General features: G+C 45.8%; 15 protein-coding genes, 1 long non-coding RNA gene and 1 pseudogene across 74 annotated transcripts in view; 8 read left to right on the forward strand and 9 right to left on the reverse strand.

Moving 5' to 3' along the window:
• The first annotated feature begins 622 nt into the window (after window positions 1-622).
• On the forward strand, window positions 623-25,873 carry LOC310834669 (zona pellucida sperm-binding protein 2-like). 4 transcript variants are annotated; one of them, XM_083718672.1, is made up of 21 exons: window positions 623-898; window positions 2,272-2,330; window positions 4,257-4,349; window positions 4,808-4,932; window positions 6,264-6,410; window positions 7,227-7,322; window positions 7,436-7,603; window positions 8,288-8,384; window positions 10,491-10,714; window positions 13,894-14,047; window positions 15,158-15,369; window positions 16,027-16,144; window positions 17,611-17,816; window positions 19,248-19,362; window positions 20,177-20,346; window positions 20,851-20,924; window positions 21,198-21,325; window positions 22,682-22,871; window positions 23,385-23,523; window positions 23,877-23,973; window positions 25,673-25,873. In XM_083718672.1, the coding sequence occupies exons 1-21, from the start codon at window positions 873-875 to the stop codon at window positions 25,750-25,752; spliced, it is 2,718 nt and encodes a 905-aa protein (XP_083574798.1). In that variant the 5' UTR covers window positions 623-872; the 3' UTR covers window positions 25,753-25,873. The 4 variants fall into 4 exon arrangements, with proteins under 4 accessions (XP_083574798.1, XP_083574801.1, XP_083574799.1 ...); XM_083718673.1 differs by lacking the exon at window positions 23,877-23,973 and having other exon boundaries at window positions 787-898; XM_083718674.1 differs by lacking the exons at window positions 623-898; window positions 2,272-2,330; window positions 4,808-4,932.
• Window positions 25,874-27,633: 1,760 nt separating this feature from the next.
• On the reverse strand, window positions 27,634-52,342 carry LOC310835152 (transforming protein RhoA-like). 4 transcript variants are annotated; one of them, XM_083719945.1, is made up of 7 exons: window positions 51,513-51,662; window positions 51,266-51,457; window positions 32,114-32,247; window positions 31,229-31,389; window positions 30,011-30,131; window positions 29,421-29,551; window positions 27,634-28,918 (listed from the first exon to the last, which is right to left on the reverse strand). In XM_083719945.1, the coding sequence occupies exons 4-7, from the start codon at window positions 31,382-31,384 to the stop codon at window positions 28,745-28,747; spliced, it is 582 nt and encodes a 193-aa protein (XP_083576071.1). In that variant the 5' UTR covers window positions 31,385-31,389; window positions 32,114-32,247; window positions 51,266-51,457; window positions 51,513-51,662; the 3' UTR covers window positions 27,634-28,744. The 4 variants fall into 4 exon arrangements, with proteins under 4 accessions (XP_083576071.1, XP_083576069.1, XP_083576070.1 ...); XM_083719943.1 differs by lacking the exons at window positions 51,266-51,457; window positions 51,513-51,662 and adding an exon at window positions 51,870-51,989; XM_083719944.1 differs by lacking the exon at window positions 32,114-32,247 and having other exon boundaries at window positions 51,513-51,641.
• A 5,920-nt stretch (window positions 52,343-58,262) lies between these two features.
• Window positions 58,263-105,700, reverse strand: UBA1 (ubiquitin like modifier activating enzyme 1). 3 transcript variants are annotated; one of them, XM_083718492.1, is made up of 26 exons: window positions 105,497-105,700; window positions 77,031-77,147; window positions 75,697-75,755; window positions 75,329-75,497; window positions 75,096-75,230; window positions 73,817-73,923; window positions 73,483-73,573; window positions 73,090-73,222; window positions 71,917-72,014; window positions 71,400-71,546; window positions 67,435-67,611; window positions 67,021-67,128; window positions 66,627-66,707; window positions 66,390-66,545; window positions 65,884-66,049; window positions 65,010-65,206; window positions 64,581-64,645; window positions 64,067-64,262; window positions 63,903-63,977; window positions 62,865-63,054; window positions 62,349-62,437; window positions 62,037-62,129; window positions 61,735-61,926; window positions 59,209-59,310; window positions 59,009-59,109; window positions 58,263-58,922 (listed from the first exon to the last, which is right to left on the reverse strand). In XM_083718492.1, the coding sequence occupies exons 1-26, from the start codon at window positions 105,683-105,685 to the stop codon at window positions 58,787-58,789; spliced, it is 3,369 nt and encodes a 1,122-aa protein (XP_083574618.1). In that variant the 5' UTR covers window positions 105,686-105,700; the 3' UTR covers window positions 58,263-58,786. The 3 variants fall into 3 exon arrangements, with proteins under 3 accessions (XP_083574618.1, XP_083574620.1, XP_083574619.1); XM_083718494.1 differs by lacking the exon at window positions 105,497-105,700 and adding an exon at window positions 87,548-88,345; XM_083718493.1 differs by lacking the exon at window positions 105,497-105,700 and adding an exon at window positions 87,020-87,611.
• A 2,669-nt stretch (window positions 105,701-108,369) lies between these two features.
• Window positions 108,370-162,853, reverse strand: LOC310834931 (caM kinase-like vesicle-associated protein). 3 transcript variants are annotated; one of them, XM_083719494.1, is made up of 11 exons: window positions 162,828-162,853; window positions 122,750-122,845; window positions 120,108-120,239; window positions 117,699-117,773; window positions 116,776-116,914; window positions 116,463-116,583; window positions 116,213-116,288; window positions 115,606-115,742; window positions 114,573-114,651; window positions 110,444-110,531; window positions 108,370-109,570 (listed from the first exon to the last, which is right to left on the reverse strand). In XM_083719494.1, exons 1-11 carry the CDS (start codon window positions 162,836-162,838, stop codon window positions 109,367-109,369), a joined length of 1,158 nt encoding a protein of 385 aa, XP_083575620.1. In that variant the 5' UTR covers window positions 162,839-162,853; the 3' UTR covers window positions 108,370-109,366. The 3 variants fall into 3 exon arrangements, with proteins under 3 accessions (XP_083575620.1, XP_083575621.1, XP_083575622.1); XM_083719495.1 differs by lacking the exon at window positions 162,828-162,853 and adding an exon at window positions 162,351-162,534; XM_083719496.1 differs by lacking the exon at window positions 162,828-162,853 and adding an exon at window positions 143,302-143,324.
• On the forward strand, window positions 150,743-159,123 carry LOC310835441 (craniofacial development protein 2 pseudogene; annotated as a pseudogene). Its single transcript, XR_014568641.1, has 3 exons — window positions 150,743-152,387; window positions 154,042-155,671; window positions 159,080-159,123. The product of XR_014568641.1 is annotated as a craniofacial development protein 2 pseudogene (transcript).
• Window positions 162,854-168,817: 5,964 nt separating the features above from the next.
• On the reverse strand, window positions 168,818-209,322 carry NDUFB11 (NADH:ubiquinone oxidoreductase subunit B11). Of its 2 annotated transcripts, XM_083719964.1 has the most exons (4): window positions 209,095-209,322; window positions 181,808-181,938; window positions 171,263-171,350; window positions 168,818-168,999 (listed from the first exon to the last, which is right to left on the reverse strand). In XM_083719964.1, the coding sequence occupies exons 1-4, from the start codon at window positions 209,287-209,289 to the stop codon at window positions 168,970-168,972; spliced, it is 444 nt and encodes a 147-aa protein (XP_083576090.1). In that variant the 5' UTR covers window positions 209,290-209,322; the 3' UTR covers window positions 168,818-168,969. The 2 variants fall into 2 exon arrangements, with proteins under 2 accessions (XP_083576090.1, XP_083576089.1); XM_083719963.1 differs by lacking the exon at window positions 171,263-171,350 and having other exon boundaries at window positions 209,095-209,315.
• On the reverse strand, window positions 191,400-198,017 carry LOC310835415. The gene is made up of 2 exons (XR_014559654.1): window positions 194,124-198,017; window positions 191,400-193,596 (listed from the first exon to the last, which is right to left on the reverse strand). It is a non-coding gene; the product is annotated as an uncharacterized lncRNA (long non-coding RNA).
• Window positions 209,323-210,618: 1,296 nt separating the features above from the next.
• On the forward strand, window positions 210,619-279,822 carry RBM10 (RNA binding motif protein 10). 6 transcript variants are annotated; one of them, XM_083718624.1, is made up of 24 exons: window positions 210,619-210,897; window positions 239,821-239,941; window positions 255,857-256,043; window positions 256,858-257,049; window positions 257,187-257,256; window positions 259,620-259,693; window positions 261,688-261,774; window positions 262,612-262,672; window positions 263,259-263,432; window positions 266,030-266,190; window positions 266,729-266,826; window positions 266,908-266,995; window positions 267,644-267,857; window positions 267,963-268,126; window positions 268,271-268,415; window positions 268,632-268,723; window positions 268,916-269,092; window positions 269,624-269,773; window positions 270,363-270,428; window positions 270,788-270,973; window positions 278,501-278,575; window positions 278,662-278,765; window positions 278,995-279,124; window positions 279,570-279,822. In XM_083718624.1, the coding sequence occupies exons 2-24, from the start codon at window positions 239,844-239,846 to the stop codon at window positions 279,693-279,695; spliced, it is 2,919 nt and encodes a 972-aa protein (XP_083574750.1). In that variant the 5' UTR covers window positions 210,619-210,897; window positions 239,821-239,843; the 3' UTR covers window positions 279,696-279,822. The 6 variants fall into 6 exon arrangements, with proteins under 6 accessions (XP_083574750.1, XP_083574747.1, XP_083574748.1 ...); XM_083718621.1 differs by having other exon boundaries at window positions 210,625-210,897; window positions 267,960-268,126; window positions 278,659-278,765; XM_083718622.1 differs by having other exon boundaries at window positions 210,625-210,897; window positions 267,960-268,126.
• Window positions 277,803-287,279, reverse strand: LOC310834950 (uncharacterized protein). 2 transcript variants are annotated; one of them, XR_014559379.1, is made up of 10 exons: window positions 287,149-287,279; window positions 286,790-287,027; window positions 285,327-285,580; window positions 285,084-285,147; window positions 283,460-283,587; window positions 282,940-283,058; window positions 281,529-281,664; window positions 280,326-280,422; window positions 279,957-280,156; window positions 277,803-278,373 (listed from the first exon to the last, which is right to left on the reverse strand). XR_014559379.1 is itself a non-coding variant. In XM_083719535.1 (9 exons), exons 1-9 carry the CDS (start codon window positions 287,179-287,181, stop codon window positions 280,110-280,112), a joined length of 1,116 nt encoding a protein of 371 aa, XP_083575661.1. In that variant the 5' UTR covers window positions 287,182-287,279; the 3' UTR covers window positions 279,933-280,109. The 2 variants fall into 2 exon arrangements, 1 of the variants encoding a protein (XP_083575661.1); XM_083719535.1 differs by lacking the exon at window positions 277,803-278,373 and having other exon boundaries at window positions 279,933-280,156.
• Window positions 287,280-291,971: 4,692 nt separating this feature from the next.
• On the reverse strand, window positions 291,972-305,017 carry LOC310834943 (adiponectin receptor protein 1-like). The gene is made up of 8 exons (XM_083719523.1): window positions 304,848-305,017; window positions 303,975-304,168; window positions 303,424-303,576; window positions 301,147-301,318; window positions 300,071-300,257; window positions 298,133-298,320; window positions 296,402-296,595; window positions 291,972-292,280 (listed from the first exon to the last, which is right to left on the reverse strand). Exons 2-8 carry the CDS (start codon window positions 304,071-304,073, stop codon window positions 292,152-292,154), a joined length of 1,122 nt encoding a protein of 373 aa, XP_083575649.1. The 5' UTR covers window positions 304,074-304,168; window positions 304,848-305,017; the 3' UTR covers window positions 291,972-292,151.
• Window positions 305,018-329,850: 24,833 nt separating this feature from the next.
• On the reverse strand, window positions 329,851-335,677 carry VMA22 (vacuolar ATPase assembly factor VMA22). 2 transcript variants are annotated; one of them, XM_083719898.1, is made up of 6 exons: window positions 334,742-334,790; window positions 334,033-334,161; window positions 333,690-333,793; window positions 332,828-332,934; window positions 330,704-330,865; window positions 329,851-330,092 (listed from the first exon to the last, which is right to left on the reverse strand). In XM_083719898.1, the coding sequence occupies exons 2-6, from the start codon at window positions 334,159-334,161 to the stop codon at window positions 329,968-329,970; spliced, it is 627 nt and encodes a 208-aa protein (XP_083576024.1). In that variant the 5' UTR covers window positions 334,742-334,790; the 3' UTR covers window positions 329,851-329,967. The 2 variants fall into 2 exon arrangements, with proteins under 2 accessions (XP_083576024.1, XP_083576025.1); XM_083719899.1 differs by lacking the exons at window positions 333,690-333,793; window positions 334,033-334,161 and adding an exon at window positions 335,569-335,677.
• Window positions 335,678-336,014: 337 nt separating this feature from the next.
• On the forward strand, window positions 336,015-345,969 carry IMP4 (IMP U3 small nucleolar ribonucleoprotein 4). The gene is given in 10 exon segments (XM_083719649.1): window positions 336,015-336,221; window positions 336,223-336,249; window positions 337,073-337,181; window positions 337,616-337,699; window positions 338,701-338,810; window positions 339,503-339,635; window positions 340,404-340,558; window positions 341,934-342,028; window positions 342,658-342,731; window positions 344,637-345,969. Coding segments are annotated over 10 exon segments (969 nt in total). The 5' UTR covers window positions 336,015-336,152; the 3' UTR covers window positions 344,750-345,969.
• Window positions 345,970-346,829: 860 nt separating this feature from the next.
• On the reverse strand, window positions 346,830-433,041 carry PTPN18 (protein tyrosine phosphatase non-receptor type 18). Of its 6 annotated transcripts, XM_083718946.1 has the most exons (19): window positions 432,902-433,036; window positions 432,678-432,738; window positions 419,136-419,252; window positions 391,024-391,132; window positions 377,764-377,840; window positions 375,704-375,799; window positions 375,278-375,316; window positions 375,061-375,129; window positions 372,967-373,029; window positions 372,048-372,190; window positions 370,138-370,204; window positions 368,589-368,684; window positions 367,242-367,331; window positions 363,169-363,251; window positions 359,719-360,050; window positions 355,456-355,535; window positions 349,357-349,384; window positions 348,017-348,121; window positions 346,830-347,294 (listed from the first exon to the last, which is right to left on the reverse strand). In XM_083718946.1, the coding sequence occupies exons 3-19, from the start codon at window positions 419,163-419,165 to the stop codon at window positions 347,227-347,229; spliced, it is 1,575 nt and encodes a 524-aa protein (XP_083575072.1). In that variant the 5' UTR covers window positions 419,166-419,252; window positions 432,678-432,738; window positions 432,902-433,036; the 3' UTR covers window positions 346,830-347,226. The 6 variants fall into 6 exon arrangements, with proteins under 6 accessions (XP_083575072.1, XP_083575071.1, XP_083575070.1 ...); XM_083718945.1 differs by lacking the exon at window positions 432,678-432,738 and having other exon boundaries at window positions 432,902-433,041; XM_083718944.1 differs by lacking the exons at window positions 432,678-432,738; window positions 432,902-433,036 and adding an exon at window positions 404,064-404,158.
• LOC310834811 (vacuolar fusion protein MON1 homolog B-like) lies at window positions 413,756-427,560 on the forward strand. 3 transcript variants are annotated; one of them, XM_083719187.1, is made up of 6 exons: window positions 413,756-413,861; window positions 417,101-417,197; window positions 418,179-418,613; window positions 420,387-421,185; window positions 424,338-424,485; window positions 425,284-427,560. In XM_083719187.1, the coding sequence occupies exons 2-6, from the start codon at window positions 417,152-417,154 to the stop codon at window positions 425,500-425,502; spliced, it is 1,647 nt and encodes a 548-aa protein (XP_083575313.1). In that variant the 5' UTR covers window positions 413,756-413,861; window positions 417,101-417,151; the 3' UTR covers window positions 425,503-427,560. The 3 variants fall into 3 exon arrangements, with proteins under 3 accessions (XP_083575313.1, XP_083575314.1, XP_083575315.1); XM_083719188.1 differs by lacking the exon at window positions 413,756-413,861 and adding an exon at window positions 413,866-414,808; XM_083719189.1 differs by lacking the exon at window positions 413,756-413,861 and adding an exon at window positions 415,110-417,002.
• A 320-nt stretch (window positions 433,042-433,361) lies between the features above and the next one.
• Window positions 433,362-463,767, forward strand: LOC310835055 (synaptonemal complex central element protein 1-like). 6 transcript variants are annotated; one of them, XM_083719746.1, is made up of 13 exons: window positions 433,362-433,496; window positions 437,169-437,231; window positions 438,788-438,847; window positions 439,740-439,814; window positions 443,792-443,839; window positions 446,311-446,365; window positions 448,790-448,879; window positions 450,916-450,979; window positions 452,457-452,517; window positions 459,363-459,477; window positions 460,809-460,898; window positions 461,541-461,639; window positions 463,647-463,767. In XM_083719746.1, exons 1-12 carry the CDS (start codon window positions 433,478-433,480, stop codon window positions 461,596-461,598), a joined length of 798 nt encoding a protein of 265 aa, XP_083575872.1. In that variant the 5' UTR covers window positions 433,362-433,477; the 3' UTR covers window positions 461,599-461,639; window positions 463,647-463,767. The 6 variants fall into 6 exon arrangements, with proteins under 6 accessions (XP_083575872.1, XP_083575874.1, XP_083575870.1 ...); XM_083719748.1 differs by lacking the exon at window positions 461,541-461,639; XM_083719744.1 differs by lacking the exons at window positions 461,541-461,639; window positions 463,647-463,767 and adding an exon at window positions 461,248-461,492.
• Window positions 463,768-465,923: 2,156 nt separating this feature from the next.
• Window positions 465,924-486,918, forward strand: CXXC1 (CXXC finger protein 1). 7 transcript variants are annotated; one of them, XM_083719057.1, is made up of 16 exons: window positions 465,924-466,225; window positions 466,362-466,477; window positions 466,804-466,904; window positions 468,697-468,839; window positions 471,230-471,391; window positions 471,557-471,583; window positions 472,571-472,720; window positions 477,016-477,123; window positions 479,610-479,794; window positions 480,259-480,466; window positions 481,380-481,490; window positions 483,077-483,126; window positions 484,761-484,857; window positions 485,537-485,689; window positions 485,865-486,015; window positions 486,375-486,918. In XM_083719057.1, exons 1-15 carry the CDS (start codon window positions 466,160-466,162, stop codon window positions 486,009-486,011), a joined length of 1,824 nt encoding a protein of 607 aa, XP_083575183.1. In that variant the 5' UTR covers window positions 465,924-466,159; the 3' UTR covers window positions 486,012-486,015; window positions 486,375-486,918. The 7 variants fall into 7 exon arrangements, with proteins under 7 accessions (XP_083575183.1, XP_083575177.1, XP_083575181.1 ...); XM_083719051.1 differs by having other exon boundaries at window positions 466,084-466,225; window positions 471,233-471,391; XM_083719055.1 differs by lacking the exon at window positions 472,571-472,720 and having other exon boundaries at window positions 466,084-466,225; window positions 471,233-471,391.
• A 3,673-nt stretch (window positions 486,919-490,591) lies between these two features.
• Window positions 490,592-570,490, forward strand: part of LOC310834650 (uncharacterized protein) — a 168,484-nt gene continuing 88,585 nt past the window's right edge. For 3 of the 22 annotated variants that reach the window (XR_014559330.1, XM_083718600.1, XM_083718617.1), the window contains exons 1-14: window positions 490,592-490,864; window positions 513,374-513,513; window positions 515,637-515,751; window positions 516,790-516,837; window positions 517,694-518,013; window positions 521,793-521,878; window positions 525,196-525,236; window positions 526,827-526,970; window positions 527,138-527,272; window positions 552,726-552,776; window positions 553,224-553,292; window positions 553,745-553,822; window positions 554,980-555,045; window positions 562,041-562,097. Coding sequence is in view for 21 of the 22 variants with exons in the window: in XM_083718600.1 (XP_083574726.1) it covers window positions 490,607-490,864; window positions 513,374-513,513; window positions 515,637-515,751; window positions 516,790-516,837; window positions 517,694-518,013; window positions 521,793-521,878; window positions 525,196-525,236; window positions 526,827-526,970; window positions 527,138-527,272; window positions 552,726-552,776; window positions 553,224-553,292; window positions 553,745-553,822; window positions 554,980-555,045; window positions 562,041-562,097 (1,608 nt within the window). In the remaining variant the exon portion in view is untranslated. Of the gene's footprint in view, window positions 490,865-491,394; window positions 491,583-511,015; window positions 512,018-513,373; window positions 513,514-515,636; window positions 515,752-516,789; window positions 516,838-517,693; window positions 518,014-521,792; window positions 521,879-525,195; window positions 525,237-526,826; window positions 526,971-527,137; window positions 527,273-552,725; window positions 552,777-553,223; window positions 553,293-553,744; window positions 553,823-554,979; window positions 555,046-562,040; window positions 562,098-570,490 lie in introns of those variants that run through there. The other 19 variants (XM_083718610.1, XM_083718619.1, XM_083718614.1 and 16 more) reach the window with 12 other exon arrangements.

Below are 570,490 nucleotides of genomic sequence, written 5' to 3' on the forward strand. Positions count from 1 at the left end.
TTTCTTTCGTTATTTGCAGGACTATTTCTACAACATGTTGTTGATGTAATGCTGTTGGCATTGCCTCAAGAGACAATGGAATGTGCCTGCAATTCTAACCCCCCTTACAGAGGAGCATGCCCAATTGAATTCAGCGGGTCTTACTTCTGAGCAGACATGTATGGGATTTGATTGGTAGACATTTTAACAGCAAACGTTCCTTCAATTTTGGCTGCGATAAGAAATAAAGTCTTCAGGGTGACATGGGAATCCTGAGGAATCCTTTAGCAGTAACGGATTAATAGGGTTCTGCTCTTCAACAGTTGCATTAAGTGAAGACTGTGAGATACTCAGAGATTGTTCTTAGGTGCTGCAGTTTTTAAATGATGTGTACAGCCCCAGAAATGATTTCAGTGAAGGGTGGCCTAAAAAGGTCAAATGGAGAAGATGTATGATTCGAATGCAGTTGAAGGACTGGCTGCTGAAAGGCTTGGAATTCGTTTCTGATTTGTTAGCTGAGGGTGAATATGGACAGGGCAGGAAAGAAAACAGGCAGCTGCTGGAGGAAGCTTATGTTTTGAAATAAGCCCCCCCCCCGCCTCCCCCCTGGGCCACATGGAGGCGAAGCTGCGGCGCCCCCACCGGGGCAGAAGGAGGCCAGGGGAGCAACTCTCTCCCATGCGGGGCTGCCTGGGTGAAAACCAGACCATGTGGGACGGAGATGCTGCCCGCGGGCTCCCCGCCAGGGTCACCCGCCCCCTCCTGCCCGGCCAGCGCCCCTCCTCGGGGGAAGCCTCCTGCGCGGGCGGGGCAGCTGCTAATTGGGCGCAGCTGGGCGGGCGCGGAGCCCTTGAAAGGCGCGCGGGTCGGGAACGCCTTGCTAGTCCGGCAAGATGGGGAGCTGGAGCCCCGCGGCCAGGTGAGTCGGCGGGGGGGGGGGGCGCTTCTTGTACTGGAATGAGCGGCCAGGCCGGTGCAAACTCCCCTCCACGGATAAAGGAGGTTTCATGTTGAACCTACTGGCTGTAGGGCTGCCCCCAGGAGTCCCGTTGCCTTCCGCACCCCGCGGCAGACAGACTCCCTGGCCAGGCATGCGACGCTATTATGTACATCTGACTTCATTGGTTTTCTAGCCTGAAAGTCGTCTTGATTTCTGTTTTCACTAGGTTTTTCACTTATGGAAACTGTTCTGATGTATTTGTGATTAAGCTGCAAATAACTCTTGCAGGACCTGTGGTCGCCAACCATGGCAGGGCGCTCTGCCTTCTCTCCCTCTCCACTACTGGCAGCCTCTGGTGGCTGTCTCACCTTGCCTAATGGCTGGGCCACCGGCTAAGGCTCAGTCTTCTCTTGGGTATGTGTAGCAACTGGGGTGTGGAGAGTGTCCTAGCCTGGAACACCCTAGGCTTCTCTACTCCACAGACTGTTTTCCTCCCAGCCCGCTGCTCTTTTCACACCCTCCCACCCCAGACTCCCCAACCCGGAGAGAAAGAGGAGACAGCCCATTGGGCATGCTCCAGATTAATAGAAAACTTTGTTAGTAAAACTCTTCCAGATTTGGAAGCCATCTTGCGATTCATCTGCTCAGTTCAGGAAACTTGCAGCTAGTATCCCTGGCAGGTGGTTGCCAAGCCTCTACTCAGTGCCAGATTTAGGGCAGTGCAGGTGGTTCCTTTGCACAGGACACCAAGCCAAGGAGACACACAAGAACAACCAAAAAAACCTTTGTTTATATGGGGACCAACTCAAAATTAGGCCCCAGCCAGACAGGCAATTGAGTTGCCACAATTATGATGTAGTGCACTTGAGAACATGCACAGAGCATGTGAGTGCAAGGCTGGCATGAAAATAATATTTAGGGGGTGCCAGAATTTGCCCTCCCTCAGGGCGCCATATTACCAAAGTCTGCCCCTGCTGTGCTTAAGTACTTCCAGTGAAGGAGATGTTGCCGTCTTATGAAAGACTGTTGAATGGCTCTTGCTGTTAAGCAACATCTCCAAACATGCAGCTGAAATCTGTTCCCTTGCTACTTCTGCACCTATAGTTTTGCTTCTACCCCTCTGGAGCAACAGTAAAGATGCAGAACCATATTTGGTGTTATCTCCCTTTGGCTCCCCCACTCTTGTTCCGTGTTTTGCTAGGTTTCTAATAGCTGAGGCAGTTTAAGATTAAATTACAAGAAAAGAAAAGAAAATAGTGACAGTCTGGGAGCAACCTAGGAACGGCTGGCCTCCCTCGGCCTCCCACTGTTTGCATGCAGCGTCAACCATTGTTCCGTGATTCTCTTTTCAGGTTGCTGCTTCTTGGCTTTCTGGCTCCTGGAGTGTGCTTTCCATTTGTTCCTGTAACAGGTAAAAACCACTTGGCTAGGTGAACATAATGCCTAATGTGTTTGTCAAAGCTTTTGCATGCCCCTGATTTCCTTCTTGTTGCGAACAGTCTGTTAATAGGGAAGGAAGAAGGGTACATCACTTTCCTCTTTAGAGAAGGTGTGTCCCACTCTTGAACTGCTTATTCATGCAAAGTAAGCAGGACAGGAGTTGGCGGCTCGGTCCTTTTCCAGGTGTCTGTCTGCCATGGAGTGGGTGATCATAATACTTGCAGCTCCTCTCATGGGTTGGCCAAGATTTGGCTGGGTGAGCCCAGACCCATTGAGAGCCACCCAGCTGGAGGCAATGCTACTCTTTGCACTTGGGACACTACTAGCATACTCTAAGTTAGCGTATACAGTGGTACCTCGGGTTACGTACGCTTCAGGTTACGTACGCTTCAGGTTACAGACTCCGCAAACCCAGAAATAGTACCTCGGATTAAGAACTTTGCTTCAGGATGAGAACAGAAATCGCGAGGAGGAGGCGCAGCAGCAGCAGGAGGCCCCATTAGCTAAAGTGGTGCTTCAGGTTAAGAACAGTTTCAGGTTAAAAACGGACCTCCGGAACGAATTAAGTACTTAACCCGAGGTACCACTGTACTGCTTGCTAACATCTGACTTATTGAGGCCCTGAGAGCAATGCAGAAAAGAGTACATCATGAATAAATACACCATCTGCTGCCACAAGAGACCTGAGTACATTTAATTCAGTGAGTTTTTGCCCACCAAAATTTACAATGAGAACCTGTGGCCCTCTGCATGTTGCTTGACCACAACCCCCATCATCCCTGACTCTGGCCATGCTGGCTGCACCTTGTTAGTGGGTGGAATCCAACTTCCAGAGGGTGGCAGGTTCTCCACTGCTGGCTCAGGGCATATTTTTAGTCTTGAAGACTTGCGTTGAAGATAAGTCTACCGATTGCTGTAGAAGCAAAGGATGCAAGTCCTTAAGAATTGATCTGTTCCCTCTCTATGTGGCACTCTTAACTGAACTTCCACAATGTTTCCACTCCTCCCCCCCCCATCCTACTTAACTGGCTGCATTTCTTTTTCTTCCCCTGCCCATTCGCTAAATAGCCCCTGCAGCCTGGCTCCTTTTGCCCCCCTCCTCAAATAGCAATACCAGCATTTCTCAAACTTAGGTCTCCAGCTGTTTTTGGATTACAGCTCCCATCTTCCCTAGCTAGCAAGACCAGTAGTCAGGGATTACTGTACTTCACAAAAATGGATCTAGTGCTGATCCTGCTTTCTGTCTTCCCACAAGAGGAGGAAACTCAGTGGGTGCATTATATATGGTGGGAGAGCCCTGGCGCTGCTGTGTAAAAAGACTAGGCAATCTTCCACCCAGTTCATGCAGCCAGGGAGAAGGAGAAGTGAAGTTCACAAGGCGGGCAACACAGAAGTCAACCCTAGGAGCAAATCAGTTTCCTATCTTGGCTCTTTGTCTTGGAGAAAGAGTCCGTGCTGGTCCTTCTGGAGTAGACATTCTGGAAACCCTTTGGAATGTCATTGTCAACCTGGGGCATAAAACACAGCTGTGAACAGATGGAGGTAAAGAAAGACTTATTGAAGAACAGCAACATGAAAACAAGATTTGGCTGTCATTAATTGGGCTACTGTTAGATGCCACTGGAGGGAATTAGGTGCCACCTTTTGAACTCCCCTCTGGCTATTCCTCTTCGTTCTTGTTTAGAGGGTGCAGTCGTAGGATGGAGGGCAAGGGAAGGGAAATGAGGAGCAAGCCCGTATAGATGTGTTGAGCATCCCCAAGAGGCTCAACCTGATACTGGGACCATGGCTTGTGAACCATTTAGGAGTTTTGCTCCCATGTTGACTTGAGCCTGATAGAAGGTCGGTGCCCAGTTTGCTAACAACTTTGATTTTTTGTTATCTCCTTGCCCTTCAGATCAGGTTAACGTGCAGTGTCTAGGCAGCCTTGCCCGACTCCGATTGAGTTCAGCCTATTTCCAAAACAAGTACATCAGCTTTGCTGCCATTGGTGAGTTCAGTTTCTTTTCCTGCTTTTGATGAAGAGAAGACTTGGGCGTTGTTCTGCATGTAACATTCTTTCTTCCACCTTTGGAGAGTGGGGTGCATGGGTCCCGCATGTGCGCCTTAAGCAGGTTGTGGCCAGTGGCCAGATGTTTGCTTTGCTTCACTGGCTTGAGACAACCTCTCCAGAGATGCATTGGCTGATATCATCACTGAGGGTTGCAAGACTATGTTTCCTGGTGCATGATGACTCTTGTTAGCATGCAAAGCCCATCTGGCCAACAATCGAGTATCTAGTGCCACGGGCTGTAGGTGCCTCTTGTCCCACAGTCAGACGTTTGCAGCAGGGTCTCAATGAGGTATGTTAAAGAATGAAATATTAATGCACACAATGCTGTTGTGGGTAGCTATTCTGAAGCGATTTCCCTTTCCCTCATCTAATGATCTACATTCTTGTCCTTCCAGACCAGTTTGGCAGGCCCTGGCCTATAGACGAGGTCCAGTCAGCAAAATGTGGATACACCATTTCCCAAGACGTTTGGGGGAATATAGAGCTCCGTGCCTCGCTGCTTGGCTGTTATACTCTGATGGTGGGATATAGGGCTAAGCTGTATGCTGCAGGGATTGTGAAAAGGCTTCTGGACTGTTTGTGGGAAGCTGTCTTAATGCTCAAAACAAACTGTTTTGCACAGCGATGAGGAGCCGGCAACATAATGAGGCCTGGCGTGGGTCCCAGTTTGGCCTGTGAGGTGATTCCACCACAAAACACACCCACTTGCCCCCATGCCGGATGTCATCTATGATGTCATGTGTGGACATAGTCCAAAAGGAACAGCTGGGTCCTTAAAGCCATTTCCCCCATTGTTCCTTTGCAAATGGAGTTCCTTGATACTGCTGACTGACGCTGACAGGAAGGCCCATTGGGATGGGCTGCACTAGGGCATTCTCCATTGGCTCTTGAGGCAGAGTGGATTGAAGCCTAGGCAATGCTGTCAGTCTGTGAGAGACTTGGGGACGTTTCAGATCAAAAGGGCAAGGCACTATGAAGCACTGAGGCCTTAGTTTACCATTCAGATGGCCCAGAGCATGCAGGACTACCTCCCATCAGAGCTGTGCTATCTGCTTGCTCTGACCAAAGCAGCTGAACCTGTGTGATTTCCTTTGAATTCTGCATCTGAGTCTGTGCAGTGCCTGGAACCCATAAGTCTTCCTGATGGGAGTGAAAGTTATGGGCAGAAGTATGTGCTTAAGCATGGAGACTGCTAGAAGAAGGTGACGGAGTTGGGACATAAGGCAGTCACTGTTCCTGGTCTTGGGAGCATCTTAAAGTTGGATCTGCATGCAATGCCCTGTAGCTTCCCTGAGGACTAGCAATTTAAAACAACCAGGAGAATACAATGAATACAAACAAGGGTGCCATCTAGGGAGGGGGGTCGTTGTATTATGTTTCAGACCGTCTGTGGTTAGTCCTCAGGAACACCTCGACAGCTAGTTATTCCACTAGGTGTACGAAGCTAAGCACAGCTAACTGAAAGCAGGTGCTTTTTAATCTCTTAAAATTTGAAAATATCCACAAATAAATGTTGTGTCAAGTTCATTTTAGTAGGCATTTCTTAATGCAGTGTCTATAAATTCCTTCAGCCGCTTTCCTTTTAAACACCCTTGGAAACATATGCCAGTCCTTGACCTGCCCCAAACACTGTCTTGTGGCTAGGGCCTCTCTCTCCAGCCAAACTGACAACTTTCCCTCTTGCATAATTGCTGGATTGCAGACATTCTAGCAGCTTTATTCTCTGAGCAGCTGGAATGTTTGTTACATATTTAATCCAGCTCATCCTATACTGCGGGAGGAACACTTCCACCACCGCAAGCATAACCCTTAATGCAGGTTAACTGTTGGTCCTCTTCTTCCCACATTCAGGATGACCAGCACTTCACTTTGAACATCCAGATAACGGCAGCGACAGACCCTGGGATGCAGCATACGGTGGTGCTTAACGTTCCAGTGAGCTGCTCATATGGCCCGTGGCAGCCTCGAGAAATAGTCTGTGAGGCAAACTATATGGAGGTAAATTTTTATATTAGGGAGCCAAGCAGCATTTTGAAATGCATGAGAGGTGTACCTTGAGATCTGCTGCCGCCTTTCAAGAAGTCAAGTTTCTGAGCGTGAAGACTTTCACTTCCTAGAGCATAGAATCATAGAATCCTAGAGTTGGAAGAGACCCCAAGGGCCATCGAGTCCAAGCCCCGGCCAAGCAGGAGGTTGCCGACACAGTGTACAGATTCCCCCAATGAACCTTGGCACTGTAGTTCTTTTTTTTTAAGGTGATGGGAATTGTAGCTCTGTGAGGGGTAATGAGGGGTAAACTACAGTTCCCAGGATTCTTTGGGGGAAACCATGTGCTTTGAATGTATGGGGTGTACACAGCCTGTACTTACAGGTGTACACTAAAATGCTCTTGAACCTCTCTGACTCTGCTTATGTCATATGTGAAAGTTGATCTGGGGGTAGAATGTGGAGGAAAAATTGTGTGTTCCAGATGCACATGGGGAGAGGTGGGTGGCAGGCTTAAAGGTTAGAAACAAATATGAGATGCCGAAAATAATTTGAGGTATACACTTCAAAGGCCAGGAGCCTTGCTCCTTGATTTCATGTTGGTTGCCAGAAGAAGCAAAAATGTTTAGTTGGCAAATCCTAATTGCAAAGTGTGTGTGTGTGTGTGTGTGTGTGTGTGTGTGTGTGTTTGTGTGTGTGTGTGTGTGTGAGAGAGAGAGAGAGAGAGAGAGAGAGAGAGAGAGACTTGGATAAGGCATGTGGGAGATCCTGTACAGAGAGTAGCTGTGAAGTCTCTCCCAATTACAATGTCCCCTTTCCCCACTCAAGGTCTCTGTAAGAAGGAACGTACCACCAATCCCAGATGGCTTTCTTCAAGATCAACCTGCAGGTCCCCCTGAGGACTGGGCTGCTGCCTTTCCGGAGGTATCTCTCTCCTTTGCCACAACTAAGAAAGAACTGGGGGGCAGCAGACTTCCCTATGGGAGGTTATTTTAAAACTCTGAAATTATTTCTTCCCTCTCCTCCCTCCCCCATAGGCTGTCGCAGGGGCCTCCTCCATCTGGCAAATCGTCTTTCACATGGATGCCAGGAGGAAGGCTATGCGGGTGGAAGAAGCTCATGCTGCTGGCTATGGAGTCAACACTACAGACACGAGGATCGTGCTCAGGGCTCCCTACAATGCCACTGAGGCTCAGAAGGTGGAGGTAAGTGCATAACCCCCCCCCCCCAAATAAGGAGGTACATGTCAGAAGGAAACAGCAAGAGCTTGAATGGTTTGTAGAATTAAGAGTTGTATTTTTGTGTGTGTGTCTTTACACTGGTTTGATGGCCTCAAGCTGTAAAGCAACTTATAAAATTGTAAAGTAAAAACAAAACTTGCATAAGATAAATTTTGCACATATATTTACCTTGATTCCTTCAGCATGGAGCATCCCTGGCATGGCCAGGGACACCTGTGTCTTTTTGAGCTTGGAAAATGTGCACTTTAGTAATGAGAAATGTAGTGGGTGGGTAGCATGCAGTCAGCAGAATGCCTTGGCTAGGAAGTCTCTTTGAGTGTTAGATGATATATTTCTGCAACTGAAGTAGAAAAGTGGGAGTAGTACTAGTGATGGTGATGGAAGCTAAACCCTTGACCAGGGCTTTATGTAGACTCATTATCTGTACTAACTTGGCATGAATGGATTTGAACTGAGCAACAAGAGGTGCTGAACTATTTGGCCAACATAAATGATGCAAACTAAGCGCAATTTGAATGGCATGTACCTAATTCTGCAATGCCATTGAAAATAACTCTGCTCTTGCTAGTTCACGGGAAAAGGGACTGAGCTGTGAGGCACTGAAACATGGCAAATGACAGAGACAGGAGCTGCTGCTTCTATTTTCAGGTCAATGGGATTCCCTTCTCCTCTGTGAGGTCCAGCACCTACTACAAGCAGCGTTGGATGCTCCTAATGGTGGACACAGCAGTGACCTGCCCTATAGGTATGTAAACAAGGGGGTCTGTCTTTTGAGCTGTAGACCCCTTAAGCCCACAAGTTTCCATGCTTTGGATTCCCTCCTTGATGGGAATTCAAAACAGTTGCATTGAAAGGTGAACCTACCTTCTTCACATATTCTGAAACAATATGAAAACAAACACAGCTATACTAAAAAATTGCTTCTCTGAATTTTGCAGTACAGTTCTTCAGACAAGTAAGGTGTACAGCATTGCTTATACTGGGGATAAAGTGTGTATAAACATTCATATTAGTGAAAATTGGGGGGGGGGGAATCACTGCCAGAACTCACTGGAACTCAGTGGAAGCTCTACTCAGGTTGGTGCTATTGCAATTGTACAAGAACAAGATGAATGCTGAACGATTTTCATGTGGACTTAGCCTTTCCCTTTTTTCTTTTGCAAACTAATGTTGAGAACTAAATTTGAGGTTAGAAAAATGAGAAACAAAGGACTTAATCACACCTTCACTCTTTCCAGGCACAGTCTGTAATTTAAAGCTCTGTGTCTGAGTGCCAGCCCCTTTCTTTTTTTGTTCTGGAGCTTTCCCTGTGAAAACCCAATCATAAAGCTCAGTCAGAGCAAATGGTCATAGAATCATAGAATCCTAGAGTTGGAAGAGACCACAAGGGCCATCGAGTCCAACCCCCTGCCAAGCAGGAAACACCATCAGAGCACTCCTGATATATGGTTGTCAAGCCTCTGCTTAAAGACCTCCAAAGAAGGAGACTCCACCACACTCCTTGGCAGCAAATTCCACTGTCAAACAGCTCTTACTGTCAGGAAGTTCTTCCTAATGCTTAGGTGGAATCTTCTTTCTTGTAGTTTGGATCCATTGCTCCGTGTCCGCTTCTCTGGAGCAGCAGAAAACAACCTTTCTCCCTTCTCTATGTGACAACCTTTTATATATTTGAACATGGCTATCATATCACCCCTTAACCTCCTCTTCTCCAGGCTAAACATGCCCAGCTCCCTTAGCCGTTCCTCATAAGGCATCGTTTCCAGGCGTTTGACCATTTTGGTTGCCCTCCTCTGGACACGTTCCAGTTTGTCAGTGTCCTTCTTGAACTGTGGTGCCCAGAACTGGACACAGTATTCCAGGTGAGGTCTGACCAGAGCAGAATATAGTGGCACTATTACTTGCCTTGATCTAGATGCTATACTCCTACTGATGCAGCCCAGAATTGCATTGGCTTTTTTAGCTGCTGCGTCACACTGTTGGCTCATGTCAAGTTTGTGGTCAACCAAGACTCCTAGATCCTTTTCACATGTACTGCTCTCAAGCCAGGTGTCACCCATCTTGTATTTGTGCCTCTCATTTTTTTTTTTGCCCAAGTACAATACTTTACATTTCTCCCTGTTAAAATTCATCTTGTTTGTTTTGGCCCAGTTCTCTAATCTGTCAAGGTCGTTTTGAAGTGTGATCCTGTCTTCTGGGGTGTTAGCCACACCTCCCAGTTTGGTGTCATCTGCAAATTTGATCAGGATGCCCTTGAGTCCATCATCTGGTCAATCTGCAGAAAATCAGAACTGACATTTGCTTGAATTCAGCTTTAAACAGTGGGTTTTTCCAGGGGAGGGGGGGAGAGCTCTTGGACATGGAGCATTGAAGCAAGGACCTCTGCCAGGCTTTAGAAAGGGCAAAAGGCAAGTAAGTGGATTCAGCCCCAAGAGGAGCCAAAACTGGCATGTTCCTCCTTCCACAGACAAGCTGTTTGCTTAGCATTCATCCTGGTTTGCTTGCACAAAAAGCTTATGTGCAGGTTGGATTACATGCCATCTCTTTCATTCTGATTTGTTTGCTGGGTAGTTATTTGCCAATGAGCATCCAACCTGCATTCATTCCAATTTGCTTGCAGTATGTCTTCCTGTTGCTCATTCATTCATCTCACACTTCAGTGCCTTTCTCTGTCACCCTCAAAGAGCCTGTTTCTTTTTCAAAGTGGTTTTGTTGTGCTGGGGCAACAGAACCCTTTAAGCCACTAACTGGGAAGTCTAAACTTCTGGAATGGGCTTCAGTCTCTCCCACAAAAGAGTGACTGTCTGGAGACTCCCTAAGCTTCCCTCTCTCCCTCCTCACTCCCCTCTGCCAGATGGTGTGTACTACTCGAAGGAAACAATTACTTGGACTATTCCTAAGAGCATCCCTCCTCTCCTGGTTGGAGCTGGCATTGTCAAGGAGCTGAAAGTGGACATGGGGGTCAACCTGGACAAACTGTCTACACAAGACATCAGAAGTTGGGGATACTCACTGGCTAGTGACAAGGATGCTATTGTACTAAAGATGCCCATTGGTGCACCGGGTGGTAACTACAAGGTGGGTACGGATGTTGTTCCTGGATGCTTTAGATAATTCAATGGTCTAGCACAAAGTGTTTTTGAATGGGGAGTAATTTGTTAAGTGGCAGGGAGGCAAATGGATGGCCATACGTTGCTTCACTCCTAAACTATGTACTCTACAAGAGGGGTGGGCAGAAGGTGGATTGGGATCTACTGGTAGTTTCTGGATTGTTTGTAATGGCTCAGCAGGGGGTTGTCTCACAAGGCATATTCATACAAGGTGTCGATGCCTATATGGGCCATTTTTTGTGTGTGTGCGCCATTGTCAACATATGAGTGCTTTCCATTTTATGCCTCCAAAATCTCAATATTTCTTGTTCATGCCTAGATGGGCTCAGTTCGCACTCTGTGCTGCCCCTTTCCCACAATTAGTTATTCCAACCCCTCTCCCTGCAGGTCAGGAAACCTGGGGTCCATTGTGGCCATGACACCAGGTATTTGTTTACCAATATGCATGCACCTTCGTAGTGGAATTGTGCAACAATTTTCCATCAAAGCCAAATTTGAAGCATGACTTTATTTATTTTAAAAAATTGAAATACAAGTTTTTCGATCTATCAGATTTGCACAAAAGAGCAAGTCAAAAGAGAGATGTGTGTGTTGTGCCACACAAGGGCAAAGAATGACCAGGCAGGGAGGAGCATGGGTGCCTCTGATCATTGACTTAAAAGTTTTGGGGTGGAATCAATGGGGCCATGCAAGCGCTGTGCTTGAATAAAAGGATGTTGCTCTCATTTCTGAAAGAGAGAAGATCCTACTTTGTCTTGTTGGGAAAGATCTTCCTTTCTTTTTTTCTGTACATGCAAGGGCAAATATTATTATTGTTATTGTTGTTATTATTAAGATTTTCCAACAAAATTTTCACATACCGTATTTTCCGGCATATAAGACGACTGGGCGTATAAGACGCCCCCCCCCTTTTCCAGTTAAAATATAGTTTGGGATATACTCGCCGTATAAGACTACCTCTCTTCCAACGCACACCAAATAAAAATTTTAAAAAACAGTCTCCAGTCCAGCTTGGAAATCCGCTCCACTTCCCAGTGGCCAGGAGCTTCTGGGGCCAATTTTCAAGCATATTTCTGCTTCATCTAGAGAGCTTGGTGTCCTCTGATTTAATTTGCTGTCGTTTTATCATTTGGTAGGGAGTTGCTGCAGGAACTGCTGCTGTAGCCAGAGCATAAGATGACCCCTGACTTTTGAGAAGATTTTCCTGGGTTAAAAAGTAGTCTTATACGCCAGAAAATACAGTAATCAATACTAAAAACAAACACAAATTACATCTTATATTTTCTATTACCCCCCCCCCCTCAACTTCCCCCAACTTCCCTTTCTGGTTTATCACATATTCATTTCTTCTGCCTATAATTTTATATACCTTATATATTGAAATTGAAATTATACCTTTTTAACATTTTCTTAACATTTTACCCTCATATTTATATTTTCTGTTTATATTGATTAATTGTAAGTGTCTTGATCAAATCCTGCAAGTGAGTCCATTTCTATGCATTGTTTCTGTATATACATCATAAAAGATTCCTAATCTTTCTTGAAATAATTATTGTTCTTATCTTTAAGTCTCTCCGTCTTCTTTACCATTTCAGCATATTCCATCAATTTTTCTTGCCATTGTTCTTTTGTTAGTATTTCATCACTTTTCCATCTTTGAGCTAATAAAATTCTGGCCGCTGTAGTCACATACATTAATAATTTTTTCTTGTCTTTTGGTAAATCTTGACCTAAAATACCTAATAGAAAAGCTTCTGGTTTTTTAACTAATGTTATCTCAAACATTCTTTTCATTTCATTATAAATCAAATCCCAATAATTTTTAATTGTTTTACAATTCCACAACATATGAAAAAGGTATCTTCCTTTTCTTTGCATTTTCAGCACTTGTTAGAGCTTGTTCTAAATATTTTTGCCATTTTTACCAGTGTTATATACCATCTGTACATCATTTTCATATAATTCTTTTAGTAATATACGATCATTAAAATTTAACTTAATTTTCCATAAAAATATTATTTTTAATACATCTATTTGTGCTAGAGCAGCTCTGCAAAAAAGAAGAAAGAAGCTGATTTTTAAATTTCAAAAAAATAACCACACAGACTACATATTTTCCTTTGGGACAGAAACCAAATGGGAGTAATGAGTATAGTGCACAGATGACCCCCAGTGAAATGGCACCACACATATAAAAAAACCCCTAACATGCCCAAACAGTGCACGTGTGTTTGTCCACCATTGGGTAACATGCACATTTATATTAGCTAGACTGTCCTTATTGGATTATCCTCAGAAAATCCAGATGTAATGTGAGGAAGTGCAGGCTAAGGTTCAAGGAGGAGGCGGTCATGTGGATGAGACTCAGCTGCTTCAAATCCGCATTAAACTCCTGTGTGGGTGATCCTGCAGTTGGCTGACGACAGCAGCCACTAAAAGGCTTTCTTCCATGAAGCAGGCTGCTGAGAGAGAGGGGGGAAATCAGTAGTGGATTTTTGTGTGTGAAAATATTGAATGTGGTTCTGGAATTAGATTACTCCTTCGCACGGAGCATGTGCTTGGAGCCACCCCACTCCTGAATTCTAGAAAGAGAATGTTGCCCTTCTCTATCCTCAGACACGGAGCTCATCTACACTTCCACTTGTTCCGCTGCTTTCACCCAGGAAAACCCGCCGGAGCAAATATCAGTTAGGTTTTCTACAGATTGATGTTTGCTCCAATTCAGCACTAGAGAGCGGGTTTCCCCCAGGAAAGCAGCGGGACAAACTGAGGACTGCTTGGAGCTGTGATTTATTGGCATGGGATAAGCAGCCATGTGGACAAGCCCACTGTTTCGCACTTGGCTTTGGTTGGCAAAGCTCTAGAAAAGTTATAGAAAAAACAATGTAGATATGCTCACTCCTGCTGTACAAAATGGTCTTAATGGCACTTTCTTACAAAATGAGGGAGATGAAATGTGTCAAGTGTACACCTGTATTAGAAATCCTTAACAAATCTTAAAGTCCAGAGCCCATGTTTTGGGATTGAAATAGCAACAAGGTGAGAACCTGGGAGACAAGGTTCTGTCACACATCCTGTCACAACATGGCTTGCATTAACATTAGGTCCCTTTAACAATGTCTACTTGTTTATCTCTTGCTCCAGACCTATGTGATTGATGGGAAACCAATGATTACCTACAAAATTGCCCCTTATGTAGAGCATCTGTGGGAAGATGACAAGAGGGGTATTACGAAACATACCATCCTGAAGGATATTAGCACCCCTCTGCAATTTGTGCCGGTCATAGTTACAGATTGTGAGTGTTCATTGTAAATAACAGTTCTATAAAGTTGTTGAAACATTGGTGATGGCTGCTTCACAGACAACTGGGTGTGCTAGTAGATGCCTTCTATTCTAGCAAGATCAAATTGCAGAATTCCCCTAGATGTTCTTAACTCTTCAGTGGGAGAGTTAGAGATGGCATCATACTCTTGGTCAAAGAGTACACTGGCTTACAGTGTTCGTCTTGAGCACAGGAACCACTTCACTATTGCTGTGTGTGTGTGTGTGTGTGTGTGTGTGTCTATTCTTGATCCTTGAATTCAGGGAAGAGCTTGTCGCTCCATGGTAGAGCCTTTACATTGAATGCAGACGTTTCCAGGTTCAATCCCTGGCGCTTCTGGGAAGGGCTGGATGAAAATCCTGTCTGAAAACCTGAGGAGCTGATGCCAGTCAGTGTACACATTACTAAGCTTGATGGACCAATGATCTTACTTGGTGTAAGACCGCTTCCTCCGCCCCCCTTCTAAATGGGTCCTGCCCACCTGCACTCAAGAGCTGCAGCTCAGGGCCAGAGCACATGCATTGCCAAAGGTCCCAGGTGGAAATGTTAGCATCTCCAGGTAGGACTGGACCTGACTTGTATATGAAACCCTGGAGAGCCTCTGCCAGTCAGTACAGGGCTAGATGGTCCAATTATTGGATTCCATTTTCTTTGTTGGAGGCTAGCTGATTTGGTGCCTTCAGATGCTGCTGGACTCCCCTCAGCCCGCCAGTGGTCAGGGATGCCAGGAGTTGCCAACCCACCACAGGTTGACAACCCTTGGTCTTTGTCTTTGAAGGAAGAACATTGGATTGGTGAAGGAATAGACAAATAAGCAAACATGTTCTGTGGGAAGGATGAGCTTTGTTAAATAGGAAAATTGTCTAGCTTACTAACGTCCTGAAAATGTCTGCAAAATGACAACCTTGAAGGATTTATAGAAAGGAGAAGCATCATATACTTGTGGGGGCTTGTTGACAGAACAACTGAGGAAATCCATTAGAGAGCAAATTTAACTCGTAAGCCTGATGAGCAAAATTGATATGGGGAACTGGCCTAGAAAAAGGTTTTGTTTTACAAAAACTATTTCTCTTCTCCGTACAGATACTAATGCCAGTCTCCAGCTCTTCAATGCAACAGTTGGCACCTTCCTGCCAGATGTGGTGCTGGTCAGTATTACTGTGGATGCTTCAGGGCCCTTGCCATTACCTGAGGCTGAGAAGAAGGGCTATAAGATCTATGAAGCTAAGTATTCCAACGGAAGTCGGGGCTATGTGGTACAAGTCCCCTTTGATGCCCCTGGAGTTGGAAGGGAGGTGAGTGCTGCCACCAACCAAGCCTAGTCTGTGGGCTCTTGGAGGGGAGTGTATTGCAGTTGTAAGGGGCAAAGCATAGAGAATGGAAGTGCTGGTAGTCCTGTTGACTGGGGAACTTCAGAGTTGACATTTAAATAACACTTAAGCACTTGTAGATACATCAACTATCCGTCCTTAAATCATCTGAGCTAGGAAAACAAATTTTGGCATGACATCCTTGGAAAGGTCTAACTCAAAAGAATATACTTGAAACATGGAGCTTCTTTCGTCTCATTCTTTCCAGGAGGTTGCATCTCTTCCCCCCTGTATCCTATAACTGAATTGAGACTTGGTAAGGGATGGTGCTTGTTTATGCCTCTGGAAATGCAAAGTTGCCTCTCACTCCAAATGTGTCCCTGCAGTCAATAGCTGATGGGATGGAATATATGGATACCTTCTCTCTGGAGCATATTAAAACCAAAAACACTGCAAGGGTATGAAATCTAGTAGGCCATAATGCATGGTTTGTAGGTTAAAGTGTAGGTGCCTATCATGCCTAGCTTTCATGAGCACAACAGAGCCTGTTACACTCTAAATGATGGTGATATACGGTAATAACAAAGGTTTGTCATGATGCTGAATAACCAGAGCTCACCTCCGCTCAAATTATCTTCCCAGTATGTACCAGATAACATCAGAAGCTACACTACAAACCCCATATTGGGATTCAGTGTGATTCCTCAGGGAGACACCTTTGATGTCCCTGTTCCTCTGACAGCCCTGGTCCAGGATGCAGGTGAGTCGGTTGGAACCAACATTGTTATCACTTTCCATTTTGGATTCAAGAATCGGTTAGTGGAAATGGTGAGCTTAACTTTAGTTGCTGAAGGTTAAATATTGGGGAGATGTACCTATTACCTATTGTTCAATTTGAAGTGGCATCTAGGATTTCACCAGGGTCAGGGAGGGTACTTCTGGTTTGCCTGTAAAGAACACCAATATTTAACTATGAATATTGAATAGCTTGGCATCATTAAAACAGTGGTGACTAAATGGAGAAGTTATGCCAAGGTTTAGATAACTATTTGTATTATTTTGTAATGTTGATGCTTGGTGTAGAGGGCGATTTAGCCTACCTTGAAGTGTTATGGGGAGGACAAAACGAAAGTGGGGCACTCCAGTTCTCCATCCTGGGCAGCTCATGGAAGAAAGTTGCAATGTTACAGAATTCTGTGAGCTGCTGAACGTAAGAGGCATCCTCCTGTTGCAGGGGATGCTGGTCCACTAGGGCAGAGGGGACACTGTCCCACTCACCTTAATCTTCCCTCAGCCAGCCCTCACCTGCCTACAATTGGTGCAGGGGAAGGCCCTGCCTGCCTGCCTGCCTGCCTGCCTGCCTGCCTGCCTGCTTGCTTGTCCTTCTTAGTCTCGGCAGGGAGTAGGATGGGGGTAAAGCTAGAATCAGTTGGCTCTGCTGGTCATTGGCTCTGGTTTCTTCTGCCTTACCAGTCCCAATGGGTGCCAGCCACTATTCTGTTGACTCCTGGAAATATAGCTAAGTACTAGAGAGGCAATTTTCAGTAAATAGAGATTAGTTTCTAGCCTGCAATAATTATTCTAGAAATTGTGCCTAGAAGCATAAAACAAATTACCCCTTAGAGAGGACTTCCAGGAGAAGGTTGGGCGGGACAAATGGTTGTAGGATTCTTTTGCTCTAGGTAAGGTGAGAATTGATGGCCCTTTTCACTTCATAATCAATAGCTCTACTTCAAGTACTCTTCAGTGGGCTAGGTGGTAAAAGCATGTTAAATGAACACAGATATGATTTGTCATTGTGTGTGGATCACATTCTGTTTGAGAATCCACAGGGAGCACCTTGTCTTTGTAGGTGCTCCACAACAAAGAGCCTTAACTGTGTGAATGGGGTGGAGGTGGGGCCAGTGAACATGCGCAGGGCCTTTCCAGGTGAGTGGCCAGGCACTGTGTCCCACCTACCTAGACCCAATGCGACCTGAAGTGGTGTGCCTCCGTGCACCTGTGCAATACCTGAGCCTTGGCAGGTGGCTTACCCTGAAGAGCATTTGCTTCCAGCCTCGTGCAAATATTCCTTTTGGAGGAATTGTCCTTGTCTGCTGCTCGGCTGCCTAGATAGTTGTACTACTGTTAAATCATGCCGGTGGCATCAGAAGGGCAGGTAGAATGTGAATGGACAAGGGTTCCTGCTCCTGAAAGCCTTGCTTCTTCCTACTGCCTCCCTCCCAGTGCTGCCCCAGGCTGAGGGATTCTGTGATGACAAAGCCCTCTACCTAGTGGTGAAACGAGGCAACGTGGACCAGGACTGGCTTCCCTTTGCGGGGGACGATCTTTTGACTCGGGAGAAGGCGCAGGCACTCGGCTATACTTTGCAGGACAATGGGACCCACTTGGCCTTAAGGGTGCCCAGGCAGGCAGCCCACGTGCGCTATGAGGTAAGGGGAACACAGTGTGTGTGTGTGTGTGTGTGTGTGTGTAGAAGCTTGGGTTGCCCAGCCATGAAGCGGGGAAACAAGAAGCAGCTGTGAGGGGTACGGTGATTGGTTTCCTTGGGGTAATTGTTTCCCAAGAGTCATAGGTGCCAACGCCCTGGGTGCCCGGGCACCCACAAATTTTGGTACCAGGCCCATGGCACCCACAGTCATGGGGCCAAGCTGGCACTCCTGCCAATAATATGGTTCTCTGGCAAGCTCACTTGTACTGTACAAGTGCTTTTAAATGTAACACATTTCCACCCTTCTCCCTAGCTGAAAATGCTCCCAGAGCAGCTTACAAAAGTCAGTAGTAAGACGGTGCTTTCCAGGTTATTGTTAAAAAGACATGATGTACATGGAAGAAAGAATGGAGCTAGAGGAACCTCAGGTGCCAGTTCTTAGTCCTGGTGCATGAATGAACAGCTGGCGTGTAAATGATTCTAGTGGTATGATGAGAGAGGACCACAGGCAGCTGGCCTTGGCGGCAGCGGCACCACAAGAGGCCTTCTTCCCTTCTCTGCTCTTCAGCATGTTTGGCACTGGGTACCATGACCAGAATGGCAAATCTCTTTGCTTCAGCAAAAGGAATTACCGTATTTTTTGCTTTGTAAGACTCACTTTTTCCCTCCTAAAAAGTAAGGGGAAATGTGTGTGCATCTTATGGAGCGAATGCAGGCTGCGCAGCTATCCCAGAAGCCAGAACAGCAAGAGGGATCGCTGCTTTCGCTGCACTGTTCTGGCTTCTGGGATTCAGAATATTTTTTTTTCTTGTTTTCCTCCTCCAAAAACTAGGTGTGTCTTATGGTCTGGTGCATCTTATAGAGCGAAAAATACGGTACTTACCCCCTATTCTCCACCTCCAACAAAAAATCCTTTTAAGGGCCCTGCTTTGCTTTCAGTAGCCCTGAACCCAGGCCCTTGAGCTTTGTAGGAGGAACCTCTTTGCCTCTGCTAGAGATCCATCTAAGGCTTAAGGTGACCTTGAGAATCTGGGGCAGAAGACAGGCTGATGTTCCAGTCTTCTGCACACTAATGTGTGAGTGCTGATGACTAGAAACTGTATAGGAGATAGTTTGAATCTCTGTTGGTGCTTTGTCTGAAATGGGATTTGTGTGTTGTGGGGAGCATCCTTGGCAGTGAAAGATGTCCACAGTCTGGCCTGCTGGATATCCTCTTCCATTAATCCAAGATATGGGTCTAAAAGGGCCGTTCATGCTGCTACCTCCCGCTTTGTCCAGAGGGAGGATGACTGAAACTAAGGGTGCAAGCAGGTAATTGAAGACTGCAGAATATCCACCTTGGGTTGGAAGTGGTGGCGGTGAGGTTGTCTAAGCCTCCTAATGCAGCCGGCTCTTAACTTGTGCAACTAGTCTGGTCCCCTTTGCTTTGTAGGAAATAGATTCTTTTGGGATTTTGGTCACCTTCCGGTTGCAGCTGAAGGACTATCGTCTCGCTGAAATGATAGACTTTGCCGTTTCCTGCAGCTTCTCTCCAAAAGACCTCATTGGTAATCTCTCTCTCGAGCCCAGGGCAGGGGACCCTTTCCCATATGGGGGCCACCTTCCCTTCTGGGAACCACATGCCAGGGGTGGGTGGAGCAAGAAACAAAAGAGGATAGAGCATCTGATGCTCTGCATAGCAATGTGCATTTCTCTTGTGTTGTACTCTGTATTTTTATTTGCTTTTCCTAATGTCAGTTCATAATTTCTATCATGTCCATCTTGGGAACCAGCTATTTGTTCTTCATTTTCATTAGCAGAGAAAATGATTTCATTTGATGGTACAGTGGTACCTTGTGTTACGTACTTAATCCGTTCCGGAGGTCTGTTTGTAACAGGAAACCGCTCGTACCATGAGGCATGCTTTCCCTAATGGTGCCTTCCGCTGCTGCTGTGCCGCCAGAGTGCGATTTCCGCTTGCATCCCAGGGCAAAGGTCGCAACAAGAGGCATCTGCTTCCGGCTTAGCGGAGCGCGTAACCCGCAGCATTCATAAGGGGGACAGGACGTAACACGCGGTACCACTGTATTGAAGTCTCCTGCTTGCTACTCTGCTTATATTCAGCAAGCCACCTTCTCTCATCTTTTTGTCGCTTCCGCTTCTTGACTTAGTCTGCGGAGGCAGATTTAAGGGAGCACAACCAGTTGGGTTGCACTGCATGTGGAGCCTTGGGGGTGCCACAACTATGATGTAGAATGGAAGGTGAGAGGCAGGGTGTGTGGAATTTGGGTGTCTCTCAGGGTGCTGTTGAAATTTGAGACCCCAAGGTCTGCCACTGCTTGTCTGTTATACTCTGGCATATATAATATATTTCCCTTGCAGATTGCTTGGCTAATGGCACAGTGAGGATCTCTGCCTTGAAGCTAATTGGCACCCCAGATCTGGTGCCTTCTGGTCTAGTGCTGAGAGACAGACGCTGCAGGCCACTTTCGGTGACAGAGGAAGGAGCAACGTTCATCTTCAACGTGACCTCTTGTGGGACAACTCGCCAGGTAAGAAATGGCTGCTTTGTCAGGAGCAGAGTCCATGAGGCTGCTCATGTTAGAAGAAGATGGTTCCTGAATGTTTGCTCCATCAGTTCATGTCAAGCTCAAAAAGCCATGCTCGCTCTTGATTTGGATTGTCTTGGATTGAAGCAGCCTGCCTTTTCCTTAGCTACTGGAGATGACTGTGAGGCTTGGCACAAAGTCTTCTAGTCTGGTACTTGAGGCTCCTTGCCTCTCAGGGTTGTTTGGAAGATGGAGGGACAATGTACATGCACAACAAGTGCTACGCTGAGCTCCTTGGGGAAGGAACATTAAGACTGGGGTGGGGTAACCTGTGGTTCCCCGGATGTTGCCAGATTCCAAATACCCAGGAGCCAGCATGGCCCATGGTGGGAAGGGGATATTGGGAGTTGTAGCCCAACCGCATGTAGAGGACCCCAGGTTGCCCAGCCTCTGCTCTAGAAGATGGTTGAAACTGCCTCCTGTTTTATTGTCTAATCTCATCTGCAGTTTGAAGATGCCACCATGTCCTATGAAAATGAAGTCCTCTATTTTCTCACAGGCCAAGCAGCACCTATCTATCAGTGAGTACTCATGGCTTGGGCGAAGGACTGGGGAAGGAAGCTGTTTACCGCATTGTAATACAAGGGTCACTTGGTGACATGGCCCCCATGTGCAAGCTTGTCCTAGAAGGAGATGCATCCTGCCTTTAAACATAACCAGCTAGAACTCTTGTGCCAGTTTCTGCTGCAGCTTCCTTTCTCCCCCTCCACACCTCAAAGCAGGGCTATGCCCTCAGAACTGTTCTGGCCTGGAAGGGTAACGAATGGACTATTCTCTCACTTGTATTTTTCAAGGTTGAAATGTGCTTGCCGGTACTTTATTGGTGATACCCTGTTGCTCCAGTACAGCCCAATAGAAGCCCCATCGCCAATCATCCTGCCTGGGCTGGGGGTGCTGGTGCTTGCCCTTAAGCTGGCCAGAGGTAATGTCACAGTACAGCCTTCTGTGGGAGCCTTGCAGGTTAAGGCTGCAACCGAACTTTATCTCAAAATGTGTGAATTTTCTCTCAAAACAGCAGACAGGAATAGATAAAACATCTATGAGGAACATTTTTTCATCTGACATCAGGGATGGGGAACCTGTGGCCCTTTTAGACATTGTTGGACCGTAGCTACCATCAGCCTCAGGCATTATGGCCAGTGGCTGAGGGTGATAGGAGATGCAGTCAAAGATTTGTAGGGACAGATCTATATGATAATACAAATATTGTATTGATGGTACTCCTATGTGTTGAGGGAGAATACTTCTTAAGATGTTGCTAGTCAAATGCAATTGCAGTAAGTATTCACATTAAGCCTCTCCCCCCCCCCCCCAAGGTAGGGAGATTTAATCCAGCCTACAGTCTTTGAGTGTTGAATACCTAGTTTATGCATTGTGGGCTGAAGAGTTCTGTTCCATTTTCTTCCATCACCCCAAAAGCATGTGGAGGGGCGTTTTAGGAGCTGTTTTGGGTGGGTGGGGGTGGGGTTATCAGTGGCCTAGTTGGGATTCCTCCCAGCAAGTGGCTTGGTAGTGAGCACCAGACTTTCCCAGACCACCTAGCAGAGATGCAATAGACAGATGTATTGCAGAAAAGGATTCTTTTTGCTCAAAATCACTTTTCCAAGCTCCTCAGGAGTTCTCCCACCTTGATCCTTGGGAGGATCTGTTTGGGCAGATTTCCATTTGATTTGTTCTAGATTCAGGCAATTAAAAAGCTTGTTCTCTGTCACTGGTATGAGGTCTTGCCGTAGTTCTCTGTGATCTCTCAGCCCTGGTACCAGCGCTGAAAGCAGAGGCGCCACTTGCATTGCACCAGCCTGGCTCTCATGCTGGAGAACAGAACCTACTAGGGAGAAATAGCCTGGGCCAGCTGCTCTCAACCTTGAGACCCAACTCCATCACCCCTGACTGCTGGCCATGCTGCCTAGGAATGATGGGAGTTGTAGCCCAACAATATATGTGGGCTTAAGGTTGAGAAAGGCTGACCTGGTTGGAAACTCAAGGCAGTAGAAACGTAAGATGATTGGAACACCACTGAAGCCCCAACAAAAAATTTTAATTTGGCAGAATATTTGGACTATATGATATGTATTTGTATAATTTGGAATACTTAATGTGATTTGATTGGATTGTTAAAATGGAAAATTTAATAAAAATTATTTTTTTAAAAAGAGAGAGACAAAGGCTGACCTGGACTGCTCAGTGCCAGCCTTGGCTTGTTAAAAGCAACTAATTCCTCTGAGTTTGTTAAGGTTCTGATATGTGCTTTTCTTCCCCCCTGCGGCACCCTGGCAAGATAAGTCCTACAGCAGCTTCTACCAAGACATGGAGCACCCGGTAACTCGCTACCTTAGAGAACCGCTTCACTTCCAGGTTGAGCTTCTCCACAGTGAGGACCCACAGCTAGAACTTTTTCTGGAGGACTGCTGGGCTACAGCATCTTCTGACAGGAAGAGTCTTCCGCAGTGGAACATAGTGATGGACAGGTAAGAGTCTGAATAATACATTACTAGTTCTAAGAGCAAGGATGATGCTTTCACAGCATGTTAATTGAGGGGTGAGGTGGTTGGCTGGTTTGGCTGCATTTTAAAATTATATCGTTCCCTTAGGTATCTGGGGCAAAAATAGAAAAGCACTTCTGGGTTGAGGAGTGATGCCAAGAACTGAATGAAATAATACGAAAACACAACACAAGGCAGAATGGAGCATGAGAATCAGTACTACATGCTGCTGTATTCTCTTAAGTACCTGACCATATTGAAACAAACATTTCTTAAAGGGGGAAGGGAGTTTTAGTAAATTTCAGAAGCCAGAGACAGGGGTACTAGGCTTGTGCTGAGCATCACAAGTGTGCATAATAGCAGGTCATAGGCTCCAGCTTTTCTTGTGGCATTCAGGCTGCCCCGGTGTGTTCATTGCCATGGGGCTGCTAGCCCACGATGATGTGGCAGCAAGGCTTGTATCTCTTAGCTTCTCTGTCATGTTTCCCCCACCCCAAGTTGTGAGAACACAGAGGACTCTCATCAAACCACATTCCATGGAGTGACTGAGGACTCTGTCCCGTTCCCTACACACCTGAAGCGGTTTGAAGTGAAAATGTTTACATTTATGGTGGACAACCAGACACTTCAGGGGCAGGTAAGGGAAGCTTTTGACCATGGGATAATGCTGGCTATTGAACTCTCCCCCCCCCCACGTGGTCCCATAAGAGTACAGACTTGCCTGCCTCAGTTGCTGTGCTCTTATAGTTTCTGTGGATGCAAACAGTCTCAACTATTACTTTTTATTATTGTAAGCTGCCATAGGAATTAAAGTTAAGGACACCATATTGATTTAAAACAATAAAATTAAAGCTGAGCTGGTATGTATTTTGGCACAAGGAGACACGTGCTGGGGGCAGGGAGGGGAGGATGTAGTTGTCAGTATCCTGACGGTTGGGAGTTTTGCTTCCTGGTTCTCCTGCAATGTTATGTTGCTTTTACTGTCCTCAGATCTACTTCCACTGCAGTGCAGTCATCTGTGATTCCAGCTGGCTGGCCATGGACACCTTCTGTGCCCGGCGCTGCATTCCCAGAAGGCAGAGAGTTGGTAGGTGTCTTGTGAGGTAAATGGCTTCTGTAGAGCTCTCTACCTTCAAATACAGCAGCAGGAGATCTGTGGCTCTCAAAGCAACGGGGCCAATGGGAACTGTATTCTTAACAGTGGATCGCAAATTCCTCACCTCTCTTCTAATCCCCTGCCAGAGGCCAGCATGGCTTTCCCTAGAACACAGGTGGGAAACCTTTCTCACTCTGCACGCCATGTCCTTGGCAGGATCTGCTTTGCAGGCCAACCCATCTGTCAGTCACCTGAAAGGAGGACTAGCCTGCACAGCCAATGCAAAATTGAACCCCACCCCCATCAGCAGACATCACTGTTATCTTGAAAGGTGGGTGTGGTTTTCTGGGGAAACAGATGGGTTTTAGGTCAGCTCAAAAAGAAATGCACTCAGCAATTGATGTCTTGTCATGTGCGCACATGGGTATAATGCACAGGCAGAGTTTTTTGTTTTAAACTGATGAGCAGATAGTCTCAGTACTGTCTATTGTTGCCATACCTCAGAGGCCTTTTTAAGGCTACAGGTTCATGCAAGCTAAACACATCATTTAGACTGCTCCTTAAAACACAACTATAACAGAAATTGCTTTATAATGAGGAATTGTGATATTAAGTCTAAAACTCATGAAGACGTAATGGCACTACTTATGAAAGCATCTGTTTATGACTCTGGAAATCTATCTTAGGAGAGCAGCCTGGCTGAGGCTATGCTGTGGACCACATAGAATCATAGAGTTGGAAGAGACCACAAGGGCCATCGAGTCCAACCCCCTGCCAAGCAGGAAACACCATCAGAGCACTCCTGACATACGGTTGTCAAGCCTCTGCTTAAAGACCTCCAAAGAAGGAGATTCCACCACACTGCAATGCCTTAAGAGAGAATATTATGAAAATGATTTACAGGTGGTACATGACCCCAGTCAAGCTTGCAAAAATCTATCATTTGCCCAATAATAAATGTTGGAAATGTAAAGAAAATGAAGGTAAATTCTTTCACCTTTGGTGGACGTGCCCAAGGATTAAGGTTTTCTGGGAAATGATATATAGTGAAATGAAAAAGGTATTTAAATATACCTTCCTGAAGAAACTAGAGGCCTTTCTCCTGGGCATGGTCGGCCAATTGGTGCCAAAGAAGGACAGAACATTTTTATGTATGCAACAACAGCAGCAAGAATACTCATCGCAAAGTACTGGAAGACACAGGATCTACCCACTCTGGAAGAATGGCAGATGAAGATGATAGACTATATGGGACTAGCAGAAATGACCGGCAGAATCCGAGACCAGGGAGAAGAGTCAGTGGAAGAAGATTGGAAGAAATTTAAAGACTATCTACAGAAACACTGTAAAATTAATGAATGTTAGAATGATGTCGGATAGAAATTAAGTGGTTTCTAGCTGTAATGTTTTAAGAGAATAGGGAAAAAAAGGTTCAGAAGTAGGTTAAAACTTATTGATAAGGATTTGCTGAATTAACAATTTTAATTGGAATACAAAAAAGGGAGGTATGAGGAGGTCTGGGAAACAAGTCAATGGAAAGTAAGTTCTGGAAATTATGTGTGTTTTTTAATTCTTATTTTTGTATTTTTGTTATCTTTTTCTTTTTGATTTTTCTTTTTAATAAATATCTTATAAAAAAATAAAAATAAATTAATGTGGTAATGCTGCCTTTTCCACCCTCCCTTTCCAGGCCGAAGCATTGATTCTACCCGCAGTCGGCAAGTGCATGTCTCATCTGGACCAGTTGTGATAAGGAGGGACCATACGTGACCATCCTAGGAATAGGAAGAGAATGGACTAGGATCATCATTTAGCAACTGAAATGGCAAATGTTGTGTTGCTGGCTGTTTCAGCGGTGTACATCTTGTGCAATAAAGGTATACAATAGAGATTTTCAGAACTTTTGCTTTTTGGGGGTGGGAAAAACTAAAAGGCCAAATATTTGATTAGTAAGCACCTTATCTAAACTATTACACTGACCTCTGTATTGGAAATTCTGTTTCCTACCTCTGAAAGAAGGGCTAGAGCATTCAAAGCAGCTAAACTGCATTTAAGGAGATAAAGCAAGATCTGACTTGCTACCCACCCTAGGCTCTGAAGCAAAACATGGGAAGCTTTAAATTTTGCATTAAAATGAAAATTACAAGCACCATAAGTTTCTTTCCATCGCATTGCTCAGAAGCTATTGAACTCCTTTTAGACATTAGCCTGGTTTTTCCAGGTGTTAACTTCCATAGTGGCTGGAAACCTGCTTAGCTAGAGGTCAAGGAGTGACCTCCCTTACAAGAAGGGCCTCTGGAATTAGAGACTCTCCTACTTCAGTTTTCCCCATGACTGGCTCTATCAACCTCAGCACTACACTGAGTTTGAGGAGGTTACTTTAAAAAAAGAATAGAGGATATATTTAGAACAGAGCAATACAGCTACTGTTCTGGGAATTAGAATGTGTGGCAACTCAGAAAGGAATTACTTATAAGTCAGAAGACTACCATTTGCTGTCAAACAGCTGAGGGGAAAAAATCTGGTTGTCCTAAAACCATACAAGGGAAAAAAAGTAAAAATAGATGTTGATAAAATACTGTCCCTTCCGCTTGTCCTAAAATTAGAGAAAGTAGGCCAAATGTTTTAGAAGCTACAAATAATAGATAATGAAACAAGCATGAGCTCCAGTGGCATAGAAGAATGGGAGGGGGGGTTGAGGTTGCTCAGCCGTGCCATTAAGCAGAAGTTATCCTAAATAGGCCTGGCTTTAGGTAACTGAAGGTCACTAGACTTACGCTGCAGATGCATTGTAGTATTAAATGGTGCAGATCATGGATACATATATCCAATACTGATACCATGAATTGACACCGCAAGGAGAAGGAACACTGCTGGTAGTTTTCTGTAGCTAAAAAATTTCATCAGAATGTCAATTAAGTGCCTGTTCACCATTTAAGGCGCCTAAGAGAAGAAAGACAGCAGAGTCACAATCTTGGACTCCAAAGAGTAGGCACAAGGACAAGGCAGGCAGAGTACTGTATAATGTTCACCTACCAGTGGTTCTCAACCTGTTGGTCCCCAGATGATGTTGGACTAAAACTCCCATCATCCCTGAGCTCTGGCCCTCCTAGCTTGGGATAATAGAAGTTGTAGTTCAACAACATCTGGGGATCCGCAGGTTGAGAAAGGCTGAAAGTGAGAAGGCTCCTGTTGCTATTGTGTGTACAAATCAGCAAAGAATCAACTATGAGAATGTCTCCAGTATTTTGCAAAGTGGTTTCTAACAGAACTGTTTGGAAAGTGTTCTTTCCACCACATTTTCTCCATAGAGTGCCCTACACTTTCTAGAGCTTCAGGAATCCAAAGGCAGGCCTACCTGAAGCCAAGCTCTCTATGCTTTGATTAGCTCCCAGTCTATTGGACTGCTTCTACCACCATCCTGGTTCTTGCTTAAAATATTTTTTTTTCTAGGTAAGACTTATTTCCTCATGAAGGTGTATGATTACTTTTACCAGCCATCACAATTTACTCCAACCAAAGCTCTTCATGGGATCAGCAGTTTGGTGGGACAGTGCTGTACAACTGCTGTAAGAAAAATCAATGCTCACCTTTTTACTAGTTCCCTTTCCACAGCAGATTTTAAGAGGCAAAAAGCAAAGCCCCACCATGTACTAAACATTGCTACAAATTTATTACAGATTTTTCTTTCAAGTACATTTTGAAAAGTAACAACCACTTTTTAAACATGTGAATACAAATTAAACACAAAATCATACACCCCGGTGGCAATGCAGTGAGTACAAAGAAGGCGGAAGGGAAGAGAAGCAGGAGTGTTGGGGGAGCAGCAAGACAGAAGCAACAGAGGAGGTCCTTTGCACTTGAAGCTGCGGCAGTGGCTACTCCATCTACCAGCTATCCAGAGAGCTTCCAAACAGCAACAAACTGGCTCATAGCACCTCTGCTTACAAATATAGATTTTTGCTAGAAAGGGGCCAGGCTACAAGGCCCAGTCTCTTGGGCCAGTTTGAAGGAAAGGCAGCTGTCTGCTCTGCTGTCGGGAGATAAATATTTAAGTGGAGACAATTCTGTTCTGGGGTGGGAGAGAGAGAAGGTGGAGGACCTGATGTCACTTTACTGAGACAGCCCTCAAGAAACAAAGGGGGTGGCTTTTGAACTGGGCTATGTTCGCCTTGAGGAAGGGGACAAGCGCCAAAGTGGTTCTGCTCTAGCCTAAAGAGCAGAAAAGCCAGCTAAGGGATCAATGAGTCTGCCAAGATAAGGGTCACTGCTTGCCCACTGTGCAGGAGCACTGGCTCCACTCACAATGAATGACTTGTTGACATGTCAAGAGTCCCTTACTAGGCAGGGCCAGATGTTCCAATTCAAGGCTCTGACCTTTATTGAAGCAAAGGGCTTTCACACTTTGGCAAAAAGTCTTCTACAAAGAAATGGCCTGGAGCAGTGTAGTGCCCTAGGCTGCCAACGAGAATCAAGACTGCTGTGAGCAAGCACGCAGAAAGATAAGGAGCTCCCCCACTGACCCACCGAGGGCCAGAATTTTCTGACCTGTTATGAGGGAGTCAGAAGCCTGTGACGGAAGGGGGAAATACCACCCCACCTCCAAAGTTAGTTGTCATGCTCCAGAAGAGCCCCTGCCCAGCTCTAGCAAGCCCCCTCTCTGAGGAGACCTGCCAGGCCATGGTATCACAAGAGAGGCAAGCCTGGAAGCGAAGAGCTCAAAGGCTTGGCTGGCTGGCAGGGAAGGCAGGCTGGGAAGGAATTACAGCAGCTGGCATGAGGTCTTCTTGCGCCCACGTTTGGCCTGCAGGGCAGCCCGGGTGGCCATCTCAAACACCTCCCGTACTCCATCCTTTGTCTTTGCAGAACATTCCAGGTAGCCAAAAGCACTAATCCTGTTTGCCATGTCACGTCCCTCCTCTGGCTTCACTGGTTCCTGAAAGGGAAGGGCGAAACAGACAGTGAGGTTGCCTGGCATCTATCCTGGTAAGGGAAATGAGGTAGAATCTAGCAATCAAAGCTAGAGCCTAGCTATCAGAACTCCTGGCTCCTTTAACCACACAATACTAACTCCCTGGGACTATATCCTTTGCTGAAAACTGGTACCCAGACCTTGCTAGGGTTGTGAAGTTGGGGGTTATTTTATGGTATCATGCAAGCCAAGTGCTGCCTTCAGTCCAAATAGAGTGTGTTGTGAAAAGGTACTGAGAACCCCATGGAAACCAGTGGCTTTGTGCTTCGCCAAGCCCCCTTCAAAAATGAGAAGAAGGCCACAATATACCTCTCTGGATGGGCTTGTGCTTCTCCTCAGATGTAAATGCAAAGGACATAGATTCCTTTCAAGCCCCAAATAGCCATATGCATAGCTGTTTGTACCCTCCTCCTATTCTGATGGCAATACTAAATCCCAGCAAAGAATGTCAGTTGCCTCTCTGCACCTGCTTCATCTTGGCTAGCTCCCGGCGTGTATGCTCATCATTACGTAGGTCCTTCTTGTTCCCCACCAGGATGATAGGCACATTGGGGCAGAAGTGCTTCACCTCCGGAGTCCACTTCTCAGGGATGTTCTCTGTAGGGGCACAAAGTAAAACCATAAGCATAAACCTAAGAAGACCATGGAGTTCTCACCCACTTGTGCCCCAAAGCAAAGATTTGGGGAACTGTTTCGAGTTCCTTCAGACACCACCAGGATGAAATTTAAAGGACTTCCACCACTGTGCGTACAGGAGTAGCAAGCTCAGAAAATGGATGTGGTGCAGCCAATGTTAAAGCTGGGATATGTGTACTGGGGGGGGGGGGAGGCAATGGGGGGAAAGACGGAAATGGGGAGGGACAAGCGGCAGAACACTGAACGCCAGTCGTGGTGTGATGTAATACACAGCATATGACCAGCTAATCAACTACTATGACAGTTTAACTGCTCCCATCAGCAACCTGACATCTGGGAAGAGACCAGAGCCAGAGATCTACAGAAGTCTCTGCTGCTGCTTATTCAGTCAGCCCTCCCACATACTCAGGGGAGACTCACCTAAACTGTCAGGGCTGTCAATGGAGAAACACATGAGGATGACGTCTGTATCTGGATAGGAGAGGGGTCTCAGGCGGTCATAGTCCTCTTGGCCAGCTGTATCCCAAAGGGCAAGTTCTACCTGTAGAAATGCAAATATGATAACTTAATGGGGGCAAGTCCTCAAAGTGCTGTCATCACTCCATTAAATGAAAGCATATTCTGTGATGTGCTAGTGTCTTCCCTATTAGATCCTTAAAGGTAAAGGTAAAGGACCCCTGACAGTTAAGTCCAGTCACGAACGACTCGGGTTGCAGCGCTCATCTCGCTTTACTGGCCGAGGGAGCTGACGTTTGTCCACAGACAGTTTTTCTGGGTCATGTGGCCAGCATGACTAAGCTGCTTCTGGCAAAACTGGAGCACGGAAACGCCATTTACCTTCCCACCGGAGTGGTACCTATTTATTTACTTGCACTTTGATGTGCTTTCGGACTGTTAGGTTGTCAGGAGCTTAGACCGAGCAACAGGAACTCACCCCGCTGCGGGGATTCAAACCACCGACCTTCCCATCGGCAAGCCCTAGGCCCTAGGCTGCTGCTCTTTTGCTTACACCACAGCGCCACCCGCGTCTGTAATGAATGTGATTCTGTAATGAATCACAACCAAAGTGGAAAGATGCTGGTATTGTTGTAATTCAATCAGAACAGCATACTCCAAACTCTACTCCCTGTTACCACCAAGAAATGCAGTTCCAAAAGAACCACCTGTTCTTTCTGCAGCTATTCTTCATTTCTCTCAAATCGATTCCTCTCTGCTCTTGGGAGTGGGGAGAGGAAGAGGGCTATTTCACACATTACACTGACCAACTCAGAGAAGGAGGCCAAATGCCCCAGACAATATATAAATATATGTAGTGGGCAAGCAGCTGGCCTCCAATTTGGGCTCAGCACAGGAGCTTGCAGCAGGACCCCAGCTGGGCCTCAGAGAAACGGAAAAAGTAGAATGGTTCATAATGCTCTACAAAATACGCAGACTCTTCTGCTGCTGCGCTGCTGTGTGAGTCAGGTGGCTTGCAGAAGCTGCTGCTCTTTTGCTGAAGTGCTACCGCGTGAGCCAACTGACTTGCACCATAGCATGGTAGCAAAAAGAATACCAGCCAGCCAGATGGTGGAGATATCAGGCCCTATCATTGCGCCCAGGCATCTGCCCAGCCCGGCCGGCTCCCAACATCAGTATTACCTGCTTTCCATCCACCTCAATGTCAGCCACATAGTTCTCAAAGACGGTGGGGACGTAGACCTCTGGGAACTGGTCCTTGCTGAAGACGATCAGAAGGCAGGTCTTTCCACACGCTCCATCTCCAACAATGACAAGTTTCTTGCGTATGGCAGCCATCTCTCCTGAAGGAAGAAAAGCAGCACCCTCTTAGCAATTGGGGGTGGGCGAGGGCTTCCTGACTCCCACAATCGGACCTCAGCCATGCCGGTAATTCGGGTTGATATGGGGGTAATTAGCCCTGGCAGACTCCCTAGGGTGGGGGAGGACTGTCTCGTAGACCCGCAGATCGTCCAAGATTTGTCAGCTGGCATCAAGGTGCAAGCGGCAAGGACACTGGGTCCCAGAGCACGGCACGGCTGGCACTCTCCAAAGTCACTCTCATAAGCCGGAAATATCTGTTTCATAAAATAATTGGGTTTGGACAATAAACAGACATAGTCTGGACCGAAGAAGATTGAGAAAAAATCTGCAGAATTGCACAGTCCCTGGTGTTTAAGCTCAGACTTCCAATAGATTCTCATCATGGTGTTTGGATTTATGGAGGTGATTGGTATGTTCTTTTTTCTTCTCTATACCTACAATTGTTTTTCTATGCCAAGCCTCACCCTATGCCAAGAAACCAATTTAAAAAAAAAAACAGAGTACAGATGGACTTCTATTTATAATTTAAGTATTCAGCTGCGCAGCTTTACTTAAACTTGATAAAGATAAAAAAAGAAACAAGATGGCGCTTGTTAGTATGATGTAGCACGGAAAAATGAGAATTCCTCCCTTTTTCGAGGGAAGTGGGAAATACTTGCTAGCTTACTTTATAATGACTTGAGATAACAATTTGGGACAACGTACAGTGCATCTGTTTGCAGAATTTCTTCATTATGAGCGAGAGAGAGGGCTAAGTTGATGTCTAGCAACCCCCCTTCTAGGGCCCAGGGGGGGGGGTGGTCTCCAGGAAAGCTGATCGATCGCCAAATGACCTACAACTGTGGAATACAGTTCATTTACATTTCAATATTGCAAACAGTATGCTTAACAACTTAACATTGGGAATTTATTGTGAATAGTAACAATTTAACAACTTGGGAGTTACTGCGTCATTAAACTACAAACAACAGGCTTGGACAACAGCCTGGATTGGAAGATTGGAATGAAGTCAGGAAAAGCTGCGCTGGCAAATTGACAGTTGAAAAAATATATATACACAAATAAAACTGTACCCGACAGATGAAAGAATATATGATCTCTGACATGACTGAGAATCGCACAGCCAGGGACAGGGAACTTTAAAGCGTTAAGATCGGAATGTGGAAAATATGAGAACAGGAAGAAGGCAGAAATGAAAATACTGGAGATATACTTTAGAGGTCCAGAGTATGGGAAGCCCAAAAAATTAATAATTAATAAGTTGGACTGTAATTTGGCTGTTTTTATTTTATTATTTTTAATTGGATTATGATTTGATGGATTTAATTGGATGTTCTTATTGGAAAACTAATAAAAATGATTATATATATATGTGTGTGTGTGTGTGTGTGTGTGTGTGTGTGTGTATACACATATATATATATTTTGGAAATGGGCTTTACCTTCACTCATGACCCAATACATTAGAAAGCCCCTCAAGCAGAGACTCCATGCCACCAACAAATCTTTCTTGCCTCTGGGTTGGCAGCTGGAAGGGCCAACTGGTACTCCGCACAGGAACCATATTTGGGCTCATGAAGCCTTCATTTGTTGATCCCTACAATGCAGATGGATCAGGCCTACAAAACTTCCAAGTGAATTTTGAGGAACAAAATCAGGGGGATCAGAGATCACCAGTGTTTGAAACTCTCCATTCACAAGTCACATTCTGGTCATTTCCTTTGTGCCTGAGCCAGTCTGTGAGAACTTCTTTCTTTTACGACCTCAGTGCCACCTGAGCCCTGCCCTCCCTGCTTGCTTTGAAAAGACTTCTTGGGTATTGGATCTTCCTGGTTTTTATGTAGGATGAGAACAAAACCACTAAGTAACAGAATACAAATGGAATCTGCAGCCAAATGCACTTCCAAAACAGACTGGAGAGTACCATTTGATGCATCAATATTAGAATCATAGAATCTTAGGAGTTGGAAGGGCCCTCAAGGGTCATCTAGTCCAACCTCCTGTAATGCACAAATCTCAGCTGGAGCATCCATGACACATGGCCATCCAATCTCTGTTTAAAGCCCTCCAAGGAAGGAGAGTCCCCCACCTCTCTTGGGAGCATGTTCCACTGGCAAACAGCTCTTACTGTCAGAAAGTTTTCCCAAATGTTTAGTCAGAATCTCCTTTCTTGTAACTTGAAGCCATTGCCTCAAGTCCTACCCACAAAAGCAGGAGACAACAAGCATGCTCCCTCTTCCATGTGATAGCCCTTACAATATTTGAAGATGGCTATCATATCTCCTCTCAGTCTCCTTTTCCAGGCAAAACACACCCAGCTCCTTCAACCGTTCCTCATCAGTTTTAGTCTACAGACCCTTGATCATCTTGGTTGCCCTCCTCTGCACACGTTCCAGCTTGTCAACATTCTTCTTAAATTATGGTGCCCAGAATTGGACACAGTATTCCAGGTGTTGTCTGACCGAGGCAGAATAGAGTGGGACTATTACTTCCCTTGATCTGGACACTATACTTTTGTTGATGCAACCTAGAACAGCGTTAGTTTTTTTTGCTGCTGTATCATGATAAGCTAGTGGCCCACAAAGACCCCTAGATCCTTTTCACATGTACTGCTAGTAAGTCAGGTGAACCCCCCCCCCCAAATCCTATTATTTGTGCAGTTGGTTCTTCCTGCCTAGGTGCGGAAACTGACATTTGTCCCTATTACCATTCATTTTGTTAGCTTGCGCCCAGTTCTCCAATCTGTTAAGGTTATTTTGAATTTTTTTTGTATACTTTTTTTTAATTACAATGATCCAAAAGAGCCACATTATCACAATACAAAATTACAATACAATTAAATAGCCAACTATTCAAATACCAAATTAAACAATTTTGGGTGACTTCCCGTGTGCTAGATTTCAAGGTACAAAGTTTTTATTTATTTTTGCTTCCATAATCTTGATTATTCCAATTACAACAGTTCTGATCTTGATCCTTTATTTAACACCCACGGGTTTCATGACTTTCATTCGTAATTGCATATTTAATAAATTTTATTTCTGCAAGAGAAATTTATGTCCTGTAAATTTCTGTGTGAGATGTTTATTTTCCCTTTGTTTCTTCATTCTTCCTGTTATAATCCAACATATACAGCTCTCTGCTTCCACTTTTTCATACTCTCTCTGCTCTGCTCACAAGGGCAGCATTTTTCCCTGTGTGCCGCACCAACTTGTTTATCGAAGTCTAACAAAAGGTCTGACGTCCCACCATAGCCCCGGGCAGTTCTCCACTTATCTTTCTCATCCAATACCCAGCGGCTAACAATCTGGTGTCCCACCAAAGCTATGGTAGTTCTTCAAAAGCGATTCAGTGGAAACTCGATGCTTTAAATCCTATCAATATTCTCAGACAGTTCCATATATTTTGTAATAATCCATAAATATTATCTTGTTATCGGTGATTTCCTCTTGCTTTTTCTCATTCCATTAACTCTCAGGGGGAGGTTTGCCAAATCAATAAAGCAGCAAACATGGTATACAGTGGTGCCTCGCAAGACGAAATTAATTCATTCCGCAAGTTTTTTCTTCTTGCGAAGCACGGTTTCCCATAGGAATGCATTGAAAATCAATCAATGCGTTCCTATGGAGACCGTCCGGGGACAGAGGGGAAGCGCCGCGCGCCTTCCCCTCTGTCCCCGGACCTGTTTTAAAGCAAGGGGCAGCAGGGAGAAGATTGCTTCTCCCCGTTGCCTGCCCCGCAATCTCCGGGGACTGAGGGGAAGGCGCACGCTATGAAGAAAATCTCTCCAGAACAAAACATTGCGACTCAGTGGCTGATTCAGCAGATTATCTTGTCCCGTTAACCCAGTACATGTCTGCAAATTAAATCCAATTTCTTTCTTACTAATAAACAGAAAAACCCCTGCCCTTAGTGGCTGTGTCAGAGGGTTACCGATAAGCGAAATGCTTTGCATTCAGGTCCTCCCGCCTCCCGTCTCCGTGTTGGGACGAGAGCCAGGTATCAGACGATCTGCGAGTGGTGCTCACCCCCCTGATCGGGGGGGGGGGGAGCTTGCAAGGACAATTACCCTTATTCATCCTTGTTTAGGATCTGCTACCAATCTCTGCTAATGCGGGAGCTGCCTCCATTATGGCAGGAAGCACCAGAAGTCAAGGTCATTTTGAATTTTGATTCTGTCTTCTGCGACATTAGCTACCCCTCCCAGTCTGGTGTCATCTGCAAATTGGATGAGCATCCCCCCCCCCCAATTCCTTCATTCATGCCATTTACAGAGATGCTAAAGAACAACAGGACCAGGACGGAACCCTGCAGCACCCCTTTTCACTTTTTTCCAGGATGATGAGGAACTGTTAATGAGTACTCTTTGGGTTCAGTCAACCAGCTACAAATTCACCTAACAGTTACCTCGTTCAAACCACATTTTACCAGCTTTCTCGTGAGAATATTATGGGGGACCTTTGTCAAAAGTCTTACGGAAATCAATATGCACTATGTCCACCGCATTTCCCTGATCCACCAAGTTTGTAATTCCATCCATAAAAATAAATCATATTGGTCTGGCATGACTTATTTTTGAGAAACCCATGCTGGGTCTTAGTAATCACAGCATGCTTTTCTAAATGCTTACAGACCGACTGTTGAATTATTTGTTCTAGGACCTTCCCTGGTATTGATGTCAAGCTCAGTGGTTGGTAGTTACCTATGTCTTCTTTCCCCCTTTTTGAAGATGGGGACACCATTTGCCCGCCTCCAGTCTGTAGTGACATCACCTGTTCTCCAAGAATTCTCAAAGACAACAGACCAAGGCTCTGAAATTACACCCGCAAGCTCCCTTAGTACCCTTGGATGCAGCTAATCAGGCCCTAGAGATTTGAACTCATTTAAAGCAGTTGGGTGTTCGCTTACTACCTCTCTTCCTATCTTGGGCTGCAGCTTCCTCCTTACATAGTTTATTCTGTTATCATCAGGCTGGGCATCACTTTCCTTTTGGGTGAAGACAGAGGCAAAGTAGATGTTGAGTAGTTAGTTCTGCCTTCTTCTCTGTCACCTAATAGCATTTCTCAGTCTTCTCCACACAGAGAAGCTTCCACTTCCTTGTTCTTCCACCAATTTCAGACATAGCCAAAGAAACCTTTTTTAACATTATTTTTATTTTATTTTTTTAATAATAATTTTTATTGATTTTTCATTTTAAAACAAACAAACACATACAAACATGTATATTTCCATATCCTCCTTTTCATAAACCTTCTTTCATGGACTTCCCCATACCTCCCCCTCTCTGCATCCTTATTTTACAGTTTTTTTCAGCAACCCCTTAGTCCAGTTTATATTTATAACTTATTTTTCCTCAATTTCATCTTAATTTATCAAACAATTTCAGCTGCAATTCTGCATCTTCTTTCCCCTTAACATTTTAGCACTCATCAATTTTACAACAGTTCTTGAGATAAACTTTAAACTTCTTCCAATCTTCCTCCACCGTCTCTTTCTCTTGGTCACGGATTCTGCCGGTCATTTCTGCCAGTCCCATAAAATCGATCACTTTCGTCTGCCATTCTTCCAGTGTGGGTAATTCTTGCGTCTTCCAATACTTTGCTAGAAGTATCGTTGCTGCTGTGGTAGCATACATAAAAAAGTCCTGTCCTTTCTTGACACCAACTGGCCAACCATGCCCAAGAGAAATGCCTCTGGTTTCTTATGAAATGTACATTTAAGTACCTTCTTAATTTCATTATAAATCATTTCCCAGAAGGCTTTAATCTTTGGGCAGGTCCACCAAAGGTGAAAAAAAGTACCTTCAGCTTCCTTACATTTCCAACATTTGTTATTGGGCAAATGGTAGATCTTTGCAAGCTTGACTGGGGTCATGTACCACCTATAAATCATTTTCATAATGTTTTCTCTTAAGGCATTACATGCCGTAAATTTAATACCGGTGGTCCATAACTGTTCCCAGTCCGCAAACATGATATCATGACCGATGTCCTGTGCCCATTTAATCATAGCTGATTTGACTGTCTCATCTATTGTATTCCACTTCAGCAACAAATTATACATTCTTGATAGATTCTTAGTATTGGGTTCTAACAGTTCTGTTTCTAATTTGGATTTCTCCACCTGGAAGCCAATTTTCCTGTCTTGTTTAAAGGTCTCCATTATTTGATAATAATGGAGCCAGTCTCTTACCTTGGACTTTATTTCTTCAAGTCTCTTTAATCTAAATTTGCCGCTTTCTTGTTCTAAGATTTCAGAATATTTTGGCCAATTAGGTTCCATATTAAGTTTCTTCACTTCTATAGCCTCCATTGGTGATAACCATCTAGGATTTTTGCTTTCCAACAAATCCTTATATCAAATCCAAACATTGTATAGTGCTTTCCTAACCACATGATTTTTAAAACCTTTATGAGCTTTAGCCTTGTCGTACCATATGTAAGCATGCCAGCCAAACCTATTGTCAAATCCTTCCAGATCCAAGATATCTGTGTTCTCAAGAAGTAGCCAGTCCTTCAACCAGCAGAAAGCTGCTGCTTCATAATAAAGTCTTAAGTCCGGCAGGGCAAACCCCCCTCTATCTTTTGCATCCGTTAATATCTTATATTTTATTCTGGGCTTTTTGCCCTGCCAGACAAATCTAGATATATCTTTCTGCCACTTCTTGAAACAATTTAGTTTATCCACAATCTGTAATGTCTGAAACAGAAATAACATTCTTGGCAAAACATTCATTTTGATCACAGCGATTCGGCCTAACAAGGAAAGCTTCAGATTCGACCATATTTCTAGGTCTTTCTTTACCTCTGTCCAACATTTGTCATAATTATCCTTAAATAAATTCACATTTTTAGATGTCATGTTAACCCCCAAATATTTCACTTTCTTAGCCACCATCAACCCAGTTTCACTTTGGAACTTCTCCCTTTCACCATTTGTTAAATTTTTCCCCAAGACTTTAGTTGTTTGTTTATTCAATTTAAATCCTGCAACCTGGCCAAAGAATTGAATTAATTCCAAAACTCTTTTTGTACTAGTGTCTGGCTCTTGTAAAGTCAATACAAGGTCATCTGCAAATGCCTTCAATTTGTACTGTCTGGCTCCGACCCGGATTCCTTTTACCAACTGGTCCCCCCTAATCATATTTAATAGGACCTCCAAGACTGAAATAAAAAGTAATGGGGCTATTGGGCACCCCTGTCATGTCCCTTTTTGTATCGGAAGTTCATCAGTAACCACATTATTTACAATTAACTTTGCCTTTTGTTCCGAATATATTGCACCTATACCATTCTCAAACCTTTGGCCTACCCCCATCCCATGGAGATTCTTCTTCATAAAATTCCAAGAAATATTATCAAAGGCTTTCTCCGCGTCCACAAATATTAAAACTGCCTTCGTGTTAATATTTACTGTCAACATTTCCATAATGTCAATTATATTCCTTACATTATTTGATAAGTATCTTCCCGGAAGAAAGCCTGCCTGGTCTTTATGAATCTCCTCCACCAGCACCTTCTTAAGTCTTTTTGCCAAAATATCAGCAAATATTTTATAATCCACATTAAGTAATGATATAGGGCGGTAGTTCTTAATCTGATTTTTTTCAGTTTCAGACTTTGGTATAAGCGTGATGAAAGCTTCTTTCCACGATTCAGGAGCCTTTTTCCCCTCTAGTATTTCATTGCAGACCTCCTTCAACGGCTGTATTATCCATTCCTTCAAAGCTTTATAATATCTGGAGGTTAATCCATCTGGTCCTGGAGATTTACCTAGTTGCATATTTTGAATGGCACCCTCTATTTCTTTATCTGTTATTTTCTCATTTAAAACCAGCATACTTTGTTGCGAAATTTTTTGTAATCCATATTTCTTAAGAAAATCTTCAATGTCTCGTTCATTCTCCGGCCCTTGTGCATATAGTCTTCTGAAATAACTCTGAAAACAATTGCTAATCTCATTTGGTTTGGTAACGTTCTTTCCATCCACCTCCAAATTTGTAACTGTATTCAATTTTTGTCTCTTCTTCAATTGCCATGCGAGGAGTTTCCCACATTTGTCTGCTGACTCAAATGTCCTTTGTCTCATTCGCTTGATTTTCCATTCTATCTCTTGATTCATCAGTTCCATATACTGCATCTGGTACAATTTAATTTCTCTCAAGATCTCATGAGACTTTGGTTTGGACCTCAATCTCTTTTCACCCTCTTTTATTCTTTCCAGGATCTTATCTTTCTTCTCATTTTGTTTTTTCCTCTTTAAGGTATTCTGTTGTATTAGGAAACCTCGCATCATGGCTTTACTTCCGTCCCAAATCACTCTTTTTTCAACATCCGTCCTCAGATTTATCTCAAAATAGTACTTCAAAGTTTTTTGGGCCTTTTTGTAAACCTCATCATCTCTAAATAGGGTGTCATTCATTCTCCATCTGAAGGAGCCAGTTGTTGTTAATTTCATTTCCATCTTTACAGCGTTATGGTCGGAGCATGTCTTTGGGCAGATTTCTACCTTTTTTATCCTTTGAGCCATACCACTAGTAATCCAAATTTGATCAATTCTTGTCCATGTCATTTGTGCCTCAGAGAAAAACGTTCCCTCTCTCTCGAGAGGGTTTCTAGTTCTCCAAATATCTATCAAGTCCAAATTCTCTGTCATTTCAAAAAAAGTCTTGGGTAATCTCCCATCCTTAGAGACCACCTGTCTTTGTGCTTTGTCCATATTTGTAGAGAGCACGCCATTCATATCTCCTAATAAAATTACATTATAATCCAAATAGTCCATTAATGTCTCATGCAGTTTCTTGAAAAATTCTGCCTTCCCTTCATTAGGTGCATAAATACCAACTGTCAAAAAATTTTCTCCCTGGATTTGTATTTCAATTGCCAAAAATCTTCCTTGTTCATCTTTAAAAATCAATTTAGGGGCCAATTTCTCCTTTGCATAGATCACCACTCCTCTTTTCTTGACTTTATCCGATGAAATAAATTCCTGTCCTAACCTTTTGTTTATAAGCAATCTTCTATATGTCCTTGTTATGTGGGTCTCTTGTAAACAGATCAAATCCAATTGTTCTCTTTTCAAAATATGAAAAACCTCACGCCTTTTTCTGGGAAGGTTCAATCCATTGCAGTTCCAAGTCAAAAACTGCAGAGACATCGTTGATTAGTTACCTCCAGCCGCTCCCTGCGGCTGTTCTTCTTCCGTTGGTGATTTAAGTCCGAATGTCAGGTTTCCAAGATCTGTCTCAGAGGTCAGTTCTACCACTCCTTTCTGTAGGTCCTCTTCGTTTCTGTCCAAAAATTGTTCTTTATCTTGTACTGTTCTTATCTTTACTTTCTTTCCTTTGTAGCCAAAGGACAGGCCTTGTGGAAACTCCCACCTGAAGGGAATACTATTCTGTTTCAGCAGGTAAACCAGATTCTTATAATGAGTTCTAGCCTCCAGAATGTATTTTGGGATGTCCCTGTAAATTTGTACAAAAGAGTCTTCAATCTCAAGGGTTCTTTGATAATGTAGATTTAATATTTTGTCTCTTTCCTCCTTTGATCTCAAAGTTATCAGGCAATCCCTCGGGATCTTTCTATTTTGCCTTCTCCCCAGTCTGAAGGCAGCTGTTATCTTAAATTCTTCCTCCTCTGTATTTACCTGCCAAAATTCTGAAAGTTCTTTAGTGAGAAAGTCCACTAAGTTGTCCCCTTCACTTTCTGGGACCAATCTAAGTCTTAAATTCCTCTCTTTCCTCTGCATCTCCCATAAAGACAAAGCGGCCTCATGTTCATCCAGCCTCTTGCACACTTGTGCTAATTTTTCCTGTGCGTTATCTGCAGCGGATTTCGCTTCTTCCGCTATTTTTCGGGTTGTTGCATTTTCCTCAATTAATTTATTTATAGTTGCTGTGTTGGATGTTATGCTTTTAGTGTTCAAGTCCAATTTTGTAGAAAGTTCTGTCAACTGTTTGGTATTTTCCGTACTCTGCTTTGTCAAATTTTCTAAAGATTCATTTATCTTAAGCAAGGCTTGTGTCACTGAATCCATGAATATATCTATCCCTTTTTCCTGTCCAGCTGCGCCTGCTGACAATGTACCTGACGTAGAGCCCCTTTTCTTTTGTGCGGCTTTCACTTTAGACCTTGTTGCTATCTCCTCTGCTGAGCCGCTCATGTCCCAAGGTCGTTCCCACAGGAGCAGCTTGAATGGAAAAATCCAGTGACTTGTTTTTTACAGTCTATGTTGCGACTATTGTCTTTAGATCCTCTAGAGGGAGCAATTCAATGTATCCACAAATCAGAAAAAGAAACAAAGAAGGCAAAAGCCCCCAAGGAGGAAAGTTTTTAACCACAGTCACCCAGTCTTCTAGTTGCAACAAACTATCCAAATGTTCTTTCAGTAGAATCCCAAAGTCACAAAGTCCAAAATTGTATCCAATAAAGTCACAGTCTATCTTTTCTGACAGTCCCTGTCAAGTGTTTCACCCAGGCAGCACGCTCCCAGAGTCAGAGACAGCGGAAAATTTCCCTTTATTTCCTTTCCTGCAGCTAAATAAAGTTCCCTTTTCTTCCCCCCTCGCTCCTGCTTGCTGGAGGGGGGGTTCAAGTTCAATGCCAGGGCTAAACCACTTTAAAAAGTTCAAACTACTTCTCCTTCAATTGCAGCTTTAAGTTCCGTTGCTTTAAAAGTCATGCGGGGGGGGGGGCAGACTTCCTTTATTTACTGTCCCCGTTTTCAGCCGAATTTCAGGCAAATTTTAATAGTCCCAATAAGTTCCTCAATCCTACTTACGGGTTTCAAATTTCAGTCCAAATTTCAGGAAGGAATCGGCGCTCTCCGCCTATGGCGACACGGCTTCACTCCACAGGCTGGGTAGCGACTCTCAGCACCGCGCGATCCCCTGATGCTCCTCCGGAGCCTTTAAAAAGGCTCTTTTGCAGTAAAGGGGGGCGCAAATGGTGCCCACCGAGTCTCCTTGTTCACAGGCTTCCGCGCCTGTGATTTTAGGGGTCCCCGCTTCGCCGTAGCGGTCAGACCCGAACTCGTGGAGCAGCCCTCTCTCCGGAGATCAGAGAGAGAGCCACCATTAAGCGCTGGCGCCAACCGGAAGCCTTTAACATTATTTTTAACTTCTCTTGCAAGCCCGAGCTCGTTCTGAGCTTGAGCCAGCCTAACGTTTCCCCTGCAACTGTTGGCTACTCATGTATACTCCTCCTTTCTGATTTCCTCTTCCTTCCATTTCTTATACATGCCCTTCTTAACTCTCAGCTCATCTGTAAATTCCTTATGCAGCTTAGATGCCTTAGATACCTCCCACTTTTCTTTCTTGTTCGTATTGTCTGCATTTGGGTGTTCAATATTTCTCCCTTTAGAAACTCCTATCCTTCTTGGACTCCCTTCTCCTTGAGTATTTCTGACCGTGGGATCTCACCCAGTAGCTCCTTCAGCTTTTTGAAATTGCCCTGACCAGATAAATTTAGATATTTCCCTCTGCCAATTTTCAATGCAGCTTGTTTTCCCTATAACAGGAATGGATTGGAACAGAAAAAGGATCTTTGGCAAAATATTTAGTTTAACAGCCGAGATACGCCCCCCAAAAGATAGATATAATTTGCTCCAAATCTCCACATTCCTTTTAACTTCAGACCGTGCCTTGACATAATTGTCTTCGTAAAGATATACCGTATGTTTTTAGTAGTTAAAAATATTCCCAAGTATTTTATTTTTTTGGCAAATTTTAAGATTTGTTATCTTTTCAATTTCTTCTTTCTCTACTTGGGAAAGGTTTTTTGCCATAAGTTTGGTTTTACTTATATTCAGTTGGAATCCCACTACCTTCCCATAATTATTATTTCCAAGGTTTTCACTAGACTCTGGGTTTTCAGTTGTGATGCTAATATCATCCACAAATGCCCATAGTTTATATATATTATTTCCCAGTGTTATACCCTTAATATTCTTTTCATCTCTAATTTTTCTTACTTAAGACTCCATTACTAAAATAAATATGTGAAGAGAGTGGACAGCCCTGTCTTGTCCTTTTATTAATTTCACATACTGTTCCCATTTATTATAATTTTTTGCCTTCTGTTTTGTGTAAATAGCCTGAATTCCATTACAGAATGAGTCTCCGATCTCCATATGCCGCAGCATAGTTGTCATGAATCTCCAAGAAAAAATATCAAATGCTTTCTCCGCATCGACCATGTAGTGAAGTTAGGAAATCTCAGTAGACAAACTTTGGTCAAGCTGAAGCACTGTTGCACTGTGGGAAAACCAAAGGCCAAAGGATTTATGGGAAATGTATATCTGTTGCTTTAAAACCTTAGACTAATTGGCTCTGGGAGTGTGAATACTTATCTCAGGCATCTGCAGGAAGGAAAACTTCCCAGTTGATTAGTGGTGTTTTAACACCTGGTTATCTAAGTGCTGTCCCTATGTGAATAAGGGCTATCAAGCCTCATTACAGGAGAAAGGAGGATCTGCTGTGTCTCTGAGAAATTGGGAGGAACTCCTTTCATCCCCAAGGTCTTGAGAACAAACGAGCTTCAGCTGTCACAAGATGAGTTATCACCCTCTCAGGTGACCATTGGTAAATTCTGAATTAATCAGAAATCCTGATTGGTCCTTGGGGTCTGATTACACATGGGGTCTTAAGGATAAAAACTTTAGGAAAGGAGCCTGCAGGCACGCTTACCCATACGCCCTTCTGCCATATTCACCTCCATGCTGGCAGTCACTTCCTTTCTACATTGATATGTGTGTCCTTTGTGATGTAGAATTCCTGTTGTCTTCTTGAGATGCAGATTCAGCTGAGAACGCCCTAACTTTTCTTGTGTTCTGGGGGTGTGTGTGTGTGTGTGTGTGTGTTTTTTTTTTTTGTAAGTATGTTTACCTATGGATGCTTTACAATGTTTTTATTTTCCTGTCTGAAACCCTGTAAGAGATGTGCCTACTTTTAAGTATGTTTAATCTTGTTTTTTAAATAAATCTGAAAAAAGGATTTTCCCATTTTGTTCTGTGTGCGTTTCGTGGGGAAAGTCTGAATCCCAAGTCTGACCACTCAGTCGCCTACTAAACCTGTTGAATTTCTGCCTGCAGTTTGTGGTGAAGCAATTGCATGGTGGGGCAGCCAGTAACACTGAAGAGTAGCCGTCTCCCTTGGGTTATTCTTCTGGGCTATCCCCAGACAAGGGTAAGGTGGTAGCATCTACCCTTCTGTTGTGTTTTGTCCTGAAAAATAAAAGTAATTTGGCCCACCTCTCTCTCTCAGCCTGGTCCTGCTGGACTGGATGACAGGTGAGGAAGATGGGGGCATGGGCCAACAGACCACCATTAAGATTGGTGGTTTATCAATTTGTGATTCCAAATATTCCTACACATTTATGATATTCCTGATGTTACTCTGAATTAGACGGCTGGGGGAAAAGTCAGCCTGGTCTTTATTACAGTCTGTTATTACGGCCTGGTCTGTATTATGGTTTGGAGAATTTTTTTCATTCTTTCGGCTAAAATATAGGTGTAGAGTTTATAGTCGTAACAACGAAATAGGCCTATAATTGGCTATTGACAGCTGGTCTGTTCCCTGTTTTGGGATCAGTGTGATGTAACTTTCCTTCCATGATTCAGGCATTATGCCATATTGTAGGATGTTGTTCATTGTTTTCAAGGGTTCGAACAATACCTCTTCTAATTTTTTAATAGTAAATTGCAGGGAGGCCATCAGGCCCCGGTGTTTTTCCTGATTTGGAATGCTTAATTGCCTGTTGGACTTCAAAAACTGTGATTGGGTCATTCAGAATTTTGTTTTGTTCTTTAGAAATTTTGGGGAAATTATTTTGGTCCAGGTATTCTTTTATCTCTGCCTTATACTCTCAATCTGGTCCTGCTAGCTAGAGATCATGGGAGTTGTAGGCCAAAAACATCTGGAGGGCCAAAGTTAAGGAAGCCTGCCCTTTACTCTCAAACTGCTTTTCATGCTCCAGGTCATGGATTTCTTCACAAGTGAACACATCCTTTATATATAATGCTACATCTTCTCCCTTCCTGTTTGGTCTATTCCTTTTGAATAGGGTATACCCCTCAATTCCTACATTTCAGTCATGAGTCTCACCCCACCAGGTTTCAGTAATGCCTACCAGGTCATATTTGCCACCCTGTGCTAAAAGCTCCAATTTCCCATACTCTGTGCATTGGTGTAGAGACAAAATATGGATGCACAACCTTTCCAAAAGTGAGATCAAAGCTGAATTTAAGAGACTCGCATGACTGTGCGTATGCACACTCTGTAGAAGGATCTTTATCATTGTCAAGTTTACTTGATGCCCTTCTAAAATAAACAGGAACTGCTCTGTTTTGGAACGTGAAGTAGTCAATGGCAAGTGGCTAAATTGTTTTTGGGAGCTTAGTTTTACTACTTACATCTAGACACCAAGCATAGATGCTGAAATACTAATCACAGTCAACCTTTAGTCAAAAGATCTAGGCTGGTATTCAAGTTTTACTCGGAGTAGGCCCACTGAAATTAATGGGCCTAACTTAGTCATGCTCATTAATTTTAACAGGTTTAGTCTGAGTAAAATTTTGTTGACCACACATATTCTAAAAGGATAAAGATGTCTGCTCCCTTTGTCACTGCATTAAGAGTACAAGGATTCACTATAAGCTACAACTATTAACACACAATATTGAAAACTGCCCTAATGATGCTGTTTATGAAATGGGACCAAATGAGCTAGTTGGCTCTTCTAGTTTGACTCATAAGATCCAGAATAGAAGCCTTTTTCTCTAGGAAAAAAAAACCACTGTCCAGTTCTAAAACATGGTACTGGGGATTCATAGCCAAGTCTAGCTTAGCTGGAAGCCTGCATGCTGTTTTCAAAAGCCAGAATGCTTTTATGCCAGAACTTGGGGTTATGATGGGAGGAACAGAATACCCTGGTGACTAATTAGTTTGGATGTACACTGAGAGGATATATAAAGCTAGACAAGTTACACCCATATCTGTAGTTCTAAGCAAACTTCCCGCTTCAAAAAGAAAAGGGCTTAGTCTGCTTGGCCAAGATTTAATGTCTGCTTTCTTAAAAGGGTTTTAAGGCAAGAATTAACCAACCAAATTAAACTCTAGATTAATCGTCTTGAGAGATTTATTGTAAGGATATCCTCCATTACAGCTATGAATGTCAGACTTTCTATCTCCCGTAGTTTAGAATCCGCTTTAATGGGAAGACATCTCACAACAAAGATTCTCTGGTAGAAAATAAAGAAGAGAGAGCTTCTGAATAACCTTTCCTTAATGCAAACTTCCAATCAGCAGAATAGAAAATCTAGCTGAAAAGATGCCCTGAAACCAAACTGTAAGGAACAAGTTATTCTCATCTAACACATGATTAAGGCCAATATCCTCAAGTGACTCAGCAAGTTGGAAAACAAATTTACTGTGATTTAAGCAAGGAGTGATTTAAGAGGGACGCGGGTGGCGCTGTGGGTTAAAACCATAGAGCCTAAGACCTGCCGATCAGAAGGTTGGCATTTCGAATCCCCGTGACGGGGTGAGCTCCCGTTGCTCGGTCCCTGCTCCTGCCAACCTAGCAGTTTGAAAGCACGTCCAAGAGCAAGTAGAAAAATAGGTACCGCTCTGGCGGGAAAATAAACGGCATTTCCATGCGCTGCTCTGGTTCGCCAGAAGCGGCTTAGTCATGCTGGCCACATGACCCAGAAGCTGTACGCCGGCTCCCTCAGCCAATAAAGCGAGATGAGCGCCACAACCCCAGAGTCGTCCGTGACTGGACCTAATGGTCAGGGGTACCTTTACCTTTAAGCAAGGAGTGGGGGAGACAGAAAAGAAAAACTTGCATCTTTGAGTCATCCAAAGTACTTCTGGAATTGTAGTTCAGAGAACGAGGCTGCCCCACAGCAATGACATTTGGACAACAATCAAACTTGCTGCTCCCACTGCAATGCAGCCTTCTCATTCGATAAACTACTTGTTTCTTTAAATGCCACAAGAATATAGAACATACACTCCCCACAGAAAAGTAGGAGCCCAGGATCAAACATAAACTATTAATTGATCTTAAAGGAGGGGGATTTTCCCTGCCAGATTTGAAACTCAACTACGAGGCGTCCTGTCTCTCCTGGATCAGGAAATGGTGTATACTACAAAATACTGACCTTTTAGATCTGGATGGGTATGACAACCACTATGCCTAGCATGCCTACTTAGGTTACGACAAGGTCAAGGTACACAAAAGCTTTTTAAATCATGTTATAAGGAAGCCTCTATGTATGGTTTGGGCAAAATGCAAAGGTCTGCTTGAACCCAAAACCCCATGGTGGATATCTCCTATAGAAGCATTGGCAGTAAAGAAGAAAAAGATGAAAGGGAATTGGCCAACATACAAAGTATTGTTAAAAGAGGAAGAAAATCAACTGAAGCCAAAAGATTTTGAAGAAATTAGGGTATACCTGTCAGATTGGTTACAATATCACCAACTCCATGAGATATTTAAACTTCAAAAATGAAATGGCTTCGCGACAGAGCCCTCCAGACTGGAAAAAGAACAGATTAACTCCAAAGGAAAAACCCTCTCTAAAAAGTTATAGACTCCTCCTTGACCAGGAAGTCAAGGAGGAGGAGGAAAAATCAGTAATGGTTACATGGGCTCAAGATTTTGGTTACAACATCCCAATGGATGCTTGGGGGGAAACTATGGAGGTAGAGATGAGGTTCGCCACAGATTATGTATTGAAAGAAAATTTTCTGAAAATGCAATTCCGCTGGCACTTAATGCCATCAAAACTATTGAAAATGTATAAAAATACCTCAAGTAAATGTTGGAGATGTGGGAAGGTACAATGCTACATATGTGGTGGAACTGTAAGAAAATAAAGGAATTTAGGAGGTAATCTATAACAAGCTCAAAATGATGTTTAAGATCTCTTTTATAAAAAAGCCGGAAGCTTTCCTCTTGGGGATACTAGGTTCAGACATACCTAAAAAAACAAGGACAATATTATTGTACGCTACGGTAGCTGCAAGAATATTAATCACTTCAAACTGGAAAGGGGACACAATTCCAACCAAACTGGAGTGGCAAAGCAAACTGCTAGAATACACTGAGCTGGCAAAAATGACAGGGAAATTGAGAGGACATACTAAACAACATTTATCAAAGAATGGGACATGTACAAAATATACTTTAAGGAACATCGTAATAATATGACGTCAATAGCAGGCCTTGAATGACTTCTGTGGTATAATAGGAACTTATAGAAGAATAAGTCATTAATGAAAATCAATAAAGGAAAATGGAAAGTGAGCTCAAAGAAATAGGTGGTAGATGCATGATGGAGTGACGGGAAGTCATTATAGATGTAATAAGAATTTAATGTGATATGATGTAGCATTTTCTATTGTTATTTCTGGATGAATTTCTGTTTGTCTTTTAATTTCAATAAAGCATTCAACAAAAGAAAAGTAAAGTAGGAACAATTATCTCAGACATGGAATAAAACACTTTCTCCAAATTCCCTTGAAATTTCTGACATGAAAGCTCACGACTCAAGAGAAGTACAAGTGATAACTGACCATAGAAATCAATAGAGAAATCCAAGTTTTCATTATTACAGTGCTGGGAAACTTTCTGTCTACCTGCCCTCTAATAAAGGACACAAGTCTGCAAATCTGAAAAATTTGCATGACAAATATGTTTGACAAATTGGTAGTGCTTCCTATGCTAGAAGGCGAAAAATTAAACTCTTCAATATTATTCCCATATGATGGTCAAGAGCTAAAGTTGAGAGAGGTGATGCTCACAATTTACTCCAGTGTCATCCCTTGAATGCAAGAGGGGATAACTGGACTGAGGGCCCAGGAAAAAACACAAGAGGAAATTAGTTTTTCCCCCCATTCTGCATCCCCCTCATTTGCCCACTCAAAAAAGAGAAAACTGAATTCTTGTGCAATATTTTATATTTCAATATTATGTAACTGGTTAGCATTATTGTTACAGAGTTAATTACATTGCCACAGAACCCAGGTTTAAAGGTAATGACAGCAGTGCTACTGTATTTGTCTAGATTATTTAACAAACTCCCAAGTCTACCAATCATATTGTTGCTGTAACCTGGTGGCAAGGCCTTTGCACATCTCAAGATGCCATCTTTTATTTCAAGTGAAATAAAGTTAATACAACACACACACAATCAGGAAACAAACCCACATGAGAGCAGTAACTCTGACATACATGAAGAATAAAGAAGCAGAAACTATGGATCTTACAGACCCCGATTATGCTAAAGACAAATATACTGATTTGTGCTAATATTTTCAAGGATATCATCTATGAAGATGAAATGATCTGTGAACTGCATTCAGGATAGCTGACTTTCTCTACAATTAGTTTTGCAACCTGTTTTCATGATTATACAGAACCAAGCCCCACCAAGTTCAATGGAGTTCATTCCCAACAGAGTGTTTCCAGGTCTGCAGCATTAGTATGATGATGTACTCCATGTAGAACCACTTCTTGTTTGTCTTATAGGGGTGCTTATGAATCATCTCTCTAAATATATGAATGTCTTCTGATTCTGTGTAATTATGCCTACCTTCTAAGATCAAATAGCAAAATCTTTTCATTACCACGTGGGTCTAAATTTCAATATTTTTATTTTTTCTCCAGTCAAGCTTGCAAAGATATATCATGTGTCTGACAATAAATGTTGGAAGTGTAAAGAAGCTGAAGGAACATTCTTTCACCTCTGGTGGACTTGCCCTAGAGTGAAGGCTTTCTGGGAAATGATATATAATGAGCTGAAAAAGGTATTTAAGTATACCTTCCCTAAGAAACCAGAGGCCTTTCTTTTAGGCATTGTCGGCCAGAGTGTGCAAAAGAAGGATCGAACCTTTTTTATGTATGCTACAACAGCAGCAAGGATACTCATCGCCAAAAGCTGGAAAACTCAAGATTTGCCCACACTGGAAGAATGGCAGATGCAACTGATGGACTATATGGAACTGGCAGAGATGACTAGCAGAATCCGAGATCTGGGAGAAGAACTGGTGGAGGAGGAATGGAAGAAATTTAAGGACTATCTACAAAAATATTGTAAATTGTATGAATGTTAAGAAAGATGTAAGATTAGCAATAGAATGGCTCCAACAAATTAGCTACAAGGAATACAAACCTAATTGTAATTGAAAGAAAAGGCAAATTTTGGATAAATTGTTATAACTAAGTCTTCAAAAGAGTGATTTAAATTCTAAAATCTGAGATTTAATATTGGAAAAATATATTATATGAATTGAAACAAGTTAATAATTTGCTAGTAAAATTTATGAGTTTAGGATGCAGGAACAAGAGATGTGAGGAAGTCCAAAGATGAGAATGAAATGTGGATATTGGAAAATACTATGTTATTATGTATGTTTTTTATTGTGTAAACAAAAACTTAATAAATATTATTATAAAAAAAAAAATTTCAATATTTTTTATTATTTTCCAACTAGCAAAAACTAAGATACCTCTTACAGCTTCATGTCCAAAACTTGTGTATCAGTATCTAACTTCTGCCTTAAATTATTTACTCCTCGAAAAATAAAGGGGAATGTGTTTTTATGGGTTAAAAAAGCTATATGTTATTAATACACCCAATATCAGTTTTGGAGAAAGCAGTAGCTGATCATGACATCCTATAAAGTAGATGACTGTCAGCATTCTTGTATTTAGACTAAAGCAAGACAATTACAAGCACCATTCCGTCAAAGTGGAAGGACAATTAATGTACTGTACATTGGAGAGGTTAGACTTGGGCAGCGATCCAGCAAGGAATACTTGAGTATAAGCTTTTGAATTTAACAGGACTTACTTCTGAGTAGACATGCACGCCACTTTTCATCAAGACTAAGAACCACCTGTGACTTTTATCATAGGTTTGACCTCCGGTCCTACATGGTGCCCACCTGCCACCCGAGGCCTTGCGCGCCGACCCACTTCCACTTGCTGTATCTCGCCCCAACACTGTGATTTAAAAGTACAAGCGATTACAGCCAAGACCCCCCTGCAGGCGAGACCCCCCCCCCGAATCCCGCGCGCCTCTCCGGCCTTTGCCTCGCCCATCGGGGGGGGGGCTCGGGCAGCTCCGTGTTTGTGCCCCCCCAGCCACGGATGGCGGCCGCACATGCGCAAGGGGCTCCGAAAGCCCCCTCGGCCTCCGCCCCCGAAGCCTTCCCCGCGGAGCCGCCCAATCAGGCGCGCTTCCTCCCCCTTCGCGCCGCGACCCCGCCCAGCAGCCAACCGTCTTCTGGCTTCGCGCATGCGCCGCACATTCGCCTCTCGGACCCCCCCCCCCCAAACTTTTCACCCAGAGCTTTTTCGTGAGGCTAAAGCCCCTCCGTTTTGAAGGAAGCGAGGCCCAGTCGCCATGAGGGCAGCTGCTTCCCGTCCCGCCGTCGTAGGAACTTCCCTCTTACCCGCTTCTCTCGGCGGCCTCCACTGCCGGCTCCGCCCGGCTCACTCGCAGCCGCCCGGACTCTCCTCAGCAGCCCCTCGCAGGCCCCACCCACTTCGGGATTGACATAGGCCACCGCCCAATCGCGTAACTCCGTACTGACATCGAGGCCGTCGCTGTCTTATAAAAGCGGCTGAGACTTCCCTTCCGTCGGATTGACAGAATGATGCGGCCAATGGAAGAGCGTCATTCGTGCAAAACGAGAGGTTGGTCGCGTCATCGGGCGCTGTCCGATTCCGGAACGGGAGAACACGGCGGCCAATAGCCGCCCACCAACAGAATTGCCTGATAGGCAGGTTGAACTGACCAATCGCGCTCGACACAAGTGAACGGAGGCCGGGGTTTCCACCTCAGCCTGGTTGGCGAGTGGCAGCCTGGGCCGCTAATGGGAGACCGCCGTGATCCAAGGCGCCCTTGTGATTTCCCGGCCAAGGCGGGGCAAACGCCCACCCGGTGACATCAGGGTCAGCGGCCACCAATGGCGGCTTTCCCGCCCGGCGAAGCCCCGCCCAGCTCGAGGAGAGGCGCTTCCCGGCCAATTGTTGCTCGGCTGAGTCGCCTGGCGGCCATCTTGGGCGCGTCTCTCGGGCGCCGCGCAGAGGCGGAGGGGGAAGTCGGTCTGTCCCGAGAGCAGCTGCTGCGCCTTCGGAGGCCCAGGCTGGCTCGGTGTCCCCGGCCTCGCCCGCCCGCCCGCCCGCCCGCGAGGAGGAGCCGAAGGCGCCCCTTCCGCCGGCTTCCCCCCGCAAGAGGCGCCCTCGGTCCGGGAGCAGCTGCTCGGCAGGATCTGCAGCCGATGCCGGGCTGGACTTGGCCCTTGTTCGCGACGCAGATCTTCCCTCACCGGCTTGCCGGCTGTGCTTTGCCTCAGGCGCCCAAATGTCTCGGGCTCCTCCTGGACGGATCTGTGATCTCATCCCCCCCTTCTGTTTAAGGAACACACCCAGCCCGAAAAAAGCAGGATTGAGGCAGCACTAAGATGCCTGATCTATACCAAACATCCACCCGCATCGCTCAGCCCGGACGCGGAGGGGCAGCTCCGAGGGCCTTCCGGGGAAGCTACAGGGAACCAGGCAGAGGGCCTCCTCGGTGGTGGCGCCCGCCCGTCAGATGTCAAAGAAATAAACAGCCAGCTGACTTTTAGAAGACATCTGAAGGCAGCCCTGTTTAGGGAAGTTTTTAATGTTTGATGCTTTATTGTATTTTTAATATTTTGTTGGAAGCCACCCAGAGTGGCTGGGGAATAAATAATAAATTATTAAATATCATTAAATAATACTGAAGTGTTGTTAAGACACATTGATGAAGTAACCACTCCTTCACCTCTAAATCTTCCTGGTTTCCAAGTATCTGAGCAATAACGTCTCTGTCAGGCAGCACTGGAAGACTGAGAAGATGAACTTGTGGCATTTGCCAATTGTAGCTTCTCAACAATAAGAAAATGCCATGTTGGTTTCTGTTCATGTGCCGGGCAGTCTCAGCAGAATGTGGTCTAGGCACTGGGCAGTTTTCACCCAAATAAATTTGCAACCTAAATGACCTCCACTTGTGCAGGGGGACATTTCCCCCCCCCCCCACAGATTGGGGAAACTCCTGGAAGAGTTTTAGGGGGCACCCAAGTGGGGAAGGGGAAGTTATTTTTTGTCAGCATAGTAGCTGTCTTTTCTCTCTCCTGACTGTAAATGTGTTACAGAATTTCACTAGTTGTAGAAATACTGGTAACTTCTCTTAGGTTGGTAATCTGAAGACTTTTACAAGTCATGCCACTTTGAAACGATACAGCAGCAGTGTTGAGGTTCAGCTGGAGAGCGCAGTATGTGGGCTTGTGCTGGTTTCTCCACCTTCCTGTTGCTTGAGAGTAGTGAGGGCTAGTGGTGATATACAGTGAAACTTGTAAGATGTCCAGAATGACTGGGGCTGAGCTACTGTCCATTGCATCAGACTGTGGGTCACATTTTCCTCTGGTATGCCAGTTAACAAGGATCAATTGTGAAAGAACGCTGCGACAAGTAACATTAGCCAAGGAGAGCGCAATATACTTTGAATAATATTATGTTTACATTATTTCCACCATGCTTTTTAGGGCAAGTTCTCCCAAGGTAGCTTAACATTTCTATTGCAATGCTCAAAATAGTAATGCGTAGAACAACAAAATAAAAACAATAACAGATGGTACCTAATGCTGAATTCACGCTTGTTCAAGGGGAATTCCACACTCCTCTCCACTACAGCCTCTCCTGAGAGTTTTGGGGGTGGCAGAAGTATAAGCATGAGGAAAAGGTGTGGCGTTATTGGGGAATCAATCATAACCCAGATATTTTCAACCTCTTCAGAGTCAGGACTCATTTTTAACCTAAACATGCATTTGGGGACCCATTTCTGGATCTTTTACGATATATTTCATGCTATATTTGCATGGTGGCAGTGCTCCTGTTGCAACCCAACTAGGATCAGGCCACAACTCACTAGTGGATCCTGACCCACCAAATGAAGATCAGTGACACAGTCCACAGCTGCCAGATAGTATCAACCTTTCAATTCATACGGGTCTCTTACAACATCAGGGAAGGCTGCAGTAATTAATTTCTTTCGTTATGTTGTATTTCTTCTGCAGCTGGTGCAAGGTAAGATTTTGGGGGTATTCAACTAATCGCTCCTATCAGTACAAGGATTTCTGCTTGTGCAACAGGCCCTTCCCTCCTGCTACACACACCAATCTCTTCCATTTCTTGACATGCCTCTCTAGAGGTTCAGACAGGGTTGTTCGCAATCATACCTAGATATGCCAGTGATCAAGCCTGCAGTTGGCATCCATCTTTTTTGAGAGAGAATGGATTGTGCCTCCAGGGGTGAAGTCAGACTGCTGTGTTAGAAGCACCAAAGGGTGCAAGGCTGGGCAGTGTGTATGACAAGCCTCTTGGCCTCACTGATGTAGCTCAAAGGAAAGCAGAGCAAGAAGTCTGGCCGCTTGGCTCCAGGAGTTGCTGGAAGGAGGCATACAAAGCACCATCCTTACGGACTCTGGATTTGTGCAGGGTTTACTCTTTAGGCCTTTTCTTCTTCAACAAGGCAGTGTGGGTACTGATTTTCCCTTGGGATTTACTCCTGAAGCCTTTCTCACAAATGAGTATAGCAGAGATTTAGGACCAGAGTTTACCCAGGTTGACAAGCCCCATCTGCCCTCACTTTGCTCTACAGCACACGCAGAAACCCACTTCTTGATTGTTGGACCCATTATTGGTTTCTTCTTCTCAATCTGTTGGAGCCTGCCTTTTGCATGCAGGGGAAGTCCCTAATTAAACACCGGTTTGAGACCCATCAAGCCTGTACTTCTGTGGAAAGTATATATTCTACCACTGAACTACAGCCACAGTCTATATATTGACCACAGTGATAGTCTAGAACAGGGGTGGCCAACTCCTCAGAGTGATCTACCCCCTTTTTTTGGGTTCAGGTACCTGTTGGATGTGCTTGGTCTAGAGCAACACACAGCTTAACCTTCCTCCTCTTTGCTGAAAACCCTTTGTACTGGCAATTAGAGGAAACCTGTTTAGTAGAAGATAATTGCTCCTGAATAAAACTATACTACATTACCAGTTCACCCGACTCTTAATTCTGCCTGTGCCTCCAGCAATAAGGCATTAGATCCACAGCAGTAGACACAGAGTCAATTCTGTAGTCTCTGGCCCAAGAGTGATGGCAGAGTCTCACCCCCTACAGAGGCAATACAGAACAGTTAGAGGGAAAGGTTGCCTCCTTGCTGACAGGCAGTCTGGACACACAAAAATCTTTAATCTTTAATTGATTTTTGACAAGACAGCTGGTGGAATTACCTGATTAAAGACAAGCCTAGACTCCATAGAAAGGCTGTCCACATGACTAGTTTTTATATGTGCCCTCCTAGTGGCTTTGGTCACCTCTGCTTGGCTGTAAAATAGGAACATAGGAAGCTGCCTTATGCCCAATTTGCCTGGTCCCTGCAGTCACTGCTTCAGATTGTATTACATGGGTGCCTTAGGCATAGCAGAAGCCAGAGCTTTAAGTGTCACTTGTAAACTCATACATTTTCATTAAGTTATGTAGGGGTCCTATTTTCTACATTACTTTTTGATTGTGGCATAAAGGTAGGAGCCAGGAAAGCTTGAGAAATGAATGTCTCCTTTTAGAAACACCAAATCTACACTTTGAAAATCAGTATGTCTGCAACAGCAGTGCAATTTATCGTTCCATTATGAAAAGTAACGTAAAATACTATCAATGAAAATATGAACTACTTCAACCTAAGAGGCACTTGCATCCTCCAAGATCTAGGCCAATCATTGCAATTAACCTTACACACACCTCTAGTACTGAAGTAGTTCAGCTTTTATGTTCTAGCAGACAAGGAAAAAACAGTAAGATGCTGGCTTGTTGCAGGCGTATCTCTTATGTCTATAAATGGAGCCTGAAGGTAGTGCATTCTCCTAAGAACCTGGTGGATTAAGGCAGGGACCATCTACTCCAGAACCGTTCTCACAGTGGCCAACTCTCTGCCTATGTAGGCAGAGAGCAGCCATTATGGTTAGTAGCCATGATCTCTACCTCCATGAATCTGACTCTTCCACTTGCAACGCCACCCAAGCTAGTGGTCTTCAGGGCCGGCTCTGGCAATGAATTCCATAGTTTCACTTTCTTTTATCTGTCCCCAATACTGAGCTTCACTGGATGGCCATTGAGTTCTAGTGAACCATTTCCAAGCAGGTCAGATGATTAGCAGTTTTAAGAGATGGAACATGGCAGCCAATCAAGTTGCGTTGTTTCTCAGGATTGTATTTTCATAATCATAAGGATGAGTCAAAGTGAAATAAAAACACTACCTAAATTCAAAAGATGCTAATACATTTCTTTTAACACTTACCCCAAATGTACGAACTTGAAATTCTGCAACTTTAAGCTATAAAGGCCAGTGTCTTGTCCATCGTTTTCCTTGAACAAGGGACCCACTAGAATGCTCCCAGGTCAAAATGGCATGAATAAGAACTGCCCCTTCTCTTTTCCATGGTCACAAACTCTCCACCTCCCACAGCACTCTGGAGTTCTACCTTATGGTAGACTTTTGGATCCAAGTGAACCCAGAAGCATATATAAATGAAAACTGATTCTTCACACAGAACATAATCTGTACAGTCGAGGAACCAGTCATAGATGGCTGACTGACTAGACTGTCCCTTATCCAATTTGAAGATGCAAGATGCTTCTGGACCAATCCATATCCATGGACCAACCCAGAAACCTGCTTGTCTTATTTACCTATGGAGGAGACAAAATTCACCTGACTTGCCACATTCCACCCTTGTCCTGAAGCATGCAGGGTGGGGTGTTGGTGCAGCAGCTTCATAATAATTTTAATTCTCCACTACAAACCTAACTGGGAATCTGCTAGAGGCTAAGCTCTGCTGAGCATTCCCAGATTTAGTAATAAGCATGTATGACCGATAGGAGAGATAAAGCATTGCTGAAGACAAATCAGTTGATTCTGGATAAAATAGATACCTCAAAAAGATTTGAGGGAATGCAAAACTAATGGGCTCCTTAAGCTCTTATAAGGTTCCTGTAGTTCTGTTTGAAGGGGAGAAAGCTATCAGTTGGTGCCAATAGCTCTGGCAAAACTGCCCCATGCACACCAGTGGTCCTCTACCACCCTCAACATGCTCTATCACCCCCCCCCCCGAAAAGGAGGACTGTTTTGAAGGTTCCTCCCTAAACCTCAATGTGGAAGGCCCAGTACAAACATCAAGCCAAAGAGGGAAGAAATCCTCTGTGAAGAGAATTGTTCTCCCTGTTAAACTTCATTGCATCTGAGTGAAGCATTATTAATGGTTTCACTATGATTCTGAAACTAGGCCACCTGCCTCTTGGGTGTGACATATGGTGGAAACGCAATACAGGTAATGTTCTGCCACAACTATGCATGGTTGCTACTCAATCTCTTTTGTTGGAAAAGATCGTCACGTTCTCCCAACACTGGAGAGCTTCAAGAAAACATCAGTGTAGTCTTCACTCTGCTACTTCAGAAGCAAGCAGAAGCACAAACACACATACACACACACACCCACGTGTGGATTGGGGAGGGGGTGTCTTCAGAAAGCAGCAGTACATTTAAAAAGCTGTCTATAAGGAAACACAAACTGTTTGCATGAAACTGAAAATCAGGAGTTATCAGTCCAGGCCTATCCTATACACCCTAGTCTACAGCTTTATCAATGCACTTTTTAGCAGCAGCCTGAGAACTCCAGGCATTTGAACAATGGTCACAGTTCCAAGTTACATGCAACCAACAATCCCTCTCGAGTTCCTTGGTTGAGCAATAAAGGACCACTGGCTTTTGCAAACGTTTATTGACTCATTTACTTCTCTTACCAGTTCTGACCTACGCTCTCAGCCCATCGCATCCTCTCCCCCCAAAGCCAGCCAGGGCAAGGCCTCCCAGTGCTCAGAAGACGAGGAGGGGGCATTTCCTGTTACAAGCCCCCTCTCCAGAATAGGATGAGGGAGGGAGCAGCCTCCACTACCAGAGAGTGATGGAGGGGGGAGGTGGTGGTGGTGCAGGAGCCAAAACACAACACGACTAACATTGAAGGACGGGGGGGGGGGGGGGGTTAAGGCGCCTCAAAAACATGACATAACTGCAAGGAATGGGAGGGTGGGGCCACAGGAGTGGAGCATTTCCCAAGCCCTGGTGGAGACAAAAACAACCGGGGGCGGGGAGGGAATCCTAAAAGGGTATAAACATTATTTCATGTTTTGAGTCACTTTAACAGTGAAGGGTGAGGAAGGGAGGCGGACCCTTCTCTGCACTAACAGTCCGTGGCAGGCAGGTGGTTGGTGCTAGCAAAGGAGCCCCTAGCGGATGGTGTAACGCACGTAGGGAACCTCTGTGTCATCCCCATTGTCGTCATTACAGCACAGCTCAAAGACGAGGGCCTTCACATGGCGACCAATCTTCTTCTTTGAGACTCTGGTGACAATCTCAGTCATCCTACGGGAGAGGACAATGGTCAGAGAAAGCGTGGGCTGAAGTTGTCCACTCTTTGTTTAGCCTAAGCACAGCCAAATGATACATACGCCTGGTCATGCCGCTCTTTCAGCTTGGCTGGTTGCATAAAGAAGGAGTACAGCATAGAGACTCCCTGGGACAGCATTGTGATCTCCAGTTTGTGCTCCTTCTGCGTAAGACAAGAAGTATTTCACTTCCATTACTAAAAAACTTCTGCAACTGCTAAGCTACTTTGACAAGGAACGGCTCTGGACTCCCCAGCTCTTACCTGGAAATAGGCCAGGAACTCACGCAGGGTCATCTCCTGTCCATCAGCCTGGATGCCCTGCACCTCAAAACGGTCCCACAAAGTCCACTCAGTGTTGTAGTACTGAAGAGAGGGGGCAAAAAACATAGATTTTGGGAATTACAGACATTAAACCTGAAAAGTTTTCTTCATGTTCCTAGGATCCTGTCTCTACAGCTGAGCCTCCGCAATCAGGCCCTCCACAGGAAGATCACTTGTCCGCATGACGGGACATGCGTATGTGCACACTTCTCTTAAAAAGGTAAAGGTACCCCTGCCCGTACGGGCCAGTCTTGACAGACTCTGGGGTTGTGCGCCCATCTCACTCAAGAGGCCAGGGGCCAGCGCTGTCCGGAGACACTTCCGGGTCACGTGGCCAGCGTGACATCGCTGCTCTGGCGAGCCAGAGCCGCACACGGAAACGCCGTTTACCTTCCCGCTGGTAAGCGGTCCCTATTTATCTACTTGCACCCGGAGGTGCTTTCGAACTGCTAGGTTGGCAGGCGCTGGGACCGAGCAGCGGGAGTGCACCCCGCCGCAGGGATTCGAACCGCCGACCTTTCGATCGGCAAGTCCTAGGCGCTGAGGCTTTAACCCACAGCGTCACCTGCGTCCCCACACTTCTCTTACCCCATACAAAAAAAGGGATTCTGCACCTGCAGTCAGGTATTATTTCTGAAGAGTGGGCATGGACACTCACCTGTTCCAGTCTGTTCCAGTTTTCTAACGTTCTTTTGGAAGCCGAACATTCAGCAGGGCTTCTGATTGGTTGCAGGAGCTTCCTGCAGCCAATCAAAAGCTGTGCTTTGGTTTTCGAATGCTTTGGAAGTCGAACGGACTTCCAGAACAGATTCCGTTCAACTTCCAAGATATGACTGTATATCAATTTGTTCTAATATTTTTAATTGTTTAATGCATATTCTTGGATACAGTAATAAAATTCCCAGGGCCTCCCCGCCTATGTAACACCCCCTAAACATGGTGAAGTGACAGTAATAGGAATGCCCTCCTCCAATAGATTTGCCTCGTGAAAGCAGAGCTGCAAGAAGTTTTAAAAATATTATTGTACTTGGAAGTGCAGCCACACAGAAGCTCTTTGGAATTTCACCTGAGTGCTGAAGGGCTTCAGCTGATGTTGGTTTTCCTTCCCCACCTCCCACGTTCCTACAGCAGTAGTTCTCAAACTTTTTTCACTGGGCCACACTTTCAGAATGAAAATATGCTCACGACACACTGAATATTTGATTGATAAAGAATATGTTGGGGGGGGGGAGAAACTCCTCCTAGCAGTGCCTGATTTATAACACAGAACACGACTACTTTGTAAACCCATCAGGCGGCACCCAGAAAGTATAAAGCAATGCAGCTACAGAAGAGCACAAATTCTTCCCAAAATATAAACATAAACGAGCCTCTTACACATGTACTGTAAGAATGTATACAAACTCAATTAGAGGTGTGAGCTTGTTTTTGTTGGGTTATCTCATTTATATTAGGTCTAATTTGAGATGGCACTGTGGGTTAAACCACAGAGCCTAGGGCTTGCCGATTAGAAGGTTGGCGGTTCGAATCCCTGCGACGGGGTGAGCTCCTGTTGCTCGGTTCCTGCTTCTGCCAACCTAGCAGTTCGAAAGCACGTCCAAGTGCAAATAGATAAATAGGTACCACTCCGGTGGGAAGGTAAACGGCATTTCCATGCGCTGCTCTGGTTCGCCAGAAGCAGCTTAGTCATGCTGGCCACAGGACCCGGAAGCTGTACACCGGCTCCCTGGGCCAATAAAGCAAGATGAGTGCCACAATCCCAGAGTCGGCCACGACTGGACCTAATGGTCAGGGGTCCTTTTACTAATTTGAGACAAACTAACTTTCATCTCATCAACACAAAGAAACTTTTCTCTTTTCTGATCTTTCGTATTTGTCAGTGGTGACGATCCCTGTTCACAACAGTATGTCATGAAGAACTGTAATAGCCAATACTCTTGAAGAGAGGCATGGATGCAGTTTCTGGTGGTGTGTGGAATATTTTGCTAAACTATAGTCATACCTCGGGTGATAGGCGCTTTGGGTTGCACGATTTCAGGTTGTGCACCGCACCGAACCCGGAAGTACCGGAACGGTTTCTTCCTGGTTTCGGTGCTTGCGCATGCGCAGAAGTGCTAAATTGTGCTTTGCGCATGCACAGAAGTGCCAAAACGGAACATATGCAGACGCGGCACTGCAGGTTGCGAACGTTGCTTCCCGCATGGATCACGTTCGCAACCTGAGCGTCCACTGTACAGTGAAATGCTTGAAAGTTCTTTTGCTTGTCCTTGAATCATACTGCCAACCTCTCCTGCCAAACCCTTTGAGAACCACTGCCCTAAGGAGACATATCCCCCCTGCTTGCAGGAGAATTTAGTAATGCTTGTATTGCTAAACGGCTGGTGTCTTCTGTAAAGAAGGGGTAAAGAATGCAAGTTGGGAGGTGTGAACAAAAGAAGAGGTGCAGGGAAAAGCCAACCCACTTACCTTGTTCTTGGGGCAAGCAATGGGCTCAGAGAACCCAAAGAAAGGCAATGCCAGGTTGAGGAAGCCATTCTTGTAGGACTCCAGTTGTTTGTGGCCCTGTACCACTTTGAATAACTCCAGACACACCAAGCCTACTACAGCAGCCGTCGTCGTGGCAATAGCTGGTATGATTTTCCCTGCAATCAGCTTGCTCTGAAGAGACAGAGGATGTAGGAGAGCCCACTTAAGTGCCAAGTCCATACTACTGCCACCTCCTTCCACTGACCAGGGTTGCACTCTTCACAACCAATAGGGAAGCCTACCTTGTGCCGATCAGCAGGAGGAATATCGTAGTTCTCTGCTCGTAGGTTGGATGCAGCCACAATGAAATCCATATGGAAATTTGTGTCATCATCCTGAAATGCAAATAAAATGACAACTGAGCCCAGTGATAGTCCCACCGTACCACTTCCCTCCCTATGTCCCAGGGAGCTGCACACTGGAGGCTTCCAGACTAGGCACCAAAAGCACTTCCACATGGCAACCTAGGGACCATTTCCAGCCAATCCCACCCTGCCAAGGAATCAGGAGGTAAAACTAGCGATTAGCCACCAAGAAATTCAACTGGTCCTTACCTTTTCAAAATCAACAGGAAACATCTTGAATTCTTGCAGTTGCTGGGAACTTGGGAGTGAGGATTTCAGCTCCTCCAGCCGTCTGTCATCTGGGAAAAAGAAAACAGGAGCCTTGGAAAAGGTTAACAACAACCTCAAGTCACCCTCCTCTTTCAGTAAACTCTGGTATCCACCGACTGACCCACTCACCCAACAAAGTTCCCCTAACATAGTTATGCAGCCAAATTTCACCACTGATGCTTGAAGGATTCAGAGAAGCTTCACAACCCAAGAGAACTGAAACAGGTTGTTTCAGCAGGTTGTGTAGGCGTCTCCCTCGGCAGGAAGCAAAAATCCAATCTGGCACAATATTGAAGCAGGCAGAAAATACTTTATGTGATACCCCTCCAGTCTACAAATATGAAGTTGTTAGGAGGAAGAATGATTAAATTATCTTTCTGTCATTCCCTACTTCTCTATCAAGGTAGAGGCCTCCCCACTGCAGCCCACTTCACTCTCAACTCTAGGAAGCCTTACCAACAGAGGCGTTGGCATTCTGCAGCTCCTGATCAGAGATGTGGATGCGAACACCAGACTTTGGAGTGAATTCTGGAACTTGCACCTGGCGCAGAAGCTCTACTATGGCTGCCCTGTCCCGGGTGCCTGTGATGCCGTATGTTTGTGCAAACAAGTTTGCTGCTGCCACCACATAATCCATGTGCAAGGGCTGAGGAGGCAAAGACAGAAAGTTAAGCCAGGAGCCTAGTTTACTTGAGAGTCCAGATTCTCTAAGTGATGCTCACACTCTGACCAGAAGCCATGCTTCTTTCATCTGAATCAATAATATGTAAATAAGTAATAAATACAGACAGAGAAGGGATCATGTAGAATGGTCTTAAAGACAATCTAACCCAACTTGACTACACCCACCACTACCGCCTCCGTTCAGGTTTAACCCCATGGGCCCCTGAACAAGCTGCCTTGTATGCCAGAGGAACTGGGATGATTTGAATAACAGTTTCATGAAACAAATTGAACAATTCCAGCAAAGACTCAAGCTACATGCATGGTTCTATTCTGTTCAGGGTGTCTCTAGCCAAATCTGACCTGGAGGAATGTCTCTCTCTGACCTTCAAATAAGGCCATCATGAGCACAAAGCAGAAGCCATTCATCCTCTCCCACTCTGACCTGTCCTCCACCACATGTCTAACTCACGGTAGTTGAAGAGGTAGCAACTTAAGACTGAAGGTTGCTGACTGGAGTTTGCCCAGCTTTAGCAAAGCTTCTTGCTCTGCAAAGGTTTCAGCACCCAGCACTTCCTTCCCCTACACCCCATGCCCATGTGCTCCTTTCCCGTTCCAAAACTAACAACCCAGTGTCTAAAGGAAAATTGTAGCCTAAGTGTCTCTTCCTTTTGGCCATACTTCCAGTTTTCAACCTTTTTAAAAGAACTATGAATACCAAGACTAAATGCACAGCAGATATGACAGGAACCAGCTCTTGCCACCTCCTCCCCACTCCCACCTGTCTTCTAGTTAGTGGTGCCAGTTCTCCACCCCCATCTCAGTGCTTACATTGTTGACATCAAAAGTGAGTGGATGAGGGCATCGCTTCGGACCTGACCAGAAGAGGGTTCCTGAATTAGTTTTCTGAAAGAATACAGAGGGGATGTTATAAAGGGGAAAGCAGTTAAGAAAACCTACCCCTCCAACTGCTAGAAGGACCCTCACTTGCCCACCTGGTTTGGGGGGAAGTTGTGCAGCAGCTGACGAATATTGTTACTGTACTGAGTGTGCCAATGGTTGCAAGCCCACGTCACACAGTCAGACCACGACTTGGGCCGATCAGTCACCAAACTCTTGTAGACAGCTTCCAGCACCTCCAGAGGTTGGGTGCCCGGCAGCTTCTGGGTCCGCTCCATGAATTTGGAGTCTCTGGAGAAAAATCAACACTATTATTATTGAAGTTGTTTGAAATTCAGTATTAAAAATAGTTAAAACCAAATACCGATGAAAATGAGAACTGGCTCTGCAATTTCCATGTGTCCAGACTTCTGAAAGGTTTTGAAATGAGCAGAAACTGCAAAGCCACACCCCAACTGCCTGTTCTCCATGTTTCATATGCCTGTGTTTCATTTAGTGCACATCATTCTACTTTACTGGTCAGTGCTCAATCCACTGCATCTTCTGTTGTGCAGGCTTTGGCTCCAACTCTGACCACTTTCAGATCCTCAAATACAGCATTTTACTCACGTGATGTACTGGTTGACATTCTCTGCGGGCTGCTTAAAAAGGCCTTCAAATTCATCACGGGCCCACTATCAAAATAAATGATAATAAATATATGATTTCTAGGTGGAAGAGAAGATTGGAGGTTTTATAGTACACAGCAGCAGCTAGCTCACTTTGCTCCCAACACTGGTGCATAAAATTATAGTAACTAGACATAAGATTAGACATGGCAGTAAATGCTGCCTCAGCAGACAAAACCAGATGGGGACAGGATCCAGCTTCCCCTTTATGAGACAAGATGCAGTTGCCACATATGGCTAACATACTGAAACGCAAGGTCCTGCAGCAAATTCATTCTGCTGAGAACCCAGGCAGCATTCTGGTTCCTAACTATTACGATACACCAACTATTGCCTTGAAAACTGCAAATGCAACCGAATACAAACTGACCTGTAAGGTGTGTTCAATGGCATTGGGAAAGTTTTTGAGCGTGCAGATTGGGATGGATTTTTCTGGAGGGTCCTGGCTGGAACTGTAGGACTCCGTAAGGAAGGGGATCACCACCTGGATGTTCCCTTTGGTCCCCAGTGTCCCTGATTCCAGCAGGGGCTTGCGGTAATAGACGCAGCGACGGTCCATGTACATCCCTAGTTCAAAGGAGAGGGAAAGCGGTTACACGAGAAAGCAGAAAAATGCTGCCAACCAGAACAGCACGGGAATCAGACAGGAAATGGAATGTTTTCCAACGCTACTAGTTGGGAGAAAATTGTTTTCTAGGTGTTTGAAGAAATAATATTCTGAATTTCTCTCCTTGAAAAGGGAAGTATTATTGCAGGAATATATATCAGCTGACTATGCATATAAGATCATTTATACAAACCGTTCTTACCCTGAAACTGTTCTTAACCTGAAGCACCACTTTAGCTAATGGGGCCTCCTGCTGCCACTGTGCCACCGCTGCATGATTTCTGTTCTCAACCTGAGGTAATATTAACCCGAGGTAATATTTCTGGGTTAGTGGAGTCTGTAACCTGAAGCGTATGTAACCTGAGGTACCACTGTATAATGGGATCCACCTCGGATAATGAATGGGTTTGGTTCAGACTGTGAAGAGGCCAGACAGTGATTGTCCTTTCCCCCCGTTTAGTTATACTCCCAATACTCTCAACTGCATTCTTATCCACCGCCTAGTAATGCTAGAACAATGCCAGAGAAGCCATCGTCTATGAGGATGCCTTGCAGCTGACACCAAGGAAAATGTATCAGCTGCAAAAAGCTGTGTGCAATGCACAGGTAAGCAAGTCAACCCCTGACAGATACACACGAGCATCCACGTTGTCCAGTGCATTTGCCACTCCGTCGAGGCTCTCAAAGAAGTCATCATCATAAACACGCTCTGTGTCTGGGCCCACACGATCTTGGTGGCTTGTGATGCGGATGTTCGGGTTCATTTCCTTCACGGCTGCTGCCGCTGTATCAGATTTCATTTTCTGGGCAGACAGAAAGTCACACAATGTGGATACAGCACTACAGCTACGAGCTTCATCCCAGTTTTTGCTCTGTATTAATGTTCAGACAGAACTATGACTCGGTTTCATTATGGGTTTATTGGTCAAACAAGGAATCTTGAAACTGACACAGAATGCAGTACCAGAACAAGCAGAGTTTCAGGAAAAAAGCTTAAGCAAGCACTAAGTGATATCTGCACAATCTTTTATAATGGTTGGGTTCATTGGGGCTTATGGAACAGGTACTGTGGAAGACCACAGACCTCTAAAGCGTCACTCACCCCACTCCCAGCAAAAGCAGCTGCAGATAAACAGAACTTACTGTAACATCCCAAGGCCGGAAAAGGAACTGCCGGTTGAGGTTGGATTTCTCAATTGTGTCCATGTCAGTCACAGCCACCTCTCCACCCGGCCCACACCCCAGACCTATCATAGCAAAGTTCTTCAGCAGCTCACAGCCAATGGCACCAGCACCAACCTAAGAGTGGGAAAGAGCAGAAATGTCAACAAGGTGCTTGGGATACTGACCAAGGCATAGGAAAACGGTACTAGCACTCACCAGAAAATACTTCTGCTGACTCAGCTTATCCTGCAGGTCACTGCCAAAGACAGCAATCTGCCCATCATATCGACAGTGTTTCTATAAAGAGAGAGGAAACAAAGACAGCTTTCATCTCTTCTTCTAGCCAATGCTTGATTTCTCTATTTCCTCAACCTTGTTGTGGTCCCCAAAAACAAACTCCAGCCAATGTTACAGCATATTTACTCCTGTACATATCAGATGCCAGTTTGTTTGTATGTAAAATACCACCCATAAGGTCCTGCTACCCTTAGAGCTCTCCCTTTTCAGTGCAGAAATTTAAACATGCTCCTTATCCGGGGCTTAAACCTTACAGCCTCAAATGAACTTCCCTCCTACTCCTGGCATGCATCTCAAACCCCACACTGCTTACAGGGGTGCACTTCTCCTCAGTCAGGGCATCCTTGTTTTCCTCAGGGAGGCACTCCAGTGCATCAAAGTACAACCACTGTGTAACAGGCATGAATTTGCCTGAACAAGCCTGAAAGAGAGTGAGGAAAGAGGAAGACAGTCATATCTTATGCCATGGTCATTTGGCTTTTTTACAAAGAGGCCGGTGTCCTATTTAAGGACATGGGCTGGGTTGACACTGCATGCCAAACTCATCCACCTTGGTCTCTCTATTACTGAGGCAAAGATTTTGCTGTTCTAAATAGTCAAATACAAAGCTCCTGGTTGAAGAAGAAATTGATGATGATAGGAAACGCAAAACTACAAATTATTTCTGAAGAGAACCCAGGACCTGAGCTCCTAGCCAACTTCCCCAATATCTGGAGCCTGGCATTACCTTCATGACTTCCTGTGCAGCCAGTCCTCCAACAAAGGCATTGACAGGAGCCAAGTTTCCAGTAGCTTGGAAGGCCAGTTCTTTGATGACATCCTCATTCAGCTGCTCTTGTCTTAGTGAGGGTGCCGCTTGCTCATTCAAATCCTTGACCAAAGCTAGAACCTCACTAGCATCTGCCTGAAAAGGAAGGGAGAGAAGTCAGACATAGGCTGGGAAAAGCCCCTAATGTTCAGTTAGATTGCAGGATCATTCAGGCATGCAGAGATTTGACAAAGATAATGGAATGGAACTACAATAAATACATCTAATCCCCTTGCAAAGTTTCTGGCAATAATTTTGAAACTGATATAATAGTATCTGCAGGAGACTCAAGAACTGAAGTACAGCCTTTGCCCTGTGCTGTTGCCCAGCTCTCACACATACCTATTAAACAAGGATTGTAGGTATTTAACCCCACAGGGTGTCAGGGAAGAGTTAGAAGTTTCCAGTTTATCAGAGGGAGAAAGCATTCCCCAAGGGGGGAAGGAGAGCAGTGAATCTAAGAGAAGGGAGTAAGAGGAACAACAGGGAGGGACCGGCTGCTCCCAGGAAAGGCCAGGGTTCAGTTCTAGCTCAGATTCGGAGAAGGGGAGATATAAGCCAGCTCTAGCCAGGAGGGTAGGAAAAAGAGCGGGAAAGCGAAGGGAAAGGCGCCTTTGCCATTTTGAGGGTGGCTGGTCACGGAGAAGCAGAGCTCAGAAGGGATCTGAAAGAAGTGACTCTGAGGAATGATATTTAAGAACCGTTTATAAGATTGTTTTGTTAATACGCAATAAAAAGTTATAAAAGACAAGAAGTGTTTGTGTGGTGATCTGAAGAGGACAACGACCAGGCCTGGCACAGAGGCACAGGCAGTTTTGAATAAGTTATAGAGCACAAAGTACCCCCCCCATAACTTCTTGCCCCTCCACTTGAGTAATAAAGCCAGAATATGCAAACAACTAAAAATGATAAAATCACACGTGTAGAATTGTATTTTTCTGGATGCACAATTCACATCGACAGGGTTCACAACTAAACATGCACACACTTAAACCCCAACAACATTACATACAACAATGATCACATCTTCTTTCCCATATGCCACTCATTTCCATTTCCACTCCCTGCCTGAACAATACCTTTTGGAAAATAAACAGCAACTGTGCAAAAACTGAAAGGGTTAGGGCCAAACTAGACACTCTGAGTCTTGCATTTGAAGTGCAAGTAGTGCCCACAGGAGCTTTTCTCCCAATGCAAGTAACAGCTTTGGGTGTACAATCAGGAGCCCAAATGAAGAAGGAAAGCAACAAACTCCTCTCCATCTGCTGCAGTCAGGATAATTATCAGCCTCAAACAGATGCTATTTTCATTTTTAATGGTGAAAAGGTGAATTTAACATGACACAACAAGTTTGGCCCTCAGCTTCAAAATGAAGCAAAATTGAGTTGCCTGATATAATGTCAGATTTTACAAGGATGGGGGTAGGTCAAGGTTTTGAAAATGGTATAGATGCAATTTACTCAGAACAAAAGGCTAAATTAATTGTGAACAATGTAGTGATGGAAGAATTTTAAGATTGAGAAAGGAACACGACAAGATTGCTCAATCTCTCCATTGCTTTTTATATCAGTCCTGGAGGTTCTGCTAACTATGATTAGAAGGGACAAATTGGTTAAAGGTATACAAGTGGGAGCTAAACAGTACAAACTGAAAGCATATGCTAAGGATTTGGTATTGACTTTACAGGAGCCAGAATCTAGTACTAAAAGAGTACTGGAACTGATTCAAGAATTTGGTCAGGTAGCAAGCTTTAAGTTGAATAAGATGAAAACTAAGGTTTTAGAGAAAAATCTAACTGTGATCGAGAGAGTTAAGTTTCAGAGGGAGACAGGATTAACACTGGTTAAGAAAGTGAAATATTTGGGGGTTAACATGACTGCTAAGAATGTGAATTTATTTAAGGATAACTATGAAAAATGTTGGATTGAAGTGAAAAAAGACTTAGAAATATGGTCAAATCTGAAGTTATCACTGTTAGGCCGAATTGCTGTGATAAAAATGAACGTATTGCCAAGGATGTTGTTTTTGTTTCAAACATTGCAAATCTTGGATAAAATGGACTGTTTCAAGAAGTGGCAGAGAGATATCTCCAGATTTGTCTGGCAGGGCAAGAAGCCTCGAATAAAATTTAAGATATTAACTGATGCTAAAGAAAGAGGTGGATTTGCCCTGCCAGACCTCAAGCTTTATTATGAATCAGCTGCATTTTGCTGGCTGAGAGAATGGCTGCTTCTTGAAAATACTGATGTGTTGGACTTAGAAGGTTTCAACAATGTATTTGGTTGGCATGCATATCTGTGGTACGATAAGGTCAAAGCACATAAACCATATTGACAGAAAAGCACTGTTTAATGTTTGGATAAGATATAAGGACTTGTTAGAAAATAAAACCCCAAGATGGTTGTCACCAATGGAAGCGAAGGCTCAGAAAAAGCTCAATATGGAGGCCAAATGGCCGAAACATTGGGAAATTCTGGAACAAGAGGGAGACAGATTAAAACTGCAGAGTTTTGAAAAAATAAAAAATAGAGTGCGAGACTGGCTCCATTACTACCAAATAATGGAGGCATATAATTTGGACAAAAAACTTGGCTTCCAGGTGGAAAAATCAAAATTGGAAACAGAATTGTTAGATCCCAAAGTAAAGAATTTGTCAAGAGTGTATAACTTGCTGTTGAAATGGAACACTAAGGATGAAACGGTGAAATCTGCTATGATTAAATGAGCACAAGATGTTGGACACAACATTATGATGGCTGACTGGGAACAGTTATGGACCACAGGTATGAAGTTCACGGCATGTAATGCCTTAAGAGAGAATATAATGAAAATGATCTACAGGTGGTACATGACACCAGTCAAGCTTGCAAAAATTTACCATTTGCCCGATAATAAATGTTGGAAATGCAAAGAGACTGAAGGTACATTCTTTCACCTTTGGTGAACATGCCCAAGGATTAAGACTTTCTGGGAGATGATCTATAATGAAATGAAAAAGGTATTTAAATATACCTTCCTGAAGAAACCAGAGGTCTTTCTCCTGGGCATGGTCGGCCAATTGGTGCCAAAGAAGGATAGAACTTTCTTTACGTATGCTACAACAGCAGCAAGAATACGTATTGCAAAGCACTGGAAGACACAAGATTTACCGACCCGGGAAGAATGGCAGATGAAGTTGATGGACTACATGGAACTGGCGGAAATGACTGGCAGAATCTGAGACCAGGGAGAAGAGTCGGTGGAAGAAGATTGGAAAAAAATTAAAGAATATTTACAGAAACATTGTAAAATTAATGAATGTTAGAAGGATGCGGGAATGAAGTTATATGGCTTTAGCAGAAATGTTATAAAGAATTAAGTAAAAATAGATTGTTAATGGGCCAAAGGGGGAAAAGTAAGATTAGACTGCGTTAAGATAAATTACAGGACAAAAACTGAGAAAGATGGAAAGGATTTGCTGAAATAGCTAACTGAACTAGAATACAAAAAAGGGAGGCGTGAGGAGGTCGATGAAACAAGTAAATGAAAGATAAGATATGGAAATATTGGATGTGTTTTTAATTTTCTGTTTTTTGTTTTTGTTTTGTTAAGATAAGTAGGGTTTTTTATGTATTGTAATGTATTGTTTTGTTCTGTTTAACTTTGTTTTTTCCTTCTTTCTGTAATCCTTAAACTCTTAATAAATATTACTTTTAAAAAAAAGAAAGATATGTCAGATTTTTTTACATAAAATGCTATCTGCACTTATGTTCTCAGGAGGGAAGTTCTGCTTTTTTTTTTCAAAACTTGGGGTTTCTGTGGCTAGTATGAGCAGCTGCAGCTATAGAGAACTTCAAATCATGGAGATAAAGGTACCACATTACCACCAAGAAGGAACAACCTACCTGATTACGGGGCTTGGGGAAACGATCATGCTTCTTGCGAAACTCGTGCAAGGCCTGGAATCCCAAGTGCAACTGACCTGGTCGGTCAAACTTGCCAAAGTCAGTAATAATGAACTCTGGCTCCAGCAAAGAAGTGCGCAGAGATTTCTGGAAGAGAAGAGTGAGAAAGTGTGCCCTGATAAGCAGATGAATATTCTCTTTGAACATGGAGACACCTGCTTTATCCAATATAAACAGTGGAACTTCAATACTGCCACATTCACTGCAGTTGTAGGTTAAACATTCCAGAACCCTAGATAGGAACATTCACTACAATTGGGGCAGCACTATCAACCCAGTGAAATGGGAAGTGCGTAAGATCACTTCATGGCTCCAATTTTCTATGGCCAAGGGGAGAGTCGATAGCTCCAGATCATGATGCCTCCCAAGGAATGGCACATGTGGCCCAAAGGGGACCAGGCTGTTCCAGCACAAGAGCACTGCAAAAAAGCCAGAGTCTGTCAGCAACAACACTTACAAAGCTAATCTTATTTGGCATCTTGACCTGGGTGACAATACCACCACGTATATAGTCTGAAAAGTTGGAGGTGTCGCCAATGCTGAATGTGTAGGGGCCTGAAAGAGAAAGAGAGAACACATGTTTTTGTCAGTCTCATGCGAGAAATCAAACTAGGAATAAAACGGTATTTGGGTCAGGGCCTCCAGCAACCATGTCAAAATGTTATTATTAGTACAACTATTTATTACCTGCCCTTCACCCTAAGGTCCCAGGGCAGATTACAACATTAACACACAATATTAAGCACAGTTTAAACAGCTTACCGTCACAAAAATAAAGTGGGCCCAAAAAATATACACTACTGGTATCAAAAGCAAAGCGGCACGCCTTCAGCATTCTCCAAAAGCTGTACAATGAAGGTGCCAGATGCACCTCTGTGAAGAGGGAGTTCCACAGCTGAGGGGCTGCCACAGAGCAGGCCCTCTCCTGAGCTGCCACTCCTCTTGAGCCTCTGAGTGTAGAAGAACTACCGAGAGGGCCAGCTCTGCCAATATTGCAATTGGGGACACTCTATAATAAAAGTATGGAAGAGATCTTTCAATCCTTTTAATAGGATTAAATTATAATTTGGGGAAGGAGAGAAGTGTTATGTCTCCATATACCAGAGGAAACAGAAAAAAGGAGACATGAACAGGTTGTGAAATGAATTTTATTCTATGCCTATGTGTAAAGGGGTTGATACGGTTTTGAGTGAAGGGAATGGTGTGCTCTCAGGTGTAAGACAGTAGGAGGAGACTTAAATTGCATGATTGTTTTAGGGATGGAATGCTAGAGAATGGGAATGTTTGTTGATTTAGGGATTGATAGGCTGTGTCTAGGTTAGAAAAGGGTTCTTAGGAAGACAATCATGAAAGTGGACAAGAAAGAGGATGGTCAGAATTAACATTTGTCTAATTGTACATTTTTTGTTTCTGGCATGTTTAATCTATTGTAACCCTCTTAGGGTATATGGGGACAATGCAGGCTAAAATTCCAAATAATTAAAGTAAATGCTAGAACACCACTGAAAGGCATTAATATCTATCCAGGTAGTTTTGCCAGACACTTAGAGAGCCTAAAACCCCAGCAGCATCCCATTCAAGTGGCATCCAAGAGTTGCTCTGCTTAGTCAAGGCACCAACAGGCTCTCACCAAGCACTTTGATTTCCATTGGTTCACAGTTGTTGAGCTCCTTCATGCCTTCAACTTCAGTGAAGGAAACAAAGTCGCCAGTCTCAAAACCGTGCCGAGCTTCATCCAGACAGGTTACCTCTCCAGGGCACCCCTGTACAGAAATAAGGGAATCACAGAACTGTAGAGTTGGAAGGGACCCTGGGGAGCATTTAGTCCTATGCAGGAATGCCAGGTAAAGCATCCATTAAAGCTGGCCATCCAACTTCTGCATAAAAACCTCCAAGGGCGTCCATTGTCGAAGTCAATGCAAGACATTGCAGGAGGCAATGCATACATGTGCCCTCTATAAGGAAGACTGCACATCTCCATTACAGGAAATAGTTGTGGCTTCCGGCCTCAGGAAGGAATTACCTTGGTAATCATGGAGACCATGGCGCTGAGCGGCTGCTCCCCATTAGTGTCTGTCACAACCATGTCATCACCAAAGTCACAGAACAACTGGCTGTAAGGAAAAGGAAACAGGGTGAGGGGCCAATAGTGCCATTTCCACTGCAACCCAACTCTCAGTGCTGTCACTGATGCAACAATACCCTAAGCAGTAAGGCTGGGCTGGACATGTTATTGGCTATAAAGACTGGAACTCTCAAAGCTGCCCATGTTAGACAGGATGGAGAGCCCAGCCAAAGGAAACGGTCAAGGGTTGCTATAGCAGAGATAAAAGAACAGAGCTGGAATTACATCTTACCCGAAAAGGCCCTTTGTATCGGCCACGACCAGCTTGATGTCTTTGCCATGGCAGAAGTCACCTATGCGCAGCTGCTCCTCCAAGGGACAGTTAGTGAGCACAATCACCTGCAGAAGGGACAAAAGAGCCTTCTAAGTGCTACTCTAGGCAACAAACACTCTGCTGCTGTTGGTAACACCACAGATCTTGAGCTCTGTACCGGCTCATTCTTAGAGTGAAGTTTAGCAACACACAGGAAGGCTAAACAACAAGAGGGCTTTTCTCCACAACACTGCTTTTTCCACTCTGTTCTATGGCACAGAGAATTAAGAAGCTCTGCTTTCAATAATATTACTTTTCTTAGAATCTCTCACCAGTGAATTCCTGTGGCTAGCTGGCTCTTAAAGCTATATGCACCCACAGGATTAGACTGACTGCAGCAGAAAACATGGAAACGTATACATAAAAGCAGCAGCAGTTATGCCTAGAGCTCTAAAGTAAGCAGTGCGGCCCCTGCCTCTTCACAAGGATTTGTATTAGGACTTGTGTTATCTAAGATTGCTAAACTATCTGGAGTCAAGGAAATAGTGAAGGAACCTGGCCTCCAAATGACAAACAGTTCATGATGGCCAAGTTCCAAGCAGACTAAAGAGATTCAAAACGGCTCTCCGCAAGCTATGTGAGCAGATGGAGAGGAAGATGACATTCGGTATATGTACAAATGAGATGCATGTCACATTGTTAGCCCTGATAATTAAATGGAACTTTAATGTACAGTGGTGCCTCACAAGACGAAATTAATCCGTTCCGCGAGTCTCTTCGTCTTGCGGTTTTTTCGTCTTGCGAAGCACGGCTATTAGCGGCTTAGCAGCTATTAGCGGCTTTAAGAAAAAGGAAAAAAACTCGCAAGAAACGTCTTGCGAAGCAAGCCCATAGGGAAATTCGTCTAACGAAGCGACGCAAAAACCGAAAAACCCTTTTGTCTTGTGCGTTTTTCGTTTTGCGAGGCATTTGTCTTGCGGGGCACCACTGTATGGGCCAATACCATTTGGAATGTTAGATGGTGGGGACAAAGTATCACAACCACTATTGTTATACTGAATTGTCCTCTGAAATTCCAGAAGCACCTTGCTGTCCACTGCTGAAGACAAAAATTCTAGACTAGATGGACCCTTGATCTGTTCAAAAGTAATTATTATATCCTGCTAACTAACCCTCCTCTCTTCTGAAAACCAAGCCGACATTTCCCCTATGAAGAGAAAACCAGTTATCAATAAGCTGCCATCCTGCTTTACAGTACCTGGAAGTTGCTAAGGAAGTCCTCACTGAGGGGCCCAGTGTAAGAAGTAACAGGTACATAGGAGTTCAGCTCAGCTAGTCGAGGCTGGGATACTTCAGCTCGATTCTTTCCAAGGTCCTCCTCACGCAGGTAGAACTGGAGAGTGAGGGGAAAGGGTATGAAATGTATGGAGCAGTATGCCTACCAGAAGGAACACACTTTAGGCCATTTAGGTAAATGCATGAGGACTCTACCTGGGAAGAGAGGTCAGACCACTCAGCCACACCCTGATCATGGATTGTGACAGATTTCACTCCTCCCAAGATGATGTTCTTGGCAATCTCCACACCCAGTCCTCGCAGGCCAGACACCAGAATATTGGCATTCTGCATTCGTTTCATGGCCTCATGGCCCAGTACATATCTGCTCAGAACAAAGGGTGGAGGGAAGAATCCCAAAGGGTTAATTTCAGGGCCTTGCCTTCCCAACCAAAACCCGAGGCATCTTGCCCCGAAACTGCTCCCTCCCAGCAGCAGAAAAACAGCTGAAGATCAACAGCCACAGAAGAATAGCACCACAACTCCTTTTGTAATGGTGACCCCCCCGCCTTTCTGGTACTTACAGCTGCCTTGAGTACAGACCCTCATCAATGTCCGTTTCACTTCCATTCTTGGCCATACCCTGGAAAAAAGAAAGGAAAGAGGGTGATCACTAGCAGAACTTGCTCTAACACAGTGTTTTCCTCTCAAGCTATTTGACTGTACCACAGAATAAGTGGAATACTGACTAGTACAAAATGCAATGACTATTGAAGCTTTTTGGAAATCAAAGCATTCTTTTTTAAAAAAATACATGCATTTCCAGGCCTCCTGGTTGCTGACAAAAACTTAACATGCACAGTCTGTTTCTAAAGGGAACAGCTAAGGCTGCCCATGGTCAGGAAGCAGAGTTGCAAACGCATCCACCCTTTCAATTATTTTGTAGCATTTGACAATATTGGCCGTCTAATATTTGACATTCAGCAAATGGGACCAAGCTATATATATGCCTATACATTCAATTCACATAACCTTATCCCACTAATGGAATTTCCAGCTGTATAGTTTGTGGCCTTTCCAGCTCAAATCAAGACCTGAGCCAGAATTAGGAATGAAGGCAGCTGTAAGTCATGCAGCTGGTGCCTTGATTCTCCAAATGACCTGCTGAATAAGGAGAAGGGTTCTCTTGCTGGTTGCCTGCTACTTGCACACATTATGGTAGGGCAGGAGAGCCTCATCCACACAAAAGCCAGAGGCTTAAGGCTGTAATCCTGGGCTATTGAGCATAACTGAAGGCTCCAAACAGTTGGTAGAAGCAGGATGTTTGGCAAGTTAATACTGATTTCCAATATTTTCAGAGACAGTCCAAACCAGCTATTACATTTTATAGGAGTGTTGAGTTCTTGTGCTGATTTTACGATAGCTGCCTTGAACATTTGCTTGCAGATAACAAGGTTCCCAACAACTCCCACTGAGATCTACAAGGGGAGGAAAATGGGGATGACTGCACTGTCAAGGCTGCAAGAGGTCTGTGAGCAAAATTCTGGGGCATGTCTAGTTTGCATCTAAATGATATCCCTGAGGCTGCCCTTTTGTTTTCTCTTGTGTAATTGTCACCTCAGAGGAAAAGGTAAGTTACTGCTGCACCAAGAAACTACAGTAGTCAAATCTTTCTCACCCTCAGCCCTGACAGGGTGGCCCACCTTCCACCCAAAAGATGGTGCAGAACTACACTGTACAAATGCTGCAGAAGTTCCTGGTGACAAACAGACCCTTTTTCTGTTCCACCCATCATGGCAACAAACCCTTTACTAATATCAAGACTGTGGGGTCTGACCTAGTTTCTCCTTCGAACAGATACTAAAGTTTCCCCACTAAGAATCAGGATGTAAGAAATGGGCTCAACACAAAGTCTTACGTTGGCAGGCGCCTCGCGCAGATCAGTCTGTACGGATTTTCCAGAGGAGCAGTTTGAACCCGTCTTCGTCTCCGAATCAGACAAGCGACGCTTCTTGGACAACGGCGAGCTGGACATCTGAATGCAGTAAAGGGGAAAATACAACTTGTTAAGAATACAAGGCTCGGTCTATAGCCTGCAAGGCACAAAGTCCCTTCAATGTGATGGCTTCTGGCAGCAGAATTCTGGCTCTGCCCAAATATACAAGACTGTCATTTCATGTGAAGCAGGGGTGAGAGGAAGCAAAACCTTTTGACTCTTGCAATGAATGGGTCATAAAAAGTGAAGGTCCCCTCGATGTTAGTCCTAAGCAGGTCTCTGCTGCCAAATGGGACACGCAGCTCTTTCATCTGAAGGACTGATACCACTGGCCTTTTAGGCTATTACAAAGGAGGCTATTCCATTGGAGGTACTCACTAGTATGTCCTAACAGTTAATATGATGTTGCAGCACTCACAGATTTCCCAAAGTGTTGGCTTAGGAAGTTCGGTGCTACCAAATGTCCTGTAAAGGTAAAGGTACGGGGTTGCGTGCTCATCTCGCGTGCTCATCTCGCTTAAGAGGCCGGGAGCCAGCGCTGTCCGAAGACACTTCCGGGTCACGTGGCCAGCGTGACGAAGCTGCTCTGGCGAGTCAGCACCAGCGCAGCGCACAGAAACGCCGTTTACCTTCCCGCTATAAAGCGGTACCTATTTATCTACTTGCACTTAGGGATGCTTTCGAACTGCTAGGAGGGCAGGAGCTGGGACTGAATGACGGGAGCTCACCCCGCCGCGGGGATTCGAGCCGCCGACCATACGATCGGCAAGACCATACGATCGCCGACCATACGATCCTCTTCATCCTGGAGAAGAGTGACTAGTGGGGTGCCACAGGGTTCTGCCTTGGGCCCGGTCTTATTCAACATCTTTATCAATGACTTGGATGATGGACTCAAGGGCATCCTGATCAAATTTGCAGATGACACCAAACTGGGAGGGGTGGCTAACACCCCAGAGGACAGGATCACACTTCAAAACGACCTTGACAGATTAGAGAACTGGGCCAAAACAAACAAGATGAATTTTAACAGGGAGAAATGTAAAGTATTGCACTTGGGCAAAAAAAAAATGAGAGGCACAAATACAAGACGGGTGACACCTGGCTTGAGAGTAGTACATGTGAAAAGGATCTAGGAGTCTTGGTTGACCACAAACTTGACATGGGCCAACAGTGTGACGCGGCAGCTAAAAAAGCCAATGCAATTCTGGGCTGTATCAATAGGAGTATAGCATCTAGATCAAGGGAAGTAATAGTGCCACTGTATTCTGCTCTGGTCAGACCTCACCTGGAGTACTGTGTCCAGTTCTGGGCACCACAGTTCAAGAAGGACACTGACAAACTGGAATGTGTCCAGAGGAGAGCAACCAAAATGGTCAAAGGCCTGGAAACGATGCCTTATGAGGAACGGCTAAGGGAGCTGGGCATGTTTAGCCTGGAGAAGAGGAGGTTAAGGGGTGATATGATAGCCATGTTCAAATATATAAAAGGATGTCACATAGAGGAGGGAGAAAGGTTGTTTTCTGCTGCTCCAGAGAAGCGGACACGGAGCAATGGATCCAAACTACAAGAAAGAAGATTCCACCTAAACATTAGGAAGAACTTCCTGACAGTAAGAGCTGTTCGACAGTGGAATTTGCTGCCAAGGAGTGTGGTGGAGTCTCCTTCTTTGGAGGTCTTTAAGCAGAGGCTTGACAACCATATATCAGGAGTGCTCTGATGGTGTTTCCTGATTGGCAGGGGGTTGGACTCGATGGCCCTTGTGGTCTCTTCCAACTCTATGATTCTATGAAGTCCTAGGCACTGAGGTTTTACCCACAGCGCCACCCGTGTCCCTCCAAATGTCCTGTATTATCAACATAAAAAGACCCCATTGCCTGCTGTTACTGAAAAGGAAATCTTAGACCAGGCATGTCCAAAGTCCAGCCCGGGGGCCAAATCCGGCCCGCTGGTCAATTTCTCCCCCCCCCCCAAGCAATTATGAGAAATGAATCTGTTGCGGTCCCTGAGCACCTGCTGCTCATCTTGTTCTGCCCAGCAGTCAACGCTCCACCAAAGCCATTTCTCTTCACCAGGGAAATGGTGTTGCGGGTTTGTCATGGAGCTCTCCCCTGTGTCACTCATTTGGTCGACCAATCTGGTCAGCCGGGGGCATGGCCTAACCCCATTTAAGCAGAGCGCAGAGGATCTTGCCGCTTTCTCTTCAGCATTGACCAAGAGCTGCAGCTCTCCAGCATCGACCCTTGCTGGACGCTCCTGGGAGCGGGTCATGTGTGCCTGTGTGAATGGTGGAGGAAGATCACGTGGGGGGAGCGCTCGGGGCAGCATCCCGTTCTTCTACCTCCCCCCTCCCTTCCATGGCTCCCCTGTGAGAGTTAAAGTGAGGGCAGGGGAGAAGAACCACGTAGATTGCCTTGAACTCCCTGGAGACAGGTGGAACAAAAATGGGAGGATAGGTGGATGGATAATGCTAGATGCTGCTGGATGTTGTAGTCTCCATCACCTGGGGTACCAGGTTGACAAAGGCTGCTGTAGAGTCTCAGGAGTTGAAGCAGCCCAGGAAAGGAGATGCCACTAATAATGGACAGCTTGTTTCTTTGAACTTTGACCACAGACACTGTTCTATTCTGTCTCCTAAACACTGAAGTGTAAATGTAAGCTCAACCCAATAACCCTAACCCAATAATTTTACAGGGGAGCAATCCTTAAAAAAGCTCAACAACTTTGACCGGCCCTCACGCATGTTCACTTCATCAAATCTGGCCTAGACTAACCCACTGTGTAAAGCTGCTAAATCTCAATGTGGACATCTGAACCACATGACCTCATTCTAGGCTGCTCCCTCCCAGCAGAGTTCTCCAGCTCAGTACAGAAAGAATCATAAGTCACACAGACAGGGCTGGCAAGGGAGGGGCTGGATATGAGTCAGCTGGGAAACAATCAGCCTTAGCTGGCAGAGGTTAGATCATTCGGAATTTCCAAGCAATGGGCTTGGAAGATCAAGGAAAAGCAGAATGCAATCAGGTTCTCTCTTTATAGGTCCAAAGACCTCTCCCAGCAGGGAGACTTTGTTGAGACGTGGCTGACCAACAAAGAACTCTAAGTGGAAAATTGGGACTTGGTCACACCATATAACAGAGATAATGGTAATAATCTCTATGCCACTGGAGGTATGCAGGTAGATCCTAATATGTGCCTACTGAGAAATTACCATACACCCCACTGAATTCAGCAGGACTAATTCCCTAGGAGTTTATGGTCAGGATCTCAGCTTATACTGAAAACCTCTTAGAATTATATACAGTTACACTTATTTGATTTGAGATAATTCATTAGCTTTTACAATGTGTGACTTTATCCAAGTGGACTGAGTTCAAACAAGTTTCTTCATATAACCCTAGGCAGGTCAACTTGGTTCTTGTTTTGTCTACTGTTTCTTTTGACCTAAATTCCCATTTATGCATTTCAAAAATTTACAAAGCAATCCTGCGTATTCATACTTGCTTCAGGACATAAAGAGCACCCCCAAGGTACACCGAGCTCAGAATTTTTTGCAGTGATTCCTGGCAGGCACCAAGTCTTTCAACAGACCATCAACTACCTTCTGTTAATAGAGAGATCATAGGCAGGCAGAAGAGAGGTGAAGAAGAAATACCATCCAGCATCACAAAGTGGTGGTGATGAAGGGAAAGAGCACTACATCCCTACTTCCTCCCTGAACACCAATCCCAGTGCCCAGTGTCCTGAATCTGAGCCAGTTCTTTTGTACGGTGGCCGCTGAAATTCATCCACAAGTACTGCTTTTATTCCTGGGTCCAAAACAGACAGCTGGGACAGTAGCCGGGGTTCCAGCACTCCAGTTGCAGCTTTGTCCTTATACTCCCACAGCATAAACAACTGCTTGCATTTCTGCAGAGCTACACCCTCTCTGCACCCCATACAGGAAGCCAACAGCAAGGACACAGCAAGTTGGTGACAAGGGACTACATTTCTTCAACCAGGAGAAAACCAGGATCTGAAAGACATGTCAGAAAGAAGCACAAATGCAGCCTTCCAAGAGGCAAAGCAATCTACAATTTGCTCAATCTTTGACAGAATATGACACACAAGAAAAGAGTACCAAGATCTAAAAGTTACAGATAGGTAGCCGTGTTGGTCTGCCATAGTCAAAACAAAAAAAAAATTCCTTCCAGTAGCACCTTAAAGACCAACTAAGTCAGTTCTTGGTATGAGCTTTCGTGTGCATGCACACTTCTTCAGATACACTGAAACAGAAGTTTCCAGACCCTTCTATATAGTGAGAAGGTGGGGAGGGGTATTACTCAGAAGGGTGGTGGGAATGGGTGGTTGGCAGATAGCTGTGATGAGCCTGTTGACGACTCTTAACGACTCGTGCATGCACACGAAAACTCATACCAAGAACTGACTTAGTTGGTCTTTAAGGTGCTACTGGAAGGAAGATCTAAAAGGTTAGAGGACAAGGAAAGAGAAGACAGGAAATAGGATTGGGCAGGACATGAGGACTTATCTGTTGTGTCTTGGGGTACTATAGGTTAAGGCTGGGACATTTTAAGAAAGGGCTTACTAAAACAGAAAATGAAATGGGGCTGAAGCGAACTTCGTTTCTTTTTAAAAAGAGAACTGAGCTAGCAAAGGGAATTCTAGGCTAGGATATACAGTGGTGCCTCGCAAGACAAAATTAATCTGTTCCAGAAGCACGGCTATTAGCGGCTATTAACGGCTTAAAGAAAAAGGAAACAAACTCGCAAGACGTCTTGTGAAGCAAGCCCATAGGGAAATTCGTCTTGCGGAACGACTCAAAAAACGGAAAACTCTTTCGTCTAGCGAGTTTTCCGTCTTACGAGGCATTCGTCTTGCGGGGCACCACTGTATAGTACATAAGCATCTCAGGATGAACAAGAACATAATTTAAACTATTTCTGCAATAAGGCAAAATACATGTTGGGTGGAATTCAATGTTGTGCTAAAGCGATTGTTCCATCAGTGCAATCATTTGGGCTTGTTAGACAGAACTTCCCCCACTCCTCCCTGGCACGCTGTTCTGGGGTGGGGGTTCTTCTTAACACCCTGAGCCAATTTCAGGGTGTTGGTGATAGAAGGGGGAAATCCCTGTTGCACAAGTGGAAGTTCTTGCACAGGCTTCCGCTTATGGGATTAATTTTTGAATCTTACCTATGAACGGTAAGCTTAAAAGCATAACCAAAATAGAAGCCATTCCATGCAAACGGAAACCCAATTCAATTCAGTTAAATTTGGGCTACAAACCACGACATAAATGGTACATAAAGATGTAAACTTTAATGCCTTGTTGTGTATTTTAAATTCAATGCTTTTTTTTTTAATGGACACACCATTACACACCATATTTCTTCCTTTTAATTAATATATATATATATATATATATATATATATATATATATATATATTAATTAAAAGGAAGAAAGAGAAAGCTTTAGAATAGAAAAAAAATCCCTGATCAAAGAAGAAATCGTCTGCCAGCAAACTCAAAACTTGCATAACAGCCCAAAATCTGACCTGGTCTATTGACATAATTTAAAAGGTGTCCAGGTAGTGCGACAAAATTTACAGAAATCATTTAACTGTTCAAGTTATGGAGTTTTAACATGCGAGGAAACGACGAAACGTGACCCGCACATGTGCAGACGTGTCTTACGTTCTGTTCGGGATGTGAACGGGGTTCCGGAACAGATCGCCTTCGCATCCCGGGGTACCACTGTATTGGCATGGAGGCAACTGCCGAAAACTAACTTGTTCACCCATGCTTTCTCTGGGAGGTGAACTAGTGATTTGTTGCATTTTTGTACTTTTATCCAAGTGTGTAATATTGTTTTGTTCACCACCACAGTATTTTTTTCTAAATTTGGGCTGCAGTTAATTTTCTGCAAATGAATAAAATCAAACAAGATGGGGAATTTTGGCTTTCACAGATTTGGGACATACTGGAATATATGCACACACACACACAGAGAGAGAGAGAGAGAGAGAGAGAGAGAGAGAGAGAGAGAGATATTAAAGGTTCTTTGTACTTTATCAGTTGCCTTCAGGAGAATCTGTAGATGGAAAACAGGTTCAATCTCATATGAATAAGCTAAACCACATGTCCTGCTAATCCAGAGAAGGTAATTTGCTGCAGTACTGGGAACCAAGAAACTGGCATCACAAATCCAGATACAACAACAAACAATTAAAAAGGGACTGATGAATCTTGCTATACTGTCGTCTAGAAGTTAAACAGAATTAAAATTCCCTTCCGACTTTCTGAGAAATACTTATTTTACTTAGATTAAGGTAAAGGTAAAGGTACCCCTGCCCGTACGGGCCAGTCTTGACAGACTCTGGGGTTGTGCGCCCATCTCACTCAAGAGGCCAGGGGCCAGCGCTGTCCGGAGACACTTCCGGGTCACGTGGCCAGCGTGACATCGCTGCTCTGGCGAGCCAGAGCCGCACACGGAAACGCTGTTTACCTTCCCGCTGGTAAGCGGTCCCTATTTATCTACTTGCACCCGGAGGTGCTTTCGAACTGCTAGGTTGGCAGGCGCTGGGACCGAGCAGCGGGAGCGCACCCCGCCGCAGGGATTCGAACCGCCGACCTTTCGATCGGCAAGTCCTAGGCGCTGAGGCTTTAACCCACAGCGCCACCTGCGTCCCTTATTTTTACTTAGATTAGTTTAATGCAAAAGCTTGTCTTTACTTGGGTCCATGGTCCTGATAAGTTTCAGTCTTACTATGGTTTTGAGAGAGTTGGTGCATCCTCTACGCAGGGAGGACTGACAAAAACCACAGCAGTCAGCTCTTTGATTAATAAAAGCAGGTAATCAGTGAGCTCAGCAATTTTCAGTGTGACTATAGTTTAGGAAGGTGCATCTCCAATGAGGAAAGCAACTCTAGCATGGTCCACCACATCCAATTGAATTAAAAGGCTACTGAACAATGTAATCATTTGGTGGAGAGCCCAAAAAGAGCTCTCACCTTCTTATTCACCTTATCCAATGTTGCAGCATATTTCTAGCACAGCAACAATAGACCCCAAAGATAAAACAGATTACAGTGACACCTCTGGATACACACACCTCTGGTTGCGTATCCTTCAGGATGCAAATGCGGCAAACCCGGAAGTATTTTTCCAGATTTCACCGTGTGCGCATGCGCAGAAGCGGTCCCTCTAGTTGCGGAAACCTCGGGATCCAACCGGAGCTCCGGAACGGATCCCGTCCGCAACCGGAGGTACCACCGTATAGGGAAAACTGCAAAGGGGTATATTAGTCTTGAGTTTGGAACAAGCAACAGTCTCGCCCAGTAGTTTTCCTATGAACCTTGGAATCCTTTAGAAGCTTATCAGCCCCTGATTAAAAGGTAAGCCATAGAGAGCAGGTTTCTCACAAGGACAACTTTTTGAGCATTACTGATCTACCTCAGCAACTGAAAGCAACAGGGGAGTGTCAGGCACACTCTAGGATGCCCTCAATTTACAAAGGATAACAAACCTGATTAGTACCACCCCCTGAACTAAGGCAGTACCCCAAAATGCTTCACAAATCCAGGAATTCTGTGGCAGATATGCTGTCCAGCAAATGAATTCATGTGCAAAACGTCGAAACAATTAACTACTGAAGAAAAATAAAGGAAAACTCAAGTTCCAATTGGTTTAACTGCAAGAACTGAAGGACAACCTGGGCACTCCTTCGGTCGAACAGTCCCAGCACTGAATGCTATTTCATCATGGGAAACAAGAGTGTATGAGATATTATTATCTGACAAAAACCAGCCTGATGGAAACATAAGAGCTGCAATAGTATGGTACTCTTCCTCAGAAATGTTTGAAGAAGTTTAACTCTTATTTGAACCCCAGATGGAGTATTCAACACAAGTAAGCCAGCCAGACGGTTTAATTTGAATGACTGTAGAACCAGCATGCAGGCACTTAGGCCAATGTGAAAAAACATGTTTACACCTTGAATTTAGGTATGGCAAAACCAAACTAATCATGTTGACACAAGACCCATTTGGGGTGATGTGATAAGGCACATCAGATAGAACCTGGCATCTAAGAAAAGCAATAAGCAAAAAAATATTCCAGGTCATAACTGATCATCCAGGCAAATGCTACAAAAAGACAAGGGAGGAAACAGAGTGAGAGTGAACCAAATGCCCGCATAAAGGATGTGATTTAGTCCTTTCCATACTTGACTGATATTACTGTGGCTATTTCCTTTTACATAAGTGCCCATTTGCAGAGGCCGACCATATGCAGGGAATCAGATCTTTGAAAGTTGGCACATGTAGCTGGTTGCTAAACAGAAAGTGACAACCAGACCTCGTAATCAAAATGCAAACTATGGTGGGAGTTGGAGAAAACAGCTGATCTGAAAATTCCAACTAGTCAAGGACAATCTTTTAATCAGGATTAATATATTAATAAATAGGGACTAACATCATTTGACTAGTACATTTAAAAAAAAAAATGATTCTAATTGAGCCATCTGGAACCTGGACAGCAAAAGAGGCTAGCTAAGATGACTGTCCCTTGTCAAAATGCTAATTCTGCGATACTAGAAGTGTAAGACATATAAATCAATGTGGTTTCAGTCTGGCAACTTTAGCACACAAGCCTTTCAATTGTACCAAGGATGAGGAATAAAATTCCACCAACCTTATTTGCTTATTGTAAGCAGACCACTGATCACTCAAGATTAGGGGAGATAGAAACAGTCCAAGTAGTTTGGTTAGAGAAAAGAATTATGAGATGGAACTGACAGATGATTCCTTAGCAAGGATGAAGTTCTACTCCTTTCCAAGCCTTCCTGCTACAAACCCTTCTGAGAATAAAGCTAAGATCTTTACTCTCCCTCTATAGATTTAGACTATACTGTATCTGGCTGAGATTAGCCATAAGTTAACAGTACTACTGATCAAGAAAATCAGGTCACTCATATAACATGTTGCAAGTTCTCGCAGAACTTTGACACTCAGTTGTTTCGAGCCACACCCAACCAGCTGCCATTTGTCTTACACACTGGAGCCCATTCTAACAAAGGATGCCAATAAAGCGTCATAGTAAGGAAGGCAACTGTCCACTTAACCCAGGGGTCAGCAACCTTTTCCAGCCGTGGACCGGGTCCACTGTCCCTCAGACCATGTGGTGGGCTGGACTATATTTTGAAGGGAAAAAATGAACGAATTCCTATGCCCCGCAAATAACCCAGAGATGCATTTTAAATAAAAGCACACATTCTACTCATGTAAAAACATGCTGATTTCTGGACCGTCCGCGGGCTGGATTTAGAAGGCGATTGTGCCGCATCCGGCCCATGGGCCTTAGGTTGCCTACCCCTGACTTAACCTCTTACTCAGGGTAAGTCAGGCACTATTCCTTCTGGGCAACAGCCTGCCAGACCTACATTCAAACTGCCCTGTAATACATATATTACAGGGATATGGATCAGTGATAAAGAGGCAACAATCCTGAGTTCCTATGCTCTCCAGCCTAAAGAGACCTAACAGGAAAGTGGATTTCTATGCAGAAGGACACCTGAGCAAAAGAAGTTGCTGGTTCGTTTTGTGAAAATTGTACAGCCTCACAACCCTGTAACCAACAACGTATGAGCATTTGCAATTATTTAGCAGCTTAAATTTCTCTTCCGAGACTAAAGCAGATCCCACCCCAAATCGAGCTTCCTTCAAAGGCATGCCATCTGCAGGCAAGCTTGAAAGAGCTGTTACTCTATTATTTGCCTCGTCCCATGTTTTGCACCTCCGCAATAATGGTAAGGATGGGGTATCCAGAGATCCCGGGCTCCCTTCTCCTTGGAATGAATCCCTTTCGCCCCCGCCAGGAGAGGCGCTAAAACGCTCCCCGTCCCCGCACTTGCCTGCTCCCATGGCTCCCAGCTGACTGACCCCCTGGACTTTTTCTCCTGGCTCTTCTCTGCAATCCCCGCCCCCTCCATCCTGGGGGGAAAGAGGAGAAGCGAGGCCGCGGCGCCGGAGCAGCTAAGGCCGCAGGCGCTTCCCGGCTTCCCGGCCAGGCGAGTCACGCGAGGACCGAGAAGGAAGCGCCGCACCCTCCCGCTTCGGGGGGGGGGGGGCTCCTTTCAAGTTCTGGCAGAAAAGGGGCAAGTGGCGGGGGGCGGCATTTCTGAAGGAAGCGAACACGAGGCAGAAACGCGGAAGGGCCCGCGCCCCTCCCAGCCTGGCTCCTCAAGGGCGGGCCGCAGCGCCTTCTACGGAGCAGCGAGAGGCCAGGAGCCCGAGGGGCGGCGAGGGAGTCCGAAGGCCGAAGCGGCTGGGAGGGGGCGGGGGGATGTCCTTGTTTCTATGGCGACAGGCATCCTTGGGCGGGTTCTGTTTCTATGGAAATGGGGAGCGCGGAAGCCGAGAGCGACCCCCCCCCCCGTTACCAATGAGGCTGTGTCAGGCCCCGCCGCGGCCGCCGCTGCTGCCGAGTCACCGCTCCGCGCTGCTGCCGCTTCCTCCTCCTCTTCCGACCCGCTCGGACACAAGATGGCGGCGGCCGGGCCCGGAACAAAAACCTCCTCAGCGCCGCTCCGCTCCCCTCCAAGCCGCACAGGGCCCCGCCCGGCCCTCGGAGCGACCCCATTGGGCTAGGCCTGTGCCCCTCAGGTACCGCGCGCCCGGATAGGCTGGCGCGGGGAGGCGGACGGTCGCCAGCCCCGCCCCCTGACCTAGAGACCTACCTCCTTTTATGATGAAAGCCCCAAGCAAGGGAAGCCCCGCCCTCCCGGCTCGGGGAAGCGGGGCGGGACTTTCCGTTTCGGTGGCCCCGCCCCATGGCAATGCACAGGCTGCAGCTCAAGGTCTCAGCCCACATGAGCGGTGGCGGCTTCAATCCTATTCCGCCCCTCATCAGCAGGTGAGCCCCGACTGCAAGCCGCTCAGGGCAGAGACCTGTCCTCTCCCCCTTCTGTCAAGAGCAGCGCAGCCAATCGTCATTCATTAAACAGTGTGGAAAATGCTTAGGAAGAACAGCGGACTCTCATTCCTAGGCAGTTTTTAAGCAGAGCTTGGGTGGCCATCTGTCATTGCAAGGGGATGGACTGGATGACCCTGGGGGCCCCTTCTAACTCTACCAGGCCATGATTCATTGTTGACACAGTCACCAACTCCAAAGTCCTCATACAAAAAGGCATCGGTTAGTTTTCAGTGAGTCCCTGGATTTCACTTCGTTTTTGCCACAAGACAGCTAAAGGTAAAGGTAAAGGTACCCCTGCCCATACGGGCCAGTCTTGCCAGACTCTGGGGTTGTGCGCCCATCTCACTCAAGAGGCCAGGGGCCAGTGCTGTCCGGAGACACTTTCGGGTCACGTGGCCAGCGTGACATCGCTGCTCTGGCGAGCCAGAGCTGCACACGGAAACGCCGTTTACCTTCCCGCTAGAAAGCGGTCCCTATTTATCTACTTGCACCCGAGGGTGCTTTCGAACTGCTAGGTTGGCAGGCGCTGGGACTGAGCAACGGGAGCGCACCCCGCCGCGGGGATTCGAACCGCCAACCTTTCGATCGGCAAGCCCTAGGCGCTGAGGCATTTACCCACAGCGCCACCCGCGTCCCTAACACAAGACAAGACAGCTACTCCTACTATAAAACCAAGGTGGTGCAGCCAGGAAGAATGGGGCACTTAAAACTCTTTGTGCAAATCTTCCTTTTCTTGTGGAGCAACCTATGCTTTGTTGTTTAATCGTTTAGTCTTGTCCGACTCTTCGTGACCCCCTGGACCAGAGCACGCCAGGCACTCCTGTCTTCCACTGCCTCCTGCAGTTTGGTCAAACTCATGCTGGTAGCTTTGAGAACACTATCCAACCATCTCGTCCTCTGTCGCCCCCTTCTCCTTGTGGCCTCCATCTTTCCCAACATCAGGGTCTTTTCCAGGGAGTCTTCTCTTCTCATGAGGTGGCCAAAGTCTTGGAGCCTCAGCTTCAGGATCTGTCCTTCCAGTGCACACTCAGGGCTGATTTCCTTCAGAATGGAGAGGTTTGATCTTCTTGCAGTCCATGGGAGTCTCAAGAATCTCCTCCAGCACCATAATTCAAAAGCATCAATTCTTCGGCAATCAGCCTTCTTAATGGTCCAGCTCTCACTTCCATACATCACTACTGGGAAAACCATGGCTTTTAACTATACAGACCTTTGTTGGCAAGGGGATGTCTCTGCTTTTTAAGATGCTGTCTAGGTTTGTCATTGCTTTTCTCTCAAGAAGCAGGCGTCTTTTAATTTCGTGACTGCTGTCACCATCTGCAGTGATCATGGAGCCTGAGAAAGTAAAATCTCTCACTGCCTCCATTTCTTCCTCTTCTATTTGCCAGGAGGAGATGGGACCAGTGGCCATGATCTTCGTTTTTTTGATGTTGAGCTTCAGGCCATATTTTGCGCTCTCCTCTTTCACTCTCATTAAAAGGTTCTTTAATTCCTCCTCACTTTCTGCCATCAAGGTTGTGTCATCTGTGTATCTGAGGTTGTTGATATTTCTTCCGGCAATCTTAATTCTGGCTTGGGATTCATCCAGACCAGACTTTTGCATGATGAATTCTGCATATAAGTTGAATAAGCAGGGAGACAATATACAGCCTTGTCGTACTCCTTTCCCAGTTTTGAACCAATCAGTTCAAACCTATGCTACGACACAGAATTAGTGTCTGCAAGGACTAATTGAAAGCTCGACAATGCAATTAAGAGTCAAACTGTCCCCAAGAAATAAACTCCCAAATTTAAAAAGGCGGGGTAGAAATAATAAGATGATGATGATATCTGCTCAATGTCAATAAAAGGCTGGTGCTCAAAACAGAAAAAGCAGAGCAACTGCATCCAAATATGTACCCATTTCCTGTCTTTTATTCTCTTGGGCCAATGGGTCAACTACTTGCAATTCCAAAATATTTTGGAGCACAAGCAGGCAAAAATAAAACAAAACTTCTAGCAACAATAAATGAATGCTCCTTGGAACTCACTGCTACAGAATGCAAAACATGGGACAAAAATCCAGAGGACAGGACTATAAAGCTGATGAGGACAGGACTATAACTGATGAGGATAGGACCCTTATTCATGGTATCCATTAACCTCTGGTCCATCTTCATTAATGGGGTGCTGCTTTTAAACACATTTTCATACTTTTATTTACTCTTTTGTGGGGCTCCTCATAATCTTTCATCCAAAAGACTGACCTGATGCACACGTACATCATGTGCTCCTCCTGCACACTATCACTCACAATCTGTCTAAGCTTTATCCAACAACATCCACTGAAGCCTCCAAATCTGGCCCAATCAGATTTGCGGAGTGAGGATCAGATCCACATTATTTTTTTTTGTCCTGGAATAATCTAGCAGTCATCATGCTATATTAGGCTCCAATGCAGAAGAGAACACAATGAGTGGACATTATTGTAAGCATAATATGAGGTAAGCTTTCAGTTTCAATTTTTTTTTGGTTTTGTTTACTAAATACAAGTAAAATTCACATGCTAAATTAGATCATTCTCTAGGAGAGCAGTCGCCAGCCTGGCACCTAGACAACCATCATCCCACCTGTTCTGAACAGAAGAGAGGTGCAAAGAGCTAAGGTGCCTTCCCTCCCCATTGATGGGCAATACCCACACCATTTTGCATTCCTGTCTCCTTTCCTGCTCTATTTTAAACATGCCAGCCACTGTGTGTTATGTCACACACCCAATACAGCCATTTTGTGACTGGCACCCATGGCCCTTTCTCAAACTTCCAAACAGACCTGCTGGCTCAAAAAGGCTGGTGACCCCTGCTCTCAGACAGCAGAAATGTTTCTGATGCAGGTTACCCAATGCAAATCACCCTATTTTACAATTCAGAATGTTTCAGAAAACTAATTGTTGCCCATGACCATAACCAGCAACTTAAATCAGTGTCAAAACAGGCTGCCACAAATATGCACATTATAGTTGTGATTGCTCCTACTGCCTATCACAGGACCTCGGGGAGGAAGGAACCCAGTGGCATCACTCATGCCATACTCATGTGCCAGGAAGACAAACATTCCAGGCCCAAAACCCAACACATTCAAGGCAAGGACAAGAGAACATAAGCAGAGGTGGTTCTGGAGGTGCCCTCCCAGTGCTAGAAACAGAACTAGGAAGATCTAATCTCTAGTGAGCAATATCACCTCATATATGTGCTCTAACTTTCATCACTCCTTTGAGAAGACAGGATATAAATCTAACAAATTTGAGACCAGACTTCGGAGCATGAAGATCAGTTAAATGAAGCTGAAGGCTTGTATTCCCTTTCCTGGAAACAGGCCCAACTGAACTCAGTTGGACTTACTTCTAAGTAAACATGTATAGAAATGTGCTATGAGAGCCCTATGATCCAGGGCAGAAATGCATTCTTTAATTACGGTATATACCTATATGGCTTTTCAAGAAAAATTCTTCCCAAAGCTATTTACAAGCCACGATCTAAGACCATAAACACCACAAAATAGCAAAACACTATTTCAAAATACAGTGGTACCTCTGGTTACGTACTTAATTCATTCCAGAGCTCCGTTCTTAACCTGAAACTGTTCTTAACCTGAAGTACCACTTTAGCTAATGGGGCCTCCCGCTGCTGCCGCGTGTGATTTCTGTTTTCACCCTGAAGAAAAATTCTTAACCCGAGGTACAGCGGAGTCTGTAACCTGAAGCGTGTGTAACCTGAAGTGTATGTAACCCGAGGTACCATTGTAATACCGAAACCAATGCCAATGTAGCAAAATCTGGCAAAAATGGTGGAGTTCTGCAAGTCAGGTTAAAGTAGCTGCTAAAGGCAGGTCTTAAAACCTACCCCGGAGGGGGCTTGCCAGATGAGCCGTGGCATTTCATTTCGCAAATGTGGAGCCACCACTGAGAATGCCCTTATCCACTTGCATGCCAATCTAGCTTCATTTATAGAGTGGCATCTTCCTTTGGGGAAGAGTCATAGCAGTAGAGCATCTGCTCTGTAGTTCAACTGCAGGCATCTCCAGGCAGGCCTGGGGAAAACCCACCTGAAACCCTGAAGAGTCATTGCTTAGTCAGTGGACCTCCAGCCGCTAGACCTCATTAGGCCTGTCGGGTCACTTCAGCCAAGCCAAGGCCAGCTGCCCTCCAGGGAGTCTGCAGCTGGTTGACGGTGCCTACAAAGCATTGGAGAAGCCCTGTTCAAAGTGCCAACTGGAAAAGGGCTGCTTTGACCTCTCAACCTAACCTGCCTCACAGGCTTGTTGTGAAGATAAAAGGGGCTAGGAGAACAATGAACGTTGCTCGAGGTTCTTTGAGGGAAGGATGTAATTTTAAAGATAACTTTTTTTTAAAAAAAAGTAATGAATTATTTAAGTTAGTACTTTTCTACTAATTAACATTAGTACCAAACCTCATGTTTTCCCACAACTTTAATGCCTTAAAAATACTTGACCTTCACTTGACCAAATCTATCTTGAACAGTCAAATATCCAGCCCTACCTCCTACCACTGGCCCACCTGATGCAGAGTGGATTGCTGCAGTGGGCAGAGGCTCCCCAGGGCCTCAGGCAGCCCAAGGTGCTGATTTGCCCTCCTGCTTGAGATCCTTTAACTGGAGACAGCAAGGATTTAACCAGAGATCTTCTGCCTGCAAAGCATGAGGTCTCCCACTGAGTTACAGCCCCTCCTATTCAGAGCTGAGCTTGAGAAGTATTCCCCTTTTATGCCTAACATAAAAATAGTTAACAAAAAACAAAGTAGGCAAATTAGCACAATACATTCGTCGTCAAAGAATTCAGCTTTTGGGTCACACGTTTAGTGCACACCAGCCTCTTAAGAACAGCACAGAGGTATTTGCCCAAGGATTACCATTCCTCAAATTAACAGACACCCAAAAGGCGGCCTCTTACACTTGTGGTGTGTTTGGATACAGAGGCCTGAAAGCACAATACACATGCAATAAATATAAGCACGCACCACGGTGGATTGCAGTTAAACAAACTAGCGCACAGAGCTCTCGATAGCCTGCAACCCAAATACCTCCAATGTCATCTTGCTTCGCATTCCCCGCCTGGCAGGGGAGGCCGTGTGGGTGGGGCTGATGGCTGCCTGTCACATGCCAACCCAACCCAAGACAGAGCCTTCTTGGTAGTGGTCCCCCACTTATGGAAAGCCCTCTCTGCTGAGGTTAAACTCTCTTCCTCATAACTGACATTTAAGTGGAATTTTAAAACATTCCTATTCACTCAGGCATTGGGCAGTGCTGAGAGACATTGTTGCTGGCACTCTTGAAATATTAATATGGACTGATTAATATTAACATGGAAGACATTTGGTTTGTTTAAAAAAAGAAAAAGTATTTTTCAGTGATTTTGTTGTTTGCTCACTTGGACTCTTTTGGGAGGGGGGTGAGATTTAAAGAAGAGGGGGAAAGGTTTGCCTAAGATCACCAAGAGAGTCAAGGCTGGGGTTAGATGTGAACTGCCAGGAATGAGAAATGGCTGCCTCTGGGTTAATGCAGGGAAGTGGGTTATGTGAACCGCCCTGAGACCTCCGGGTATACAGCAGGTGGGTGGGGATTTCCGGGTTAGCGCCATCGGCGAAGTGCGGAGTTCCTCCGACCGGAGGAACGGGCTCCGTGGAAACTGGGTCTTCCCGCTGCGGCGAAGGTGGGGACCCGCTAGAAATCCCAGGTGGAGGAAGCCTGGGAACGTGGGGTTCGGCAGGGCACCAGGAGCGCCTCCCCTACTCGTGGGGAACCCCATTTTGGGGCTCCGGAGCGAAGTGGGGTGAGCGGCGCGGTGCTGCGAACTGATTGCTACTTTCACGGAGGGAAGCCGCATAGCAATTGCCGGAGAGTGCTGACTTTTTCCTGTCGACAATTGGACAATTGGACAACAAGTACCCGTGAGTAAAAACGGAAAATTGGATCAAGAAACATCCTAATTTGGCACTGAAGCGGGAAGGTTCAAAACAGGAAGTCCGCCTTCCGCTTTTTGTAAATAGACTGAAGCAAAAGCCTTGTAAGCTAATAGCCTGGAAAGTTGTTTGTAAAGGTCGAAATTTCCTTCATCTATAACCACTAAAACCCCCTTGGAAGCAGGAGAAAAGGGGGGGGGGATTTGACTGTTTAAGCCTGCAGGAGAGGGAGTAAAGAAAAATAAGTTTCCACCGTCTCAAACCTGGGAACGGGGTGTCAGAGACAGAAATTGTCGGAGACGTCCATTGACTGTGAATGGAACATTTTGACAGATAGCTAAAAAAGAGAAGCAAACTGATTCCAATGTTGCCTTCTGCATTCTAAAGAAACAAAATATTTGAAAATTGAAAGTAACTTTCTTTTGTTGGACATGCTTTAAAAAGATGGATACAAATAGAAATTGTCTCCTCTAGAGGAAGCTTGTCAAATTGTTACTGCAGTTTACTTGGCGACTTTACAGCTGCGAGATTAAGATCGTGGGACCAGTCTTTTGACCTTGAAAAAAATGTGTTGGGAGGAAGTCTTGGTGCTTGCTTTTTGCAAGACAAATGCTTTGCTGGAGCAGTTGCATGAGAAGATGGATTTGATGAATGAGAAGCTGGATTTGATGACTGCTGCAGTTAGTGAATGTGGACAAATAGGGAATACGGACACAGAAATCATACAGGGACCAACTCAGGAAACTGGTTTGACTGGGCAAGTGCAAGGGCAGATGATAATGGAGGAGGTTGCGGTTGCACCTCAAGCAATACAAATGGAGAGATCTGAAGCCCTGCAGGAGCATAAGCCGCTGTTTTGGAAGATTGAATTTGGAGTGGGCCAGGGGGAGCCTGGAGCTGAGGAGGCTCTTAACTTTGGAGGGACTTTGAAATATGCTGTTAAATTTTTTTTCGATTATATTGATGACTGTGGGGAGTGGGACTGTGGGAAATGGGCTGGTCTGATGAGGGGAGATGGAGACAATTATGGGCTGGAATCCTCCAGAGACCTACTCCTCATTGAGAAAGGAAAGAAATCAAGAAAGAGACCAACAAAAGACAAGGAAAAGTGCAAGTATAAACAAGAAGAAGAAGATCTGCAGAAGGGGCATGGAAGAGATTTAAGAGCCTTGGACATAAGACTACCAGGTTGATGGACTAGATGGAATGGACAGTAAGGACTGACATAACCCGAGACCAGGAAGAAGGGACGTTGGATGAAAATTGGAAGAAAGTCTATAAAAGAAAATTATTTTGGAAATTAGTGTAAAATTAATGAATATTAGGGAAAATGTTGGAATGAAATTGTCCGGCTTTAGTAGAAATGATATAAGGAGTTATGTATAAATAAGCATTAAGTTTTAAGGTATTTTACGGTAAGATAAGGTTAAATAAAGTAAGGCAAATTGAATAACAGAATATGGTGAAAGATGGAAAGGATTTGCTGAGTTAATTAATAGGCTAGACTGTCAAGATAAATTATTCAATAATAATTGAAAAAGAGGGAAAGAATTTGCTGAAATAATTAATTAAGCTAGAATACAAAAAGGGAGGTGTGAGGAGGTCAAGGAAACAAGCAAATGAAAGATAAGATATGTAATATGGGATTTGTATTTTTCTTTTTTGATGTTGTTGTGTTGTTGTATTGGTTTTTATGTATCTTTCCCCCCTTTTTTCTTTTTCTTCTCTTTTTTGTAATCTTGAAAATTCTTAATAAATATCATTTTTTAAAAAAGCAGGTGGGTGGGTGGGTGTAAAATAATGTCTTGCACTATAGCACTGTGAGGCCACAGTGACTATTCCAACATTACACCCTTGCACAGTGCATAGCTCCTATTCGCTTGCTGTGGGTCTGCACCCTCAAGTGCCATATAGGGGCATTGTCTTCAACATAATTCAGGCTATGCTTATTTGGAGACAAAGCTCATTGCCTTCCTATTCAATACTCCAAATGTCAACATGCTGCTAGACAGCATCTTAAAAAGCAGAAACATCACCTTGCCAACAAAGGTCCATATAGTTAAAGCTATGGTTTGCCAAGTAGTGATGCATGGAAGTGAGAGCTGGACCATAAAGAAGGCTGGTCGCCGAAAAATTGATGCTTTTGAATTATGGTGCTGGAGGAGACTCTTGAGAGTCCCATGGACTGCAAGAAGATCAAACCTCTCCATTCGGAAGGAAATCAGCCCTGAGTGCTCACTGGAAGGACAGATCCTGAAGCTGAGGCTCCAAGACTTTGGCCACCTCATGAGAAGAGAAGACTCCCTGGAAAAGACCCTAATGTTGGGAAAGATGGAGAGCACAAGGAGAAGGGGATGACAGAGGACGAGATGGTACTCGATGTTCTCGAAGCTACCAATATGAGGCAGTGGAAGACAAGAGTGCCTGGCATGCTCTGGTCCCTAGGTTCACGAAGAGTCGGACACGACTAAACAACTAAACAACAACAAAAATATCTTTGGTTCTCAATCTGAGTAGCCCTCCACTGTCCACTAAATATGTGTCACATACACTGGGATTTGCAGGCCAGAGCCCATGAAAGGTCTTTGTAAATATCCCTTCAAAACTCCACAAGCCTCAAGAGGCTGTTTTCTCTGTTCTTCCTTGCTTGGCCATGCCTACACAGCACATTTGTTCAGCTGCAGCTCTCAGGGGGGGCGCCACTGCCATCCTAAGAGAATGATGGAGGAGCTCCTGGTGAGTTCTGGCACCTCTTTTTCTAGAAAAACAGCCCTGCTGAACACATTCACTTGCCTCAACTGACTGGATGCCTGGACTAGGCTCCCACCCACCCAGCCCTTTTGAACACAGGAGAGGTGCAAACAGCATCTCTCTGTGAGGGAATACAGTGGTATCTGATGTAGGTGCCCCCTGCCTACCAAAGGATGGGACAGCTACTGGGGGTGTCCACACCCTTTCAATGTCTTTTTAAAATCTTTTTTCCCCCTAGTCATACCTCACGTTACATTTGCTTCAGGTTGAGTGTTTTCAGATTGTGTCCCGCAGCGACCCAGAAGTACCGGAACGAATTACTTTCAGGTTTCGCCGTTCGCGCAGACGCGCAAAATGCCATGACGTGCATGCGCAGAAGCGGCGAATCACGACCCCTGCACACGCAGGTTGCATTCTTTTCAGGTTGCGAACGGGCCTCCGGAATGGATCCCGTTCACAACCAGAGGTACCACTGTACCTCGGGTTAAGTACTTAATTCGTTCTGAAGGTCTGTTCTTAGCCTGAAATTGTTCTTAACCTGAAGCACCACTTTAGCTAATGGGGCCTCCTGCTGCAGCCACGCCACCGCCACGCGATTTCTGTTCTCATCCTGAAGCAAAGTTCTTAACCCGAGGTACTATTTCTGGGTTAGAGGAGTCTGTAACCTGAAGCATATGTAACCCAAGGTACCACAGTATTTTGGTTGTGGCAACCATTTTGTGTTAAACTCTGCCCCCACGCCAGCCATTTTGTGTTATGCCACACCCCCACAACACTTTCCTTAAATTCAAAATGTGTCCAGTGGTTGGAAAACATTGGTGACCCCCGACATATACCCCACCAGCTTCCCAGGTCAGATGTCCATGAAAAGCCATGTCACAGTTCCTAAGATATGAGCCATGGCAGCCCTGAAAAGCTGTGTTGAGCAGACATGGGAACCTCCAGAATGCAAAATGGGGAGAAGCTGCTTCACCTCCCACAAAGTCTCCATGACCAGAGCATGTGGGAGCTGAAGCAGGGAGTTCCCTGTGGGAACTCCTGCAGGGCTCCCCAGGCTGCGGATGTCTGCCTGGCGCGATGGGCGCTCTGCTTCAGGGTGCTCCACACACTGGGCGGCAGGCTGCTATTCACAGCCTGGGGAGCCCTGCGGGAACTCCTGCGGGCTCCCCAGGCTTGCTGATAGCTTCCTGAAGCCTGGAGAGCGAGAGGGGTCGGTGCACACCGACCCCTCTCGCTCTCCAAGCTTCAGCGAAAGCCTGTATTCGCCCCATAGGACGCACACAGATTTCCCCTTCATTTTTGGAGGGGGGGGGAGTGCGTCCTATAGGGCGAAAAATACGGTAGTTTCAATCTGTGCAAACCTTCAGCTCTCTGAAGACCATGGAGATAAAAATGGAAGGTCATAATCAGCTGCTATTGGTCTTTCAGAAACTGTTATCACCTTGATTTAAACTTTAAGTGACACTCATAAGCTCCCACTCAGACCTTGTTCTGCTTTGGCAAGAACTACAGCTCCCAGAGTCCGTATGGAAAACTGTCATTTGTTCCAATGCGCAGGTTGGTGAGCAGACAAGCTCCGGCTCCCCACAACCCTTTCCCAATAAGCTATGCTGGGGTACCAAATATGGCGCCCCCCATGTGTTATTGGGTGACAACTCATCCTTATCCCTGACCACTGGCCAGACTGCTTGGAGCTAAGGGGAGAGGCAGATTTTTTAAAATGGTTTCTTCTGTTTCTGGATAATGCTGACTGTGTGGAGAGGTCATTTCATAAATTAGGTAACAAAAATGTCCTTTGGCTTAGAACAACATTAATGGCTCTGTTTTCTGCTATCCTTAATGCCCTGCCCCACAAAAATCTAATTTTCCTATTGTCAAAACCTAACTTATGTGTAGGTACCCCTCACCTCTAAGTTTACTTGAAATCATTGTCTGAAGAAAACCAAAGCAGCTAGACTTGAAGATATCACAAATATATATATTTATGTGGTAAGTTATAAACTGGGGTAGGGAACCTACTTCCATAGTAGTGGGGAACCTCAAGGGAGACAAAGAGGGCAGAGGAAAAAGGCAGCACAATGGAAGAAAGGTGAAAAAACCCTCTGCAAGCAAGCAGTTTAGAGGAGAAGGGGTGATGGAGGGAAGGGAGCCAAAATGGATGGAGCATTGCAAGCTACTACGGTTCAATGTCCGGATTTCTGGCTAGAACAATCTGCAGCCCCCTGGGCACCGGGAAAGAGGGAGGGAGAAGGGGTTAATAAAGCAAAATGGGAAGAAGAATGAGAGAGAGAAAAGGTGACATTGTGACTGTGAAGAAATGCAGCTCTCCAATCCTGTTATATTATAATGCCTTTTAGGTCCCACAAGTAGAAATATTTGAATCAGATAAGAAAATAAATATAGCATATATTTCTTTTTACATAATTTTAATTTACAAAAATAATTGAAAGGGTGGATGGGTGGATGAAGGAAAGACAGACATCTCAAGTGGAAAAAACCAGTTTCCCCCCATGTTTCAAACTGTATGAACGTTTCATATGCCATGAGGATGCTCCTGGATTCGGAATGTAAACAGCTCCCAGGTGCAGAAGACTCCCAAAGCACCTCCTCACCTGGCCATGACTCGCTTGGGGAACAGGAACAGCAGGAAAGCCAGAGGGCTACCCGGAAGCCACACAGATGATGCCTGCCCATTGCTTTGGGAGCTGGTGGTCCACCCTGTGGCCCACAAGGCCTTTTCAGGCAGCCCTTACCCAATGTGGAGAAGGAAGCTTTCTCCTCTCCCTGCTTGCTTGCTTCTTGGGCCCTCTCCCAAGGGGTGGGCTTAGGGAAGCGGCCATGGCAGTGGAGCCGCAGGGCCAGAGGGAGGCTGTGATGCAGCTGGGCCCAGCAGAGACATGCAGGGGCCTTGGAGGGGCCTCTGGGGCTCTGAGGGTGGTTGGGCTGCCCTGGGCAGGGAGGCTCTGCTTGCTGGCTGCCTGCCAGGGATTGCAGGGGGTCAGGCTAGATGACTCTCGGGAGTCCCCTTCCAACTCTACAGATCCCTGCCCCTCCTTAGTTAACAACCAGCCTGAAGAGGCTGTGTGTGTGGTGTATGGGGGGGGGGGAGCAAGTGGGATAAATGGTGGCAGCTGTGGGCAACCAGCAGGCAAGTGAGGAGGATGAGGCAGCTGTTGCCCCCCATCCTGTCCCCCTCCTCCTCCTTCTCATGGGCTGCATTTATTTACTGGCTTCACAAGAGACTCAATCTATTGTGTATATTAAATAATATTAATTATACTGCAAACACTTTAATTTATGATATGGAAATTTAATTCAGTGTGTGGTCTGCGGCTTCTGTGTCAAAGTCCTCTTGCAGCCCACTGGGTCTGAGAGGTTGAACCGTCTGGTTCCAGCCTTACAGAAACCCAGCACCTTTCTGGCTGCTCTGCTGCCACAGTTTTTCTGCTGTGAGGTCCTAATGACCAAAGACCAATGTAATGAATAACAATAATGAGTTGCTCAGAAGAGGAAACCTCTTATGTCTTTAGCCTTCATGCACATTTAACGTATGGGAATACATTATCTGCCTCATGGGGGGGGGGGGAGTCTTAGCAGACAGTCCCAGGCTTCGTTTCTGCCATCTTTCCCCAGGATTCTTCAGCTGGCCGGAGGGTCTCCTTGAGATTGCTCAACACCACAGTGATGTGGCTCTTTCCTTCCCTACGGCATGAGCCGCACCGGAGCAAAGCTGTGCCAGCTGCCTCTCCACAGCAGGTACCTTCAGACGCTTAAGGCAACGGACTAGAGCCTTGTTTGCTACAAAGACAAAGCAATCCAACTGACATGACATGTTGGGAAAGAGCAGGGTAAACCCAGAAGGATGGACTTTGACACACTCTCTGTAGGGTACATGTGAACAATGCTCGTTATCCTCATCCATATTACCTGCTGCTTGAAATGCAGCCATAGGAAAATATTTCCAGATGGGAAGCGGCTTAAGAACAGAAAAACAGCTCTGCTGGATCAAACCAGAGGTCTGTTAAATCCCACACTGTTCTGCCAGCAGCTAGTCAAGCCTCGGCGGTGCTCTTGCGCTGCTCCCATTCATCTCTGCAGTTGCCATCAGCACTGTACTTTCTAAAGCAGGGATAGGGAACCTGTGGCCCTCCAGAGGTTGTGAACTACAACTCCCATCACCCCTGACCATTGGGCCTTGTTGGCTGGAGGGCTGAGCGAATGACACCTTGATAAGTGTTTCAGCAAGGCAATACACCAGTGAACAAAAGGTGGAGACTTAACAGCTTCCCAGGGGGTAGGCTCAGCTTTGCAGATAATTTGCTCCCTCCCTCCCCCTGTAAGAAAAGTAGACAAGCCTTCACACAAAGCAGCAAACTCTTTCAGCTTCACTGGTGGCTTCCCACTTAGAGCTCAAGTAATTATGCAGAGCCTGCTAACAATCCAGGAGGGACCCCCACAGATAAACAAACAAAGCACTTCTTTCTTCCTCACACTCACCCCCACCTTGAAAAATCTAGGGGAGAAGAGCTTCTATTTTTATTTTCTGGTAGTGTTTATGTTGTTGGTTCCCCCTAAATAGCTTTCTTCCATATTAAAAAGTGTGTTTTTTTAAATTTAAAAGAGACTATTCTTTTTGCTTGCTTCCCCTCCCTCCCTTTGATAAAAAGGGAGATATTGGTGGGATGAGAGCTTTTGGGGGGGCCTTTGGGGGGGAATGGAGGGGAGAAGATTTAGGTGGCTGCCTTATGCTGAAATGGGAGGTTGGGTACTGTGTGAAAATGATGGGGAGGGTGTTTTTGGGTAAGCAGTGAAAGCAAATGCATGCCTCCTCACAAGTAAGCCCTACTGAATTCAATGGCGCTTACTCCCAGGAAAGTAGAAGTAAGTTTAGTTTAACTCAGTGGGGCTTATGCATGCACAGATTCCACTTAGACCTCTGAGTTGGGGAAGCATATGCAACTTGAAGAGTATATCACTTAAACTACTCTTAAATTAGTTGAAAATATATTAAATATATTACAGTGGTACCTCGGGTTACATACGCCTCAGGTTACATACGCTTCAGGTTACAGACTCCACAATCCCAGAAATACTACCTCGGGTTAAGAACTTTGCTCAGGATGAGAACAGAAATTGTGCGGCAGCGGCAGCGGGAGGCCCCATTAGCTACAGTGGTGCTTCAGGTTAAGAATGGACCTCCCAAACAAATTAAGTACTTAACCCGAGGTACCATTGTATATGGAAGTTTATTTAATATTTTTATTAAATCTACTACTTCCTTACATTTTAAGGCCCTCCACCACCATGGGGAGGCCCAGCAAGGCCCTCTGATGCTGTGGGGAGATACGCAGGAACCTCTTCCGCCACAGGGAGACCCTGCAAGGCCCTTCGCCACCGCAGATATATATCATGATATTGAGATAGCATGATTTTAGCTGGTTATATACCAGCTAAAAATGTTAAAAACCAGATAGTGCCCTAGTTGGCTGGCTGGGGCTCATGGGAACTGAGGTCCAGCAATGTCTGGAGGGCCACAGGTTCCTCTCCCCTGCCCTAAAATATCAGACTCCATTCTCAGCTGGATTTATCCACTTTCTCAAACAGCAGTTGGGGTAAGCAACCATTAGAGACAGTCTATGATTATCAAGAATCTCTGTTGCCGGACCAGAAGTATTTACCCATTCTCAGCTGCCGGTAAGAAAAAAGCTAAATTTCTGTGTGGGGAATGACCTGGGTTAATGCATGTTTGTGCAGGGGAAGGAAGAAAAGTGGCCAAAGGGAGGCCGAGTTGGGCTTTTTGCTCATTAACAAAGGGAACAGTGTGAGAAAACTTTGTAAAGCATTGTTAGTGTCTCATCAGAGTCAGAGTTAATGGAATTTGATGTGGACTCTTTCCCTGTGAACTAAAATGATTTCAGGGCATTTTCCACAAGGGGTTTTGCAGGGTTGAGGAGAAAAGAACATATCTGAAGTTGTTTTCAAGATCTATACTGGATACTCTGATAGGTATGCAGCATAGTAATTCTAAAAAAATAAATAAAAAAATTCAAATGCTACACAGAATCGCAAACTTGTAGGACACAAATATTGCTGACTTTTGCACCTTGAATTTAGTGTCTGGAACAGTTAATATTTCCCCAACATGGCTAGACAAAGAGAGCATTTTAGGGAGTTGTTTGAATCCCAAACCTGACATGGAATTCTCCAGGAATGGGATGGGGGGCAGGTTGGGCAAGTCAAGGAAAAAGCACTTGTTGCTGCAGATCCACTTTGAGGAATGAGGGAGGCAGATGGGCCTGGGCCTCTCAACAGGTTCTTTTGTGCCCCTTTTTGCCTCAAGGCTGGCAGCTGAGAAGAGTTTGGATTGGATATCCCGCTTTATCACTCCCCTTCAGGAGTCTCAAAGCGGCTAACATTCTCCTTTCCCTTCCTCCCCACAACAAACACTCTGTGAGGTGAGTGGGGCTGAGAGACTTCAGAAAAGTGTGACTAGCCCCAGGTCACCCAGCAGCTGCAGGTGGAGGAGCGGAGACGCGAACCTGGTTCCCCGGATTACGAATCCACCGCTCTGAACCACTACACCACAAGGGAGGAGATTTAACTCAGGGGCCTAAAGCTGACAAATTTTAAGGCCACACACACAACACAAAGTACACAGAGCACAGCTGGCATCCTGGGGTATTTTAGTACATGAAGCAGCTGAGTCAAAAGTTGCCATAAACCATCTCAGCTAGCCTGCTCTGAGTCTGTTGCCTTCTTGATCCACAGTTTTACTCCTGCACAAACTTTTTATAACTAGGATCTTCTCTAGGATCTCTTGACTCAATATAAAAAAACTATTCCACTCCCCTCTTATTGTGACCACATCTGGTAAACTGTCTTAATTCATGCTAGTTTTAGTTGTCAGGATTCAGGTAGGTAGCCATGTTGGTCTGACACAGTCAAAATAAATTTAAAAATTGTCCAGTATCACCTTAGAGAGCAACCAAGTCTCTAAGTTGGTCTCTAAGGTGCTACTGGACATTTTATTATTATTATTCGTTGTCAGGATTGAGGCTGATGGGCACCCTTTTTATATTTTGGCTCTACATGGGAATTCTTCAGTTCAAATGCAACCTCATTGGCATTCCTCCCTCCCACTATCTGCAGTATGGGAATATTATTGCCTTGCCAGGGCTGTTGTAAGAATGACCAAGATAATATATACGAAGCACTTTAGATGCTGAAAAATTCTATAACTCTCAATTATAATTAATGCTACTGTACAAATGATAATAACAGAGAGAACATTAAAAGTGGTATTGCATTATACATTGCATTTGCATTCCTTCCCTTAATGCTATCAAAATGGCACCTATATTTACAAATAATTATATTTATAAATATGAAAATTAAGTTGATTCTTTGACTTTTGATTACCTAGACAATTTTTAAAAACTAACACCTTTATTCAATGAACAGTTCCCTATATTTGAAGGGGGAAATTCAAGGTCCAATTTATAAACTTTCAGGGAAACAAAGTAAACAAAAACTATTTCAGGAGCAAAAGGCATGGAATACATCTAGGTAGCTGCTCAAGATCAGGAGGCTGCTTACAGATACTATGCCACTTTAGCCCATCCCTAAAGAAGTTGTTACAGTCTCTTGAGATTAGGTTCTTAACCAGCTCCCTTCTTACAAGTCAAGGAAACAGAAAGCATAGAAAAGGGTCAAACCATAAACCAGCAGGTCTGGATCGTCCATATTACTTGGCCCAATTCTCCCCTTCCTCCCCAAGCTGAGAATGAAACATCCATTAATGATTGAAATAAAAAATGTCAGCACACAAGGCTGCCTTGATGTCCTGCTATTTGACACAGAGACCTGATTCCTAACCCTAGAAATGTGATTCACAGGTAGCCAACCCTCAGACAGGAGTCTGCAACATATTGGAAAACAGAGAACCAGCAGATACAGACTTGAAGCCAGATTTTTGTCTGGCAATACAGCCCATTCACCAGCTCAGTAAAACTAAGGTTGGGGCAGACCAAGCATTGACAAGGGCTGGAGAGGAACTTCAGAGACTCTGTCTCATACTTTTGGGTTTTCCTTCCAAAAGAAGGAAACTAGGTTTAGAAATTGGAACAGGCTTAGAGCTGTACTAACAACAGTCCTTGCTTGAGGAGAAATAATCTGGAGACTAAAAAAATGGAGGGGAGGAGAGGAAGGAGCCTGAAAAAGACCAAAGGTGCATAAAAGCTCAGTTGGCAGAGCGTGAGATCTTGATCTCGGGGTTGTGGGTCCCACATCGGGGGAAAGATTCCTGCCTTGCACGAGCCTCGGGGCCCTTCCAACTCCACCTTTCATGATCCTAGGATCCTTGACCCTTTTCTTGCACTGACAGGTGTCACTTAGGCTGACAGGGGAAGCTGGCTTCGAGTGCCTGGCGGGCACGGAGACACGAAAGGCCGCCCCCCCCCCGCAGGTCGCGCGCGGCGCGCTCACGACGATGGCAGAGCCTGGGCGCTGAGTTCCGCGGTGGCTTCCCAGGTGCCGAGGGGGCGCGAGGGGAGGGGAAAGGCGGCAGGATGTCCGGCTTGGGAGCAGCCATTCGCCCAGCCCGATCCCGCGCGGGGAAAGGCGCCCCAAATGGAGAGGGCTGGGGGGGGGCGGTCGCGGACTTCTCCCTCTCCCCCCCGGCCCGCCCCCCTCTCCCTGCCCCCCGGCTCTCACCCCCCCTCCGTGCGCCGCCTGCGTCCCCGCTCCGCTCCGGCTCCGGCTGCTGCTCCCGCCGCCGCCGCCTCTGATGCCGCGCGCCGCCGCCCCCCGCGCCGAGGAGCGCGCCGGACGAGACCACGTGGGCCGAGGGGGAGCGGAGTCCCTCAGCGCCCCCAAGCCGAGCTGCCGGGCGTCCCGCCGCATTTCCCGGGCCGCGGCGCGGCGGGATCGGCGCCTTGGCCTCCTCTCGGGTTCCTTGAGGGGAAAGGGCGCTCGGGCGGGCACGGAGGGGAAGCTCAGAGGGGGAACCCCCCCCGCACGCCCCACTCGGGTGGTTCGGCTCGGCCGGCGGGGCGGGGCTGCGGTGCCTCCTGGGAAATGTAGTTGCCGGTCGCCTGGAGGGGCGAGGAGCACGTGGCTCCTGATGTCGCGCAGAAGCACGTGGCCGGAGGGGGAGGGGCGGGAGGATCTCGCGCAGAGAGCAATGTACCGGGCAGGACGCAATCCAGGATGGAGAGACGCAGTGCCTTTTTTCTAAAAAAATGTTTAGGGGTTTTCTCATTTTCCTACTTATATCGAAATACTGCCCCTCAATGATGGGGTGCAGCGCTGGATCTCGCGTCGCGCTGAGGGAGCCAGTGTTTGTCCGCAAAGAACGCAACGGAACACCGTGATGGAAACCAGGGCTCACGGAAACGCCGCTTACCTTCCTGCCGCAGTGGTACCTATTTATCTACTGTACTTGCACTGGTGTGCTTTTGAATTGCTAGGTTGACAGGAGCTGGGACAAAGCAACGGGACCTCCCCGATTCAAACCATAGTGCCACCCGCTCCCTCACCACTTCCACAACATCTACCAGAGCTTGGATTGGGGCCTGGATGGATCTTTGCTCCTCTTGGCTAATGAAATCCATCAGGGAGCAGATCTATGTGGGCCCAGGGGGTGGTCAGTGCCTCTTTATGAGAGGGGTGGTTCCTGTCAAGTTGAAGGTGGCAGTGAAAGGAGCGCTTCTTGAGACACCATCCCTAGATCCTAAGAACTTAAGTAATCACCAGCCAGTTGCCAATATCCCTTTCTTAGGCAGTGTTCTTGGGCGGGTGGTCACTGACCAGATCCAGGAGCTCTAGATCCATTTCAATCAGGGTTTAGGCCTGGTTTTGGCACAAACTGCCCTGGTCACTTTATATGATTACCTCTGTCAGGAGAAAACTAATCCTCCTTGATTTCTTGGTGGCTTTCCATTTCATCAACCACTGTATTCCCCTGGAGTTGCTTGGGGACTGTTTTTCAGCAGTATGGGACCTTCAAAATGAGGTCCTTCAAAGCTCAATTCTATCCCCCATGTTGTTTAATATCTATATGAAGCTGCTGAGTGTAGTCCAGAATGCTCTTCCTTTCCCCTGCAACCATAGCCAACCACAATGTATCTGGGATTTGGAAAACCTCATGGTAGAAGAGGCAGCTTCAGTTGGTCCCAACCATTTTCTTTAGGGAAATTTGTGTTTCAGATAAGAGACTGAACATAGGAAGAAAAGGAAGTGGCAGGGAGACAGCTTAATTTGAGTCAAGAGTCTCTGGCTGTCCTTCAATGACTGAGGTTTTACTGTATAACATAAGGAGAAAGTGCCCAAGAGTGAGAAGAGAAGAAAGACCAAGAGAAGAGGCCTCCGGCATCCCATTCTCACAGGAGCTGAGCAGGTGCCTGGGGGCAGCCCCAAGCAGGACCCGAGGGTCTCAGCCGCCTCCCCATAGGCGAATCCCAGCAGCTGATCATTAGAGGCAATACTGCCTCCAAAATGGAGACAGAACATTGTTGACATGACTAGTAGCCGTTGTCCTCCATGAATTTGTCTAATCCTCTTTTAAAGCCATCCAGATTGGTGTCTCTCACTATGCCTTCTCATGAGAGCAAATGTCATAGTTTACCAGTGCCCTGTGTGAAGAAGGACTTTCTTCTGTTCTGAATCTTCCAACATTCAGCTTCATTGTTTGGCTGTAGTATTATGAGAAAAACTTCTCACTATCTGCTTTCTCCACACCAAGCATCTTCACACATATTCTCCACCTCTGTTGTGGCCCAACCCTTGCTTCTTCTTTTTCTGAACCCTGTCTGCGTGGGAGAGTTGCTCTTGAGAATTTCATCTGGACCTTTTCCAGCTCTACAATATCCTTTTTGAGGTCAGGTGACCATAACTCTTATACCACGTGTGGTTGCAGCACAGATATGTATAACTGCATTGTGATATTGGCAGTTTTATTTTCTGTTCCTTTCTTAATGACTCCTAACATGGAATTTGGCTTTTCAAGCTGCCACATGCTGCTCAGCAGCATCACCAGCCCATCCACTACAACTCCATTCCTTGTCAGTCACCACCAGTTGAGACCCCATTACCAGATATTTGAAATGGGGGAATTACACACTTGCTTCCAGGACAGCATGTGCCTAGGCTGGCTTGAGCTCAAAAACATCACATTTTTAATTTTTTAAGAATCTATGAGCAGAAAGGCCAATGTCATTCTAGATTATTCCTTTGGTTTGATCTAGGGAGGTACTTAAGACTCTCTGCCTGAAGCCTTGGGAGAGCCATTCCCAGTCACTAGAAATACTGAGCTAAGACGGACGAACAGGCCATTTTAGTATAAGGAAGCCTCCCTCTGCTTGCTTTTCTCACATTTGGCTTGCTTCAGCCCCAGAAGATTCCTCTGCTGTTTAAAGATGGCAGCATTATCACAGGACTACAGATTACAGAATCAAGCCAACAGAAAGCAGGGAACTGTATTTACTATATACAGATGGGGGGGGGGCCTTCTCCCACACCTTGTTTAAGGATTCCAGTACAAATTACCTCAATAATAACACTCACCATCAACAAAAAGAGATCATCAATAACCAGAGACTCTGTTTATTTTTTATTTCCCAGAGCTGCCCCAGGAGAGGGGAAAGACAGCACCAGGGGAGGGGCAGCTGGGAGGTTTCTGTATTAAAATAGCATCTTCATAAAACATGCAGCTGGCTTAGACATGCACCTCTCTTGCCCCTCCTTGCACAGTCCAGTTGAGGTTGGGGATCCAAACCAGGAGGGCAGTCATCTGTAACAAGTTTCCCACCTGGCTGCTGCTGCTGCCCCTGCTCAAAGTGAAATGCAGGACTGGGCAAATAGAACAGGGAAAGGCTGGGAAACGGATCCTTTCTCCATGTAATGGATTCTTCTCCAACACTTGCTTCACTAGCCTGAAACTGCTTCCCATTCCATTATTGGCTGATGTTTGCAAATGCTTGGCATATCCCAAGGCCCCCGCAAATAGGAGGACAAGGTTTCCCCTTCTTGGCTCATACGTCCAGCTTCTTTGTGGAGGAAGGGAACTCCTCTGAAGCCATTGTGACATCACAAAGGCAAGGATGCAGATGTGTGGGATGTGGATCCGTGAGGCCTGGGAGTGACAGTCACTCTGCAAGGCATTCCGCATTTGCGTTGGGGTGGTGGATGCAATATGGCAAGGGGCACAGCTGGCACCCACTACTGGGGAAGGCCTAGGAAGAAGTCTCCCCCCTCCCTTCTGCTCAGACAGGTGCATTTTCCAGGGAGCTGGGGGTGGGGTAGCTGACCACCACCCTGTCCTACCATATTTCTTATGCTCAGTCCACCCTTCCCATACACATCTCTGTAGGGTCGGGTCCATCTCTCCTTTTGGTTGCCTGTCTGTCCAGACCAAATAGCTCTTGCTCCTGACCAATGGCAGGGGTGGGGGAAGGGAATAACACTGCTAAGGGTCTCCCTAGTTCCTTGCCCTATATCTACCCTAACTACTGTCCCACAGACCCCACCCGCCCCTTCCAAGAGCAGAGAAGGCATCAGAATATGGGATCGGGGAAGCAGGGGCCATTATTCCTCCGCCTCCGTGACTTCCTCTATCTTGCTCTGCTGCTCCTGCGGTGTGCATGGCGTCTCCAAACGTTCGGCCAGCCTGGGTGCCTCAATGGTGACCTCATGAGCAACGCTCATGGAGGAACGCGGAGTCACGGGCAGACGGCCACCGACATCGGGAGCCCGGAGACGTTGCATGAATGTAGTAACACGAATGGCTTTCTGCAAAAAGAAGGGCAATGTCAAATAATGGCCCCCAGACCCCCATTTTTTCCTGAGTCTCCTGGTGACAAGGGGTATGACAGGCAGAGACATTCATAGCCTAGGCTGCCAAAACTGATAAGCAGGACAGAGCACAGCGCCATCTCTGACCTGCTTGCCATGGTTCCAGGGAAGCTGTCTACAGATTTCCTGGAACCATTGGCTTTGAAAGACACATCATGTCACATCGAATTGGGTTGCTGATGCATAGGGAAAGACTGAAGAGCCTCAGACTCAGCTAGCTCATCCTCCTCCTTTCACCCTGAGCTTGAGGCCAGAGCCACAATGGAAAGGTTGGTCCCATAGGCCTGGCCAGCACTTCATGTCAACTTAGTCTGTGCCCCAGAACACCTCCTGGTTCCCTAGACTCCCCTGCAGTGTATCTGCTTCCTACAACATCATAATTCTTATTACTGCCTAGATCAGAGGTCTTCAGCCTGTAGGTCAGAACCCACCGGTGGGTCATGAGGCAGCACCAAGTGGGTCACAGCAAAATTGTTGCTGCCCAGTTGGATTCCAGCTAAGACTGACTGGACCACATGCAGTGTGGTCAGGACACATTCTTCACATGGGACACTAATCTTGTTTGTTTCCACAAGTGCTGTAATATTTCAGGAGAAAGGCATGAGCTGTTTTTTAATAAGATACATATTTTTGACCGATCCCATGCCCTTCTTCCTCCAACTCTGCCTCTGGTGAGGGAGCTGCATTTGGAGCCAGGGGACTCTGATCAAAATTGCTGGATTTCAATAGCCTTTTGGCTAAGATAAAGTGGCTGACCACTGCTCTCTACTCCCCTTCATTCCCCACAGCGCCCCCATGTGACTCACTCACCCTCCATTTGGCCTTGGCAAAGTTCTTTTCAATCTGGGCGCAGACCCCTTCCTTGAGGTTCTTTTCAGAGGCAATGTTTCCAGATATCCTGAGAGGTAAAGAAGGTAGAATTGCAGGTGAGAGAGTGTAGGCTTTCAATAATACAGGGACAATTCAGTGTTTTTACCACCTGGTGTTCCTAGTGTTCTTAGACAAGAACCAGAAATAAGGAAAAGGCTCTGGGGACACCTGCAAGTTGGCACGGTTGTGGGAGGCATATTTAGTTAGTATCCTGCCTCTCTACCAAATGGAATACTGTAGTAAAAAAACAGTCAGTGAACACCAATGACTACATACAGCTTATGGGCCAAAGGCCTATCTAAATGAAAATGTATTTGCTAGTAGAACCTAGGAGCAGCCATTGAGGAGGCCCTCTCCCTCCCAAGGTCTTGCCAAATTCAAATGTTAGCAGGTCAGAAAAAAACCTCTCCCAAGGATCTGTGCACCTGAACATACCTTATGGAGCCCCAGAGAGAGGCTGGATGTGGTATGAAATATTCCCTCTAGATGGACTGATTGAAAGTCCTAGGCAGGAAACCAGATTCATACCCATTGCACAAGTCTGTCACCTCCAGAGAGTCGTCTGTACTTGGGTATGTTCTTTGAGATCAGAATATAACTGCAGTGACAAGGAGCATAAGTACACCCTGATAGGTCTCTAAATACAGTGGTGCCTCGCAAGACGGAAAACCCGCTAGACGAAAGGGTTTTCCGTTTTGGAGGCGCTTCGCAAAACGAATTTCTTTATGGGCTTGCTTCGCAAGACAAAAATGTCTTGCGAGTTCCTGCGGGTTTTTTCCCCTTCCCCCCCCCCTTTTCCTAAGCCGCTTATCAGCTGATCCGCTGATAAGCCGCTTAACAGCTGATCGCTAAAAGCCGCTAAACCGCTAATAGCGCTAATCCGTTAAGCTGTCAATGGGCTTGCTTCGCAAGACGAAAAAACCGCTATACGAAGAGCCTCACGGAACGGATTAATTTCGTCTTGCGAGGTACCACTGTAGTGGACACTTGTCCAGGCTGTACAATGGGCATGCCAGGCTGAGCTTGAATGATACAACACAGTGGGTTGCAATATATTACAAAAAAATTGAGGACATCCTGTCTGACCCATTAAGAAATATCATGAACAACATCTTAAAAGACGGAATCATGCTGGACTCTTGGAAAGACAGCCTTATTGCATGAATTCCAAAACAGGGAACGGACCATCTACTTATTAACAACTATAGGCCTATCGCACTTCTAAATAACGATTATAAATTATATGCAAATATTCTAGCTGAAAGATCCGAAAAAGTCTTCCAGATGATTATACACAATGACCAAGCTGGCGTTTTGCCCAGGAGACGCATTCATAGCAACACTAGAAACATCATAAACTTATTAGAGTATTTAGATTTAAGAATAGAAAAGAAGGCAGTCTTAATGGCTGCAGATGCTGAAAAAGCTTTTGTCAGGGTCTCCTGGAAATTTATGAAAGGTCTATTATATCATATGGATTTTGGTATACAGTATATAAAAGGGATTGAAGCAATATATTCAAAACAAAAAGCTAAAATAATAAATGGAAATATATCACAGGAGTGTGAAATCAGTAAAGGGGTCAGACAAGGCTGCCCACTATCCCCCTTAATCTTCATATTAACATTGGAAGTTTTATGTAAACGAATTAGGGAGGAAAAAGAAATAAAAGGGATTATGCGGGGAAATAGAAGTTACAGAATGAGGGCATTTGCTGACAATTTAATTATAACTACGGAGCAACCAAAACAGAGTTTTAACAAAGGCGTTGGAAATAATACATGGCTACGGTAAAGTTGCGGGGTTTAAACTGAATCTAAACAAGACAAAACTATTAGTTAAAAATCTGTCGCCAGATGAAAAAGCAGAATTAGAAAAAATAATACAAATTAAAATCTAACCCAAAATCAAGTATTTAGGATTATGGATAACACCAAAGAATATTAACTTATATGAAGATAATTATACCAATTGTTGGAAAGATATCAAAAGACAGTTGGAAACATGGACTAGGTTAAATTTATCATTCTTGGGCCGTATTTTGGTAATTAAAATGATAGTTTTACCAAAGCTACTCTTTCTATTCCAAATGATTCCAATTATAGGAAAGACCAGCAGTATCGACAAGTGGGAAAAAGAAATTTCTAAATTTTTGTGGAAGGGTAAAAGACCAAGAGTTAAGCATAAGATATTAATAGATACTATAGAAAGAGGTGGCTACAGGTTAACGGACTTGAAGCTATATTACATAGCCTCATGTCTTTTCTGGTTGAAAGATTGGTGTACATTTAAAAATTGGGATATTTTAGATCTAGAAGGTCATGATACCTGCTTTGGGTGGCATGGCTATCTTAATTACAGGAAGATAAAGGCGTATAGGAGTTTCTCAAACCATACAATATGAAATTGTATGGGTATACAATACATACCCATATATGGTATGGGAAAAATACAAAAGATATTTGGAACAGAAAACCCCAAGATGGAACTCTCCACTAGAAGCAATCACTGTTAAAAAATAATAATAACATCAAAGAGAACTGGATAACGTATAACACAATATTCAGGGAGGAAGAGGGTCAACTATTATTGATAAGTTATGAGAAAATAAAAGATCACTTTTTTAGTTGGCTAGAATACTTCCAGGTGAATGAAGTGTTCAGACAGGACAAGCAGATAGGTTTTGAAAAGGAGCCTTCAAGATTTGAAAGAGAACTACTGAATAGTAAAACCAAAATAAATAAATAACAAATAACAAACAAAATATTGTTGTATGTAATTTTTATTTCTCGGTTGTATTTTGTGGTGGTATGGTTGCGTTTTTTGTGATATAAAATCATTCAATAAAAATTATTAAAAATAAATAAATAGAATAAGCATTCCCAAACATGGGAATGCCTCACGTGGGGAATAATCCCAGGCATGCCTACTCAGAAGTAAGTCCTGTTCATTTCAGTGGGGCTTACTCCAAGGTATGTGTGTCTTGGACTGCAGTACTAAGACAGTGTTGTTTGACTATGGCCCTGTTGTTGTTGTTATTATTATTATTATTAGTTATTAGTAACATTTGTTAGTCCCACTTTGGTCTTCTCTTCCTAGAACAGGAACACACAGAGAGTGGCTAGTTCACCACCGTATGCAAACCAGCACTTGCAGTTTGTTTCTCTCTCAAAAACACCACCAGGAGTGGAAGAAGAAGAAGAGAAGAGTTTGGATTTGATATCCCGCTTTATCGCTACCCGAAGGAGTCTCAAAGCGGCTAACATTCTCCTTTCCCTTCCTCCCCCACATCAAACACTCTGCGAGGTGAGTGGGGCTGAGAGACTTCAGAGAAGTGGGACTGGCCCAAGGTCACCCAGCAGCTGCATGTGGAGGAGGGAAGCGAATCCGGTTCACCAGATTATGAGTCTACCGTTCTTAACCCCTACACCACACTGCTCTCTATGATTTTTCTTGGCTTCCTGCTTGCCAGGGCAAGCCCAAGTCATTTGGCTGCCTCAAATGGACAAAGTAGCACCCTTCTCCTATTCCATGTTCAGAGGTCAGCTAGTCTTACTTCAATGCTAGTATTGGGATAATATGCCCCGCCATACCTGCAGGGAGAAGGGTAGTTATGAGGGTGCAGGGTAGGCCTCCTGGCACACTCAGTTCACAAAAGAAGGGTATGTCCAGGGGGCTCAGGGGGAAGAGCTGCAGGGCTGTTCCCATTGCTCCTCAGAATCTGCTGCCTGAAGCCATTGCCTCAATCTTCGTAATGGTAGAACTGGCCCTGTGGTTCATAGTTTGTTCAGCAGAAACAGCTTATGGGTGCTGGTTCACACATAGTACTAAGCCAGTCACTCCAGTTTGTTAATGAAAAGCAGGAGGAAAATACGGATGGGGAAGAAATGGGGCAGATTATAGGCATGTTTTCCACACACATTCACACACGTCCTGCTAGTATTGATAGAATTTAGTTTCATTCATAGTCTTCTAATAAATGCTGCAATATGTAATAAACAACCAATTTTCCCCCATGCACATGTATGTTGAGGGCCCAGGGAGGGCCTCATGAATGGTGAATTCTCACCAGATATGTCCCAGTGCCTCCTGGGCAGTGATTCGTTGGTCCTGGTCAACTTCCATAAGCTGTGACACCAACTTTTTGGCTGCATGGGAGAAAGGAAAAGGGTGGTTGGGTGGGAAACATTAAAGAAAGTGAACAATCGTCGTCTCTGTCCCCCATCCCCCCCCATGACCCAGAGCAAGGTTGGAATACATGTTCTGTGGTAGAATGGACTTTACCATTTCAAGTAACAAGAGGAACATACATTTTGAATTCCTTATGTAGTTTTGGGGGGTGGAAAGAAGACCACCACAGTGAGGAGTGTGTGAGATACCCAGCCTCATATAGCCAACATGCTAAACTTTAATTAATGCATGAAGGGTTTAAAACCATAGAGTAAGCTGTCCTGCCAGGCTTATATTAGTCCTGCACTTTTTGTGATTGAAAATCCGCTGAGGCTCTTGCCAACAAGTACAGTCGTACCTCGGCTCCCGAACGCCTTGGGAGTCGAACGTTTCAGCTTCCGAACAATCGAAAACTGGGAGGGTTCCAGTTTTTGAATGTTCTTTCAGAAGCCAAAAGTCCGATGGAGCTTCCGCACCTTCCAGTTGACTGCAGGAGCTTCCTGCAGCTAATCAGAAGCCGCACTTTGGAAGCTGAACATTTCAGAAGTCGAACGGATTCTGTTCAACTTCCGAGGTATGACGGTACTTGCCCCAAACCCGGATCTTGGCATCCAGGGAATTATCCTTTTATTATAGCATATCTGTTTTCCTTTTAACCAAATCAACCCACACAGAAGATTGTGCTAAAAGATGCTCTCCCCATGTGTGCTTTATTCATTCATTCATTCATTCATTCATTCATTCATTCATTTAAACAAACAGGCAGAGTTTTATATTAACAACAAATGTCCTTCCCACTTGAAGCCTGAAATCGCCCACTTTCCGTCTTGGGATTCTACTGTCTCATTCATTGGCATGTCTAGACTAGGCTAGAGGAGTCTGGTCAGAATTGAGTCCGTTCCCAGAGTCCTGGCCAGGCCTCCCTCTCTTACCGGCAAGAGAGATGTCATCCCAATAGGGGGAGTCAAAGTCGTAGTCCCCAGCCAGAATTTTGCGGAATATCCGGCGGTTGTGGCTGTTGCTGCTCTCATCATCTGTGTCATCGTAGAACGGGGGGTTCCCAGACAGCCTGTTTTTTGGGGGGGCAGGTAATAGGGGTGAATCAAATCATTACAAGGCAACAGAAGACTTGGACCCAAGCAATTCTGAATCAAACACATCATTGAAATAATCATATATTCTAACGCCCAGGGAATAGCCTCGCAAGGCAGCATATAACTAAAGGAGATCCAGTGGGGGTAGAGTTGAGTGGTTAAAAAAATAAATAAGAATATGGAAGCATCTAGTCTCAGGAATCAGCAGTAAAAAATGTGGCCAAAGAAAGGCAGACAGGAAGAAATGAGTCTTCAAGGAACATCTGAAGACCTGCCCTGAAGGCCCTGTGCTTTGTGTCTGCCAATCTCAGAGGCCGTACCTGTGGGTCAGATGTCTGGCGAACCATGTCTGTCAAGCTTGTTGTGAGACTGCCACTTTGGCCTTTCCTAGGTTCCTTTCTGCCCACCTTTTCCACACACACACAAAAATGCTGGTGGAACTCACAGAATAAACATGATAACTCCAACAGCCCAGCAGTCAACAGGACGTCCATAGCGTTGCCGAGCAACCACTTCAGGAGCTGTGGGGAGAGACACATATGGGTCAGAGGGGGAAAACATTTAAGAGCTGGTTAAGACAAAGCTCCTAGTTTCTGTCAATGTGCCATGAAGGCCAGTTAGAGCTGTACAGGGGAGGAGAAATCATGCCTCTTAGTTTTAATCCAGCTCTGGGAAAGGGAAAGACATATCCATACCCAAATATTCAGGGGTGCCGCATGGTTCTGTGATGGCCCCGTTCTCGAAGCGTGAGAGGTAAAAATCCCGCAGTACCACCTTGGAGCGATTGTTCTGGTTGTAGTACATGAGATTCTCCAGCTGGAGGCAGCAGAGACACAGGTGAACAAAGTTAGCCATCATCTCTCCCCAGCCCTAAAACGGTACAGTGCAGTACAATGTATTTCGGGTCCCTTTGGGCCTTTTCCTCTTGTTGGAAGAGTGAAAGGCCCATCAGAGAGAGGGAGGTCACTCTGAGCATGTCAGGCCTGGGATCCAGGAATCTTTCCTTACCTTGAGATTGCGATGAACAATGTGCAGGTTATGTAAATAGGCCAATGCCTCCAGCACCTGCCGGACAACATTGCTGGCATCCTTTTCCGTGTAGTAGCCCTGGTCCAGGATCCAGTCAAAAACATCCCCACCAGTGGCCCTGCAGGCAACACACAGAATTCAGCGTGAGTTGTGGAATCAACGGAAAGAGGGCAGCACACCCCATTCCTCACTGGGCACTGCTGGATTCGGAGTAGCCAGACAACAGAATGGATTGCAGAAAAGTGACAGCCCAAGTGATTCCTACGTTGCTCTTCCAAAGACTAGGACCCCGGGAGATCAGAGTTCAAATCCCCACTCAGCCACAACGCTCACTGGGGGACCTTAAGCGAGGCAGCCAGCCTGACCTACTTCACAGGGTTGTTGTGAGGATAAAATGGACAAGCGGTGGACCATGTTTGCTACCTTGAGTTCCTTGGAGTCAAGGTGGGATATAAAAGTAGCAGGGATGTGCAAACATTCAGAGGCAAAAGTGGGCAGAGCAGCTAATGCAAATGTTACTTTTGCAAAGTGAGATCACTTTAAATATGCCCCTGTCTAGCCTCCACTTGGCAAGTGAGAGGCATTATCAGAGTTCAATGGCACAGCCCAACCAAGCAATTCTCAATACCCAGTCAAGCGCACACAAACGCCTAGCATGGTTTAATCAGCTTTACACAAATTGAAATGGCACTGGCATTATTTCTGTGATAGTAAGTTGTTTTTAACTGCTTTTAACATTGTACTTTAATTGTTCTAACCTGCCCCAAGCCCTTCAGGTGGGATGAGGGTATGATGACGTTCAGGGCAGGTGGAAGGGCTCCTTGCCCTCTCAACCAGCTGCTTCTTGGGCACATTTGTGCCTGACATGTCATAGTACGCCTACACCTCCCAGTGAAACTTACAGTTCCTGGATGATGTAGAATTCCTTCCTCGTCTCAAAGGTGTCAATCAGTTGCAAGATGTTGGGGTGACTCACCCTGGAAGAAAAATGCAGAGATGCATTAGCTCCTGTCCTGCTCCCTCCACGAGTATCCACTCCCCACCCCTCCGAACTGCTTCAGTACCAGCCCAGTCCTCTATCTCCTCTCTCTCCTGATCTGACTCCTTCCACCATTCTTGCTGCCTGTCCCCTGCAAGTTTGGCTTTGTTGTTTGCACCTGAGGGACCATTTGTGCAAAGACCAAGTCAGCAGAAATCCCAGCCAGCCCCCAAGGCCCTATTCAATAATGCATGCCTGGCCTTTAGATCTCTAAAGAAGCTAAAACCAGCTCTGATGATGTCAGGTTGAGCAGGGAATCAAGCGCACAGCTTTGATGGTGGCAAACAGAGATGCGGGGAGGGTTGGCTGCTTGCAATTTGGGATGGAAACAGGCGAGGGGCTGCCACCTTTCCCTTTTGGCTCCCTCTGCCTTAGGCTTTCTTTCTTTCTTTCTTTCTTTCTTTCTTTCTTTCTTTCTTTCTTTCTTTCTTTCCTTCTTTCCTTCTTTTACATCTACCTGCCTTGCAAAAACGAAGACTCGCTTAAAGAGAAATATTAATATTCCTCCTTTCCCCCTAGCAAATGCTAGCACAAAATGACGGTGAGAGTTATGTGAGTGCTCACATGGGTCGGGCTGTGCAACTACAAAGCAGAAATAGGGATATTTTCCAAATGATGTGACAGTTAGCACCTCAAGTTAAGGTTGTCTTTAGCAGGCATGAAATCTGTTGCCGTTAGCAGCAAAATTAACTGTAAAAGCTAGGTTTAACAGCATGGGTGTAGCCGGGGGGGGCAGGGAGGCAGCTGCCCCCCCATCAAGCAAAACAATAAAAAAACTTAACTAATTGAGGTTCTGTCCCCCCAACATGGAGCCTGCCCCCTGGTGCAGTTAAAAGCAGATTAGGCATGATTTTCAAGGCTGGGTGTGGCATGAACAGAAAGTGGCAAGGGCCCTCTCTCCTCACACTTCAACTGCACTCTGTTGGTATGGGAAATCACACATCCTCACAGAACACTACACATGTAGTTTCATCCACAGCCTGAAGAACTTGGGAACCCCACACAAACCCCGTTTTATTCTGTTTTTAATCTGTTGTTGGCTGCCCAGAGTGTCTGGGGAAACCCAGCCGCATCACTGGGGTATAAATAATAATAATAAAATATTATTATTATTATTATTATTATTATTATTATTATTATTATTATTAACTTTGAATTTTGTGATACATTGGGGGGGTATACAAATATTAATGAAACAATCACAGTGCCAGAAACCACTGGGATTATAAATGCCACTTAATGTTTGTTTTGCAGTTCTCAGCAATCTTTCAGTGCTGCAGCATCTAACGTCTGGAACTGCCTGCCAATTGACATTAGACAGTCACCTTCACTTTATTGTTCTTGGTGTCTGCTAAAAGCGTTTTTGTTTAAGCAAGGCTGCCAAGATGTGTAAAGTTGGCATGTATTTTAATGTGTAATTTTATTTTGGGGTGTGTGTGTTTGTGTGTGTGTGTGTGTAATTGGTGGCTTTCCACCATCAAAGCTGTGCGCTTGATTCCCTGCTCAACCTGACATCATCAGAGCTGGTTTTAGCTTCTTTAGAGATCTAAAGGCCAGGCATGCATTATTGAATAGGGCCTTGGGGGCTGGCTGGGATTTCTGCTGACTTGGTCTTTGCACAAATGGTCCCTCGGGTGCAAACAACAAAGCCAAACTTGCAGGGGACAGGCAGCAAGAATGGTGGAAGGAGTGCGTATATATACCCACATACCCACAACAGATGGCAACCTTTTTGTCCTGATGCATTTGCTTTCGTGAATATTATTATTCTCCTTTCATGTCCCCCAGTCTCCCTGTCTCATTTCCTCACAATCCTGGAGCTTCCCAGCCCCAACGCCTCACTTTCGTTGCTATAACTGAACATTTAGCTGCGAGCTTAACTCTGGCTCGGTGGCCATGAACTCGCTCCACAGCCTGTCAACTTGGCGGTTTGCTGAAAAGAAGCTACAGGGAGTGTTATGATTTACAGAAGCACAGCTTCTTTCTCCCCAGAACAGCAGAGAAAACACACAAGCTTTATACACAGATGAGGGCCAGGGAGCACCCGGGAGTCCACTGGCACAGAGACGCCAACCTGGGCAGCCTGCGGGATGGAGGGACCTTTGGCAAAGGGACTTTGGGGAGGTAAGAATAATATTTCTACCCCAGCCATTCTGCTTACCCTGCCACTTTCCCTGGGAAAACCCACAATCAAGTTTCCGAGCGAGGGCAAGTGTGGATGACTCCCAGCATCCTCCCCCCCCCCTCCTAAACCCCCATCTCAGACACGTACATCTTCAGGATGAGAATTTCATTCTTGGCTGCCCTTCGCACCTTGCGCCCGTCTTTCTTGAGAAACTTCTTGCAGATATACAGTCGGTCTGTCTGGTGTTCGCGGGCCACACAAATCTCACAGAACTCCTTCCTGTAGGACAAGGGAGGGCAAAAAAGAAACCCACTTTCGCTGTGAAAACTGCTCTGCTGCTGCTAGATGAGCCGCCCAGGCTGCCTCGTTCAGCCTCTTGCTTTCTCGAGTAGCTGGCCAGATCATGTCTTGGGGAAGCAAGCAAGCAGGGCAGAAAGGTGATAGCCTGTGCCCTGTTGCCTCAGACTTTAGAGGGCCCTTTCAGCTGCCATGGCTGATAAACAATCATATATCAGTTCTCCATGCTTTGGGTTGGAGGCCACTTTTTGGAGTGTAGCATAGCTTTTAGGGGAGGAATAGGGAACCTGTGACCCACCTGATATTGCTGGACTACAAGTCCCATCATTCCTGACCTTTGGCCATGCTGGGTGGGGTTGATGGAACTTTTGGAGGATACCCCATTCCCATTCTCAAGTGGTGGACTGGGACCTGGGAGGTAAAGGTAAAGGTAAAGGTCCCCCTGCCCGTACGGGCCAGTCTTGCCAGACTCTGGGGTTGTGCGCCCATCTCACTCAAGAGGCCAGGGGCCAGCGCTGTCCGGAGACACTTCCGGGTCACGTGGCCAGCGTGACATCGCTGCTCTGGCGAGCCAGAGCCGCACACGGAAACGCCGTTTACCTTCCCGCTGGTAAGCGGTCCCTATTTATCTACTTGCACCCGGAGGTGCTTTCGAACTGCTAGGTTGGCAGGCGCTGGGACCGAGCAGCAGGAGCGCACCCCGCCACAGGGATTCGAACCGCCGACCTTTCGATCGGCAAGCCCTAGGCGCTGAGGCTTTAACCCACAGCGCCACCTGCGTCCCTGGGACCTGGGAGACCAGGGTTCAAATCCTCATCAGCCAGGAAACTCACTTGGTGACCTTGGGCTATCACTATCTCAACAGATCCTACCTCACAAGGTTGTTGTGAGGAGGAAGTGAGGACATGGGCTGCCTTCTCTCCTCGGAGGGAAGGCATAATAATAATAATAATAATAATAATAATAATAATAATAATAAATTTTATTTATATCCCGCCCTCCCCAGCCGAAGCCGGGCTCAGAGCGGCTAACATCAAATGAATAACATATTAACATAAAATCAGACAATCAATTAAAATACATCCTCAAATCAGGATCAGAATAAAATCCAATCAGATGGCAACCTGCAGATTAGGGTTGGGGACCTTAAATACTCATTAGGCCCAACTGTTTGTGCTGAACTTATATGGGCCTGTGAGAAAAATTGGGAGGCCACTTTCATGCAAGTTCTTATGAAAGGGGAGAGGGAGTCAGACTGAACCCTGACCAAAGGCCTGGCAGAACAGCTCCGTCTTGCAGGCCCTGCGGAAAGATGTCAAGTCCCGCAGGGCCCTTGTCTCTTGTGACAGAGCGTTCCACCAGATCGGAGCCACAGCCGAAAAAGCCCTGGCTCTAGTTGAGGCCAGCCTAACTTCTCTGTGGCCTGGGACCTTCAAGATGTTTTTATTTGAAGACTGTAAGTTTCTCTGTGGGACATACCAGGAAAGGCGGTCTCGTAGGTACGAGGGTCCTAGGCCATATAGGGCTTTAAAGGTTAAAACCAGCACCTTCAACCTGATCCTGTACTCCACCGGGAGCCAGTGCAGCTGGTAGAGTACCGGATGAATGTGATCTCGCATGAAGTAAATGCAATGACCAAACCAAGTCCAGAGGCACCCGGGCAAGTTTGAATGGTTGTGGTGCATTGAAGATGCCAAATAGACTGGCTGGACATTTGCCGCCTGTGCTGTCCTGAAGGGACTACCCTCTGGCCTTCATCTTGTCTCTCCCAGCAGCCAGTTCATGGATCCTTCGCAGCCTAGGAGGCCATTTTGGAGAAGCCCTGCTCCTCTTCTTCCTGCTCACTTGTGGCAAAATGGCAGGCAGGGTATGGGCGAAAACGAAAGCAACTATCGCCGGAGCTGCTAACTGTCCCTTGCTCACCGGCTGCATATGTGCCGTGCATTTAGAGCACACCCTACACCCCAGGGAATCTTGGGAACTGCCGTTTGTTAAGGGTGCTGGGAATTATAGCTTTGTGAAGAATAAGCTACAGATCCCAGCATTCTTTGGGGGGAAATGTGCTTTAAAAGTACACAGCTATTATGTGTGTCAGGGGCACTGAAGGCAGAGCAAAGGGAAGGAAGGGGTTAAGGGCTAACGGGGTGGGCAGCCGCAAAGCAGTGGCATGAGAGGCGTGAGGCCAAGAGCTCTGTCCTGCTGCCAAGTGCCAACTTCCACATGCGCCAGGCAAGGGTGAGAAGATGCTGTGGCTGCTCTGAGGCTGCCGGGTGCAGGATGGCCGTGCGAAAGAGAAGAAAGGGTGCTGCAGCTGTGCCAGAAATGCCAAAGGGCGTCTGGCCAACTGCTGTGACAGGACATTCCAAATAATGGGTGGCAAAGACACAAAGACCCGCCAGTGGCCTGGCTCCTTTGCTCCCTGGGGTGCTTCCCCGGAGGCCACAGGGAACTGCTCTTCAGCCGGGGGCTCTTCATTCTGCTACCCTACTTACGCCCGTAGCAGCTGCCCAATCTCATACTTGTCCGTGATGTCAGACAGGCTGTTGTAGTTCTTGTCATCCCGAAGTCCGATGCAGCCAAACGGCATCCTGAGGAAAAGCAAAGTGGGCTGAAATGATTCCCAGTATAATCTGGGGACCCAGGGAGGAGGGGGCCGCCGGCCAGGCCAGTATTTCCTGCTCTGACTTGCAGCAGCCTTCTAGTCTATCAGGCATGAGACATTCCCAGATCCATCTGAAAACATCATGCAAAGCATTTGTGGATCTTCCCCAAATCTTCCTTCCTTAGATTTCTTATCCACCCTTCACCAAAAAGTCTCACATACCCTCCAACGTTCTCTGATGAAAATAGGGGTGCCATATTCCATAATAATGGGTGGCTTCCAACATATATAAAAACATAAGCAAATATTAAACCTTAAAAAACTTCCCTATCCTGGGCTGTCTTCTAAAGGTTGTGTAGTTACTTATCTCCTTGGCTCAGGAGTCACCTCACTCCCTACCCACTAACATTTCTCTGATGAAAATAGGGACATCCTAAGGAAAATAGGAACATTCTGGAATCAAATCGGAAATTGGGATGGCTTTCATAAAACCGGGACTGCACCTGTTTTAGCTGCACCTCTGTGGGAAGTCACTTCTGCAATTTAGGGGCTGCCACAGAGAACTAGCCCCCTCCCAGGCCAAGCTTCCCTAAGCTTCTGAGGATAGTAAAAATACCAAGGGAATCAGCGTAACATTAAATAAGAATTAAGGAAACTTTTTGTTCTTGCAGCTGTTCGAATTCTGTGCAGCCCCTAAATATTGGAGTACGAACATAAACAGGTCAGTAGGTTTTGTTTTAAGTGAACAAATTGAGTTTTGTGTGTGCAGAATTTAGCAAAATGTTTTAACATGCGTTTTTTAGCTTCCTGGTTCCCTTCCAAAGAACTGCAAAGTGCCTATCACCCAACGACTGGCATACACACACTCCACGCCAGATCCATGCAACCAGAACCCCTCTTGCCACCCTCTTCACAGCATGGGGGGCTGCCTGGGACCCCTAAACCTGGTCCTAACTGGAACCATTGCCCCCTTGGAAGGGAGGAATAGGGGCCGCGACACACAGAGGCACCTCCTGCTGCCATGACCCTTTCTCCTGTCAACATTCCCTTCATGCCTCGTTAGCGCGGCCTTCACACTCCAGAGGCAAGGAGCAGCTAGAGCGGAAGAGCACGCACATCTCCTTTCAGGGCTGGGAACAAAACCCTTGACTTCTCTCTCTCTCACACACCAGCCCAAATACATCTGTCTACATGCTGTGTGCACATTTCTGGCTTAAGAGGCAGCTACGTTGTTCTTTTACTCAATCCAGATCAAAGCCAGTTTGATAGGGAAATGCATAAAAATGCAGAATTTCCCAAGAAGCAACAGGATAGATATGGATTGTGCCTAACATGGTGTGTCCACCACTCCCCAAACCAGAGGTGGGAGTGCATAGGATGCAAAGCACATGGGAAGCACATAGCCTCCATTACATGCCTCTCCCAAGGCTAAAGAGAGAACCAGGGGTCCTGGTTCCCTCAGCACCACGGAAAGCATGGTGACACATCAGACAGCACAAACAGCACCCCCTCCAGGGATGATAGGTGGGGGACCTGTTCAAATGATGCCCTTCAAATGATGCTCTACTGTAACTCCCACCATTCCTGGCCATTGGCCATGTTTGCTGGCACTCATAGAAGTTCTAGTTCAGCAACCTCTGGAGGGCCAAAAGTTCCCCATCCCTATATGACATCTCCCCTCCCCAAGGATCTCAATCCAGAGAAGACGAATTGTGCAGAAGCCTTGTGGAAATTAATGAGACTTACAGTAACATAAGAATAGACCTGCTTGATCAAGCCAGTGGCCCATCTAGTCCCACATCCCACACAATGTCCAACCAGATGCCGATGGGAAGCTCACCAGCAGGACCATCTCCCCACCTGGGATTCCCAGCAACCAGAATTCCAAGACAAACGACCTCCAGCAGTGGAAACAGAAGATGGCCATCCTGCCTAGTAGCTATTAATAGCTGCCACAGACTGATTGGATGCAGAGCTTGTTATTCCTAAAATCTCAAGTTCTTTTTCATTAATGTGGTTGTGTGTTAAAGCACATTGTACAAAAGCAACACTTTTGACCCGAGATAGCTCTGGGGCATTTCAAAAGTGGGAAATTATTTTGTGGTCCATGGGCTATCTTTTTCTTTGGTTATCCCTTGTAGCTGAGTAAGATTGTCTTCCATAAACACGGTTTTAACAATGAGTCTGTAAGAGACTGTGGAGGCCAATTCTGGATCCACACATCCTTCCACAGTGGGGATATTGGTTTCCGGACGGGAGTTGGTCCCAGTGAGGGTTTGCCAAACGTGCCTTCCTCTTAGCACGTTTCTCTCTTTCATCCTGAGTTTAAGTGCCTTCAAAACCCAAGACACCTTTGGTAAAGGCTGTTCTCCAACTGGAGTGCTTGCAGACCAGTGTTTCCCAGTTGTCAGTGTTTATACTACATTTTTTTTAGATTTGCCTTGAGAGAGTCTTTTAACCTCTTTTTTTGACCACCAGCATTACGCTTTCCATTTTTAAGTTCTGAATAGAGTAGTTCCTTTGGAAGACGATAATCAGGCATCTGAACAATATGACCAGACCAACCAAGTTGATATTGAAGAATCATTGCTTCAACACTGGTGATCTTTGCTTCTTCTAGTACACTGGTATTTGTTCACCTGTCTTCCCAAGTCATGTGTAAAAGTTTTCAGTGACACCATTGATGGAATCTTTCGAGGAGTTGATGATGGCGTTTATAAGTGGTCCATGTTTCCCAAGCGTACAGTAAGGCTGGCAGTACACTAGCTTTGTAAACAAGCATTTTGGTTCCCCTGTGAATGTCCTGGTCCTCAAATACTCTGTGTTTCAATCAGGAGAAAACTACAGAGCTCAGGCAATGCTAGATTTCGGCATCAGTGTTGGCCCTTGTGGAAAGATAACTGTGCAGGTAGGGAAAGTGATCAACATTTTCCAACGTTACACCATTAAGTTGGATTTGAGGTGCTGCCAATGGGTTGTTTTGTGCTTGTTGGTGCAGCACTTTGGTTTTTTTGGATATTGAGCAATAGCCCAAGTTTTCTTTGAAAGCTTCTTTGAAGATATTTAGGATGGTTTGGGTAGTTGTACAAACTATGTTGTCATCAGCATACTGAAGCTCTATGACTTAAGTTATGGTAACCTTACTCTTTGCTTCCAACCTACTCAGATTAAAGAGCTTTTCATTTGTTTGATTCAGTATATGATTTCTACCCCGGTGGGGAGTTTCCCTTTGACAAACTGTAGGATCATGACAATGAAAATAATAAATAGAGTTAGGGCAATAGCACAACCCTGTTTAACACCTGATCCCACTTGTGAATGGTTCACTTTGAGAGCCATTGCTATCTGCAATTGCTGCTGTCATATTATCATGTTCACAAATTTATCTGGGCAGCCAGTTTTCAGAAGGACAGTCCACAGGGCATTGAGATGTACAGTGTTGAAGGCCTTAAAGGTAAAGGGACCCCTGACCATTAGGTCCAGTCGCAAATGACTCTGGGATTGTGGCGCTCATCTCGCTTTATTGGCCGAGGGAGCCGGCGTACAGCTTCCGGGTCATGTGATCAGCATGACTAAGCCACTTCTGGCGAACCAGAGCAGCGCATGGAAATGCCGTTTACCTTCCTGGCGGAGTGGTACCTATTTATCTACTTGCACATCGTGCTTTCGAACTGCTAGGTTGGCAGGAGCAGGGACCGAACAACGGGAGCTCACCCCGTTGCAGGAATTTGAACTGCTAACCTTCTGATCAGCAATCCCTAGGCTCAATAAATGCTGTATACAGGGTTTGGTTTTGCTCTCTGCATTTTTCTTGAAGCTGTCAAGAGGTGAAAATCATGTCCACTGTTCCCCTAGAAGGTTAAAAACCATTTTGGGATTTAGGAAGGGTCACCTCAGATATTGTTAAGAGACAGTTTGCTAAGATCCTTGCAAGAATTTTGCCGGCCTCAGCTAGTAAAGAGATGCCATGATAGATTCTGCAATCCGTTCTGTCACCTTTTTCATGTTCATGATAATTTTGGCATCCCTAAAGTCTACTGGGATCTCCTCTCTCTCCCAGATTTTTTCGATGAGCGTGTGAAGTTGTTGTATAAGTTTAATTCCGCCCACTTTGAAGACTTGGGCAGGTATCCCAACAGGTCCTCTGGCTTTGTTGTTTTTCATTTGGTTAATAGCTGTACACAGCTCTCCCAGATTTGGAGATACTGCAAGCTCATCTCTAATTTGTTTTTGTGGGATTTGTGAGAGGACCTCAGCAGCTACAGGGGAGTTGTAGTTAAGGAGATGCTGGTATATATAAACCTCCCTGTTATAAGTAGCCATGATAGTGGGAAAGGGAGACTCTGGGATGCCATGGCCCTTAGGCATGGTTATTATGGGGTGCCAGCTGTATGATCTTACTCACCCTTTTAGTCCACCCTTATGCTCTGCTCTCTGGGCAACACACATACGACTCAGATACCTTCACCCCTGAGCTCTTTATCACTTTCCAAACACAAGAAGACACTAATTTCTGAAAAGACGCATGGCATGGTGCCTCTGTTTCTAATCCTGCAGAGGGAGGGAGGGAAGGAGAGAGGAAGACCTTGCCCAGGCCTCCAGGAGCAATGACAAACTAAAACATGGAGACATCACAAGGGCAGTATGTCCCATTACAATAATAGGGCACAGCCCGCCCCCCCGGGCCTTCCTGCATCCTTGCTGGAGGTCTAGGAGACCTCCCTCTCTCAAACTCTTGCTGTTAAGTGTAGACAGTGCTAAGCTGGATGGGCAATAGAATAGCACTGATTCAGGGAACTTGCAGACCACAGAGCTATTTTTTGCTGAGATCCACACCTGCAAATTCAAAATACACAATTAAAGATGATTTTTGAACTCTTGCACAACAAACTTGCTTCCCCAAAAGATCAGACTTTTCCTGACAAAGTAATGGAGAAATGCATTAGAAAATGGTGCGAAACACTTGCTTTGATGCAACTGTAATCTAACCTCCGCACAAACAAATCAGAACAAATGTTCATTAAAGAGCCAACATCATCTAATCTCCCTGTACAAATAAATAAATCAGGTTGAATGCTCGATAATCAGGTTGTCTGGAAGCACTCTCAGTATAAGGCACACCAATGTATAAAAGCACACCGATGCTTTTCAAATGGCCTCTCAGGACCAATGTTATTAGTTGGACTGTGTGGCTGAGCTTAACTGTGTTTTCTTCTGGCCTTCTTAATATTGGCAGGAGAATGGATAAGTTTTCTTTTTTCCTTTTTTTGTTTGGGGTTTTCAGAAATGGAAGAAACAACCTAAATATATTTTCAACTATATGAGTGAGTAAAATCTCCAGTGCTCTTTCTCCAAGAGGTGGTCAGACTACCAGTTGCAGAGCTGGCAGCCAGTGGGTTCTGTTCACAAACTCCTTTCCTTTTTTTTTTTTAAAAAAAGATATTTATTAGAGTTTTACGAAAAGCAAAAAGTTACAGAAAAAAAAGAAAAAAAAGGAAAATACAAAAAATACAAAAATACATAGAAAAAAAGAAAATAAATACAAAATACAAAGAAAATAAATAGAAAGTTAAAAACAAATCAATCTTTTCATATCTTAGATTTCATTAACTTATTTCCCTGACCTCCTCACACCTCCCTTTTTTGTATTCCAGTTCACATGGTTAATTTGTTTTTATTTTAATTCTATATCTTAACATATTATAACTTTATATTTTCATCCGTTATCAATCCATTTTTACATATTCTTATTAACCTTGTTGCTAAGGCCGCTTCATTTCAATCCGGCATCATTTTAACATTCATTAATTTTACAATGTTTCTGCAAATAGTCTTTGAATTTCTTCCAATCTTCTTCCACCGACTCTTCTCCCTGGTCTCAGATTCTGCCAGTCATTTCCGCCAGTTCCACACAAACTCCTTTCCTAGCATGGGCCTCTTGCTCTCCAGAAAGATTCTCAGGGTGTCATTGGTGATTGGCCAAGCCTTCCTTTCTGAGCAGAGGGGCGATCTGTCTCTTTCTTCCCCCACTCCCTCGCTGGAAGTCAGCCACACTGCATTCCTGCATCAGTTCTCAGTGAGTCATCAAGAACCTGAGGAACAGATCCATATAATTTCTGACTCCAAACTTATATAGTTGGATATAATATCTGGAGGCAGCTGCTTCTTACCCAGGAATAAAATGTCCCAGTTTTCTGTTGTGATTGCTGTACATTTGAATTCCTCACAAGCAAACTAACTCCTGCCTCAGGCTTGTTTTTTGACCCTTAACCCTTTTTCTTTTTCAGTAAATCTATTATTTTGACAACAGCATTGCTAAATACCTTGTAAGGGGTGACATAACTGCCAGAAAAAGTTGCAAAAGCCCGCATAAAAGGAGGGACCTGCTTGCCACTCTCAGCAGCAACTCGGCTCAATTCTTTTGTTCCAAATGGCTACTCAGCACTTTGATTTTTGTACTCTTGGATTTGTAGTTTATTTCTTCCAAGCAGGGTGACCAATGCAGGAGGACCACAACTCCATCATCCTTGACCATTGGCCATGCTGACTGGGGCAGATGTGAGTTGGAGGAGGTAATTATGGAGACAGGTGCTTTTCTCACATAAGGGCACCAATGAAAAAGATGCTTGAAATGATCAGGGTGGACAGTAAGCTGTGCAACACCCACATCTCTTCTGTTGAAATATACAGTTACTGACTCACACTTGCGTACATGAAAGGGTTAACCTGAGCTCACTTTACCTAATAGTAGAGTCATCTCATTGACAAGAAAGGCATGCACAAGAAATAGTTTGCAGAGAGGCTATTTAGAACAGCAAAAGTGAGTGTCACATCTTAATTTGAATTACTTGCCCGGCAATAGAATGTTGAGAAACAGTGCAACTTAGAGTCAAAGTGGACAGCATGTTAAATGTGTATTTGCATTTAAGGTGTGCATTTAAAAGCTGCAAACGGAAGCTGCTTTGAGGCGGCAGGGTATATATATATATATATATATATATATGTGTGTGTGTGTGTGTGTGTGTGTGTGCGCGCGCGCGCGCGCTAACCAGTAATTAGCAGGGTTGCAGTGTCTTGAGGCCTGACAAAAAACCCTCTGCAGAAACAGCTATTTGCATCGGAATTAGATCCAAGAGATGGGAAACGGTGTGCATTGCTGAAAGGAAGCAGAAACAGCCCAGGGATGATGGGCAGGAGGACTGAGAGGGGGCAGAAGAGGCAGAGTACCGTACTTGAAAAACAGAGACCTTGTGGGGTTGGCAGGAGAAATGCGTGGGGGAGCTGGAAGCCTGAGAAAGAAAGAAGAGCAAACAAGAAACGAACAGAGAGAATGGAAATAAGCCCTCAGACAGGACTGGACCAGAGTAGAATTTGCAGCTTTTTCATCCCCTCATATGTCTCTACCTTTAGTGGCAGCTTAACCTGCAGTCAAAGCTTGTCACCTTATTTATTGATTTATTATTATATTTATATTCCACCGTTCTTCCAATGAGCTCAGAATGACACACTTAGCATAGAATCATACCCTCCAACATTTCTCTGATGAAAATAGGAATGTCCTATTCCATTATTATTATTATTATTATTATTATTCCCCACCCATCTGATTAGGTTTCCCTAGGACATATTTACAAACTGGCAATAATCTACAGAAAACAATAATATAGAACAATATAGAACTATTTTCTCAAGAAGTGTTGCAAAATAAACAAAGCAAGAGGGAAACAAATACAGTTATCATACATTTTAAAAGTCTGACTGGAAGAGGTCATGGGGCACTTTTATCAAATTAGTCCAACTCTCCGTGGTAGCTTACAGCTCACTCCCATGCATGGTTACCCAGCAGTAAGTGCCACTGGGTTCAGGTGGATTAATTTATATTAAATATGTCCAGGGCTGCAGCCAGCACTCCTGGTGCAGCTAAAGGGAGCCATGACACAGGCTGCAAATAAACCAGCCTTCACCAACATGGCCCCTTCTAGATGTTTTGGAACACAACTCTCATCAGTGCACACTTGCTAGAGCTGATGGGAGTTGTGGGTGAAAACATCTGGGACCACCAGGTTGGTGGAGGCTGCTATAAACACTTTCATGAGAGTAGACCCTGTGTAGGCATCTAAGGATTGCACTGTAATGCCCATTAAAAGCAGTGGGATTTAAGTCAATTGCAATCACTTGATCAATTGCTTTTAGTGGGACTTATCTTTTAAAAAACATTCTTAAGATTATGGTGTAGGGACTTGTACCCTACAGTTCCTGCCTTGATCATGGCTTACTTTGCCTGGATCACACACCCTTCCACATTGCACAGGCAGAAACAGCTGCACATCTTTAATACCACAAATCTCTGCCTGAACTCCCCCCACTGGGCAGCACACACAACTGCACATCACTGAAGGCTCTACTGTGCCTCATGTAGTCATCTGTTCTGCAAACAGTTTTAAAGCCAAGCCAGTGTCTGTGTTTGAGTTAAATACATGCCAGAAACCATGAGACCCACAATATGTCATTCACAGTTCGAAATAGATTTTAGCAGGTGCAGTGTGTGAAACAGAAGACTGTACTGTGCGTGGTACCCTGTTGCAATGGTTTTTAACCAGTGTGCCGTGGCACCCTGGGGTGCCTTGAATGATGGTCAGGGGTGCTGCGGGCAACACTGGCCTCTGTCCCTCTTTCCTCCCCTCTGAGGCCCTCTCTTGTCTCTGCCTCCCAAAGGCTTGCACAGCTGTTGGTTGCAGCAGCCCTGGCTACAAGCTCCCCAGGCGAAGGGTGCCTCTTGGGGTGGCCAGGGGGTGCTTCCCAGGCCTCTGTGGGGCAGTGTGAGGAGGCACCTCTCTTTGGGGTGGGGGGAGCAGCTCAGAGTCCAGGGACGTCAGCAACAGCTGCCCAGAGGACTCCAAAGGAGAGGAGAGGAGGCTGAGGGAACACTCCACAAGGGAGGGGGGGAAAGGGTGAGGGGCTGACAGCTCTGCAAGCAAGGGGTGACAAAACTGGGCTCCTGAGCCCCACAGGGGAGCTGCAGAAAGAATGTAGTTGGTTAAGGGAGCCGTGGACCCAAGAAGGTTGAGAATCTCAGCCCTAATGTATAGGCATGCATGTTCACTGGAGATCAGGTACATTATTCCCTCCTCCATACAAGCCCTGGAAAGGGAATTGAACCCTGAAGGTGAATGACAGCTGCAGATCCTCCAAGTGTCCCTATTTTCCAGGGACATCCCTGATTTGGCAAAGTTGCCCTGATTTCTGATTTGATCCCAGAATGTCCCACTTTTCCTTAGGACTTCCCTATTTTCATCAGATAAATGTTGGAGGGTTTAGAGTTATCCAACTCCTGAGTCGTATGAAGGCAATCCTGTATAGGGAATTTCTTAATGCTTTTAAATGTTTATATGTATTGGAAGCTGCCCAGAGTGAGTGGCTGGGGCAACCCAGTAAGATGTGTGGGGTATAAATAGTAACATTATCATTATGGAATTGGGTGTCCCTATTTTCACCGGAGAAATGTTGCATGCAACTGTTGCATCTCATGCAAGCAATTTTCCATCTCCCATTTTAGGTTACATACTGATACGGAAGGAGAGGGGGGGCACCTTTCCCCACCTCCTCCTCCTCCTCAAAGGGGGCCCGAGGCGATGACCTCGGCGGCGCCCAGCTCCTGAAACCCCCCTACACCGTTGCACAAGCACCACACTATACCCCTTCACTTTATACGGGCGGAATAAGCCCTTCTTTCTTATGCCTTCCTTTCGCCCTATTTTAACATGAGTTGACCGTATCAAACTACGTCCTCCATTGACTATAATGGCCGCGCCTCAGCCAATCAGGAGCATGCATTCCCCTGCAGCAGCTAGCTCAGGGAGCCCTTGCACGCCTCATTTAACCTCCTGACAAGTTGCTGACGGCCCCCCGCTGCGAGAACAATGGAACCGAAACCAGCGACCTTGTAAAACTGTCAAAGTCTTGTTACAATGTATCCATTTGTTTCCGTTTTCAATATGCAATATACACTTGACCGGCAAAGGGGCCGAAAGCTTCGGAAAATGATATAAAATCAACCAAAGCTCCGATTTTCTCCATTTTGACGTCGTTCTACTCTGTTCCCTCTGGACTCCATGTTGCTGCCCACTTCCATAATCCCCTGAGCGACAGGTCACGTACTCAGGAAGACCCTAATCCGGTCGGATCGTTCTGCCAAACCCTTCCTCCGGGCAATGCCAGGTGGCAGACGATGCATATCTGTTCCATTGTTCCGTCATCACCTGTACTCAGGAAACATTTATCCATGCTTATCTATGTATATTCCCCACTCTGCATATCTCCCCCTCCCTTCCTGAAGTGCTGATCTGTAAAACCCCACCTTTCTGTAATGTATTCATGACGTTTTTCCGTGTAACCCAACCTTCCCATAATGTATTCATGATGTTTTCTGCACTGTATTCTGGGACTTGGAGGGAACTTTTAAAAGTTTATGTCGCCCCATTCTCGGGGTTCAATCTCGCCTTGAACCTGTTGGCCAATAAACTCGGATCTCCGCATCTTGCTCCGTCTCCGGCTGAACTCATTTCCTCCGCTAGGACCCGCGGACTTGGTCCGACGAGCTGGGTGGCAGGGTAACTCCGCACCCGGAATTTTCCGTAACATTTGGCGCCCAACGTGGGGCGAGCGGTACTCCCGTGTTGCTGACCGGGGGCCCCGAAATCTTCAGCCGGCTCCGGGCCATTTTGCCTGGGAAGATCCTTTGGACCTCCGACCATCCTCCGGGCGGTAATCGAACGTCCCAAGGGTTCAGCCGGGGAGCAAAGGGAATCCAGCCGGCTCACTCATCGATCCCGGGATTGCCGTAGAAGACGCGTGAGTATAGGAAAGGAAAATCCAGTGCACTGGTGGAAAAGGGGGGAAATCTCCTGGCAACTGAATTCTCTGCCCTCCTCTCTATTGATCCTTCTTGCCTTTCTCTTGGTCCGGTTGGTGAGAGAGACCGGGGACCGCCGCTCGACCCAATAGGGGGGTTCTGAGCTCTATCTCTTTCTCTAAACACCCTCCAACCAGCCGCACCAATTGGGAGTCCGAAAGTAAGACGGAGAGACCCGACTTGAAAAATAGCTGACTCCCCGCAACGGACGTCCCAGTTGAAAGCAAGGGGTTGGAGTTCTTCTTCCGAACTTCCCGAGCGTCCTCACCGAGGAGGCAGGAAGGGGTCTGGCTTTCTGTCACCAATGCCAGCCGCACCGGTCGAGCCACGTAACACGTGTATCGTGCGTGAGCCCGCTTCCGAAAGCAAGGGGGATTTTCTATTCGAACCCTGTCCAGGGACCACCCGATCTGGCACCACACGGCGCGGGCGTTCAGTAGGGCCCCTTTTCCTGAGATTGACAATAGGTAGGAGGTTGCCAGGAGGGATAGCCCATGAGGAATTGGGCGGAATCGGCAGAGTGGGAAGGGACCCCAGGTTATTGACTAAGAAAATAGGAAGGAATATAAGGAACCGGATAGCTAGAGCTCTTTAAAAAACTCCCTAAGGAAGTTGCCAAGCGACTAAAGACCCCTCTTAACAAAAACCCTTGTATCAATCTCCTAGATATACCAATCCTTACTGCCCCTTCTCTTCCTTCTTTCTGTCTAGACACGCGTGAAACTTAAAATGGGTACCCAGGCTTCCAAACACGAGCGGGCTCACTCTGGGAGGAAGGCTTCAAAGAAGCCATCCCAGTCTCAGAAGGACCCTGACTCTCCTCTCCAATTTGTGATTACATATTGGAAGACGATTCCTGGCCACAAATTATTGTCGAAGAAAAAATTAGAGGACCTCTGATCCGAAATCTGGCCGGCCAGCACCGCCTCCGCCAAACCCGAATTGCGTTGGCCGCCAGGGGGTTCGTTTAATGAAGAGCGCTTGAACCACCTAAAGAAATATTTAATTGAGGAAAAACCCCGCCAGTTGGAATATCTGGCAACTTTTGAGACCGTAAAGGGATTTCTCCAAGCCCCGAAAGGGACAGCATCCTACCAGTTACCTATATTGAATCCCGGACGACAACTCATGCCCCCCCCTTACGAAGGGCACTCCGTAGACCATGATCTCCTTTTACTATGGAGGGCCATCGCCGCCGCCACCTAGTAGTGATGAGGACACGGGGGACGAGGGGACACAAAGCAACGAGAACAAAAGAGTCACGAGGCTACAGGCTAAAAGAGACCAGAAAGACCACGGGCAGGCCAAAACTAAGACCCCCCCTCAACACTTCACAACGTAGTTGAGGACCCCGTCCAAGCCAGAAGAAGCCCTATCCCCTCAGAATCTCATGTGCCTACTGTAGACCTCCTAGATCTCACTGCAGAAACTCCAGGAACCTCTGATCAGGTGAGCTCTACCGTTCAGATGCCCCTGAGGGCTTTGCCGATTCCACCGCTCCAACCTGATGGACCCCCACAAACGGTTTATACACACCAACCCTTCTATACCTCGGACCTCGTAACTTGGTCAAACCAGATGCCCTCCCTGAGGGACGACCCCGACAAATGTCACTGCCAAATCAGCGCCATCTTTTCCACCCATAAACCCACCTGGCCTGATGTCCATGTCCTTCTGAACGCCCTCTTCAATGAGGCAGAGAAGGCGGATATTTTAACGAAAGCGGGGGAAGCCATAGAATCACCCGACTATCAGAGGGGACAACCCCAAGGACTACCGGCTCTCACAGCACAATGCCTCAGAGTCGAGCCTGCATGGGATTACAACACCACAAATGGAATCTGGTACCTGAACCTATTTAAGAAAGCCATTCTAGATGGCGTAAAGGCTGCCGGACAACGCACCGTAAATTGGACCAAAGTCCAGACGGTAATGCAGGGACCAAATGAGCACCCGTCTGATTATTATACCAGATTGGTCTCTGCCATCAAAACATGGGGAGGGATAGACCCCGAAAATCCACAGCATGAAGTAATTGTTAAAGGTTTCTTCAAGGATCAGGCCTGCCCAGACATTAGGAAAGCCTTAAATCTCCAAATTGGATATGATGGGAAGAGTGTAAGCGAAATCTTATCCATCGCAAAATCCATCTACAACTCTAGAGATGAAAGAAGGAAAAAGGAAACAAAACCCGAAGCCGAACAGATCTTGGCTTTGAGAATGGAAACTACCTATGGTCTTAACCGAGGCAGAGGCCTCAACCGTGGAAGGGGAGTCCGGGGTGGAGGACCCCCAAATCCCTATAGACAATGGGGACCAGGCACCGGAGGGTGCTACTACTGCCATGAAGAGGGACACATAAAAATATTCTGCCCCTACCTCAACACACCATCCTATGGGGGACAGGGCTCCGTGCCATTTCCTACCCGAACGAGCCAACCCCCTTTTCTCCCGCAATCTAACCTAACCCAGGGGCACATTAATCACCAACCAGAAGGCTACGCTCCGCAAGTGCCTCCGAAACCCATGCCTCAGACCCAACGACCTCAACCGGGCCCAAGAACTCAAATGCCAGCCATAAACGCGCCTACTCACCCTTGGGCAAACGCTACTGCTCCTCCCTTGCACCCCCCAAACCAGCCACCACCTGATGATCAAGATGCCTACTGACTACTAGAAGGGGATCCCAGTCTAGGTCCAACCCAAACCATCTGCCCCGTGATAACATTGTCACCTGAAGACCCTGTCTGTACTATTGAGATCGACGGCCATCCCTATCAATGTCTACTGGACACGGGGGCCACATATTCCACCCTCACCGATAGTCACCTGGAACCAGGGACAGTGACCAAGAAAGTAATGGGACTAGATGGGATACCCCGCACTTGCCCACTCTCGCAACCGGCTAAAGTCACCCTTGGACCCCTATTAGCAGAACATGCCTTCCTTTTAACTAGCAGTCCTGTTAACCTCCTTGGCAGAGACCTTCTTTGTAAACTCAACGCCACCATAAAATGTTCCTCGGACGGCATCTACCTATATATGCCTGAGGATTCCATCCCCGCGTTCCAGGGTATCGTACAGGAAACGGAATTGGACCGTCAGTTTCCCGAGCTCCCCCCGGAGTTGGAGAATGAATTACCCTCTTCCTTGTGGGGCACTGAATCGACCTCTGTCGGACTCCTAATATCAGCCACTCCCGTTAAGATCACCTACAGAACCGACCTGCCCTTCCCTTGTACCAAGCAATACCCCTTACCCAAAGAAGCCATCGAAGGACTAACACCCATGATTGAGGACTTCCTCGAGAAAGGTATCCTAGTTCCATGCGCCTCACCTTGTAATACCCCCGTGCTCCCCGTAAAGAAACCTTCAAAAGAGGGAGCCCCAGTCCGATACCGCTTTGTCCAAGACCTGAGACTAGTAAACCAGTTCGTAATACCCCGACACCCAGTGGTGGGCAACCCAAACTCTCTCCTGAACGCAATTCCGGCAGGAACAACTTGGTACTCTGCCGCGGACTTATGTTCTGCCTTCTTCAGCATACCCCTGGACCCAGCTAGCCAATTCCTTTTCGCTTTTACCTGGGGGCCCAGTCAATTAACTTGGACAAGATTACCCCAGGGATATGTAGAATCACCAGCAATATTTTCAGCCATCTTACACCAAGATTTACAAGACATCCATCTCCCTGCAAGCTCCGCCCTTTTGCTCTACGTTGATGACATCTTATTATGCTCTACTAGTGAAGAGGCATGTAAAATAGACACTAAATACCTCCTATCTGAACTAGCGAGGAAGGGGCATAAAGTGTCCCCAAAGAAACTCCAATACTGTAAACAAGAAGTAAAGTACCTCGGGCACATCTTGGGAGTGGGTACCCGAAGCCTTGCCACCGATCAGGTTGAATGGTCACTAAAATTCCCCTCCCTAAAACAAAGCGACAGTTGCGCGGCTTCCTTGGAATGGCCGGCTTTTGCCGAGCATGGATTGCTGGATACAGCGAAATAACGAAACCTTTAACCGCTATGACCCACCAGGACCACCCAGACACATTAGTCTGGGAAGAGGAAGCTTATAAATCTTTTGAACGTCTAAAACGAGAATTGAGATCTACTCCTGCCCTAGGATTGCCCGACTACCGCATCCCCTTTAACCTGTTCATTCATGAACAAATGGGGGTCGCTTCGGGCGTTTTGACTCAGACCTTTCGGGATCAAGAAAGGCCGGTAGCCTATTATAGCCTACAGTTAGACAACACTGCAAAGGGAGCCGTAAGTTGCCTCAGAGCAATTGCTGCCGCGGCGATCCTCCTAGAAAAGGCCCAAGAAACAGTACTGGGACACGAAATTACCATCCATGTTCCCCATTCTGTCTCTACTCTTTTAACTCTGAGAGGCTGTCACCACTTTTCGAACTCCCGCTTAAACCGCTACGAAGCCCTTCTACTAACTCCTTCTAACGTCACCATTAAACGTGTTAATTCCCTCAACCCAGCCACCTTATTACCCCTTCCTGACGACGGTACCCCACACCATGACTGCACCAAAATAGTTCGACAAGCCGAGAAACCCCGGGAGGACCTGGATCACCTCCCCTTAGAAAACCCAGACTTGATACTTTATACTGATGGCAGCTCCAAGGTTATAAATGGAGAGAGGAAGACAGGGTACGCTGTCGTTTCCGATTTCGACGTCCTAGAATCCAACCCTATTAACCCACAATACAGCGCACAAGCCGCAGAATTAATCGCACTCATACGCGCTTGTGAGATCAGCGAAGGGAAAAGAACCACCATCTATACAGATAGCAAATACTGCTTCGGACTAGTCCACACAACCGGCCAAATATGGCTCCAAAGAGGTTTTTTAACCGCCGCTGGCTCTCAAATTTCACATGCCGCCCTAGTGGAGAGACTGCTAACAGCCATCCACTTGCCCACTGCGATAGCCGTCGTCCATTGTAAAGCCCACACCAAGGGAAGGGACCCGATCTCAAAGGGCAATAGGCGAGCGGATAAAGCAGCTCAGGCAGCCGCACTTCGCCATCCTAACAATGAATCCGAGTTCCAAGCCCTACAGTTCCCTGCAGACATAGATCCCACCCAAATATACGAAACGGTCCCAGATGAAGAAAAATCCTCATGGAAATCCATAGGCGCTACCGAACAAAATGGCATGTGGATCCTCCCCGATGGTAGACCAGTTCTTCCAAAAGCCTGGACTCCAAAACTAGTGAGGATCCTCCACCAACAAACACACTGGGGAAAGGGGAGGCTAATAGAACACGTAAAGAGGTCATGGTATGCCTCTGGGATAGCAGCCGCAGCTACGGCAGCTTCAAAGAACTGTACCACCTGTAATAATTTCAACCCTAAGCGCGAGCCCAGAAGACCACCAGGGGCCAGACCATGGGCTTTTATCCCCTTTGAGAGTTTACAGTTTGATTTTATCGATCTACCCCAATGTCAAGGTTACAGACACGTTCTAATCATAGTTGACCAATTTTCTTCGTGGGTGGAGGGATTTCCCTGTCGAAAAGCCACCGCCACAGTAGTTGCTAGAGCCCTTCTACAGGAAATCATTCCCCGATTTGGGGTACCCCGCCGAATAGACAGTGATAGGGGAACTCACTTTACCGCTGATGTAGTACAACTAATAGCTAAAGCTCTCCAGATAAAGTGGGACCTCCACACTCCATACCACCCACAGTCTTCCGGCCAAGTGGAGCGCATGAACCAGGAAATAAAGACACAACTGGGAAAGCTTTGCAAACTCACGGGATTGAAATGGGTGAATGCACTCCCACTGGTCCTCCACAACATACGCAGCGCTCCAACTGGACCTTTGAAACTTTCCCCGTTTGAACTCATATTTGGGAGACCCCCTCCCGTTTATAACACCTTATTCCCCCTCTCAGAACTGGAGGTGGGGGAAGCAGAACTCACTAACTATATTATTCAGCTTCAGACACAGCTCCAGCGTCTCCACCAATACGCAGCCGTCGAAGGACAGAACCTACCCATCGACGTGCAAGCTCACTCCTTCCAACCAGGCGATTGGGTCCTCGTCAAGGTCTACCAGAGACAACCCCTCCAACCTTCTTGGGAAGGTCCTTACCAGGTACTTCTGACTTCACCGACCGCTGTAAAAGTAGGAGAGAAGAGCGCCTGGCTACATCACACAAGGTGTAAGACTTCACCTCCGCCCCAAGAGACGCAAGAGAGCCTTGGAGAGGACTACACCTTCGAAGCCCCACCCCCTTCGCCAACCTCCTACATCGACGACGAGGAGGAACAGACCGGACCAGATTGGGGCCAAATTCGGGCTCAACAGACCGGACCAGATCGGGGCCAAATTCGGGCTCAACAGACCGGACCAGATCGGGGCCAAATTCGGGCTCAACAGACCGGACCTGACACACCACCATCCAACTGGACATCTGAAATCATCCCGGATCCCGACGCTGTCAAGTTGCGCCTGAAGCGCGTTTGACAGCTCCCCTCGTTTGACAGCTCATTTGACAGCTGCTTTGACAGCGCGTCTGACAGCTCCCCTCGTTTGACAGCTCATTTGACAGCTCATTTGACAGCGCGTCTGACAGCTCCCCTCATTTGACAGCTCATCTGACAGCTCATTTGACAGCGCGTCTGACAGCTCCCCTCGTTTGACAGCTCATTTGACAGCTCCTTTGACAGCGCGTCTGACAGCTCCCCTCGTTTGACAGCTCATTTGACAGCTCCTTCGACAGCGCGTCTGACAGCTCCCCTCGTTTGACAGCTCCTCTCGTTTGACAGCTCCTTTGACAGCACGTTTGATAGCTGATCATGGACTCCCTTTTCATCTTCCTCTTCGTCAGAACCTTGACCCAATCTGCAGCTACACCCACAGATCACTGTATTGGACTACCCACGGACTACCATTTCCTAGACTACCACCGAGTGGAAACTGGAGGGAAGTCGAATCCTGACCGAATGGGGGACTTTGACTTCTGCCTCCCCGAATCTCGGACACTACTACGCCATTCTCTCGTACCTCGACTAACTGATAATGAATACTGGGAACTCTTCGTTCGAGACAAAAACTTACACCGGATTGGATCAGCGGCCGTCACCATTGACCGCTCCTACTACCGCCTCCAATGTAAAAACGGGACTCATTTCCTTTATGGAGGCGGGGAACTTTTGAGAAACCCGAACTGGACCGAAGTTGAAAAGGGAGGGGCCACATCGTCTTACACTGACACAACGGACCCCTCGGACAACCTAATTTTCGGATTCCAATGCCTCCTCATGGTCCCGGAACCCCGAAAACCCCAACTTCAAGGACTTTGCCTGAGGGGGTTCTGCTGCCTTTGGAACCTCGGAGCCACCCACGACTGGAAGGGGGCAGAATACCTAGAAGGTTGGTACCACCCAGCTCACCCCTCTCGCCCCCCCACGTGGGATGCCGCTGGACCTTTGAGATGTGGAGGCATAGCCAGAGACCGGCGACTCCTAAATACCACTGACCCACTTCATCCTCTTGGCACGGCACCCCGACAGCTCGGCAGCGACGCCTCGCTCCCGGAAGAGGATCTTCTTTCCTCCTGGGAGCAGAACTCCTACATCAAACTCCTCAGCCGAGTGGCCCAAGAAGCGCCCTATCCGGAGTGCTGGGTCTGTGCCCATGCGCCCAGCCACCTCCAGCAAAGCCTCCCCCTCGTTCCGGTTCCTCAGCCAATCAGGAGCATGCATTCCCCTGCAGCAGCTAGCTCAGGGAGCCCGTGCACGCCTCATTTAACCTCCTGACAAGTTGCTGACGGCCCCCTGCTGCGAGAACAATGGAACCGAAACCAGTGACCTCGTAAAACTGTCAAAGTCTTGTTACAATGTATCCATTTGTTTCCGTTTTCAATATGCAATATACACTTGACCGGCAAAGGGGCCGAAAGCTTCGGAAAATGATATAAAATCAACCAAAGCTCCGATTTTCTCCATTTTGACGTCGTTCTACTCTGTTCTCTCTGGACTCCATGTTGCTGCCCACTTCCATAATCCCCTGAGCGACAGGTCACGTACTCAGGAAGACCCTAATCCGGTCGGATCGTTCTGCCAAACCCTTCCTCCGGGCAATGCCAGGTGGCAGACGATGCATATCTGTTCCATTGTTCCGTCATCACCTGTACTCAGGAAATATTTATCCATGCTTATCTATGTATATTCCCCACTCTGCATATCTCCCCCTCCCTTCCTGAAGTGCTGATCTGTAAAACCCCACCTTTCTGTAATGTATTCATGACGTTTTTCTGTGTAACCCAACCTTCCCATAATGTATTCATGACGTTTTCTGCACTGTATTCTGGGACTTGGAGGGAACTTTTAAAAGTTTATGTCGCCCCATTCTCGGGGTTCAATCTCGCCTTGAACCTGTTGGCCAATAAACTCGGATCTCCGCATCTTGCTCTGTCTCCGGCTGAACTCATTTCCTCCGCTAGGACCCGCGGACTTGGTCCGACGAGCTGGGTGGCAGGGTAACTCCGCACCCGGAATTTTCCGTAACAATACTTTCCACATTTGGCAAGGAAATATGTTCAGCTCTCAAGCCCAGCCTCAGGGAGCAAATCTGGAGCACAGTTACTCCAAAGTTTCAGTCAGGGCTGGCCCTACCATTGGGCAGAGTGAGGCAGCAACCTCAGACAGCAGATGCTTGGGAGCAAGGACTGGTAGTTGTGGTGTTGAAGGATGGAGCTCCCTCTCTCATGGGGCCTGTCTTGCTTGTCCTTCTCTACACTGCTGCTCTCCCAGCATTGCAGTAATTCACAACAGCCTGTCCATCATCTTCTGCAGGTGCAATGATTGGGATTCTCCAGATGGCAACATGCCATGGATGCACTAGAGTGCTTTAGGGGTGGGCATATTGGACCGCCTACATATCATTCTGCCCGATTTATTGTTCCATGATCTTTCCCAAATGCTACCATCTTATTGCCCTCTGGAGGGGCACAAGGAAAGAAAGACAAAGTATAAACCAGAACTTTTGTGGCAAGTCACAGGATTTCAGCAGGATGTTCCAGCACTTGCCCTGGTTGGAAGAAACACTGAAAGTGTGGATATCACCACAAGCACATATCATTGTGAATACACAATAAAAAGGATTGCTTCTCCCTGTAAGACCTATTGCAGTCGTTAAGAGTCGTCAACAGGCTCATCACAGCTATCTGCCAACCACCCATTCCCACCACCCTTCTGAGCAATACCCCTCCCCACCTTCTCACTATATAGAAGGGTCTGGAAACTTCTGTTTCAGTGTATCTGAAGAAGTGTGCATGCACACGAAAGCTCATACCAAGAACTGACTTAGTTGGTCTTTAAGGTGCTACTGGAAGGAATTTTTTTTTGTTTTGAATAAAAAGGATGTCTGGGGTGGCTGTGTATATGTGTGTGTGTGTGTGTGTGTGTGTGTGTGAGAGAGAGAGAGAGAGAGAGAGAGAGAGAGAGAGAGAGAGATGTCCCTTACCCAAGGCAGCAAAACATCTTAGGCTGTGTCTACCACAAATTGCTGTTTATTTTTTAACAGCAGAGTGTCAGGGGATTGAGAAGAAGCCTTTTGGATTTTCATCTTTTGAATGAAATGTCCAGGGACAATCCTGGCAGATCTAGTACTCGAAGATGTGTCTTCTCCTTGCCTCCTGCGTTTTGCTTTTTGAGGCAATCTTGGGGAAAGCTAGGACAACACAGCTTGTTCGGATGCATTTCATTGTTAAGTTTGATGGGCGTACAATAGAGCGCAGATTCCATTGTACCCGTTCCGGGCAGCCACAGAAGCCCAGGGCGGAAATCAGGAGCAAAAGAGATATAATGAAAAGGAATAGTTTTTAAAAATGAAGCTCAAATGAGGGGCTTCGGAAAAATGCCGCTCTTCCTCTCTTTCCGCCAGACTAAGGCACAGTTTCTCCTCCATTGCTTGCTAGCGAGACATCGTCTGCGGCTGCATGTGCAAAATCTCTTTCGCGCACTTCACCATATTTGGGACGCTGAAGCAGAAAGCATTTCTCTGTTTCCATCGCTCTGCTGTCACAATGATTACACAACGCTCTCCTTTCTACAAAGTTCCTAGGGGTGGCTGTGGAGTTGCCCACATGCCACGAGGGGGCAGTGCCACACTTGGAAGACAATTAGCTCATCCCCAGCTGTGGGTTTTATGGGGGGGGGTGATCACAGTGTGTGGCTTGGGACGAGGGAGTGTGCATGGCTGCTTGCGGTGTATGCGTACAACTGGGGACTGATAGCTTCATCACTTTATGACCAGAAGAAGCAGAGGAGAAGGTGAAAAAATTATTTGTACCCTCTTAAAAAACCATGAAGGAACCTGGAGAAACAGCCGCCAGGGATGAATTTGCAGAAGAGGGAGCGCAGGAGAGAGAATAAGGAGGGGAAGGAAGAGAGGAGATCAGAGGAGCTTTTGATGTGATTATCCCCACAGGGCAGCCATAGTCTGCATACGATTCTGAGGGTGGACTGCTGCTTAGATGGAGACAAAAGATTGTGCAGCCACGCCTGCCCCTCTCTTCTTCTGCTGCCCCTGTCCCATCAGACAACCTCCTTCAACGTCTCCTGCTGAAGACCCCCCCTACCTCCCCTGGGTTTCTCAGCCTCAGCTGCTCAGAACCTGTTGCTGCCAGAGAGCGAGCCTGTGGGAAGTTCTCGTAACCCTGTTACCCAGGCTGTAACCTCCAAGAAGGCAGGCATTGCCATGGCAACCCAGCAAAGCACCGTTAGTGTCAGGTACCTTAACAGGCGAGGATGGAAGGAAGGCCCAGGCACATCCAGCAGGAGACACACGCAGTCAGCGAGAGAGACAGGCACTTGCTCACACCCTACCTTGTGTTGTTTGCAACAGGAGATGCAAAACCAGTAGAGGCCCACCTGACACACAGATAGGGAACCAAGGAATGCCTGTGAGTTTTTCCGTCAAAGTGCCAAGGTGCAGGGGAGGGGGATGCTCAGGCACACAAATGGCCACACAGCATGAACATCTGTGTCAAGACTGGCATCTGTGCCAGTGCCACATTCACATGCCCCACAAAGTGCGCACACACCGCTGAGGGCATGCCTCTGTGCACATACCAGGCTTCGTCCCGGCTTAGGCAGCGCAAGTGTCTCACGGACAAAAAGGCAATTTACATGCAGATAGGCATAAGCAACCATGCTTAGCTGCACAAAGATGCCACGCCACAAACCCAAGGGAGGGTGCACTGAGGCACCAAGCCGTGAACAGTTGCCGGATCTCAAAATGAACACACACAATGTGGTGCATCTGTATATAGATATTTTGCACACAACCCCCCCCCCCCCACTGGAGACAGAAATGCAAATCTGCATACCAGCACAACCAGTAAGTATTTTGTAAGCAGATGGCTGTATTTTGTGACTAAGCAGGGGGGCCTCTTCATTAGGCATGTTATGACTCCACTGGAAAACATAAACCCTGGGATACAAGGGTGGCCAAGGCACCCCATGGCACGGGAGATCCCTTCCAAACCTGGGCTCCCTTACTAGCTACCCTCCTATACATCTTTATGCATGCACACACAGACAGAGGTACCTCCTTGGCTACCCCATTTGCACTGGGCGGGAGAGCGCCACCTTCTGCTGGGGCCACAGAGGAGACAGCATGAAAACCCTTCTATGAAGGATGATCAGTGGCAGGTCCCATTCATGAATCTTGGAGACAATGGGAAGGAAATCTCCTGGAACTTCTCAGGTTCATACAAGAAAGCTGTATCTAACCAAACTGGAATTCTAAAGCCTTTTCTCTCTTCTTTGAAACACCTGACCCTCTCGCGTGCTGCAACACTTATTGCTTTTGAAATTGCACCCTCTTTCAAATGCCGTTTGGCATATCACACGGCAGGGGTTGCAGGTGCCGCTGCTGGCTGCTCTTGGAGGAAAACAAATATCACATGGTAGTCACACACACCCCGGCCTCTATAGAGTGCCATGAACATCGATGGTGCTAAGTAAACAAGCAGGGACCTTGGCCTTTGACTTTATATGATTTGAAGTCAGGCTGTACATTTTTCTTGGCTGTACATTTTTCTTCGCTCTGATGGTGTTTCCTGCTTGGCAGGAGGTTGGACTCGATGGCCCTTGTGGTCTCTTCCAACTCTATGATTCTATGATTCTATTGTTTTATCTTTTTGTAAACCACTTTGTGGGTTGGTTTTCTTTCTTTTCTTTTCTTGCAATCAAGCAACGTATAAATTTTATGAAATAAATATTAAATAAAATGTACATTTATTTGCCAAATATTACAAACATTTCAAGTTCTCTATATTGTAGGGTGTGTGTGGAATCTGGTACCAGAACAAGAAAACTGTATTTAGTGGATGTGCTTCAGTATTTACCACAAATATAGCAGACAACAACTAATATGCAGAATCAGATAATAGGATTTTCTATTTGTATGCCAGCTTTCTCCTAATGCATCCCCTGATTTTCTCTCTTTCTCTCTTTCTCTCTTTCTCTCTTTCTCTCTTTCTCTCTTTCTCTCTCCCCCCCCCCCCATGCTTTTTAACATCTATATGAAGCCTCTGGGAGAGATCATCAGGGGGGTTGGGCTGGTGTTCATCAGTATGCAGATGATACCTAGCTCTACCTCTTTTAAATCGGAACCAGTGAAGGTGGTGAAAGTCCTGTGTGAGTGTCTGGAGGCAGTGGGAGGATGGATGGTGGCTAATGGATTGAGGTTGAATCCCGACAAGACAGAAGTACTGTTCTTGGGGGACAGGGGGTGGGCTGGTGTGGGGGACTCCCTGGTTCTGAATGGGGTAACTGTGCCCCTGAAGGACCAGGTGCGCAGCCTGTGAGTCATTTTGGACTCACAGCTGTCCATGGAGGGAGAGTTCTATTCTGTGTCCAGGGCAGCTGTCTACCAGCTCCATCTGGTACGCAGGATGAGACCCTCCCTGCCCGCAGACTGTCTGGCCAGAGTGGTGCATGCTCTGGTTATCTCCTGCTTAGACAGGATCAATAGGAATATTAATGCCATGGTTTCTTCCAACTGCTCAGCCTATATGTCTATGTGTAGAAAACCCCTCCTAATGCAGCAGGAAACACCAGATGCCTGCAGTCACCTTTGTTCCAAGAGAGCCAAAGCCAAGGGGGATGCTGAGACCCCTTATATCTCTTACTGTTCCAAGATTGTGGTGCATATTTTCCTTTCTAACCTCCTTAACCAAGCTAGCCAAATCTTTAGTTTCAAATCCCACCTTTTGCCATAAGTGTGGGATGTAAACACAGGAGCAGTCAATGACAACATTCCTAGAGTGTACATGTTAGAACATGGGGAGGGATGTCTGTCTAGCAAGCAGGTAAACCTCCTGGGGACGGACTTCCTCCGCATGTGACCAGAGGTGGGTGTGGTCTCACCTGTGCAGGTAAATGATAAAAGCACAGGGCAGGCAACCATATCTCTCTCTCTCATTTTCATCTTCTGAAGGAGCAACATGCCCTCTTGGCTCTCAGCCAAGAGAGGACAGTACTATCTTCCTATAAGATAGATTCTGAGTGTATTTTACCTTTTTTAAGCTGTCTGCCTTCTGGGATCATATTGTGAACAGAACGTGAGTAAACTCTTTTATACTTTTATAAAGACTGTGTTGTGTCTTGTATTTTAAGAGGGAACAAAAGGGGAAATTACCAGAGTAATTATTATAGTGGTTCTAGCGAACCTGTGCAGACGTTAACCATTGCGAACTAAAAGGGGAATGTCATAAACTCTGCTGATATTTTGGGAACTTGTTAGCACAAGTTGGATTAGGATATAATCTCACAATATATCCTCTCCTGCACCCCTGAACATTCCCACAAAGGGTTATGGGCCCAGTATTGAGCTCCAGGAATACATTGCTATGGTCAAGAACAAATTCCAGAGAGCTCCAGCTGTGCTAGTGAGCGACAATGGAGGTGAGTACTGCTCAAATGAAATGCAGGCTCTCCTGGCCAAGGAAGGAATTGCACACGTAACCACAATTCCTTACACACCACAGCAGAATGCCATAGCTGAGAGAAAATTTAGGTCCATTATGGATATGACAAGGTGCATGCTAAAGGATGCATGTTTGCCACAGAAGCTGTGGACCAAAGGAGTATACACATCGGTCTATTTGCAGAATAGACTGCCAACTAAAGGTGCAGAGCGCACACCATTTGAACTTTGGCATGGGAAAGCTCCCAATCTGTCGCACATACGTGTGTTTGGAAGTCCGTGTTACTTCCACGTGCCCAAGGAACACAGACACAAGCTTGACTCCAGGGCAAAAGCAGATATCCTGGTGGGATACACCTCTGGAGGCAAAGGATATAGAATTTTGGACTTACAAACTGGTAAGACAAATGCATACCATGCAGTTTATGTTGATGAATATGGAAAAGTAGACACTAAGAACACTGTTGTGGATTCTTCCGATGAGTCAGAAAGGACTCAAGAATTTGTATATTTCCCTTTTGAGACCCCACAAAGTACTAATCTGCCTTCGAGTGTTACAGCGCCCCCTACACCAGAAGGCGCAGAGGACGCACCAGAAGGACCAGACCCCTGGCGGCACCAGAGACGAAGAGGAGGACTCAGATGGGGACATGCCTGCGTTGGAGGAGGATGAGAAAGCTGATGCGGTCGCAGAACCAGAGGTCAGGAACCAACAAAGGTGTCCCACCATTATGGTTGTCCTACTTTGCAGGGTTGGCATTTCCACAGGAACCTTCCACTTGGGAAGAGATACAGGAGATGCCAGCTGCAGAAGCCAGTCTCTGGAGGAAGGCCGTGCAGGAGGAGATGGATGCACTGCATCAGAACAAGACCTGGACACTCACTGAGCTGCCTCAGAAGAAGGCCATTGGCAGTAAATGGGTAAATGGGTTTTCAAGGTTAAGAAGGGGTCAGAAGGAGAAGTGCAGCGCTGCAAAGCTAGACTTGTAGTACAGGGATTTACACAGCGTTTTGGTGAAGACTATGATGAAGTTTTGCACCAACCGTGAGGTACAGCAGCGTAAGAATGCTTTTAAGCATTGCAGCCTCCAAGAAAATGAGAGTGAAACACAGACATTGCTACCACTTTTCTACATGGGCAGATTTCTGAGGAAATTTACATAAAACAGCCCAAAGGTTTTGTGAAACCACATGAGGCACATTTAGTGTGCAAACTCCAGAAAGGACTTTATGGACTTAAGCAGGCTGCTAGAGCCTGGAACCAGAAGTTGCATAAAATGCTGATGCAACTTGGGTACAAGCAAGGCGACGCTGACAAGTGTCTGTACAGTAAGTCAAATAATGGACAATTCTCATATATCTTAGCATTTGTTGATGACCTGATTATTGCCACAGCAAGTGAGAAAGACTATACACAGATAGTAAAACACCTTAGCAAAGAGGTGGAAGTCAAGGAGCTAGGAGATGTCCAGTACTACCTCGGGATCCAGGTGGAAAGAGAAGAGGACGGCTCATTTCTTCCCACCAAAGACAGAAGATCCACGAGCTGATTGAGCACATGCAGATGCAAGACGCACATCCAGTTGCTACACCGATGGCTACTGACTTCCTGAAGAATCAGCAGGATTCGAAGCAGTTGCCAGACAACAATGACTACAGGTCGGCGATTGGTAAACTTTTGTATTTAGTTACCACATGTAGACCTGACTTAGCTAATGCTGTGGGGATTCTTAGCAGAAAAGTGAATTCTCCCACTGAGCATGATTGGGCAGGTGTAAAGAGGGTGGTGCGATATTTTAAGGGTACCATGAATTGTAAATCAAGGTCACCAGCCGTCAGAGACCCTCAGTTGGTTGGGTATACTGATGCGGATTGGGCTGGGGATAATGCTGATTATAAATAAACAAGTGGTCATGTTTTCATGTTTGGTGATGGACCTGTTTCATGGGGCAGTTATAAACAGAGCTGTGTAGCATTATCTTCCACAGAATCAGAATACGTTGCAGCAACAGAAGCCTGCAGAGAGATCACCTGGCTTGATCAACTCATAAAGGACTTTGGGTTGGTGAGAAAAGGGCCTGTCAGCTTGCTAGAGGACAATCAAAGTTGCCTGAAGCTGACGCAGAGTGAGAAGTTCCTGGCCAGAACAAAACACATTGGGGTTAAATACCACTACATACGCCAGATGATCCAGGATGAACTTGTGGAGCTATCCTACTGCAGCACCCAAGAGATGACTGCTGACATCCTGACGAAACCCCTACCAAGAGAGAGTTTCCAGAAACTACGTTTCAAGCTGGGACTCTAGGTGGTTGAATAAAGTTGTTTATGTTTGCGAACTAAAAGGGGAATGTCATAAACTCTGCTGATATTTTGGGAACTTGTTAGTACAAGTTGGATTAGGATATAATCTCACAATATATCCTCTCCTGCACCCCTGAACATTCCCACAATAAGTTCACCAGACAGCCTTAAAGAAACCACCTTCTCTAAGATGGGACGGACAGAAGTTTTGAAGAGACTTAATAGTGGGATTCTAGTTGGTTTTGCTCCTTGTGGTGCAGTCATATATTTCCTTTGTCCTTTTGGTTTGAACAGGTGTTGCAAGCTTTCCAAACAATGCCAAAAACCTCCCAAACCTGTTTACCAGAAGCAGAAGTAGGGGAAATGCACACACTATGAATAGTGATCCCTCTTTCTTTTCTTTTCTTTTCTTTTCTTTTCTTTTCTTTTCTTTTCTTTTCTTTTCTTTTCATTTCATTTCATTTCTTTTTTTCTGATAACAAAATAAAACTTCATGAGACAAACACATAAAAACTAAACCAAACCAAACCAAGGCTGACATAGGATGTTATATTCACAAGAAGAAATGATAAAGCTGCTTATTCGGATATTTGCAATAAGATGCAGACAGGTAAGTGGAGAGTACAGTCATAAGAAATGAGAGCAAGAAGTGTGGCACATATGACTTTAAAAATATACAGAAACATAGACCCACAACTGAAACTATCAGAGACCTAAGGAGTACCAATAATAAAAGGCTCTATATTACATCAAGAAACTTTTTCAAGCAATTAGGTGTCCTTATCCCAAATTTCATGAGAGGCTCGTAAAGGTAAAGGGACCCCTGACCATTAAATCCAGTTGCAGAGGACTTTGGGGTTGTAGCTTTACTGGCTGAGGGAGCCGACATTTGTCTACAGACAGTTTTTCCAGGTCATGTGGCCAGCATGACTAAGCTGCTTCTGGCGAACCAGAGCAGCGCACGGAAACGCCGTTTACCTTCCCGCCGGAGCGGTACCTATTTATCTACTTGCACTTCATGCTTTCAAACTGCTAGGTTGGCAGGAGCAGGGACCGAGCAACGGGAGCTCACCCCATCACAGAGATTTGAACTACTGACCTTCTGATCGGCAAGCTCTAGGCTCTGTGGTTTAGACCACAGGGTCACCTACGTCAAGAAGAGACAAATGTATTTTTTCTTTTTTAATGTATTCATTTACATAAATCCCACCAAACTGAGACAACATGTTTTTCCTTTAAAAAAATGGGTGTACCATATAAGTTTTTAATGTCCTGCATTTTTCCATATATTACTCCACCACAATGAGGTGTTTATGTTTTCCATATTTGGGCAACTGGTGGACTTGCGGCAATAAGAAAGTAATTTAACAAATCTTTCAATTTTATATTTTTATTCTCTTCTTTAAAAAAGTGAATAGTGGTCTCTCTTTCAAACTGCCTTCAACTCTCTGGAAAAACAATAACAGGCTGTTGTTTATTTCTGGCCTTAACCTCATTCCCTTTCTTGTTCAGAGTGGGGATTATAATATTGACCTATCTTACAGAATAGTTGTAAGGATTACTCAGGTAACGTCTGTGAAGTATTTTTCATTTTCTAAGTGCAATGAGTGCCTATTGCTACAACCAGAACTACTTCTATGACTATATTCTGTTCAAATTCCCACCTGAGTCCTAGATCCTAAAAGAAAAATTGAATAATTTGTTTGTTAGACAAAGTCAAATCCACACCATACATTGAAAGCCCATTTATACCACTTTAACAGTCATGGCTTTACCCTGCACAGAGCTATAATTCCCAGCACCCTTAATCCACTACAGTTCCCAGGATTATTGGGAGCAGGGTAGCCATGGGCTTTGCATATATGATGCGAGTGTGCCTTGAAGGCCACACTTTCCCTCAAATATGGAGCCCAATATGACTTACAACAGGCATGAAAATGTATGTGTGTAAATGGGAAACAAAAAAAAGAAATATAAATAAAACTACTATAAAATCAATAAAATCCCATGAGCTACAGAGTAGACAAGAGAGTAGCAGATCAGTTAAATACAATAGTAAATACTCTTCAACCAAATGCCTGGTGAAATAAAACAATCTTTAGTTTCAATCCACTATAGAGGCCAATGGTATTTCCCCAAGGAAAAAGTTTCAGAATTGGGGAGCCACCACAGAAAATGCCCTGATGGGACAGGTCACCCTCCTAGTGTCTCAGGGGTGGGGGGTGAGACTGCAAACAGGATCTCTCCAGCTGACCCCATGGCACGTGGTGAACAGGATAGGGACAGACATCCATTTAGGTACCTGGGTCCCAAGTCGTTCAGGGCTTTAGAGGCTAATAAAGGTAAAGGTAAAGGTACCAAGGTGGTTGTCACCAATGGAAGCAAAGGCTCAGAAAAAGCTCAATATGGAGGCCAAATGGCCGAAATATTGGGAAATATTGGAACAAGAAGGAGACAAATTGAAATTGCAGAGTTTTGAGAAATTAAAAGATAAAGTGCGAGACTGGCTTCATTATTATCAAATAAGAGAGGCCTATAATTTGGACAAATAAATTGGCTTCCAGGTGGAAAAATCAAAATTGGAAACAGAACTGTTAGATCCCAAAACTAAGAAACTTTCAAGAATGTATAACTTGCTGCTGAAATGGAACACTCAGGATGAAACGGTTAAATCTGCTATGATTAAATGGGCACAAGACATTGGTCATAACATTATGTTTGCTGACTGGGAACAGTTGTGGACCACCGGTATGAAATTTACGGCATGTAATGCCTTGAGAGAGAATATTATGAAAATGATATACAGGTGGTACATGACCCCAGTCAAGCTAGCTAAAATTTATCACCTGCCTTATAATAAATGTTGGAAATGCAAAGAGTCTGAGGGTACATTCTTTCACCTTTGGTGGACGTGCCCAAAGATTAAGGCTTTCTGGGAGATGATCTATAATGAAATGAAAAAGGTATTTAAATATACCTTCCTGAAGAAACCAGAGGCCTTCCTCCTGGGCATGGTCGGCCAACTGGTGCCAAAGAAGGACAGAACTTTTTTCATGTATGCAACAACAGCAGCAAGAATACTTACTGCAAAGTATCGGAAGACACAAGATCTACCCACCCTGGAAGAGTGGCAGATGAAGGTGATGGACTATATGGAATTGGCGGAAATGACTGGCAGAATCCGAGACCTGGGAGAAGAGTTGGTGGAAGAAGACTGGAAGAAATTTAAAGACTATTTGCAGAAACACTGTAAAATTAATGAATGTTAAAATGATGTTGGATTGAAAATAAGTGGCATTAGCAACAAAGTTATTAAGAATATGCAAAAATGAATTGATAATGGATGGAAATATAGAGTTATAATATGTCAAGATATAGAGTTAAGATAAATGAAAGAGGGCAAGAATTTGCTGATTTGATTATGTAAATGGGATTACAAAAAGGGGAGGTGAGAGGAGGTCAAGGAAACAAGCAAATGAGTTTAAAGTTATAAAAAATGGATTTGTTTTTATTTTTTTCTTATTTCCTTTTTGTCTTTTGTATGTTGTATTTTTATTTTTTCATGTATTTTTGTATTTATGTCTTTGTAAAACTTTAATGAATATTTCATTTTAAAAAAAGGTAAAGGTACCCCTGCCCACATGGGCCAGTCTTGACAAACTCTAGGGTTGTGCGCTCATCTCACTCTAGAGGCCAGGAGCCAGCGCTGTCCGCAGACACTTCCGGGTCACGTGGCCAGCGTGACGAAGCTGCTCCAGCGAACCGGCACCAGAGCAGCACACGGAACACCGTTTACCTTCCCGCTATAAAGTGGTCCCTATTTATCTACTTGCACCCGGGGGTGCTTTCGAACTGCTAGGTTGGCAGGCACTGGAACCGAGCAACGGGAGCGCACCCCGCCGCGGGGATTCGAACCGCCAACCATACGATCAGCAAGTCCTAGGCACTGATCAAGTCCCATAGCACCACCTGTGTCCCATAGTTAGAGGCTAATAGCAATATTAAATAATGCAAGGTAATTCACAGGCCCCTTCATGGATCACGTCCCCTTCATGGATCACTGCCTTGCTATGGCAAAGGGGCTTGAATAACTCAGAGAAGCCATGAACGATGCCGAGCAGGGCACCCAAGATGAACAGGTCATAGTGGAGAGTTTTGACCAAACGTGATCCACCTGGAGGAGGAACCGGCAAGCCACTCCAGTATCCCTGCCAAGAAAACTCAATGGACAAAGACAACAGGCATATAAAAGTCATGACGCTGGAAGATGAGCCCCTCAGGTCGGAAGGCGTCCAACATGCTACTGAGGAAGAGCGGAGGACAAGTACAAGTAGATTCAGAGCTGATGAAGCGGCTGGGCCAAAGCCAAAAGGTCGCTCAGTTGCGGATATGCCTGGAAGCGAAATGAAAGTCCAATGCTGTAAAGAAAAATATTGCATCGGAACCTGGAATGTAAGAACCATGAACCTGGGTAAGTTGGATGTGGCCAAAAATGAGATGGCAAGAATAAATATTGACATCCTGGGCATCAGTGAAGTAAAATGGATGGGAATGGGCGAATTCAGTACGGATGACCATCATATCTACTACTGTGGGCAAGAATCCTGTAAAAGAAATGGAGTGGCCCTCATAGTCAACAAAAGAGTGGCGAAAGCTGTACTGGGATGCAGTCTCAAAAATGATAGAATGATCTCTATACGAATCCAAGGCAGACCTTTTAACATCACAGTAATCCAAGTTTATGCACCAACTACTGGTGCTGAAGAAAATGAAATTGACCAGTTCTATGAAGACTTACAACACCTTATAGAAGTGACACCAAAGAAGGATGTTCTTCTCATTATAGGGGATTGGAATGCTAAAGTAGGGAGTCAAGAGATAAAAGGAACAACTGGCAAGTTTGGCCTTGGAGATCAAAACGAAGCAGGACAAAGGCTAATAGAGTTCTGCCAAGAGAACAAGCTGGTCATCACAAACACTCTTTTCCAACAACACAAGAGACGACTCTACACATGGACATCACCAGATGGGCAGCATCGAAAACAGATTGATTATATTCTCTGCAGCCAAAGATGGAGAAGCTCTATACAGTCAGCAAAAACAAGACCTGGAGCTGACTGTGGCTCAGATCATCAGCTTCTTATGGCAAAATTCAAGCTTAAAGTGAAGAAAGTAGGAAAAATCACTGGGCCAGTAAGATACAATCTAAATCAAATCCCTTATGAATACACAGTGGAAGTGAGGAACAGGTTTAAGGATTTAGATTTGGTGGACAGAGTGCCTGAGGAACTATGGATGGAGGCTCACAACATTATACAGGAGGCAGCAACGAAAACCATCCCAATGAAAAGGAAATGCAAGAAAGCAAAGTGGCTGTCCAACAAGGCCTTACAAATAGCGGGGGAGAGAAGGCAAGCAAAATGCGAGGGAGGTAGTGAAAGATACAGGAAATTGAATGCAGATTTCCAAAAAATAGCAAGGAGAGACAAGGAGGCCTTCTTAAACGAGCAATGCAAAGAAATACAGGGAAACAATAGAATGGGAAGAACCAGAGATCTGTTCAAGAAAATTGGAGATATGAAAGGCACATTTCGTATAAAGATTACCATAATAAAGGACAAAAGTGGTAAGGATGTAACAGAAGCAGAAGACATCAAGAAGAGGTGGCAAGAATACACAGAGGAATTATACCAGAAAGATATGGCTGTCTCGTACACCCCAGGTAGTGTGGATGCTGATCTTGAGCCAGACATCCTGGAGAGTGAAGTCAAATGGGCCTTAGAAAGCACTGCTAATAACAAGGCCAGTGGAAGTGATGATATACCAATTGAACTATTTAAAATTTTAAAAGATGATGCTGTGAAGGTGCTACACTCAATATGCCAGCAAGTTTGGAAAACTCAGCAGTGGCCAGAGGATTGGAGAAGATCAGTCTACATCCCAATCCCAAAGAAGGGCAGTGCCAAAGAATGCTCCAACTACTGCACAATTGCACTCATTTCACACGCTAGCAAGGTTATGCTTAAAATTCTACAAGGAAGGCTCAAGCAATATGTGGACCGAGAACTCCCAGAAGTGCAAGCTGGATTTAGAAGAGGCAGAGGAACCAGAGACCAAATTGCAAATATGCGCTGGATTATGGAGAAAGCTAGAGAATTCCAGAAAGACATCTACTTCTGCTTCATTGACTATGCAAAGCCTTTGACTGTGTCGACCACAGCAAACTATGGCAAGTTCTTAAAGAAATTGAAGTGCCTGATCACCTCATCTGTCTCCTGAGAAATCTCTATGAGGGACAAGAAGCTACAGTTAGAACTGGATATGGAACAACTGATTGGTTCAAAATTGGGAAAGGAGTACGGCAAGGCTATATATTGTCTCCCTGCTTATTTAACTTATATGCAGAATTCATCATGCGAAAGGCTGGACTGGATGAATTAAGATTGCCGGAAGAAATATCAACAACCTCAGATATGCAGATGACACAACCTTGATGGCAGAAAGTGAGGAGGAATTAAAGAATCTTTTAATGAGGGTGAAAGAGGAGAGCGCAAAATATAGTTTGAAGCTCAACATCAAAAAAAATGAAGATCATGGCCACTGGGCCCATCACCTTCTGGCAAATAGAAGGGGAAGAAATGGAGGCAGTGAGAGATTTTACTTTATTGGGTTCCATGATCACTGCAGTTGGTGACAGCAGCCACGAAATTAAAAGATGCCTGCTCCTTGGGAGAAAAGCAATAATAAACCTAGACACCATCTTAAAAATCAGAGACATCACCTTGCCAACAAAGGTCCATATAGTTAAAGCTATGGCTTTCCCAGTAGTGATGTATGGAAGTGAGAGCTGGACCATCAAGAAGGCTGATTGCCGAAGAATTGATGCTTTTGAATTATGGTGCTGGAGGAGACTCTTGAGAGTCCCATGGACTGCAAGAAGATCAAACCTCTCCATTCTGAAGGAAATCAGCCCTGAGTGCTCATTGGAAGGACAGATCCTGAAGCTGAGACTCCAGTACTTTGGCCACCTCATGAGAAGAGAAGACTTCCTGGAAAAGACCCTGATGTTGGGAAAAGGGGACGACAGAGGACAAGATGGTTGGATAGCTACCAGCATGAGTTTGACCAAACTGTGGGAGGCAGTTGAAGACAGGAGTGCCTGGCGTGCTCTGGTCCAGGGGGTCACGAAGAGTCGGACAAGACTAAACAACTAAATAACAAAAACAATTCACAGGCAGCCAGTGAATAGATTTTGGAATTGGTGTTACATAATCCCTACAGGTTGCTCCACTGGCAGCGCGGTAGCAGAATTCTGCACAGTTGAAGTGTCCAGACCATCTTCAAGGAAAGCCCTGCATAGACTGCTTTGCAGTAATCTATCCCAGATAGGTCACTGAGGCCAGGCTAGCTCAGTCCAGGAACAGCCCTAGTTGGTGCACCAACCAGAAGTGGGCTAAGGCACTCCTTGCTACTTGGGCTTCCAATGAAAATTTGGAATTGAGGGATACCTCAAACCAGACATTTGCTTCTTTGCGTGCTGGCAGGTATGCTGTCCTCCTAGCCCTGGACAAATAGATCTCCTCAGTTCTCTCCTCAGGATTCATCTTCAGTTCATTTTCCCTCATCCAGACACCGATTTCCAGGTGTTGTTCCAAACACTAAACAGCCTCTCCGGATTAGAGTGGAAAAACTGAGTTGGGGTGTGATCCACGCTTTACCTCAAAACTCCAGAATGCAGTTCCCAGCAGTTTCATTCACGGTATCAGCAGCAGCAGCCTGTGACCATGGATGTCCTGTTCTTAATTTGCTTTGCTGTTTAACCTAGTATCACATGGCAATTACTTCCATAAGCCAGGGCTGGGGAACCTCTGGCCCTCCAGATGTTGAGCCTATCATCCCTGGCCATTGGCCATGCTGGCGATAATGAGACTTAGAGTCCAACAAGGTCTGGAGAGCCTCTCCAATTCCCCACCACAAGAGAACATTGATATCTCAAATGCATACTCTGCCCTTCAGGCATTCTCAAGACAGCTTAGAAAAGAATCATAGAATTGTAGTGTTGGAAGGGACCCCAAGGGTCATCTAGTCCAACACCCTGCAATGCAGGAATCTTTTGTTCAACATGGGGCTTGAACCCACGACCCTAAGAGTATGAGTCCCACGCTCAATTGACTGAGCTATCCCAACTCCTGGGATAACTTTTACAGATACAGTACTAAAAATAAAATTTACAGATACTACAAAACAATAGCAGAACAACAGCACAGCCAGGCCTGGCAGCAAGACCCATCACAGTGCGCATTTGCCAGGGCCAAGCACCTTGGCCTGGTCCAGCAGAACGGACGCTGCCACTCCCCCAAGAGTTGTCCAGCTCCAGGCCCCAGCTTCCCGGCATGCTCCAGCTTGCTCCCAACCTCACCTGCTAACAGTGCTCAAATGGGCTAAGGGGATGCTCAGTTCTCTGCTCCATTACAGCAAGGCTGCTGGGCAAAGCCTTTCCCTTGCAAAGGGGAGGCTGAGGTTGGCGACTGCAGCAGTGACAGCCCTAGGAGGGGAAGCAGTGGGGGGCACAGGGTGGGGCAGGTGGGGACTGCTTGGTGCTGGAGGGGGCTTGCTAACACACCCACACCCATAAAATTGGGGGCCAGGTGTGCTCAAGGGATTATTCTGTGTTATGTGAACAAGTTTTTCCATTTGGTTTGGCCTGAATTTCAGCAGATGGGCTGGTTCACACATGTGTCTGCATTTCTCAACACTTGGTTCCTCTACACTTGCTGACTGGCAGCTGTAAATGTGAGAATTGACTCAGCCCAAAAAGCACGGTAGCCTTGGAAGAGACAGGAAAGTTCTCCTCTGTGGGTGTCAGATCTGTGGTGGCCAAGGCATGCGAGCATGGGAAGCAGTGCCCGATGCTCTGAGAGAAAGTAACTCATTCACTCCTAATTTTATAGATGGCTATAAACCCCTCAGCTGGTTGTCTTCCCACCCACCTCCAACCTAAAAATCTCTGACCTCTTAAGCCTTTTCCCCTAAGCAAGATGCCTCATCGGAAACATGTTCCGCACGCCATATGTGTGAGGCATGTTCCTAGTCCCAGATCAGGAGCCTCGGGGTCCGGCTCCTCTCTTGCTCACTCTGCTGCCCCACTTGCTCACGGCTGAAGTGTGAATGCAGCTTCCTCATGGCAATTCATGCCCGACCTTTCTCTGCTTTGAGCCTGGACCAGATTGCCACATTGGCAAAGCCAGTCAGGGTACATGATCTGTGTGGGTTATTCTGTCCAGAAGAAGGTCTAGCAGGAACAGGGATGGCTGAACCTGGAGGGCATCAGGGCTGCTGCTGCGGACAAGAGAATCCAGGCTCATCGGAAACCCCTCCAAGGGGAAGAGAGGCAGCTAAGAGGCAGCGTATCCTCAGGCTCAGTGCAGCTGGCACCTCCAGACAGGGCTAAGAGAGATCCTTACAGAAACCCTGTAGAATCACACCAGTCATGCACAATGCGACTGGGAAACGCTTTAATGAGGTCGAGAAGGAAACCAGGATCCAGGGTGGAAGGGGAAGCAAAGTTAATTTTCACCTAACAGGTTGTGCTGGCTCTGAGTGTGAATGCACTCACAGGCTACTGTCTAAAAACCAGAGAGTCTAACTTCCGTGCACCCCTCAGAAAGAAAGAGAGAAAAAGAAAGAGAGAACATGCATTTCCCCACGAAGGACAGAAGGTGCAAATAGGATTGTCCAAGAGAGTTGGAGACCATGCCAGAGAATTGTTTCCTAATGTCCCAAGTTCAGTGAGAAGGTCCATCCTTATTCTACTACCCAGGTGATCCCAGGTAAGTGATCTGCTGATCATTGTCCCATTTGATGCCTCCACAGCAAATACACACAACTTGATAGAAGGGTTTTCAAGGAAAGATCCTCAGATTGTATAACTCTGCCTTTGGGGAAAGGAATGGGGGAGATATAAGGATGTTTCTGCTTGGATGAGATTAATTTTAACATTTCCATACCTGGAGCACAGGACTGAGCAGGTAGGAGATGCTTCATGAGAGCATAATGGAAGCCCTGACCAAAAATCCACTTAGTCCTGCATCCCATTTTCCATAGCGGTCAGGCAGATGCATAAACCAGGGCAAAGGCACGAGCCCCCTCCTGATTCTGCCTCCCAGCAACTGACCTTGCGTGGTGCACTGCCTCTGAACATGGAGGTTTTGTGGAGCGTTTCTGCCATGGCCACTAGCCTTTGATAGATCTATCCCCCTGGATTCATCTGATCTCCCTTCAAAGCTACCTGTGACAGTGAACCATCACCTTATCCTCCAGCAATGAATTCTGTAAATTAATAATGTGACAAGTGCTTTCTTTTGTCTGTCCTGAATCTACTGCCAATCAATTTCATTGGGTGATCCTGAGCAGTCACAGCATTATGGGAGAGGGAGAATATATATTCAAAAGTCCCCTGTGATCTTATCCTCTTTCAGAGCTGAGTTAGTTTAATCCATGCGCTTACAACATGCAGTTGTGCAGCACACTCACAAGTCTAAGCACACACGCACACAACAGGGCACATGCTCAAGATCTCCTAACAAGGAATAGAAGGCATTACAACCACTCTTATGTGCCAGAAGGGTTACAGAACAGGTTTTTCCTATTCTCCATGCATGTTTAGTCCTGATATAACTCTACAAGCAGAATTGTGTGAGAACAGAGGGATTAGGGAATTGGAGACCTCAGTTTGTTGCACATCCAAGCGTCATAATTGACAACTGAGAATTATTGGAACAGAATGTGCAACACAGTTTAGACGCACGCACACACATGATAATGCAAATATTATTTGATCTAATGAATCAATCAGATGTTGTTAATGCTACACAGAACCCACAGGGTATCAGCAGAAGCGCTAACAGATTCTTAGGAGACAAGGTCCACTAGGTAGTCTGTCCTATTTTCAAAATAGTGCAACAGAAGTCAGTGTAGAATTGGGACTCCTAAGAGGTGGAAGGGAGAGGATCTCAAACTCTTGAAGTAAAGGGCAGGGAGTGTCAGGGAGGAAGCCGGCCACTAAGATCATGTCCCAGGTCTCCTGGAATCATCTTTCCAGAACCATGAGGATTACTGATTCTCAGAAGTCCAGTGGACTCCCCATATACCATGCTGACTCCACCACCAGAACTGAATTTTGTGATCCTTCTTCTGTAATAAACTGTAGTAGCTGATGACTGTTATTTTAAATCCAATAGATTGCAGTAAAAGACTATGCTTGTGGGGTGGGTGGGTGGGTGTGTGTGTGTGTGAGAGAGAGAGAGACCCTGTGAGCAATGCAGCGCACACACACACACACACACACACACACTTGTAAAGTTCCTGCCAAGGCACTGGAAAGAACCCTGTGACTTGCATGCACATGCTATCTAAACACATCTATCTGTCCATGCACACAAATGTAGCTAGGTGAGAACAATGGTCTATTGATTCACACATGTGCTTGCTCAAAGACACATAGGTGGTCATATACCAACCAATAGAAAAAGCATACAAACAGGAGATACGTATGCATTAGTGCACATGAATGCATTTGCAGAGATCCCTGGATGCATTATCTTTCACAGACACAAAAGATTCAAAATAATGTGGATACATACACACACATACACGTTTGAACCCACTTCTACTGTGTAAATTATATATAATTACAAACACACCAATACAGCTATATTGTAGTCCATTTCCGCCTGTGTGTGTGTGTTTGAGAGAGAGAGACGTTCAAATGTAGAATGAGCTTTTACAAAGCTCCTACTGCCCTGCCAGGCGTTTGAGTGCATCAAATACATTGGCAGGAGCTTTAAAAAACCCTTTCTTCTGATTGTGTGCACGTGTGCTCTCATACGGTGCTGCCAGTGCCTTTTATTCACCTCTTTCCCTCAGCACCCAAAGCGCCTCTGCTCTTTCTCCTTTACTGTGCAGCCCTCTTCTCACAGCCCTGTCCTCAACCCAGAGGGAACTTCTGCCCCGTCCCAAAGATGCTCCTAAACTTTCTGGGTGTCTAAAGAATGGAATCGCTTGAGCTGTGGCGCACCCAGCATGCTGCCTCTCCCATTTCCAGGTCAGAATCCTAGCCCACCCTTGTATCCCAACTTCTGGTTCCTGCGCTCCTGCATCCCAGTCTCCAGTCACAATCTTAGCTCCGTGCACGCCCTGCGCGCCACCTGCGGTCCATCCATTCCTGCATCCTTCTCCCGCGTACTTCCGCGAAATGCAAACTCCTCCATCCCCCAGCCCTCCTGCTGCCCCCTCCCGCTTCCTACCTGGGGGGAGCTGCGCGTCCCTCCCCCTCCTGGGGCTGGCGGGATGAGTTCCCACGTTACAGCTTGCCACGGGGCACAGGGTCGGCAGCTTGGGATGGCTCAGCCATGGCACGGAGCTGCCTGCCTCTGCGCTCCCTGGCAGAGTGTGTGAGCACAGCCTGCCTGGCAGAGAGCCCAAGAAGAAGAAAGCAGGGGCGGGAGCGGCTGCTGGGGCGGGGGGCGCCGAGGGAGGAGAGACCCAGGAACACATGGAGAGCCCGAGGCTGGGGACATGTGATTTAGGCAAAGAGAGGGCAAGAGGGAGGGTGGACGTGTGTGTGTATGTTTGTGTCAGAGGCAGTGTGCCTGCTCTGTGAAATATTGCATGTGTGTGTGAGCGCGTGCGTGCAAATGCACGCACATCAGCACATGTGAGAATGGTCCCTCAGTCGCCGCGCATCTTCGTGGCTCTGCCTGCCTCAAGGGACCTGTACTTACCTGCGCCACATCCTTTACATCTGCTTCTCTCTGACGTTTGCACAGCAGGTGGTTGTGGCTGCCGGGCGGGGGGGGGGGGAGTTTCGTATGTTAGCAAGTATTTGCAGAGCTGCCCGGGCGAGCAGCGAAGCGCCACTTTGCTCCTCTCCGACCACCGCAGCTGTGGAAGAGGAGGACCAACGGGTGCATGTTTGTGTTTGCGAGCCGGTTGCTGATGCATTTGTGCCTTTCCACCAGAAAGGAGAGGTGGGGCTGCCTGTGTGAGGCGGGGGGAGGTTATAGTCCTGTTATCCCAGTTGGGATCTGAAAGTGTATTGCCTTCCTTTAGACTAGTATATCAGAGACCTCTCTCTCTTTCTCCTCTGTGTGCATTTCTGTCACAGAGACTCTCTGTGGGTAGCAAGTTTTGGGATACATCAATGTATGCTCCTGCAAATTGTCAATTCTGAAGACTCAATAGATGGCTTTTGTTTTATGATCAGCGTTTGCCTCTCATATTTGGTATTAGCAGGCAGCTTTTCTCCAGATCAGAGGAGTGATCGTGTTGTTGTGCTGCTCTTTATATTCTCCACCCGCCCACCCCGCCATCTCCATTTCTGCTTCTTTTGTAACAGGCTTCTTGGTTTGCCGGCATTTCTCCCCATTTTTGCTTCCCATCTGGCATATTGATCACACAGGTCAAGCGACATGCTGGGGGCTGCCTGACACCTGAAGGTCCCCCTCTCGGACTCATCACACTGTAAAAAGAAACAGAAAGTCAGTATCCGCAAACCCTTCCTCCCCGTGGCAGCAAAGGCAAGAACAGGACTCAGCTGGGGTAGGATGGTGGGCTATGAACATCATACCAGAGAACTCTGCTTATGAAGGCAGCTTGGAAACAAATAGACAAATATGTGTGTCTGTATACATGCAGTGACGGGTAAATCAAGGGGTACAACTGGAGAGCAAGATACAGGGATGCATGGAAGGGGCTTGGAGCAGGGGCAAGTGATGGGAGCTGGGAGAAAGGGACAAAATGACCAGGGACTGCACTAATGCAACTGTTCCTAAGAAATTCCGTGCCTTCCCATATCTTCTCTGTAAACAACTGTGCATTTTTATGTAGCTGATTATTTGCATGGAGCTGTAGAGCTGGAAAATTCTAGAACCAAATGCATTTCCTTTAGGTGTGTGCATACGGTATATGCAATGGCCTGTTTGCATTCATTCTATTGTAGCATTGCATAAACCTCTGGTGTGTTATGGAGCCTGGGCTTATAAATCAGCAGGGGGAGTTTAACTCTGTGCACTTGTGGTTTGGTTTTTTTGCAGTTTCTTCCAGAAAGAGAAGTATGTGTGCATGTGCAGAATATTTCCTAAGGGGTGTGCAGACCTTTATGATGGTGCCTCACCCCATGCAGAAGTGCATCATAAGTGCCACAGTGGCACCAACTCGAGAGCAACGTCTGTCTGAATGTGTAATCTTCAAATCTATTTGCTGCAGCAGGAACCTCTGTGGGTGTGAGATACACAATTTCCGCTGTGGAAGGAGGGAGGTGGCAGGACGCTTGGGTTCTACTCAAAGCCCTAGGCCATGCAGGTTGGGCACACAGCCTTATTTGGTAGTGGCAATTAGGAAATGTCAAAACTCTGGACTTAAAATGGACTTTCCCCATGGCAGTGCGCTTCAATTGCTTCAAAAAGTGGTAAGCCAGCCCTGTGGCACACTGCCTGCAGCTCGGCCTTCTGACCCCAAACCCGCCAACTGCTATTAAGCAAACCCACTTCCTGGAAGAACGGAGGCGGAAGCTAGAGGAGAAGCAACCAATAGCTCTGTCCAAATCATTCTGCCATTGAGCAGCCATCCCTGGGAATCACCCAGTGGGGAGTGCACTGTTGCACTCAGGTCCTGCTTGGGAGCTTCCCCTGGGCAGCTGGTTGGACAGCGAGACCAAGATGGACTGCATGGGCCTTTGGCCAAATCCTGCAGGTCTCGTCTTACAAGAAAGAGGAACAAGAAAGAGGAGCAGAGGCTGAGGTTAAGGGAGGTCCCAACTCGGAAAGCCAAGGGCTGGAATAGCAGGAGCCAAGCATTGGGATACATTAAGAGAGAGCAAAACGTGGCCTTGTTCCAGCAGGAGAGCAGACAGGGCCAGGTCCCTCTCCCTTTGCGGCTTTAAGTGGGGCGTTATCTACATCTGATCCTTTTTGCGGCTCCTCATGTAGCCAAACTAGTATAATCCAGGCCAAAGAGGAATGTATCAGCAGGCTCAAGGGAAGCTTCATGGCTTTGTTGTTTACTGAATTTTGATCCTGCCCTTCCTCCTGGAGCAGCACAGGGAGCAAACTGCGTTCCCAACTGCGGCGCAAGTCCTTCTCTTCTGCTGATGCTGGGCAGCCAATGACAATCTCTGTTTGGACCCCATTCTCTCTGCTGGCCAGGGGACCTGTGGTCCTCCAGCACTTGCTGAACTGGTCAGCATGGCCAATGGTCACAGCTGTACAGGGCAATATTTGGAGGGTGCAGATTCCCCAGTCCTGCTTCCTGCATTCTCAGACCTGGCATTGTGCCCTCACACCCCACAGCTCTTAAATGTCAGACTAGCACCAGAAAGACTCAGGTTCAATTCCTGGTCAGCTACGAAGCTCACCGGGTGACTGTGAGCGAGTCAACCTATCTCAGCCTAACCTACCTTGCAAGGTCGTTGTGAGGATACACATAGATGGTGGTGGGAGGACCTTGTAAGCTCCTTGGGGGTAAGAGAAGGATAAAGACAACAGCCATAGCATGCTGCATATTTTTCTTAAAAACCAGCCACGACAGCGGCATTAGAAGGGAATCAGTGTTTCTTCAAAATATTAATAACAGTTTAATCTCCCGAGGGGCTCAGAGCTCTACGCTCCTCTGCCCCTCCCTCCAGTCAGCATCTCACTTGGCTTTACTTCGCCAGTGACAGCTTAGAGCTTTCTAATCCCTTTCCTGGACCCTCCTAGCATGGTCACCAAATTTTAACTGAGAACACAGGGATGAACGCCCCACCCCAAAGTTGGGGGACTCATCCCCCCTCTCCTCCCCAGCCTGCATCCCTTCCTCAGTTCACCTCCTTTTGACTGTCTGTCACACATACGGAAGGATGCAGCCACCTCTGGGGTGGGACGAATAAGAGCCATCCAGAACACCTCGGCACGCTTGACAAGATGCAATCACAGCTCTGCTTGGGCTGTGAAAGGAAATTAGCACCATTTGCTGAATGGGAGCAGCCGTACCCGATTTAGGAACTGCTATTCCCAGAGAGACTGTCGAATGCTGATGAAAAGCAAAGAAGGGAAAGAGTTCCTGGGTTCTGGCTGGAGCTCTGAAGGGAGAATAAGCAATTTTAGTGCCCGATGGGGCCAAGGCCATAGCTAGGGGGGGGTGAGGTGGGCACCCGCCAGGGGCGCAGGCATGGGGGGGGGCACAAAATCAGCTAAAAATATGTCCATAAATATAAATATTGATTATTGCCTCATAAGAAATGGTTTTAAATAGAGGGTGAATTGAATGGGGGGGGCAGGGTTGGAGGAGAGGCAGAAAGAAGAGCTAATTTGTCTGTGGCTAGGGGAGCAACCTGGACGGTTCTGCCAGGGGCGCAAGATCACCCGGCTACGGCCCTGGATGGGGCAGGGGAGCCGGAGACTCCCAGGCTATAGGCTCAGGTCAAAGAGCAGACAAAGTGGGGGAGGTATGGGGCTGGAAGCCAGGGCCCCCAGAGTGCTCTGCCCAAGCCTCCCACTGCCTGCTTGCAGAGGGTGGCGTCAGCACCAGGATGAGCGTGAGTCACATCTGCTCTTTGAGACTGCTTCTCTCCCCTCCCTCCCTCCCTCCCTCCCTCCCTTCAACAGGATAATGACTTCTCTTCGCTGCTGTAAACCCTTAAAGATGTGCAACTCAGAGAAAGCTCTGGCCATGCACGGCATTATGGGGAGCGGAGAGGCGGCTGAACAAAGCTCCTTGTAGCAGGAAGCGAGAGGAAAATAAACTCAAATGAGACTGCATCTTTCTCTCTCTGTGTGTGTAAATGTTAACTCCAGAGAGGCTGCAGAGAAGGGATGCAAGTGCCCAGCAGTGGGAGGGAAAGCAATGGCTGCCAAGGGGTGTGTCTTGACAGGTGCTTCCAAGTCTGGTGATAAAGTGTGAAGGGAGACAGGGCAAAAGAACATCCCAGAGGAAGGAGGCATTGCTGAGCACCAGGAGCCACGGCTCATGCCAAACGGCAGCCCAGTGAAGCAGCCGCTGGGAGTCCAGCTTTGGTCTATGGAAGTGGGGCAGAATCACCAGGGAGGTGCATCACACACACACCCCGGCTCTACTTTCTTCTTCATGTTAGCCAGCACTATGTAACTAGAAGGCTGCAGCGGTGTGTCAAATGGTGAAGTTGGCCTGCAAGGGGAGTTGGAAGGTGCTGTTTCTCCCTCCAAGTGCTTGGCCTTAGAACTGTACCTGTACCTTGGGGCAGGGGCAGGTAGATGGAGGCAGGGAGCAGAGAGAAATCTGGGACAGAGGAAAGTGGGTGTTTCATACGCAGGGGGTGGCAGGAGGAAGATGCTGTGCTCTACAACAGGCTAGCCAATGTTTTGAACTGCAGCTCCCATTGTCCCCAACTAGCATGGTCAGTGGTCAGGGATTGCAGGATCCATTGGCTATCCCTTCTCTAGACGGAACAGAGCTCTGCTCTAATGCAACATGCCCCCACCCCCGCCGTTTCCCCACCACATGGAAGTGACTGCAAAAAAACCCTAGAGCTCTCCAAGGCCATCCATTCCCTGCTATTATTTACCAGCAACCAGCACTCAGGGAGGGAGGACTGTCACCGCAGCTTTATTGTTATGGCCAGGAAAGAAAGGCAGTGTATCACATGACTAATGGGGAAAGGGGGGTGGGGGCTTCCTCCCTAAAGGAATACCTGAAAAACAGAACAGGTGGTAGAGATTCAGGAATAGAACCACAAGTGCCCTCGATTTCAAGAACACAGATAAAAAAATGTGCATATTTCCTATAGTCAATTGTAAACTCTGCAGGCATAAATTTGTCTTCTGTGATTAGCAGGAGTTGCTAAATCTCACCCTCCCTGCCAGTCAGAGTTTTTAAACGTTTCCAAAAAGTTTTGCAACAGGCAGAAACCCAACAGGCACAGTTCCACTTTAGCATGGAGGCACAGACACAGGAAAGTTTCATCTGCTGGACTTCTGCCCCTGACATAGCTGCAAACGGTGGAAGAGCTCTGCTGGAAGTGTCTTTCAAAAAAGCCAGCAAGGTAACAAAATCCCCCCACATGGTGCACATCTCTGCTTTTGTCTTGGGATCCTGGAGGGCTATAATCCAGACTCACGGCCAGTCCTGACAATACTGAGCAAGAGGGACACAGGATAGGCTCTGTAGATACACAGTCGATACACATACAAGGATGGGCAGCGACACACAGGATAAATATAGCACTCCACCGCAAGGCACCAGGAGGGCCATCTGCTCAAGGCCTGGCTTCAGCCAGGAGTGTGTGGTGCTGCCAAATTCTACTATATCCAAGGCAGGGCCAAGGAAAGGCCTGGCCGAAACCGAAGCAGCCCTCAGGCCTCCCATTTCCATTCGTGACAACAGCAGCTATGAGTCCAAATGCTGATGTTTTCCCCTCCCTTTCAGCATTAGCCTGTTTCTTAACAGGCAACGCACAGGCTAACTCTTGACTGTGTGCAGCGTCTGCCAGCATCCCAGGGCTCATTGTCGTGTTTCCTCATAACAACATGCACATGCAGCATCTCGACAACATAGCAGCTGGGATGATGGCAGCAGGGATATGTAGCAAATGCAATCGCCCTTGAAGCAGAACATCAAGGGAGTGGGGTGGCTGGCCTGGCCTACTCTATACTGTTCAGATTACACACCCCTTTTAGGTGGCTGAACTTTCCCTTTCCAAACCCACCAGAGAGAGAGAGGGGGGGGGGTTGGGGAGAGGAGAGCTGGCAGTAAACACAAATCATCTTGGAAGTTTATTCTCAGCTTAGCCAGACAGGCAGACATCATGGAACTTATTCCTCATCCTCTGGAGGCAGCACAATTTTGCTGGGGTCATAATAATTAGAGTCAAGCACAGGCAGCCCCTGTGCCTCCCGCTCTTTAATTTTCCGTTCAGCTTCTCGACGAGACCACTCTTCCATCCTGGGGGGAGAGACAAAAGAGAGACCAAAGCAGAGCAAGTTATTGCAAGGTGTCAACAGTGCCCTGGAAATACAGGAAAGGGCTACAGGGCGCTAGACATCTGGAGAGCACCAGACCGAGGGAGGCTGTTCTACTGTAATGGGACCTGGCTCCCGCTATGGGCCCAATAGGGCCAGAGGGGGAGAGCAGCCAGGCTGCAAAAATGGGAAGAGGCCAGCTGCAGCCACTTGATGGACTGTAGGGAGGCAAGGTGCTACAGAATTTGGATTTCTTTGGAAGGAGGAAAGGTGAAGGGGTAGAAACACAAGGACACGTAAGTCAGGGGGAGCAGTTTCCCTGGAAGAGACCGAGATGGCCAAGCGAGGTGCAAAGCCTCTTTCCATGAGGCAGAGAAAGTGCAGCATTTGCATGACAATGAGGACCAGAAGCTTGCTTAAACTACATTTCCTTAGGAAGCCAGGTTCTGCATTAGACACTGAATTCCACTCAAAGTTCAGCATCATCACAGGCCAAGACTGTTCGTGTCTTCAAATCAGAAATGGGATTCATATAGAATATTTAGGGGAGACAGATACTGAATGACACTTCTACAGAACTGCTCAAGCCCCACAGCACATTTCTCAGCATGCTTTCTGCTGCTCTAGGACAGGGGTGGGGAACCTTTTGGCCCCTTCGGATACTGATGGACTGCCAGTGTCTCCACCACTGGCTGTTGGCTGTGTTAGCCGGGGCTGATGGGAGTTGTAGTCCAACAACCTCTGGAGAGTCACTAAGTTTTCCAGTTCTGCTCTAGCAACGCATATAGGCACAGCTGATCAAGGAGCACTCGGAGCCGTTTGACTGTTATATCCTGGATGTACCACATTGGCACAAGGAGTTAGGAGTGTGAACCCAATCAAAGCTGCAGCATTAATTATACTGTGCTGAGAGCAAGTGCAAAGCAGCTTGCCTTAATTAGTGCTTCATTAAGGAGTCTCCAGACTGCTGCTTAGCCCGGCTCTATTCAGTTTTGGGCTTCCTGTGAAAACATCAGAATCGCTGTGTGTGCATGTGAGAGAGAGAGAGTGAGTGAGTGAGTGAGTGAGTGAGATAGAGAGAGAGAGAGAGAGAGAGAGAGAGAGAGAGAGAGAGAGAACAATCCTAGTCCAATTTTCTTATTAAGGTACGGACTGGCATGGCTCTGCCCAACAAATCACCTTTTGCCCCCTGCCTCAGCTGACCCAGCACAGACCAGTCAACCCAGTTGATCAGGCATGGCCCTTGCTTGCATTTGCTCTGGGGCTTCTTGCCTGAGGCTTAGTCAGTGCTCTTAGCAAAGGGCAAGTCCAATGCACACAAGCAGCTGATTCCACATACACAAACACAAACCAGACAGCTGCTTTGGTGGCTCAGAATGCAGTAATGGGACCTGGCCTAGTTTGCAGCCCCTCCCTGCTATTTCCATCTCCTCTTCCAACAGTCAGCATGAAGTCAGGCAAATTTAACAGAGGGAGGAAGGCAGGTTCCTTTGAACTCTCCCTGCTCTAGAGGCAAAGAGGAGGAGGCAATGGCGGCAGCATCACCCCCTCCTTCCTAGTCTAGTGGCAGGAGTGAAGCTACCATCTAAGCCAGCATTTCTCAAACTTTCTGAACTCTGTCCTTCTTCCAAAACATCTTTCTATGCAAGCAGCGGCCCTCCCTTTGGCAAGCAGGCACACAAAGTCCTTGTGCGCACCTGCACGTATGCAGCCCAGTGGATCAAAATGTGCGCATGTGGGTGCTCACTACTCTGGCCCAGGGAAAAGGGGGGGGGAGGAGAGAGATGTGGCCCGAAACTCCCAGTGTGTCCCCTTGCCCCTCCCTTAGTTCACATGCAAAAGCTCGGGTGACTACAAAGCCAAACCTCTGCTATGTCTTCCTGGTGCTGGATTTTCTCCCTCCCTGCGACTCTCATGCCCACCCCCCCCCCCAGTCTGTCCCACAGGGTCATCTACTCCATGGGTGAGGAATCTTCAGTGCAGAGCCCACGTTCCCTTGGGGGCAAACTTCTGAGAGCCACATGCCAGTGGCCAAACTGGGCAAAGCAGCAAATATCAATGCTGCCTTTCAGGTACACAGCACTCCAGTTTCTGCAGACGCTCACCCCCCCCTTCTGTTCTCCACACAGGAGGACACATTTCCAGCAAGGCAAAATTATTTAGGGTGTGACTCAGGACCACTGAGGAGGGTGTCGGGGGGGGGGGGGAGCTTTGGTTGCTCCCTCTCCAGCAAACCTCAAACTCACCAGCCAGGCAGTTTTATGCACTGCAGTGGAATACATTCTCCAAACAGAGGCCCACACTTCTGCCAATTCTTTGGCCACAGAAATTGCCCTGTGGAGATCTCAAAATGGGAGAGGCAAGATTTCAAGGAAAAAAGTGGAGCAGATACTCATGAGTGGCTGTGAACATTTTTCTAAAATACATCAAAAGACAGAAAGTATTCTGGTTCTGTGTAACTTCAGAAATATGGTTCTATGGTTGCCACTGACAAGTGAAGCAGCACAAAAATTTAGTGACTTTTAGAAGCTGCATTCAGGAGTGCTCTTTTTTGGCAAACATTTAGTAAGCAAAAGTAATAGTTCTTTTGCCTATAGCCATGAGGACTAGACACTTAGTCCCCCCGCCCCAAAATAAGACCCCAGAGTATCAGGACTAAGTGCCCATTTTGCATTTGAGGCAGCCATGAGCCACATTCTTTGTCTGTCTCTCTCTTCTCACCCTCTGCAAATGGGCATGTCAATAGCTACAACTTCATAAGAAAAGACTGATGTCAGAGTATCTAGTGGGGGGGAGTAAGAATGGAAGGGTACACTCTCCACTCCTAGCAGAGGCACTGGAGGGGAACTCAGAAGCAGGCTTTATTGTGGCATTAGCGTTTCATTCAAGACTGATAAACCTGGGCCATAAAGTGCATTACCAATGAATTTGCTCTCTGTTCCCTTTCGCCCCACCCCACACTCCAGATGTTGTGCCTCTCCTATGGGACAATCCCTTACATGAGAGAACACCACCTGATCAGCCACCTGAAGGAGGCAGGAGAGGGAGGGGAGGTTGTTGCCCAGAAATGGCCACTCAGGACCTGCAGCGAGGACAATAATGCAAAGCATCAGCCTAAAGTAAGTTTAATTATTATTTCCCACTCCGCAACCACAGAGGATCTGCTTTGTCAGCTCATTAAGCGGAATATTAACGGACTGGAAACGGGCTTTCATCTGAAGCTCCCTGGCTGACAAATGGGACTGCAGCAACTCCACAGAGAAAGGGAAAGGGGCCAGGCAGGAGAGAAGCCAAGGAGCAGAGCTCTTTCTCTGTGTCGGAGGGGAGACCTTTTCCCTCCTTCCTGGCAGGAGTCTGAAGTGGAGGCAAGGAGACTTTGTGTGCGTGTAAAAGAGAAATGCCTTTACAGAAAGAAGAGTCTTCAGAAAGGAGAAATAGAAATGGGAGCAGTAGCCTCCCGAGATTGCTCTTGTACTTTTATGCCAGCAGATAGGGTAAGAGAGAGTGACGTACTCCTGCCTTGGTTATTGGCTTTTGGTGTTTGATTGTCTTCTCCAATTGCTAAGCAATTTTATTTGCTCATCACTCCAATAACATTGTTACTGGGTGGCTCATAAATACAGGTGAAACTTGAAAAATTAGAATATCGTGGAAAAGTTTCACTTTTCTTTCAGAACCTCATTATGTAGAGCTGGTGGACGGGCCACACCTAACACACTAGAAGGAAAAGGCTGTCCTTCCATAACATAACAGCAGTGCCACAGACTGATAGCATCCATGCCACGCCGCATTGAGGCAGTAATTGATGCAAAGGGGCCCAAACCAAGTACTGAGTACATATGCATGCTTCTACTTCTCAGAGGTCCAATGTTGCTCTATTTGCAATCCTTGTTTTGCTGATTTCATTTAATATTCTAATTTTCTGAGATTGTTAATTTGGGGTTTTCATCAGCTGTACGCCATGATCATCACAATTATAACAAGTAAAGGATTGACATATCTCGCTTTGCATGCCATGAGTCTATCTCATATATTAGTTTCACCTTTTAAGTTGAATTACTGAAATAAATGAACTTTTCCACGATATTCTAATTTTTCAAGTTTCACCTGTATAAGATGATATAATAAAATGTAAATAAACTGTAAGCAGCCCTGGACTTTCAGAAGGGGGGGAGGCGGGGGGGGGAGAAAACCTAGGCCCTAAGGGTACTTTCAAACAGCAACAAACTAAAGATGGACCTTACCCGCCCACTGACACCCACCTGCCCAATTACAGCTTCAAAATCAGGCAGAGTATGGGGCAAAACACACAACAGCAAAAGGGTGTGGCTGGTTGAGATGAGGTCCAGGAACACTCCAGTGGCTGGAACAATGCAGAACAACATTGCAGAGTGGAGAGAAGCTGCACTTTCAAGTCCCAAACTCAGCCACAGACACAACTGGAAAAGGCATAAGCCACTCAACGCTCAGCCTCAGTTCCGCATCTGTAAAATGGGAAGAGTGGGCTGCTTCAAAGGCAAAGCAGATGTCTGTGATCTTTGTGCTAAGACTGCAATTATAACTAAGGATATCCAAAAGAGCTGAGATGCTCATTACAATATGCATTCATCTTTCTCCACTGCCCTCCTCTCCTCTCTTCTCTTCTCCTGTCTGGTCCTCTCCCCTGCCTAAATGCTGTCAGCTCAATTCCCCCATGTCCCCCTCCCCAACTCCAGCAAGCAGAGGCTCCTGCTGCCGCAACAGGAGTTAGAGGCTCACTAAAGACCTTGCTAATGAGACCCCATCAATTAGAGAAGAGTTATGTCTTGTGATTTGGCGCCTCCCCAGAACACAAAAAGGAGACAGGCAGGCTCCCACCACTCACAATCAAGACACCACAGACCTAGGCCTTTTCCGAGGTGTGTGTGGAGGTGGTGGCAGCAGCAAGCCAGACTATTGGTCCATCTATCCCAGCATTTTCACAGTCAACATAACTAGATGCTTTCAGAGAATCAGGGATGCAAAGCAATGACAGATTTTGGGCTGTCACCCTAAACAGTTTAGGAATGCATTGCAAGAGAGAATTTGCAAGTCTGTGCCTCAGAATTTTCGCTACAATAAATGGGCAAAAAAGGTTTCAACTGTGCACTCAGTATTTTTCATAGAAGTCAGTGCCCAGAAGAAAGGCTCCTATGTGTCTGTAATTGACTGCCAGTCACCGAATGAAGGTCCTAAAGGATTACTTTGTCCCTTTTCCATTCTGTTTCCAAGAATTCTAGCCTTCAAGGTTTGTTTTTTAACACAAGTTTCTAGTCCCCATTTTTCCAGGAAATGGAAGCCAGTATTTTCTAAGAAAAGTCCATTACCACAGGGTGTATGGAGTATGAATACATCACATTGCTTTACCCCTGCCCCCTGCAAAAACCCATCTTCATTCGTCTTTCCCTTAAAATGATTGCATTGATTCAGAGTTAGTGCAGAGTACCTGGTATGGGTAGTAGCCAACTCTGTGAGTACTGAACAGAAACTGTGTCTGACAAACAGGACAGGTGCTGTTTGCTCAGAATCACACCAAATATACTCTGCCTGCTAAGTCTTGGTCTTCCTGTGGTTCCTGGGGTCTGATTTGCAGCAGCTGTGGTTGAAACACCATGAAGGCAAAGACAGGACTTGTGATGTATACAGTAATGGTGGGAGCAACCAGGTTTTTTCAGGGAAGCCAAAAGGGGCTTCTGCTCCCCACCCCCTTGTCCTTTGTCCTTCTGGGCCTCCCTCTCCTGTGCTGCTTCTCTCACCTTGATGAGCCCGTCATATATCTGGTAGTGGTGGGAAAGCCACTTGAGTAGTGGGGGCTGGCAGAGAGAAAAACCCAGCAAAGCAAGGGAAGAATTAAGCACCCCCCTCCGTCTGCCACTGGAGCCCACCGCCTCCCCCAGTTCTGCACCCAGTTCTGCACCCAGTTCTAATTTCTGCAGTGCTGCAGTACAAACCATGGAATACGTTCCCTGACCACACCTCTACATTGCTCTCAGTGTACAGCTTTGCAGGCAACCCACCCTTGCCCTTTCAACTCCCAGTTCACCTGTCTGTTTGCCCAACAGGAGCCCTCCACCCCCATTCCTTAGTAACACAGGACAACCCAAGTCGACAATGTTTAGGAGAACTGGAAGCAGATGGGAAGGAGACAAACAAAGAGACGGCTCTAGTCTTAGCTGTAAGAAGAATGTGTTGTCTCAGAAGATGAGAAGGAGGAAGCTGCACATCAGGACTCCTGGGTTCCCATCTCAGCTCAAAAGCTGGGGGCAAAGCCTTGCTCATTAGCAATGCTCTTCTACAGGGTCTTTTGCAGAGCCAGAACGGATGGGAGCAGGAGCTGCGCAAGCCGCTTCTGATCAGAAGGTTCGATGTGCGTCAGCAGCAGAGAGAGCCAGGCTGTAACCTGCCCCTCCTTGCCAGCCAAAACAGCACGGCTCCCGGCTCTGGGCCTCGGCTCTATCTATATCCCATAAGCTAAATATACACGCGCACACCTAGCTCCAGCTAGTGCACTGCCAAAATTACTTCTAGTGGCTCTTGAGCAGTGGTGAATTTCCACAACTCGCCCCCTAAATAGCCTGCCCTGTCTGAAAACAAACCCTTTCGCAAAGCCAGGGCCAGGCTGGGAGGGCTGCTGGGGATGGAGAAGGGGAGAAGGGGTGGGGGAGGGTGCTCTTGCACAGGCCATGGCTAATGCCTTTAAAACCAGGGTGGGGGACCTGTGTCTGTCCCAGGCTGTTGGGCTCCAGTTCCCATCAGCCCCAGCCAGCGTGGCTCAATGGCTGGAGGTAAAGGGAGATGGAGTCTGGAGGCACAGAGGGAGAGGAAAGCTTGTCGTGGATGTTGGACCACCCACCAGCCGCCATTCAGGCACAGCCTGGTGCTCTAACCAGATTTCCAAGGTGCTTCCCTCCCGTTTTCTGCCCTCCCTGCCTCCCATGAGCATGGCTGCACATATCCCAAAAACCTCTTTGACTCACAAGCAAGTATAACCCATTATTCATCCAGCATCCTGAGAAATGCAGCTTCCCTAGAAGAAAAACTATTTTTCTAGCCCTCATTATCACAGAGAAAACAGCTGAAGTGTGCAGGAAATTCCTCACAAAGGATGAGAAAAAGCTTCAGCAGGGTGGAGGTGCATCTCTCTCACTGCTCAGCTCACCCAACCCAGCCATCTACCTTCCTTACAAAACAAAAACAAAACTGAGCTGAAAACTCAATCAGAAAGCAGAATATATTATGAAAAACTACTTGTAGACATATCATTTTAAAATTATCATTAGAGGGTCTGTGTCTTCTAGATGTAGAATTTGATTTGCAGGTTGTTCTTGAGAAGCACTTACTATGGGTTGGGGCAGATGTAACACTTTTGGTTAAGAGGCTCCAGGACGGTGGGCTTTCTCTCCTCCAGCCTGATTCAGATGTTACATCTACACCTGTCAGAGCTGCCCTAGGTCCCAGCTCACAAAGGACCAACGCCAGTTCTTGTTATATACAAAAGTCTTTATTGAAGTTCAGTTTCGATTTCAAAGCTGCGGCACGCAGCTCTACGTCTTGAACTCTAGACCGCCGAAGCTCCGTCTGAATCTCCTCCCCCCCAGGCACCAGTTTAAGACTCTAGCCCTGCTCCACCTCTTCCTCTGCTCTTTCCTCCTCCTCTGGGTCCGCCTGTCCGCTGGGGTCTTGCCCTTTCTGGACTCTTCTGACGCTGAGTCCCCTGAGTCTTCCCCCTGCCTCCGGCAGGCTTTAGGACCTGGTTCCCAATCCGGGTTTTCTGCTGTGCCGCGCGCCTGTACATTTGAACTTGGCGCCCGCGCCCAGCCGGCAACCTTCCTCCTGACCGTTACACTGCTCCTGTCACTGCTTCCCCCTTCGGGGGGGCTAGCTGGGCCTGACCTCCCCTCCGTTCCCTCACTCTCCAACAGAGGCGTGGTCAGCCCTGACTCATCTTCTCTCCCTGCTGGAGGAGACACTGGCCCTGATGCACGGGACTCTTCCCCCCCACTACGCTCTGGTGGGGGAGCTGGCCCTGATCTCTCACTGCTGCTTTGGGAGTCCCCGCTGGCCCCTTGCTTCTGGTGCGTCCCCCCTGGGACCCCCCTTGCCCTGGCCATCGGCGCCCCCTTCTGGGAATCTTCTGATTCGCTGGAGAAGCTCATGGAATCTCTCGGGCCACTGTCATACTCCCCTACGCTGCCCTCCGATTCTTCCCCTTCGCTCTCCATTTCCTCTCTCCCCTGTGCCTCTGCTCCTGAGCCCCTGACAACACCAGTTAGCCACAGTTAAACAGGAGCCCTCTAGTCAAGGTGGTATACCTGTTTCATCTGTCCCACTCATTTTAGAAGAAGCTAGTCTAGGCTGAAAGACAGCGCCTGGCCACCCAGGGAGGCTGAATCGTAGTCTAGCACACTTACCACTACAACGGCTTCACTGGCTCCTGGTGGTGGATCATATTGATGCCAATGGAACACTTCGCTTTGGTTTAAAAGTGGGCTGGAGGGGTTCGCACCCAAGATGGGAGAGCGAGCACTGCTCCTGCAGCCTGCGCCATTCTTTTAACCATGGTTGTGAGAGCAAGAACATCCCATCTGTACCAGCCTACCTGCCAACATAGGAGGAAAGGGCAGAAGCGAGGGCAGGCCAGCTTACAAACACACACCGTTCCAAGCAAGCCACGTCCCTTTGACTCCAGCTGGGGGCTGCAGTCCCTGCTGAGCAACCTTGCAAGAGCGATGGTGACAGGCAAAGGTAAGCTGAGCAAAGAATGGACACTTCATTGTTGCATGGTAGATGCTCAAGTACACATTGTAGCCAGGCAAAAACACCTGGGATTTTGGCAGAAATCCAGGGTCCCAGTGAAGGGTGTGGCCCCCAGGACTGAGTTTCCCCACTCCTTCCTCTGAAACACCCACGTTCTTTTTCCTTTTTCTCTTATCCTTCTTTCTATATCACTTTATATTAGCAATACACCCCAACATTATTTTATAATATTTCCTAGTTCTCCTCTTACCATTTATCTAGCTGGTTTCTACTAAGAGCCCTTTGCAAGCCACAAAGTCCTTCTGTATCATTCAGAGGCATTAGCTGCCCTAAACTCCCCAGATAGGGCATGATAAAAATAACCAAAAAAGCCAAGAGCACTCATTAACTACTGGCTCAGGTTGCCCCTCCTAAGGTCACTTGGTCCAGATTATTCTCACACACATACAAATGCAGCGAGGACAATGTTGTTGTGGGAGGAGGGGGCTCCATTCAGAATATGCAGCCAATTAGCAGGGATATTCCATCCTCCAGTCACCACCCTAACTCCATCCCAACCAGATCTTCTGAACCCGCAACAATTTTTCACCTTCCTAATTATTGAGGAAAATGGCTTCCAGTCCAGAAACTAGACTTAAGTCCAGGAGGGTATTTTAGTTGGCATGGGAAGGGAAGTGTCTGGTCCTCAATACACCTCCGTTCTCCTAGAAGGCCCATTTTCCTCTACTATCCAGGGTCCTAAGAGGGGGGAGGGAAAGAAATAATGACTACAGCATCTCTCTCATAGCCTTTCCCCCTTTTGTTTCCTCTTCCAACATATTATTTCCTTGTAAAGCTGAGGGAAGGACCTCCACTCTCAGTAAAAGTGGCTTTCCTATTACAGCTGTTTCTCGGGGACTCCAGCTTTGCAGGGAGAAGCACCCACTGTGGCTCCCACAGTCATGGCCAGGGTGAGAGAAGCCCAAGAGGAGCTGCTTCCACCTTGGGATGGTTGTGGTGGAAAGCCTGGCATGCAGAGGAGGGCAAGAGGAATTTCCCCCGTGCCAATCTGGGAAGCAGAAGGCCTATCCTACTTTGGGGTGCCTAAGTGTTGTGCAATAACATTTAATCAGTCAGATTTAGTGGCAAAGCTTTCTGTGTTCTCCCCCGACCCCCAGGAATAACACCAAGAGGAAGTGGCAATGTACTGGATGAATCCACCGGTGTTCTGAGTGGTTAAGCCTGCACAAACTTGTTGAGGAACATGTACAAGGAAGGGGATTAGGTCCAGAGATCTCACAAATTCCTTCCCAGCTTTGCAGCCCTCCCAGCTAACAGTTGCTGCCTTCTTCATACTCAAGACCTAGGGAGATTGCTGCCAGGGCAAAGCTGCCTCAGTGCCAGAGGCAATTCTGCAAGGCAACATTTCATCGGAATAGACTCTCCAGAAGCCACTTCGGAGAGGGATCAAGAGGGCAGCTATGGGTGCAGAGGATATAGGACCCTCAGGCAGTCAAATCCACCTACATCTCCCAAGGATCTTAGACCTCCCACAAGCAGCAGACTCCGGGCCTTTGATTATTTCCCTCTAATTCCCTCCATCTCTTTCCTAAACCTTTCCCTCTGAGCTCCTCAAAGCAAGATCTCTGCCTCACCATAAAAAGGGTACAAAAATGAAGGAAGACTGCTCCAAAACACTGTTGCAAAGCAGACCGCTAGAGGTGAATGGAAGATTTATTGAATCACAATAATGTCCAAAAGGCCGCACAGTCTTTCTTCAGGGAAATACCTTAAAATAAAATAAAGCTCTCATTAAATTATAGGAGGTTAGTCACATCTAGAGGTACAAATGTTCTAATACTCCATCTTGTACAGTTCTAACAAAATCCTGCCTCTTGAAGTAGGAAAATACACATGCACAACAAGATGACTTAAATATGCCCAAATGGTTAACTGCACAGTAACAGAAAGACTGAGAAAGCTCAAGAACAACCACACCAAGAGAAAAAAACCCTTTCCAGGGAGATCTGAAGGCAAGTCTCATTTCGATGGGTGACCGCTGAGTCAGGTGTGACCAAGAAAGCCCTGAGCTAATGTCTGGGTGCAGGGCTGCCTATTTGCTAGCAGGCGCAGGGCTGAAGGTTTCGCTGCTGGATTTATAAAACCTAAACAACATGGAACTTGGTTATCTGCAGGAACACCTTCACCCACATAGGTATGGCATCTCTTCTGTAACATTTTAATGAAGATTCTGTTCATCTCCCCTGAGATGTCCCCCCCCCCCAGGCTAAAGAGCCCCACATATTTGGTGCACCTCTAAGAGTTGGCTTTGCATCACCATTACATGTGTACACCCTGCGACGTATCCAAAACTTACTAAAAGAGGATTTACATTCCAAGATCTGAATGGCAGAATATTGTTATATTTGTTCACCACTGACACTTCTCTCCCTGGGCTACTGGACTTCTAGCGTGAGAATTTTGCCTCTGGAAAGGAGGTGGAGAATGCACAATACGGGGCTAAGATAAACATCTGTGATCTGGTGCTGATATGTGTAAAAGAAAGGTTTAGAAGGAAACAAGACAAAAGGTTTCCTCTCCAGGAAAGCCTGGCCCCTGGCCCCTCTTCTCTGACTAACTGCAGGTACTGAGATGGATTCTTATAGGCTTATTCCTTCCCAGCACAGAAAACACTTGTGTTATTGGGAAGGGAATTGATAGATATATTCCTTTTGGTTTGAAGATGTTACTTGCATTAATTTTGTACCAGCAAAATCCTTGATGTTTGTGTACTCTTAAAACATATCCTTGTAGATTGGGGATTAATGTATGGGCAACAAAAGTGGATTTTTGTGAGCCCTTACGGTGGCTAAGGAATGTCTACCTTGAGCCTCAGAGGATACATACCCAACACCTATTACATAATGTTCTGGGGGCCTCATTCTCCTGACTACATTTGAACATATTTCATATGGGCATAAAGTTTGTCGGGATACTGATTTGGACTTCTAGAGGGCTTATATGAATTTATATGTTTAATTTAAGATTTGTGTACTGACAGTCATTGTATCAGCAATGTGAACTGATGGTGGTCTACTGTTATTATTAGCATTATTTGTGTAATATTATTATTCCCGTTTCTTTTTTAAATTTTCATTTATCTTCTTTTTCCTTTTTCCTTTCCTTGTCCAATTTGAAATAAAATAACAACAGCAACAACAAAAGGGAAATGTTTGGTCAAAACTGAGACCGAAGATCAGAAGGAGTCTGAAAACAGGGACAGAAGGGGTGGATCACTTCATGAGGAAGCAGGATGAGAGGAAGGGGTTGGGAGATCCAGGATGTGCTTCAGGAAATGAATGCACTTATGGGGAAGCTACAGGTCAGAAGCAGAGGAGTTGCTGTGCTAGTGATGATACTGGCTGCCCTGCCCTGCCCCAAAACATCTGGACCGAAGAATCTCTGCAGGAATGGCCCAAGACATTTTGGTGCCTGAGGCAAACCTCAAAATGCACCCCACCCCCCACAACCCCAGAAGCGGGGATAAAGTAGATCTACATCAGAAACAAGGAGGCAAGTGAAGCTGTATATCAGAAAAAGGGCGGGGAGTCAAATCAACCTCGCTCAATGGCTGAAGCGAGAAACAAAGGCTGTTGCAGGGTGGGGCGATGCTCTGAATCATGCAAAGTGGAAGCAGACCCCAGAAGACTCTGGAGGGCAGCCACCACACTTTCCTCCCCAGGGGTGGGATGAGACCAGCAGTGCTTCCTATTCGCGGAGAGACTGCATGGTGGAAGGCTGCTGAGGAGGCAGTAGATCCGGCCTCCAGGGAGCACACAGCAGCTGGCAATGTCACCGTGGCAGCAGCCTTAGAATGCATTCCTTGGGTGTCAGATCTGCTGCCCTGGTGGATCCTGCTGCCTGAAGTGGTTCCTCATCTGGCCTCATGCGTGGGCTGCCCTGAGTCTCTGTGTGAGGGATGAAAAGCCTGCAAGTCTCATCACACCTTGGAACAATGGTTCCCAAACGGACCTTACCCGTAGTCCGGCAGATAGCACACGAAGGTGGAGCCCAATACAATGGTAATGGATATGCCAAAAAAGAAGGCTACGCGCATGCTCCAGACGTCAACGACAGGATCTGGGTCAAAGCCGTGGTAATCTGGGTTCTGGAAGGGAAAGATGCAAACAGTCAGCCAGCAAGGGTGGAAAAACAGGTCCTTGTTCTGAGCAAGCCAAGAAGCAGCTCCTATGGTCAGCTAACATACACAGGCCAGTAATTTCTCCTCCTTTTTTTGCTGCCCCATAAAAAGTCCTCTGGGCAGCTTACAATAAACAAAAACTACAATTATTACTATTAATATTTGTTGTGTTTTACACAGACAGCTCTCAGAGTGGCTTACATAATAAAAACAGAAATAACAAAAAACATTAAAACCAAATATAAACAGCAATAAAGAAAACCTGAAGCAATAAGCGTAATAATAATAATAATAATAATAATAATAATAATAATGACAGTTCTTATTTGTCTTTGGCATCAGTAATCATCTCCTGCCAAAGCCATGCAGCTTCCATCCTTAGGGAAAGGCTTCTTTGCACTGCATGCCATTTCTACTATATTCAACCCCAACTGCCTGTCTGCCTCCATCCCCACCACAGGTGATACACAGGTGCCCAAAACATCAACTTAAGAAGATGAAATTGCTGAGAGGCCAAAACTGGAAACCTTCAGACACACAGAAGGGCAAAAGTTTAAGGAGAAAAACATGGAAGTGTATGAACCAGTGGATGTGGGTAATCAATCAAGTCTGATACTGCAAAGGGCGCATAAGAAGGTATATACTTCATTTTTTCCTTCAAATTTTTTGTTGATTTTCCACAAAATTAAAAAAAATACTAACAAATAAACAAACATAAATCATAACCTTATTAGAAATAATCTTCTTAACATTGTTAAGTGACTTCCTCGTATCCCCTTAGTTGAATTTCAATGTATATCACTTTAACGGTTTTCCAAATCAAAGTTCTTAAAATCTTAACTTAATCACTTAACATTAGTCTTTCTTCCCAATTCAGCATTAAACATAATAATTCCTCACACTACTTATTTAAATCCTAGGCCTAGCTGGTAATTGTAAACTTTTCCCAATTAATTTAACTTGATGTATTTAGCTAAATAGTCATTAAATTTCTTCCTGATACTCCTCCTCATTCTGGTCGCGGACTCTTCCGGTCAGGTTGGCTAGCTCCGAAAAGTCCATCATCTTCATCTGCCATTCTTCCACGGTTGGTATTTCTTGCATTTTCCACTTCTTAGCTAGTAATATTCGAGCAGCAGTTGTGGCATACAAAAATAATTTAACATCTTTCTTTGGCAATTCCATACCTGTTATTCCAAGAAGAAAGGTCTCTGGCTTCTTTATAAATGGATATTTCAACATTTTTTTCAATTCATTATAAATCTTTCCCCAGAAGTCTTTCACCTTGGGGCAGGTCCACCACATGTGATAAAAAGTTCCTTCTTTTTCTTTACATTTCCAAGATAGGTTATCACAGTTATGATAAATCTTTGCTAATTTAATAGGGGTCAAATACCATCTGTACATCATTTTCATTATATTCTTCTTTAACATTGTACATGCAGTGAACTTAACCCCTTTCTTCCACAATCTTTCCCAATCCTCAAACATTATGTTATGTCCTACATCTCTTGCCCAATCTATCATCCTTTGTATGCCACTCCAACAGTAACTTATACATTTTAGACAGATTTTTAACTTTAGAATCCAACAACTCCGTCTCCAACTTGGATTTTTCAGAAGCAAAACCGTTTTTTGTCTTCCTTCCTCATCTTTAAAAGCCAATTTTGGATTCCATTCTTCCTTGATATAGAAAACCTCTTTTTTTTTACTTTGTCAGAAGAAATAAATTCTTGTCCCAATCTTTTGTTTATTAGCATTTTTCTATGTAGTCTTATAATGTGGGTTTCCTGTAAACAAATTATGTCCATATTCTGTTTTTCCAAAACATGATAAACTTGCCTCCTTTTTTGAGGAGAGTTCAAACCATTTACATTCCATGAATAAATTCTCAACGCCATAATGCCAAATTAAGAGGATGCTGCCATCCTGACAGCTGTGGGCTTTGTAATCCAAGTTCCACCGAGTGCTTTTGTAGAAATCTGTCCTTATCTCCAACGGTCTTTATCTTTTGCTTTCCTCCTTCAAATTTGAAGGATAGGCCCTCTGGGAATTCCCACCTGAAAAAAAATGTTCTTCCTCCTCAAGATGTTTGTCAAATCTGTATATTGGGATCTCAGGTTCAAAAATTGGCATGGGATCTCTTTAAAGAGCACCACAGATTTGTCCTGGATTTTTAGGCCTTCTTTGTAGTGGTGACCCAAAATAATATCTCTTTGCTCCTTGGTCTTAAAAACCACTAAACAGTCATAAATTATTTTAGTGTCCTTTTTGGGACTGAATCTATAAGCTTTCTCTATCCAAGCTTCCACTTCCTCTTTTTTCAGGTCCCAACACTCCACAAAAAAGCCTATCAAAGACTCCTTGAGTTTTTCCTCTTCCAGAAAAGGGACCCCCTCAATCTCAAATGCAATTTTTCCCCTTCAACTGGAGAAAGGGAGGGAGGAGGACACTTTTTAGTCAATTTAAGGTGTAGCCAGGCAGCACAGGAAAGTTTGTAACAACGTCAGTGGAAACGGAGATTGAATGTTTCCTCTTCCATTGTGACGTCACAATGGAGACAAGTCTTCCCTCCCGGGTGGTCCGCTGCAGAATGGGGAAGGCTCTATCAAATTCACTGTCTTCCTAAAATAATTTCCTAGACACAAACACCCCCTCTTCCCTCGAGGAGGGGGAGCAAGATTGCTTGCAAAGTTTCAAAAGTGTTTCGCTTCTTAAAGGCTTCGGTCTTTGTACACCGATTCTCACCTACTCCAACAAAAGGAGACCGATCTCTGTTTTTAAGTCTCCCTTTTCTTCCAAATTTTTTCCAAATTAATTTTGTAGTTACTTACAGTTCTGAATTTTTAAATCTTTCTTTGTGAAGGAATTGGCCATTCACGATCGCCAGTCTCGGAGCTTCGCTGCTTTGAGCTTACCGGGGAGCAAGGGAGTCGCTGGAAGGCACCCGCCGGAACATCAGGTCCTCAGAACGCCCAATCTGAGGTGTTTAATGGGGAACCATGACGCTCTCGTGGTCTCCCCAACTTCAAAGCGCTGGGGCTCTTTCAGCCGAAAGAGCTCCCGACTGCCATTACTGGGCGACCAACCGGAAGTCTGCACTTCAAGGATAATCATAAAGGTAAAGGGACCCCTGACCATAGGTCCAGTCGTGGCCGAATCTGGGGTTACGGCGCTCATCTTGCTTTACTGGCCGAGGGAGCCGGCGTACAGCTTCCGGGTCATGTGGCCAGCATGGCTAAGCTGCTTCTGGTGAACCAGAGCAGCTCATGGAAACGCTGTTTACCTTCCCACCAGAGCAGTACCTATTTATCTACTTGCACTCTGATGTGCTTTCGAACTGCTAGGTTGGCAGAAGCAGGGACCGAGCAACGGGAGCTCACCCTGTCGTGGGGATTTGAATCGCCAACCTTCTAATCGGCAAGCCCTAGGCTCTGTGGTTTAACCCACAGTGCCGCCCGCATCCCTAGGATAATCCTAATCCTAATCCTAATCATTTTATTATTTATACCCTACCCATCTTGCTGGGCTTCCCCAGCCACTCTGGGTGGCTTCCAGAAAATTAAAACACAATACAACATCAAACATTAAAAACTTCCCTGAGCAGGTCTGCCTTCAGATGTCTTCTAAAGGTTGTGTAGTTATCTCCTTGATATCTGATGTGAGGGCGTTCCACAGGGTGGGTGCCATGACTGAGAAGGCCCTCTGGCTGGTTGCCTGTAACTTTGCTTCTTGCAGTGAGGGAATCACCAGAAGGCCCTCGGAGGAGGACCTCAGTCCTGGCTGAGTGATGGGGGAGGAGACGCTCCTTCAGGTATACGGGGCCAACACTGTTTAGGGCTTTAAAGGTCAGCACCAACACTCTGAATTGTGCTCGGAAACATACTGGGAGCCAATGTAGGTCCTTCAGGACTGGTGTTACATGGTCTCGGCAGCCACTTCCAGTCCCCAGTCTAGCTGCTGCATTTTGGATTAATTGTAATTTCCGGGTCACCTTTAAAGGTAGCCCCACGTAGAGCGCATTGCAGTAATCCAAGTGGGAGATAACCAGAGCATGCACCACTCTGTGGAGACAGTCTGCAGGCAGGTAGGGTCTCAGCCGGTGTTCCAGATGGAGCTGGTAGACAGCTGCCCTGGACACAGAATTGACCTGCACCTCCATGGACAGCTGTGAGTCAAAAATGACTCCCAGGCTGCGCACCTGGTCCTTCAGGGGCAAAGTTACCCCATTCAGGGCCGGGGAGTCCTTCACACCAGCCTGCTCCCTGTCCCCCCAAAACAGTACTTCTGTCTTGTCAGGATTCAACCTCAATCCATTAGCCACCATCCATCCTCCAACCGCCTCCAGACACTCATACAGGACATTCACTGCCTTCACTGGTTCTGCTTTAAAAGAGAGGTAGAGCACCCAGCCCAAACCCCCTGATGATCTCTCCTAGAGAGCCAGTGTGGTGTAGTGGTTAAGAGCAGTGGACTCATAATCTGGTGAACCAGATTCGCTTCCCTGCTCCTCCACATGCAGCTGCTGGGTGACCTTGGGCCAGTCACACTTCTCTGAAGTCTCTCAGCCCCACTCACCTCACAGAGTGTTTGTTGTGGGGGAGAAGGGAAAGGAGAATGTTAGCCGCTATGAGACTCCTTAGGGTAGTGATAAAGTGGGATATCAAATCCAAACTCTTCTTCTTTTTCCCAGAGGCTCCATATAGATGTTAAAAAGCATGGGGGAGAGAACGGAACCCTGAGGCACACAAGTGAGAGCCCAGGGGTCTGAACACTCATTCCCCAACACCACTTTCTGAACATGGCCTAAAAGAAAGGAGTGGAACCACTATATAACAGTGTCCCCAGCTCCCAACCCCACTAGACAGTCCAGAAGGATACCTTGGTCAATGATATCAAAGGCTGCTGAGAGATCCAGCAGAACTAGGAAACAGCTTTCGCCTTTGTCCCTAGCCTGCCGCTAGAGATCATTGACCAGTGCAACCAAGGCAGTTTCAGTTCCAAGTTGAGGACGGAATCCTGACTGGAAGGGATCCAAATAGTCTGCATCCTCCAGGTGTGCCTGGAGTTGTTCAGCATCCACTCGCTCAATCACCTTGCCCAATAATGGAAGATTTGAGACTGGGCGATAGTTGGCCATATTGGCTGGGCCCAAATATGGTTTCTTAAGAAGCGGTTTAATAACTGCTTCTTTAAGCAGGTCTGGGAAGACTCCCTCAAAGAGGGAGGCTTTCATCACCCTACAGAGCCCATCGCCCAGACCTTCCCAGCTTGCTTTTATGAGCCAGAATGGGCAAGGATCAAGGAGACAGCTGGTTGGTATCACTCATCCAAGCAGCCTGTCCATATCCTTAGAGGTAACAGATCAGCATTAATCCCATGCAACTTGACTAGACAGGGCTCTAGCAATCTCCCGCCCCGGCCCTGGTCCCATGGTAGAGTCTACCTCTTTCCAAATATGAGCAACTTTATCTGCAAAAAACTTTGCAAAATCATTGCAGGAGGTCTTGCAGTCCTCACCAGGCCCTGATGGCGAAGGTGGTTCCATTAGATTGTGAACCACCTGAAAGAATCTCCTGCTGCTGTTTTCTGCAGATGCAATAGAGGCGGTGAAGAAGGTCCTCTTCGTTGTTGCTATCACAACTTGGTAGGCTTAACGTTGAACTCTAACCTGTATCCGCTCTAATTCAGAATGAGTTTTCTGCCACTGGCACTCTAGCTGCCTCAGCAATTGTTTCATTGCCCTCATCTCTGGGGCAAACCACGGGGCTGTCTGGGCTCCATGCAATCGGAGAGGGTGCTTGGGAGACAGACAGTCAATAGCCCTGGTTAACTCCGTATTCCAGCGGGCCACCAGGGAATCAGATGAAAGGCCATCAACATGGGATAAAACATCCCCTACCACTCCCTGGAAACCATTTGGATCCATTAAGTGGTGGGGGTGGACCATCCAAATTGGTCCCACCTCCCTGCAGAAGGGAAGGGTCTCAGAGAAATCCAGTTGCACCAGGAAGTGATCTGACCATGGCACCTCTTTCGTTTCGCTTTTACTTAGTGTCAGATCACCCACATCTATAGAGGTGAACACCAGGTCTAAGGCATGTGTGTGACTATGAGTTGGGCCAAACTTATCCCCATGGAGGCCATGCTTTCCATGAAGTCCTGAGCGGTTCCTTGTAAGGTCGTGTTGGCATGGATGTTAAAATCCCCTAGGACAACCAAACTAGGTGTCTCCAGGAGAACATCCACCACGACCAAAAGCAGCTCAGGCAGGGAATCCTTGGTGCAGCGGGGAGGTCGGTACACCAAAAGGAATCCTGTACTGCCCCTATTGCCCAACTTCCAGAACATGCACTCAGAGAACTGGGTCTTCCCATTAGGACGCCTGGTGCAAGCTAATGGCTGCATGCCCCCTCCCCCCTGCATCCCCCCTCACCACCCACATGACCTGGGTTGCTGTGCATAAGAGAAACCTGGTGGACAAGCAGTAGCAAGAACAGGACCATACGCCTCGTCCAACCAAGTCTCTGTTACACATGCCAGGTCAGTCCTCCATCCACGATCATGGATGGCAGTGGCCTTATGAATCATTGACCTAGTATTGCACAGCAGCACCTTACAGTTATGTGGGTCTCCCTTGTTGATTCCAGTATCCTTCTGGTCAAGACCAGACCCAGAGGCAGGGATAGTCTTCAAACAATGACTAAACCTGCCTCCTTGGTAATGACGTGGTCTGGTCTTAGATTAACTCCTCTTCCTGTCCGTGATCACTGAGATCAGGTGTCCCAGTGCATCCCCTCCGTGGAATTTGTCCTGGCCATTATGTTGGCTGGGGCCCACTCCCGGGCAGCCCTGACCCTCTCCCCAGAGTGGCCAATGTACTTGCAAATTATTATTATGTATTAAATTTATTAAATTTAAATCTGAGCTCTTGTTTCAAAAACATGTAGGTAGCACGCCCTATTAACAAATAGGAGTCCAAAAGGTGCAAGTTTTGAAGGAATGAAACACCCCCCATCCTGCCCTCCGAAGTCTGACATTTTGGGTGAAATTTAAATATGTACAATAATTACTTTTTATCAAACCTAAACTATTTTATATTTGGCATGCTTATGAAATTTACAGAGCAATCTTAAGCATGTTTACTCAGGAGAAAAGCTATGATGTTTAGTATGATTACACCCCTAGAATTTCAGCCTGATGGGTTATATTCAATCCTGCTGTTCCACTAGCCCAGCAGACTTCTGCTTGCATAATGGAACTTTCCCCTCTTCTCCCTTGCAGCCCCTCATGCACCCGTGAGACATGCTCAAGAGGGGTGGGGGATCCTCTGGAGAAGATTTTGAGGACATGTGGGGAGAGCAGAGCAGAAAAAGTCTTTCTCTGTGACTGGAACTTCATGCATGCAATGCTGCATACAACTCCAAAGGTATTAATGATTTACAGTGTGATCCTATTTATGTCTACTCAGAAGCAAGCCTCTCTGAGTTTAGTGGGGCTTACTCCCAGGCAAATATAGTACTCTACATATAGGAGTGTAGCTTTAGTTTTGTACAAGTGAAAGGACAGCAGAAGCAGGTTTCTTGCTTCTAGTATCTCCAAATTAAATCAAAGTTCTTCAAAAGAAGACAAGCAGCAATTTGCAAGAAAGCAAAAGCCCCCGTTTGCTCCTTCCATGGAAATGACAGCAACCTAGGTGCAGAAATGCATATTTGATGCAAGTGTTGTAATATTCCTAGAGTTTAAACAAGAATTAGCATTCCCTAATCATGTAGATTTACTTGCGTAAAAATCTTTATACCCCTTATTCATTCCAAAAGGGAAAATTATTTCACAGACTCTTTTTTCCAATTTTTCATTGGAGAAATGAATGCAACTTTGGGTTAGAGTCAACCAACAAGTCCCGCGGAAGGACTTCCTTTAGTGCAACAGAGCTTTCTCCTCCTCTTCTCCCCCTGTGCCCTTCCCAAATTGGCTCTAGGCAGGTTGGGAGAACTCCCCAGAACAGTGTGCATTAAAAAAATAAAATTCTTTATTGCTCACAATTATATCTTACAGTATGAATTAATGATTAATGATAAATTAACATGTGCCTTTAAGGTAAGATGGGGAATATGCAGGAGAAATGATTTTGAGGAGAAATGGAAGGTGTTTGTAGAATTTGTACTGTTAAAATGGAAAGGGGTCAAACCATTGCAAGAGGTGTTGACATTTTGGGAGGTTGGATAGTTACAATGGAACGGTCTTGGTGATGGGGTGTACATTTTTATTCTTATTTATTTATGATTATTACTCTGTCAAAAGAAAGAAATACAAAATCATAACTTTTTTATTAAAAAAGTGTGCAGGTCGGGGAAAGGGGGCTGTTCCATCTGGCAAGCTGAATTCCGTATGCTGGCTAACAGCTGCTATGCTCAATTCCTTCCTCTGTGTGTTCAGCAGAGGTCCTGGTCCCACTCCACATTAATGTTATACAACAGCCTTTGGCATCCTGGTGCCCTCCAAACGTTTTGGACTACAGCTGAGCTGATTGCGGATGATGGGAGTTATAGTCCAAAACACCTGGAAGGCACTGGATTGGGAAGGGCTCTTTGATAGCCATTTTTGATGAGCCTGCAATAACTAAAAAGAGTCTACAATGCTACCAAAACCCTAAGCTATGCAAATGGAAAGAGGAGACAATTACACTGACTTTTGTAAAATATACTAATGGAACTAATGGAGAATGTGTTAAGGGGAGTTAAGCATGATATTCAATAGCTTGGACTAGGCTTGAGCATTTGTGCATATGAGAGGGATTCTTTTGCAGAAACACCCCAGAGTGAGAGCCCTTGCTCTCTAGCTGCTTATTATGTGGCTGCCTCTGAACCTTCAGGCAGCAGCGCTCCCTCCACGACTCCCCCAGACATGAATGCAGAATTCCCTCCTCAAACTTCAAACATGGTTTGTGTCCAGCCAGCCCTTCAAGCTACAAAGGGATCAGAATCTGCCTGGCATTATTAACCCAAGCAGAGGTGCAGAACTCTTTTGGACACATGCATGCCCTCCAGTGGCTTCTTCTGTAGTGAAACAAGGGGAGGCCAAGCTCCTCAGAGAGGAGCGGCAGACCCAGCACTCAAGCCACACTGAGCTGCACAATGCCCCGTGCAAAAGGATCAGCACAGCAAGTCTGGAAGCTAGCAGTGCAACATGGGGAGAACATGCAGGGGGTCCTGCTTTCCCTAAAGTTCCCTGCCACCCCTGCTTTTTGGCTCAGGTGTGTGGAAGCCCACTGCAGGGACCCTGGGAAATGGAAGAGTGAGGGCTCAGGTGCTCTTTCAAAAATAACTGCTAGACAAAAACAGTTCCAACCTGGGCATTATGGGGAAGAGTGAGGAGGATCAACATTTTATGGCCTTTTAATTTTTGTTTGGGGGGGTTGTTATTGGTTTGTTTTGGTTTTTATTATGTATTTTGTGTTCTCATCTTGAATTTTTATGTCCTGAACCACCCTGTGATCTTTGGATGAAGGGTGGCATACAAACTTAATTAATTAATTTCCCCTGCCTTTTTCCCTGGTGGGACTAAAGGCAACCTACAGATAAAATAGAAAGTGTAATAATTAAAAAAAAAAGAAAGAATATATTCTATTAAAGCCATACAAATAATTACAATAAAAGCAGCACAGCACCAACCCCCTTATTAAAAATAGTCAAGTTCCCAGCAAGGCTTTTTTCCTGGGGGTTCTCAAGGGTATGCAGTACCAGCATCCCTCCCCCCCAATTAAAAAAGTGTGGCACTTACTGTAACACACACGCTGGTTCCCAGGCATCTCCCAACTGCCCTGAACTTCCTGCTTCAGAGACACACCTGTTTCCCTAGTAGATTTACTTGCACTTCCAGCCTAGTGTGGCAGTGTGTGCTTTCCTTGTCATGTCAACCAACTATCTGTGCAATGAAATTTTGGGTTTATTTCCCCAACCATACACACATGCGCACACACACACACACCCCCAAAATTGAGGGAGGGCAAGAAGGAAATTTCAGAGAGCTAACAAAAACAGGAGAGATGAGATCTCATTAGGCCGTTGCTTGGATACTTCTTTTTGCCCAGTTCCTGGCACCGGGGCTGTGAAAGATGAAGTGCTTGGGTAAGAGCAGTCTTCAAAAGGAGCAAATTCTCCTGCCGCAGCCCACTCGCATGCATACAGGCACACTGGTTTTTATTGCTTCCTTGGAACCATATAGAAGCAACATGTCTGCAGGTATGCTGACCTAGTGATGTACAGGACCCTCAAGACCTCCAGTGGGGCTGGTGGTGAGGTGGTGTCAAGTTGGTCAAAGGATCAGTTTGGGCACCTTGAGCTTCCCTGCTCCATGCCACCCAACTCTCCTTTTTCTCCCTTCTCACCTCCCTGCACGGTGAGGGGCTTCTTTTTCTTTCGCCCACTTACTGGTTCAGGCTGAGTCACAGCAGGCTTGAGAGAACAGGCGCCCCTCCTCTCTTGCACATTTAGGGAGCTATATTTGCAACCAATTCTCTCTTCCTCCCTCCCTGCTTCAGTAGCAGAGCTGGGACAATTCTCTCTCTTTTTGGTTTGTTTTTTAAAGGATCCATTATTGGCATGGGATATACTGTATATGAAGAGGCAAAGGTCTGTGAGAGCAACTTTCTTATCTGGTCCGGATCAGCAGCCTTTCCAAATACTGTTTAGCATTGCCCGTTCCTGCTCAGGAGGCACAATGATGCATTCATGAGTCCTGCCATCTTTCTCTCTGCTTTGAAATACAGCAGAGGAGAGAGAAAGGACCCCCACTCCATGAGCCCTGCTGGCTGGAGCTGATATGCAGGGGGGTGGGAGCTGCCTGGGACCACAGATTCCCCACCCCTGAACTATACCATATACCCAACCCTATAGCAGAAGCTATATTATGGTCTTGGAAGAAACCAAGATTTTGGAGCCATATTCTTAGGAAGGAAGAAGACAACAGCACCGTGGTCAGGTCCAGGCATTAATCCCGGGGCTTAATCCGGGGGCACTGCAAGAGGTGGGACTTCCAACTCTACAATTCTATGATTTTATGAAGGATGGAACCAAAGTGTGCAGGTGGGGGTGCCTGTGTGTGTGTGTGTGTGTGCAGCTCCAAAGAGCTTCCCTCCCAGTCAGCCTGGTGCAGAAGCTCTTTGCACGTCCTTTCCCCTGCCTGCTCCCTTTCTGTCCTCTCTGTCTTGCTATGACCAGCAGCAGTGTGAGCCACCTTGCTCTGGAGCTCCCCTTAGGCAAGGCAGCAGTTTCAGGTCACTGTGATTTATTAAACAGCATGAGCAGCTTTGCCGCTGCTTAAATATTTAAAGAGTCTTTGTACTGAGAGAAAAAGCATGGTGCTCGCACAGAGAGAGAGAGAGAGACAAATAGCAGGTGCTGCAGAAAGCATGGTTCATCCTTCCTGAAGTCATGAAGTAGATGGAAAAGGTTGTTCGTAGCAGCTGCTGTTCTGTGGACTCCCAGAGCTGCCTTCCAAAGTCTTCCTTCTTATAAGGGTGGGGCAATTTGGGCTCAACTGCACATGGCTCAAGGGAGACTCTGCTCCATCTAGACATGGACCTTGCAGAAGCCAGGGGTCACTTTCTTCCCAGTCCCATGTCTCTCGCAAGGCCATGCCTCCGCAATGACCTGTGGCCAAGTAAGCAGAATGCAGCCGTCACTGGCTATGCAGGCCAGTCCACCCAGGCACTTGTACTGCCTGCCTAGGATAGTGGTGCAGGCCTGCCTTAGGTTATCGTAGAATGCCCTCTTGACTATTTCAGCCAGAAATCATTTTCTCAGCCTAGCCTACCTCACTGGGTTGTTGCAAGGAGAAAATGAGACAACCACAGACATACTGCCCTGGCCCTTTTGAAGGAAGGGCAGAATGCACACGTGAGACATTAAATAAATATAAGCAGCAAGATCCAGGCAAGTGTTTGACCCAGGCCCAGGCTCCTTGAAAATGTGTGTCGGATTTCAAGGGATATTCTATTTGCATTTTTAAAAGCTATAATCGCCAGGCTCTAGATAAGAGTGGATTTGAAATCCTGCCAAAGATAGTCACAAATGTCCTACCATTCCGTAATAATAGGTAGGCAGCACAATTCAACTGAGATTGCACCCCTAATTTCTATGGTCCAATACTTCTCTTTTTCTCCATCACTGCAGAAATTATACAGGCAGCATGGAACACAAGAGGTTCTGCTGCACTGATGGAGCAGAAAAAGGGACAAAACACAAAAAACACATACACCTGCACATGATCCTGAATGAGGAAGGGTTAGTCAGGGACTCAAACATCCCTCTGGCAACGAGTGGGGCCTACTTAAAGGGAAATCACCCAACAAACCTCTGTAGGATGTCCACATATAAGCATTAACAAGCAGACGTAAGTAAGAAAATGTGAGCGGTTGTATTTTACAATATTTTATCTTTGGTATCAAGGGGCTGCCCCTTCCCCCTGTGCTGTACAGTATCACCTTTACCGCAGACTCTGCTTCCAGAGACACAACCACCCTTTGCAAACTCCTTAGCCAAGAGGTTTCATGCTCCACACCAACGTGACGGCACAACAGTGAAGTTTCTTTGTGGGTGGTGCAAACAAGGAGCTGCGCGCAGAGCCCTGACCTGCTTCCCCCTCCCAAGCCCATCTTTGTGTCAGGCATCTACTTGGCAGGCTAGGAAGCGGGGGCGTCAGTCCTGACAAGCTGTCAGTGGAGGCTGATTATTCCATTATTGGCAAGTCTCCTGTGACACCTGACCCCACCCCCTTGCTCAAAGCAGGTGTATGCCGCCAACCCAGCGTGGAAGATGTTAATGCAGTAGCAATGGGTAGATGGGGCTTGGAGCTGCCGGTCCCCCACAGTCCTCCTTTTGGGGCATCAGAAATGATGTCATTCTTGGAACCATCCCAAAAGATATGCTAACAGACCACCTGATTTCTTAGCACACACCCTATGCAAAGCAGAGTAGGGGCATTTTAAGACGTGAGCTAGGAGAACAGAAGCAGCTTCCGGGGGTGGGGGTGGGGGCTGAGCCACAGAACTGTCTGGAACACAACATACTTAAAAGCTTTCCTTGAACTCTACTCATTCCTCTTTGGAGGATGCGTGAGAGTGGCCCCTACAGACTTCTTTTCACGTTGTAATAGCTTGCCTTCCTCAATACTTTCATGGATTAAACACCACTCTCTATTTCTGGCGTTCAATGTCACTGCCGAGGGCGCTTGGAGGCCAAAGCATTCACATTTTTATTCCATAAATATGCACCCTGGTACCTCAAGAAACTAAGCTTCCAAATTACTGTTTCCTTAAGAATGAAACCACAAGTTATCAAATCTCATGGTTGCAAAGGGATGTTTGGAAGTCTAATGCTTAGTGGATAGGATTTCAGCACTGTTAATCAGTCAGTCTTTCCCGGGAATGGATGCATTTGACCAAATTCAACCAGCTCCTACACTTTGATTTAGAGCTCAACACCTAGCAGTTTGGTGGGCAGGGGAGGGTTTATCAAGCACAAGGTTTCCACAACAAAAACTCCAAAATCCTTACCCAGGTTATGTAAATAGATAGCCACACAGTAAGACAGTGCACAGAAGCAGAATGCAAATTCAGCAACATGAGCTGACATTTCTTGGCAAACAGTAGCACGGTATTTTATATATACCATCTATTTTATTTCTTCCACTCATAACCTACCCTTCATCTCAAAGGTTCCCTGGGCGGTGCACAGCCAAATTCAATTAAAAAACAAATACATTAAAATATAACCTACAGCACTGCACGAGAGCTTAAAATCAGAAAACATCAGAAAACCACAATGCAAGCAGCAGGAGAGAACAGGTATTCAGCTTAGCCTTCCCCAAATGCCCAACGTGTGGCAGCATCGAGAGAAGAAACAGCAACAAAGGAGGATATTGGGGCCGTGAAGAAGACACAGCTTGGCCAGTGCCAAACAGATTACTGGGATGCCGCTCTCTAAACACCAGAAGCTCCAGCAGACATTGCCAACATCCTTTCAGCTTAGCTCTATAAAGGACAAAAACTCACTCACAAAAAAATGAAAAAGCAGAAGTTTCTTGGAATTCAACCATGATCGCACCTGACAACTCTGCCTGCCATTTACTGAGAAACAAGAGCACACACATGCAGCCATAGTTGAGTCAGCAATTCTTTTTACAGGCTCAATCGATAAGTCCTACCAAGGTTCCCAGGGAGCCATGCTGCTACTGAACTCGGCCTTGTATTCTGTCGGTCGTCAGGCGCTTTGTGGGAGAGACACTTTTTCACCTCACCCCATTCCTCTCTGCAGATAGAAAACCAGATGCCCCCCAAAGGGCCACAGTCTAGCATGGCTGCAGAAATCACTTCCAATCAGCCACTTGCTGAAAAATGTATTGCTCCCAAGAACACCAAAGCCGCCCCCCCCCCCAACAGCAGCACCCTGTATCTGCCTAGCTCAAGGAAGCTCAAGTTCTACTATTCTGCATGATATAGATATGCTGTTTGAACTTCCTTAAAAAAATTAATCCATCCCCACATCCAATGTGCAACACAACCCACCGGCCCCATGCCTGACACAGCTTTACTTTTAGCCCCTGAAAAATATGTCTTAATTCTAAATGCCCCTTTATGTACTTTGAAATCTGATATCCCCAGAATTCCATCTTCTTCATCCACTATGGTTCATGTGTAACATGATGTCTAACTAGAGTCCTTCATTTTTTAAGAGAGCCCCAAGCATGAAACTGCCCCAAGAGAGAAAAGTGAAAAGGCGCAGAGACTGGAACCAGGAAGCCAGCTTTTCCTGATAGAGGAAAACAAATTGTAGTAGCTAGAGATGGCAGGAGGAAAAGAGATCAAGCCAGAATGCAATGCCGAGCTATTGTTTTAGACACAAACTGCTCAGAACAGCAAGCCCCATGTGTATTTATTAGTATTGATAGAGGTCCTTAAGAGCTGTTCAGGGGAATTTTCAGTGCATCAAGGATACCATCCTATTCAGCTTGCTTCCCTAGCATGACTGCATTTCAGATGATTCCTCAAAGGAGCAGGTGGCACAGAAAGTCATGAAATCTGCTTCCTCAAATATTTCCCAAGAAAGGCTGGAGTAAAGGCCACTAATCATGCATCAGGATTAGGACGTATTGCCTTTGGCTTGCCTGAATGACTAAGGCTACTAGCTCAGATCTGTTTAAATTAATCAACCCAAACCTTTAGCTGATTAATTTGCAAGGGGGGCAATTTTAACTTGCAAGTTTGTGAAATAAGGAGAGCACACCGGTTTGCTTCTGAAGCAATCTTGGTTCCAGTGTATCATAGGGGAATAAATGAAGAGAGGAAACAGTGGCCATGGTCCTTCCTTCTAACCAAGAGCACCGATGGCTAGGAACTTGTATGTTAGCTTCCACTTTCTTCATTGATCTCACCACACTGTCCCAACTAAATCCATATCCACCTGGCTGCAACAGAAGGAGAAGAGACACACAAAGGATTCCACCGTTGGCCTGGCTGGAATCAACGGCCATTTGCTTCCTATTCCTCCACCACAAGCTGCTTCCTCAGCTGCCATTCCAATGGATCTCTAGAAAAACAATTGCATAACTTTTGAGAACCGGCACCTGCATTTCCTTTCTTTGCTTCCAATTACTTTTGAATTGTGAGCCTGTGGGCAGAGACAATTCACAATTTTCAAACATCTCTACAGTGCCTAACAATTATTTTTTTCGGGAGGGGGGGAGTGTCTCTTTATAAATGATTAATAATTACTAGGGTTCTGGAAACATATTAAAGTTTAACTGATCAATCACTGATGTAAAAAAAATTCCTTTTCTACCCAAACTGAAAATACTAGTGTTAGAAACTGGGATAGAAATGCTAGGAGTCATGTGGCTCCTGGGATGCAGGTTGTGGGTGCCAAAACAAAATGTCTTTCTCTCTTTTTTTGGTACCCCCACTGCCAGACTAGGCAACCCCGTGGGGGGGGGGGAACCTGCTGCCGGGCGAATCAGGTAATCTGCAGGTAGGACAGCAGCAAAATGTGTGTCTTTTCCTACAGCGCTATCCCGCCAAACACATGATTCGCCTGGCAGCAAAAAATTCTCTCTCTCTCTCTCTCCACGCCCGCCCATATACTATAACTAGTCCACCCCCACCCATATACTATAGCTTGGGAAGGGCAAACCCATGGAAGACAAGCTCTGTATAAGACACAGGTTAGAAGGTTATCCCATATCTGCTTAATTTACAGATACCATGCCATCATCACATCCAGGTTAAACTACTCCCAGCGCATTCTACATGACGCAGCCTTTGGAAGGTGTTTGGAAACAGCAGGTGCTGCAGAATGCTGCAGCCAAAGTACGGATGGAAGCCTTTTCTCCTTTTCCAAAGCATAAAATGCCATGTTATATGACATTCACTTGACCACTGTATTCTTTGCATCTCAGTTCAAAAGGCTGGCTATCACTGAACGCTCTAAATAGTTTTGAGGAATGGTGCTTAAGGACTACTGCTTTCTCCAGCATGATGCTGGCTGACTGCTAAGGTCTTTGGGGGAGTCTCTGTCCTGTCTCACAACACTGTCAGAACTGCATGGAACATGATACTGTCAGCTGCAACTGTGCTACACTATGGAACTTCTCTTTTCTCTGGCCTTGCTCCCACTTGCCACACATGGTTGCAGGGATTGTGGCATAATACACTGCCCTTTGTGGGCTGACACTCTGGCAGAGGATGGATCGGTGCTGAAGAGAAGTCACTGGAGACATAGGGCTGCTCCCAGAGCATGGCTCCATTTCTCCACAGCCCTCTGCCGAGTCCAAGAAAGAACTCAAGCACACAGCCCTGTAATCGCTCTCCCCTCTCAACCTCAGTTGGCCTCCTAGCAAGCCCAGCCAAGAACCACCCACCGAAAGCCACAGCAGAGAAGGCTGGAGAGTGACTTCAGCTCCTTGCATTCCACAAGCCAATGATTTCTACCTGTCCTGTGCCAGAGAGCTTTTTGGAAACAAAAGACGCTGAGACAGGAAGCGAAGCAAGGTGCCACGTAGAGAGATCTCCCTCCAGAGATCTCAGCAGGCAGTTGGTGCTTCTCTACCTCTTAAGACCAGCCCCCTGGTGGGCAGGGAGGTGGAACCCCTCTCTCCTTGGTAAAAAATTCCTCAAGTGGAAATTTATTCTCTCCTTCCATCCTGGCCCCTCCCAACCCATCAGAAATACAGCAGTCACTCCTGTTAATTTCCCCTGGGTCTAATAAATGGCTACCCCCAGGGCTCCACAGTTGCTGCCTTCTCCATACAGCATCAGTGGTGACACTCGAAGAGCCTGTGTAAACCATCGCCTGGAGCTACAAAACCCAACTCCTGCCCACAGATGCAGCAATCAATGTCTCCTGCTCATATGCAGCCCCCCCCCCCCTGTGCTGGGCGCTAATTATGGAGCCAGGTTCAAAACTGCTCCCAAGATGCTCAAGCGTCTCATCACATTTCCATCCAGTGCAGACAGTATGAGTCTGCTCCAGCTCCTGGTTAATGTCACTTCAGGGGTATACAGAGAGAGCGGCTGCTAAAGTGAACCTGGCAGGAGATTTATGGCAGCAGTGCTGCTAGACCGGGAAAATCTCATTTCTCTACAGAAGGGGCTTCTTCATCATTCACTTATTGAGAATGGAAGTGGACTGTGGTCCCAGCACTACTGCTATTTAGGGTAAAGGCACTCGGAGATAAGTTAACTGTCACTGCTCAGTACACACATTACACTTAAATTAGGAGAACGTGAGGGTCCCTCCGCCCCCCCCCCACCTCAGTCCAGTGGATTTGCAAACTGGTGTGGACTAAACAACAATCAGCCAACAGGTCTGTGGAGATGCAATCTAACCGAAGGAAGCTCTGAAAGTGAGATGAAGGCAGGGCCGGGAGGTAGCAGGAGCATGAGAGGCCACGGACTCCTTACCTACTGAGCCTTCCTGATGACACAAGCCTAGAGAGCTCCCTCTTCCTATGGCAAAGTACCGGAAGGTCAACGGCTACACATGCCTGCAGCCCACACTTAGATCAGTGGTGGTAGCGGCTGGATGTTTCTGGCAGGGCTGTGCTCGTGTCCCAGCCTGACCCAGGGGCGGAGGGAAGAGATTGTGATCCCTAGTAATTTTCCTTCTTTCAGTTCTCCCAAGCCTCCCTTTTGTTATTTCCCCAGCCCTTGATATTTAGACCATAATCTCTGCAGGGCAAGACTTGCCTTTTCTGACTTCCCATGTACCAGGAAAGACCATGGTTCAGTGGAGGAGAGCCTTCTCTCAAGTTCAATTCCTGGCATCTCCAAGCAGGGCTGCCTCAGAAAGATTGCTGTGAAATCCCAAAGAGCCATTACCAGTCAGTGCTGACAAGGACTGGGGAACCCGGTACCCTCTAGCTGTTGCTGCTGGACCACAACCCCCACCATTTCTGACCATTGGTTCTGCTGGTTGGGTAGGAGGGGAGGGAGTTGGAGCCCAATACCTTCTGCAGTAGCACAAGCTCTCTATCCTTGGTATAGACAACCCTGAGCTAGATGGGCCAAGAGGCAAGGTTCTGTCATTGTGTAACAAGAGGGTTAAACACAGTGGTACCTCGGGTTAAGTACTTAATTCGTTCCGGAGGTCCGTTCTTAACCTGAAACTGTTCTTAACCTGAAGCACCACTTTAGCTAATGGGGCCTCCTGCTGCCGCCGCGCCACCAGAGCACGATTTCTGTTCTCATCCTGAAGCAAAGTTCTTATCCTGAAGCACTATTTCTGGGTTAGTGGAGTCTGTAACTTGAAGTTTGTATGTAACCTGAGGTACCACTGTACACGCTAAAGCAAGACTCTGTTGTTGTAGTTCCTCTGAAACCAGGATACAAAACATGCAAAAATAAAAGTGAAATCTATACAGCCAGCGTAAGATCTTGGGAGTGGTGGAAGAGGTATGAAGACAAAGTTGAATGCACCACAATCGGGACAGGGGAACCTCAAGCCCGGACAGCCAAATGCAGCCGCTTCCAGGCACCTCTACAGCTCTTGTGCCTCTCCCTAGGCTACATTTCACCCCGGAAGTGCTCTTCCCCCACTTTGAGTGCTCCTGCCTGACTGAAAGGAGTTCTTGTACTGGGACTTCTTGTCTCTTACTTCCTTGAATGGAGGACAGAGAATGCAGAACCCTTTGGTTTTGTATGGGTGCAATGTAACAGGTTAAGAGTCACCTACCACTGACAGTTCCCACACAAAAACCAGAGGCTTCTGCATTCTTTGATTGGCCATGGCTCCCTGGCACACCCAGGATGATGGGAACACAGGATGGCAGTCAGACATTGTGCGAAGCTCCTCTTTTAAGGTGTGGCTATGTTGCTTTCCCTTGACCCTTGTTGCCTGTCTACTGCTTTCCTCTTTGCTATATCTGCCTATTTTGTCCATCTGTCTATCCCGCTGCAGGGTGGTGACCACCTCAGGGTGATGGATTTGGGATGTCAAGGACGTATGAGTGGAGGCACACAATTTATTGTTGTTGTTAAAATTTGCATACCTCCCTATACCCACAGGTCTCAGGGCATAAGATTGACCCCAAAGTACCATCAATTGTGCAGTAGTCCTGTACAAGCACCACAGAAACGACTGAGGACTGAGAAAGAGCATGGGGTGGCCCATGCTAATTCTTCTTCTTTGGCGATCACTTGTAACAGAGTAAGATTGTCTGTTACAGTGAGTCTGTAAGAGACTGTGGAGGCCAATTCCGGAGCCACACATACTTCCACAGTGCGGACATAAGTTTCCGGGTGGGAGTTGATCATGGTGAGGGTTTGCCAAACGTGCTTCTCTCTTCGCATGTTTCTCCCTTGCGTCCTGAGTTTGAGTGTCTTCAAAACCTAAGATACCTTTGGTCAAGGCTGTTCTCCAACTGGAGCGCTTGCAGGACAGTGTTTCCCAGCTGTAGGTGTTTATACTACATTTTGGAAACATTTGCCTTGAGACAGTCTTTGAACCCCTTTCCATTTTTAAGCTTGGAATAGAGTAGCTCCTTTGGAAAATGAGAATCAGGTATCCGAACAACATGACGAGACCAACCAAGTTGCTGTTGAAGAATCATTGCTTTGACACTGGTGATCTTTGCTTCTTCCAGTACACTGGCATTAGTTTGCCTGTCTTCCCAAGTGATGTGAATTGATGGAATCTTTCGAGGGTTGGAGATGGTGTTTATAAGTGGTCCATGTTTCACAAGCATACAGTAAGGTTGATAGTACAGTAACTTTGTAGCTAATTAGTGGGAAGGTGGCGCCATCTGAATTTTGCAATCTAGATCAGGGATCAGCAAAGTTACCACGCCTTGGGCCGGTGTCTCCAGCGCCAATCATGCGGTGGGCCAGAGGGCGGGGGAGTGTGTGCCCATACACATGTGCACACGCTATTTCTGGCGCACTTCCAGGTCGGAGAAGCACCAGAATTAGCTTGTGTGCATGTGCACGGGCCTCCTCCAACCCAGATGTGCACCGCAAATAACGCTTGCACATACGCACAAGCTGTTTCCGGTGCTCCTCCAACCCAGAGGTGGGCAGCAGTGCAGTGCTGGTAAGAGCGGGCGGTGACAGCGGGCGGCAGGGGTCTCAGGATGCCGGATAAATGAGTCCCATGGGCCTTAGTTTAGGGACCCCTGAATTAGATAGAAAAAAATGTATTGGGCCGATCCTGATCCTGCTCTTTCCTTTTCTTTGGCAGGAAAGAAACAGAGCCAGGATAGGTCTAAAGAACCAAAGACACTCTGAATGTAGGCAACAGAATATTAGGGAGGAGATAGAACAGAGCAAAGGTGCAGCAGGCAGGCGACCCACGAAGGATGCCCCTGCAGAAGGTACACCCAGCAGCCAGCTGCTCAGTGTCTTCTAGGACCAGATATCCCATCTGTCCTTCCAACAGATGCGTTGGCTCAGAGCCCAACCCATCAGAGCACATACAGCTTTGCCAAAGCCAGAACTGAGGCTGTTATCACACCCTGCAAAGCCCCAGCTGCTCTGCAGCTAGGATTCTTCTCATCTGGGGCACAACCTTGAAGCTAGAGTTCCTAGGAAGGAGGGGAAAAGATGTGAGAGGCCTCAGCGGTGGACAAAACAGCTCTCCGTATTTCACCAGACACAGCAGTCCCGGTGGTGCCTCATAATGCAAACAGCTCTCCTGTTTAATAAATCTGGCCCTAGTCCCAAGGGAAGAGACAGGGGCAAACAGTTCCCTGGTCCCTTTGGCACAGCATGCATTTGTACTGCTGCACCATGCTCCTTCTGGCCCACATAGTTCCAGGCAGGGATTAGTCAATGAGTTCTAAAAAGAAAAATGTGGAAGAGTGGTGCCAGATGCAGCTGCTGCTGGGCCCAGATTTAAAGGATGAAGGAGAGAAAGTGTGCTCACAGGTGTCGCATCAGACACAATAAGAAGACTGCTCAGCTCTATTAATCATGGAGACCTTGCTATTAAATAACATAGAAAGGGGAGGGGGTGGGGAAGTCAAGAATTTGAAGCCCAAATGCAAATCCTCTCCCTGCAATTTACTATCCTCTCTTCCCTGAAACCATAAGGCAATCTTGGCATCCTTCCAACCATCCAAGTTCTCTCGTGCTTTAGCTGACCACTAACTTGTACCCTTAAACTTACCCCAGCCCTTCTACTTCCTTTATTTTTATAAGCCTCTGTGGAACTGTACAGTGCAGTGTACAGAGCAGGTCTTGATGGCTGTACAGAATGTAGTTGGTGCAAAACACACCTCACTTTTTAACATGGGAGGCTGGAAGCTCATAAAACTCGGCATGGGCTTCTTTATAGCTTTTCTTGTACAATTCAACACCCAATTCAAGTGTAACCTATGGAAACTCCAAAAAACTCATGAGCCATATTTAACTAAAGCCAGTGCAAATAATTCTGCTAGCACAAAGAAACTCCCCTTCCACGTGTACCCCAAGCTGGCAAATTGGGGGGAGCCCAGAACAGATTTAAGGGGGCATGGGGGAAGAGAGTGGGAGAAGGTCCTGTTGTGCAAGAAAAATCTTTGAACTGATGGAAATTTAGCCACAGTGCTACGTTGAATGCAAACCAGTGTCTTACAAATCTTCTCCTCTGTTTATATCCCTGGTGATTTTTAAAGATCTTCAATTACCTTCATGGCATCCAGTGGTGCCCTCTGATTTCCACTTGTGAAATGGGATGTGCCCTTTTTTCCTCCTAGAGTTCCACTCCCTCCAAAAAATATCATCTCCAGGGGGTCTCCCAACCTTCCAGAGCAGTGTGCACACTGACTGAACACCAGCTTCATATACATCACTACAATGGCACTTGAAGTACTAAATTGAGGCTTTGTTTAAATACTGATGATTAACGTAAAGAGACAGTAGACAGGAAACTGGGGGGGGGGGGAGAGACCTGTCTAGCATAATGGGAAAATGGTAAGGTAGATAGGAGGATTACTTGGTGAATTTTCTGATGAAACTTCTTCCTAAATTGCCCATAATACAAATCAAAGTGGCAGCCCCTCTACACACAGACAATAATACACGTTGCAAATCCATGCAGCCTCTGTTCTTTCCATGCTGCTTTGTCCAGATCTGTTCATCTATCAGGCCACCACCTTGCAATGGTACACTTCCTCTGCTGATGGATGCTAAATAGCTAATAACAGGTTAAGAAAAAAGAAACCGCTGTGCCCAATTCTGGAAGAGACTGCACCAGCCTATGCCTGTGTTCACACTTTGGCACAGGCTTACTGCTTCAATACACAATTCTCATCATAAACGTTGACAGAGAAAACATAATGTCAAAAGAACCCTCCCAACACACATACTCTCTCCCTCAACCTCATGGGATTGGAGCTTGGTTTTTTATTAAATGCCAAAGACAGATAAAAGGTTAGAAGGGGGAAAATGCCTCCCCCTGCCCCACCCGCACCTACTGCCCAAAGAATGCTGCTTCACACCATTTTTTTGTATGGCCAGCACTCAAATCTACTGAAGTGCCCCTCCTATTTGATGGGTCCTTTGCTGGTGCAAGTTCCAACAAAGGATTCAAGACAGGGAAAGGTAACAACTGGTGGCCTAAGGACTTTCCGTTTGGCTTGCAGTAGAGACCCACATTCCTAGGGCCCTTCTAATTATGCATCACAGCTGCTTCTCCCCACATAAAGCCAGGACACAAGCACAAAGTCAGGCTTCCAACCTGCTGCATGCAGTGAGAACAACAATGGAGGTTTACACACAGCCTTTTCCCTAATGCACATCTTAGCTGTTCACTCATGGAGGCAGGTCAAAGGCTCTTCAAAGCTTCCACCCTCCCATGTCAAGAGTAGCAGAGGCTTTCACAAGGCTCCTCATTCACCTGAGCTGGGTCACTCCCCATTTGCCTGGATCTTGGGTTTCACTGGGAGCAACTTCTGATAGAGTCCTGATACCAAGGTCTAATGAAGGAGGGATTTAATGGGCCTTTGCTTGACTGGCCAGAGTTAATTCCAATAGTTCACAACACTTCACTCAAGACAAAAATGTGTTCCCTTTTCAACATTACTTTGCCAGAAATTGAGCAGAATCATGTCTCCTCCTGAGACAGAAGACAATGGATAGATTGCCCTTGTCACATGCATCAATCTCTGCATACTTTTAATCCAATCTCCCCCAACCTGGTGCCCTTCAGGTGTCGTGAGACTCATCAGCCTTAGCCAGCATGGCGAGGGATGATGGGAGTAATGGTCTCTGGAGAGCATCAGGCTGGAGAAGACTGCTGTAACCCAAGGAAAGAAGAGCCACAACACTCCACTCAACATCACATACCTTACTCGTGGCAAGCCAGTGAAAACCAGGAGTAACTGAAGTTCAGTAAAAAATGAGAGAGGATACTACAGGTGTGTAGCTAATGCAGAAGTGGCGGCAAGGGAGGAGAAAGTGTTCCCATAGGTGATGCCAGCGCAGCCCTGAGGACCAACCCCTGCCCAGCTCCTGGGTTCCCACCCATGCAGCACAAATGGCTGCAAACCTACTTCAGACAAAGCAGGCAATAGATTTTCCTCTTAGCCTTGACCTCACTTCACCAGACAATGAAACAGCATTGAACTGAACATTGCAATAAAGCTCATGGAAATGTGAATAACACTAGCTCTCTGGCCCTGATATTTAACATTTCCCTGAGGCACCACAGCTACAGAGGAAAAAGAACAAGCAATACATGCTCATCTATGAAAGAGAATGCCTAGCCTAGCGATGGCATGTGGATTCACAGCACCACCTAGTGGCAATATGGTGCATTGCACAAGCCACTATGCAGACATGTCCAACGAGTTGATCGCGCAGGATGGATTTTGGTTGATCACACTATGGCTAGGCAGCCTTTGTTCAGGGCTCAGCTGTGGGAGGGAGCAAGCTACGCCTTCGCTTTCACCATCCCGTGAGCTCCAGAGCACACGCCTCTCTCACTTCACTCTGCTAATGAGTGACGCAGGGCTGCGCTCGTGTGGAGGGTTGAGGGTGCAGCGGTCCCCCTCGGGAACAAAGGAAAGTGGAGCCCGGGAGTGCCGATATTCCATATTCGGGATGAGGCTGGATAAAAGGAGTGTGCCTTTCCTTCCTCCTCCATACAGAGCTGCCTGTAGCTGCCGCCTTGGCGATACGTGGAAAGAAGGCGATGGAATCGACCACAAATCCATGCTAAGGAAAGAAAGGGGTTTTTCCTGGCCACCAACAACCCCTTGCCCCTAAAGCAAAGAAGTTGAAGAATGACAATGGGAGTGTATTAGATCACTGCCAGTTTTTAATACTAGATAGATCACAGCCTACTTGAAGTTGGACATGCCTGCAATAACGCACTGTGGATGCCGAAGAACTAAGAACTCTGTATTGTGCTTCAGAGCCTCAGCTTTAGAAATATGCACGGCAAAATAAGGCCTCAAAATAAGACTTCGAAGGAGACAACTGTAAGTGGAAAGCTGCCTGTGTGCTGTCGGGACCTGGTCCTCAGTCCTGTTTTCTCGAATGCTTTGCCACATGGAAGAAAGGAAGAGCTACTAGGCAAGAACCTTCTATGCTGGTGCTTCTCACACTCTTTTCCCTCCATGGACCACTTGAAAACTGCTGATGGTCTGAGCAGACTACTTAATTTTCCTGTCTGCTGTAGCAACTGTCATGCACTGCGCTACATGCTGTTTGATTTTTAATCACATTTTGTTGCTTATTTTCTCTCTTCTATTTTATTTTATTGTACTACAATTTGCATTCCAGAGTTTAAACACAACATAAGAACTAAAAGCCACAACAAAAATACAATAAAAAAAACTCTTGGAATATTTAATGCCAACATGCTATGTGGAACACCTGAATGAACCCCAGTGGGCCTATGGTCCAGTTTGGGAAACCCCTGATAAAAGCCTTTGCAAGGGGTCCACTGATATACAAATGAGAGAAACAGTCAGGGAAAGGAAAGATTGACTCAGGAACAACAGAATCGGATGAAAATAACAAAGCATACAGGAAGCTTTGATCTGTAAATTTTGTGATCCTTGTTATGGGATCACTTTGTGTACTAGAAAACAGAAGCCACCCCCGCCATGACCATTGGAAGTTCTACTCAGCCTCCTCATCTGGTTGAGCTGACTTAACAATGGGCATGTATATTAATGAACTGAATAGAAGGAAAGATTACGACTCATGGGGGTGCAGAGAGTGTATACATGAACTTAAGCTATTTTGTTAATGTTGTTACTATTGTTTTAGAGATTCTTAGAATCGTATAGATTCTAAATAAGTATCTGGTACCACACAAGTGTTCCAGCAAAGTGGAGGGACAGAGGAGCACATATGGAAGAGCCTCACAGGAGTGACATCCCCCATTCAGCTTCTTTAGGCAATCCTAGGTTTCAGTGTTATGAGAGGGAGAAAAACATCTCCCTATCTAGCACACTATTGAGATATATACAAGTGTGCACAATACAATGGCAAGCAGCATTGCATATTGAAGTGCTATCCTGGGCTAGTTTTCACATAGCATTAGTTAAGAAACATAATGAATCTTTCACAGTGACAGATGGAGCTCAAGTGACTCTAGTTTTAGTCTGTTGTAAAATCAATGATAATTACCGTAATCACCAAGAACATGAACCTGCGACACTTTTCAAAAATTAAGAAAGTCCCAAAGCTATCTTCAGTGTGCATTGAATATCTCTCTACCCAGTACAAAAGTGATACCCACAAGTGAGTCTGAAGCATTCACTGAAAGTGAACCACAACCACATGGCAGAAAATCTGCTCTGCACTGAGAAGGCGTCATGCTCAATCCCTGACACTTCGAGGTAGGGCTGGGAGAGACTCCTCTATCCTACAGAGCTACTGCCAATCAGTGCAGACAATACTTACCTGGATGGAACCATGTATCTGATCTCAGTATAAGGCAGCTTCCTGAGTTCCTATGCCACTGTTGGAAGCACCTACCACTTAATGCTTCTCAAAGGCAGAGGTAACTCCCTGTATCATTGATCTGTCCCTTGCTCTCTGGCAGTGGCACCGTCCTGCATGCAGAGGCAAGAACGCAATGGAATCTTAGATGCAGGTAGGTAGCCGTGTTGGTCTGATGCAGTCGAAATAAATAAAAAAATAAAAAATTGTCCAGTAGCACCTTAGAAACCAACTCAGTTTGTTCTGGGTATAAGCTTTCATGTGCACAGAACAAACTGAGTTGGTCTCTAAGGTGCTACTGGGTACTGGAATCCTGCAGCACAGCACAGGTGCAGGTCCCTGAAGCATTCACGCTGCCCAGAAAACACCCAACAACAGCATCCCAGGGACCAGGGTCAGCAACCGCCTCCCCCTGCATGATCCCCAGGGGCAGCGGATCCCAATGCTGATCTTTATTCCCTGCTTCCTCCTTCTTCCCTGGGTGTCTGTGGTTCGCCCCCGGTGACAAGACGTTTGCCTGGGACATTCAAAAAGCCATGTTCTTTTGCCCCTTGCAAGGAAGCCTCTGGGTTAGGCAGGTAGCTCCCTCCGCAGAGCTCGGGGTCCCTTCTACTCTTCCAGGATCCCCGGGGCTCGTGGCCCTGGGAACTGACGGGCAGGGTTCGCGCGTCTCGGCCCCCCCCCCCCGCGCTCACCTTCATGAAGACGGACACCCCCTCGTCGTCGTCGTGGTGCTTGCGCGGAGGCGCCACCTGCGCGGGGCTCGAGGCGGGCGGCACCTGCACCGTCGCCGAGGAGCTGGCCGGTCCCCCGGAAGAGACAGCGCGGGCCGCCCGGGCCGGTAACCCCAGCAACCTCTGCACGCCCGCCAGCCGCCGAAGGGCCGCCATGGTCGACAGCGCCGCCGGAAGCGGAAGTCTCGCTGGGCGGAAGGGGCGGGGAAGGAAGGCGCGCGGGAGGGCCATGGGTCACTCTCCTGGGGGTTTTCCGCCAGAAAAAAGGAAAGGCTTTGGCTTGGGGGGATCTCCCGACCCTGCCTGGGATGGAGAGTCTCTCCTGCAGCCCGAGGAGTTCCGCTGAGCCCTCAGACTTGCTTCAATGATAAAGAGGCAACTGTAACTGGTGTAAAAGAACTTGTGGGGGGAGGGGTCCCCCTAAGCCCTAAAATTAATAAATGCTAGGATTTGGGGTTGTTTGCGATATGAAGAGAGAATATAAGCTGCAAGGGAACTCCTGGGCTGCCTTTTGCAAATCTGTCTAGCTGGCGGAGGGAAGAGCAGAGCTGTCAGCATTACAAGAGAGCCACCGAGGCTCGACCACAACTCCTGGTCCCAGGTGGGACCAAGGTAGCTGCTCTCGAGTGAAGGAAGGACTGCCTGCCATGCTCCGGACCCCCTCCATACAGACGAATAAACCCTATTTCTTAAAGCACGAGTCTCCACAATGTCGTCCAGAGAAATTTTCTTCCAACGAAAGGGACACCGACCTTGTGCGGGAGCCTGTGATCCCTTGCGATCTGGCCAATGCTTGGCAGAGAGAGGGGGCAGGGACTGCTCTTGCCCCTGGATATCTGGAATATATGTTGGCTGGAGAGAGAGAGAGGATCTATTATCTATATTGAAAGTCCACGCGCCTCCTGGCGAAAATTCCAGACAGCTGCCCGCACGACGGCTTCCGAGTTTTCAGCCAGGAGGGATGGGAGTTTAATTCCAGCTTCCTGCCTTCTCCCCAGGGGCACGTGCGGATCAGCAGCTCCGGGACCAAGCCTATGAAATCACCGGCGAGGCCGCGGCGCTCCGCGTGGATCTTGATGCGCGGGCTTCTGTTGCCTCGGCCCCCGTCTTTCCCCGTGGCGGCTCCCAGGCTGTCCCGCCAGCAGCCACGCGAGCCAGGCAGCCTCGGGCCAGCTTACCCTGGGAGCCGCCTTCGGGCTGGGGGGAAGGCCCAGCTGCCCAGCGGGGTCGGAAGCCGTTTCCCAGGCCCGCCAGCCGGCCGGGGAAACCAGGGGGCGCAAGGGACCCCAAGGGAGCAGGCGGCAAAGGACACTTCCCTTAGAAAGAGCGAGCAGCTGTGAACGGCGCTGCTTAACACAGATTCTCCCGAGACGCCGGGAAAGGAGTTTATTGCGGGCGCCGAGAACATTAGGGGGAAACCAAAACCCGCCCGGAGCTCCGAATCGCGGCAGCCCAGCTTCAAAGGACAGGATCACCCCATGATCCTTTGCGGGAGGCCGCGCGCGATAAAGCGGCGCCGGAGCCCGCCTGGCAGGGAGGCGCGGGCTGGTCGCTGGTCGAAGCGAGCTCTGAGTGGCACCGGCTTCCGCCAATCCCGTCCGGAGAGCGGGCGGTCGCTGCGGGACCGGCGCGTCCAATGCGCGCGGGGCGGGAAGGGTGTCCGGCCAGCCAGTGTCTCCGGAAGGAGGGGCTGCGGAGGGGCCGCCATTTTGTGAGGCGGCCGCCGTGAGGGGCGAATCCCTTCGTGAGGGAGGCGCTCGCCAGGTGAGGAAGCGGGCGAGAGGGCGAGAGACGGAGGCCGCCGCGGAGAAGGGAGGGCGCCGCCGGAGGAGGCGAGGGCCGGGCGGGGCGAGGGCGCCTGGCGAGGAGCAGGGGCCGCGAAAGAGGCCCTCGGGCGGCGCAAACGGCCCACCGCGGGGCGGGGCGTGTGGGTCTGGTGCGCGCGTGTGGATCCGTGGGTACACGCGTGTGCGCATTATCTCGTGCTGTTTCTTGCTCTCCCTCATGAGCAACAAGCGCGCCTCGGATCCCCTTCATTGGCTACAATGCCACCCCTGTGACATACTTCCTTCTGTATGCGTAAGACCAGTAAACAGTCCTGTTGTGCTGAAGCGACTTGGACATTATCTCACAGGATTCTCTGACCCGCAGCAGAATTCATTTGGAGAATTATTATTATTATTATTATTACTACTGTTATTAAGGTTTGTATACCGCCTTTCATCTGTAGATCTTAGGGTGATTCTCTTCATTTGCCACACATTGACCCAAAGGCTCATGAGTGTAGGTGCTGGAGTCAAAAGGGTGTGCACTGGGCGAAGGATCCCTGGGAGTTGCAGAGAGTCTTGTGCCCCCCCCCCCCGCAAAAGGCTACCTATAATTCTCACCATGACTATTCAGAAGTCAGTCTTGTTGAGTAAGATGATATTTAGTCCCAGCTCAATTGTCTTCCGATTGTGCCTAATTTAACTTGTTGTGGCGTATTTGTTTTTAATTTTAATTTGTTTTTGCTGGCACAAACGAACATACTGATCTTTCTGGATTTTAAAACAGTTATAGGTTGTAAATGCAACTCCTTCCCCACAGAGGTGCGTCTGCCATCTTCATTATACAGCTCCTAGGGAATGCTGAATGTTCACTTTTACCCTTTTGACACTTGAGGTGTATATTTTGAAGACTAATCTTATTTCTGTGGTTGTAAGTTGTTTTAAACTGTTTTATATTGTGTTTTAATGTTACAACTCTCTCTGGGACTTTGGGGGAAGGGCAGGCAATTAATAATAATAATTCCTTTGCTTATTTAAGAACTGTAGGTCATAGTTTTGTGTTTCAGTTTTACACCTAAATAACTCTTTGAAATATCTTTGTTGAATAATAATTATTTTAAAGTCGGTAGCAGTTAGCTACTTCAGGATGTGAAAACCTGCTACTAGGCTTTGTATATTATGTGGTATTTACCGTAATTCCATCCCTACAGTATATAATATAGAAGCCAATGGTAAAGGCAATAGAATTGCAGAGCAAGAGCTAAGTTAAGTCATCAAATCCAATTTTCCATTGCAGGAGAGAAATCTTTTATGTTTATAAACACCTGGCAGGGTCCTATATATAATGGCTCTGGGGGGAAACTGCAGAGGGTGAAAACTCCTATAGCCCTGTCCTGTAGTTTTGAGTAAGTCCTACTGATGTAGAACTTCTTTTCAAGTAAGTGCATAAAATTGCAGCCTATGGTACTTTGGTTGTTATATGTTAAATCTGTTTTGCTACACTTAAATCCTATATTTTGTGAGCCCTCTGTTAGGCAAGGCTGGTTGCTTCTTAATGAAAGGCTTTGAAGAATACTGTACTCTGCTTGCACAGGTTTGAATACAACCCACGGCTATGATGCACTTTTCCATAAAAAAAAATTAATAGAAAATGTGGGATAGGCATGGACAGACTTGGTTAGATTGGGAAGGTGCTACTAAGAATTTAACATGAGGTGGAAATGTATATGGATCACATGAGGCTAATTTAAGTAACATAGTTGTGGAATTTAAGTCCATGCTCTGACAGGGGCCTGGCTTCTACCTGCTGTCATGCTCTTTGCAGATGCTTGGTCTGTAGGACAGAGTTGTTTGTGGAGGAAAGTATATGCTTAGTACAACAGTACTGTAATTAAAATGCCAAGTAAAAGGGTTTTAAATATATAGACTGTAAGTCACTGCAGTTGTGGGAAGAAATTAGTGAGATATGATCCATATTCCCATGTAGTTCAAAATTCAGGAGTTAATTTGCTAACTGCAGTTTCTGAACAGTCTTCAAAGTGCAGGCATGTAAGAAACAATTAGTTGAATAGAGACAACAGATAAACCTAATAGAAAACCAGCAGCTAATTCAGCAATAGAATATGCAGAGGGATATTCAATAGTATTATCCCATCTATGCAAACTGGTCTTGTCCTTCATTCAGAGCAGATTGGAAAGCTGAAGGGAGGAAGGGAAATCTTAACACATTGGCTGGTACAATGGCATTCAATGACTAGTTTTTTTCTTGTCTCTCACTAGCTAGGCTGAGGGACTTATTTATAATAAATAAAATGGGGACTTCTGGCGAGGCAAAATAGCAGGTGCCACGGCAGTGCAGAGCTCCTAGGGACTGCCAGCACCAATAAGGTTCTCTGGCCGGTCCCCGAGCTGCCAAAGGCATCGCCACGAGCAAGCGGAAGCCAGGGGCACCGAACGCGGTGATTGGGGGAACTGCGCAAGGCTCCCAGGTCCCCACCCCACCCAGAGACCTTGGCTGTACCGGGACAAGGATCACCCTGGCAGTGGCCCGGTGAGGCTCAGAGTGAGTGCAGCGGAGCTGCCCACCCCCTGACCGAGCACCTGCCAGCCGCTGTCGTGGCCACCGCGGCAGCCATAAGTGAAGAGAGATAGGAGGGGACCGGGAGAGCCAGGCAGGCTGCATGGAGGCCCAGTCCAAACCCAGCCCCCGGCCCAACCTCGAGGGAGACAGGCAGGGCCCACCAAAACACATACATAAAATGATTAGAGTTTTCTTCTTCTTGATGTTTTTTCTTTGATCTTCTTTTAAATCCTTTTTAAAAAATCTTGATCTTATTTTGGTTCCTTTCCCTTAATTTTTCAAAAATATTTTAAAAACATTTTTAATACACTTTTTTTTCCTTTTTCCTTTTCCCCTCAAATTTCTTACCTCCATTTTTTCAAACTGAAAGGAATCAAAATGGCAGTGCCCAAAAAGGAGCCCTAAACCAACACAGGCCACTGCCTGGGATCGATTCTTCAGCCCTGATTTCCTATTTTTTATTACTCATTTTTTAAATTAAATAGGGAAAAGAAAGAAAGAAAATAGAATAAAATGAAAACCTGATTCCTTTATTTTTCTATTTTTTTTTATAGGGGGGAGTCCTCTCTCTCCCCGCCCTCCCATTACTATCATCTTTTCCTAAAAAACAAACAAAAAATTATTATTTCTATTATTATTTTCCCCTTCCTCTCTTTTCTTTTTCCTCCCCCCTCTCCCCTTTTTCTTTAAAGAGAATACATACACACACACACACATATATTGTCGGCATCCGGGGGTTGGGAGGCCAGCTGGCTAGCCCCCAGCTGGATCGTCTCCCTCTCAGCCTTCACGCTGTGGAGATTCATCGACCTCTGGCTCCGACGTAAATCAGCACCTCAAGCTTGCTGCCTTGAGCACGCTGTATGTAGAAGAGTAAACCGCACAACAGAAGAGGCTGTAGGCTGTGAATACATAGTAAAACTACGGATTTATTTTACATAAATGAGAAGAAAGAAGCATGTCTCTCCTTCCGTCTTCTCGAAGAGAGACTCAAAAGTAAAGCTATACACAGAGCTGAAGTTCCACTCACGGGACCCAGCAGTTTGTGTTGGAATGTAAACAGACATGTGATACGCAACAATCCCATGTCTGCAACAAAAGGTGGAATGGAATCTCCCAACATCTATATCTTATTTTATCTTTTCCCCCTCTCAAAGGGGTTTTCTATTACATGTTTTATTTCTTTACTTTTATCATTACACACACACAACACATCCAGATAGATACCACCACCTCAACATCTTCAGGTTCTTCTTGGGGTGGGGGCTCTTTTCCATTTTTTTGCCTTTTGTTTTTTGTTCTCTTTCCCTCTTTCTTAACTCTTAAATTCCCCCCATCCCTCATCTCTCTTTTCTTTTCTCTCCCGCCAACAAATAATCACATTCACAAATAACCTACATACATACACCTCCCCACCCACTTTCAATAGCAACCCCCCCTTGGTGGTCTTTTACCTCATACTATAACTAGAACCACCACTGCAGTTTATTAGCATTATCATTACTGTTCTTACTTTTTCTCCTTTCTTCTTTTTATTTTACTTTTTATTCCCCCCTTCTCCTTTTTCCCTTTCATTCTCTTCTTTCCCCCCTTTTGCTTCTGTTTTGTTTGGTTCTATTTCTGAACACACCCTTGCCAGTCTTTAATTTTTAGCTCTACGAATCCCTAACCTCACCTTCCAGTCTTAACTGGTCCTCCCTTTTGTGTGTATGAGTGTGCATGTGTGTGTGCATATGTGTATCCACAGATAACCCACCTAACACACACCCTCCCTCTGCCTCCACCCCATCGGTCTCTTGCACCTCTGCCTGCTAACCCCTTTATGTCAACTGGTCTACTTGACTGTCTGCTCATCTGCCTCCTACTCCATCAACACCACTGAGGCGACTACGGGAACCCCAGAGAAGTCCTTAAAACACAGCCCAGATGTGATAAAAATGGCTGCCTAATCCAGATGCTCTTCAAAAGCCACCAGACAACAACGCCTGTTCAACTCAGCAACTCAACACCCAGGAACCAACACAACTACTAACCATAGCATGCCCCATTGCAAGAGGACACCCAGATCTCAAACCAAGATAATCAGGGAGATTGTGATAACACCAACCAGGGAGATGGCAAACAGCATTGAGACCACAACACCCCCTCCCCAAGATGACAACAACCCAACAACAAAACAAGACCTGAGGGAAATGGAACTAAGATTAGCAGAACTACTGAAGACCACAGTGGTTCCCCAGCAGATAATATAATATCTGTGTCCTGACCTCCAAAGTGGAAACCCTCACTAGCACCATCTCCACTCTAGTGAACAAGAACCAAATTCAAGAAAGAATAATAGAGCAGTACCAAGAGGAAAACACACGTGTGAATAATAAACTGGCTGAACTGGAAAGCCACCTGGAAACAGAAAGCTCCGAAATGAGAATCAAACAAGCGGATCTTGAAGATCGCAGTAGACAACATCTGCTTCCACAACTTTCCTGAAAAAGTGGAGGAGAAAAGCCCAGCAGACCTCATTGTATGGTGGCTAAAAACCACAATCCCTAGCCTGACACTCGAGGTAGATAACCTGGAGAGGGTTCACAGAGCTCTAAAACCTATGCTGAAAACCAACACCCCCCAAGAGACATCATCGTCTGCTTCGTCTGCTACAAAAAGAAAGAAGTACCATATTTTTTGCTCTATAAGACTCACTTTTTCCCTCCTAAAAAGTAAGGGGAAATGTGTGTGCTCTTATGGAGTGAATGCAGGCTGCGCAGCTATCCCAGAAGCCAAAACAGCAAGAGGGATTGCTGCTTTCACTGCGCAGCGATCCCTCTTGCTGTTCTGGCTTCTGAGATTCAGAATTTTTTTTTCTTCTTGTTTTCCTCCTCCAAAAACTAGGTGTGTCTTGTGGTCTGATGCGTCTTATAGAGCGAAAAATACGGTATTGAACAACATCAAAAATTCAACCAATCTCCTTATGGAGAAAACCCCGTCATAATTGTATTCAGCTATCACTTGTAGCCAAGTAAGATTGTCTTCCATAAACACAGTTTTAACAGTGAGTCCATAAGTCACTGTGGAGGCCTATTCTGGATCCACACATCCTTCCACAGTGGGGACATAAGTTTCTGGGCAGGAGTTGAGCACAGTGAGGATTTGCCAAACGTGCCTTTCTCTTATCATGTTTCTTCCTTTCATCCTGAGTCTTAGTGTCTTCAAAACCCAAGACACCTTTGGTAATGGCTGTTCTCCAACTGGAGTGCTCGCAGACCAGTGTTCCCAGTTGTCGGTGTTTATACTACATTTTTTTTAGATTTGCCTTGAGAGTCTTTGAACCTCTTTTGTTTTTTTTTTATAATAATTTTTATTAAGGTTTTCCAAATTAAAACAAATCAAAACAAATTAAATCCAATCTATAAACTTTTTGCCAATAACTAGGACTTCCCCTCCCTACCCCCTCTTGTGTTCCAAATCTTCCAAATAAGCAATTAAATTCAACAAGTTCTTATCCCCAAATTACACTCTTCATCAATAACCCAATTTATCCAAATTCCCATCCCCTAAGATCGATCTATACCCTTCCACGAGTTTCCCCCTTTCAAACATAGTACAGATGGAAATAAGATAAATATGAATAGTAATTTTACAGCCTTTGGATTCCAATTTTCCCTCCCCTCTTTCCCCTTTGCGTTTCACCTATCCCTCCACTTCTAATATCTTCCTGGAGTTCCCACATTACACTATGTCCCTCAGGTTCTTTGCCAGTCTTTAATTACGGATGTCCAATCGTAGAAGGAGTCTATCAAATAAGGGCCCATTTCTTCTATCCAGGTTTTTATATCCAGGAGTAAAAACTCCAATTTTGTATCCATAAGCTTGTCAAACCTGAATATCCCAAATGTTCCCCCAGTTCTGTCCAGTTCTTGTTATTTCCTTGTTCTTGTCAATCATTCTCCTCCTTTTTATTTCTCTGTTCTCCCACAGAAATGTTCTTTTTCCAAAAGTTTCTAGTGTCTCTGCAGAGGCTTGTTATTCATGGAGCAAAGCATTGCATCATGTTCCTTTCATTTTCCAACAAATAGTTCCATTGTTTCCTGTAGTGTGTAGACCTCTGTAGACAAAATAATGTTCCATTCCTGCAGTTTCCCAGGAGATTAAAAGTTCCATTCAACTGTTCAAGTTTCCTGTGAAAAACACATGCAATATCCCTCGGCTCCTCTAGGTGGATTGCAGTAACAAAGTTCCCTTCCAGAATCACATCCACCAGACCAAGTAGCTTGTTGACCGATATTTAAAACAGTTTATATTCAATTTATAACAAATATAACCGGCAAAGTCCTCATAACAAAATCTCTATTTTAATCTTCCTTTTTGACAGCTCTTTGACAGCTGTCAAAACCTCCATCGCTTTTCTCCAGGCAGTTTCACGAATCGCTCCAGGGATTCCGGGGGGGGGGGGTTGCTTTTTTTAAAACAATTCCACTTTTCTCCTCCAGCTCAATCTTATAATTTTCCCTCGCGAAGTTGCTGATTCGGCAAGATAAGGTTACACTCGATCTTAGTTGTCCAGTCCTTTGTTTTGGCTCTTCTACAATTTAGGGGTGGGCTGACTTCCTTTTTTCCGCCTCCCCCGTTCGCTCCGAATTTTAAAAATTTATCCCCTTTTTTTAGTCCATATTCCAATTACTCACGGGTTCTTCTTTAGAGCCGAATTTTCAATAGAAGAAGTCAGCGCTCTCCGCCGGATGGCATGCGGCTGCGCTCGGCAAGGATAGCAGAGAACTCAAAGCACCACGCTTCTCCCCGGCACCCGATCCGTAGCCTTTAAAAAGGCTCCTTCACGAGTCGGGAGAGCGCTAACGGTGCCAGCCGAGTCTCCATGTCCACGGCCTCCTCTGGCCGTGGTTTTTAAGGGTCCCCGCATCGCCGGTGCGGTAGGACCCAGCCCCTGCCAAGCCGGCTCCCTCCGGAGCTCGGAGGGAGCCCGCCATTCGGCGATGGCGCCGACCCGGAAGTCTTTGAACCTCTTTTGTTGACCGCCAGCATTACGCTTTCCATTTTTAAGTTCTGAATAGAGTAGTTTCTTTGGAAGACAATAATCAGGCATCCAAACAACATGACCAGTCCAACAAAGTTGATGTTGAAGAATCATTGCTTTGACACTGGTGATCTTAGCTTCTTCACTGGCATTAGTTCACCTGTCTTTCTAAGTGATGTGTAAAAATTTTCGGTGATACCGTTGATGGAATCTTTCAAGGAGTTGCAGTTGATGTTTATAAGTGGTCCATGTTTCACAAGCATACAGTAAGGCTGGTAGTACAATAGTTTTGTAAACAAGCATTTTGTTTTCTCTGTGAATGTCCTGGTTCTCAAACACTCTGTACTTCAATTGGGAGAAAGCTGCACTTGCAGAGCTCAGGCGACGCTGGATTTCGACATCAATGTTGGCCCTTGTGGAAAGATAACTGTCCAGGTAGGAGAAGTAACTGACATTACAGGAGACCCTAAATTGGAGGAAAAGCCTATGCCCATGCTCCCAATGTCTCCAACAAGCAGGGATCAAGTACCAATGGGGCTTCACCTTCCACCTCGTAACAACCAGCACAGCACGCAGCTACCAGTATACCTGAAGCCCTGCAACTACTAAAGAACCTCAGACATTAAAATGGCAATCCACAGACCCACCAAGCGACAGCCACGACCAAACAACAGCAAAGAGGAAGAAGAAACCACAGGACAACATAAACCAGTACAGTCAAGCATCGCTCATAGAATTGTCCCGCTGAACATATACCGGCAAACCAGCCTCAACCAAACCAACATACCATAGATTGACAACCCTGCAACAACAACCGCAGCAGCTGGAAATCACCTCAAATTGACAGATTGGTGACCGCCCCTTCCCCTTCCCCTTTTCCTCTCTCCCCATGCCATTAATATTGCCAACACCACCAATACCTCCGGTGCCCCGCACCTCCATGGAGATCCCCATTCCCACACCAACACTGACTCAGACGACATCAAATCACATTCCCCAACTATCCCAACAACCCACAACCCACACTCTCAGCCCTCCACTCCACTCCAAGGACTCCACCCATAACAAAAGAGGGGGGGAAAGACCACACATACAAAAATAGACACACACACAACCTCTCCGTCTCCTCCTTAATCATGCAAAGGCAACAAACAAGCAGGTAAAAGAAAAGGAAAACAAAGAAACTCATACCAAGTAAAATAATACCCCCAACCTCAATAAAACAAGCCACAAACAGGCTAAAATCTGACACACAGCTAGTACAATGGTGGTGCTAAAGCGTGCCAACACCCATATTCCCACCCCAACATACCAACGATGTTAATAACACACAACATTGCTTATAAATCTTATACCCAACACAGGCGTCACAAACAATGCTTAACACTGTCTCACAGACCACTCCCCATTGCAAATGACAGGGAGGACAGCCTGTCCTTAAACAAGGCCTTCCATGTCAGCTGAGACCCAGGACCAACTGGCTAGACACCAGATGGTCCAAGATACCCCAAATAAACACCTATACAGCCTACTTTCTGTCATCTACTCCCCTTTTTTAACCCAAATCTAATCCTAACCCCCCTCTATTAAGGTGTGTTGACTCTAGGTCAACACACCTTAATAGGTTCGATAGACAGTGCAAGGTGAGAGACACAGGGCAACCCAGATGATTTGGCAGGGAATCATCCTATAAAGTAGATAAGCAAGATGGCTAGCTTAAAAGCAATTACATCAAATGTGAGGGGGATGGGAAACCGTATCAAAAGAAAATGCATTACCTTGTATGTAAACGCCATGAAACCACACCGCCTTCCTACAAGAAGTACACAACCCACCCAAAGGAAGCAAACTCCTGAGCAATCCCTGCTTCAGTCAACAATAGGTAGCACCTGCCTCAGGAAAGGCCCGCGGAGTAGCCATAATACTCAGTAGAGACCTGAACTTCAAAGCCACAACAGTCCTAAAAGACAAAAGAGGCAGATTCATCTTCGCTAAAGGGACACTAGATGGCAAAACTGAACTGACAATCGGCTCCATGTATACCTCAAACTCAAAACAACTAAGAGTTTATCCAGAAAACACTGAACAGGTTCCTCTCCTCCTCTGAAAGGGGAGCAATACTGGGAGGTGACCTCAACCTAAATATGAGAGGCATCTCCCTGAAATACACCCACCATACAACCCCATGGGAAGGAAACCCCAAACAATTAGGGAATCATACAAGTTGCTAAAAATGCTTTTAAAAAGGGTCTCTGTGACAATTGGGGTGAAGAAAACCCGGGAGACACCCGCCACGCATTCTAGTCTGGGCGCAATGACACAGTATCCAGACTAGACGACATTCTGCTCACACAAGGTCTGATCCCCTCAGTGGAATCAACTCACAACTGATAGGTAACATTAAAATCACAGATCATGCCCCAGTATAAGCTACCCTTGAAATAAGAGAAGGGACACAAACCACCCCATCATGGTCCTTCAGTCCCATCCTAACCACAATTAAATTGGCGAGAGTCTCACAAAAACTCTCCAAAACTACTTCAAAGAAAATGATGTAGACAATATAACAACCCCTCTCATTTGGGACGCAATGAAAGTGGTCACCAGAAGAGCTTTCATAAAAGAGAAAACATCCCTTAAAAAACAAACCTCCTCAAAATTTAGCAAAATAGAACAAGACATCACGGCCCTCTCATCGTGCAACAAACAAACAAGAGCTAAAGAATTCCTTACACTTATAGAACAAAAAAGGAGGGAACTAGACTCCCTAGAAATCAACAAAACAATGATCAACTTTCTATACTCTAAACAAAGCTTCTATGAGTATGGAGGGGAAACAGGTGTAGGAAAAAATCACTCAAAACACGAATACATTGCATCACCAAAAAAGATGGAAACATCCCCCCCCAAAAGAAATAACCTCAGAATTTGCAGAATTTTACTCCAACCTATACACCTCCCACAGCCCGCCCAAGGAGAAAATCAGAAAATTCCTAGCAGGGCTGACCATGCCTACCTTAACTGATGAGGAACAGGAATTCATGCTTAGTCCTATCACCCCAAAGGAAATAGAAACAGCCCTCAAAAACCTGAAGCCACACAAAGCCCCAGGCCAAGATTGCTTTACAGCAGAATTCTATAGGAAATTCCCCTACATTGACCTGCCTATTCGATGACTTCATAAAAGGGTGTCCCATTCCTAAAACCTGGACCTTCTCCAAGATAGTCTCCATACCAAAACCACTGAAAGACAGCCTCAAAGTAGAATCATACCGCCCAATCTCATTGATAAACCAAAACTGCAAGATACCGTACATCATTCTTGGCCAACTGTAATTTTTTTCCTACACAGGTTAATAGCCCCAGACCAGACTGGCTTCGTCCCGGTTGCCATATAATAGACCCCAGTGACAATTATGTCCCTAGACATCCTCAAAGCTTTTTTTTTTTTAAGCATCTTTATTGAATTAAAATACAAATATATATACATAGGTAAAGGGACCCCTGACCATTAGGTCCAGTCGGGACCAACTCTGGGGTTGCGGTGCTCATCTCGCTTTATTGGCTGAGGGAGCCGGTGTACAGCTTCCGGGTCATGTGGCCAGCATGACTAAGCCGCTTCCGGCGAACAAGAGCAGCGCACAGAAATGCCATTTATCTTCCCGCCGCAGTGATACCTATTTATCTACTTGCACTTTGGCGTGCTTTCAAACTGCTAGGTTGACAGGAGCAGGGACCGAGCAACTGGAGCTCACCCCGTCGCGGGGATTCAAACCACCGACCTTCTGATCAGCAAGTTCTAGGCTCTGTGGTTTAACACAAAGTGGTTTTCTCTTTTTTAGCTTCTGGAATTTTATGTTGGCTTAGAAAGTATTCTATTTCTTCCCCTACGTCTGTATTTTTTTTTATAAAGCTCTTCATAATATTGAACAAATTTTCGTGTTATTATTTTGGGATCATCTATGCTTCTTCCTTCTATTTTTAGTCTCTTGGTTTGTTTCTCATTTCTTTTTCTTTTGGCAAACTCAAAAGTTGTTTCATTTTAGAGTTTTCAAATTCCATTCAATTTCTTGCTCGATTTTGGACACATAATTCTGATTGTAATAGTTAAATCTCTTTTTAATTTTTTTCATTATTTGGATATTTATTCAATTCTTTTTCTTTTCTTTTTATTTCTTCTAATAAATCATCTTTTCCTTTTCTTTGTAAGGCATTATGCTTTATAAAATACTCTGATAACTGCCTTGCCAGCGTCCCATACTATTGTAGGTTCAGTGTCTTGTTTGTTACTAAATTCAAAAAAATATTTCATAGTTCTTTTTGCACCCTCTAACTTTCATCATTAAGTAAAGATTCATTCAACTTTCATCTTTTTATTCCAGTTCTCCAGTCTGATTTAAGTTTTAATAAAATCAGATTATGATCCGAGATGGTTTCTGGTAGAATTTGTGATTCCTCGACCCTCCTTAGCATATCTGTCGGGACCCATATGGCATCAATCCTGCTTACTGATTCATTTGGCTCTAATCTCTTCCATATTTTTTTTACCAATTTTTATTGTTTTCATTAAACATACACTTATAATACAAATATGTCGCATAATTGCCTTTAGCTCTGCCGAGCTTCTGACTTCTCTACACCCCTTCAGCAAGTACCTTATATTTTCTTACATCGCTTATTCTATTTATTTAACTTTATATTTACCATACGTTGTAAGAGTTATCTCTTATATACACCATATATTTACTCCAGCTTTCTTGAAACATCTGTTCATCCTGGTCTCGAATTCTTCCTGACAATCTGACCAGTTCTGTGTAACTCATCATCTTAACCTGCCATTCTGCAATGGCAATTGCTTCTGTTTTCCAGTTATGGGCCAGCATAATTCTTGCTGCCGCTGTGGCATATCGAAATTTGTTTTGATCTTTAAAAAAAAATCCTTCCCCATCAACCCCAGTAGAAAGGCTTCGGGCTTTTTTGGAAAAGTGTATTTAAAAGTTTTCTTGAGTTCATTGTAAATTAATTCCCAGAAATTTTTCACTTTACCACAGGTCCACCACATGTGGTAAAGATCGCCCTCCGCCTCTCTGCATTTCCAGCAGTTCTTATTTTTCATTCTGTACATCTTTGCCAATTTTACCGGCGTAAGATGCCATAAATTTTACCGGCGTATCTTTTATATACAGTGAAAAGAATTTCCAGAGTAAAAAAAAAATTTTCCCGGCCACTGTTCCTGGTGTTCTGGTCTGCTGGAGGATACTCTGTTTTACGTCCCCTCCCACGACCTCACAAACGTTGTGTTTACTGTTATTACAGTTCACTTGTTTCTCTTAACTTTCACATCTCTTTAGCAGTCAGATAGTTGATATTAGGGATAAAAGGAACTGGAAATTCTACCGCCGCTCTTACCGTTTCGGGTCTGAGGCTTTTTGTCAAGGGGTGTTCATCTCCACGTGTCGGGGGCTCTATGCTCTTAACACCTATTGCTTAAGATGGAGAATATGGAGCACCCTTTCTTCACACAGCTGGATACTTTTGATTCAGGGTCACCCCCTGAATCTTTTCTTTTTAAAAAAAATTTTTTTTTATAAAATTTTCACATTTAACAATAAATAATAAAGAAAAAAACATTCCATTTGAATATATATATATATATATATATATATATATATATAATATTAAAGTTTCAAAAAATTACAAAAATAAAGAGAAGAAAAAGAAAAACAGAAAATACAAAATACAAAAAAATTAGAAACAATTAAAAACAAATCCCTCTTTCCATATCTTGTCTTTCATTTACTTGTTTCCTTGACCTCCTCACACCTCCCTTTTTTGTATTCTAGTTCAATTGGTTATTTCAGCAAATCCTTTCCATCCTTGTTTTTATCTTACTAATTTATTTTAATATAACTTTACATTCTGACCTGTTGACAATCCATTATTACTTAACCCTTTATAGCACTACTGCTAAAACCACATGACTTCATTCTAGCATCCTTCTAACATTCCTTAATTTTACAGTGTTTCTGTAGAGAGTCTTTATATTTCTTCCAGTCTTCTACTGACTCTTCTCCCTGGTCTCGGATTCTGCCAGTCATTTCCGCCAGTTCCATGTAATCCATCACCTTCATCTGCCATTCTTCCTGGGTGCGTAAATCTTGTGTCTTCCAATACTTCGCTATAAGTATTCTTGCTGCTGTTGTTGCATACATAAAAAGAGTTCTATCCTTCTTTGGCACCAATTGGCCGACCATGCCCAGGAGAAAGGCCTCTGGTTTCTTCAGGAAGGTATATTTAAATACCTTTTTCATTTCATTATAGATCATCTCCCAGAAAGCCTTAATCTTTGGGCACGTCCACCAAAGGTGAAAGAATGTACCTTCAGTCTCTTTACATTTCCAACATTTATTATCGGGCAAACAATATATTTTTGCAAGCTTGACTGGTGTCATGTACCACCTGTATATCATTTTCATAATATTCTCTCTTAAGGCATTACATGCCGTGAACTTCATACCTATGGTCCAGGGAACTTCATACCTATGGTCCATAACTGGTCCAGTCAGCCAACATAATGTTGTGTCCAACATCTTGAGCCCATTTAATCATAGCAGATTTCACCGTTTCATCCTGAGTATTCCATTTCAACAGCAAGTTATACATTCTTGACAGAGTCTTAGTTTTGGGATCTAACAGTTCTGTTTCCAATTTTGATTTTTCCACCTGGAAGCCAATTTTCTTGTCCAAATTGTATGCCTCCATTATTTGATAATAATGAAGCCAATCTCACACTTTGTTTTTTAGTTTTCAAAGCTCTGCAATTTTAATTTATCTCCCTCTTGTTCCAAAATTTCCCAATATTTCGGCCATTTGGCCTCCATATTGAGTTTTTTCTGAGCCTTCGCTTCCATCGGTGACAACCACCTTGGGCTTTTATTTTCCAGTAGGTCCTTATATCTTATCCAAACATTAAACAGTGCTTTCCTGACAATATGGTTTTTAAACGCTTTATGTGCTTTGACCTTATCATACCACAAATATGCATGCCACCCAAATACATTATTGAAACCTTCTAAATCCAAAATGTCTGTGTTTTCAAGAAGCAGCCATTATTTCAGCCAGCAAAATGCAGCTGATTCATAATAAAGTTTAAGGTCTCACAGGGCAGATCCACCTCTTTCTTTTGCATCAGTATTTTCAATTTTATTCTGGGCTTCTTGCCCTGCCAGACAAATCTGGAAATATCTCTCTGCCACTTCTTGAAACAATCCATTTTATCCAAAATTTGCAATGATTGAAACAGAAACAACATTCTTGGCAATACATTCATTTTTATAGCAGCAATACGGCCTAGCAAAGAAAGCTTCAAGTTTGACCATATTTCTAAGTCCTTTTTCACTTCTGTCCAGCATTTTTCATAATTATCTTTAAATAAATTCACATTCTTGGCAGTCATATTAACCCCCAGGTATTTTACTTTCTTAACCAATGTTAAACCTGTCTTCTTCTGAAACTTCTCTTTCTCAATCGCTGTTAGATTTTTCTCTAAAACCTTAGTTTTTAACTTATTCAACTTGAATCCTGCAACCTGACCAAATTCTTGAATCAGTTCCAATACTCTTTTGGTACTAGATTCTGGCTCCTGTAATGTCAGTACTAGATCATCTGCAAATGCTTTCAATTTGTACTGTTTGGCTTCGACTTGTATACCTTTGACCAATTGGTCCCTTCTAATCATATTTAGGAGAACCTCCAGGACCGAAATAAAAAGCAATGGGGAAATTGGGCAACCTTGTCGTGTCCCTTTCTCTATCTTAAATTCCTCCGTCACCACATTATTGACAATTAGTTTAGCCTTTTGTTCTGAATATATTGCACCTATACCATTTCCAAAACCTTGACCAACCCCCATCCCCTGGAGATTCTTCTTCATAAAACTCCAAGAAATGTTGTCAAAAGCTTTCTCCGCGTCTACAAATAGCAAAACTGCTTTAGTATTAATATTCACTTGTAATTGTTCTAAGATATTAATTATATTTCTCGTATTGGCAGACAAGTGTCTGCCCAGGAGAAAGCCTGTTTGATCTTTATGTATCTCTTCCGCTAGTACTTTTTAAAATCTTTTGGCCAAAATATCTGCAAAAATTTTGTAATCCACATTAAGCAGAGATATGGGGCGGTAATTCTTAAGTTGTGTCTTCTCAGACTCAATTTTTGGTATAAGTGTAATGTAAGCTTCCTTCCACGACTCTGGTGCTTTTTTCCCTTCCAAAATTCCATTACAAACTTCCTTTGATGGTTGTATTATCCAATCTTTCAAGGATCTATAATAAAAAAGTTAAGCCGTCCGGCCCTGGAGATTTACCCAGTTGCATATTCTGGATGGCACCTTCTACCTCCTGTTCAGTTATTTTATAATTCAGCATTAACTTATTTTCTTGAGAGATTTTTTGTAGTCCATTTTCAAAAATTGATCTATATTGATTTCTTTCTGTGGCCCTTGTGTATATAATTGTTTAAAGTACCTCTGGAAACATTTTCTAATCTCCACTGGATTCTGTATATTCTTTCCTTCCACTTCCAAATTTGTAATAGTATTGAGTTTTTGTCTTTTTTTCATTTGCCAGGCTAGCAATTTCCCACATTTATTAGCCGATTCGAATGTCTTTTGTCTCATCTATTTGATTTTCCACTCTATTTCCTGGTTCATCATTTTCATGTATTGTACTTGATATAACTTTATTTCTCTCAGGATCTCTTGCGACTTTGGTTTCGCTCTCAATTTCTTCTCACCTTTTATTTTCTCCAAAATTTTATCTTTTTTCTCATTTTGACTTCTCTTCTTTATTGCATTCTGTTGTATCAGAAACCCTCTCATAACCGCTTTGCTTGCGTCCCAGATTACTCTTTTTTCAATGGTAGTATTCTCAAGGTTTTTTTGGGCCTTCTTGGTCACTTCTTCGTCTCTAAACAAGGTGTCATTCATCCTCCATCTGAAGGAGCCGATTGGTGTTAGTTTCATCTCCATTTTCACAGCATTGTGGTCGGAGCAAGTTTTAGGACAAATTTCCACTTTTCTAGTCTTTGGAGCCAGTCCTCTAGTTATCCAAATTTGGTCAATTCTTGTCCATGTCATTTTGGCTTCAGAGAAGAAAATTCCCTCTCTACCCAAGGGGTTCTTTGTTCTCCAAATATCAACTAAGTCCAAATTGTCAGTCATTTCAAAAAATGTTTTTGGTAGTCTGCCGTCCTTAGTAATTACCTGTTTCTGTTCCTTGTCCATATTTGTAGATACCACTCCATTCATATCCCCCATCATGATCATATTGTAATCCAAATAGACTTCCGGAGGCGGCGCGAAGGGTAATGGCTGCCCTTTCCTAACTGGGAAGGGAGCTCCGTCCGAGAACGGGTCGCCCGCTACGGCGAAGCGGAGACCCACATCGGAAAACTGCAGGCAGCAGAAGCCTGCAGTCTTGGGACCCGGCGGGCGCCAGGCGCAGCCCCCAAAACGTTGAAGGAACCCCGTAAGGGGCTCCGGATCGCGGAGGAGGCTGCGGCGCTGAGGGTCGTTCCGCAATCGGCGGAGTGAAGCCGCGGAGCCGTTGCCGGTGAGCGCTGACCTTTCTTCTTGTGACTGCTAAAACTGGAAAGGAAGAAATTCGTGAGTAAATGGGACTTATACTTTTAACACCCCGAAAACCCTGAAATTGGCTGAAAGCGGATTGACGATAAACAGGAAGTCCGTCTTCCGCTAACACTGAACTTGAAAGCAAAGAGCAGGAGGAGTGGAGACAAAGAGCCAATTTTCAAACTGACAGATCTGGCACCTATTTAACTATCGCATTGGGTGGATTAAGGACTAAAATTTGCTACTTTTTATTGGACCTATATGGAAACAAAGATACCTCTCTTCTGTCTGGCTTTTGGATACAATTAAAAGAAAGAACCCAGGCGCGGGTTTTGCCTGAGTAAGTGGCTGTCAGCCTGCAAAGCTGGATACTTAGATTCAGAACTTTGAAACATTCTGAGCTTGAACTGGTAACTTTGAAACTTTGGCTGTCTAAGCACTGATGGAAATATTGATGGGTTTTTAAGCCCTAACTCTGCCAAAATTTATATTGTGGAGATCTTTGGACATTGAACTGTACTTATTGATTTGATTTGATTTGATTTGGATATCTCTCTCCCTAAAGACATTATAAGCTCCCCCTAGAGGCATTGGGAATTAAAGCAGTGACTTTAATTTACTTTCTCTTTCCCGGCCTCCTGTTTGAATGTGAACATCTGGGTTGTTGCTTTCTCATGGGAACATTCAAAGTTGACCTTGGCTTATAGATAGCTCTGGAATGAGTGGAACAAGAAAAAAAGGGGGAAGAACAAAACAAGCTACTCTAACGTTATCTGCAGTCTCGCAGCGTAGATCATCTGTGCCTACTTTACCTTCTACTTTACCTCCTGAGGCAGAAGCGGCCTCCCTTCTTCAGTCAGGGGAGGGGGAGACTGAGGAACTGCAATTGGAAGAAATGGCCACAGGAGGAAGTGGCTCTATTTTGGAAAAGATCTTTGAAAAATTGGAGGCTCTGGACAAAAAAGTTGATCAGCAAACAGCAAAAATTGACCAAAACACAGAAAGCCTGAACAGACTAACTGGACAAGTTGCACAGAATGCTCAATCTATTGGAGAACTAAAAGAGGCTGTAGGTGAAAATCGGAAATTGGCTGAGGAGACCAGCCAAAGAGTGGGCCAGCTTGAAAAAGAAGTGAGACCACTCAGCAAACAAGTAGGGGAACATCAGATCTACTTTTCTATGACAGAACTTCGGAACAGGGAGGCCAACTTGAGGATACGTTCATTACCAGAAGTGGAAGAAGGCAACCTAGTCGAATTTTTAACTAAAGAATTTTCCAAGTTTTGGAATTTACAAGAAGAAGATTTTAAAATTGTATCTGCTTTTAGACTTGGAAGGCTTATAAGAAAAGAGAAACCCAGAGATTGCCTGATAATATTGAGATCAAAGGAGGAAAGGGACAAGATTTTGGGCCTGCACTACGGGAAGTCACTGGACATTTTGGACAGAAGAATTGAAATTTACAAAGATATTCCTAAACAGCTATTAGATCTCAGAGCAGAATACCAGGAACTAGCAAAACTGTTAAGGAGCAATTCGATTATCTTCAGGTGGGAGTTCCCTCAAGGAATATCGTTTACTTTTAGAGGGAGAAAGATTAAAATCAGAACATTAGAGGACAGAGACAAATTTTTGGCGGCACACGGAGAGGATCTTCACAAAGGACTTGGACTGCCTTCAGGGCCTGAACCTTCAGGGGGAACAGCATCCTCAGATCCTGAAAACTCGGAAAATAAAGCACTCCCACAGCAAGAATAACCAGATTTTTTCAGGATGTCTCTGCAACTTTTGAGTTGGAATATAAATGGCTGTAACATCCCAGAAAAAAGGAAAAAAATTTTTCACATATTAAGAAAGGAACAATTGGACATTATTTGCCTACAAGAAACACATGTGACTAGGCTCCACAGAAAAGTGCTAATAAACAAGAGACTTGGTCAGGAATTTATATCTTCGGACAATGTCAAAAAAAGAGGTGTGGTGATTTATGCAAAAGAGAGCCTGTCACCTAAATTTCTGTTTAAAGATGAACATGGCAGAATCTTAGCAATAGAAATACAGTTCCAAGGCGAAAAAATTTTGATATTAGGAATTTATGCCCCAAACGAAGGAAAATCGGAATTTTACAAGAAATTGCATGAGACTATGCTGGACTATCTGGACTATGACAACATCATCATGATGGGAGATATGAATGGAGTTGCTTCAACAAACATGGATAAGTCACAGAATCAAAATGTTACTAAAAACGGAAGATTACCAAAGACTTTCTTTGAAATGACAGACAATATGGACTGGATTGACATTTGGAGAGTGAGAAACCCCTTGGGAAGGGAAGGAACATTTTTCTCTGAGGCCCAGATGACATGGACAAGAATCGACCAAATATGGATAACTAGAGGCCTGGCTCCAAAGATCAGAAAGGTGGAAATATGCCCAAGGACATGCTCTGACCACAATGCCCTGAGAATGGATATGATATTGACTTCAACAGGTTCCTTCAGATGGAAGATGAATGATGGCCTGTTTAGAGACCAAGAGATTATCAAGAAGGCCCAAAAAGCACTAAAGGACTATTTTGAGATTAATATGAATACTACAATTGAAAAAAGAACTATCTGGGACGCGAGCAAGGCTGTAATGAGGGGGTTGCTGATACAACAGAATACGATAAAGAAAAGAAAGCAAAACGAAAAGAAAGATAAAATTTTGGAAAGAATTAAGGAATTAGAGAAGAAGTTAAGATCTAATCCAAAATCCCAGCCGATTCTAAGAGAAATCAAACTTCATCAAGCACAATATTCAACATTGATAAACCAGGAAATAGAATGGAAAATTAAGTTAATGAGACAAAAAACTTTTGAATCGGCAGATAAATGTGGAAAACTGCTAGCCTGGCAGTTGAAGAGGCGACAAAAGTTAAATACAGTGACAAATTTAGAGATAGAAGGAAGGAATATCCAGAACCCCGGAGAGATTAGAAAGTGCTTCCAGAGATACTTTAAAAAATTATATACCCAAGGGCCACAAGACGAAACTGAGATTAAACGATTCTTGGCATCAAATGGACTAGCAAAACTCTCAGAAGAAAATAGAACAATTTTAAACGGCAAGATAACACGACAGGAGATTGAGCAGGCCATCCAGAATATGAAACAGGGCAAATCGCCAGGACCTGACGGGCTGACCTCCAAGTATTATAAGACATTGAAAGACTATTTGATACAACCACTAATGGAGGTCAGCAATGAAATCATGGAGGGAAAGAAGGCGCCGGAATCGTGGAAGGAGGCTTTTATCACATTGATACCAAAATCGGAAACTGAAAAGAACCAACTCAAGAACTACCGCCCCATCTCCCTTTTGAATGTGGATTACAAAATATTTGCAGATGTTTTGGCAAGTAGATTCAAGAGGGTTTTAAACAAAGTAATTCATAAGGACCAGGCAGGCTTTCTCCCAGGTAGACATATGTATGCCAACACTAGGAATATTATAGACATATTGGAACTCTTACAAACAAATATAAATACAAGAGCAGTTTTAATCTTCATAGATGCGGAGAAGGCCTTTGACAACATTTCCTGGAAGTTTATGAAGGGGAATTTAAAAGAAATGGGAGTGGGGCGGGGGTTTGAAAATGGGATTGATGCAATATATTCAGAACAGAAAGCAAAATTGATAGTTAACAATGTGGTTACAGAAGAGTTTAAAATTGAGAAAGGGACACGACAAGGCTGCCCGATCTCCCCGTTACTGTTTATTTCAGTCCTGGAAGTGCTCCTGAACATGATTAGAGGGGACCAGCGGGTGGAAGGGATTCAGGTCGGAATGAAACAATACAAGCTTAAAGCCTTTGCAGATGATCTAGTTTTAACACTACAGGAGCCAGAATCTAGTACGAAAAGAGTTTTACAACTGATTCATGACTTTGGTCGAGTGGCTGGATTTAAACTAAACAAGCAAAAAACTAAGGTGTTGGGGAAAAACCTGACGGACACTGAGTCGGAACGGTTTCAGAGAGAGACAGAGTTGACTGTGGTTAAGAAAGTGAAATACCTAGGGGTAAATATTACAGCTAAAAATTTGAGTCTGTTTAAAGACAATTATGAAAAATGTTGGTCTGAAATTAAGAGGGACTTGGATAGCTGGTCAAAACTAAAACTTTCCTTGTTAGGACGAATAGCTGCCATCAAGATGAATGTATTGCCAAAAATGTTGTTTTTATTTCAGACACTGCAGATTGTTGACAAAACGGAGTGCTTCCGGAAGTGGCAAAAAGATATCTCCAAATTTGTCTGGCAGGGCAAAAAGCCCAGAATTAAGTATAAGATATTAACAGACGCAAAAGAAAGAGGGGGCTTTGCCCTGCCAGACTTAAAACTGTACTATGAAGCCGCAGCTTTCTGCTGGCTAAAAGATTGGCTACTTCTTGAGGACACGGACGTGTTAGATTTGGAAGGTTTTAACAACGCATTTGGGTGGCATGCATACCTATGGTACGACAAGGCTAAGATTTATAAGGTTTTCAAGAACCATATTGTCAGAAAAGCAATATTTAATGTTTGGACTAAATACAAAGACTTACTAGAGAACAAAACACCGAGGTGGCTGTCCCCTCTGGAGGCTAAGGCCTTAAAAAGACCCAATATGGAGGCCAGATGGCCGAAATATTGGGAAATAATAGAAAAAGATGGAAATAATTGGAAACTGCAGAGTTTGGAAAAAATGAAAGGTAAAGTGCGAGACTGGCTACATTATGCTCAGATTCAAGAAATTTTCAAGAATGATAAAAAGTTAGGATTCCAGGTGGAGAAATCGAAATTGGAAACAGAACTGTTAGAACCTAAGACGAAGGTATTGTCAAAAATGTATAACTTGCTGCTGAAATGGAATACACAAGACGAAACGGTGAAATCGGCTATGATAAAGTGGGCACAGGATGTTGGGCATAATATTATGTTTGAGGACTGGGAAAGGTTGTGGACCACCGGGCTGAACTTCACTGCATGTAATGCACTGAAGGAAAATGTAATGAAAATGATATATAGGTGGTACATGACCCCAGTGAAACTGGCCAAAATATACCATTCGTCTGAGAATAAATGTTGGAAATGTAAGGAAAATGAAGGAACATTCTTTCACCTCTGGTGGACTTGCCCTAAAGTGAAGGCCTTTTGGGAAATGATATACAATGAGTTAAAAAAGGTGTTTAAGTATACCTTTATCAAGAAACCAGAGGCCTTCCTTCTGGGTATGGTCGGCCAGTATGTGTTAAAGAAAGATAGAACATTTTTCATGTATGCTACAACGGCGGCAAGGATACTCATCGCTAAGAATTGGAAAACCCAAGATCTACCCACGCTGGAAGAATGGCAGATGCAGCTGATGGACTATATGCAACTAGCCGAGATGACAGGCAGAATCCGCGACCAGGGAGAAGAAAGGAGTGAAGAAGACTGGAAGAAATTTAAGATTTACTTACAAAAGCATTGTAATTTGGTTGAATGCTAACAAGGTTGCCAGATCAAAGATAATTGTCTATCACTAAATCATATTTTATAAGTTATATTTTGAGTTCAAACAAAATTATTGAGTTTGTGAACATTTAATAATTTGTTTTGAAAAATTTTATTTTTAAATGTGCAAGTGGAAGCGGGAGGCGTGAGGGAGTCTATGACAGAATGAAAAGATGTTAACAAAGGTATCATTTGTTAAATATGTATTATTATGGAAAACTTAATAAAAAATATTTATAAAAAAAAAACATATTGTAATCCAAATAGTCCAACAAAGTCTCATGCAACTTTAAAAAAAAATCTTATTTTCCCTCATTCGGTGCATAAACGCCTACTATCAAGAATTTCTCTCCTTGTAGTTGAATTTCAATTGCCACAAATCTTCCTTGATCATCTTTAAATATAAATTTCGGTGATAGGCTCTCCTTTGCATAAATTACTACTGCTCTTTTTTTAACTTTGTCTGATGAAATAAACTCTTGGCCCAATCTTTTATTAATCAATACTTTCCTGTGGAGCCTTATCACATGTGTTTCCTGTAGGCAAATCAAGTCCAATTGTTCCTTTTTTAGTAAATGAAAGACTCTTTTCCTTTTTTGAGGCGAATTCAAACCATTAGTATTCCAGCTCAGTAGTTGCAGGGCCATGATGTAGTTATTCTGATTTTCCTCCAACTGCACCAAGTGCTTGCTCTTGTTCTGTCGGTGGTATTACTGTTACTTTCTCTGGACAGTCCAATCCAAAGGGTAATCTTGCTATGTCTAGTATTCCTCTTTTTGGTGATCCTCTGTCCAATGCTCTTTGTTCTAGACCTCTATCAAATGGTTCTCTGTCCAGTGCTCTTGGCTCTTCTCCAGATTCTTTCTGTAAGTCTTCTCCGTAATCTTTCAGAAAATTTTCTTTGTCGTCCACTGATCTTATTTTTATCTTTCTTCCTTTAAAGCTAAAAGATAGGCCTTGGGGAAATTCCCACCTGAAGATAAGTCTATTCCTTCTCAACAGGGCAACCAAATCTCCGTAATTGGACCTAAGGTCCAAAAGATGTTTTGGAATATCTTTAAATATTTCCACTCTTGACTGATGTATTTCCAAAGTCTTCTGGAAGCGCAGACCCAAAATTTTATCTCTCTCCTCTTTTGTTCGGAGGGTAATCAAACTGTCTCTCACCCTGTTCTTCTCCCCCCCTCTTCCAAGTCTAAAAGCACTCACAATCTTAAATCCTTCTTTTTCCAAATCCAATTCCCAAAAGTCTGCAAATTCCTGCATAAGAAAATCTGTCAGATTGTCCTTCTCTACCTCAGGCACAGCTCTGATCCTCAAGTTTGTTTGTTTCTCCTTAAGTTCAATCATAGAAAGCGTCAACCTATGGTCCTCAAGTTGCCTCTGTATACCTGGAATCTTCTCCTCTACGGCAGCTGCTTTTTCCTTAGCTTCTTCAGCTGTCTGTCGAGTCAGGGTAGATTCCTGTAGCAGTTTCTCAATAGTTTCTGTGTTGGTATTTACCTTTTGTCCCAAATTATTAATACTTACAGTGTTTTGATCAATTTTAGTTGATGCTTCAACCACCTGTTTATTTAGTTTTTCCAATGATTCATTTATCTTGCCTAATGCAACTGTTAAAGCTTCTTCAGATGACATACCTCTTGACTTAGATTGTGTGGATGCAGCCGCAGATGAGGCAGAAGGGCCAGATGTTGATGGTCTTCGCTGCCAAGATTTCCCAGACCTCGTTGTTTTGTCTTGAAAGGAGTCTACTTTTTCTTTTACATTTGCCATAACACTTCAATTGAATGCCCAAGGTCAATCCCACGGCCACAGTTTGTTTTGAAGTGGAAAATTCCCCTGGCCCAATTGTTGACAGTTTTCAGAAACTTTCCTCTAGGGGGACACAGTATCAGTCTATACTTGTTATATTACAAAGTAGCACTTTTTAAACCGCCACTTCAAGCAGAAAAAAAGGATAAAAGTCAGTTTCAATTTCAGTTACTTTTCAGTTACTTCACTTTCTTTCTAAGATCAGGAGGAGACAACCAAAAACAATGTATCTCCCTTGCAGAGCTAGTTGTCAAAAGATACTCTATTCACAAGCAGTGCGCTTCCAAATACGGCAGTCTTATTGTCCATTGGCAGCCCGTTCCCAGGTTTTGAGCAGTAGATCTTTATTTCCTTCCCTCTCTCTTGCAGGCATATATAGTTCAAGCCTCTCCCCCCTCTTCTCCTGCATCCAAGGGGGGAATCACTTATTTAGGTGTTGGGATTTTAGTCCTTTCCGATCATGCCTTCCCGCTTCGGTGCCAAATTAAATCTTTTTTCCTTGCCTTTTCCAATTTATCCTACTCATGGGTAGTTGCTTTTGAGATCGAATTGTCTCAGGAAGAAGTCAGCGCTCTCCAATAATGGCTGTTCAGCTTCGCTCTGTGGAAGTAGCAGTTGACTCTCAGCACCGCACCACTCGCCCCGCTTCGCTCCGGAGCCTGTAGTCGGGTTTCCTTGCAAATTGGGGGGGCGCAAAGGGTGCCCGCCAAGTCCCACGTTCACAAGCTTCACCCCACCTGTGATTTTAGAAGGGTCTCTGCTTCGCCGTAGCGGTTTGACCCGATTTCTGCGGAGCGGGTCCCTCAGAATCAGAGGGAGTCCGCCATTACCGATGGCGCTAAACCCGGAAGTCTCCCATTCCATTTGAATTATACATCCAAATCTAATCTTTCCACTTTCAGACTTCCTTCAGTCTATCTGGAAATTTTCATGTTTTCCCAATTATTCACATTTCTTACACCTATATTGTTTTGTTTTTTAAAGCAAATTAATCTTAACAATTATTATAAAACAATATTTCTTTCCATTATATTATCCCAGAGCTTCTTGAAAACCTACAAACGTTAATTGACCTTCACATATATTCTTAATATACTCTAAATTTATCCCAGTCCTCGGTAAATCTCTGGTCTCGCCGGTTCTGAATTCTGCCCGTTAGCTTGTCTAATTCTGCGTATTCCATCAACTTCATTCTCCATTCTTCTTTCGTTGGGATTTCTTCCTGTTTCCATTTTTGTGCCACCAAAATTCTTGCCGCTGTTACTGCATGTAAAAACAACTTCTCATCCTTCTTTTTTATGTCATTTCCTAGTATTCCTAACAGAAAAGTTTCTGGTTTTTTAACAAAGGTATATTTCAACATTTTTTTCAGTTCATTATAAATCATTTCCCAGAAACCTTTCATTTTTTTTACATTCCCACCACATATGATAGAATGTTCCTTCTTTCTCCTGACATTTCCAACATTTATTACTCATTTTATACATCTTTCCACGTTTTACTGGTGTAACATACCATCTATATAACGTTTTCATAACATTTTCTTTTATTGTAGTACATGCAGTAAATTTCATTCCTTCTTTTCACAATCTTATCCAATCATCAAATTGAATATTATAACCAAAGTCTTTGGCCCACTGAATCATTGCAGCTTTAACCTCTTCATCCTTAGTATGCCACTCAAGTAGTAATTTATACATTTTTGATAAAATTTTAACATCATTATTCACAATTTATTTTTGAAATCTAGATTTTTCATCTTGAAAGCCTCTTTCCAGCATCTCTTTTTTTAAACATCGCATTCAGTTGGAAGTAGTGTAACCAATCAAACACATATTCTTTAACTTCATCATAGTTCTGAATTTTCCAACTTTATCCATTCTTTCACCCAGCAAAGACATGCAGCCTCAAAATATAACTTTAGGGGTGGCAGGGCAAAGCCTCCTCTATCTTTTGCATCCGTTAAAATCTTATATTTTATTCTAGGCTTCTTGCCCTGCCAGACATATCTTGATAATGCTCTTTGCCATTCTTTAAATATTGTAACACCTTTAATTAATGGTATTGATTGAAATAAAAACATTTTTGGTAACACATTCATTTTTACCCCCTGAATCTTTTCTGGGGGCGCGTAGCCTCTGCGTTACCCCCTCCCCAATAAAACCCTTCTAACAGCTGCTTCTTGGAGCCTCTGTGAAGCACACCTATCCCAGAGGCAGTAAAAACCGGAAGTCAAAGCTTTTGATTGCTTAGCGTGGAAATACCTATTAGCAGTACTAACTAACATGGAATTTGGTTCCAACTTCTTACAAACCCTCTGAGGCTATGTGCTTCAACATACACCCCATACCAAAAAAGAATTCGCCAACATCACCAAGATAAAACTTTGCTGCACCAAGTTCAGATACCTAGGGGTACAAATAACCAGAAACCTCAACAAATTATACCTCCACAACTACAAACCCTTATGGTGACAAATCAATAAATCAATAAAGTTTAAAGCATGGAAAGAAGTAGGTAAGCTGTCCCCAACCCTATCCCCACTAATTCCCCTGGCACATCACCCATTATTCCTCCATGTAGCACAAAACTTCCAGATTAAAACCAGGCAAACCAAAGGCTTAGACACCTAACAGACTTCTACAAAAATAACAAACCATATTTACATAAGAAATACAAGACAAACTAGGGGTCACCCAAATGCCCTGGCTAACACACCACCAATTGCATGCCCTCTTAATCCAGTAGTAAAATCAGCAGCAACTAGGCCCTTGGCAACCTTTGAAAACCTCCTCCTAACAACAAAGGGACACGGCAAAGGGATGGTGTCCGCAATATACAAAATACTACTCCAGAATCCCACAAACCCCCTAAACATAATAAAAAAACTGGGAGGATGACATAGGCTATGAGATTAACCCCACCCAATGAACCAGAATGTGGTCTAAACCTCCCTTTAAATCCATATCAGTGAAAAGAATTCACTCTGAAACTCACAGGTGGTACTTAACACCATGAAAATTAAGGCTAATACACCCAGGAACCTCACCAAAATGCTGGAGAGGATGTACCTCCACAGACACACCTCCACATGTGGTGGGAATATCCTAAGATCCAACTCTTCTGGACATCAATCATACAAGAAATATGCAAAATAACTAAGCAAGTATTAGAAGTCACCCCAGAACTGGCTCTACTGAACATCTTCCAAGACAATAACCCCCACTCACAACACAAAGAGCTCATAACCCACCTACGCTCAGCAGCCAGAAGCATCATAGCCAGACACTGGAGAGACCTGTCATTTGTAGAGGGATCTTGTAATTTTCTATTGCCCTGGTTGTGTTCTACCCTATATGTGTTGTAAGCTCACAGGGCTGCTTTGCTTTCATAGGTGATTGCTGACTCAAAGCGATGTAATAAATCCTGGGTTGCAAATGAGAGTGAGAGGACACAGATGCTATTGTAAAGGGATTTTATTTTTATGGTATTTGTAGCTTTATTTGTTGTGGCTCAAAAGTTATTTAGTCCCATAAATCTTTCTAAATCTCTCAAACACCTGAAATCCAGGAAAGAATTACTGTATTTTCCATCTATAAGACGATCCCATGTATAAGATGCCCCTTATTTTGGGAGACTCATATTTAAGAAAATGGGGGGAGATGGCCCTGTGTGTAAGATGCCCCCTAATTTTGACATCATTTTTTAGGTGGGAAACCCCTAGTTTTATACATGGAAAAATACGGTATCTCTCTGATGGGCACAATAATGATGTGCTCAAGGTCATACAGCTGTTGATTTCAAATCTTGGAATACATCAGTAGAGACTTGGAACCTAGGCTTACCTGATTAAAATATAAAAAAAGATTCATTTAGGAGTGATAATTTTGCCTCCTAGTAAGATGAAGGAGTCTGAGGTATGTTGTGGTTCTCCATTAAGGTTCAGGAAAAATGTCACATGGTAATCTGTCAACATTCATTCTGTAGGGTAGCCATGCCACCTTACAAGGGAGGAACTGTAGCTTGGTGAACTAGGCCTGAGTTTAGGTTTTTAGCATGCCTTAATCCAGAACCAAGGGGCCAAATTGGTTCCGTATTTATATTGACGTGGGCATTAGCAAAGTTCATACTTTGGATAGCTTTGAAGTTGTGTGAGTGTACTATAGAAATGATGGATCTGAGAAATAACCAGATAAAATGGGAGATATATATGCTTATGTATATAACATGCTGGTGTTTAGTTTTAAAAAGATGCTATCTTCCTCTTATTATTATTGCTGGTGCCAAGCTAGGGTGGGAATATCTGTGTGAAAATGCTGCTGATTTATTTCATCTATTTTCTCTGCAGAGATAATTGACACCCCACTTTTCATGATATGCTGGAATGATAGTCACCCACTGAAGAGCCTGGCGTTGGGAGATTCCTGTAGCACTTGCACTTCAGGGGTAGCAATGGAGTATGAGAGGAGGTAAAATATTTCTCTAACTATTTCTGGCTTCTAAGATGGAGTAAGGCAAACCACTTTTGCCTGGTGGAGTGACTCAAAGTAACCACATTAGCCCAATGACCAGTTCCCCACCTTTTGCCACTAAGCATGTAAACAGTTGGATGAGTTCAGCACTAATTCTGAGCTCTGCTTTGCTGTGTTGAAAAGTGGGTGTAAGCCTAAATTAAGAGTGGTATCATTTTAACCACTGCTGTGCTCAGCATCCCTGTTAGCAGGTTGCACAGCACTGCAATAAAATGGCTGGGATGTCACTTCCTCTTGTGCAGACCTCACGGTACCATGAAGTCTTGCTCAGGAGTGCTGTGGTGTAACATAGGGAGAAAGGTTTTTAGTTTGGAAGTTCATATGAATAATCTTAATTCCCATTTCCTGACTGTTCTTCATCCTCCGTGCAAGGCAATGGCTTTAGAATGCATCCTACCGCCACAGAAAGCAGGTAAAGGATGGGTTTGGCAATGATGTGAGGCCTTTGGATGGCAAGCCAGCCCTGCATTATCACAACTGAGGAATCCTGTTTTTTGCACAGGATCCTATTTTGAGAAACATTATTAATAAAGTGCAGAAGGGGTGGAGGGGGCAATTATTTAATAAAACAACTATCTGACTTTTAGAAGACATTTGAAGGCAGTCCTTTTTAGGGATGTTTTTAATGTTTGATGTTTTATTCTGTTTAATATTCTGTTGGTAGCTGCCTAGAGTGGCTGGGGAAACCCAGCCAGATGGGCAAGGTATAAATAATAAGTTGTTGTTGTTGATTTCCACTATACTCTGTCATTAGACTCAGTTGTAAGTGGGTAGGCAAATGGGAGCCATGGGAGCGAGAGGGAAACACATCATGGCCTCTGTTGCATGGCTCCTACATACGAACAGACAGATTTTATATATGCATATAGCTTTAATTCTATGAATGTTTAATTGTTTTTTATGTTTCTTTGTATGAATGTTTGTAAGGTGCCTTGAGTCTCATCAGGGAAAAAGGCGGGTTATAAATATAGAATCATAGAATCATAGAGTTGGAAGAGACCACAAGGGCCATCGAGTCCAACCCCCTGCCAAGCAGGAAACACCATCAGAGCACTCCTGACATATGGTTGTCAAGCCTCTGCTTAAAGACCTACAAAGAAGGAGACTCCACCACACTCCTTGGCAGCAAATTCCACTGTCGAACAGCTCTTACTGTCAGGAAGTTCTTCCTAATGTTTAGGTGGAATCTTCTTTCTTGTAGTTTGGATCCATTGCTCCATGTCCGCTTCTCTGGAGCAGCAGAAAACAACCTTTCTCCCTCCTCTATGTTACATCCTTTTATATATTTGAACATGGCTATCATATCACCCCTTAACCTCCTCTTCTCCAGGCTAAACATGCCCAGCTCCCTTAACCGTTCCTCATAAGGCATCGTTTCCAGGCCTTTGACCATTTTGGTTGCCCTCCTCTGGACACGTTCCAGTTTGTCAGTGTCCTTCTTGAACTGTGGTGCCCAGAACTGGACACAGTGCTCCAGGTGAGGTCCGACCAGAGCAGAATACAGTGGCACTATTACTTCCCTTGATCTAGATGCTATACTCCTATTGATGCAGCCCAGAATTGCATTGGCTTTTTTAGCTGCCGCATCACACTGTTGGCCCATGTCAAGTTTGTGGTCAACCAAGACTCCTAGATCCTTTTCACATGTACTGCTCTCAAGCCAGGTGTCCCCCATCTTGTATTTGTGCCTCTCATTTGTTTTGCCCAAGTGCAATACTTTACATTTCTCCCTGTTAAAATTCATCTTGTTTGTTTTGGCCCAGTTCTCTAATCTGTCAAGGTCGTTTTGAAGTGTGATCCTGTCCTCTGGGGTGTTAGCCACCCCTCCCAGTTTGGTGTCATCTGCAAATTTGATCAGGATGCCCTTGAGTCCATCATCCAAGTCGTTGATAAAGATGTTGAATAAGACCGGGCCCAAGACAGAAACCTGTGGCACCCCACTAGTCACTCTTCTCCAGGATGAAGAGGAACCATTGATGAGCACCCTTTGGGTTCGGTCAGTCAGCCAGTTACAAATCCACTGAGTAGTAGCATAGTCAAGACTGCATTTTACCAGCTTCTTTACAAGAATATCATGGGGCACCTTGTCAAATGCCTTGCTGAAATCAAGGTAGGCTACATCCACTGTGTTCCCTTCATCTACCAGGGTTGTAATTCTGTCAAAAAACGAGATCAGGTTCGTCTGACATGACTTATTTTTCAGAAATCCATGCTGACTATTGGTGATCACAGCATTCCTTTCTAGGTGCTCACAGACTGTTTGCTTAATGATCTGCTCCAGAATCTTCCCTGGTATTGATGTCAGACTGACTGGGCGGTAATTATTTGGGTCCTCTCTTTTCCCCTTTTTGAAAATAGGGACAACATTTGCCCTCCTCCAGTCTGCCGGGACTTCGCCTGTTCTCCAGGAATTCTCCAAGATGACTGTCAGTTCTTTTAATACTCTTGGATGAAGTTCATCTGGCCCTGGAGACTTGAATACATCTAAACTAGCCAAGTATTCTTGTACTATCTCCTTAGTTATTCTGGGCTGTTTCCTCTGCTGAATCATTTGCTCCAAATTCTTCAGGTCGGGCATTGTTTTCTTTATCGGAGAAGACTGAGGCAAAGAAGGCATTGAGGAGTTCAGCCCTTTCTGTGTCCCCTGTTTGCATTTCACCATCTTCTCCTCTGAGTCACCCCACTGTTTCTTTGTTCTTCCTTTTGCTACGAACATACCCATAAAAGCCTTTTTTGTTGCTTTTAACCTCTCTAGCAAGCCTAAGTTCATTCTGTGCTTTAGCTTTTCTGACTTTGTGTCTACACGTGCTGGCTATTTGTTTGAATTCCTCTTTGGTGGTTTCCCCCTTTTCCATTTTTTTGTACACATCCTTTTTTAATCTTAACTCAGTTAAAAGTTCTTTAGATAGCCACCCTGGCTTCTTTAGGCACCTTCCATGTTTCCGTTTCATTGATATTGCCTGAAGTTGTGCTTTTACTTTCTCCCTCTTAACAAACTCCCAGCCATCATGAACTCCCTTTCCTTTTAGTATTACTGTCCATGGGATCTCACCCAGCACTTCCCTAAGTTTTATGAAGTCGGCTTTCTTAAAGTCAAGAAATTGAGTCCTAGTATGCTTGGCTGCTCCTTTCCGCTGTATAGTAAACTTCAGAAGAGCATGATCACTCGCGCCTAATGGTCCTTCCACTTCTACCCCACTAACCAGGTCATCAACATTGGTTAGGACCAGATCTAAAATGGCTGTTCCTCTTGTTGCTTCTCCCACTTTCTGGACAATGAAGTTGTCTGCAAGGCCGGTGAGGAATCTGTTTGACCTTATGCTCTTGGCTGAGTTTGACATCCAACAAATATCCGGGTAATTGAAGTCCCCCATTACTACTATCTCCCTTCTTTTTGCATGCTTGGCCATCTGTTCCAGGAAGGCATCATCTATGTCCTCCGTTTGGCTTGGGGATCTATAGTAAACTCCCACAATGAGGTCCCTGTTATTCTTCTCTCCCTTAATTTTTTTTTAATAGATATTTATTAAAGTTTCAAAAATTATATCAAAACAAAACAACAATACAAACAAACAAACACAAACAAAAAACAAGTATAATTTCATTCCCTTATTTTCTTATACCTTACTTCCCCGACTTCCTCATACCTCCCCTTTCTGTATTCCAATTTCTAATTATTAATTCAGCAAATCCTCTCCCTTATTTTCCATTACAGCTGGGAACCACATAATTTCTAAACCAACATCATTCTAGCATTCATTAATTTTGCAATATTTCCTAAGATAGTCCTTAAATTTCTTCCAATCTTCTTCCGCTGTCTCTCTTCCCTGGTCTCGGATTCTGTCAGTCATTTCTGCCAGTCCCATATAGTCTATCACCTTCATCTGCCATTCTTCCAAGGTGGGTAGATCTTGTGTCTTCCAATACTTTGTGATGAGTATTCTTGCAGCTGTTGTAGCATACATAAAGAATGTTCTATCCTTCTTTGGCACCAACTGGCCGACCATACCCAGGAGAAAGGCCTCTGGTTTCTTCAGGAAGGTATATTTAAATACCTTTTTCATTTCATTATATATCATTTCCCAGAAAACCTTAATCTTTGGGCATGTCCACCAAAGGTGAAAGAATGTACCTTCAGTCTCTTTACATTTCCAACATTTATTATCAGATAAGTGGTAATTTTTTGCAAGCTTGACTGGGGTCATGTACCACCTATAAATCATTTTCATAATATTCTCTCTTAGGGCATTACATGCCGTAAATTTCATACCGGTGGTCCACAACTTTTTCCAGTCAGCAAACATAATATTATGACCAATATCTTGTGCCCACTTAATCATGGCTGATTTCACCGTTTCATCCTGCGTATTCCATTTCAACAGCAAGTTATACATTTTTGACAAATTCTTAGTATTGGGTTCTAATAATTCTGTTTCCAATTTTGATTTTTCCACCTGGAAGCCAATTTTCCTGTCCAACTTGTAAACCTCCATTATTTGATAATAATGAAGCCAGTCTCGCACTTTATCTTTTAATTTCTCAAAACTCTGCAATTTCAGTTTGTCCCCTTCTTGTTCCAAAATTTCCCAATATTTCGGCCATTTGGACTCCATATTGAGCCTTTTCACAGCCTTTGCCTCCATTGGCGACAGCCACCTTGGGGTTTTGTTTTCCAGCAAGTCTTTATATTTAATCCAGACATTATATAATGCTTTCCTGACAATATGATTTTTAAAAGCTTTATGAGCTTTAACCTTGTCATACCACAAATATGCATGCCACCCAAAAATATTGTTAAAACCTTCTAAGTCCAAAATGTCTGTGTTCTCAAGAAGCAGCCAGTCCTTCAACCAGCAGAAAGCTGCTGATTCATAGTAAAGTTTAAAGTCTGGCAGGGCAAATCCCCCCCTTTCCTTTGCATCAGTTAAAATCTTAAATTTTATTCTGGGTTTCTTGCCCTGCCAGACAAATTTAGAAATATCTTTCTGCCACTTCTTGAAACAGTCCATCTTGTCCACAATTTGCAATGTTTGGAACAAAAACAACATTCTAGGCAATACATTCATCTTTATAACCGCAATTCGACCAGACAAGGAAAGCTTCAAATTTGACCAGATTTCTAGATCTTTTTTCATTTCTGTCCAACATTTCTCATAGTTATCTTTAAATAAATTCACATTTTTTGCTGTCATATTTATCCCCAAATATTTCACTTTCTTAACCACAGTTAAACCTGTCTCATTCTGAAACCTCTCTTTTTCAGTAACTGTTAAGTTTTTCTCTAATACCTTAGTTTTTGACTTATTCAATTTAAATCCTGCTAATTGACCAAACTCTTGAATTAATTCTAAGACCCTTTTAGTACTAGATTCTGGCTCTTGTAATGTAAGTACCAGATCATCTGCAAATGCTCTCAGTTTGTACTGTTTAGCTCCGACCTGTACCCCTTTAACCAGCTGATCCCTTCTAATCATGTTCAGCAAAACCTCCAGGACTGATATAAAAAGTAGTGGGGAGATTGGGTACCCCTGACGTGTCCCTTTTTCTATCTTAAATTCTTCCGTAACCACATTATTTACTATTAGCTTTGCTTTTTGTTCAGAGTATATTGCACTTATACCATTTTCAAACCCTTGGCCTACCCCCATCCCCTGGAGATTCTTCCTCATAAAACTCCAAGAAATATTGTCAAAGGCTTTCTCCGCGTCCACAAATATCAAAACTGCTTTAGTGTTTATATTCACTTCTAGTTTTTCCAAAATGTCGATTATATTCCTTACATTATCTTACAAATGTCTTCTTGGGAGAAAGCCTGCTTGGTCTCTATGAATCTCCTCCATCAAAACTTTTTTCAGTCTCTTAGCCAAAATGTCAGCAAAGATTTTGTAATCCACATTTAATAACGAGATAGGGCGGTAGTTCTTAAGTTGAGTCTTTTCAGTCTCTGTCTTTGGTATAAGTGTAATATAAGCCTCTTTCCACGATTCTGGTGCTCTTTTCCCCTCCAAAATTTCATTGCAGACTTACTTCAAAGGTTGTAATAACCACTCCTTCAAAGCTTTATAATATCTGGAAGTCAGCCCATCCGGTCCCGGAGATTTGCCCAATTGCGTGTTTTGAATGGCACCTTCTATTTCCTGTTCAGTTATTTTCTGATTCAAAACTATTTTACTGTCTATGGTTGAACTAAAAAGTAAGGAAAATAATCTGAGACTGAGGTCAGTTCCAGAACTTGAAAAGGGAGATTTAATTGAATATTTGACAAAAGAATTCGCAGAATTTTGGTCTTTGGAAGAAGATAAAGACTTCAAAATTGTAAGTGCATTCAGACTTGGAAAAGGAGGGAGGAAGGTTAAGTCCAGAGACTGCCTGATCTCCCTCAGAATGAAGGAAGAAAGAGATAAGATACTGAATGCACATTTTCAAAAGACCTTGGAAATTCAGGATTGTAAAGTGGAAATCTACAAGGACATCCCAAAACACTTACTGGAGCTAAGATCTAATTACAGAGACTTGGTGACACTATTGAGAGGCAACAGAATCATCTTTAGATGGGAGTTCCCCCAGGGACTATCTTTTACGTTCAGGGGGAAGAAAGTCAAAATCAAAACAGCTGAAGACAAGGAAAAATTTTTGAGCGACTACGGAGAAGACCTTCAGAAAGGGACTGAAGGTGAATTAGGAGCCTTAGGAACTGGACCATTAAGTTCGGTACCTACACCTTTGGGTTCTGAGGACCTTGAGAAAGCAATACCACCGCCAAAGGGAGAATAGAAATACTTCAGCATGTCTCTGCAACTATTAAGTTGGAACATTCATGGCTGTAACTCCCCAGAGAAAAGGAAGAAGATATTTCATTTATTTAAAAAGGAACAATTATATTTAATTTGTCTACAGGAAACACATGTGACTAGGCTTCATAGGAAAGTTTTAATTAACAAGAGACTGGGCCAAGAATTTATTTCATCTGACAGAGTGAAGAAGAGAGGAGTTGTTATTTACGCAAGAGAAAGCCTATCACCAAAATTTCTTTTTAAAGATGAACATGGAAGAATTTTGGCAATTGAAATTCAAGTACAAGGAGAAAAAATTTTGATCTTGGGAATTTATGCACCAAACGAGGGGAAGTCGGAATTTTACAAGACGTTGCATGAGACAATGCTGGAGCATATTGACTACAATAACATTATTATGATGGGAGACATGAATGGGGTGGTATCTACGAACATGGACAAAGCGCAAAGCCAAAGTATAACAAAAGAGGGCAGACTACCAAAGACTTTTTTTGAACTAACTGACAATATGGATCTGATTGATATTTGGAGAACAAAGAACTCCCTAGGAAGAGAAGGGATCTTCTTTTCTGAAGCTAAAATGACATGGACAAGAATTGACCAAATATGGATAACTAGAGGACTGGCACCGAAGACTAGAAAAGTGGAAATCTGCCCAAAAACCTGCTCCGACCATAATGCTGTAAAGATGGAAATGAGACTAACTACGACTGGTTCCTTCAGATGGAAGATGAATGACACCTTATTAAGAGATCAAGAGATTGTTAAGAAGGCCCAAAAAAATTTGAAGGACTACTTTGAAGTAAACTTGAAAACCACAGTGGAAAAAAGAGTAATCTGGGACGCAAGCAAAGCAGTTATGAGGGGGTTTCTGATACAGCAGAATGCAATAAAAAGGAGAACCCAAAGTGAGAAAAAAGACAGAATTTTGGAAAAAATAAAAGAAGGAGAGAAAAAATTAAGATCGAAACCAAAGTCACAGGAGATCTTGAGAGAAATTAAACTATATCAAGTACAATATATGAAATTAGTAAATCAGGAAGTTGAATGGAAAATTAAGCAAATGAGGCAAAAAACTTTTGAATCGGCAAATAAATGTGGAAAACTGCTGGCATGGCAGTTGAAAAAAAGACAGAAGCTGAACACGGTTACTAACCTCGAGATTGAAGGGAGAAATATCCAGAATCCTGTGGAGATTAGAAAGTGAAGAAGAAGAAGAGTTTGGATTTGATATCCTGCCTTTCACTCCCTTTAAGGAGTCTCAAAGCGGCTAACATTCTCCTTTCCCTTCCTCCCCCACAACAAACACTCTGTGAGGTGAGTGGGGCTGAGAGACTTCAAAGAAGTGTGACTGGCCCAAGGTCACCCAGCAGCTGCATGTGGAGGAGTGGAGACGCGAACCCGGTTCCCTAGATTACGAGACTACCGCTCTTAACCACTACACCACACTGGCTCTCGTGCTTCCAGAGATACTTCAAACAACTTTATACACAGGGGCCGCAGAAAGAAACCGATATAGACCAATTTTTAAGAACTAATGGATTACAAAAACAGGACAACACTGAACTATAAGATAACGGAACAGGAGATTGAAGGTGCCATCCAGAACATGCAATTGGGCAAGTCTCCAGGGCCGGACGGGTTAACCTCCAAGTATTATAAGACTTTGAAAGACTACTTAATTCAACCATTGAAGGAGGTGTGCAACGAGATTATGGAGGGGAAGAAGGCACCGGAGTCGTGGAAAGAAGCTTTCATCACACTCATACCAAAATCCGAAACAGAAAAGGCACAACTTAAGAACTACCGTCCCATATCCCTTTTAAATGTGGATTATAAAATTTTTGCAAATATTTTAGCCAACAGATTGAAAAGAGTGTTAAATGAAGTAATACACAAAGATCAGGCAGGTTTTCTCCCAGGTAGACATTTGTCTGATAACACAAGGAACATTATTGACATATTGGAGTTATTGCAAACGAACACTAATACAAAAGCAGTGTTAATTTTTATTGATGCGGAGAAGGCCTTTGATAATATTTCTTGGAGTTTTATGAAGAAAAATCTTAAGGGAATGGGTGTGGGACGAGGGTTTGAAAATAGTTTAGAAGCGATCTATTCGGAACAAAAGGCAAAATTGATAGTTAATAATGTGGTGTCAAAAGAGATTAAAATTGACAAAGGAACACGACAGGGTTGCCCTATCTCTCTATTGCTATTTATTTCGGTCCTGGAAGCGCTCTTGAATATGATTAGGAAGGACCAGTTGATCAAAGGAATTCAGGTCGGAGCTAAACAATATAAACTTAAAGCCTTTGCAGATGACCTGGTTTTGACGTTACAGGAGCCAGAATCTAGTATGAAAAGAGTTTTAGAACTGATTCAGGAATTTGGTCATGTGGCAGGATTTAAACTAAATAAGCAGAAAACTAAAGTATTGGAGAAAAATATGACGTTAATGGAAATAGAAAGGTTTCAGAAAGAGACAGATTTAAATGTGGTGAAGAAAGTGAAATACCTAGGGATAAACATGACAGCCAAAAATCTGAATCTATTTAAAGATAATTATGAAAAATGCTGGTCAGAGGTTAAAAAAGATTTAGAAATCTGGTCAAAATTGAAGCTCTCCTTGTTGGGTCGAATTGCTGCTATAAAGATGAATGTATTGCCAAAAATGTTGTTTTTGTTTCAAACCTTGCAGATTGTGGACAGGATGGACTGTTTCAAGAGGTGGCAGAGAGACATTTCTAAGTTTGTCTGGCAGGGCAAAAAGCCCAGAATAAAATTTAAAATATTGACTGATGCTAAGGAAAGAGGGGGGTTTGCCCTGCCGGACATGAGGCTATATTATGAATCAGCAGCATTCTGATGGATGAAAGACTGGCTACTTCTTGAAAACACTGACATTCTAGATTTGGAAGGGTTTAACAATGCGTTTGGGTGGCATGCATATTTGTGGTATGACAAGGTTAGAGCTCATAAAGCATTCAAGAATCAAGTTTTTAATGTCTGGACAAGATACAAAGATTTGTTGGAAAATAAGACCCCAAGGTGGTTGTCGCCTATGGAAGCTAAGGCTCTGAAAAGACTCAATATGGAGGCCAAATGGCCGAAATATTGGGAAATACTAGAACAAAACGGAGACATATGGAGATTGCAGAGTTTTGAGAAATTAAAAGATAAAGTGCGAGATTGGCTACACTATTACCAAATTAGAGAGGTTTTGAATATGGATAAAAAAATAGGTTTCCAAGTGGAAAAATCGAAATTAGAAACGGAATTGTTAGAACCTAAGACCAAGGTAAGAATGTACAACTTGCTGTTAAAGTGGAATACTCAGGATGAAACGGTCAAATCAGCTATGATTAAGTGGGCACAAGACATCGGTTATAACATTATTTTTGCTGACTGGGAACGGTTATGGACCACTGGTGTGAAATTCACGGCATGTAACGCCTTGAAAGAAAATATTATGAAAATGATTTATAGGTGGTACATGACACCAGTCAAGCTTGCAAAAATATACCATTTGCCTGACAATAAATGTTGGAAATGTAAGGAAACTGAGGGAACATTCTTTCACCTCTGGTGGACGTGCCCAAAGGTTAAGGCTTTCTGGGAAATGATCTATAATGAACTGAAAAAGGTATTTAAGTATACCTTCCTTAAGAAACCAGAGGCCTTTCTCTTGGGCATTGTCGGCCAGATGGTGTTAAAGAAGGACAGAACTTTCTTTATGTATGCAACAACAGCAGCAAGAATACTCATCGCAAAGTACTGGAAGACACAAGATTTGCCCACCCTGGAAGAATGGCAGATGCAATTGATTGACTACATGGAATTGGCAGAAATGACTGGCAGAATCCGAGATATGGGGGAAGAACAAACAGAAGAAGATTGGAAGAAATTTAAAGACTATCTGCAAAAACATTGCAAATTATTTGAATGTTAAAGTGATGCACGATATAAAGATAGTGCGGCATTAGTGACATAGTTGAAAGGAATATGTAAAGATGTTTTATGAGCTATAAGTAAAGAAATATAGCAGTATTAACCAATGTTAAAATGATGGGGGATTAGAAGATAAGTGGTCAGTAGCGGAATGGTTAATTTTAAAGAAAATAAGTAATATTAAAATTAATCAAAATAGTGGAAGGATTTGCTGAAAACAAATTAGAAACTGGAATACGGAAAGGGGAGGTGTGAGGAAGTCGGGAAAGTAAGCTACAAGAAATTAAGATTTGAACTTAGATACTTTTTTCTGTTTTTGTATGTTTTATATTGTGTTTTGTTTGTTATTGTGTTGTTTGGTGCTGTTATGATAAAAATTTGTTGAAACTTTAATAAAAATATTTTTTTAAAAAAAACTATTTTACTTTCATGAGAAATTTTTTTTAATCCATTTTTCTCAAGAAATTGTTCTATGTCCAATTCTTTCTGCGGCCCTTGTGAATATAGTTGTTTAAAGTACAGTGGTGCCTCGCAAGACGAAATTAATTCGTTCCGCAAGTCTTTTCGTCTTGCGAGTTTTTCGTCTTGCGAAGCACGGTTTCCCATAGGAATGCATTGAAAATCAATCAATGCGTTCCTATGGAAACCGCCTTCAGACCAGGTTTGGGGACAGTCTGTCCCCCGACCTCTTCTGAAGGCCGACGTGGGGGGGCGAAAGTCTTTGCTTCCCCCCCCCTTCCCGGGACAGCGGAGACTTCTCCGCTGTCCGGGGCGATCTTAAAATGCTGGCGGGCGGCAGCGCTGCCGCCCGCCAGCATTTTAAAATCCCCCGGGAAGGCAGGCAGGGGGGACAAAGACTTTTGCCCCCCACCCGCCTTCAGAAGAGGTCCAGAGGGCTCTCCAAGCTGCGGATAGCAGCCTGCTGCCCCGCGCGAGGGGCAGACATTCGCAGCTTGGGGAGCCCTGCAGGACTTCCCCGCAGGGCTCTCCAAGCTGCGGATAGCAGCCTGCTGTCCCGCGTGAGGGGCGCTCTTAAGCAGAGCGCCCCTCGCGCGGCGCAGACATTCGCAGCTTGGGGAACCCTGCAGGACTTCCCCGCAGGGCTCTCCAAGCTGCGGATAGCAGCCTGCTGCCCCGCGCGAGGGGCGCTCTTAAGAAGAGCGCCCCTCGCGCGGCGCAGACATTCGCCGCTTGGGGAACCCTGCAGGACTTCCCCGCAGGGCTCTCCAAGCGGCGAATGTCGGCCCCGCGCGAGGGGCGCTCTGCTTAAGAGCGCCCCTCGCGCAGGGCAGCAGGCTGCGCACCTTCCCCTCTGTTCCCGGACCTGTCCTGAAGGCTTGCGGTGGGAGGAGGGCTTTCCACCCCACCGCCAACATTCAGAATGCTGTTCTGAATGTGGCGGTGGGGAGGAAAAACCCTCCTCCCACCGCAAGCCCCGGGAACAGAGGAGAAGCGCTGCGCACCTTCCCCTCTGTTCCCGGACCTGTCCTGAAGGCTTGCAGTGGGAGGAGGGCTTTCCTCCCCACCGCCAACATTCAGAATGCTGTTCTGAATGTTGGCGGTGGGGAGGAAAAACCCTCCTCCCACCGCAAGCCCCGGGAACAGAGGAGAAGCCCTTCGCGCCTTCCCCTCTGTTCCCGGACCTCCCACCGCAAGCCTTAGGACAGGTCCGGGAACAGAGGAGAAGGCGCGCTGCGCTTCCCCACTGTCCCCGGAGATTTCCCTATGGGCTTTCGTCTTGCGAAGCAAGCCCATAGGGAAATTCGTCTTGCGAAGCCGCTAAAAAATCGGAAAACCCTTTCGTCTTGCGGGTTTTTCGTTTAGCGAGGCATTCGTCTTGCGGGGCACCACTGTATTTTTGGAAGCAGTTTCTAATCTCAATTGGATTATAAATGTTCTTTCCTTCCACTTCTAAATTTGTAACCGTATTTAATTTTTGTCTTTTCCTCATTTGCCAAGCCAGTAATTTGCCACATTTATCTGCTGATTCAAAAGTCTTTTGTCTCATTTGTTTAATTTTCCATTCTATTTCTTGATTCATCAGTTCCATATATTGTGTTTGATATAAATTAATTTCTCTCAAAATCTCTTGAGACTTTGGTTTCACTCTTAATTTCTTTTCCCCCTCTTTTATCTTCTCCAAAATTTTGTCTTTTTTCTCGTTTTGGCTTCTCTTCTTTATTGCATTTTGTTGTATCAAAAACCCTCTCATAACAGCTTTGCTTGCGTCCCAGATTACTCTTTTTTCAACATTGGTCTTCATGTTTATTTCAAAATAGTCTCTCAAGGTTTTTTGGGCCTTTTTGTACACTTCTTCATCTCTAAATAAGGTGTCATTCATCCTCCATCTGAAGGAACCAGCTGTTATTTGCTTCATCTCCATCTTTTACGGCATTATGGTCGGAGCAGGTTTTTGGGCAGATTTCGACTTTTTTTATCTTTGGTGCCATTCCTCTAGTAACCCATATTTGGTCAATTCTAGTCCATGTCATTTTGGCTTCAGAAAAGAAGGTTCCCTCTCTCTCAAGAGGGTTTTTTGTTCTCCAAATGTCAACCAAATCCATATTGTCAGTCATTTCAAAAAATGTTTTTGGTAGTCTTCCATCTTTAGTGACTACCTGTCTTTGTGCTTTGTCCATATTTGTAGAAACTACTCCATTCATGTCTCCCATCAGAATTAAATTATAGTCCAGATAATCCAACAAAGTCTCATGCAACTTCTTAAAAAATTCAGATTTCCCCTCATTCGGTGCATAAATTATGTTATTCTTCTCTCCCTTAATTTTGACCCAAATGCTCTCACTTTGGCTTTGAGGTTCTAAATCTTGGATCTCTTCACAGGTATACACATCCCTGATATATAACGCCACTCCTCCTCCTTTCTTGTCTGGTCTCTTTCTCTGAAATAGATTGTATCCCTCCATTATTACATTCCAATCGTGGGACTTATCCCACCAGGTTTCAGTGATGCATATTATGTCATATTTAGTTTGCTGTACCAAGAGCTCAAGCTCATCTTGTTTATTTCCCATGCTTTGCGCATTAGTGTACAGACACTGAAGTCCATTAATCATTCCCCCGTGTCTCTTATTTAAGGATTTTTTCCTCCCACCACTAGGTCTGCGTGCTGTTTGCTCCATTTGGTCTATGACATTTGGATGATCATCTTCATCAATTGATAGACTCCTACCTTCAGGAGCACTGTCTCCCTCCCCCACATTAGTCAGTTTAAAGCCCTCCTGATGAGGTTTCTGAGATTTTTGGCAAAAACATTCCTCCCAACCGTTGTGAGGTGCAGCCCATCGCTTGCCAGAAGTCCATCTTCAAGAAACTGCAGTCCGTGAAACAGTAAACAAACTGTTCCTGTTTACACCATTTGCGAAGCCAGCTGTTCACTCCCACTATTTTTCCCTCTCTCCCTGGGCCACGTCGTTCAACTGAGAGGACAGATGAGATGACAATTTGTGCATTTAATTGCTTCAATTTCCTGCCCAGAGCCTCGTAGTCTCTTTTGATCTTCTGGAGGCTATTGCTTGCAGTGTCATTGGTTCCCACATGAACCAAGAGGAAGGGGTATTTGTCAGTGGGTTTTATGATTCCTTGCAGTCGTTCAGTTACATCTTGGATCTTAGCCCCGGGGATACAGCACATTTCCCGAGACATCTTGTCAGGCCCACAGATCACTGCTTCTGTTCCCCTCAGTAGGGAATCCCTTATCACCACTACATGCCTCCTCTTAGGTCTGGTCGGGGTTCTTCCGTGAGCTGTCCGTTCCAAGGTCACCTGCACATTCTCTGAGGACTGACTTCGCTGCTCGTCTTCATATACCTGATCGACTGTAATGAGGGAGAGATCCTTAAATGGAGTCTGCTCTTTGTCTTCCATGCTAGGGGAGAGGACCTCAAAGCGATTGTGTATTTTTAAACAATCAGAGCGAACCCTGGGCCTCCTACTTCTTTGAGTCACGTTTCTCCATATATCTGGCTCCTGTGTTGGTGAACTGGCCTCCTTCTCAGGGGAGTCCCCTGTCTCCTCCTCGGTGCAGACGGTGTGCTCTGTTGCTTCCAAGAAGAGCTCCAGCTCTAATTCTTTGGAGCGTAGCTACACGTTCCTCCAGTTGCTGGACTTTGTCTTCTAAGAGGGCAATCAACATGCAATTGCTGCAGGTACAGCTGCCTGCAACCTTTGGCAAGATGGCAAACATTGCGCAGGAACCGCAGGCGACTGCAGCTGTTTCCTCACCCTCCATCTTGAGAACGTGTCGCTGGGGGTGACTACAGCGGTCCTCCATCATAAAAAGCGTGAAAACCGGACAAATACCTCCCCCCCAAAAAACCTAGGTCTCCCCCAACAAACGTTTGAGACTAGTTCCCCTAAATCTAAAAGATGGATCAAACTGCGTGCGCCACTAGGCACGCCCCGCTGCCCTGCAAGCTCTGATAAGCTCCTCCCACAGCTGATCACCTGCCTCAACAGAAACCCTGCCCCCTCTGACCCTTGCACAGGGAGAGCAGCTAATCAGCCACAAAAACACACACACAAGAAAACCCTTTTTGCTCCTTCTTCAGCTGCTGCTCTGCAAGCTCTGATAAGCTCCTCCCACAGCTAATCACCTGCCTCAACATAAACCCTGCCCCCTCTGACCTTTGCAGCTAATCAGCCACAAGAAACACACACAAGAAAACCCTTTTTGCTCCTTCTTCAGCTGCTAACCTGCAAGCAGAATTAACAACAACAACAGAATTAAGAACAACAACAACAACAGAACTGTAGTCCCCTACAGTAGCTTTCCCACCACTTCAGTAATGTTTGTATCATCCCTTGGATGTTCAGATACAGATACAGCAAGGAGTCACTGGTGCTCCCAACTATCAGATATTGCATGTTGCACTAGCATCTGTATTTATCTGCCCATGACAGTGCTTTAGATTGTAGCCAGAATGCTAGTCACTAGATGACTTCAGCTCAAGTTACTCTGAATGCAGGTAGCGTGGGGGAATCCATTGTTTTTATTTGTTTCCTATGAACAGATTACAAAGTGGGGGTTACTTTTATAGGTAATCAGCACTGATAGCATAGCAGATTTCCTTAATTTTATACGCTCTAGAGGTGGTCGTGGAGATCGGACTGGTCGGTATGGTGCTGTTGAGCAGACCCTGGATGAGAGGTTAGAAGGCCGGAACCAGAGAGACCATGACTACAGAGATATGGATTATAGATCCTATATGAGAGATTTCAACAGCCAGGAGCCTACCAATGACTATGATGATTCTTCTGAGGAGCACAGTGTGGAGGTAAGATGTGGTGTGGAGCTGTTGGAGACGCCTGTCCTCTTTGTGACTACCTCTTGGGAGGTAGAATGCAGTGGCCTGCATGGCTCTCTGAAGAGCTGCCTCTCCAGAGGAAACCATCAGATGGGAGGATTTCACAGCTGATTTTTATAAGCAGCTGGCAGTAGGAGTGGGATCTAGCACCCAACAGTTGTGCTTCTGGGTGTAGTTTTGCAGAACTGCTGTTGTGGGGAGACTGTAACAAGTTAAGTACAGTGGTACCTCATGTTACATATGCTTCAGGTTACATACGCTTCAGGTTACAGACTCCGCTAACCCAGAAATAGTGCTTTAGGTTAAGAACTTTGCTTCAGGATGAGAACAGAAATTGTGCTCTGGCGGCGCGGCGGCAGCAGGAGGCCCCATTAGCTAAAGTGGTGCTTCAGGTTAAGAACAGTTTCAGATTAAGTACGGACCTCTGGAATGAATTAAGTACTTAACCTGAGGTACCACTGTAGCTGCCACAACGAAATATGTGGTCGTTTGGGACAATATACTACTGGTTGTGTGAAGGAATCATGGAGGGAAGTGCTGGAACAGGTAATGGAACTGGACTTGTGAAACAATCTCAGTTGCTAGAAAAATGCTGTATGCTTTGGAAGATTGCTTTTCCTATGGCACCACCAAAGGCAGAGGAGTGAAAGTGGTGATGGTGCTGTGACTGCCGGACATTTAGTAGGGAATTGTTAGGCCTTGTCCTGCAAAGCTGGGCACTACTCTCTTAAGCCCATCCATTCTGAGCTTTTCTCTTCTTTTCTGTACAACAATCCTAACCCAGGATTCCTATGAGGCCTCCTCTGGATCAGAGACACAACGCAGAAAGAGGGACAGCCCCAGTGAGCAGTTGGGATTTCCTGCAGATGGTGACTACCGGGACCAGGACTACCGCACTGAGCAAGAGGAAGAAGAACAGAAGGCTAGCAGCATCATTATGCTGAGGATGCTGCCCCAGTCTGCCACTGAGAATGATGTACGTTAGGCAGTTGGGCTGGGAGGCACTGCTTCCTTGCAGTAACTTGTTGCTGTTGCTTCCTTGTTTCTCTAACTCTTACCTCTTCAATGCTCCCTGATGTTGGCATTGATCACTCCTTTTATGCTTTTCTGCAGATCCGAGCCCAGTTGCAGGCACATGGATTCCAGCCCCGAGAGGTGCGGCTGATGCGGAATAAAGCTTCAGGTGAGCTCCCGTTCATAGTTCTATCTTTTCCCTTCTCTTGGTATTGCCATAGTGTTTCACCTACCATGTGACATACTCCAAATTAGAGTGCAGTCTTCCAGATATGTATCTATGTGGAACTGGTTTGCCCTGTGGCATTAGTTTTGGTCTGTGCTATGTACATTCCCCTAGTGTTTAGAACCAACCAGGCTTTTAGATGTCACCAATGGATCATTAATAGCTCCTTGTGTGCTATTGTAGTTCTGTAAACTTGGAACTCTGTAGTTCCCCTGCTGTGTGATTGGCAGAACATTGAGGCCTATTCTTGGTTCCTGTTCTTTTCCAAGGTTTGTTGCATACTATATAATTGTGAGCATCCTCAGATCTAGCAATTCAGCATTTATTTCCATAGGAAGATCTTCTTTGGGGGTTTTTCTGCCTTTCTTGCTTGACCTCTTTCTCTGTGGTAGGAGACAAAAACCAACAAATGGATGATGGATGAAGACAATCCTTTTGGATATGTATGGTGTCTTCTATTTGGCCTCATTTGATCAGATATGAGGTTTGCAGTGATTCTTCTTGGATCTTTGCAGCCTAAGTTGAGCTCTTTTTAATAGTGGCACTGAGGAAACAGATATGAAGGCGGGCTATACAACTTTTAACCTATCAAGTTGAATGCAGCCCTTTAACCATATATGGCTTACCAGGGACAGATTAAATCTGTTTGAATTTTTTCTTATTATCATGGGCAGGCATGGAGGGAGGATTTTCAACTCACCAATCAAGTATTGTGGTCAGTTGAGTGGATCCTAAGTTATGCAGGCCTCCATTAAGGAAAGTAGTTACCAACCAATTGGGGTGGCATTGGAAAGTAAAAGGAAAGCATGAGATCCCTTAAGTCTGTTCCAAGAGAAATGGTCAGACTGTGTCCAGTCTGCATCTTAGGACTGTTTTTTGAGTAAAGTTATAACCAAGCAGGTAAGTTTGCTCCTTCTTTCCAGGGTTACCCCCTGCATATCACACACACTTGCAGCCTATGAGTCATGGTTGTGTACCTTTTTCTTTTTAAAAGCAAGGTGTGTATGTGACTATAGTCCTCTGTATCTGCCCTCTGTTATACCAGACCTGAAAAGGGCTGGTTGGTACTACAAGATGGAGGGTACAGAAAGGCACCCTGCTTCCATGGGCAGCCAAAGGCTGAGAGAAGCAAAGACACATTGCAACACATTACATAAATGGGAAAACCCATTTTTACAAGGGCAGAGTCTGCAAAGCTTGAGAATAAAATTCCCTGGAGAGTTGTAACCTCTTGAGAGCTGTCCACAGCAGCTTGCTCTTGTGTATATTGGTTCAATTCTTTAAAAAAATCATCTGTCATATTAGAATAGGAAACCTATTCATAGACTTCCAACATTGTGCTTAGTTACGGTATTGCTAAGGGGAAAAGTGGGGAAGAGGTTAATCACTGCCATATTAGTTGGTTGGATTCAGCACATCTTTTCTGGGTTTGTATGAACCTTCTTCCAATATAGGCACATGTTGTTACTGGTGTTTATGTAGCTCATTCTTCTTCACAACAGCTCTAAGAGATCTCTGTTATTTCTGTTGTCTAAATGGGGAAATGAGGCTAAATGTCTGGCCCAAAGTCATTCAGTGAGTCTTGAGGCAGAACTGGGATTTGAACCCAAATCTTCTAAGTTCAAGTCCAACAGATCACAGCTGTGTGTATCTTGAAGATGCCATTGCTGCTGGGTCCCTTGTGCTAGTGCCCTCTGTGGTGGGTGTTTTTTGGTGCTCCTTCCAAAATAAGCAGGCACTTCACCTTTCCGAATGATAGCACAAGTGCCCTAGTGTGGTATTAAGAAGGAACCTCCTGCACAGATGCTTTGCCACAACTGTGGCGTACACTTAAGGAGAAAGTGGTAGATGCCTAATGGAAAAAGATAGTGTTAGTGGAAGCAGTAGGAATAGATCTGCTTGGAGCCATCACTCTCTGTTAAACTTTTTGCCATTTGGAGGTATTATGAGTTGGCTGATAAAGGCACAGGACTGAAAGTTGTGACTTCACAGATCTGTTCCCAGCTTGGGGTGAGGGAAGGGGAGAAATACTTGGAGGTTTGAGTAGAGGTGAGTGGCAATTGTACATCAGAAACATTCCTTGCTTAGGATGATCAGAAGAGCAAGCAACTCCCTTTTTGTGGTCAGCATCTGAGTCTGCACCATCCCACTTTACACCTAGGGTGCCCTTTCTGTGCCTTTCCACTCTTCCCTGTTTCTCCCCCGCATCCTGCCCTTGCCCCAATTGGTACAGCGACAGGGATGCGTGATGTTGGCTGGATCTGTTGACTAACACACTGCGTCTGTATCTGAATGCTGTCCTCCAGGTCAGAGCCGGGGCTTCGCCTTCGTCGAGTTTAATCACTTGCAGGACGCTACACGATGGATGGAAGCCAATCAGGTTGCTTTGCTGCACTTGAAACCCACAAGTACTGCTACTGTTAATGACCAATCCAAACACCTGGTTCATATGAAAAGCTCCAGCCGCTTTCCCCATAGGAAATTACTGAAGGGAATGGGGAAGAGGAGTTAGGTCTGAATTAGATATCTCTAGTCTCAGGAATCAAACAGAGAATTTGACTTTTTGGGACCACCCAAGTCCCAAGAAGTGGGGTTCTGGTGTCTTAGAATAGGGACACAAAAAGTCAGGACTTCTGAGTGGTATTAACAACCCAGGGAGTGGGTTAGCCTCTGGATTTAATTTCCACATTGGGGAGAAGGTGGTCTAGCAAGTTGAGCAGGGGAACTAAGGATCTAGGCTATGATCCACAGTAGTGGGGGCTGGAGGAGTTCCTGGTAGTAAGGAAAGGGTTTGGGGAGTTAGGACTCCTGTGTGCTCTTTCTGCTCTGGATATATGCATGATCCTGAGTGTGATACAGGCTCCAGTCTCAATGGGTATCTGTCAGAGATGATGCTGATGCTGATGCTGCGTGTGCGTTCTCTCCCAGTGCAGTCAGGGTTCAAGATAGGAAGCTTTCCTGGGAGGCCTTATCTCCTTCCTCACAGCAGTCTCTGTCTTGACAGCCCATCTGTGCGAGACCCCTTGTTTCTATCCAGCACTGTAGGATCACAGTAAAGGTGTGAAGGGCCACAAACCAAGCTTTCAGACCCAAACTGTCTGTTTTGACCAGAGTTTCAAACTATGGTCCTGTTTCCAAGCAGCCATGAGGTTGGTGAAAATGCACCCCTAGCCCAATATGTTTGGGTTTTCCAGTGTTTATGCAGTCATGGCAATTGCCTCTGCCATCGACTCCTCCTCCTCCTCTTCCTTCTGTTCTCTTGTGTTGGCAGTGTAGCCGGGCCGTGTGTGCGCATCCCCAGTGGGAGCTGACACAGGTAGCCTTGGCATGGCTGAGATGATGCACTTTGCTCCAGATGCAGGAGGGGATAGTGCAAAAACTGGCCTAACAGGAAGATGTGGGCAAGGGATTATTTCCAGCACAGTTTCTACAAGCGTGTGAAAGTAGTAATATATTACTTTGTAAGATTGCAGCAGGTCAGAGGTAGCATTTGTCAGAAGAAGATTCTAGCCTATGGGACCTTGAGTTAAAAGCTCCTAGCAAATGCTTTTAGAAATTGGTGTGGCTTAGCTCTCTAGTTCTTATAAATTATGAGTCCTGGTAATCATTTGATGCCCTCACAAGGTGTTGAGAATCACCAATTGAGGATAACAGTACTTTTCAGAGGCCACTTTAGAAAGATATGATGAGTTGGAAGCAGTTGTGTGCATGAGCGAAGTAGGGTAGGAAGATGAGTACTGAACCTCTGGGGATGTGTATGTAGCTTAAAACCTTATTTTTGGTCTCCCAAAGTTTTTACCTCTTGGACAGAGTTGCAACCAGAACATTGGGTGTTCCTCCAAGCATGCCCATAAATGGGAACTGACATAAGCACAGCAGAGATCTGTGCTGAATGAGGGAGTGATCCCTAGTTAGGGGAAGGTGCCCACTGTGGGGGCACAATGGCTTTGGGTTGGGAGGAGAGGATGGAAATGCATGCTGCTAGCTTTCAGGACGGAAGCTCAAGACAGATCATTCTAGTGGCATAGAGGTTATTGTATGGCGGTGTCTCGGAGCATGGCTGCATTTTCTCTGTCTGTTTCTCCTCCTCTCCATCTTTCTTTCTGTCTCTCTCTGACACACACTCCCTCCATCACAGTAGCCGGACGTCCCGGTGCCTTGGGTAGAGACAGGTGCCTCTGTCGGCCAGGTTAGGTGTGTGCTAGCCAAGTAGCCAAGTTCCAAACCTCTCTCGGCCTGTGCTGCCTTCCCTCCCTCACCCTCATCCATTCAGCTGAAGGGTTTGAACCTCTCCTTCTTTCTGCTGTGGCAGTGATGGGCACCTGCTCACCACTTCTGCGTTTGAGTCTCATTGCAGCATTTCTCTCCCTGCAGCACTCCCTCACAATCCTTGGCCAGAAGGTCTCCATGCACTACAGTGATCCCAAGCCCAAGATCAATGAGGACTGGCTATGCAGTAAGGTAACTGCTTTGTGGTCAGTTTGAGGATGTCAGAGGAGTCAGATGGGCTGTGAGGGTGTTGTGTGAGCAAGGTGAAGGGTGGAAAGAAGGCTGGAGGATTTTGGGGGGGTGGGGGATGGGGTTCTACTGTGCAGCAGTAATGGTTAGCTTCTTCCAGACACGGCTGCTTCAAACGAACAGTGCAATATGGAGATCCAAACTCAGCATCCAGGAGACCCAGTTTCCTTTATCAGAGTCAATTGGAAATGAAAATCAACATGGCGCTAAGTAGGGTATCTGTGCAGGGAATGAGGTCCATGTGCTCAATGGGACTTTCTGTCCTCCTCCTGCCTGCCCCCTGCTCTGGGGGTTATCTCAACCATCCAGAGCAGATTTAGGGGTCATGGGGGTAGGAAATGTAGGGAAACTCCTGTTGAGTGGACCTCATTCTGTATGTTCAAGTTAATTCAATCCTGCCGTAAGTAGTTTTGCATATTTTGAATAGTTTTGCTTTCAAGTAGAGGTTTTAAAATGCTTTTTACAATGATTGCTGGGACTGGAAAGAAAACAAGGCACAATGAACAAAGAACACCTTACTGGGGGCAGAGATCAAGGCACGGCAGACATGAGAAAGGACCTAGTTTCTAAGATTATGCCAAGCATTTATCAGGGTTTTTTGTTTTTGATTTTTTTCTTCACAAATCTCAGGGCCAGAAAAGCAGAGAAGGCATGCAGCAACCAAACCAGCTTTATGGCAAATGTTAGATGTTTTGCAGGAGTTAGCAAGACTTTGTAGGGTCAGCCTTTTCCCATCTCTGGAAGTTAAATAAAGACAGGATGTGTCTGTTCTCTCAACAGTGTGGAGTCCAGAATTTCAAGCGCAGAGAGAAGTGCTTCAAGTGTGGCGTTCCCAGATCTGGTAAAGTTTAATGGGGTGGTGGTGGTTGTTTTTTTACAATGATTTCTATTTTCAAATTACAAAGATATAAGTACCATTCACATGGAAGATACATTTGACATGGGTACATACTCTCCAAAAAAGAGCAAAACCTCTCACTACATAAAAACCAATTAACTAAAGAAATAAATAACCTCTGGACTAGGGTTGCCGTTTTTCAAACAGTAAAAATTGCCAACTACACTGCCAACATGTGTTGCCATAAATGTAGATTTTCCTGGACATTTTAGTGATTTCTGCCTAGACGTCTGGGAAATTCTGGACATATGGCAGCCCTGCTCTGGTCTGATAATCACAGTAGTTCCAAGTGCTACAGTTACTGTGCCATTTCACATCAGCGGGAATATAATCCAAGTTACAACAAACATACAGCACTTTTCAAAGTGTTAGTTCAAGTGAAGAAGGCCATGTCCACATGTAGTGAGGAGATAAAGTTTAGCATTCTGATGATATGTAGCTCAGTAGCATAGTGTAGCCTGCAGCATAGTGACCTCCCCGTTGATATTATTATTTCTTCTTCTTCTTCTTTATGACCATCCCTCAACAGAAGCTGAGCAGAAGCTGCCACCTGGTAGTCGCTTGGACCAGCTGGTGGCTCTGTCAGGAAGAGAACTCAGCCAAGGCCTTCTGCCCCTCCCACAGCCATACCAAGTGTCAGCAGCCCTGTCCACTCAGCCTGTGGCACAAATGTCTGAACCTTGCGCGGAGAATGCTAATGACAGTGAGTATGGAATTGGAGAGTGATATAAGAGCTTCAGTTACGTGGCTGCAATCGGACCTAAACCTGTTCAGTTTTATGGCTTGTTCCCAGTGAAAGTGACAAACTTTAGTTTCATGACGTTGCTGAGATCACCCTGTTAGGCATCCCTGACCACCTCAGCGAGCTCCAATTCCTATGTTACTTACAGGGCAACGGATCATGGCAGTGATTGCAGGTCTCTGATTAGCCCTAGAATGGAATTTGATTGGTTTAAAGAGTCTGAGAGCCTGTGAGATTCATAGCCATGAGGGTGCTGCTGCGGGGAGATAAAGCCCGGTACATTTGATTGTAATGTTACAAGCTTTGGAATGTTGTGCTAAATATATTGACCACCAAAAAAAGCCCAAGTTCTGCTATCAGAGCACAGTGGTACCTCGGGTAACAGATGCTTCAGGTTACAGTCTCTGCTATCCCAGAAATAGTACCTCGGGTTAAGAACTTTGCTTCAGGATGAGAACAGAAATCATGTCGTGGCGGCAACAGGAGGCCCCATTACCTAAAGTGGTATCTCAGGTTAAGAACAGATTCAGGTTAAGAACGGACCTCCAGAACGAGTTAAGTTCTTAACCTGCGGTACCACTGTAGAATCATAGAATTGGAAGGTACCCTGAGGATCATCTAGTCCAACCACGTGCAATGCAGGAATATGCAATTGTCCCATATGGGGATCAAACCTGCAACCATGGCAATATCAGCACCAGGCTGTAACCAACTGAGCTATCCAGCGAGTAGATTATGTGTTAAGAGTCAGTTGTGGCAGGATCTGTAATTAATTATTTTTGTCATAGATTTCAAAACTGCAGAGAGAACGGCTGTAACGCTATAAATGAGGAAAATGTAGACTGAGAGCTGTGCTGAATGATGACTCCTTCTTACCTCTATGGAAGAAGACAGGCATGCATTAAAAAGAGGCTCACAGCACTGTGAAATCTGCTTTGAGCTCTGTCTCTAACACTATATGAGTGGCTAGAGCATAACGGTGAATCTGGCAGTGATATAGGTTGCAGCTATTGCCTGGCTGCTTCATTGCTGCTGTGTCCTCCCCAGGAATGATGCACCCGACAGTTAGTTAGATCTGAGAGGGCATTCTTTTCTGCAGCAACACTAGGCCTCAATAGCATTGGGAAGGTGAGTGTGCAGGAAAATAAGATGTCATACAGCAAAGTGTTTTCTTTCATTGCTTCCTTAGTGTATGAAATGGAAATAGCTGAAATTCCTTCTGCATCAGGTTACTGGTGGTAGGGCACTTCGTACCCAAACAGGAAGCAGAGAAGAGAGATGGTGACAGTGGTGGAGCAGCCAGTCAGTGACTGCAGCATATATGCCTTAGCCTTCACAAACATGCCTATAGAATCCTAGAACTGTAGAGTTGGAAGTGTCTGGAGGCAGTTGGAGGATGGATGGCAGCTCATGAGTTGAAGTTGAATCCTGACAAGGCAGAAATACTGTTCTTGGGGACGGGGAGCAGGTGGGTGGGTGGGACTCCCTGCTCCTGAATGAGGTAACCTTGCCCCTGAAGGACCAGGTGCACAGCCTGGGAGTCATTTTGGACTCACAGCTGTCCATGGAGGTGCAGGTCAATTCTGTGTCCAGAGCAGCTGTCTACCAGCTCCACCTGGTACGCCGGCTGAGACCCTCCCTGCCTCTGCCTTGTCTCGCCAAAGTGGTACATGCTCTGGTTATCTCTCGCTTACTGCAGTGTGCTCTACGTAGGGCTACCTTTGAAAATGACTTGGAAACTACAACTAATTCAGAATGCGGCAGCTAGACTGGTGACTGGGAGCAGCTGCTGGGACCATATAGCACCAGTCCTAAAGGATCTCCACTGGCCCCCAGTATATTTCCAAGCACAATTCAAAGTGTTGGTGCTGACCTTTAAAGCCCTGAACAGTGTTGCCCCTGTAGACCTCAAGGAGCGTCTCCACCCCCATCCCTCAGCTGGGACACTGAGGTTCTCCTCTGAGGATCTTCTGGTGGTTCCCTCACTGCAAGAAGCAAAGTTACAGGGGACCTTCTCAGCAGTGGCGCCCACCCTGTGGAATGCCCTCCCGTCAGATGTCAAGGAGATAACTACACAACTTTTAGAAGACATCTGAAGGCAGACCTGCTCAAGGAAGTTTTTAATGTTTTTATATGTGCTGCCCATATGGCAGGAGAATAATAATGATGATAATGATGTTGATGATGATAATTGGAAGGGATCTCAAGGGTCTTTAGTCCAATGCCCTGCAATGCAGAAATCACAGTTTAAAGAATCCAACCTCCGTCTGAAAGTGTGCTCAGTGTTCTGTGCACTTTTTCTTAATGTACATCTATTCTCTCAGGAGCAGAAAGTGCTGATACATTTTTGTTTCATTTTTTCTGCAACAATGAGGGCCAGAAGCTTGATCTTTCCTTCCAAAAAATTGAAGGCAAAATTCTAGGGAACTTGTACAAGCTTTGTTAATCCATAATCCATTCTCAGCTGTGAAATTTCTTAAATCCTGTTGAAGGAGAGCTCTGAGGTGGTTGAAAGAGGCCAGGATTCTGATTACCATACCATGTGTTACTCTTCACAGCAATCATCTTGCGAAACCTGAATCCTCATAGCACAATGGACTCCATTTTAAGTGCCTTGGCACCATATGCTGTTCTCTCCTCCTCAAACGTCCGTGTTATCAAAGATAAGCAGACACAACTCAACCGTGGTTTTGCGTTCATTCAGCTCTCTACCATTGTGGTGAGTGCCACAAACAGCATGTTGTAGTTCCAGTCCTGTCTTAGAAAAAGGCAGTGGGAATGGGGGGCTGTAGAGGAAAGGGATTTGTTGTTGTTTAGTCATTTAGTTGTGTCCGACTCTTTGTGACCCCATGGACCAGAGCACGCCAGGCACTCCTGTCTTCCACTGCCTCCCGCAGTTTGGTCAGACTCATGTTTGTAGCTTCGAGAACACTGTCCAACCATCTCGTCCTCTGTCGTCCCCTTCTCCTTGTGCCCTCCATCTTTCACAACATCAGGGTCTTTTCCAGGGAGTCTTCTCTTCTCATGAGGTAGCCAAAGTCTTGGAGCCTCAGCTTCACGATCTGTCCTTCCAATGAGCACTCAGGGCTGATTTCCTTCAGAATGGATAGGTTTGATCTTCTTGCAGTCCGTGGGACTCTCAAGAGTCTCCTCCAGCACCATAATTCAAAAGCATCAATTCTTCGGCGATCAGCCTTCTTGATGGTCCAGCTGAAGAGCTTTGGTAGTTTCATTTCTCTCCCTATGCTCTCTCCCAGGAGGCAGCTCAGCTGCTGCAGATCCTTCAGGCCCTGCATCCACCACTGAACATTGATGGCAAGACGATTAATGTGGAATTTGCCAAAGGTTCCAAGCGGTGAGTATAGGAGTGTCCAGAACTGGGCCTGCTGCAGATTCTGCTGCAGACATCCCTAATGACTCCTGTGTCTCTCTGCAGGGACATGAGTTCATCAGATGGAAACCGCATCAGTGCTGCTTCTGTAGCCAGCACTGCCATTGCAGCTGCTCAGTGGGCCATCTCGCAGGTAACGTAGTGAACAAGGAACAATGGGACAAGGAGAGTGATAATGGCTCCCGAGAACTGCTCTCGGTAGCAGGGATGTCTTTGGCTTATCCTCATTAACTATTGGCCCATATTGACTTAGTATAGGAGTGGGGAAATGTTAGTCATAGGCCAACCTGCTGGGAGCTGCATGCTTCACACACATATGTGCGCGTGCACACGGAGGATACAGACATGCTGACTCTGCCATTCCGATCAGTCATCTGACGTGGGGCTGATTTGCATCCCCATTGTGGTGCTCCACTGGATAGAGAGGGTTTATATCTTTCCGCCTAAACCAGCACCACAATGGGAGTTAAAATGACTACATCTCTACTTCACTCTGAACACATTTTTTCTCTCCTAGCAGTTCTGCTGCCGCCAGAAAGTATAGTTAGAGGAGAATGTTGTATCTAATATATGCAGAAATATTTTTTGGAATATGCTAAAAATGTGTAATTAAATACATTAAGCATAGAAAAGCCCTCTAAAAGGAATTGTTCTAGGTGGGGAAAGAATCTTTGCATGGACATTTTAGTGAAACCTTTTCCTGATAGGCCAAAGTACATACCCTTGCATCTCCTTTTATAACAAATTCTTTGACCAGTTTCCTGTTTGATTTTTCCAATAGGCATCACAGGGTGGTGAGGCAACCTGGGCAGCTCAAGATGAGCAGACGGTTGATTATGGCTATTACCAGCAGGATGAAGCCTATGGGTCTCAGGGTTTGGAAGCCACAATGTACACACAAGCATATTTGAAAGGGTCCCAGCTGCAGAGCGGCACATCTGGGACATCAGCTGTGGGGAAGGCTGACAAGATCCACAGTGAAAGTTCAGTGGCAGGTAAGAGGCCTGGTCTCCTCTCTCCACCTTACCTGAAGTCTTTTTCTGCCTCCTGACTGACTGTGCTCTCTCTGCCTTCTTGTCTCCTCTTCTCTCACAAAGTAGTGGAGGCATCACTGGAGCCTGGTGTGCCAGGCATAGACCCTGTGCCTGTCCTACCCACTTTCCCCCGTACCAGCCAGACCTCAGCTGTGCCAGTCACATACCAGCCAACTGGCAGCACTGAAGGGTCAAGTTCTGCCCAGGGAAATGCTGCTGCTGCTGCTCCGGTACAGTTGGAACAGAACTGTGTGTGTGTGTGTGTGTGTGTGTGTGTGTGTGTGAGAGAGAGAGAGAGAGAGAGAGAGAGAGAGAGAGAGAGAGATGCAATGCTCTGTACCTCCCAACCTGCCTTTTTGTGTTCTCTCTCACAGTCTCAGTCATATACTATCGTCTCACCAGCTGTACTGAAGCCTGACATGCCTAGTACTGCTCAGCCCCCCAACGCAGGCATCTCCACCAGCACTTCCAGTTTGCCTGTTACCAGCCCTGTAGGGCAAGAGCCTTACACTCAGTACCGTGAGTGCTGGATTCTGTAGGGAACAGAGGGTGGGAAGGGAGGATGTGGCCAGTGTGAGGGGTCTGGGAGTGACTGGGGATTGATGTGACTAGCTGGGGTCTGGGAGCCTTTTATTCCTAGTTCAGGAGGAAGGGAACAGGGCCAAGATCAGGTGCTCTTCTGGTTTGATGTGCTGTTATTTAGTTCATTTCCTGTTTTTCTGTGCCCAATTCCAGCTGTCCCAGATGTATCCACCTATCAATATGATGAAAGTTCTGGCTACTATTATGACCCCCTGACTGGCCTTTACTATGACCCTAATTCCCAGGTGAGTTGAAGCTCTCTTTGGGCCCACTTTGCTCCTTTCTGGGCATGGCCAAGAGCTGAGAAGTGATAGCTGAAAGGTAGATGCTGAAATACCTACTTCTCCACTGTAAGATGACTGTGCTCCCAACTTGATATGGTACACTGTCTTGGCACAAGATGCAGCACAGACTCATGTGTGATTGTCTCTTTCCAGTACTACTACAATGCCCAGACGCAGCAGTACCTGTATTGGGAAGGTGAGAGACGTACTTACGTCCCAGCCTCAGACCAAGGCTCTGACAGCCATAAGGATGGCAGTGGACCAGGGGGTGGCAGTGGCAAGGAGGGTAAAGAGAAGAAGGAGAAACATAAAACAAAAACAGCTCAGCAGGTGAGAACCATGATTTCCCCACATCCCCTTTCTGTACCTGCTGCTCATCTTAAACTTTTGCCTGCCCCCTACCTGCCCATAACTTGAAAAGCCCTTTGGTCTGCTTCCAGGGCTCTAGGTCTTGGGTCATGTAGTTACAGTGCTGCCTCAGCCTCTCAGTAAGCTTAGCCTCCTTTCTCTGGAGTGGCCAAAGGGGGAATGCCTGCATAGGGAAGGCCTTATTCGGGTATTCTGGTGAAGATGTTGAAAAACAGTTGGATGGCATGGGGTTGTATTGCTGGAGAAAAACTGGAAGTGGTTGCTGAGGAGCATTCCTTCTTGTAGGGACTGGAAGAGAAAGAGAATAGCTAATTTTGGAACCTCCAGGGCCATTTTAAGTGAAAAAATAGCTGTTTTTCAGCCCTGTTGCACAGTTCCAGTCGTTGTTTTTGAGAAACACCTATTTTCAGCCTGGACTAAGAACTCCTTTGTTCCTCCCCCACCCCACCCCCTCTCCTGGATTATTCCCCACTTTTGTGTTATCTTCTGCAGATTGCAAAAGATATGGAGCGCTGGGCCCGTAGCCTCAACAAGCAGAAGGAGAACTTCAAGAACAGCTTCCAGCCAGTTTCCTCTATACGAGAGGATGAGAGGCGGGAGTCGGCCACAGCTGATGCTGGCTATGCTATCCTCGAGAAAAAGGTAACATCTTGGGTCTCCTCATCCATTACCAGGAGCAGATTAGTACTAAATTACCTACTGCAGGTAATTCCTGAACCCTAAACAAAACTGAATGACCTGAGGGTGTGAGGGCAGGTTGTTCAGCCTTGTGGCATCATCTGTTTCAGTGTGTCTGCAGTGCAGTTGTGGCCTAGAGTCCTACATCTCCCACCTTCTCTTGCTCTGCTCAGATCTCTTGTCTGTGAGACCAAACAGTGTCAAGTACTAGTCTTTCTCTCCTGCTAATGTGAGAAGTTCTTGTCAAGAGTATTGTTTCAGCAGTGAGCACATCCGTGAAGCCGTGATTTTCAAAGGGCAAGATGGGTCTCTTTCAAGAAAGCAAGCTTCTGTCTTGCCTATGCTAATTAGAGTGTTGGCCTAAATTAAGGCCAAGTGGCCCTGTAAGGAGAACCACCTGTGTTTGATCTCTTCCCAGGGCTGTGGGTCATCCAGGGGCTGGCTGGATGAGTGAGCAGAAAGAAAGCATGCTGTTCATTTAGGGAAAGAATGTGAGAACTTCTGTTAGAGTTAACGCTTCTTTTTTTCCTTTTCCTTTTCTGGGTATCCTCAGGGGGCTTTGGCTGAGAGGCAGCACGGTGGCATGGACCTGTCCAAGCTGGCTGGTGATGATAGACTGGTAAGCCTTTCCCTTTCCACTTAATCCCCAGTTCAGGTCTTCTGGGTCTTATAGAATAATGGGTGCTGGTGCAGGGACTCTCTGCTCTTGTCTCCTTTTAATGGTGAGGGAATAGGTGAGGTGCACAATATGAACATGGGGAAGTCTTCCACATAAAGCCCTCTGGAGTGGGGGCTTCCTCCTAGGCAGTCGAGCTGTACGGTGCACCGACTCTCCGCTGTGAGCCCATGGTGGTCTGGGTAGAGTAGGCTGATTCAGGGGTGAGGGAAAGGAGACAGGGGTAAGTTGCCTGTGGGGTCCTTCTGAATCTGATTCCAGCCGAGATATATTCCGTCTTGTGACCTTGCTTAACTTGGCAGAGTCCCCCACGAGGATTAGTGGCTGCTTACAGCGGGGAGAGTGACAGTGAGGAGGAGCAGGAGAAGGCTGCTGACCGGGAAGAGAAACTGACAGATTGGCACAAGCTGGCTTGCTTGCTTTGTCGGAGGCAGTTTCCCAGCAAGGAGGCACTTATTCGTCACCAGCAGCTCTCAGGATTACACAAGGTATATAGCTGACAGAAAAAGAATTGGAGATCTGATTTCAACCAAACTATGGGGAACTCTGTTAAGTTCTATAACAAGGGTGTCTCTGGATCTTAGATTAATAATAATAATAATAATAATAATAATAATAATTTATTATTTGTATCCCGCCCATCTGGCTGGGTCTCCCCATCCACTCTGGGCGGCTTCCAACAAAGATAAAAGATACACTGAAATGTCACATATTAAAAACTTCCCTGAACAGGGCTGCCTTCAGATGTCTTCTGAATGTCAGGTAGATGTTTATCGCTTTGACATCTGATGGGAGGGCGTTCCACAGGGCGGGCGTGACTACCGAGAAGGCCCTCTGCCTGGTTCCCTGTAACTTGGCCTCTCGCAGTGAGGGAACCGCCAGAAGGGCCTCGGAGCTGGACCTCAGTGTCCGGGCAGAACGATGGGGGAGGAGACGCTCCTTCAGATATACTGGACCGAGGCCGTTTAGGGCTTTAAAGGTCAGCACCAACACTTTGAATTGTGCTCGGAAACGTACTGGGAGCCAATGTAGGTCTTTCAAGACCGGTGTTATATGGTCTCGGCGGCCGCCCCCAGTCACCAGTCTAGCTGCCGCATTCTGGATTAGTTGTAGTTTCCGGGTCACCTTCAAAGGTAGCCCCACGTAGAGCGCATTGCAGTAGTCCAAGCGGGAGATAACCAGAGCATGTACCACTCTGGCGAGACAGTCTGCAGGCAGATAGGGTCTCAGCCTACGTACCAGATGGAGCTGGTAAACAGCTGCCCTGGATACAGATTTGACCTGTGCCTCCATGGACAGCTGTGAGTCCAAAATGACTCCCAGGCTGCGCACCTGGTCCTTCAGGGGCACAGTTACCCCATTCAGGACCAGGGAATCCTCCACACCTGCCCGCCTCCTGTCCCCCAAAAACAGTACTTCTGTCTTGTCAGGATTCAACCTCAATCTGTTAGCTGCCATCCATCCTCCAACTGCTTCCAGACACTCACACAGGACCTTCACCGCCTTCACTGGTTCTGATTTAAAAGAGAGGTAGAGCTGGGTATCATCTGACTTATACAACAAAAAATAAGCTTTATAACTTACTGGACTCCAGTTTGCTTGTTTATGAAAGGACTATCTAAGGCATTAGCGGCTGGAGATGGAACAGAGATAATGCTGCCCTAAACATACATTTGTACAATGTCCTATATTGAACATATTTTGGCAGAAGGTGATACAGGTGAAACTTGAAAAATTAGAATATCGTGGAAAAGTCCATTTATTTCAGTAATTCAATTTAAAAGGTGAAACTAATATATGAGGTAGACTCATGACATGCAAAGTGAGATATGTCAAGCCTTTATTTGTTATAATTGTGATGATCATGGCGTACAGTTGATGAAAACCCCAAATTAACAATCACAGAAAATTTGAATATTGTGAAAAGGTGCAGTAGTTATTCAATCCATAACACCTGCAATGGGTTCCTGAGCCTTTAAATGGTCTCTGTCTGGTTCAGTAGGAAGCACAATCATGGGGAAGGCTGCTGACCTGACAGTTGTGCAGAAAGCCATCATTGAGACCCTCCATAAGGAGGGAAAGCCTCAAAAGGTAATTGCAAAAGAAGTTGGATGTTCCCAAAGTGCTGTTATCGAAGCACATTAATGGAAAGTGCAGAAGGGAAAAGTGTGGAAGAAAAAGGTGCACAAGCAGCAGGGATGACCGCAGCCTGGAGAAGATTGTCAGGAAAAGACCATTCAAACGTGTTGGGGACTTTCGCAAGGAGTGGACTGAGGCTGTAGTTAGTGCATCAAGAGCCACCACACACAGATGGATCCTGGAGATGGGCTTCAAATGTCATATTCCTCTTGTCAAGCCGCTCCTGAACAGGAAACAACGTCAGAAGCGTCTTACCTGGGCTAAAGAAAAAAAGAACTGGACTGTTGCCCAGCGGTCCCAAGTCCTCTTTTCTGATGAGAGCAACTTTTGCATCTCATTTGGAAACCAAGGACCCAGAGTCTGGAGGAAGAATGGGGAGGCACACAATGCCAGATGCTTGAAGTCCAGTGTGAAGTTTCCAGAGTGTTGGTCCACTGTGCTTCATGAAGTCCAGGGTCAACGCAGCCGTCTACCAAGAGATTTTGGAGCACTTCATGCTTCCTTCCGCAGACGAGCTTTATGGGGATGCTGACTTCATTTTCCAGCAGGACTTGGCATCTGCCCACATTGCCAAAAGTACCAAAACCCATGGAATTACTGTGGTTGATTGGCCAGCAAACTCGCCTGACCTGAACCCCATAGAGAATCTCTGGGGCATTGCCAAGAGAAAGATGAGAGACATGAGACCGAGCAATGCAGAAGAGCTGAAGGCTGCTATTGAAACTATTGGTGTCTTCCATAACACCTCAGTGCCACAGACTGATAGCATCCATGCCACGCCGCATTGAGGCAGTAATTGATGCAAAAGGGGCCCAAACCAAGTACTGAGTACATATGCATGCTTCTACTTCTCAGAGGTCCAATATTGCTCTATTTGCAATCCTTGTTTTGCTGATTTCATTTAATATTCTAATTTTCTAAGATTGTTAATTTGGGGATTTCATCAGCTGTATGCCATAATCATCACAATTATAACAAATAAAGGCTTGACATATCTCGCTTTGCATGTCATGAGTTTATCTCATATATTAGTTTCACCTTTTAAGTTGAATTACTGAAATAAATGAACTTTTCCACGATATTCTAATTTTTCAAGTTTCACCTGTCAACATGCTATACAGAGCAATCATAAATCCTTTTCAATTATATACCCAATACATGGAATCTAACAAAGGGACAATATGAATGGACTCTCCACGCCCCCCAAAAGTCTGGTGTTGATGAACTGGAAAAATGAAAATGCAGCTCCCTTTAATGATTGGATTGAAGAAATGGACAAACTCGCAACACATGAACAAGTTGTGTACAAATGTAAACTTGCCATGGACAAATTCAATGTTATTTGGAATTCATTTTTATTAGGGATTCAGCTACATTAGTAGAGAAACTATGCATTGAATGCACTTTAAATATGCAACACCAGATGGTGCCAGAGCCAGAATTGTTTAAAAACTGGATTTCTCATTGGATTTTTTTTTCTTTTGTCAAAATGGTCTAATTTCTGCCTTATTTATAGCACTTTTTTCCTGTGTTTAGATCCACCGTAAAGGTCTTAGTTAACTACAATAACAATTTCCCCCCTTTTATGTAATGTATATAATATATTTTTTCTGTTTTGTTTTCTACATGGATACTATTTCTTGTTTCTTCTTTTTTGTGTCTTACTCGTGCACTTGTAATTTTTATTTTTCAATAAAAAATATAAAAAAGTTATGTAGCTGACAGAGGCACCAGCTTGCAAGGTGATTGGGGTGGGGGACCAATATTGAGAACGTGTCAGGAGGAGCCGGAGGTGGAGCCAAACACAGCGGCCGCACGGCTCAATGGCTCCGCCGCCGCCACCGGCAGAGGCTGCGCAACCCTCCTTCTCCTCTCCTGTAGGAGTAGGAGAAGGAGCCGGCTGCTGGAGGCAGGCTGCACTTGGCTCCATTCTTTGGCCCAAATCCTTTTGGGGTATGGGGGGCAGTCCCTACCCCAAAAATATAAGTGGCTCCAAAAGGGCTCGGCCCCTAGGAGCCAGCACTCCAGTAGCTGAAGTGTCTTGGTTGCTTTTGATACCATCAACTCTAGCATCCTCCTGGGACTGCTTGGCAGATCAGAGATTTGGAGGCGTTACAAATTAAACTAAATATGCAAACTAAATATGACATAATAGGCATCACTGAAACCTGATGGGATAAGTCCCACGATTGGAATGTAATAATGGAGGGATACAGTCTATATCAGAGAAACAGACCAGACAAGAAAGGAGGAGGAGTGGCGTTATATGTCAGGGATGTGTATACCTGTGAAAAGATCCAAGATTTAGAACCTCAAAGCCAAAGTGAGAGCATTTGGGTCAAAATTAAGGGAGAGAAGAATAACATGGACCTCATTGTGGGAGTTTACTATAGATCCCCAAGCCAAACGGAGGACATAGATCAGGGGTCTGCAACCCGCGGCTCCGGAGCCGCATGTGGCTCTTTTACACCTTTGCCGCGGCTCCGGGGCGGATACTAGCGAGGGGAGGAGGCGCATTGTGCACCCTGACACTCCCCACTGTGACGGGCGCTGTACTGGCTGTGATGTCGCATGGGGGCGGTGCGTGCGTTAGTCACGCACTGTCCCGACGTCACCTTCCCACCCGCTGTCAGATCGCGGCTCTGGAGATATATTTGTTTTAAATGTCGCAATGGTTTTGCGGCTCCCAGTTTTTTTTCTTCTTCGGAAATGGGTCCAAGTGGCTCTTTTTGTCTTAAAGGTTGCAGACCCCTGACATAGATGATGCCTTCCTGGAACAGATGGCCAAGCATGCAAAAAGAAGGGAGATAGTAGTAATGGGGGACTTCAATTACCCGGATATTTGTTGGATGTCAAACTCAGCCAAGAGCATAAGGTCAAACAGATTCCTCACCGGCCTTGCAGACAACTTCATTGTCCAGAAAGTGGGAGAAGCAACAAGAGGAACAGCCATTTTAGATCTGGTCCTAACCAATGTTGATGACCTGGTTAGTGGGGTAGAAGTGGAAGGACCATTAGGCGCGAGTGATCATGCTCTTCTGAAGTTTACTATACAGCGGAAAGGAGCAGCCAAGCATACTAGGACTCAATTTCTTGACTTTAAGAAAGCCGACTTCATAAAACTTAGGGAAGTGCTGGGTGAGAGAGATCCCATGGACAGTAATACTAAAAGGAAAGGGAGTTCATGATGGCTGGGAGTTTGTTAAGAGGGAGATAGTAAAAGCACAACTTCAGGCAATACCAATGAAACGGAAACATGGAAGGTGCCTAAAGAAGCCAGGGTGGCTATCTAAAGAACTTTTAACTGAGTTAAGATTAAAAAAGGATGTGTACAAAAAATGGAAAAGGGGGGAAACCACCAAAGAGGAATTCAAACAAATAGCCAGCACGTGTAGACACAAAGTCAGAAAAGCTAAAGCACAGAACAAAGAAACAGTGGGGTGACTCAGAGGAGAAGATGGTGAAATGCAAACAGGGGACACAGAAAGGGCTGAACTCCTCAATGCCTTCTTTGCCTCAGTCTTCTCCGATAAAGAAAACAATGCCCGACCTGAAGAATTTGGAGCAAATGATTCAGCAGAGGAAACAGCCCAGAATAACTAAGGAGATAGTACAAGAATACTTGGCTAGTTTAGATGTATTCAAGTCTCCAGGGCCAGATGAACTTCATCCAAGAGTATTAAAAGAACTGACAGATGTGATCTCAGAACCACTGGCAGTCATCTTGGAGAATTCCTGGAGAACAGGCGAAGTCCCGGCAGACTGGAGGAGGGCAAGTGTTGTCCCTATTTTCAAAAAGGGGAAAAGAGAGGACCCAAATAATTACCGCCCAGTCAGTCTGACATCAATACCAGGGAAGATTCTGGAGCAGATCATTAAGCAAACAGTCTGTGATTACCTAGAAAGGAATGCTGTGATCACCAATAGTCAGCATGGATTTCTGAAAAATAAGTCATGTCAGACGAACCTGATCTCGTTTTTTGACAGAATTACAACCCTGGTAGATGAAGGGAACGCAGTGGATGTAGCCTACCTTGATTTCAGCAAGGCATTTGACAAGGTGCCCCATGATATTCTTGTAAAGAAGCTGGTAAAATGCGGTCTTGACTATGCTACCACTCAGTGGATTTGTAACTGGCTGACTGACCGAACCCAAAGGGTGCTCATCAATGGTTCCTCGTCATCCTGGAGAAGAGTGACTAGGGGGTGCCACAGGTTTCTGTCTTGGGCCCGGTCTTATTCAACATCTTTATCAACGACTTGGATGATGGACTCAAGGGCATCCTGATCAAATTTGCAGATGACACCAAACTGGGAGGGGTGGCTAACACCCCAGAGGACAGGATCACACTTCAAAACGACCTTGACAGATTAGAGAACTGGGCCAAAACAAACAAGATGAATTTTAACAGGGAGAAATGTAAAGTATTGCACTTGGGCAAAAAAAATGAGAGGCACAAATACAAGATGGGGGACACCTGGCTTGACAGCAGTACATGTGAAAAGGATCTAGGAGTCTTGGTTGACCACAAACTTGACATGAGCCAACAGTGTGACACGGCAGCTAAAAAAGCCAATGCAATTCTGGGCTGCATCAATAGGAGTATAGCATCTAGATCAAGGGAAGTAATAGTGCCACTGTATTCTGCTCTGGTCAAACCTCACCTGGAGTACTGTGTCCAGTTCTGGGCACCACAGTTCAAGGAGGACACTGACAAACTTGAATGTGTCCAGAGGAGGGCAACCAAAATGGTCAAAACCCTGGAAACGATGCCTTATGAGGAACAGCTAAGGGAGCTTGGCATGTTTAGCCTGGAGAAGAGGAAGTTAAGGGGTGATATGATAGCCATGTTCAAATATATAAAAGGATGTCACATAGAGGAGGGAGAAAGGTTGTTTTCTGCTGCTCCAGAGAAGCAGACACGGAGCAATGGATCCAAACTACAAGAAAGAAGATTCCACCTCAACATTAGGAAGAACTTCCTGACAGTAAGAGCTGTTCGGCAGTGGAATTTGCTGCCCAGGAGTGTGGTGGAATCTCCTTCTTTGGAGGTCTTTAAGCAGAGGCTTGACAACCATATGTCAGGAGTGCTCTGATGGTGTTTCCTGCTTGGCAGGGGGTTGGACTCGATGGCCCTTGTGGTCTCTTCCAACTCTATGATTCTATTCTAATTATGTTATTGCAGTACACCTTAGGCCTACATAGTTTTTGGTACAGGTAGCCCTGTTCAGGGAAGTTTTTAATATGTAACGCTGTACTGTTTTTAACACTTGATTGGGAGCCGCCCAGAGTGGCTGGGGAATCTCAGCCAGATGGGCGGGGTATAAAGAAATTATTATTATTATCATCATCATCATCTTGAAATTTACCATGTGCTGCTTTAGCTATTTTCTTTTGGAAGTGATATTTGGTTGTTGTTTTTTGGTGATGTAAGGAGTCTTTTGGCCTGGGGGCCACATTCTCTTCTGTGCAACCTTCTGAGGGCCATATGCCAGTGATGAGCAGGGCCAGAGGCAAAACTGAGTGGAGCACTGGATGTCAATTTGACCTTTTTATAGTAGTCTACTTTTAAACATCCCATCCTCCATCCAGGGAACAAGAGGCATTGTCCCAGCCAAAAACACTCCAGGGCAAAGGGAAGTTGCTGAGGGGTGAAGCAGAGGAGGAAGTTTCTTTGAACATAGTCCCAAGGGCCTGTAGGGCCATGTTTGGCCTCCAGAGTTGAGGTTCCCAACCCCTGCCTTAGAACTGAAACACAAAGGTAGATTATTAATATGTTTATATAGAAATAAAGCATAGGTGCTGAAAACTGAAGTGGGAATCTTCAGGTGCCCACCTTAACCTTGTCTCTATTTTTATATTCTCCCCTGTGCAGCAAAATCTGGAGATTCATCGGAGGGCACACTTGTCAGAACAGGAGCTTGAGGCACTTGAGAAAAACGACATCGAGGTAGGTATGGGAGTAGAGAGTGGCCCCAGGAGGGTGAGGGTTACCTGGCCAGTGCCTTATTGCTGTCTCTTCATGACCACCAGCAGATGAAATATCGAGATCGTGCAGCTGAACGAAGGGAAAAGTATGGTGTTCCTGAGCCACCAGAACCCAAGAAAAGGAAGTATTCAGCTGTGACACCAGCCACTGTGTAAGTCCCACCATGCCCCTGTGGTTCTCCCTAAGTGTACTAAGGGTGAGATAAGAGATCCCTTCTAGAGCAGTCTGCTTTGGTAATGGTGAGAGGCATTTCTATCCCATAGTGACACATCCTTAGTGTCCTCTGTGCAACATGCTATTTCCTTTTTGCTCAGTTGGCAAAGTTAGAGGGCAGGGCATCTGAATATGTCCCTCTCTTCTCCCACCTTCGTTTACAACAGGGATTTTGAACAACCAACGCGGGATGGACTTGGCAGTGACAACATTGGCAGTCGCATGCTACAAGCCATGGGCTGGAAAGAGGGCAGTGGTTTGGGTCGCAAGAAACAGGGGATCGTTGCCCCTATTGAGGTACCAAAATACCTTGCTCAAGTTACTGTGGATAAAGCAAAGTGTATAGTGCTCCTATTTTTGAGGAGCATTTAGTCTTCCTGTTGCTTCCCCATTTTTGCAAAAACAACCTAAAATAAGGGAGGTAGGGAGGAAGTAGTTGGGCTTTCTTGCTTGGTGTGAGTTTTGCAGGCATAGCTTTCTTGTCCCTGCCATCACCATTGCCCCCACTTCAGAAAAGGTCACCTCAGCACATGGGAAATTAGGACAATTGAGAAAGAGGCCCTTTGGCAGCATGTTGAGAAGAACTTGCACCAGAAGGAAGTACAAAGTGGTGGTATTAGTCTGTTGTAGGCAAGGAGGGACCTCAGGGGGGTGTCCTAACATTCTGGGTGAAATGTGGTTTGGGACAAAAGCTGTTCCTCTAAAAATGTCTGATGCACATTCTTTTTTCTTTTCTACATAGGCTCAAACACGAGTGCGTGGCTCTGGCTTAGGGGCCCGTGGCAGCTCTTACGGGGCGGTAGCCTCAGAGTCCTATCGTGAAGCATTGCACAAGACGATGCTGACTCGTTTCAATGAGTCAGAATGAGCTCTTCAAGGAGCACCCACCTGTACAGTATTTTGCTGCTGACTGTCTCCCTTCACCCGTCCCTCACTTTCACAAAATGTTCCTTTTGGTTGACTTTTTTTTTTTAATTAAATGTTGAAATGGGCAATAGGTTTTTGGTTTTTTAAACATAGCTGAGGCCTGTGGAAGACGTGGTGCAATCTTGGCCCTTGTTCAGTTATGAAGCACTTATGGGAACATCTACATATAACAATGGTGTAGAAATACATTAATTTACTATACCATAGTAACCTGTTGAGCTACAAGCTCTGCACATAACTCTGCTGGGGCAGCCATTGTTGAATCCAACTGAAATCCATGCCATGATTACTGGTCCAGCAAAAACCAACCAACAGAGAAGACCTCTGTATCAACCACAAGGACAGCCTTTTCCTTCTAGAGTGTTCGGTGTAGCCCTTCCACAAGCTCTACATAATGAGGTTCTGAAAGAAAAGTGAAATCTATTAAAAGAGTCTGTTTCTAGCCATGGTGCAGTGATGCATGCATACCTATACAGAGCAAGCCCCTGCTATATCTTGCTCTTGTATCCTTCTTGCCCCTCATACATAAATTCCCTCTTACCAGACAAGCCATCATTCTCCTGCAGCCTACCTCCATCAGGTTGGATGTAGCCATGTCTGATAAGGAAATCCAGAGCCACCATTGCACAGTTGGGCTTGAAATCTGGAGATCCAATGGCCTCTTTCACCTGCAGAAGAGGAATACAGTGGTACCTCAGGATACATATGCTTCAGGTTACAGACTCCGCTAACCCAGAAATAGTACCTCGGGTTAAGAACTTTGCTTCAGAATGTTAACAGAAATCATGCTTTGGGGGCGCGGCAGCAGTGGGAGGCCCCATTAGGTAAAGTGGTGCTTCAGGTTAAGAACTGTTTCAGGTTAAGAATGGACCTCCGGAACAAATTAAGTACTTAACCCAAGGTACCACTGTACAGTTCACATATCTCTCTCACTAGGAGGTGGCATGCTAATTGCCATGACCTTACTTTGTGTTCACCCTATACAGGGTAAGGTAAAGGGCCCCTGACCATTAGGTCCAGTCGTGGCCGACTGGGGTTGCAGCGCTCATCTCGCTTTATTGGCCGAGGGAGCCGGCATACAGTTTCCGGGTCATGTGGCCAGCATGACTAAGCCACTTCTGGCGAACCAGAGCAGCGCACGGAAATGCCATTTACCTTCCCACCGGAGCGGTACCTGTTTATCTACTTGCCCTTTTGATGTGCTTTCGAAGTGCTAGGTGGGCAGGAGCAGGGACCAAGCAATGGGAGCTCACCCCGTTGCAGGGAGTCAAACTGCCGACCTTCTGATCGGCAAGTCCTAGGCTCTGTGGTTTAACCCACCTATACAGGGTAGCTGTGTCTTATTAAGAATGTGAACTTGGTTAGGAAGCACAAAGTCCACTGGTGGATAATTGTTTCCAGTCAAACAAAATTCTAGGCTATGTGAATTTAGGAGGAGGAAGAGACCCAAATTCAGAAGTCAACCAGCAGCCTATGGAATTATTGCAGTTTATACATAATTACCACACTGCTTCTCAGATTATTATTACACTACCTCGAAGATTCTTTTATCAAATTACCAACCATCCCTCTCTGGACTATTTCTTATACAGGCACAGGAATTTATAACCCTAACCAACAATTAGAGCTTTTGGCAGGTGGTTTTATGAAAGCGAGTAACTTTGAGGAAGTCATGTTAGTGGGAGGCCTTAACCCATTGTTGTAATTTACAGTGTAATTCTCTGCTTTGCAAAAAGAGTCATTTTTTGCCCTAAGTCAAGTTACACCTACCAACCTTCTCAAGTGGCCAGAGGTAGAACTGCTGCACCTCTCCGTCTCCCACCTGGGGCACAAAACCTTCAGGCAACTTCAGGTCAAATACAAACTGACATTCAGCATAGATGCCTCCCTGTGCACCCTCATAGGTGTAGCTGGGGTGGGAGAAGGCAGGGGAAAGAGTTCAGCAGTATTTATGACTGTGGAGACAAGTTGCATTAGGTTCTTATTTGGTTGGGGAGGGAGGTAAACTTTGATCTGAATTACTGAGAATCTGCCTTTTCCAGAATAGCTACAGTGATTCTGGTGTTTGACTCTCTGCTTCATCGATTCCTACTGATGTTTGGAAAAGCTGGTAGAGAGGGAGAGAAATGAAGGCAATCTACTTTCTATACTTGAGGCACATTAGAAATATACCTAAGCTATGGTAGATATTTTCATGATTAAGCTCAGTTAGGATTAGTTTGTAAGAAGCAAAAGGAGGCAAATCATGAATGGGCAAGGCAGCTGGTGGGTTCCTTCTAATTCCTCTCTGTGCTCCGGTGCTGCTGGGGGAGAGGGAGAGAGGGGGGGAGGGGGAGAGAGAGAGAGAGAGAGATGGCTGGCTTGGGTGGGGGGAAACCTTTGCCTTTCTTTCCTCCCTCCTGTTAAATCCCTCTCCTGCATTCTTAGCCAGCTGCTTCTCTGCACACCCCTCTCATGTCCCTTCTTTGTTTTTCCTTCGCTCCCCACTTAAAATGTGGTTACAAAGCATAGATCCACATGGATCCTCAGGATCTTTGCATTGGGTCACCCCAAATTCACCATCAGATCACATAGCAAGTCCATGGCTACAGCCTGCACCAAAAAAATCACGCACCCACTGTTGCCTGGGGCTGCAATGGTGCAAAAATGTGGTTACAAAGCATGGATCTACAGGGATTCTCAGGATCTTTGCATTGGGTCACCCCAAATTCACCATCAGATCACATAGCATGTCCATGGCTACAGCCTGCACCAGAAAAATCACGCACCCACTGTTCCCTGGGGCTGCAATGGTGCAAAAATGTGGTTACAAAGCATGGATCTACAGGGATTCTCAGGATCTTTGCATTGGGTCACCCCAAATTCACCATCAGATCACATGTCTGTGGCCACAGCATGAAGCACAAAAATGATACACCCACTGTTTCATTCAGAATGTTTTTTCCCTTGTTTTCCTCCTCTAAAAACGATGTGCGTGTTATGGTCAGGTGCGTGTTATAGAGCGAAAAATACGGTAGCTGGAATTCTCAAATACAAGCTTGAAGTGTCTGTGCTCATACAACAAATTTGCAGAGGCACAGAATACAAACAGCCTTTTTTATACAGGCCCTTGCTTTTAAATATTAATTTTCCCCTTACCTACACAACTGCATTTTCCTGAACTTGAGGTAGCTTTTTAATATTACCTGATAGTTCCGGCAGCTTTGGCAAGTGCAGTGAGAGAAGCGGGGATGCAAGCTTCTTCCTGGCTTTCCTTCACCAGCGTCTCTCTGACACCCAACCCTGATGCAATGCCCCCAGCAGCCTAAGGCGAGCGAAATGAGGGATTAATATTGAGCTACTATGGTAAATGGGCACAAAGCAGCTCTGCTCCCACCGGATTGGCCCTAGTACCTGGTAAGCTTACTACCCATTTAGTGGATGATGATCCCCAATTGTCTGTTATCTTGTGCCTCAATTTGCAGAGTGGGGAGAAGGAGTTCACCTTTAATGCTGGGCACCAAGCCGCCTGGTGAAATGGCTCATGCTGAAATACTCATTCACTTACCAGACAGGTGCATGTTTTGTGCACTCAGCCTTTTAGCTCACTATTCCCTGTGGCTGTTATCTGACCAGCCCCATAGAAGAACACTTGATTATTGAGAGCTGCTCCCAACTCTCACATCAAAGAGGCAGACCTATTGCCTTTTCCATCTCATCTCTTACCATGTTGTCCAGCAAGCCAGGATAAGTCAGTTTGCTCAGCGCCCTCCTGGCCAACCACATGAACATCTGCCCATTGCGCCAAGTGTAGCCGTTCAGGTGGGTGCCATAGCGCTTCACTCCAAACAATGCTGGGTGCAAAAGAGAAACAAAAGTAACTTGTCCAGGTTAATCATTTCCAGATGCAACCCCAAAAAGAGTACAGGAGAGGGCCGACCTTCCCCCTACCACCGCCCAAACACTTGGCGTATTATGTAGGCCAGGCTTCCTCAACCTCGGCCCTCCAAATATTTGAGACTACAATTCCCATCATCCTTGACCACTGGTCCTGCTAGCTAGGGATCATGGGAGTTGTAGGCCAAAAACACCTGGAGGGCCAAGGTTGAGGAAGTCTGATGTAGGCTGAGATAATTAACACTGCTTAGAGAATAGGAGTTTCTTCTGTAGAGTGACAGGAAAGCCCTATTGGAGGGGCACCAGGAACATAGCCAGAGTTGCAAGTGAAAAGGAAATGCATGGTGAGAAGATTGAATATGCACTTACTTTGCACTTTTGCTGTGCAAAATTCTTTAGCTTCTCTTGTAGTCATTCTATAGAGGAAGTCACTATCAACATCTCATTTCCAAAATTCCCAGCTTATATTAAGATTCCTGACAAGGCATCACAGGCCTGGAACAGCTGCTAAATGAAGCTACACAGAAAAAGCACTGGATCAAAACTAAACCTCAACTGCCCACAAAAGCCCCACAGATCTCCTGAAGTGCTGCAATTCTGGAGTTATCATTTTATTGAAATGATGTGTGAATTTCAAGCCTTTCCCCCTAAGGAAACCTGTGGAGTTTCAGAGGGTGGACGGGGCATATAAAGAACTGAAGAGAGTAACCAGTGCACTCTCATTCTGTAAAAATAGAGGGAACTGGGAACAACAAATTTCAAGGGAAAGCCTCCCTGTGATATGTGTTTCCAGGTGCTCAACCCCTAAGCCCAGATGACTAGGAAGAACAAAGCAAGGTGAACGCAGAACAGTTTGCAAGCAGTAAGCAGACAACGCAGTCCTGGCTGGAGATAAAAAGCAGGCAGTTCTGAAAAGGAATGAAGCAATCAGGCTTTAGTACCTTAAGAATATGTCTTGTGTTGTAAAGTATTATCCCTTTTTATAGATGGGGAACTGAGTCTGTGACAATGTCTGAGACCCCCTAGTGCACAGTTGACCAAGTCAGGATTGGAACAGAAGCCTCCCACTTCACATAGAATGCTGTCTCATTTTCAAGGACAAACATTATTATTGGGGTGATATCCAACCACCCAGCCACATGGGTGGGGTATAAATAATTATTATTCTTAAATCATACCCAGAGTAGACCCACTAAAATCAATGGACTTGCATTCATGTTTCATTCACTGCACATAGTCCTTTATAGAGCACGGAAGCTAGATTTCTCCAGCAGGGTAAAAAAGGAGATATTTGAACAAATCTGCACTTGAGCTCTTAGCTGTGCTCCTAACTGTTACCATGGATGGGATTGGACAAATGCTTCTAGGAGGTCTCTCTTAATTACTTCTGCATGAATCGTGTCTCATATCAATGGAATACAAAGCAAGGAAGTCAAAGGTTTTTCAGACTCACGAGTTGCAGAGCGCTCCATGCTGAAGAGAGGCGTGTCACAAAAATAGGGCATCACACTGTAGAGCTGCAACGAAAGCAAGTTTTGGTTCATGGACTGTTTCATTGGCCCAACCACTCCTTCCTCCCAGAGCTAGTATCCTGAATGGAAGCCCTGGGTCCCTCCCACTTGACCCTTACAGTATTCAAAGACACCCATGGGTGCCACATGGCCCTTCGCCTTCCTTGGGTGCCTGGTAATCTCACCTCCTCTCTCCACTCCTTCAGGCAAGGGAAGTCTTGCTGTGCTCTCATTTCCCTGAGTACTCCTTCCACAGCATCTGTTCTTTGCTCAGAGGATGCCAGCTTCTTGTTAAGTTCCACGCAAGCAGGCACACCATCACCCCAAGACACCAAGAAAACAGCTGGATACTGACAGAGATATTTGGCTACAGAGGGCAGCACGTGGCCCACCTGCTGTCCAGCAACCATAAATGGCAGGCACAAAGCCTTCGAAGAACCTGCAAGGGATGAAGCTGTCAATTTGTAATCATTTTGCCAAGTCCTAGTTCCTATGAGCAGGGCCATATTTAAGTATATAAAAAATATTTTAATTTTTATGCCTCTGCTGCTTTGCAGCATCTCTGATCAGCATAAGCAATAACATGGACTCTTTTTAAAAAGTTTATTTTGATAGGGAAGCTACCAGCATGAGATTGACCAAACTGCAGGAGGCAGTGAAAGACAAGAGTGCCTGGCGTGCTCTAGGGGGTCACAAAGAGTCGGACACAACTAAACAACTAAACAACAACAACATTTTGATAGGGAAAGGCATTTTGGACACGGGCAAATGCTTCTCAGCTTGGAATTGCTTTCTTACACATGTTTACTCAAAAGAAGGTTTCATTGATTTCAGAAGCACCTACATGCAAGTAAGATTGCAGCCTGAATTTCATAGAAAAGCATGTATAAGATAGCAATCGTAGACTGCAAGAGTTTATTTCTGTCAGGGTGATAAGACTATGGCAATATTCGAAGTGCTTGCCCTGCTCCCCAAACAACACTGCTGACATATAACATTATTTTTCTTGTTCTCTATTGCTTTTTGGGGCAGGCAATTTTCATCCTATTGTTGTTATATTTTAAAACTAAGGAGTGCCTATTTTCGGGTTTGTCAAGTGGAGTCCCGATGAACTAGACCTGGCCAGGAGCAGATATTGGTCATTTGGTGCCCCCACCAAAATGTGAGGACAAAATTTGGTGCCCCCCCCAAAAAATATTATTGGCACAAGAATTCCTTTTTGTACAGTTGCTTTTTTATGGATCTTCTCAGTTGGCCGCTGTCTTAATTTTTGACCCCCTTCCTTACTGCAAAGGGCTGTGGGCAATTGGAAGAGCAGCGAGCTTGCTATGGAGCCTGAGAGAGCGGAGAGAGTGAGCTGGAATTAGAGGTCATAGAATCAGGGTCTGCGTAAAAGGTGGATCTACCTTTTTCCATAGAATCATGGGGTGGGAAGGGACGACCCGGCAAGGCAGGAATCTCAGCTCAAGCACCCTAATCGAGGGCCGGCCAAGCTCTGCCGAGAAGCTTCCAGGGAAGGGCCGCCCACCCCCCGGCGCCGGGGAGAGTCCTGTCGGTTGTGGCTTCGAGCCCCGCGAGGGCAAAGGAGTCCTGCGTCGCAGGGGCTGGACTAGATGCCCCCGGGCCGCCCCTCTGGTCGTGGCCCTACCTGCTCCGTGGAAAGAGTTCATCCTCCGCAGCAGCGCCGTGACCCGCGCCGACCAGCCGGCGGCCGCCATGGCTCCCCAAGCGCCGCCCCGCCCCGGGCCAGGCCAGGCCGCGCTCTCTCCTCCGCCGGCGCCGGGCGGCTCTCGCTTCGCCTTCGGCCCGGGCACCGGCGGGCTTCCCGGAATAAATGGGTCTGGAGGGGAGGGAGGGATCGCCTCGTTGGGAAGCTCCCCGTGTCCCTAGGAAGAAGGGCGGTATAGAAGCGGGATAAAAAAAATGGAAAAATCAATAAATGGAGGAAGAGATGGGGACACACTTGTGCTACGGAATCTTCCCTGCCCCAGAATGTCAATTTGGCACCTTTTCCTGTTGCTGTGCAGGATTCCAAAGCATACTCCCAAGTTTTCTTCATCCTAGCCAGGGCTTGACAGATTCCTCCAGAGTCCAGAACAATGGACAGGCAGCACACTTAACCAAAAAAAGAAAAAGGACTTTGTGCAACACTATAAAGGTAAAGGTAAAGGTACCCCTGTACGGGCCAGTCTTGACAGACTCTGGGGTTGTGCGCCCATCTCACTCAAGAGGCCAGGGGCCAGCGCTGTCCGGAGACACTTCCGGGTCACGTGGCCAGCGTGACATCGCTGCTCTGGCGAGCCAGAGCCGCACACGGAAACGCCGTTTACCTTCCCGCCAGTAAGCGGTCCCTATTTATCTACTTGCACCCGGAGGTGCTTTCGAACTGCTAGGTTGGCAGGCGCTGGGACCGAGCAGCAGGAGCGCACCCCGCCGCAGGGATTCGAACTGCCGACCTTTCGATCGGCAAGCCCTAGGTGCTGAGGCTTTAACCCACAGCGCCACCTGCATTCCCCTGTGCAACACTATAATAACCTGTAAAATAAAATGTAGAGGAGAACTAGCATTGTGTTTTAAAAATAGAATAAATAGGTCCACAGTCAGGAGGCTATCCCAGTGGGTTCTCCTGCAAGATGGGTGGAGAAGGCACTGAGGGGGTTGCTGAACTAAATGACCACTTGATCCTCTAAGCCTCCATGGATCAAAGGCCTCCTTCTCCAGACCAACACTGTTTCCCACAGTGGGAACCAGATGCCAAGGCGCTCCCCAGGAAGCCTTTGCATCCCGGCAGGCAGCGGCCCTTCCCTGCCCTTGGCTTCAGCACCTGCTATTCTGAGGTTTCCTGCCCCAAGGGATGGAGGCCCCAGACAGCAAATTCCCATGAACAGACCTACCAAATCAAAGAATCAGACTGAGTCAGGCTGAATTTAGGGAAACAAACTTTTATTACACTTTCAAATATTTTCACATTTTTTCTTCAATTTTTTTAAAGTGTCTGGCTTCTAAGATTTTTTTATCACAATGGCCAGTAGAAAAATAACCAAGCTCTTAGAAATGAAGGTGCGCTCATTGGCGCTTCCCACAAAAGTTGGGTTGGAGAGGTGATGGGAGGGACATTGTGGAGCAGCATTGGAGCAGAGATGTCAGGGTTAGGAAGAAATGCTTTTATGGAGTGAGTGGTTCACAAAGACTTCGGTTTATTATGTGCCAAGCAACCGGGTTTTCATAGTGATGCAGACAAGGCCCTGCTTTGGAGCAAACTACCTACTGGAAAAGTAAGAACCAGTCCTTGGAAAATCCATATGGAGAACAATAATAAATAGGATTTCTTTCTCTGGAGAATTTTAGCTGCTGGCTCACTGCGGCACAAGGACCTTGTTCTCTACCGTCTGAACATAGCTGTCAACCGTCCCTTATTTGGCGGGAAACTCCCTTATCCCAGCGCCGTGTCCCACTACTGTCCCTTATTGATGATGTCCCTTAAATTTCCCGGGTTTCAAAGGAAGCAGCTCCTCTCCCTCCCTCCCTGCCAGCCAGGGAGGAGGGAGGCTCCAACTGTGTTGCTTGACTGCCCAGCCTGCCCCCCTCCGGCCTCCTCTCACCAGCCTCAGCCCCTGGGATCCCCTCCCCGCCGGGACTGGTGGGAGCCTCAGGCCCTTCCGCTGCCATCCTCCTCGTGACTGCCAAACTGAGCGTCTCTGCCTGGGGCCTCCCCTCTGCCCGTCGCCACCGCTCCTGCTCCCGCTAGGCCGTGCTGTGGCTGTGCCGCCGAAGGACCCAGATGAGATGGGCAGCCTGGCGAGGCCTATGAATTGCTGAGGAGCCTTGAGAGGAGAGCGAGGGCAACCATAGAGAAAGCAGTTCAGAGAGAGGAGGAGGCGGAGGCGTGAGCAGGTGTTCCAAGGGCTAACCATAGAGGGGGAAAGCGGAGGAAGGACCGCAAGCGCTTCTCCCATAGATTTGTAGTGGTAGACTAGCCTAGATGGTCTGATCTGCGGGTTTACTTTCAGCGCTATTTCCCCCCCCCTTCCTCCCACCCCGCCTGATGGAACTGAGAGCTACAGATGGAACATGAGAGAAAAGATACAGAACTGCAGCAGCATCTTTGTAGCTTGGACTTCATTTTGCACAAAAAGTGGTTGCTGCTTGTAGTTATTTAATTGCAGTGTTTCATCAGCTGGTGTCTTTAGAAGCAACCTCTGGAAACGAAGGGCTAAAAACCGGCGCTGCTCTCCCAAATTATCTGGTCCCTTTTAAGTTCGTATTTCAGTTGGTTGTCTAAAATCCCTAATTTTGGCTGCTGATCCCTTATTTTCGAGGCTGCTGGTCCCTTATTTTCAAATCTGTAAGTTGACAGCTATGAGTCTGACTCTGGTGCCAGCTGCAAATTCACACTGTGGTAAGTAATTCACAAAATCAAAGCCAGTCTCCAGAGAAAGAGCAGAGCTTGAGCAGGAAGCAGGGAATCAGATTGAAAAATAAATTGAAAAGGAAATTTAACCTCATATCAGGGGAAGCTATTGCCAACAATTATGTCCTATTAAGTCTGGTTTACCCGGCTTGTGATTTCCAATCCAAATGTAGTCCCACCCCCTTGGTAAACCTGCTTTTGCTGCCTGCCTGGGACTGCAAAAAACAAAGGGGTTGTCAAACAACTGGGAAGTCACAATACAGCTATTTCACAGTATCTGCTTTATGGGTCCAAAATCACAGGCCTGCATTAAGTTATGCCTCTTCTCTCATCACCCCCCCCCCTCACAAAAGGAGGGATTTCTTCATTCTGTAATGTTAACATGTACCATCTCGCCTGGAGAGGTGCCACCAACTTAGATATTATTATCTTTATGATTAAAGTGCTTCCACATGCTCCCAGCAGACCCGGCATGGAGGCAAATGGGGTGCGAAGCATGCCTCGTTACTCCTTACAAGCTGGCTAGAGTTGCCAAAGGAAAGAAAGGTGGCAGTGTCATATATTCAAAAAGCAGCAGGAGAGGCCTTAGCTTAAATGCCACCATTCCCCTCCCAACTGTTCAATATAAGGCAGAGGCAGGAGTCGCACAAAGAACTGCAAGGACTATTCTTTCTAAGCCACCTCCTCCTGCTGCTCCATTCCTTTGGGGGTCAGGTTACACTCTCGCCATAAAAACAGAATCCAGGAGATCTTTGGGCCTCCTCTTGCCATCCCATTCCCTGTGCCATTGCATCTTTAACATACGCAAAAATGAACTGTGCAGAGCAGGAAAGAGAGAATAAGATTCAGATCTCAGAATTAGCCGCCTGCCCTTTCAGACTTGTCCACTGGGCCGTAGTCTTGCCTCCTGTCCAAAGGCGGAGCTAGCTGCTCCAGCACCCATGCTGTGCCCACGGGGGCAGCCCCCCTCAGGGATGATAACCGCACCCCCCCACCCCTTCCTCTGCCAGTGCTCCTCTCCCGCAGAGTTGAAGCACTGGTGTTGGGCGCACACTGCACAGCACTCCCAAATTAGGAGATCCATATCCTGCTTTCCCACTGTGCAGCCCAAGCCAGAGAGCTGCTGAGCAGCTTGCATTCCCAGGAGGCTGTGACACAACAAGGTCAATGATATTGGAGCGACTTGGCCTTCTAATTTGGGTTGCCGGGCATGAACAAAGGGGGAAAGTGCCCTCCTCCCCAATACAGACACTGGCCCCTGCCATCTGCACCTCTTCTCCCCAAGGAGCAAAGGATTCTTCAGCAAGTGCATGGACTGATGGCCTTTCGTTATAAAGGTAAATGAAGTGGAGCCCCTTCAGGTGTGTTTCACCTGCCAAACACCCCAGCACCACTGTTTTCAGTGGAGAAAAAGAAGACCTCCTGCTGTTTCTTGTGGGGTGGAGGGTGCAGAAGCAGAGGGCCTGTGACAAAAAGTGCTGGGCACGGGATTGCTCTCCACAGGCCCATCTCTGGGCTATTAAATGCTGGTGAAGGGGTGGAGGTCACAGTCTATGTCTGTGCAGGAAGGCTTTCCCCTGCCTAAGACATTGATCCCTTTATGCATAAAAGGCATTCTTATTTTCCCAGACAAAATCCACATAGCTTGCTCTCCCCTGCCCCCACCAAAAAAAGTGTTTACCATACATCTTTTCTAGCAGGTTGCAGAGCCCAGGAATCCTGGCTCCTGCCTGCCCTGTAGCACATTTAGGCACCCCACTCCCCAGAATAAGGAGGGACGACTTGGGGGCCCACAGCTGCATCCATCCCCACCCTGATTATTTCCCTTGCCAGGATGACAACTATGCAAGTCTGCTGTGCACTGATTTCAGCCTGGCGAACGCTCTTCCCCATTGGCCTTTGACCCAAGACCCTAAGATGCCCCCGGCCTTTACCTAGAGGGCTTCTCAGAAACCAATCCATATCTTTCCTTGGGAGGGCTGGGCGTGGAAGCCAGAAGTCCTGCCTGACCAAAGAGATCAGAGTTCAGTTGAGGAAAAAAAGGGGTTGCTGTGCTTTTGAGCAGAGTGCATGCTCCCTTAGTGGCCAGTTTAAAACAAATCCCTCATAAATACTGATTGAACACACAGACGCACACGCTAAGGCCTTGTCAGACCCATCCTTGGACCTTCATACCATAACATCAGCATCCCCTTGGCCCACACAGAGGCCCCCTGCACCCATCCCACTCTCAGAAACTTCGGGGTTGGCTAGGGGAGTCCTAAGCTGTTTCCAGGGACTGTTTAAGTCCTGTTCCATTGCTTTGGTTCCTCATCCTAATTTAAATACCTTCTAGCATTTTGTGCATGTGTGTGCACACACAAGAGAGCTGCCCTGATGGGGAGAAAAGGAAGCCCCTGCCCCCAAGAATAAAAAGATCTGAGACACAGCAATTTTCTTCAAAGGAAGGAAGGAGAAGGGAGGAACAGCCCCCTCCTCAAACAGGTGCAGTGCCCTTAATAAGGGGGGGGGGAGGCCCTGTCCTCTTGGTCCATACGGAGTGCAGTGTGAAGGGCTGCCCTTGTCCAGGAGAGGTGGTCAGTCTGCTCTAGGAAGGCTATCAGAGCACAGTGTTCTCGGTGCAGGTGCCCCCCAAGGAAGAGCGGAACGCTTGCAGCTGGGAGACCCCATGGAGATGGACACAAGCAGCCGCCACCACCAGCACATGGAAGATTTGGTGGGAGTGGAACTGGAGCAGGAAGAAGAGGGAGCAGGAGGGGGGAGAGAGAGAAAGAAAGAGAGAAAGAAGCTGAACCCAGGATTTCTGATGGCATGGGCTCTCTCCACGTGAGGCTTGCCGGCTGGAGAGTTGCTTCCCCCCAACCCCTGTGAACCAGCGATGGGGAACCTGCACTACAAGCCCATCATCTTCAACAACTGCTCCTGCCGGCTGGGACCAAGGTGGGTCAGAGGTTAATGACATTTGGAGGGACAGAGGTTCCTGTTCCCCCATCCCTACTTTAAACCCACCAACAGGTTTAAACAAAAATCCTGGAGGGAAACAATGACCCAGAGAAGCCAGGAATGCTTCGCTTCCCAGTTTAGTGCTTAATTTTAAAAGGTACCCAACACACTTGTAGAATGCAGCCTGCCTAAGCTACTTGTATTCTTCATTAAACCGTGTGAGTTATGTTCACTCAGAAGTAGGCGTTGTTGAGGCACCATCTAAAGCTGCAATGCCACTAGAATTGCTTTGCTTTGCATTTTACAGCTCCGCGACAGACAGAAATGTCTAAAGTGAACCTTACTGCATCAATGCTTTTCCATGCTGGGAGAAAAGCCAGACCAGTTGAACATCTGACTGTTGTGAAGCTGTCAAAAGTGCAAGATTTCTGCCCAGAGAGACAGAAAGAAGCAACTCTAATGGACACTTAGGTATTTCTCGGCCAGGCCAGGTTTTTCAGGTACAGTGGTACCTCTTGGTTAAGAACTTAATTTGTTCCGGAGGTCCGTTCTTAACCTGAAACTGTTCTTAACCTGAGGTACCACTTTAGCTAATGGGGCCTCCTGCTGCCGCCGCAGTTGTGCAATTTCTGTTCTCATCCTGAAGCAAAGTTCTTAACCCAAGGTACTATTTCTGGGTTTGCGGAGTCTGTAACCTAAAGCGTCTGTAACCTGAAGCGTCTGTAACCCAAGGTACCACTGTATAACGATTGCATTGTCTCATTTTGTATTGCATTGTATTTTAGATCAGGGATGGGGCCTTCATGACCCCCCAGATGTTGCTGGACTACAGCTCCCATCAGCCCCTGACCCTTGGCTGTGCTGTCTGGAGCTGGTGGGATCTGGAATCCAACAACCTCTGGTTCCCCATTCTTGGTTTACAGGAAGCTTAAATAAATTCAAGCATTAATATCACAAAAATGGTGGGGCTTCCTTGTGCCAGTGTTGCTAAATCTGATTCTTCAGACCCTGTCAGACCTGCTGGAGGTGGCGGCGGGCTGGCCTTGGGGTTCCCAAGCCTACTGGTTTTGGGAGACTTCAACGTCCATGCCGATGCCGCTCCCTCCTCACAGGCTCTGGACCTAGTGACTTCCATGGCAACACTAAGGCTCTCCCAGTTTGTTTTGGGCCCCACTCATCAAGCAGGCCACACGCTGGATCTGATCTTTGGGGCTGGCATAGATGAGATCATGCTCCCCTCTGTGGAAGTGCCATGGTCTGATCACTACGCTCTGAAAGCCAAGACTGACTTCCCGCTCCTCCCCTGCTCGGGTGGCGAGCCTATTTGGGCTCACCCGCGAAGGCTGATGGATCCAGATAGATTCCGTCAGGCCTTGCGGGACCCTGCTCCTCCTGGCAACTCATTAGATGACCTTGTTGAGGACTGGAATAACCAGCTCTTGGCAGCCATCGATGAGATTGCGCCTAAGAGCCCTCTGTGACCCCGTCGAAACCAGGCCCCTTGGTTTACTGAGGAGCTCCGGAAAATGAAGTGGGATCTCAGACGGCTAGAGCGAGTATGGTGACGGACTCGTGACGGAGCCTCAAGAACATCTTAGAGGACGCTTATGAAAGCCTATGAGATGGCTATGAAAGCTGCTAAGAAATCTTACTTTGCAGCTTCCATTGCATCCGCTAGTTCTCGCCCGGCACAACTTTTTAGAATAATTAGGTCAATAACAACCAAATTTAGGAGGACAACCAAATTTAAGCACAAATTCGACCCACAGCTGTGAGGCATTCACGAGCTTTTTTGCAGAGAAAGTCCTGTTGCTCTGCCGTGAGCTCCCTGCCAATTTAGATACAGTGACTGAACTGGAGGCCCCTCGACTGACTTCAGGTCCAGTGTTGGACCATTTCGATCAGATATCCCCAGCCGATGTGGACAGACTCCTCCAAGCTGGAAAGCCCACCACCTGTCCTCTTGACCCGTGCCCATCTTGGCTGATTAGAGGGTGTCCAGAGAGGTGAAGGCCCCCCTGGTTGAAATTATCAATTTGTCCCTTGGCACGGGGACATTCCCAGGGGAATTGAAGGAAGCAGTGGCGTGTCCGCTCTTAAAGAAAACTTCACTAGATCCTTTAAATCTATCCAATTACCGCCCAGTTTCAAATCTTCCATATCTGGGTAAGGTAATTGAGAGGGCGGTTGCTGAACAGCTTGGTAGGTTTCTGGAGGAAATATCAGCTTTAAATCCATTTCAGTTCAGTTTCCGTCCTGGTTTTGGGACCGAGACAGCTCTGGTTGCCCTAACAGATGATCGCCGTAGACAACTGGATCGAGGCGTGTCAGGACTGCTGATCCTTTTAGATTTGTCAGCAGCCTTTGACATGGTGGATCATGATCTTCTGGACCACCGCCTCGCAGACGTGGGGATACAGGGCATAGCCCGTAAATGGCTGTGCTCTTTTATCTCTGGTCGGGTCAGAGGGTGGCACTAGGGAGGGAAATGTCGTCGCGCCACTCCTTGGTGCGTGGAGTGCCGCAGGGCGCAATCCTCTTCCCGATGCTTTTTAACATCTTTTTGCGCCCCCTTGCCCAGATTGTCCGGAGCTTTGGGCTGGGCTGTCACCAATATGCTGATGACACTCAGCTCTATCTGCTGATGGATGGCCACACCGACTCGGCCCCAAACACACCGACCAGATGCTTGAAAGCTGCGGCTGGATGGTTTTGTGGGAGCCGATTGAAACTAAATCCTTCGAAGACAAGAGGTCCTATGGCTGGGTCGGGATGGCATGGGGATGAGGGACCAACTCCCTTCTCTTGCGGGGGCCCAGTTAGTGCCATTGCCTTCCATTAAGAGTTTGGGTGTAATCCTTGATGCCTCCCTTTCCATGGAGGCGCAGGTTACAGCAACAGCCAAGGTGACATTTTTCCACCTTCGCCGCATCAAGCAGTTGGTCCCTTACCTTTCCCGCCCCGACCTGGCCACAGTGATCCATGTGACGGTCACCTCCAGGCTTGACTACTGTAATTCGCTCTATGTGGGGCTACCCTTGAAGCTGTCCCAGAAACTCCAGCGGGTGCAGAATTCTGCAGCGAGGCTCCTCACGGGGTCTCTGCCGTGGGAGCATATTCACCCAGTGCTTTTCCAGCTGCACTGGCTCCCGGTGGAGTACAGGGTCAGATTTAAGGTGCTGCTTTTGACCTTTAAAGCCCTTCACGGCCTAGGACCCTCGTACCTCGTACTTACGGGACCGCCTCTCCCGGTATGCCCCATGGAGAGCCTCAAGGTCCATAAATAGCAACACCCTAGTGGTCCCAGGCCCTAAGGAAGTTAGACTGGCTTCAACCAGAGCCAGGGCCTTTTCAACACTGGCTCCGGCCTGGTGGAACACTCTGCCTCATGAGACCAGGGCCATGCAGGATCTGATTTCTTTCTGCAGGGCCTGTAAGACAGAGTTGTTCCGCCTGGCCTTTGGCTTGGAACCAATTTGATTCTCTCCCCCTCTTTCTTTTTTCTTTTCCTTTCTCCTCCTGCAATGAGGCTATATTTTAATATTTTAATGTTTCGATATTTAATGTATTTTAATTTTGTTTTTAAGTTGTATTTATTCAACTTATTTTTATTATTGCTTGTTAGCTTCCCTGAGCCCAGCCTTGGCTGGGGAGGATGGGATATAAATAAAAATTTATTATTATTATTATTATTATTATTATTATTATTGGGCAGAAAAAGGGCTTCTGCATCCCCTGACCCTTTTGACATCCTGTGGCCAAGTGTGTCTTCCAACTCTGAGCTTTATTGTCCCTTGAGGAAGGAGATATTCCAAACCTGACATGAAGATGCAGGGAATTCAGACTCACAGTTTTTATCTTGCCCTTAGACACCCCAAAGGCTAGTTCCTCCCGCACAACACGTACCCATATGTCACACTTGCCCGGGAAGAAGCGTTCGGGGATTCGGGCAGCGTACAGGCCCACGCCCAAGATGTAGAGGATTGCCATGAGGAAGAGCCAGCCAATCTGCCCCACAGTCGTGGCCTTGATGAATCCTTCAGCAATCATGAAGTGGAGTGTGGGCACCAAGCCACTCAGCCCCAGGCCCAGGAACACCCCTGTCCAAGAAATAAGAAAGGTCACTGTGTGGATGAGCTCCTCTCGGGGATTAATAGAAAGAAGGCCTTATCTGGTCTCAATCCTAGAACTAAAGTTTAACGTCAAATATGGAGAATAGAAGAGCATGTACAAAGAAGCCGAATTATCTAGACCAATGGTTCCCAGACTCCCTGCTCCTGCACCAGGACCACTTGAAAATTGCTAGGGGTCTTGACAGACCCCTCAATGATTTTCTGTCTGTGGTAGCAATTGTACTGTACTGTGCTAGATGCTGTATGCTTTTTAATTGTATTTTTATTTAATTTATTTATTAAAATTTGTATGCCATTTCACTGTAAATGAAATCTCTAAGCATTTTACAACAGTATAAAATAAAACAGGATAGTATTAAAAATAGGTATTAAAATATTCCATGGAATTCAGATTGCTAGACTCCAGATTCCCATCATTCTCAGCCAGCATGACCAGTGGTCAGGGTTGAAGAGAGTTGGAGTCCAACAATATATAGAGGTGCTAGATTGGCCATCATCTATAGCCATAGGATAATAATAATAATAATAATAATAATAATAATAATAATAATAATAATAATTTATTATTTGTACCCCGCCCATCTGGCTGGGTTTCCCCAGCCACTCTGGGCGGCTTCCAACAAAGATGAAGATACACTTGAACTAAAGATGAGACTTGAACTAAAGTCTGGCTCTCCCACTAAACCTGTTGCCATTATGCTACGCTAGTTCCACACATTGTTATGTACTAATCCTGTTACTAGCTTCCAAGTGGGAAAAATGCCTTTAACAGTGTGTTACTGCACACTTTGGCCATGTCACAGAATCATAGACTTCTAGACTCGGAAGGGACCCCAAGGGTCATCTAGTGCTGAATCTCAACTAAAGCATCCCTGACAGATGGCCATCCAACCTCTGCTTAAAAACCTCCACGGAAGGGGAGCCCACCACCTTCCAGGGAGTCCATTCCACTATCAAATAGCTCTGACTGTCAGAAAGTTCTTCCTGATGTTTAGTCCAAATCTCCTTTCTTGGAGCTTGAAGCCATTGGTTCAGGTCCTCCCTCCAGAGCAGGAGAAAACAAGCTTGGTCCCTCTTCCATGGGGCAGCCCTTGAGATATTGGAAGATGGCTACCCTATTTCCTCACAGTCTCATTTCCAGGCTAAAGATACCCAGCTCCTTCAACCACTCCTCAGAAGGCTTGGTTTCCAGACCCTGGATCATCCTGGTTGTATTTTTGCACTACCCTCAAGTTAAGCTTTTGCTCTGTAAAAATTTGTATTTTGCTAGTAAACAGAACTATTTTAACCGAGCTTGATTTCCAATGTGATTCCTGGTGTAGAAGTACTATATCTCAACTGGGAAATGCATTTATCAGAATGAGATCCATTCTGAGGGTCCAGCTGTGTTCTGGCACTTTCAGAGCCTACGGCTTTCTAACTACATGGGTGTGTTCTAAGGAAATCCTCCAATGGGGCCCGATCCATCACAAGCAATGCCAAAACGACAATTGTGCATGATTACCTGCTCGGACGGCCCGGTACTGTGGGGTGGCAAAGTGGTCCCACTGCGACACCATGATGGCCGTGACGCCCAGGACACAAATGATGACGAGGTAGATGAGTTGGGGTTGAGGTGAGCAGTAAAAGGAGTAATAGAGCCAGGGAACAAAACTGCCCATGGTGAGCAGGGCGATTCCAGAGTAATCCAGTCTGCACAACAGAAAGCAGGGTGGGCTTGCCAGTAGACAGACAGAGCAGGCAGCCCTCCCCCAGCACCAGGAGGCTGCTTGAATTTCCCATGATGCCCCTCACATGGCATGTGCTACTGAGGCCAATGTGGGAGATGCTTCAATTTTTCATGCTGCCCCAGGCAGCACTTGGTTGGGGGGCATTGTGGGAAATTTAAAGGGGGCTCCCAGACCTAGCCAGCTGATGCTGATCGACATTAAAAGGGGAGCCCAGGGTAGACCCCATTGAGGCACAGGGACTGTATGCTAGAAGAGTTTGAAGAAGAGTTTGGATTTGATACCACGCGTTTCACTCCCCTTAAGGAGTCTCAAAGCGGCTAACATTCTCCTTTACCTTCCTCCCCCACAACAAACACTCTGTGAGGTGAGTGGGGCTGAGAGACTTCAGAGAAGTGTGACTGGCCCAAGGTCACCCAGCAGCTGCAGGTGAAGGAGCGGAGACGCGAACCCGGTTCCCCAGATTACGAGTCCACCGCTCTTAACCACTACACCATACTGGCTCTCAATGCTTGGCATTATGGCAGCACAGAAGGACAGAGTGACACATCTGCACAAAACAGGGCAAAAAGAAGGGGACCAATCTGCATAAAATTTGCACATGGTAACTTATACACACAGCTGCAAATTAAGAAATAATTACAATAATTAAATGGAAATGAACACCACCTCACCCTAGTAGGGAAGACTTGGACAGCTTGCCAGCTGGCTCTGTCTTCTGAGCAGGTGCTGCTAACTGTTGAGGGCAGGGCGGATAAAAATCAATGATTTTTTAAAATAAAAAATCGGGTTTTATTATTTAAATTGGATTTTTTAAAATTTAAATTGGATTTTTAAAATAAAATGCTTTTGGAGGAAAAAATCTTTCTAAAGATAGTTTTCTATTTAAGTTACATGATAGTCCAAAGGCTATTCATTAGGAAATAAGGATTTGTTTTAAGTTTTTCATGTGTGCTAAAACTCAGTTATGGAGTTATGGATACATCAGTTATGGATACATATGCTATAATGTTATTGTTTTAGTTAAATAAATTGTTTAAATTGTTATTAAGAAATTTGTTATTTTTCTCCTTCCAATCAAGTACAGCAGAAAAGTTGTCCAAATAGAAACAGTTAACTTATTAAACCTCACAATAATTTCATAATTATCTATCTATGTATTTCTAATAGTATAACCAAATCAGTATTTTTGATATAACTGTAAAAACTACTCTGAACATTTATTATTCCAAAAATGAAGCCTTCATCTGGTTGTAAATATTAAGATTATACCAGCAAGAATGAGTCTTTCTGTAAAAAAATAATTTAAATCAAGTCTTAGTGCCTAGTGATTTAAATCAAATCCACCCTGGCTGAGAGGCAACTTCAAGGGCCCCCTCCCTCTATATTTAAACCACACATGGCCTGAGCAGCCCTCCCATAGAGAATACCTTCAGATAAAGTGATGGCCCCTGACAGCCCTTCAGAAATAGAGGACAGTCCTCTGTAAAGTAGGACACATGGCCACCCTACCACAAGGACTTTGACTCTCTTAAAACCGTCCGTGCATCTATTGCCAGCCAGAGAAGAGCTCCCTACTGATGCTCCAAGCACTTGGGTCTCTTGAGAGCTTCAGTGCCATGGAAGATACTCTTGCTCCTCACCGTCTCCCACTTCCCATGTGTCCCAGAAGACCTGGGGGGGGGGCAGGTGAAGCAGGCAGGCGGTAGACTTACTTGGAGAAGGTGCGGGAAACCTCCTCTGAGTGGCAGTAGACTGTGTGGAACAGCCAGGAGAAGCAGAGGCAAAGGATGGCTCCCAAGAAGAACATTCCAAAGACAACACGCTCCTGGATGGGGGCAACGTACTTCATGTTGGGGCTGATCATGTATCCAATGCCCAAGACCAAGAAGAAGAGGAACCCTGGGAGAGGAAGAGAAGAAAGCTGACCACATCTCTTTCTAGATGTCTCCACATACCTCAACCACACTGAAAGGGTGGTCCTCTCAGGAATTTGGAGGAAATGACTCTGCTCTGCCAGAAGCAGGCAGAGGTCACCAGCAGCCCTGCACAAATAGAGACCTGGAGGGGGCCGTCTCTGGGCCTGGCGGTCTGTGGTCACTTCCCCATGAAGTCAGGGGTGTCAACTGGAAAAACCTGAACCTGTGTCCCATCCCCCCTTATCTCTCTCTCACACACAGTTTCCCTGCAGCACAAGAGAGGTGCATATGCAAAATAAACAAGCAAACAGAGGTAAACAAGTCTAATGTTCTGTCCTGAGTACTTGCACAATAAACATTGAAGCTTACTAATACAGTGGTACCTTGGTTTCCAAACGTCTCCATTGACGAACATTTCAGTTTTCGAAGGCCGTAAACCCGGAAGTAAGTGCTTCAGTTTTCGAACATGCCACGCAGCTTCCGCTGAGTGCAAGATCCTGAGGCCTAGCTGTCGGCTATTGAGTTTTCAGTTTTCAAATGTTTCAGAATTCGAACAGTCTTCCGGAACGGATTACATTCAAAAACTGAGGTACCACTGTATATGAAAAGTGAAGCTCACTAACATAGTGATTAGAATGCAGACTGTCAGGAAACACCATCAGTGAACCATATTTGTGTTACCTGTTAAGTATCTTTTATGCTGATTTTAAAAAAATATTAACAAAGAAGATGGTAGCTATATTCTGAAGCTGAAATAGTTTGCTATGATGTGAGACACAGAAGAAGAAGAAGGAAGCTAATCCAGATTGCCCCCTTCCTCTTCCCCCACCACACCAGGTTCTTGCTGTGCGGAGCAGAGCCCCATGACTGACCAAGCAGATGTGTCCAGATGTTGCCTGTCTCCGTGTGGAGGCGGAAGATGCTTCGGAAACAAGCACGGAAGGAGGGCATGGGCGGCCGGTGCCCATGGAGGAGGAAGTCATTGTCCTTCAGCCAGTCAGGCAGCACATCATAAGGCATGACACGCCAGCGACCCTCCCAGACCTACAACGAGAGAAAAGACGGAGGCTGTGTAGACATTACTGGCTTAAAACGCAGCTAGGCCGTTCTCTTTTTGAACTTTGGTCAGAGCTGTTTTGAGGAAAAACACACTGAAACATAGAACTTCATTTTTTTTTAAATGACAGCATGCAGTAGATAAAGGATAGGCATGGATTGTGGTTAATGCGTGTACCCCACTTCTGCAACCCGTGGTGGGAGCACGCTGGGTGCAGAGTGAGCAGTACTGTGAGTGCAGCCTGAGGCTAAGGTACAGGAAAGGATCTTGCCTGTTGATTATACTAGGAGCTGAACTATTCTAGCTGAACTAGAATAATATGGTATTCATCTTTTGTAAGAGTGAACTGTGTCTCCATAATTCAAAAAAGTAAACTAAAATCAAACTGTTCCCCCAGTATCAAAAGTATGTACATGTGTGCTGATTCTGTATGCTTCATTTATTTTTTTTAAAATGGGGGTGGGGACACTGCTCTAAAGAGATTTTTTTTACAGCAAGCATAAGGAAGTTTTAAAGTGTCATTGCATTTCATAAGGAACACAGAAGATGTGGCTTTTGAGAGTGCTGAGAATATTCTGTAAAGAAAACAACAACCTCCAGGGCTGCTTTGGTGAAGCAAAGCCAAGAGTTCTCTGTGGATTCAACTTCACAGCTGAAGGAGGAACAGAATGCAGTTCCCTCCCCGCTCAACACTCTGGCAACAAAGGCAATTCCATAAATACCTTTTCAGAGTCCCACTGAGTTCAATGAGGCTTACTCCCAGGTCAGTGGGTATTAGTCTGCAGCCTGGTTCAAGCATCCTCACCTCAGGGCCACAGCAGAGGTGACCTGGGCTTCCATGCTTGTTGCTCATGCATCTGACTCACTAAGTATAAGGTGTGGGGCAGGAGCATGTTTGGGGCATAGTACGGGGTGCTCCCACCTCCATTAGCCCAGGCACTTTTCTCCCAGCCTGACAGACACTGGAGGTGAAGCAGCCCAGGAGACCGGGGCAGACGATAAGGTGGCAATGTGTGGGTGTCACCGTTCCCATCATTCTCATGCCACCTTTTGGTGTAAAATAAATAAACAAGCCAGACTTCCAAATTCATTACACATGAGTGTGGCAGACAGGTAAATATACAAATAAGGATCTTGCTTCATCTTGTCTGCTTTGGCACTTCACCATAAACACACTCAGTAGGCATTAGCAGTGCTGCCAATTCTCTCAGCCCGCCATTTGCAATGTGGGACAATAATGATGCTGGCCTACCTTACAGGGCTATGGTAAAGCTTTGAACATTTGAAATGTGCTTATATAAATGCCACGGTTGTTTGTTTATTGTGGGTTTTGGTTGGTTTTTTGCCAAGGTATATAAATATCTTAAAATATATAAATAAATGCAGTGGTTGGTGAAACCATGCAATTAATTCTGAGGTCAACCAACCAGTGGGGTTGCCACAGGCCCTCAAAGCCCCACCCTGTTAGTTGTCACTTGCCTGAACCCAGCAGCAGTCCTCCTCCTCCTGTGCAGCAGCCTCCTTTTCTGTTTCCTGACCCCTCAGGCCAGTCCTTTTTGCACTTTGTGTGGCCTTCTCTCCCTTGCCCATGGCCTCCCTCAGTCGAGGGCCTCCAGGGGACCCCATCAGGAGAGAGGGAGCACCACTGGGCTGCTTTCTCTTCACTGGCTTCCAGATACTATGCCCCGTTGGGCTTGGCCCTGAGAGCTGGCTGAGAGCGGGGTGTCATGGCAGAGAGGAGAGCCTCTTGCCCAAGACTACACTACTCCATCTCCCCCTCTTCTCCAGGGTTGTGTGACTGTTGAGCTTCCCTGCGCCTTGCGAAGCTGGGGAGGAGGCCAATGGGCAGTAGCTGAAGTCATAATATCAGACCCGTGGGCACTTTTGTGACATGCCCAGTTTGCCTTAGCACTGATTGTGTAGCAGCCCATAAAATGGAGAGGATGGCCGGACAGCCAGGGGGAGAACTGGTGTCCAGTTCCTCAGGGCAAAACTGAGGAAGAGTGAAGCAAGAAAAACAGGGAGCGCCCAAGGAGGCTTGTTTTGAGCCAGGACTGCTCACAGGTGCTTCCCAGCCACATATGTCACTCACCTTCAGGACAAATTCTTCCATCTTCTCCATGGCATGCTGGGCTTGAAGTGGCAACATCATGACCCGAACAGGATCTGTGCCAACCTCATTCTCCTCTAAGTCTGGATCATCTGTCCCCCAGCCTGTAGGCTCAACCCCCATCACAATGCCATCCTGAAAGAAACCACACACAGCAGAATGAGGTCCTACCAATATAGCTGGCGAGGCATAGGGTCACCCATTGTTGGAAATCTGATGGGTGCTGGTCTGATCTCCCAGTTACTGCTGCTGCTGGAGGATCAGCAAAAAGAGGGGAAACGGAACTGGGCGTAAGGGTGGCCAATCCTCAGCCAATGCAGAAGGAAATATTCTCATGTGAATTGTTGCTGTTGCCAGAATTCACAGTGTTTTGGCTATCGTTCTCCGGCACAAGTTTCCATACAGAAGAAGAGCCTTGCTATTGGATCAAGTCTGGCGCTGGGCTTATTAGGGCTCTGCAACTCCAAAGAGGGATACAGGGGGGCAGGTAGAAAAGATCAGGCATCCCAATGGGTGGTCTTGGTGGCACTCACCTGGCCGATGTCCTCTTGCAGCAAGGGTCTCATTTCAGCGACAGCCTCCTCCCCCCGGTACCCTGCGCACCACCCAGCCCTCTCCTTCAGGGGCTCCATGATGGTGGGGGGGAGGGGGTCACAGAGTTGAGGCCTCTTCACAGGCAGAGGCTAGTGCCCTTTGCAAGCCACCAGCCCCATGGTCCCCACTGTCTCTGTGGGAAAGCAGAGGGGGGAGGGGGAGGGGTGCAGAGGGATGAATCCTTTTTTCCTCTCATAAGCTTCAAGAAGTGCTAGTTGCCCCCTACCAACTGTTCTACAGCTGCCATGCCACCAAAAGAACCGCACCCTCTCTGTTGGTCCCACAACCCACAAAAGGCTGTACCCTTCCTTGGCGTCCCTGCCATTTCCCCCAGACGGACATCCACAATCGGCCCTCCCTCAAAATCTACACACCAGTACATTTTGCAACACCCTGCAAGGAACCTTCTTCTGCCCCAAACATTTCCCTGGTCTCCAGGTCTTGTGCAGCCCTTATTCCTGCATCCACTCTCTCCATTGCTCTCTGCCACCCGTCTGTGACAGCACACTTGCCCACCAGGCAGCGGGTCACCGCTGATAGCCTGCCCCCTCTCGTTGCCCAGCAACATGCTGAGGGGAATTTCCTCTTGGGTGCAGGTGTGTGGCAAAGGCGGCCCCCACCCAGATGCGGGCTGGCAAGCGGAGGCCCAGGTTGCCTGGGGCCATGGCTGGTCCCTCTGCCTCCACTGCCGCTCCCCCATTCTTCCAATGGCCCCCTCCCCACCAGCCCCAATTCCTGGCCTGCCCGCCCTGCCGGCCTCCATCCCCTTCCCCCGCCAGACTCCTCGCCCGGCCCCTCCATCCTGCCCTCACCCCGCAGCCCCGAGCGGCGGCGGCGGCGGCGGCAGCATCAGGACCAGCTCCCGCCAAGGCCCGCCTCTCTCTCCCATTGGCCTCCCTCCCCGCCCGTCACGGGCATCCTCGCCTTGGAAACGCGGCCGGGAGAGAGAGCACTTCCGGCTCCCGCCAGCACCCTCCCGGCCGCGTTGCCATGGCGACGCTTCCCGGGGCTGCGCGTGCACGCGGCTTTGCTTATTTATCTCATTAGAAAATATTACGCACCGCTTCCTTTTATTTTATTTTGCTCTAACACGCAAAGCGGCGTACAAATCCTGTACATAAAGCAGGCCGGTCCCTCCGACGTGGCAGCCGCGCTTCCCGAGAGAGGCGCGCTTGGCCGGCAGCCCCGCGGGAACGCGCGCAGCAGGAGGCGCGCCTGCCGGGCACGAGCCTCTCCCTGGAGGCCCGCTGGCCCTGAGGAAGCCGCGCGGAAGAGCGCCGAGCAGCGGCTCCCATATGGTCTAGCGGTTAGGATTCCTGGTTTTCACCCAGGCGGCCCGGGTTCGACTCCCGGTATGGGAAGGTGCGCTTTTTGTTCCCTGGAGTCGCCCAGGTCTCCTCCTTTTCCCCCAGGTCGTGGCGCTGCTGCGATGGCCAGCGGCAAAAGGCGCGCATGCTTCCCATCGCATTCAAAACGGCAAATAAAGAGCGTTATCATGACCTGAAGCACATTTGATTGGGACAAGTGGAAAGCGGAGGGAGACTGAATTACAAGATGTTAAGTGGAAGAGAGAAACTAAAATGTAAAGCTTCCCATACCGGGAGTCGAACCCGGGCCGCCTGGGTGAAAACCAGGAATCCTAACCGCTAGACCATATGGGAGGCGCCTAGCAGAAGCCTCCTTCGCTGAACCTTGTAAGACAGGGGAGAGCGGGTCACACTTTGCACCAGGATGATACTATTTCTTCTCTCTCTCTTTTTTGGAAGAAAAATGAAACAGAAGCATTTCCTAGGAAGATTTCTATAAGCAAGTGTAACATTATTCTACTTCGGGAAACAATATATTTGTGTGTGTCTGTGATCACTTTTTTCTCTTCCAAAACAAGAGGGTGCCGTGCAAAGCACATGGGCTGCAGCGCTTAACCCAGCATAACCTGCCACCCAAACCTCTCACTCTCAGGCACTTCGCATGTGCAGACACCTTCCTTACTCGCTTTAAACAGACATTTGGAAGATTCTTCTTGCCTGGCCTAAGGGGTTATTTAGTAGCAGATGCTCTGAAAAAAAGGCAAATTGTGCAGAGCGGGGGCAGGAAAAGATCACTTTTCCCATACCGGGAGTCGAACCCGGGCCGCCTGGGTGAAAACCAGGAATCCTAACCGCTAGACCATATGGGAGAAGCCCGAACAGGCATCGGGTAATGTACGAGCCAGTCCAGGGCAGAGATGCTCACCGCTACCCCCTCCGGGGAGAGGAGGGAATTGCATCCTCGCGCCCCTTCCTATTGCAAAGGCCTAGCTTAGGCAAGTCACTCAAGAAATCGCGGTGTTTGGGCGGTTTTGTAAGAAAAAGCTCAACAACTTTGGGGTTTGTCTAAAAGAAGCGCAACAACTTTCGGGGTGTCCTAGATTTTACTTTTTGAAATATGGCAACCCTAAATTATTGCAGCTGCCTAACTGCAGGATTGCTGGAGAATTTGGGTGTCTGGATTTTGGCATTGCGGCAGATGGGGCTGCGAGTCTGCACTTCCCTGTGCCCGCTTGCCGGAATTTCAGGCTGCGCTTGCCTTGCCCTCCTTGCGGGAGTCTCCGGAACCAGCCCCCCCGGGCAGAGAACGGGAGCGCGCCCGCCGGCTGCTTTCGCAGGATCAGCGCCCACCGCCCGGCTCGCCCCACCTCGTGTCCTGCTGCGAACAGAGATCAGAACTTGTAAGAAGAGCGGCCATCCCAGCCCCGCTGCAGCCTCGAGCCCAGCGCGCTTTCGAATGCAGTTAGTTCAGCAGATGCAAACCCAGTCCTCCTCTTCCTGTTCGCAAAGAGCCTTCTATAGAAACAGCCTCAGGAGCATTAAAAGGTGGTGCAAAGAAAAGCTGGAATGGCTTTGAGACTTTTAAATTCCCCGAGTGGGGCTCGAACCTTCAGTCCCCGGGTCAAAGACAGCAGCGGGCAACTGCGGGGGGAAATGTGGGTTTTTCTCCCCCAAACCTCTCTCTCGTGCGCACGCGTGAGCGAAGGGAGCTGAAGTGCGACGCCTACTGACCAACTGCGGAAGCGCGCCCTTGAATTTGCCCCCCCCCCCCCCGCCTTCCAGTCGCGCATCGAGACCGATCAATAACCTCTGAGAAGCCTGCGGCAGATGCGCGCCCGGCTGACGGGCAGTTGCTTGGAGGCCTGGCAGCCGCCTCGCTGCTCCCCTTTGCTGGCTCTGTTCCTGGAAGGCCAAGGCGGGCTCGGCCGCGCTTGCAGCGCCGCGGGAGAGAACTCACTCCAGGCTGCAAGCCATTGAGAGGGCAGCCGCTCGCGGCTCAGGAGGGGCAGCCAGTCGCCGGTTTCTCGATACGTAGATCACTACCAGAAATAAAACTAGTTACAGATAGGTAGCCGTGTTGGTCTGCCATAGTCAAAACAAAAAAAATTCCTTCCAGTAGCACCTTAAAGACCAACTAAGTTAGTTCTTGGTATGAGCTTTCGTGTGCATGCACACTTCTCCAGATACCTAAATAAAAATAAAAATAAAACTAGAAATAAATAAAAAATAGAAATAGAAATAAAACTGTTGGCGCGCCGTTTCTTTGATACTATTTAATTCTCCATCCTGGCATGCATTAAAAGAGATTGCCATTCCCATACCGGGAGTCGAACCCGGGCCGCCTGGGTGAAAACCAGGAATCCTAACCGCTAGACCATATGGGAGTGAGATAGAGGAGGAGCTTTTGGCTTAGAATCTAAAGAGAGCAAGGAAATGCAGCAGAAATGGGGAAATCCTCTTTTTGCCAGTCATATCAAGGTACTTGCTTTTGCAAGCACTTCTACAAACTGCTAGGAAACCTTAATCTGCTTCTACTTGTTACACCCACAATGCACCAGATTTTCCAATGCTTGCCTTTCCCTCCAGTTGCCACACCCACAACCGGTGTCCCTCTCTTGCAAACTTTGTTTCTTCACTCTATCCTTTAACTTCTTCTGTAAAATATTGGCAGGAATCAATTAGATCATAAAGCTGAGAGTAAACACACTTGGTCACCCCAGTTCAATCCTGGCTGGATAGTGATCTTTTCAAAGCTACAAACTCATGTGAAATTGCCCCTGCGCTGTTCTCTGCTCTGGTTTCCAGTCCTTCACTCTTCAATTGTTGGCAGCTCTCCCACAATCTTAATCATTTTCAAAGGACACCATTCACACATTCAAGCTGTCAGTTCTGAAACTATGTGTGATGTAACACTTAAGAATGTAAACATTTTCTGTATTGTGAGCTTATATAAGCCTCATTGTATTCACCTTAATATGCAGTTACATGACTACTTCCCATAATAATTATAACATCATTTCCAAAGTAAGTCTGCACTGCCCCTCCCCCTCTGCAGCGCTGCCCTGAACAGCTCAGCTGGTTAGAGCAGGTGCTGATAATGCCAAGGTTGCAAGTCTGATCCCTATATCCATCTGTCTCAGGATACAATGCTACATGTTCCTGCTGTAGCAGGAACCCCCCCCCATCATCCAGTTTGTACAAACTTCACACACACTCACACTCACACACTACATACGCCACACTTCTGTTATAAATTCATAGAAAAAGCAACCATACATTGGATTTGCACTGTTCCATTTTTATTTTATTCCATATGACAAGGACTATCAAAAGGGGGTGGCTTGGTTCTGGTCAGCCATAATCCCTTCACCATCTCAGCACATCCACAGGAGCCCTGCCCAGTTGTTATGCCAACCCTGATGATCCCAGACAGAAGACAATCAAGATCACAAAGAACTTGCATATGGGAGTGGATTCAGCATGGCCTGAAACAAAGGACAATGATCAGATCTTCCCTCTGGGGGCAGGAAACTGCAAACTCCCCTTTGTCTCCTGGAAGTGACTCAGGGGGAGGGGGGAAGGGAGGAACCAGCCAGGTGACAAGACACTCAGGTTACCACCAACTCCTCCCTCAACCCCTCCTTTCTGTAATGTATGCATGATGTTACCACCACAACTCCTCCCTCAACCCCTCCTTTCTGTAATGTATGCATGATGTTTCTGGGGATGGGCTTGACCTAGAGGAGGGGAATTTCAAAAGTTTTTATAAGACCTTGCACACTATTCTTCTGGGTCTTTCCTCTCTCCTGCAAGTGAGGGGAACACCCTGTTGCAACAGTTCAATAAAGGCCAAGCCTACAGGCTGCTGTTTTGCTCCAAGTTATCCTGGTTGGGGTCTTTGTTTTGTCCAAGGGAGCCCTCAGATTTTTCCGGTAACAGTTTGGCGACCATGCTCAGGGACACTTGGTTCTCCTGCGAAGGTGAGGAGGGAGATAGAGGGGATCGGGCGCCACTGGGCAATCTTAGCCCCGGGATCCTTCTTCCTCTCCCTGCCTCCTCTTTGCGGGCGGTAATCAATCGTCACCAAAAGCCCAACCAGGGGGAGCAAAGGCAAGGTCAAGCCGGCTAAGGGGAAAGGATCCCGGGATCCGCGGGGGACATCTTCAAACGTGAGTATGGTTTGAAGTAAATACATTGGGAGGGGGTGGAGAAGCAGCGTCCCCACGACAGCCAGACTTTCCTTTTTTCATTTCTGACGTAGCCCCTCGGAGTCGGCCGGGTGCGTCTTAAACTCTCCCCTTTTCTCCCCCGATTCTCCCCTTTCGGATAGTGGCCAGGGAAATCGCGGAACTTTACTATCTGACGTTACCTCTCGGAGTCGTCCAGGGACGTCTAAAACTTTCCCTTTTCTCCCCCAATTTCTTTTTCGGAACGTGGCTGGGAAATTGTGGTACTTTTACTGTTTTCTGACGTTACCTTTCGGAGTCGTCCAGGAACGTCTTAATCTCTTTCTCCTTTTCTCCCCCGTTTTCCGTCGTGGAGCGCAATCCGGGAAAACGCGGCACTTTGTCATTTCTCTGATGTCTTCCCTCGGAGTCGTCCGGTGGCATCTTTCAAAAGTATTTTAACGCAAGGTCATTTGCTTCCTTTCAAAACTTTGTTTTCTTGGACCCCGATCTGGCACTGCACTGCGCAGGCGTTCAGTAGGGAGCCCAAACCTAGTCCAAAAGGCTAGGCAGGAGGCTGTTGTGGAGGGTAGAGCAGGAGGTTCACAAATTGGGGCCCCACACTAGGATTAGTCTTGTAAACAGCGCTGATGTAAAGGAATTCCGGGCAGAGGGACCCGTGGTTTGATTTTCCGGGCAGAGAGACCCGTGGTTTTGTTTCAGGTTTAGGTTTGAGATTTCCAGAAATTAATTCGTGATTTATAGATAAGTAGGAATTGTGTTAGTCAAGGATACTTCGAGTACTGAAAGGATCTTTTTTCTGTCCCCCCTTTCTTTCCCATTGCCCCTCCTCCCTTGTCTGTGTGCGTCCACTCTTTCTGTCTTTAGCATACTTCGTTAACGAAAAAAAAAGCCTAATAATAACATACGAGAGAATGGGAGCTCACTAAACGCCCTAGCTGGACTCCTCCTGGCAACAAAGCTTCCATGAAGCCTTTTTGCCCCAGAGAGGATTCTAATATGCCCCTCCAGCTTGTCATCTCCAATTGAAAAAAATAAATAAGAAATAAAGGGGCAAAATGGTCTTTCCAAGTACAAAGTACGAGACTATTGTAACTTTTAGTGGGTGGCTTAGGCCCACCACCTGGAACCCAGGGCACAGTGGCCACCCCAGGGATCCTTCAACAAAATCAGGGTGTGAACCCTTAGGGAGAGCTGAACACATCAAATTTGTGTTGTTAAACTATAACCTAAAGCTAGAACATGAAACCGTAAACTTAATGGTGCTCAGAAGGCAGTAGATATAATAACAGCCCAGCCTGAGAGCCCACGCATTAGAGATCTTAGTTTCTCTTTAAAAAAAAATGAGTAAGAGATGTACTCAAAGATTTAGAAATATTTCAAGGGTTTGTATTTACATTGGCCTCAGCATCCACAGACTGTTCTTAAATGCACATAGTTTTAAATTACAAGCTTGCTTCAAAATTTTTAAATCTAAGGAAGCCATGCTGGGCCTTATCAATCTGAAACAAGACAAAATGGAGAATGAAGTGTGCAAATGTTTGTTATTTGAGAGAGGCTCTAAAAGAGAATTTTCCTCCCAAGTGGTAAAATCCTGTATACGTGCTACTTGTGCTCTGAAAGGAGGATTACCCCACCTCCTTCCTCTAGTTTTAAGTGAGGAGGGTGATTTTAAGTCTAATGGTAAATGATGTTTTGTTGTAACTTTTGAGTTTGTGAGTACACCTGTGTTCCAGTCTATTTTGGAATGTGAAGTTAACCTAATGTTTCTGCTGCAAAGGCCTAGTTGAGCACAATTGCTCTCTCAAGCTAAAATGCAGTGTATGTATTTCATTAAGCATATGCCTATGAAAGTATGGTGTTCTTTCTAAGAAAAATATGTGAGTCCAGTTTGAACTTTGATTTGGTTGGACAGAAGAGTTATTGTAAGGCTCCTGATATCAGTCTCTATAAGACTTCCTGGCCTCTTTTCTCAGAAAATGCCCCCCCCCCCTGTTTCATTCTGTCTCTTTCAGTTTTTTTTTCTCCCTTCTTACTTCTGTGCCAGGTAAATTTACTCCCGAGTAAGCTTCCTGTAAAGGAAACTGCAGGGGGGGGGGAGAGAGCAATATTTCCTAAGGTACCCTGCATCTCACTTTCCTATCTGTAGTTATTTTTTAAAAAAATCATCATCATCTAAATTAGGCTTACTATTCCTCTGCAAGTTCAGGAAAAAATTGTTCACTTTTGTATTCCCTTTAAATCAAATCTATGGCTGTTTTAACTATGCTTAATAAAAGATCCTCTTCCTATCTTAGGAAAAAGAAAAAGAAAAAAAACCCTGTTCACTTCAACCTTCCTTTAAATATCATTTCTATAGGAACTTGCATTCTCTAGTCTAAGGAAGCAAACTCACTCAAACTATCTCAAGATCTGCTAAAACGGTTCTGTGTAAAGTTGGGTACTTTTCTTTTCCTCTTCCTTAGTACACAATAAGAGCATAGATGTTTCCTTTCCCAGTTGAAAATCTGTACTTAAATGTATATGTCTTTTTGGTAGTACAAATCATGCTGTGAAATCTTGCTGTGAGCCCTATATTTTGGAGGGTTGGACTAGATGACCCCAGGGTCCCTTTATTTTTTTTTCTGATTAAATTTTTATTTCATGGAAGTAAAGAATATATACACACACACACATATAAACATACAAAAGTAAAAGTATTACACAGACAAATAAAGATAAAGAAAGAAATAAAAATAAGAGAAATATATAAAAACTTAATTTTCACTTTGGTCACATTTCTTAATCTTCATTTTCAAAACTTCCTTTACCTTTCCCTAAAATCATTCGAAGTAACACTTTAAATTACACATTTCTTAGTATATATTGTCATTGTACCTTTTTATATACATTTCTTAGTGTATATTAACCTTACATATTATTTAGTCTCCTATTCTCTTTAAACAATAACTCACCATCTTTCACAGTGCGTCTCTAAATCCCTTTAGCGTTATTTTCCCTTGACTAATAAGTTCCAAGTAATCTACATATTTTCCCCAATCCTCAGTGAACTTTTGGTCTCTTATGTATCTTACTTTGCCTGTAAGTCTGTCCAATTCCATATAATCCAACAGCTTAAATCTCCATTCCTCCACCGTGGGTATCTCCTGCTTTTTCCACATCTGGGCCAGCATTACTCTTGCTGCTGTAACTGCATAATATACTAATCTACGATCTTCTTTTCTTATCTCATAACCCAATATACCTAGTAGGAAAAATTCTGCTTTCTTTGGAAACGTATATTTTAAAATCTTCTTCAGTTCTATATAGATTTTTTCCCAGAACTGTTTAACTTTTCCACACTCCCACCACATGTGATAGAAGGAACCCTCACTAACCCTACATTTCCAGCACTTGTTATCCACCTTATACATTTTCGATAATTTCATAGGTGTTAAATACCATCTGTAAAACATCTTCATTATGTTTTCCTTTACCGTTACACACGCTGTGAAATTTAGTCCTTCCTTCCAGAGTTTTTCCCAATCTTCAAATAGTATATTATGTCCTACATCCTTTGCCCAGCGAATCATTACACACTTAACCTCCTCATCCCCTAAACTCCAATCCAACAGTATCCTATACATTTTCGAAACAATTTTTTCTTCTTTGTTTATAATCTCCGTCTGAAACTTAGGTTCCTTCTCTGCATAGCCTCTTTCTTTAAGATCCTTCCTGAACATTTGGTTCACCTGGAGATGGTGTAACCAGTCATAGACATGTTCTTTAACCTGGTCGTATGGTCGTACAATCCATTTCCCATCTTCTTTAATTATTAACTGGTTATATGTTGCCCATTTACTTCTCATATTAATAGTCCTCGCACACATGACTTCTAGAGGTGAAAGCCAATGTGGGGTTTTTGGTTCCAACAGATTTTTATATTTATCCCATATTTCAACTAAAGGTCCTCTGAAAATATGATTCCCAAATCCCTTGTGTATCTTCCATTTATCCCGCCATAAGTAGGCGTGCCAGCCGAAGTTGTTATCGTAACCCTCCAAGTCTAATAATTCCCTGTTCTCTAGCCTTACCCAATCTTTGACCCAACATAGGCAAACCGCCTCATAATATAATTTCACATCCGGCAAGGCGAAGCCCCCCCTTTCTTTTATGTCTGTTAATAGTTTAAACTGAATCCTAGGTTTCTTTCCCTGCCATATGTATCTCGACAACACTCGTTGCCACTCTTTAAAGATTCGGCTTCCTTTAATTATAGGGATAGTTTGAAATAAGAACATCAACCTCGGCAGCACATTCATCTTAATTGTGTTAATCCTTCCCCAAAACGACAGTTTCAGCCCTCCCCAAATTTCCAAATCTTTTCTTATTTCCCTCCACGTCGATTCATAGTTATTCTTAAACAGATCTATATTCCTAGGTGTTATCCAAATGCCAAGATATTTCACTTTTTTAACCACTTCTATTTGCGTTTGCTGTTGAATTGTTTCTGTTAGTTTCTGATCCAAATTTTTACCTATTATTTTTGTTTTACTCTTATTTAATTTGAACCCTGCTACCTCTCCAAACTGATCTAATTCCTTTAATATCTCTCCTGTTGCAGTTGTTGGTTCTTCTGTCATTATAACTACATCATCCGCATAGGCTCTGATCTTATATGCATTCTGCCCAACTAACACTCCTTTTATTTTTTGGTTCTGCCTTATAGAGTTTAGTAGTACTTCTAAGGTCATTATAAACAGAAGCGGGGAGAGCGGGCAGCCCTGTCTTGTTCCTCTTCGTATCTTTATCTCTTCTGTCACTATATTATTGATAATCAGCTTGGCTTTCTGATCTGTATATATGGCTTTTACTCCATTAAAGAAATCCTCCCCCACTTCTATATGTTCTAAATTTTTCAACATAAAGTCCCAAATAACATTATCAAATGCCTTCTCGGCATCGACAAACATCATTATGGCCTGTTTGTTAATCTTGACAGATAAATACTCTAGCATGTTAATTATATTTCTTGTATTGTCTCTCATCTGCCGTCCTGGCAGGAATCCCGCTTGATCCCTATGAATAGTCTCTGATAGTAGCCTCTTCAGTCTTTTTGCAAGGATCCCCGCGAATATTTTATAATCTACATTTAGCAGTGAGATCGGTCTATAATTTTTGACCTGAGTTAAATCTGCGTCTTGCTTGGGGATAAACGTGATGTATGCCTCTTTCCAGGTCTCTGGGAATTCTCCTTTCCTTAAAATGTTATCCATAGTTTCTTTCAGAGGTCCCACCAAAATGGATTTCATCTCTTTGTAATAACCTGCGGTGAATCCATCAGGACCTGGGGCTTTTCCCCTCTTTAACTCTTTAATTACGTCTTCTATTTCATCACTTCCTATTGGGGTATTCAGCTGTTGTCTTTCCTCCATTGAGATTTTTTTCACCCCTTTATCCTTCAGAAATCTCTCTATTCTCCTTAAACTAATTTTCTCTTTGTTGGAATATAATCTTCTATAGTAATTGAGAAACTCTCCCCTAATTTCTTTAGGATCTGATTTCTCTTCCTCTCCCACCTTTATTTTGTTTATTGTGCTCCTTTCCTTCCTCTTTTTAATTTGCCATGCTAACCACTTGCCTGACTTATTTGCAAACTCGAAGTTTTTTTGTCTTAATTTTTTTATATTCCATTCCACCTCTCTGTTTATTATTGTGGCAAATTGAGCTTGTAAAATTTTTATATTTTCTTTTGCTTTCTGGCAATTGGGTTTTTGGGATAATTTCTGTTCGTTTGCCATTATCTGCTTCAAAATCTCATCTTTCCCTTTCTCTCTCTTCTTGTTTTTGATTGCATTCTGCTGGATAAAATAACCTCTTATTACTGCCTTACTTGCTTCCCATACTACGTTAGCTTTTGTTCCTTTACCGCGGTTTTCCATGAAATATTGCTTTAGTTTTTCCTGCGCTATCTCAACAATTTTTTGATCCTCCAGCAGATAATCCTTTAATCTCCATCTAAAAGTTCTTGGCTCCAGGCTTTTTAATTCCAACTCCATCGGATTATGATCTGAGAATACACTCGGTCTTATTTCTATTAGTTTAATTCTTGGGCATAATTCGCTTGAGATCCACATCTGATCAATACGTGACAACGACTGGTTTGGTTCGGAGTGGAAGGTGAATTGTTTATCCAGTGGGTGTTTAAGACGCCAAATATCTATCAAATTACCGTTATCTACCATTGAGAAGAAGGATTTTGGTAGCTTCCCATTCTTACTTCCTCCTTCCCTACACCTATCAGCTTCTAGAGAGACCACCCCATTCAGATCACCCATTAGAATAATTTTCTGATCGACAAATTCACATATTTTCTCTTCCAATTTTTTGAAAAATTCCGACTTATTATCATTTGGGGCATATACCCCAATTACCACCAAATTTTCTCCTTGCCAATTGATACGGACCCCTATTATTCTGCCCTCTTCGTCTTTAAATATTGGTTTAGCCTCAATCTTATTTTTGATATAAAAAACCACCCCTCTTTTCTTCTCTTTGTCCAAAGACTCAAATTCATTTCCTAACCTCCTATTAATCAGTATTTTCCTGTGCCTTCTTGCTACGTGCGTTTCTTGGAGACAAATAATATCTAGATTTTTCTTTTTCAGATATTGTTCAATTTTATTCCTCTTTTTTTTGTCGTTCATCCCATTAATATTCCAACTCCAGATTTTTAACCCCCATTGTTTCTATTGTTCCCTTAAATTTTCCTTATCTTTATAAATTTCCTGGATCTTCCTCTTCTGGCTCTCCTTCTGTCTCTTCATCCGGTCCACTCCCTCCCCCTTCCTCCTCTTCTTTTGATTCAGATTCTCCTGAGGCTCCTCCTTCCGCTCCCCCCTTTCCGTTCATCTCCACCCTTAATTCTTTATATTTCCTCAAGAATTTCCCAGTTTCCTCCTGGTTTGATAGCTTATGCTTCTTGCCTCTATATATAAAGGATAACCCTTCCGGGAATTCCCATCTAAATTCAATTTTATTTTTCTTCAGTGCTTGCACCAACAATTTATAAGAATCTCTACGTTTAAGTAGTCTGATTGGGACGTCTTTAAAGATAATAATATAATTTCCCACTATATTCAATCTCTTTTCCCTATTCCTTAAGAGTATCTTATTCCTCATTTCTTTATCCTTAAATGTTATCAGGCAATCGCCTGTATATTTCTTTACTCTTGTTGAACTGACCCGCATTCTAAATGCACTCTGCACATTTTTGGCCATTTCCTCGACTGTCATCCCCATCCATTCCGCTAACTCCTTTATTAATTTCTCCTTAACATTTTCATTTTGTGTCTCTGGCACCGCCCTCAATCTTAAGTTCACCTCCCTCTGCCTCAATTCATTCATTGCGATAATATCCTTCATCTCCTCCTGTGCCTTATTTAAATCCGTCACTTCCGCTTTCATCTTTTCCTTTTCTCTTTTAATATCCTTTAACTCCGATCTAGTCTTTTTTAATCCTTCTTCATTGAGCTGTGTTCTCCTAAATATCTCTTTTATTTGGCCTTTTAGTTCATTCACTGTCTCGTCCATCTTTTTATCCAATCTCCCAATCCTATTATCTACTTGTTCTAACTTATGTTCTACGTTGGTTTGACTCTGTTTAATTTCAGCAAGCACCTTCAAAATATCGGTCTTAAAGTCTGCCTCTTGTTTCGACCCCCTTCTATCGCTAGGAGTTCCCCCGTTTGTTCCCTTCTTTCCTGTATGCGACATCCTGTTATTTTTGTGTTCCCACCCCTCCCTGGCGGTGCCTTCCCTCCGTATTTCTTTCTAACTCTTTTGTTATATCTATCAGTCTTCTCAGCCTTTATTATGTTGACTTTCTATCCTTGACCCTCCTGAGTTATCCAACCCTTATTTATATTTTCCTTATAATCACTGTAGACACTATAAAAATTTTGCCCTTAAGTCCTTCAAATTCCTCTTCCGCCCAGTCCAGTTATTCCTCAATCAACTGGTCTTCTTTCCTCCAATCAGGCTGGGTGGTGGCTCGGAAACAACTAACAAAGGGATCGCAAAACCGAAAAGCAAGGGGAAGATAGAAAACAATTAGGGGGAGTAAAGGAGATGGAGAGAGAGAAGGGGAGAGAGAGAAGGGGAAGGGGAACCGGTCAAAGAATTAAACAATCTTCATTTCGCCACTAGATGTCGCCAGATCCTTAATTTAACATTAGCTTTTCGGCGTCTCCTCTCCCAAAGTTGCTCTCCCCTATAGTTCCAAGATATCAATTCAGTCTTTCATAAACAAATAGCAGTCCCAGTTTCTTTCTAAAATGTCCCTTTATCTTAGTTCTTCTGCTTTTAATCACTCACGTAAATCAGTATTTGAAAATTCCGGTTTTCATGTTCCAGTCCAGTAAAGGAAAAGAAAAAGAAGTCAAGCGCCTCAGTAATAGAAAGAAGAGAAAATCACCTACGGTGTGGTAGTTTCACTGGTGTATATCACTGTCCTTTTTTCCTCTCCCCTTTCCGCCTATTGCCAGATTCACTCTCAAAGGTTTCTAATGGCGGCAGGGGCTTCTCTTCCGGTTTGGAATCCCTTGCGTTTATCGCACAGAACAAAGAACAAAGAAGCGTCTTTTCTCCTCCTTTCCCCCTCCGTTTCGCCGAGGACGCCTCCCTCCAGATATTTTTCCTTGGCCTCTCTCCTTCCCCCCTTCTGTAACAGTACACCACAATTTTTTTTTTCTTTTCTCCCTTTTGTCCTGAGGGGACGGCTGAGAGGAGGTATCTTATCCACCAAGGCAACTCACTTTCACTTTCCTCTCACACTGGCGTCGCGCTGCGTCTGGGTTGATTTTCGGTTTTCAGCTAAACTCCGTTCACTCCTCTTTGTTGCTCCGAGACGTCCTTGTTGTTGCTTGGTCTTTTGACCACCAAATTGGAATGTTTTATTTCGTTTCGGAGTTCTTAGTTTGAGAACGGACCGCTTTCTCCGCAGGCTCAGGGCTTCGCTAATTGGAGGTAGGTAATGGCGTCCCTCGACCTGCAAGATCTCTCCGCCACTCTCTTCACCTCTTAGAGGTTACCTGGCGACCGGGTCGATCTTTCTTCTGGTCGTGCCGGGAACCTGACCTTCTGAACACCCTCCAGAAGTATTTTTGGGGGTCTCCGCGCCCTGGAGTTGCCCCCACCCTCCAAAATAGCTCAGGTTCTCCCCTCCCGGTAAGAACCTTGCTTGCGCTGAGATCGCGGTACGCCGGAAGTCCGACCCCAGGGTCCCTTTCAACTCTCCCAATTTGGGGCTGTGTGGAAGGACATGTGTCTGCAAGCATTGGAAGATTGAAGGGTAATTCTTAAATTCTGGTGTGGTGATGGAGTTGAAATTCAGCCTAGCTTTGCTCTTTAGTTTTAAAACGTGAGAGGTGAAGCCGTGATGTTTTTGAAGCACAACTGGTAATATCAAGCATTTGAGTGATTACAGTGTTTATCATTTTGTCTACTATTTAAAAATCAGACTTCAAAGTCAATTCAAAGTTTAAGCACATACAAATACATATCGGCCTTGACCAATCCTGTAAATAAAGGGCAGGAAAAAATTTTTGTCTGCAAATGGTAAGGCTGAAATTACTGAGAATGTTAAAAAAAAAAAATCCTATTAATTCCGACTCTCTGGCCATTTCCCCCCATATATAAGGGCGTGGCAGATTGTTCCGTGAATGGCCAGAAGGATATTAGCCCTTTCCTGTACATAAAGGAAGCAATCCCTTTGCTTGGGCTGCAATTGCTAGCTTTGGTGAATACTTAAATTGCTGAGTTTCTCCTTTTTGTTTTAAAATCTAACCCTATTTTTAAAATCTACTCCTTACCCTTCCCTTCCCTTATTCAAATGGTAATTTAGCCAAAAGATTCAACATTTTCAATAGTATAAAAGGTTTGCTGAGACATGAACTCTGCACATGCACAGAGGCTTAAAAAAGAGGGGGGAGAGATAGAGAGAGGAAAAAGGGGGGAACTGTAAGGGGGGAGAGGAGGTTTCCAGAACGTGGGCTGCAGGGAGAAAATTGTCCAAATTTCCTTATGTAAAACTTGGAACCATTGAGGGAAATCACCCTTAATGTGTCTTTTGCTCCAGGGGCTACGTAAGACAAAAGGGTTAAAAAAAAACTAGCCCATCAAGAGTTTTCCAGGTTCCAAATCTTAACATGCCAAATTCTTTTCACAGGTAAATATCAAAGCGCTCCCACTGTGAGTTCCACTCTTGACTAGTCCTCTCCCCCCCATTGAGATTTAACTTTTATAACAGGCTTTGTGTGCATTTTAGGAACAGCATTTCCTGACAGACTTCTCACATGAAATAATTTTCCCTTTTAACAGGATATGTGAACCTCGATAAAAAAAGTTTTTGTCCCTTTTTCTCCCACAGCAACTTTCTTTCTGTTCTGTGAAACAAGTCTGAATCCTTGCTATATTAGTGACTTCCATCTCTTTGTGGCTTTGACACTTTTTAAGTTACAAATAATCTATTTTCATCTATTTAATCCGTCTTTCCATGATGTCTATGAAATTAATCGAAGCACAACCAAACATTGTTTGTGGAATGGTATTTGTTTACCTTTTGCCTGATCATTTCTTATTAATTCTGTCATTTTGGCTAGTTCAAGGTACTTGCACAACTTTAAATTGCCATTCATTTTTTTTGGTATTAAGTCATTTCCCAGTATTTTGCTATTAACATTCTAACTGATGTTGTCACATCAAGAAACACTCTTTTATTTTCATTTGGAATGTTAGAATGCCAAAACAGGTTACTTCAGGTTTCTTAAAAATTGTGTGTCTTAGCATTTATTTATTTTTGGTTCCTCATAGGTCATTGTGTGTGTGTGTGTGTGTTTTATTATTATTTTAACCTTGTATTTTTTTACAGTTCTCTTTCTCTACATATGGAGTAATTTTTATTTAATAATATGGAAGGGAGAAGAAAAAAAACAAAGTGAAGGAAAGCAAACAAACTTAGCAGATAATAAAAGTAATTATATGGAAATGTGATAATAATATTGAAATGAATAAAATGCTTAATCCGCTAAGATTTTTATTATTTGCAGCTTCCCACGGAAACTGAAGGACATTCTTTTGCCTTTCGCCCCTTCCCTTTTTTAAACTCTGTCTTTTAAGCCCACCCTGCCCCTTACAGGATATCTCTTCTACAAATGTGTTACTACAGATCCAATGAAAAGCTTCGCCACCACAAGACCTGCAACAGGAACAGACACCAAAGTTTTCAAAGTGCCCACAGCTATCTCTTTCAAAGGATATAGACTGCCGGGGGAGTGGGGCTGACAAAGGGGGGAGGAGTTGAATTGCAAGGACATTTTCTCACTTTTGAACCTCAAGATACATGCGTAAAAATATCACAATTGTCTCAAGATATGCAACTGATACTTAGTTTGTTTTGTATTATGTGTTATTATGTAGGAATGTTGAAATGTGTCTGACAGTGTGTTATTTCCACAAATTGGGGGGGGGGGCTATTTTTGTGTGTAATTGTTTTTATGTTTAATGTCTTATTCCTTACACCCCAGTGGAGGATTCTCATACATTTTATGCTTTTTTACAGATCAGGCTATTATGTAGTCCAATGTTTAGAATTAGATAAATTTATAACCACATTTAGTTGTTTCACCTGGCACTCTGCCAACTTCCCTACCCATTTTAAAAATGTGCTAAAACTCACTTTACCAAGGAGAAGCTTCAGGAAGTTGTATATGCTTTGGTTTAGCAGGAATGATCCCTTATAGAGTTAAATTGACTTATTTGGACAAGTGCCCCTTAAGAATGGTTTTGCTTTAACAGATTGGTTTGAAAGTTGAGAACCATGGGGCAAGATAAATTCAAATTGGACTCAGTTTGAATTGGGCAAGTGTATCCAGGCTGCAATTAGCTTTTTGGTCCTTAATGTGCAAGTGAGCAACTTCCCATGACTGCAAGACCAGAGCCTATAATAATAAAATCCCAGGGAATGGCCAAGGCAAAGATATTTCTCTCATGACGTATCCAAACCTGTGCCAGCTGTGGTGGGTGCCAGGCAACATGGTTAATATGAAAGCCCTAAGTGAATTCACCATGGATTGCCACTACTGTGACACCATGCCGGTGGGAGACCACAGAAGAGCTACCTTGACACCTGAGAACACAAAAATGGTGGGGGGGGGGGTAAAAGCAAACTGCATCTTTCAGTCATTAGTGGACCTTCCTGCTAAATGCAAAGCATAGACCACTATTGAGAAAATATTTCTTCCAAGGTGCTAGAATACCACAAGTAACTGAGCAACAAAATATTAATTTCATGTCTAACTATGTGCACTGTTACACTGTTATATTTCTATGCAAATATCCTTGAGAATCGTGACATCCAAGTCCCTTTCAGGTTCACATGGACACACGCATCTGGGACGGAGAATAGCAGGTTAATATTTACCACCTTAAATTGTGCGGAGAAAAGGATTGCAAAGTAGCCACCTTTGCAATCTTATCTCCGAAGGGGGGAACTGTAGCAGGAAAACCCCCCCATCATCCAGTTTGTACAAACTTCACACACACTCACACTCACACACTACATATGCCACACTTCTGTTATAAATTCATAGAAAAAGCAACCATACATTGGATTTGCACTGTTCCATTTTTATTTTATTCCATATGACAAGGACTATCAAAAGGGGGTGGCTTGGTTCTGGTCAGCCATAATCCCTTCACCATCTCAGCACATCCACAGGAGCCCTGCCCAGTTGTTATGCCAACCCTGATGATCCCAGACAGAAGACAATCAAGATCACAAAGAACTTGCATATGGGAGTGGATTCAGCATGGCCTGAAACAAAGGACAATGATCAGATCTTCCCTCTGGGGGCAGGAAACTGCAAACTCCCCTTTGTCTCCTGGAAGTGACTCAGGGGGAGGGGGGAAGGGAGGAACCAGCCAGGTGACAAGACACTCAGGTTACCACCAACTCCTCCCTCAACCCCTCCTTTCTGTAATGTATGCATTATGTTACCACCACAACTCCTCCCTCAACCCCTCCTTTCTGTAATGTATGCATGATGTTTCTGGGGGTGGGCTTGACCTAGAGGAGGGGAATTTCAAAAGTTTTTATAAGACCTTGCACACTATTCTTCTGGGTCTTTCCTCTCTCCTGCAAGTGAGGGGAACACCCTGTTGCAACAGTTCAATAAAGGCCAAGCCTACAGGCTGCTGTTTTGCTCCAAGTTATCCTGGTTGGTGTCTTTGTTTTGTCCAAGGGAGCCCTCAGATTTTTCCGGTCACACTGCATTGCAGGGGTTGGACTAGATGAGCCTCAGGATCCCTTCCAACTCTACAATTCTGATTCTACAAACTTGAAATTTATGTTGAGGGAGAAAATGATAGAAAGATGATGTATCAGGAAGGAGAAGAGAGTGTTAATCTATTTTAAATCCACAACATTTTTATGCTGCTTAATTTCAGTGGTGTGGCAAGGGAGGTTTTAAAGCAGAGGTTGGATGGTCATCTGTCATGGATGCTTGAGATTCCTGCTTTGTGGACTATCAATCAATCAATTTCCTTTATTCGACCGATAGTCAGAAATAAAACACAATACAGAATTATGAACTAAAACATCATGAACTAAAACATCATAGGGGTACATGAATAAGATAGGGCCACAGCACTAAACCTCTCACAGATAACCCACATCAAGGCATTCAATTGTACGTTTCCGACGCTTGAGTGCCAGGAAAAGGAATTTAGCCACTGACAAAGTTGTTTTCCTAGAAGACTTATTTAGCAGATATGCTGTCTGCTTTCCTCTTTGTCGGGGACTAAGCTGGGGTAAGTATGGGGTTATAAGATACTGTCTTAAATCGTTGTAGAAGGGACAGCTCATTAAAATGTGCTCTGTGGATTCTACCTCACCCAACGCACAATGGCATAATCTCTGGTCATATGGGACTCCTCCATATCTTCCCTTCAGAACCGCCGAGTCAAGAACATTCAGCCTAGCCGCGGTAAATAGTCTGCGGTATTCCACGTAGTGGATATCCGCCAGGTAGCGAGCTGGAGCAGCTTGGTACATCTGCTCCCCCAGAAACAGCCCTGGTTTCACACGGGCTATGTCCTCCTGTCTTGCAATATCCCTTAATCTTTGAGCGATCACCGCCTTTGCGTGGCTATACGTCATGGACTCTATATAAAGGGAGGACAACCCGCACTTCTGCACTTCCTCCACTATCTCCCCTTCCCATGGAGATTTAAAGTTATCCCTCAGAATCAAGGGGGCCAAACCCACCGGTCTGAAGCAAAGCTTAAGCCAAAGCCATAACTTCGCTTTCAGGGCCACATACCTAAAGGCTTGGCAACCGGTTTCCAATCTCATGATCGCACCTGCCACGGAGGGGGGGATCCTGAGTATGGCCCTGAGGAATTGGGTTTGGATAGATTCCAATTTTTCAAAGTCCCTACGTGAGCCCAAGGCAATGCCCACCAGTAGAAGAGGGAGGACTTTCATTTTAAAGAGTCGCAAGGCAACTTTGACAGTTTGTGCCTGTTTCTTAGAGTACAGGGTTCTAATCACCAAGGCTGCTTTCGATGCGTTCGAGGCTATGTATTCTCTGTGCGCCAAGAAGGACCTATTTGATCTAACAACCTGACCCAGGTATTTGAAGCAGCTGACCTGCTCTAAAGGAATACCATTAATTGACCATAAATTAGGTTTCGGTCGAGCGGCAAAGACCATTATTTTGGTCTTGGCATAATTTAGTTGGAGCTCATGTTGGGTCACATATTCATGAAGAGCTCGAAGCATCCTCCTTAATCCGATGGGGGACGTAGGTAATAGGGCGGCATCGTCCGCATACAGCAAGACATTCAAGGCTCGTCCTGCCAGTTTTGGTGGATGTAAATCAGTATTTGCCATATGCACCACTAGCGAATTAATATAGAAATTAAACAGGGCAGGGGCAAGCAAACAGCCCTGTCTTACCCCCCTAGTGGTGGCAACCGGATTGGAGACTAGCCCCTTGCTATCTAGCCTAATCCTCAGGAAGGTATTTGTATGCAAATTAATAATCAGCAGGAGAAGGCGGCGGTCGATAGATGTCGCTGCCAATTTTGCCCATAGCTGGTTCCTGGGAATTAGATCAAAGGCCTGCTTAAAGTCTATAAAGGCGACGTGGAGGGCTTTTAGGCCATTGTCAGCATACTTGGTGGCCAAGTGATTTAGGATCAAGATTTGGTCTGTTGTTGATCTTCCAGGGCGGAAACCCGCCTGTTCCTCTGCGATGATGTTGTTGCTTTCCATCCAGGTCGTTAATTTGTTAAGTAGAAATCTTGAATAGATCTTCCCGATAACATTTAGCAGGCTAATTGGTCTAAAATTGGCCGGGTCTGTGCGTGGCCCTTTCTTGTGGATTAACACAATCAGTGCAGAGTTCCAGCTTGGAGGAAATTGTGCTGTTTTGTTTATATAAGTAAAAAGAGCTGCTAAGGGTGGACACCACCAATCCTTATTGGCTTTAATAACATCTATGGAGATAAGATCGTCTCCGGGTGCCTTGCCCGCCTCAAATTGGCCTATAAGTGTTTCCACTTCAGAGCAGGTAACAGGATCCCACTCAGGCAAGGGGGCCAATTCTATCCTTTCTCCGCTGGCAGCGTGAGCTGCATATAAATCGGAGAAGAAGCTTTCCCAGGTGTCAGCTGAAATTTGGGGTTCTATCCTTGACCACGGTCTACCCAGGTATTGAGAAATTTGGTGCCAAAAGGAGGAGGGATTTCTATTTTCTGCAGCTTTTAGAAGGTTGTTCCAATCATTTCTTTCTGCCGCAAGCTTCTTTTCCTTTAATAGTGCTTTATACCTTCTCTTGAGGTTCATAAGGTGACTGCTAGGTGCGGGGTCATTTGATGCCCTATATGCCAAGAATTCATTATATAGGCTGTTCTTGAAGTGTCTACATTCCTCGTCAAACCACTTTTTATGAGAGAAATGGTTACTATTCATTACCGAGGCCTTGGTCAACGAAGGTTTTAGCAGATCTACTAATTTGTCATACATTGGCAGTGGCTCAACTGCCTGGACAAGGGAGTCCCTTGTCTCTTGCAGTTGGTCAGACCGAAGGAGTTCATTTATCCGTTGAGCCAAATTGTCGGTCCATTTTAAGGCAGTGGGCCTCATCTGAAGCTGGTTATTTGTAATAGGCACACAGGAATAGGTAGCCAATTCTCCATCCAGGGTCAGAGAGAGTTCTAATGGAAAATGGTCACTTTCCAGCCTCGTTACCACCCTAAAGTTAGAAATTTTGGGAATTAGGTCTACTGATGTCCAAATAAAATCTATGGTAGAGGCTCGGGAGCCTGACCAGAAAGTAAATTCGGCAGGGTAATCAGAACTGAGAGCTCCGTTTAAAAGGTGAAAATTAAGAGACATCAAAGTTTGTCTACATTTAAAACCTGCGTATGTAGCAACACTGTCTTTAAAATTCCTGGGTAAAAGGTCTGAGGTTAAAATGGGTAGTGGGGGATATTTATTATATTTAGCAAATAATGATTTATCAGAGTGAGACAATCGGCCATTGAAATCTCCTGCAACTAGGAAGGAGGCTTCAGGATATTTCTCTAGGAGAGTTTCAAGAGTCAGCTGAATTCCCCTCCATCTTTGGTCCACCAGGTTTTTCTTGTAGGTTGGGTGCAAATAAACATTAATCACCACGAACACTTCCTCCGCTGTTTGTAGCTTTACACCCAGCATGGATGACGACTGGATGTCGATTTGTTCCACCTGCAGATTTAAGTCCAAAGAAACTAAGGTAGCCAGTCCACCTTGTGGTCTACCAGGTGATAGTGAATTCTGGTGTGCATTCAGGTAGAAGCCCTTATACCCTGATAAGGAGAAGCCCTCACAAGCCCAGGTCTCTTGCAGTAAAAGAATATGACTGCCTTTTATGTAGGCGACAAAGGATGGGTCCATCAGCTTAGGTTTAATGCCAGCTACATTCCAGGATAAGAAAGTAAGTGATCTCCTGGTCACCCCTTCGAGTCATGCCGGGCCTTGCGGAGCCGACACGGCAGAATCCACCTGGGAATGCGTGCGGCGAGGGGGGGCAATAGGCTGGAAGAAGGAAGTAATTGTAGCTTGCTTACCCGGCAATTTCCAAACACCACTTACCGCAGCAGCAGCAGCCATGAATTGAGGCTTAATTTTTGGTGGCTGCGGGGATGGGTTCTGGTGCACGGGGGTATCACTTAGCGACAGGTCCATAGACTCTGCATTTAAGGTATGCTCTAAAATTGAGAGGGGTGGGCCTTTTGGGTCAGCGGTTGCTGTAGGGAACATGCAGTGTAAGGCAGGTGGAAGACATCCTTTTCGGTTTGCCTCCAAAAGAGCATTCAGTCTTGCCACAGCTTCCGAGTTTGACCAGAGGGTTGTCGAATCTTTCACTATATCCTGCCCAGGCTTGACATCCCGAGGCCGTGTACAGCCAGGTTGCCGATCAAAGGTCGTTAAAACGGGTTCCACTTGGGCTTGTGTAGACTGCTCTTCAATTGGTGAGAAATTCATCTTATTTACCTGAACATGATCTTCTGAGTTACGGAGACAGAGTAGCAATTCATTCAGTCTGTCCGTTATCTCCGTTCGCTCCAGTTTTGGCAATTGGGAGAAGGATAGAAGTAACTCACGCTCCGTAGAATTCTCCAGATGTATAGCCTTTGTCAGTGGAGGCGGGGGGGGGGGGTCAGTCCAGCTAATTAGATCTGCGGCCAGGGGAGTTGGAGTCGTGGCAATTGGCGAACCCTCAGACTTGTCTGCTTTCTTTTTGAGCAGGCAGTTTGGTAAGAGGGGGCAGATCTTGGTATTGGTAAAGACTCTTGTAGCAAAGATTCCATAGTTAATTAGAAGGCTTCTTGAGGACATAATAAGTACAGGGAGCTTTTTGGTTTTAAAGGAGAGCAGCACTCTCTGCCTCTGAGGTCTGCTGCTAATATGGACAGAATGCTTCAGGTCAATAGAGCTAGGGATTACCCCCAGGAGCTCCGCTAGGTGTCTCCTTATATCACTCTTATAATGCCAGTTTATCACCTTGCCTCTAAAGGGGCAAACCGTTAGGCAGATTTTGGTAGCTTGCAGCAGCAGTTTGTGAGGAGGTGCATAGTGTTGTTCCTTCTTATTTTGCTCACTTTGCTCACTTTTCTGATTGCCAACAACTTGAGAAATTGTACAGGAGGTGTGAGGTAAAACGGGTGCGCTGGACAATTGTATGGATTTCATCTCAGGTGATACATCAGGGGAACTGTCTTTACCTGTTAGGGATACGAGCGAGATAATCTTCTCCAAGGATCCTCGGATGTCTTTTATGTATTTAAAGATATAGTCCACCGTTTTAGCAACTAGGTCTAGAGTAGACGAGTGTTCAAATAGTATCTCATCAATGCAGCTTTCACGGGCTCTAGCGCAGTCATTCAAGTGGATACCAGCATTACCCTTGCTTGAAGGTTTAGAAGGCAGGTTATCAAAAGGCTCTCTCACAATGGTCTCCTCGCCATTCATCTCTGCTAGCAGTGTGAAAGAGTTCGAAACTGGAACATTAAAAATATCCTTTGTACCTTCAGATTCACTAATTTTTGTTTGTTTAGCAAGAGGCAGGCATCTCAGTTCCTCTGTGTCGTCTAAATCTCTAGAATCTCTGGTACGTTTCCCAGTTCCTCTCCCACAAACAGGGCTGTATAATTGCTTAGTCTCTCTTCATGCAGCCGCCGCAGTTTCAAGGTCAATGGTTGTCTCCCCGATAGAAAGAGGCGTCCTCCTACTTACTAATTTAAAACTAAAACTAAAATCTAAAAACTAAAAACTAAAGTTAAAAGTTAATAGGTTTCTATACTCATTAAAACAGTCTTAAAAGATAAATCAGGGAGCTCACACTCACGCTGACTAAGTGCCGTTCGCCATCTTGGCTCTCCTGTGGACTAGAAGACTCTCAGAATCTCTTTCCAGTACTACAATTATACTCCCCCCCCCCAAAGAAACAGTATAAAATAGTCCTTTTCTATCTAGCATTGGGACGCGGGTGGTGCTGTGGGTTAAACCACAGAGCCTAAGACTTGCCGATCAGAAGGTCGGCGGTTTGAATCCCTGCGAAGGGGTGAGCTCCCGTTGCTCAGTCCCTGCTCCTGCACACCTAGCAGTTCGAAAGCACGTCCAAGTGCAAGTAGATAAATAGGCGGGAAGATAAACGGCATTTCCGTGCGCTGTTCTGGTTTGCCAGAAGCGCCTTAGTCATGCTGGCCACATTACCCGGAAGCTATACGCCAGCTCCCTTGGCCAATAAAGCGAGATGAGTGCCGCAATCCCAGAGTCGGTCACGACTGGACCTAATGGTCAGGGGTCCCTTTACCTTTATCTAGCATTACCAAATGTTATGTACCTCATCTCAGTTCGACCTCATCTAGTGAAGAGGTGGCCCAAAGGATTTTAAACAGTGTTTGCAGACAAGAGTTAATACTGGATCTTTATCTGTTTCAAAGACACCCCCCTCACTGATTGAAAACATACAAAAATAAGAGGAAAAAACCTACAATCATATTGTAATGTGGTCCTGAGAATTATGGAAAAGGCAGGATGAGAGTAAGGCTCTGGACAAGGCTGACCAGCATTTCAAAAAGAACCAGGACACAGATCTCCACAAACTGAAGGAATGGGTTTCCCAAACCCCAAAACTGACTGTGCAGGCAGTTTTTAAACTGCACCAAAATCCCCATTTCTCCTTAGCTAAAATGCATAAACTTTAGCCGTTGAGCAAATGCAAAAGAACACAGCTCTCTCCCTTATCAGTTTGACGGCAAGACTGGCCTTGACTTTACCAGTAGAACAGACACAGACATATGTCCTGACCACAAATGACGCAGAGACCCAAGTCTGGGACTAAGGCCAGAGCATGTTCTCGGAAGTAGTGACCTCTTGCTCCAAGATAGGAGTAGGAACAGGAATATCCTTTTATGGTCAGAAGTACGGGAAGGAAGATCCTTTTATGGTTGAGAGTACCAGAGCAGGAACATATGTGATGTCAACCTGTGTACGTACGCCGACGTGGTTGGGCTCCTAGGGGAGCAGTGAGAGGGTGCCTGGAGGATATATAAACTGCATGAAACCTGTCATTTCTTTGTACTTGCTGTGGACTAACCACGCAAGTGCCTTCTGCTATCCGGAGAGCAGAATAAACTCTTTCTTTGAACCAACCTCGGTGTCATTTTGACTTCCTTCCTCCTGTCCCGGAGCAACGCAGACCCAATCGGTGAACTCCAATAAGGCTACAAAACAAGGTTTCCAGATGTTTCTGAAGCCCTTATTTATTAAGTACAGCTAAAAGATACATGGAGCAAGCGGCTTCTGGGATGCATCCCAATAAATACGGAGAGATGGTTATAACTGTTCAAGGGCAGCGTTGCTTTTCCCTTGCTACAAGTTTGTGCTTTTCCCCCAGCAATGCATGATAATGTCTCTGTGTGGTCTCAATGTCACTCTGTAACGAGGCGATTTCTGCAGCCAGTTGAATTCCTAGAACAGAAGAGGGTGAGAGGCAGTTGAGATGATGCATCATGGAAGAGAACCTGGAACATTCCCCCTAAGGCAGGCAGGAGGGGGGCGGTGCCTGTGGTCCCCCACAGGTTGTTGGGGCTCCAGGTCTCATCAATCCCAGCCAACAAAGACAATGGAATGAGGAGACTTGCAGTGCAGCAATGGAGAGCCAAAGGTTCCTCACAGCAGCTGTATGATGTGTTCACTGAGAGGACTTCAAGCAACAGAAAAGGAGATTTTGGGAAACGTGTGTCTCTGGAGGGACCAAATCCAGCATCCCAGGATCACTCAAAGGGGTATAAGTAACAGCACAGTCCTTGCCGCCACTTGTGGTATTCAGCTGAGCTAGCTTTCAGTGTTGGGCACAGAAGACTTTCATCAGGGGCAGAGCAACATCCCTGCTTGCTTCCACAGTGTGTCAGGATCAATGACAACTTTTAGATTTACCCATCTGTACAGCCCCAATGCCTTTTGACAGAAAGAGAAACGAGGGCTGTGCTCTCAGAAGACTCTTCATTGCTCTTTGGGGTAGGGGAGAAGGGGAAGGAAGAACAGGTTGTGTGGAGTGTATGAGCAGCCATTTCTCTCACCTTCTTGGAAAGTCCTTTGGGCTTGTCGGAGGCTTTGGGGCACAAGGATTCCAAACCACGTCAGGGGATTTTGATGCCCTGATCCCTCGGCAGCCTTGTGGGAGGCCTTTGGGGGCTGGGCTGGAGCCTGTGCTTTCCCTGGACCTTTTCGCCATCGTAGAACTGGAAACATTAAAGCAACACCTTTACTAGGCAGGAACTTAGCGGTGAGAAAAACACACAACATTCTAAGTCTTTGGTCACACCCACCCCAGTCAGTTCCCTGCCACTGGCCTATTGTTGAGAACTAGGATTTCTCTCTCTCCTCTTCTGTAATTCTGACATTATGGCAAGTAGTAGTAGTAGTAGTAATAATAATAATAATAATAATAATAATAATAATAATATTTATACTCTGCCCATTTGGCTGGGTCTCCCCAGCCACTCTGGGTGGCTTCCAGCAGAATATTAAAATATAACGATTCATCAAATATTAAAAGCTTCCCTAAACAGGCCTGCCTTCAGATGTCTTCTAAAAGTCAGCTGGTTGTTTATTTCTTTGACATCTAATGGGAGGGCATTCCACAGGGCGGGCGCCACCACCCAGAAGGCCCTCTGCCTTGTTCCCTGTAACTTCACTTCTCGCAGTGAGGGAACCGCCAGATGGCTCTCGGAGATGGACTTCAGTGTCCGGGCTGAATGATGGGGGTGTTGACGCTCCTTCAGGTATACTGGGCCGAGGCCGTTTAGGGCTTTCAAGGTCAGCACCAACACTTTGAATTGTGCTCGGAAACATACTGGGAACCAATGTAGGTCTTTCAGGACCGGTGTTATGTGGTCTCGGCGGCTGCTCCCAGTCACCATTCTAGCTGCTGCATTCTGGATTAGTTGTAGTTTCCGGGTCACCTTCAAAGGTAGCCTCACATAGACCACATTGCAGTAGTCCAAGGAGGAGATAACCAGAGCATACACCACTCTGGCAAGACAGTGCGCGGGCAGGTAGGGTCTCAGCCTGCGTACTAGATGGAGCTGGTAGACAGATGCCCTGGACACAGAATAGACCTGTGCCTCCATGGACAGCTGTGAGTCCAAAATGACTCTCAGGCTGTGCACCTGGTCCTTCAGGGGCAAAGTTACCCCATTCAGGACCAGGGAATCCTCCACACCTGCCCGCCTCCTGTCCCCCAGAAACAGTACTTCTGCCTTGTCAGGATTCAACTTCAACCCATGAGCTGCCATCCATCCTCCAACTGCCTCCAGACACTCACACAGGACCTTCATCGCCTTCACTGGTTCTGATTTGAAAGAGAGGTAGAGCTGGGTATCATACGCATATTGATACACCCAGCCCAAACCCCCGATGGTCTCTCGCAGCGACTTCATGTAGATGTTGAAAAGCATGGAGGAGAGGACAGAACCCTGAGGCACCCCACAAGTGAGAGCCCAGGGGTCTGAACACTCATCCCCCAACACCACTTTCTGGACATGGCCCAGGAGAAAGGAGTGGAACCACTGTATAACAGTGCCCCCAGCTCCTCTATACAGTTCAGAAGGATGTCGTGGTCGATGGTATCAAAGGCCGCTGAGAGATCCAGCAGAACTAGGAAACAGCTTTCGCCTTTGTCCCTAGCCCGCTGGAGATCATTGACCAGCACATATGTTTTCTGAGTCTGTTAAATCTTTGTGACTTTCATTACTATTTCCAACAGAAATAAAAAGGACTCCTTTGGGTTTTGTTTATTTAAATAAAGTATTTGTATGTCGTTTTGAAGGCGAAGCCATCCTAAGGTATTTTCAAAAAAGATATAATTAGCTTCATATACACAAGCAGGAACATTATACTTCAAAATCATTTATGGAACAATCCACTTGCAATGCTTCTAGGCCCCAATGATCTTACTTTAACCTACCCATCTGTGATCCTTCTTTTATGCCTATTCGCCAATTCCTCCCCCCACCCCAAGATCTCATTAATAATGGCATGAATAGCCAGTTGGCAGGGAGAAATTACACCTCACTATAGCTGCAACTCCTAAAAACACAGATGGCCTGGCATGAGCATTTTGATAAGAGGATCTCTATCCTCAGTTTACTGTAGTCCCAAACATATACCATCCCGACCAGCCTTGTGGTTTGCACCCTCACCTTGCTCACTAGGGCCAATTTCCTCCACAGCATCTGTAGCTGTTGGTCTGGCAGCCTTCACATCCTCTGACACCACATGAAACCCCATCTGACCATTGTCTTTCTTTCTAGACAGAGCAGAGAAACAGCAAAATTTAAGATTGAATCTATAGTAATAACTAATTCACTCGTAGACCTCAGAAGAGCCTCCACCAACCTGGTACCCTCCAGATATTTGGCTAACAGTTCCCATCAGCCCCAGCCAACATCCTCCACAGTCTGGGATTATAGCAGTTGGAGTCCAGCAACATCCGGAGGGCACCAGATTGGGGTAGACTCCCCTAAGCAATGGCAGTTATCGCCATTTGGTGCTCCCTGTGTAAATGAGTAGTTAGGCAATAAGGGAAACGGGGGGGGGGATTCCACGAATGAATCCTGTCAGCACAAGGATTTCTAGGGGTTGCTCGAGCCCCTAAAGCAGATTTAGAGCACTCATAAAGGTTATATCCTGCTTCACTTCAGAAATCCTTGCATTGACCAAAAATTCGTCTTAGTGTCACATTGGATTCCACCCAAAGAAAGTACTGCTGAAATGTTATTGTACAAAGTAAATAGTGGAATTGCAATTTAAGTCAGGAATAGGGAATTTGTGGCCCTTCAGATGTTGTTGGCCAACAGCTCTGGTCAGCTCCTCTATGCAATACAAGCAGCACAGATACCCATCTAGAGCTAAAATCTGTCAAGGAGAGAAATAAAGCTGGAAGTCACCAAAACCAACAGGAAAGAATACTGGCTGTTCTGCCTCCCCTCTCCTGTTATTTCATAGGCTCTCACTTGCTCCATGGGATTCCACCCTCCAAATTCTGATATTTCCTGCTCTCACCTAGTTTTCACCTGAACCATTGGAGTCATCTGATGTCCATACTGAAGGGGAGAGACAGATTTGTTACCCATGGCATAGCGGGACTTGGAGAGCGAGAACCAACCCTGGGGAAGAAATAACCACCACAAAATGTTAAGAGATGAGGCTTCTCTCTTTAGAAAGAATCTTCCTCAGTGGGCACCTTCTGAGAAAATTTTGTTCTTGGCCAGATCCCCACAAGAGGCAATGGGCAAAGGGCTACAGAGCAGCAACCATGGAGTGGGGGGGGGGGAGGAGGAAGGGGACCCAGGGGTGGTGGAAGTGCCCTTCACCTTTATGCAACTCCCCCAAACCCAAGTCTCACCTGCTCTATCAAGTTGTTAAAAGCTTTCCTCTTGGTCTGGAGCATCTCCAGAGTATCAAAAAGGTGGAGGATGACCTGGTCCAACTCCTCACATACTTCAGCTGGTCCTGCATTCTGTGCTGGAGCCATCTGGAATGAAACCCCTGTAACTGCAACTGCATCTGCTCACACTCGGCTCACCTCTTTTGCCCCCTCCATTGCTGTCTGTCTAAGACTAGATTGCAAGCTCTTGTCTTTGTTCTATGTTGTTCTGAAAGAATTATGTAAGAGGATAGCACTATAAAAGCAGCAGCACTCTGCTTGCTAGTTCTACTGTTTGTCATGTCCTCTGCAGAAAACGTAGAGCAAAAATACTTTACCCAAGGCAAAAGGAAAGCAGTAGCCGCCCCAGGTGCGGATGGACTACAACTCCTGCAATCTCTGGCGGGAGCCACCACCAGGAGGGTCACAGGTGCCCCATTTCTGCCTTTGGAGCAACCCAAGTACCTTCTGCACCAAGTGTGGTCCAACTTAATCCTAGGCAGGTTCACTCAGAAGTAAATCCCATTTCATCCTGTGGGATTTCCCCCTAATCTCATCTGTGTGCTGAGCATGGGCTGAATTCGGCAAAAGGTGCATTCCTTCATTCCTTGTTAGGCCAATTACAGAAACGGCAATCAAAAACTGAAACTGTAACATGATGAGCAGTAGGGGCCTTATCCACACTTACCTTTGCGTTTTTATATATGCTGGAAGCCACCCAAGGTGGTTGGGGCAACCTAGTCAGATGGGCGGGGTACAAATAATAAATTATTATTATTATTATTATTATTATTATTATTATTATTACCACACCAGTGCCCCCCCTTTCTCCAGAGCTTTGTTCTGATTCCGCTTTAAAGAGCAGCAGGTTTTTGCAGGGAAAGCTCTGGAGCAAAAGCCAAGGCGCTCGGAGCGAGCTTCGAGGTGCCTCCTCGCCTGGAGAGGACGCGGCGCCCGGAGGACGAGGCTTCCCGACCCTCACGTGACCCGAAGCGAGGCTCCTCCTCCTTACCACCATCGAGCTGCTGTACAGCAATTCCTCGCTCCGAACTCTCGGCCTCCGTAGCGGCCTTGAGGCAAGGGCGGCCGCGGAGGCCGCTTTCCGAGGCAGCAAAGCCCGCCTCCTTCTCAAAGAGGCAGAAGCCGACAGCTCCAAGAAAAAAAGCTCCACTTCCGGTTTCCTTTAGGACCCCTCAGGAAGTGCGTGAGGATGGAAATGCAAAAGTAGAAATAAGGCCGAGTTCGAAACTCCCTCTCGCTTTGGCCTTGACCAAAATAACGCCCTCTGTCGGTTGACACCCCTCTGCACCTTTTTCAAAAAAGTTATTTCCCTCTCTCATCGGCTGTTGGAACAGAATTCGGGGTTGTTTTAAGCACCAAGGGGAATGTCTAATTTTGGGGTTCGTAGTTAATTATCCTGGGGAATGGGGCTGTTGGTGAATATGGAAAATTAAGGAGGAAAGAAACCAGGATTTTAAACATTAATTCGGTTGTCTTTCCATCACCCTTGGTGACCATTGCATTCGGGATCCGGAAGTCTAATCGAGAATCCTAAGGGTATCAAGCCCTTTGCTTTGCTACGCCATTGCGCGAGCAGTTTGGCCGCCATCCTTGTTTCTGACACACCCTTCTAGTCATCCTTCATTTAGCTTCTTTTGCTCCGCCCTCTTTCCTGTGGGCAAACGGCCTTCGGGGTTTTCCGCTTGCGTCCTTTTCCGCTCTAGCAGGCTGGCGCTGGCCAATGGGAAGGGGCGGTAAGGCAGGAAGGGGCGAGATCTTCCGGCGCGAGGTGGAGTCCGGCGTGGTGGGGAAGCAGCATGGTGAGGAGCCGGCGGCGGCGGCGGCTTTTCGGGAGCCGCTGGGGAAAGCGCTGCTGGTGCTGTCGGGCGAAGGGGGCCCTGCGAGGCCGGCCGAGGGGTTTCCTTCCCGTGGCGCTGCTGGGGAAGCGGTCCAGAGCTTTGGATGGCCAGGCCCGCTTGCCCACCGGCAGCGCTATCCTAGGAATCCCTCGTAATGGTTGGCATAGTAGTGCATCGTGGGAGAGGAGCAGATTGTAACCAGTTGCTGCCTCGACTCCTCTTCTCAGTTTCAGACCCACAATGACTAGCAAGGAGAAGCTTGCGAATGCGAGGAGCTCTTTGAGAGTGGAACAGTCTGACTGGCTTATGGGGGGCGTTGGTTTTCTTTCATTTGCAGGTGTCCAGATAGCTATCCGTTAGGAATCCAGACAGCTGCCTGTTAGGGGTGCTGTAGGTTTTTGCATTGAATATTGGCTTGAACTAGATGTTCTCCAGGGGCCTTTCCAAGGCTGACATTCTGTGATTCACAACTCAATGGCCACAATCCAGTGGGTGCTTAGGCGTGATTAAACCCATTTTGAAGAAATGAGCTATGTGTCCCTAACCATGCAGTCTTATGTATGTTTACTCGGAACAATGTTCAGTGAGGTATATGCTCTGTAGTACAGTAAGTGTGTTTAGGTTTGCAGTAAAACAGTGTCCTATGTCCTGACACTTTACAATATGGCATCGGCTGCTAGGGAATTATAGCCTAAGGGCTATAATGCCGCTTTAAACATAGCTGCTATGATCCTGCTTTAAACATAGCTCCCCCCAAGAATTATGGGAGGTGTAGTTTGTAAAGGGTGCTGAGAGTTGTTTAGAGGCCCCTGTTCCACTCCAAGTACTACCATTTCCAGAGTTCCCTGTGATTAAACCATTCTGGGAGGGAAACGGGTTTCTAATCAACTCACAGCACCATTAACAAATGACAGCTCCCATCATTCTTTGGAGGAAGGTGTGGCTGCTTAAAGGCATAGCATAGCACTTTAAATGTATGGTGTGCATGTGGCCATAGTTTCTGCTGGACTGGGAACAAATGTTTGGACACATCCTCACTTGAGGATTAGCAGGTATTTAGGAAGTGATCATCCGTCCTTGTCCTGAAGATTTGTTAAACTGGAAAGTGGTGGAGAGAGCGTGTTCTCTGTCGTTCCATTCATACCTTTGTATTCTTTTAGTTGCGCCGGGAAGCCCGCCAGCGGCGAGAATATCTTTACCGCAAAGCCCAGGAGGAAAAGCTTCGGGCGATCCAGGAGAAGAAGGAAAAAATTAAAAAAGCACTAGATGGTATGAACAACTAACTTGCATCTGCTCAAAACTGATGTGTGTATGCTAAGAAGGGTGCCTTTTGTGGAAACCTGCATGTGTACAGTGTCTTGTAGATGCAGGAGCAATTGGCCTTTGTAAACTCTTAGGACTGGGGAGACCCACGGTGACTCACTGGGTGACTCACTGGGTGACAGCTGCCATATTCCAGCCTAACATGCCTCACAGGGCTGTTGTTAAGTATAAAATGGACAGGCAGCGGGAGAACATTGTTACATTGCTTCAAGTTCTTTGGAGGAAAGGGGTGATATAAAGTAATAACTCAGCTTCAAAAGCTGGTTGAAAAATGTATGTCTTGCATTTCCCTGTAATGTATCCCCGAAGTCAGTAATGGTGGTCAAGAGCCCTGCAGCTGTGTCTGCTTTTCGTAACTCCTCTTATCTCTTCCCTTCCAGAGAACTGCCTCATCCCCACGGAATTACGGAGGGAGGCTCTGGGGCTCCAGAAGGCTCTCGAATTTGATGATGAGGGTGGAGAAGGTGAGTAGCTGATATGAGCAAAATGGTAAGAATGGTAAAACTAATATATCATTTTACTGGCTTTGAGGGAAGCATCCTCAGGCTGTAGCCTTTACCCTTAGTGAACAGAGAACAAAATGGCTGAAAGGGAATTGGAAGGAAGAAGACAACAACCAGAAGGAGGACAGTGGTGGAATTAGCTATTGCATTCCCTATTGCATTACTTCTCACTGGTGACATCTTATAAATCAGCCTTTCTTAACCTGGAGCCTTCCAGAGGATTTGAACTACAAAGCCCATCAGGCCCACTTAATTGGATCAATCAACTAATTTCCAGTTGAAATGTGGCACATTTGAAAGTGTTGTATTTGTCACATTAGCGCAACTTACCTCTGCATCACTTGTCGGAGCCCTGTAGATCTGGATTTGAATTGGAATGCTGCTCCAGAAGTGAATTATAAATTCTAGGGTTCAGCCTCAGAACATGAAGAGGATGAAGAGGACGTTCCCTAGGTGTATGATGTGTTTTCCTCTCTCTGCTGATGAACCCTGTAGCCTATCCTTTTCCAATCATTTAGTTTGTGGTTTCCAGGCAACCTTGAATTCTGGTAGAGGCATTCCCAAACTGGCCTGTGGTTTTGTGTTTGAAGACAGAAGTATTCATAGTGATTTTTTTGAATTCTATGGATTTCAGATTTGTTTACAATAATATACAGTATATAAGAAGTAAATGAAGCAGCTAGAAAAATCCTATAGCATCTAACACAGCAGATTGCAATTGCTACAGCCGGCAGAAAAATCACTAAGTGCTCTGCCAAGACCCTTAGAAATTTTCAAATCATCCCTGAGCATGGATGAACCACTGAACCACTTGTTTCCTTTTTTAAAAAAGTTCTTCTTTTCTGCAACCCAAGTTTGGTTTCCAGATGAGTGCAGCTGCAGGGTGTGTGCTTGCTTGTTAAGAGTTCAAAGAGTGTCTGTGGATTTGTCACTTGCCTTTGTAATTTGCCTTGCCGTGGTAGGTGTGAAAAGCCACATGGACGACGAGTACCGCTGGGCGGGTGTGGAGGATCCTCGCATCATGGTCACTACCTCCCGTGACCCCAGCTCCCGCCTCAAGATGTTTGCCAAAGTAAGCAAGCAGCACTTGTTCCTTCTCTTTTAGGAAGAGGTATATGTGCATGTGGGGGGAAGAGGGGTGGAAAAGCTATGTGCCCACTATAGGGAAGGAGGGAAGATCAATCATCTTCCTCATCTTAGTGTTATGCATTCATTGTTTTAAAAGCTTAAATCCATAAAACTTTTAAAAATGAAGGGAATGCTCAAGGCAACTTCTAGGAACATGACATCATACAACATATAAAATTACAGTAGCAGTGATGGAACAGTGTAAATGCAACGTAGTTAAACTGCCCTCCCCCCAAAAGCAATTCAGAGCAAGGCCTCCGGTGTTTCCTGTTTTGGTGATAAGAGGTTCTGGGATCAGTCCATGATATATCTCTTCCAGGTCTAGCTAGCAGGTCTTTGCTGGGCCTAGTTAGGAAGGTTATGTTGGAGACCCACCAAAAGGCTTGAGTGTGAGCCAGGGCCCTGTCTTGGGACTGTGGAGAAGTAGTAACTGAATGCCTCTGGAGTATGTGGAGAGTGCACCTCCTGCTCTCATCCTGTGTCGCATGAAGGCTTGGGGATTCCTGGTTAGCGGATGTGCATTTTAGGCATTCTGGTGCCAACCTGTCCTTAACCATTAGGTGACCCTACATCTGACTCTTGCAGGTTATGCCTCCTGATCACTCTCCCATCTCCTTCCACCCATTTCCTGTTTAGGAAGTCAAGCTGGTTTTCCCTGGGGCCCAGCGTATGAACCGAGGCCGACATGAAGTGGGGGCCCTTGTCCGCGCCTGCAAAGCAAACGGGGTCACCGACCTGCTGGTGGTGCATGAGCACAGAGGGGTCCCAGGTGAGTGGCTTGACCGGGGCTGGGTGTGGGCAGGGGTCACGTGGATTGCATCACATTAGAGAGTTGAAACAAATGTTGTTGAGAGCAAATGTTGCTATGTGTGAACTGTTAATTTACCTTTGTTAGATTGTGGGAGCAGTTTTTAATCTTTGCCTATGCAGTGTGTAGAATGGCTCACTTGTATGAGTGACCAGGAGCGGTTTTGCTGGGATCCTGCTCTTTGGTGGTGGCTTCCGTAGTTAGGTGTGTAACTGCTGCTTAGTGGGTAGAGCACATGTTTTGCATGGGAAAAGCTGCTTTCAGAAAACCTGGTGAGCTAATGACAGTCAAAGTAGAAAGGATAGAGGAGGAGGAGGAGGAGGAGGAGGAGGAGGAGGAGTAGAAATAATGCCACCCATCCCCAGCCACTCTAGGCAGCTTCCAGCAGAATATTAAAATACGATGATTCATCAAATATTAAAAGCTTCCCTAAACAGGGCTGCCTTCAGATATCTTCTAAAGATCCGATAGCTGTTTATTTCTTTGATGGGAGGGCATTCCATAGGGCGGGCGCCACTACCGAGAAGGCCCTCTGCCTGGTTTCCTGCTAAATGAACTCTGTGTATAAGGCAGTTTTCTGTGTCTATAAGCAGGAGGTAGAACTGGTGCCTGAGCTCCATAGCACTGATAGCAAGGCATTGCCTTTTACCGCCGGGGGATTTTATTCTCAGCTTGCAGTCACTGGTGATAGGGCCTGACTAACTTATCCACATTTTTTTCACCATGTAGATGGCCTCATAATCAGCCACTTGCCATTTGGTCCCACTGCCTTCTTCACGCTCTGCAATGTGGTCATGCGCCACGACATCCCAGACATTGGCACCATGTCAGAGGCACATCCACACCTCATCTTTCACAACTTCACTTCCCGTCTTGGGCAGCGGGTAAGATGCACTTGTAGGTCAAAATGAGCAAAGTCACTATTTGTGATTGAAAAGTGGGCACTCAAGGCATTTTTATGAATCTAGCGCGGCTGCCTTTGGGGTACTGGCCCCATTCATATGTACACCATGGTTTAGTTCTCTGTGTGAACTGGAACAAGTCCAAACGCAAGAGGCTTGCATGCTTCTGTGCAGTTGGAAGGAGGACTTTAGCAGAATTTGCTATCACCGTCCCTTAATTTCTGCTTGTCCTTGCATGCTAACCAGAGATCATGGTTTCTAAAAAAAAACCCCTCTGCTCAGTTTCTCAACAAGACAACTTCAAACCATGGTTTCTGAAGTTGGCTTGTTAAACTAACCTTAGTTAGTTAGTTATTTCATAACATTTATACACTGCTTGATTTTAAAAGAATAAAACCCTCAAAACGGTCATGAATGGCACTCTCTGGTTTCATACACAACAAGAAGCCAAGATTAGGAGAAAGGGAGAAAAGAGGAGGGATGTGGTGGAGAACATGGGCCCAAGTCTTGCTCTGGCCCATGGAGTCTTGTGCACATAGGGCAAACCTTGGTCTAGCATTCTGTGCAATATGTTCCACTGTGCAGTTCTTGTCCCCCCAGCTCAAATGAAGATCCTGTAGTACAGTGGTTGGGTGGGAGAGTACAGAAAGAGCAACCGGAATGATTGAGAGATTGGAGCATCTTCCATATGAAGTGAAGGTCAGGGCTTGTTATTTTTGTTGAGTGGTAAAAGAACTTGTATATTTTGTACTTGGAAGTCCAACTGAGTTTACTGGCAGGTTTAGGGTTACACCCCAAGGGTCTATGAGGGTGTGGAGGGACGGCGACCCTCTAGCCTCTCCAAATGCTGTTGCACTCCAACTCCTATAATCTAAACTGGGGGAGGGGTAAGCCAGGGGTGGGGGCCTGCTGAATCCTGGTCTCTCACCCCAGCCTGGACAGGGCAGCTGGGTTGCCCACTTGTCAATCATCTGTGTAGCTAACCCAGCCAACACTTTATCTTATGCCAGGGTTCTGGTGGATGGGTTTGGGGCAAACAGTCTCATGGGCCTGCAGGCCAGAGCTTCCCCAGTGGTGGAAGATCTTGCTTCTGGGATTCATCAAACATGTTCTGTGGGCGGTTAAAGCACATTCAACACACCTTTAAAGCACATGGCTTTCCCCATGGACTGTAGTGTACTCCGCACAGAGTTAAAGTTCACAGCACCCTTAACAAACAACAGTTCCCAGGATTCTTGGGGGGCCAGCATGTGCTTGAAGGGTGTGCTGGATGTGCTTTAAAAGTATGGTGTGGATCTGTCCCATTTTCTACCAGCTTACAAGTCTTCCCACATTCTCTTCACTTCTCCCTCCTCAGCTCACCAGCATTCTCAAGTACCTGTTTCCAGTGCCCAAAGATGATAGCAAACGGGTCATCACCTTTGCCAACCAAGAAGACTACATCTCCTTCCGGTAGGGGGAACTTGTCTTGTGTTTCTGCTAGGGCTGCCAGTGTTCTCTTTTCTCTTCTTGGTCCCATTGATAGGTTGCAAAAGTGTGGGGTGAGTGGTGAAGAGACACTTGCTCTCTTTGAAGTGGGGGGGTGAATTGCAAGGGGGGGGGAGGCTGCAGTTCAAAGTGCTGGTCCCCCCAAGAATGCTGGCCTCCAACCTCTTCTCCGCTGATGTGGCAAAGAGTTTTTGTTTTATTGGGGGGGGGGAGGGCGGGCAGAGTCAGTTTGAGATATGACAAAAGGACCATAAAAGATTCTAAAAAGCACAAAGTAGAGCAAGGCACGAGTGTGCTAATTCAACAAGTTCCTTCCATAGTCCTCCATGTGTTCGGAGAAGCATTGCTACAGTATTTGCTCGCTGCAGCATATATGGGAAATGAAAGGCTGCCCATTTGCCTAGAAAGACGGTGCATCTGATTTCAGCCAGGTCTCCTTGCGCTGTGGGACCTGTCACTCTTCTGCTCTGTGCCAAACTCTGGGGCTGGCACTGAGAGGGCAGCAGCGAAAAGGGAGGTAGTCAGTGAGTATGGGCTTGTTGGGGATTGTTCCAGCACTAGCTTCTTAACAAAACTTGCTTTTTTTGTGGCAGGCACCACGTCTACAAGAAGACCGACCACCGGAACGTAGAGCTTACAGAGGTTGGGCCAAGGTTTGAGATGAAACGTAAGTCAGCTGCCTAGAACACTGGAAGGGCATGGTGCAAATCCACAAATGGAATATAGGGCAAACAGAGCAGAGGGTGGGGGACTCCAGGCCCAGGGGTAAATGTGGCCCTCCAGGTCTCCACAGCAGGCACTCCTCGAGCCACAGCCGCTTCCCAGCCCTGCTCTGCACTTACCTCAGGCACTTTTGCCTGGCTGGAATGTGCCCCTGAACTGCCACCATTCCTCTAGGTAAGTGGGTGGGTGTAAAAATCTCTGGCTGTTGAAATCTCCAACTGTTGAATGGCTGGAATGTGTCACTTAGGGCTGAATTATACCTTCAGAAATATCCGTAGTATAGCCCTCCAGGAGCTGAACCGCTTCCTTGTGCAATTGGAGGATGGCACCATCAGATAAGTCTGTTTTATACAAGAGTCCTTCTGCATAAAGCTTCAGCATGTCAGGGAAAGGCTGTGCTTCCTCCCATTGGGGAACCTTGCCATGCACATAATGGTTGCTGATTCTTTTTAAGCATAGAAGAGCATTTGATGTGATTCCATCCCTTTTTACTTACAAAGTGATATATTTGAGCCTGGAGTTTGGCTCTGACTGGAGCCTGTTTCACAAGAATTTGGGGTGTTGCTTCCTTGCCTCTTTTTTCTTTCTCCTGCAACATTTGAATGCCAAACCTGATTAGTAAATTAAAGTGGCAGGCTGCTGTTCAGCCTTAATTCGCTTCTAAGAGTGTGCCAAATCGTAAATATTAAAAAACACACACCACATAACGCAATTACATAAAAACGATTAAAACATTTACTTTTGTATGCTCTAGAGCAGGGATGTCCAACAGGTCGATCACGCAAGGTTTTTGTAGATTGCGGGTTGATCTCTGGCTCCTTTTCCTCAGCAAAATTGACTCCTGCCCTCCCCGCCCCCCCCCTCCCCTGTTGTCTGACCAGTGGAGGGGAAGTGGCTGTTTTCATTCAAAGCGATATTATTGTGAGTGATTTCGAGCCTTGCCTTAACCTCCCCCCAAAAAAACAGAACTTACCTTGTAAGAAAGTATTTGTATAAAGGTGGGGCTTTCCCCCTCCCTAAAAAAGCTCAAAAACTTTGACCTGAACCCCCCAAAACCAGGGGTAGATCATTGCCATATTTTAATTCTGAAAGTAGATCTCAGTCTCTCGGGAGTTAGCCATCCCTGCTCTAGAGGAATTTCTTTTCCAGATATTTGGTTGCAATACATACAAGCCTGATTGCCTTTGAATTGAGGTCAGCCATGAGTGCCACTTTAAAAGAGCTCAATGTCACAGCAGTGGAACTGCTGTTGTTTAGACTACTATGACACACTTGAAGCATTTTTACCCATTTATTCAGTCACAGTAGCTTTTCATAGTGAACAAAGGTTGGACTCCCAGCCAGCAGGACCAGTGTTCAGGGATGATGGAAGTTGTAGTCCAAACACCCCTGGAGGGCCACAGTTTCCCCCCACCAGAGGTTCTCCTCCATTTACAGAAGCAATATGCCTCCAGGTACCACACAGTGATGGCCATCTCCTTCAGGCCTTGTTTGAGATCTTGCAGAGGTGCCTGGCTGGTGGTGGTTGGTGAAGTGGACCACTGGCCTAGGGGAGCCTCCTGTCTGCTCCAGCAAAGCCATTCTTGTGTTTGAGATAAATAAAGGTGTGTGAAATGCTTCAAGCACATGGAGAAAGCACTTGCAAGATACGACCGTGGTATTTGCTAGTCCACATTTCTTCTTCCTTGTCTGTGTCCAAATGTTTTCTGCCAAAGGTTTAGAAGGCTGCAGTTGGGTGGGTGTCTGGACTAACAGACAGAACTGTGCAGAGTTAGGGGTTGGTGGTTGCTGCATGTCTGCTTCAAGTGGAGCCGGTTGAGACTCTAAAGCTGCTCTTCTCTTATTCCAGTATATATGATCAAACTGGGAACCTTGGAGCAGGAGAGCACAGCAGATGTGGAGTGGCGCTGGCACCCATACACTCGCACAGCTAAGAAGCGGAAATTCCTCAGCGTGGAGTAGCATGGACTCCACACTGCCTCTCTCTTCCTCCTCCTCAAGGAGGCTGTCCACTGCCTGGAGCCTGGGGTCTTTGTGAACTGGAGTCTTCAAATTCACCCCATAAACCTGTGCTTTCTGCCACTGAAAATCTCCTTGGCCCATGCAGACAAAGGACACAAAAAACCCCAAACTATGCCAAGCATTCATAGATTTCATGGAATCTTTGAGTTGGAAGGGACCCAAGGGTCATCTAGTCCAACTCCCTGCCATGCAGGAATCTCCATGACAGATTCCCTCTCCAGGCACAGAACATTCTACCTGGGGTTTTTTGTTTTTGTTTTGTACCGGGGGGGGGGGGCATCTTGGAAGCCTGCTCTCCTGCTCTGCATCCCTGTTCAGCTGTGGGTTTGGCGCACACATACTGGGCTACATATTACAGTGAGCCCTTTCCTTCCTTCCTTCCTTCCTTCCTTCCTTCCTTCCTTCCTTCCTTCCTTCCAAAAACAGCATCAGGGGAATGGATGTCGAGGGCAGCAGTGGTCGCCAAGAGAAGGCCCACTTTGATGCCCATCCAAGCAGTCCTAGAATGAGTGAAGATGGAATCGCTCCTAGTTGCTGTTAAGGAGCAGGCAGGATAGAAAACATGGCCTTGTCAAACCTGGTGCCTCCCAGATGTTGCTGGACTACAACTCTCATGATTTCTGGCCCGATAGAACAAATGGAATTCCTTTTCTTTCTCTCTCTGTTCCACAGAGTAAGTCAACTTGGCGCAGCTATATTTCCTGGAAATGGGAAAATGGCTAGTAGAATAGATTTCAATGGGGCCCCAAATTCTTCCCTGACCCTTTGTTTTGCTCTAGTTTTGTGAGACGTATTTCTCATCTCTCTGTTTCACAGAAAATGTTTTTGTTGGAGAGGATCCCAGAGTAGGCAGGCTGATTGCTGGAAATTGGGGATTGTGGGAGGAGTTTTACAGAGTAGTGGAAGGGAGGGAAATTGGCATAGAATGCACCCCTAGGTGATGCGAAATGCTTCCCTTCTGATGGCTGTATCAGCCAATGTGATGGAGTTCTAAGGGATGGGGGCAGCAACCACTCCCCACCACTGGTATTTACAGATTTTTATACGTCCATCTTCTCTTCCTGGTGCTTTCCTCTAGGGCAGTTAAATCATAGGGCAGGGGTGGCCAACTCTCAAGAGACTGCGATCTACTTTCAGAATTAAAAACTGGCAGTAATCTACTGTTGAGCTCTTTTTTGGAAGGAAAGCCCTGTTTTGGGGGTTCAAAAATAGCTTTTGGGGGGTAAAGACAAGGGACAAAGGGGTAAACTCACAAGAAGATTGCTATGGATGAAAACAGCAGCACAGAGAAAGCTCTGTCTTCCCTTCCAGAGATCAAACAACAATGGAGGGCGAGGCTGGAGTCAGTTTTAGCGACACTAAGGAAAGGGAGCCAGAGATCGGCCGCAATTTACCAAAACCTCACAGGGATCTACCAGTAGATCGCGATCAACCTGTTGGACATACCTGCCATAGGGCATCTAGCACTGCCTACGTGGACTCCAAAGTGGCATGGATGTGAGCATCCCAAAGCCTGGGTAGATCAGAGCTCTTGTGTGTTTACTTTCCAGGAAAGTCAGACCTCCAGGAAGCTTCTAGTTCTCCAGCAAGAGAGCAGAGCAATTGAACATTCAGACTAAAAAGAAAAAACCCAAAACAAGGACAGTAACTGGTGCAAGGGAGGAGTTCCATCTTCCTTCCTCATTCTCCCCAGTCTCATGAGTGCAATCTTTTGACAAAAGTATTCTGCATGTGAGAAGTAATATGTTGCAATTGGAACACCCAGCGGAGGGGGGGGGTGTCCCTAACCCAGTGAGCTAATTTGAAGTGCTGGTGCCAGGCCTTGATTTTACCCCCTCCAGATGGGAGAAGACCAAGAATCCCAAAGCCACCAAATGTCTTCCTTCCCATTCCATAGACTAGGTTGCAGAAATAACTGTAGTAGGTAAGAGGAGAAATGTAAATTGACATAAGATGGGGCAAGACTCCTGAGTGGAATGGATTTGCTCCAGTGGCTGTTGATAAAAGTGCAATTCACAAATTAGCAAATATTGTTTAATGGGAGGAGGGATGTGCTGTGTTGATGGTTCCAGGCATGGGGTACCAGGCTTTAAATTTTGGCGGGCAAAACTGCCCTGGCCAGCTAAGAGCCGCTCAAGAAGCTGGTGAAGAGAAGGTGGCTGCCAGGTTCACACGTTCCTTAGCTGGTGGAGCCCAACATTTCGAGCACGTCCATATCCTTCTCTTCTGGTAGAAAAGTCCTGGAGTATAGTGCATGCAACTGCTGCTGCCTTTTGGTTCATGGCCCCAGAGGCACAATTTGCTGGCGGTTATTATTTTTACAATTATTCCCTAAGGAAGTGAGCAGGCAGCAGTATTGGTCCCGATCTGAATTGCTCAATGGCAGAAGCAGTGTCCTTGTCTCTCTGTCCTGCTGCCTAGATGCGACTCCATTCAGCAGGAGGGTCTCTTGGTCCCTTGGGCTTCCCGATGCGGAAGTTAAACCCTGGAGGGGCAAGAGGAGATGGACAAAGCACTGAGAGGTTTCTTCTATTTCTATTATGATTCCCTCCCCTTCACATCTCTGATGGCAATTGTCCTTTTGTGTATTTTAATTTTAACACATGACAGGATGTGGAGAATCATGCAGTCCTCTTGAGCTATCTTTAACAACCTCACTCTCCTTTCCTCCTAACATGGATTATGTTGGAGGTGTTTGTATATCTTGCTGTACCAATAAAAATGTAAGGCTGTCATTATGCTGCAGTTCATGTGCCTGCCACTAGGCAGCTGCACCAGCTCCAGTGTGAAAAAAGGAAGGTGGGTGTCGTCATGTGGGGGGGGGAGGTAGTTGGCAAAGGTGGCGGCAAAGAGGTGGGCAGTGGCGTAGCGTGGGTTGTCAGCACCCGGGGCAAGGCAAGTAATTTGCGCCCCCTAACCCTAATCCCCAGGTGTTGCGCCTGGTGTGGCCGGCCCCCCTTGCACCCCCCATGCTATGCCACTGGAGGTGGGGTTGATCAGTGAAGCAAGCAGTGGCAGTAGACCCTAGTATGTATATTGAAATCTACACAGGTGTGTGAACCACTTTGTGTGTGTGTGTGTGTGTGTGTGTGTGTATTTGAGAGAGAGATTTGGGCAGGAACCTGGCCCTCTCCGCCCCCTCAGTTTCCACACGAATGCACCCTGCAGCACTATCATAACCTTTTGCCTAAAGGTCCCCTCACTTACCCATTCCATTGGCAGAAGATGCCACCGCATTTGGGCTACTCCTGGGAGTGATGTTGCCCACATCTTCGTATTCTTGGGTGGGGGCAGTCCGTGGTGATGGTGGGGCTAGTAAAAGAACATGAGAGGGTGTCAATTCTCACATCAGCTTGCCTGTAACAAACACTGGGGCAAACATCATCTAGGAAGCTAGAATATAGGGATGTTCATGTCTTGTGAAAAGCGGGCTGAAAGAAGAGTGCCAGCTGAGCCTTGCAGACCACAAGGAAGACCCACAACTTTCCAGCACCTCTTTCTGAGATTTGTCATCCTGGAACGACTAGGGTCGTGACAAACTAGCACTCCAGTATGGCAACTTGGAAGGAGACCTTGTAGAAGGTAGCAACAGCTTCCAGGAGGTTGTGGGAAACTAATAAGGCAGAAACTTTAACCCTCCAGTTGTTGCTGAACTACAACTCCCATTATCCTTGTCCATTGACTGCTTGCTAGGGTTGATGGGTGTTGTCGGTCACCAACATCTGGAGGGCCTAGGTTCCCCACTGCTGCAGTGAATACACCCTTTCCTTTCCACCTCTTGGAAGGCAGTCGCTCTCAGAAATGAGTCGTAAGCCATTTGAAGAGGATCCAGCTAATTGGTTCTGTGTAACTTTCTCTGGGGACGCAGGTGGCGCTGTGGGTTAAAGCCTCAGCGCCTAGGACTTGCCGATCGAAAGGTCGGTGGTTCGAATCCCTGCGGCGGGGTGCGCTCCTGCTGCTCGGTCCCAGTGCCTGCCAACCTAGCAGTTCGAAAGCACCTCCGGGTGCAAGTAGATAAATAGGGATCGCTTACCAGCGGGAAGGTAAACGGCGTTTCCGTGTGCGGCTCTGGCTCGCCAGAGCAGCGATGTCACGGTGGCCATGTGACCCGGAAGTGTCTCCGGACAGCGCTGGCCCCTGGCCTCTTGAGTGAGATGGGCGCACAACCCCAGAGTCTGGCAAGACTGGCCCGTACGGGCAGGGGTACCTTTACCTTTACCTTAACTTTCTCTGAGGTTGGCCTAACCCTAGCTTAGAAAGAACACAAGAGTTCCAGTGGATCGGACCACAGGTCCACCATAGCCCAGCATCCTGTTCTCACAGTGGCAACCAACATTTGATGATCCCCTGTTCTAGCACAATGTAAAAAAGGCAAAAAAAACCCATTATCTCCCTTCTCTTTCCACATTGTTAAAAGTAGAAATCCCTGTATTGTAGATGTTTTTGGACTCCCATCAGCTCCACCCACCATGGTCAGGGATGATGGGAGTTGTAGTCAAACAACATCCATGTTCCCCATCACCATTCGAAAGTATTTTGCTTCTTACCTTTCTTCCCAGGTGATGAACTAAAAACCTAGAGCAAGGGAGGAAAAGAAGTATTTAAAGAAGAAATATCTCATGGATGCCTTAGCTGGGATTCCTGCATTGCAGGGGCTTGACCCTTGGGGTCCCTTCCAACTCTATGATTCTGAAATAAAACATATTTCTGCACTGCTCAAATACACTTCGTTCTAGCACTGCCCTTGGCGAATGAGAGAGTCACAAGGATGCATTTTATTGATTCCCTTATTAAATGTATATTCCACCTTTGCTTTTGAAGGAGCCCAGGGTAGTAAGCTCATCCAAAAGAAAAGCATTATAAAAACATTATCTCATCCGGTGATGAAACAGCTGCCTGTAGATGACCTGGGGCAAGACAAGAAGGGAAAAGTTCTCACTCTTATTCTTAAGATAAGCAGCACTATGGTTAGATTTACAGGAACGCGGGTGGCACTGTGGGTAAAACCTCAGAGCCTAGGACTTGCCGATCGCATGGTCGGCGGTTCGAATCCCCGCGGCGGGGTGAGCTCCCATCGTTCGGTCCCTGCTCCTGCCCACCTAGCAGTTCGAAAGCACCCTTAAGTGCAAGTAAATAGGTACCGCTGTATAGCGGGAAGGTAAACGGCGTTTCCATGTGCTGCTCTGGTGCCGGTTCGCCGGAGCAGATTCGTCACGCTGGCCACGGTGAAAGCCAAGGTTCTTAGGAATCTGGTTTTTTTACATTCAGTGCCAAGTTTTCTCCAGTTTGTTCCTCCAGCCCTGACTTTACTAAGCTGCACAGCTGGGAGCGGGGAATGATGGATTGACTTTCCCCCTTTCGACTCAATCATAACACACACACTGAAATGGAGGGGGCTAGAACCTCCCTTTGCTACTGCCTCCATATTCCTAGGGATGCCTAATATGTTTCATGCTCCAGTGTGTAGGATGTAAAGCTGCAGTCAAGTACAACATTCCTACAGTGGACCCTCTCAAGATGGAGGGTGAGGGAACAGCTGCAGTCGCCTGCAGTTCCTGCGCAATGTTGAGGCAGGTGATCAGCTGTGGGAGGAGCTTATCAGAGCTTGCAGAGCAGCAGCTGAAGAAGGAGCAAAAAGGGTTTTCTTGTATGTGTGTTTTTGTGGCTGATTAGCTGCTCTCCCTGTGCAAGGGTCAGAGGGGGCAGGGTTTCTGTTGAGGCAGGTGATCAGCTGTGGGAGGAGCTTATCAGAGCTTGCAGGGCAGCGGGGCGTGCCTAGTGGCGCGCGCAGTTTGATCCATCTTTTAGATTTAGGGGAACTAGTCTCAAACGTTTGTTGGGGGAGACCTAGGTTTTTTGGGGGGGAGGTATTTGTCCGGTTTTCACGCTTTTTATGATGGAGGACCGCTGTAGTCACCCCCAGCGACACGTTCTCAAGATGGAGGGTGAGGAAACAGCTGCAGTCGCCTGCGGTTCCTGCGCAATGTTTGCCATCTTGCCAAAGGTTGCAGGCAGCTGTACCTGCAGCAATTGCATGTTGATTGCCCTCTTAGAAGACAAAGTCCAGCAACTGGAGGAACGTGTAGCTACGCTCCAAAGAATTAGAGCTGGAGCTCTTCTTGGAAGCAACAGAGCACACCGTCTGCACCGAGGAGGAGACAGGGGACTCCCCTGAGAAGGAGGCTAGTTCACCAACACAGGAGCCAGATATATGGAGAAACGTGACTCAAAGAAGTAGGAGGCCCAGGGTTCGCTCTGATTGTTTAAAAATACACAATCGCTTTGAGGTCCTCTCCCCTAGCATGGAAGACAAAGAGCAGACTCCATTTGAGGATCTCTCCCTCATTACAGTCGATCAGGTATATGAAGACGAGCAGCGAAGTCAGTCCTCAGAGAATGTGCAGGTGACCTTGGAACGGACAGCTCACGGAAGAACCCCGACCAGACCTAAGAGGAGGCATGTAGTGGTGATAGGGGATTCCCTACTGAGGGGAACAGAAGCAGTGATCTGTGGGCCTGACAAGATGTCTCGGGAAATGTGCTGTATCCCCGGGGCTAAGATCCAAGATGTAACTGAACGACTGCAAGGAATCATAAAACCCACTGACAAATACCCCTTCCTCTTGGTTCATGTGGGAACCAATGACACTGCAAGCAATAGCCTCCAGAAGATCAAAAGAGACTACGAGGCTCTGGGCAGGAAATTGAAGCAATTAAATGCACAAATTGTCATCTCATCTGTCCTCCCAGTTGAACGACGGGGCCCAGGGAGAGAGGGAAAAATAGTGGAAGTGAACAACTGGCTTCGCGAATGGTGTAAACAGGAACGGTTTGGATTCTTAGATCATGGACTGCAGTTTCTTGAAGATGGACTTCTGGCAAGCGATGGGCTGCACCTCACAACGGTTGGGAGGAATGTTTTTGCCAAAAATCTCAGAAACCTCATCAGGAGGGCTTTAAACTGACTAATGTGGGGGAGGGAGACAGTGCTCCTGAAGGTAGGAGTATATCAACTGATGAAGATGATCATCCAAATGTCATAGACCAAATGGAGCAAACAGCACGCAGACCTAGTGGTGGGAGGAAAAAATCCTTAAATAAGAGACACGGGGGAATAATTAATGGACTTCAATGTCTGTACACTAATGCGCAAAGCATGGGAAATAAACAAGATGAGCTTGAGCTCTTGGTACAGCAAACTAAATATGTCATAATAGGCATCACTGAAACCTGGTGGGATAAGTCCCACGATTGGAATGTAATAATGGAGGGATACAATCAATTTCAGAGAAACAGACCAGACAAGAAAGGAGGAGGAGTGGCGTTATATATCAGGGATGTGTGAAGAGATCCAAGATTTAGAACCTCAAAGCCAAAGTGAGAGCATTTGGGTCAAAATTAAGGGAGAGACCTCATTGTGGGAGTTTACTATAGATCCCCAAGCCAAACGGAGGACATAGATGACAAGAGGAACAGCCATTTTAGATCTGGTCCTAACCAATGTTGATGACCTGGTTAGTGGGGTAGAAGTGGAAGGACCATTAGGTCTTCTGAAGTTTACTATACAGCGGAAAGGAGCAGCCAAGCATACTAGGACTCAATTTCTTGACTTTAAGAAAGCCGACTTCATAAAACTTAGGGAAGTGCTGGGTGAGATCCCATGGACAGTAATACTAAAAGAAAAGGGAGTTCATGATGGCTGGGAGTTTGTTAAGAGGGAGATAGTAAAAGCACAACTTCAGGCAATACCAATGAGACGGAAACATGGGAGGTGCCTAAAGAAGCCAGGGTGGCTATCTAAAGAACTTTTAACTGAGTTAAGATTAAAAAAGGATGTGTACAAAAAATGGAAAAGGGGGGAAACTACCAAAGAGGAATTCAAACAAATAGCCAGCACGTGTAGACACAAAGTCAGAAAAGCTAAAGCACAGAATGAAAACAAAAAAAATTCATTCCAGTAGCACCTTAAAGACCAACTAAGTTAGTTCTTGGTATGAGCTTTCGTGTGCATGCACACTTTTTCAGATACCAAGTGTGCATGCACACGAAAGCTCATACCAAGAACTAACTTAGTTGGTCTTCAAGGTGCTACTGGAAGGATTTTTTTTTTTTTGTTTTGACTATGGCAGACCAACACGGCTACCTATCTGCACAGAATGAACTTAGGCTTGCTGGAGAGGTTAAAAGCAACAAAAAAGGCTTTTATGGGTATATTCGTAGCAAAAGGAAGAACAAAGAAACAGTGGGGTCACTCAGAGGAGAAGATGGTGAAATGCAAACAGGGGACACAGAAAGGGCTGAACTTCTCAATGCCTTCTTTGCCTCAGTCTTCTCCGATAAAGAAAACAATGCCCAACCTGAAGAATTTGGATCAAATGATTCAGCAGAGGAAACAGCCCAGAATAACTAAGGAGATAGTACAAGAATACTTGGCTAGTTTAGATGTATTCAAGTTTCCAGGGCCAGATGAACTGCATCCAAGAGTATTAAAAGAACTGGCAGATGTGATCTCAGAACCACTGGCAGTCATCTTCGAGAATTCCTGGAGAACAGGTGAAGTCCCGGCAGACTGGAGGAGGACAAATGTTGTCCCTATTTTCAAAAAGGGGAAAAGAGAGGACCCAAATAATTACCGCCCAGTCAGTCTGACATCAATACCAGGGAAGATTCTGGAGCAGATCATTAAGCAAACAGTCTGTGAGCACCTAGAAAGGAATGCTGTGATCACCAATAGTCAGCATGGATTTCTGAAAAATAAGTCATGTCAGACGAACCTGACCTCGTTTTTTGACAGAATTACAACCCTGGTAGATGAAGGGAACGCAGTGGATGTAGCCTACCTTGATTTCAGAAAGGCATTTGACAAGGTGCCCCATGATATTCTTGTAAAGAAGCTGGTAAAATGCAGTCTTGACTATGCTACCACTCAGTGGATTTGTAACTGGCTGACTGACCGAACCCAAAGGGTGCTCATCAATGGTTCCTCTTCATCCTGGAGAAGAGTGACTAGTGGGGTGCCACAGGTTTCTGTCTTGGGCCCGGTCTTATTCAACATCTTTATCAACGACTTGGATGATGGACTCAAGGGCATCCTGATCAAATTTGCAGATGACACCAAACTGGGAAGGGTGGCTAACACCCCAGAGGACAGGATCACACTTCAAAACGACCTTGACAGATTAGAGAACTGGGCCAAAACAAACAAGATGAATTTTAACAGGTAGAAATGTAAAGTATTGCACTTGGGCAAAACAAATGAGAGGCACAAATACAAGATGGGTGACACCTGGCTTGAGAGCAGTACATGTGAAAAGGATCCAGGAGTCTTGGTTGACCACAAACTTGACATGAGCCAACAGTGTGACGCGGCAGCTAAAAAAGCCAATGCAATTCTGGGCTGCATCAGTAGGAGTATAGCATCTAGATCAAGGGAAGTAATAGTGCCACTGTATTCTACTCTGGTCAGACCTCACCTGGAGTACTGTGTCCAGTTCTGGGCACCACAGTTCAAGAAGGACACTGACAAACTGGAACGTGTCCAGAGGAGGGCAACCAAAATGGTCAAAGGCCTGGAAACGATGCCTTATGAGGAACGGCTAAGGGAGCTGGGCATGTTTAGCCTGGAGAAGAGGAGGTTAAGGGGTGATATGATAGCCAAGACTCAGATGAGTTAGCAACAAGCTGATCGCTGCATAATTTAAAAAGGGGGATGTTTGGAACTGCTAGAATATGGAACTTGCTAGTGCAAGTTAGGAAGGATATCATTAAATAATATATCCTCTCCTGCCTCCCTAATCATCCCCACACAGTGTACTATTAACTTGCAAAGTGTTTTGAAATATCAGGTTCACATTGTCTGTAGTTGTTCACTAATTTTCCAATTCTACAGATGGGAAAATCAAGGCTGAGGCAACTTATTCAAAGCTAAACAACAAATACATTCAGTTACAGATAGGTAGCCGTGTTGGTCTGCCATAGTCAAAACAAAAAAAATTCCTTCCAGTAGCACCTTAAAGACCAACTAAGTCAGTTCTTGGTATGAGCTTTCGTGTGCATGCACACTTCTTCAGATACGAAGAAGTGTGCATGCACACGAAAGCTCATACCAAGAAGTGACTTAGTTGGTCTTTAAGGTGCTACTGGAAGGAATTTTTTTTGTTTTAACAAATACATTGTAGAAGAGGAACTTGAACCCAGGCATAGGAGCCAACTCCTAGGGGCCAAAGTCCCTCCCCCCAAAAAAATATTTGAGGATGCCAGCTCCCCCTCCAAGTGGATGGGCATTGCCATTCAAATCGTGTGCAGGCAACAAGTATTGGGATTGATTATGTGGGGGGGGGGAGCTCTTACCTGCCTCTCCCCATATTTTATTCAAGTTGGCACCCTGGAGGCCAGGTCTAGTAAAGCCAAACACACCCTAAAAACCAATCTGAATCAGGGCTGGGGGACTCTGTGGCCCTTCCAATATGCTGTTGAACTCCTCCCCAGCCAGCAGGGTCAATGGTCGGGGAGGGGGCAGTGGGAGTTGAAGAAGATCTGAAGGGCTACAGGCTCCCCATCCCTTCTGGTCTACAGTTTTTGTCAGAGGCTTATCCCGGTCCTGTGACATAGAAATGTGGCTGGGAAACACCGCGCAGACAACATACTGTGGGCAGCAGGTTCCTCAGGGGCTTTTTCCCTAATCCATTGATGTGAGATGAGGAGGTGACTCTGGGATTGGAATCGCCTGTAGCAGAGAGAAGAGATCAGACAAAGAAAAGGTTATTCCCGATAGGTGCTTTCTGTACTCCCTTTGCTGTAACCACGACAAGTCAGAGGGACCTAAACTTTTCCTCGGGATTATGATATTGGGATTATGGGATTAGTATTATTACAGTCATACCTTGGTTGTTGAATGGCTTAGTTGTCAAATAAATCGGCTCCCGAATGCCGCAAACCCGGAAGTGAGTGTTCTGGTTTGGGAACATTCTTTGGAACCTGGACGTCTGACGCGGCTTCCACGGCTTCTGATTGGCTGCAGGAGCCAGAATGGATTCCGTTCGACTTATGAGGTACAACTATATTTCTACTATCAACTACAGTCATACCTCGGGTTGAAGCTGCTTCAGGTCGAGTGCTTTTGGGTTGTGCTCCGTGGCGACCCGGAAGTAAGGAACACGTTACTTCCGGGTTTCGCCACTCACGCATGAGCAGATAGTCAAAATGACATCACGTGCATGCGCAGAAGCGGTGAATCGCAACCCGCGCATGCGCGGACGCAGGTTGTGTTTGCTTCAGGATGCGAACGGGGCTCTGGAATGGATCCCGTTCGTATCCAGAGGTACCACTGTATAATCAATGACCTATCAACAGATTCCTCCCTGACAGCTTATGATAATCTCATTGAGTTCTTGCAGGATGTGGTCTCTGTTAACATAAACCCAGCCAGCAAGCCCCGCATTGCTAAAGGGTGCAGATGGTTCGACCAAGAGTGCCGCACAAAGACGAAACACTGGTCTATAGAAACACTGGCCTAAACTATTTACCCCCAACTTATATCAAAATTTAAAAAGAATACAAAGCCCATTTGGCTTAAAAAAAAAAGGCAGTCTGAACAAAACTCCTGGCCTCTGTTGCTGAATGCCTCGCTAAACAACAAAACAAAACTCTTCTGGCAACTGGTCTCTGGCTTCCTGAGCAATAGCTCTCCAGCCCCCAGCTGTGCCATTCCAGTTCAGGTATGGGAGAACCATTTTAGAAATATATTCACGGAAAATTCAAATCTCCCCGCCAGTTTTTATCATGAAGTTTCAGCAGAACTGTCACTACTCCCACAATGGAGCCCAGTTACAGTGGAAGAAGTCTATACATTAATTGGGAACCTTAAGAGTGGTAAGGCCCCAGGAAATGACTTTTTCCCAGCTGAATTGATCATATCAAATCAGCACTGGTGGGCTCCTCTTCTGGCGGCACTTTTTATGATAGTAAATAACTCAAGCAAAGTACCATCTAGCTAGAAACATACAATAGTAGTCTCAATCTTTAAGAGAGGCCAACCAAACATGCCTTCTAATTATAGGCTAGTCAGTCTGCTTTCAATTAAAGAAAAGCTGTATGCCCGCTTTCTCTGTAACAAACTGACAAGTTTTCTAAATGACTATAAATATATCTGAAGCTCAGGCAGCTTTCCGCGAAAACACTCAACATCAGACCACTGTCTAACGCTGTCCCTCCTAGCTGAGAAATACACCAGACCTCTACAGGGAAAACTCTTTGTGGCCTTTATGGACCTGAAATCTGCCTTTGACTTCATCCCTGGATTCCAACTATGGTCCAAATTACATCTAGTCCTGAAGGATAAATGTCTCCTATATCTTATTAAAGCCCTGCACAGTCGAAGCAATTTGCAGGTTAGGTGTGGGTTGCAGGGCCAGCTCTCAGACTGTATCGAGATGGCCAGGGGAGTAAGACAGGGATGCATTTTGGCCCCTACCTTGTTCAGTTTGTTGTTTATTTGTTTTTAATTTAAATTTCTATTGGAATTTTATTTACAACATAACACAAACCCCCACGCCCCAATACACAAATCCACCTCATTAAACGTGAACATAACATACAGTGAGCATAACATACAACAATACAAACAACCAAAAAAAAACTTCCTTTATCCTGTATCTGGCCTCCTTATTTACTTCTTATAAACAGTTTATAAGATGTTCAGTTTGTTTTTGAATGACTTAGAGGCAAGCTTAATGGACCCTGATGGCCATCTTCCAAAAATAGGGACAAGAAAGTCCCCTTTCTTGCTGTGTGCGGATGACACGGCCATCTTCTCCCAAACCAGACCTGGCCTAAACTACCAACTAAGGAAATTCTGAGACTACTGCTCTGGTAATAGGTTATCCATCAATTATGAAAAATCAAAAGTCCTGGTGTTTGAGAAGAGATTGTCCCTGAGTAAATGGGTACTGGACGGTCACAAACTAGAGCAGACCAAATTCTTCCGGTACCCAGGGCTTCTGTTCCATCATTCCAAGTCCTGGAAACATCATTGGCAGACCGCCTATCAAAAGGCGGAGGTAAGCAAACTGGCTATACTTCAATTCTTTTATACAAGGGGAGGCCATTATGTTCCATCAGCCATTAAGGTATTTAATGCAAAATCTGTCTCTCAACTCCTCTAGGCCTCAAACATCTGGTTCAATGGCTCATTCTCCAGGTTTGATGACTTCCAGGCAAAGTTTCTCCGGTCCCTCCTACAAGTTCCAAATTGTGTTCCAAAGGCAATACTGTTTTTAGAAACAGGTGAATGTCTTCTATCAAGTAAAGCATGGTGGGCTGCCCTGAAATACTGGCTCAAGATCTCAGTCTTTGGCCTAGGGAAGAAGAAGAAGAAGAAGAAGAAGAAGAAGAAGAAGAAGAAGAAGAGGAGGAGGAGGAGGAGGAGTTTGGATTTGATATCCCGCCTTTCACTCCCTTTAAGGAGTCTCAAAGCGGCTAACATTCTCCTTTCCCTTCCTTCCCCACAACAAACACTCTGTGAGGTGAGTGGGGCTGAGAGACTTTAAAGAAGCGTGACTGGCCCAAGGTCACCCAGCAGCTGCATGTGGAGGAGCGGAGACACGAACCCGGTTCCCCAGATTACGGGACTACCGCTCTTAACCACTACACCACACTGGCTCTCCAGTGTGGAAGGTATGGAAGGGGTTCCATACCTTCCATACCTAAAAAACGAGGAGTTTGCCAGCTCATGAATGAAAATGATGGTTAGAAAAGCCACTTGGCTTGGTATGCCACCTTCTCTCCTGTACCATCTGGGCTATGATACCACCACCCTTGAATCTCTGAGGCAAAGCCTCTGGGACATATCACATAGTGATCTCCGATCTCAATCTCATGTTATCTGTGGCCCATTAGCAGTAGGAATTCACTATGGGTTCAAGTTTCAGACACCTGCATATCTTAGAAATTTGTCTGTACCAACATATCGGCGTCTTTTCACCAAAGCCAGATCAACATACCCATGACTAAACAAATAGCGCTTCGGTCTCCCTTCCCTGGGGGGTTGTTTGTATGAATCTGTATTTTATTCTGAATCCATGTTATGGGTCGTTGGACCGCAATAAAGATTATATTATTGTATTTCGATTTCTATATCACTTTATATTCTTAAGGGGGAAAAAAATCAAAGTGGATTACAACACATTAAAATATTAAATAAAACAATCCAGGAAAAATGACTGAAGAATGATATTTGCAGCCTTTAATGTTTTACTATGGATTTTATTAGTTACATCTAATCTATGTTTGCAGCCTTTGTGAATTCCCATTTGAATTTGCTTGGGTTCTGTACACCCAAAGAAAAACCCCATGGAAATACCCCCAAATCCAAATTTGTCATGATGACTAGAATCTTGTTTACTTGCATTGAAGTCATATGATATTCACAGAGCTAGTTTAGCAAAGTATTTTTAAAAAATGTGCTATGATCCAGGGACATCCTTAGTTCAAATGTCTCTTCTGTCATTAGCTAGATAACAGCCTGTGCACGTTGGCTCAACAGCAAGTGTCACCACCAGTTCCAGATGACCCTTTTTGCCAAGTAGGTGTGCTCTGGCATCCCTTCCCCCATGTCTGCAACATGAGATGATAACGCTGACCTGCCATATCTTGCAGGCCTGATGTTAGGGTTACTGAGATAATGTTTAGGGAAGTTTTAAATCTTTGATGTTCTATTGTGTTTTTACTATTCTGCTGGGAGCTGCCCGAAGTGGCTGGGAAAACCCAGTCAGATGGGCAGGATATAAATAATAAAATTATTATTATTATAAAAGAACTGGAGCACTTAAAACTACTGCATAAATGTTAAGGCTTATTGTTATACAGTTATACAAATTCTTAAGTGCACACAAACTATAACTTCACATCACCTGGGTTAATTTGGGCGTATTCGCAGGTTGCCGCGGAAGCTGGCCGGTGGATGGGGCTTCCAGGCAGCGAGTGACTGGCTTGCACTCCTACAAAGGCACTGGGATCAATTGCCAAGGTGTCGGGCACATTGCTCATCCGAGGCTTCACTGCGGTATAAAGGGGTCCCTCTCCACTAAGCGGGGCCTCGTTGCCTGGAGCAGGAGGAGGAGGAGAAGCGCCTAGTCCACTTCGCCGGAGCTTGTTCACAACCGCATAGGTATCACCCATGTCCCTGATGAGCTTGGGTTCTGGCACTGATGTGGGCTGAGGGTCAACCGGCACCGAGATGCTCCTGGATCAGGGAACACAGAGGTTATGTGAAATCTCCACAAAAGGCGAAGGGACCTCTCTCAGGATAAGAGTTTATGAGTCAGGCTACTGAAGTTACCGGTATATATATATTTAAAGGATGCATATTTGTAATGCACAAAATGTACATGTACATTTTCTCAAATGATTTCTTTTAGTTATTTCCTCTGCAGAGGAGTATAAAACAATTTAGGAACAATAATTGCTTTAAGAAATCTTATGCATGAGGAAGAGTTTGCGGTAATTTTACTTCTCAGCTGTAGCCCAGCCTAGGATTTTTCCAGAGGAACCCTCTGCCCTCCTCTCCATTTTGACTTTCTTCACCGCCTCTATTGCATCTGCAGAAAACAGCAGCAGGAGACTTTTTCAGGTGGTTCGCAATTTAGCGGAACCACCTGTTACATTGGGGCCCAGTACCGGCCACATGATCTCCTGCAATGATTTTGCAAAGTTTTTTTGCAGATAAAGTTGCTCAGATTCGGAAAGAGGTAGACGCCACCGTGGGAGCAGGGCTGGGGCGGGAGAGTGCTAGAGTCCTGTCTAGTCAAATTGCAAAAGTCAATTCCAATCTGTTACCTCTGAGGATGTGGACAGGCTGCTTGGACGAGTGAAACCAACCACCTGTCTCCTTGATCCTTGCCCATCCTGGCTTATAAAAGCTAGTCAGGAAGGGCTGGGTGATGGGCTTCATGGGGTGGTGAATGCTTCCCTCTGTGAGGGAGCCTTCCCAGACCCACTGAAAGAGGCGGTTATTAAACCGCTTCTTAAAAAACCATCTTTAGATGCAGCCACGATGGCCAACTATCGCCCAGTCTCAAATCTTCCATTCTTGGGCAAGGTGATTGAGCGAGTGGTTGCTGAACAACTCCAGGCACGCCTGGAAGAAGCGGAACATTTGGATCCCTTCCAGTCGGGATTCAGGCCTCATCACAGGACTGAAACTGCCTTGGTCGCACTGGTTGATGATCTCCGGCGGGCTAGGGACAAAGGTGAGAGCTGTTTCCTAGTTCTGCTGGATCTATCAGTGGTGTTTGATACCATCGACCATAACATCCTTCTGGACCGTCTGAGGGGCTGGGAGCTGGGGGCACTGTCATACGGTGGTTCTGCTCCTTCCTCCTGGGCCATGTTCAGAAAGTGATGGTGGGGGATGAGTGTTCAGACCCCTGGGCTCTCACTTGTGGGCTGCCTCAGGGTTCTGTCCTCTCCCCCATGCTTTTCAACATCTACATGCAGCCGCTGGGAGAGATCATCAGGGGGTTTGGGCTGGGTGTTCATCAGTATGCGGATGATACCCAGCTCTACTTCTCTTTCAAATCAGAACCAATGAAGGCGGTGACGGTCCTGTGTGAGTGTCTGGAGGCGGTTGGAGGATGGATGGCGGCTAACAGATTGAGACTGAATCCTGACAAGACAGAAGTACTGTTTTGGGGGGGCAGGAGGCGGGTAGGTGTGGAGGATTCCCTGGTCCTGCATGGGGCAACTGTGCCCCTGAAGGACCATGTGCACAGCCTGGGAGTCATTTTAGACTCACAGCTGTCCATGGAGGCACAGGTCTATTCTGTGTCCAGGGCAGCTGTGTACCAGCTCCATCTGGTACGCAGGCTGAGACCCTATCTGCCTGCAGACTGCCTCGCCAGAGAGGTGCATGCTCTGGTTATCTCCCGCTTGGACTACTGCAATGCGCTCTACGTGGGGCTACCTTTGAAGGTGACCCGGAAACTATAGCTAATCCAGAACGCAGCAGCCAGACTGGTGACTGGGAGCGGCCGCCGAGACCATATAACACCAGTCTTGAAAGACCTACATTGGCTCCCAGTACGTTTCCGAGCACAATTCAAAGTGTTGGTGCTGACCTTGAAAGCCCTAAACGGCCTCGGTCCAGTATACCTGAAGGAGTGTCTCCACCCCCATCGTTCTACCTGGACACTGAGGTCCAGCACCGAGGGCCTTCTGGCGGTTCCCTCACTGCGAGAAGCCAAGTTACAGGGAACCAGGCAGAGGGCCTTCTCGGTAGTGGCGCCCTCCTTGTGGAACGCCCTCCCACCAGATGTTAAAGAGAACAACAACTACCAGACTTTTTGAAGACATCTGAAGGCAGCCCTGTTTAGGGAAGTTTTTAATGTTTGATGTATCACAGTATTTTAATATTCTTTTGGAAGCCGCCCAGAGTGGCTGGGGAAGCCCAGCCAGATGGGCGGGGTATAAATTATTATTATTATTATTATTATTATTATTATTATTATTATTATTATAGCTGTGGTCACACAGAGCTTTTTGGGTTTCTCTCTCCTCCTTCCTAGTGAAGAACTGCATGCGGTTGCTGCTCCTTCCTTATATCACAGAGCTGTGGAGCTGGGGTTCTTTCTTCATGCCTTCCAGCCCCAAGCCATGCTCTGCCTCTGCTTCCAGGCCTCTGTTTTGTGCTTCTCAGCTGGCTGCCTGGAAGCTTCTCGACCCAAGTCCCTAGACTGATTGGTGGAAGGCAGACTGCAGTAGATAAGGCATTAAAGGGAGGAGAGGTAATCTGAAAGCTGCAGTTGGAAAGGTATGTCTTGAGGAAGGCTTGACGGATGAGAAGGAGGCAGGGCTTTACTTCTTCACCCAAGTGATGGTTTTCATATGCCCCTCTGACATGTCCAAGCCTGAGCTTTGTGATTTGAAGGATGTCAAAATAGTGAGTAGCAAGGTCAGAGAGATGCGCTCACAGCTGCTGTAATACAGTCTGTATTTTTTATTATATATAATAATACCCATATACTAGTGTCTGCCATTCTCCACTGAATAAACCCAAAATGAGCTACAGCTCCATATAAACATTCAAAACATAAAACCAGGCAACCGAATAGTAAATGATCACATCTACCATCTTAAAATATGAAAATGTATAACCAGCACCCGGTTTGGGGGGGAAAGAACCATGTTGTACAATGTGGAGGGTCCTGACCCCTTTCCTAAGGCAGCCCAAAGTCTGCACCAGCTGGGCCTCCTCAGAGAACTCCCACATCTCGGGTGTCACTGCAAAACATGGCTCTGCTTTCCTGCCAAACCAAGACAGCTGGGCTGCCGTTTCCAAGGCTCCCTCTCTCAGCCTTCCTTACCGGTGGAGGACGGTGCTTCGTTTGAGCGGGGCCACAGCCAGGTGTCGGAGGGAGAGGGCGTCGTCATAGAGAGGAAGACGGTTCTGTGTCAAAATCCGGAAGAACAAAAAGGAAGTAAGGGACAATTTCAACACAACTGTTTGAACATCCTACAGCAGGAAGTTTGCAGGAAGCCACGTCTGTGTGCTTCTGAGAGGGTGGCACACACACATTCAATCTACAGTAGCCAACGGGATACCCTTCAGAGGTTGTGGGGCTACAATTCCCATCAGCCCCCGCCTGCATGGCCAGCTACTCCTGCATTCATGTGAGCATTCATTTATTTTTAAAATTAGCTCTTTGTTTTTCACTGCTATTGCAACATCACTTATACCTCCTATGTGTTCCAGAACTTAGGACGGCTGCTATACAACCTTGTCAAGACTGCCTAGTCACACAGAGAGGAGCTTTCCCTGCTCCCTTGCCAAGCTGCTCACGCCTTCAGAAATTAATAGGAACAGAGCCAGTGTGCCTATTAACGCAGATGATGAAAAATAAAAGTTTGTGCTTGCGCATAAGAATTTGTTTAATTGTATAAAAACAAGACTTAGCTTTTATATAGTAGCAAGACAAACCCACCAAAGCAAACACAGATTTCAGTTGCTTGGAGAAAACAAGCTAATTTTTGTTTATTTCATTTACAAACACTTCTGTCTCTTCCGAATCCAGGTGGGGCTGGTGTGGGGGAAGAAGCGCTACACTGGAAGAAGGCCCTGGAGCAGCCTTCATGCACAGATCTTAACTGACCTGCCTATAAGGCTGGGAGGGGAAGATTGCTGGGAAGGGTAGTTTTCCTGCCACCCTTCTTACATAGAAGAAGAGTCCTGCTGGGTCCGGCCAAAGGTCCATCGCTCTGCTCTCCCATTGTCCAGGCAGATGTTTATGGGAAGCCTGCCTGCAGGACTGGAGTGCAACAACACTCTCCCCACTTGGGATTCCAGAAGCTGCTCTACTGGGGCATCTGGCCTTCGACAGCGGAGGTAGAACAGAGCCATCACGGCTGGTAGCCATGGATCGCCTTCTCCTCCATGAATTGGTCTACTCCTTTAAAGCCATCCAAGCCGGTGGCCACCACTCCTTCTATGCAGTGGGTGAAGAAGGGCTTTCTTTGTCAGCCTTCAGTTTCCTGGGGCGGCCCTGAGTCTTCCAGTATTCCCCTCTAGCTGGGGATTTTGTGTTTGAGGGATACACCTATTCAGTGACAGTTCCAGGGCTTGTTGGGGGGTGGAGAGGCTTCCTCAGCCACGGTGCCCTCTCAGTGGGGCCCCTTCCTCCTCCTCCCCATTGCTGCAGCTGCCCATTCACTTCTCTTCCCCTCTGGCTCCAATGTGCGCCACCTAATCCTCTCTCTACTAATGCCCCCCTCCTTATTGAGGTGTACATTCCCACAAGGATTGTGCAATTATTGGGCAGACAATTATGTTTAAAGTGTTTGCTGCTCAGCTGATCTCTCCACACATGCCATTTGTTCAGAATTTTAAAAAGTGAATCAACAAACTGGAACACCTACTGGTGTGAATGGGAGCAAGCAGTTTTGATCTTCAATTGCAGTTGAAGTGTGTGTGTGTTTGTGTGTGCAGCGGTGAAGCTAGGCTTTTTTTTCACTCGGGTCAAAGACCCAGTAATGGCACCCCACGTGCATTTGCATACACACACAGGCTGGGAGCCTCAATGGTGCCCCTTGGGCAGCATCACCCAGAGCAAAAAACCCCCCAACCCCCCCAATAGCTGTGGCACTGGCGGGTGCACTGGTCTAATGAAGCCAAATTCAAAAGGAGAAAATGTTGTCTCCAAGCAAGATCCAGCTCAAATGTGGACAAACCCTGAGAAGCTTGGCTATGAAAAGTCTGAAGCAGTTGATGGGCTAATTCTTGTCTCCCTGCCCAGTTGTGAGCCTGAGGGGCCTTCAAATGCCAGTCTCTGGGCCACCCATGGGTGTAACCTGGGGGGGGGCGCAAGTAAAACAATAGAAATACTTAACTAACTGACCCATCACATTGGTTCTGCCCCCCTAACAAAAATCCTACCTATGCCCATGGGGCCACCATCATATCTCACTCACTTTGCTGTCACTTTTGCCCCTCCCAAGCCCACAGAAAGTAACCTAAAGCCACAGAGCCTCCAGATTCTTGTGGTATCAGACTTACACAGCTGGAACTCCCCAGTTAGTAGATCAGAAAGATAAGAGGCCATTTTGAGGGGAAGTGAGTATGAAAGAGGAACCTCCTCAAAGCACAGGTTCCCTGCCGGGGAATGTGTGCACTTGCACTTGTGTGCCAGAGACAGAGGGAGAGAAAGACAGCTAGCTGGGTTTGCTTTTATAGTAGCTGCCTGTATCTTTCCCTCCATTGCCAGGATTCTTAAAATGGGGAAGAAATGAGCTTTAAACATGCCGTGTGAAGGCAGCCTGCAACTCCTATCATCCCTGCCCACTGGCCATATTGGCTGAGGTTCATCTGGAGGGCTGCAGTTTTCCAACCCCTGCAAAAAAGGAAGGGGATAGCATTGCAGTTGTCCTGGGAACCAAGATTAGTCCTTTTCCTCTTCTTAACATGCATTCAAAGCCAGTGTGGACCTGGGACACGAAGGTTTAACACCCCCCCCCCGGGGTGACCTTGGGATAAAGGTAAAGGTAAAGGTACCCCTGCCCGTACGGGCCAGTCTTGCCAGACTCTGGGGTTGTGCGCCCATCTCACTTAAGAGGCCAGGGGCCAGCGCTGTCCGGAGACACTTCCGGGTCACATGGCCAGCGTGACATCGCTGCTCTGGCGAGCCAGAGCCGCACACGGAAACGCCGTTTACCTTCCCGCTGGTAAGCGGTCCCTATTTATCTACTTGCACCCGGGGGTGCTTTCGAACTGCTAGGTTGGCAGGCGCTGGGACCGAGCAGCAGGAGCGCACCCCGCCGCAGGGATTCGAACCGCCGACCTTTCAATCGGCAAGTCCTAGGCGCTGAGGCTTTAACCCACAGCGCCACCTGCGTCCGACCTTGGGATAGTCGCTCTTAAAGCAGGGGCCAGGATGGGGCAGTGGAAGACCATGTATGCTGCCCTGAGTTCCTTGAAGAAAATGAAATATTTGCAGTAACAAAATTATGAGAGATAAAGCCACAACTGCCTGTACAATCTTCAGGAATCTGCTGTGACATTTATGAATTTAGCTCACAAATATAACTCAGAAAGGCTTCGAAGGATTAACTAAATTGTTATGTACTGAATGGAATAGGATCCAAACTGCAACAGTCTGATTGGTCCTAGAACAATAGGAACCAAAAGGCAGCAGTCTGATTGGTCCTAGAACAATAGGATTCAGAATGCAGCAGTCTGATTGGTCCTAGAACAATGCAGCAATATGATTGGTTGGCAGGAACCACCCAATCATGCTCCAGATAGAAGTGAATCCACAACCTGATTGGCTTACAGTAGAATTCCAGAATTAGCCAATCATGTGCAGCCCATTGTGTAAATAATGTATATAAAGCAGATACTTTGAGGGGACTTTCATTCATTCCTCCTCACCACTATGAGCTGAATAAAGCGCATGAAATCACTTTGCGACTCTGAGCATATTTCATAAATATTTGGTCAAGTTTGATTAAAACTCATGAAGAAATTTATACCCCTCAAAAACTAGAGGTCTATGGGCTAGAAGTGTCTGTTTTCAGATTCCCCAATCCAAACAGCAATCCAAGGAGAAACTGCAATGGGTTGATCTCCACTGAGGACTACAACAACACCCCCACCTCTTCTGCCAACTTTCATTTGCATACACACACAGGCTGGGAGCCTCAATGGTGCCCCTTGGGCGGCATCACCCAGAACAAAAAACCCCCCAACCCCCCCCCCAATAGCTGTGGCACTGGCGGGTGCACTGGTCTAATGAAGCCAAATTCAAAAGGAGAAAATGTCGTCTCCAAGCAAGATCCAGCTCCAAGCAAGTTCTGCCAACTTTCACAGATGAATGAGCAAAAGCTGCCCTATGTGGGAAGTTCCAGCTACTCCAGTGTTGCTTTTAGTTTTGGATTTGTCTCTTACTTCTTTGATGTTTTCATAGTTTGAGTCAGATAAACTCAGGGCAGCCCGGAACATTTCAGTGACCGCATGGTATACAAACTCATACTGCTCCTGCCAAGAAAAGAGGAGATATGAGATATGAGAGGAGAACGTTGATCTATAAAGGGAAGCTCCAAATGCCCTTAAGGTTTGGCCACACTCGAGGGAAGCGGTCACCAACTTTTTGAGGCCCATGGACACAGTGGAATTTTTGAGCAAGTGCCATGGGTGCCATGCCTTCTCTAGTCCTAAAGGGACTCTTGACCGTTAGGTCCAGTCACAGACAACTCTGGGGTTGCAGCGCTCATCTCGCTTTATTGGCCGAGGGAGCTGGCGTTTGTCCACAGAGTTTTTTTGGGTCACGTGGCCAGCATGACTAATCTGCTTCTGGCGAACCAGAGCAGTGCATGGAAACACCGTTTACCTTCCCGCCGGAGCAGTACCTATTTATCTACTTGCACTCTGATGTGCTTTCGAAATGCTAGGTTGGCAGGAGCAGGGACCAAACAACAGGAGCTCACCCCGTTGTGGGGATTCGAACTGCGGACCTTCAGATCGGTAAGCCCTAGGCTCTGTGGTTTAACCCACGGCGCCACCCGCATCCTACAATCCCAGAAAAGCTTACGCACAACTGATAGAAGGAGAGGACGTGTGCACTCACTTTGCTTTTCCAAGGGACCGGGCAAAACTTGGATCGCAAAGAATTCATAGGAGCCTTGAGAAGCCCATGCAGCCCAAAGAGGAGGTGGGAAGAACATCAGCCTTCCCACTTCCTCTTTCAGTTCTGTGGGTTTTCCAAGGGAGAAAAGGTAACCACCCTCAGCCCCTCATGATTAAGTGGTGAGAGCATCAGGGGAGCTCAGAAGCCTTTTTGGACATCAGGTGACCCCTGCTTTAGGATCTCCAAATACCAAGATATGAAGATAAACAGCCTGTACACTAAATTAGTCTGCTGCCCCCTGGTGCAGTGTGAGGTGCTGTCTAGTGCTGGAGTGAGCCCCACCGGTGCCTGGGGCGGGCACCTGCACAGCGCAATGGGGGGGGGGCACACTGTGGGATGGGGTGTACTGCCAAAGTGACTACGTCCCTACTGGGCGCCACCCAGCTAGAGGGCACCTGGGAGCGATGTGGTGGCTTGGGTGCCCTGCAAGCCCAGCGCCACCCAGGGCAATTCGCCCCTGCCTAGCTACTGGTGCTGTCCCTTCGCCAGATTCAGCTGCCAGTCCAGCCATCTTAGAATGCTGGGGGACTCTGTGAGGACACACATCATCTTTGCTTCGGGCAGCAAAATGTATTGGTGTGGACAATAGAAATGACTGTGGGGCTCACCTGGGTCTGAACAGCAGCTGGTCTCTGCTTCCTCATTTCTAGGACAACATCAAAAATACTGAAATGCGGGGGGATTCTCTGAAAAGTAGAGGAGAACTGGGGAAATGTCGGTAATAATAATAATAATAATAATAATAATAATAATAATAATAATAATAATAATAATAATAATTTTATTATTTATACTCCACCCATCTGGCTGGGTTTCCCCAGGAACTCTGGGCAGCTTACAGTGAAACATCAGACATTAAAAACTTCCTAGAATCATAGAATCATAGAGTTGGAAGAGACCACAAGGGCCATCGAGTCCAACCCCCTGCCAAGCAGGAAACACCATCAGAGCACTCCTGACATATGGTTGTCAAGCCTTCAAGACCTCCAAAGAAGGAGACTCCACCACACTCCTTGGCAGCAAATTCCACTGTCGAACAGCTCTTACTGTCAGGAAGTTCTTCCTAATGTTTAGGTGGAAACTTCTTTCTTGTAGTTTGGATCCATTGCTCTGTGTCCGCTTCTCTGGAGCTTCTCCTGATACAGGGCTGCATGATATCTGATTGAAGGACCTTCATTTGGGTTCCCACATTTCCCACTCTGCTTTACTACTCCCTATTTCATTTGCTGTTTCCTCTGAGCTATGTGAGAGTATCATAAGAGGTAGCTTCCCCAAAGAAGCAGAAGGCAAGGGAAGATGCGAATTTTGCAGGGATCAACCAAGTACTGTATCTTTATGTTTCTTGTGAGAGCTGAGACTCTGCAGTACAATAGTCCTCTCCAAGGGACATTTTTGTTCCTCATTTTATATACAGATGGAGGCTATATATGAAGTTATGGACTGTGTCAACTCAGACGGCTGGAGAAAGGTTATATTTTTGAACACTTCTCCCCACCTCCAAGTGTAAAAACAAAACTACTTGTAAGTAATAGTCTTATTCTGATAAGCTAGTTTATGAACAACTGAATTGGTTCCTAGGAGGGGACAGTCTTGTTTCCATGAATTATATGTAAATTGTTTCAGGAGCCTTTTTGGCTGAGGAGGAGGGTTCAAATGCTCTAAATGAATAAACAATGTCCAGAGTTCTGCCATATATAGAAAACAGATTTAATTAAAGTGTTGCATGCAGTGCACAGATGTAGCAAGAGGTTCACTACAAAACACACACTCACTGGCAAAGCCAGACCAGGCACTCGTCACACCTGGTTCTATTCCTAACATATTCCAAGCAGAGATGCTTCAGGAATTCCATCTCTTTTGGGAAAGAAGGGACAAATTCTATTAAAATCAAATTCTAATCATATTTCAATTAAACACCATTTTTAAAAACAAAGTCTACATGACATTTTATCCATCTGTCTGTCCATTTGTCTGCCTATCCACCCACCCAGCCAAGAAATAGCCAGACACACAGTCACTCTTTAAACAAGAAAACAGCAACAGTGTCTGGTCAAACATCGTTCCGATATTTGTTGTTCCAACAGACAGAAATATTGGACCAAATCCACCCAGCTTCCTCAATCGTCCATCCCTTGGATCTGACTTGCCTAGAAATACCTGTTTCAGCAGCAGCTGCCGTATGTATTCCAGGGTACAGATCACACCTGTCCGGCCACAGCCAGCACTGCAGAGGAGGAAAGAGGGTGAGAGAGGGTCTGCAAAATAACAGACCTTCTTTCAGATCACATCCAGCCAGGAATTGCAATACAAATGAGAACACTTTGCCATTTTGTTTCAAGAAATTCTTTCAGAAAAATCTTCTTGGTTCATCCCCATAAATATAATGGCAGTGTGGACTTCCGGTGCTTCCTGTCAAAATGGGCGCAGAGCTTTGCAGTAGTGGAGACTGGCAGGTGAAGTACAGTGGTACCTCGGGTTAAGTACTTAATTCGTTCCGGAGGTCTGTTCTTAACCTGAAACTGTTCTTAACCTGAAGCACCATTGTAGCTAATGGGGCCTCCTGCTGCTGCCGCACCGCCGGAGCAAGATTTCCGTTCTTATCCTGAAGCAAAGTTATTAACCTGAAGCACTATTTCTGGGTTAGCGGAGTCTGTAAACTGAAGCGTATATAACTTGAAGCGTATGTAACCCAAGGTACCACTGTATAAACAAGAATAACGAGGGCAGTTGTCCTTATAAGCTCTCCACCCCCATGTCCGGGGAGGGGGTGAGCTTCACCTGCAGATCTTCTGATACCCGGCTCTCACTCCAGATGGAGGCAGGAGACGCTGGGTGCAATGCGCTTCGCTTATTGGCAGTTCTTCTGTACTTTGGAATTTTAATAGGATCTAATTTGCAAACATGTACTGGGCTAAGGAGACAAGATAAACTGCTAAATAAATCAGCCACTGAGTGACAACGATCTGAATTGGAGAGAGGAAGATTTCCATCATAACAAGGTGAAGTATTACTGGGGGAGGGGAGCCTTTACCCTTTCTGAATATATATTACGTTTTGCTGCATCAGTGATTCGGCAACTCTTTCCCAGAATATCAATGGATTGATAAAAAGCAAGAGGAAATCAAAGAGAATAAGATAATATTTATGGATTTTTAAATGGAAATGGGACTGCGTGAGAATGTCGATACGATTGAAGCTTCTAACTTCCACTGAATTGCAGTTAAGATTATGGTTCCTTGATCCACCAGAGCAGTGGCGGGACACCAGATCGTTAAGAACTAAGTATTGGAAGAGAAAGGATATGTTGGAGTTCTGCCTGGGGAGAGTGCCAGACCTTCGCTCAGACAAACAAAGATGGTGCAGTGACGCAGTAGAAATAACAGCTTCTGAGAACAGAAGTGAAAACGAAAATGTGGAAGCATAGGTGCCTTTTATGATCGAATTAAAGCAGGGAAAATGAAGAAACAACTGGAATTAACATATCACACAGGAAATTTATTGGATATAAATTCTGCTTGCAGAAATAAAAGCTATTAAATATGCAATTACGAATGGAAGTCAAGAAACAAGTGGCTGTCAACAAAGGATTAAGGTCAGAACTGTTGTTATTGGATTAATCAAGATTATGAAAGGAGGAAGACATAAGAACTTTGTAACCAGAAAGCCAGTACATGGGAAGTCATCTCAAATTGATTAATTTAGTTTTTGAATAATAGGCTCTCTTTCTTTTTAATTGAATTGTAATTTGGTAATGTGACAATGTGGCTTTTATTGGACTTGTAATAAAATTTATTACACCAATAATAATAATAATAAAAATATGGCCGTGTGCCCAAGCTTGGCCCCCTCACTGCTCCTCTCTAACTCCAGATCACTTATGAATGGGTTAAAGCACAACAAGTTCAGTGCAGATCCTTGGGAGACTCTGTGCTTCTCTCCTTTGTGACTTGTGGGGACAGCCCATTTGTTTCTGCTCTTTGCTCCCTTTAACCAGTTACTGATCCTCTAAGACCCCATGACTGTGGTGTGGTCTGTCTATAGGGCTTTGCCCTGGGGCTGCCCCTTACCTGCAATGCACACAGATGGGCACAGTACTCTCACCCTGCTTGCTTCTCACTTGCTCAATCATGCCAAGGAAGTGGCCGTAAGTGTCTGGGATGCCCCGGTCTGGCCAAGCCACATACTGGAAATGGGATAGCTCCCGCTCCTCCTGGGGGGGGGGGAGAGGTACAGATCAATATCACCACATCTGAATGGGGCTGACACAGAACAGGTGGTAGGAGAGGAAAGCCATTTGCACCCTCTGACATGTTTATGTTTGCTAATGCAAGCACCTGATGCCACCTCAAATTAAAACCCATTCTTCAAGACTATTGAATGGTTTGTCTTCAACCAAGGAACTCTGGAACTCTGGTCCCATGAAGGCCTGTCTACAGTACCGGTGGCAAACCCTAAACCCACAGGCCTTATCTGCCCCTGGACAATTCCTTGTGGGTCTCAAATCCCTTGGAATTTGATGGTGGTGATGAAATGACTGCACTGCAGCAGGGGCTCCTTTTCTCCTGTGCCATTGCCACAGGAATCTAGAAGGAACACTCTGACATTTCCCGACCTGGATCTCTGAGCGCTCTCCCTGTTTGTGGAGCACACCAGTCTCTTAACAGTGGTCAAAAGGAATGGTGCTTCATTCAGCAGCAAAGAAGCTGATTTTGCCAGCAACCATAGTAGGGATAGGGCCTGGGCAGAGCCTGATAAGGTTCCAGGCAAGCAGGACGAAGCCTGCAATAAATATTCAGAGCCCCGCCTTGTGCTCCTGCCTGGTCCACAGAGCAGTGCTTTCTACTTGCTGCTCCTTCAGCTTCCAGCTCATGCAGCTGACCTTGAGGCCCCAGAGCCAGAAAGTGCAGCCCCAAGACCTGGACTTGGGTGTGCCCCACAATTCCAGTGGGCCTTGCCTAGCAATTAAGTGCCATGGAGTAGCTTTACCTTCTGAAAGGTCAGGGTAAGCATCCGCAGAATGACATCTGGATTGAGTTCCTGTTCTTTAACCTGAGGAAGAGACAAGAAAACCGCCCATCACATTGTTCAAAATATTCTTATCTCCCCAAATGGGAGATATCTCATTTGCTCAGTTACGCTGCCCACCTATAATATAGGCTAGAGATAGAGAACTCTTCAATCCCATCAGCCTCAGTCAGTGTAGCCAAAGCTCAGGGATGGTGGGAACTGTAGTTCAGCAACATCTGCAGATCCACAGGTTCCTTATCTCTAATGTAGGTACAATTGGACAGTGTTTTGTTAACCATCACAGTTCTGTTTTATGGGATAGCTTGCTTGACATGAGAAATGGCTTCCTGACAAACTTAAACCCTGGCGATTGTCATTTTGTGAAAGGGTTCAGGAACTTTGACCAAATTCTCAATACTCTTGCCAATGGATGGAGTTCACTGCAGATGAAGTCTCAGGGGCAGAGACCATGCCTTTCTGCAGAAGGTCCCAGGTTCAATCCAAGGCATCTGCAGGTAAAGGCTGGGAAAGAGCCCCATCTGAAAGCCTGGAATCAGTACAGGCAATTTAATAATACTAATACTACTCCTACTAATAATAATAATTTATTATTTCTACCCCACCCATCTGGTTGGGTTTCCTAGGCCACTCTGGGCAACTTTCAACAGAACATTAAAAACCGAATAAAACTTCAGACATTAAAAACTTCCCTAAACATCCCATTTTGAGTTAGACGGACTAATGGTTTGACATGGGATCAGGCAAATTCCTGACTGGGCAGGAATTAAGTATGGGACGGATCCAAGAAGCACCTTGTAGCCACACAACATGTGATGCAGCTTATGGAGTTCGCTGACACATGAAATGGCAAAGGTAATTTAGCTGGTTCTCAAAAAAAGATGAATTAACTCCCAGGGAGAAAGGCCTTTCAGTATCTCTTTGTGATGAGCAGGGCTAGTTCCAGGTTTCAGGGGCCCCCTGTAAAGGGCCATTTGTTGCCCCCGGCCTCCATGTTGGTGGGCTGAGGGTGGCAGGAATGGGTGTGCCATGAACTGCTCTTTCAAACTTCCCTCTGTGCTCTGGAGCAATGCAACAGTGGGGAACATGGTGGGAAATGTTAGGTGTCAGCCTGAAGATCCAGCTGCTCAGTGTGGAAGGGCCCAGGGCCCAGGAATTGCCCAAGGGTGCCAGCTGCTAAGATTACGTCTGGTAAGAGAGCAAAATTTCTAAGAGCAATATACCTCCAAGTACCAGAGACTGTGGGACGCGGGTGGCGCTGTGGGTTAAACCACAGAGCCTAGGACTTGCCGATCAGAAGGTCGGTGGTTCGAATCCCCACGATGGGGTGAGCTCCCATTGCTCGGTCCCTGCTCCTGCCAACCTAGCAGTTTGAAAGCACGTCAAAGTGCAAGTAGATAAATAGGTACCGCTCCGGCGGGAAGGTAAACGGCGTTTCCGTGTGCTGCTCTGGTTCGACAGAAGCAGCTTAGTCATGCTGGCCACACAACCTGGAAGCTGTACGCCGGCTCCCTGGGCCAATAAAGTGAGATAAGCACCGCAACCCCAGAGTCGGTCACGACTGGACCTAATGTTTTTACCAGAGACTGCGCACAAACTATGTGGCAGCTATAGTGAGCCTGTGGCCCTTAAGGGATCGCTGCACTACAACTCCCATCATTCCTGGCCATCAGTCATGCTGATGGGGCTCATGGGAACTTGGATCCAATGACATCATGAGGATGGCAGGATAGTCAGCCAGTCCTGCAACAGGGGAGGGCATCATGTTTGCACTCTTCTTGTGTGTTTCCAGCAGGTGCATCTGCTTGGTTTTGACTGCTGGTATCAGAATGCTAGATGAGATGGGACTTTGGTCTGATCTAACAATTCTCAGGTTCTTAACGACAATTCCCAGCCCTTCCTTAGTGAGAAGAAATGGCCTTTAATCCAGCTTAGGTTGGCAGTGGAGATTCCTGTGCTTGTGCATTGATGAAGAACTGTGCCAGCATCCCCTGCCAGGAACCAGGCTCCTCCTTCCTCATGCAGCTTCTTCCTGTCCATGTGTAACAACCTCACCTGTGCCACAGAGAAGGATCCAAAATGCAAGGTTTCCTCTGCCAAAGGCCAGTAGCGCTCACACTTTTTCTGAGAAAGAAAAGGCATAGGACAGCAAGAAAGGTTAGGTAAGAGAGATGGTGGCAACATGGCTGTCCTCAAAACCTCAAGGCCCGGATGAGAGACCCCATGAGGCTTCCTAGCCTCCAAATACCATCTCTCCTTCAGGAGCCCTCACCTTGCCTAGTTCCACTTCCCGACAAGCCATGACAATCACCTGCAATGAAAGAACATCATGAAGCAGTGGTGGAGAACGCCAGGCCCAGAGAGAACAGCGGGGTGTGTAGAAACTGTACTACAGTGCATGGGTAAAATTTACATTTGCTGCTCTGTGCACTTTTGCTTCTGGCACCACTGGGATGTGGTCCAGAAGGTTTCCACAGACCTGAATGTGGCTGTCGGGCTGAAAAAGGTTTCCTTGCTGCTGCCATAAAGGAGCAGAAACATTAATTTGAATTTGCTTTGAGAGGGACTGTTCACCAGATGCCTTGTTGTCAGAGAAACTGGTCTTATACAGATCAATCCAATCTGCTGGGCGCGATTTGCACTTCAGAGCTTGCTTTAATATCTAGGATATTACTTGTGATCTGCCTGGACAACTCACCTTCACCTTGTACTGCCAAATCATGCGCCAGAAGTCCAGCACTGTGTGTGGAAGAGGCCCCTGGGTTGCAATATAGCACTGCTTGTTATCCACACCCTGTGGGAAGAAAAGAGAATCGCAAACGTGAACTGAACATCATGCATTCTGTTGAACACCCCGTAATCACCCCTGAGCTGGAGAACAGCATTCTATTTGAAGATAAGTAGGGATAAACAAAGGAGAGGGAGGGCAATTGGTTAGAGATTAGAATGAGTCAGAGGGCTTTGGATAATTCACCCATTTGATTTATGCTTGATAAAAATACTTTGCATTCCATTGTAAATAGAATGGTCAGTGCTAAACTGCAACTGGGGTATGTATTGTCCACTTCTATAACATTCATGTTCTCAAAGCAATATTTTCAGTGCGTGTATCTTATCGCTAAATTTAGGATTCCCAAGAGCCTTTAGAGTACGTTGTCATCCCACTGTCAATTTTATCTCTGTAACCATGAGGACTAGAAATGTATTCTAGTAAACTGGGACTTTAAACTGATGGTAGGAAGAGCCTTCAATTCTGTCTTTTGCCATAATGCCATTCTAGTGTGCCTGATGAAACTTATCTGCTCCACTTCCCAGTGGGGAGGAGTTGCGGTGGACCGCATGGCCACCCACTCCCCACCGGGGGCGGGGGACTTTGTCCCCCATTGCCTGGGGGATCCCGGCCACGTCAGAGCCCGGCCAGCCAATCCGCTGGCCGGCGGGGTGTGGCCAGGACAGTTTAAACCGAGGAACGAGCTCGCTTCCTCAATCACCCTCCCTCCCTATTTGCAGGTTAGGCACTGGCCTTGCTATGGATTTCGGTTGGTCACCTTGGTTGTCCAAGGGGCCTGGTAGGAATTTTTTCACTTGGCAAATTGGCACTGGCCACTTGGCTTTCGCCTACCTCGTAGCAATCGTCACAACTTTGTTAGGGTTGTGGTTACGTATTTTTTGACCTTGTGGGGGGGAGGGGAGGTGTGGCCATCACCTGCCCCTCCATCTTAAGGGTATTCCGTTAAAGGAATCCCTGGGTGTTGATCTAGTCAGAAGCCCAGTTGGGGGCTAGGGCTTTGACCGACGGGAACACCAGGGGGAGCTTGAGCTGGTTTGCATCAACAGGGCTCCCCCTACAGGGCTTACCCTTACTGGACTTCCTGCACAGAGTCAGATATAGTCAGGTCCAATCAATGCCTAAGCCAATACCGCTCGCATTCTGTAATTCAATAAAGTTGTGGCCAAAATTTGCCCAGTAACATAAACCTAATATCTGTGTCCTTGTGTGAGTTATTTCCCAACGAGGGGGTGGCTGTGGGGTCTCGACACGCAACTAGCTTACCTTGAGAAATAAAATAAAATCATGAAAAGGCTACTATGGGACAAAAGCCCCCCTTCTCCATGGAGGTCAGCTGCTGGATCTTTGCATCATTTGCTAAACTGGCCTTGCATGCTTCCAAGCATCTTCACCTGGGGGAAGAGCAGGATGCTGCCTGCACCTCTGCGGGGATACTGGACCCTTCAATCACTCTGACACAACAGATGCAGCCAAGCTACTTGCTGTCAGAGTTGGCTGCCTCTTTTACTACTGCTTTGGGCATTTCTCCTTCCAGTCATGAGGCACAGGCCAGTCACTGACGCCTATAAAAACATGACCAGACCAGCCATGAGGCAAAGTGAGGCAACTGCCTTGGGTGGCAGGATCCCCAGGGGCAGCAGATCCCAATGTAGATCTTCATTTCCCCCTTGTTCCTGGTGTAGCTCTTGACCCACCCCTTCCTCCCTGGTGGGGAGAGAAGTGCCATTTTGTGGTTGACCTGAGGGGCCTGGGGGGAGGTTTCTCTGGAGGCAGGTCAATGCCATTCTTACACTTACACAGTGCAAAAGTAAAATCTTTTGGATGGTATAATAGGGAACTGAGCCCCCCCCCCCCCCGCTTTAATCTGGAACAAAGCTTGCCAGTGTTTCAGCTCTCATCAGTTTGGGCAAATTCCTCTAGTCAGATGTGTTTGCAGTGGGGAGGGGTAGAGTTCAGGACTCTGTTACCTGAATAAAGTTTGCATTGATGTAATCAGCTTGGGCTTGTTCTGTCAGGAAGTTCACAACAACTCTGGTCTGATCATCTGTGAGATGTACACAACTGGGAGTTAGTACCACAGATAGTCACCTGGCCTTAGAGAGAGAGAGAACATGAATCTCAGCACCTGACCTGTGGTCCCTCAGAACTGCAATTCCCAGCAGCCCCAGCTGCATAGCCAATGGTCAGGGCATGGGCGGAGCTGCACTCCAGAAACATTTGGAGGGTCACAGCTTAGCCTAGCCCTGCTCTCAATTGACAGGAAATGGAAAGAGGAGAGAGATTGTGAAGTCAGTGACCAAACCCCTGACTACATTGAACCACTGCTGCTGTTTGGATCCCATGGCTTGGTGCGCCTAAGGTCATAGTGTACGGACGACTGACCAGAGAGTAGCACCCTGAGAGGTATGTCCTCAAGCCCCCTGAGAAGATAGCCTAGGAGAGACCCCACCAAGGTGAGCATTGCTCCACAGGTATTGCGCAAGTAAGTGGACAGGGTTGTCTTGCTTCACATTCATCCCGTGGATTAGGCTGGATCTGTGCATAGCACTATTCATAGAATCATAGAATCATAGAGTTGGAAGAGACCACAAGGGCCATCGAGTCCAACCCCGTGCCAAGCAGGAAACACCATCAGAGCACTCCTGACATATGGTTGTCAAGCCTCTGCTTAAAGACCTTCAAAGAAGGAGACTCCGCCACACTCCTTGGCAGCAAATTCCACTGTCGGAACGGCTCTTACTGTCAGCAAGTTCTTCCTAATGTTTAGGTGGATCCATTGCTCCGTGTCCGCTTCTCTGGAGCAGCAGAAAACAACCTTTCTCCCTCCTCTATGTGACATCCTTTTATATATTTGAACTTGGCTATCATATCATCCCTTAACCTCCTCTTCTCCAGGCTAAACATGCCCAGCTCCCTTAGCCGTTCCTCATAAGGCATCGTTTCCAGGCCTTTGACCATTTTGGTTGCCCTCCTCTGGACACGTTCCAGTTTGTCAGTGTCCTTCTTGAACTGTGGTGCCCAGAACTGGACACAGTACTCCAGGTGAGGTCTGTCCAGAGTAGAATACAGTGGCACTATTACTTCCCTTGATCTAGATGCTATACTCCTACTGATGCAGCCCAGAATTGCATTGGCTTTTTTAGCTGCCGCGTCACACTGTTGGCTCATGTCAAGTTTGTGGTCAACCAAGACTCCTAGATCCTTTTCACATGTACTGCTCTCAAGCCAGGTGTCCCCCATCTTGTATTTGTGCCTCTCATTTGTTTTGCCCAAGTGTCAATACTTTACATTTCTCCCTGTTAAAATTCATCTTGTTTGTTTTGGCCCATTTCTCTAATCTGTCAAGGTAGTTTTGAAGTGTGATCCTGTCCTCTAGGGTGTTAGCCACCCCTCCCAGTTTGGTGTCATCTGCAAATTTGATCAGGATGCCCTTGAGTCCATCATCCAAGTCGTTGATAAAGATGTTGAATAAGACCGGGCCCAAGACAGAGCCCTGTGGCACCCCACTAGTCACTCTTCTCCAGGATGAAGAGGAACCATTGATGAGCACCCTTTGGGTTCGGTCAGTCAGCCAGTTACAAATCCACTGAGTAGTAGCATAGTCAAGACTGCATTTTACCAGCTTCTTTACAAGAATATCATGGGGCACCTTGTCAAATGCCTTGCTGAAATCAAGGTAGGCTACATCCACTGCGTTCCCTTCATCTACCAGGGTTGTAATTCTGTCAAAAAACGAGATCAGGTTCGTCTGACATGACTTATTTTTCAGAAATCCATGCTGACGGAGAGGAGCTCCAAATCCAGGAAGACAGTGGAGCTAACGCAGAGAGGGAGAAAAACAGAAGGGGGAAGGAAGAAGGGGAAAAAAGAAAGAAAGAAAGAAAGAAAGAAAGAAAGAAAGAAAGAGGAGCCCTAGCTTTGCCGACAAGGAAGAGGGGAGGTAGGTGAACACGGGAAGGCAAAGGACCGAGCCTACCCCTCCATGCAAAGCCGCATGACAAAGGAGATCACAGAAAGGAAGAAACTACCCCCTTCTTTTCTCCTTTTTTCTATAAAAAACAACAACCAACAAACAAAACCCTTTTTTAACCCCTTCCTACCCCTCTCCCCCTTTTTTAAAAAGAAATTCTTTTTTATTCCCCCCCCCATATACCTACTTTTATCATTTTTCTTTTTAAAAGAGGGGCCACTGCTGCTGCAGCCACCCTTTATTTGAATCTTTATTTTTATTTCTATCTTTTCTACACACTATTTAAAGACACACTTTTCCACACACACACACCCTCAATTTAAACCTCATTTTATTTTCACCTCAAACTCCCCTCTTAAGAATTAAAATGGCAGTACCCAGAAAACAGCCCTGAACCATCACAGGCCATTTCCTGGGACTGCCACTTCGCCCCAGACTTTCCACTCTCTTTTACCTATCCTCTTTTACCTATACTTTACTCATTTTTATTTTCATTTTTAAATAAAAAGCTCTATCTATCTATCTATCTAAAGACAACCCCCCCTTTTTTTTACCTTTAATTCTCATTTTTATCTTTTACCTGTACATTTTTAATTACTTTTTTACAAATAAAAAATAATAACAATAATTAGGAGGAAATATTATTATCTATTTTATTTTTATTTTATTTTTTTAAAAAACCACACATTTTTCCCCCTCTCTCTTTTTAAAGCCCGTTCTTGTCTATTTGTTGGCTTGTTCTTGAGGGGGGAATCTTTCGCCCCCAGCTACGACCACCACTCTCTTTTAAAACAAAAATTTCCTCTATATCACTGCTATTGTTACTGATACTCTCCCCCTCAACTCCCCCCTTTTATTTTTCTCTCCCTTTTTGCTCTCCCCTCTCTCTCTTCACCCCTCCTCATTTTTTCCCCTTATCCCACCTTTCATTTTCCATCCCCAATTTTTTTTCTATCCCTTTTATTTTTTAAAATCAACCCCCCCCCTTTTTTAGCCTGTCCGTCAGTTTGTTTTTGAGAGGGGAGCCCTTTCCCCCCCCTCTTTTAAAATAAGACTTTCCCCCATACCATTGCAGCAGCTCCCCCTCCCTCCCTCCTCCCCTCTCCCCCTCTCTTTTCTTCTCCTTCCCTCCCCCACCCTTCCCCCTCCTCCTCTCATTCTCTCTCCCTCCACCCTCTCTCTATCCCCCCCTTCCCCTAAAGGAAACACATACACACATTCATATCACCCTATCATAATTTGCCCCCTCATACTATAGCTAAAACTACTGCTGCAATCTAATACCTCTGATATTACTGTACTATCTCTCCTCTCTTTCAACTCTCTTTTTGCCTCTCTCTCTCTCTTCTCTCTTACTCCAATCTCCCCTCTCCCCCCCGCCTCCCCCCTTCTTCTCTCTTGCTTCTTCTTCTTCTTCTTCCCTTTTCTCCCTCCACCCTTTACATATAGCCTATTTGTCTGTCTCTGTTTCTAAGCGCACTCCCAACCCCAATTTCCACCTTAACTGGACCCCAGTACCCCTTTTGGGTATATACAACCCCCTCCTAAACACATATTCCCCCTGGCCCCACCCCTCTAATCTCTTGCATCTCTACCTGCTAACCCCCCTCCCTTTATATGAACTGTCTGTCCGTTAGTCTACCCACCTCTGCTTACCTGCCCTCCCCCCCAGCCTCGGCGGCACCGCTGAGGCAACTACAGAAAACCCAAGAGAAGTTCTTAAAACACAGGCTAGAAGTGACACAAATGACCGCCTAATCCAAACGCTCTGTAAAAGCCACCAGCCAACAAAGCCTGATCAGCTCTACAACCCAACAATACCCAGGAATCACCACTGGCACAACTCCTAACCACCACACGCCCTACCCCAAGTGGACGCCAAGCCAACCTCAAACCAAAACTATCAGGGAGACTGAGATGACACCAACCAGGGAGATGGCAAAAAATGCTAAGATGGTAACCCCCCTTCAAGATGATGACCACCCAATAACGAAACGAGATCTGAGGGAAATGGAAGCAAGATTAGAAGAAACACTGAAGGCCACAATGGCTCCCATGCAGGTACTAATCAACAATCTAACCTCCAAAGTGGAAGCTCTAGAGAACAAAAACCAAATGCAAGAAAAAATAATAGAGCAATACTGGGAGGAGAACGCACGTGTGAACAAGAAACTGGACGAACTGGTAAACCAAATGGAAGCAGAACACAGAGAGATGAAAATTAAGCAAGCCGACCTTGATGATCGCAATAGACGCTGTAACATCCGCTTCCGCAACTTTCCTGAAAAAGCAGAGGAGAAAAGCCCAACAGACCTAATTATACGCTGGCTGAAAAACACAATCCCAGGCCTGAAACTTGAGGCAGATGACTTGGAGAGGGCTCACAGAGCCCTAAAACCCATGCCAAAACCCAGCGCCCCCCCAAGAGACATCATTGTATGCTTCACGCGCTACAAAAAGAAGGAAGAGGTATGGAACAACCTCAGAAACTCAACCAACCTTCGATATGGAGAAACCCCCATTCTGGCCCTACAGGACCTAGCTCAGGATACTCTAAACCGGAGGAAAAGCCTGCGCCCATGCACCCAGCGTCTCCAACAAGCAGGGATCAAATACCGATGGGGCTTCCCCTTCCGTCTCATTGTAACAACCAATACAACACAACACATGGTTACCAACATACCTGAGGCCCTGCAACTACTAAAGAACCTTGAACTCGACCTCCCACCGGAATGGCAACCGACAAACCCACCAAGTGACAGCCCCAACCACGAGGAAACAACAGCAAGCAACTGGACGACGGTACAGAGCAAAAAGAAAAAACAGAAGCGGCAGAACAACACAAACCAATACAGGCAAGCACAACGCTCAGAACCGTCCCGCCGGCCATACGACACAAGACACCAGACCAAGATTAACCAAACCAATTCATCGCAGATGGACAACCCTACAACAACAACAACAACAACAACAACAACAACAACAACAACCGCAGCTGAATGAAGCAACCAGGAAAAAAAAAACCCACAAACCGAAGGACTGGTGATTTCTCCCCCCCTTTCCCCCTCTCTCCCCCCCAAAACATAGATTTAGTTAACACCATCAACATCCCCCCCAGCCCCGCACCCCCACAGAAACCCCCACCCCAACACCAGTCCAGACGACCTCAACCACATTCCCCATCACCCACACCTTCAACATCCTCATACTCCATACTAAGGAAAAACAACTCCAACCTTAATAACACAACCCACAATCAGGCTAAAATCTGATACCCAACCAGCAATATGGTGGCACCAGAGCGTACCAGCACCCACATCCCCACCCCAACACACCAACAATGTTGCTTATAACATTGGCAACATTGCTTACGAACCTTATACCTGACAGCGACGTTACAAAGTCACTTCACACTGTCTCGCTGATCACCCCCTATCGCAGACAACAGGGGGGATGGCCTGTCCTTGAACATGGCCTTCCACACCAGCTGAGACCTAGGACCAACCGGCTAAATGCCAGATGGCCCAAAATACCCCAAACAAACACCTATATGACTACATATAGGAAACTCCCTACAACTTACCCCCTACTCTTTAACCCAAATCTCACTCTACTCCCACTAGCCCCCCACCCACCACACCCTAGGTCAGCGCAACCCCACTGGTTCTTTAAACAACACGAAGAGAGAGACACAAGACAACCCGAACGGGTTGGCAGGGAATCGCCCCACATAATAGATAAGCAAGATGGCTAACCTAAAAGCAATTACATTAAATGTGAGGGGGCTGGGAAACCCCATCAAAAGAAAACGCATCACCTCATACATAAACACCATGAAACCACACATCACCTTCCTACAAGAAATACACAACCCACCCAAAGGCAGCAAACTCCTGAGCGACCCCCGCTTCAGTCAACAGTGGGTCGCACAAGGCTCAGGGAAAGCTCGTGGTGTAGCCATAATACTCGGTAGAGACCTGAACTTCACTGCCACAACAGTCCTCAAGGACAAAAAAAGGCAGATTCATTTTCGCTAAAGGGACACTAGATGGCAAAATCAAACTGACAATCGGCTCCATATATGCCCCAAACACGAAACAATTAGAATTCTTCCAGAAGACACTAAACAAATTCCTCTCCTTCTCTGAAGGGGAAGCAATCCTAGGAGGGGACCTCAATCTAAATATGAAAGGTTTATCCCTGAAAGATATCCACCCCACAACCCCATGGGCAACCTTCCTCCGAAGGAAACCCCCAACAACTAGGAACTCTTACAAGTTACTAAAAATGCTAAAAAACAGGGGTCTCTACGACATTTGGGGTGAGCAAAACCCGGGAGACATCAGCCATACATTCCAATCAGGACGCCATGATACAGTGTCCAGACTGGACAGCATTCTACTCACACAGGGTCTGATCCCCTCAGTGGAATCAACAAACATAGGTAACATTAAAATCACAGATCACGCCCCAGTAGAAGTCATCGTTAAAATAGGAGAAGGAACGCAAACCACCCCATCATGGTCCTTCAGTCCCATCCTAACTACAAACAAACAAATTAGAGAGAGTCTCACAAAAACTCTCCAAAACTACTTCAAGGAAAACGATGTAAACAATATAACAACCCCCCTCCTATGGGACGCAATGAAAGCGGTCACCAGAGGAGCTTGCATAAAAGAGAAAACATTCCTTAAAAAACAAACCTCCTCAAAAATTAGCAAAATAGAACAAGACATCACAGCCCTCTCATCACGCTACAAACAAACAGGATCTAAAAAACTCCTCAAACTTATAGAACAAAAAAGGAGAGAACTAGACTCCCTAGAAATTAACAAAACAATGATCAACATTCTATACTCTAAACAACGTTTCTACGAATATGGAGGGAAAAACTCCAGATTACTAGCAAATAGATGTAGGAAAAAAGCACTCAAAACAAGAATACACTGCATCACCAAAAAAGACGGCAACATAACATTCTCCCCCGAAGAAATAACCTCAGAATTTGCAGAATTCTACTCCAACCTATACACCTCCCATAACCCACCAGAGAAGGAAATCAGAACATTTCTAGCAGGACTGACCATGCCTACCCTAACTGATGAGGAACAGGAATTCATGGACAGCCCTATCACCCCAGAGGAAATAGATGCGGTCCTCAAAAACCTGAAACCACACAAAGCCCCAGGCCCAGATGGCTTCACAGCAGAATTCTATAGGAAATTCAAAGAACCCTTGATGCCCTACATGACCCGCCTATTCAACGACATCATAAAAGGGGCCCCCATCCCCAAAACCTGGACCCACTCCAAAATAGTCTCCATCCCAAAACCACTAAAAGACAGCCTCAAAGTAGAATCATACCGCCCAATCTCATTAATAAACCAAGACTACAAGATATTCACATCAATCTTGGCCAACCGCCTAAAAATCTTCCTACACAAGTTAATAGCCCAAGACCAGACTGGTTTTGTCCCTGGCCGCAATATAACAGACCCCATCAGGAAACTACTGAACCTGATCGAACACAGCAAGGCAACCAAACTCCCATTGACAATTAAGTCCCTAGACATCCTCAAAGCCTTTGATTGCTTGGAGTGGAAATACATATTAGCAGTACTAACTAACATGAAATTTGGCCCCAACTTCCTACAAATCCTCAAACAAAAATACTCCCAAGCCTCAGCAAAATGCAGAACTAACAATATGGATTCTAATACTATAGCTATCCAAAGAGGCGCGAAACAAGGATGCCCACTGTCTCCCTTCTTATTTATCCTGGCTCTGGAACCCTTAGCAATCCGCATCCGAGCAGCCACAGACATCAAGGGAGTGGAAATAAAAGGCAGAACCTATAAATTAGGGCTCTTTGCAGATGACCTAATGGTCACAACACCAGACCCCATAAGCACAGCAACCTCCCTAATCAGAGAACTCAACACATTTGCAATGGTGTCGGGCCTACAGGTAAATTTTACAAAGTCAGAAGCTATGTGCTTCAACACCCCTCCTCACACCCAAAAAGAACTCACGAAGGTCACCAAAATAAAACTTTGCCACACCAAGTTCAGATACCTAGGGGTACAAATAACCAGAAACCTCAATAAACTGTACCTCCACAACTACAAGCCCCTGTGGCGACAAATTAACAAAGACCTAAAGAGATGGAATAACACGAATTTCACTCTCTCAGACAAAATAGCCATGATCAAAATGATCACACTCCCAAAACTAACCTACCTATTGCAAACCCTCCCAATCTGGATCCCCTCAACCCAACTTCGCAGTTGGCAGAGAAAACTACACTCTTTCATCTTCTTACATAAAAAACCAAGAATAAGCCCCAAATACCTGCACCTCCCCACCTCAGAAGGAGGATGGGGAATCCCCAACATAGAAGCATATTACAATGCCAACCAAATACGCCATATAATCCCATATATACTAGAAGATGAGACAAAACAATGGGAACACCTAGAGAGGGACACAATTGAAAACACCTGCACCACAACATACCCACTCCTCCCAAACAAATTAAAGAAAATTCCCACAACACTTAACAGGTACACACAGACCATGCTCAAAGCATGGAAAACACAAATAGGCAAACTATCCCCAACCCCATCCCCACTAATCCCCCTGGCGTACCACCCATTATTCTACCATGCAGTACAAAACCTCCAGACAAAAACCTGGTGAACCAAAGGCTTATATCGCCTAATAGACTTTTATAAAAATAACAAACCCTTGTCAACACAAGAAATACAAGACAAACTAGAAGACACCCAAATGCCCTGGTTAACACAACACCAACTACATGCCTTCTTAAACAACCCAACAGTAAAATCAGCAGCAACTAGGCCCCTGACAACCTTCGAAAACCTCCTCCTAACAACAAAGGGAAACGGTAAAGGGACGGTATCCGCAATATACAAAATACTACTCCAAAATCCCGCAAATCCCCTAGACACAATCAAAAAACAATGGGAGAATGACATAGGCTATGAGATTAACCCCACTCAATGGACCAGAATGTGGTCTAAACCCCCCTTTAAATCCATATCAACAAAAAGAAAAGAACTCACACTGAAACTCACCTACAGGTGGTACCTAACACCAAGGAAACTAGCGCTAATACACCCAGGAACCTCACCAAAATGCTGGAGAGGGTGCACCTCCTCAGGCACATACCTCCACATGTGGTGGGAGTGTCCCAAAATTCAACTATTCTGGACAACAGCCATACAAGAAATATGTAAAATAACTAAGCAAGTAATAGACATCACCCCAGAATTGGCCCTACTAAACATCTTCCAAGACAACAATGCCCATTTACACCACAAAGAACTTATAACCCACCTGCTCTCAGCAACTAGAAACATCATAACCAGACACTGGAGAGACCTGTCAGGAGTAAGCATGGACCAATGGTACCAAATAGTATGGGAAACAGCCCTACTAGAAAAATTAACTAATAAACTGAAACTGACACGGGGACAAACAGAAGAAGACGCCTTCACCCCGGTATGGCTCCCCTTTATCACATACACAGCCCAACAGGACAATGACAATAATCCACCAACAGCATACAAATCAATATGGCTAACCTGATCCAAAACACCCACCCACCTCACTCACACACGAAAACAAAGATCACCACAGCCAATCACAAGCAAACAATCACACCCTAAGCCAACCCCAACCTCTCTCACCACCAAAGGAACACAAGTGAACAACACAAGCAACGCTGACACCGAACTCTACATACATTAAACATAATAGAAACACCGCCACCCGACCCCACCCCCATCCATCCTCCCTCTCCCCACCCCCCCTTTCTTTTTTCTTTCTGTTTTCTTCTCCCCCTAATGCCTCAACAAATGAAACGGATTTGTAAAAACGTTACATGGAAGAAGAAGAAGAAGAAGAAGAAGAAGAAGAAGAAGAAGAAGAAGAAGAAGAAGAAGAAGAAAAATACGAGGCACTACACTTCTGTAAAACAAGAAAATCCTTAATAAAAATATTTTTTTTAAAAAAAAGAAGAAATCCATGCTGACTATTGGTGATCACAGCATTCCTTTCTAGGTGCTCACAGACTGTTTGCTTAATGATCTGCTCCAGAATCTTCCCTGGTATTGATGTCAGACTGACTGGGCGGTAATTATTTGGGTCCTCTCTTTTCCCCTTTTTGAAAATAGGGACAACATTTGCCCTCCTCCAGTCTGTCGGGACTTCGCCTGTTCTCCAGGAATTCTCAAAGATGACTGCCAGTGGTTCTGAGATCACATCTGCCAGTTCCTTTAATACTCTTGGATGCAGTTCATCTGGCCCTGGAAACTTGAATACATCTAAACTAGCCAAGTATTCTTGTACTATCTCCTTAGTTATTCTGAGCTGTGTTTCCTCTGCTGAATCATTTGCTCCAGATTCTTCAGGTCAGACATTGTTTTCTTTATCGGAGAAGACTGAGGCAAAGAAGGCATTGAGGAGTTCAGCCCTTTCTGTGTCCCCTGTTTGCATTTCACCATCTTCTCCTCTGAGTGACCCCACTGTTTCTTTGTTCTTCTTTTTGCTACGAACATACCCATAAAAGCCTTTTTTTGTTGCTTTTAACCTCCCTAGCAAGCCTGAGTTCATTCTGTGCTTTAGCTTTTCTGACTTTGTGTCTACACGTGCTGGCTATTTGTTTGAATTCCTCTTTGGTGGTTTCCCCCCTTTTCCATTTTTTGTACACATCCTTTTTTAATCTTAACTAGTTAAAAGTTCTTTAGATAGCCACCCTGGCTTCTTTAGGCACCTTCCATGTTTCCGTCCCATTGGTATTGCCTGAAGTTGTGCTTTTACTAACTCCCTCTTAACAAACTCCCAGCCATCATAAACTCCCTTTCCTTTTAGTATTACTGTCCATTGGATCTCACCCAGCACTTCCCTAAGTTTTATGAAGTTGGCTTTCTTAAAGTCAAGAAAGTGAGTCCTAGTATGTTTGGCTGCTCCTTTCCGCTGTATAGTAAACTTCAGAAGAGCATGATCACTCGCGCCTAAAGATCCTTCCACTAAGAGAGCTCCTGGAGCAATTAGATTGGGGGTCCTCAAACTACAGCCTATGGTCCAGATCTGGCCTGCCAGGGTCCTGAACCCGGCCCGCCTGTCAATTGTTGAATCCGCCGCTGTCTAACGGGCCTATTGCCCTCCTCTCGCAGCCCGCCTCCCTCCTGCCTCGGGAGGAAGTGCCTTGCTGCATTTCTGTTGCCATCTGAGCATTTTCTTCTTTTGCCAGGGTCTCCATTAATTCCATTCTCGGCATCGCCACAGGTGCTTCCGACCTCTCTTCACACCCACCCACCCAAATAGCTTTTTCTTAGTTTCACCCCACAGGTGCACCACAACAAGGCACAACACCCTGCCCCCAGTACCGGATTTACATATAAGCTAAACAAGCTATAGCTTAGGGCCCCACTCTCTTGGGGGGGGGGCAAAAAATTAAAGAAAAAAAAGTGCATAGTGCATAGGAATTCGTTCATATTTTTTTTCAAACTATAGCCCGGCCCCCAACAGTATCTGGGGGACAGTGAACTGGCCCCCTGTTTAAAAAGTTTGAGGACCCCTGAATTAGCTGGTCCATAAGAAGAGACTTGCTGGATCAGGCCAATGACCCACCTAGTCCAGCATCCTGTTCTCACAGTGGCCAACCATACTGCTCTGGGAAGCCCTGGAGCGGAGCCTGAGAAACTAAGGCAGACCAAAAACAAGGTAAAGTATCTGCTCATCATCACTAGCGTCACAACCACTCTGTCCTTCTGACCACCCTCCAGAGAGCAGTGGCAGATTGTCCCGTTCCTAAAATGAAGGCGCACACCTTAGAAAGTATCAACTCCCACTTTTTGCAGTTCCTCTGATTACTTTTCATTCATTAGTTAACTTCCCCAGTCTGGCCTCCTGATTGGCTTGAAGCTTTATATAAACTTCTTGGGCAGGGTTCCGGATACAGTTACTGCCCCTGGTTTCCTGCATCCCAAATCCTGAGACTCACTAAATGAGCTGCAGTGATGCCATAGGTGTGGAAGAGTAGCAGCCAAACCTTAGAAATGCACATTCTTGCTAGTTTGCATGAGAAGGGGCTAAGCCCACAGAGCTGTATTGCTGATAGGCAGACCATAGAAATACAGTTGGCAGAGAGGGCTCTGTGTGATGTCATTTCCCCTACTCTCCGGGAGAGGAAGGAGCATATTGTATTTCCTTTTCCTCTCTTTCTTCCTTTGACTAGCCTTGGATGCAGAGATATCTCTGTTTGCTCTGGCTTTAGGTACATGCCTGAAGCTGGTTGTACTGTAAATCTAAGCATTTTGCCAGCATAGCTTTTACTGCTGCCACTGCTGGGAACCAATGCAAATTATAAGTAAGAAATTCTTATGTTTAAACTTACTGTAGTTGCCTGATTCTTTGTTCAGCGGGGTAAGAAGGGAGAGCCAGCTTACTTCATAGCAGGACTTCCTCTAAATGAGGTTTTACAGCCAAATTCCTATGCTTAATTCTGCTGCCAAGGATGGGACTTTGAAACTGTTCAACCCACACATGGGGGAGCCTGGATAGATTACGGTACTGTAATTGCAACGAATATATCTTCTCCTACCCATTAAGACCCATCCCAGAATAGAAAGGTTCCTCATGATGTCAGGCACACAAGGACAGTGTGAGCAGCTGCTAAAGGGATAGAGCTAGAGATGTGAAGGCCCAGGAAAAACAAAAAAAATCAGGGGAGGGGGAGAGAGAAACAGATTTTTCTCATTCTTGGAATGATTCCTTGGCCATGATTTTTACAATAGAGAAAAGATGGATATTTGGAGAAAGAAGGAAACCTCCTCTTCATATGCAATATTTTCTTTTTTCAGAATGTTGTGATTTTTTAAAAGTAAACTTTTAAAACAATATTGTTATAGTCAATAGGACTGCCACAAAATTCCTATAATTTGAGAGTAGCCGATGGATCTGGGGTCTAACTTGATGCTTTGAGGCCCTGAATCGCAAGTACTACAGCCTGGGACATGGAAACACTCACTGGATATTTTGCTGGTGACATGAGCAAATGAAAGACAATTCAAGGCACTCCTAGGGTGGAGGAGCCCAAGAGGAATGTGGTAACACAGCCTGATCCATAGAAGAGGAAGTGAGTGCCAAGCTGGGCAGAACTGGCCCCATGCCACAGATGCCAATATTAAAGCCACCACACAGTAGTAGTATTTCCTCATTGGCAACTCACATGGCAGGATGTCTTTGTAACGGTTCTTCTTGATATTCTCCTTGTTGCCCCCAGCTTCTGTTGAAATGCCCTGCTGTTGCCGGAATGCTGCCGCCCGGGCTTTGATTTCCTGCCGAGAGACAAGAGCATCCGTTCATTTATTAAAATCTTTACACGCTTGCCTTTCCATCTGACAACAGGTCTCCAAGGTAATAAAAAAAGAAAAATGGACATGTAACAAGCTTAGCAGGTTTCCTGGTGCCTAATGGAGGCTCTGGGGGATAAGAATGAAAAATACCCTCTTCCGCAGCTTTTGGATCAGGAATGGGAAAACCTGTGGACTGCCAGATGTTGCTCAGCTGCAGCTCCCATCATCCCTGATAGTTGGCCAGGCTGTCTGGGAATCCCAAGGTCCTTCTGTCCCTGCCACACCTTCCTTTTTATTTATGTATACAGGCAACTTCCCATTTATGCGTGTTTGGGGCACGGGCGTCCACACATGTGTGCATTGCCACAAACCTGAAAGGGGGCAAAAAGTGAACCTAAAAGGGTGCAAAAATGGCAACAATGGCACAAAAATAGCATCTAGCAATCCCATGAGCCTTTGTACCAATCTTTGGAGCCTTTGGAGAGTTGGAATTTGAGCAAGGAGGTTTGGAGGGGGCAATTGTGGTGGAATTTGGGGTGCTTTTTAAGGGTTTTTTAATTAATAAGAATAATAATACCCCACCCATCTGGCTTAACATCAATCCTTTCAAACTTCAAAGGGCTGCCTTTAAAGGGTTTCCATAAGTTTAGAGGGTGTTTGCAGACTTTTTAAATGGTGTTCCTGATGCACACGATATACACGTCAAAACACAGTTCCTCGGAATGTAACCCCTGTGTAAATTGAGAGTTTCCTGTATATCTAAAGCATTTATGGACTGAGTTTCCAGGCAGAACTCTCTTCATGTGGAACTTTCAACATGTAGTTTCAAAATGAATAATCATTAATCAATTATAAACATAAAATTATATAATAATAAAATTAAAACCAGCATTAATTAGAACCAGCATTAATCTTGTTCTCTGAAATGGAAGATTCAAATATATATATATGAATTGTTTGTATGCTTCGAATTTTACATTTTATTGGTTTTGTTATTACTGATGCATATTTTTACTATGAGGTCTATATGGCATAAAAAGGTATGGAGCAGGGATTTTAAAACTGTGGTCCACAAGCTTCACATGGTCTGTAGCACATCTGTGGATTTGTGGTTGGAGATGGGAAAAGGCACCTCAATTGCATTAAATATTCACAGTGATTTTAATTGCATTTTATTTGCTTATCTCACTTCTTATATTATATTTTGTTATTGCAGTTTGAATTCTATGCAATACAAATAATATATATATACACAGTATCTATCCCAGTGCATTACAGTTGCATCAACAACAAGGAAAATCATTAAGTGGTCCACCAAGACCCCTCTGCAATTAAAGTAGTCTGTAAGGGGGAAACCCTTATAGAAGGAATGTAAATGAATAAACTGCTCGGAAGCCATTTTGGCAAGTGAGTGACTCCCAGCAGATGGTCAATGACAGCACTAGAGGCAGTGAACAGAGTGGTGCTGCTTATGAAATCTTACAATCTCTCATTGAGTATATTTCTGGAGCATGCAGTGTTCATCTGACTATGTTGTGCCTCATCAGAGCAGGTTTCCCTGGTGTGATGACACTGGCTTTCCTTCCAGGAACTGACTGGAACACTGGATGATGACTCTATCTACCTGTGGTCTTCACCCAAGGCAGCACCAGGTCAGGCAAGGGGTTATATAACACAGAGATGTGTTCTTGAGGCAGTGTGAAAATAGGATTAATGGCCTCTGGGTGGCAGATACCATTAAGAAAATTGAAACAAGGAGGCTTTGGGAAATGGGGCTTGTGGATTCTGTAAAAAAGAGGTGGGACACACCTCTCTTCTAATATCACAGCAGTCCTGCATCAAAGTTGTGCACCCACCAAATAACAAGTTTGTCTGGCAAGTGTGAATCAGCCCTTAGTTTTCAAAGTTCAGCAAAGAACAACTGTGTTTATTTTACAAGCATGGATGTGGGGTACATCCTGATCTATCTCATTTATGCTGTGGATGTGCATTGGCCATGCTTATGTCTGATGTACAATTTCCTCCTTTAGCAAAAGCTCAAAGGAAACCTGTTCAGTGTGCTCTGCAGAAACTGGCTATGCACATCACTGAGGGGTAGGAACCAGTATGGACAGCCTAAACCAAATATTTTTTATACACACACACACACACATATACATATATATATCTATCTCCTGGCACGTGTTTTTGTGCGAAAGGGTAAAGATATGCCAGTACTTCAATAAATGTGCACACAAAGTGATTTAAACATAACCAAAGCAGACAGATTACGTGAAGCACAGGGAAGGGGCTTTGGATTTATGAACCAGTATGTTTGTCCAATGGGTTGTGAAAGTGAGAGCAACCCAGACTTGAACTGGAGGAGGAAATACTGAATCAGGTCCTGATTTGTATGTGTGCCTGTAACATGTACCCTTTTAGCATACCGTTATTTGCATGCTCATGCTTCCTTCCCTCTTCCCCCCCCAACCCCCCCCCCACATATATTTATCATTTGCTCTGGACCTGTCTCACTTTTCTGTCAAGCTGAGTGTGTGTCTGGCTTCTGCTGTATTCTGCCAATGAGGGATGTCGAAACTTCACTGTCCTCCCTTTCCCCAACTGCAGCTGAGAAGTGGCAGGTAATGTAAACAGCCCATGAATTCAGTTCCTTTCCTTATTTATTCACCTAGGGCTGTTCCCCATCCCCTGTGCATCAGTCAGCGATTCCTATGTCTGGGCAGCATCAACAAGTTCATCTTATTGTACAACATCATTTCTGCTTGCTGAGAAATTGTAAACTACAGTTTTGTTCACAGTACGAGTTTGCCACCATCTGTGGCTGTTGCCTTTCCTGCCATCCAGACCATAATGGGGAAGGGCTGTCACTCAGTGGTAGACCATCTGCTCTGCCTGCAAAGGTCCAAGGTTCAGTCTCAGCATCGCCAGGCAGGGCGAGGCAGATCATACCTGACCTAAGAGAAACCCTACAGAGCCACTGCCAGTCAGTGTGGACAGTATGGGTCTGGTTTGGTATAAGGCAGCTTTCACGATGCCTCTCCTCAAGCCCTTCACAGGCTTCCTGTACCCTTCCGTAAAGGTAAAGGGACCCCTGATCATTAGGTCCAGTTGCAAACGACTCTAGGGTTGTGGCGCTCATCTTGCTTTATTGGCCAAGGGAGCCCGTATACAGTTTCTGGGTCATGTGGCCAGCATGACTAAGCCGCTTCTGGCGAACCAGAGCAGCGCATGGAAACACTGTTTACCTTCCTGCTGGAGCGATACCTATTTATCTACTTGCACTTGGACGTGCTTTCAAACTGCTAGGTTGGCAGGAGCTGGGACCGAGCAACGGGAGCTCACCCCGTCGCAGGGATTTGAACTGCCGACCTTCTGATCGGCAAGCCCTAGGCTCACAGTGCTACTCGCATCCCTTGTACCCTTCCATATCTGGCTCAAATGTCCTGACTTTACCAAGACAATATTGTGGACTCTCCATCCTTGGAGGTTTTAAAGCAGAGGTTGGATGGTCATCTGTCATGGATGCTTCAGTCAAGATTCCTGCATTGCAGATTCCTCAGGGTCCCTTCCAGCTCTATGATCCCATGACAGCAGAAACTCTCTCACTGAACTAAATAGGGGTCAGAGCCTGGATGGTGAAAGGCAGAGTAGAATATTGGGAACTGTAGTTTGTTAAGGGTAATGGGAACTGTAGTTCTATGTGGGGAACTGGGTGTACTTTAAATGTATGATGTGGATCTACCTGAAAAGGAGGAGCCAGGGGCACAACCTGGTGGATCCTGGGCAGAGCCTGCCAGAATCTGGAGTTTTCTCATTTTTCCACCTCAAGCTGTTTACTTGAAAGAACACAGTTTTACAGGTTGTTTTACAGGACACTGACAAACTGGAACGTGTCCAGAGGAGGGCAACCAAAATGGTCAAAGGCCTGGAAACGATGCCTTATGAGGAACGGCTAAGGGAGCTGGGCATGTTTAGCCTGGAGAAGAGGAGGTTAAGGGGTGATATGATAGCCATGTTCAAATATATAAAAGGATGTCACATAGAGAAGGGAGAAAGGTTGTTTTCTGCTGCTCCAGAGAAGCGGACACGGAGCAATGGATCCAAACTACAAGAAAGAAGATTCCACCTAAACATTAGGAAGAACTTCCTGACAGTAAGAGCTGTTCGACAGTGGAATTTGCTGCCAAGGAGTGTGGTGGAGTCTCTTTCTTTGGAGGTCTTTAAGCAGAGGCTTGACAACCATATGTCAAGAGTGCTCTGATGGTGTTTCCTGCTTGGCAGGGGGTTGGACCTTGTGGTCTCTTCCAACTCTATGATTCTATGATTCTAGGTTGGATCAACAACGTGATGACAGGTATTTCCAAGGTGAACCGTACAGCTTCCCTCCTAGGCAAGCTTGAATCGTCACCTGACCCATTTCAGAACTTAAGCATTGCCTCCTTGTCTTATGCTAAGTCTTGCTTGTTTCTATGCCCCAGTGGAGGATGGTCACTGCACAACAGTTGGTGCAAGAGGTTTCACTGCATGGAAGAGGACAAAGATTTGATTTGCAGTGACCCTGGCATGCCAGATATGATGTTTAAACCCTCATAGAAACTTTCTTACTTGTTGGGTTCCTGGCACCTCTCTCTGCTGACCTTTCTCAAACACAGAACAATGAAGACCAGTCTCCAAGGGTATGAGAGAGATTATAGTTACTATTTATGTAATGCTCAAGAAACGAGGAGGGTTATACAACATCTCAGAACTACCACCACAAATGACACCAACAATGAGAGCTAGCAGCCTCACATGGCCAGGCATGTGACACTGAAACCTGCTCTAGATCTTGCTAGCTTAGGAATCAGGACACCTGGATTCATGTTCTGTCTGTGTGGGAAATCAAGCATGACTGTATCTGGAGTTCATGGAGCTAAAAGGATGCAAAAGTGGAAATGACTTAGTTTCCACTCCCCTCCTATTTTCAAGATCTGTGACAATACCTTGTTCTCGTGCCTATAAATTAGGAAGTAAAATTTAAATGCAGGCACACACAAATTTAGAGAAAGTTTCCCATTTTCACTTTCAATTCAAATCGGCAAGCTACTTGAACTTAAAATATCAGGAACCTGGATGCAGCCTGTGGGCAAAGCCCATGCTGGAACCTGGGGCAGAAGGAGGATCACAGGACAAACCTGTCCCACCATAAGGAAATGCAATATTTGTAAACTGCTGCAGGGCACAGTGAAATGAGGGTCCTTGGCCTCAACAAAACCTTATAAGGATCAAAGCCTTATTGGACCAAGATCTTGAATGTGCAGGATCAATCCAGGGGACGTATGATACCAAGGAAAGCCACTCCCTCAAAAATACCTTAAGAGCCAAATGGCGTGATAGCAAAAGATTTGTGACTGAGACAGATCCACATCTTGCATTTAAAGTTTCCTCAGAACACATTTAAAGCGCATGACTTTCCCCAAAGAGTCATGGGGAGTGTAGTTTGTTAAGGGTTTTAGTTATGGGAGGAGGAAACTATATTTCCCAGGAATATTCCCAGGAAGCCATGTACTTTAAATGTGCATTGGATGTGCTTGACATGTGTGGATCTGTATTCAAGTGTATGTGTTTTGAAGAGGCTCAATGCAGCTTGTGCAAGCCTCAGTTCAAATCAAGACCAGACAGGCATAGGCGCCGACTCCATGGGGCCTGATGATACTGCAAGTCAACCTCCGACAATAATTGTGTCGTCAATTGCTTCGTCGTCTTCAGGCGAGAACCGTTCATAGCCGAAACCTGGACAATCCGGTAAGGGAAGATCATTTCAGAAGTCTTGGTTGATCAAATATACATGGCTAGAATATGAAGCATGTACCGAAAAAGTTTTTTTGCAAAACCTGCAAAGAGGCAGATGCTAAAAATCTATTACAATTTTCTTCAAAAAAAAAAGAAGATGCATTTATTTCCGTAGGGTTTTCTAACTGGAAAAAGGCTTTGGAAAAATTCCGTCTTCATGAAAATATGTTTACGCATAAAGAAGGTGTTCTGAAACTAAATTCCATCACTAACCGAAGTGTGGCCTCCCAATTGAATGAACAGTTAGATAGTGATATGAAGAAAGGCCGTTTAGCTCTTGAGACAATTTTTACTACCGTGCAATTTTTATGCCGACAAGGACTAGCAATTAGAGGGCACGAAGATGTAAACTCAATTTTTTTTCAATTGTTGGAACTCCGAAAGAATGACGTACCTGAGTTAAAAGATTGGTTAGGGGGTTCGGGGTATAAGTGGATGTCCCACGATATTCAAAACGAGATCATTGATCTACTAGGAAAGTCTGTGTTGAGAAAAGTATTGGCTTCAATCAAGAAGACAACATTTTTCTATTATGGTGGACGAAACAAGTGATTCTTTGATTCACGAACAAGTGTCATTTTGTATTCGTACTGCCGATGATTCCTTAATTATCAACGAAGACTTTATTGGCTTATACGAGACCCCCAACACTGAATCACAAACTCTGTTTAGTATTTTAAAAGACGTATTTGCTCGTCTTGATTTGTCAATGGATAACTTAAGAGGACAGTGCTATGATGGTGCCTTGAATATGAGAGGCAAGTTCAAAGGACTAAAAAAGTTAGTTTTGGATATACAACCAAAAGCACGTTATGTGCACTGCACTGCTCACAGTTTAAACTTGGCAGTTGTAGACAGTCTCCGCCATCTTATGTCTATGAGGGATATTATGGCCTCAGCCAAGGACTTAATAAACACCGTAAGGGAATCCAACAAAAGGATGGGACTTTTCAGAAGCATACGCTGTGAGAGCGCCAACGACCAAGCTGGTCTACGACCCCTTTGCCCGACTCGATGGACTATGCGAGCTTCTAGTATCTTGAGAATATTGAAAAACTTTGAAGAACTTCTAGAGTTTTTTGAAACATTTTCTGCAGAGGACAAAACAGAGGCAGGTTACAAATGTGCAGGCTACCTTGAGTCAATGTTACAATTAAAAACTTATTTCTTTTTACATCTTTATTGCCATGCAATGAACCCAGTAGAGGATGTCAATGAAAAAATTCAATGCCCTCATCTAAGTGTTGCTGATCTGGAAAAAATATATGAGGGCTTGATTTGTATATTGAATGGAAGGCGTGATAGTTTTGAACACTTTTGGGAATTGTGTTTAAAAGAAAAACCTTCACAAGTTGATGATCCTTCGCTTCCTCGGAATCAACGTATACCAAAGAAGTATGAAAACAACGAAGCCAGCTCACCGCACACTTTCAAAACCCCAAAGGAATACTACAAAGCTATTAACATTGAAGTTTGTGAAACGGTGCAATCTTGCATTACTGAGCGGTTTGCATCAACTGGATTCACACAGGTCATTGCAGTTGAACAAGAGTGCTTGCTTTTAGTAAACAGAGGTGAAACAAATTTTGAAAAATCAACTGGGTTTTTCAAAAATGACCTAGACATTGAGAGACTGCGCTTACACTTGAATATGTTAGCTGATATCGCTAATAAAAAACAAGTGGTCTTAAAAAACATGCGTGATGTGAGAAAGTACATTACACAAGAGCCTGCAGTTGGAGAAATGTTATGTGAAGTAGTGAAGTGCATTAAGCTTCTCCAAGTAGTTCCAATCACAACAGCAACAGCAGAACGGTCATTTAGCGCCCTTAGACGTCTGAAGTCATATCTCCGATCAACAATGGGACAGAAGCGATTGAACAACTTGGCTGTTCTTCAAGCCCATCAAGATGTTTTGGATGAATTGGATATCCGACCAGTCATCAACGACTTCATATTCAGTAATCCAGTCAGACAGTCGACATTTGCACCTTTCTAAAGACACTCTAGCCCTAATAATGGTATTTAGAGCAATATTAAAAATCTTTATAAAATAGAGAATTAAATACATACAGAATGTTAAATTTTCAGTTTCGAAATATTAGTACTAGTTTAGTACTGTATTTCTATATTACTATAGTACAGTATTAGTTATTTTCAAATACTTAAATATTTTTAAGGTGTAAGACCCAATTAAAGCCCGTTATTTACATACAGTATTACAGTATTTACATACAGTATTAGGCATACTGTATTAACTTTATTAACTGTATTAAAGCATTAACTTTGAGATATTATTTTTATTTAATGAACCCTCAGCCTTATTCAAAGTAAGCTTAAATTAGCTATTTCACTTATTAATCAAAGTGCTATTACTGTGCGACAGCAATATTTTATGTTTTATTCTTTTAATGATAGTTTAGGATTTATTTAAATATCATTTCAGTCTTTTCAGAGCTATATATTCACTGCTCTGTAATAGTCTATAAGCATAATTGTTACTGTAAATTAAATTAGCTTTTTACGAAAATACCGTGCGTGTTTATGTTTTGTTTCTTTTTTCAAAGCCAAAAAGTGTTTCAGGCTTGTCGAGTTTCCCGGAGTGTGGAGTTATAGAGATTCGAGTATTCGGGGTTCTAATGTTGATCATATGACTCTAAAATACTTTTAAAAAACTTTAAAACTCACTAATTTTCATCTAAAATTTAGAAAACTTCCCGGGGCAGTAATGCCCCCCCCCCATATTTTTTATAAGTCAGCGCCCCTGCAGACAGGCCACCCACAGAGCCCTCCTAGAGTCAACTCATCCACAAGGTGACCACGTCCAATGCATCCTGGCACATGATATGCAGCAACCTATTGGGGGGCATGTGCAGCTTAGAAGGACTCATCATCTCAGCCATCTGACAGGGCACGGAAAAGCCATGTTGGCCGAGTCAGCTGGGAACTCGCAGTCTCAGGAACAGGGGACAATTAAGGCCCATTTTTACAGGACAGAATCAAGTCTTGATTTTGCATGGTTCTTGATTCTTCATACTATTAGCAAACCCATTGCCAGAACAGCACCAGGAGGTATCCACAGATTTGAGGGGAACCCCAAATTTTGCAGAATTGCAAACAAATATTTAGAGAGGAGAACTGCAAAAACAAGAAAACCTGGAGGCTCCCAAATTGAGATGAGTTTCTTTCCCCCATAGGAATTAATGGCCATAATCATTCTCTTATGTTATAAGAATTTAAGGTCTCAAATATATAAATTAAATGTTCATAAATTTACAAGGCAAACACATACATAAAAATATAAATCACATGTCTGAAATAGTACAGGAGAGCAATCCTGAAACCATTTTGACTCTCCCAAATTGACCTCAAATGTTTCTCAGCAAGGAGGAAGGAAATGGGAAAGCCTCTCCATTGTCTTTTGCTTACCTATCTTTAGGGCGTCTTTGTGTATGAATAGGGTGAGCCTGTGACCTCAATTCGGGAATTAAAGCTTGCCGATCAGAAGGTGGGCGGTTTGAATCCTTGCAACGGGGTGAGCTCCCGTTGTTCGGTCCCTGCTCCTGCCAACCTAGCAGTTCGAAAGCACATCAAAGTGCAAGTGGATAAATAGTTACCACTCCGGCAGGAAGGTAAACAGCGTTTCCGTGCACTGCTCTGGTTTGCCAGAAGCAGCTTAGTCATGCTGGCCACATGACCCAGAAGCTGTACGCCGGCTCCCTCGGCCAATAAACTGAGATGAGCACCACAACTCCAGAGTTGTCCGTGACTGTACTGTGGTACCTCGGGTTAAGTACTTAATTTGTTCCGGATGTCCGTTCTTAACCTGAAACTGTTCTTAACCTGAAGCACCACTTTAGCTAATGGGGCCTCCCACTGCCACCACGCTGCCAGAGCACAATTTCTGTTCTCATCCTGAAGCAAAGTTCTTAACCCGAGGTACTATTTCTGGGTTAGCAGAGTCTGTAACCTGAAGCGTATGTAACCTGAAGCATATGTAACCCAAGGTACCACTGTACTTAATGGTCAGGGGTCCCTTTACCTTTACCATCACAAAAGAATGGATGGGCTGCTCAAGTAAAGCAATCAGTGACCTTTGCCAGGTATCCTAGCAGACAGGATTTCTGCTGTAGACAACTGCCTCCTTCTGTGATGTATGTATGATACTTTTGGGGATGGTCTTGAGCTACAGGGTGGGCAATTTCAAAAGTCTATATAAGGGCTTGCACACCATTGTTCTGGGTTCCTCCTCCCTCCTGCATATGGTGAGTGAGGACCCTGTTGCAACAGTTTAATAAAGGTCATGCTTACTAGCTCTTTTGCTTCTCAATATTCTCTGGTTGGCCTCTGTTATTTTCTCCTACCGATAGAGAACCCACTTAAGGGCTCTATACTGGCTCTTGGATACCCCACAAGGGAAAAGGAGCAGGTTTTTTCTACATCAGTTATATGGATAGAGAGGAGAAGGATGCACTTAGGGTGCCACTGGGAGAAGTGTGAAATCTCTTTCCTGCTGCTGGTGAGTCCAGCTGCATCAGCCCTGCCCCATCATGGCCTACATTTCTTCATCATGCTAGCGTGTAACGGAACTTGGAGTCCACAGCTATGTATTAATAACTCTTCTCTTCAATCTGCTTGCCAGCTCGGATCTGGGAACACATGCAGACACTCTAGCTTCTAACATCCTCTACCAAATAAACACGTCTACACTACAGAGCTAAATAAGTTTCAGAGCTATTTAATTGTCAGGGCTCCCAACCAAGGCCAGCCCAATACATTTTGGCAGCTGAGGCAGATCCCAAAATGATGCCCCCCTCCCTGCCAGAAAGAAGGGGGGAGGAGAGATTTACCTCAGCAACAAGGAGAGCAGAAATATCAACATTGGCACCTGCTGTCCCAGTGGACCCTGCCACCTGAGGCACTCACCTCACATGGCCTCATGGGTGAGCCGGTCCTGAACAAAAATCAACATCAAGATCTGCTGCCCCTGGGGACCCGGCTGCCTCAGGCAGCTGCCTCTCGTGGGTGGGCTGGCCCTGCACCCAACAGAGAGGCTCTAGGAAGTGTTGTCAGATGAGAAGGCCAGTGGCTTCTAGTATAGCTTCAGGCACCAGGCCTGTTGGTGGACCAACTCTGCAAAGCTGCAAAAATGTCTGAAACATGACGTGAAGGCTTGGAACATCAACCCCACTTTGTGGGAATCCCATGCAGACGACTGCAGTGCCTGGAGACAGACAAGTCGTGCATCCACAGTAATGAACAGAGGAGGAATGACCACTGGGAGGAACGCAGAGAAAAGAAACGCCATGGCGCATCTGTAACAGTGAAACTAGGCACCTTCATCTGCCCCAGCTGCAACAAAACATGTCTGTCCCATATCAGTCTCTGCAGCCACAGCAGGTGCTGTAACTCCAACGGTTTGACTTCACCCCAAAAGGTGCACCTTTATGAGTTGCTTTACACTGGAACAGTCTCAAAAGTGACTTACGGAAGATAAATCCATACCAATGGAAACCAGTAAAACACCTTTAAAAACCACAATGTACATTAAAAGTGATCATCTAAAAATACTACTGTACTTAAGAAGACAACTGCCAAGTTCTTCTGCAGGAACATATGGCAGTCAATCCAGATTTGGTATAGTATAAACCACCACAACTTGCACCTCTGCAGTGTTTTCTGAGTGTTCAAAGCACTTCATGGCATTATCCCTGTAAATCTGCACAACAAAGCTGTAAATCCAGTCACTGTTTTTATTATTAGTCTCATACTGCAGACGAGGGACTGAGGCTGAGAATGACTTGCATAAGGCCACTTTCCAAGTTCACGGCAGTGGTGAGATTTGAACTCGAAGCTTCTTGGTTCACAGCTTTAGGGCTTATCCACACTTACCTTTGTACTGATCTTTCTAGGTACAGCCCATGATTTAAAGAACAGTGTCTGAGCACCACCTCCTTTTTTTGATCCAGAGCTTTCCCCGTGAAAACCTGCCTCTTCAAATTCAACCAGAGCAAATGTCAGTCCACGGAAAACTAGAATTGATGTTTGCTCCAATTCAGCTTAAAAGAGCTGCTTTTCACGGGAAAGCTTGGTGCAAAACAAAAAAGAAAAACTGCTTGGGCACAGATCTTTGCCTGAAAAGAGTACGCAAAAGGCAGCTGTGCCTGCTTAGTTGCTTATATAGCATCCTGTAAGTGTATACCTGCATGCAAGCTTTTTACACTAGTACAAATAGTGTACTAGCAGCCTAGAAAGATTCTTTTCCCAGAGTTGTATAGAATGAAATTTATCAGGAAATAAAATTCTTGTATTCTTATTGTGATGGAACAAATCAAGGGTGAAATATGCCTGTACTATGGACAGATGGGACACCCATTTTGGACTCTAATCCCAAGAAGACCCTTGTCAACTTCTCTCTGCTACTGTCATTCTTGCGCCTTGTTCTAGTCTTAGCTTGGACACTGGTGTCTAGAACTAGAAGGGAGATACGAGGCAGCCCATTGTAGTTGCTGTAAGGTTATGGCTTTTTAGCAAGCATGAAATACTTATTTTCTTGCACTCCTTCCTTTTCTCCTCATAGATCTGGGAGCCCTCTGAGCATCAGAGGGATTATCTTCCCCTGGATAGCAGGCAACATGCCTGGAATGCAGTTGGGAGGTGCAGTTAGGCTTCCCTCCAGCACTCATCAGCTGGATTGGGTCATGTGGCAAATCATGGGTCAAAGCAGGACTGAAATGTCATTTTTAAACGTGCTGGTTCTCTGAAAGTAATCACTAGGCAAGTCAACTTGCCACTCCTAGAAAATTAGACAGAAATTCAACTTCTGTAGCTTTTCTTGGACTGGAGATGCACAGTTGGAAAAAAAACTGTACCTGTTGAATTTATGCCTGTCACCAGGCCAGTAAAGGTATGGGAGGCCCACCAGGAAAAGGAAAAACCTCAGAGTATGTGAGGAAAATCCCTGGTTGCAGTGAACAGTGGGGTGGGGAAGAGGTACTGTCAGCCAGTCCTAACCCAGGGCAGGGTGAGGTCTATTGCTGTCCTGAGTCACCCTCTCCCCGCCCAGGTAAACAAGACTCACCTGGAACTCCTCAGCCAGCTGCCCCTTCTCTTGCCCTGCCTGGGCCTCGACCCGGGCTAGGAAGCCCTTCAGGCTCTCTGCACAGCGGCTCATCCCTGTCAGAAGAAGGACAAGGCAGAGTGGGAACTGAAGGCTATGAAATGCTAAGAGGAAGTTCAGGTTCTTGCAGCCACGCCTCCCCAATGTGGCTGGTGGGATGGGCCCAGACCTGTCTGGCTCTTTGCCCTCTCTTGGGAAAGGGAAGGTAGCTTTTCTGCACACAGCAATCAGGGTGTGTGAGCTTCTCTGGACAACTGGCAGGGACAGCCTGAATGGCATCATCATCATCACTGGCAAAAGTCTGCACTGTCCCCACCCCCGTCTAGGGAATATTATCCTGTGTCCAAGGTTTCTGGCATTATTGTCCCAGGGGCAGCTGTAGCTCAGAGTGTGAGCCAGGACTGTAGTGGGAAACACAATTCAGAAACGCAATTCTCTGTGCATGTTCCTGGGAAGGTAAGTCCTCCTTGGTTCCCAGAGACATGTGACCAGTTACTCCCAGGGATGTATGCAAATGATTTCAGCAGGGCCAGTTCCAGAGAATCCCCCCACCCCAAGTGGTTGGGCTGAGCAATAGATCACCCAAAGCTATGCATGATCTAAGTGTCGTAGGGAAAGATTGCTATATTTGCGGGAGTGAGGAGGGCTCGGGCGATCTCAAACATTTCTTCTCCACAGATGCTGAAGAAGGTCGCCCTCTTCTTGCCTGCATCAGTGACATCCTTTGCCTCCAGAAATAACTGGAAGTGGGTGGCATATCCTTTCCAGTCTCCTGAGGCTGGGCTGAATGGCATGAAGCTGTTGTTTGTTGCCGTTCTGGGTCCTTGGGTCCTGGAGCTGTAGCCTGGATGCGCAGTGCGGTGCTGTGTTGCCTGTGGCAGCTGTGTGCAGTGCACAGCAGACAGCTCGGCAGGATCCCACCCTTGTCGCCAGTGAAATATACTTAAGAGTCCTGTAGTGATTTCATGCTCTTTAATGCAGCTTGTAAAACTGATTGAATTGCCCTCCAAACCTCAGGCTTTTATATACATTATTTACACAATGAGTCCCATCTGATTGGCTGATTCTGCTTCCCTCCTGGAGCTCAATTGGTCTTTTCCTGCAGGCCAATCAGTTGTTGCATTCTAGGATCCTACTTGCCTATTGTTCTAGGATCCAGGCTTAGTACATAACACCCATCCAATGAACTATTGCAAAGGCTTCTGGGACATACCTTTCAGATCACACACAAATTCAGTGGTGACTCTTAACGTGTTGTGGTCCAAAGCAACTGCTTAGGTTGCTTGTGCTGCCAGACCTGCTCTGGATTGCAGCCATAGAAGGTATATAGACCAGCAGGCCCACCATATTTACACAGCAATTCCATAAATGCCTACTCAGAGAAAGATTCGTTCAGTTCAATGGGCCTTACTCCTAGGTAAGTGTGCATAGCAGGAGTGGCAAACCCATTTTTTTGGGAGGGGGACGACTGTGTGGGGACTTGGTCCAGCAGCATTTCCCCACCCCATGGTAGCCTTGATGGAACCTATATCCCTCTAAATGTTGTTGGACTCCAATTCCCATTAGATCTCACCCAGCATGGGCCATAGTCTGGGATGATAGGAGCTAGAGCCCAGTAACCTCTGAGGGTCATCAGGTTCCCCATCCCTGCACTATAAAGTCACCAGATGCCAGGGTCTGAAGTCACTTTGCTTTGCTGAAAACAAAAGCATTAGCTGAAGAAATTAGCTATGTGTCAATGGTAAAGGAGTAGGTGGATGTCATGACACACTCTATTATTATGATGATCTTGAAGAGAGAGGTTGTGAAAATGAAGGAAAGAGGATCAGCCAACACAGTCTGGGAAGATTTGGACTCCTTTATGGAGGGATACTAGCTTTTTTTATGAAAGAGCCATGAGTGCCCAACTGAAGCAGTTCACAAGCAGGATACACCTCCTTGCACAACTTTCCACAACAGATTGAATGAAAAACTTCATGAGTTCAGCTGAGCTCTATTTCTTTTTCTCTTTTTTTGAAATAATTGGTATTGGTTTTACAAATACAAAATATAAATGAACACAAACTGTAAAAACAAATCTATATAAAGATATTCTCCAAATCTTGAGACTTCCTCCCATCCCCTCCATGGCGTTTCATTTTAAACATCCACAACTGCATATTCATCCATACTCCAGTTTTTATATCAAATAATATCGTCTATAATAATTTTTACACTACAAGTGAGTCAAAATTCTGCTCTTGTTTCCATCTGGTCTCCTAAACAGCTGGGCTCTGTTTCACTCCACCATATTAACCTCCTGAAGGCAAGAAGGGAACAGTTCACAGACGCCTCAAGATGCAACATACCGTATTTAGAGCAAGAGGCTGCTCTGGTTTCATCTCTTTCATTTTGTTTAAATCTAAACATAGCATTTCCTCTCACAATTGACCTCAACTAACCCTGCTCCCCAAAACCAAAGATTTTCAAGTGGGAGCTTCTCATCTACCCACAAAATCTCATTCCCTAATCTACAGAGCAGTTTTGTACTTTTAAAAAACGTTTAGTGTTTTCCTTTTTAATGATTATCAAAGGTATAATAAAAGGTTGTGTGGTGCTATTAAAAAACCAAAAAGGTAAAGAGATCAAGTATGAAGAGGTGGCTGAAGCACCTCTGTTGACCAAACTGGCATTTGATCTGGTGCATGTTTCATATGGAATCTGGGAGGGAGCTAGGCTTATCTTGTGACCGAGAGATACTCTCTGAGCTCTTTTTATATTAACATCTGTTTGCACCATTGAAGTGCAATCCAATCCAAGATATGTTTATTCAGACCTACTTTCTATATTAAGTTCAATGGGTTTGAATAGACCCACTAAAATTAAGTTAGGTCCATTAATTCCAGTGTGTCAACTCTTAGTACAACTTGATTGAATATTTTCCTATATACCGGTACATAGAAATGTAAGGTTGTTGTCATGCTGCAGTTTGTTTGGCTGCCTTTGGTGGCCATGCCAACTCCAGAAGACAACAGGGTAGCAGGCTGCCCCGACAAGCTGTTTAACAGAGGGGACAGAAGGTGCTTCAAAGGGTGGTTTGACAAACTGCTCTGTGAAACACCTCCCCCACTCCGTTGGGGCTGTGAGCAGAGGGGCTTGGGGCAAGCTGGGAGGGGATGGGTGGTTGCTGTTGTTGTTTAAGAGCAGTTTAATTGAACAAAATAAAACAAAAAGTATACTGTTCACTTTTATAAAAGTGAACAATTACAATTACACACTTTCCATTGTCTCTTATAAATTGTCTCAATTGTCTTGGTTTTGTAAAGTTTTCTACTGTCTTTCAGGGGTCAATCATGGCCTGCCAAAGAATTTAGATGTTTACAGTGTTCTTTTATGTATACAGTCGTACCTCAGGTTACATACGCTTCATGTTACATACGCTTCAGGTTACAGACTCCACTAACCCAGAAATAGTGCTTCAGGTTAAGAACTTTGCTTCAGGATGAGAACAGAAATTGTGCTATGGCGGTGCGGCAGCAGCAGGAGGCCCCATTAGCTAAAGTGGTGCTTCAGGTTAGGAACAGTTTCAGGTTAAGTACAGACCTCTGGAACGAATTAAGTACTTAACCTGAGGTACCACTGTACACTTATCTTTCCAGCACATCAGTACCAGTTTTTTGGTCACAGGGCACAAAGAATTCATTTATGTTCTCCAACTGTCCAATTCCACTTAGTTGGCATGTAGTTCAAAAGAATCTTTTCCTCTGAATTTTTAATTTTTTTCTGCAGTTGTATTTATGGGAGGGGAAAAGTGAGGGGGTGGCTGAGATCAGAGGCGTAGTGGGGGGCAGAGGATCCATGGCCCCGGGCACATCTGACGCTCCCATGACAGGCATGGAGCTCTAAGCTGCTGAGGTATGGCAGCAGGCAGGTTGGTCTAATGGCCAGGTGGGTGGAGGCAGTGGGCAAGGAGCCTGTTGCAGAGGGGCTGCGTTCACCCTCTGTGCGCGTTCTGCTGCATGCACCCCCAACCCAGCTGCCCAGTCCATCAGGAGGGTGTAACACTTGCCCCACCCCAGGTGCCTGCAATCCACGCTATGTTGCTGGCTGAGATGTAAAAGGAGGACAATGTGTGGCCAGTAGGTGAGGTTAGCAAGCAGAGAGAGCAAGGGCAGGAGCCCTTAGTAACTCAGTCGGCTGCCCAGAATTTAGTGTGACTTACTTCGGAGCAGATGTCATAGATGCTTTGGCTGTGATTCTTGCATTGTGGGGGTTGGACTAGATGACCCTTGGGGTCCTTCCAACTGTGTGACAGCTGAACTTGATCTACACGTGATATTGTGCGTATATCTATATATATCTCTTAGAGGCTGTCTTGGAGTGGGGACTGTGATCCATTTCTTCCTATTCTTAAATCATGGGCCCATGACTGTATATATGGAAAATCCCTACAATCTGTAAATGAAATAATGCTTTTGAAGAATAAAGGCTGTGAATGGAGGATTCTGGTAGTCTTAATTTCCAGTTGTTAATTTTTTAAATGGGAGTTATGCACCTGGGGTCAAGCCCAGGACTATTTTTGCCTCTGAGAAAAACTTGTTTTCTCCTGATCTCAGAGAGCACCACAGACTGCAAACAGTCTGTGGTTAATCAGTGGCTGCACTCTGCATATGCTCTGATGTATCTCCTTTTTTTCTATTACTTCACCTGTGCCAGGGCAGCCCAAGCTCTTGCATTGCTCATTTATAAAGTGTGTACACTACATGCACACACCCAGGAACCCCAAAAGTGGGGGGGTCAGGGAGAGAACAGGGGAGGGAGATTTTCCTGCCTTAACTTTGCGGGGAAATATGGAATGATAATCAAAATAACCCTTGCCTCCTCAAAACTGGCTGCTGAGGACTGGGTTGTACACATGAGAGTGCTCAGCAGCATGCACACGTGAACACAATGTCAGGACTCAGGAGTCACAGGAACTGGCTTGTTTCAGTATAGCTGCTGCCCTTGAGCTGCCAGAACTACAACTTGGCATCAAGTATTGCTGCCAAGGAGTGTGGTGGAGTCTCCTTCTTTGGAGGTTTTTAAGCAGAGGCTTGACAACCATATGTCAGGAGTGCTCTGATGGTGTTTCCTGCTTGGCAGGGGGTTGGACTCGATGGCCCTTGTGGTCTCTTCCAACTCTATGATTCTATGATTCTATTCTCAGGCTTTGAACTAGAAGGGCTATATAAATATGTTCTGTGTCGGCTAGGAGACCTTGGTGCAATTCTCACTGAAGGCCCTGCTATCTGCATGGCATTGCTCGAACTGGGATTTTTCACAAATGCAATTGCTGCTTAGGGGTGTGTGTGTGTGTGTGTGTGTGTGTGTGTGTGTCTGTGTGTCACACTTTTGAGAATACAATTATCATCATTATCATCATCATATATTTATTTATATTCCACCTTTTTTCCTGATGCCAGTGGCAGGCCTTGGCATCTCATATTTCAGTGGCACTGCAATTTGTGTGATGCTGCCATTTGGCGCCCTCTCGCCTTCTGCTGGATGCCATAGTTGTGGCGCCCCAGAAACTCTGTGACTGGTGCAACTGCACCGCTCACGCTCCCCTTGATTCATCTTGCTGATGGGACTCAAGGAAGCTTACAGATAAAATCAATTAAACAAGATACAAGGCTGTATCTCCCGTTTGTAACACCTTTCTGTGCTATGCACATCACTGTGCGTTACGGGAAATGCAAAAGAAAAGTGCTAAGTTCTTGAGTAATCCATACTGTGTCTTCTCTTTACCACACAGCCCTGCTCTTAACTGTAATAGTGCAGGAAGCAGATGGTGTTTGAAAGGTCACTTAAAAAACAACCACCTCAAGGACATACACGTGCACTTGGAGGGCCATTTGTGCATAGAGCTAGGCCTTTTCACCTTCCTTTTAAAATATAAGGTAAAAGCATGTACACCTTTCCCCACATTACATTACCTGCACAAAACTGTTAAATATTAAATAAAGTTATAGTTTTCCTTTGTGCTTGTCCTGCTGGGAGTGTATGGACCATCATTGAGATCTCAAAAAATTCGGTAATATATGGTGAAATGCACACTTGCTGCCCAAACATCTGTGGCACCAGCAATGCTGTGATTTCTGAGTACAGAAAGCTGTTGCATAGTGTGGGGGAAATGGGTTCCTGAATCCTTAAGAGCTGTATAGTGAGCAGAAATTCAGTAGGTTAAGTTTTTTGTAAATTGGAAGTATAAGGAAAAGCTGTGTAATGTTGTGTTATTCCATATCCCTGATCCAAAGAAGTTGGTGGCACACACACAAACATATACCTTGTATATATATTGTGTGTGTGCTACTTTTTGCTCACTGGGTCATATAGCAGGAAGGTGCCTCTAAAGAGCTATGTCTTTAGATGACAGAAGCAAGGTAGCAAAGCCACACACACGACTGCACATTGTGTCTTTAGTTATAATTGTCACTAGTAGTTCAGAGGAAATGACTGGACCTTGAGATTATATAAGGGGGGGGCATCCTTTACCTCAGTGGGTTTCAACTTAGGTACTAGAATAGCTCTACGGTATTAGTGCATACAGACCGCAACCCTTCACCATTTTCTGACAATCATAAAAATAGAAGACCATACTGGAGAACCGTGCCAAACCAGACTCCAGTTTGTGCACATGCAGTTTCTAGCATACTTTCCCCCTTTAATTTATAGAGAGAGAAATAATGCTATTGCATTCCATAGAATGGGAAGAAATCTCCCCAGAGATTATGGAAATCCCCTCCCCAGAGATTATGGAAAGTGGCTAATTAAGCGCTAATAAGGTCGTAAGGGTGGTGCTGTGGGTTAAACCACAGAGCCTAGGGCTTGCCAATCAGAAGGTCGGCAGTTTGAATCCCCGCGACAGGGTGAGCTCCCGTTGCTCAGTCCCTGCTCCTGACAACCTAGCATTTCAAAAGCACGTCCAAGTGCAAGTAGATAAATAGGTACCGCTCCGGCGGGAAGGTAAATGGCGTTTCCGTGCGCTGCTCTGGTTTGCCAGAAGCGGCTTAGTCATGCTGGCCACATGACCCGGAAGCTGTACGCCGGCTCCCTGGGCCAATAAAGCGAGCTGAGCGCCGCAACCCCAGAGTCGTCCACGAGACCTAATGGTCAAGGGTACCTTTATCTTTAAGGTGGTAAGAAGAGACCTGCTGGATCAGACCAAAGTCCCATCTCACCCAGTGTCTCGATTCCCCCGAGGCCTACCAGACGCCCAGGAAGCCCACAAGGAAGGCACAAAAGCCACCGAGCTCTCCAGCTCCTCTTGTTACCCTGTTCTTCCAAGGCATTTGCTGCCTCTTACCTGGAAGGCGGCACCTAGCCATTAGGATGAATAGCCATGGACAGCCTCTCCTCCGTGAATTTTTCCAATTCCCTTTTAAAGCCATTGGTAAGTTAATGAAACTGAAACAGCAGAAATGGCAAGGTTCAGCAGCACAGACACATTTTAAGGCCACTGATTATAAAGTGCAAGGACTTGATTAGCATTCTGGTTAGGTTGGCAGAGTCCCACCATGGCATAAGATCATCAATGACCAGGAGAACTCTGCGGTTCTTTCTTTCTTTCTTTCTTTCTTTCTTTCTTTCTTTCTTTCTTTCTTTCTTTCTAAAATCAGTTCTAAGGTGCTTCTGCCCTCGCGCTCACAATCCCCAAAGACATGAGAGGGAAGCCCAAGTTCCGAAGGCGGTGCCGGCCGCCTGGCCCTGGAGCCCCCGGGCGCCATGTCCCCTCCGGGAGCAAAGCTGGGACCGCGGCCAGGGCGACTCCAGCCACACGGCTTGTCCTTCGGAGAAGCGGACCGACTCCAAGGCACCGAGAATCCCCACAGATGGGATGGGCGAAGATGTTTGGGCCCCTGAGGCGAAGCACAAAATGGCTCGGAGGAAAGGGGCGAACGAAGGAAGGGGCAACGCGAAGCAGGGAAGGGCCCGGGGGGGTCAGCCTTGGCCTAAGCGCAGGAGGCCGCGGTGGAGGCGGCAGCGGGCAGAGCAGCCAGGCCTTCCGGGGGCCCCGATGGGCCGCCCGAGGCGCCTGCCTCTCCTTGGAGCCCGGGGCGCCCTCCGCCCGGCCTGGCGCGCTTCTGACGGCCGACCTCCCCGCCCGAAGTCAGGCGTGGCTTTCGCGGACTGACTCTCGGCCGCCCAGAGAGCTTTCTGCTCAGCGGGCGGCAGGTGCGGCGCTGCCCAATAGAAAGGCCCCTGCGCGGGGCTGCTTCGGCCTAAGCCTCCCTCTCTCGCGCGGAACTCGGGCCCTTCTCGCTTCTCAGCTGCGGAGAAAAAGGCCTGCGCGGCGTCTTCGGAGCTTTCGCTCCCAACCTATTTTTAATCACAGCCAAAAGGAAGCGGGGGGGGATGGGGGTCTTTGCTGCTGCTGCGCTTCTGCTTTGCCCCCAGCCGCCTGCAGAGCTCGGGCTCCTCCCGGCCAGGGCCGCCCGCTCCCCGCGCCGCCTTCTCGCGGAAGCCTCATCTTCTGCTTTGCGCAGCAGAGGTCGCGCGGGCTCCGGGTGTTGGGCGACTGGGAGTTCGTGTTGCTTTGAACTCTTGCTCGGTTTTTGTTGTTTTTTAGTTAATTAAAGGTAAAGGTAAAGGTCCCCCTGCCCGTACGGGCCAGTCTTGACAGACTCTGGGGTTGTGCGCCCATCTCACTCAAGAGGCCAGGGGCCAGCGCTGTCCGGAGACACTTCCTGGTCACGTGGCCAGCGTGACATCGCTGCTCTGGCGAGCCAGAGCCGCACACGGAAACGCCGTTTACCTTCCCGCTGGTAAGCGGTCCCTATTTATCTACTTGCACCCGGAGGTGCTTTCGAACTGCTAGGTTGGCAGGCGCTGGGACCGAGCAGCGGGAGCGCACCCCGCCGCAGGGATTCGAACCGCCGACCTTTCGATCGGCAAGTCCTAGGCGCTGAGGCTTTAACCCACAGTGCCACCTGCGTCCCTTTTTAGTTAATTGCTTTTAGCTAATTGCTTGTCATTGTCATTTTATTATTTTGGTGACTTTACTGTTTGTCTCTTAAGTAAAATAATACAGTGGTACCTCGGGTTACATACGCTTCAGGTTACAGACTCCGCTAACCCTGAAATAGTGCTTCAGGTTAAGAACTTTGCTTCAGGATGAGAACAGAAATCGGGCTCTGGCAGCAGGAGGCCCCATTAGCTAAAGTGGTGCTTCAGGTTAAAAACAGTTTCAGGTTAAGAATGGACCTCCGGAACAAATTAAGTACGTAACCAGAGGTACCAGTGTAATGATGAACTACTGCTCTTCTTGCGCGCCACCCTCAAGAAGCCGCCGCCTCCAGAGCGACCCGTCCCGTCCCACTTCCTGATTCTGCGCATATCTGGAAGAGCCGCCTCCGCCCCGCCGCTCCCGGCTCCTCCCTCCAGGCAAAGCCCATTTGGGATTGGTGGACGTTCCTGACTAACCCCGCCCTTTCCTCGGGCCTTCGGCGCCTGCGGTTGCTTCAGCCGGGTGTAATGGCCCCGCCCCTTCGCCTCCCTCTGTCGCTTCCCGCGGCCTCTGGCCGCCCCTTTTCCTCGCTGACACTCCGAAGCAGCTGCATGCGCGGGCCGGGATTCGCGCCCCGAGGCCCCGCCTTCCCGCTGCTCGTCCTGTGATTCGTCGAGGTGCTTGTCCTTTCCCCTTCCCCGCCCGCCCTCTGCCCCTTCGGGTCCGGAAGAGCGGCCGACGGAGGGCGCAGGGACTGCGCGGCAATGGGGCGACGCGGAGCCCTCGCGCGGACGGTGAGGGGCGGGCGGGAGCGGGGCTCCGGAGGAGCGGGGCGGCCGCGGGGCCTTCTCGGGCGAGGGGGTCTCCGGCGCTTCCCTCGGGATGGACTGGAAGCCCCTCGGGGCAGGCAGCTGCCGCAGCAACAGCAGAGAAGCCTTCCCCGCAGGACCGGGCCATAAGCCCGTCCGGTGCCGCAGTCTTTATCCCCAGCCCAGGAGCAGTGCCTTCCCACTCCTCCCTCGCAGCACCTGCTATTCAGCGGTAGACTGTCGTGGCACCTGGAGGCTCCATTTAGTTTTCATGCCTAGTGGCTGAGGGTAGCTGTAGCTTAGATATTTCCTTAAGCATTTTGCTCATCATACTAAGAATAAAATTTCGTAATGCATTCCCCCCTCCAAATGTTTTTTCTTTTGCAAAAAAAACCCCAAAAGGCTTGGTGGGGTGTGATGGGAAAAAGGGCCATTTCTAGGGTTCCCCCCACCGTCACATTTTTAGATCTAGCCAATAGGAGTTTATCTAAAAGAGTTACCTAAGGTTGTTGCCATGTCTGTTGGGTTTCCACTGATGTGCTCAAGGACGTGTCTGACAAAACCCACCCTTGCATAAGAGAATTGCAACAGTTCAGCACAAAATAATATTAAAATAACTGTCATCCTATGGGAGATGATTCTTGATGGAAATATGGAGGGCTGGATTTGGCAACTGTCAATTAAAGATATTTCAGGGATGACAACAGTTATGGAATTATGCAGTGTGTGAAGAAACACTTCATTTTGGTAGCCCCAAAACTTTCTGCCAATTGGCTTATTTAAATTACTATGACTTAAGAGGGAAATTCTCAGCAGAGGTGAGGATTTATTATTGTATTGAGAAGGCAGAGTTGAATTGTCTCCACTCTCCAGCCTCCACTTTCTCCAATATGTACTTAGTGTGCTGCACAGCTTTCTGAGACTGCAACTGAGTGAGTTGCTGTGTTGTTTTGGGGCTGGGTTGCATGGATCTTTGTGAACTTTCTGGAATGGTTTGCTGGTTGACTAATGTTCAGGGCTGATGTGCATACATGTAGCTCTCTAGAAAGATAAAGAGGTTTTATGACTAGTAATGGCTGGAACAGATTTTTGTTTTTGGAGTCCTGCTATGACTTTTAGGAAGGTGATGTAAGGGTTTGCTTTTGACATGTTACTGAAAACTAAGCTATTCCTCTTATAGATATGTGTGTGGTCCCATATGTCTTGATAGACCTATTCCCCCCCCCCCCAAAAAAAAGACACGTTATCCCCCTACACTGTGAACTGGCCTTCAGAGGCATCTCTGACTGGGCCATAAAGCAGCAAGAGGCTGTTTGCTCAGTTTGAGTTGCTTGGGCACTTGAACAATCTGATGTGGCGCCAGGTTCTGTAAAGGGGTACAATACATGTTGGATGCTGCTTTTGACACTTAATTTTGAACTAGGTTGCTGAAATGGCAGAACCTGGTTCTGCTTGGCTGTAGAAGTAATTACTTTTTTGGAAAGTGTTTATTGTTCTGAGCCTACCATTGCAGGAACTGGTGCCAAGGATGACCTAACACAATTAACCACACTCTTTTCTTACCAGTTAGGGCTGTGGAAATCTACTGCAATACTTTTAACAATCACTGATCATGATTTGGTGCCTGTTCATTTGTTTGTTCCTTATAGGATTGACAGTACTAGTGGTACAGTAGTATATTCACATTAATCTTATTGTGAATGTGTAGTTTTGCAAATAACTTTTTAAAACTTGCCATGCCCATTCTTTGAGAGTGAGGATGAACCTATATATGACAATGGTGGCAGTGCTGTTTCTGTATCCAGGCGGTTTCCAGTAGTCTTGGAGCTGCCAAGAATAAGAAGCTGCTGGGAACATCATGGTAGCACCATTCTGGGCAGATGCTCAGTTCTTCTGGACATAAAGGCTTAAAGACTGGAAGAACATCTATGCAAGAATTCCAATACAGGAGGGAAATGGATCATGAATATAGTTGGTAGCCCCAACTAAACAAGGCATTTCTTCAGGGCTGAGGAAGTTCAGAATCACTGCATAGAGTTTAATCCCTCAGAGATTATTATTGCAGTCGTGGAATGCAGCCACCTGTGAAACATCTAGGCCAGCTGTGAAGTGCAAGTAGGGACGGTAAACTGCGTTTCCATGTGCTGCTCTGGTTTCGCCAGAAGCGGCTTAGTCATGCTGGCCACATGACCCGGAAGCTGTATGCCGGCTTCCTTGGCCAGTAAAGCGAGATGAGCACCGCAACCCCAGAGTCGTCCGCGACTGGACTAACGGTCACGGTTACCTTTACCTACTCAGTCCACTGCCTGTTTCTCTTTCTCTTGTTTTATTTTGAAGTAGGGTGGTATTACTAGTGTCACTTTGGATCCTGCTGCAACAGTTGAAGACCAGTGATCGAAGTCAGCCTTTCCCAACCTGGCTCCGCAGACATTGTTATACTACAATTCCCATCATCCCTGACCATTGACTGTGCTGGCTGGGGCTGATGGGAGTTGCTTAAAATCCCATCCAGGAGTTAAGCGCTAGTAATTCTGTTTCTCTCTCTGTGTGTGTGGTGATTAGTAACCAGGGCATTTCCTGCTGTCTCCTCTGAGGCATCCCTGCCCAGGCATGTGACTGAGATTAGAGCACGGAGGGCAGGCAAGGCTGACAGATTGACTTTTGCATCTTGACTTTTGCATTTTGAGAGCCAGTGTGGTGTAGTGGTTAAGAGCGGTAGTCCCGTAATCTGGTGAACCAGGTTCGCGTCTCCGTGCCTCCACATGCAGATGCTGGGTGACCTTGGGCTAGTCACACTTCTCTAAAGTCTCTCAGCCCCACACACCTCACACCCCTCACACCCCACTCACCTTTGTTGTGGGGGAGGAAGGGAAAGGAGAATGTTAGCTGCTTTGAGACTCCTTAGGGTAGTGATAAAGCGGGAAATAAAATCTAATAAAATCTTCTTCTTGTTTCCCTTGGAAAGCCCTTTTCTCCGATGTGCATTCATTCATACTTTCTAAACTGAAGGTTGAGGTTCTTTTTGCTGCTTCTTTTAGGAGGTGGAGGATGGAGTTAGGGTGTGAATGGAACTGTGAAGCCAGTGTTCTAAGTTCTGTCCCTAATTTGAGAATGGGGTTGGGCCTGGTGAGTAAGCGACAGAGCACCTGCATCCTGGTTTGTTTGTTTTTTTAGTTTTTGTAACACTGGGGAACTCTTCTCACATTTGCCTCTTGACTTCTCAGGAGCTGTTTGAGATGTAGAGGGAAGACCCTGGCTTGCCTTCTAAGGGTGGGATGGATCTCCCTGAGCATAAGGCTGGGCTCAGCTCTGCAGAGACAGGTGAGTGGTTTAAGTCTCTGCCGTTGTGGTTCAGTTATTCTACCTGTTCATTAACAGTGGACCTTTTAGATGATGTGGCTGCTAACCAGATCAAGCTGGCAAAGCCTGTAGTGTTTTATATCGTGACATAAACAGAAAAAGAGAGGAGCTTACCATAGGCCTCTCCCTTTTCTTTGCTGAGATTACAGATAGCAAGATATGTGTGGGAACCAATACCCTCTCAGCTAAAGTGGTGGTGAAGTTTGGTTGGGGAGAAAAAGCATTGAAGTGCTAGGTTCCTCTTCTAGGAACCAGTACTATTTTTCTAATGGCACCCACCTGAGAGGTGCCAGAACAGAGTTCCAGCGAGCTCCAGCTGAAAAGAAGCCCTGCTAGGAACCAATGACGGGCATAAAGGGAGATGAGGGAGACTTCATCATCTGACTGAGGAAAGTAAGGGATTTTGGGGTGGCTGAAAGACATGCTGAAGCTTGCTGCAAAGTTGGTCATGAAGTGTTGCAACTTTTAGTAGTTGAGCTGCCTTTTCAGTAGGGTAAAGGCTAGTGCAGGTGGCGCTGTGGGTTAAAGCCTCAGCGCCTAGGACTTGCCGACTGAAAGGTCGGCGGTTCGAATCCCTGCGGCGGGGTGCGCTCCCGCTGCTCGGTCCCAGCGCCTGCCAACCTAGCAGTTCGAAAGCACCTCCGGGTGCAAGTAGATAAATAGGGACCGCTTACCAGCGGGAAGGTAAACGGCGTTTCCGTGTGCAGCTCTGGCTCACCAGATGCAGCTTTGTCACGCTGGCCACGTGACCAGGAAGTGTCTCCGGACAGCGCTGGCCCCTGGCCTCTTAAGTGAGATGGGCGCACAACCCCAGAGTCTGTCAAGACTGGCCCGTATGGGCAGGGGTACCTTTACCTTTACCTTTAAAGGCTAGTGCAAGTAGGGAGGTGAGGATAAGCTAGGACTCCTGAAATCCTTGACTTGTGCTGTGACTTTTTCCAGGTGAGGATGAGCCCTATTCTGCATTGGATGAGCAAGGGGAGCTACCTGATGTCCCAGTCAATGGACCCATAATTGAGGCAGATGCCAAAGCGGATATGCAGGAGGAATCAAGTGAAAAGGACCTGTCTGACTCAGCCTCAACTGATAACACTTTGGAGGACTCCAGCGAGTTTAACCGACCTATGGTGATGGGCGATGGACCACCTGGGGAGGAGGAAGTGGCACAGCTGTGCCCGGCTACACACCGGGATGAGGATGTGACAGCTGACAGTTGGCGGGCACACAGGAAACATGTCTTTGTTTTAAGTGAAGCTGGCAAACCCATTTACTCGCGCTATGGCAACGAAGAAGCCCTCAGCTCCACCATGGGTGTTATGATGGCACTTGTTTCATTCATCCAGAGTGGGGAAAATTCCATCCGTTCCATTTATTCTGGTATGGCAAAAGATTGGCAGTGGGGCATTGTTTTAATTACAATTAACAACTTGTTTTTATGAGGCTTTGGGACTCACTCATGATTGGAAGTTGGGGCTTGTAGATTTTGTTAAGGATCCTCTACTTTTACCCCCATAATTCAAGCTCTGGAATAGGAGTTATTGGGCATGGTTGTAGCCAGATTTAAGCCATTTCCCGATAGCTACAGTTTAAAATTACAGCTTAAAATTATTGGTTTCTTTCAAACTGGACTGGCTCTCAGAACCATGACTGATGCCTAACGATCTTGGAGTCTCTTGTTTCCACTGATAGTTAACAGTAAAGGCTGTGTAAAAGAATTTCAGTTACTGGGCAATAGAGGGAGTTGGGGTTTTTATCATGGTAATTTTCTTTTATATGAAGAAAGCTGTCATGTGGACTGCATAGCTATGTAGTTGTGATTTCATGCAAGCACAGAGAAGCACAAATGTTCTGGCTTCAAAATCCAGCTTCCTAAGAATTTCCTTTCATTCTTTTTCTCACCTTTGTGGTTGTAGAGATGCTTGGAAACATGTAGGCAGTGTCTGATGATGTCTGGGGAGCCCAGGGGTCAGAGACTGGAGCTTGCTTCTCTGTTTTGCTCCATGCTGTTCTTCATGCCTAGCAGAAGCAAAATAGTAAAAATTGCAGAATGAATTCTGCAAAATAGGGGAAACAATCCAAAGGTACTTAATATGCATAGCTAGTCCAGGCAGCTGAATTTATCTCTTCTTAGTGCATATTTTTATTATGATCAGTAGTAGTAATACTCCTTTTTTTTAAGTGCAGAATGTGTCCTGCTCTGGCATGCAACGTTTCATGTATTTGCATCAACAAATGAAACGGATTTGTAAAAATGTTACATGGAAAAAATACGAGAGACATTACACATACTTCTGTAAAACAAGAAAATCTTTAATAATAATTAAAAAAAAACTTGAAAGGGCCTGTTTATGTGCCTGGCTGCCTTTTTAAAAGAGTTGTTTGGAGTGATCATCAGCTGGAGCAGTGGGGAGGGAGATGGTGTACCCCTGTCTTTTGTGCTCCATCATAATATATGGCATATGCATGTTTAGATTTAGTAGCCTATCCTGCCCAACAAACTCACTCTGTGATCCCTTAGGGGAAGAAATCTCCTTCAGTTAAATATGATGGGGGATAAAAAAATAGTGACTATATAAAGTTGATTTTTAAAAAAATAAAGCAATATAAAAATAAGGTTCTAATTAGTCAGAACACTGTGTATCCTGGACTTAAATAGATCTACTTCAGTTCTGTTGTCAGGAAAAACTTAATTCCTCAAACTGTATAAATTACGTAAATTACCCAAATACAGTTATTTCTTGTTTGGCATAGTGGATTCTACCCCTTTGACTATTTGCATGTCTTTTCCTTCTGCTTATCATGGGGTTGGGAGACAGACAAGGAGCTACACAAGGCATTAAAATCCTGCCTCTGGCCGCTGGGGATCTTGTTCAGCCACACTGCTGAGATTCAGCTGATGTTGTCTAGAACGCTTTCAAGTATATCTTTGCAACCATAAGGGCAAGAAATGTGTATCTGAAAAAGGTATGCTCTAGGGATGCTAATTTTATACCCAATACTGCATTATATGGGCTTTTTGCATTTCCATGGAATTGCACACTTTACTCAGTCTTGCTTTCCCCCTAGGGTTGATTGACATCTGGTTCTGTCCTATTTGTGCAGAGCTCAGTCTGCTGCACCTTCTGACTAGCTCTCTCCTTTCCACCACAGATGATCACAAACTGGTGTTTGTGCAGCAGGGCCCGCTGGTGCTGGTGTCTGTGTCGCGCACCTTACAGTCAGAGCAGCAGTTGCGGCAGGAGCTTTTGTATGTCTACTATCAGATTATCAGCATGCTCACAGAGGCCAGCATCACCCGCATCTTTGAGCGGAAAAAGAACTATGACCTCCGGCGCCTGCTGACCGGCTCAGAGAAGATCCTCAACCGCCTGCTGAACCTGGTGGAGTCGGACCCTTGCTTCCTGCTTGGTGCTGTGCGCTGCCTGCCCCTCCAAGCCTCCCTGCGGGATTCCCTGGGCACTTTGCTCCAGAAGGCCATCACGCCCAATCTGGTCTTCTCCATTCTGGTGGCCCGCAGTCAGCTGGTCACCACAGTGCAGGAGAAAACAGTGATTGAAGACTGCCGTTTAGAACCCACTGACTTGCATCTATTGCTCAACCTCATTGGGGCAACCTCTGCATTCCAAACAGGGGAGATTTGGACACCTATTTGCTTGCCACGCTTCAACCCGGATTGTTACTTTTACGCTTATATTTCCTACTTGGATGCAGAATGTACCGTCTGCCTCATTCTTCTCTCCACGGACAAGGAGTCTTTCTATTCTGTCTCGGACTGCAAGAAACGCATTGAGGAGGGCATGAGGACTCAGAACTACCTGCAGGCACTCTCAAGCGGCCTGAGAAGCCCTTCCTATAGTGTGGGGCTGGTGGGTGTGCCAGACCTCCGGCACTTTATGTACAAGCCTCTGGATATACCTGATAACTACCGGCAGCTTCCCCAGTTCACGAGGTAATTAGAGGCATGTGTGGTCTGAGATCTGCTCTCAACCCTATGAGAGCTCTTTGAAGAGGGCAGTGAGATGGAAGTGTAGTAGGGGATGGCTTAATTTGTTTGTGACTTGATACTGGCCCCTGTGAATTCTCAACGTTTCTCATGGTGGTGGGGGTGTTAGTGAAGCATTTTGCCTCTTAATGTTTTGACCGTCATTGACATATTTCTGGAAAATATGATTTGGCTTATTTTTATGCTCTACAGTTTTGCTTCAGTGCAGTGTTGCATGATATCTGTCCTGGAAAAGAGTACTGAAAATCTCAAGATTTAATTTGGGTAGACAGACAAAATCTCTTGGTTTTGGAACCCAAATTTTTTGGGGTTGTTTTTTTTTAAACAGGGGGAGTGTCCTCTTGTTAAGGGACAAAGCTATTGTGTCCTGTAATGCTAATTGCTTGACTATCTCTTTTCCTGCCAGATTTATTTTTATTTATTTTATTTATTAAATTTGAATATCACCCTTCATCTGTAGATCTCAGGGCAATTCACAACATAAAAGAAACATATAAAAACGGAAAATACATAATAAAAACAAAACCAAACCAATACATTTGCAAATGAAGCAAATGTGTAGGGCTTGAAATTCATTGGCTGTAGACCATTAAAGAAAGTGAATGATTTTGCTTATTGCAATATTATTTGTTTGGGGAATGATCCAATCTGACACTTCATGTGAATGTAGTAGCACATTTCATCTTCTTATTTTATTATTTATTAGATCTATATACCAACCTTCATCATAAGATCTCAGGGCGGTTCACAGAATAAAATACAGGATAAAAACAAGTAAACAATTAAAACAAAACAGCAAAACAATACCCCCCCTTCCCAAAGACACATTTAAAAGGCTGTGGAATATTCATGAGCCAGGCCTGGTTGAAGAGAAATGTTTTCACCTAAAAATATACAATGAAGGCACCAGGTGAACCTCCCTGGGGAGAGCATTCCACAAATGAGCCACCTCAGCCTCCGGATGTCTTGTGGAAGAGGCACATAGAGAAAGCCCTTAGATGATGATTGCAGAGTCAGGGATGCTTTATATGGGAAGAGGTGATCCTTGAGGTATTGCGGTCCTGAGCCACTTAAGGCTTTATAGGTCAAAACCAGAACTTCGAATTGGGCCTGGAAACTAATTAGCAGCCAGTGCAGTCAGACCAGAATTGGTGTAATACTCTCAAACCATCTTGTCCCAGTGAGCAACCTGGCCGCTAAATTCTGCACCAGCAGAAGCTTCTTGACTGTCTTCAGAGGCAGCCCTATGTCAAATACATTGCAGTAATCCAACTTAGAGGTTACCAGAGCATAGACAGTAGAAGTTAGGCTATCCCTGTCCAGAGCTGGGCCATGAGCTGAAGGCACTCTGGGCCACTGAGGCCACCTGAGCCTCAAGTGACAGCAGAGGATCCAGGAGTACCCCAAGCTACATACCTGCTCCTTCAGAGGAAGTGTAACCCCATCAAGAGCAGGTGATCTCCCAGCCATCTCTTCTTCCGCTCACAAAAAAAGTCCCACCTGGTGTCTGTGTGACTTCACACATGTAATGGTTTTAGGTGTGCCCCTTAATGTCTCATTCAGACATTCATAAATCTGAATACAAATGTGTTTGTAAACACTTAATGTTTTGAGTGAGCTTTCGTGGTGGATTTGCTGTTGTATAATGGGTAGTATGATCCTGTACTGCAGGCTTCCTCAAACTCAGCCCTCCAGATGTTTTGGGACTATATTTCCCATCATCCCTGACCACTGTTCCTGCTAGCTAGGGATCATGGTAGGCCAAAAACAGCTGGAGGGTCAAGTTTGAGGAAGCCTGCTGTAATGCAACAATACTTGGGTGATAAAGCAGAACAGTGCAGTTTCTCTTTCTCTCTCTCTCTCTCTCCCTGTCCCTCTCTCTTTCTTGCAAGTGTTAACTTGCTTCACAATCCTATTCCCAGAAGAAGCTCCATCCCAGAACTGATTTGTGTGTGTGTTAAATTTGCTATGTTGATACATCTAGACTTAGCTTTGGGGGCAGGCAAACCTAGAGAGATGGTACAGCTCCTGCCTCGTCTTCCTCCCCCCCCCCCCCAAGACTCCCAGCCAGCGGTTGTGGGAAGGGCTAAGATGGCCTTATTGAATTACAGCTTTAAACAGAGCAAGTCATGAGGTTTATCCCCCGCATCAAAAAGAATCATTGTGTAGAAACTACTGGGCCGCAAGGGAGAACCTGAGGGTGGGCATCAGGAGATTCTTGCTAGCTGACAAAGTCTTGCAAGTGGTACACAGAAATCATAGAATCATATAATTATAGAGTTGGAAGAGACCACAAGGGCCATCGAGTCCAACCCCTGCCAAGCAGGAAACACCATCAGAGCACTCCTGACATGGTTGTCAAGCCTCTGCTTAAAGACCACCAAAGAAGGAGACTCCACCACACTCCTTGGCAGCAAATTCCACTGTCGGAACAGCTCTTACTGTCAGGAAGTTCTTCCTAATGTTTAGGTGGAATCTTATTTCTTGTAGTTTGGATCCATTGCTCCGTGTCCACTGTAACTTGTTTAGACATGTGCCCATTTTGCAGCTTCCTTCCCCTAAAGACGTGCTAAGATATGAGGGGCGTATTCCACTGACCACTTTAGTACATTGTAGGCTGACAGATGGCTAGGGCGTATGCTTGTCCATATGCGTATCTCGGGTGCTGCTATGCACAGGATCCAATTCAGAAAGACATGGAATTGATTAAAAAGTGACATCTTGCTATGCAGTGCCTAAAGTTAACTCCTGTGTATGGCATCAGGTGCAGACAACACAATGACTGAGCAGCCATACGTTGGAAGCTGAAAACATGCTGGTGTTCTGACACTTTTCCTATAGCTTCCACTTGTCTGGAGCCTGAAAAACATATTGGAGCCTAAACGCTTTCTGATTGTCAGACATTTCTTAGAGGCTTTTTCTGGGATTATATTTTTGTCCTTTCCCATCTCTGAAGAATTTGCTCAGTGGTTGAGGTGAACAGATCCCTCCCATTCTTCACTACGCCTGAGTTCAGTAGCCTGACCCATAGTGAAGAGTGGTATAGAGGGACTCAAAGTTCTTTGATTTCCTGATATGTTTTTTTTAACCAATTACAGCCCAGAACTGGAGGGGCCTTACTGCAGTGAGAATGAACGGCACCGACTCTTTGACCTCTATCACTACCTTCACAGTCGTATCCACAGTACCTCACGCCCTCTGCGTCTCATCTACCATGTAGCTGAAAAGGAAACCCTCTTGGCTTGGGTGAGGAATGACACTGCGGCTGCTTCTTCAACTAAGAGACTTTGTGATCGCTAGCTAAGAGTGCAGTTACCCGTTATGAGGATAATACAGGACTCCCAAGTCCATGCTTTCCTCATGTCAACCCTTGGCAGGCAGGAGGGAGGAAGGAAAGGAGTGCTCAACATTTCTCTTCACGATTGATTCACCCCTGTAAATCCAACCCCTCATGGATTTAAAATAAAGAAACCCTTATTTTAATCCTTTCTTCCTGATGCCCCCCAGATATTGTTGGACTCAACTCCTGACACCCCTCATGGTCAATGATCAGGAATGATGGGAAGGCAGAGATTCCTTACCCCTACCTTAGGTACTCACAAATAATTTACTTTTTCTTATCAGTGTCCTATAAATTAGAGTAGCTGGGGTAAACAGCTTAGGTGAGTCACAGAAAACTTGTGACTGGCTTTTTGAGCTGTTGATAATCTGTGTTGGAGATGGCACCAAACATCACAAAGTTTTAAGGATCACAGACATTCTTTCTGCTGTTCAGTGGATTAAGAGTCCAGCTCTTGAGTGAGGTGGCTGGGAACTTTTATAGGTTCTCAAAGGTTGGTGAAATCTGGTAGTTTAGGGAACTTGCTACCTATAAGGCGCTGCTACAGAATAGTAAGTTCCTCTCTTGCACATAGCTGCAGGCTTTGGTTTCCCAGCCATTCTACAGCTTGGTTGTATCTGTTGTCTTATGTCACCTGCAGAGAGTTCCCAGCCTCACTACTGAATGGGGCTGAATGTTTTTTTCTCCCATCCTCTCTTCTCTAGGTCACAAGTAAGTTTGAACTGTATACCTGCTTCAGTCCTTTGGTGACCAAAGCTGGTGCCATCAATGTCCTGACTAAGCTGCTGCGCTGGATAAAAAAGGAAGAAGACCGGCTCTTCATTCGTTACCCACCCAAATATTCCACCACACCCAATCCTAGTAAAGGAAGCAAGGGGTCCCGGACTGATGGTGCTGAGAATGGCTTCTTTGGAGGTCTCTAAAGCCTAGGACTTTAATACTGAACTGTACCCTGTGTGCACCTCCTTACAGACAAGCAACTTCTCTGGGTGGTTTTGTTCTTCACAAGGTGATCAGGGTCTGTGTGGGTATGAAAAACATTGCAATTTTCAGGCTAAGCTGTCCCTTTGGTGATTCATTCATAAAGTTTTATCCTGCTTTTTAAAAGTTTTATATTACTTGTGATCTTTGGCACCATGCCTGCAGAAAGGGATTGAGCCCGGACACAGACTGTCTGGTAGACTGGAGATTACTAAGGAAATGTGGCTCTTGTATTCTGGGAAAGTGGCATATAATTGGAATATGGGGTATTTCATATATTGATCCTGCTTAAATATAGTTTCTGCCTATTCTGGAGTCCAGCAGGTTAGAATTATCAGTGGGTAGGTGCTCACACCATGGATATTATCACTGGGGGTGGGGGTGGGATTGCATTCCTTATCACATTGTTTCTTTTCCTCCTAAGAGGGCATGATGGCCACTTCCATGCTTTTGGACAAAAGTCAGGAGGTAGGGAGTCTGGCTTGCTCTGTTTCTCTAAGAGTAGGTTCAAATTTGCAACAAATATGGTCTTGGTAATCTCTGAAAATACTTGCCCTTCAATAACCTACTTGATTGTCCATAGTTGCTATCTTTTGAGAATAGCTGTCCAGGATCTAATCTAGTCGGTGCTAGAGGTTTATAAAGAGCCTATTACTTTCAGACAACACGTAACCTAGAGAGATGAATGCTTCCTGCAGAGGTAGCTGACTTGAATCAGGCTTATGCCGATTTGAGAGACTGCAAGTGAAGAGGCCCAGTTCCAAAGATTCTTCTATCCTGGGACAATTGAAATATTTTATTAAACTAATGTCATCCTTGTTCTTTGGGCTATAATTGCCTAATGAATTAGGGAAGCAGCTTCAGTCAGCCCTTTGGCCTGACACTAAAGGATAAAGTTATGTTGAAGGGTATTTTACAGTCTTGGTGCGTTAATTGATGTCTATATGATGACTCAGTTTGTACTGTGTAATTATGATGGATTATTGACATTCTTTTTAATGTATTATGTTGGAACCTGAATGGCTTTGAAAAATTGTCTCACTGTCCATAATTCTCTCCCCCCCGCCCCGTCTTCTTTTAAAAAATTAAACTCCATCTTAGATTGAAACAGGAGCTGGCAAAAGTTCAGAGATGGAGAATCTTTGTTTTTAGCTGAATAACACGCTGCTCCTATAAGAGTTCTACTACTCTTTTTGTGCAGGGATAACACCAGCCCTTCCCCCAATAAATCTGTTTCTGTGGGGGTTTTTAAAAAAAGGCAGTAGGAAAGAACAATTGGACCTGTCTAAACAGCCTTCTGAGGCTTGATACTGACAAATAGCTATTTTTACATCCTTGTCAACTCCCAGATTTTGTCTGGATGTACCACCAGTTGCGACAACTCCTCAGAAGGAGACACTGAACATCTCATTTTCTTGCAATTAACAGTTGCATCTTTGCCCTTCCTGAGCAGGTGCTGTTCTGCTGTGCAAATATGTGCCCTGTATGAATTTGCTACTCCTCCAGTGGGTCTGTTCTGTTTCCTGGTCCTTCCTGATTGCTTAAAAAAAAGTATTATTTTTGTCCAAAGGGGAATATGAGGGAGCATCTGTTCTCCAGTGGGCCATCTTGGCACCCTGTTATTTCTCATGATGTGGTGGGGAGTAGTAAGTCTTAATTTAACCTGGGATGCTTTTGTTAAGTGTACTGATTGTGACCAATTTTGATGTAGGCTGAGCACTGAACTGGATTCTACCCTCATTGCCAATACTGCATTGACTGGAGAAACTATGCTATTTTGCAGGGTGTATCTGTTGCGATTGGATTCCTCCTGGTGCATGCTATGCTTCTTGCTCAGCTTGCTTTCGACTAGCATGTTTTCTTGCCCTGGTAAAAGAACAGCAGTGATCCCATGCATAATGTGGCTTAATGACAATGAGGGTTTATATTTCTGACTGAACTGTTGTACTGAGAACTGGAAGCATCTTATTAAAAACAAACACAAGTCATTTTAAAATCAACGCCATCTTAGCATATCTGTTTCTTTCTCCATCTGCCACCATGTTTAGCAAAATATCTTCTGTTTTAGCTGGTCAGGATCAATTGCACTCTTTGGTTTCCAGGGATTCTCTGCATCAGCCTTGCAAATAGCAGGGCTGTTGTAATTAATTCATTGATTTAAATCTGCATAGGTTGGCATCTGAGGAAGCTAGCAGTTCTGTAAAGACATGTGTCTCACTAGGCATAAACTTAGAAGTACTGTTCTCCTTCTCTCACACAGAGGAGAACCCTGTATCTGCAGTTTGCAGAAGCGCTTTTACTAAAAAGGGGTTTTAAAAAAATCTGCTGGCCTACTTAGGATAATCTGTTTAAGCTATGCAAATAATCAGAACTAATTGCCTTCATTGGAACCCTTCAAGCAAGTCCCAAAAGGGTTGCAACATTTTTTTTGTTCTACTAGTTTGCCTGCCTGCACATAACTCAGTGATTTGTTGCCTAAAAGAACCAGCTTTTCTAGAGTTTTCCTGCCTGGTCACCTGGCAGAGATCCTTGGATGCCACAGGCAATCAAGTGAGGGAGTGTTTACAAGTCTTGTCCATGCTGAGTTTATCTCAGGTTAGTACTGAACTGCAGCTGACTTGGAGCACCTGTTATCAAAAGAATTTTTGAGAAATTGTGTGGATGCAACTCTAAACATTGTATTTGCTTACTTCAACTGGCATTGCTTTGAAGTGAGGTGAAAAACTTACAAGAAAATCACAAAAAGTGTTAGAATTCAGCATTGAAAATATAGATGTAGCTGCCACATGTTCATTCAGCTGGTTTTCCTTGATGTACTATGATTTTCCAGCATCTGCCTTTGTCTATTCTGCCAAGCACAAAAATATGATTGTGTTTAAGTTGGTTGTGTATAGAGTTATAATAGGCACTTCTCTGTGAGATTTTAATTTTATTAGCTTTTACATGGCTATTATTTCAGGAGTCTATATTTCTATTTAAAAATTGTCAATGAGAAGATCACAGCTAACAAGGGATGGTATTTTTTGCATGGGATTGCTGATTGCTATGCAAACATTCAGTTCACTTACGTTGCAGTAATTTTGTATGGATGATCAGGTATAAAACCATTACCAGCATGTGAATCTGCACTGGGCAAGCTTGAGCTGCAGTGTAGATCCCCAACATGAGTTTTTCACAAACCTAGAAATGGAGCTATGGCTCTTCTCCCAAGAAAAACCTAAGAAACCTATGGCTCAGTATTGACAGCACAGACAGACAGCAGACTTAGTAAAAAAAGTTTGTATTCCATGTAACACATCTATATGGCTTCGTTGGATAAGAGCAATTCAGTTTCTTGCTCCCATTTCTTCAGATTGTCTGAGAAACTTTCAGATGCCCCGTTGGCCATATCAGTAGACCTATGCAATGTGTGGGGAACCTTTGGCTCTCCAGATGTTGCTGTACTACAACTCCCATCTTCCCTGGCCATTGGCCATGCTTACTAGGGCTGCTGGGAATTGTAGTTCAGCAACATTTGGAGGGCCGAATGTTCTGGCCTATGTGCAGAGAGCTGTGTGGACTGTAGCTCTTTTAAAATATTTTGAGGGACAACAGCCTTACATTGTTGCTGCAGTTCTAATCTTGGTAGCTCAGATGTGTGATGCACTTCAGTTTATGGCGGTCCATGCAGTCAAACCACTGTGTAATCTCTGTCTGCATGGCTGACTTCCTGCAGTGTGGAGATGCTCCTGCTCTTAGAAATTCTCTTAATACACCTTGGTGTCTGCTTTAAGAAGCTTGCATCCTTGATTTGCCTTGAATATAAAATTCAAATGGCTGAGTCAAACTAGGGTTGTACATTTTTTTAAAAAAATGATTCTCTCCCTCAATATGTACAATACAAAGGTAATAGAAGTGTCCTTAGTACTCATTTTCCTTTGTCACAGAGCCTGTTCCATAGAGGTTCAACAGGATAATCCTGAAAAGAATCCAATTGTGTCTTGGTCTTCACAAAAGGAATACTGTACTACCTTGTAACTTACCTAACTTTATTTTGGGGATTAGAGAAAGACAGGCCAATCATAACTAAATCCAGACAAGACTAAAGTAATCATATTGGCAGGCGTTGTGACTTGAAAGGGCCCTGACCTCCAATTCCGATAGAATATGGCCCATTTTAGTCTCTTAGACTTTTTGTCCCAGAGTGATCATGGATCCATCCAGGTATCTGTGGTGGTGCTTTCCACCAGGCCCTCTTGCTGAAGCTGTGACTTGGTCTGACAGGTGCAGATCTACTGAATGTCATTCATGACTTCAGAGCTTCAAGGCTAGCCTAACTAAAAATGTGCTTTATGTAGTGTTGCCTTTCCTGAGCGTCTGAAGACTTCAGAGCTTCAGCCCACTGGGACATCGCTGCTGCCATGAGTGTTGGAAGGAAGACCTGTTCCCTGCAAGGCCCTTTCCATCTGGCCTACGGGACAGGGACCAGACTCACCCTGCTCAACATAAGAGACTCCTGGGAGGACGGAGGGACATTGCCCTGCTGTGAGTCCAGACTCACTGGAACAAACTCCGGTTGGGGCAAATGTTAAAAATGCTTTTAAATGTTTTAAAATAGTTTTTAATCTGTGGCATTTTAAATGTTTTGTTGTTGCTTTTTTACTCTGTTGGGGATGGGATAAACGTTTAGTTGGGGCTGGGGATTAGTTTATTTTAGTATAAATGTTTTTTTAAAAATTAGTTTCTACTGTCTTACTCGGGTCGGCAAGGTTTACCTCACCTGGGCTGGTTCACTCCAGCAGAGATCCCTCCATGGGCCGGATCGCGCGCACGCGATTTCCAGCATCTTTGTGTACGCAGACATGATTTCCGGTGCCACAGAATTGAGTCCCCTCACCTCACTGGTTTAGCGCAGTGCATGGGACTCGCCTATGGGCTGTTTGTGACCCCTGGGGTTGCTGACCCCTGGTCTTACTGGTTTATTGTATAGTTGCATTTTGTTCTGAAGGGGAGAGGGTCAGGGCTGCTTGGGAGTGGGCCCCAGCCAACAGAATGGCTTGGGCAGTTTCCACAGGGGACATCCCATCTCAGTGATCACGGGTAGGCGGAGGAGTTACGCTAAGACCAGACCATGTCATTTCCATGGAGGCAGGTTTAGTCATTGTTTGAAGACTATCCCTGCCTTGGTTTCTGGTCTTGACTGGAAGGATACTGGAATCAACAAGGGAGACCCACATAACCGTAAGGTGCTGCTGTGCAATACTAGGTCAATGATTCATAAGGCCACTGCCATCCATGATCGTGGATGGAGGACTGACCTGGCATGTGTAACAGAGACTTGGTTGGACGAGGCGTATGGTCCTGTTCTTGCTACTGCTTGTCCACCAGGTTTCTCTTATGCACAGCAACCCAGGTCATGTGGGTGGTGAGGGGGGATGCAGGGGGGAGGGGGCATGCAGCCATTAGCTTGCACCAGGCGTCCTAATGGGAAGACCCAGTTCTCTGAGTGCATGTTCTGGAAGTTGGGCAATAGGGGCAGTACAGGATTCCTTTTGGTGTACCAACCTCCCCGCTGCACAAAGGATTCCCTGCCAGAGCTGCTTTTGGTCGTGGTGGATGTTCTCCTGGAGACACCTAGTTTGGTTGTCCTAGGGGATTTTAACATCCATGCCAACACGACCTTACAAGGAACCGCTCAGGACTTCATGGAAAGCATGGCCTCAATAGGGCTGTCCCTGAATAAGTTTGGCCCAGAATGCTGCAGCGAGGCTCCTCACGGGGTCTCTGCCATGGGAGCATATTCACCCAGTGCTTTTCCAGCTGCACTGGCTCCCGGTGGAGTACAGGGTCAGATATAAGGTGCTGCTTTTGACCTTTAAAGCCCTTCATGGCCTAGGACCCTCGTACCTCGTACCTACGGGACCGTCTCTCCCGGTATGCCCCATGGAGAGCCTCAAGGTCCATAAATAGCAACACCCTAGTGGTCCTGGGCCCTAAGAAAGTTAGATTAGCTTCAACCAGAGCCAGGGCCTTTTCAACTCTGGCTCCGGCCTGGTGGAACACTCTGCCTCATGAGACCAGGGCCCTGTAGGATCTGATTTCTTTCTGCAGGGCCTGTAAGACAGAGTGGTTCCGCCTGGCCTTTGGCTTGGAGCCAATTTGATTCTCTCCCCCTCTTTCTTTTTTCTTTTCCTTTCTCCTCCTGCAATGAGGCTACATTTTAATATTTTTATGTTTCAATATTTTAATGTTGTATTTTAATCTTGTTTTTAAGTTGTATTCATTCAACTTGTTTTTATTATTGCTTGTTAGCCGCCTTGAGCCCGGCCTTAGCTGGGGAGGGCGGGGTATAAATTAAAAATTATTATAATTATTATTATTATTATTACTTCTACTATTATTATTATACCTGAAAGAGCGTCTCCACTCCCCTCATCCACCCTGGACTTTGAGGTCCATCTCTGAGGGCCTTCTGATGGTTCCCTCACTGCGAGAAGTGAAGCTACAAGGAACCAGGCAGAGGGCCTCCTCGGTGGTGGCGCCCGCCCTGTGGGATGCTCTCCCATCAGATGTCAAGGAAATAAACAACCAGCTGACTTTTAGAAGACATCTGAAAGCAGCCCTGTTTAGGGAAGTTTTTAATGTTTGATGTTTTATCGTGTTTTCAATATTCTGTTGGGAGCAGCCCAGAGTGGTTGGGAAAACCCAGCCAGATGGGCAGGGTATAAATAATAAATTATAATTCTTATTATTATTCTAAAATGGGAAAGAGGCTGCTGTTAGGGATCCAGTGTCTGCTCCGTCAGCTTGTTATTTGGCAAGCTCAGTTCAAGGAGCCAGTGGCTATCCACAATGGCATAAATAATAATAAACAGTTTGTGCCATATCTTCAGCCTAATGCTCCACCGTGGCCTTTAAGAAGCATTCCCCTTTGAGTTCAGATACATCACCTGTGCTCCAAATCAGGTCTGGGCACAATGAGGGGTTTTTTGTGGTGGCTGCCCTTCAGGTGTAGAGCTCTGTCTGCCTAGAGGCCTGTTAAAGTCTGGACATCTGTGTCTTCTGGAAGCAGTGCAATACATTTTAAAATTCAAACTGGCTTTGAGTAGGGATAGAGAGGTAAACTAGAATAACTTACGGCACAATTTCAGCTATGTTTCTTCAGAAGCAAGTCCGACTGAACTCAACAGGGGTTCCACCTAGTAAGAGGGGTTAGGGTTGGTTCCATAGTTCTTTTTCAATGAATCATTTATTGTGTTTGACTAAAAGCCATTACAAATCCAGTTACAAAACCAGCAAATCCAATAAAACCTATTAGGAAAGATCCAGAAATAAACAACTGTTTAAATAGTTGACTCTGACCTGCTCAGATCTCTGTTTCACGGTGGTTTCTTCAGCTGTGTAATGAGGCAACGATGTCTTTAGCACTATTGCAGGTGGCCAACTCCTTCCTTTTGCCACCTGTTCACTGATTCTGTACACTTTAGAAAGGTTGGTGGATGGGAGGGTGGCCTGTTCAAATCCTGCCAGCCAGATCACGGTATTTCACATTGGCGGGCTCTCATACCCCTGAAGAATGAGCTGAGCGGTTGAGAATAGCCGGGCTGTGTGGGAAGGTGACATTGAAGGAGCCTAATAGACCCCTGGAGACCTGGGACCAGAGTCACAGTTCCTCCTCTCCTTGTCATGCACATGTTTGAAGCCCATTTCTTGAGAAGTGTATATTTGGGCCTGGTTCTTGCTGGGGTTGCAGAGTCATGGTTGCTGTGAACCCAAAAGTTTGCTTTCCTTTGGGGTGGGACCCCTGAGGCTGGCTGTTTCTGAAGAACAGGGAGAAGCAAAAGGGGCAGTTGAGAAAGGGCGGGCCAAGTCCAAGGTTCTGGAGCGCCAGACCAGGCTGGAAGCAGCGGCTGCTGCAAGAGGAACGAGGGAACCGCGATGGAGGGAAACAATCCAGGTGAGAGAGGCGGCTGTGAAGGAGAACCCAGCACTCCCAAATACTTTGCTAGCTTGAACATGGAGGGGAGAGGGAAGGCAAGGAGATCTCAGAGTCACCTGTGAGAAGAAACAGGAGGGAGGAAAGGATGGGCAGCAAGACCAAAATGCGCTCAAGAATAACTGGCCTGGCCACCCCTTCCATAAAACAGCCCCCACCCCAAAAGCCCCTCCATTGAAAAACATTAAAATGGGGAGAGGGCCTTGACAGGTACCAAGCCGGCTGAGGGACGGAGGAGGCTGCCAGGATCACAGGGACACTTTGTTTGTTTACCACTTGATTGTAAAAAAAGAAACAAACCCTCAAAACGGTTTACAAAAAGATAAGCCAATATAATCAGAATAAATTTACAACCCTACTTTAAAACATACAAGAGTTGAAATACGAAAGCAGTTTAAAATTACCTCAGCTTTCTAAGTATCCACGTAGGCCTGTCGAAACAGGATTGATTTTAGCAGGCGCTGAAAACCATGTTGGGTATGCCAGAGCTAAATGGTCACATTTCCCTTACAAAGCTCAGCAGCTCTATCAAACCTTCATATTTTTCTCTCCACAAGTGAGTTATCCTTAAATAAGAAAAAGGGGGAAAGGAAAAGCTTAGGCTTAGTGTTGGGCAATGAGAAGCTGGTTAACACATGGAAATAAACAACCATCATTTCCCTCCTGAGCTCTGGGAAATTGCCCTCTGAATCCTTAAGATTTTGCTCTGCATCCATAAAACTTTATGTGGAGTCTTCCAAACATGTTTTATGTATTAAAAGCAAGAAAAATGGGTGCAAAACATGGCCAGAAAGGCCATCAGCTAAGAGATAAAGGGCAGGTTCCCCTCAAATGTGAAGTACAAACAGCACACTTAAAAAAGAAAGAAAGCATAACAAAAAATATAGAAGAATAAGAACAAAACAGGGTGGAATACAGACCAGCAACATACTTTCTCATTATCTTTACACAGCCCATGGAAAAGTATCTCTTCAACTATGAATAGCATATTTTTTTGTGAAGAAAAAACAGCTTAGGCTCGGGATGCTTTTTGAAGGGAGAAGCAGCACAGTGTTCAACCTTTCCTTGTCAGTTTCCAAGGAAAATAGACTGAGTGGTTTTCAGCAAAGGCTGACTCTGAGTAGACTCATTGAAATTAATTGACCTAACTAAGAAATGATTATTAATTTCAGTGAGTCTACTCAGAGTAAGCCTTTGTTGAATTCCACCCACTGTAACCTGCGAGCTAAACATAAACTTGTCAGCTATATGTTCCCACCTGCAGGACACAGCAGCTAGATCTGTACAGATAGCAGCTAAACAGTCTTGGAAGGATATGGAGTTGATAATCCAGCTCTTATGAATATATATCTTACCAAGGAATATACATCCTGTCTTCTAGTGGTGCAATGGATGCAGAAGTAGCTTTCTTTGAATTAGGAAGGCTTATTTTTCAGTGAGGGAGTACAGGATTGCTGCCTAACCCATAATGTATGCTCCTTTTAAAACAAAATTATTTATTTATGAAATAATAAAAGCAGAAAAACAAGAGATTAGCCATCAAAAAATCTGTAAAGATTGGCGGAATCCTAAATATATTTAAAAGCCCAAGTGAGAAGGATATACTTCACTTAACATCTGGAAGAGAACCATGACAGGTGAACCCAAAGGGTGCTCATCAATGGTTCCTCTTCATCCTGGAGAAGAGTGACTAGTGGGGTGCCACAGGGCTCTGTCTTGGGCCCGGTCTTATTCAACATCTTTATCAACGACTTGGATGATGGACTCAAGGGCATCCTGATCAAATTTGCAGATGACACCAAACTGGGAGGGGTGGCTAACACCCCAGAGGACAGGATCACACTTCAAAACGACCTTGACAGATTAGAGAACTGGGCCAAAACAAACAAGATGAATTTTAACAGGGAGAAATGTAAAGTATTGCACTTGGGCAAAACAAATGAGAGGCACAAATACAAGATGGGGGACACCTGGCTTGAGAGCAGTACATGTGAAAAGGATCTAGGAGTCTTGGTTGACCACAAACTTGACATGCGCCAACAGTGTGACGCGGCAGCTAAAAAAGCCAATGCAATTCTGGGCTGCATCAGTAGGAGTATAGCATCTAGATCAAGGGAAGTAATAGTGCCACTGTATTCTACTCTGGTCAGACCTCACCTGGAGTACTGTGTCTAGTTCTGGGCACCACAGTTCAAGAAGGACACTGACAAACTGGAACGTGTCCAGAGGAGGGCAACCAAAATGGTCAAAGGCCTGGAAACGATGCCCTATGAGGAACGGCTAAGGGAGCTGGGCATGTTTAGCCTGGAGAAGAGGAGGTTAAGGGGTGATATGATAGCCATGTTCAAATATATAAGAGGATGTCACATAGAGGAGGGAGAAAGGTTGTTTTCTGCTGCTCCAGAGAAGCGGACACGGAGCAATGGATCCAAACTACAAGAAATAAGATTCCACCTAAACATTAGGAAGAACTTCCTGACAGTAAGAGCTGTTCCGACAGTGGAATTTGCTGCCAAGGAGTGTGGTGGAGTCTCCTTCTTTGGAGGTCTTTAAGCAGAGGCTTGACAACCATGTCAGGAGTGCTCTGATGGTGTTTCCTGCTTGGCAGGGGTTGGACTCGATGGCCCTTGTGGTCTCTTCCAACTCTATGATTCTATGATTCTATGAAATCTCAGGAGGGAGTTCCACCGTTTGGGCAGTTCTCTCGTATCCCACCTGTCTAACCTTGGCAGGTGTTTCACATCTACATTTGTTGTTGTTTTACAATTGATTTATTAATTGCCTTCTAAACTACTGTCTCAAGGTGATTTGCACATAAAATAATTTAAAACATTTAAAAACATGAAACCAAATATTTTAAAACCAAGACTAAAACCCTAACAAGTGGATATCTGCAGTAACGATTCATTTATCTTGCTATGAAAGAAAGCCTGTCTGAAGAGCTCAGTTGCTGAGAATCTTGGCATTCTAGTAAATTTGAAAACTTGTTATTAGAATTTCTATCACCCTTTCCATGTGCAAAATGCTGTATAGTCTTGTTTTCCTCTTAATAACCATGTGAAAAAAGATCACTGCTGTTCCCTTTTCAGATGTAGAATTGAGGATGAGAGAATAACTGTTCCATAAAAAGCAAGCTAAAGGGATGTGGCTGGTGATGTGGTCTAAACCACAGAGCCTAGGGCTTGCCGATCGGAAGGTCAGCAGTTCGAATCCCCGTGACGGGGTGAGCTCCCGTTGTTCGGTCCTGGCTCCTGCCTACCTAGCAGTTCAAAAGCACATCAAGTGCAAGTAGATAAATAGGTACCCCTCCGGCGGGAAGGTAAATGGCGTTTCTGTGCGCTGCTCTGGTTTGCCAGAAGTGGCTTAGTCATGCTGGCCACATGACCCAGAAAAACTGTCTGCAGACAAACGCCAGCTCCCTCGGCTAGTAAAGCGAGATGAGCGTCGTTCACAACTGGACTTAACTGTCAGGGGTCTCTTTACATTTACAAAGGAAGCTGCAGAAGGCCTCAGTGGCCCCTGGGTTTTCACGTGGCTGACTTAACATCTTCTTTTGTGACTGACCTTATATGGTGGATGCTGAGTTATGGCAACATCTAGACAATTCTGTTTTTGCTTTTGTTCTCTCTCCAGATCCCTGGGACTTTGCAACGAAAATGGAAGAGATTCTGTCACTTGTGAAACAAATGCAGAATGGTATTTTGAATCTATACACCAAATGATTAGAAGAAAATAACCAGGAACTAAGCATCCAAGTAGAGAACGGAGCATGCAGATGATAACAGCAAAGTGTATAAAGGGTTGTTGGGAACTGGAACAGTTAATTTTATCTGCTCTTAGTACCAGAAAAGCTGGGAAACACCTTTAAAGGGATGGATTTCTGACTTTTCTTTGTAGTAATTGAGATTTACATTTGTTGATCTAGTCATGTCCAGACCATACATTTAAAGCACTTTTATACCTCTTTAACAGGCATGGCTTTCCTGGGAACTGTTGTTTTCCCCTTGCTAGAGCTACAATTCCCAGCACCCACAACAAGCTACAGTTGCCAGGGTTGCCTGTACCAGGGGTCGGCAAGGTTTACCTTGCCTGGGGCGGTTCACTCCTGCCGAGATTGCTCTGTGGGCTGGATCACATCTGTGCAGATGCGATTTCCGGCATCTGCGTCTGTGCAGATGCGATTTCCGGGGCTGTGGAAGCGAGTCTCCACACTGCACTGGTGTAGCGCAGTGTGCGGGGGACTCGCTGAGCGGGCAGCTTGGTTCAGGGGGAGCTCAGGGGCTGTTTAAACGACCTGTGGGTTGTTGTGGTCCATGGGCTGCAGGTTGCCGACCCCTGGTATACAGTAGTATGTTTCCATGCCCTCCAGATGTTTCCATGCCCTCCAGGAGATGAAATACACATTGCATCATTTCTTCTGTGCTTCTTGGTGGGGCATAAAAAATATGTGGTTAATATATATACTGTACATAGTGACTTCATTACACTGTAGAAGTTGGGGTGGACAAACCTGGGGAATCCATTAAAAGAAACGGTGAATGGTGTGGAGGCCATAAAGAGAGAGAGAGAGAGAGAGAGAGAGAGAGAGAGAGAGAGACATAGGGTTGGCACTTACACATGGCCAAAAAGAAAAACGAAAACGAGGACACTAATTTCATACACTAATGTATTTCATACACTAATGTATATGTATAAATGGCAATTTATTAAATAATTACTAAGCTTTATATAGAATTACGGTACACCTTGCCATAGTGGCAAGGGCACACATGAGCTGTGTCCTGGCTCAGTCTGTTGCCCAGGTTAGAGGGACAACTCTTGGCTGGCAACTTCTAGACCCCTCCTGCTCCCCCTTTTTTTAGTTCTTTCGCTTTAGAAGTTTTATTGGAGAGCCCTTCAAATAGGACTATACCTAGTCGATAGGATACATGACCACCTAGAGGCAGCATGGACTTGACCTGAAGATGCAAGGGGAGGGAAAAGTGGAAGATGTGAGGGAAAAATGTTTGTGAGGAGGGGGTTTTGGGGAAGGAAGAAAACTGTTATAACAGAGGCTGCGTGAGGAAACATAAAACACAGCATCAAGGCTTGTGAGCTATGTCATGCTGTTCAATATAATCATATGATGATATACAGGTGAATAGTTATAGTGAATTCATACAATTAGGATGTTTTAAAGTAATCACTATTCTGTTAGTATTTAGCATAGTTAAGAATCTGGTTAAAGGTAATATTTCTTCTCCCTTTTGTAGTGGAAATTCTGGAGCCAAAAGTTGAAGAGCTAGTAAAAAGGATCAATAAACTGCAGCAAGGTAAGAAGAGTGCAAAGAGGTTAGCAATGGTTATGCAGAATCTTTTGCAGAGCAAGGTGTACCCTTGCGCAAAGGATGCCAAGTCAGGCTCCTTTGACTTGAAAAGGCAGGATTTTCTAAGGTGTGGCTCCCAAAGAGAAAATGAAAAAGCAAGAGTCCACTAAGTGGCACAAAAGCAGTTTCAGTATTTAAGTATTTCTGAAAGCCTCTGTTTTTGCCTCTCTCTCAATACTGTTTCTCAATGCATGACTCCCATCACCTTTCTGGGCCTGTTCCTGGGGTTGTTATGGTGGTGGTTGCAAGCACCACAGTACCCCCAGCTCCTTCCTTGATGCCTAGTAAGACCCCCTGCTCCATTAAATACAGGCCTCCAGCCACCCTGCCCTCCTCTGTCCCTAGCATATACCAGTGCTTGCATGACAAACCACACCTGTTTAAATTCCCTCTTCTACTCAGCTCTCAAAAGGTTCAGGAATCCTGTCATCTTCTGCATTTGGTGGCCCTAGTTTTGGAGATGAAAAAGTGTTTGTGAAGGAAGGAGTTTTTGAGTGAGTGATTGGTGGGGTGTGTGCTTCAGTGGCTGCTAGTGTGGTTTGGAGACTTTGTAATAATGAATTGTGATAATGAATGAATGATAATAGTAAATTTTATCTTATTTTGGTTTATATTGACTATTATGTTGAGGAGTCAAAGAGGATGATGCCAATTGGGAGGATCTGAGCTCTAGTTGCAGAGGAGGGTGTTCTCTTGTACAAGTGTAAATCCTTTTAACGATGGGACTCCTTAGTGGGATCCAGCCCACTGGTTTTAGTTGTTCTCCATTCATTATTTACTCTTTAGTGCTTATTCTTAGTCCTCTGTAGTGTGTATATCTGGATGTGTTTTTTTCCAGCCAAGAAGATATTAAGTGAGGAGCTCTCTGAGGCAAATGAGCATAGCAAGACACTGCAAAGGGAACTGGAAATATGTAGGTAACTTTAGCACCATGTGACAAACATGGACTATATGAAGCATTGAGGGAATGCTCACTGAACTGCTTGACCTGAATAATTCAAGCACTTCTCTTATTCCAATTTGTATTTTAAGTCTTGATTGCGATTCAGTTGCACCATGTAGCTGTTTTTCTGACTATGGACAACACACAGATTTAATCTGAAAGTTTTGCTCTAGACATAAAAGCCCTTTTTCAGAGGAGCACTGGTGTGTGAATTGAGAACAACTCTACTGAAAACAGCGTATTGTATTTCAATAAGCCTCATTCTATACCTAGCAGGATTCTATTCTTTCCCTGGCCACTGGAGCATTAGCACCACCACAATTTAAGAATGGTTGATTACATTTAAAGGGTACTGTGGCTGAGGTTCCAGGTTTTCACTGTTTAGATATGCTGCTCTGCTTCAAATGCATTGTGGGGGGGGGGGGGAATGCTGGTGACTACTGCTGGCACCAGATTTAATATATAACAGGTTTCTAGTTTTCTCTTCCACCAGCAGCAATATTTCGTCCATGGGTAGGTAAACTTGGGCTGGATCCGGCCCAATTGCCTTCTAAATCTGGCCTGTGGATGGTCTGGGAATCAGCATGTTTTTACATGAGTAGAATGTGTGCTTTTATTTAAAATGCATCTCTGGGTTATTTGTTTGGCATAGGAATTCATTCACTCCCCCCCCCAAATATAGTCCCCCCCCCCCGCAAGGTCTGAGGGACAGTGGACTGGCCCCCTGCTGGAAATGTTTGCTGGCCTCTGATTTAGTCAATGGCGGAGTGTAGTGTAGGTAAATAGCGCACGGGCCAAAGGGGGCGGTGCACGGAGGGAGGCTGCGGTGGCACTGGCACACTCGCCTGCCCCAGTCCTGGAAGTGGGCCAACTCTCCTCTCTCGGCCGGAGCTTCCTCACGCGCCACAGCCTCTCTCCGCCCCCCGGGTCAGGCTTGGCCTGGGGACAGAGAAACAATGGCCGGGCAGGCCGGGCACTGCAGCCACTCTCTGCCCCTGGGACTGACCTTGGGAAGGGGGAGCTGCAATGATGCGCCAGGCGTGGGTGGGACACACAGAGGGTGATCGATTTTCACTTTCCGTGCTCTCCAGCCCCCGCTGCCGGCAGGGCGCGAGGTATCCGAGGGGGCACCTGGTTTCCGCCTCCTATATTGTGCACCCTTGGCCACGGCCCCCATACCCCTCCACGCTACGCCACTGTATTTAGTAGCTGTGTGTGCTTTAGTGTGTGAGACTTCAGGCAAGCTGATGTCAGGCATTCTTTTAGATATGCCAGTGTTGAGAATAAGCTTACTGAAATTTTGCCCAGGTTGTGCCCAAAGCACCCTATTACTCTAGTTAACACTATTCATAATCTAAGAATATAGAGGTCAAAGGTTATTCTGTGCAAGATCTATATTTTTGCTGGGTTTTGGGGTGATATATATACATTTTAAAAAGGATGACCAAACCTCTAGCTTAAAGCAAACTACAGCTGAAATTATTGGGGGAAATTCCTGTGTGTGTTATTGTTGTTGTTGCTCCTGCTGCTGCAGCACTCTATTTATTTATACTTTTCAGATTTATACATTTCACTGATTTTACAATCATTTTGACATTTTAAAACTTGACTTCCTTCCCCCTCTTTCTGCTGTTCCTTAAATTTTTAATATCTTCTGCATATCCAAATTAACTTAATTTGCTCATTTATTCATCTTTTTAAAATATATACTCTTATGAAACTGCAGATTATTACAATAATCCTGCCAATGTTTCTATTTGTTTACAATTTATCTGTAAATATTCAATAAACCATTTCCATTCTTTTATAAAAAGTTTTTTATCTTTATTTCTTATTCTTCCAGTAAGCTTCACCATTTCTGCATATTCCGTAAGTTTTTGTATCCATTCTTCCTTTGCTGGAACTTCTTCTTTTCATTTTTGGGCAAGTAGCATTCTTGCCACTGTAGTCGCATACATGAATAAGTTTCTATACAGTTTAGGTAGTTATAATTCCCAAGAGAAAAGCTTCTGGGTTTTTTTTTTACGAACATTATTTTAAACATCCTTTTCATTTCATTATATATCATTTCCCAGTAAGCCTTAACCTTACTACAAGACCACCATATATTATAAAAAGAATCTTCTTTGTCTTTACATTTCCAACACTTATTTGATTGAGATTTATACATTTTTGCCAATTTACTTGGTGTTAGATATGATCGATATTTTCATATAATTTTCTCTTAAATATGCTGTAAATTTTATATCCATATTCCACAATTGTTCCCATGCTTCCATATCTATATTATGACCAATACCTATTGCCCAATGTATCATTGAATATTTTACTTGCTCACCCTTTGTCTCCCATTCCAATAATATTTTATACATTTTAGATAGCACTTTTACATTCCATTCCAACAGGTCTCTCTCCAGTTGTGATATTAGTTCCCCAAACCCTCGTATCCTGTTTTTCTTAAATTCTTCATTCAAATGATAATTTTCCTGATAATTCCTTAATTTTTTAAAAAATTATACTCTCCCTGTTGTTTTAATAAATTTCTATAAACTGTCTACCCTTCTATCATATTCTTTACCGCTATAGCTTCCAACGGTGAGAGCTAAAGTGGTGTTTTTACCTCTAATAAATTCTTATATTTATCTCAAACTCTATACAATTTCCCCCCTAATTATATGTTTTATAAATCCCTTATGAACTTTCACCTTTTCATACCATAAATAAGCGTCCCAATCATAAATATTGTCATGACTTTCTAAGTCTAGAATATGTGAATTCTCTAATGTCACCCATTCTTTCAAACAACAAAGACAGGATGCCTCATAGTATAGTCTCATATCCGGCAGGGAAAAACCTCATTCTTTTGCATCTATCAATATTTTATATTTTATTCTCGATTTTGGGGAAAATTCCTCTAAAGCATTTTCTATACTGTTCTATCGACACTTGTGTTGGGCAGCAAGAATACTCATCGCAAAGTATTGGAAGACACAAGATCTACCCACCTTGGAAGAATGGCAGATGAAGGTGATAGACTGGCAGAAATGACTGGCAGAATCCGAGACCAGGGAAGAGAGACGGCGGAAGAAGATTGGAAGAAATTTAAGGATTACCTTAGGAAACATTGCAAAATTAATGAATGTTAGAATGACGTTGGTTTAGAAATTAAGTGGTTTTCAGCTGTAATGATTAAGTAAAAAGGAAAGAAAGGCTAAAAATCAAATGAAAAATAAGGGAGAGGATTTGCTGAATTAATAATTAGAAACTGGAATACAGAAAGGGGAGGTATGAGGAGGTTGGGGAAGTAAATTATAAGAAAATAAGGGATTGAAATTATACTTGTTTTTGTTTGCGTTTTGTTTGTATTATTGTTTTGTTTTTATATAATTTTTGAAACTTTAATAAATATCTTAAAATAAAATAAAATATCGGCACTTGTGTTGGGAATAGCAGTAGATTAGAAGTCTGGTAGTTGCTGTGATTTATAGCTGGTTATTTGAGGCCACTTTCAAAGTATCTACATAAAAAAATTACCGGTAAGTTCTTAAGAACGTAAGAGCCCTGCCAAATCAGACCAAATGCCCATCTAGTCCATCATTGTGTTTGTTTTATTTATTTAAAACATTTCTAATTCTAATTATTTATCCTGCTATTTATTGCAAAAAGCATTTATATAGCAGATAAAAGTGAAATTCATATATTGAACATAAAAACAACAGAAAAAATAAAAGAGCAAATGAGAGCAACTAGTCCAGGCCTCTTTGTGGGCTATGTCGCATTGTGATTTTTTTTTTAATGACCTATGTGGATGTAGTATTTTATTACAGCTTTTTATTGTTAATTTTTTTTACTAGGTATGCATTATTTGGGAACTTTGAGTGAATGGCTGATTATGTTATTAATAAAGAAACAAGGTAGCAGCTAAATGAGCTCTTTTCCTTTTGCAGTAAATGCTGAGAAATCAAGCCTTGAGGAAATATGGAGTGAAATGAAAGGTGACAGCAAAAAGGGGAGTTTTTGGGGGGTCTTCAGCACAATCAAGTTTTAGCACACTTCCAAAGCATCTCTGCTTTTTTTGCAGGGACAGAGTCCATTTTCTCAGTACTGGGTCTGATTATATATCCTTTATCTGAGTAAATATGAAAACTTTCCCTTAGGTAGTCCATATAACTGTATTACTATTACTTTAACTGCAGTGTGTAATGTGCCTTCAAGAATGACATAAATACCTATTGGATATTATCTAAGGTATCATTAGTGAAGATCAGGGGATATCAGTGAACTACCCATAAGTACCACGGTGCCTGCCAGTATTTTGTATGGCACCTGCAAAGGGTCTCAGTAAACATCCCTCAGAAATCTACAATACAATTGGCTCTTCCTGCTCAGCCTCTCCTACACTGAACACATTCCCTTACGTATGTCAGCATTTCATGGGATGCCAGGACTGGACATCCACCCATCATCTGTTCTGAAGAGAGGAGTGGTGCAAAGAACTCCCTGCAAGGAAGGCAATGATGACTGATGTAGATGCTTCCCCACAACGGATAGGGAGGCTAATGTCCACACTATTTGGTAGGAAATACATTAACTGTGACTGGTGTACACTTCTTAATTTTTTTATTGTTACATGCCACCCCAACCTCTGAGCAGTGCAAGATTCCAGGGGGCCAGGTGCTTACTCAGGGTCCACAACTCCCTTAACCTACTACATTCTTTCTGTGGCACCCCAATAGAGCTCAGGAGCCCAGTTATGTCACCTACAGAGCCAGCAGCCCCTCACCCTTTTTGGAAGACCCTCCCTTAGCTTCCTCTCCTCTCCTCTCCCCTCTCCTCTTCTTGGGAGTCCTCTGGGCAGTTGCTGACACCGTCCCTGGTCTCTGAGCTGCTCACCCCTCCCCCACGCCAAAGAGAGGTGCCTCCCAGAGGCACCCCTTGCCTGTGGAGCTTATAGCCAGGGCTGCTGCAATAAACAGCTGTGCAAGCCTTTGGGAGGCAGAGACATGACAGGGCATCAGAGGAGGGAGGGAAGGAAAGAGGGACAGAGGCCAGTGTTGCCTGCAGCACCCAGACCATCATTCAAAGCACCCCAGGGTGCCACGGCACACTGGTTGAAAACCACTGGCTTACAGCATTGATTCTTGATTCTCCCATCACCACAGCAGCCTTGGATCAAAAACATCACCAGCCATGGCTCAGCCTCCCTCCAGATTCTTGTAGTCTTACAGACTGCAACTATTTTTTTGTCATGGACTGGCTGCATGAGGAGTGGTTGGAGGCTCCAGCTGGAGAACCCTCTAGGGAAGCCTCAGAAGAGGAAGGCTCAGGCAGGACATTGAAGACAAGTCAGGATGAAGAGGGGAGGCAGAATCATTGGATACTGAACAAGCAACAGGCTTGATTGGGAGAGATGTAGGACAGGCAGCTGGAAAGGAGGTGGGGGTTGAGGCTGCAACAAATTCCTAGGAGCGGGCTGGTCCTACTGTATTCAGCTCCCCTCCTCCCTTGTCTCCAAGGGCACAGAGGGTCTTGCATGCAGAACAACAATGGGCCCAGAGGTTGCAGGGCCCCCTCCCTAACAGAGTTTAAGATTACTGGGGAATCAGGTGGACGGGGAGGAGGCTTAAGCGGAAAGGAAATAGGAGGCAGAGATCATCAGTTCTGGAAACTGCTATACTGGGGCCAGTCTTGCCCGTAGGTTTCTGTTTGTATTTTGTTTCCTTGAATAAAAAAATCAACTTTTCTGCTTGTCTCAGAGTCTCTGTGCTTACCTACAGCTGAACCAGCCCTGACATTTTCCTCCAGCTCACATCATCTCCAAATGCAATCCTAAACTCAACTCTGCTTTGTCCCTGCTAACTATCTCAGAGCCCAGGGTGGCGCAGAGTTTGCTTTCTTGATGTCCCATCTCCCTATCTTTATCTTTGTTTTCCAGCTTTGTTAAAGGCCCATCTCTCATGCAATATCCTGAACATGAGTAGCTGAATCCAGCTATTAAGAGTATGACTTCCAGTTTAACTCTCCAAGCATTGATTAAATTTTAACACTTAGTAAATTCAGGACTTACGGGTGTCTGGCACCCACAAACTAATAACAGTATGTTGGGTTCAACATAGCTACTCCTTCAGTTTATTTCTCCTATGAGGAAGGATTGAGGCAGAACTAGTAGCTTCAAAGAGCTGTGTCAGTCAAATATAGGGATTAGCAATTAGAATCTCCAATTGGACTTTCCTTCATCCACTCCTTGAAATGCTTCTATGAAACTATAATGCTTGTCATTAATTTAAAAGCGAGTTGCTGCTGAGAATAGTCTTTTCAACAAGATACACAATTTTTTTCTTCTCTTTGGACACTAAGAATATTGATGTCAGTTGAAAGTTAGAGAACATGTATATATGGTCATGATAGAAATATACATAAAAAGAGTAACCAGAGTTCTAAACACTAGTATTCATCTTCCCTGTAGGGACACGACAAATTGTACAGCTGCACTGTGAAGAGACAGAAACAGAGATGCAGAGGTGAGCTGTGGTTCAACTGGGTTAGAATGAGACATCAGTCTTATTTCTGTGGTTTATCTTTATTTTGTGTGTCAGATTTCTTAATGTTTTCCTTTTATATCCCCTCCTCCACCCCCCTGGAATTCTTCATAAACCTACTGATGTAAATAGAAACTGGGAGGAAATAAAATTAAAATACTGAAGGGTATATATGTAAAGGAAAGAGGAATACATCAAAACTTTAAAGTTGCAGTTCTAATCAGAAGGATCCATCGCCTCACTCCAGACAAGCCACAAGATATTACTAAGGTTTGCTCTGAGTGAGACAAGCTCATGTTCAAAATATGTGCTAAGCCAAACCATGGCTTAGCCCCAGGTAGCACGATGGCAGGGAAGGAGTACAGCAACCATGATTTCTCCAGGAACCTGCACATGCACATCTGTGCTAAGCCATAGTTTGGCTTAGTGTTCTGTGAGAACTGTGTCAGTAAGTATTCTGACAGCCTGATCCTATGCATATTTAACCAGAACTTAAGTTAAAACCAAGATGTTGACAAAGAACTTGGCTGAAGATTTAAGAACCCAGTTAGAGTTGCAAACAGGAATCAAGGTGGTGAAAAAGGTGAAATATCTGGGTATCTGGGTCTCCACGAAAAACATAAATTTAGTAGAAGATAACTATACTAGGACTTGGAGAGAGATTAAAAAAGACTTAGATACCTGGAGCAGGATAAAACTCTCCTGGTCTGGAAGAATGGTCGCAATTAAGATGAGTATTCTTCCAAGACTGCTGTTTTTATTTCAGAACATCCTGGTGATTAGAGGTACGACAATGTTTAAAGATTGGTAGAAAACCCTTTCCAGATTTATTTGGCAGGGCAAAAGAGCAAGAATTAAATTTAAACTACTTACAGATCGAAGAGATAGAGGAGGGTTTGCCATCCCGAACTTGAAACTATACTATGAGGCCTCGTGCTTGTGTTGGATCAAATAATGGATCGTTTTGAAAAACACAGATTTGTTAGATTTAGAGGGATTTAACACCAGATTTGGTTGGCATGCATATCTATGGCACAAAAAATAGAGGGTACACAAAGGCTTCTCTAACCATATCATCAGAGGAGCGTTGCTTAAGGTATGGGACAGAAATAAAAGATTTATAGAAAAGGACACCCCTTGGTGGTTATCACCAATTGATATTCTAACAATCAAAAAATTAAACATGGAAAGTCAAAGATGGACCTATGAAGACCTCCTGGCAAGATCAGATAAAGGATGGAAAATCAGAACATATGAAGATTTAAAGGATAAATTAACGGGTTGGCTACAATTTCACCAAATTAATGCCTTATGGAACAAACATAAAAAAACAGGGATGAATGAGAAAAAGTCCAGATACCAGGTGGAAATACTAGAAGGTAATTCCAAACGCTTATCCAAAATGTATAATCAATTATTAGATTGGGATACTAAGGATGAAGAGATAAAGGAAGTTATGGTCAAATGGGCCATAGATCTTGGATACAACTTAGATTATGATAGGTGGGTGAAACTATGGAATAAGGATATGAAGTTCACAGCATGTGTTGGACTCCGAGAAAATATGGAAAAAATGATGTACCGATGGTACATCACCCCTGTGAAATTGGAAAAAATGTATAAGACCGGGGACAAAACATGCTGGAAATGCAAAACAAAAGAGGGTGATTTCCACCACATGTGGTGGGCTTGTGAAGAAGTGAAAAGGTTTTGGGGACTTATTTATGATGAATTTAAAAAAAAATTGAAATATACTTTCCCCAAAAAACCCGAAACCTTCCTCCTAGGAATGGTCGGAGAGGAGATCAAGAAAGAAGACCAAATAATGTTCCAGTACGCAACGGTAGCCGCCAGGACACTGCTAGTGCAAAATTGGAAAACCCCTAATATCCCAACTGTTAGAGAATGGCAAATTAAGTTATTCGAATATATAGAATTAGCAAAGATGACACAAAAAATCAGGCATCAAAAAAATGTAAAATCTATTAACGATTGGAACAAATTCATAACATACATAGAAGCAAATTTAGGAAATATTAAAATCACAGTAGGTGCAACATAAAGCCTGCGATGTATAGAGAGAGGTTGTAAAAAGATACCGCAGAAAGGTATTGTGGTTATATAGCCCAAAACCGAGATGGATGAAGTCAATCAATGTTATGTTATAAATTGATGTTGGCTTTGTTTTCCGTTTGTTTTCTTTTTTTATGGGTTGCTTTGTCCTTTTTCTTTTTCTTTGTTGTTTGTTTGTATGTTTTTGTTCCTTCACTCTGTATGTTTTTGTTTTTTTAAAAAAGAACTTAATAAAAAGAATTTTTAAAAAAAGAACTTAAGTTCCACTGTGCTCATCAAATTTTTTTTAAGAGTAAGCCCAGTTCTACACCTCAGCTTTATCTTGTTTATCAGGCAGCAGAAAATGAACCTAGAGCGCAAGCAGCGAATTGAAGAACTCACAGCCAAGATCCAAGAAGAGAGAGTAAAGCAAAGAGACCAGAGGTAATTATAGAATCTGGTCACAAGAGTTTTGGGTTACGCTTTATTCCAATTTCAATTAATTGCAATATGTATTATTTTAGCAAGAGTGCCATAAATTTCAGTTTCTGTAGAATAAAGTTGCAATGCTTGTGGGCTGGTAGGTATTGCTGGTAGGTTTAGGACTGATAAAAAAGTACCACTTTGTTCATGTGATGACTCGATTAGAGAGAAGGTTTTGGCCTGGGATGGGGAATATGCATGTAATAAATTATGAAACAATAGGATAGAAGAGGCCTAACAGGCCAGACCAAATAGGCTGGGTGAAATCCTGACACAGTCTTTTACACAGTGAATGGAATTGATTACAAGAGGTAGTGATGGCCTCTAGCTTAAATAGCTATAAAAAGGGAGTAGCCAAATTTATACAGGACAGTCTAGCAATTGCTATTAGCCATGGCAATGACTATGCTAGATCAATGTCTTGCCTCAGTAATGGACTGGGTGATAATAAACTGAAGCATAAGCTAGACAAGACAAATGCACTGTTAGTAGGTGGTTCCCTAGACTGGATGGATGGGATGTGGTCTCTGGATGAGGCTGAAGCAGGTATGTGGCTTGGGGTGCTTCTTGATCTGCTGTTGATGTTTCAGGCTCAAATGGTCTGGACGATGCAGAGTGCCTTCCATCAGTTTCAACTGAGCCTCTTGGGCTTGCCGGTCGGCGGTTCGAATCCCCGCGATGGGGTGAGCTCCCGTTGCTTGGTCCCAGCTCCTGCCAACCTAGCAGTTCAAAAGCACCCCAAAAAGTGCAAGTAGATAAATAGGTACTGCTCCGGCGGGAAGGTAAACAGCGTTTCCGTGCGCTGCTCTGGTTTCAGTGTTGCGTTGCGCCAGAAGCAGCTTAACTGTCTGTGGACAAACACTAGCTCCCTCGGAATGTAAAGCAAGATGAGCACCGCAACCCCAGAGTTGCTGTGACTGGACTTAACTGTCATGGGTCCTTTACCTTCTTTTTTTTTTTTACCCCTATGATGACAGGGAAAGCCCAACTTCTGTTGTCTACACTCTGGCAACCTCCAGGTTGGACTACTGCAATGTGTTACGTATGAGGCTGCCTTTGAAGATGGTTCAGAAACTGCAGCTGGTGCAGAATTTGGCAGCCAGGTTGCTACTGGGGCAGGACTGTCTCAACATATAACACCAATTCTAGCATGGTTCCACTGGCTGCTAGTGAGTGGATTCAATTTAAAGTGTAGTTTGAACCTATAAAACTGTATGTGACTCAGGACTTCAAGGACTGCCTCTCCCCGCGTAAATCAGTGTAACCTGAGGCCCTTCTTCATCTGACCCCTCCCCGGGAGGTCTAGATTGCAACATGAGAATTGGGCTTTTCAGTGGTGGCCTCCTGCTTGTGAAATGCTCTTCCCTGAGAGAGCACCATCTTTTTCTTTTGTAGGGGCCAGGCAAATACTTTCCTCTTTACCCAGGTTTTCGAAGGGTTTCAGGCATTAATTTATAAGCGTTTCAGGAATCTGCAACCTCTTTTGGTGGTATGGGATCTATCAGACCTGTCTCTTATCCATATAAAATAAAAACATTCCTTCCAGTAGCACCTTAGAGACCAACTAAGTTAGTTATTGGTATGAGCTTTCGTGTGCATGCACACTTTTCTTCAGATACTACTCTTATCCATATAGATATGTTTTTAGGCTTTATTGGTTGTGTTTTAGTTTTCAAGTCTCTTTGTGAGAAAAACAGGTAAGAAATATAATTAATAAAACAACAACAATATTCAACCTCCATATTCAGAACAGTATAATTCTGATTATCAAGTGTGGGGAGGGGGAAGAGGGAGATAGCTACTTGCTCTGCTTATGAGCTTTCTTTCAAGGGCATCTGAACGGTGCTTCTTGAATACTGAGTTCTGGGCTAGATGACCCCTTAGTGTGATCTAGCATAGGCAATTTTTAGGTTCCTCTCTTTAGGAAAGTTCCGTTCTCACCATTAACAGTTTTACTCTGTTCTATCTTGTCCTGTTTTTATTTTTCATGCCTTCAGACTGGAGTTTGAGCACCTACTTAATGAGCTGATGGAGAAGCACAAGAGTCTCTGGGAGCTTTACGTAAGGGCTAGGTTTTTGTCTTTACCATGAACTCAACTACTATAAAGCCACTGCAGGATAAGTGACCTTCAGAAATGTTCATGTCCAAGTGACAATATGTGAATATAGTAGAAACTGAGAGTTGAGAGTCACTATATTCTGCCTTTAACTTTGGAAACAGAGTAACATCAAATGAACTTGAAACATTTGCGAACACCTGGAAATGGAGACTGTTGTATTCTATGCCTTGATTCAGAAATGTGCTAGAATATGGAAGTGCTGAGCAGCAAGGATGGGAGATGGAGACTTTAGCTTGCTTTTGATAGATGAAATGTATGAATGGAAAGATGCTCTGTCTGGAGCAGTTCAGTACATTGGAAATAAAACCTGTATTGGGGGTGGAAGGAACATGGGAAGTTTTATTTGTTCACAGATTGGTTGCTAGTTACTCTAGTGAACCACATTCATGCCTTAGCCTTGCTTTCCACAAACTGCACGCCTGTGTCCACTGGCACTTCAGAAGATGTCTCTCTGTAGCTTCCAAAAGCATGGTCAGCTTGCATCATGTAGGATGAGGCAACATAAGATGTCAGACTGAAATGGGCTGAGCTGTTGCCACCTGAGCTCCAATGACACATGGAGCTAGCCTTTTGCCACTATAACTGTTATGAAGTGTGTGAAAGCTACTCTTGGCACACACTGATAGGATTATTGGATAGCTTATTGGTTGCTCTAGAGCAGCAAAAACCTACACAGAGATGGAACCATTAGCCCTATTCAGGTGTTTTGTACCTATTACACAGGTGGTACTGTGGTCTAAACCACCAAGTGTCTTGGGCTTGCCAATCGTAAGGTTGGCAGAAGGTAAATGGTGTTTCTGTGCACTCTAGCTTCCATCACAGTGTCCCATTGCACCAGAAGTGGTTTAGTCATGCTGATCACATGACCCAGAAAGCTGTCTATGGAAAAATGCTGGCTGTCTTGGCCTGAAAGCAGAAATGAGAGCCACACCTCATAGTTGAATCTGACTGGACTTTACTGTCCTGGGGTCCTTTACCTTTTTTACTACTACTACTATTAATAATTTTATTATTTCTACCCCATCCATCTGGCTTGGGATATAAGGGGCTTGTATCATGAGCAGTAAGCAAAGCAGTCAAACCAGCTTCTCCTTCTTGATAACTGTACCACTCCCATCAAGTGAATATGTTTATGTTTCTTTGGCTGCTTCCACGAAACAGCCATTTGGACTTTAAGTGGCCATGCCTACTTCCAATACTGGGTAGCATTCCAGCTGTCTTAAAATTGCTTCTAAACATGTATAATAGGACAATTTTTTACAAACATGCAGATGAGTTTTCATGAAGCTTCAACAGAAATTCACAAACTAATGTGGAAGATTGAACTTAAGACTGGAAGAATAAGAAATGGGGAGAGACCAAAACAGGCAGATTTGCCCCTCATTTCTCTCCCTTGAATTCTGTTTGCTGTGTTTCAGGCTAGGGAGAAACCAGCAGTGGCTGACATAAGAGAGAAGAAGGAGTGTTTGCTCAGTGAAGGTGAGAGTCTGTGGCTTTTTGGACACATTCTATGAGAATTCATGAAGCTAAAAGTTATCTTAAACATAATTGTTCTACAATATTACTTACTTGTATGCCATCCAAACCCTTTTGATTCCTCCTCTATTTCCTTGGATAGCATGGCAACTGTATTTGTGTGTGGTGTGCAGAATGTGGGCTAACCATTTTTAATGATACTTAACTGGAAGTGTCTGTGAAATCATTAGTGTGAGAAGTGACAGAGCTCCTCACTTCTTCCCATATCAAAACCATTTTGTGATCTTAATAAAAATATAAATTCATTCAGAGGCCAAGCATTCAAGTGTAGCATTCAAATATGGGCCTACTTATTGCTAAAAGGGTAGAAAACTGGCAAAGCTACCCCTGTCCACCTCTTTTTATACTTAAAAGTAAAATTAAAAACAGAAATTTTGAAAACAATAAACTCCCTATCTGCTGTATGCAGCAGTTTCTAGTCCCAAATTGGATTAGACTGGAGTGCAGTTTCTCCTAAAACTGAACTACCGTATTTTTCACACCATAGGGCGCACCGGACCATAGGGCACAGCCAGTTTTTAGGGGGGGAAATCAAGAAAAAAATATTTCCCCCCAGCCCCAAAGAGCAGCGTACAGGCTGCACACAACCTCTCCCTGCCAGAGGGGTTGCGCGCAGCTATGGAACAAGCAGAGGCAGCGAGTGGGATGGATCCCGCTCGCTGTTTTGGCTTCCCCTTTAGCCCCGTGCAGCCTCTCCTTGCCGGGAGACGCTGCGCAGGGCTAAATAAGCCATAGCCCCGTGCAGCCTCTCCCTGCCGGAGGGGTTGCGCGCGGCTATGGCACAAGCCTGCATTCGCTCCATAGGACGCACATACATTTCCCCTCAATTTTTGGAGGGGAAAAACTGTGTCCAATGGAGCGAAAAATACGGTAATTAAACGGAGAGGCATACACCCCCCCCCCAGGTACATCAGTTTACACACATGATCTCCCTGGAGAAGCAGCAGAGGCTATGGTTGTGGTGGCAGGAGTGCTTTAAAGAGAAAGTGAAGTTCCCTGTTCGGGAGTGGAAGAAAGCTACGCATTACTTGGGAAACAGATCCCATGTAACTAGTACTGAATAAGACTGTACTAGTGCAGTATTACAAAAATATATATCAAAAAACACTTCTTCTGTTGGTGTCTGGAAGTACAGTGGTATCTTGGGTTACAGATGTTGTAAACAAAAATTGCCCTTTTCCCTTATGGGGTATCCAAGAGCCTATATAGAGTCCTTACGTAGGTTCCCTATTGGTAGGAGAAAATAACAGAGGCCAACCAGAGAATACTGAGAAGCAAAGCAGCTAGTAATAATAATAATAATAATTTTTTATTTATACCCTGCCCTCCCCAGCCAAGGCCGGGCTCAGAGCGGCTTACAAGCAATAATAAAAACAAGATGAATGATTACAACTTAAAAACAAAAATAAAATACAACATTAAAATAATGGAACATTAAGATATTAAAATGTAGCCTCATCGCAGGAGGAGAAGGAAAAGAAAGGGAAAAAAAAGAGAGGGAGGGAATCAAATTGGCTCCAAGCCAAAGGCCAGGCGGAACAACTCTGTCTTACAGGCCCTGCGGAAAGAAATCAGATCCTGCAGGGCCCTGGTCTCATTAGGCAGAGCGTTCCACCAGGCTGGAGCCAGAGTTGAAAAGGCCCTGGCTCTGGTTGAAGCCAATCTAATTTCCTTAGGGCCTGGGACCACTAGGGTGTTGTTATTTATGGACCTTGAGGCTCTCCGTGGGGCATACCGGGAGAGGCGGTCCCGTAGGTACGAGGGTCCTAGGCCGTGAAGGGCTTTGAAGGTCAAAAGCAGCACCTTAAATCTGACCCTGTACTCCACCGGGAGCCAGTGCAGCTTGAAAAGCACTGGGTGAATATGCTCCCATGGCAGAGACCCCGTGAGGAGCCTCGCTGCAGCATTCTGTACCCGCTGGAGTTTCTGGGACAGCTTCAAGGGCAGCCCCACATAGAGCGAATTACAGTAGTCAAGCCTGGAGATGACCGTCGCATGGATCACTGTGGCCAGGTCGGGGCGGGAAAGGTAAGGGACCAACTGCTTGATGCGGCGAAGGTGGAAAAATGTCGCCTTGGCTGTTGCTGTAACTTGCGCCTCCATGGAAAGGGAGGCGTCAAGGATTACACCCAAACTCTTAACGGAAGGCAATGGCACTAATTGGGTCCCCGCAAGAGAAGGGAGTTGGTCCCTCACCCCCATGCCATCCCGACCTAGCCATAGGACCTCTGTCTTCGAAGCGTTTAGTTTCAATCGGCTCCCACGAAACCATCCAGCCACAGCTTCCAAACATCTGGTCAGTGTGTTCGGGGCCGAGTCAGTGTGGCCATCCATCAGCAGATAGAGCTGAGTGTCATCAGCATATTGGTGACAGCCCAGCCCAAAGCTCCGGATAATCTGGGCAAGGGGGCGCATAAAGATGTTAAAAAGCATTGGGGAGAGAATTGCGCCCTGCGGCACTCCACACCAAGGAGTGGCGCGACGACATTTTCCTCCCTAGTGCCACCCTCTGTCCCCGACCAGAGATAAAAGAGCACAACCAGTTACGGGCGATCTAATGCCGATGTTTCCTCCGGAAACCTACCAAGCTGTTCAGCAACCGCTCTCTCAATTACCTTACCCAAGTATGGAAGATCTGAAACTGGGCGGTAATTGGATAGGTCTAAGGGATCTAATGAAGTTTTTTTTAAGAGTGGACACACCACTGCTTCCTTCAGTTCCCCTGGGAATATCCCCGTGTCAAGGGACAAATTGATAATTTCAACCAGGGGGGTCCACGCAACATCTGGACACTCCCTAATCAGCCAAGACGGGCACGGATCAAGGAGGCAGGTGGTGGGCCTACCAACTTGGAGGAATCTATCCACATCAGTAGGGAGTATCCGATCGAAATGGTCCAACACTGGACCTGAAGTCAGTTGAGGGGCCTCCAGTTCAGTCACTGTATCTAAATTGGCAGGGAGGTCACGGCGGAGCAACAGGACTTTCTCCGCAAAAAAACTCGCGAATGCCTCACAGCTGTGGGTCGAATTTGTGCTTAAATTTGGTTGTCCTCCTAAGGACGTTATTGACCTAATTATTTTAAAAAGTTGTGCCGGGTGAGAGCTAGCGGATGCAATGGAAGCTGCAAAGTAAGATTTCTTAGCAGCTTTCATAGCCATCTCATAGGCTTTCATAAGTGTCCTATAAGATGTTCTTGAGGCTCCGTCACGAGTCCGTCGCCATACTCGCTCTAGCCGTCTGAGATCCCGCTTCATTTTCCGGAGCTCCTCAGTAAACCAAGGGGCCCGGTTTCGAGGGGGTCGCAGAGGGCGCTTAGGCGCGATCTCATCAATGGCTGCCAAGAGCCGGTTATTCCAGTCCTCAACAAGGTCATCTAATGAGTCGCCAGGAGGAGCAGGGTTCCGCAAGGCTTGTCGGAATCTATCAGGAGCCATCAGTTTTCGTGGACGAGCCCAAATAGGTTCGCCACCCGATCCGGGGAGGAGCGGAAGTCTATCTTGGCTTTCAGAGAGTAGTGATCAGACCATGGCACTTCCACAGCAGGGAGCATGATCACATCTATGCCAGCCCCAAAGATCAGATCCAGCGTGTGGCCTGCTTGATGAGTGGGTCCCAAAACAACCTGGGAGAGCCCTAGTGTTGCCATGGAAGTCACTAGATCCAGAGCCTGTGAGGAGGGAGCGGCATCGGTATGGACGTTGAAGTCTCCCAAAACCAGTAGGTTTGGGAACTCCAAGGCCCAGCCCGCCACAACCTCCAGCAGGTCTGACAGGGTGGCTGCAGGTGCGCTGGGTGGTCGGTACACCAGCCAGACAGCCAAGCTCTCCTTGGTGCCCCACACGAGACCAACACATTCAATGCCGGAGATCGCCGGTGATGGCAGAGCTCTGAAAGAGCAATCCTCCCGGAATAACAACGCTACTCCTCCCCCCCGACCCAAAGTCCGCGATTGATGGAGGACAGAGAAACCTGGGGGTGTTATCTCATGTAGGGAGACTACTTCGCCTTCCCGTACCCAGGTCTCCGTCACGCAAGCCAGGTCAATCCCCTGCGAGACAAAAAAGTCATGCATGGTGGCGGTTTTGTTGCCTATGGACCTGGCATTGCACAGCACCAATGACGGAGGTGTGTAATCCTTGCTCTTCCTACCCTCATCCCTTGGGATGGGGCGTAGATTGGAAGGGGTTCGAGGATCACTGCATCTCGAAACCCTTCGCTGGTAGAGATATCTAGCCCCACCGCCATTCCTCCCTAGCCCTTCAGTTGTGGAAATCCCAGATCCCATACTAGCCTCCAAAATAGATGGGTAACATCCCCTCAATAACAAGTCATCCTTGGGCCAGGACTCATGGGTCAAAGTGGTATGGGAAAGAGGTGGAGGTCTGATAGGGTAAGTATCCCTAGAAGATAAAACCCAACCAACCGCACCCCAAGCGGGGGGGACAGTCCCATGGTGTTTCATTAACTGTCAATCTCCCTCTCCCTCCTGGGTTAATTGGAGGATTGTTGGTTCTATCTGTGGCTGTGGAAGTATTAATGAAGTATGTGTTATAAAATGTGGATCATTGGCCAACAAAGAGCCAGATTCGAATTCGGAAGATCTATCCATCCTGTCTCGCCAGGAGTACAGTAGAGAAGGCTGCTCATTCTGGTAAGTTTTTGGAACATTAGGCAAAGGTCCAGATGTAGATTTGGTGCTGGATATCTCCAGATTGTCAGCAACATAGAGTTATTTATGTGTTGTTGCCATAGAAATGTTGGAGGCGCCAAATTCCTCATCTAATTTGGTGTCGTTTGAAAAGGGAACAGGGAGTTGCACTGATGTCTTTCGATGGGATAAAGAGCTGTTGGACGTCTTTAAATATTGTGCTCTAAGCTCTACTGTCCTGATATTTTGGGTAGAAATCTCAGTCTTTATACTCATTAGCCTCTTCTTCAGGTCTTGTAATTCTAGGCTTACAAAGTTCTTTTCTTCCTTCGGGCAATTAGTATTTCTAGTGTTGAGCTTGGTTTCCTTTATCCGCATTAGCTTTGACTCTATGCAAGGGACCAATTGCCTCCTAGTTTCGTCCTTAAATACCCTCACTGGGCGGAGAGAATGGAACCACCATAGGGTATCCTTTATCTCCATGAGTCGAGATGGGAGGGTTGATGACCTAAGGGTCATAAATAGGCGCATGGTGTTTCTCAAGGTAGGCAGGAAGTGGAAATTTTCTAGATCTACATTTCGGTAATGGTAATTCAGGAGCTGAGACAAGGACATAGTAATTTGTCTGCGGTTCATCCACCTATGAGTGTATCAGTGAATCTCAAGCATTATCTGGTTCGTTTGCAAGACTTGACAGGACCTCACTTCATCCATAGTTTGAGTTGGTGAGTTATTAACAAAGTCATTTCTTATCATCCTTTTAAACCCTTGGGCATTTAAAGGGGAGGAACTAGTATTCAATTGTTTCTCAATGTTAACTATTCTGGTGAGGATTTCATCCAGTCTTTGGAGAACCAGAACCATAGTTTCTGCAGACAACATGCAAATCTCTTGGTAGGGGTGTGTATCCCGAATTGGTTGAAAGCAGGCTCCTCTGATATCTTGTTCTAGAGGCATGAGTGGGTCAGCGTTAGGAGTGGGAGGAATCCCTCCTGCTCCTGCTCTTGCCCTCTTGGACGGATTAGCTTTTTCTGGGAGGAGGGGGGTCGGGTCATTGACATCCTCCTTAAGGGGGGGGTGAGGTTCCCCCAACGTTGTTACTCACTGTTTGTTCTATTTGCTCCGTTTTCTCGGTTTTCTCAACCCGCTCTGTTTCTGAGCCAGGGCAGATGGCTCTCTGCCGATTCTTTGTTTTAGAGGAATTGTGAGTCTCAATAATGGTCTTCTGGCTCTTTGCACCTCGTTTTCTCCTTCCGGCAGGCATTCTCAATAAGGAAGTGCGGACTTGATCTTTATTGATCTGTTGCAACAGGGTGCTCCCCTCACCCGCAGGAGAGAGGAAGGACCCAGAAAAATGGCATGCAAGGCCTTATAAAGACTTTTATCCCATCCTGTAGATCAGGACCACCCCCAGAAACATCATACATACATCATACATACATCACAGAAGGGGTGTAACCTAAGACCACCCCTCATATATATCATACCTACATCACAAAAAGGTGGTCTAAAACAGAAAATTTGAATGTGTTTTTCTCCTGTCCTTGTTTATCTCCTGTCTGGCAGGTTACTTGATTGGATTGCCTGGGTACCCTGGCCAGTCCTTTGTAATGATAAATATTTAGTTCCTGGGCCATGTCACAGGTTCACACCCTATTCAAACACAGACATACCCATAAGACAGGATTTGTGAAGGAAAAGACAATGGGAAGGCTTTTCCACTTTGACCTTGCAGAGAAAACATTTGCTCAGTTTAGGAATCAAAATGGCTTCAGGTCGGTCTTCTTGTGCTGATCTATGTACGTGCTGTTATGAACATTACCATATATCTAAGACCTCAAAATTCCTATCACACAGACTTCAGGTTGCAGACTCTGCTAGCCCAGAAATAGTACCTCGGGTTAAGAACTTTGCTACAGGATGAAAACAGAAATCACGCAGTGGCAGCGCAGCAGCAGCAGGAGGCCCCATTAGCTAAAGTGGTGCGTCAGGTTAAGAACAGTTTCAGGTTAAGAACGGACCTCCAGAACGAATTAAGTTCTTAACCCAAGATACCACTGTACCCTCATTTTTTGAGATAAAATGGACTTATTTACTTTGATATGCCTTTAAAAATCCCTGTATAATATTTCCTCAGAGAAAATGATCCAGGAGAAACTGGCCCATGCCCAAGATGAATTAGATTTGATTAGCCAGTCGGTCTTCATTAAGGAGAGGGAGTTCCTGAAGAGCCAGGAGGCTGCAACAGCCTTGTGAGTATAGGCTAACCTGGACCCTCCTTTAGTGTAAATCTGATTAAAACTCAGTTAACCATGTGCAATTTTTTAAAGGTATAAACGATCAATTTGCAAAGTGTGCTAAAGTAGGAAGGAAACAATCTTTTAAAAAAACCAAATAGGCATGAACCACAGGTGCACCTCGCCCAGAAAGCAAGCCATGCCCTCATAAATGTGGCTCAGTAAGCTAGTAATAAGGGATGTGTGTGGCGCTGTGGGTTAAACCACAGAGCCTAGGACTTGCTGATCAGAAGGTCGGCGGTTCGAATCCCCGCGATGAAGTGAGCTCCCGTTGCTCGGTCCCTGCTCCTGGCCAACCTAGCAGTTCGAAAGCATGTCCAAGTGCAACTAGATAAATAGGTACCGCTCCGGCGGGAAGGTAAATGGCGTTTCCGTGTGCTGCTCTGGTTCACCAGAAGCGGCTTAGTCATGCTGGCCACATGACCCGGAAGCTGTACGCTGGCTTCCTCGGCCAGTAAAGCGAGCTGAGCGCCGCAACCTCAGAAACGGTCATGACTAGACCTAATGGTCAGGGGTCCTTTACCTTTTAAGCTAGTAATAATTCACCTGATTCAGTGATTTTCAAACATTCAAGCTAGGAGCCCTTTCCACAACAACTTGACTGTGAAAAACTCCCTGCACGTTATAGAATATTCTGGGGAAATGTTGGTAGTGAATCACAAGTCAAATCCAAATAGTATGCATTGCAACATATACATAGTCTCTTGTTCATTTCAGTGGGGCTTCCCCAAAAGAACATGGTAGATTGTGCTCACTTAAACACATTTCCATGTCTTGTTTTCCTTACACTAAGCCAGGGAGAAGGCCATATGGCAGCCCCAGAGAGGCATGAAAGAGGGTAGCCTGAGTCCTATGTCAGATTAAGAGCCAGAGGTTCTCCTGTTCTTGCTTAGGAATGCCTCAATGCTTAACTGCCTTTGCCACTTAGAAAGCAAGGTCATTGAGATTTGGCGGTGCCATTTCCCCATCTGCAAGTGGAGCTAATGTGGCAAAGGACCCATACCCAAATGAAGGTAAGATGTCTTAAGTACTGAGTGCAAACTTAAGGCATGCTGCGAATGAAAAATTATGCCTGCAGGTCAGAGATGCCCCACTGCAGGTCTAATAACTTGACTTCAATTTACAGAGAATAAATAGGAGTATAAATGAAGTATAAATAGGAGAAGACTTTCCCATGTGAGTTGGGTTTGTGGAAGACACCTGCTTCGTGCCCAGTTTTTTGTGCAGAAGTTAGACAAGTGGATCCCTGGGAGCTGGGCATCTGATTGCCTTCCTTTAATTTCCAGGAAGTTATTTCAAGAGGAAAAGAAGGCAGCAAAAGAATACCTTGAAGCAGTCTCTAAGTACCATTCTGATCTGAAGCAAAGATGTAGCAGGTGAGCAGAAGGATGGGAGTGAACCGAGGGTTCTAGTTCTGGGATTCAGCTCTGGAAGATTCTAGGCCAGGAGACTGGAATCTAGGGTGCTAGCTTAATCCTCTGTCCTTGGAACATAATGCTTGATTTTTAAAAAAGGATTTTGCTATGAGATGCAATACAAACTCTAGGCTCTATACCTTATTTGTGTAAATATTGGGAATCTAAAAGGATCTGTGCAAAACTCAATGTTGAAGGATTCTATATATTTCTCTCCTGGCTTTTCTGATGTGATTCTTCTTATCTCTTGTTCTGATGGCTCTTTGTATCTGGGGAAATGCTGTGCGCTGCTTCTTCCATATTACTGCAGCTTCCACTCTTTGGAAAGTGACACCTGTGACTCCATTCACTATGCCTCCTTGAATCTCTATGTTCCCAGTTACATTGATTCATTCCACAGCCTCGGAATGATCCCAACAAGATGTGGCTGTAGTCTGTAGCTTATCACTTTTTCAGATATGGTAAGTTACTGAAGCACTCTAATCTGTTTTATTTCTTCCTAAGAAAGAATGAACCAAAACACATAGGGTATTTTGTAGCCTTGTAACAGTACCCATCATATCTCAAATTTTGAGGCCGGGTATCCTGTTTTTCTTCTTTCAGATTAAAAACAGAACTGGAACAGATGGAGATGGAGGATAGTAGCACCAGTGAGAATTAGCTTAAGATGCTGAGTGCTGCAGCAGAGGATACAGAGTACAGGTTAATTTTTATGGAGTCTTTAAGGCTGTTACTTTAAGGCTGGTTAGGACACTTCCCCATAGGAAGTTGTATGTAAAGCTGAGGCAAACTCTATTGGGAGTAGGGAGCAAGTCTGGCACTCTGAAATAAAACCAGATGAGAGAACAGATTATGAAAGGAGCAAAAGAGAAAACCAAGCAAATTAAAGGCTTGGGTTGACTCTGAAATATCAAAGTGGATCATGTGTGAGCTTCTAGTGATTGCAAACAAGCCAAGAAATTGGTGGGATGTAGAAACTAAAAGATGTGGGTTTATTGGTCAAAGTGGATTATAGGAAATACAGTGGTACCTCCGGTTACTAACTTAATTTGTTCCGGAGGTCCGTTCTCAAGCCGAAACTGTTCTTAACATGAGGTCCGTGCTGCTGGCATGCGACTTCCGCTCGCATCCTGGGGCAAAGTTCACAACTAGGGGCATCTACTTCCGGGTCAGCTCGTTACTTGAAGCATTCGTAAGGAGGGTGGCACGTAAAACGAGGTTTCACTGTAAGGTTGCTCTTAGGCAAGACTTAGTTTACTAAACAGTGCAACGCTTCTCACAACACAGAAAGACATGCTATAAGAATTTTAGTCTGAACAACTACAGACCAGTTGCACTGACTCCAATCATCATGAAGTGTTTTGAGAAACTGGTGCGCCGTCACATTATTTCCTGTCTTCCATCAACTTTTGACAACTACCAGTTTGCATACAGGGCAAATAGATCCACGGAAGACGCTATCACTACCACTCTCCATGCTGCTCTGTTCCATCTGGAGCAGCCGGGGAGTTATGTGAGGCTGCTGTTTGTGGATTTTAGCTCTGCTTTTAACACTATCCTCCCCCATAGACTGGTGTCCAAGCTAGAGGCGATTGGACTCTCCAACTCCACCTGTCTCTGGGTTTTGGACTTTTTGTCAGAACGTTCTCAGAGGGTTAGAGTAGGGTCACATATGTCCACAGCCCTTAGCCTTAACACCGGCTCACCACAGGGTTGTGTGTTGAGTCCCCTGCTCTATACTCTCTATACGTATGATTGTACAGCCATTTATTCCAGCAACAAAATCATCAAGTTTGCTGATGACACTACGGTGGTGGGGCTCATTTCAGGAGGGGATGAGTCCGCCTATCGGGACGAGGTGGAGCGGCTTTGTGCTTGGTGTGGAGAGAACAATCTGGCTCTTAATACGACTAAGACCAAGGAATTGGTGGTGGATTACAGGAAAAAAAAGGCGGACATTCAGCCCTTGTATATCAACGGGGAACGGGTGGAGAGGGTGGCGGAATTCAGGTTTTTGGGAGTGACTATCGATCAGGGCATGACTTGGAGCGCAAATACCACTGCTCTGGTGAAGAAGGCCCAGCAGAGAATTTATTTCCTCAGACTTTTAAAGAAGAACAATCTGAGTGAGAGACTGCTGGTGTCCTTCTACCGAGGCTCCATAGAGAGCATTCTCACATACTGTATTTGTGCCTGGTTCTCCAGCTGTACAGCTAGGAAGAGGAAGGTGCTCCAGAAGGTCATAACCACAGCCCAAAGGATTATTGGTCATCCCCTCCCATCTTTGGAAGAACTGTACGGTTCCCGTTGTCTTAGGAAAGCAAACAATATCCTGCAGGATGCATCTCACCCGGGACACAGTCTGTTTGTACTACTGCCTTCTGGCAGGAGATACAGAAACATCAAGTCAAGGACAAATAGACTGAAAAATAGTTTCTATCCAAGAGCTGTGGCCTTCTTAAATGCAGTAACTCGATAGTGTGACCTGGGAGTTTGATGGGTGTGGGTGTGGGTGTGGCTGGAATGTGGTTTGTTTGGTTGTTGTTGTTGTGTTGCTTTTGTTGTTTTTAAGGGATGGCATCCAATTTCGTTGCACTTGTGCAATGTTGCACTTGTGTAATGACAATAAAGAATCAATCTAAATCTAATCTAATCAATCTAAGAATTTTAGAGATAATTCTCTCATTTCATCCTCCCATCCCATGGCAGGTACATGCGAGTGGAAGTTTGCTTTTAGTAGCAAGAAAAATGATAACCCCCTGAGGAATGTTGGTACCTTGCTTCACCCTCAACATTTGCAAGGCATTTGTTAATAAAGTAGTTTGATGGATTCTTTGTTTAGTTCTTAATGTTCATTGCTGCAAAGATGCTTCAGCTGCAATCTCCATTTAAAAGAACTGGTCTACAGTGGTGGGAAGGGATCCGAAAGAATGGGTTGTCCCTCCCACTCACTCTTTTAGGCAGGATTATGTAAATTAAGCATGTTTACCTCACTGTGTGAGAGGACAGCCCACTTTTGTTCCTTCTTGTCTAGCTCCCAATGCAGGTCACGGCTGACTTTGTTGTCCTTGTTACAGGTAGGTAGCCGTGTTGGTCTGCTGTAGTCAAAACAAAATAAGAAAATTCCTTCCAGTAGCACCTTAGAGACCAACTAAGTATGTTATTGGTATGAGCTTTCATGTGCACAAAGAAGTGTGCAAGCACACGAAAGCTCATACCGATAACAAACTTAGTTGGTCTCTACGGTGCTACTGGAAGGGATCTTTTTATTTTGTTGTCCTTGTTGGCATAGGAGTGCCAACCATTTGATTTACTTCCAATGTTTTCTGGGATGTGTCTCTGACCTGTGGAACAAGGGAGAGAGATGCCATCAGAGTGGGATCTTCCAAAAAGCAGGATTTTCTGATTGCAATGTTAAACCTACATGTGTAGGGTCTGTACAGAATCTGCCAGGGTAATCCTGCTTCTCATCTGCATGTGTTCAGCCCAGTTCACACATAATGCTAAGCCATGGTATGAAACAAATCATAGCTTACTGCCCTTGAGAAACATGTTGGCTAGGGCATGTTGCTCAGTCACCCACCCTCTTCTTCTTGTGCTGTGTCAAGAGGAAATAAACCAGAGTGCTGGCCTAACTTTACATGCAAACCAGTACAGTGGTACCTCGGGTTAAGTACTTAATTCGTTCCGGAGGTCTGTTCTTAACCTGAAACTGTTCTTAACCTGAAGCACCACTTTAGCTAATGGGGCCGCCTCCTGCTGCTGCACCGCCGAAGCACGATTTCTGTTCTCATTCTGAAGCAAAGTTCTTAACCTGAAGCACAATTTTTGCGTTAGCGGAGTTTGTAACCTGAAGAGTATGTAACCCGAGGTACCACTGTACTCCTAGTTTATTTCACTCTAGATAAAGCAGAAGTCAAGGTTTGTTCTTGCTTACTGCTAGTGCATATGATGCTAAGCCAGTACTCCGGCTTATTTTCTCCTGGCACACAAAAAGACAAGAAGGCTGGGCACAACTGAGCAGTGTGCACCAGTCTGTTCCTTGCTTACAGTGAGCCATTGTTTATGGCTTACTGTTACATGCAAACCAGGTAATCATCTGAAGGGCGCAGTTATTTATTTTGTTTCACTGTTACCTCTGCTCAAACAGGTTTTAGCAGGATTGGCAAACCTTGCAAAACCTGCTTGAGTGGTGAAATAATTGGAGAGAAAGATGCACATCACATACAACAATGCTTCTATCAACTCTAAGGTTAAAAAACAAACAAGACTTGAAACACCTGCCATGTGTAAAATCCTTCTTAAACGCTTTAAAAAAATCCATACAACTCCACACCTGGGGGGAAAATAAATTTTGAAGTTAAATTTAAGTTTAAGTATGTGAAATTCTGTGTTCATTTTTTAATGAGATTAATTTCCTTTGACTCTTAACTAAAGCTTCCTCTCACCCAGTGCTCCTCCCCTGCAACACCTTTGTCCCTGCTGTAGTTATGGCTGAAGGATGGATATGCTGAGCAGGATTCCTAGAATATTATCCCTGCCTATTAGTTTCAGAGATCAAAAAGGAACTAAGTGTGACAAGGAAAGGTGAAAATGACCTGCATAAATATGATCTGCTCAAAATCTAGCTTATCGTATTGGTTTTGGGTAGCATCAATGGAAATAGAAAACCATAATTATCTCATCTTGAGCACTGACAAATATTTAAGAAGGGCAGAAGTATTTTAAAATCACAACCACTCGGTATTTTTACACTTGGAAGTATGCAGTGACATCCATTAACAATTACACTCTTGTTTACCAGTTTTTTTCCTTTTTTAAAAACCGAACTCACCATTATTATTATTATTGCTAAATTTGTATAGGCCCCTTGTCTGTAGATCTCAGGGCGATTCACAACATAGAAATACAAGATAAAAAACACAAAATAAGACCCAGTAACCTCCCTCGCCTGATCGCGATTCGTTCTATTTATCTAGCCTGAGTGCTGCCACCATCAAAGATGGCCACTTCCTGTTCGAAAGCTGAACTGTGCAAACCCCTTGAAGCGAACAACGGACATTTTTGTCACTGGCAAGCAGGAAGAAGGCAGCGCCCTCGTAAGAGACGGACCACCGTCTTCGTGTGGCGTGGAAGAGGCGGCCATCTTTGTAAAGGGCGGGGGAGGCGCTGGAGACCCGGATGTTGTTTCTCTCCTTGCTCGGGCGAAAGCGGAAACGGAAATGGAGGGCGGGGGGCGGGAAGTCGATTGGGCTTCCTCTTCGCAGGCCAGAACAAGGGACACCATGGTGAGCGCGCGCGGCGGGGAAGGCGGCGCCCCGCGAGGGAAGGGGGCTCCGGGGGGGGGGGCGGCTGCTTCGGAGGAGGAGGGAGCTCTCCGCCAGGCAGCCCCGCTCACCTTTCCTTCTGTCCTTCGCTCCCCAGGATGAATTTTCTGATCCCGACCTGGCTGTTCTGGGTGAGGAGTCCAAGTCGGAGAATGGAGAAAATGCCCCCGTCTACTGCATCTGCCGCAAACCGGATATCAACTGTTTCATGATGTGAGTCCCCGAGGAGCTGCGAGGGGCGGAAGGGACAGGCTGGGCTGAGGGATGGATTGCTCGTGGGCTGCGCGGGGCCTCGCCTCTGTATGCTGGACGCGGGGGCGGGGGGACTGCTCTGGGTCCGGTTCAGCTGTGGTAGATCTTGAGGAGCAGTGTGGGGCGGTCAGAGCGAAGGGTATTCTTTCTGAAGGCTGCAGTTGTGTCGAAAAAGGAGCTTACTGGGAGGGTATGCAGAAAGTTGTAATGTTCTGAAACCTGGCTGCCAAGAAGCTGAGTTAGGGAATCCTCACCTTTCCCTTTCTTTGCCCCCCTCCCCATCCCAGAGGCTGCGATCACTGCAACGAATGGTTCCATGGCCACTGCATTAACATTACTGAGAAGATGGCAAAGGCCATACGGGAATGGTACTGCATGCAGTGCCGAGGTGAGTTTACAAACAAGATAGTATTGAGACTGGGCTAGTCCCTGTATAACTGGCAAAGTCCTGTGTTTGGGTCCTTCAGATAGTGTATTAGAAACGTGGAATGCCTTGATTTTGCTTACAAAGCTATACATTTATTATTGTCACTGATGTTTGCAAATATGATGGGGAAATGCTGCAGAATCTGGAATGGAGGTAAGTAAAAAGAAGCTTAATTTGTTGGAAGCAATCTGAGCTTGAATAGACTGTCTTTTTGCAGCCTGGCTCTTCTTGTAAAACATTTTAAGAGTGATAATTTCTTATTAAGGTCATTGTAAAATAAGTGCAACGTGGCTATAAACTGTAGCTTGCCATGTGCCTTTTTTATTAAGGATTTTTTCAAAAAAAGTTTTTATTAATTTTTCCAAATTATTACAAATCAAACCAAATTAAATTAGTTTAATACAGTTTCTTAAAATCAGGTTTCCTGCTCCTGTTCTGAACATATGATCATCACCATTTCCTCTTATTTAGAGTCCAGTTGCTATCGTTCACTTGCCGTTAAACCATTCTCCCAGCTGGCTGCTTTTTTCACCTTACAAACAGCACCTCCGTTAAATCTTATAAATAAATAGTCCATTTCACATGTGTATATACATTGTTGTTCCAGACCTGGTGTGCTGGGAGAGTTAATTATTATCTTCCATTGTTCAGTTCTTTGCAGTGTTTATCTGGATGGTGCTAGGTCACATTACATTCCTTCCACTGTTTACGGACTAGCGTTCGAGCTGCAAACATAAAAAACTCATAGAATGAATATCCAAACTCCGGCATTAAAATTCCGCTCTGGAGTTCTTCCTCGGCACACAGTTAAAAGTAAGATCTTTTCTCAAATTCAGCCTCTTTACTACACCTGTTTGGCAGCAGTTCATTCTCCCCCCACCCACTTCATTCCTCCAACAGCAGCTCAGGAATAATTTTAAATAAAGTCCATTCATCCTCGGTTGGGGAGGAGGGCATTATAAAACTTTGTTAATTTTTTTGTTGAGCATAAATCAAAAGCCTCCTCCCTCTTTTCTGAAGTAACAAACAAAATAACAGCTGCGGCTACACACGTCCTTTTCATTATGCAGGGGAGGATAGGAAAAAAGGAGACAATTTGAAAATCACAAGAAAGCACAAAGCACCTTGTCCTCCCTTCTTTTCCTGGCTGTTAAGGGTTCTCAAGCTTCAAAGAAAACATTCAGATACCTTCAAAGAGCCAAAGTCCAGATCTTTCGGCAGCTGACTGATCGCTGGCCATTAGCATATGTCGGTTCAGGGGTGCCTCTCAATTAATGCCAATTGTCCAAATTATGGAGGAACCAGCCACAAATCATGCTGGAGATGGAGGCTCGTCCATGCTGCTCTGCCTTTCAAGTTGGCAGACACGGGCTTGGCGGCACAGTGGGATGCAGTGAGCTCCCCAGACCCAACTGGGGAACATTGCAAGGATTTTTGCCTCATAAATCCTGGTTTTCCCCTGCCTGAATCTCCTCGCTGCCTGTGGAGGGCAGCAAGCAGCTACTGCCAGTGACTCGTGATGTAGCCAGAAACCGAAGTAACCACTGGAGTTAATTTATTAAAGTTTTATACCTTGATCTCCCTCTGTGTAGTTCAGTATATCATACACAAGACTTTTTTCAAACTACTTGCTGGTCCAGGCCAACTTAGATTCAGAGAAAGGACTACATCTGCCTGTATTTGCCCACTACTCTCTGGTCCAAGAGTTGAACCATGTGGGTTCTCTTAGCTAATTTTCCTTTCTGCTCTACAGAGAGAGACCCAACCCTTGAGATCCGGTACAGGCACAAAAAGTCCAAGGAGAAGGATCGTGAGGGTGAACGTGAACGTGCCGAGAAGGACGAGCTGCGTGCAAAGGCCCAAGAACTGGCATTAGAGCAGAGTCGCAGCTCAAAAGTAAGTGTTTTAGCACTGAAAGGGAGCAGAGTTCAGTCACACCTGTGCAGGGCCTGGCATTCCAACTCCAGAATGTTGAGTGTTTGGGTTCAGAACTGTGGGGCAACTGCCTACTCCCAACAGTCATTGTTTGACTGTTTCATGTAGTACAGGTAAATGCTCCTGTCCAGCTTTTTGCCTCCCTTGTCTGTTCTTGATTGGACAGCATGAAGGTGAAATCATTATAGAAGACCATGGGGCTGTAGCAAACGGTGTGTGGACTTCAAGCCATTCTTCAAGCCATTTATTTAAAATAAGCCATTTATTTAAAAATACAATTCTTCAAGCCATTTATTTAAAACATTTCTAATTCTATTTATTTATCCTGCTATTTATTGCAAAAAGCATTTATATAGCAGATAAAAGTGAAATTCATATATTGAACATAAAAACAACAGAAAAAATAAAAGAGCAAATGAGAGCAACTAGTCCAGGTCTCTTTGTGGGCTTAGAGATTTTTGATGCATTTGCTGTAATACCTGCTTCAGACTTCTTTGGGATGTTCACTCACCTCTGCTCAAGTGGAACACTTGCTGTAACAACTAAGCAGCATTCATTTTGCGGCAAATCTTCCAAGAGATTGGTTACCATCTCTTTATGCCTAATCTCCAACACATCTCCCCCCCCCCCCAATCTGCTTTCCTCTGGCTGAATCCTTTTATTCAAAGCTGGTTATCAAGCTAAAGGACTTGCTTCCAATAGAGGCTAGAACCCAGGATTTGTGGGGTCTTGACCAGCACTAACGGATAATTTTATTACTCATTTATATAGTTTATTTATGAACTGCTTCCCATGAGGCATCACAAAGCAATTTGCATTATTTTAAAAACATACATAAAACATTTACATATACAATTACATATATAATTTTAGAATTTCCTCTGATTGCTGCAGTTCACCTGCTTGGAGAAGGCAGTCTGGAGTTTCTTTCTTCATTATAATTATTATTTATATACTGCTTTTCTGAGAGAAAATATTACAGAGTGGTGTACAAAATTCAAAGCATTAATACAATCAATCCATAAAATTATAACACAAGAATCTAAAAATTTAGTGAACAGTGGCATGGGACTATAATAGCGTTTTAAGACGGCACATATTAAATGCTTGGGAAATGTATGCCCCCCCTTCCATCCTGCTGCTCTCCTGTCAGTATTTCTTTGGACCTTGAAATGTTTTGTACAGGACTGGGGTGCAGGTAGCAGTGTTATGGGCAAGCGAGCAAGCATGTTCGCACAGAGAGCCCGGTTGCAAGTAGGCATTGCAGCTCTCTAGTAACAGGCCCTGGATGTTCACTTGGAAAGCCTACAAATATGGTGCAGTTAAAATGATCATTTGGCTCTGCATAAACATTTTCACATCTGATATCCTGTTTAAGTCAGGGGTGGGGAGCCTGTGACCCTCCAGATGTTGAATTCTGACTCCTATCATAGCTGACCATTGGCCATGCTGACTGGGGGGAATGGGAGTCCAGCAACAGGTTCCCCAGCAAGGATTTAAGTCACGTATAGTTGTTGCCTCAAATTTCCCCTCCTGCCTAGATAATAATGTATAGTGTTAGCTTGTTTGGACTCTTATGTGATGAACCCTGAAGGTTAAATACGCACATTGATGAGAGCCACTTTTTTAAAAAGCAGGCAGGTTAAGGTTGCAATCCTGTACTCACCTGGAAATAGGCCCCTTTGTACTAAGTGGGGTTTTCTTCTGAGTATGGGATTGTGCTGTAGTATAATATATGTTTATCAGTATACGATCTGTTGTGTATACGTGTCTTATCAGCCACAATAGCTGAATGGAATCTCCATGGACAGAATGAATGCATGCTGTGAATAAACAATAGTGGAAGGCCATTCCACTCCTACTCTGCTTGTGAACTTCCTGTGTTGCTGATAATTGAGGTTTCTGGATGATGTGAGGAAGGAAAGGGAGTACTTAAGCTCATTTGCAGGTTTCATGGCTGGCAGTATCTGGCTCTATAAATCTGAGGCATGTTTGATAGATCTGAGTAAGTAAGTAGTAACTACCACCTCGTGCCCAAGTTAAGGACATTGCTGTGGATCCCTCAGGTTCCTGTGGCCAGGAGTGCTTTTCCTCTTGTTGAGAAAAGGGGAACCCTCAGTTTCACCATTTGATCTTTGTGACAATTTGGGCTGTCTCACATGTGCTGGAATATTTTAACATGCTCCATATGGGTCTTGCTCTCTTGTCTTGCTCTCTGATAATATGTATGCCATATCGAACACTTTGGAGGAAGATCAGGTTACAAAATTTTAACAAATAACTCCAGCGATCCCTCTAGATAGCCTCCACATACTCATCTCTCCCCACTTCCTTTCATTTTTTAAAATCAGCAGCAGATCAAGCGCTCAGCGCGCATGTGTGGTGAATGCGAGGCCTGCAGGCGCACAGAGGACTGTGGACAGTGTGATTTCTGCCGTGACATGAAGAAATTTGGGGGCCCCAACAAAATCCGCCAGAAGTGCCGGCTGAGGCAGTGCCAGGTTCGGGCTCGGGTGAGTATTCCGGTGGGCGCTTTCTGCCCAGAGATCATTGCATGCTTTTCTCTGTGGGTCACTTTCTTGGCTGCTCCACCCCAGAGGAGCAGCCACCTCAAATTCAAGCTGTTGATTTGTGTGTAGCTCACACGTGATTTTTGTTTCCCGTTCTTTTCTTCCTAGGAGTCCTATAAATATTTTCCAGCTTCGGTAAGTTTCCTTTTTCCCTCCAGTTTTTTTTCTTTCTTTTTTTTCTTTTTCATTAAAAACGGGACCTAAAATAGTTGAGTGTTCAGTTGGGACTCCTGGTTTTTCCCCCCTAGATAGGGGAAGCAGAATGAGACCTGGTCTATGCACACAGCAAAATAAGGTGGAAAAAAATCTGGGAGTGGTTGAGTGGACTGTGCTACTTCAGATTGCAGATGGAGTACATGTAGAACAAAAAAATCTCCCTTCTGGAAGGAATGTAGCATAGCAGGGAGAAAATGTATGATCTGGCTTACTCCATGTTGATTTTATCCCCCTTGCAGGGTGTATTCAAAAAGGATAGCCATAAATATATATTAAAAGATAACCCTCACCTGTCTTGAAGTGAGATGGTCCATTATGCCACATCATTTCCACCTTGTTCTGCTCTTATGTTCGGAGGCAGCCTAATAGTTAGTGGGGTGTAGTTGAGATAACTTGGTATGTGGCAGTGCATTCCTGTACATGTTTACTTGGAAGTAAGGTCCTGCTGAGTTCAGTTGGGCTTAACTCCAAGGAAAGTGAGTGTGCAATCTCGGAGTCCAGTTTGGATGCATTCTCAATTGCAGGTTTTTTTGTTGGACACTTCAGCCCTGCTTTTTTTTTAAATGACTGAGCTTCTTCTCTCTTACTGATTTTGGGAAATAAGCGGGTGTTGGGATTCTCTCTCTCTCTCTCTCTCTCTCTCTCTCTCTCTCTCTCTCTCTTTTTCTCTATATTTCTGCTTCTCACACTTTGCTGCTTTGATCTTCAGTGAGTTCTGTTTTCTGTTCACCAAAGCTGTGCTCAGGAAGGGAGGGGTGTGCTCACGTCTGTGCTGTTTCAATGCATTATGCTTTTGAAGCCAGATAGATGGCTTCTTTAATGCTTTCCTCTCTTTCTTCTTTTCTCCTTTTTCTCTCACTGCTTTCCCCTCCCTCTCCCACCCCCACTTACCCTAATGCTCAATAGATGTTACGGGGGCGGGAGGATGATCTGCAGATGCTAAAGGAACAGCTAGAATCGGCTGCCACACCTGAACCCCTGTCGGATGACGATCTGCACATAGATCCCGATTTGTATCAGGAGCTTTGTTCAGGGGCCTTCGATGACCAGAACCTGGTGAGACCTGTGCTGGACCTGTTCCCTTGGGATTCCTTGGTCGAGTTGGCAGGGCTCATGCATACTGATGTCAAAAAGCTGTGTCCTAGGACAGGATGTGTTCTGGGTTGCCTCTTTCTTGCCCCGCATCATCTCTTATTCTGTGTTCTGAAATTACTCAAATCAGGTACGCTGGAGAAATATAGCCAAAAAACATGGCTAAATGGTTCCCTGCTTATCCACGTTCAACTATTGAAATCTATCCTCAGGTCTGCTTTTTGTTGCTGCTTCTGTGGCTCACCTTGTTTCCTCATTTTAAGCCATCTTTCCCTCAGGTCTCTAAACTCTCTAGCCCTTTTCCTCTTGAGTGTTTACTATTTAGCTGACTGCTTACACAGACCCTCTTGTTGCTCTTGATTCCCAGCCCCTTTGCTTCTTTGTTTCCCAGAAGCTCTTACTTAACAACATATGGGTCTGCCTGTGGGACTTCCATTCCTTTTTTTAAAAAGCCAAATTTTAATTAATTTTTTTCATAAAGAAATATTTTTGGATTAAAATAAATAAATAAATAAACAGAGAGAAAGAGAACAGAAAACACCAAAGGAAAAGCAAAGAAAAAGAAGAAAAACAACAACAAGAAGGGAAAAAACTTTCTGATTTCCCACCTTTTGAATAAAAGAAATTATTCAAAATATTCACTCTAAAATGACACCCAACTGATCTGCATTCTGTTAGGCAATATTTTCCAGTCTTTTGACCCAAATAGATTAATTCATTTTCCTTTTTACACAAAAAGTCCAAAAGGGGATCACTAATTATTATTAATGAATGTCATCAATTTGCTGTGGTTTTCCATCTTGATTTTTTTCAAAAACGATCTCTTCCAGCTATGTTTCTTCCATTCTTTTTCTAGGAAAAGCACTGGAGGCCTGATAGCTTTTTCCTCTGAATTCACATCAAGTTGTACACAGAGTATTTTCTCTCTCAACTCTTACTTCTGTCAGCTTAGGGTGTCACTTCATCTCTCCACCCATGGCTTCATTCCATTCCTCCAACATTGCAACTCTCCCATTTGGCTATTTCATTCCTCCAAGCACCTGTATGTAAGACTTCCATTTCACCGTCTCTACCTTTTCACCCTCCTGTTCTGGCAATCCTTTATCCATATTCTATTCTGAAGTCTCTGTATCCTCTTGGATTCCACTTTCCATTTCATCCTTCTATGGACCACTTTCATTCACTATTTCATCAGTCTTAGCTCTAATCATTTTTATTTGCTCTTCAAACATTTGCTGAAGGTTGTCAACAGTCAATGGAACGTCCAGTGATGTATTTGTCATACTGAATGTTCTTGATCCTAGTAACAATTCAGTCTCCACCTTAAGATCTTCAATCTTCCTTATCCAACTTAAGATCTTCACAGCGTTATTTCTTATCAAAACACAATCCTTTCCCATAGATGAAATATGAAGTAGCAAAATTCCATTTCAAAGCAATACTTTCGTAAGGATAACAGAGAACTAAACATAAAGAAAATAGGGATCCTAGCACTCAGAACTCCCTTGATTTTTTTTAAAACTATTGGTTCCAACAATTGGAGTATACTTGCTTTATCTTCAGCCCTCAAACGATCAACTCTTCTTAAAGCCAGAAATTAGCTCACACACCAGATGTAAATTTCAACCAGCAAATGGAGAAACCCCTTTTAGTCTTAAAGGAAGGCTTTGCAGACCCAATGCCCTGTGCCCTCTTACATGGCTTTTGGGCAAGATGCTGATTCCTTCGCTCTAAGTCTCCTAACAATTTCTCTCACAGAAGCTGTACTGTTGATTAATGTTCTACTGCTGACAACCCCCGCCCCCAGCAGTTGGGATGTTTGGGTTGTATCCACCATGGTAGCTCTGTTTGTGCAACAAACTTCCACACGTGGTATGGAATTTAACTTGCTGCCCCCCCCCCCCCGGAAATCTCCAGGAGGCTGGGAGACCTTTGCAAGTAGATTTTGGGAATGCGTGGGGAGAGGAGGGAAGGGGAAATCTGTTACACAAGCAGAACTTTGTGTGCTCGTCACTGAATGTACCATATTTTTTGCCCTAGAGTACACACTTTTCCCCCTCCAAAAATGAAGGGGAAATCTGTGTGCGTCCTATGGGGCGAATGCAGGCTTTCGCTGAAGCTTGGAGAGCAAGAGGGGAAGCTATCAGCAGGCCTGGGGAGCCCGCGGGAGTTCCTGCAGGGCTCCCTAGGCTGCGGATAGCAGCCTGCTGCCCGGAGCGCAGCTGAAGTGGGTGCGCTGAAGCCGCGGCTGGGGGGGGGATAATTTTTTTTCTTTATTTCCCCCCCAAAAAACCAGGTGCGTCCTATGGGCCGGTGCGTCCTATGGGGTGAAAAATATGGTAACCCTTTGTGAACATTCAGAGCTGTTGCTGCTGCTTAGCTGCTTTCTAGGCAGGCAGCAGTTGCTTTTTAGCCTGCATTTAATTGCTATAACTTACCTTAAGGGTAAGTTAAGCGGGTGGCGCTGTGGGTTAAACCTCAGCGCCTAGGACTTGCCGATCGCATGGTCGGCGGTTCGAATTCCCGCGGCGGGGTGCGCTCCCGCCGTTCGGTCCCAGCGCCTGCCAACCTAGCAGTTTGAAAGCACCGCAGGTGCAAGTAGATAAATAGGGACCGCTTACCAGCGGGAAGGTAAACGGCGTTCCGTGTGCTGCGCTGGCTCGCCAGATGCAGCTTGTCACGCTGGCCACGTGACCCGCAAGTGTCTCCGGACAGCGCTGGCTCCCGGCCTATAGAGTGAGATGAGCGCTGTCAAGACTGGCCCGTACCGGCACGGGTACCTTTACCTTTAATAATCCCAAGATCTTTAAAAAAAATGAAGCAAAGATTAGGATGTTGGAACTAAATGGCAATGAAGGTGGAAAGTACATCACCATGGGATAGACACCTGTGATATTATAGGACATTGAAGACCCAATTCTTGCTGACCAGAAGAATCATAGAAGGGTCCCTGAGAGTCATCTAGTCCAGGCATGGGCAAACCTGGCCCTCCAGATGTTTTGGGACTGCAACTCCCATGATCCCTAGCTAACAGGACCCAGTGGTCAGGGATGATGGGAATTGTAGTCTCAATACATCTGGAGGGCTGAGTTTACCTATGCCTGATCTAGTCCAACCCTGTGCAATGCAAAAATCTCAGCTAAAACATCCATGATGAATGGCTCTCCAACCTCTGCTTACAAACCTCCAATGAAGGAGAGCCCACCACCTTCTGAGGGAGTCTGTTCCACTATCTAACAGATCTTACCATCAGAAAGTTCTACCTGGTGTTGAGTCAGAATCTCCTGCATCGTAACTAGAATCCATTGATTCAGGTCCTTTCCTCCAGTGCAAACTTGCTCCATCTTCCCTGTGAAAGTTATTTAGGTACTTGAAGATGGCTACTATTTCTTCTGTTTACTTGGGACTGGATCCCAGTCATTCTGATACCTGGTTGTAGAGGTTGGCAAAGAAACACTTCTTCGTGGCAGATATCCATAGGTGGCAGTATAACCGTCTATTTGATCCAACTTAAAAAGCCCAGTACAAAGGTGACCCTCTTGCTTTGTGAAGCATGCAAAGCCATGAACTGTCCTACAAAGGGGGGAAACCAGATTTCAGTTTGCATGATGAAGTTGCAGCATAGATAGCAGCTGCCAGGAAGAAAATAAGGGTGTGAAAGGGCTGCAGCCACCATTGCAAGCACTGGCATATATGGGTTTGGCCTGGAACCTCTTAGGGGTTCTTCCACAAAGCTAGCTGTTAACCAGGATGTGAAGTTCAGACTGCACACAGTTCTTTCTTGGGGGCAGGGACCAAATGCTTTCCTGCTCTTCTTAAGCCAAACTACCCTGCCAGACAACCTCCAGATCCTTTTAGCACGAGAATGGGGAACCTGTGGGCCTCTGGGTGTTGCTGAATTACAACTCCCATCATCCCTGACCATTGGCCATGTTGACTAGGGCTGGTGGGAGTTGCAGTCCACAGGTTGTAGTAGTAGTAAGTAGTAATAATGATAATAAAATTTGTTGTTTATATACTGCCCATCTGACTGGGTTCCCCCAGTCACTCTGGACAACTTCCAACAAATTAAAACACAATACGACATCAAACAGTACTGCCTTCGGATGTTTTCTAAAAGTCACATAGTTTTTATTTCCTTCACATCTGACCAGAGGGTGTTCCACAGGGCGGGCATGACCACAGAAAAGGCCCTCTACTTTTGCACATCTAGATTTATTGGAAGACTCCTTTTACTTTTCTCTCTTTTCCTCTCTTAGCCGTGGCTCAGCGACACTGACGATGCGCCCTTCCTTGATCCTGTGTTGCGGAAACGCGCTGTGAAAGTGAAGCATGTCAAGCGGAGGGAGAAGAAGTCTGAGAAGAAGGTATGATCCTAGATGGTGGGTGGGAAATGTCACAACTGTAAGAGTGCCAGACTTGTTTTTAGTGACCAGGCCTTTTCCCAGAGCTGCAATTTTTTTTGGGTATGTAACAGGACAAAATCACACTTGTAAAATCAGAATATTTGTTTATTTATTGAGATTTTAAGATGGTTTTTCACTACGGATCTCAAATTGGCTTCCACAAATTAAAACTAAATATAATTTTAGATTAGAACATACAATATGAACAACACAGAACAGGCCAAACTTAAACCATAGGGCAGCCTCAACAACTCAACTGGAAGCCTGGGAGAAGAGTTAAAGTCTTGACTGGACAACCGAAGGCTAACAACAATATTGCTGTCAGCACCTCTGCGGGGAGAGAGTTCCAAATTTAGTGCACAGTCCCCTGTTCCACTGTATCATTGCTCAGGAGGCTGGGACTGAAGTAGGTCAGATAATCTACTTCATTTAAGTACGCCTGAAGTTGCACAACCACAACTGTCTTGTGCACCATGCCTAAAATGGGGATGTTAGCAATTGGGCAGGAGTTCTCAAGGACCTTGGGGCCCGGGGAGGGGGGCTCTTGAGGAGTAGGGGACCATCACCTTTTCCAAGATGGTTGGGACAAGCCCTTTTTGCAAAGAGGCATTAACTGCTCCCTGGATCAATCCTGCCAGCCCCCTCCAGCAAAGCTAAGCTCAAACAAGCCAAGGAAGGCAAGGGTCGAGAGAACATGTCATGAGTGGTATTTCTTCATACCTCTGGTCCACATCTTCATGTGCCAACAACTGAAAGTGATCTCATACAACAGGGCCACAGTGGCATTAAGGCTGGAACTACCCAAGCCCTCCAACCTATGCTAGTATAGTCTACTCTTGCTTCCCCCAGCATGGGGCCCTTATGAGGTTTCAGACTACAACTCCCATCAGCCCCAGTCATCATAGTCAGTAGTCAGGGAATGTGAGAGTTACAGCCCACAACAGTTGGAGAAAGGGTGTTCTACTCTGACTGGCAGTGGCCCTCCAGCATCGGTGCCACCTTCCGAAGAATTGGGGGGTGGGTGTGTGGCAATGTGTGATGTTGGAGAAGCTGGGCGCAGCATTGCAGCAGTGGCATGGCTTCAGTGGCTGCAACGCCTTCTGCTGCTGCCATTGCCACTGGTCTGGCGCTGCTTCCCACCTTCTTCCCCTCCGTGGCAAGAGGAGAAGGAGCCGCGGCCATTGAAGCTGCACTGCACTTGGCTCCAGGCTTGTCCTACTTTGGAGGAGCTGGGGCAGAGCTGAACCCCACAGCAGCACAAGTAGCAGCACAAGCTTCCATAGTTGTGGCTTTGGCTCCTCCTGCTGCCATTGGCCTGGGGCTGTTTCCTGCCACCTGCCACCTTTGGACTTTGGGGTGGGGTTGCCCCCTCCCAAAAATATCAGGGGGCCCCAAAGGGCTCAGCTCCTAGGAGATGGCACCCCTGCCCTCCAGAGTCTCTGGCAAGAAGTGTTTCTCCCTATCCTTTGCTCCTTTTAATTGAATATATCACAGATTAAACCTGGGACCTAGTACACGTGAAGCTCTGGTCCTGGCTTATGCATTTTTTAATGTGAAAAGTATCCAGTCATTGCATGGCGACACAAAAATACATATAAAAGAGGAGAGTTGTTGCATTGTGACTTGTGACAGAAGACTAAGCATATGAATGTATTTACAAGATGTTGTTTTAATACAATAAATAACTAGTCTGACAACCCATTTTGGTGATTGCTTTAGACTTCAGTGGCTTCTGTTAGATGATGATAAAACCACTGTGGTGTAGTTGCTAAGCGTTCTGGACTGTGAGCAGAGAGACACAGATTCAAACCCTCTGGAAGAAGCCCTTCCAATCCAAGCCCCTTCTGCCTGCTTCCTCAATGGTGCAGCCAATCCCAGCCACCTGTGGGGCTTCCACTGTGTAGAGCTCTCTTCAAGCGCTGACCATTAATTGATTGCTGCTGCTGGCAGAGAGCCGTATGCTGCACATTAAAGCCTCAGCAATTAGCTAATAATCAGGGCTTCAAAGGACTTTGCAGGCATTGCTGATTAGCTGATTAGCATTGTCTGCAACCCCGTTTTGGCCCTGGTTGGTTTGGTTTGGCCAAAAGGGCCTGGGAGGCCTTATTAAGCCTGCAGGCTGGAGATACCTTGCAAAAGGATAGCAAAAGGAATAAACGTATCTGCCTTCCACCTCTCCTGCTATAATTACCGGGGGGGGGGGGGGGTGTTAGGGTTAGCGAAAGGAGTGCAGGCAGCTGGCAGGTCATTGCTGCCTGAAGTGTCAGTGTTGGATGAATGTACTGTTGGCTTTATGGCCAAACTATCCTAATCACAGAAGTAGGAAATAGGCGGCAGTAAATGGGATTGCCTGTATTTGAAGGTCATGAGTAAACACCGGTGTCCCTTTTTGCTCTTGCAAGGGTGGGTGAATTCTAGCCGTGTCATCTCTGGTTCTTGCCCTGCAGAAGGAGGAGAAATACAAACGTCACAAGCAGAAGCAAAAGCATCGCGACCGGTCAAAGCATGCTGAGCGGGTGGACACCAAAGACCCATCATCACTCCACCAGTGCCTTGGCCCTGGCTGCATCCAGGCTGCTCGGACTAACTCCAAGTACTGCTCGGATGAATGTGGCATGAAGCTGGCAGCAAAGTAAGTGGGAGAGCCTTCCTTGGGGGGCAGCTTTATTTCTTTTCTTAGCAGCTTTGCCCATTCATTGGTTTTCCAGCATGGGTTGGGTAATGCAGGGGCTTGTGTGGCAGGAAAGAGACTTTGGGCTTTTAAAATGTGGACTCACTTGGGCCCTTTGGATGCTTAACCTTAGCCTCAGCTCTTCAGCTGTCCCAAAGAAGTAATTATGACATAACTGAAAGGGCGATTGGGAGGAGGAATGTCATAATGCAGTAATGGGCAAAGTGAATCCCATAACAGCCTAAGACTGGGAGCAAGTGCATCAGTTTGAGTTGTGGGAGTTCCGGGTGGTTTTCTTATGAGCTGAAAATGTTCCCATCCTGTAGGTTTGTGTTGTGCAGTGTGATGCTGTGTGACGCACCCTGTTACCATCATATTGGCCAGTTTTCAGTTGCATGCATCCTCTTGTTTCTGTCCTTTCCCAGCCGCATATACGAGATCCTCCCGCAGCGCATCCAGCAGTGGCAGCAAAGTCCATGCGTGGCGGAAGAGCATGGCAAGAAGCTACTAGAGCGGATACGGCGGGAGCAGCAGCAGGCCCGGCTCAAGTTACAGGAGATGGAGCGCAAATTCCATGAATTGGAGGCTGTCATTGTCCGGGCCAAGCAGCAAGCCATCAAAGAAGACGAAGAGGTACCTGGAAGAAGTGCAGGAGAAAGGAGCAGGCAGCCAGGCCTCCTCTCTTGGGGGGTTGCAAACAGCACCTCCTTAACCTTCCAGGGAGGACTTGGGTGCATTAGACTAGAGCCCTTTTGCAACCTAACTATATACGTGTGTTTTATTTCATACATTTGGGTGTAAATTTCACAGATAGTTGTGAACATTGACAGCATGGGTCTGTTCCCAGATTAAACAGAGAACATACCCTTATTCTAGGTATGCCCTACCTGTGACTTATTCAGTGCTGGAATGGTTGCATGTGAGCTTGATGCTCCAGTCCAGAGCAATTTATTTCTGATGTTCTGAAGGGATAAAGAAAATGACAACTCAGATTTCCCTGGGAATTTTATTGCGAGGGGCAGGATATAAATTCTTATGATAAAATAAGCTATAGTTCATCTTGCTTTTGCCTTATGATTCTCAGGTTGGCAGCATCTGCTGATTTCAATTGATGCCAAAGCTTACTTGTTTAATCCCTGGTGTGACCAAGCGTTACATTTGGGTGAAAACAAAGCAGCAGCAGTAGTAGTAATAATAAAAAATATATATTTGTACCCCGCCTATCTGGCTGGGTTTCCTCCAGTATTGTTCTTTGCTAGGAGCAGTGACGTACGGTGTTGGAAATGTTCTTGGGCACACAGCAGGGCACCCATCCCTTTATTTATTAAGTGCTTCCTAAATGTTTTAGTACTGTAGCTTACCTGGAACTGCAGAAACTGGGGGTGGGATTTTCAGGTGTCTGGCTGAGGGGGTTTTGCCTTGGTGGGTTATAAGTTCTGCAGGCTTGCTCAGAACTTCCTCATGGAGTTGTAGGGTGGGATGCTGTTTGCTTTAAAAATCTGACCACTAAATCCTGACACCTGCTTGCCTCTTTCCTCTGCCACAGACCAGTGAAGGAGACAGTGATGACACAGACTTGCAGATATTCTGTGTCTCCTGCGGCCACCCCATCAACCCCAAGGTGGCGCTGCGGCACATGGAGCGGTGCTATGCCAAGGTTAGCTGCCTGTCTTCTCTGCGCTGGGTAACCTTGGTGTTGGGCTTCAGGGGCCTGTGTTTGAATTGAGATGCTGCTATCCAGCCTCTGAAACAGGGTTCTTTGTGGCATACCTGAAACTGGGTTAAAAAAAGGTTTGGTAGACGTGGTAGGTAACCCCAGGATGTGGAAAAGTCTTAGCCAAAGAGCCTCCTCTGCTGGATTGTGGAGCAGCTTTCTAATTTTTTTTAAAACATAATTTTTATTAACAGGCCAATTATATCACATTATTTCAAATCACATTAATTCCAAATTATACAGCCAAATTTTTCAATTTTGTTGGGGGTACCCATACATCAAGCTCCGGACGAGGATCCAAACATCACTTCTATTACTGCTTTAATTAAACAGTTCTATCCAGTTCTATCCAGATAGTCTCTCTATTACTTTCTTCATCTTCTTGTTGTTGTCATATATTCCTTTCTTTGCGATCTCTGATAATCTTCACAGGCAGGTTGAAAACAAACATCGTCTGTGTGGGTTTTACACACTCCAAAAGTCATATCTCATAGGGACAGCCGCCATTCCCCTCCTCCTTCAAAAGTTTATCTTCGGTCTGCCCTTTCGTTTTCCCAGGCTTGTAAAATATCTCATAGAGGGCTCTGCCAGGTTAAGATCAAATTCCAATCATCGTTCACTTTCAAATAGTCCTGGTTCTCCTCCCCCCGTCTTTCATAAGCAAGCCTGTCTTGCAAGACGCCGTTTTAAAACTGCGTCATAAAATTTTTCCATTCTCCGATCTTTACCAATCCTCTCTTCATTCATACTTAATTCATCCCACACAGTTTTTAAATTCCTGCTTGTGTAATAAAATACGGCGGTTCTTCTTTCTTTGGGGTGGAGGGTTATTAATACTCACATAAGGCAAAGAAAAAAAAGTTTTTTCCTCCACCCCGGAGCAGCTTTCTAATTTGCTCCATCAGTGGGTCAAGGGAGATTACTGTCCTTTAACATTTGTCAAGCAGCTATAGACAGAGCTGCATGAAAAAAAACAATGCAAATTCTGTACAAAGAACAATTGAGTTCAGGAAGCTGAATAAATAACTTACATTTTCAAGAACTAACTTCTACACCCCCCCCCAAATGTATATGAAAATATTTCTGAATAAAGGGTAGTATTGAAATGCAATACGCTGTTCACTGTAGCTTGACCTCTCCTATATTTAACCTATTATCTGCATAGCTGATGTTTTGGGAACTGCTGGCCACATGATATTTTGGCTACCATAAATAGTTTTAGCCAATGTGTTGCATAAATATGTTGGGATAGGTCTGTTGATGGCTAGATGCCTTGGAAACGAGCTCGGCTTCTATAGTCAGAACCTGGAACTCTGGGGCTACCTATCATTTCTGCAGCAGCCCTGCCCACCTGTCATAGTGGGGCTTGGAAGTCCACTGGATTTCTAGCTCACTGGCTGGAAGGTTAAGAGCTAGTTGAACTTAGGTGGAGGATCTTTTCTTCACTTGATGGTGCTTTTAATGTTTGTTCTGCTGTGACTTCATGGCTGTGTTTTTCTCTTCTGTCTGTCTCCCCCCATCCCCCGCAGTACGAGAGCCAGACATCCTTTGGGTCTATGTATCCAACACGTATTGAAGGGTAAGCTACCTGCCCAACTCTCAAGTTCCTTTTCGCTATGGGCTGTTCACCAAACCCTCCTCACCAGGTTGTATGCCACTGGTGCCATCTGTCTTGCAGTTCTGCTCCTTTGTTACATAGTTACCCTGATGGGAACAAGAAGCTGTGAAGAAATGCAATGGCCCTTTCCAAACCCAATACTGTCCACTGGGTGGAAATCTAGTTTTTGCCAATACATATTTAATGTTTGTAGCTGTAGGCCATTACAAGAGTCGGAATCCATAGCTTCCTTTCCACTCCCAGAACAATGTGAGACTTTTGCATCTCACTTACGCAACAAGGGAATCCTAGTGCCTTATGTCAACAGTACTGGGTGCCCACCTCCAAGCTCACTTTCTTTTTATGAAAGGTGGATGGGCATAAATGGTTTTAAAAAGCGTACCCCATGTTGCTAGTTGGTATTAGTGCAAAGAAAAGGGTGCTTGGAGTATGTAATCTTGAATTTGATGTCTGTCTGATCTGCTTATGAATGAATGAATGTCTGCTCTGTAACTTGGAAAGAAACTGACAGCCCTCACTTTACTCCTACATGGGCAGGTACATGGGAGAGAGTGGATTAAAAGGATTGGCTTGTCAAGATAGACATCATGCTTCAGCCTAAAGCATCCTTAACAGGTAGCAGGCTAGGAGGCCCAGTTCTCACTGAGGTATTAAAGGGGTGTGGGATCTACCAATGTTAGGTGGGGCTTAGGGGGCAGGGGAAATAAAACCTTCATGTAGAAAACTAAATATCAAGAAGGAATGTGTCCTTTTACCGACATCTAGTTTTATGGTTTGGGGAATTCACCCCCTTTAGTTGGCATGTGAATCTCTAACTGTAGACTGAAATTGTGTAGTTCAGGCCACCTTGGTTTCCCATAGGAATCCGATTGGCCACTGTGAGAACAGGATGCTGGACTAGATGGGCCATTGACCTGATTCAGCACAGCGCTTCTTGTGTTCTCATAAATTGGGTCCTAATACTGTCTTAAAACTCAGCAACATCTTCATTTCAATGGTCTTCCTAAATAGCTTGGTCTACTGCTGACTTTTACGAGTTATGATGGGGTTGCTGTGTGCATTCCCACATATTGGTTTTGAGCTACTTTGTGGAGCACTGGGTGGAAACATCTGGGAAACAGAATGGGAGTGAAATCTGTGGAGAGGGTTATTCTCCCACCTCAAAATGTATTTGTGGGAAATCAGGAACCCCATTCGTCAGGTTTCTCTCTTCCCCCAACTGCTGCTCTTTCTGATCAAGAAACTCTGATCTCAGATAAGGCAGAATTAATTTTGCTTCTCAATTTGGGACACACATGCTATGCATGTAGAATATCTCTGCTTAAATCTCTGGCAACTCCAGACCCCTGTCTGGAACCCTTAAGTGCTTCTGCCCATTAGAGTGGACAGGCCTGACTCCAGGTGAGGCAGCAAGGTGTGTTCCACAGTGTTGATGTGCAACCTTGCTTTCCTAGCATTTAACCTGAATTGACACTCCATTATTTTATTTTTTTTAAGTTTCATTTACATTTTTAAAAATAACCCATTTCTTATCAAGTTTGCTGAGGATAAGGCCATGACTTTGTAATCTTACCTGTGTGTATTCTTTTCTCCAGGGCAACTCGCCTTTTCTGTGATGTCTACAACCCACAAAGCAAGACCTACTGCAAACGCTTGCAGGTCTTGTGCCCAGAGCATTCCCGTGACCCCAAGGTAGGAACAGAGTGCTCTTCCGGTGAGGTCCTAGTCCACTGTAGTTTAGGAACAGGCTAGGATAGGCCATCATTCAGATTTAGGAGGGGAAGGACTATTAGGTGAAATACAGTGTTGTGAGCTTTCCCCAGGGCTTTGTGCTGTGGTGATTCAGTAAGAGTGCAGAGAGAGCATGGTATGCAGCACTGAACATGGAATTGGCTATCATTATAAGGAAAGCAAGTTTCTAGCCTTAGTTTCTAGCACGGATACACTTGCAAGCTAATGGGTGATGCCTGCGGAAGTATGGCAAGCCAGAGGTATAACTGAACAATATTCTCAGAGAGCAAAGGACTTCAGTGTCCTGCATGACAGCAGAACTGACTCCCTTGAAAGGCTGGATGGTCATCTGTCATGTATGATTATGTCATGTAGTTATGATTATTGCATTGCAGGGGGTTGGACTGGATGACCCTCAGGATCCCTTCTAAGGCTAAAGTTTTGTGATTCTTTGATCCTATGACTAGTAAAGCCCGAGTAAGTTATGCAAAATGAGAAAATTATGCAATTTTTACAGGTTGTAGAACTGCTCTTCTCTTGTGTTCCATTAGGATTATCTTTGTGCAGAATATTTTTCAGTGAGACACACACCACAGCTATGACTTCATCCTGCTCAATCTCAACTGCAACTTTTCCCTAGGTGTCAGCAGATGAGGTGTGTGGGTGTCCCATGGTAAAAGACGTGTTTGAGCTCACGGGGGAATTCTGCCGCGTGCCCAAGCGCAAATGCAACCGCCACTACTGCTGGGAGAAACTGCGACGGGCGGAGGTGGACCTGGAGCGAGTGCGCGTGGTACGGATTGGGAACTTGTGTTAGACCTTGGGTGGGTGGACAGCACAAAAGGACAATGGCCTTGTCATGCTGCCTGTGAAATAGGCGTGTCAATTTCAGGGAGGGTTGCAGCTAATGGAAATCCTTTGGACGATGGGCTAGGTGTGATTGCTTTCCTCTTCTTCCTTTGTGTCAGTGGTACAAGCTGGACGAGCTGTTTGAGCAGGAGCGGAACGTCCGCATGGCTATGACCAACCGCGCTGGGCTGCTCGCTCTCATGCTGCACCAGACGATCCAGCATGACCCCCTGACCACAGATCTGCGCACAGCCACCAACCGCTGAGCTGGTGAGTTAGTGGCATCAGTGTCAGTCCAGGATGCTGAGTGCTCATGTGGGGCAGGGACTGGAGGTAATTTGGCTGAGGAGGACTCAATTACATGAGCTGACTAACCCCTGTCAACCTTTGGCATTGGCCATGAGCCCAGGATTAAAAGCTTCTCTTGGCTACTGTGACCACAGGAATGATGAGGGAGGCTTTTTCTCCTTGGGTCTGATCAACAACTTGAATTGCTTGCATGCAAATTGGCCTGCACTTTCCTGCAAAAGGGCAGCAGCTGGAATCTCTGGCTCGGTTAAGGGGAAGATGGTAGGGTCCTGTGTTGTGTCTTTCCTTCCCTAAAGTCTGTCTGTCTTTTTCCTCTGCAGGTGTTTTCCTTCATGACCAGACCTTCATGATTAAGTGCCAACTGAACCAGAACCTTTTTTTTTATTTTCATAAGCTCTCATTTTTAAAAAATTAATTAAAATGGTCTGGTGTTTTGGCTCTGAGCCCCTTCTTCTTTATCTTGTAGAATCTAGCAGCCTTTGACCTCGCCCCTGTGCCAGTGGCCTTTAGCCTTGCCTGTATATAGTCTTTTTAAAGAAACATTCATACGGTTTTAAGTGGGAACCCGCCCCCACCCAAAAAATGGAAAAGGAAAGGGAAAGTGTTTTTTGCTACTACCGGCTTAAGCTAGCCCCAACTTCTCTAAGCAGGATTTTGATTAGATGTGATGCTGTGTTGCAGCAAAGACTTTTCTAGGCATTAAGTGGCCACCCCCTTCCATGTAGTTGCTGTTGGCTAACAGACATTGAAAGGAGGGGGACTGGCTATTGAATCAGGGCAAGGAAGGCAGCCATGCACAAACAAACTGTTTTATTGTGCTGCTGCTTGGAGGCATAAGAGAGTCTAATAAAAGGTACATTCAAATGTTCTGTGAGTGTGTGTTAATTAGGCAGGATGTCTTGAAAGTGTGAATTACTGTTTTATTTGCTGCTGCTGTTTCCCTGTCTTTCTCTGTCCTTCCTGGTAACCCAGTTCTGCAACCTCCACTTCTTTTGTTATCTGTGCAAGAGGTGACAGGAACAAGTTGTCTACCAACCTCGTTTACCTCATCACTGCTAGAGTGCCAGATAAATCCACCTATAGTTCTCATTTTGTGAAGCCTGTCCATGTCTTCACTTCCCTGCTTTTGCTGTCTTCCCATCCAACCACAAGAAGGTGAAAGAGAGCCCTAAAAAGCACAAGGGCACAAACTTAACTTGTATTAACCTGAAAGTAGAGAAAAGCCAGCCAGCATGGTCAAGGATGATGGAGTTGTAGTCCAACAACGTAAAAAGGGCATCACACTGGTTACCTTTGCTATCTGTGGTAGGAGGTACCTTCACTGGGTCTTTGTGTTTAGATGCCACAGCCATGTGTTGGTGATACCTTTTTGTTGTTTTCCAAACTCTCCATGCCTGATGACATTCAAAGGCTTTTGCTAACTCTGTTCCCTATTTCTTCTTAGAAATAAAATGACAGATCATTCTCCTACCAGCTTTTGATGATAAAACCTGTAGATAGCTTACATTTATGTATACTGCTGGCATCCGTCTGTTGAGAGACAATGGAGTATGCCTTCAGTGGTGAAGTCAAACTGCTGCATTAACAGCACTGAAGTGACCTCCCTGGGGCCCAAGCCTGGGCAGTGTGTATGGAGGTCCTGGGCTTGCATCAATCAATCAATAAATCAATGTTTATTACGGAGCTCCTGGGCTGCCCAGACACCAGAGCTTTGGGAGGAGAGGCAGGAATGGAAGCAATATCCATCTAAATGTCTCTTTAATAAGTGATGTGACAAAACTGTAAGGGTAAAGGGACCCCTGACCATTAGGTCCAGTCGCGGATGACTCTAGGGTTGTAGCACTCATCTTGCTTTACTGACCGAGGGAGCTGGCGTTTGTCCGCAGACAGCTTCCAGGTCATGTGGCCAGCATGACAAAGCCATTTCTGGTGAGCCAGAGCAGTGCATGGAAACGTCATTTACCTTGCCGCTGAAGCGGTACCTTTTATCTACTTGCACTTAACGTGCTTTCGAACTGCTAGGTTGGCAGGAGCAGGGACCGAGCAACGGGAGCTCACCCCATAGCAGGGATTCAAACCGCCAACCTTCTGATTGGCAAGCCCTAGGTTTAGACCACAGCGTATCTTACTACTTGGGAAAATAGCTTAAAATGTTGTACCTAATTGGTAAAAAGAATTAATCTACGTTCATGGAATTGTTGGCATCCGTCTGTCTCAAGAGATATGCCTCCGGGGATGAAGTCAAACCACTGCATTAGCAGTACTCCTGAGGTTGCAAGTCTGGGCAGTGTGTGTGTGGAGGTCCTGAGCTGCCCAGATGATACAACTGCCCTCTTGGCCTCACTGATGTCCAAAGGAAAGCAGAGCAAAATGTTTGGCACCAACATGGCTGCAGGAGTTGCTGGAAGGAAGTGTTCAAGGTGCCATCCAACCATTTTAGGGACTCTGCTCCAGATTTTTGTAGAGTTTACTTCTTAGCCTTTTCTTCTCCTGAAGATATCCTGTAAGGCAGTGGAGCTAGATGGGCTACTTTTCCCGGTGGAGGAACCTCACCTGCCCCACTTCCCTTTACAGCACATCCAGAAACCACTTTCTTGGCCATTGGACCCACTCTTGGTCTTGTCTGCTCAATCTGCCAGAGTCTCTCTTCACATGCAAGGAAAGTCCCTAAATCACTGAGGGTTTGAGACCCATCGGCTACCCTCCCCTGGTTTAGCTGGCAGTTAGCCATTCTAGGGGTGTGGCTGCTGCTGCATACTGACAGCTTCTTGAGCTGCAAGTGAGAGCTGAGTGCAAGATAGGGGGACCAAAAACGGGCAAACTACCCCTGAACGAGCACAATGTGTCCCCCTAGAGGTACTACCCCTCCCCTAACACCCCATTACTACATCAACTGTATATAAACAACAGAAGAGGTTGCAGCCTCTGATTGGTTTCCCCAATTGCTTGCTGTTACTTTTTCTGTTTCAGTAAGCAAAAAATGTTGCTTGTTGGAGAATTCGCTGCTAGTGAGTCAAGGTGCTCAGCTGTGCAACAAATCTCAGTTAGGCCTTTTCCACTTTAAGGAGGCTCAGCCCAAACCCCAGAACTAAAAACTTGCATGCAGAAACTCTGGAATCTCATTTCCTGGTGACTGTGCTCCTGTCTTCCCTACAAAGCTGAGACTACAGTCATACCTCGGGTTGAAGTAGCTTCGGGTTGAGCATTTTCGGGTTGCGCTCCGTGGCAACCTGGAAGTAACGAAATGCGTTACATCTGGGTTTCGCCGCTCGCCCATGCGCAGACGCTCAAAATGACGTCATGCGCATGCATGGAAGCAGCAAATCACGACACGTGCAGACGCGGGTTGCGTTCTGCCCTGGATGCGAATGGGGCTCCAGAATGGATCCCGTTCGCATCCAGAGGTACCACTGTACTACAATCCTTGTTCACAGGAAGGGGCTATGGGACTCAGAGACTTGCTCCCAAGCAGACGTGTTTTGGCTCTGCATCACACTACACTTTCTATCTCTCTGTCTTTTTTCCTGGAAGAAATCCACCCCCTGCTGTTTATTACCAATTTGTAGTTGCTTGATTGACCGAACCCAAAGAGTACTCATTAACGGTTGCTTATCATGGAAAAAAGTGACCAGTGCGGTGCTGCAGGGTTCTGTCCTGGGCCCGTTGTTGTTCAACATCTCTATTAATGACTTGGATGATGGAATTGGGGGGATGCTCATCAAATTCGCAGATGACACCAAACTGGGAGGGGTAGCTAATGCCGCAGAAAACAGAATCAGAATTCAAAATAACCTTAACAGATTGGAGAATTGGGCGCAAGCTAACAAAATGAATGGTAATAGGGACAAATGTCAGTTTCTGCACCTAGGCAGGAAGAACCAGCTGCACAAATAATAGGATTTGGGGGGGGGGGTTCACCTGACTTACTAGCAGTACATGTGAAAAGGATCTAGGGGTCTTTGTGGGCCACTAGCTTATCATGATACAGCAGCAAAAAAAACTAACGCTGTTCTAGGTTGCATCGACAAAAGTATAGTGTCCAGATCAAGGGAAGTAATAGTCCCACTCTATTCTGCCTCGGTCAGACAACACCTGGAATACTGTGTCCAATTCTGGGCACCATAATTTAAGAATGTTGACAAGCTGGAACGTGTGCAGAGGAGGGCAACCAAGATGATCAAGGGTCTGTAGACTAAAACTGATGAGGAACGGTTGAAGGAGCTGGGTGTGTTTTGCCTGGAAAAGGAGACTGAGAGGAGATATGATAGCCATCTTCAAATATTGTAAGGGCTATCACATGGAAGAGGGAGCATGCTTGTTGTCTCCTGCTTTTGTGGGTAGGACTTGAGGCAATGGCTTCAAGTTACAAGAAAGGAGATTCTGACTAAACATTTGGGAAAACTTTCTGACAGTAAGAGCTGTTTGCCAGTGGAACATGCTCCCAAGAGAGGTGGGGGACTCTCCTTCCTTGGAGGGCTTTAAACAGAGATTGGATGGCCATGTGTCATGGATGCTCCAGCTGAGATTCGTGCATTACAGAAGGTTGGACTAGATGACCCTCGAAGTCCCTTCCAAGATTCTATCACGTGGGGGGCTGCGCACCCCCGGATATCGCGCGTGCGCCCAGCGCCCGGGAAGCGCCTTCCTCTTCCAGGTCATCTTTGAGGCGTCGCTGACGTCATGGGGGCGGGTCCGCGCGTGCGCCTCCTGCTCTCGGCTGCCGGTGAGGAGGCGGCGGCGGCGGCGGCGGCGGCGCAGAGGGCGGCAGAGCCCCTCCGAGGCCCGGCGGGCCCGGTTCCCTTCGCCGCTGGTGAGTGAGCGGGGCTGGAGGCGGACCACGCGGTCGAGGCGAAACCCGGCGGCCTGGCGCCGCCTCTGCGCCCGCTCCCGGGGCTGGGGGAGAGGAGGAAGCCCCCCAGGCGAGTCGAGGCTCCGCCGGCCACCGGGCCGGCTCCTGAGGGGACTCCCCTTCGCCCCGGGAGAGGCCGCGGTGCTTCCTCTGTGTGCTTCGGGTGCTGGAGAGGCCAGGCCTGCCGGGGGCGGCTCTCCTGTGCGGAGCTGGGGTGTTCCCACGGCGGGGGGGGGCGGGGTCCCCTTCTTGGCCTCTTTGCGAGGCCTCCCCTTTGGACACAGCGCCTTCTCTGCCATGGTGGTGGCTCCGAAGAGCCTGATCTGCTGGGTGAAGAACTGCATCATGGCCGGCCTCTTGGTAGTGAGAGAGGGGGTGCACGATAAAGTTTCGGGTGGGCTGAATCTTCATATTGAGGGGCTGCAGCTCCGCAATAGAACCCAGGCTCTGTCTGCAAAAAATTTCCTGGTAAAGTCCTCTGTTCTCTCCAGGTAGGAGATACCCCAGAGAGTTGCTGCCAGTCAGTGTTGGACCACTGAGCTAGATGGACCAACGGACTGTCTGGGTATAAAGCAGTTTCCTGCTCCTAGCTCAAGAGTGAAGGCTTATTTAAGCAAAAGGAGTTGTTTGGCATTTTCTGGGTCCTTAGGTTTTGGATTCTGGCATAACAAACAATATGGTAATAGAAATTGGAATGGAAGGCTGGAGGAACTTGCTGGCTGTTGTCCTGCTTTGTGTTGGAGCATGCTGATCCACTAGTAGGCTCTGATCCACTAACCAGTATAAAAAACTGGCAGTGAACTACCACACGCTCCCGTTGTCATCCTTCAACTTAAACATACTCTCCCCGCCTGCCCCTTAACATGTGTGTACTTGGTGTGTTTATTTTAGACCCCCTCAGGGCCAAACTGGTCTGTCTTGTGTGTCATATGCACGTGGGGTGCATGTGTGGAAGGAGGTGGCTAACTGGACACGGGGGGGTGGGAGTTTAAGGGAGGGGGACAAAAGGGAGGCAAAAGTTCTCTCTTTGAGGAGCTAGTTCTCTCCCTCCCTAAACACATCAACGTGAGCGGCAGAAATCAAGACTGCCTTCCTCTCTCTAGCAGGGAAGGAGAGGCGCTCCCCAGATCCCCAGCCAGGGGGAAGTCAGAGCCTCGACCAGTAGGAGTCCAATCATGTTATGCCCCTTGCCCCTAAGTTAGTACCTGGCAGGAACACACACACCCTGCACACACCCAGACCCTCAGGGCTGGTAACAACCCCCCCCCCCACCAGCGCTCAAAGGGCAGCGGGAAGGATAGCAAGTCGGCACACAGATACACCCCCCAGCCCTCAGGGCGCCACGTCCCCCTCACCCCAGCACTCTAACCCCCAAGAGTGCAGCACAGAGGCAGGAAGGCAAGCCGGCTTGGCACCACTCAGGCTTGCGGTGCTGCTCAGGCTTGCATCGCCATGGAGACTGGCAGCGGCGGCAGCTACTGCCACTGCATCCGAGGCTGCAGAGAAAGGCCCTGCACTGCAATTGACAAGAAACAATCCCACAATCCACTGGTCGATCACAATCAACGTGTTGTGCGTGCCTGGAGTACCAAGTTCAGTTCATGGCATCTCCAGTTAAAATAACATTAAGATCCATAAGAACAGCTTACTGGATCAGGCTAATGATCCAGCATCCTGCTTTCCCAGCCAGATACCTTTGGAAGCCCACAAAGATCTCATTTAGACAAGAATTCCAATTTTGAAGGAATCCTTCCTGCCTCTAATAGTATAACCTTCAGCTGTGTTTTTAAATAATGTCCAAGTGTTTTGGTGTGATTTGATGCCCTTGACATTGCCTTTCAACTTACTTTTCACCAGGCCCCTCATTTTTATTTTTTTAGTTTCCTTTCTGAAGTCACATGTTATCAGGTTTATTTTCTTGGCAGTTGGTCATTTACATAGTATATTCAATTTAATAGCACTATAACCACTGCTTCCAACTGTTTTAGCAACACTTTCATCTTGGGCACCGTGGCACCACTTAAGATAAATCCAGGGTAAATCCATGACCAGCTGTGTTCTAGGGCATATTCATTTGGAGTACAGTGGTACCTTGGGTTACATACGCTTCAGGTTACAGACTCCGCTAACCCAGAAATAGTACCTCAGGTTAAGAACTTTGCTTCAGGGTGAGAACAGAAATTGTGCTCCGGGTGCGCGGTGGCAGCGGGAAGCCCCATTAACTAAAGTGGTGCTTCAGGTTAAGAACAGTTTCAGGTTAAGAACGGACCTCTGGAACGAATTAAGTACTTAACCCGAGGTACCACTGTAATCAGAAATTTTTCCTCTTTGTCATGACTGAAACGCATATGTCACCAGTCTATATGATGGTAGTTGAAGTTACCCATTGTTTCACCATTCCCTCTTTTGATTGTTTCCTTCATTTCATTCATCATCTCAATAACATCTTGAACAGGAGGATGGTAGCATTTTCCTAGCACCAAGTTACTCTTAGGCAGTGTTTCCCAACCTTGTGCCTCCAGATGTTTTTGGCCTACAACTCCCATCATCCCTGACCACTGGTCTTGCTAGCTAGGGATGATGGGAGTTGTAGGCCAAAAACATCTGGAGGCACAAGGTTGGGAAACACTGCTCTTAGGGCCCAGTATCATCATCCACAGTGTTTCTGTGGAGGAGAATTCCCTTTGGGGAATTCTGTTCCGTTACTTCCGGGTTGCCGTGGAGCGCAGCCCGAAAGCGCTCAACCTGAAGCGTATTTATCCCGGGGTATGACTGTACAATGTTTCTCTTCTTGTGTTTTGGCCTGCAGTTCTTTGGCATCTCTGCCCCTGCACAGGCTCTGGCTCTGGCTCTGGCCAGAGCAGCAATGTCACGCTGGCCACGTGACCCGGAAGTGTCTCCAGACAGCGCTGGCCCCTGGCCTCTTGAGTGAGATGGGCGCACCAACCCCAGAGTCTGGCAAGACTGGCCCGTACGGGCAGGGGTACCTTTACCTTTACCTAGATTTTCTTCGGCTCCTCTTGGCTCCTCCTGTAATCAGTTTAAAAGCTGCTCTTCCACCTTTTTAATGTTAATTGTCAACAATCGAGTTCAAGTTGACTGCATCCCTCTTGCTCAGGTCCGTGGTGTCCCAGAATATCCCCCAGTACTTAACAAATTCAAACCCCTTCTCCCTACACCATTGTTTCATAATTCATGGTTATTTTGGAGGAAGCCATGTCAATTACCGTATTTTTCCCTCTATAACACGCAGATTTTTTCTCCTAAAAAGTAAGGGGAAATGTCTGTGCGTGTTATAGAGCGAATGTGTGGTCCCTGGAGCCGTTTGTCCCAAGTGCATGGCAAAAATCAGGCAAAAATCATATTGTGCCGTCACGGAGGAGAGAAGGCTGCTGCTTTCCTGCATTTTGCCTCAGGGTCTTACTGCCCACCCTGTTCTGTTTCAGTTGCTGTTTGCTCAGACGGAACAAAGAGCAGTGAAATCCCCTCCCCTCCAGGCAACCCCTCTCCTCCAGGCAAGTAGAGAGGAAAGCAGAGCGTCCCTGCTCCGGTGCTGCTGCTGCTGCTGTTGCGTCTGGGGAATCGGCAGGCAGCGGAAAACATGCAGATGAGAGAGAGAGAGAGAGAGAGGGTTGGCTTGAGTGGGTGGGTGGACTTTTGCCTTCGTCCCCCCCCTCTTTAAACCCCTCTCCTGCATTCTTAGCCAGCTGCTTCTCCGCACACCCCTCTCGTGCTCCTTGTCCCTTCTATATTTTTCCTTCTCTCCCCACTTAAAACGTGGTTACAAAGCACGGATCCACATGGATCCTCAGGATCTTTGCATTGGGTCATCCCAAATTCACCATCAGATCACATAGCAATGATCTGATGCAAAAACAGGGCTGCAATGGTGCAAAAACGTGGTTACAAAGCATGGATCCACATGGATCCTCAGGATCTTTGCATTGGGTCACCTCAAATTCACCATCAGATCACATAGCATGTCCATGGCTACAGCCTGCCCCCCAAAAATCACGTACCCACTGTTGCCTGGGGCTGCAATGGCGCAAAAACGTGGTTACAAAGCATGGATCCTCAGGATCTTTGCATTGGGTCAGCCCAAATTCACCATTAGAGCACATAGCATGTCCATGGCTACAGCCTGCCCCCCAAAAATCACACACCCACTGTTGCCTGGGGCTGCAATGGTGCAAAAACGTGGTTACAAAGCATGGATCCACAGGGATTCTCAGGATTTTTGCATTGGGTCACCCCAAATTCACCATCAGATCACATGTCTGTGGCCACAGCATGAAGCACAAAAATGATACATCCACTGTTTCATTCAGAATGTTTTTTCCCTTGTTTTCCTCCTCTAAAAACGATGTGCGTGTTATGGTCAGGTGCGTGTTATAGAGCGAAAAATACGGTAAATTGTTTATGTATGCCTTGATGTAAAAAAACCTATGGCTAAACAAACAGATAACGAGTGACCACCAGAAATGTTAATGACAATTGAAGCATCTTGTTTGCCAATGTGGCGCTGTGGGTTAAAGCCTCAGCGCCTAGGACTTGCTGATCGAAAGGTCGGCGGTTCGAATCCCTGCGGCGGGGTGCGCTCCCGCTGCTCGGTCCCAGCGCCTGCCAACCTAGCAGTTCGAAAGCACCTCCGGGTGCAAGTAGATAAATAGGGACCGCTTACCAGCGGGAAGGTAAACGGCGTTTCCGTGTGCGGCTCTGGCTCGCCAGAGCAGCGATGTCACGCTGGCCACGTGACCCGGAAGTGTGTCCGGACAGCGCTGGCCCCTGGCCTCTTAAGTGAGATGGGCGCACAACCCCAGAGTCTGTCAAGACTGGCCCGTACGGGCAGGGGTACCTTTACCTTTACCTTTAGGAATTCCTTTGTTGGTTTAAATAAAAGGTCATCTGCAAGGAAAGCAAATTCTGCCTCTACTATTTGGCCATAGTTTGGTGCTTCTCAGCGGTGTTGGTTTTTAATGTTTCCAGACATGGCTTTCTTCATCTTTGTTCCTAATGTTTCAGTAGAGTGTGAGTCACATGACAACATCTGCTCAGCATAGTGAAAGCTGCAACAAGCAAATGGTGCCTTGTATTGCTGCTTGAATTCTAGCAAGTGGGAGACATAAGCAGTGAAAGGTGACAAGCAATGTTCCATTGTTGAAAGTATCATTGATGTCATCCTCCTTCCCTCAAAGGGTATTTTGGCTGCTTGTATGATCATCAGCTCATTTCCAAAACAGGTTTTGCTTTGTCCAGAGCCCTCTGTCGAAGAGCATACTTCTGCAGTTAAAAAAGAAAAGAACATTTGGCAGAACTCTCTCATCCCACATGTGATGCCCTCTAGATGTTGCTGGGCTCCAGTTCTCATCAACCCCTGCCATCATGGCCGGCGGTTAGGGCTAATTGGAGTTACAGTCGAAAATACCTGGTGAGCACCAGGTCAGAGAAGGCTGGTCTAACCAAAGATCTTGGCCAGTCCTGTGTTCCTTAACCTCTGGAACATGGCAGTTACTGCCTAGCACTTTCTGTTATGATTGCAAGCTGTTGAGATAGGACAGGGGTCTGCAAGACAAAAAGAGCCACTTGGACCCGTTTCCGAAGAAAAAACAACAACTGGGAGCCGCAAAACCATTGCGACATTTAAAACAAATATAACACTGCATACATTGTTTCTTAGCCCAATGTTATCCTCGTCATTATAAAAATAACTTTTTTGACACTTTTTAATTATTTTTTGTTTGACCCCTCAGAATTACTCCTCCTCATAGAAATAAACGTTATATTAACAAGTTACCTTTTTTTGAGTGTGTGTTCTTCACTCCCCTTCAAAACAGTAGCTGCAAATTGCAAAGCAATAGCAGCAAATCAGCCAGCAACAAAGACATGCTATATACCGTATTTTTCGCTCCATAGGACGCACTTTTCCCCTCCAAAAATGAAGGCGACCCCTCTCGCTCTCCAGGCTTCAGGAAGCTATCCGCAAGCCTTGCAAGCCCGGCGGGAGTTCCCACAGGCTCACAAGGCTTGCGGGCAGCAGCCTGCAGCCCCAGCGAGTGTCCGCAAGCCTTGCGCGAGCTCCCGCCAGGCGCGCGAGGCTTGGGGCGGCAGCCTGTTGCCCGAAGCACAGGGAGCCCTCCGGAGGGCTCCCCGTGCTTCAGGCGAGTGTCTGCAAGCCTTGCGCGCCCGGCAGGAGCTCCCGTCGGGCGCGCAAGGCTTGGGGCGGCAGCCTGTTGCCCGAAGCACAGGGAGCCCTCCGGAGGGCTCCCCGTGCTTCGGGCGAGTGTCTGCAAGCCTTGCGCGCCCGGCAGGAGCTCCCGTCGGGCGCGCGAGGCTTGGGGCGGCAGCCTGCCGCCCGAAGCACAGGGAGCCCTCCGGAGGGCTCCCCGTGCTTCGGGCGAGTGTCTGCAAGCCTTGCGCGCCCGGCAGGAGCTCCCGTCGGGCGCGCGAGGCTTGGGGCGGCAGCCTGCCGCCCGAAGCACAGGGAGCCCTCCGGAGGGCTCCCCGTGCTTCGGGCGAGTGTCTGCAAGCCTTGCGTGCCCGGCAGGAGCTCCCGTCGGGCGCGCGAGGCTTGGGGCGGCAGCCTGCCGCCCGAAGCACAGGGAGCCCTCCGGAGGGCTCCCCGTGCTTCGGGCGAGTGTCTGCAAGCCTTGCGTGCCCGGCAGGAGCTCCCGTCGGGCGCGCGAGGCTTGGGGCGGCAGCCTGCCACCCGAAGCACAGGGAGCCCTCCGGAGGGCTCCCCGTGCTTCGGGCGAGTGTCTGCATGCCTTGCGCGCCCGGCAGGAGCTCCCGTCGGGCGCGCGAGGCTTGGGGCGGCAGCCTGTTGCCCGAAGCACAGGGAGCCCTCCAGAGGGCTCCCCGTGCTTCGGGCGAGTGTCTGCAAGCCTTGCGCACCCTGCAGGAGCTCCCGCCGGGAGCTGCTGCTGCTGGGAGCCCCCACAACCCCCGAAAGAGGACTCGCTCCAGAGATCCTGGCGGCTCCCAACCCGGGGTCGCTTCACCGCGCGGGGCAACAATGAGTGAAAGGAGGCGCACTAAAAACAATGGCTCACGGGGAAGGCGGGCGCGTGCCGCTCGGCCCTTGGGGAGCCTTCCTGCTGCCGCTGCCCTGCGCCCAACTCGCGAGGAGAGTGGCGCTGCCTTCTGCTCTCCGCCGCCGCCTCACAGATGACAGCGACTGCACGGGAACAAAGGAAAATGCGCCTCCTCCCCTCGCCTCCACCCCGGAGCGCGGCAAAGGCGTTAAAGAGCCGCAGGTTGCCGACCCCTGAGATAGGAGGTCCCCTGGCTTTGTGCCTGAAGGGGGGATTAGGACTGTGTGCTTGGAAGCAGAGTAAAATAGTTAGGGTTAGGTATAGGGTTTAGGGGTTAGGGTTAGGGTAACATGGTTAACATAGCGGTAGTGTCAGAAAAATCAGGCTTGCATGGGATTTCAGAAGTCTCATTTTATAGAAACTTGATGTGTCTGCTGAGCTTATTTGAATGAGAGTGCTTTGGAGCTGCCTAACTATTGGTTTGGTGTAGTTCACAGCTGGAAGTATGGAAAATTGTCATTGGGAAAAGGTAGCATTTCCTCTTGGACACAGGAATGCAAACTTCACAACCCGGTGATCTGCCCAGTCTGTTTATGAGCGGTTTACTTGAATGATATTTGGGCAAGTGTAGTTACTATGCTCCTGACTTTGTTTCAGTGTTAATGTTTTAAGATAACTCAGTTAGTATGCATCGTGATACCTAACAGCAGGTATATAATGTTGTTCAAATGTGAGTTGATTTCATTAAGTATGAAGCATAATTAGCTTGCACAATCATGATAATAAATTCCGCCAGGCCTTTGGTCGGTGTTCAGTCTGAGTCTTTTCTTTCTGTATAAGAACAAGCATTAAAGAGGCCTCCTAGCCTGCTCACAGGTCCTTTACAAGACCAGTGATAACAGTTGGCCCTGGAGAATATTAAAGGTAAAGGTACCCCTGCCCGTACGGGCCAGTCGTGTCCAACTCTAGGGTTGTGCGCCCATCTCACTTAAGAGGCTGGGGGCCAGCACCGTGGCGAAGCTGCTCTGGCGAGCCTGCGCCAGCGCAGCACACGGAAACGCCGTTTACCTTCCCGCTATAAAGCGGTACCTATTTATCTACTTGCACTTAAGAGTGCTTTCGAACTGCTAGGTGGGCAGGAGCTGGGAATGAAGATGGGAGCTCACCCCGCCGCGGGGATTCGAACCGCCGACCATGCGATCGGCAAGTCCTAGGCACTGAGGATTTACCCACAGCCCTTGGAGAATATTAACCACTCTCAATTTTACGCGTGGACTGCCACCTGTCCAGATCTTAATTTACTCCGAACTAATTTTAAGATGTATTTTAACTAATTGATCGCTTGTTTTTATGTTCTTTGGCTACTTTGTTAGTTTTATGATGTTAGCCGCCCTGAGCCCAGCTCTGGCCGGGGAGGGAGGAGGTACAAATAAAAATTTATTATTATTTATATATTTGTGTCATTCTGGAAACCAATCTTGTCTAAAAAGCTTTTGCCACAGAAGAAGCAAGGGGCAGGTTAGTGGGTGATCCGTGAGTTTGGGGAAAAGGAATGGAGCTCTTCTTCCCTCTCCCACTTCTGAAACTACGGGGAGAGCCAGTGTTTGGAGAGCCAAAGCTTCAGAACTAAATTGGAAATCTGGTTCACAAATAAAAGAACTGCCCTGCTCTGCATTGAGCCAAGGGACTTCCTGTGATAGCTGCTTGTGGTCTAATCATGAAATGTTAAGCAGAGCTATAACTTTAAGCTAGTGGAACTAGAATGTTGGGTTAATTGTTCTGAAGTTGTTAAGAGACTACAGAAACACATCCTTGAGTTAATAAAAGAAGTGATGATAAAGTGGGCAATCGATTTTGGTTATAACATAGAGTATGATAAATGGGTAAATTTATGGAGCAAACGATAAAATTGACAGCGTGTTCCACTTTAAGGGAAAACCTGGAAAAAATGATGTACTGGTGGTATATAACCCTGGTCAAAATGGTTAACAAAGCCTGTTGGAAATTTAAACGTAAGGATCTCTATCATATGTGGTGGGTATGTGATGAAATGATTTTTTTTTTTTGGATCTAATATATAATGAACTCAAGAAACTCCTTAGGTACACATTTCCAAAAAAAACCCCGGAGGCATTCTTATTAGGGATAATAGGGGACGAAATAAAAAAGGAGCATCATAAATTATTCCAATATGCCATGGTAGCAGCTAGGGTTCTTGTAGCCCAAAAATGGAAGTCATCGGAGATCCCAACAGTAATCGAATGGCAGGCTAAATTTTTCGAATATACAGAATTAGTGAAAATGACATATAAAATCCGACACCAAAAGGGGCAAAGTTTGTAGAAGAATGGGGTAAATTTGTAACATATATAGGAATTAACTGTAGAAGTTTAAGAACTACAGCAGGGTTAATATAATTCTTGTGACACGTATAGAAATGTAGAAGAAATTGTAAGAGAAGATGTATATTAAGAAAACTGCAACTGGGAAGGTAGGAAGTCGAGGCTTGTTTTACGCAATGTAAATAAGATAACACCAAGAATGGTTGTAAAGATTGTTTTATTTTGTTTTTTGGAAAATGTCAATAAAAAGCATAAAAAAAAAGAGACTACAGAAACTTATTAAGTGATGTAAGTGGTGAGACTCAGTTAAATAAGTTTGAAGAACTGTCAGGAATGTTAGTGAGTGAGTTACAATATTATCAACTTAATGAATTATATAAAATAGATAAAAAGGTCGGGTTTGTGAATCAAACTTCTCAACTAGAAAGAGATCTGCTCAATAGTAACATTAGTCATTAAAGTACCGTAGATTCTGGCGTATAAGGTGACTTTTTAACCCCGGAAAAGAGGTTAAAAAGTCAGGGATCACCTTATAGGCTGGGTATGGGTGGTGTGGAGCGGAGCCCCCCACCGCCGCCGCCGTTGCTTCTTCCGAAGCAGCAGCAGCAGCGAGCGGCAAGCTCAACTCCGTTTCTTCAAAGCAAGGCCATGGCAAAAACATGTTTTACCAATAAACATGACAACTGCCCAGGAACCTGAGACAAAATACAATGTTTAAATTGCAAGATGCAATTTAACAAAAAATGCTACAGTGGTGCCTCGCTAGACGAAAAGAATTCGTTCTGCGATTCTCTTCGTCTAGCGGTTTTTTTGTCTTGCGAAGCAAGCCCATTGACAGCTTAGCGGATTAGCGCTACAGCTGTCAAGCTGCTTCCAGCGATCAGCTGTTAAGCGGCTTATCAGCAGAACAGCTGATAAGCGGCTTAGCGGCTTAAGAAAAGGGCGAAAAAAGTGAAAAAAACCCACGGGGGGATGCAAGATTTTTTTCGTCTTGCGAAGCAACCCCATAGGGAAATTTGTTTTGCGAAGCGCCTCCAAAACGGAAAACCCTTTCGTCTAGCGGATTTTTCGTCTTGCGAGGCCTTCGTCTTGCGGGGCACCACTGTACAATACTTAAACTGGGGCCCAATTGAAAAATATATAGTAGTTTGATTATACTTGCAATTTCTCCATTTCGTCCTGAGTTCAAGGGTCTTCAAAACCCATGACACCTTTGGTAAAGGCTGTTCTCCAATTGGAGTGCTCGTAGGCTAGTGTTTCCCAGTTGTCGGTGTTTATACTACATTTTTTTAGATTTGTCTTCAGCTGAGAGTAGAAATTTTCTTTAATGTCTTCCTCGGCATCCAGTGTTGGTGCATAAGCACTTAGAATAGTAGCCTGTTGGGTTTGGGGAAGTTTTATTCAAAGGGTTGAAAGCCGCTCATTAATGCCGGTAGGGACTTCTTACAAGAGCTTCTCAAGATTGTTTTTGATAGCAAAGCCTACTCCATGTATTCAACGTTCTTGTTCAGGTAGACCTTTCCAGAAGAAAGAGTAGCCTCCTTTTTCTTCCTTCAATTGTCCCTCTCTTGCTCTTTGAGTTTTTTGAAATGCTGCAATATCGATCTTAAAACACCACAGCTCTCTTGCAATGATGGCAGTTCTGCGTTTTGGACACTCATTATCTGTGTTATCCAACAAAGTCTGTATATTCCATGCTCCAAAGTTCAATTGTCTTTTACAACTGCTGGGTGGTGACCCCCCTGGGCGTGGTAATCCAGTCAGGGAAAAAGGGAGGCAGACTAGAATCATAGAATCATAGAGTTGGAAGAGACCACAAGGGCCATCGAGTCCAACCCCCTGCCAAGCAGGAAACACCATCAGAGCACTCCTGACATATGGTTGTCAAGCCTCTGCTTAAAGACCTCCAAAGAAGGAGACTCCACCACACTCCTTGGCAGCAAATTCCACTGTCGGAACAGCTCTTACTGTCAGGAAGTTCTTCCTAATGTTTAGGTGGAATCTTCTTTCTTGTAGTTTGGATCCATTGCTCCGTGTCTGCTTCTCTGGAGCAGCAGAAAACAACCTTTCTCCCTCCTCTATGTGACATCCTTTTATATATTTGAACATGGCTATTATATCACCCCTTAACCTCCTCTTCTCCAGGCTAAACATGCCCAGCTCCCTTAGCCGTTCCTCATAGGGCATCGTTTCCAGGCCTTTGACCATTTTGGTTGCCCTCCTCTGGACACGTTCCAGTTTGTCAGTGTCCTTCTTGAACTGTGGTGCCCAGAACTGGACACAGTACTCCAGGTGAGGTCTGACCAGAGCAGAATACAGTGGCACTATTACTTCCCTTGATCTAGATGCTATACTCCTATTGATGCAGGCCAGAATTGCATTGGCTTTTTTAGCTGCCGCGTCACACTGTTGGCTCATGTCAAGTTTGTGGTCAACCAAGACTCCTAGATCCTTTTCACATGTACTGCTCTCTCTTTTTTTAAAAATAATATTTATTAAAAGTTTCCAATTACAACAAAATAAAAAAAACAAAACATCCAAATTTAAAATCTTGTTTTCCATAACATCTTTCCAGGACTTCCCCTCCCCTCCCCCTCTTGTATTCCAATTCTTACTTATAAATTCAGCAATTTCTTATCCCAAATTTTGAACTTATTGTCATTGACCCAATTTAAAAATATTTTCCCATCTCCTAAAATCGACCTGTTCCCTTCCACGTGTTCCCCCCTTTAACATACATTACAAATTAAAATATAATGAAATAAAATGTAGTTTAACACCCTTTGGATTCCAAATTTCCCTCCCCCTTTTCCCGGTTGCGTTCCCAAAATTTATCAACATCTGATGTCTTCCTGGAGCTCCCACAATTATTTAAGCCATAGTCCTTTACCAGTCATCTTTAATTTCGAATGTCCAATCTTGGAAGGAGTCTGTCTCAAAAAGGCCCATTTTTTCCATCCAGATTTTTATACATTAGGAGTAAAAACTCCAATTTTATTTCTTTAAACCTTTCAAATCTGGATGTCCCAAATGTTCCCTCTTCCAACTTTATCCAATTCTTGTTATTCTTGTTATTCTTGTTGTTCTTGTTGATCTCTCTCCTTTTCTTTTTTTTTCTTTCCTTTCCTGTTTTCCTGCACAAATGTTCTAATTCCAAAAGCTTCAAATTCAGCTGCAGAGGCTCTGTTATTCAGGAACGAAACATAATGCCAAGTCCCTTCCATTTTTCAATAGATAAGTCTATTGTCTTCTTTAGTATGTCAGCCTCTGTAGTCAAAATAGTGTTCCATTTCTGCAGTTTCCCAGGAGATAGAAAGTTATATTCAAATTCCATGTCAACAACTTGTAATATCCCTCGGCTCCTCTAGGTGGGTTGCAATAACTCAGTTCCCTTCCAGATCACCCCAATCAGTCCAAATAACTTATTATTCCTTGTTTTAAACAATTTGTATCCAATTTATAACAAATGTAACCGGCAAAGTCCTTGTAACAAAGTTCTCATTTTGTTCTTCTGCTTTGACAGCTCTTTGACAGCTGTCAAAACCTCTCTTTGTCTTCTCCCGACGCTCTCGCAAAACGCTCCCAGGGTTCCGGGGGGGGGGGTTTACTTTTAAATCAATTCCACTTTTCTCCTCCAGCTCAGTCTTATAGTTTTCCGTCGCGAAATTAATATCTTTGTAAAAATAGGGTTGCACTCGATCTTAGATGTCAAATCCTTTGCTTTAACTCCTCTACAACAGGGGGGGGGCTGACTTCCTTTTTGCGCCTCCCCCTCTCGCTCCGAATTTTTAAAAAATTTATCCCCCTTTTTAGTCCAAGTTCCAATTACTCACGGGTTATTCTTTTAGGTCCAGATTTTCAATAGAAGAAGTCAGCGCTCTCCGCCGAATGGCATGCGGCTTCGCTCGGCAGGGGAAGCGGAGGACTCAAAGCACCCCCCCCGTCACCCGTTCCGTAGCCTTTAAAAAGGCTCCTTCGCGGGCCGGGGGGGGAGCGCAAAAGGTGCCAGCCGAGTCACCATGTCCATGGGTTTCAGCGCCCATGGTTTTTGAGGGTCCCCGCATCGCCGGCGCGGTAGGACCCAGCCCCTGCCGAGCAGGCTCCCTCCGGAGCTCGGAGGGAGTCCGCCATTCGGCGATGGCGCCAACCCGGAAGTGGCCACATGTACTGCTCTCAAGCCAGGTGTCACCCATCTTGTATTTGTGCCTCTCATATTTTTTTTTGCCTATGTTTAGGGCTTCGGGGTGAGCAGAGTGGATCCTAAATCGGACTACTCAGTCATGGATACAGCTGCCGAGCTGCTCAACTCTGCTTTAATTAAACAGATTCCTTAAATGTGGAAGCCTTTAATTAAAATGTACCATGGTGCAAGGCTCAACTGAGACACGTGCTTAAAATAAGGCTTGGACTCTCATCGTTAGAGAGGTGTATTCAGGGTCCAAGCAAATGCTGGAATAAAGAAAAAGCTTTTATATCTTTCATTCTAAAAAGCTGCAAGGAAGGGCTGAGGCATATATCTTCAGGTGATGAACTTCATGTACTAAGGCTGTAGCTCAGAGAGCTTCCCTGAATTCCTGCCATTCTTGTGTTGTGCAACAGAGGGACATTATTGTATTAACTTTTTGAGTGCCCTTTTCACCAACCAAATGGGCAGAGTAATTCAAAGAGGGCAGGGGAGGAAGAATCCAAAGTGGAGGAACCATCAAATCCATCAAGTCCAAAGTCCTGGCAGTCTTATGCTGACAAAGTAGAAGGTGGGGACAGCTGCTTCCCCCCAGCTTTTCATGTCTCCTTCCATTGACTGTTGGTTTTTTCTTCCTGATCTTGCCTCCCATTGGTCTCAAAAGTAAGTAGACCAGCTCTATCATTTTGGGCAGGCTTCCTCAACCTCAGCCCTCCATATGTTTTTGGCTTACAACTCCCATGATCCCTAGCTAGCAGGACCAGTGGTCAGGGATGATGGGAATTGTAGTCTCAAAATATCTGAAGAGCTGAGATTGAGGAAGCCTGATTTAGGAGAAGTGGCTCTGTCCATTTGCTCATGGGGCACTCTTCCAAGAACCATAGGATTGCATCCTTATAGGCAAAAGTTGATGCAAAAGAAAGAAAGAAAGAAAGGGTTAAAATAATTGTGCTGCTGCTGCAGATGTCAACTGATGAAGGCTTTGCATTGAGGAGAAATCCTCCTTGATATATACCAAACCTAGGCTTTGTCGCTCTTTATATGGCTCAGAAGCAGCACATTCGATTTTACTTGGCTACACTGGTTGCTTGTGTACAGTCCATAAAACATGCCCCCTCCTTCCAGTCTTGTCAGGAGGTGAACAGCAACAGTATTTGCATGAGCGATACTTTTTGGGCTGTCTTCAAGGACAGCTCCCCTCAGAGTGCTATGCAGTACAGTACAGTGGTACCTCTGGTTACGAACTTGATTTGTTTTGGAGGTCCGTTCTTAACCTGAAACTGTTCTTAACCAGGCTTCCAGGTTAGCGCCTCCGGTAATGGCGGAATTCCTCTGATTGGGAGGAATTTGCCTCGTGGAAATATACCTGCAGGAGAGAGCGAACAGAATTAAAATACCACCGCTCCGATCCTGGAAACGGGCTGCCAGCAGGACTGACGTGCTTTAGAATGCTCATTGACCGTGATTAGAACGTTCACTGACAGCTAGTTAAATAAGAGAAATATATTGTTTCCATTGTCTCCGTCTGCGCTTAAAAAGGAGTAAAAGTAACTGAAAATTGAAACTAAATTTATTGTTTGAACTGTGTTTAAAAGGACCAATACAAATAGAAACTGTTTCCCTCTAGAGGAAGCCTTTGAAACTGTTATAAGAGTTGAGCTGGGGGAATTTCCAGCTGCAAGATAAAAAGCTGTGAGAATCTGGGACTGACCTTGAACCTGTTAAGAATGTCGACAGAAGAAGCCTTAGTGGTTGCATTATGGGAACTTCCGGGTTGGCGCCTCCAGCAATGGCTGAATTCCTCTGATCGGGAGGAATTTGCTTTGTGGAAATCAGGGTCTGGCCGCCACGGCGAAGGCGGGGACCCACTAAAAATCATAGGCGGGAGAAGCCTATGAACGTGGGATTCGGCTGGCACCTTTTGCGCCTCCCCTACTCGTGGGCAAAACCGATTTTGGGGATCCGGTGCGACGTGGGGTGAGTGGCGTGGTGCTTCGAATTGACTGCTTCTTTCACGGAGTGAAGCCGCATTGCTGTTACTGGAGAGCGCTGACTTTTTCCTGTGGACGATTTGATCTTAAAAAAACTACCCATGAGTAGAACGGAAAATTGGATTTTTAAACGTCTTAATTTGGCACTGAAATGGGGAGGTCTCAAACAGGAAGTCCGCCTTCCCCTTTTGTAAATAGACTGAAGCAAAGAGGCTGCAAGCTAAAGTCTTGGAAAGTCCTCTGTAAAGGGTTAAACTTCCATCGGCTAAAATCATTAAACCCCCCTTGGAGGCAGGAGAAGAGGGGGGAAATTTTGGACTGCGTAAGCCTGCAGGAGAGAGAGTGAAGAAAGTTAAATTACCACCGCTCTGAACCTGGAAAGGGGCTGCTAGTAAGTCTGACGTTTTGGAAAAGTTCATTGACTGAATAAAACGTTTGTTGACAGATAGTTAAATAAGAGAAATACATTGTTTCCATTGTTTCCTTCTGCGTTTAAAAAGGAGTAAAAGTAACTGTAAATTGAAACTAATTTTATCGCTTGAACTGTGCTTAAAAGGATTGATACAAATAGAAATTGTTTCCCTCTAGAGGGAGCCTTTGAAACTGTTACAAGAGTTGAGCTGGGGGAATCTCCAGCTGCAAGATAAAAAACCGTGAGAACCAGGGATTGACCTTGGATCGGTAAGAATGTCGACAGAAGAAGCCTTAGTGATTGCATTATGCAAGATAAGTGATTCATTGGAACAGCTCCATAAGAAGACGGATGTGATGACTATCAAAATTGATAACTTGGGACAAAAAGTGACTAATTTGGGACAAAAAGTGAACATCTATACAGAAACTATTCAGGAATCGATACAGGAATCTACTTTGACATGGCAAACTATGGAGAAGGCGAGGGAGAAAGTTGTTGTTGTTGAACCTAAAGTAATACAAGTGGAGAGGGAGAGAGCCCCAGCCTTACAGAGGCAATTTGATGAATATAAGTTGTTGCCTTCTATGACTGAATTTAGAGAAAGTCAGATTTTGAGGATTGGAGCCCTGCTTAGACTGGAGAAGGAAAGTTGGATAGATCCCCCCATGCAGGGATGTACTGACCTTTGGGACCTGGACTTGGGTCAGGAGGAGATTGCAGTTGTGGGGACCTCCAGATTTGGAGGGATTTTGAAACACGTCCTGAAATATTTTTTGGATTTTAGTTTTAACTACGGAGATTTTGCTGACCTGTTGAGAAGGAATAAAAACATTGCTAAGTCAGAGCTTCTCCGAGATCTACTCTCCAGCATCAAAGGAAGGAAATTAAGAACAAGATCAGCAGAAGACAAAGTGCATGTATAAATATGAAGAAGATCTGCAGAAGGGACTTGGAAAAGAATTAAGAGCCTCGGACAGAAGATCACCAGGTTGATGGACTATATGGAATTGACGGAAAGGACTGGCAGAATCTGAGACCAGGGAGAAGAGACGGTGGAAGAAGATTGGAAAAAGTTTAAAGTTTATTTATAGAAATACTGTAAAATTAATGAGTGTTAGAAAAATGTTGGAATGAAATTATATGGCTTTAGTAGAAATGTTATAAGGAGTTAAGCACAAATAAGTATTATAGTATTAATGGAAAATAAGGTTAAAATAAGTTAAGAAAATTATATGACAGAAAATAGAGAAAGATGGAAAGGAATTGCTGAAACAATACACAGAAGTGGAATACAAAAAGGGAGGTGAGAGGAGGTCGATGAAACGAGGGAATGAAAGATAGGGCATTGAAATGGTATGATGTATGTTTTTAAATTGTTTTTGCTTTGTTTTGTTTAGTCTAATGTGTTAATGTTGCGTTGTGTATTGTTTATATATTGTATTGTATTGTATTTTCTTTCTTTTGCTTCTTTTTTCTTCCTTTTCTCTTTTTCTTCTTTTTTGTAAGGTTTAAAAGTAATAAATATTTTTATTTTTTTAAAAAAAATAGTGGTTGCATTATGTAAGATAAATGACTCACTGGAACAGCTCCACAAGAAGATGGATGTGATAACTACCAAAATCGATACAGTGGTGCCTCGCAAGACGAAATTAATTCGTTCTGCAAGTCTTTTCGTCTTGCGAGTTTTTCGTCTTGCGAAGCACGGTTTCCCATAGGAATGCATTGAAAATCAATCAATGCGTTCCTATGGAAACCGCCTTCAGACCAGGTCCAGGGACAGCCTGTCCCCCGACCTCTTCTGAAGGCCGGCGGGGGGGCGAAACTCTTTGCTTCCCCCCGCCGGCCTTCCCGGGATAGCGGAGACTTCTCCGCTGTCCCGGGGCGATCTTAAAATGCTGGCAGGCGGCAGCGAAGGGTTCGCTGCCGTCCCCCAGCATTTTAAAAACCCTGGGACAGCGGAGGACTTCTCCGCTGTCCCGGGGCGATCTTAAAATGCTGGCGGGCGGCAGCGCTGCCGCCCGCCAGCATTTTAAAATAGCCCCGGGACAGCGGATGAATTCTCCGCTGTCCCGGGGCGATTTAAAAGCCCCCGGGAAGGCAGGTCCTGGACCTCTTCTGAAGGCCAGCGGGGGGCAAAAGTCTTTGTCCCCCCTGCCTGCCTTCCCGGGGGCTTTTAAATCGCCCCGGGACAGCGGAGAATTCATCCGCTGTCCCGGGGCTATTTTAAAATGCTCCCGGACGGCTTTTGAAGGCAGGCGGGGGGGAGCAAAGACTTTTGCCCCCCGCCCGCCTTCAGAAGAGGTCCAGGGGGCTCTCCAAGCTGCGGATAGCAGCCTGCTGCCCCGCGTGAGAGGCGCTCTGCTTAAGAGCGCCCCTCGCGCGGGGCAGCAGGCTGCTATCCGCAGCCTAGGCGGGAACTCTTCTGAAGGCTGGTGGGGGAGAAGGGCTTTTCTTCCCACCGCCAGCCTTCAGAACAGCCTTCTGAATGTTGGCGGTGGGGAGGAAAACCTTCCTCCCACCGCAAGTCTTCAAGACAGGTCCGGGAACAGAGGAGAAGCGCTGCGCACCTTCCCCTCTGTTCCCGGACCTGTCCTGAAGGCTTGCGGTGGGAGGAGGGCTTTCCTCCCCACCGCCAACATTCAGAATGCTGTTCTGAATGTTGGCGTGGGGAGGAAAAACCCTCCTCCCACCGCAAGCCCCAGGAACAGAGGAGAAGCCCTTCGCGCCTTGTCCTCTGTTCCCGGACCTCCCACCGCAAGCCTTAGGAAAGGTCTGGGAACAGAGGAGAAGGCGCGCTGCGCTTCCCCGCTGTCTCCGGAGATTTCCCTATGGGCTTTCATCTTGCAAAGCAAGCCCATAGGGAAATTCGTCTTGCGAAGCCGCTAAAAAATCGGAAAACCCTTTCGTCTTGCGGGTTTTTCGTTTAGCGAGTCATTCGTCTTGCGGGGCACCACTGTAATTTGGGACAAAAAGTGAACAATTTGGGACAAAAAGTGAACATCAATACAGAAACTATTCAGGAATCGATACAGGAATCTACTTTGACATGGCAAACTGTGGAGAAGGCTAGGGAGAAAGTTGTTGCCGTTGAACCTAAAGTAACACAAGTGGAGAGGGAGAGAGCCCCAGCCTTACAGATGCAATTTGATGACCATAAGTTGATGCCTTCCATGATTGAATTTAGAGAAAGTCAGATTTTGAGGATTGGAGCCCTGCCTGGACTGGAGAAGGAAAGTTTGATAGATCCCCTCACACAGGGATTTGCTGATTTTTGGGACCTGGACTTGGGTCAGGAGGAGATTGGAGTCGTGGGGGCCTTCAGATTTGGAGGAATCCTGAATCACGTCCTGAAATATATTTTGGATCTTAGTTTTAACTACGGAGATTTGGTTGCCCTGTCGAAAAGGAATAAAAACATCGCTAGGTGGGAGTTTCCCCGAGATCTACTCTTCAGCATCAAAGGAAGGAAAATAAGAATAAGATCAGTAGAAGACAAAGTAAAGTGCACGGACGGAAGATTACCAGGTTGATGGACTATATAGAATTGGCGGAAACGACTGGCAGAATCCGAGACCAGGGAGAAGAGACGGTGGAAGAAGACTGGAAAAAGTTTAAAGACTATTTATAGAAATATTGCAAAATTAATGAGTGTTAGAAAAATGTTGGAATGAAGTTACACGGCTTTAGTAGAAATGTTAGAAGGAATTAAGTACAAATAGATCATTGGAGTATTAAAGGGAAAATAAGGTTAAAATATGTTAAGACAATTATTATGACAGAAAATAAAGGAAGATGGAAAGGAATTACTGAAACATTTAATAGAAGTGGAATACAAAAAGGGAGGTGTGAGGAAGTCGTTGAAACAAGGGAATGTAAGATATGATATTGAAATGGTATAATGTGTGTTTTAAATTGTTTTTGCTTTGTTTTGTTTAGTTTATTGTGTTAATGCTGTGTTGTGTATTGTTTATATATTATATTGTATTGTGTTTTTTTTCTTTTTTCTTTTCTTTCCTTTTTTCTTTTTTGTAAGGTTTAAAAGTAATAAATATTATATATATATATATATATGAAACTGTTCTTAACCTGAGGCTAATGGGGCCTCCCGCTGCCGCCGCGCCACCATTTGTGCGATTTCTGTTCTCATCCAGAAGCAAAGTTCTTAGCCCAAGGTACTACTTCTGGGTTAGCGGAGTCTGTAACCCGAAGTGCTTGTAAACCGAGGTGTTTGTAACCCGAGGTACCACTGTAGTTAGTCTGAACATCTCTGCAAAGTGTGAAAGAAGCTTGGTAAAGATACATGGATAACCCCCCCCCCAACTTTGTTTGTCTTACCAGGAGTGGGGCGATGGCATTCATATTGACCAGTCCACCTCCCAAACTAAAAAGCTCCAAACAGCATCTTGATCTGTCACTAAGCATTCTTGGAGGAAGATTTGGCCCTGATCCCCTCACCTGTAACTGCCAAATAGGGTGCAGATGAATGCCTGCTGGAACAGACTTATGGCTGCCCCTTATTATAACAACTGGGGTATTAATTAAATTTTAAAAGTTAAGATCTCTCTGGGAGGCCATACTCACAAGTATGCATATGAATTCGTCGCAGTCTGTATCAGTGGGAAGGAGGAAAGGGCCAAGATTAACAAAATAACCCCAATTATGGTTGACCTTGCTGTGTTGAAATGTGATGTAATGGTGCTTATCTCCTTGCATTCTTATAGAAATGGTCATTTTAGCAAGAGAGTTTCCTTCCACCACAAGGCTTGCCTGTCCTTGGGCAAGCTAGTTCTGTTCTCAGTGCGTGATCTTCTCTGTGTAGTTAGGAATAATACACAGACTATAGATCTTCCCACATCCTGTCACCCGGGCGGTAGAGTCAACACAGCCCTGTCTGTATGTGGGGCTTGCTGTTGGAGAATATTCTGCCTGCCTTTGCATCTATCCCAGCTAGCTAGAAGGGTGCAGCTTTGGGTCTGTTGCAGTGTTTTGCCTGTCAAGAGCATCTGGAATCAGCCGCATGGTTGCAATGACCAGCGAGAGACTGCGTATTTCAGCCTGTCTCTGAATTGTACAGAGAAAGGGATAAAGCCTTTGCATAGCACCTGAATTCAGCCCTGGATGGTGGCCTGACCTCCTCAAGCCCCGTGCAAAGGTGTGTGCCTCCTTTGCTCTCTGCCTCTCTGTGATTGTTTCACAGCTGTCTCCACTTCAGAATAAGCAGTGTATTAAGATGAGCTAGTCAAAAAGCTAACTTGACAAGATGGGAAATTGACTCAGATAAATTTGTGGAATTTTGATATCAGCTCGTTACATCTAATACTGTGGGTAAGGACTATGGGCGCCCTCCTGCTTCTCAGTTCTCATTCCAGTGTCACCTATATTACAGCATTTGCTCATCTGTTGTGGTTTGTCCTTGGTTACGTGAACAACACTCCACATCTGTTTGTTGTATTGTTTTGTTATTTTTTAAACTGTTTTTAAATTTGTATTGTCTAGTCCTATTCAGCTCTGCTATTTGTCCAGAATTCAGCTTCTTCTGTTTCCCTCCCTTCTTTAAAACTTGTAAATCTAAGTAATAGATTTCAAATGTAGAAATCTTGGGCGAAACTTGCAACATCAGAAATAGAACCTAATGTTTACTTAAGTAAAGAGAACACAGATTTAAAGCTGTTTCTCTGCCATCTATCTTTTGTGGGGCATGTGTTCTGTCCCAAAGAAGCTGTAGTATGCGGAATTGAGCTGTTGTAAACACTCTGCTTTCATGGTCACAACTTCTGGTACGTTTCAGTTTTTAAAAGGTCTTGGAATAGATGGAAGGAAAAAGCTCCTTCAGGGGTGGGGGGGGACCTTTTCAGTCGAAGGGCTGCATTTCCTCCTGCAGGCCACATAGCGGGGGGGGGGGGGCAGAAGCAAACATGGGAAGAGCAATGGATGTACAATTTACCTTTGTACAGGAGGCTAGTTTCTACATGCACTCTCCCATCCCTCTCTATTCTCCATGCAGACCAGCAAAGAGATATTGTTAACGTCCAAGGGCATCTCTCAGCAAGGGCCAGTGAGAGGCGTGGCCTGGCCTGCTTCAGATAGTTCAAAAAGCCCGATAGAGAGACTGGAGGGTTTCCTTCAGCCCCTGGTATGGACTGTTTGGGCAAGTGTAGCAGCCATGATGGGAGAGACACAGACTTGCTTCTCTCTGTCCCCTGGAGCTGCTCCTTCCTCAGACTTTTGAGACTTCACCAATATGTCTGTGCATCTTGCATAGTCCTAAGGAAGGCCTAGAACCATTGCTACCTTAAAGGAATACCAGTTGGGGTTCTTAGGATGTCAAATTATACCTTACTTATAGCGGCTGCAAAAGAGGGGGGAACCATATATGGAAGCATCTCTTTCAAGTTTGCTCTTTCTTGTGTGCTTCCTTGCATGACTGTGTGTATGTTTTTGGTTATTTTAAGAACAATAACCAATAACCCATAGCTATGACCCTTCCATTACTCTCTTGCTGTTTCAGTTCTTGCCCTGCGGTATATCCAACAACAACATGACAGAGGGCTGGGTGGATTGCCCCGCTCTAGGGCCCGGCTGGCAGCGTCGTGAAGTCTTGCGCAAAAATGGAACAAGACCTGGACAGTCAGATACCTATTACACAAGGTAATGCCATTTGGGGTCACATCTGGAAAAGAGTGTAAGGGTCGTAGGAAGAGGTGCCCTCCAGATGTTGCTTGATTACAACTCTCATCATTCCTGACCATTGTACATGCTTCCAGGGGCTGATGGGAGTTGGAGTCCATGACCACCTGGAGGGCACATGTTGCCTATCCCTCCCTTCAGGTCCTATTCCCTAGGCAGCCAGCTGTCAGTGCCTCTCTTACAACCACTGAAGGAAAGAAGCACCTTGGGTTTCATGACAGTTCAAAGGCTTGAGAAATATTCTTAAATCTCTCTTCAGTCAGTCTTGTTTCTGCTCGTTCTCAAAAGATGCACTTCTTTCTCTTGACTTTTTACTTACAAGGCAGTGGACACAATTCCAATAAGAGCAATAAAGGCATCGGCAAAGGCTGCTTGGTAAGAAATTCACATGGCAAAGACTTGTCTGAATAACACTATTTTAAGGATATGTCTAAATGAATGCAATAATGATTCTTGTCAAATAAAGGTAAAGAACCCCTGGACAGTTAAGTCCAGTCAAAGGCGATGATGGGGTGCAGCGCTCATCTTGCTTTTTGGGCCGAGGGAGCTGGCATTTGTTCACAGACAGCTTTCTGGGCCAAGTGGCTAAAATGACTAGACCACTTCTGGCGCAATGGGGCACCGTGACGAGTGCCAGAACGTACAGAAACGCCGTTTACCTTCCTGCTGCATTGGAACCTATTTATCTACTTGCACTGGCATGTTTTCGAACTGCTAGGTTGGCAGGAGCTGGGACAGCAACGGGAGCTCACCCCTCACTGGAGGGACACAAGTGGTGTTGTAGTTTAAACCACTGAGCCTCTTGGGCTTGCCAATCACAAGGTTGGCACTTCTTGCCGGAAGCTCTGCTGGCAGGGAATCCCACAGTGCAGGACCTGCTGCACTGAAAACTCAGGACCCAGGAAAGGCTGACTCAACCTCAGGTGTGGGTAGTAGCTCCATCAGAGGATCTCAGTAATGGAGGTGGAACATGTGAGATTTTGACCAGCTTCGCCCATCTGAAGCTGATACAGGTTCGTCTTATCTTGAGCCCAAGCAGAGTAGTCCACACAGCAGAAGGATAAGCAGTATGTGCTACATTCTTAACTTTATTTACACTCTATGCTGAGAGAATACAAACATGCATCCTGCCTCTGTGAGAGCAGAGAAGCAACCCCTCTCGGAAACAAAGAACACCGAGAGAACAGTGAAAAACAGGAAACCAGTGTACGTCACATCCAGTCTCCCATTTCCCGTGGGAACCCAACAGTAACTCTGACTGTGGAATGTAAACAATTGTCTTCTGACAAGCATTTTGCTGCACAGTGAAGAAAGCAGAAACCAACAGAACATAAGGGGTCAGGCAGTCCTTAAGGTCTTTTGGGCACAAGTTGTTTTGGACTTTGTGAGTTAACCTGGCCCAGTAGCAACTGGGCAACCAGTTCAGCTCAGCAGAGGAGTTGACGTGTTGCAACTAATCTGCTCCTGTGGGCAGACTGGCTGCTGCATTCTGCTGCAGCTTCTGGGTCAGCTGCAATGGTAGCTTCCCATAAAGTGTGTTGCAGTTACCAAGCCTTGAGGTTACCATTGCATAGGCCACTGTGGTCAAGCTGCCAGTATCCAGGAATGGTTGCAGCTTGTGGACCAGCTGGAGCTGATAGAAAGCACTGCTACTCAAAGGTCACTGGGAACTCTAGTGACAGGGCTGGATCAAAGAGGATACCCCGACTATTGGGTTTCTCCTTCAGAGAGAGTGCAACCCCATCTGGAACATGTGCAGGGTCTATTTCCTGGACACAGGGACCACCCATCCACAAGGCCTCCATTGTTCTAGGATTTAAGTAGAGCACAACCGCAGTACATAACAACACAATAGGATTCTTAGCTTCCGTGTCAGTGGTGTGCACATCCAAAAAGTTTCAAATAAAGTGAGAAATCTCCCTTGCATTGGGCAACACTTGAAATCTTACCTGATCCACATCCCTTTGTTGAGATCAGAGAGTCCCTTGTGCACTGTGTTATGCAAACATCTCAGCTCACTCCTACTTTCACTGTGCTGCTTTTTTACACATCTAACAGCTGCTTCTCTCTTTCCCCCCTCATAGCCCCAGAGGAGAGAAAATCCGCAGTAGAGTGGAGCTCCTGAGGTTACTGGGAGGATCACGGGATTTGACCGACTTTGATTTCAAGAAAGGGATTTATGTAGACCCAAGTGCTGAGGTACTGATCCAAATAGTTTTGGTTCTGGTAGCAGAGGTAGCATTTTAGAAGTGAACTGATTGCAGTGACCTGCATATGCTCCCATATTTTATGCATGTTTAAGTGCGTTTTTGGAGGGAGAGACCCTTCCTTTTTTTAAAAACAAAACAAAACATTTTATGTCCCATCTTTTCTTCAAGGAGCTTGAGGTGGCATATGTGGTCATCCCATCCAATTCTATCCCCACGACAGCTCTGTGAAGGCGTGTAGACTGAGAAATGGCGACTGGCTCAAGGTCACCCAGTAAGCCTTCCATGCCTGGACAAGGTGCTCCCCTGTTCCTATAGGTATCAATAGCCGTGATGCACTGATTGTGTAGTCCAGGAATGGGGAGCTTGTAGTCCTCAATACATAGCTGACCTCTGTGGGAACAAAGTCCAATCCAGTTCAGGATTCTTTTCTCACATTGGCCAGCCCATGGGAAGCCATCAAGCATGTCATGAATGCAATCACACTCTTCTCCCCATGATTCCAAGCATGAGTTGTGCCGGCTAAGGCTGATGGGAGCTGGGCTTCCAACTCCTGCCTAGGGGACCTTAGGTTCCCCATCCTTGGTGTAGTGCAACCTGCTCTTGGTCAGTTTTGTTAGGAGGCCTCTAGGGTTACAGATGGTTCCTTGGGTTAGATGTGCATGAAAGTTCAAGTCTTCTACCTCAGTCTTCTTTGTCTGTTGGACTGCATTGATACCCTAAGCTTATAAATTGCTAGTTCATAAACCCAGTGGTGTAGTGGTTAAGAGCGATAGACTCGTAATCTGGTGAACTGGGTTCGCGTCTCTGCTCCTCCACATGCAGCTGCTGGGTGACCTTGGGCTAGTCACACTTCTCTGAAGTCTCTCAGCCCCACTTACCTCACAGTGTGTTTGTTGTGGGGGAGGAAGGGAAAGGAGAATGTTAGCTGCTTTGAGACTCCTTCGGGTAGTGATAAAGCGGGATATCAAATCCAAACCCTTCTTCTTCTAATGGTCTTCTCCTTTTTCACTGCTTTCTCCTGCTGCAGCCCCAGCTCCTACAACCCCTCCCACCCACTGGAGAAGGTCACCAGCGGGTGAGTGTGCTGTCTGCTGAGGCCAGATCTAGACTGGCTGTTGAATGTCATCTGGAAGAACTATATGGGGGAGGATGAAGAAAGAAGGAAGCTATCAGCACAACCGCTTTCCTTTTTTGCTGTGGGGATTGCTTTTGCATAGCTGGGCAGAAGCTTCCCAGATGGGTATCTTTGGAAGGGGAATTATTGTGGCGTGATTGTGTTTTTAAACTTCCAAGCAGAGTTTTGGCAAGCTTCACAATGGTGGAACCACCTGATGGCAAAGCCAAAACTTGCCCAGATGGTAAATGAGGCATGTTCCCAGGACCACTTAATACAGATTAGTTGCCTCCTGTTGTGCTCCATAAGGATGGTTGTCTCCCTTGCTTTTCATGCATACTTATTAGCAAAGTAGGGTTTCTAAGCTATGATTGTGAGTCAACAGCTTTAGTAGTCTTTCCCAATTACGTGCTACAAGATTATAGCCTTGATCGCTGACATGAAGAGTAAAAGGCAGTGGCCTGCATGATGATGATGCTGGCTTGTTCACTTAGCATGCATTTAGCAAAGAGGAATGTCAAATGGATCTGGTGAGTGGATTAGGTTCCCTGGGTTTGAAACTCTAGGGAAGCAGGAAGTGTTTAGAAAAGGGGGTTGCTCTGTGCTGCTCCCATCCTTCTCTTCTGCTAATTAGCCCATAGGGAAATTGATGGAGCCTTCTGTATTGGGAAAGATAGGACTCCTGTTTATAGGCCAAACCATGGCATTGAGGTGGAGGAGAAGGATGAATCCCCTTGACAGCTGTCCTTCCTTAGGGTATGGCTCATGCTTTGTAAACCATTGCTTTAGACTACACTGCCTGTTTCTTCTTCTATAGGTCAAAAAGGGTAGTAAAAGGCATCTTCCACCTCTCGCAGCAGCCACCCCTCCACTCAAGAAGCCTCCTGATTTGCAAGTGTTTGAAGAGCCTCCAGACAAGGAGGTTCCAGACCAGAAACCCCCCCAAATGGAACTGGAGTTGCCAGTAGAAGCACCTGCCGCTATTCTGGCTGAGCAGCAAGAACTTCTAGTTGCTGCAGACCAGCCAGCGATGAAGCCCCACAAGCGCCGATGTCGGAAGCAGCTTCCAGCCCTCCTTCCTCTGGGAAAAATGGGCAATGTGACAGTGGAAGAGGCCAACCCAGAGGAACCTGTAGTGTGAGCATCTCCCTCTTTTGCTTTCCTCTTGTTGCAGTGGAGAGCCCAGGCTCTTTCAGAAACCTTAAATGTCAAGACAGGACTCACAGAGACTAAAGAAAACAAATGATTATAATCGATAGGAGGCTCTCAAAAATCTGATTGGTGTATTCTCATACTTCTTTTTAAAACACGCAAATCTTCTTCTGCTCTACCTTAGAGATTTTGTGAGGAGTTGACATCTCTGTTCCGTTCCCACTCCTCTGAGGCTTCAGATTTTGAACATTTGCTCCCCATTCTCTCTCATCAGGAGTGTTCAGCAACACTTGAGTTGAAGGAGCTGCTATTTATTTATTGCATTTATGAATTGCTCTTCCTCCAGTAGGAGCCCAGGGTGATGTTCAATAAGATAAAACAAGATACACAATTGAATAAAACACATACAAATAACGGCAAGCATTGTGGGTGTGCCAAAAATACAGTAGGGGTAAAGCTTTATTAGGACCAATAAAATGTCACAAAATGGAGAGCAAGTGCTTGCAGTTTCCAGAACTTTTCTTAAACTCCGTACAGCAAAGCTGGTATGGAGTGTGTGTCCTATAGGAAGAGAGAAAGCTTGGATGTTATATTGAAGCCCCAAAGTCTGGAATTTTTCTTTGCATCTTAAGATAGCAGGCAGGTAGTGCTAAGCAGACTTAATTATAATATTATGGTCCTAGCAGCGACTACAGTAATTTTAAGATAATCAAAGCCTGCTGGGATGAAACTATAGCTGTTCCCTCATTTTTTGAGAATAATATAAAAAAACTATTTTGTTTTTTATATGCATTGGAAGCTGCCCAGAGTGGCTGGGGCAACCCAGCCAGATGAGCAGGGTATAAATAATAAAATGATCATCATCATTCATTGTGCTGGTTGCCAGTAACTAAACTCAGAGATGTAGACAGAACCCCACAGGTGCAGGGAATGTTGTATTGCAAAGTAAAATTCCTGAAGTGTTTTGAATGTGGCAGTATTTGAGGATGATGAGGAGCTAAAATATGGAAATAATGGGTGGAATTCACCAAAGGAGTACTGTCAGTGGAAGCTACAAGGATATGGACAGGCCTCTTGGACTTGTGAAACCAACCACCTGTCTCCTGGATCCTTGCCCATCCTGGCTTATAAAAACTAGCCGAGAAGGGCTGGGTGATGGGCTTCGCAGGGTGGTGACTGCTTCTCTCTGTGAGGGAGCCTTCCCAGACCCACTGAAAGAGGCGGTTATCAAACTTCTTAAAAAACCATCGCCCAGTCTCAAATCTTCCATTCTTGGGCAAGGCGACTGAGTGAATGGTTGCTGAACAACTCCAGGCACGCCTGGAAGAAGCGGAGCATTTTGATCCCTTCCAGTGAAGATTCAGGCCTCACCATGGGACTGAAACTGCCTTGGTCGCGCTGGTCGATGATCTCTGGAGGCGGGCTAGGGACAAAGGTGAGAGCTGTTTCCTAGTTCTGCTGGATCTTTCAGCGGCTTTTGACACCATCGACCATAGCATCCTTCTGGACCGTCTTGAGGGGCTGGGAGCTGGGGGCACTGTTATACAGTGGTTCTGCTCCTAACTCCTGGGCTGTGTTCAGAAAGTGGTGTTAGGGGATGAATGTTCAGACCCCTGGGCTCTCACTTGTGGGCTGCCTCAGGGTTCTGTCCTCTCCCCCATGCTTTTCAACATTTACATGCAGCCGCTGGGAGAGATCATCAGGGGGGTTTGGGCTGGGTGTTCATCAGTATGCGGATGATACCCAGCTCTACCTTTCTTTCAAATCAGAACCAGTGAAGGCGGTGAAGGTCCTGTGTGAGTGTCTGAAGGCGATTGGAGGATGGATGGCAGCTAATGGATTGAGGTTGAATCCTGACAAGACAGAAGTACTGTTCTTGGGGGACAGGGGGTGGGCTTGTGTGGGGGACTTCCTGGTCCTGAATGGGGTAACTGTGCCCCTGAAGGACAGGGTGTGCAGCCTGGGAGTCATTTTAGACTCACAGGTGTCCATGGAGGCGCAGGTCAATTCTGTGCCCAGAGCAGCTGTTTACCAGCTCTATCTGGTATGCAGGCTGAGACCCTCCCTGCCTTTGGACAGTCTTGCAGGAGTGGTACATTCTATGGTTATATCTTGCTTGGACTACTGCAATGTGCTCTATGTGGGGCTACCTTTGAAACTACAACTAATCCAGAATGCGGCAGCTAGAATGGTGACTGGGAGCGGCTGCCGAGACCACATAACACCGGTCCTGAAAGACCTACATTGGCTCCCAGTATGTTTCCGAGCACAATTCAAAGTGTTGGTGCTGACCTTTAAAGCCCTAAACTGCCTCGGCCCATTATACCTGAAGGAGCATCTCCACCCCTATCGTTCTGCCCTGACACCGAGGTCTAGCGCCAAGGGCCTTCTGGCGGTTCCCTCACTGTGAGAAGTGAAGTTACAGGGAACCAGGCAGAGGGCCTTCTCAGTAGTGGCATCCGCCCTGTGGAACACCCTCCCACCAGATGTCAAAGAGAACCATAACTACCAGACTTTTAGAAGACATCTGAAGGCAGCCCTGTTTAGGGAAGCTTTTAATGTTTGATGGGCTACTGTATTTTAATATTTTGTTGGAAGCCACCCAGAGTGGCTGGGGAAACCCAGCCAGATGGGCGGGGTATAAATTATTATTATTATTATTATTGTTGTTGTTGTTGTTATTATTCCATTTGCACAGTGCACCTCCCCCCCCGCTCTTCCCCTGTGTGACCCTCCACACACCCTGAAATTGGCCCTGGTGTGTTGAGAGAACCCCCAGAATGGGGTGGGGGGGGAGAGGGGAGACTGATCATTCTGTCTGGCAAGCACAATTGACATAGGGCAACATTGAATTTGCAACACCCTTTCTACATTAGAGATCTGGTTCATTAAATACAAGAGCATAATTTTTTTTGTTTGGGGTGGACATGGGTTCTTCCATGCTTGGCCTACTTCAGAACCTAGAATAGTGTACAATTAGCCTTATAACTTTTATTTTCCCACTTGTCATTTTTTTGGCATGTATCAGAGATTTTGCTTAACAGCACTACGGAAATTACCTGTACTTGATGTCTTCTTCCTTGTACACTGCTAAAAACTACTGCCCTTTCCTCCTTTTGGAATAATTAGGTTAGGCAAGGACTCGGAAGGCAGAAAGGCATGGAGAAGCTTGGATCAGAAGCCAAGTTACTACACGCCTCCCACTTCCACTTGCCTGACCAGGTAGCTGATCGTAACTATGATAGCACTTCCATAGGTGTGCTCTGGAGTACACTGTGACCCCGCCTGGTAAGGGTTGTGTGAGAGCATTTCAAAGCCTGAATGCCTCTTATTCCAAGTGCCAAGTGCTTGCATATGGAATCCCTTCTAAATGTGGGGCAATTGCAGCATCACTTCCTACCCAGTTTGTGTCAGCCACAGATGCCTGAGAAGCAAAGAAACTTGCCTCCATCATGTTCCAGTCACTTGGCTGAGTTCTCCTTGCTTTGGAGGTCCAGGGTAGGCTTTGCTGTCTGAAGGCTGAAGGGCATTAGCAAGGAAGACCAGGGACGATGGCAAGAAAGCTATCGGAATAATCTTGGACACCATGTTGTTTCAGTCCTTAGTGCTATATTTAATGATATACATTTGTGTTGCAAGAATCATTTTGAGGGCCTCTTGGGCCTTTAGAGTGGGATATAAGCAAACACATAAGAAACATATAGGGCTGGAGATGCTTTGTTGGGACTGTTGCTCCTAACTTTTCCTGTTTCTTCTTCTTCCAGATGCTGTGCCAGCTGTCAAGGACAGTTCCCAGGAGTGATGCTCCCCTCCCAGAGACGCTGTCGGTGGCTCTGCCCAGATTGCAGAGGTTTGTACTTAAAGAAAAGCAGGACACACAAACCCAAGTCCACGGAAGTAAAACACAAGTGCTCGAGGAGATCTCTGCTCTGTCTCCACAATTGAGAATAATTGAATTCTACTAGCTAAGGATGGCTGAATCATGACCCTGTAAACATATACATGGGCTTTCCCACTTCTTCAGCTAAGCTCTGTTGCCACTTGGCTTCTGCTCTGCTTGTTTAAACAAAGCCACTGATTTCTTGGAGTTTTGCGCAGTTGATCATTAGCTACTGCCCAAACATTTTCATGTCATACTTCTTTAATAATGAAAGTTGATTCTTTTGACATTGCATTGTGTGAAGCAGTGTTGCAAATGTTGATTGATGCAAGTCGCCAACCCCTTCTTTCTGCTTTCCAAAAGCATGGTTGGAGCAGTATACTGAAAGCAGTCTGACTTTGATAAGCCTTTGAATGAATTAAGAGCTAAGCAGAGAATTATTGCTTTTTATTTTATTATGTCCTGCTTTTCAGTCGTGATTGGATCCCAATGGGGCTCACGGTAAAACCATCTGCATTAAGTACAATATATTGGGGAATTGAAAAAATGTACATTTATGAATTTTGAGTCTGCTTTGCTCTGTGCACTGATGGTTCTTAATGACTGGGGTAGGCAAGGGCTGCATTTAGGTTCTGTCGTATTTTAGCAGAGGGTCCGTTTACTTTCTCACACAGTAATTAATGACTGGTAGCCAGCCATTCGGTTCTATGGCAGGGTGGGGAGCCTTAGCCCCCCCCATCTTCCATCATCCCTAGTCAGCATGGGCAGTGATCAGGAATGATGGGAGTCCAGTGCCCTCTGCCCCAAAATCTGCTCTGGAGGCTATTGCACAATGGGAAGTCCTTATGCTAACAGGATGACGTCAAACCACGTACTCCACCTTTGACCCTGTGACACAGGGATGGTCCTTTGGGGAATTCACCCCACCCAGGGTCTTTGCAGTTTAAGCTCTTGTTCTGCTGTACCCAAAGTGCCACAGTAATTGGTATTTTGCTAGTAATTACATGAACACCAGTAGACAGGGCAAGTTATCCCCCACCCCCAAGTAGTAGAGCACTTCCCTGGATAGGAGTTTTTAAAGGGTAGGTGCTGTAGCCAAAAAGATCCTGCTCTGCACTGATGCAGATCTCACTTCAGTTAAAGAAGGTACACTGAGCAGACTTTCACCCCACTCCACCTGCTGGATTGCAAATCCTTGGGAAATCTGCACAGCGGAAGATGCCTGTTAATACTAAAGGTTTATTTCTTGTTTTCTATGTATCTTTCAAACTACACCTTCCTCTTCCTCATCTATCCCAGGGATGCGGAACCTGCAAGCTGTCCAGATGTTGGACAGTAACTCCCATCATCCCTGACCATTCACCCTGCTGGCTGGGGCTGATGAGGTTTGGAGTCCAGCAACAACTGGGAGGTCACAGGTTTGCCTTCCCTGTGTGAGCCCTTTCCTGTGCTCCCTTTCATAGAGGAGGGTCAGTTTCATGCTTCAGAAAGATGGCTGGGAGACCTTTTCCTTGCCTTCATTTACTTCATTCCTCAGCTGCTTCATCTAACAAGCAGTGATGTGGAGTGGAATGTTTTTCTGTTTTCCTGAGGAAAATTTCCATTTCATATGATCATTAATAAAAATTAATGGATGCAAATTCCAAATGCCATATTAAGCAGGCTTGGCTATTTCAAAATTTTATTTACTAAATGCAAGCAAAATTGACATGCTAAATTGGATAACTCTCTAGGGCAGGTGAAGGAAACTTTTGACCCCCCCCCCCGGTGTTGCTGAACTACATTTCACATTATCCCAGGCCATTGTCCATGCTTTCCAGGGGTTATGGGAGTTATAGTTCAGCCGCACCTGCAGGGCCACAGGCGCTCAATATCTTCTCTAGGGCATCAGAAAATTTTATCCAGATTAGCCATGTAAATGCAATTGAGTCTCTTCCCCACCCCCCATCACCGTTCAGAAGAATGGTAAGATGCCAGGTGTGGGACTATTGGATTGGTGCTCACTTCATACTCCTGGTAGCTTATCTTTTTTTAAAAAATAATTTTTATTAACCGGCCAATCAAATCAAATTAAATCACATCACATAAATTCCGAATTACAAAGCCGAATTTTAAATTTTGTTGGGGGGACCCATATTTCAAGATCCGAAGGGGGATTCTGATCATCTTCTTGCTACTGCGTTAATGTCCAAATCAATCCAAATCAGTCCAAACAGAGTTCATAATTCTATCCAGTCTTATCTTTCTGTTTCCAATTCACATCTTGTTCATATATTTTCTCTTTTTTCTTTATGATCTCTTCTGATAGTCTCCTTAAGCCGATAAACATCAATAATAATCCTGTGTGAATTTTCCGTTCTTCCAATCCTCAAATCGAGATGGTTTCCATATATCATCACCTTCATAAATAACATCGCTCTTTCCATCATTGATCTCGTAAAACTGTCGCTCTTAAGTCCCTCTGAGGAGTTTCACCCACAGTATATAAACAGCTCTATTTCTCTCTTTCTCCTCCCAGACTCAAGACCTCCGACAGAACTTCCCAATATGGCGACAGCATTTTTAACTGCGTCATTCCAAAGCTCTTATACATTCCACGCTCTTCTTAAAACATGCTTTGGTTCGAAAGTTTATCTCTACACAGTCTTAAATCCACAGCTTAAGTCCTTAAAACGACAATTCTGACTCATGAGGGGAGGGGATTCTTGTTTAATCACATAAGGAAAGAAAGGAAAGTTTTTCCCCTCCCCCATCAGTCATTTGCCATACCGTATCTTGGCGTATCTTCTCATGTTTTATTCTTGTCTTGTTTTATCAGGGATCTCTTCTGTTAGCAGTCTTTACTCCCCCTCCTTCCTTGAAATATGTGCATTCCTTCATCCAAATTGTTTCTTTTGAAGTTCTTGCAGCTAGTGGCGCGGATCAGGGACGGTGTCCAGGAGTGCTGGAATCCCACAGGAGGGCTTTGTGCCTAGTACCCCCATCCCCACAAATTCGGGGGTGGTATAGGGCACACCAGGCAAGGACAGTCCCCCCCCATCCTGGGAGGGGGGGTAGGGAGGCTAATTACTCCCATCATAGCCTCCAAATTACCTCGTGTGGGTCGGAGAGATGTTATTGTCAGCCATCTTCCGATGCGCCCCCTAGTGGCCCCCCTACTCCTGGTAGCTTATCAGTTAACGTTGAATTATTTTCCTTGTGACTGACTTCCTTAGCACTGGGTGTGTGAGCCAATGTTTCTCTTTCTTGCACAGGTTTTAATCTTTTCTTCCTGTTCCTCTTTTCAGCTCAGAGAAGAGATTTCAATCGGGAGCAGAGATATTACAAGGTAAGATCTAGAGCTTACCAACATTTTTTGTTTACTTAGAAATATGAGTTGAAGTAGGGGGTGATGGGATCTGTGTGTGCAAACCCTGCTTTATATTATCAGGTTCTACACTTTGTGACAATCTCTCTGCCCTGCTGCCAAACACCTGCTGTCTACCTGCTGCAGGTGGGGGTGTCAGTGAGTGAAACTCCCATTGTTCTGGGCACATTTTGCGACTGGGGATTTCATTAGCGCAAGCAGTTTTTGAGCTCTGGGTGCAGTACTGCGCCTAAGATTTCAGATTAAAACTGCAGAGTGGAAGGAAAGGAGGACCTTTTCTGCCTCCCCACTTCTAGCTACTCTCTAAGGACCCTGGAGAAGACACCCTCTTAAGAATATTAGGGGGGTGGGCAGGGGAAGGACTAGACCATGTGAAAAAATGAACATAATATTTTAGCTGCAGTTCATTTATTTCCAGCTTTGTATTCTTGTTATAAAAAAGCATGCCTAGACATTAATAATAATAATAATAATAATAATAATAATAATAATAATAATAATTTATTATTTGTACCCCGCCCATCTGGCTGGGTTTCCCCAGCCACTCTGGGCGGCTTCCAACAGAGATGAAAAATACACTAAAATGTCACATATTAAAAACTTCCCTGAACAGGGCTGCCTTCAGATGTCTTCTGAATGTCAGGTAGTTTTTTATCGCTTTGAAATCTGATGGGAGGGCATTCCACATTCCGTTGTTGCACCCATAACCTCGGTTCACTTTCCTATCTCCGTTTCTAACCCGTGTGTGTGTGTGTGTGTGTGTGTGTTTAAAAGTGCCCCTGGCTGCAGCTGGCCTGCAGTGACTTGCACATGCCTAACCCTTTAGTGCTTTGAAATCCTCCTGTGCCTGTGCAGTAGGGATTTAAGAGATGCGTATATTTATGTTTTATTCTCTTAAAAACACTTTCTGCCTTCAGTTGACAGAGGGACAGGTGGCTTTAAAATGCCACCCTCCCAGCCGGTTGATTGATGGGATATTCATTTTGGAAAAGGCTTGAAAACTTAAGTCACCCATTCAGAGAACAATCAAGACTTTGCCATGCCCTGGGATGGATGAAAGCATTAGGGTTGTTAGCAGAGGTAAGGGACGTGTCTCCAGTTCTCAGATCCAGTGGAGGACTTGAAGCTGCATATTCTCTTGGATGATATGCCACTGGGAGCCCCATAAATGACTGGGATAGATGTGTGATAAGCAGAGTTCAGTGACAAAGCTTTGTATGGCAGAAGGTCCCATGTTCAATCCCTGGCATCTTGAGTCAGAGGATTTTGCGTAAAGGGTCTCAGAAAAAACCCATGGTCTGAGACCTTTTGAAAGCTGCTGCTTGAGTAGATGGCACTGGGCTATGCAAACCCTGACTTACTACAGTATAAGGTAATTTCATCTATGGCCTGGTGAGTTTGTGTTAGAGGTTGGAGATGGTGTCCTTTTCTTGTGCTCTCCTTTGAGTCAGCCAGGGTGGCCAACAGGCTCACGGTGCAGCTTGGAGGTTCTGGGTTCATGGTGTTGCCTTCCCTGAATCCCTCCTCACCCCCTACCCTCTGCCCTTGCAGCAAATTGGTTGTGGTGTGTGCCAAGCCTGCCAGATGTCTCAGGACTGCGGCATCTGCAGTGTGTGTGTCCTGCGAGCCAAGAGCCCCGAGCTCCGCATTGGCATCAAATGTCTGCTGCGCCGATGCTTGAAGATTGTCAAAAAGGTACCACTGGCTGCTCCTTGCTTATTCCTCCCTTGTGTCCCTTTCCAGAAATTCTGCTGTTCCTTGTTCTTGACCTCCCTGCCCCAAATGAACTTAGCAGCCATTTCAAACCTTAACAGTCCTTTTGTCTCTCTTTCCTTCCTCCCCACACTCCTTTCCCATTGCAGGGCCTTGAATGTGGTATGTGTCAGGCTTGCAAGATAACTGAAGACTGTGGGAGCTGCCACATCTGCTTGCGGAGGCAAAAACCAGGCATGAAGCGGCAATGGAAATGTCTCAAGCGCCGCTGCCTTAAACGCAAGGTGTGTATGCTTGGCCTGACTAGGTTCTGCATCCCATGAGAGTCTGTTGTACTTCCATCAGGGCACTGAGCAAAACAGGATGGGTGGGAAAGGAAGGAGAAGGGAGCAAAACAGGATAGGTGTGAAAGGTGTCAGGAGTTCATCCTACACTCGAGTCGGGCACATGCCCGACTGGCATGTTCTCTCCCTCCTGCTGGATCGTTCGGGAGCTTCATAAGCTTTCTTCAGCCTGAACATCACAGTGACTGATGCCAACCGACACTGGCACACTTAGCAATCCACAGAGTTTGCGCAACATGAGCGTGACAGACCTCAGCAACTCAGCATTTTGGCTAATCTACTTTATTTACATATAAACACACACGGAGCACTGCAACATGGCTCCCTCTCTCTCTAGCATCAGACAGCAAAGAGAAAAAGAACAAAGGACAATAGTCCCACTTCACGGAACACAGTAACACAAACATCCTGTCTCTGTCACTTCCCACTCTGTGGAGTCGAAACATATACCGTCACGTGAAAGACAACAATCCTATGACTGCAATCATGGAGCAGGAATTCTAACAAAAGGAAGGATATGGGGGCATTGGGGCTGTGGACAAAACTGTGGTTATGACGTGGTTTTATCTTAGGCAGCATGCTTCTGCTGTTGCACCTTTACTGGACCACGGCAAGTTTGGGTTGACTTCTATACTGTTTTCAGAACATTTCATTGGTTTTATAGGATTGCCTTTTGTGCTTTGTTTAGAGTGTTTCCCAAGTCCTAAAAACATGCATTTTGTCAATCCAATTTCTGTGCTCTAAAGCTGTTACTGAGATAATGGTTAAATTCTCTTGGATTCTCTTTCTTTTTAGTTGTACGTTCATAAAGGCAACAGTCATGTTTCACACAATGTAGCTTGCATTCCAGTTGTGTGGTGCTTATTGAATTTATCAGGTTCCCAACTTTGAAATTAAAGTAGATGAATATTCTTTGTGGAGTAACACCATTGCCTGAGAGCTTCTGTCTTCATGATGATTATATTTTTGGGAAAAGGAAAGTGCCTTTCATTGAGCCATCCAGTGAAGTTAGTCTGCTGTTAATAGTTGTGAGATGGAAGGACTTTGAGAAGGGGCTTCGAGTGGCCTGCTTCAGAAACTTCTTCACTCTTGGAGGATGTCCCTGCCATGTAGATTTGAGTCCCAACGATATCTCATGAGTTATCCTCTTTTTTCTAGTTGACTTTTTTGTACTGTGTTTTTTAATCTTTATTTTATGTTAAAACATTACTAGGCTGCTTTTCTGGGCAATGCCCATCAAAGCAGCCTACAGCAGTAAAAATATAATACAAAATCAACTAATGCTACCCAGAAATTCTGTGAGTAGATTATATTGCCTAGTATGAAGATCAGTAGCTTGATTATTACTGATACTAAAGGAAGTTTGGGAACTGACAATCATTTTCATCTGAAAAAATAACCTGGATGTCTGCATGATTTAGATAAACTCATCCCAACTCCCCAATTACTGTTCAATTCTGCTTTAAGGCATAGAATCATAGAGTTGGAAGGGGCCCCAAAGGTCTGTGGGAATGTTCTGGGGTGCAGGAGAGGATATATTGACTAATTATATACTTATCCAACTTGTGCTAACAAGTTCCCAAAATATCAGCAGAGTTTATAAACATTCCCCTTTTAGTTTGCAACGGTAACGTGTGCACAGGTTCGCTAGAACCTCTATAATAATTACTCTGGTAATTTTCCCTTTGTTCCCTCTTAAAATACAAGACACGACACAGTCTTTATAAAAGTATAAAAGAGTTTACTCACGTTCTGTTCACAATATGATCCCAGAAGGTAGGCAGGGTTTAAAAGGTTACATAAACTTAGAAACTATCTTATAGGAAGATAGTACTGTCCTCTCTTGGCTGAGAGCCAAGAGGGCATGTTGCTCCTTCAGAAGATGAAGATGGCAGAGAGGCAAGAGGCAAGAGAGAGAGATGGCTGCCTGCCCTGTGCTTTTATCATTTACCTGCACAGGTGAGACCACACCCACCTCTGGTCACATGCGGAGGAAGTCCGTCCCCAGGAAGTTCACCTGCTTGCTGGACAGACATCCCTCCCCATGTTCTAACATGTACACTCTAGGAATGTTGTCATTGACTGCTCCTGTGTTTACATCCCACATACCCCTTCTCAGGCAATACAACATACACAAAACATAAACAACTTTATTCAACCACCCAGAGTCCCAGCTTGACACGTAGATTCTGGAAACTCTCTCTTGGTAGGGGTTTCGTTAGGATGTCAGCAGTCATCTCTTGGGTGCTGCAGTAGGATAGTTCCACAAGTCCATCCTGGATCATCTGGCGTATGTAGTGGTATTTAACCCCAATGTGTTTTGTTCTGGCCAGGAACTTCTCACTCTGAGTCAGCTTCAGGCAACTTTGATTGTCCTCTAGCAAGCTGACAGGCCCTTTTCTCACCAACCCAAAGTCCTTTATGAGTTGATCAAGCCAGGTGATCTCTCTGCAGGCTTCTGTTGCTGCAACGTATTCTGATTCTGTGGAAGATAATGCTACACAGCTCTGTTTATAACTGCCCCATGAAACAGGTCCATCCCCAAACATGAAAACATGACCACTTGTTGATTTATAATCAGCATTATCCCCAGCCCAATCCGCATCAGTATACCCAACCAACTTAGGGTCTCTGACGGCTGGTAACCTTAATTTACAATTCATGGTACCCTTCAAATATCGCACCACCCTCTTTACACCTGCCCAATCATGCTCAGTGGGAGAATTCACTTTTCTGCTAAGAATCCCCACAGCATTAGCTAAGTCAGGTCTACATGTGGTAACTAAATACAAAAGTTTACCAATCACCGACCTGTAGTCATTGTTGTCTGGCAACTGCTTCGAATCCTGCTGATTCTTCAGGAAGTCAGTAGCCATCGGTGTAGCAACTGGATGTGCGTCTTGCATCTGCATGTGCTCAATTAGCTCGTGGATCTTCTGTCTTTGGCTGAGAAGAAATGAGTCGTCCTCTTCTCTTTCCACCTGGATTCCGAGGTAGTACTGGACATCTCCTAGCTCCTTGACCTCCACCTCTTTGCTAAGGTGTTTTACTATCTGTGTATAGTCTTTCTCACTTGCTGTGGCAATAATCAGGTCATCAACAAATGCTAAGATATATGAGAATTGTCCATTATTTGACTTACTGTACAAGCACTTGTCAGCGTCGCCTTGCTTGTACCCAAGTTGCGTCAGCATTTTATGCAACTTCTGGTTCCAGGCTCTAGCAGCCTGTTTAAGTCCATAAAGTCCTTTCTGGAGTTTGCACACTAAATGTGCCTCGTGTGGTTTTACAAAACCTTTGGGCTGTTTCATATAAATTTCTTCAGAAATCTGCCCATGTAGAAAAGCGGTAGCAATGTCTATGTGTTTCACCCTCATTTTCTTGGAGGCTGCAATGCTTAAAAGCATTCTTACGCTGCTGTACCTCACCGTTGGTGCAAAAACTTCATCATAGTCTTCACCAAAACGCTGTGAAAATCCCTGTGCTACAAGTCTAGCTTTGTAGCGCTGCACTTCTCCTTCTGACCCCTTCTTAACCTTGAAAACCCATTTACTGCCAATGGCCTTCTTACCGGGAGGCAGCTCAGTGAGTGTCCAGGTCTTGTTCTGATGCAGTGCATCCATCTCCTCCTGCGCGGCCTTCCTCCAGAGACTGGCTTCAGCAGCTGGCATCTCCTGTATCTCTTCCCAAGTGGAAGGTTCCTGTGGAAACGCCGACCCTGCAAAGTAGGACAACCGTAATGGTGGGACACCTTTGTTGGTTCTGGACGAGCGCCTGACCTCTGGTTCTGCGACCGCATCAGCTTCCTCATCCTCCTCCAACGCAGGCATGTCCCCATCTGAGTCTTCATCTTCGTCTCTGGTGCCGCCAGGGTTCTGGTCCTCTGCGTCTTCTGGTGTGTTGCCTGTAGGGGGCGCTGTAACACTCAAAGGCAGATTATTACTTTGTGGGGTCTCAAAAGGGAAATATACAAACTCTTGAGTCGTTTCCGACTCATCGGAAGAGTCCACAACAGTGTTCTTAGTGTCTACTTTTCCATATTCATCAAAATAAACCGCATGGTATGCATTTGTCTTACCAGTTTGTAAGTCCATAATTCTGTATCCTTTGCCTCCAGAGGCGTATCCCACCAGGATACCTGCTTTTGCCCTGGAGTCAAGTTTGTGTCTGTGTTCTTTGGGCACGTGGAAGTAACACGGACTTCCAAACACACGTATGTGCGTAAGATTGGGAGCTTTCCCATGCCAAAGTTCAAATGGTGTGCGCTCTGCACCTTTAGTTGGCAGTCTATTCTGCAAATAGACCGACGTGCACACTCCTTCGGCCCACAGCTTCTGTGGCAAACATGCATCCTTTAGCATGCACCTTGTCATGTCCATAATGGACCTAAACTTTCTCTCAGCTATGGCATTCTGCTGTGGTGTGTAAGGAATTGTGGTTACGTGTGCAATTCCTTCCTTGGCCAGGAGAGCCTGCATTTCATTTGAGCAGTACTCACCTCCATTGTCGCTCATTAGCACAGCTGGAGCTCTCTGGAATTTGTTCTTGACCATGGCAATGTATTCCTGGAGCTTGTCCACTGTCTCACTCTTCTCTTTGAGGAAATACACAACACAAAATCTTGAAAAGTCATCCAGAAATATTAAAATATATCTATTCTTTCCCAGTGAGGGAACATTCATGGGTCCACATATGTCAGTGTGCACTATGTCAAGCACTTTGTTGCTTCTTTGTTCTGCACACCGTGGAAATGAAGGTTTTACAGCCTTCTCAGTAATACAGCTTATGCACTTTGCTGGAGCTTCGTTGCTCTGCTTTACCTGCAAAACTCTTACAAGATCTCTTTTCTGTAGATCCAGAATGACGTTGGTGTCTCTATGTCCAAGCCTTCTGTGCCATAGGTCCAGATCTGCTTCATCCTTCTGGCTGGAATGTGCCACTTTTGCAGACTGATTCTCTGAAAGACCAAGCTCATATACACCATTGATTAGCTTTGCTTGAGCAAACACTTTGCCGTTTCTAGTCACTTTACATTCTCCATTTCCAAATGTGATCTGGAAACCTTTCTTGTCCAATGTGGACACGCTGATTAAATTGCAGCTCAGCTCTGGTACATACAAAACTCTAGAGATTGTGTTCTCAATGCATTCATTGTTTATATTGCATTTCAGACTCATGGAACCTGCACCTTTTGCTTTAACAATGTTGCCATCTGCAATCTCAATTTCAGATCCTTCTTCATCATTTATCTCATTAAAATAGTCCTTTTTATATGAAAAATGAGAACTGGCACCTGAATCTAAAATCCATTTATTACGTTTATTCTCACGATTCTGGACAGTTAAATTCCTTTCTTGCAGTAACCATGTGCATTCACATTTCCCCTTCTTTTCTCCTTTTGGCTGAAAGGGGTGGGGTTTCTTGGCTTTAGGAGCCCTGCAATTCTTTGCAATGTGTCCTTCTTTGTTACAATTGAAACAAATCACTTTCTTAGGCATCTCTTTGGACTTTGTACATTGCCTAGATGCATAACTGCTGTCTTTGCTTCTAGCATTTCTCACTGGAGATTCAGCTCTATCTCTGCATTCTTCTTTTAAATAACCAATCAAGTCTTTAAAAGTCAGACCTTGTCTATGATCCATCAAACTTACAAATGCGCTAAAGCGTGGTCCAAGCGATGATAACAAAAATGCTATCTTTGTATCTTCATCAAAAGCTTTGGGAGTCAGATCAATTCTTTGAATAATCTCAGTAAACTTGTTGATGTGCTCTGTGAATTCCTCTTTTGAATTCATCCTCACTCTGGTTAATTTACACACCAAGTTTCTGAAGCAGTTTATGCTAGATTCTCCATACACGCGCTCAATATCTCTTAAGACTTGAGATGCATCATCTGTACTATTTATTAATGATAGCTGCTCATCACGAAGTCCACTCAAAATTATGTGTCTAGCTTCGCTGTTCATGCGTTTCAAAGCACTTATCTTGGCTAAATCTCCCTCAGTTGTTCCTGAAGGCTGAGGCTTTAAAGCTTCCAAAATGTGCTTATAATCTAAACATGCTATCAAGCGCTGCTTCCAGTGTATGAAATTGTGTTCATTCAGCACAGGCATTCCTAGCTTTGCATCACTATCAAAAGCTGCTCTAGCCATCTTAAAATCCAAAAATTTGAAAATTCTTCAAAATTTCAAAATTTCTCAAAATTTCAAAATCAAAATCTCAAAAATCTCAAAATTCAAAACAGTTCTTCACTGCCTTGGGTCACTGTGAACTCTGAGGGAAGGGGGGGGGTTGCTTAATCCCCACTGCACAATGGAACAAAGGACCATGTGCTTACCAGGAAGTTAACTCAGAAAAATACTACCCAATTCAAAATCACAATCCAATGCAATCCTTCAAAAATACGCAGAAATATGCAATACTGGGGCCAATAACCCTTTGTGGGAATGTTCTGGGGTGCAGGAGAGGATATATTGACTAATTATATCCTTATCCAACTTGTGCTAACAAGTTCCCAAAATATCAGCAGAGTTTATAAACATTCCCCTTTTAGTTTGCAACGGTAACGTGTGCACAGGTTCGCTAGAACCTCTATAATAATTACTCTGGTAATTTCCCCTTTGTTCCCTCTTAAAATACAAGACACGACACAGTCTTTATAAAAGTATAAAAGAGTTTACTCACGTTCTGTTCACAATATGATCCCAGAAGGTAGGCAGGGTTTAAAAGGTTACATAAACTTAGAAACTATCTTATAGGAAGATAGTACTGTCCTCTCTTGGCTGAGAGCCAAGAGGGCATGTTGCTCCTTCAGAAGATGAAGATGGCAGAGAGGCAAGAGGCAAGAGAGAGAGATGGCTGCCTGCCCTGTGCTTTTATCATTTACCTGCACAGGTGAGGCCACACCCACCTCTGGTCACATGCGGAGGAAGTCCGTCCCCAGGAAGTTCACCTGCTTGCTGGACAGACATCCCTCCCCATGTTCTAACATGTACACTCTAGGAATGTTGTCATTGACTGCTCCTGTGTTTACATCCCACAAGGTCATCCAGCCCAGCCCTCTGCTGTGCAGGAATCACAGCTAAAGCATCTGTGACAGATGGCCATTAAAACTCTGCTCAAAAACCTCCAAGGAAGTAGAGCCCCCCACCTTCTTAAATATAATTTTCACTAATTTTTTATTAATTTTTCATTAATAACACTCCAATATGGGCCACATTATTACAATGTCAAATCATACCAAATCATAATACAATTTATAAAGCCAATTATACATTTCAAATTAAACAAATTTGGTGACTTCCCATTCTTTGATCGTCTGGAAATAATTATTCCTAGGTCCTGTGCATAGTCTCATATATAATCCAAATACAGTAATTCTGATCTTGATTCAGCAATTCCTTTTTTCTATTTTTGCAGCCACTAGTGTAATGCCTTTCACTCATATTCAAAAAATCCATATCTATTAACTTGCAAGAGGGATTTAAAGCCTGTAGTTTTCTGTGTGTAAATATTTTTCCTTTGTACTTCCTTTCATGTTATAATCAATCATTCGTCTTCCACACTGTCTCCCTTCAAGAGCTGTTTTTTCCAACTGCGTCCGAGCAATCACCATCTTGTTTTCCTGAGCCAAAAGTATACAGTGGTACTTCGGGTTACAGATGCTTCAGGTTACATACGCTTCCGGTTACGGACTCCGCTAACCCAGAAATAGTACCTCAGGTTAAGAACTTTGCTTCAGGATGAGAACAGAAATCGTGTGGCGGCACCTGGATGCCCCATTAGCTAAAGTGGTACCTCAGGTTAAGAACAGTTTCAGGTTAAGAATGGACCTCCAGAACGAATTAAGTTCTTAACCCGAGGTACCACTGTACTGGCATCTGGTCATGGCTCCAGGCGGACATCCAGCTCTTTGTTCTTTCCATCTCTTTTAAGAAGCTGATGTCTCACGAAAACAATTATAAGTCCAAACCACAGTATTTCACACAGTCTTTCATTTGAAGAACTCCGTAGGTAGTTTCTAAAGTTTTTGTAAAGTCCCTCTTGCGTTCCATTTATAATTGTAATCCAATAGTAAACTCAGTCCATTAATATCTTAAAAAACAGAAGTACTCCTGCTCATGGGAGCCACATTGGAGAGTTTCCAATCCATGCAGTTGAGATTTAGGAACCCTTTGGGGTTCCGCAGGGCTCAATCCTATCCCCCTCTACATGAAACAACTGGGTGGGGTTATCTGGAGGTTTGGAGTACGTTGTCAGCTGTATGCTGATGACACTCGGCTCTATTTCTCCTTTACATCTGCAGGTGAGGCAGTGGAAATGCTGGACCAGTGTCTTGCCTCAGTAATGGACTGGATGAGAGCCAACAAACTGAAGCTCAATCCAGATAAGATGGAGGCACAGTTAGTGGGTAGTTCCCTAGATCAGATGGGTGGGAGGTTGCCTGCTCTTGATAGGGTTACACTTCCTCTGAAGAAGTGGGTACATAGCTTGGGGGTATTCCTGGATCCTTTGCTGTTGCTCAAGGCTCAGGTGGCCTCCGTGCCCCTGAGTGCCTCCCATCAGCTTCAGCTGGTGGTCCAGCTATGCCCCTATCTGGACAGGGATAGCCTAACTACTGTTGCCTATGCTCTGGTAACTTCAAGGTTAGATTACTGCAATGCGTTATATGTAGGGCAGCCTCTGAAGGCAGTTCGGAAACTTCACCTAGTGCAGAATTCAGTGGCCAGGTTGCTCACCAGAGCAAGATGGTTTGAGCATTTCATACTGATTCTGGTCCAACTTTACTGGGTACCAATTAATTTCCAGGCCCAATTCTAGGTTTTGACCCATAAAGCCTTAAATGGCTCAGGACCGCAATACCTCAAAGACACCTCTTTCCATGTGAACCTACCTGGACCCTGAGATCATCTCCTGAGGGCCACCTTCGTGTGCCTCCTCCTTGAGAGGTCTGGAGGGTGGCAGCACGAGAACGGGCCTTCTTCAGTGGCCCCCCATCTCTGGAATGCTCTCCGCAGGGAAGTTCGCCCTGCACTTTCGTTATACACCTTTAGGCTCCAGGCAAAAACGTTCCTTTTTAACCAGGCCTTTGGTTGATTTAATTGACATCCTATGCTCTTTTAAAATGTGCAGTTTTTTGGGGGGCGGGGGGTATTGGGTTGTTTTTATTTTGATTATATAGTTTGTGGTTTTATATTTTGATTTTATTCTGTGAACCACCCTGAGACCTCCGGGTATATGGTGGTATATAAATTCAAATAAAATAATAATATTAATAATAGTTGCTGATATAACCCGTCCAACTTTAAAAAGCTGCTCACAAAGGCATCTAAAAGTAAAGTGGTGACAAATTCTACAGGCAGGGTAAGGATATATATTTGTTATACTAAGAGACCTCTTGAATTCATTGGATGGCTTGGAGGTGTTGGAGCATTTAATGAATAAATATTCACTCCTTATCCCCTTCTGTGGGAGTTTACAGTGTGAAGCTTACATAGATGTTGCCTCAAATAACTTACAACAACAGCAACTTTGAAATGCTGGCTCACTGATCTCCCTCTTTTATTTACGGACGCTTTTATCTTCTCCAGTACTATTTGTTGTTGTGGTTTAATCGTTTAGTCATGTCCGACTCTTCGTGACCCCATGGACCAGAACACGCCAGGCACTCCTGTCTTCCACTGCCTCCTGCAGTTTAGTCAAACTCATGTTGGTAGCTTTGAGAACACTATCCAACCATCTCATCCTCTGTCGTCCCCTTCTCCTTGTGCCCTCCATCTTTCCCAACATCAGGGTCTTTTCCAGGGAGTCTTCTCTACTCATGAGGTGGCCAGAGTATTGGGGTACTATTACAACTGCTGAAATGAAGTGGCCAACGTTGTGTATGCTACTTGGATAAGGAAGGATCAAAGACTTAAATTGGTTGCTTTCACTTTCTACCTTCTGATATTCTTTTCCGCTTGTCTGCGGAGTGAGTTCCTCAGAAATAGTGGCTTGCATTTTGAGACTTGCTGTTGCCCTGGGCAAACTGACAATGTAGCCTAATAAATTTTAAACAGTTTCCTGCAGCTGCATATTGCTGGGGAAAATCAAAGTCACAGGCAAGCTTTCTTTTGGGGAAATCTTGGGTACTGCTACTCCCCACCCCCTTGAGGAATCCTTGATAGACTATGAAGGAACCCATATGGTATAGTAACTTCCCCCCCCAATACATTTTTATTAAAGTTATACACAAAACAGACATATTAAAAAATATATATACCGTATTTTTCGCCCTATAGGACGCACTTTTTCCCCTCAAAAAATGAAGGGGAAATGTGTGTGCGTCCTATGGGGCGAATGCAGGCTTTCGCTGAAGCCTGGAGAGCGAGAGGGGTCGGTGCGCACAGACCCCTCTCGCTCTCCAGGCTTCGCGGACCTCTCCGCAAGCGGGGGGAGCGCTCCCGCTGCTTGCGGAGAGGTGCCTGCATGCGGAAGCCTGGGCGCGCTGAGCTCAGCGCGTCCAAGCTTCACGCACCTCTCCGCAAGCGGGGGGAGCGCTCCCGCCGCTTGCGGAGAGCTGCCTGCATGCGGAAGCCTGGGCGCACTGAGCTCAGCGCGTCCAGGCTTCGCAGACCTCTCCGCAAGCGGGGGGAGCGCTCCCGCTGCTTGCGGAGAGGTGCCTGCATGCCGAAGCCTGGGCGCGCTGAGCTCAGCGTGTCCAAGCTTCACGCACCTCTCCGCAAGCGGGGGGAGCGCTCCCGCCGCTTGCGGAGAGGTGCCTGCATGCGGAAGCCTGGGCGCGCTGAGCTCAGCGCGTCCAGGCTTCGCGGACCTCTCCGCAAGCGGGGGGAGCGCTCCCGCCGCTTGCGGAGAGGTGCCTGCATGCGGAAGCCTGGGCGCACTGAGCTCAGCGCGTCCAGGCTTCGCGGACCTCTCCGCAAGCGGGGGGAGCGCTCCCGCTGCTTGTGGAGAGGTGCCTGCATGTGGAAGCCTGGGCGCGCTGAGCTCAGCGCGTCCAAGCTTCGCGCACCTCTCCGCAAGCGGGGGGAGCGCTCCCGCCGCTTGCGGAGAGGTGCCTGCATGCGGAAGCCTGGGCGCACTGAGCTCAGCGCGTCCAGGCTTCGCAGACCTCTCCGCAAGCGGGGGGAGCGCTCCCGCTGCTTGCGGAGAGGTGCCTGCATGCCGAAGCCTGGGCGCGCTGAGCTCAGCGTGTCCAAGCTTCGCGGACCTCTCCGCAAGCGGGGGGAGCGCTCCTGCCGCTTGCGGAGAGGTGCCTGCATGCCGAAGCCTGCGCGCGCTGAGCTCAGCACGTCCAGGCTTCGCGGACCTCTCCGCAAGCGGCGGGAGCCAGCCCTGGGCTCCCACGGCTTGCATAGAGCTGCCTGTTTGGGGGCTGGGGTCAGGGGAAGCTCCGGCGGGCCTCCCCCGCCCCAGCCCTGCGCCTGGGGGGGGAAATAATTTTTTCCCTTTATTTCCCCCCCAAAATACGGTATATATACAGATACAAGCCAACTTTTTCTTTTCTCCAACTATACAAAGAAAATAGTTTATCTACATCATGCAAAAACAAAACAAAAAACAACAACAACAACAACAACAGAAACAAAAACAAACACCCTGAACTCCCTTCCACCCTTTTGGTAAGTATCGAATATCTACTTCCATTACGTATTTGATTTTAATCTAAAATCCTAAATTCACTCGCTGGTAGTATTGTTCTAACCCCGCCAGATCACATTAAACATTTATTCCAATATAGTTCCAATATTTACTCCAATTTTTCAGAAATTTCTGTTCATCTTGATCTCTTATTTTACCTGTTAGTTTGTCAAGCTCAGCATAGTATAGTTATATGGTGTAGTAACTTTTTTTACTCCATGCTTCGCTTTACTTCCAAGAATACTCAACTTCTGGATCATTTAGGATGATTTGGGTTCTCCCCTTGAAATATTATTGCATACGTTGAAATTCCTGACATAACCATCAATTTGATGTGATCCATACTTGGTTTCTCTGCTCTAAGAGCAACGTTAAAAAGTTAAAGGGACCCCTGACAATTAAGTCCAGTCACGAACAACTCTGGGGTTGCAGCGCTCATCTCGCTTTAAAGGCCGAGGGAGCCGGCATTTGTCTGCTTCCGCAGACAGTTTTTCCGGGTCATGTGGCCAGCATGACTAAGCCGCTTCTGGCAAAACCAGAGCAGTGCACAGAAACGCCGTGTACCTTCCCGTTTACCTTACAGCCTAAATATGTAGCACATGTAGAAGTACCTCTTAATACTTACAGGAATGAGCCTAATCTCCTTCCTCTCCCCATCCCAAGCTCACAAGTTTTCCACTGTCCTCCATTGGCAAGGCCATGAGGAGACCAAAACATTCAGATTTATTAATCACAGATTAGTAGGTTGTCCAAACTTTTAATTATACCTTAATCTTAACTATGAATAGAGCAGTGTTTCCCAACCTTGTGCCTCCAGATGTTTTTGGCCTACAACTCCCATCATCCCTGACCACTGGTCTTGCTAGCTAGGGATGATGGGAGTTGTAGGCCAAAAACATCTGGAGGCACAAGGTTGGGAAACACTGGAATAGAGGAAACAATCCAATTTCATAAACTATAGTTTGAAGTAGGCTTGTTTCTATTCACCGTAAAGGTAAAGGGACCCCTGACCAGTAGGTCCAGTCGTGGACGACTCTGGGGTTGCAGCGCTCATCTTGCTTTACTGGCTGAGGGAGCCAGCATACAGCTGGTCATATGGCCAGCATGACTAAGCCGCTTCTGGCAAACCAGAGCAGCACACGGAAACGCCATTTACCTTCCTGCCGGAGCGGTACCTATTTATCTACTTGCACTGCGTGCTTTCGAACTGCTAGGTTGGCAGGAGCAGGGACCAAGCAACGGGAGTTCACCCCATTGAGGGGATTTGAACCGCCGACCTTCCGATCGGCAAGCCCTAGACTCTCAAACACAGAACCTAAAACGTCTTGAGGTGGTTCTGCTACAGCCCAGTGGCATGGTTATTGTAATGGGAAAAGGGGGCTGCTCGTGCGTAAGCGTTTAAGCCTTCCAAGCTTTGCCATCAGTTCCTAAACACTCCCAGTCCGCGGAGCCATGGGTGCATGGCTACCTCAATCGGTGGCAGAATCTGTCAGTGGGCGCTTCCGGAATTTACGCCAACATAAGAGTTCCTTGACGGAAACTCTCCTTCTGGATTCTCTGCGTGACAGTTTCCTGCGCGGAGTGGGCGTCCCCAGTGGAGGTCCTAAGCCCTCCCCGCTGTTCTCACTGGAAACATCTTGGAGCCATTCCTCCGATTGAGTTTCTGCAGGAACTCTCCCTCTCCCCCTACTGGTTCCTTCCTCCACATCCGAAGGTCTCCTAGCCTCCTTGAGCCCTTCCACCACCTGACTCTCCGATGGCAGTTCCCTGACATCCACCTCCCCTCCAGGACTCCCCTCACCCCCCATTTCCCCCTCTTCTCTGGGTGACGAGGCTGGGAACCCCCTGAAAGAATCCTCCTCATCTTCGGATGACTCGAAAACCGCTCTCCACCTACTACTGTCCCTTCTTTCCCCATACTCTTCCCCATCTGATTCTTCTTCCTCTTCCTGTCCTGATTCTGGGAACCCCTCGAACTCCTCTTCCTCATCAGTGGTGCCGAAGTGTTCCTCCCAGAACCTAGCCAAGGGCTGGGGCTTCCTTGGGAACCGGCGATGAAACGTTCCTACTAAGACCTCATCCTTGACCGTTTCTGCCGGTAACCAGGTATTTTCGGACTCCGGTTCCCCTTCCCATGCCACTAAGTACTCCACCTGTTTCCCCTTCCACCGAGAGTCGAGTATTTTTGCTACATGACTGCTTCGCTCCCTCTCTTCTACTTGCGGTGCCGCGGGAACCTCACCTTCACGTCCCCAAAATTCCCGCCCCTCCCGGTATGGTGATAGTAATGACCTATGGAATACTGGATGCAGTTTCATGTTGTCTGGCAGCCTGAGTTTAAAGGCCACCGTATTGACCTGCTGTATAACCTCGAAGGGTCCCAGTCGTTTTGGCCGCAATTTTTTGCAACCCCACTTGAACGGTAACCCTTGTGTTGACAACCACACCCGGTCCCCCACCCTTATGGTCTCTCCTTCCCTTCTGCTCCTATCTGCCTGCTTCTTGTATTCTGCCTTGGCCCTATCCAAATTCATTTTGAGCTGTTGATGTATTGCTTCCATTTCTTCCACAAAATGTTCCGCTGCCGGCACGCTCCATCTTTCCCCTCCTTCCCCTGGAAATGCCCTGGGGTGACACCCATAGTTAGCCATAAATGGACTCATGCCCGTGGACACATTTTCCGCATTATTGTATGCGAATTTGGCTAGGGCTAATTTCTCTACCCAATCATTCTCTCTGTCATTTACATAACACCTCAGATATTGTTGCAGAATACTGTTTGCCCTTTCCGCCTGCCCATTAGTTTCTGGGTGCCTGGCGGTTGAGAAATTGACTTCCACGTGCAGTAAGCTCATGAGCTTCCTCCAGAACCTGGACGTAAATTGTTTCCCTCGGTCGGAGACCACCCTCAAGGGGGCGCCATGCAACCTAAAAACGTGTTTTACAAACAACTTGGCGGTTTCTTCCGCCGTTACCGCATGTGAGCAAGCTATAAAGTGGCACATCTTGGTTAGCAGGTCTACCACTACCATTACCGCAGTTTTCCCCTTGGATCTTGGTAAATCCGTCATGAAATCTATGGAAACTGCCTCCCATGGCTGTTCGGGTGTGGGTAATGGTTCCAGCAACCCCGCCTGCGCCGCCCTCTCCCCCTTCGCTCGCTGGCAGCGGTCGCACCCCCTTACATACTCTCGTACATCTTCCCTCACCTTGGGCCACCAGAATTGCCTGGTAACTAACCACATTGTTTTGTGTTGCCCAAAGTGCCCCGCGGTGGGGCTGTCGTGCATTTGTTTGAGTACCCTACCCCTCAATTCCCCTTCTGGTATGTACAAGGCCCCCTTGTAGTACAATGCCCCGTTCCTTTCTTCAAACCCCCTGGTGATCTCCCCGGCTCTCCTTAGCCCTCTGAGCTTATCTTGGGCGTATTCATCGTTCTCTGTCCCTTCTACCAGTTCTTGTTGCCCCACCAATGCTGCCCCACACACCCAGTGGTCCTCGGGGATGACATGTCTCTCTTCAGGCGCTCCCTCCCCCTCCATATACTCTGGTTTTCGAGAGAGAACGTCCGCCCTTACGTTCTCTGGTCCCGGTACGTAGCGAATCTCAAAATGGAACTTGGAAAATTCCTGTGCCCATCGCACTTGTCTCTGGTTCAGTACTCGGGCCGTTCGCCAATATTCCAGGTTCTTGTGGTCCGTGCACACCTGGACCTTGAGCTGCGCTCCTATTAGCAGGTGCCGCCATCGTCGAAACACTTCATAAATGGCGAGCAGTTCCCTGTCGTACACTGTGTAGTTCCTTTCGGATTTATTCAACTTCCGCGAGAAGAAGGCACACGGTCTCCAGTCCGATGCATCCTTCCCCGGTTGGAGCAGAACCGCCCCTACCGCTCGATCTGATGCATCTGTTTCCACCCTCATCGGTTTCTGTAGATCCACGTGCAAGAGCTGTTCTTCCGAAGCGAACGCTTTCTTTAGCCTTTCAAACGCTCGCTGCGCCTCTTCCATCCATGCAAATTTCTTCTTACTACTGAGACAATCGGTGATGGGAGCCGTTAAATGGGCAAAGTTTTTGATGAACTTCCGATAGAAGTTTCCAAACCCCAGGAATCTCTGCACGTCCTTCCTGGTTCTGGGTGTCTTCCATTCCAGTACCGCCTGGACCTTGCTAGGATCCATGGCCAATCCCTTGTCTGACAAACGGTACCCCAGGAATTCCACCTCTCTGGTATGGAACTGGCACTTCTCCAGTTTGACCCACAGCTGGTTTGCTTGCAGCCGGCTTAGGACCTCTCGGACATCTCGGACATGCTGCTCTTCGTCCTCTGAGTAGACTAACACATCGTCTAAGAAGGCCACACAGTTCTTATAGAGCAAAGGTCCCAGCACGTGATTCATGAAGGATTGAAAGCAGGCTGAGCCCCCCTGTAATCCGAATGTGCTGGTGGTCCCGGGGGTAAGGTACCGTGGGCGTAAGCAGAGTCCACATGAAGAGGGGCGAGGTCCGAGGCGGAGAGCCGGGCGGGGAACAGGAACGCTGGAACAGGAGACCGAGCAGGGAACAGGAACACCGGATGATCAGGAACAGGAGGCCGGGCAGGGAACAGGAGTACCGGATGGTCAGGAACAGGAGGCCGAGCAGGGGTCAGGAACACAGGAAGGTCCGAAGCCAACAACGACGTTGCTCCCGCAACCTGGGACCGGGCTGACTAGGCTTTTATCCTCTTCTAAGGCCGGGGGCGGTCCCGGCCCCCAGGAGCCCCGCCTCCTCTGGCCTTAAGGCGAGCACTCCTCCTGGGAGCAACCAGTTCCCTTCGCCTCTCTGCCCTAAGCCTCTGCAGATCAGGAGAGGCCGAAGGGTTACTGGGCCCTGGAGGAGGCTCACCTGATACCACTGAGTCCTCAAGCACCTCTGGGGCCAGAAGGGTTTCACCTGGGGCCAGCTCCTGGTGCTCTGCCACAGGTGCAGGCTCTTCAGCATCTAGGCCTTGCCCCAGTTCAGCCGGCCCTGGAGGCGGGGACTCCTATGCAGGCTGGGATTCCTCTGGTTCATCCTCTGAATCGGAATCCCAGGCCATCACACCGAAGGGCATAACGAGATACTCAAAGGCCCCCAAGGGGGTGAACATGGTAGTTTTCCATTCATCCCCCTTCCTCATCCGTATCAAGTTATACGCCCCCCTCAGGTCCAGCTTGGTAAAAATCTTTCCCTTCCTCACCCTGGTCAAAATGTCGTCAATCCTGGGCATGGGAAAGGCCACAGGTTCTGACACCGCGTTGACGGCCCGGAAGTCCACGACCAGCCTGGGTTTATTAGTGTCTTTTTTGTCCACAAAAAACACTGGGCTGCCCCCCACCGCTCTTGACTCCCTGATGAAACCTCGTTTCAGGTTCTTGTCTATGAACTCCCTTAACTCCTGCATCTCCCTGTCTGACATGGCGTACAGCTTGCCCACCGGTAGCTGGGCTCCCGGGAGTAGGTTAATTTGACAGTCAAAGGGTCTATGCGGGGGCAGTCTATCTGCTTCCTTCTCACTGAAGATGTCTCTCAGGTCGGCGTATTGTCGGGGTATTTCTCCCTTTTCCCCCACCGCCATCCCTGCCAGACTGGCCCTAGCCAGCCCCTGCATTTCTCTTCCCTTGCAGTGCTCTAGGCAATGAGCTGACCCAAAAGAGACTGTCCACTGGTGCCATCCCACTAGTGGGTCATGTAGCGCCAGCCAGCTCATTCCCAAGATGTTGGGAGGTCCCGCTAGTGTGGCTACATGAAATGCAATGACTTCCGTGTGCCTTGCCACTCTCATTGTCATGGGGACCGTCTGTTGGTTTACTTCCCCTCCCAGCAGTTCCCTCCCTTCAATCGTTGTCACCTGCAAGGAAGGACTTAAGGGCAGCGTCTGTATCTGGTGCTCTGACGCAAACTCCTTACTCATGAAATTGCAGGAGCTGCCTGAATCTAAGAGGGCTTTTATCGTGAGTGGATGTCCGTTGGGTAGCTCTAGTAGCACCTCTACGACGAGAGCAGCTCTTGGGGGTTCAGGCTTGGGCACGTTCACTGATCCTTGGCCTGACTGCTGTGCCCTGTCACTGGCAGCCAGACGTTGGCTTTTACTTGCTCCTCAACCCCCTCCTCCTCACTCCCAACAGCCCCCACCATTCCTTGCCATCCCTTCCTTTGCGGGCAGACCCTGGTAAAAAGTCCTGGCTGTTGACAAAGGAAACATTTCTTGGCGCTCTTCCCCTCCTTTTTCCGCCCTTCGTTAACATTTGAAGTTCCGCGCGCACTCGCCCCTCCAATCTCCATCAGTTCCACTGCCGGGGAAGGTTGCGCCGGCATCTCAGGAATGCGGAAATCATTCCAACGCTCTCCTCTCCCTTCCCGCTTCTCCAGAGCTCTCGCCTCCTGGCGCGCTCCAATCGCAAGCGCTGCCTTGGTCAGCTGATCCATGGACTCCGGACGGGGCGCGCGGGAAAGTTCATCTTTCACCGCTGGGGCTAGGCCTTCTTCAAACAACATTTGTATCGGGTCCGAAGACAGATCCCACCCCAATTTATGTATAAGCATGGTAAACTGTGTCCAATACTCTCTGACTGATTGATTTCCCTGTTTGCACACCATTAACTGTCTGCGTACCACGCCCTGTTCAATCTGGCTAGAAAACATCAAGTCCATCGCACTAAAGAATTTCCTCAAGTCTTTTAAGGCGCTATTATTATTTGCCATCAGGGGCCTCACCCAATCTCTAGCCCCTCCCTCGAGGTGTCCAATCACAAAAGCCACTCTCGATTCCTCGTCGGCAAAGTCATCGTGTTGCAGGTTCAGTGCATACTGCATCTCTGTCTTAAAGGCTTGGTAGTTCCTTGGATCACCCCCAAATTTCTGTACCAACCCAGGTACCTTCCTTCCGATGGGGGTGGGTTTCCCCTGTGCATCCTGCGCCCTCCTTTCCTCGAGCCGCGCCGTTAGCAGTGCCAGCTGGTGCTCCAAAGCTCTGTTTCTCTCCTCCAGAGTTGGTCCCCCTCCAGCTCCTCCTGCTCCTCCGGCTCCGGTTGGGTTGCTCATGATGCCTCTCCTTCGCACAAGCAGCGTCAAGGACTGACGGATTGCTGTAATGGGAAAAGGGGGCTGCTCGTGCGTAAGCGTTTAAGCCCTCCAAGCTTTGCCATCAGTTCCTAAACTCTCCCAGTCCGCGGAGCCATGGGTGCATGGCTACCTCAATCGCTGGCAGAATCCGTCAGTGGGCGCTTCCGGAATTTACGCCAACATAAGAGTTCCTTGACGGAAACTCTCCTTCTGGATTCTCTGCGTGACAGTTTCCTGCGCGGAGTGGGCGTCCCCAGTGGAGGTCCTGAGCCCTCCCCGCTGTTCTCACTGGAAACATCTTGGAGCCATTCCTCCGATTGAGTTTCTGCAGGAACTCTCCCTCTCCCCCTACTGGTTCCTTCCTCCACATCCGAAGGTCTCCTAGCCTCCTTGAGCCCTTCCACCACCTGACTCTCCGATGGCAGTTCCCTGACATCCACCTCCCCTCCAGGACTCCCCTCACCCCCCATTTCCCCCTCTTCTCTGGGTGACGAGGCTGGGAACCCCCTGAAAGAATCCTCCTCATCTTCGGATGACTCGAAAACCGCTCTCCACCTACTACTGTCCCTTCTTTCCCCATACTCTTCCCCATCTGATTCTTCTTCCTCTTCCTGTCCTGATTCTGGGAACCCCTCGAACTCCTCTTCCTCATCAGTGGTGCCGAAGTGTTCCTCCCAGAACCTAGCCAAGGGCTGGGGCTTCCTTGGGAACCGGCGATGAAACGTTCCTACTAAGACCTCATCCTTGACCGTTTCTACCGGTAACCAGGTATTTTCGGACTCCGGTTCCCCTTCCCATGCCACTAAGTACTCCACCTGTTTCCCCTTCCACCGAGAGTCGAGTATTTTTGCTACATGACTGCTTCGCTCCCTCTCTTCTACTTGCGGTGCCGCGGGAACCTCACCTTCACGTCCCCAAAATTCCCGCCCCTCCCGGTATGGTGATAGTAATGACCTATGGAATACTGGATGCAGTTTCATGTTGTCTGGCAGCCTGAGTTTAAAGGCCACCGTATTGACCTGCTGTATAACCTCGAAGGGTCCCAGTCGTTTTGGCCGCAATTTTTTGCAACCCCACTTGAACGGTAACCCTTGTGTTGACAACCACACCCGGTCCCCCACCCTTATGGTCTCTCCTTCCCTTCTGCTCCTATCTGCCTGCTTCTTGTATTCTGCCTTGGCCCTATCCAAATTCATTTTGAGCTGTTGATGTATTGCTTCCATTTCTTCCACAAAATGTTCCGCTGCCGGCACGCTCCATCTTTCCCCTCCTTCCCCTGGAAATGCCCTGGGGTGACACCCATAGTTAGCCATAAATGGACTCATGCCCGTGGACACATTTTCCGCATTATTGTATGCGAATTTGGCTAGGGCTAATTTCTCTACCCAATCATTCTCTCTGTCATTTACATAACACCTCAGATATTGTTGCAGAATACTGTTTGCCCTTTCCGCCTGCCCATTAGTTTCTGGGTGCCTGGCGGTTGAGAAATTGACTTCCACGTGCAGTAAGCTCATGAGCTTCCTCCAGAACCTGGACGTAAATTGTTTCCCTCGGTCGGAGACCACCCTCAAGGGGGCGCCATGCAACCTAAAAACGTGTTTTACAAACAACTTGGCGGTTTCTTCCGCCGTTACCGCATGTGAGCAAGCTATAAAGTGGCACATCTTGGTTAGCAGGTCTACCACTACCATTACCGCAGTTTTCCCCTTGGATCTTGGTAAATCCGTCATGAAATCTATGGAAACTGCCTCCCATGGCTGTTCGGGTGTGGGTAATGGTTCCAGCAACCCCGCCTGCGCCGCCCTCTCCCCCTTCGCTCGCTGGCAGCGGTCGCACCCCCTTACATACTCTCGTACATCTTCCCTCACCTTGGGCCACCAGAATTGCCTGGTAACTAACCACATTGTTTTGTGTTGCCCAAAGTGCCCCGCGGTGGGGCTGTCGTGCATTTGTTTGAGTACCCTACCCCTCAATTCCCCTTCTGGTATGTACAAGGCCCCCTTGTAGTACAATGCCCCGTTCCTTTCTTCAAACCCCCTGGTGATCTCCCCGGCTCTCCTTAGCCCTCTGAGCTTATCTTGGGCGTATTCATCGTTCTCTGTCCCTTCTACCAGTTCTTGTTGCCCCACCAATGCTGCCCCACACACCCAGTGGTCCTCGGGGATGACATGTCTCTCTTCAGGCGCTCCCTCCCCCTCCATATACTCTGGTTTTCGAGAGAGAACGTCCGCCCTTACGTTCTCTGGTCCCGGTACGTAGCGAATCTCAAAATGGAACTTGGAAAATTCCTGTGCCCATCGCACTTGTCTCTGGTTCAGTACTCGGGCCGTTCGCCAATATTCCAGGTTCTTGTGGTCCGTGCACACCTGGACCTTGAGCTGCGCTCCTATTAGCAGGTGCCGCCATCGTCGAAACACTTCATAAATGGCGAGCAGTTCCCTGTCGTACACTGTGTAGTTCCTTTCGGATTTATTCAACTTCCGCGAGAAGAAGGCACACGGTCTCCAGTCCGATGCATCCTTCCCCGGTTGGAGCAGAACCGCCCCTACCGCTCGATCTGATGCATCTGTTTCCACCCTCATCGGTTTCTGTAGATCCACGTGCAAGAGCTGTTCTTCCGAAGCGAACGCTTTCTTTAGCCTTTCAAACGCTCGCTGCGCCTCTTCCATCCATGCAAATTTCTTCTTACTACTGAGACAATCGGTGATGGGAGCCGTTAAATGGGCAAAGTTTTTGATGAACTTCCGATAGAAGTTTCCAAACCCCAGGAATCTCTGCACGTCCTTCCTGGTTCTGGGTGTCTTCCATTCCAGTACCGCCTGGACCTTGCTAGGATCCATGGCCAATCCCTTGTCTGACAAACGGTACCCCAGGAATTCCACCTCTCTGGTATGGAACTGGCACTTCTCCAGTTTGACCCACAGCTGGTTTGCTTGCAGCCGGCTTAGGACCTCTCGGACATCTCGGACATGCTGCTCTTCGTCCTCTGAGTAGACTAACACATCGTCTAAGAAGGCCACACAGTTCTTATAGAGCAAAGGTCCCAGCACGTGATTCATGAAGGATTGAAAGCAGGCTGAGCCCCCCTGTAATCCGAATGTGCTGGTGGTCCCGGGGGTAAGGTACCGTGGGCGTAAGCAGAGTCCACATGAAGAGGGGCGAGGTCCGAGGCGGAGAGCCGGGCGGGGAACAGGAACGCTGGAACAGGAGACCGAGCAGGGAACAGGAACACCGGATGATCAGGAACAGGAGGCCGGGCAGGGAACAGGAGTACCGGATGGTCAGGAACAGGAGGCCGAGCAGGGGTCAGGAACACAGGAAGGTCCGAAGCCAACAACGACGTTGCTCCCGCAACCTGGGACCGGGCTGACTAGGCTTTTATCCTCTTCTAAGGCCGGGGGTGGTCCCGGCCCCCAGGAGCCCCGCCTCCTCTGGCCTTAAGGCGAGCACTCCTCCTGGGAGCAACCAGTTCCCTTCGCCTCTCTGCCCTAAGCCTCTGCAGATCAGGAGAGGCCGAAGGGTTACTGGGCCCTGGAGGAGGCTCACCTGATACCACTGAGTCCTCAAGCACCTCTGGGGCCAGAAGGGTTTCACCTGGGGCCAGCTCCTGGTGCTCTGCCACAGGTGCAGGCTCTTCAGCATCTAGGCCTTGCCCCAGTTCAGCCGGCCCTGGAGGCGGGGACTCCTATGCAGGCTGGGATTCCTCTGGTTCATCCTCTGAATCGGAATCCCAGGCCATCACACCGAAGGGCATAACGAGATACTCAAAGGCCCCCAAGGGGGTGAACATGGTAGTTTTCCATTCATCCCCCTTCCTCATCCGTATCAAGTTATACGCCCCCCTCAGGTCCAGCTTGGTAAAAATCTTTCCCTTCCTCACCCTGGTCAAAATGTCGTCAATCCTGGGCATGGGAAAGGCCACAGGTTCTGACACCGCGTTGACGGCCCGGAAGTCCACGACCAGCCTGGGTTTATTAGTGTCTTTTTTGTCCACAAAAAACACTGGGCTGCCCCCCACCGCTCTTGACTCCCTGATGAAACCTCGTTTCAGGTTCTTGTCTATGAACTCCCTTAACTCCTGCATCTCCCTGTCTGACATGGCGTACAGCTTGCCCACCGGTAGCTGGGCTCCCGGGAGTAGGTTAATTTGACAGTCAAAGGGTCTATGCGGGGGCAGTCTATCTGCTTCCTTCTCACTGAAGATGTCTCTCAGGTCGGCGTATTGTCGGGGTATTTCTCCCTTTTCCCCCACCGCCATCCCTGCCAGACTGGCCCTAGCCAGCCCCTGCATTTCTCTTCCCTTGCAGTGCTCTAGGCAATGAGCTGACCCAAAAGAGACTGTCCACTGGTGCCATCCCACTAGTGGGTCATGTAGCGCCAGCCAGCTCATTCCCAAGATGTTGGGAGGTCCCGCTAGTGTGGCTACATGAAATGCAATGACTTCCGTGTGCCTTGCCACTCTCATTGTCATGGGGACCGTCTGTTGGTTTACTTCCCCTCCCAGCAGTTCCCTCCCTTCAATCGTTGTCACCTGCAAGGAAGGACTTAAGGGCAGCGTCTGTATCTGGTGCTCTGACGCAAACTCCTTACTCATGAAATTGCAGGAGCTGCCTGAATCTAAGAGGGCTTTTATCGTGAGTGGATGTCCGTTGGGTAGCTCTAGTAGCACCTCTACGACGAGAGCAGCTCTTGGGGGTTCAGGCTTGGGCACGTTCACTGATCCTTGGCCTGACTGCTGTGCCCTGTCACTGGCAGCCAGACGTTGGCTTTTACTTGCTCCTCAACCCCCTCCTCCTCACTCCCAACAGCCCCCACCATTCCTTGCCATCCCTTCCTTTGCGGGCAGACCCTGGTAAAAAGTCCTGGCTGTTGACAAAGGAAACATTTCTTGGCGCTCTTCCCCTCCTTTTTCCGCCCTTCGTTAACATTTGAAGTTCCGCGCGCACTCGCCCCTCCAATCTCCATCAGTTCCACTGCCGGGGAAGGTTGCGCCGGCATCTCAGGAATGCGGAAATCATTCCAACGCTCTCCTCTCCCTTCCCGCTTCTCCAGAGCTCTCGCCTCCTGGCGCGCTCCAATCGCAAGCGCTGCCTTGGTCAGCTGATCCATGGACTCCGGACGGGGCGCGCGGGAAAGTTCATCTTTCACCGCTGGGGCTAGGCCTTCTTCAAACAACATTTGTATCGGGTCCGAAGACAGATCCCACCCCAATTTATGTATAAGCATGGTAAACTGTGTCCAATACTCTCTGACTGATTGATTTCCCTGTTTGCACACCATTAACTGTCTGCGTACCACGCCCTGTTCAATCTGGCTAGAAAACATCAAGTCCATCGCACTAAAGAATTTCCTCAAGTCTTTTAAGGCGCTATTATTATTTGCCATCAGGGGCCTCACCCAATCTCTAGCCCCTCCCTCGAGGTGTCCAATCACAAAAGCCACTCTCGATTCCTCGTCGGCAAAGTCATCGTGTTGCAGGTTCAGTGCATACTGCATCTCTGTCTTAAAGGCTTGGTAGTTCCTTGGATCACCCCCAAATTTCTGTACCAACCCAGGTACCTTCCTTCCGATGGGGGTGGGTTTCCCCTGTGCATCCTGCGCCCTCCTTTCCTCGAGCCGCGCCGTTAGCAGTGCCAGCTGGTGCTCCAAAGCTCTGTTTCTCTCCTCCAGAGTTGGTCCCCCTCCAGCTCCTCCTGCTCCTCCGGCTCCGGTTGGGTTGCTCATGATGCCTCTCCTTCGCACAAGCAGCGTCAAGGACTGACGGATTGCTGTAATGGGAAAAGGGGGCTGCTCGTGCGTAAGCGTTTAAGCCCTCCAAGCTTTGCCATCAGTTCCTAAACTCTCCCAGTCCGCGGAGCCATGGGTGCATGGCTACCTCAATCGCTGGCAGAATCCGTCAGTGGGCGCTTCCGGAATTTACGCCAACATAAGAGTTCCTTGACGGAAACTCTCCTTCTGGATTCTCTGCGTGACAGTTTCCTGCGCGGAGTGGGCGTCCCCAGTGGAGGTCCTGAGCCCTCCCCGCTGTTCTCACTGGAAACATCTTGGAGCCATTCCTCCGATTGAGTTTCTGCAGGAACTCTCCCTCTCCCCCTACTGGTTCCTTCCTCCACATCCGAAGGTCTCCTAGCCTCCTTGAGCCCTTCCACCACCTGACTCTCTGATGGCAGTTCCCTGACAGTTATCACAGAATTCAGTTCCTTGACAATCCTTCCTCTTTCTTTCTTTCTTTTGCAGTTTCTAGCCTTTATGGCTGTGAAATTATACATGAAAATGCAAGGGCACTGCTTGCTGAAATCTCAGAAGCCAAAGAGGTTTTCAGGAGGAGGGGTGGAGGGTCAAACATGATTACGAAATACTTAAAATTAGATAAAACAAGGGATGATGGAAATGTGAATAATGTGTACTGTTTATACATGTTGCTGGATTCTGCTTTCCTTGATGAGAATGGTCACTTTTCATGGTCAGTGCAGAATTAACCACACCTGAAGACTGCTCTCCCATCTTCTGGGTTATCCTTCTTCTAGAAAAGGCTTTAGCTTGCTCTGTGAATATTCTGCTTGCCCTTCCTGTCACACACACTCTTGGGTTTTGAGATTTGTATTGATCCTGAATGAGGTGGTGACCTGTAGCTCTGGCACTAACCATCTCTTGATCCTTTCAGAAAAAATTTCCACCCAAGAAAGATGGCTACAGCACGAAGAAGCTTACAGTAGTAAGTACCTGCTGTGTTGCCTTCTCTGGGTTTGACATCTCTTAGTTGATTCCATTCCTGTGGATGTTGTGCTCCTTTATTCCATTTATATTGCCTCATAGAGTTACATGTAGCCTCTTGGTTTCTGGAAAAGCGCCTCTCTTGCCATTGGTATGTTTCTCCCTCTTGTTCAGTCATCAGTCATGGTGAGGGCCTGCAGCTTGTCAGGCTAATGTTGGGAGCAGCAGCATGCTGATCTCATGTTCCTCTTTTGAGGACACCGGCTGTACTAGCTGGTGTGTTGCGATATGTAGCCATCAGTTGCAATATTGAGACCTTGGGCATGACTTTCTCTGGGTCTGTATTTGTTCTTGGGGAGATGTCTTGGCGTCTCGTTTCCTCCTCATCCCTTGGCAAGTCTGTGCTGTGCCTGATGGCCTCTTCTGTCTCTTTCCTGCTTGACACCAGGAGGTCCTCTCCACGGAGGAGACCTTTACGCCAGCACGGCGCCGGCAGAAGAAGTCAGCACCCGTGACAGTGAGTGGTACTGAATCTGCATGCAGCTCATGATAGAGGCAAGAATGTGTGACTGCACACAGTCCATCTGATATTGGACTCAAGTTCTCCCCCCACCTCAAATCCACATATCATGAGCCTGGGAGTGGTGGGTGTCATAGTGGGTGTCAGAATGCCCAATTTATCAGACAGATAATGGAGAGTTCGATTTATGAACTGGGTAGACCTGGATTTAAATGCCTGCTTGGCCAGTAAGTTGGGTTTTTTTGTCAGACACATTCTCTTTGTCATCTTGGCGGGTTGTTAGGATAACCTAGGATAGCCCTCTCATTTCCTTGGATGATGGAACACAATGCTGTGTTTTTCATCAATAATCTCTTAGGATTATATGCCTGGTGTCAGAAGTCCCTTAGCTTTGTGTATGCCTTTATCTGTTCCTGTATTTCCCCCCTCTTTCCCCCTCTGCTTGCCAGGATGGGCCAGCTCCCAAGGTCCAGCGGGCCCCAAGGGGACACCACAAGAGGCTGCCAGCTGCACCACCAGCATCTGCAGTGAGTGGGGATCAAGACATAATGGAGTGTAATTTTTCAGTCCTGGCTGAGCTGATATGATTGGAAGGCCTGCAGAATGTCGGCATGCGCTTGCCTGGTCTCCCATTCCCTGCTCATTTGGGATATTAATAATAGGGGGGAGAATCGTCAAATCTACTGCTAGCTTGTCACTGCCATCGCATTATTCATTGAGAGACTGAAATGCAGTTTACAGTAAAGCAGGTTTGGCTACGCTGTCCATAATCTGCAAGTGTGGTGTGCTGTGGCTTCCTCCAACTGGATCTTCATGAAAGAATGAAAGCAAATGTGGCCAATCATCTTTTGGCGGAGTGTGCTGCAGGTTGAGCCCTAAAGATCATGGTGATATGCTAGTGCCTGCTGCATTAAACATGTGCCTCTTCTGATTCTGGTTAGTTACATTCCTAGAGTGCTGAGCTGGAGACTAGGCCCTGGCACAAGCACTGAAGGGGCAGGCAGGAGTGCAGGCTTGCAAGTAGAGGTGAGCATAAAAATGTTGGAATCAACCCTAAGGGCCATCTAGTCCATTCCCCTGCAATGCAGGAATTTCAACTAGATCATACCCGACAGATGGCCATCCAGCCTCTGCTTTAAAAACCTCGAAGAAGGAACGTCTCCCACTTCTCGTGAGAGTCTATTCCACTATTCTTCAGCTCTGACTATTGGAAAGTTCTTCCTGATGTTTAGTCGGAATCTCCAAGTTATAGCAACCAAGTACACTTAAGAATCTGTACATTGTTAGCATATTTGGTTGCTATAACTGGGAATAGGAGGAACTGAGGAACTTATGGATTAGAACAGTCCTAGAAGCAGGAAGATGGAGTCAAAAAGCCGAGGGAAAATAGGCACAATTTTAAGCTCAAGACGCAGTCCAGAAACACCTGGATCTTCCTTGTATCTTGCCTGCATTAGGCCTTCATTTGAGGCTCTTGGTTTTTCGTGCCCCAAGACTGATATGAGATGCAACATACATCTCTTGAGTTTCCCTTTCTGCAGCACTATCTTCCTCCTTTGAAAGAGGTGTCCTGTTGTCTCTTCTTTCTCCTGGACTGAGCTTTCGGCTGGGTCTGCCTCTGATGACTCTGAACATGTGGGGATATCTTCACTCTTTCTCCTTTCTTCCTTTCTTTGGCTGCCAGGATGGGCCCCTTCCCAAGGCCCAGCTTGCTGCAAGCTGCCATCGTCAAAAGCGCTCTGCTACCACAGTAAGTGGCTTGATGCGGGATCCTACAAAGATGTTTGTGTTGCAGCACAAATTTTTGTGGGTCATGTGGGTATTCTGTGGGAGCAAAAGATGGAGCAGCTCCCATGTGAAGAAAGGTTGCAGCGTTTGGGCCTTTTTAGTTTAGAGAAAAGGTGAGTAATGAGTAACGTGACAGAAGTTTATAAAATAAACGTGGCATGGAAAAAGTGGATAGAGAAAGCTTTTTCTCACTCTCGGGGACATCCAGTGAAGCCGAATGTTGGAAGATTCAGGACAGAGTAAAAGAAAGTACTTATGCACACAGTACATAGTCAAACTGGAATTCACTTCCACAGGAATCACTGGTGGCCACCAACGTAGATGGCTTTGAAAGAGGATTATACAAGTTCAGGGAGGAGGAGGAGAGGGCCAAGATGGCTGTAGTCTCCTTCCACAGTCAGAGGCAGTAATGCTCTGAAGACCAGTTGCTGGGAATCTTAGAGGGTCACTGTGTCCTGCTTCCAGGTTTTCCACAGGCATCTGGTTGGCCACTGGGAGAATAGGATGCTGGACTAAATGGGCTGTGGGTCTGATCCAGCAGGCTCCTCTTACGTCCATAAGACATGTTTCACCACCATATGTGTCAGGGAACTGCCATCGGAGGGACAGGTGGTGGAGAGGCTCCAGGAGAATAGGAGAGACTCTACAGCAGAAGAAGGAACCAGTAGGGGGAGAGCAGGAGTTCCAGCGGAAGGGGAGTCGGGGGAGAGGCTCTGGGATACTTCTAGTGAGAATAGTGAAGAGGTAACAAGACCCCCGTTAGGAACTCCCACCCTTCGCCGGAAACTGTCACGCAGAGAGTCACGAAGGCGCATGTCCGTCAAACAGCTTTTATGTTGGAGTAAGTTCCGTAGACGCCCACTGTCAGATTCTACCAGCGACTGACGGAGTCATGCTTTGGGGGCTCCGTTAGTGCCTAGGTTTGGGTGACCAGCCAAACCCCAGAGGGATCAAGCTTTTACGCACAAGCAGCTCATTATCCCATCACAGCAATCTGACAGTCTTTGAAAGCAGCTTGTGCAAGCAGAGGGCATCATGAGCGAACCAGCCGGAACCGGAGGAGCTGGAGCTGGAGCAGGTCCAAGCCTGGAAGAAAGGTACAGGGCGTTGGAGGTCCAGCTCGCGCTGCAAACGGCGAGGCTCGAGGAGAGGAGGGCTCAAGATGCGGATAAGGCAAAAACCACCCCACTTGCCAGAAAGGTGCCTGGATTGGTGCAGAAATTTGGGGGGGATCCCAGGAACTATCAAGCCTTTAGGACAGAGATGCAATATGCTCTCAATCTACTGTTTGATGACTTCCCCGATGAGAACTCTAGAGTGGCGTACGTGATTGGCCATCTAGAGGGAGGGGCGAGGGACTGGATTAGGCCCCTGATGGCAGCCAATAATGAAATCTTAAAGGACACAATGAAATTTTTTCGCGCCATGGACTTGATGTTTTCCAGTGAGATTGAGCAAGGGGTGGTGCGCAGGCAGTTAATGGCGTGTAAACAGGGGAGCCGATCTGTACGTGAGTACTGGACTGAGTTCACCATGCTGATTCATAGACTGGGGTGGGACCTTGCGAGTGAACCTATTCAAATGCTGTTTGAAGAAGGGCTCTCTCCGGCAGTGAAAGATGAACTTTCCCGGGCGCCTAGGGCGGAGTCTATGGACCAGCTGACTAAATCTGCGCTGTCCATAGGAGCGCGCCAGGAAGCCAGAGCTTTGGAAAAGCGGGAAGGAAAGGGGGAACGTTGGAAGGACTTCCGCATTCCGGAGATTCCGGAGCAGCCTTTCCCGCCAGCAGAGCCGATGGAACTTGGAACAGCGCGCGCGCGCGCAGTTTCAAACACCAGTGAGGGGCGGAAGAAGGAGGGAAAGAGCGCCAAGAGATGTTATCTCTGCCAACAGCCAGGTCACTTTGCCAGAGTCTGTCCGCAAAGGAAGGAATGGCAAGGGATGGCGGGAACTGTTGGGGGAAAGGAGGAAGAAGAAATCAAGGAGCAAGTAAAAGCCAACGCCTGGCTGCCAACATCAGGGCACGGCAGCCAGGCCAGGGAGTAGTGAATGTGCCCATGCCGGAACCTCCAAGACCAGCGCTTGTGATAGAGGTGTTGCTGGAACTGGCAAACGGACACCCACTAAAGATAAAAGCGCTATTGGATTCAGGCAGCTCCTGTAATTTCATGAGTAAGGAGTTTGCAGCTGAACACCAGATACAGACTATCCCATTAAGTAAGCCTTTGCAGGTTACCACGATTGATGGGAGGGAACTGTTGGGAGGAGAAGTGAGCCAACAGACTGTACCAATGATAATGAGGGTGGCAAGACACACAGAACTGATAGCGTTTAACGTAGCCACCTTGGGAGGAGCTCCTATTATTTTGGGAATGAGCTGGCTGGCACTACACGATCCGCTAGTAGGCTGGCATCAGAGAGTGGTTTCCTTTGGATCAGCACATTGCCTAGAACACTGCAAGGAAGGAGAGGCTCAGGCAGGGGCCAGGGCCACTCTAGCAGGGATGGAAGTGATGGACAAGGGGAAGGTGCCACCACAATACGCTGACTTGATTGACGTCTTTAGCGAAAAGGAAGCAGATAAACTGCCCCCGCACAGACCCTTTGATTGTCAAATTAACTTACTCCCAGGAGCACAATTGCCAGTGGGCAAGCTGTATGCAATGTCAGACAGTGAGATGCAGGAGTTAAGGGAGTTCATTGACAAGAACCTCAAGCGAGGTTTCATCAGAGAGTCACGAGCGGTGGGGGGCAGCCCAGTGTTCTTTGTGGACAAAAAAAACACGGGTAAACCCAGGCTTGTGTGTGATTTCAGGGCCCTAAATGCAGTGTCAGAACCAGTGACGTTCCCTATGCCTAGAATTGATGACATTCTGACACGGGTGAGAAAAGGGAAAATTTTTACCAAGCTGGACCTTAGAGGGGCATATAACTTGATACGTGTGAGAAAGGGGGATGAGTGGAAAACCACTATGTTCACCCCCTTGGGGGCCTTTGAGTACCTCGTTATGCCCTTCGGTCTACAGGCAGGCTCGGCCTGTTTTCAATCGTTCATGAATCACGTCCTGGGGCCATTGCTCTACAAGAACTGCGTAGCGTTCTTAGATGACGTCCTGGTATACTCAGAGAATGAGGAGCAGCATGTGCAAGATGTAAGAGAAGTACTGAGCAAACTGCGAGAAAATCGGCTGTGGGTGAAACTGGAGAAGTGTCAGTTTCATACCAGGGAGGTGGAATTCCTGGGGTACCGGTTGTCTGACAAGGGATTGGCCATGGATCCCAGCAAGGTTCAAGCGGTACTGGAATGGAAAACACCAAAGACCAAGAAGGACGTGCAAAGATTCCTGGGCTTCGGAAACTTCTATAGGAAGTTCATCAAAAACTTTGCCCATTTAACAGCGCCCATCACGGATTGTCTTAGCAGCAAGAAAAAATTTGTTTGGACGGAAGAAGCGCAGCGGGCGTTCGAACACTTAAAGCAGGCGTTTGCGTCGGAAGAGCAACTTTTGCACGTAGATCTACAACAACCAATGAGGGTGGAGACTGACGCGTCAGACCGAGCGGTGGGGGCCGTGCTTCTCCAGCCGGGAAAAGATACGTCCGAATGGAGACCGTGTGCGTTCTTCTCGCGGAAGTTGAACAAATCCGAGAGGAACTACACAGTATACGACCGAGAACTGCTCGCCATTCATGAAGCATTCCGGAGATGGCGGCACTTGCTGATTGGGGCGCAGCACAAGGTTCAAGTCCGAACTGACCACAAAAATCTGGAATACTGGAGAACAGCACGAGTGCTGAACCAGAGACAAGTGAGATGGGCCCAGGAGTTCTCCAAATTCCACTTTGAGATTCGTTACGTGCCAGGCTCCGAGAACGTGAGGGCGGACGCTCTCTCCAGGAAACCTGAGTACTTAGAGGGGGAGTGAGCGCCTGAGGCAAGGCATGTAATCCCTGAAGACCGCTGGGTGTGTGGGGCGGCATTGGTGGGGCAGAGGGAACTGATAGAGGGTACTGAGAACGATGAATACGCCCAAGAGAAATTCAGAGAACTCAGGAGGACAGAGGAGAACACAGGGGGGTTTGAAGAAAAGAACGGGGCGTTGTATTACAAAGGGGCACTGTACATACCAGATGGGGAATTGAGGGGCAGAGTACTCAAGCAGTTGCATGACAGCCCCACAGCGGGGCATTTTGGACAGCACAAAACCATGTGGTTGGTTACCAGGGAGTTTTGGTGGCCCAAGGTGAGGGAGGACGTACGGGAATATGTCGGGTTGCGACAGGTGCCAGCGAGCGAAAGGGGAGAGGGTGGCGCCAGCGGGGCTATTACAACCCTTACCCACACCAGAAAGGCCATGGGAGGCAGTATCCATAGATTTTATGACGGACCTGCCAAAATCCAAGGGCAAAACAGCTGTCATGGTGGTGGTAGATCTATTAACTAAGATGTGTCATTTTATAGCCTGTTCCCATGCGGTCACCGCGGAGGAAACCGCCAAGTTATTTGTAGAGCATATTTTCAGGTTGCATGGCGCCCCCTTGAGGGTTGTCAGCGACAGAGGGAAACAGTTTACTTCCAGGTTCTGGGGAAAACTTATGAGCTTACTGCACGTGGAACTCAATTTCTCAACTGCCCGGCACCCAGAAACAAATGGGCAAGCGGAAAGGGCAAACGGGATTTTACAACAATACCTGAGGTGTTATGTAAAAGACAGAGAAAATGACTGGGTAGATAAGTTACCTCTGGCAGAATTTGCCTACAACAACGCGGAGAACGTGTCCACAGGGATGAGTCCTTTTCTGGCAAATTATGGGTGTCATCCCCGGGCATTTCCAGGAGAAGGAGGGGAGAGGTGGAGCGTGCCGGCGGCGGAACACTTTTTTGAAGAGATGGAAGCGATCCACCGTCAGCTTCAACTTAACTTAGAGAAAGCCAAGGAAGAATATAAGAAACAAGCAGACAGAAATAGGAGGGAAGGTGAAACTATAAGGGTGGGAAACCGGGTGTGGCTATCCACCCAAGGACTACCGTTCAAGGGAGGGAGTAAGAAATTGAGACCCAAAAGATTGGGACCCTTTGAGGTCATACAGCAGGTCAACCCAGTAACATTCAAACTCAGACTGCCCAGTCACATGAAATTGCACCCAGTATTTCACAGGTCATTACTGTCGCCGTACCGAGAGGGACGTGAGTGGGGGGAGCGTGAGAGAGAGGTCACCCAAACGCCCGTGATAGAAGAGAGAGAACGCGACATGAACGTGGCAGGAATCATTGATTCCAGGTGGAAGGGGAATCAGGTGGAATATCTGGTAGAATGGGAGGGGGAAGTTGAGTCGGAAAACACTTGGGTACCAGCAGAGTTAGTCAAGGACGAGGTTTTAATAGAAACATTTCATCAGCGTTTCCCAAAAAAACCGCAACCAGTGGCACGATTTAGAAGGGAACACTTTGGGACCACCGATGAGGAAGGGGAGTTTGAAGGGTTCCCAGAGTCAGGGGTGGGTGAGGAAGCCGACTCCGACGAAGAAGAGGAAGACGAGGAGAGAGACGGTACGCCGTGGTTAGAAGTGTTTGAATCCTCGGACGACGAGGAGAGTTCCTTCAGGGGCTTTCCGCCCTCACCGCCAGTGGGAGAGGAGGCGGGGGGGTGAAGGGGGCCCTGGGGGGGAGGTGGATGTCAGGGAACTGCCATCGGAGGGACAGGTGGTGGAGAGGCTCCAGGAGAATAGGAGAGACTCTACAGCAGAAGAAGGAACCAGTAGGGGGAGAGCAGGAGTTCCAGCGGAAGGGGAGTCGGGGGAGAGGCTCTGGGATACTTCTAGTGAGAATAGTGAAGAGGTAACAAGACCCCCGTTAGGAACTCCCACCCTTCGCCGGAAACTGTCACGCAGAGTCACGAAGGCGCATGTCCGTCAAACAGCTTTTATGTTGGAGTAAGTTCCGTAGACGCCCACTGTCAGATTCTACCAGCGACTGACGGAGTCATGCTTTGGGGGCTCCGTTAGTGCCTAGGTTTGGGTGACCAGCCAAACCCCAGAGGGATCAAGCTTTTACGCACAAGCAGCTCATTATCCCATCACAATATGTCAATATAAGTAAAATACTTGGGTCGAGGTACAGTTAATATGCATATTGTGTTTCTTCTCTGATGCTGTCTCTGCCAAGGGGTGCATGACGTGTCTGCATTGATTTATAGACATGAGCATGCTGAATTTTGGCTGTAGACATATATGTGTGTTAACAGCAATACCCATGCTGAGTACCATATTTTTCGCTCTATAACACGCACCCGACCATAACACGCATGTAGTTTTTAGAGGAGGAAAATCCGTAGGCATGCCACCCGTAGGCATTCCCTCCATAACACGCACAGACATTTCCCCTTACTTTCTAGGAAGAAAAAAGTGAGTGTTATGGTGCAAAAAATACGGTACTTCCCATATGGGCATATTCTGATAATCCTCACACTTATGCCATCCCTACTGTCCTAATTTTAAGCTTTACTTGGGTATTTGAATCCAGGCTTTGACCAGCTTGTTAGCTATTTGGCTGATCTTTCTGCTGAGAGTGTGGGGAAATGCTCTTTGCCAATGAGCTTGGGATGAATTCCACTACAAATGACTTCCAGTTGCAGAAATTTAGGGAGTTTGTGTGTCAGATTGACCTTAAAGTTTTGCAGAGCATGCAGACTGAGTTGTTTGGTTTGGATGGCTTTTATCTTGCATCCTTCTGATATTGGTCCCACAAACATTTCATGTGGTTGCCCCTTAGGAATGGGCACAACTGTGATTGAATCTCTTTGCAAATGATCTGAATTTGACCAAATTAGGGAAGCCAGTTCAATCATGCCTCTCCTGTATTTCTCTTAGCTCTTCTCTACTAATTTCAAGGGAATTTCAAAATGCAGAACATTTCTGTTTACTCACTGCATCACCTCTTTGTCTCCCTTTTTCTAGAAATGGAAACCCACCATGGAACGGGATCCTGGAGGCATCCCTACAGTAAGACAAAGGGTAAGTAGGCAACAGGGAGCTATGTCTTACACAGTATAATGGCATTAACAGTCAGCAATATCACCTTGGAAAGTATCTTACACAAGTCTAGAGCAACCTGCATACATTATTCTGTTTGAATACTGTGTCCAGTTCTGGGCACCACAATTTAAGAAGGATGCTGGCAAGCTTGAACGTGTGCAGAGGGCAACCAGGATGATCAAGGGTCTGGAAACCGAGCCTTATGAGGAGTGGTTGAAGGAGCTAGGTCTGTTTAGCCTGGAAAAGAGGAGACTGAGAGGAGATATGACAGCCATCTTCAAATATCTGAAGGGCTGTCATGGAAGAGGGAACAAACTTGTTTTGTCCTGCTCCAGAGGCTAGGACCCAAACCAGTGTTTAAATACGATGACCATATTCAAATATCTCAGAAGTTGTTCTGGGGGGTAGGACTTGAACAAATGACTTTAAGTTACAAGAAAGGAGATTCCGGCTAAATATCAAGAAGAACTTTTTGACAGTAAGAGTTGTTTGACAGTGGAAGAGTCTCTCTCAGGAGGTTTTTAAGCAGAGGTTGGATGGCCATCTGTTATGGATGCTTTACGTGAGATTCCTGCATTGCAGGGGGTTGAATTAAATGACGCTTGGGGTCCCTTCCAACTCTGCAGTTCTGTGACATACACACATGCTCTAAATTAGTTGTTGTTGTTGTTAAAGATTGTACTTTCTTGAAGCAGAAGGCTTTTGTCTCTAAAAGGGCTGGGAAGCAACAGAAAGACAAACCCTAAATGTAGACTTCCCATTTCAGTTATTATTTTCCATGTTCATTGCTCACTCTGGTTGGGGTCAGTGAGTGCATGCCACTTCGTTGTTGTTTGTTTCTTGGGTGAATATTTATTCTGAAGTAGTAGTCCGGGTTTTACTTTGTTAGGATTCTGGCCGCCTCATATCAGTTGCTTACCCTGTTCCTTTGTGAGATGAAGATAACACTATGCAGAAGGTTCATCTTCAAACAGACTCCTAGTCTCTGTGATTATCCAGGGGTGATTTTGAACCAGCCACGGATTGACAACCTGTCAACCTGTGTCAACCTGTCACTGCTCAGAGGTCAACAGGCAGGTAGAGGTAGGTTCTGCTGTCTGATAAATGAGGAGGAAGGGTAGGAGGGAGAGACTTTAACAATTAAAACTGGAATAGGTGAGGCTTGCAATTTTTATGTGAAAGCCTTTTAAGAAAAAGTGCATTTGGGGCATTGATTCAGAGGCAAGAGGGATATGTCTAGGACAGGTCATCCTACACCAGTTTGGTACCCTCCCATCAGTCTCAGCCAGCAAGGCCATGACTGATAGGAGTTGTAGTCCAAAATCTGGGGGGCACCAGCTTGGTGAAGGTTGGTCTATATAGATAAGGGGAGGTGCTTACAGCTTGGGGAGCTTATAAGTTCTCACAAACAAGTTTTTGTTTTGAGGGTGTTTGCTAAGTTTTTACAATACCAAATTCTTGTCTAAACAGTAGATGGATGGGGGAACTTTCCCAAGGGCAAAGGGACTATAATCTTAAATTCAGATTGGTTGGGGTACAGATCACTAACAGTGATTTGTTGAATGAATAAACTTTATTACAGTCACAGACCAGAATAAGAGAAACATATGAATAAAATAGCAGTTCAGATTTAAACAGGTGATTGTTAAATTAAATAAGAACAAGGAAACAAGCATAGGATAAAAGATGTGTATAGAGTACAGGATAGATAATTGAGGAATAAGAACTGATAATTAAAACAGATAAGGACTAAAAGACATACAGTTAAAACAACTATAAGGGGTGGAGTTTAGGGGAATAGCGGTCTTGCAGTATGGGCCTTCAGGTTAAGACTGTTTTGTAGCACAAACCATCCTTCAGCGATTATCCATCATGGCAGTGCAAAACCTAGCAACTGAGTATGTAACATCTGGGTTTTCATCCTGGAGTAGTAGGGAGATGTTGGGTTGTTCTGTATGTCCTGGGAATTTGTGCAGGATAGGCAGGATAAACCTGGCTCGTATGTCTATATAGTACTGGCAATGGAAAAGGGCATTTTCCGTTGTTTCCTGCCCAGAGCCACAGGGGCATTTCCTCTCCTCGTATGGTGGCTTCCTATTACGGCCTTCTTGAATGGCTGAGGGGAGGGCCTGACAACAGGCCAGAGTGAAGGCCCTACACTTTGGGATTTCAAGGTTGGTTATATATGGCATTTGGGAGGTGAGGTATCTACTGGTTTCACTGATTAGAAATTTTGGGGACCTGGCTAGGTCTGCTTGACATTCTGTGTCTTCCACATGCTGTTTAATGATTGTTTGTTTGTTTAGCTTGTTCATGCTCTATGTCAAGTAAAATCTGTGGTAGTTATATTTTTCACTGCTCGTTTCCATGTTGATTGGAAATCATCCTTAATAGTCAGGGGAACAAGGCCGCTCAGGAAGAAAGATAGTCTCAACCAGTAATTAAAAGTGGCGAGCCATACTCTGGCCTCGATTCTCATGGATCCAGTTTCAAGACATATGGTAGCATTGGAGACGTGTTTAGGCACTTGTAGAGCAGATCTTAAGAATTTGGATTGTATCAATTATAGTGGTGCGTAGTTGTCAGAGGGACCTAATTAGGCACTGCATAACAGCTGTGCAATCCATTTAGCCTCAAACAGTTTGAGGGCTGCAGGTATATAGTGTCCACCTTTGGTCCTGAGGTACTTGAGGATAGCGTTTGCACTTCTCTGGGCATTCCCTGCAAAGTAGTCGCCATGGGCTTTTGAAGCAAGTGACCTTCTCAATCTTGTGACCATTGATGTACTATGCATGTGGTTTGGGCCTCTTGGCAAAAACCATAATTTTGGTTTTCTGGTAATTGAGTTCCAATTGGCTCTCCTTGTAATATGTTGCCAGTGTTTTCATGGCTCTTTTAAGGCCTCATCAGTGTTCTTGAGAGGATTGCTGCGTCATCTGCATAAAGCAGCACCAGTGATTTGCTAGGATCCTCCCTACCCACTTGAAGAGTTTTGTTTGTTTTCTGCTTGTTTTATTGTAGAAAATCTCTTAAGGAGATTTAGGAGATAAAATAGCTCATGCAGAAAATGCCAGTGGAAGTGAAATGTCCCAGTTCTTGATAATTGCATCTGAAAGCAAGCAGAGGGCTGCCACAGATTCAGAACAATATTTTGTGAGTGGAGTTATAGAAGCATTTATTTAAAAAGAATGGAAAAATGCCTTCCTTAAGAGGGCAGAGAAGGAAAGGATCATAGGTTGGCTTGCACTGTGGACCTTTAATTTGTGGTCCACTTGCTGATCCCAGAGGACAGGAACACACTTCAAAACGACCTTGACAGATTAGAGAACTGGGCCAAAACAAACAAGATGAATTTTAACAGGGAGAAATGTAAAGTATTGACACTTGGGCAAAAAAAAAATGAGAGGCACAAATACAAGATGGGTGACATCTGGCTTGAGAGCAGTACATGTGAAAAGGATCTAGGAGTCTTGGTTGACCACAAACTTGACATGAGCCAACAGTGTGACGCGGCAGCTAAAAAAGCCAATGCAATTCTGGGCTGCATCAATAAGAGTATAGCATCTAGATCAAGGGAAGTAATAGTGCCACTGTATTCTGCTCTGGTCAGACCTTACCTGGAGTACTGTGTCCAGTTCTGGGCACCACAGTTCAAGAAGGACACTGACAAACTGGAACGTGTCCAGAGGAGAGCAACCAAAATGGTCAAACGATGCCTTATGAGGAACGGCTAAGGGAGCTGGGCATGTTTAGCCTGGAGAAGAGGAGGTTAAGGGGTGATATGATAGCCATGTTCAAATATATAAAAGGATGTCACATAGAGGAGGGAGAAAGGTTGTTTTCTGCTGCTCCAGAGAAGCGGACACGGAGCAATGGTTCCAAACTACAAAAAAGAAGATTCCACCTTAACATTAGGAAGAACTTCCTGACAGTAAGAGCTGTTTGACAGTGGAATTTGCTGCCAAGGAGTGTGGTGGAGTCTCCTTCTTTGGAGGTCTTTAAGCAGAGGCTTGACAACCATATGTCAGGAGTGCTCTGATGGTGTTTCCTGCTTGGCAGGGGGTTGGACTCGATGGCCCTTGTGGTCTCTTCCAACTCTATGATTCTATGCTGTATTGCCCCAATTTTCTTGGGTTCTCTTTTCAAAGACACGTTCTTGAAAAGGCATATGTAGCTGGCTCATAAAGGCTACAGCTATAACTCATTCTCTAATAAGGTGCCCAGCAGCCCCTGCTGAGCATGGTCCTTCCTGGGTGAAACTGTCACTGGCCTCCTGGTCCACGAAGCTGGGTGGCCCCTCTGAGCAGTCTTATCTGCCCTTTTTGTAAAAATGTCATGGATTTTCCCACACAGTGGTGCCTTGGTTTTATAACAGCTTAGTTTATAAACAACTTGGAAATAGTAAATTGCAAACCAGGAAGTAGGTGTTTTGGTTTGTGAACTTTGCCTCGGAATTAAAACATGTTCCGCTTCCTGTTGAGTCTGTTCCATTTCTAGACTTCCGGGTTAGCGCCATCAGTAATGGCGGAATTCCTCTGACGGGAGGAATTTTCCTCTGTGGAAATCAGGTCTGGCCGCCGCAGCGAAGGCAGAGACCCTTCAAAAGTCACAGGCGGGTGAAGCCTGTGAACGTGGGATTCGGCGGGCACCTTCTGCGCCTCCCCTACTCGTGAGGAAACCCAGTTTCAGGGATCTGGAGCAAAGTGGGGTGAGCGGCGCGGCGCTTCAAATTGACTGCTTTTTTCACGGAATGAAGCCGCACAGCCGTTGCCGGAGAGTGCTGACTTTTTCCTGTGGACAATCTGATCTAAAAGCAACTACCCGTGAGTAAAGTGAAGAATTGGGCTTTTAAAAAGTTTTAATTTGGTACCGAAATGGGGAGGCTCAAAACAGGAAGTCCGCCTTCCCCTTTTGTAAATAGACTGAAGCAAAGAGGTTGCAAGCTAGAGTCTTGGAAAGCCTATTGTAAATGATTGAACTTCCAGCAGAAAAAGAAAAATTTTAAACCCCCCTTGGAAGCAGGAGAAAAGGGGGGAGGATTTGGACTGTATATATACCTGCAGGAGAGAGTGAAAGAAGTTATATACCACTGCACATAACCTGGAAACGGACTGCTAAATAAGACTGTTGTGCATTGGAACGTTCATTGACTGAATAGAACGTGCATTGACAGCTAGCAAAATAAGAGAGTTACATTGTTTCAACTGTCTCCGTCTGAGTTTAAAAAGGAGTAAAAAGGAGTAAAGGTATCCGAAAACTGAAACTAACTTTTAACTGTATTAAAAAAAAAGTGGCATTATGGATCAATACAAATAGCAACTGTTTCCCTCTAGAGGAAACTATTGTAACTGCTACAAGAGCTAGATTAGGGACTTTCCAGCTGAAAAGATAAAAACTGTCTGACTGTGGGACTGACCTTGGATTTCTCAAGTGTTATGGCAGATGGAATGGAAAAAATAGATTCATCAATCCCAGAAAAAACAACAAGGTCTGGGAAGACTTGGCAACAAACTAGGAGAGCCTCAGCATCTGGCCCCTCTGCTTCCTCTGCGGCTGTACTAGCACATCCCAAACCAAGAGGAATGTCATCAGAAGAGGCCTTAGCACTTGCACTAAGTAAGATAAATGCTTCATTGGAACAGCTTAATAAGAAAGTGGATGCTGCAACTACTAAAATTGATCTAAATACAGAAAGTCTAAATAATTTGGGACAAAAGGTGAATACTAATACAGAATCTATTGAGAAACTGATACAGGAATCTACTTTGATACGGCAGACCGCAGAGGAAGCCAAGGAAAAAGTAGCTGCTGTGGAAGGTAAAATGACACAACTGGAAAGAGAGAGAGTGCCAGTCCTACAGAGGCAACATGAGGACCACAAGTTGACGCTTTCTATGATTGAGCTTAAGGAAAAACAGACAAATTTGAGGATCAGAGCTTTACCTGAACTGGAGAAGGATAGTTTGATAGATTTTCTCACGCAGGAGTTTGCGGATTTTTGGGACTTGGACTTGGGGCAGGAGGACTTTGAAATTGTGAGGGGCTTTAGACTAGGAAGAGGAGGGAAGAAAGAGAAGAATAGAATAAGAGACTGTTTGATCACCCTCCGAACTAAAGAAGAGAGAGAGAAAATTTTGGGCTGGCATTACCAGAAGCCTTTGGAAGTACTACAGTCAAGAGTGGAAATATTTAAAGACATCCCGAAACATCTTTTGGATCTTAGGTCCAATTACGGTGATTTGGTTGCCCTGCTGAGAAAGAACAAAATCATTTTCAGGTGGGAATTTCCCCAAGGTCTATCCTTCAGTTTCAGGAAAATAAAAATAAGATCAGTAGAAGACAAAGTAAAGTTTTTGACTAACTACGAAGAAGATCTGTAGAAGGAACTTGGAAAAGAGCCAAGAGCATCGGACAGAAGATCACCAGACAGAGGACTAGAACAAAAAGCATTGGACAGAAGATCACCAAAAAGAGGAATAGTGGACATAGCAACATTATCCTTTGGACTGGACTGCCCAGTGAATGTGATACCAACACCACTAACAGAAGAAGAGCAAGCATTGGGTGCAGTTGGAGGAAAATCAGAGTAATCATATCATGGCATTGCAAGTATTAAGCTGGAATGTGAATGGACTGAACTCCCTGGAAAAAAGGAGGAGAGTTTTCCATTTATTGAAAAAGGAACAATTGGATTTGATTTGTCTACAAGAAACACATGTGATAAGGCTACATAGGAAGATATTGAGCAATAAAAGATTGGGCCATGAATTTATCTCATCAGATAAAGTTAAAAAAAGAGGAGTAGTCCTATATGCAAAGGAGAGCCTATCACCGAAATTTATATTTAAAGATGATCAAGGAAGATTTATTGGAATTGAAATCCAGTCACGAGAGAAATTTTTGATAGTAGGCATTTACGCACCAAATGAAGGAAAATCGGAATTTTTTAAGAAGCTACATGAGACTCTGATGGACTATATGGATTACAATATGATCTTGAAGGGAGATATGAATGGAGTGGTGTCTACAAATATGGACAAGGCACAGAGACAGGTAGTTACCAAAGATGGTAGACTACCAAAAACCAATTTTGACATGACTGAAAATATGGATTTAGTTGGTATCTGGAGAACGAAGAACCCTCTGGGAAGAGAGGGAACTCTTCTCTGAGGCTAAAATGACATGGACAAGAATTGACCAAATTTGGGTAACTAGAGGACTGGTTCCGAAGACCAGCAAAGTGGAAATTTGCCCCAAAACTTGTTCTGATCATAATGCTGTGAAGATGGAAATGAAATTGATGCCAATTGGTTCCTTCAGATGGAGGATGAATGATACTTTATTTAGGAATGAAGAAGTGACTAAGAAGGCCCAAAAAACCTTGAGAGTCTATTTTGAGATAAATATGAATACTACAGTGGAAAAAAGAGTGATCTGGGACACAAGTAAAGCGGTTATGAGAGGATTTCTGATACAACAAAATGCAATTAAGAAGAGAACCCAAAATGAAAAAAAGATAAAATCCTGGAGAAAATAAAGGAAGGAGAGAAGAAACTGAGAGCAAAACCAAAATCACAGGAGATCCTGAAAGAGATAAAGTTATATCAAGTACAATATATGATAATGATGAATCTGGAAATAGAATGGAAGATTAAACAAATGAGACAAAATACATTTGAGTCGGCAAATAAGTGTGGAAAACTGTTGGCTTGGCAATTGAAAAAAATACAAAAACTTAACACTATTACGAATGTGGAAGTGGAAGGAAAGAATATACTGAACCCAATGGAGATCAGAAAGTGCTTCCAGAGGCACTTTAAACAACTATACACACAGGAGAAGCAGAAAGAAATGGACATTGATCGATATCTGAAAATAAATGGACTACAGAAAATCTCTCAAGAAAACAAGTTAATGTTGAATTATAAAATAACGGATCAGGAAGTGGAAGGGGCCATACAGAATATGCAATTGGGTAAATCCCCAGGACCGGATGGTTTGACTTCAAGATACTACAGATCTTTGAAAGAATGGTTAATACAACCATTGAAGGAAGTCTGTAATGAAATATTGGAAGGGAAAAGGGCACCAGAGTCATGGAAGGAAGCTTACATCACACTTATACCGAAAACAGAGACTGAAAAGACTACCGCCCCATATCGCTGCTTAACGTGGATTACAAAATTTTTGCAGATATTTTGGCTAAGAGATTAAAAAAGGTTCTTGTAGAAGAAATCCATAAAGATCAAGCGGGCTTTCTTCCAGGCAGACATTTGTCTGACAACATGAGGAGCATGATTAATATTTTAGAAAAACTACAAGTGAATATTAATACTAAAGCAGTTCTGATATTTGTGGACGCGGAGAAAGCC

Source organism: Podarcis gaigeae, assembly GCF_964106915.1.
Source record: "Podarcis gaigeae genome assembly, chromosome: 17".
NCBI lineage: Eukaryota > Metazoa > Chordata > Lepidosauria > Squamata > Lacertidae > Podarcis > Podarcis gaigeae.

Excerpts from the sequence above, each read along its gene's own strand:
- LOC310834669 (XM_083718672.1), top strand. The coding sequence starts at position 873 with ATGGGGAGCTGGAGCCCCGCGGCCAG. Across the intron at positions 4,350-4,807 it reads CATCAGCTTTGCTGCCATTG|ACCAGTTTGGCAGGCCCTGG; the intron begins GTGAGTTCAGTT and ends TTGTCCTTCCAG. Across the intron at positions 20,347-20,850 it reads CTTGTGGGACAACTCGCCAG|TTTGAAGATGCCACCATGTC; the intron begins GTAAGAAATGGC and ends TCTCATCTGCAG.
- LOC310835152 (XM_083719942.1), bottom strand. The coding sequence starts at position 31,384 with ATGGCTGCCATACGCAAGAAACTTGTCATTGTTGGAGATGGAGCGTGT. Across the intron at positions 30,132-31,228 it reads TTGAGGTGGATGGAAAGCAG|GTAGAACTTGCCCTTTGGGA; the intron begins GTAATACTGATG and ends GCATTTCTACAG. Across the intron at positions 28,919-29,420 it reads AGCTAGCCAAGATGAAGCAG|GAACCAGTGAAGCCAGAGGA; the intron begins GTGCAGAGAGGC and ends CTTCCCTTTCAG.
- UBA1 (XM_083718492.1), bottom strand. The coding sequence starts at position 105,685 with ATGCGGCGGGACGCCCGGCAGCTCGGCTTGGGGGCGCTGAGGGACTCC. Across the intron at positions 62,438-62,864 it reads GAATGCCAACGCCTCTGTTG|ATGACAGACGGCTGGAGGAG; the intron begins GTAAGGCTTCCT and ends TCTTTTTCCCAG. Across the intron at positions 61,927-62,036 it reads CTCCTGCTGATCGGCACAAG|AGCAAGCTGATTGCAGGGAA; the intron begins GTAGGCTTCCCT and ends CTGTCTCTTCAG.
- LOC310834931 (XM_083719494.1), bottom strand. Across the intron at positions 120,240-122,749 it reads ATTGGGCAGCTGCTACGGGC|GAAGGAGTTCTGTGAGATTT; the intron begins GTAAGTAGGGTA and ends CTTGTCCTACAG. Across the intron at positions 117,774-120,107 it reads GAAATTCTCATCCTGAAGAT|GGTGAGTCACCCCAACATCT; the intron begins GTACGTGTCTGA and ends TTTTTCTTCCAG.
- NDUFB11 (XM_083719963.1), bottom strand. The coding sequence starts at position 209,289 with ATGGCGGCCCTTCGGCGGCTGGCGGGCGTGCAGAGGTTGCTGGGGTTA. Across the intron at positions 181,939-209,094 it reads GGGTGTCCGTCTTCATGAAG|AACCCAGATTACCACGGCTT; the intron begins GTGAGCGCGGGG and ends TTTCCCTTCCAG. Across the intron at positions 169,000-181,807 it reads TGCTATCTGCCGGACTACGG|GATGGAAGAGTGGTCTCGTC; the intron begins GTAAGGTCCGTT and ends CTCTCCCCCCAG.
- RBM10 (XM_083718621.1), top strand. The coding sequence starts at position 239,844 with ATGATATGCTGGAATGATAGTCACCCACTGAAGAGCCTGGCGTTGGGA. Across the intron at positions 257,257-259,619 it reads GATGCGGAATAAAGCTTCAG|GTCAGAGCCGGGGCTTCGCC; the intron begins GTGAGCTCCCGT and ends GCTGTCCTCCAG. Across the intron at positions 278,576-278,658 it reads TTGAGAAAAACGACATCGAG|CAGATGAAATATCGAGATCG; the intron begins GTAGGTATGGGA and ends CATGACCACCAG.
- LOC310834950 (XM_083719535.1), bottom strand. The coding sequence starts at position 287,181 with ATGCTTTGGAATCCTGCACAGCAACAGGAAAAG. Across the intron at positions 283,588-285,083 it reads CATGGAGCGCTCTGCAACTC|CATTGTTTGGAGTGAAGCGC; the intron begins GTGAGTCTGAAA and ends TTTTGCACCCAG. Across the intron at positions 280,157-280,325 it reads CTACATCCAACCTGATGGAG|AACCTCATTATGTAGAGCTT; the intron begins GTAGGCTGCAGG and ends CTTTTCTTTCAG.
- LOC310834943 (XM_083719523.1), bottom strand. The coding sequence starts at position 304,073 with ATGGAGCCCCTGAAGGAGAGGGCTGGGTGGTGCGCAGGGTACCGGGGG. Across the intron at positions 303,577-303,974 it reads TGCAAGAGGACATCGGCCAG|GATGGCATTGTGATGGGGGT; the intron begins GTGAGTGCCACC and ends GGTTTCTTTCAG. Across the intron at positions 296,596-298,132 it reads GTACCGGGCCGTCCGAGCAG|GGGTGTTCCTGGGCCTGGGG; the intron begins GTAATCATGCAC and ends TTTCTTGGACAG.
- VMA22 (XM_083719898.1), bottom strand. The coding sequence starts at position 334,161 with ATGGCTCCAGCACAGAATGCAGGACCAGCTGAAGTATGTGAGGAGTTG. Across the intron at positions 332,935-333,689 it reads ATGGTTCAGGTGAAAACTAG|AAAGAAAGACAATGGTCAGA; the intron begins GTGAGAGCAGGA and ends TGCTCTGTCTAG. Across the intron at positions 330,866-332,827 it reads AATTGGCCCTAGTGAGCAAG|TTCTACGATGGCGAAAAGGT; the intron begins GTGAGGGTGCAA and ends TAATGTTTCCAG.
- PTPN18 (XM_083718941.1), bottom strand. The coding sequence starts at position 404,156 with ATGAGCCGCTGTGCAGAGAGCCTGAAGGGCTTCCTAGCCCGGGTCGAG. Across the intron at positions 363,252-367,241 it reads ACTATGAAAACATCAAAGAA|AACCGTCTTCCTCTCTATGA; the intron begins GTAAGAGACAAA and ends ATTTTGACACAG. Across the intron at positions 355,536-359,718 it reads ATACGCCCAAATTAACCCAG|GCGATTCCAATCCCAGAGTC; the intron begins GTGATGTGAAGT and ends TCTCTGCTACAG.
- LOC310834811 (XM_083719187.1), top strand. The coding sequence starts at position 417,152 with ATGGATCTCCCTGAGCATAAGGCTGGGCTCAGCTCTGCAGAGACAG. Across the intron at positions 418,614-420,386 it reads CATCCGTTCCATTTATTCTG|ATGATCACAAACTGGTGTTT; the intron begins GTATGGCAAAAG and ends TTTCCACCACAG. Across the intron at positions 421,186-424,337 it reads CAGCTTCCCCAGTTCACGAG|CCCAGAACTGGAGGGGCCTT; the intron begins GTAATTAGAGGC and ends AACCAATTACAG.
- LOC310835055 (XM_083719744.1), top strand. Across the intron at positions 437,232-438,787 it reads TGTGAAACAAATGCAGAATG|TGGAAATTCTGGAGCCAAAA; the intron begins GTATTTTGAATC and ends TCCCTTTTGTAG. Across the intron at positions 452,518-459,362 it reads GGAGTGTTTGCTCAGTGAAG|AGAAAATGATCCAGGAGAAA; the intron begins GTGAGAGTCTGT and ends ATATTTCCTCAG.
- CXXC1 (XM_083719057.1), top strand. The coding sequence starts at position 466,160 with ATGGAGGGCGGGGGGCGGGAAGTCGATTGGGCTTCCTCTTCGCAGGCC. Across the intron at positions 466,226-466,361 it reads CCAGAACAAGGGACACCATG|GATGAATTTTCTGATCCCGA; the intron begins GTGAGCGCGCGC and ends TTCGCTCCCCAG. Across the intron at positions 477,124-479,609 it reads AGAAGAAGTCTGAGAAGAAG|AAGGAGGAGAAATACAAACG; the intron begins GTATGATCCTAG and ends CTTGCCCTGCAG.